Source organism: Xenopus laevis, chromosome 5L (assembly GCF_017654675.1).
Source record: "Xenopus laevis strain J_2021 chromosome 5L, Xenopus_laevis_v10.1, whole genome shotgun sequence".
NCBI lineage: Eukaryota > Metazoa > Chordata > Amphibia > Anura > Pipidae > Xenopus > Xenopus laevis.
In genome coordinates this window covers 84,150,556-84,727,271 of record NC_054379.1, presented here as the reverse complement: position 1 = coordinate 84,727,271, position 576,716 = coordinate 84,150,556, and the positions used below count along the sequence as shown (strand labels likewise).

Below are 576,716 nucleotides of genomic sequence, written 5' to 3'. Positions count from 1 at the left end.
GGCTGACTCAGGATATGATCCATAAAGCTTTTATAAAAAAGTATGTAAACAAGGCTCCAGGGCCTAAAGACATACACCCCCAGGTTCTGAAAGAGTTTAGTTCAGTTTTAGACCAGCCCCTATTTCTGATTTTCTCACATTCGCTTTCATCTGGTATGGTGCCTATGGATTGGAGAAAAGCTGTCATTCCAATATTTAAAAAAGGATTACGATCTCAGCCTGGCAATTATAGGCCAGTAAGTTTGACATCTGTGGTGGGCAAATTATTTGAAGGCTTGTTAAGGGATCATTATGGTGGGCATTATGATCAGCAATCAGCATGGCTTTATGAAGGATAGGTCATGTCAGACAAATTTGATTGCTTTTTATGATAAATTTAGTAGGATGCTGCACAGTGTGGGGGGGGGGGAGTAGATGTGATCTATTAGGATTTTGCCAAAGCGTTTGATACTGTGCCCCACAAACGACTGCTTTCTAAAATAAAGTCTGTTGGGCTTAATGAAGTTGTTTGCACGTGGATAGGAAACTGGCTACAGGATCGGGTGCAGAGGGTGGTTGTTAATGGTACATTCTCTACTTGGAGTAAGGTTCTTAGTGGGGTCCTTCAGGGCTCGGTATTGGGTCAACTTTTATTTAACTTGTTTATTAATGACTTGGGGTATTGTAACTAATGTATCAGTGTTTGCAGATGACACAAAACTATCCAGCCCAATTAATAAATACATTAGATAGCTTTAAGAAGGGGTTGGATGGCTTTTTAGCAAGTGAGGGAACACAGGGTTATGGAAGATAGCTCATAGTACAAGTTGATCCAGGGACTTGTCCGATTGCCATTTTGGAGTCAGGAAGGATTTTTTCCTCCTCTGAGCCAAATTGAAGAGGCAGGCACGTTAAAAAAAGTTAAAAGGTTGAACTTGATGGACGTGTCTTTTTTCCAACCTAACTTACTATGTTACTATTTAAAAGGACATATTCTACTAATGAACTTTGAGAGATAGATAGATAGATAGATAGATAGATAGATATAGAGAGATAGATAGAGATAGATAGAGATAGATAGAGATAGATAGAGATAGATAGAGATAGATAGAGATAGAGAGATAGAGAGATAGAGAGATAGAGAGATAGAGAGATAGAGAGAGAGAGAGAGAGAGAGAGAGAGAGAGAGAGAGAGAGAGAGAGAGAGAGAGAGAGAGAGAGAGATAGAGAGAGAGATAGAGATAGAGATAGAGATAGAGATAGAGATAGAGATAGAGATAGAGATAGAGATAGAGATAGAGATAGAGATAGAGATAGAGATAGAGATAGAGATAGAGATAGAGATAGAGATAGAGATAGAGATAGAGATAGAGATAGAGATAGAGATATATAGATATATAGATATAGATATAGATATAGATATAGATATAGATATAGATATATATAGATATAGATATAGATATATATATAGATATATATATATATATATATATATATATATATATATATATATATATATATATATATATACACACACATGCAATTAAAAAGTCTCTAGATAATAAATAATTATTTGGACCTTTTTATTCTTCCTTGACTAACATTACAATGAGAGTGTAAGAGTACCTGGTGGTCTAGTGGGGCGGCGGCTCCTGAGTGCTGCTTTCCAGTTCGTGCAGTGTTCGGCTAGCCTCAGCATTCTTCATGTGCGACGTCATTGCGGTCTGCTCGAAATTCAAATATTTAAAGGCACTAATGCTTTTTTCCCCATTGCCCAATGTAAAGGTCTTTTCCTAAGTTCCTGGGTGTGATTTCAAGTTTAGTTGCCTGTCCCTGACTTGTCCCTGATCTGCTGCCTGAAACTGACCCCTGCCTGGTTTTGGCTATTCTTCGAAACCTGATTTGGTGCTGTGCTAACACGGAGTTTTGACCTTGGCCTGTGACCCTTGTTGCGATTATCCGATTTGGTACTGCATTGCCCATCTGGTATTGACCCTGCCTATTTCATGCCTCACCGACTGCTCCCCCATAGTTTCCACATTTGTTTCGTTCCCAAGCTTGCTCAGAACTTTCTCAGTACTCTTACATTAAGTCCTGGCAGCATCTGAGCAGCGAAGGGCTCCTCTCTAAGCCAACAGTGGCTGCTTTAGGCAGAGGAGTGAGCAGTGACTGGGTCCTTGGGAGTTAGTTCTGAGTTTGGGATACCTTATGTTACGGAGAGGACCCATAGCAATAACCAATTTGAGCTGTACAGGGATTGGTCTATTGCAACTGTTCTAATACCTGAATGCCCTAAATAGAGACCAGGACTATCTCAATATAAGGAGCTATTATTTCCTGCACATCAGCAATCCTGGCATGCACAGTAAATGCATCAGATTGTCCTCTATAGGAGAGTAGTGAAAAATTAAGAAATATAAAACTTTTAAATCTACGAATTATGTATATATTTAGCTGTTGATTCTCAGTTGCAATAAAGGTCTCCCTTGTAAGAGCGGTGAGTTTTTCTGAACTAATAAATGACACCATACATTAACACTGACAACAAATATAAATAAATATATATATATATATATATATATATATATATATATATATATATATATATATATATATATATATATAACAAACAAGGGAAAGTTGTGCTCACCACTAGTTTTTAAAATCATTAGGCGGGGGTGCAATGAGGGTGTGACCACAAAATACATATAGACAAATACAAGATTCCTCTGCACTCAACCCATTATCAATATATTTAAGACAGAGACATTTTGTGCATACTGCTACTGAAAATGCCTTACCCTTTAAACAAAACAGGGATTGTTTGTCCATATATTGCAATATATTTAAGCTGGCCAACTACGTCAAAGTCATCCCATATCTGGCCAGTCCTATGCTCAATTTTCATTTGATTCATTAAGAATTCTATGGTTTCATTATACATTTTATAAAAGGGACGAATGCGTTTTACCTGCAACTTACTAGCTGCTTTCAAAGTAAAACTCCCAAACTTGGCTGCCCTTTTATTAGACACCAGTGGGATCACCTGACTATAGTTGGAGGGGGTGGGAGCTACAACATGGAGCTGGTCACTGCTCTTGTAGAACTATAACAAACAAGGGAAAGTTGTGCTCACCACTAGTTTTTAAAATCATTAGGCGGGGGTGCAATGAGGGTGTGACCACAAAATACATATAGACAAATACAAGATTCCTCTTCACTCAACCCATTATCAATATATTTAAGACAGAGACATTTTGTGCATACTGCTACTGAAAAATGCCTTACCCTTTAAACAAAACAGGGATTGTTTGTCCATATATTGCAATATATTTAAGCTGGCCAACTACGTCAAAGTCATCCCATATTTGGCCATATATGTATTTTGTGGTCACACCCTCATTGCACCCCCGCCTAATGATTTTAAAAACTAGTGGTGAGCACAACTTTCCCTTGTTTGTTATAGTTCTACAAGAGCAGTGACCAGCTCCATGTTGTAGCTCCCACCCCCTCCAACTATAGTCAGGTGATCCCACTGGTGTCTAATAAAAGGGCAGCCAAGTTTGGGAGTAAGTAAGTTGCAGGTAAAACGCATTCGTCCCTTTTATAAAATGTATAATGAAACCATAGAATTCTTAATGAATCAAATGAAAATTGAGCATAGGACTGGCCAGATATGGGATGACTTTGACGTAGTTGGCCAGCTTAAATATATTGCAATATATGGACAAACAATCCCTGTTTTGTTTAAAGGGTAAGGCATTTTTCAGTAGCAGTATGCACAAAATGTCTCTGTCTTAAATATATTGATAATGGGTTGAGTGCAGAGGAATCTTGTATTTGTCTATATATATATATATCTTTATAAAACATGTCTGCTTATCACCTCTGTATTCGTCTAAAATCATTTTGTTAATTTCTTTATTTTGTTATTGACAGTCACTCACCAAAGATATGTCCTTTGTTTTTAGAAGTCCTTTCATTATATTCAGTAGGGGGTTAACCATAGTTTTAGAGACACTAGTTATTTCATAAACCATCCCTGTTATTACTTTGTCTAGGAGTACACCTCCTTCTTGATAATACTGTATAGTTTTCTTAATCCTTCATTGCCTGCAGTGCAGATCCACTTTTTATACATTTATCCTAAAACAGTTTATTTCTTTGTGTGTAGATCAGTGATTTTAAGCTTTTATTTTTTATGTCTCATGGGCCTGACATTAGGACTTTTTGATATTGTACATAACAGGTCAAATTTAAAAAAAATAAAAACACTTAAAGGACAAAGAAAGCCTATTTCACTGGTGGGGGTGGCAAAATGTTAGGCACCTCAGTTGAAATTAATTGGCAAGCCTTTCTTCTAATTGGAATGGATGCCCACGTTTTAGCTGGAAGAACCTACTGACAAATAAAGCATTAGAGAGGTTATTATATTATTCCCTTTTATATTTATACATAGTTATATATTTATACATATCACCCCTTCTCTAGCATGAACAACCCCAACTTGGCCAGTCTTTCCTCATATCTGAGGGTTTCCATACATTTATTGGCTTAGTTACCCTTCTCTGTGCCTGCTCCAACTAAATAATATACTGTTTAACTGTTGGATACCAAAACTGTATGGCATATTCTATTAATCAACCAACCAACCCAAATAAACTGCAAATAACCAAATTTCCACAATCCTGCACAATTTTGAGGTTGCAATCGCAAAACAGGCCAAAATCCATGTTCACTTTTCCATGGTTTTTAATAAATCTGCCCTTAGGTTTCACCATGACTATTTTCTTAGAAAGGACAAAGTTGCTTTCTTATTTTACTCATGACTGGTATCATGTAAGATTATACTATATACAGTATAAAGCATGAATAAAGATTATATATATATATATATATATATATATATATATATATATATATATATATATATATATATATATATATATACATCCATAGCCTATATATATAGGTTAGTCTTTGCACTGTAAGTGCTTTTTACTTATGTGTAATTACTTGGCCAAGATCCACTAGGTTTACACCATTTTAAAAGTGAAACAATAAAAGGTTGTTGCTTGTTCTGTGCACCTTGTAACTTAGTTTAAATGAAGACAATAATGCATGACATGATTTGACTTAGTACTTTCCTTGTCCTGGTCACTAGGCTTTCATCCATAATCTGTGATCTTTTAAATGACCAAATGATGAAGTGGAGCCTGTAGGATTTTATAGCCTTTTTATAATTAGACCAGTACTTGGCTAATATACAGTCTTTTGCAGAACACTGCAGTGCTATTCTAAGAATATTATTAATTGAATAAGCTACCAAAGCATGTATATCAAAGCATAATAATAAAATGACTATGGCAAGTCAAACACTGTTTCTGTTAGTTTAATATCCACATTTAAAAGTACATTAGCAATGCAAATATTTCATTCCATAGATATATTTCCGTCTTTCTTTTACTGCTACAACAGAAAGAACTATAGGCAGGCTGCACCAGATAACATTCAATTTGTACTATCAATAAAAGACAAAAAATGACTTTGCCAATGTCACTGAATCAAATTGTTTCCTAGAATTACTTCTGCAGTACAGTTCTCTTCATATATTATGGGTCATTCCTATCAAGTTATCATTATAGTATTTAGAAAGATGCTTCTTAAGTTGAAAGAGAAAACGGAAAAATATGAATAACTCAAAATATAACAGCGTGTGTTCTCTTTATAACAGTATTTGTGAAAGTTAACTTGATTTAATATGCTATTGTGTGCAGCCTGAAATTATGTGCTCTATGTTGATTAACTCATCAAATGGAACAGGTTAAATATTTTGGTGAATAGCCTTTATGATTAAATATTTCTGTGTTTAAAAGGAAAAACAATGGGCAAATTCCAATTCACTTGGAAAAAATAAGTCCAATGCATAAGCTGCTTCTGATAAATAAGTATTGCTTGTACTGCCCTCCTAAATGTTTTAATTATGCCCTTCCTGCAAGTGATATTGAGTCATAATCAATGGTGGAAATGCTGCAGTCTGTTTAAAAAAACATGTCACATTGTACCCAAAATTATACTTTGCACACTGCACTTGTAAATGACTCCTATAGTTCTGATTTGATAAGAGTGAGTACAATAGCAATTAATTTCTTGGTGAATTTAGCATAAAATTCTATATTTAAAAGGGGAAATGTATGACCTCAAGGCCATTTGGATTTGTGCAAATTTCTCTGCAAGTCAGCTTTGTGTTAAACCCTACTCAAGTACTTGCATTAAAGCATCAAAATGCACTCCTTGCACTTCCATGTAGTTGAGCTTTCAGCACCTGCAATTAAGTACTGCTGCCCCTTTTAACACAAAGCAACCCTGGAGCTACCACCAGCAGTAGCTCCAGGGTTCCCTCATCTCCCTGCATCCATAATGAAAAGGCATGCTATAATTGCTCTTGAAATTGCACTTGGGGTTTTATATGACCTCTACAGTCTTTTGCTGAATTACTATACATTTTTATTTTACATTTTCTGATTATAGATTGCATGAATAATAGGTGTCATAAAATATTTTCTAATTGGGAGTCCATACATCTGATTTCTGCGAATCTTTAACAAAGCCAGAGGGACATGCCCCGGTTCCAAAGGCAGCCAACACCCAAAAAGTTTTATATCAAAAGATATATGTCCCAAGGCTTATTTTTGGTAAAAATAAACTATTTATTGGTATTCAGATAAAAAGTTTGATACATACTGACCCCACATGGTCCACCTTACGCGTTTCGTACCCTCTGGCACTTAGTGGTCATAGGTGTGTCAGTATGTATCAAACTTTTTAATGTGAATACCAATAAACAATTTATTTTTTACTAAAAATAAGCCTTGGGACATATATCTTTTTAAATAATAGGTGCCGCCAGCAGTTCACTAGGTTATTATCTTAAGGGCTATTCCACACGGGGAGATAGCGACGCGTTTGCGGTCGCGGCGACAAAGCGCCGCAACAGTCGCCGCGACCGGCGCAGGCGACAGTTTTGTATGGGTGCCTATGTAAAAACGCCTGTGCTAACCACACGAGGCGATGCGCTTTTCAACAGTCGCCTGAAAAAGCCTGGCGAGGCATTTTCAGGCGACTGTTGAAAAGTGCATCGCCTCGTGTGGTTAGCACAGGCGTTTTTACATAGGCGCCCATACAAAACTGTCGCCTGCGGCGACTGTCGCGGCGCTTTGTCGCCGCGACCGCAAACGCGTCGCTATCTCCCCGTGTGGAATAGCCCTAAGGGTTGCACTGTAGCCGTGAAGCCATGTTATCTTCCCAGCTAATTTATCTTAATATTGTCACTACGTCATATCTGTCCAACATTTGCAACATTAAGGGGCATATTTATTAAACCTCAATTTTTTCTGGTCGAGTTTTTAAAAGGGAAAACTCAAATTTTTTAGAGGAAAAAAAAACTCCTTAAACTTTTAGAGAATTATTAAACCCCAGTGCTGCTAAAAATCCAAAAACACTCCATCTCAAACCTGTCGAAGTCATGTAAAAATCAATGGCAGATGTCCCTGAAGATGTTTCTTGACATTCTGATCTGCGCTGGTTTTCGTATGATTAGCTGAAAAAGTCCGGGTTTTCAGACATCAAACTCAGAAAATTTGTACGATATGAATTGTCATACAATTTTGTCAAGACTTTTCCCTCACCTACTTTTTCAAGCTGATTTCTTGATAAATTGGTTCAATTTGTGGATGGGAGTTACGTCGACTTTGTTTTAATAAAAAAATGGGCTAAATTTTATTTTACTATTATTTATTTATTATATTATTTATTAGCTAACACAAATGCAAAGCACAACATTGATTCACTTAAAGCGCTATTCATAAAGTTATTTGTGCATGTGTGCTACTAAATCAGTCCAAACTGCTACAGATTATGTTGCCAGAAGTCTTTTGAGACTCTTGAGCTTTTTTGAAGAGGTATTAAGTGATAAAATACTTTACTTCATTGCAAATCACAATACTAATAGGGTTGTTTATCAAAATCCGTTTAAGATTTTTAAGTAAAAAAAGTCGAACCAAACTAGAATCCACGATTTTACCTTATTTATCTTTGAAAAAATTCTATAAAATCAGTTTGAAAAATTCTGGTTTTATGCCCGAAACACTAATTTTTAGTTCAATCTTTCGAAACTCCAAATTTTTTTGGCTTTTTGTCAGAAGCTCAGCGCAGACCATATCTTCAAATTTGAAATGGGACCTTTGCCACTGACTTCTACAGGATCCCGACCAGGGCCAGATTTATTTTCCTGAGGCCTAAGGGTCTTAGTACCCACCAACCGCGCGAGCACGCGTCATATCGCTGGGGAGGTGAGCCTGAACTTCAACTCTGGGATGGCAGTGGGTGTAATCTACTTGGGCTTTGCTAAATCTTTTGATACAGGTATCACAAAGATAGTTAATTGTTGAATGAAGGAATATTTGCCTGAAACATAATATTTGTAGTTGGATAGAGAACTGGCTAAAAGATAGACTACAAATAGTGGTGGTAAATGGAATATTTTCTAATTGGACCAGTGTTGAATGGACGTATATGTTGCAGCAAATACATTACATTAGACAAGCCCGGGAAGCCTATCACCCTGAAAAAACTAAAAGACCCCAGCGTTTTTTGGGACTTAGAAAATTTTTCAACTCAAAATTGAAGAAGCCCTATACATTCCGTTGCAATTCGCCTGGTCTGAGCTGGCGAAGGCAAGTTTGGCAGAACAGATAATGTTCAGTAAAATCCACATCTTAGTGAATTTGCGAAGTGAAGCCTTCTGGAATCATACACACAGCACTGCCTAGATACCAAAAATGAGAGTTTTGATTCTCCCATAAGGCATCATGGGCGGAGACATGCAAATCACTCCTTTGTGTCCCTTTGGCCAACTATGCATCCAGAACCGCTGGTTTATAGCACAGATACAGCCTAATGGTTCAGACCCATATATCAAAACTCACATTTTTGGTATCTAGTGCTGTGTGTATGGCATGAGACAAGTAAATACCTTCTGATTCCAGAAGGCTTCACTTTGCATATAATTGCTAGCTATGGGCTTTTTGGCTCCTTTCAGCCCTTCTCACCATAACCAGATTTGGTTCCCCGTTTTGAATTTGCGAAGTAACGCTCTTTCACCAGAGTGAAACATCGCCTGGCGTAAGAGTGCGAACTATATGTAACTGTGGGCAAGTGGTCTAAAATTTCTTACCCATTAGGGTACATTATGTAAGTAAGTTCAAAAAATGAATTGAAACAGTAACAAGGCTGTACAGAAATCCTAATATTGCATCACCAGATGGATACTAGGAATTAAAAGAAAGAAATTGCCAGTGCTCGGCCTAACATGCGCTTTAGCACTGACCCACTGCTGGAAGCAACCATATGCCCATCCGTACCAAATTGGTAACGTATTTTGACTTGCATATTAAGTCTGGGTCCCACTGAAAATGATCTCTACTTGACTGAATAGTATACTTAAACTTTATCTAAATGTAAATCTTACCTTTACAATTTTAAATAATTGTAATTGTTTGGCTATCATTTTGTCTTTAAAGGACATGTAAAGCAACATTCTACCATGTATATAAGTTGGGCATATTATCCCCACTCAAGCCACATCATTTGTATTACATGTACCCCCTCCATTTGCCAGCACCATTATATTTTCCTAAAACAAAAAGCAGCTTTCACCCGGCAGCCATTTTCCCTCTGACACATCATCAGTAACATTGGCATCTGCAAACAGGACATGTATGCTGTAAAGTTCATGCAATGCAGAATGCAGGCTTACACAGGCACAACATACTTTGATAAAAAGTTCTGCTGGGGTTGAGCACTGTAATGGTGATACTTCGACCATCGAATAGGATACTAAGACTTCGAATTTACTTTGGTTCGAAGTACAAATCGTTCGAATATTCAACCATTCCATAATCTAAGTACTGTCTTTAAAAAAACATTGACTTCAATACTTCGCCAAATTAAACCTGCCAAATTGCTATGTTAGCCTATGGGGACCTTCTACAAACTTTTTCTTCATCACATCGAATAAAAATCCTTTGTACGTTAAAATCGTTCGAACCGTTTGATTTTTTATTAGATCGTAGGATTGCAAAATTCGGTGAAAAAACTCAGAAATTCGATATTCAAAGTTTTTCAATTCGATGGTCAAATTTCGAAGTTTTTTGTACTTCGAAATTCGACCCTTGATAAATCTGCCCCCTAGTGTTTCTATGGGAATCAGCATTGCTCTCTCTTCATTGGCTACATAGTTACATAGTTAAATTGGGTTGAAAAAAGACAAAGTCCAGTCCAAAGTTCAACCCCTCCAAATGAAAACCCAGCATCCATACACACACCCCTCCCTGGCTGTTAGAGGGTGTATTCAGTAATCTGAGCTGAGAAGAACTGAGCATGCTCATAAGTCAATAGCCAATGCTTATTCCTGAGGGAGGGGGCAGAGTAGGTTAGAGGAGTAGAAGGATTTCTAAGTGATTAAGGGATGCTGCAGCCTTACTGTTAATGTTTTAACAACCAGAGTGGCAGTTATCTAAAAAAATTTAAATAGGTTGTTCACTGATTACATTTTTGTCTGGGGGTTTACATGTCCTTTATTAAACAGATACATACAATATGAAAGGTACAACATAAATGCACAAACATTGTCCAAATAATTTCCATGTAAAGGGTACTGCTATGTAAATTCATTTTCATTATGAGATCATATTGGATCTACATCCAATTTGCCTTGATCCAAATGAAGGGAAATCCTTTCAAGACTTTGCTTTAGCAGCTGAAAACTCTTCTTAATTAATTAGTTATACAGTTCTCTAACATGTTAGTAATAGACTCCAAGGATAAGACATTTTTCAACTTTCATAGTAACATTGACTGGTGCTTATTGATGCCCTTATGCTAATATATATTTTTATACTGATGCCCAATCACATCAAGTTGTTCAGGAAATGCACTGATAGCAGAGCAAATGCACTACTTATCTTCTTATGAACATGCATTGATTTTCTATTCAAAGTTATTTTTGTACTTCCAAAAAATCTAGATTCCAGATGTTCGAGGATGATTGATTATCATCCTAGAACATCTAATGATTAGTGTAGAATTTTGAAAGGTTCTGTTTTTAAAACAGATTAGATAACAGAACGATCGGATTTTTTCACAGCATTACCAAAATATCTGTACCTAACAGTTTTATAACTTTTATAATAATCAAATGTATTAGGTTAAAGTGTGAGTATAATACATGATGATCTGTGATTCACAATTACATTAAATCACCAACATATTTCGTAATAATTTAACACACTGGTAGCATATTCATTTGAATCATATTACAAAAAAAATAGCCATGGTAGCAAGCTGCTTAGAACATAAGTACAGTGGATATGGAAGCTCACGAATTTGAAAATGCCATCTAGGAAAGCATCTGCTTTGCTCCCCAGGGCTTATGCTTTTTGCATACATTCGAGATTTAAAATTCACACTTTTTTTTGACCTTTACGACATGTATTCCTTTTGGGCAATATTAGTGAAAGCAATTAACAACTGAAATAGGGCATCTGCAAGTAAGATTCATCTGTGGGCAAGTAAAAATATAGTAAACAGAAAATAGTTTGCATATATAAAAGAGAGAAAATGCATTTTGCAAGGTAATAATCTCATTTCAGTGCAAATCTTCATTGTCGTGTTGCATTTTTTTTTAAAAACCTATTTTAAATATGACATTTTTTGGGTGCAGAAATGATTACTTTTTTCCTTTAGAAATAGACTGGGGCAAACTATAAAATGCAACATTTTTAAATCCTGGTTGATGGATTGCTAAATTGCTTTGTGGGTTTGTAAATGCTGTGTTAAATCTGTACAAAGGAGAAATGAGTTGCATTGTGTATATTTTTTCACATAATGGCTCTTCTTACATGCTCCTCTTCTTAAGGGCATCTAAACACTGTTGTGCCCATATTGTGTTTTACTATTATTACCAACATATGGTAAGATCATTTGTTCAACATCTTTTCTATAGCTCTACCATCCGGAATGCACCTGCATCTGTCTCTGGTAGTCTAAGCTGTGTGCCTATATATTCTGCAAATGCCTCTTTACTGATGCAAGTAACCTGTGGATCACTTGTCTTTGACAAATAAGCCGTTTGTTCTGTTCAAATGATTGTAATTCGCCCCAATACAGACCTATTTGATCGAAAACTGACCTATTCGGCCAAAAAAACCTACAAGAACCTAATGGCACCCATTTCTTTATTGGTTAAAGCACAGTAGCCAGTGGGAGTTGTAGTAGCACTACATCACACCTTCAATACTTCCTTTTGTGAAGGCCCTGCCTTTAGTGTTAGAGTCCAGTGTAACCCATGCTCTAGTATTCTAGCTGGTTGTTAAACCCGTTGGCCTGGATAGTCCAAAAACGTGTTTTATTTAATTTTGTATTTTATGCATATGTATGTTGTGTGTTATTTTAGTATTTAATTAAATTAATTATAGATATTCATAAAATATTTAGTATATCTCTATCTGAATGTATGGCGTGTGTTCTTTTAGTATTTAATTAAAACAAATTCCAATATAAATGCTACTTATTTAAGGATAAGAAGCTGTGATTATAGATGTTCATAAATACCAATATATTTTGTATAGACAATATATGTCATTAGTGCACCAGATTGAGATCTAATTCAAAAATATTTTTGAATGATGATAAATCCTCTTCCCTGTAATTGGTGATAATATAAGAATAAACATGCTTATTACTGTAAATAGGACCCTAAGGACCTTTGCTTGAAGAGAAAAAAAATTAAACTGGGAGCCCCCATGTAATATTAAAATAGATATCATGGTGGGAGAGCCAATAAAAATATATATTTAGGGTTGTTACCTTTCATACACATTCAGTAAATAAAACATAAAATCTTGTTTTGGGATTTATTTATGAATCTGGGAATTCCTATACACTCTAGCTCAGTGTTTCTTGAAATGTCAGGTTAGTCTAATTTATGATTCTTGCTTGCAAACCTCGTGAGGAGTAATCAGACTCCTTGCCCTCCATACACTTCATCCCAATTGTTCTACTTCAAACTTTTTCTGCACAGGAATTTTAACAGTAATTGTAATTTCCATTTTAACATTTCAAATGGGTCTAGACTGTAGTTTGTGATAATCGCGGTAGGCATAGGTGAAGGTATTTTTGAGAAAAACCATTGTAGCCAAAACACAAATTGAGGCATGCAGGATAATGGTCACTTCTACATTTATTTATCAAAGCTTTAGGGGAGAACCTTGAATAAAGCAATCACTGTTTATTAATTTAAGGCATATGCTTACTAATGAGAGAGCCAGAATGTTTGGGGGCAGATTTATCAAAGGTCGAGGTGAATTTTCAAATTCAAAAAATTTTAATTCAGAGCTATTTTTGTGTACTTCGACTAGGGAATAGTCCAAATTCAATTTGAAAAAAAAATTCGAAAATTTGAATATCGGAATTTATCATGTACTGTCCCTTTAAAAATTCAACCATTCAGCCATCTAAAACCTGCCGAATTTCTGATTTAGCCTATGGGGGACCTCCTAGAACCTATTTGGAACCAATTGGTGGACTTTGAAAACATTTTTTGGCAAAAACTTTGATTAGAATTCCATTGAATGCGCTATTACTTTGATTCAAATGATTATAATTCACAGACCTATTTGATCAAAAACTGACCTATTCGGCCAAAAAAAATTCGACTTAATTTTAGTTGGTCTTTTTGAATTCGAATTTCGACGTTTTTCAAATTCGAAATTCGACCCTTGATAAATATGACCCTTGGTGTTAGGCAACCAGAAAAATTGATTCTTAAAGCAGAATTGCATAATACCAATTTTTTTCCAAATCATTCAGGGAACAATGCCCAATTAATTCAAGAGGATCCTCCAGTGACAATCCTGTCAAATCTCCACTATTTTATAAAAAGGGCACCAATTCCCATCGCCAGCTGTACCACTCCCCTCATAATCAAACTGACCTATGGGCTCCCATGTGGCTCATGCCACCCCTCCTCCTGGAGTAAGGAGACCTTTATTACATATTATTTAAATTATGTAACATTTATCCAGGAGGGTTCCACACCCACTAAAAAAAACACAAGGGGTCATTTACATAGACCCCAAGTCAGAAGTGCAACAGTATTATGGGGCACGAAAGCACCTACATGCCTCCTCCCCCCCATTCACCCCTCATGAATACATTACATCAGCATAAACAAGCAGCAATTCATTCACTGGGGGAATTCCAGTCTCTGCATTCCATTTGGGACCTGCAGGAATTCTTGTATCATGCAAGGCAGCGTTCAAAGTGCAAAAACATGGCAGATTGTACTCTGCCTTACACATAGTAAATTCCCCTTATATCCTTTCCTGTGTTGTTGATCTGTATAATATTATCATTATCAGAAGTAAGCAGTTAGCACATGGTGAACACAAGGTAATGCCCATCACTTGTTGCTGATCACGTCTATTCCAATCTTTCTTTCTAATTAGTTGCTATAAGTAAATAAAGGTATGTGCAAAACATTATACCACTACAAAAATTACGCAAAAGTGAAAAATACTTTTAAAGAAATGATATTTTGGCCACTTTGATTTTTTTTCTTATAATATACAGAACATTATGGTCTGTAAAAAAGCAGTTATATAGTAACACAGAAGACCACTCTAGTGTTATTAACACAAAGTAAGGTTTGATGTATTGGATCCTGATTACTGCTGTTGTGTCCGGATTATTATGTAGCCCACCCTAGGGCCTATATGACCTTTCACCTCTTGTTTCTTTCTATCTTTATATTTCATATAAAGCATATATTTTCATATAACATGAATAATGTTACAAGATGCAGCTATGTGCAAAATGTAACAGATAAAAAGCAGAACCTAATAGCCAATGGCTAGTTTCATGGCTATTATGAAACTACTTGTGGTCAGTAAATAAAACTGTGCCAAGGATAAAGTTTATGCCCATAGAAGAATATTTTGCTTTGCTTAATTACGTAGATTTAATGCAAATGTATTTTAACAAATGATGTTTAAGATAATGCTTTTGATATCATACAAAATGATAAATGTGTGTGTAAGGGTCAGCTTGGGCAGAACATTCTCTCAGAGCTACCGAATGCTTCTGTATTCTGTGCTTGAATAAACTTCCTTCTCTGATTGAAACGTTGAAAGGTCATTGGCTGCAATCATTGGGATAGACACTCACCGAGGTCCAGACCCAACACTGCTAAATCAGCTGCATTTTGCAGATTACTTGCGCTAAGAGGCTTCATATGCAATTATATGTATATGTATTATCTGCTGTACTGACAACATTTTTTTTATATATCCAAACTATAAAACACAAAATACGTATGTTCTGTGTATTCTTGCCTTGATATTATGTTCTTCATAAAAATGTACTTTGTCACCCCAACCAAATAATTGTCTGTATTGTTAAAACTTAGACAGACAAATTTATATGGAAACACTGCCATTTACAACATTAGCATAATATCTCTTATCCATCTCAAATACTATAATAAATTATTTGTCAATTGAAACTCCTTTAAGTAAAGACTAAATATACATTTTTTTTGTACATTCCTTCAGACAATTTAATGATCATCAACACATTTTAACACTGCTTTGTTCCTTTCTTAATAATGGAATTTATAATGAATATATTTCAACAAATTACTGTTTTTTTCTAAAAACACTGCTAAAACATTTTATTTGCTTTATCTTTTTGAGCATAGCAACAAAATTTACAGTTTATGTAACGTTTTCTAAATTGGAGTATTAGTGGTGAGGACATTGAGTAAACATTCTGCTTTTATTAGTTTATTTTCTACTCACATTTTCTACAACATTGAGTTTGATGAACAACTGCAGCTTAGTTAAAACGATGCATGCAGACTTGCTCTGTAATGAAGACAAAATAAGCTCTACAAAGGATATTTATTATGTGGATGCTTGTTTGCATACTTTATTTTTTTTTCTCATCTAACATCAGCAGCTAATAGTAAATATTGTAAGCGGGCAATGAAAAGTATTTTACAAAAGGCAATCATTTTGAAAACAGATAAATAGTTAATGTACAAATAATATTAAACTCATGAACACAGCTTTAGTTAAATATAATTAGACCCGAACTAACTCCGGCACCATTTCTAAAAATACAGTATGTGTGAATTGTCTGTTAAATATGAACCCTTGTTTTTCCAGAAAGTCTGTTAACATGAAGGGGCAGATTTATCAAGGGTCGAATTTCGAAGTAGAAAAAGCTTCGAAATTCGATCAAATTGGAATACTTCGACTTCGAATATCGAAGTCGAAGTTTTTTTACATCTAATTTGGCCAATTGCGGTCGAAGTAAAATCATTCAGTCGAACAATGAAATCCTTCGAAAGATTTCATCCATCGATCGAACGTTTTTTCTTCGACTTCAAAAAAACGTAGTATTGAAGTTTTTTAAAGAGACAGTCCTTCGATTATGGTTGAATAATTGAAAAATATTTTCACTTCGATTCAAAGTCGTAGTAGCCTTTTCGATGGTCGAAGTATCCAAAAAATCACTTCGAATTATGAGTTTTTTTTACTTCGAAAATTCCCTCGAATTCACTTCGACCCTTGATAAATCTGCCCTGAAATGTCATCAAAATAGTTATTTTAGAAATGAATAAAATACTTAAAATGAATAATCTCTCTTTTTTACATTACCATTACCCATCCTCTTCATCCTGTCAATATGTTATCAGTTACTTTGGTCAAACAATCAATTTCTAAAGTCCAATGAAACAAGATCAACAAACAAGAATTTTGTGCATTTTTATGCAACTGATACAGTGTAGATGCCCAGCTAAATTTTAAGCTTTGCTATCTACTATTTTGGTTTGTGGTCACCTTTTCTTACTCAACGTCTGGGACAAGCACTTTTTTTTAAATTAAGGAGCGAACTATGAAAATACATTTTTTAAATTGTATTTAACAGGGGAATACCTATGCTAGCCACAATGTTTGTAAGGGATTGGTTTACAAACATTGTAGATAACTATGAAGGGGGGGGACATAAGTTTATTGATGGAGGTCCAGGTTATAAGTGGGTTAAATACTTAAAGATTGTCTTACACATTGCTGAAATTATCCTCGAGGGACTGTTGCAACACAGGTTTTTATGGACCGTAAGCAATAGTTGAATCATAAAAGAGGGACATAAATTCAACAGTTATGAAAGAAGAAAAGTACTGTTGTGGCTAGATTCCAGAGAACACTGGGGTCTTTCAGTACGGAATATATAATTATTTTTTCCACTTCTTCAATTCAAATAATAATAATTTCTAAAGAATTTTTAAGAAAATATCTTAAAATTAAAGTTAGGGATAAAATAACAGTAATAATAAAAATATAACCTTACAATCAGCCAACATTGTAAGACTTGTTGATCAATTATTTTTAGCGTTTATAAAGTAGATTGTAAATCTGCATACAAAATAAAACAATGGATCTTCTTGTCTCTTTAGACATGAAAAAGCCTTTGATAGACTGTAGTTGGGATATACAGTTTATCAAACCTTTCCTTTAAATGCAGCTCCCTTTATGATGGTACAACAATCAGGCTGCAATCTATGGGCTTAGAGGTAAACAGGAAAATACAGGAATATTCATTGCTCTCTCCTTTTACCTAATAAACAATGAAGGTGTATACTGGAAATAAATGGTAGGTCAAGTACAGGTATAAGATTTATTATTTAGAATGTTTGGGACCTAATAAACCCACTATGAATGCTTTCCCACCAATATAGATTTATCCTTAGTTAGGATCAAGTACCAGGTACTGTTCTATTACTACAGAGTAAAACAAATGTGAATTATTTGCTTAAAATTGACACTATTGGACAAGTCCTCTTAATTTGAAGCATTCTGTATTACGGTTTTCAGATAATGTGGTTTTGATGATAAATGACCATGAAGATTTGCTGGCAGCTCTGAAGGTGTTTTCAGGCATTTTTAGTAAGATTTATTATTTCAAGCCAAAAACTTGCAAAATATTGGCCAAGTTTATCAAAGATCATCTGGGAAATGCAGAAGGATTCACATTAGTTTGATTTTTTTTTACTAATTTAACATTTTCCTTGACATTTGGGAAAATGTTAACAAATTGACACTTTTATCAAAGCAGATAACATATGTCAATTCACTAGAATGTGTTTGACTGCTTTGCACAATCAAACACATTGATTTTCTTTGGTTGTCAATACAGCCCTGAGTACACCCATCTTAATCATCCAATGTAAATCGCATGCAGGAAGTAAGAAATTGGACAATTTTCTGTATTTCTTTTTTGTATTGTAAAGGATCTTTTAATAACAGGAAAGCTATTGTTATTATTATTAACCTGTATTTATATAGCGCCAACATATTTCGTAGCACTGTATTGAACTATTGTTACCTTTCTGTAAAATACACTAGCCAATCATAAATCAGCCCTTATCTGAATAGGGTTGAAGTCAACACCTATATTTAATAAGCCTCCATGATTTTGATTGGAACAACTTTAAATTCAGGAATTAACACAAGATATTTATAGTCAATGAAAAGGTAGAATTGTATTCCATGGTAGAGAACATCATGGATGATAATGCACATGATAATGTTTTGGAGTAATTTTTACAATATGAGAACATAAATAAAAATAGCTAATTCTATTTGTTAACAGTGTGTTCCCAGAGCACCCCTGAAGATTTTACATACGCCATACAAGCAATATGGTTGGCCTTCCTAAATGGGAGAAATATTTTATAAACGTGGGATTTATTGATTCAGTTATGAGAATGATTTATGAATTTATGAGTGTGATTGATCACCATATCACTTGCAGCCTTACTATTGTCGTAAGCCTTTCCCTAGGTATTTTAAAGGGTAGATTTGATAGAATTTTACCCTGTGTAGTTCTTTTGGCACTTTAACCAGAGTTTCATCCTATCCTTAATAGGCTTATGGTACTTAGAATTCCCAGCAAACATTGGGTATACAATCCATCAATATAATGTGAGATAAAGATTAGCAAGGATCATAAACACAACAATGTTTTAGCACAAAACATGAGTCGAGGGCCATGTTAAACAGTTTTATGCAGCTTGGATGGCTTACATTATAAACAAAATGAACAGGTTCAGTCCTCTGGCATCAAATTAGGAATGGCAGTCCCACATTGGTGAATACAGAAATAAAAGTGTGTCCAGCATTTACAGCATTCACAGTGTTGAGCCCTCTGTTAAACTTTCACACAGTCTCTTCTGATGCATTTATTGGTTCCTGCAAAATGCATCTCAGTATGGAAACATACAGTCTCCCTTCCAGCTTCTCACACAATCCCCTCACACACTGGGAAAAGCTGTTTAAATCAGAACACTTAGTCCAGAACTGGAACCATTCTGTCAGAAACCTGGGCAAACAAACTGCATCCAGGACTTTCCCAATTGTTCTTTCAGTCATTCTGTTACATATCATTGTTTCAACCCCATGGTTGTAACACATGCACCAAAGAAGGGATGGACCCTTGATAGAGCATCTGCCTTACCCATCTTGGAACATGGCCTGTGTTTCACAGTAAAATTGTATTCTTGTAAGGCCAAAAACCATTGGGTACCCCTTCTATTTGTTTTTTTCTTTTGGTACATTCACTTAAGGGGGGCATGATCTGTAATCAACTCAAATTCTTTCCCAAGGCAATAATACCCACGTTCCTCTATTGGCTATTTTATAGCAAGACACTTTATACATCACAGCATACCTTTTCTCATGGACATTTAATTTTCTGCTAACACAATCCTCTCACACACTCGGAAAAGCGGTTTAAATTAGCCCACCTCAGTGCAAGAAAACCCGGGCTGACTACGTAGCCGGGAACAACTCTGTCAGAAACCTGGGTAAAACATAAACTGTGTTCAGGACTAGTGATGGGCGAATTTGCGCCGTTTCGCCGAAAAATTCGAGAATTTCGCGCGAAATTCGCGAAACGGCGAAAAATTCGCGAAATGCCGCCCGTTTTTGATGCGGCGTCGGTTTTTGGGAACAAAAAATTTGACGCCGGCGAATTTTTTCGGCGAATTTTCCCGGGCGTTTCGCGAATTTATTCGCTGGACGCGAATCGCGCAAATTCGCCGCGAATTCGCGCCTGGCGGATAAATTCGCCCATCACTATTCAGGACATTCCCAGGTACAGTGCTACATAGTCCTAAAAATATCTCTCTCAACCCCTTGCTATCTAATGTTTATTATGCAATTTTTGTTTTGCAATATAACATTGAGCTAGTGTTGTTTAGGTGTTCAGTGCTTGTATGAAACCAGAAAGAGAGAGCCAATTGTAAAAAAGAGCAGGTCCTCGAGTGACCTAGAAATAATTTTATTATGCCGTCTTGCATTTAGAATCTTGTTGTTGGACTTCAGATACGGACATGCTGGAAAATGCTGGCATTATTGCCAGGCAAAAAAGCTATATGTCCTTTTTAAAAGGGTTTCAAAACCCCAAAATTATTTTTGCATATTAAAGGCAAAAAAATGTAATTATGTAACTAACCTTTGGAATTCGGCCTAGCTGTGTGGTGATGCTTTTAATTGATTAAATCATAAATTACTCTTTTATAGAAAGCCCTGTTGATGCAGCTCCTTCTCTTAAAGGGGTGGTTCACCTTTAAGTAAACTTTTAGTATGTAATAGAATGGCCAATTTTAAGCAACTTTTCCATTGGTTTCATTATTTTTTTTTTTTTTTTTTTATAGTTTTATAATTATTGGACTTTTCAGTTTTCAAATGGGTGTCGCTGACCCCATCTAAAAAGCAAATGCTCTTTAAAGCTACAAATATATTGTTATTGCTAATTTGTATATCTCATCTTTCTAGTAAGGTCCTCTCCTATTCCAGTCTCTTTTTCAAATCAATGCATGGTTACTAGGGTAATTTGGACCCCAGCAACAAGATTGTTTATAATGCAAATTGAAGAGCTGCTGAATAAAAAGCTAACTAACTCAAAAGCCTTAAATAATAAAAAATTAAAACCAATTGCAAATTGTTTCAGAACATTACTCTCTACATCATACTAAAAGTTAACTCAAAGGTGAACAGCCCCTTTAAAGGGGAAGGAAACCTAGTCGGCGCAAACCCTCCACCCCCCCTCCCGTTTGTTGCTGCCCACCCTCCCTCCTCCCCCTGGCCTACCCTTTCCTGCTGGGCAAATGCCCCTAACTTGTTACTTACCCTTCTGCGCAGGTCCAGTCCAGGGAGTTCACAGACGACATCTTCTTCCACGCGATCTTCTTCCTGCTGTGAACGGCGTTTTGGCGCATGCGCAGTAGGATCATTTCGCCGGTACGGATCTACTGCGCATGCGCCAAAAGTCACGCGCATGCGCAGTAGATCGTACCGGCGAAATGATCCTACTGCACATGTGCGGGTCAAAGCAGGAAAAGATCACGTGGAAGAAGATGTCGTCTGTGAACTCCCTGGACTGGACCTACGCAGAAGGGTAAGTAACAAGTTAGGGGCATTTGCCCAGCGGGACGGGTAGGCCAGGGGGGAGGAGGGAGGGGGGTTTGGGGGGTTTGCGCCAACTAGGTTTCCTTCCCCTTTAAGGGTAGAACTACCTGGGCGTTTTGAAAACGATACCTTCCGCTCCGACGCAACGAAGTGCAAACGTCACGCCGGGTGCGCCTAATTTAAGGTAAGTAATAAGAATGTCGGACGTTGTCGCACCTGGCAATCAACATGACTGTCAGATGTGAACGCTGCATGTTGTGTCTTCATCCGACAGTCGTGTGTGATGCACGCTGTGACAACGTCTGACATTCCTATTACTTACCTTAAATTTGACGCATCCAACGTGACGCCTGCCCTACCTCACATTGCGTCAGAAAAGTCTGAATCAGAAAATCTGGCATCTCAGACCTGTCGAGGTTGCATATAAGCCAATGGGAGAAGTCCCAATAATTTTTTGATGTGCGCTGGGTTTCGTGGAAGTTTTTGGGCAAAAAACTTGAGTTTCTGGGTGAAAAAGCCGAAAAAATCGTGAAAAACTTATTTTTTCCCGCAAAGATAATTTTCGGGAAAATGTATTAAATAAGCGCAAAAAACCCAAGTGGATTTGATCATAGTTTGTATCAGAAAATATTGAGATAAATTTAGACTTTGATAAATAACCCCTTAAGTGTTTACATTTATGTACTAACTCTGACCCCTGAAACAAGTCAGCTGATAAAAGCTGATTAATGCAGTCCATAACCACTTGGTAAAGTTCAGGCACATTAAAATAATCTTGAGATTGCAAGAGCCATTATATACTCCTTTTTTGCCCTTTCTCAGTGTTTCTGTAATGGAAATATGAAAAGATGATAACATAAAACTGTTTTTCTTTCTTAATTCCCCTTCCTGGGATGGCATCACTGGTTCATTTTGCAGTTTCACTTTTGCCTGAGCTGCCTTTGATTGCAATTAACCAGACACACACTTCCTGTTATTTTTCATATCTTCCTCAAGTATTATACTATTCTCTTAAGAACCAGCTGTTGCTGAGGTGTGAGCTGAGGTTGTGCTTAATAATGAAATGCTCCAGGCAAAGCAGCAGGGACCAAATATGCAAATCTATTCAATAATATCATGCCAGCATATAATTCTCTCATTACTAATGTACAGTATGTGTGTATATTTTTTATCTATATAGTTTGTGCACACTGCAATGTACAGTAGAGCAATACATTTATAGAGCAAATTAAATAATGAAATATAAATACAGTTTCATTCAAATTTAAGTGCAAAGTGTTAAATACATGAGAGAAAGGAGGTCACTGCCCCACAGAATATACAATCTAAGTAGGTGATTAACCTACAGACACCAATAGGATGAGGATAATAATAATAATAATAAATAATAATAATGTGCTGCAAGTTTACAGTGGTGACCAGGCAATGGCTCAGAGAGAAATGGAGACCACAAAAAAAGTGGGTAACCTGCAGGTTGCAGATAGGATGTTTGGATACAGGTATGGATGAAGGTTTGCTGGTCGTGTGTCGGGTTTTGGGTATTTAATATATTATCAATATTTTTCTCCTTTAAACATTTTTTTTCTGGCTCTGCCCATTTCCGGTTCGCAGTACCTGTTTAATGGTGGTGAGTTGGCCCCAGGTAAGGAAATTGTGGGTCTCGCTGGGTAGTGGGAGGAGGGAGGAGTAGGACCAGATGTTAATAAAGGGGATTGAAAAATATATATTTAAATTTATTTAGATATCATCTGATCAAATTGCACATTACAATACAGTAGTAACTATATTGCAGTAAATGTTGTGATAAAAATGACAAACTGATGATGGGGAAGGGCAGCAAAGAGCTAATAGATAAGTCTGGTTGGATTGGACTGGTGTTCTGGCAGGTGAATACATATTCACAATTCTTCATCTTGTGCCTGCTTGATAACTATTATGCATCAATGTGATATTATTAATTTTTTCTCTGGCTATCACCAGAAGCTATATGACAGCACTCTCCCTCAGGTTATCCCTCGGAGAATCAATTAACATTTTCTACATTGGTACAATTTCTTCTTAAAAGACAGAACTGTGGCATGTAAACAGAATTGTCAGCTTGCTTTATGCATTCACCTCATTTTCACTTATTAACCTTTCAAGTGCCAGCAGAATTTCACATTTTGGTTACACGAAATGCCATCCGTTTTTGAAACATTTTGTGAGCTCTCATATTAGGGGCATTTTCTGAGGGGGCATTTTCTGAGGGGAAACCTATAGTTTACCTAGGAAAACTATAGTTTTTTTCAGGAGAAACTGAGCTTTCTAAAGCTGCCTGAGTTTTTATGTATTTCCACCTCTGCAAAAAGACTTATAGCGATAAATAACAAAAAAAAACACATAAAAAATTCCTATTTTTCATGGTATCCATACAAACAAGAAAGGCGGCTGGCTCCAATCTCTTTTGGACTATTTAAATGTTAATAGAACAAAGTCAAAATCTAAACTTGCTTATACAGGGTAAAACCCCTAAACACTTCATAAATTAAATTAAAGCAAGCCACAAGGTAATCCTCACCGAGTGGAAAGGTATGACCTGGGTGTCCAAACCCCAGGCCCTCAGAAAATTCGTAACTTTTATTCCATTTAGTTAAAAGGTATGCGTCCTAACGCGTTTTGTATCAAAAGATACGTAATCATAGGCCATGATTACGTATCTTTTGATACGAAACGCGTTAGGACGCATACCTTTTAACTAAATGGAATAAAAGTTACGAATTTTTAACCTTTATTGCCATGGTCACAGGAGTGCGTGAATATTTATTTTGAAGATTTTATTTTTCATGGTACCTGTATATGAATTTATACCATAGCATCCATCCTAAATATGAACGCCAGGAATCTACTGAACAGCTTGATGCCCAATATCCATAGATAAAGTAAACTATGTCGCACACAGAGACCCCCAAATTGATATATAGCAGACACAATTTCCATGGGCAAAACTAAATAACAAAGAACAGAGCAAATTGCTATAAAAGCACTAAAATAGAACAAAACCACAAAAATCAATGTTTTTTTTTTTTTCGCCTAGTGTAATCAGCAGTCAGAATCACAGTTTGAATATTTTACCATGGCCAAATAGGTTTTTTCCGACAGAAATAAGCAAACACATATGCAAAGCTGAAAATTAGTGATGCGAAAATTTGTCCTGTTTCGCTTCGCCAAAAAATGAACGAATTTCCCTCGAAATTTGTGAAAAGGCGAGAAAATTTGTGAAACACATTGAAGTCAATGGCGTCAAAATTATTTTTATGTGCATCATATCTTATACGTGTGCCTATTTTGTCCAAATGCATTAAAGTCAATGGGCATCCGTGGCAAATTTTTCGAGATGTGGCGAGACGTGGATATTCGCGTCTATCTAATTTTTTCACCCATCACCACTGAAAATGCAATAAAATGGCTAAACATGCAATAAAATGGCTAAAAATGCACCAAAATCACGAAATTGCAATATAATCACCAAAATTACATACAAAAAAAAGGTACTGTGCAGTGCAATTAGCGAATATGCTATTCGCAATGGCAATAAAGCAGTTTTTTTCAGGCAAAACACCACATGATGCAGTAAGAAAATAAAGGTACAAAATTGTGTGTATATGTGTATGTACGTGTGTTGTGTGCATGTGTGTGCAAGTATGTGTGTGTGCGCAAGTATGTGTGTGAGTGTTGTGAATGTGTGAAACCCTCCTGATCCCCCAAAAATGTATGTGAGTGTGTGTAAGTGAAAATGTAAATGTGTAATAGTGTTTTGTGTGTGTTAACACTAACCTGGGGTTGTTGCAGGCAGCAGTTCCATCCTTTGCGACGTGGGACAGGCTGGAGATGTCGATCCACGTGATCCCGCGAAGATCCAGGTCCAGGGTTGCCGATGCGGTGCATAGGAAGTTGGGTCTGGAGTCATTCTATGATGTAGATATTTTGCAATTGGTTTTCATTTTTTATTATGGAGTTATTTCGCTTTTTATTCAGCAGCTCTTTAGTTTGCAATTTCAGCAAAATGGTTGCTTGGTTCCAAATTTCCCAAGCATGCAATGATTTGAATGAGAGACTGGAATATGAATAGGAGAGGACCTGAATAGAAAGATGAGTAATAAAAAGTAACTAACAAAAACTGTGAAGCTTTACGGTGCATGTGATTTTAGATGGCGTCAGTGACCCCCATTTGAAAGCAGGAAAGAGTCAGAAGAAAAAGGCAAATAATTAAAGGCTAATAATGAAAAAACTATAAGAAACAAAATAAAAGAAAACCAAATGAAAAGTTGCTTTGAATTGGCCCTTCTAATACATACTAAAAGTTAACTTAAAGGTAAAACCACCCCTTTAAAGGCTCACTCATACCAAGGGCATACACAATAGTAGGTGTGTCCATGTTGCAGGGCTGCATTTTCAAGTGATCTGGTTACCCTACTTTAGTATAACTTTCTGCCCTCTCTTGTGCAGATAATATATACATGCATTAAATAAAGTCAGCTGATCAAGGACTGAGGGAACCTCTCTTAAAGAAACATTTTATATAGTTTAATTTTGCATTTCAATTTCTATATTGCTGTGCTGATCCATTGTGTGTATTATTTTCAACATTGCAATTATCATTATCAACAACAATAATACGGTAAGGGATTTGTTGGTGTCAATATATTTTAAAGCGATGGAAAAATAAAGCTTAATGTTTTACTGTTTAAACAGCATTTTTACATTGTTAGCATATAATCCCATGTGAATGTTCCTAAACATAATAATGTAGACGTTAATCCTTTTCAGGCCAGGAAAAACTGAGTTACATTAAACATTATGCAATTGTTCCTTACAAAGTGTTGAGGGCAATCATGCTCTTCAATGTCAATCTATCCAGCTGCAAGCTGATCCAGTATTGCTAAGAATCCATACTCTTCAAACTAAAGTTTAGATTGAATGTTTAAGCCAGAGGTGCACAGAGTATCTTGAGATTTTCAAATCATCAACTATTCTGTAGGTAGCACAGGAGTGAGGAAGTGTGTAGCCTTAAGAAGGTGCAGTCTGAAGTGATAAAAAGGAGAGTGACAAAATGAAATGAGTTTAAAGCTTGTTTTTCTGTGAATGCAGAAGAGTTCTGGCACTAAAAAGAAATCTGTCAGTTAATAAAGGAACATCAGTGGAACTTGTGCCTTTGTTGAAATGACAGGCATTAATCAGAAAGAATCATTTATGGCTTCAAAGAATATGTATTGAGAAAAATGTCTTTGGGAAGAATATATATATATAAGCTAAAATAAAGTACACAATCTTAATAATTATATTGATATTTCTAAAGCAGTCGCAAATAAAAGATACAGTAATCAACATATGTTGTATTTTCCCTGTGGCACATTACATACAAGATCAAGTGTTCTTTAATTGCATGCCCTCTGATATCGCTAATTGGCTGCAGGAATCAAGATTCAAATAAAAGACCCATTAAAACATATTGCTGCAGTCTCCTGTTGGAGCTGGCCTTTGACACTTGAATTGTAAATACTTTAGCTTACTGCTCTGTTGGTTGCAGACTGATTAATGGCTCATCCCACCATTGTGACCTGTAGAACGTGTTGTCATTTAGTTGATCAGCCTGCTCAACTCCAGATGTTTCCAGCTTAGGGGTTTATGCTTCCCCCCTTAATTAAATTAAACTGAAATATAAAAAGATTTGAGAAGATGGCCTACAAATCCAACATGTAAGACTTCTTAAAGGAAAACTATACCCCCCAAACAATGTAGGTCTCTACCTCTATAAAAAGATATTGCATAAAACAGCTTGTGTAAAACCCTGCTTCATGTAAATAAACCATTTTCATAATAATCTACTTTTCTAGTAGTATGTGCCATTGGGTAATCATAAATAGAAAATTGCCATTTTAAAAAATAAGTGCCTCCCCCTGGGATCGTAGGATTCAAACATACTGTACTCTCAAACATACCAACAAACCATATATGTTAGGTCACAAGAGCCAATTAACAGACAGAGTTGTGTCTTTTGCTTCCACACTTCTTCCTGTTACAGTTAGAGTTGTAGTATTTCTGGTCAGGTGATCTCTGAGACAGCACAGAGACCATCACGAAATGGTGGCTCAAGGCAAGAGATGTAAAAGGGCAATATTTACTTAAATATATATTCCAGTTTGGTAAGATTCTTCAATATGCCACTTAATATGATATGAACTATCTGTTGCTTAAGTGTTCATTTTGGGGGTATAGTTTTCCTTTAATAGAATTAAAGGATATAAACTGTTATGAAAACAGTAAAAATATACATACTATGTTGGTATATCAGTACATCACTAGTATCGATAGAAGAATCTCAATGTTAGAGCAAAATTCCAGTTTCCAGTATTCTACAACATGGGTACCAAAATATTTGAGGACACACAAAAAGATTGCTATGTACTCCAGGTGCAAATTGAGCATCAGCAGTTGCAGGCCAGCCCTGTCCTTACATCCTAATATAAAGCTCTGAGTACAGTACAGAGGATACCATACCCCCAATAAAATTTAAAAGGATTTAGCCTTGTGCTTTTATATGTTCAAAGAACTACTCAGACACCCAGCACAACTTACATTTGTGCAACTCCTTCAACCCTGTAACATGGCCCTAATATTGAGGGCATAATTAACTATAGTAGTAGTTGGAAAATTAGAGCTTCAGTAGAGTTACAGATGGGTGGTAGGAGTGCTTAAGTTAGTGGGTGACTGAATAGCTGGCTAAGGAATCCAGATGCTACTGCTTCAATTGTTTCTAGCAGGCTGTTCTGACAAGAACAGTTGAACAAGAGGTAAACGGGATTTCCCAAGCCATGGGTGAAATTTAAAAAAAAAAAAAAAAAATTATTACCAAGTTTGCATTAAAAACATAGTACAGGTATCCTTCATGAGACTTATCTCCTAGACTGTGACATGTATGATCGCCTGACACTTTTCATGCTTCATTCTGGCACTACATCAGAGGTGGTGCTAGCAAGAGCTGCCTTAAGTGTCATATGAAAAAGTTTGGGAGCCCCTTTTAAATTCTTTGGAGTGTTGTTTATCATTGTCATTTTAGGGGAAGAGAGGCTTGGAGAGATATCACTCGGCATTGTCCTGCCACATCTGAAAAACAAATGTAATATTATCCAAAATTTACTGATCTAATAGTGGACCCATCCTCAGTACATCTAATCTGTTTTCAATTATTTTCCTAATCTGTATAGTTTGCTTACTGTATGGAGTAATAATGGAGTAATAAAAAAAAAAATGTCTTGCCATTGTGTATCCCTATTTAAATTTTTTTGTTGTAATTTGTGTTATTTTTATTATTGGTTAAAAGTTCTTGCCTGGAAGTAGGTACTCCACTCTCATATACCTTCCTAATCAAAATTTCATCATATTTCCAGTCGGTCCCAGAGTGCCATAGCTTGTTCCTGGAAGGCATCCCATGTGGTACAGATTCACCAAATTCGTAAGAACTGGCTCACCATGATGCCCCCCAGGACCATTCTGGGATGGCAACTATCTGCGCACAATAAAGTGTTTCTAGTAATAGGTTTCATGTACACACTTTATTTCTTCTTGTACTGAACCTCTGAGTGAATTGTCCAAAAAATGAATTTAATTTTTTTTGCAAAGGATCTGATAAGGGCGGCTCTGTCGTAGTGATGAATAGGTTTAGATTATTTCAAAGAATGTTCTAGACAATTAGATGATTGTGAAACATATGAGCCATTACATCGTGACCCCACAGGGGAATATAAATCCATCTTAGAAGATATAGTTGATCTGCAGAGATGTAGACAGCTAGTGGTGATAGGTCTTACCAATATAGTCAATGGTATATCAGCATAACTAATTTAAATAGGCTTAATAAAGAATCCCCATCCTCAAATTAATCTGCAGCATAATGATGTGCAAGGAACATGCAGTGGCAGCTATCAGAGACTGATGTGTAGATATAACTATAGAAATTGGGGAATAGAGAGGTGGATTGCATCTACAGCCATGCATTTTCCTGGATTTAAAAAGCCTTTTGTTTTGGTCTCTGCTGAGAAGAAGGCTTTGTCTGTCCTTTATCAACTTTTGTCAAAGTGGGGCTCCCCCCAATATGTTTTATTGTTTAATGAACATACATATGTGGGCTTCCAGAGAAGTTATCAAATGTGTTTTTAACACATTAGATTCATTCAGTTTTAAGTTTGGAATGCAATGCTGAAGATCTTTTCAGAGGGGTTATGTATTTTGCTCTTAAAACGGAGTAGAGTTTTCCATGTGAAAACTACAATTCCAACAGCAATTGAACTGGGTCTGATGTAAAACTGTTGCTTTTGACAAGTGGGAAGTCAATTCTTATATATAACCGAATTAACCAATTTATTTCACAGCAATATATCCTCCTGTTTTCAGCTGTAATTGCTTTAGCTTCATTTTAACCTACATCATAACCTATTTTCCTCTTGTGATCAGACTAATGGCTGAAGACATTTTAATGCCTATTTAATATTGCCCTGGATACAAGTGCAAGGGCAATAAAGTGCACATATAGATGGTAAGTCATAAAAGGGAGGAATTCTAGGGGATGCACCACTCTCCCATCCAAATGCTGCATGCAGAGTGACACAACTCTTGGCTTTCCTTTCAAAGGTGCCTTAGGCGGGAAACCTCTCTTTTTTTTGTGAACACCACAAGGCACATTTATCAAAGGTTAAATTTCAAATTCATGTAAGTTTTTTTTAAAAACTCCACCAAACTTGAAATTCAACCTAAATTTGTTTTAAAAATATCACATTTTTAAAACTCTGATGAATTAAATCAATCCGAAAACTCGGATCGAATTCAATTTGAATTTAAAAAAAAAAATTGATGTGAGTTGTTTCTCAGAAAAAAAAAAAAAATGTTGACATATACAGCAATTTGCCAGGTTTTAGGTGGCGAATAGTGGAATACTTAAAGGGCCAGAGGATGATAAATCTCGAAAATCAAATTAAAAAAAAAAAAAAAATTAAAAAATTCAAATTTTCCATTTGACCCTTGATAAATCTGCCCCCTTGTGTTTGTAAATAAGTCCTTTTGTGGGGTTTCTGGCATGCATGAGAATTCGGTGTGTGTGCATTACAACTAAATATAATGAAAAATGTGTTCTGTGCTTTTTTAAAGAAATTTTAAAAAATACCTAATTATTTTTCAATTAATAAAATGCTGAATAAATAGCCAAAGAAGAGATGTTCAGCTAATGTAGCACTGTTTTGGGCCAAATTGTAATAAAACGATGAGGATATACAAAGAAGGCTTTAAACACCTTGGGTAGGCTTGGGGCCAAAATGATCCCTTTTTATAAACAATTTGTAGGCTGCCAGTTGGATGACGGCAAACTCAATGAATTAAGTTTAGAAACTGAAACAAAGAGAAGACACAATTTTAATTTCTATATAGGTGTTCATTGTTTGTGAAATCAGACACTAGTTAGAAAAAAAAAACGACAACAAACAAGATTAATGGCCACAGTATGTAAAAAGCTTTAGAGACAACTATTTATATGTCCTACCCAGAAACTCTGTTTCTCTTGTCCTACTTTGCGGATAGCAGTGATTCATGTTTACTGCATCACGGTTATTTTTAATATCACAGTTTAAATTAATCTCTGCAGACACATGCATTTATAAATAGAACTTTAATTTAGTTTCTTTAAAGATATAAATTACATTTGTGTAACTATGCAGAAAATGTTCTTTTCTTTTAGTGAGGTACTAGCCTTGTTGACGCTATTGGTATGTGTTTGGACCAATAATATTAAACTAGAAGTGTTTCCGATCAACACTCGGTACATAACTCTAGGGGATTCCTAAAAAGCCCATTGACATCTATAAAAACATTTAAATATTCAGCTAATTTGATTAGTTCTATAATGAGATTTATAGTAGACACTTTCTGCTTGAGTATGTATTTTAATCGGTGTCTTTCGAATCATTATATTCTAGCTGTCTGCCAGGCAATGAATTAGGCGTGAATGTTTAAAATATACCTCCCACTGATTTCAAACTCAAATTTGTAAATATTCCAGTTTGCTCTCTTTTGCCATGATTTTCTCGAATCATGGCAAAAATTCAAATTAGAGTTTTTAATAAATATGCCCCATACATTCTACAAGTGGAGTAACTAGATGCCCCACAGCAAGTTAATTTTAGGGCCACCAACATATCCAGATTTTTTCCTGTTTTAACAATAGATGTTGAAATCGCTCATTATTTGGGTCTCATGGGGCCGCTTATACCTCCTGGGCCCCCTGCAGGCACAGGGTCGGCTTCCTCTGTAGTACCCTTGCATTCTACACATCTATGATATGACGTTGTTCTTTTGTAAATGCCAAAGAAATATATGCATCATAGTTTACTTTATCTTGGCTCATTTGCAAAGAATAAAAATATTTTCATGCAGATCACCGGTGAAAAAAGGCTCAAATGACTTCTGTGGGGAGGTAACTCTACAGAGAATACACCAATTCCCAAGTAGATCTTAACACGTGCTGTACTTCCTCTGTGATTGTAAATACAATTTGGAAATTTTTATATTAGAATATTTGTCCTTGATTAAGAGTTGGTTTTCCTATGCAATCTGATTGCTAGCCTGTCACAATGATTGGTACATCCCCAATCAAATTTATAATCTAATTTTCCCATCACATGTACACGTGCTTGGTTCAATATCATCAGAATAAAAGCCAATAAAAAAAACACAACACTATGGGGCACATTTACTAAAACTCAAATTAATCTAATTTTTTTGGGAAACAAATCCGACCAAACTCCCCTTTTTTTTTTGCTTCGGAAGTCACCACCAGACTTCGCGCAACTACATCAGACATTATTTCATGACGTATTCACCAAATTCAAAATGTGCAATTACATCTCAGCAAAAGAATGTTTGTGTACTTTCGTCAGTGACGATCCGTTGGCAAGAAAATTTCAGAACAGAAAATTATTCTCTAGTGTTAAATTCTGCAGGTATATAAAAGGTCATTCAGTGTGTATGTACTTATTAGTGAAATTGCTGGAAGTGGCCACATTTTATTAAAAATGTCTATGGAAGCAAAATATAGACAGAGATCCTTTATTGTCTTAGGCCATGAGCCCACCCTAAAACAAATGTGGTATAAGCTTCAAATGTTGAAAAAAATTAGATATTTTTAACAGTTACAACTTGTAAACATAATCCCGCTTTAAATATGAAAAAATGTCAGCGTATTGACTTTTGCTTATGACTTTTTTTGAATGCAGGATAAGATGTCACTGACAATAATGTTGATGATGTTGCTTCATTGTATTAATTAACTAGTCAAAACCTGGCTAAATAGATTTTGGTGAAAAGGGTAATGAATTAAAATTTTTACACTTTAATAAATTAGCAGATTTACGATCATTCACCAGAGTTGAAAATTCAACCAGCAAAACGCAGTGAAAGTTCTCCAGCGACAAGCTAATTTGCTAGTGAAGTATGTAGTTTGTCTTTTAGTAGACAGGCAATGTTGCTGGGAATTGTCTTTTTAGCTAAAATTCAGTAGAAACAACACAATTCGCCCTTAAGTAAATGTGCCCCAAAGGGAGAATACACAATTTCATGTAGATAGTGACCAGGTTGGAATGGACCTCATAGTTCCAGTGCTACAGGACAGCAATGCTAATTGCTGTAGTACTGTGATTAAATTTTTATATATATATATATATATATATATATATATATATATATATATATATATATATATATATATATATATATATATATATATATATATATATATATATATATATATATATATTCATTCCTTTTCCATGAATAGAAGTGTATAAATCATCTTTCAAGTCTGGCTTGACGAGTTCTAAATTTGTGCAGAACCCTAAATCATGGTGCACTGGATATTTTATTTTAATTATGGCAAGTGACATATATGATATAGGTCTTTTGTTTCACATACCAAAGGGAAAAACCCAATACTAGAAAGTCATCAATTTGCACAATAATTTCAATGCAAGAATAGTTGTTTACTACTTTTTCCCCTCATGAAACATGTTCAAACATCATCCATCAATGCAACATCTAAGGAAAAGTTATTCCAAGTGATTATACATTACTTAAGATACAATTTCATGACAGATATTTCTGGCATTTATGGTATAGTAGGTGCTTTATTCTCTGAGGGACAATTCATTTTCACAATCACATTAAAAAGTAAAAAATCATGACATTCTTAAACTATTGTAAAAAAAATTATTGCAAAAATAGCCCCAGCTCAGATTTTGTGCAACAGTCTTAATTTAAATATTACATTTTGAGAATTAGAACCCTCTCTATATAGGGTAGCATTTAATGTAACTATAAAAATAAAACATACAAACAAACCACAATATGCTATTGCTATCAAAATTGCATGAAAACCTGAAGCCAAACATCACCGGTGCTTTTGTAGGGGAGGTTTTTTTTAATATTTTTATTCTTTCACATAAAATGGAACCTTCATTTGAGGTTGCTATTCAGTGTCTATTTTGTTTATGTCAGAGTTAACAAATTATTCTGAGATATTGATGCAGCAAGGGGTATTACAAATTAGTCCAGCTCAATCATGATGTTGTACGGTGAGGTTTCTCTGCATGGTTATTAATGAAGCTAGATTTAATCTGGCATGATTCCTCAGTGAAAACTGAATCCCTGAGCTGGTAAATTTGCAGTAGCCAAAATTTCAAACATTTACATCATTACAGTTTTACCATTGCTAAACTGATTACTGTTCAGAATTTGGGGGGGAAAAATTAAAGGAGAAATAAAGCTCAAAACTAATTAGTCTTAACGTGTTACATCATGGTGTGGATTCATTATGCTCGCACTTTTTTTTGCATCAATACCTTTTATTTTCCTTGTGTGAAATCTAAATTTTGTCTTTTTCAAAATAAATAAAAAGCTTTGAAGGTTTTAGTGGGGGAGGTTTTATATTTTAAAATAAAAAAAACAAAATATACACAAGTGAAAAAACAATCTATGCCTGAAAACACAAGTGGGTTAAAAACTAGTATTTTTTTTAATATATTGAACTACCCAGTCTTGGCGCTAGAAGCGTAATAATTTTGCTCCCATGTGTTTTGGTCTTCTGTATTAGACCAAGACCACCAGAGTACGTTGACAGTAAAGGTATGTGCCTCAGGAGCCACCCCCAATAGCTCCTTGTGTTCTGCCGATTCATTTACTCTTGTCTACTGTAAATTATCTAAACTTATATATTCCATATAATTCACAGTACAACCCTGATTACAAATTGATTAAAATCTGCATTAAAGCACATAACCAGTGCATTCTGCAGCAGAATTAATTAATAATTCTGTAACATCAACCATTTGACATATGTAACCTAACCATATGTAACCTAACTTACAAAATAACTTACAAAAATAAAATTTCCAGCAAAGTTATTTAGGTTTTAGTTGTCCTTTAATCAAGGATATTCATAATTTACTTTGTGTTCTTTATCTATACTTCATGTAGTAAACACTACGCATTTAAATACGTTATGGATTTTTTAAATATGTAATTCCCAGGCAATGTAAATATACAAGTAAAGTAATTAGCATTAAACAATAATGCATTCAGAGCAATTAACGTATAGAATGCATCTCATTTCTTTAGTGACATCAGCGCTTTATATATAAAACAAAAATGTATTTACTCTTGCTATCTGAATGTAATCTCATTTATTGAACCTCCTACTCCCACAAAGGGAGAATTAGATGCAATTTTATAGCAATTCTTTGCAAAGGATAGTGAGCCAATTGGCTTTCATATAATAAAACTACTTTAGATACAAATGCTTAACATAAAAAGACCAAGTAGTTTGCAAATCTAAGAGCTAGAGCAGTTTCTGCTCTTTTCATGACTTTAAAGCAACCATTTGTACTGCACAAAAGTAAGGAAGAGAGTCATGAAAATGTTGGGATTTAAAAGTTTAAAACTTTTTTTTCAATGTGTGGTCATATTTCTGTTTTCTGTAGTGATAGTAAAAAGAGCCTCATCTGTGGCTCTGAATACAGTGGTGGTTGTGTGAATGTGTTTTGTACACAACACAGTTATGAATTAAGGGGCAGATTTATCAAAATATGAGATTAGAGCTCACCAGAGAAAAATTCACCTACTTTCTATTCATTCCCATGGGATTTTTAGAAGTGTATTTATCAGTGGGTGAAAGGCAGTACACCATATGATAAATACTCTTCTAAAAGTCCCATAGGAACAAAAAGAATGTGGGTGAGTTTTTAGGTGGCAAGCTCTAATTTCACATTTTAATAAATCTGTGGCCAGGCACTAAGTATAAACTTCAAATCCACCATTGCACATTCCCTTTTTTTTTTTTGCAAAAGCATTGTACCGCAATGCTTACATGATATTCTTGAAGGTGCCTGTCAGCATTCATTAATTCCACAAAAAAAATAAACAAAAAAGCAACAAACAAAAAGTTTTGGCAATTATTTTATCCCTTGTTATAGAATGACAGTGCCTTATTGAAAGATTGTCAGAGATTTGTACAGCAGGTTGAACAACAGCAGCTCTAATGTAAATACCAGTGTGACACAATATCAGGGATATTTGTATATAACTTGATCTATATATTGATCTATTGCACCTGAATGCAGAATATACATCATTATTCAATAATAAATCTGCAGCTAGGTGTGAGAGTCTATGAGGTACATTTCCTGAAAAGTAGCCAAAACACTGCACCATTGTAGAATAAAGAATCATCTCACTTCCTCAACAGAGAAGCCCAAACAAGAGTTTTTCCAAACAGCAGGGTGATTATTTGAACTCCCTCCTTAGCAATTTCCAACCAAGCCGAACCTAAATTGACTATTATATTGATTCAGGAAACCCCAAAAGGTTTTGGGGTCAACACCATACTAAGTAGGTGCTGGAATCTTTTGAGGAATGCACAGCTACTGCAATAAAAACTGTGGCAAATGAACTCAAGGGAGACTGAACCCATTGTTGAAGGTGCAGAAGCTAAACAGGCAGAAACCTGATGGAAAGTCTGGAACAGATGCAGCTCATGGGCCTCCAATTTTCCAATTGCTTGACCAGGGCCTCCAGGATAGATTCTAACAAAGAGGATGAACCAGTGGCCTGTGAGGGTTCTATTGGCCCACGATAAGTGTAACAGTTTACTAGAAACCCTTGTTGACAGCTGGAATAGTATAATTCTTATGCAAAGCAGGAGAACCTCTAGCAGTACTTGCAGAAACAGACAGGGAATCTACCCACAGAGGGAACAAAAAATAAAAACTAGCGAGGTGCAGACAAGCATAAGACTAAACCTAAGTTAAGGTCAGGCAATAGTCAGGGCTGGCTGCAATAATCAGAGACAAGGTACAGGCAATTGCCAGGGCTGACCGCAATAATCAAGGGCACCATAGTGGATGTGCTCCAGCACAATGGCATCAAGAGACACACTGCCATGTCATGATGTGGATTACACATGTGCACTGCTGCAACAGGGAGTTCCAGTCTCCTGGTGCACCTTACAATATATTTGTATTCATACAGTATATTTGTATAATGAAATCTTCTGTTATAGGCATTTAAAGGAATGTTTAGGGCCTGGGCAGTTGCAGACAAGTTTTATGTTTGTCAGTGGTGTAAAAAGATAAAAATTGCATTCTTAAAAAGGTACTTGTAGCCAAAGCTGCTCCTTGTGTCTGATTCAAGTCAAAGTGCACATGCAACTGCACTCATTTTAACACATCACCCCCAACTGAGTAAGGTGCATCAGTCCTTTGAGGCTGCAGTGCCACTGCAATCATGGGCAAATGCATTGTGGATAAAAACAAGATAATCTCAGTCTGAAATCACACTTTGAATGCAGTGGTTGGGGGAATTGAATGGCTTTAAATTAAATGCTTTCAAAAAAAGCAGCCTTGCTTGGAAGCCCAAACACAACATGTATCAGCTCCTTCTGAGGGGCCCTGTTACAGTGCCTGCCTAGTGCAAAGGTGTGTCAAAAAGTTGTGTTGGAAAATATCACACATTCCCACTTTATTATACAAAATAAAATCACAATTAGTTTGCAAAACAGAATAATGAATTTTAGCTGGTGTGTTGGCTTTAAAAAGCTGCTTGAAAAAAACAGCACTGATCACCTCTTTTTAAATACTTATGACAACAATTCTTGCCTCAGTTAGTCCCATTAAGTTCAATAAACTTAGAATCTGAGTTACAAAAAATAAGGGCATAAGTTTTAGCATTAGTCTGCCTTAAAAAAAATACACACACACCTTTAAAAAGATACCAGCCTTTTTTTTTTAATCGTTTTGTGCATTTCCTGGAGGGAACTTTTCAGTTGTGTTTTTTAAGGACAACTTAAGAATTCTTGATGTATTGTTGTGGAATTTTACTTCCTTATAGACTATACATAAAAATCCAGCACAGTTTGTCCACCAAAGAGATTAATACACAATATGATTAGGATTACCAATGTATGTGGCATGTAGAGCAAAGACTACAAAATGGAAATGTTGCATGCATATTATTATGCATATATATTATGTAATTTTAGTTACTGCAAAATCAACACCTGTATTGTATGTGGGGTAAAGACACAAAAAATTTGCTTCATCCCAGGAAACACACAGTTTGGAAAGTACACCTTTTGCCATATCCAAAATCCTGCATGGAATTTATAGTTTTGCATAATTTAATATAATCAGAAAAAATAGAGAATGTAAATACAATGGCAACAAGGTAATTTATGAACAAATTAAAAAAGCAAAAAACCACAGAGGTATACCCTTAGGTATTCAGATGAATTAAAAAAAACACTAATATTTACTATTAGCGGGCACAGCCTCAAGTGAAGAGTGAAGAAAAACCTGACATATAGGGGCAGATTTATCAAGGGTCAAGGTGAATTTTCAAATGAAAAATTTTTTTTTTGTACTTCGACTAGGGAATAGTCCAAATTCAATTCGAATAAACGAATTTGATCGAATGCGCTATTCCTTCAATTCGAATTTGGCCGAATATGGACCTATTTGATCGAAAATGGACCTATTTGACCAAAAAAAAAAAACTTTGACTTAATTTGGGTTGGTCTTTTTGAATTTTGACGTTTTTTCACTTCGAAATTTGACCCTTGATAAATATGCCCCATAAAGTAGTTGCACCTGGCACCAATTCATTGTTCCTTGTAAAACATGAAATCACACTCACTATACATAGATGAAAGTACATACGCAGTCATGACCCCTCCTTATGCCCAGAATAATCTTTAATCAGGGGTTACAATTAAAAAAATTTTGTGTTTAAATTTTGAATCTGTTCATACAACACCTCGAATCACCATGTTGGCATTTGTTTTGGAGCAAAAAAAACTGCATTTATGTCTGGCAAAACAGATTTCTAATATTGACATGGTTTTTTCTTGTGAAAATAATCCTTAGTTTTTTCCCTGCAAAACAGAACACATAGCAAAATCCTAGCACAGAACAATTTTTACCAATGGCGAAGTCAAGAATTCCACTACGAAACTGTATCAGGCTCATAGCTTTTACTAAATTACTGGTAGTGTACTGGGATCAATATGATGATTCTCATGAAGAATTATCTAAAGTAGAATAAATACTGTAACTCAACTCATGGTTTGTAAACTGTAATGTTTGACAGTCAAATGCAGAAGGTCTGTGCATAAGCTTCTAATAATGATTTTTAGATTTCTATCGATTATAATGAACGTTGTTTTAATGAAGGCCAAATCAAAACATAATGATCACAAAATAATCTGAACTTCCCAGAAGCAGCATTTAGTCTGCCAAGGTATTCTGAAATAGAGGGATGATATACAAACCCTACAAAATGGTGCAATTAGAGATAAAAAAAAAAATAGAACCCAAAGAGCAAAGAAAGTGACTGCAAATTACTTAATTTACTGTGCCCAGTGCAGTAATGCATAAGATATTATATATTCAATAAACTGGGCATTTGGGAAATCATATTCTGCTGAAACAACATTTAGAAGGACCAGCTATAGTATTAATTGAACTGGAAGTCTAATTTTACATTGCTAAAAATATCTTTGCAATCACTGGCTACTAATAAGTCTTCAAAGGATTATAGAGAAACAAAATCATATTGGGTTATCATCAGCATAGAGGTTAATAACTTAACTATAGTACCGGTAAGCTAAAACTTAAAACTTATTATGAAAGACGGCAAATGGAAAGTCATAGGAACAAATCACTTAACATTCAACATGTACAAAAATGTGATTGAATATATAAAAGGACAGTACAATAAAATGAGAACAATAAAAATGGGAGAACATACTTCAGAATCCTAGACTAATGTCTGAAGCCATATATGAGTACTGTATGAAAGCCAATATCCAGACAGTTTCTGTAGACTCCACTTAAGCAAATAATTCAATGTGTTTAAATTATTTACTTTTATCTGTAGCAATAAAACAGCACCTGGTATTTAATTATAACTAAGCTGCATTTGGTATCAAAAGTAATCCTACTGGAGATTGCATGCAGTGAGAATTACAGCACCCCATATATTGAGAGAGGCCTGTATAGTCAACTGTTCCCAACTTTGTTGCCTATTTATATATTGCTAAATAGAAAATGTTCGTACTTTTAACAAAATTCAAAGGTTTATTATTTAAGCAGGAAATACCAATTTATAAACACGTTTATGATTAGAAGGAAAATAAATTGGAAACTTAATCAAAATACTAAAATAGTACTGCAATGCCATTAATTGTATGTAATTTTGGTAAATCAGATAACATTTTCAGTGGCTAGAATGTTTTGAAACAATATCTTTTGAAATATACACAGCAATATTCACAGCAGGCAATAAATGATGGATGACTTTGTCTTTTATTAAAGAATACTGTTTATATGAATTTGCTTGCGGCAAAATGTGGAAATTCGCTGCAAATTTGGTGAATTTATTCGCCCATCACTACAGAGTATACATATGTTCATCTTATTGCACTCTATCTTGAACATGGTTGCCTTCTCCTCTAAGCATCAAGGAAGAAGTCATCAAATGTGGTTACACACTTGCAAACTTCCTCCAATTCTGTCTTTAGTGCAAGGCTTTAATTCTGGCACTACATAAAGACAAACTGCTCGGCCTATCTTAATCCTTCTGTCCTGCACATTGTAAAAACTGTAAGTTCACAGCCCAGTCACATGCTTCATCCCATCAAGTCTCAGTAATACCAATTAAATCATGTATTTCTTTACATGCAATTAACTTTCACATTTTGTCTGATAAGCTCCTACCCCATGAACCATTCTGGTCCCACTTTTAATTGAAGAGGCTCCTCTTGGTAGTAGTCTTTCAGTTGCTGTTTGTTTTTTGGCCTGTCAGAAGTTTAGTTTTTAGTTAGTGAAATGCATGCTCAATTGGGTTCAGATCAGGTGACTGACTTGGCCATTCAAGAATATTCCACTTTTTTTGCTTTTATAAACTCCTTGGTTGCTTTGGCTGTATGTTTTGGGTCATTGTCCATTTGTATTATAAAACTCCTCCCAATCAATGTGACTACATTTAGCTGGATTTGAGCAGACAGTATGTCTCTGAACACCTCTGAATTAATTCGGCTGGCTTTTGTCCTGGGTCACATTATCGATAAACACTAGTGTCCCAGTGCCCCTGGCAGCCATGCACACCCAAGCCATCACACTGCCTCCATGTTTTATAGAGATGTGGTATGATTTGGATCATGAGCTGTTCCACGCCTTCTCCATACTTTTTTCTTGCCATCATTCTGGTAGAGGTTGATCTTGGTTTCATCTGTCCAAAGAATGTTTTCCAGAACTGTGTTGGCTTTTTTTTAGATTTTTTTTTTTTTTTTTAGCAAAGTCCAATCTAGCCTTTCTATTCTTGATGGTTATGAGTGGATTACACCTTGCAGTGCACCCTCTGTATTTATTTTCATGCAGTCTTCTCTTTATGGCAGACTTGGATATCAATACGCCTACCTCCTGGAGAGTGTTGTTCACTTGTTTGGCTGTTGTGAAGGGTTTTCTCTTCACCATGGAAATGATTCTGCGATCATCCACCACTGTTGTCACAGCAAAATCTTCCACATACAAGCACCCCCTTCAAATCAACTACAGGGCTTGTATCTGCTGAATTGATAATGACATAACAAAGGAATTGCCCACACCTGCCCATGAAATAGCCTTTGAGTCAATGGTCCAATTACTTTTGAGCCCCTGAAATTAATTGATTTTGTTAAAAAAAAAATGCGTTAGTTCCTCCAATCTTGTTGTTCAACCCACTGAATTAAGCTGAAAGTCTGCAGTTCAACTGCATCTGTGTTGTTTCATTTAAAATTCATTGGGTGCAGAACCAAAATTAGAAAAAAGATTTATGGGTCTAACTGTATTAATCTGGATTTTCCAGCTATGCTTTATGCAACAACATACATTTTCCCTGGAGATTAACTGTCTACCACTGGTGAAAAGTACACCAAACACATCGCTTACAAGAGGTATAAAGTGCAGAACACTGGGTCAGTTTGCCAGGCACAGCATTGTGTGAGATTCCGTTTAAAATTAAAATACTCCTTTAAAGCAATTAAGTAAACAGAATCATTTTTATTATAATATTTATAATTGTATTACTAATACAATTGACCAGCTAGCATTTCAGTTATGAAGTGTCACTCGGCTAAATTTATAATCATACTTTAATGGGTCTGATTTTAGCCATAATGTCAAAACAGCTGTCTTTTGCAGCAAACAAAAACAATCTGTCATTTTCTTAGTATTATTGTTGCTAGAGCAGTTTTGGAGAACACCAGCTTCCTATTGATGTAAAACATTTCATTTTATTACTTTGACCAGCTGTAGGGACAGCTGCTTAAGGCATACATCAGTTTAATCCAAATGACAGACATACTATTTAGTCAATCAAAGTTGTAGCATGAGTTTTACTTTGAAACTGGCAGGTTGGTAAACAGGTTGAAAGGTAATAATAAAATGAAAAGTTAAAACAAAGCCACTAAATTCGATGTGTTTTGAGTGTGAAGTGTACAGTTGTGCATAATTCAATTTTCTATTTTTGTGCCTGGATCTGAAATAAGTAATAATAAATTACAAAAATGTAATCTCCTAACTTCTTGAAGACTGTTGCTGGCTATATAACCCACCTTAAATGTACACATGGATGTTGTAAGGGCTCCTTTACCAGCATGGGTAAACAAAACATTACATACATAATAGCAATAACACAGGTAATTTGCTTTCATTCTTTAACCAGTGTTCTCATCACTACTGATAAGTGAATCTGTTAATGTAAAATTGTTTCTGTGGAGTAGGCAATTAAGCATAAACCAGTAAATTAAAACAGAAAGCAATATAAGTTAAGAGGTCTTTAACTTATTTATACCTTTTTGTGAAAAAAAAAAATATTTTCCCCCATTTCTTAACCCTTTAAGTGTCAGCAGAATTTCACATTTTGGTTACGCGAAATGCCAGCCATTTTTGAAACATTTTGTGCTCTCTCACTTTAGGGGCATTTTCTGAGGGGAAACCTATAGTTTACCTAGGAAAACTATACATTGTTTTTTTCGGTAGAAACTGAGCTTTCTAAATCTGCCTGAGTTTTCATGTATTTCCACCTGTGCAAAAAAATTTATAGTGCTAAATACCAAAAAAAAAATGAAAAATTACCATTTTTCATCGTATATCAATTTATACCAGAAAAATATTTCATTTTACGGATGAAAATCCAACTGATTTGGAAAGCCTTATGTCTCTCGAACGTGCCAATACCAGATATGTATAGTTTTAGGGAGATTTAGGATTTCTGTACAGCAAAAACTCCCGGCAGTATATTACCGAATTTTGAAAGCACTAAGGTAGAAAACGGCATGCTTTAGATTCAAAGGCAAAAAATCCTGAAACCGTAGGTTTACCCCAGAAAACCATACATTTTTGAAAAGTACACATTCTGCCGATTACAAAATGGGTAACTATGTCTCTCTACTCCCAACTACCAAACATAAAAGCTTGTCTGAACATAGCGGTTTTTCAACAAAAAATTCAAAATTCTGAAAAATCATTTCAAAGGTTTTATTTTGCTGCTCCGCATATCCCAAACTATATTAGGTACCAAGAAAAAGCACCTGAAATATGATTGCCAGGGGTCCACTGAACAATTTGATACCCATTATGCATAGGTTTACCAAAGTATCTGGCATTTAGAGACACCAATATGTAGTTAGCACATCCAAATTGTTCAGGACTTTACTTCAGCTACTGAGAAATCAACACATTGACTGCATTTTTTGTGGGGTAAAAACACAGAAATATATGTTTACCCCCCAAACCCATACATTTTTGGAAAGTACACATTCTACAGAATCTAAAATGGGTACCCATGCCTTATTGCTCCAAACTACTGAGTCGCAAGGCTTTCCCAAAGTTGTCGGTTTTGGTGAAATATCTGAAAATTGCTTCAAAGCTTCAACTTCCCAGCACCATATCACCCATGTGTCATTACGTACTAAGAAAAAGCACCCTAAATATGATTGCCAGGGTTCCTCTGAACATTTTGGTGGCCATTGTTCATAAGTTTACCAAAGTATCTGGCATTTAGAGGCCCCAAAATGAAGTTAGCGCATACAAACAGTCCCGTGGGTAACTTCAGCTAATGAAAGATCAACAAATTGACTGCATTTTGTGGGGTAAAAAACAGAAATATATGTTTACCCCCCAAAACCCATATATTTTTGGAAAGTACACATTCTACAGAATCTAAAATGGGTACCCATGCCTTTCTGCTCCAAACTACTGAGTCGCAAGGCTTTCCCACAATTGTCGGCTTTGGTGAAATATCTGAAAATTTCCTCAAAGCTTCAACTTCTCAGCACCATATCACCCATGTATCGTTATGCACCAAGAAAAAGCACCCTAAATATGATTGCCAGGGTTCCTCCGAACAGTTTGGTGGCCATTGTTCATAGGTTTACCAAAGTATCTGGCATTTAGAGGCCCCAAAATGAAGTTAGCGCATACAAACAGTCCCGTGGGTAACTTCAGCTAATGAAAAATCAACACATTGACTGCATTTTTGTGGGGTAAAAACACAGAAATATATGTTTACCCCCCAAACCCATACATTTTTGGAAAGTACACATTCTACAGAATCTAAAATGGGTACCCATGCCTTATTGCTCCAAACTACTGAGTCGCAAGGCTTTCCCAAAGTTGTCGGTTTTGGTGAAATATCTGGAAATTGCCTCAAAGCTTCAACTTTCCAGCATCGTATTGTCCATGTATCATCACCAGCATAAAGCATCCTAAATATAAACATATGGGTCTACTAAACAGTTTGATACCCAATGTGCATAGATATACCAAACTATGTGGCGCACAGAGACCCCCAAATGACAATATGTATAGACATTTTCACGGCTGACGCGCTGGCTGCTGCAATATAACCACCCGGTGTGTGTATTATGCGACATTAGCCCACCTAACAGTACAGAGACCCCAGAAAACCATATATTTTCAGAAAGTACACATTCTGACGAATCCAATATGGGTAAATAAGTGTTTCTACTGCAAACTGCCAAACTGCAAAGCAATGCTGAACGTAACGGTTTTTATCAAATTTCTGAAAATCGTCACAAAGCTTGAATTTTACCCCATTATATGCCCCACATTTCGTAACTTATCAGCATAAAACATCCTAAATATGAACGCCAGGGGTCTACTGAACACTTTGATGCCCAATATGCATAGATATACCAAACTATGTGGCGTACAGAGACCCCCAAATGACAATAGTGTATATACATTTTCACGGCTGACGCGCTGGCTGCTGCAATATAAGCACCTGGTGTGTGTATTATGCAACATTAGACCCCCCTAACAGTACAGAGACCCCAGAAAACCATATATTTTCAGAAAGTACACATTCTGACGAATCCAATATGGGTAAATAAGTGTTTCTACTGCAAACTGCCAAACTGCAAAGCAATGCTGAACGTAACGGTTTTTATCAAATTTCTGAAAATCGTCACAAAGCTTGAATTTTACCCCATTATATGCCCCACATTTCGTAACTTATCAGCATAAAACATCCTAAATATGAACGCCAGGGGTCTACTGAACACTTTGATGCCCAATATGCATAGATATACCAAACTATGTGGCGTACAGAGACCCCCAAATGACAATAGTGTATATACATTTTCACGGCTGACGCGCTGGCTGCTGCAATATAAGCACCTGGTGTGTGTATTATGCAACATTAGACCCCCCTAACAGTACAGAGACCCCAGAAAACCATATATTTTCAGAAAGTACACATTCTGACGAATCCAATATGGGTAAATAAGTGTTTCTACTGCAAACTGCCAAACTGCAAAGCAATGCTGAACATAACGGTTTTTATCAAATTTCTGAAAATCGTCACAAAGCTTGAATTCTACCCCATTATATGCCACACATTTCGTAACTTATCATCATAAAACATCCTAAATATGAACGCCAGGGGTCTACTGAACACTTTGATGCCCAATATGCATAGATATACCAAACTATGTGGCACACAGAGACCCCCAAATGACAATAGTGTATATACATTTTCACGGCTGACGCGCTGGCTGCTTCAATTTGAGCACCTGGTGTGTGTATTATGCGACATTAGACCCCCCTAACAGTACAGAGACCCCAGAAAACCATATATTTTCAGAAAGTACACATTCTGACGAATACAATATGGGTAAATAAATGTTTCTACTGTAAACTGCCAAACTGCAAAGCAATGCTGAACATAACGGTTTTTATGAAATTTCTGAAAATCGTCACAAAGCTTGAATTTTACCCCATTATATGCCCCACATTTCGTAACGTATCAGCATAAAACATCCTAAATATGAACGCCAGGGGTCTACTGAACACTTTGATGCCCAATATGCATAGATATACCAAACTATGTGGCGCACAGAGACCCCCAAATGGATATATAGTAAATAAAATTTACAAGGCAAAACAAAATAAGGCAGTAAAGAGTGAAATGCAAAAAAATCCAATAAAACCACAAAAATCAATGTTTTTTTTCCAGACTAGTGTTATCGGCCATCAGAATCACAGTTTGAATATTTTAGCTGGGCCAAACAGGTTATAAGGCTAGAAACAAGTGAACACAACATACGCAGAGCTGAAAATGCAATAAAATGGCTAAAAATTCAATAAAATGGCTAAAAATGCACCAAAATACCCAAAATTGCATTATAATCACAGAAATAACATAAAAAAGATATTGCACAGTACGGTTAGCGAATACGCTATTCGTAATGGAAATAAAACATTTTTTTCAGCCAAAAAAAGAAACGATGCAATAAGAAAAAAAAAGCCACAATGCCATGTATGTGCGTGTGCGTGTGTACAAATGGTAAATTACATGTTATGTGCGCGTGTGTGCACATGTGTGTAAGTGCAGTGAGTGTAAGTGACCCCCCCAATCCCCAAAAATGTATGTGTAAGTGTGTGTAAGTGTGAATCTAAGTGTGTATTACTGTAATAAGTGTGTGTTGGTGTGTTTGTGTGTGTAATTGTTGCACTAACCTGAAAAAAAATCGCTGGAGACTGTTGCAGGCGATCTGGAAGGGCCTCAGGAAGAGATCTGCGACGTCCTCTGTGTGCCTGTGCTGTGTGGGCGGAGATATCCAGCGCGGTGTAGGCTGCAGCAGCAGGACACGTAAGTTACACGTGCCTGCTGCTGTTTTTGGGCCCCTGGGCGATCGCGCCCCAGGGGCCACTCGATCCCCTGCTCTGCTCGTTGCCTAGGGGCAGGGGATCGATGCGGAACGGAGCGAGCGGCTCTAACAGCCGCTCCTCCGCTCCAGAACCCGGAAGTGCTGCAGAACGTAGAATCTACGTTCTGTGGCATTTCAAGTTACTTTTCCACAGAACGTAGATTCTACGTTCTGTGGCACTTAAAGGGTTAATTGAATATATATGTATTGTGACATGCCACTGGCCTGCACATGCACTTTTTGGGTGGAATTAGCATTTGGTAGGCAAGTAAGCGTAGGATTTTAAGCTTAGAGACAGGGACACTAAGGTCTCAAACAAAACACAGGTTTATTAGGTACTGGGCATTCCCTACAATAGGTTACCAAAAACACAGTTCAGCAACTTCAATGCAAAACATTTAGGGAACAGTTCAGCAACTCCAAAGCAAAACATTCAAGGTCCCCACCCCCTCTGGGCTCTCACCTTCTGTAACTTCAGAGTATTCAGGCTTCTCACTCAGCCCTGCTGGCTTCCCCTCCTGAGATTTAGACTCACCAGCCTCTGCCAGGCACTGTCTCCCCCAGCAACACCACACTCTAGGAAGTGTCCGGAGAGCTCTAAAGTGTAGCAACACAGCCCTTTTACATTTCCAGGTAGCTCCTCTCTCAGCTGCCACTTAATTACCTGGCTGAGAGGGAATATTAACCCTACCTGAGCTTGGCATCTTTCTGCAACAGATATCATGCAGTTTAAATGCATACTTTTTAACGCACTTTCCTCCAAGTCAGTGGTGTTTCCCAAACACCCTGTCACAGTATATATATATATATATATATATATATATATATATATATATATATATATATATATATATATATATATATATATATATATGGGATTCATTATCAGAAAATCAGTTATCCAGAAAGCTCTGAATTACGGGAAAGCTGTCTCCCAGACTCCGTTTTAACCGAAATTTTTTAAAACAAATTCATCTTTCTCCTTAAGAGTAAAAAAGTACCTTGTACTTGACCCAAACTAATGATATAATAAACCTTATTGTAGGGCACACAAGCGTATTCGGTTTATTTAACATTTACATTATTTTTTTAGTAGACTTAAGGTATGAAGATCCACACTACTAAAAGATCCGTTATCCAGAAAACCCCCAGGTCCCGAGTATTTTAGATAACAGGTCCCATACCTGCATTTAAAATATACTGCATGCACTATGGCCTGAACTGAATTCACAATACAAAAAACACATTTCAGTTCTTACCAAAGCCAGAAATAATTATTAATGGTTGTTAACTTGTTTCTGATTAAGAAAACACATATTTAAATACTAATCCATGAAAGTGTTCATTAGTAAGCACTCACTAACACTCAGAAAAAAACACCATTCAAATAAATTACTACAGCAATACAGTTTGCTCCACTTTTTTTGTTAAACACTGATATACTGTATGTCAGCCTACTAAGGAAATTGAACAAAAGATCACTTTCTCTTCTGCAATGACAAGTGGTTTTATTATTATAAAAACAGGTCAATGTACAGTATATCCATAACAAAAATAATGTTAAACAAAGTAAGTTCGAGATTTTTTCTTGGGACAAACTGCTTTGCAAAATGTGCATATGCATACCAGTATTAATTATAACACATATATAGGCCAATAGACTTTGCTACCAAGGGAAATCTTAGAAATCGCTCTCGGATATCTATCTCAATGGGATTTTTTTAACACTGAAACAAAGATTGAAATTGCCTGCACACGTTCTAAGCAAAGAACAGCTGCAAGAAGCACCCGTATATTAGTGCTTAGTCTAACCTACATTCTGGAGTTGACTATTTGCTAGAAATAATATATAGCCATTAACTGCAAACATAGAGATACAATGATTACCAGAATACAGTTTTAGCCTATGCAAATCTTTAGAAAAAATTGTTATGGTGATAGCATTTTCATGGGCCATGTCAAGGCCCCTTGTACCATGCCTATGGGCTATTAAATCTATGATTTCACATTGTGGCTAAATAATGATACAATGTTGAACTTCTCTCTTACTTTGAAGCTTTAGTGAGAGGAGCATAGACATTTGTAAGACACAATTAATGTATGCATAGCTGTTAAAAGGAAAAAAAAATTAAGTGTTTTAAAATAATTAAAATATTATATATTGTTGCTTTTTCAAAAGGGCAGACTTATCAAAGTGTGAGATTAGAGCTCATAATAGTAAAATACTCTCTATTCATTCCTATCCATTCATTTATTATTGTGTGAAAGTTTAACATTTGATAATTATACTGTATTAAAAGCCCATAGGAATGAATAGAAAGTGGGTGACATTTACTGTGTAAGCTCTAATTTCACACTTAATAAATCTGCCCCTAAATGTTTTTTGGATGTCTTTCACATCACTACCTGTTTTGGATGTGTGATCTCAATCCAAGCCTGCTTTCTTATTTAGCCTTCTCTCTAACAATTTTGACTGGAGAGTCCCTGGGAATTGGAGTTCTGCTGTGGTAACCTTGTATGCATCAACAAAGCTATGTATGATCTGAATAATTACCATGTTGTGTAGTCATTTATATACAATGGCATAAAATAAAAAGAACTGTGCTGAGCTTGTATAAGGGTCTTTGTTGGAGGGATAACTCTACCAATACATTGTGCCAAATGTTTTGAGTAGTCAGCAAAGCAGCATAGGGAAAGAGAGACGCTTTCTTTAGCAATTGCATTTACAAACACCTTTAAATTAATTGAATAAAATGTATTAATAATATATATAATGTAAAGCTACATTTTTTAAAATTATTTTAACTTTTTTTTCTCATTAGCATGAATGTCTCATTTAAAGTTGTTATGTTGATAATAATTGAATATAAAAAATACCATCTAATTATTTTAATCAGTATTTAGTAATATCATATTATTCTGGTATTAGGTTCACATCTCTGATGCAAGTTTGCCATGTTTCCTGAATTGGCTCAACTCAATTTATTTTGTATCTCATATGTAAAAAATAGATTGTAGCCTTCCTCTGGGGCAGAATTCACTGAATATGGAAAATTCCATTCACAATGCTGTATGACACTAATAACATTATATACACACACATATCAATGTATAACTATTAAAGTTGCAAATATTATAACCCAGTTTACTCCCTTGACAGCAACTGTAAAAATCTTTATGACCCAGGAACATGGGCAGTCATTACTTTTTAGATTAAGAGGAGCAGATTATCCAGTAAATCTTTCAGTCTTTAAGAAATATCTACTGTAAGGTTCTATTAAAAACTTTCTTATAGGTTACATTTAATACAAGGATATGGCAGACATATAATTAAAGCTACATGCATCTTTAAAATCACGAGTTGGGAACCCACAAACTCCATTTGTGGCAAAGTTGATCAGTACAGTTAAAGGATGTATTAGGCATTTTTCTGTTATTTGGATGACCATTCCTATAAGCATTTATAGGAATAAACATAAGCATTAAACAAACTCAGTAGGGTTGTTTTGCCACTAACATGGTTTCATGCAGCTTAGTTAGGATCAAGCACAAAGTAAAAAATTTGAATAATTTGCTTAATATGGAGTCTATGGGAGAAAGACAACTTGTAATTCAGAACTTTTTGGTTTATGCATAACAGATCCCACACCTGTATTTAGTTCACATATACATTGCTGCATAGGTTGTAATGCAACTAGCAGTATGCATCTCACCTAAATAAATAGCACATGGTTTCATATACTCAATCTGTATGTTAAATTGTTAGGAAGAATCTCTAGGTTAAAAATAGCTCATCTTATTGTATCTATCTTGCAGTTAGGTAAGAGGTAAGAATTGATTTTCCATTATTTACAGTATTTACGGTATCTGTTGTTAGGCTAATGCCACTAAGGGATGATTTTCGGCCTGCAGAAGAACACAGGAAAATAATCAGCCCCTACACTCGCATTAGCCTACTTCCTTGCCTGAACCTGGAACCACTGTGTCGGACATGATGCAACACAAACTCAGATGATGCTAAAATGCATACTCTTGTTTTAGTGCTGACACCTACTGTGTATGCCTGCCCCCAGGCCAACTGAGTGGTTCCAGGTACAGGCAAGGAAGAAGGTTGATGCCAGTGTAGGGGCCAATTCTCAGCCTGCATTCTTCTGCAGGCCAAGAATCAGACTGTGTGGCTTTAGCCTTAAAGTTTATATGAGAATTATAATCTCTCTTTTTGCTCAGCACAGAATCTTTCATGCACTCTGCTAGAATATTTTATCTAGAGAAAACCAGAGTATACTTGGTCTGTGGAGTACTTTAGGCACCAGTGAGAGAGTTTACTAAGATCAGTTGTTTAGCTATAAGTGAGAACTTCCGAGACATGAGTGCTTTTTTCTAGATTGCTACTGCAACTCAACACACCAGAAATATCATTTTTACCATGTAATTTTTGGGATTTTAAGTTGCTCTTTATATACAGTTATGTCAATACAATCCATATTAATTTTTTTCTAAGCATCCCTCGGACTGACAGAAAGTTAGAATTTAAGCATAACTGTGAAGGGCAAACCAGTTTTAGTCATATGAACTATTCTTTATCTTGCTACAATTACACTTGATCTTAAACTTAGACTTTGAGATGCCTTTTAGAATCATACATTTGATACATTAAGTTCACAGAACCAATGCACACCATTAAAATGATGAAAAGAAGCTACATCTATGCTCCTATCATTTTTCAATGATATTAATGTACCTTTGTTCCATAACTTACTCACTGATAATTTTACACACTTCCTTATAGGCATGAGAGAAGGTTCTACAGATTCTTTTTAATACTTTGACTTTCAAACTGTGTTCCTGGTTAATAAATATCTACTGATTCTTAAATAATATAGTGGCCATAAGAATCACTACTTTTTACACTCTTGCAACTCTTTCAAATAAAATTAGGTTCAGTATTCAATCTACTCTGTATTTTATGTCCGGACTTTTCACAATTGAAAAAGACTTCAAAATGTTCATATTCCCGGTATTATATGAAACTAGAGGAGACAATTATTTTCCTTTTTGTAGTGTAAAGCCAAGATGAAAAACACATAGGTCATGAGCGCAATGTCTCTTGCACACATTGTTACAATCCTAATTTGGCAGATATTTCAAAAGGCTGAGCTTCAGCATCAAACTACAGTATTATGATGGAGAGCTGTTTGAAAAATCCATCATAGTCCAAGTCAAGGTGAAGCACAGTGCTAAAATAAAATCATATTCCTCATTCTTATGCTCTGAAATTGGCACCCTGTTAAGCCCAGTCAATGTAAGAAAACAGTAGAAATACTGTTTGAAACACAAAAGCAAAATATCAATTTTGTTTCTTTCCACACCACTGTCAGCATGTAATATTAAAATGGCTTAACAGTTGTTTTCCTTATCTGTAAAAATTATTTCAACTGAATTTCCATCTTATTTTAGTATGCTCTTTCACTAATCAACAAAGTCAGCTCAATTTGCCATAAATTTTACCCACACTGCAATATTATTTACCAGAATTCACAGCAAACCATGATCATGGCGAATCTGACCTTTTCACCAAATTTTTGCCAAAATGCATTGAAGTCTATGGATGACAACATCTTAAATATATTGCAATATATGGACAAACAATCCCTGTTTTGTTTAAAGGGTAAGGCGTTTTTCAGTAGCAGTATGCACAAAATGTCTCTGTCTTAAATATATTGATAATGGGTTGAGTGCAGAGGACCTCTTGTAGTTGACTATATGTATTTTGTGGTCACAGCCTCATTGCACCCCGCCTAATGGTTTTAAAAAATTAGCGGTGAGCACAACTTTCCCTTGTTTTATATATATATATATATATATATATATATATATATATATATATATATATAGAATATATATGCAACCACCTTATTACAGGTTCTTCATTTAACCATCCTCATTCTGGCAAACCCATTGCCATCAATCACAAGATGACCTGTACGTCCAAGTTCCTTATCTATTTTATTAAATGTCCGTGTGGTCTTTTCTATATTGGCAAGACAATAACCACATTTCGTGAACGAATGGCTAACCATAGATCCGTGATCCGAGCTGCGCTCACAACAGGGAAGGCTGACACACCTGTTGCTGCCCATTTTCTACTCCATAGACACACATTGGCAAGTCTACGATGTATGCTGATTGACCATATTCCCCAACCGATCCGTGGAGGTAACCGTGAGAAGATGTTGCTCCAACGAGAATTAAGATGGATTCACAGACTGAACACCACTAGCCCTCACGGGCTGAACGAACTCATTTCGTACACTCCATTTATTCACAAGTAATCCTTTTGTATCTCTCTGTTTGATAACTCGTTATTGTTCCCTCTCTATATGTCCTTCTTATTTACAGGGACCATTGTTCAAGTTCCCAACTACTAACTATATTCGATGTTTTTCAATATTTTACAGTCTAATATCATATACTTTTTTCGACACATAAGATGTCCTCTAACATGAATGGGTTGTGCCAACATCATTTGAATTATATATCTAATTCCTGCATTTACACTGGGAATGCAGGGGCTTGCTCCTTGGTAACATGTGATATATTTACTTTATAGGCATTACTGTACTTATCTTACTCCCTTATCTTACTCCACGGCATTTCCTTTACAGTTTCCCCTTTTCCCTGCTCTTGCCCGACTCATGCTTTCGCTTTTCTATCTCTGCTTTTCTTTTAGTTACACATCTTTCATTTTTCATTTTTCATTTTTTCTTACTTTACATTTTTTCTTTTTTATCTTTACTTTCATTTTCACTTTTTTATATATTTTTTTTTTTATTGTTTATTTTTATTTATTTTTTTCATCCATTGCTTTTTTCGCTCGGTCTTCCTAAATTGTATATCTAGTTTTGATATCATATCCACTCTGGACGTTAGGTTTATCCCTTACCAGTTTTCCACACTATTTGCCTCTATGCCCCTTTCCTTCACATTTATTGTATTTTTTATTTTTATTTGTTATTTTTGAATTTCGATTCTTTACTAGCCTCTCCACGGGACCGGTTCCTTTGCAGTATTCGAGTCTCAACACTGTCTCACCGTAGAAGTTCTGAACCTCAGTGAGCGCTGTGAACTCCAATCTGGTCAGGTATCCAAGCTACCCATTGGCCTGGACACTTCAATTGGGCAATTCCCCTAATTACCCACAGACCCATTTAAGGAGACAGTGAGCGCTGTGAACTCCGATTGGGTCTTTTATCCAGACTACCCATTGGCCTTTACACTTCAATCTGGTTATTCCCCGGGCTACCCATAGACCCTGGTAAGGAGGTTGTATTTCCTGGAGCCACGCAAGCAACGCAACTGTTTATGATTGAATGATGGCTTCCACCCTTAATTGTATTCACCGAATCGGCTCACGGCTAGTCCCGTTTGGATCTCCGCAAGCCGTTTGTGACCACTGATAGAAGACGCCTGGAGTCCGTGCTGCTACACTAAAGGTGTATGACTGGCCTGCTGGTGACCACTTTGTACTACCTACCGATGACCACTTGGTACTGGACTTATCACAGCTATCCATGCTTAATGTGGATTAGATCACTACTAGCCTGTTCCTAACAACTGTTCGCTGACGTTGGTGACTTTCGTCTGCCACACTGCAGTACGATTGAACTGCAGAGCAGTGGATTTTACTCCGGATTCTGTACGACTTGATTCGGGATACCTAACACTGCCACACTCGATCGTGCTACATCAGCTGTGGCTCTCACATTGGGATGTGACATGGGATTGGACCTACACAGCAGTTTGGGACCCTTGTGGACGGTGGGTAACGAGTGATTGCTTTATTCGTTTTGGACTTCCACCTCCTCATAGACTTGGCTGCCAGTCACAACTAAAGGCCTGCCGGTTCACACTCTCTGCCACAATGTCCCTGCAGAAAGGCTCTTCCGCTCGTCTTTAGATACTTCGTAACTTTTTCGTTGTTTGTGGCCAAATATGCCAATCTACCCTTGGCACGACATGAGGAATACTGGTGTTCGGACCCCCTTGTGGTATATTCACCCCTTCACATAAAAATCTTTTTGCCCAGTACAATATTGTACCGACCCTTGTCACTTCATATTTCTTTATTTTATTATTATTTTTTATTATTATTTTTTCATCATATTTTTTCATTATTATTTTTTCATCATTTTTTCAATTTCCTTTTCAATCTTCATCATTTCCGGCGGTTTCCATTTTTTCATTTTTTCTTTCCCTTTTCTATTTTATCTTCTCTTTTTACTTTCTCTACTCTTTCTATTTTGTCCTTATATTTTCTCCTTGGCTATCTTTGGCGGCTATGTGTTTGTTCCTTGTGTTTGTTATCCCTTTGGTGCCACCTCGCTTCTCTGTTCTCACGTCAGCATTCGTTTCTTTTTCGTCTTTCTGGTTTGTGGTCTTAGATTCCGTTCTCCCTCCTATGCCTACTAGCACTTCTCAAGTGATGTGCTTATACCGATATACTGATACACAGCAACATTGTGTTTAAATCCTCTAGCTGTTTCTCCCTGCTGTCTATTATGTTACCATTTCTGATTGACATATGAGTAACGAACATCTTTCGAAACATTGTCTTAATGTCTAATTCCATAGACACTGGAACAGTGGAATCTAACCTTCCTGAGCGCATCCATGCGATGGAGCGGCTCCGAATTTTGTTTTGTTAACTATTTTCATTGATACAAGCCCCTGTGTTTGGAAAACTGCTTTTAAACTATTTTTATTCGTTTCACTTGATTTTTGTTCCTATTTATTAGTTCTTTCTTCTGTTCTTTACGTTAGTTTTTTTCATTTATGATGTCATTTACACGTCACTTCCTCTGCCTTCGTTTTGCTATTTGGTTTTTTGATTTTGTTCCCGCCACACTGTGTATTTATTTCCATTTGTTTGACACATTTCTTTACTTTGAGAAAGGCTGTTGTATCAGCCGAAACGTCAGCGACTGTCCACAATAAAAAGCTATTTACTACACTTAAGACCTGCGAGTGCGATCTCCATTTCTTATATATATATGTATATATATATATACATATATATATATATATATAGTGGTCATAGCCTCATTGCACCCCCGCCTAGTTTTTTTTAAAAATTAGTGGTGAGCACAACTTTCCCTTGTTTGTTATATACAATAAAGATCTAAAGGCAACATATATAGATACAAACATTAACATTGCACAACATTTGCAATCAGTATTTTATGTTTCTATAAAGAAGCAGATCCTAATCCAAGCTAGAGAAAAAAAATACCATGTACTGTATATATGTTTTAAAGATCACAGGTTTTACTTCCTTTCATGTGTTTGCAGTGGGGCCTATCAGGAAAGTTGCTGTGATGTTTCAGAAGCACAGAACATTATAATTTCATCCATGAAATGTTCCCTTGATGGTTTATAAAAAGTATTTCAAACTACAACAAATTTATATTCTCCAGGGCAAAATTTTCTACAAAGGTAATATTGAGATATAAGTTAAAATTAACTGTTTAATAAAATGTGCACATCACCTTAATATTTTAATAGTGACTTTGCAAGCCATAGGTATAACACTTTTCATTGCAGAATAATGATATATTAAAATTTATGTTTACTAAAACCAGCCAAAACTGGCAACGATTTCACTAGAAAAGGTTTTCATTGCAATATATTCACTGGAATAATGGAAGTAACTATGTTGCAGAGGAAAATATTTTAAGACTACAAAAATATTTGTAAAAGGGAAAAACAGATTCCAAAAACACAAATTGTGAATATTGTAGATACCCATAATGGCTGGCAAGTTAAAGGAAGTGACAGTTCAGCTTATGATACTAGCTTATAGTTTTAGTCACAGGGTTACATGCAAATGTGGCAAGAGTTTAGGATACCGCAGATGATTTCTATGTTGACTTCAAAGACGTGTGCATTGTACAATGCAGCTTCATGTAAACACATATTCTCCTTTAAATCAGTATAAAATCTAAGCGTCTACTTTTATCATTTTTAAAATAACTTACAATTACATCCTGGAAATAATTTAGTTTGATGCATAGAAGTTACTGATTATACTGTTATATCTTTCTGCTGGTGTATTTAATGTTTAGTTTACTTACTGTGACTTTAAGTTTACACCAACTCCACTTTCACCTCTACTTTGGCATTCACACCATGCCCTGTTTTTTTCATTAAGGATAATCAGTTTTACTCAGGTGCCCTCACTTAGTAGATTATGCAGACCAGTCAAAAACAGTAGCATAAACACTGAGGTCAGGTAATTGCAAATCTCCCATGCTCTGTTCTGCGTGATTCACTATGCCAAGATATATCTAGAATTTTCATGGATTGCCGTTATTCACATCTTTAGCCAAATAACACATTACTTGTACTCATTCTAAATTGGTACAGGTATGGGATCTATTATCCAGAATGCTTGGAACCTGGGGTGTTCTGGATAAGGGATCTTTCCATAATTTGGATCTTCATATCTTAAGTCTACTAGAAAATCATGTAAACATTAAATAAACCCAATATGTTGGTTTTGCTTCCAATAAGGATTAATTATATCTTAGTTTGGATCAAGTACAAGTTACTGTTCTATTATTACAGAGAAAAAGGAACTCATCTTTAAAAATATGGATTATTTCATTATAATACAGTCTATGGGAGAAGGCCTTTCTGGAGCTTTCTGGATAACAGATCCCATACCTGTATTAGGAGAATTACGTATTGTATTAGTGCAGGGGAGGATCTATTGTTTTGCAGTGCTGGAATGAGCCATTTTAATGTAGTTGAGATGTGCTCCAACATTCCTGTTTTGATTGAACATGGGATTAAGGATGTTGCACAAAATGGTACGTAATTAAAAAAAAGTCTGCACACCCAATAAAAAGGAAAAGTATAGCTTTTTCAAGGAATTGGATCCCATGCTATAGGTAATATAACTAGACTGTGGGATTAAACAGAGAGGTGCTGCTTGACGACTCCTGGGGAACCGTGAGTTAGAAGCTGCTGAGAATTACACACCACATATATACTGTATGTATAGACCAGGGGTAGGCAACCCGCGGCTCCGGAGCCTCATGTGGCTCTTCTTCCTGCTTTCTGCGGCTCAGTCTTGCAGCTTTGCCTGTCATGTCGTCCATGTCCGGACTGAGAATTAAAATAGGCCCTGGCATTTCAGGCACACAGAGGCCCAATCAACCCACACCAGCCCACTAAATACTGACTTTCTAATGCACCTTATAGTAGCCCCTCCCACAGATTGTCAGTCCGGGCCTGATGTCGTCTAGGTGCCCCTGCACCTGCTGGCGGCTTCTTGAGTGTGAGACCAGAAAGCTGCCAGCAGGTGTGAGGGCTGTATAGACGTCCCAGGAGTGACAGGCAAGACTGAGCCGCAGCAAGATGATTCATCATGGTCCTTATGCAAATCAAACAGAGAGCTGAGAGAAAGCAAACGAAGAGGCAGAACTTGCTGCTAAGTGCTCTTTATTGCAGTAATAAAGAGCACTTAGCAGCAAGTTCTGCCTCTTCGTTTGCTTTCTCTCAGCTCTCTGTTTGATTTGCATATATCCTACACCTGGAGCGGGGGTGCTTCGCTGAGATTGAGAGCTTAGCTGCCAGTTCCCCAGTCATCCTGTTATATTGTTCATCATGGTCCTTACCGTGGTCACACACTCAAGACAAGAGAGGGAAGATCAGCATGGAGCTTCAGAAACAGAAGTCACATTAAACAGATGAGAACACAAACATTTAATAGGGCTATTCAGTGCTTAATTTATTTCAAAGTAGGCCTACACATACACACTGCACTTCTGTTTGTTGTATTCTGTTGTTGTAACATTAAAAAAAGGTTAAAACTTTTAAAAGTTTATAAGCTGTGTTATGTTTTGCGACTCCAGACTATTTTTCTCTAGTGGACGAGGGGTGCAAAATGGCTCTTTTGACAGTAAAGGTTGCTGACCCCTGGTATAGACCTATTAATGTTCAGACTAAGTTTCAATATATGGGTGTACAGCAAATAAGCACAGATTTGTTTCTTGTATTCCTGAAATAATAGAATTCACCATATGTTTTTAATTGGTCCTTATTTTATAACCAAGCTGGCTTGTGGCTAGGGTCCCATTTTTCAAATGTCATGTGAAGATAGTAATCCAAAGGGGCATGCTTAGTAAATTGATAGTCACATTGACTTGTCAAAGCTATATGTCCCCAAAAAGAATGCCATTGTTTGCAAATCATATTAAAAATACTGAAATTACTGTTAGATGTAAAATGAAAACATTTTAAAATGTAAAATGTGGTATGTTGCCATTACCAGGGAACAACTGAGCGACACCACATATTCTCTATAGAATTTTTACCTATATGCTTTTTTCTAAGTTCTTTCACTAGTAATACATATTAGTAGGAGATACAGTGTTACTATTCAGAAAATTGTTATGCGGTGTTGCTTAACAGCTTCCTATGTTTACCTGTCCACTCATTTCAAATGAGTGGAGTATGTAAGATATGTTGCCCATATATCTTTGATAAAGATTTTCCATGTTGGCCTGAGTATTGAGCCTTTTAGTTACCTCTTGGATTTGTGAATATGAGGGGGGTTTCCAGTTCCTTGCAATTGTAAATCTAGCAGCTGTCAAAATGTGAAAGACTACTACAGTGGAATCCTGTATATCCAAGCCAATATTTAGCTAAAGCTGGGGTAAGAGGAATAGACTGCCATAGTTGTGTGGATTAAGAATTCTAGATCTTTCTAGAATTTTTCAGTGACTGGGCCTTTCCACCACATATGGAAGTTACCTGCTGGTTGCCCACAACCCCTCGAGTAGATCTCAGATGTTAATGCTTTCATTTTAAATCATCTAGATGGGATTATATGCCATAATAACAGAATTTTCCTATTCATTTCAGCATGGTTAATGCAACGTATTGCTATTCCAGGCCATTTTGTAGCCTCTCTCCTTTGTTCCAATGTAAATACAGCATCTAGATCTTATATCCATAAGTTTTTGGTTCCACAGTGTAAAACCCACACTTGGTATAATAATAAGTGATGGGCGACTTTGTCGCTGTGCCAAAAATGACGGCAAAAAATTCACAAAACAGCAACATCCATTTTTTCATCTGTGAAGTTTCGCGGCAATTGTGCGAATTTATTCGTGGCGGTTTCACGAATTTATTTGCCGGCGACGAGTCGTGGGAATTCCCGCCTGGCGAATAAATTCGCCCATCACTAATAATAATAATATTGACAGAAGTTAAAGGTATCTCCCTGAAGTTGTGTTTCCACCATTTACTCTACTTAGATACTTCCCTCCACATTTTACACATATGTAAAGCAGGGGGATCCTGTGAAATATATCCACTATCATTCCATGTTCTGTTAAGTTAGGAAGGCATGACCTAAGCAGTGAGTTAAAAATGCACACAGTTGGTCTGGCGGCGCCTCTTCTGTAATAACCTATTATTACATCTAGACATGTCTTCCAGGTCCCCTAGTTTAGTTTTAAGGGCAGTAACTTTGTCCTCCAGATCCTCATTAGCATTTATTAATTCATTATGCGACTTTGCAAATTCTGCTGGCTTGTTTTCAATATGAGACGTGTGCTCACTTATGTGTATAAGTTTAGTTTTAAATTCTGTCAGCATTTGCTTTACTCACCGATTATTGAACCTTTCAGCGATTGTAGAAGCTGTTTCATCCTAGATTAGGTGAGTGGAGGTTCGGAGAGTAGCGATTCCCTATCCATTGAATCATCAAAGGGACTTGCAGGAGCTGAGTTTTCACAGGTGTGCATCTCAGTTTGAGCGAGTACCCCGCCTTCTTGGCTAGGCTACGATGGGCTGCCCTTTTTTCTGTTTTTCCTCATCAGTGCAGGTTACTAACTCTCTCCTGCTATAACTGGACACTGGTTCTGTGGTTGTCCACCTGTTTGAGCCATTGTTATTACCCTGGAAATACAGAACTCACACTAGATGCATCCTACTGCTTAAGTATCCAGGCCACGCTCCCCAAGCTAGCATCATTTTAAGTTATAATCTGTACCCTGATTTCTGTCTCTTGAAATTGCCCATGAAGATTTGTTGGAATGAAGGAATCTCAAATAGTAACACAGGTTCCCCCTGAAGAAAGATACATACTTTTGTGAGATATTTTCTGCAACCTAAACAATGCAGAGTGTTAATAATATGCCCATTGTCATCTCTGTATTTTTCCTAACTGCTTATTGTAAAACAAAATACCTTTGGTTAAATAAAGACTATATTTCCACCTTCTACTGCATTCTATCTACAAACAGACAGTGCTGCATCACCTTAAACATGATCTATATTTTTGATAAAAAAATTCTCTGTAATTGTGTATTCTAGGTTAAAACCAAATGATAAAAAATATAATTCAAATATTGAGATATTGTTAAAGGGGTGGTTCATACTTTTAGTATGCTATAGAATGGCCAATTCTAAGCAACTTTTCAATTGGTCTTCATTATTTATTTTTTATATTTTATAAATTATTTGCCTTCTTCTCCTGACTTTTTCTAGCTTTCAAAAAGGGGTCACTGACCCCCTCTAAAACAAATCCTCTCTAAAGCTACACATGTATTATTATTTCTACTTTTTATTACTCATCTTTCTGCTCCGACCCTCCCCTATTAATATTTCATATTCTCATTCAAATCAATGCATGGTTGCTAGGGTCATTTGGACCCTAGCAACCAGATTGCTGACACTGCAAAATGGACAGCTGCTGAATAAAAAGCTCGATAAGCACAAATAATAAAAGATTAAAACCAATTGCAATATTCCAGAATATTGCTCCCTACATCATACTAAAAGTTAACTCAAAGGTGAACAACCCCTTTAAGTTCGTGGGAAATCACTTTGGTTAAAATACAAGTGCATACTTGGTGCAATCAACATGTTTAATAACAGATAATAAAGGAGTGGATATGTTTCATTCTCAGGTTATGATAGCTATTTGTAATGCTATTCCATATACTATAATGAAGTTAATGCATAGTTAATTGTTAATCTGTGGTATACTATTAAATAAAGACAGGATTCTCTGTGGGTCTGATTTGTCAAATATTGAACCGGGAAATTCCCCAGGTTTCCAAGGAGCTCTGTATTATCCCTGTTTATCATTCTGAAATGTGGAAAACATTTTTAATATTTTTGTACATTTATCAAAGCCAGTGGCAATAGAACACATCCTGCAATTGTGGGTGGCCCAAGGAGAATAAGGAAGTCCAGTGAAGACAGCACTTTGCTTTTCTAACCATTAGGGGGTTTTGGTCGAATTGCTCTGTGGAGGTGTTCAATAGTTTTCAATATATTTTTTTAGGGAAGCCCAGAAAAGGCATGGTATATCATTTTTCCCCTGTCCAAAATCGTTAGTTTCTGATGTGAATTGCATGCAGGGAAAAAAGATTCAGAAGAAGAACGTATCATGTGTAAATGGTGAGAGAGTATCACCAGACAATAGGCTCCATGCCAGTAGCATAGAGGAAAAGAAAAAGATGCCACGTCTAGAGAAGGGTGCTTTATAGGCAAATTAAAGCATTTACTAAATTCTGTTTTTTAGAAATTAGCAGAAGAAAGTATAGTTAAAGAAACCAATGTGACTTTAAAGAACCAACCTCCTTTCATGATACACTTAACAATATTCTATTGGAAAAATTCAGAAAACACTAGTTTTACCTTTACAATGTTCCCATCAATTCATTAAAGATTTCTGTATTTCTGTATTGAGAACACAGCATTACCATGTAAAGTATATTCACTGAGTGCATCTTTCTTAAATGCACACTTTTTTAAAAATCTTAATTTGTGAATAGTGATGGGCGAATAAATTTGGCAGACACGAATTCACACAAATTCACGGCGACAATTCGCCGGTGAAAAATCCAGAGCATCAAAAAAAAAAATTGCCGTGTGTGAAATATGTCACTCGCCATAAAAATTGTTGCGCGTCAAAATTATTCAGACGCCCATTGACTTTAATGTATTTGGATCAAATAGTCGCGCATATAAAATTTCCCACTCGTGTCAAGATTGATGTGCGTCAAAATTATTTTGACGCCCATTGACTTCAATGCATTTCGTGAATTTTTCGATGTTTCACGAATTTCGTGGAAAAAGCCACAGATTTGCCCATCAGTATTTGTGAACTCCTGTTCTACAAAATATGCGCGTTTGAAACTGTTTTCCATGAATAAGCTTCAAACAATATTTTTCTTTACATTTGAATATTGTGAAATGATATGCCTTACTTTAGATTGAATTGGTCTATCAGTTATTAAGTTTACATAAATTAACTTAAATAAATATATGAACATGAACTCTGTTGCTTTATATAATTGCAGACCTCATGTTGGTGCTTAAATAAAAGTTTGATATTTGATTATAACCTATCATCTCACAAGTGGTTAAAGATGTACACAAACATCTCTAAAAATCATTCGATTGTGTATGATCATGGTCATGATGTTGTATTCTTTTAATGACAAAAACTGCTGCACAATTCAATTCCAGAATTGCATGTTCTTGAGTTTAGGAAGTCAGTTCTTCTTGCAGTTATTTTATGTATCAGATAATATTTTGAACTTCAAGTCACAGTTTAAGAAAATGTACATTATTTTTTAGATAGCATAAATACTGTATTATGAATTCAGATCTATATGTATGACATTTTGCTTCTCTTTGGCCCATGCAATCATATTAGAATTATTTTTTTTAATTGTATCATTGAAAAATATGTCATCCATATATAAAATATTACAAGGGAGGACTTGCAAATGTCAGCAGGAAAGCAGTTTACTATACTAGGAAATAGAAACCTTTATTCTTGGGTAGCTATAATATCTTTATAGAAGAGTGAAACACTGTCAAAATTTAAGACCACCATGGTGACTATAATGATTGAATGACTCTGTCAGAGACAAAAGGTTGACACCAATGAAGTACAGAAGCAAACACAGCAAACAACTAATGACAGAAAAGGATGACAGCTGTCATATAAATAATAATTTTTATATACATAAACAATTGTAGTCTATATCATAGTTGTAGATTGCACTTGGGGCCCATTTACTAATGCTCTGATTGCTGCAGTGTGTGTCAATTTGTAGTTGATTTTAGAAGTATTATAATAAATTTATTTATATGGCAAAACATATCTGGACAACCCTTTTAAATTTCCATCTCATTAGTTTTAATATTCAATGCTAAGCTCCAAACTGTCTCGGGAAGCAACGGCAGCACAAGAACTATTCCTTGGGTATAGAAAAGGTAGAAATGGGTTTCTGAAGGGATGAATTGTATTTAAAATCTGGCAGTCCAACAGTTCTAGGTTTGGTGTATGCCAGGAGAACAGCTACCCACCTGACTATGCGTGGCTGACTAGGGGAAGTTTCTCATTGATTAGGCTAGGATCCTTTAAATAGGTAAAAGCAAACGTTAATGCTACTGCAAGCAATTACATTCTTGATAATTCTGTGCTTCCTAATTTGTGGCAACAGTTTAGGGAAAGCCTTACCCATTTCAGAATGATACTATTGCCATGCACAAAGTAAAGCCCAACTGAATGCTTGTAGAATTAAACAGAAATGTCATATGCAATCTACCATAGACTCCATTTTATCCAAATAATCCAAATTTTTTAAAAATATTTTCTTTTTCTTTGTAATAATAAAACAGGACCTTGTACTTGATCCACACTAAGATGTAATTAATCTCTATTGGAAGCAAACCACCTTATTGGGCTTATTTAATGCTTAAATTATTTTCTTAAAAGGGTTACTGTCATGGGAAAAGATTTTTTTTCAAACCGTATCAGTTAATAGTGCTGTTCCAGCAGAAGTCTGCAAAGAAATCCATTTTCAAAAGAGCAATCAGATTTTTTTATATTTCATTTTGAAATCTGACATGGGGCTAGACATGTTGCCAGTTTCCCAGTTGCCCCCAGTCATGTGACTTTGCTCTGATAAACATCAGTCACTCTTTACTGCTTTACTGCAGCCTAACAACAGAACAATGGGAAGGTAACCAGATAGCAGCTCCCTAACACAATATAACAGCTCCATGGTAGATCTAAGAACAGTACTCAATAGTAAAAATCCAAGTCCCACTGCAAAACATTCAGTTACATTGAGTAGGAGAAACAACAGCCTGCCAGAAACCAGTTCCATCCTAAAGTGCTGGCTCTTGCTGAAAGAACATGACCAGGCAAAATTACCTGAGATGGCTGCCTACACACCAATATTAAAACAATATTAAATTAAAAAAAATACACTTGTTGGTCCAGGAATGAAAGTTTATATGGTAGATTGAATTATTTGCAGTGTAAACAGTGTAATTTAGTAATAAAAACTACACCATAAAAATCATGACAGAATCCCTTTAAAGGAATTGTTCAGTGTAAAAATAAAAACTGGCTATATAGATAGGCTGTGCAAAATAAAACATGTTTCTAATATAGTTAGTTAGCCAAAAATGTATTGTATAAAGGCTGGAGTATGTATGTATGCATAACATATGTCAGTCAGATCACTACTTCCTGCTTTTCAGCTCTCTTGGTTTACACTGACTGGTTACCCTCGCTACCAGGCAGTAACCAATCAGAGACTTGAGGGGGGGCCACATGGGTCATATCTGTTGCTTTTGAATCTGAGCTGAATGCTGAGGATCAATTACAAACTCACTGAACAGAAATGTACCATGTGGCCCCCCTTCAAGTCGCTGACTAACTCAGAGTTATAGAGCTGAAAAGCAGGAAGTTGGATTCTGGCTGTTTTATTAGATATCCAGTCACTCCAGACTTTATACATTACATTTTTGGCTAACTAACTATATTAGAAACATTTTTTATTTTGCACAGCCTATCTATTTACACAGTTTTTATTTTCACACTGAACTGTTCCTTTAAGGAAAAAAAGATCCGTTATCTGCAAAATCCCAGGTCAGGATAACAGGTCCCATACCTGTACTATAAAATATAAAGCTACCTGGTAATTATACTTAAACGCTTGGGTATATCAAAAAGAGGGAAACTATAGATATGATATATGTCAAGATAAACAAGATTATGGATACAAATGTAACACAAAAGTAATATTCTGGTTTCCTCTTGCACTCCAAAACTATACAGACAGGTTAATTGGTTCTTGATGAAATTGGACATATTGCATGCATGCAACCTTAGATTAAAATCCAGTGGAGCAGGGAATGATGTGAATGTTGTATAATTTCTGTAACGTGCTGGGAAATATGTCAACACTATGTATAAATTATAATAACCATATGTATATTTTTAGTATTACATATCTGAAGTAGGTTTATTAAATAAAAAATATTCTTCTGAATTGTGTATAATAATTAATTGTTGCATGGCTACCAAAGTCCCCATTCCTGCTCTTGACTAGGGATGTAGCGAACTGCCGATTTGGTGTTCGCGAACGCCGTTCGCGAACACCGGCAAAAAATGCGAACATTCGCGAACAGTTCGCGAACTTCGAACACCCGCTAAAATCGTTCGATTCGAACGATCGAAGGATTTTAATCGTTCGATCGAACGATTTTCATTCGAATCGAACGATCGAATGCTTTTCATTCGATCGAATGCTTACAATCGTTCGAACGAATGGAAATCGTTCGATTTTTAGCGGTCGAAGGAATTCGAATGGTCGAATGGTCGAACGATTTGTATTCGAATCGAACGCGAACTCAAAATGCGAACGTCGCGCGACGTTCGCGAACATTCGGCGGACGCGAACGGTCGAAGTTCGCGCGAACAAGTTCGCCGGCGAACAGTTCGCTACATCCCTACTCTTGACAACAAAGGTATTCTTTTTTTCATTACTACTTTTATCTCTCTCACTTCCCTAGCATTTGATTGCATTTTATATTACCATAGCACAATTTTCTCAAATGAGGATGAGTGCCATTTTTTAAACAAAATCTTTAAATGAGAAAAAAATGTCTTCCAAAAACCCTCTAATTGTATATCTGTAACTTTAAATTAAGATGTAAAAGGTAAATAAACAGAAACACAACTCAGAGATGTAAATTTAAGCTATTTCAGGATATACGTGCTGCAACTGCTTTATATTTGTTCAAGTCTCTATCATTGCTGTTTTATACTTTTACTTACAAAACTCAGTTGTAGGATACCTTAGAATTAATTAGTGTCCATTAATTCAGCTGAAGCCAAGTTTCTCAATGTGTTTCCTTGACATAGATTGATAAAGTGAATTTCATAATATGGTTTGTGGAAATTTTCCTTCATAGTGTTATTGTAATTATCAAGAGAAGTGGTAGAAATGATGGATTACTGTTTGAATCATGAATAGATTATCAAAAAAAGCCCTCATTCATTTTTTTGAAATTATTTCTTATGGATTTTTTATCATTTATGTTTGCGAAACTGGTTGTTATTGATAAGTAAACTGGGGAAAATATGTATAATCTGTTTAGTCTGTTTAAAAAAAGAACACGAAGCAAATGCACCTACAAAATAGTGTAATTTTTATTTTAAATATTATATTTGTTTTTTTTAACAACTTTAATACATCATGGAGTTGTGAAAGGGTCTGAAAAGTGCTTTTAATATAATTTAAGGTGTCTGATAAAAAAAGGCACCATTGTACAAGGTGTTTCCAAGAAATCCACCCCTTTCACTGTTGAAATTATACAGCCTCAACTCTTCAAGAGCCACAGAGTTGGCATGTGGGATGTTGAAGTTGAACAGCTCAACAACAACAACAATAACAGCTTGGGTATTTTTTAACCACAGTGACCTGTCCATTCTCCATTTGCTGTTAATCTGAAATGGTCAACAGATAAAGAGCATCTAAGCTGAATATCTCATAGATATTACTCCTGTTATCCCTCTTTCTAGATGCTCATATCTCCCTCCCACCCAGTTGGCTGACTAGAACAATTCATCTCTCCCTTCTCTAGTAAATTGCCACTGCCTTTTGCAACTATCCACACTAACCAACCGAAATGGCAATTTTACTTACAGCTGTTCCAGTCATTTAAAGATCTATTTTCTATATGAGAATTCTGTCTACCCCATCTTGATTACCCCATATCCTATATTTTCTGTTTTTGAAGTACCTTTTAGATTTTCACTTTTTGAATCATTAGCTGGAAGTTGTAGTTCTACAGCAAGAAGGTCACAGGTTTATGTCACAATTAAAAAAAAAAAGCTTTAAACCTTTGCCTTAAAGACTCCTGAGTCAAATAAATTCACTGAAAAAACGTAAAAATCCTCTATTATCTTAACATAATATTCAGCAGATATTGATAATGCTTGCTACTACATGTAGCTATTAAACTAACATAACCGTTTTCATAAATATAGTGCACTCATGGAATAGCATCTTGGTTTGCACTCCATAATAACAATGGAGATTTGTAGTGCAGAATTAAAAAATGGGTTAATAAAAGAGCATTCATGACACATAATAGCACTGATGTTTCCGCCTTACAACTTTTATATTTGACCAACAAAGCCTTAAGGCTTAATTAAGACATCATCCTAAAAATGGAACATATGAACAGGTTTCCTTATTATATGGGGGTGGGTATCAAACCTTCCTTGATATCCACAACCCAGCAGTTAAACCTCACTTAATAAAATATTAGTCTTGGAATCTGTAGATGCAAAATAGACACCTTAAACAAACCAGCATTATTCTATAACCAATTGCAATTGAGATATGCGTTATTGCATGTTTGTTAAAGGGATTCTGTCACGATTTTTATGGTATAGTTTTCATTACTAAATTACACTGTTTACACTGCAAATAATTCATTCTACCATGTAAAATGTTATTCTTGATCCAATAAATGTATATTTGTACTATTGGTGTGTAGGCAGCCATCTCAGGTCATTGTGCCTCATTCTGTGCTTTGAGAAAGACCTTCACAATGGAATAGCTTTTAGATAAGATAATGTTTCTCCTACTGAGGATAACTGGAGGAGTTCTGTTGATCAGATGCTGGGGGGGGGAGGGGGCTTCAATTTGCAGGGCAGGAGTAACGAGTGACTGAAAAGCACAAGTCATGGTTTGGGGCACCCTGGAAATCTGTTTACTCTTTTGAAAAGAAAAATTTATTTCAATGCAGGATTCTTCTGAAGGACTGTTATTAACTAATGTATTTTGTAAAAAAAGTTCTCATGACGCAATCCCTTTAAACCTTTCCTGTAAATTTGAGAGATCTTAAAACAGGTATAGGATCTGTTATCCGGAAACCCATTATCCAGAAAGCTCTGAATTACTTAAAGGCTGTCTTCCATAGATTCCATTTTATCCAAATAATGCAGATGTTTTAAAATTTCCTTTATCTTAATCCTTATTGGAAGCAAAACCAGCCTATTGGGTTTATTTAATGTTTATATGATTTTCTAGTAGACTTAAGGTATGAAGATGAAACTTACCGAAAGATCCATTATCCAGAAAACCCCAGGTCCAAAGCATTCTGAATAACCAGTCCCATTCCTGTATATGAATTCCTGAACTATGGTTACATGCCATATTTTTTGTATTACATTCCCAATCTCTATGCATTTAAAGGTATAATTCACTTTTAAGTTCATTTTTTACTATTATATAGACAGTGACACTTATTTCATGTGCAATTGTGTTTCAATTTTTATTTTTTGTAATTGTTAATTTATTTAGGTTTTTGTTCAGCAGCTCTGCAGTTTGGAATTTCAGCAGCTATCTCTTCGCTTGGGTCCAATTTACCCTAGCAACCAGGAAGTTCAATTAAGATACTGTACTGGAACATAAATAAAAGGGGGGCTGAACAGATAAAATATCAAAAGTGTCAAAAGCAGTACAATTCTAGATTTTTAAAAGTAACATACAATTCTAGACATTCAGAGCAAAACTTTTTCCACTTCTGGGGTCAGTGAACCCCATCTGAAAGTGGGAAAGAGGTAGGAGAAGGCACCAAATAAAAAATAATCTGAAAAGTTGCTATGAATAATACACTAAAACAAACTAAAACTTAACTCAAATATTAACATTTCCTTTAATTCTTGCATTAAAAGAGATTTTGTGTTGCAATGAAATGATTGTGTCCTAGCCTTATCTACAATACTGTTTTCTCTAATACTTTAGAGGACTTTTATTGCTACCAATTTTTGTTTGTCAGACATACTGCTTACATTTTCTTTTAAAACTGTGGATCTATTCTTGCTTAATATAGGACTTATTTATTTTTAGATTTCAAATACAGTGTAAAAGGTACATACCCCTTATATAGAGCATTAAATCCACATTGTGATATTTTTTGCTCTTCTATTTTAACAAATTCTCTTCATTTCTTTAGTTTTTTCAGATTTGATAAATTATCGAAAAAAATATGTCCTTCAGGGTCTTGTTCAGCTGATTACTTTCTGTGGTCTCCGCTGCAATAAACTGGAGTTGTCACTGTCAGATAATATACTCTTGGCATTTCCTACTATTCTTGAAGTCTTTTCTTCTTTCTTCTGTAATTGGAAAAAAATCTTATGAAATGAATGCAATCATAATGTGATGTGATGAATTATGCAGAGATGAATGAATTCCCAGGTTTGCTTGGCTCAACCTTGCAAGTTATGGATTAATCTAAAAGGATTGTTCCTGTTCAAGCACCAGCTTTATAACTACATTACATTTAATGTGAAAGGAATGACAAACAGGGTAACTAAGGTGAGAAAATGTATAAATCAAATGTTTGGCTAGGAGATACAAATACATTCATGTTTTTTTTACCGAAGCTGGTTTACTGTATATAAAATGAGGCAATTGTATGATTTATCTTATTAATAAACAATTCACAAAAACATCTGTAACCCCCAATGTGAACACAGAGTTGCTCGCTAGCCATGCTAGAACTGCAATCCATTGCAAGATTTTTAAAATGTGTAGCTTTTCTAAAGTCAAAGTTGGTTTCAAAGTTGCCTTTCATACTCTTATAGAAATATAAATAATAATGAACTTGGCTTTATAGAATAACAATTCTTCAATGTCCTGGTGGACATTCTGTCAGGTATGTTTGTTTAAATCTTCTGCATTTATGAGTCAACTCTAGAGAAGTTCTCTAAATACAGTAAATTTATTCATGTCAGAATCAAAGACTTTTGGCTTTGGAGGTTGCCCACTACATTGGATAATTCCTTAGCTGGTTTAAAATAATTTGGTTCAGAACAGATGCAAATAATGCTCATTATCTTTAGGGACCATATCATAGAAAAACAATGGTTTTACCTTTAGCTTTGGATCTTGTTCTGGGGATCTGCACATTGAGTCCTTATTTGTTTTACTACATTTCAGTCCAGCTTTGATGCATGCAGCATTGATACTCTATCATTAAAATATATTAATTACTCCAAACACTATTCATTAATGCTGTAGTAGATATATGACACCTACATACTATTTGTACATAAGTGCAGTACTAGCGGTCTGTCCAGGCACAGAAATTGTTCTGTATAGTACTTCAATTTCATAGAATTTACTATTCAAAATTCGTCTACATGTTGATGTATGGTTTTTTTAACCCACAAACCTTGTTATGTCTTGCAGACCATTTTAGCAAAACTCGTGAATGGAACAGTACACCCTCTTGTTCAGCATGAACAGCAATGAATAGGGTTTGTGCTGAACAAACTTTTGCCTCTTTTTTAATTATTAAACATCGATGGTTTCTGATATTTCTTAAATTAAACTTGATAAATAGGGAGACTGAAGCTCCATGTTTGAGCATTGTGAGAAAGATAAATAGATTACCAGTGCACAGAGAATCCTCTGCATAATGGACTCCTGCTAACAAAACAGTCACCATAACGGGGGAAGGGATAATTCAAATAATAAGCAAAAAAGTATGTTCAGCAGAAACCCTATTCATTGAGCACATGTAGACCAAGATTTATACTGCAGGCAGTAATGCAGAATTCCTGAAAACAGCATTGGGATTGCCAACATGGTTGTAAAAAATAAATCACTGGCATTTTGCAAAATGCACTGTATTAATTACTTTATTCCTTGCAACATTTGGCATTATACTTTCATGTGTTTGGAAGACATAGGCTACAGCTCGGAACTGAGACAATGGAAAGTGTCTGACTTCACTGCTTTTAATTCACATGCAAAAACAGTCACCCTAGATAAGTGCCTAATATCTGTAAAAAATAGGAGGACAATTTAATATTTACACTTTGGCTTATTAAGGTTTTCTCTGAATTTTATCACATATACCTAACCTACGTGACTGTCAGGAAGATGTTCCCAATGGTCAGGAAATTGTTTATTTAACTGACACATTGACAAATTTGATTGTATCAATTTATCAGATTGGGTGTCTGGGTCCGGTTGCAGTGTGTGAGGTCAATAGAATAATTAATCCTAAAATATTAAGTAACATTAATTTATATTTAACACAATGCAAGTTAACTGGGGGATTAATGTTTAGGAAAGCTATTTTCCACACTTTAACAAATTTCAGCCAAAAAAGTGCTCAGTACAGTAAGTCTAGCAGCATCTACTGATCTCCAAACAGTATCATTTTTAAAAATCTCCTTATACTTTACTGCTAGATATCCTAAACATGAAATAGCAAGTAATGAAACATAAAAATCTAAATGTTTTTTTGAAAATTATTTTGGAATATGAAGCACAGACATTGTTTATTAGAGATTCACGGAGGGAACTGACATTCCATCTCAAGACCACACCCAGGTAAAATTAAGGGGCATATTTATTATGTGGTGTAAAAAATGGCTTCACCATGTAAAAAATGTAGTCATTTTGTTTTACATGATTTTTCTGATTTTCCGCCGAAAGCAATGTAAAATAACAGTGGCAAATCTGGAGTTTGCATGGTGTAAAACAAAACACACCTTGATAAATGTACCATTTATTTTACACAGCTTCTAATTTTTGTTTTACACAGCATAATAAATTTGCCCCTAAATGTTACATTTTTTTTTTTATAAAGAGCTTGTATTGCTGTCCAGACACCCCACCAGTTCTATCTGAAATATCACAAAACATTCACAGTTGTAATCATTTCTGAATTCATATACTGTAAATATTATTCAGAGAAACTGTCTGAACTGAAATTTGCTGTGCTAGAAGACAATTGGATCTTTTTTGTTCTCTAACTACTGTCTATCTTGCATACATTTAAAGCGGTAGTTCACCTTAGGAACATTCATAGTCTAAGACTAAGACTATTTGCAATTGATTTTCATTTTTTGAGGATTTTGAATTTTGCTCTCCAGTGCGGAATTTCAGCAGCTATATGGTTGCTAAGGTCCAATTTATCACAGCAACCAGGCAATGGTTTAAGCGAGAGACTGGAAGATGAATAGGAGGAATAGCATGACCCATAGGTAATTTTTAATGTACATTCACATTTTAAAAAGTAGTTTTTTAGTGTCAGTATCACTTTAACTAATGAAAGAGTAACAGTAAAAACAGCTGCTGGGGCCAGTGATCCCCAACTGACAGCTGGAAATAGGTAAGGTAAGTGTTTGAATAGGACAAATAATTCCAAAACTATAAAAAATATTGCTACCAATAGGCAGAAATTAGCTATAAAGGTGTACACCCCCTTTAAGTGGTCAATGGGAAATACTTTACATTTAAGAAGAAGAAAATTCAACAATCACTGGAAAGTGCCAAAAGTTAGGTATCCCCATGATTGTAATCACTTACCCTGAGCTTGGGCTCTTGTTAGCAGAAAAACTGCATCATCCCGAGGTTCTTCTAAGGGAGCAGCACACAGCAATCCTCTTCCTGTGTCTTTTTTCTTTGTGCGGGTGCACATGCGCAGTGGAGTGAAAAAGCCGAATTTTAACAAAAACACATCCTTTTTACTCTACTGCACCTTCGATGGCCCGGCCTTGCTGAAAAGAATCTCAGGGAGGTGCAGTTTTCTAATAACTGGAGCACTGGCCCAGGGTATCTGGTTATCTGGTAATTTAGTGCCTAACTTTTGGCTCCCCAGTAATTCCAAATTTCCTTCTCCTTTAACACAGTTGTATTTACTTACAAAATAACATAACAAAAAAAATTCTGCACCTCACCAACAAAAAAATACCATAACAAAACATTTACAATACATTATTGACATTTATTTAAGTCATAATATAAAATCGAGCAAGCCCCACAGACTGTAGACTATGTTATTTATATTATGACTTTTGTCTTTTATCATTTTTTTCAGGTAAAGGCTTATTCTTGTTTTACTATATAGACCATGTGATTACTGGGATTCAGAACCTGCACCCAAATGCACCATCATTTTGCCTGAAATTTTTCCAGAAGCCCAAAGACTTGCATATGAATAACTTAGCTGCTCTTGGTTCAAGGTGCTTTCAAGGTCCATTATAAAATTCAATAATTTTTTTAATATAACATAACAGTCTATTATAAGTGCACTTAAATGATTATCTTGCACATCATTCTGAATGGGAAGCTATCAGAATCATTGTTGTAAAGTGATCTGACTTGCAATAGAGAATCTTAATAAAACTAATTACTACACCATGGAAGTGCACCCAATATAATTTTATTTATTGTTTTTTGTCTGTCAAAATATACTACTTTTTTAGAACTGCTATTATTTGACGTTATATTGTAGAATTAACACTCCATACAATGATAACTATTCATCATCATTTGTTTTTACACTTTTAATTTCCATCAATTACTTTATGTTTTATATTTCCATTCTTATTTTGCAATATGCCTCATATTTCGGTTGGTTATAAATAACACCTACTTATCTATTCAGGGCTTATTTATTATAGTTTAATAGTTATTTGCCTTTTTCTTCAGACTCTTTGCAGCTTTCAAATGGGCGTTGCTGACTCCATTCTAAAAAACAAATGTAAGGCTACAAATGTATTTTTATTGTTAGTTTTTATTAATGATCCTTCTATTCAGGCCTCTCCTGTTTATATTCCAGTCTCTTATTCATATCAATACAGTTACTTATGCTACAGAGCCAGTACATCCAGTGCTGCTCCCGGATTTTACTGTGGTTATATAAATACAAGGAGTGGGATAAGACTCTAATTATCTAGTTTTCTAAAACTAGCCCTGTGTTCGTCACTAAGAAGAACGTAATCAGAACATCAACTGTTTCAGCAGCGAACTCCGGAACCACCTTCAAGAACTTTACTACTTCCAGATCACAAGTAAAAGCTGACAATCTTTATTTTCATTTACACATCTGAATTACAACCAAATCGTCTGAGGTCTCACGCGTTTCATGGCTACGACTTTCTCAGAGACCTCTCTTATTCAAATCAATGCATGGTTGCTAGGGTAATTTTACCCCATATTATCCAATATTCTTTAATTTAAAAATGTGTACCGTTTTTATAATAAACCTGACTGTATGCAGTGAAACTCCACCTTTGTTTTACTTGCTCTGACTGCTGCGGATAGCAGTTAGGATGGCCCTTAACTGCTCTGCAGGGAAACTGATCATACTTTCAAACGACAGGAGCGAGCCCCCCACCGTGCTTCCCGGACCTCAAGCAACTTTGTTTGTTTCCCTTTAAAGCAGCCAGTGACTTTGCAGAGATTTGTATCCACAGACCCAGTGCAGTCTGTATATTCTGTTTATTAATCAGTCTTGCTGTATCAGCTTCCATGGCAGATATTATTTTACTTGTGCTGTTATGATAATGTATGATCCCTAACCTTAGCCTCCCAACTGAAGCCCAGACCAGTGGCGTAGCTAGATGTTACCGGGCCCCACGGCAAATTCATTTTAGGGCCAGCAACATAACCATTACCAATATATGTTGAAATTGCTCATTTAGGGCCTCATGGGGCCCCATACCTCCTGGGCCCCCCTGCAGCTGCAGGGTCTGCTTCCTCTGCCCCTGGCCCAGACCACACTGAGCATGTGCACAGTCTTGGTCTTGCAAAGATGTTTAACATAGTTAGAAGATGACAGCCCCTGTGGCCAACTTTGAAAACATAAATCATTTGTTTAATTAGGCTTTTGGTGCAGTAAGGTCATGTTTATGTTTAGTATACAAAATACAGCATTTCTAGCATTATTCTATTTTAGTCTTTAGTTCCTCTTTAATGAATATTCACTTTTTGCATGATTTTTTAAAAACATTATTATCATATTCCATCCAGACCAAACCCAGGCAAATCTAAATGATAAATTAAAGCTCTTGTATTACTATCCAGTATCCAGACACCCAGCGTTTCAATCTAAAATACCCAATAGAAGCACATGAATTGTTAATAGCTGTTCTGATATACAGTATATACATACCTCATGATTCAGTAAACCAACCAAACTAAATTATACATATTTAATATTGCCAATTGAACTGAAGTATACATATATTTAATAATACACATAGTTATTCATATCTGGATATAAATATATATTTTTTACTTCACTGAATACAATAGACTTCTTTTAACCACAGATAAATGATAACTGATTTAGAAAGGATAACAATCAACATTGTTACATAAGATTTTTTTAAAAGAAATTCCAAATAAGAGTTAAAATGCACCGTAAGAAAGATCTGTATTTGTATAGCTAGTTTAAACAAATGCATAACTCACTAACTGAAGCTAGGGATGGGTAAGACAGGTAAGGTTTCAAAGCCAAACTGGGAGCAAAACACTGGAACAAATGGCAATCAAAAACAGCATCAGCAAATGGCAGGCAGCATTTGCCACTTTCTTAGGGAGGGCCATACGTACTTTTCTTGAATTTCCTGTTTCTATTGTTTTCTTTACTTTTCTCATTCTTAATTTTTTTCCCTTTTTCCTCTCTTTACTCATATCCCTTTTACTTTCCATTTCTCCCTCTTTTGTCTGAGAGGCTACAAAGAATTTTCACCTCTTTTTAACGTTCCTTCTCCTATATTTCTACATTTACTTCCCATTCTTCCCCTTCAGTAAACTACAGTTTTTATGTGATATGCACTTAATTTTCCACCACAACTTTTGCTCATCCATTCTCAACTTCTTAGGCTTGCTCCAGAGCAGCATTGTCAACAGAGGTGTAAACCCCTTATTCATTTGCCTCCTTTTTTCCCCTGATTCCATTACCTTTAACGTTTGCTTATTCTTCTCTGTGTACCACCTACCATCTTCTGATGCCACATTATTGTTGCTTTTTTTTTTCTTCTGCAAAACCACTAACTATTGTCCTTCTACTTCTTCCATTTTTTTTCAAGTTCTTTATTTACTTTGACGTTTTTCCACTGCAAATCCCTCTGATTTTACATACTTTTGGAGCGCTTATTTCTACAGCACGACTAATACTATACTTTGCTCCAACTTCACAACCCTTGATAAGCTGGCAGCTGTTTGAATATACTTATTTTTATCTAGTCCCCGCATGGGTCCCTTCAGAGCCTTTCAGGTAATGTTGGTATATGAGTTATCTGAAGTGGAAGCAAATAATAAAAGCTATAGATATTGCACCTTTGGGCCAGATGCAACCCATCTGCTGCCAATTGTACAGCCCTGATCTAAGTTTGTAAGAGGGGAGGTAGGAATTAATAAGGAGAGACTCATATTCATGTCAATATTTGATATATTTAAAGCGGATTGAATGTTTGCCATTTTTTCTGTGCTGAAAAGTATATTAAATATGTAGATGTGTTGAATCACTTTTGTTGAATTCATATTTTTAAATTATTTTATCACACACAAACACACCCACACATATATAATACATATTTACATAAGTATAACCTTGGTAACACAGTTAGAAGAAAATCATATGCTGCAGCTTTAGCTGAGACACAAGGTCAGAACAGAGAACTATCAATCTTTAATTAAAAATAATTCAATGTATTTGTCTGATTAAATGTAACGAGCTTGTTGCTTTCTTAAATCAATCTTCTATGAAAGAGTTATTAATGCAACTTATGGGCATATTTATAAAGGTGTGTAAACAAGTTAAATTAAAGGGGTAGTTCAATGTTAAGTTAACTTTTAGTACGTTATAAAATGGCCAATTCTAAGAAGCTTATTAATTGTTTTTCATTGTTTATTGTTAGCGCTACTTTTTTTTACTGATTTTTCTATTCAGGCTCTCTCATATTCCTATTCCAGTCACTTATTGAAATCAATGCATGGTTGCTTTGGTATTTTGGACCCTAGCAACCAGATTGTTGATAATGCGAACTGGAGAGCTGCTGAATAAAAAGATAAAAATGCAAAAACCTCAAATAATAAAAAATTAAAACCAATAGCAAACTGTCTCGACATCATATTAACAGTTATCTGAAAGGTGCACAACCATTTTAAAATACACCCAACATTGCCTGTGCCATTCTATCTATCTATCTATCTATCTATCTATCTATCTATCTATCTATCTATATTTATAATTAATCAGATAGAACCACACTCCAAATTTTCATGAATCAAGTCACCTTTATTTGCATGAATCTTTGTGTCCGACCCCAAGGGGGGCCGAAACTTTAGACATAAAGATTCATTCAAATGAAGGTGACTTGATTCACGAAAATTTGGATATATATATATATATATATATATATATATATATATATATATATATATATATATATATATATATATCTATATATATATATATATATAGATATATATATATATCTATATATATATCTATATATATATATATAGATATATATATATATATAGATATATATATATATATATATAGATATATATATATATATATATAGATATATATATATATATATATATATGGACTTACCACGTGAGCCACTGGAGGCTCTTGGGGCTGGGCCTGACTTCTTCATTAATGTTCCTGTATATCTGCCTGTTCCCAGTTTGTCTCCTCTCCTCTCGCTACCCTCATGTGTTTTCTATTTCAATTACCTGCCCTTTATAAACCGAGCCCTGAGACTTGCTCAGGGCTGAGTCATTGAATGTTTGTTTGTTGTTCCTGGATAACCTTTGTTCCTTGTTCCTGAAATCCCAGTGTTCCTGTGATCTTGTTCCATTCCTGGTAATCACTTTGTCTCGACCTTGTATTTGATTTTTGCCTGTTCCTGTTTTCTTCTTTTACCATTAAACCTGCAATATCACTATGTCCTCTACAATTGTTTATGGCTATCCCCCTGGGCTTCCACCATACCCACTTCCAAGTGTGAAACTCCTGTTACAGCATCTACCCGCTGTCAACGTTACAGATGCATTAAGTATCCTGTGCATGAATGGCTGACCTCCATGTCTACACAGCAGCTTGTTTATATAAACTATAGTTATGTTTCTGAAGCAAACACACCAGTTTTACCAGTGCAGGACAAAAGTACATTATATTGGCATACTTCTAAAAAAATTGTATTCTCTGGGTTTACTGTTCCTTTAAGTTTGGTTTACTGAAGCTGCAGTTTATGCATTCCACTTGGTAGCGTGGCCAGTGCCAAAATTTAGACAGAGATGAGGTGGAAGGCAGAATGGGATCTTCAGAGTCGAACTCTGGTAAGAGACTTGTTTTGGTCTGAGCTGTAGGTTGAGGAGTAACATGTTATACTGCACAAGCTCTGTTAGTCACTTTTAATTCATATGTGCTACATAGCAGTATGCATAATGCACCTTTTTTTACTTGAAAACTTGTAGCGGGAATTATAACTTCTGCTGTATTTCTTCCATTCTCATCTGTAAATGTGCATACTATACACCTACGTTTCCATTAAGCCCACACTGTATGAAGAATAGGATTATTGATCTGTTACGGGAGTGCAAATCATATGTCTGTATCAAAAACATTTTATGTGTTTAATACATTTTAAATTAGAAAAGTTAATTTCACTATTCAAATAATCTATTGATCATTATGATTATACTCTACTGCAAAATGATATCTTATAGCAGTAGAGGGAAAAATATATGCAATTAGTTATTCATAGAAAAATTTAATGGAGTTTATGTCATAGAGACAATTAAAGTAATGAAATGAAAAAAAAAGCAAATCACATAAGAGTAGATAATGGAAGATTGTTGAATCGTCCTTTAAGCAGAGACCATACAGTGGGAGAAAATCAGACGAGGTAGAGTGATGGTGAGATGAACTGATTGCATTCTGTAATGGAAACTGCAGGATGACACTTGCTGAAGAATAAGATAAGTGGAAACAGCAGGACTTCCTCCAGCACAGTATACTCTAGCCTGATAGCTAATGCTAATGTGTAGAGCTACAGTCCCATTTCAGTACCTGCCTATACTAGAACACTTAAAAAAAGGCAACACAATTACTCTAATATTTCTGATTCAATGACAATTACAGTTCCCATGTTTTTGAGAATGCAAAAATTAGAATAACCTTTTTTTAAGTATATTATACTTAAAAAAATATATAGGAAACAATAAAAATTTCTTTTTAGGTTCTCGCCAATACACAACATATGTGGAGACTCAATAATACTCAGTTATAGGTGTTTTTTTAAATATATTTTTTCATCAGTGTTTTGTTTGTGGCATCAGTGTTTTAAGATAATGACTTAATTATCTTGTTTCATTCCCTTCTCTGAAAGTGTTATTAGTTTTATAGTAACTGTATATAGAGTACCAGAGGATCTCCCTTTGGGCCCCAGCCTTAGTTTCCAAGGACAATTACTATCAGCTCCTTCTTACTTCAACTATCGGTTTTTATGACACCTATTATATTTAGCACTGTCTAGAGCAATTGTTGTGAGAGTGGGCCCTCAATGCCTGTTTTCTGGTGTGCCCTAGGAGACCCAGTCTGCCTCTGCATATATAGTATATTATAAATGGTTCCTTAACAGTTTGTGCTATGAACATAGCATTTACCGGAAATTGTATAGTTTTATACAGTCGTACCACTGTGCCACCCTACTCCCACACAGGCTGTGCTGCACACAGTGTGATGTTCCTTGCCTTGGACCTTGCCATTTTTGGTAAATGCGCCCGTATATTTTTTATATTCATATGGCGATTGTCTGTTGATCTGAACAAACAAAGAAGCAGCCGAAATAACCATTTCTCACATACTGTATAATCACAGATATGCAAAGTAAGTTTTACATAAGACTTAATGGATTGACAGATGATGAGAGCATTTGTTCATACATTGCCTAAGCTTCATCATTGCTTAAGATCCTCACCATCTATTTTGTATTTCTGTTTTACTACATGCTTGTAAAATGGAGGAAATGCCATAACCAAAAGTATTAAAGATTTTAGCACAATGTGTAAACAGGCCTGAACAGAGGATATTAAGAGGTATGAGATCATTTGAAATGTTCTTACTCTTCTGCCCCATGGTGACCAAATAAAATATAGTATTTAAAGTTTAATAAGACTAGGATTTTATTGTGCTGAGAAAGCTGAGTTCAAATTATATAAAGCATATGTGAGTATAAAAGCAGAGTTTTTAAAACCGCAGACCCTAGTTCTAGATCCAAGGGGACCTGGAACTGGGGTCAACAGGTATTTGTTGCATTAGCTTATATTAAAACTACTGTATAACAGAAAAACTTAATATGACTCATATATTTGCAACCTTGTTAATGGAGGCCCTAACTAAATCATGGACTCCAAAGGAATCTAGAACAAAAGTATCCAAATACCTCTAAATTAAAGCAATGGTCAACATGTTAAATAGTAAGTTTGGTGGTGGGGTTTGCAGTGAGTGTTATGCTGGATCATAATGGTGTCCACAACATTGAGTTTAGAGCTAGTATAGAGAGTGTAGATGAGTTAAAGGAACAGTAACACAAAAAATGAAAGTGTTTTAAACTATTTTTCCAGGGCATATGTATTCTTGAAGAAGATTTACAAGCTATTCTGAATTGAGAAAGCCAGTTGTTTGACTGGTGAAACGTCTTCAAGGAAAAAAAACCCACAGCAAGTCCAGTTGATTTGAAGTATTTCTATAGATATACCATGACCTGGGTGAATGAGAATCTTCACAAACAATTTGTTTTCAAGTAATTGTGTTTGCTTCAGAAAGACTAACATGCTACTGTGTAGCCACCGGGGTATTCATGTAAGCTGGCAAAAGGATAAAAAGCAAAGGATATATAGCAGATAACAGATAAAGCCAATTAGAATACAATGGTGTTTTATCTATCTGCTATGTAACCTGTGCATTTTCTCCTTTTTTCAGCTTGAATGGCTGCCCCCATGGCTACACAGAAGTTTTGTTTATATAAACTATAGTGCATACTAACAATATACTATATGTTAATTACTTTAAAACGCTTTTATTTTTTGGTGTTACTATTAAAGATACACTGGGTAAACAATGGGTACACAATGCAAATTAACTTCCAACGGGAAAAAAAGAGTGTGTTTTGTCATTTGGCTAGTGCGAATGCAAAATCTTATTTTTGAGAATTTTTATTCAGTTTACATCTCACTTTTATTATGTATAACTACTATTGGAGTAGTCCAATACATGAAAGGGTAAAGAGCTTCAAGGTCAAACTTCCGCAAAGCACACCGGAGCACTCATGGCAACACAACTCTATATAGTATATATATTATTGATATACTGTATGTGTCCTATGTAACACAGTGTATATAATAGATATTATGTAGGGGAACTAATTATAGCTTGTAAATTTTCTTGTAAACTACATATGGTTATTTGCAATGTTTTTTGCAGTGCAGTGAAATATGTGTCGTTTGTTGCACTCTTATGGAACATTTTCATTTTTATTTGACAACATTTTAAAGCAGTCCAGTTTCAGTCAATGTTAAAATCGGCTTTACTCTTGTCCATTATTGTTACAATGTCGTGCCCTTAGTAAAAATGATCGGATTTGTTACCATGAAGGGACGATATCTCCAGTAAGGTACTTCTAAAGCTATTTCCTTATATGTAATGCATGTGCTGATATAATTTTTATAGTCTAGATCAAATGGATTGAATGTCTTTCTAAATAACAGGCTGCATATAATGCAATCTTATAACCCAGTGGTATCAAATCTTTCTTGTTTCATGGAAGAATTAATACCCTTGCTACTAAAGATTTTCTAAAACACAGATTTCTTTCCACAAAAGCCAGTTTAGCCAACCTGAAGTGTGGATAAACCCTTTTTCTGTGGATCGCACTATATTTCGATTTTATTGTATTTGTTTCTCAAAATTATATTAGATTGGTCACATCATTTATTTTTATAACTATAAATATGGCTTTTTATAAATGTAAGAGGACAATACTATATATTTATATCTCATGTTATTGGTTGGGAGGGGCAAGCAAGTTTTATGATAGTGTCTCCAATAGAGAAAATATTTACAAGAAAGAAAGAAAGAGAGAGAAAAATGATGTTAACTTGTTCATTGTTTAACACTAGTGACAAGCAAAATTGTCCTATTTTGCTTTGTTGGAAATTTTTTAAAATGTACAAAATGGAGAAATTCATTGTCAAATACAGTGTAGTCAATGGGCATTTTCTCAGAATTTTTTTATAATAATGTTGAGTTTTCTAACACCATAAAAAAGTATAGTATAACTCTTAGGTGCAAATTCATCAAGGGTCGAATATCGAGGGTTAATTCGGTAGCTTTTAGGTGGCGAACTAGGGGGTCGAAGTTTTTTCTTAAAGAGACAGTACTTCGACTATCGAATGGTCGAATAGTGGAACGATTTTTAGTTCGAATCGTTCCATTCGAAGTCGAAGTCGTAGTCAAAGGTCGAAGTAGCCCATTCGATGGTCGAAGTAGCCAAAAAAATACTTCGAAATTCAAAGTTTTTTTTCTTCTATTCCTTCACTCGAAGTTAATGAATTGGCCCCTTAATGCCATTGGCCAGAAAAACAAAAGGCATGGCAAAATTCTAGCACACGGTCATGCAAATTTTCACAACTGACAAAAACACTAAATTCTTAAAAAAAACGTAATAGGTGAAAAATAGCCACATTTAACACACACAGCATGTCTGACCAAATAGGCAAAGAAATCCCCATTGTTCTTGTTGACTATACTTGTTCTCTCTCTCTTTTAATGCAATATTTAATTTATATTCTATTACAAAATGCTTCTCTATGCTGATCTAAACAGTCAAACTGTAGATGCTGGTTTAAAGTTGCATCAAGTGCTGAATATACCTTGCATTAAAAAATATATTGATAAAAACTGAAGTTACTAAGTAGCAGTAAGGCGGAATACTCACAATAGTTACTTAAAAGGCAATTTGTGTTCCATCTGATTTAAGCAGTAATGAGTCAGTTTGCAGCACTTTGGCAGCTAATGTAAGAGTCTGAACTTGGCAAGATGCAGATTGTGCATATTTGAATCCTATATGATAATCATTAATGGTAAACGACTGTAACAATTGTAGCAGGCTATTTTAATACCTAACACAAGAAAGTCATTCAACCCATTTAAGCATTAAAAATATATCTGTCTTTGACCTCTTTGAATAGTGCAACTACTCATTGAACTTATTAAAATTTTAAAAAGATCCTAGGAAAAGTTGTTAGAGCTCAATATCTAAAGTTTCTGAAGTACATTATTAAAAACAAAACAAACAGGGATTGTTTGTCCATATATTGCAATGTATTCAAGTTGCAAGAGGAGGGTTGTGGGTGCACTCCTAAGGCCATATAAAAACATATTTAAATACAATAATCCCCTGTCTAAAAAAAAGAAAAACAGGGTTTTTTGTTACAAAGTTATGATCATAAAATTGGTGATCAGCCATACCACGTCAAGGTAAACCCCATACGGCGGTCCCTAACCTGTTTACCTGTGATCAAAATATAAAACCTTGGTTTCAATCTGTGGACTAGATCCTCCCCCGCCACCTGCATATGCGGCTTTTGAAGGGGAGCAAATGGCTTCTGCAGGTACATGGGTTATATTTTTGAGAATATATCATTTATTAGGGTTCATGATCTACCTTCATTTGTTATAGCACACAAAACATTTGAATTCATAATTATTTATTGGTAATAAACCTGGAAGATGGTTCATAGCTTTATCTACTCTGGGGAGCACTTGTGATCACTGCTGTAAGTGGAAGGCACTTAGACTTCCTCCCTTCTGTCCCCTACCCATCACCTACCTTGAGGTTCATTCAGACATGTAAGGCCTGTGCCCAAGGTTCTCCTTAAAGGAACAGTAACACCAAAAAGTAAATAATAAAGGAATGACAATATAATGTATTGTTGCCCTGCACTTGTAAAACAGGCGTGTTTGCTTCAGAAACACTACTATAATTTATATAAACAAGCTGCTGTGTAGCCATGGGGCAGCCATTCAAGCACATGATACACAGTAGATTACAGATAAGCTCTGAAGAATCCCATTGTTTACTATAAAGCTTATCTGTTATCTGCTGTGTATCCTGGCCCTTTCTCCTTTTTCAGTTTTGAATGGCTGGCCCATGGCTACACAGCAGCTTATTTATATAAATAATTTCAGTCTTTCTGAAGCAAACACACCAGTTTTACCAGTGCAGCACAACAGTACATTATATTTTCATTACGTTAAAGTTTTTTTTGGTTTTACTGTTCCTTTAAGGGAAACCTTGGGCACAGACCTCAACAGGGCCCTGTTTGGCAGGCTTTAAGGACAGGGGTGCCTTTTTTTTATCCAGCACAAGGTGCAAAATGCAGCACTCCTCAGCAGCACTACGAGGTGTGCTTTTGCTCCGCCTAGTGCTTGTGTACTTGCAGCAGAGGCAGTAATAAGTGACCCCTACTGTCTTTTGCCCATGCCATTATAATAAACAAGCTTTTGAATCCAATAGCAGTATGCAACATTTCTCCCCTTTTCTGCTGACATGTATTGTTGTTTTATAAATATTTCAGCATGTAGAGTTCTATGCATTGAGTGGTGCCATTTTTTCATACACAGACTGAAAGTAATATAATTATCTTACATGTCAACTTTATGGTACAAAAAATATTTATTACCAACAACTTCACAATTCATGTCAGTTGTTTTATTTCTTCCGATAACAAATATTATTCCCACAAAAATACAATATATTCACAGATAATGGTATATAACACACCATTCATTCCATCAATATTAAAGTATATGGCAGCTCAAATCTTATTCCATAATTTATTAGGACAAATTTATATAAGATTATGAGAAATGATGAACAGTCTTTCAAAAGAAAACCCAGAATGCAGTGACAGCATCATAGCATGTTATTATTTTCTTCTACGTTTTAGCTAAAATACACACTAGTTAGTCCTAACAAAAAATATTCAGTTATTCCGAAGTGTCATCTCTAATATTCATTGACATTTTTAGATGTGAAATTCCTAGATGTTACTGAAATTATTCAGTTGCAAACCTGCAAATAAAATATTTATGATGGAACTAAAGATTTAGCAAGTCACTGGCTGGAGCTGCATCAACTAAACATCTCCCACTACAGTTCCAATGTAAATGATGCCACTTTCAGCAGTATTCAACAATGGTGAGGTTTATGATCATACTGCTGTTGTGTTTATGTCATAGCTCAGAAATAAAAAAGATGGTGAAATATTATCATACAAATTTCAGTGGATTACAAGCTGCCCAGATTCTTCTACTTATCTTTTGTCTTCAACTATATTTATTTCTGGATGCAAAAGGAAAATATAAAAAACAATACTGGAATCAAGGTTCTTTTTGTTAAATGTATTACAAAAAGTGAGTGAAATATGGTAGAACTGGCAAACACTATTCTTCTTCCAATGAACATAAAGGAACTTACTTATGAAATGATGAAATGATTTACCATCAAAAAAGTAGCTGCTTGTGATATCAGCTTGGTCTAACAAATGGGTTTTCACTAGGGACCCATAAATGCTGTACTTTACTGTATAATATACTCTCGTTGACGCTACACTTTAACCAAATTCATATGGGTTCTTGCCTAATAGCAAACAATGTGTGGACTAAAGCAATAAATACGTGAAAAAAATAAGATTAGCTAGTCCTTTAGGTTTGTTTTCTCTTGCCGATCCTTTCAGTTTCTCAGCTGCATACAAAAATCACATATATAAAATAGCGGATCCTAGGCGCTAATCCACTATTTAATTTAAATGTATGGTCTAAGATTCTTACTGCTAACCCTTCTTCTACCCTCTACGTATAAGAGCTGGGGTGGAAGGCAATATATCTTTCTCTTTTCCCAGTAATCAGTGGGAAATACTGTATGTTTAAAAGTAGACTGGACATCCTTAACTACCATAAACCATAGGAGATATATATGTATATATAAACACACACACTATCACCACAGACCTAAGAAGCAGCACTACAGAAGATGCTTATAAATAAAATGAATAACCGTGATTTGGAACCGTGCTTGAATTGAGAGGCTTGAGTCTCCATTATGGTAAATTAAAAGCTTTGTAAAGTGTATAAAATGTGTCTTTTTAAAAAGTAATGAAATGTAAATAAATACTTGCTGGGCCATTTGTACAAATCAACATGACTATTTTTGCGACTATTAAATGGAAATAATTTTACATTTCCAAGGCTTCAGTATTTGAATGTCTAACACCTTGCTTTTGTATGCATTCAGACTGTGGAAATGTTGAAGTCCTATTGGAGAGATGTGTTCTGTATTCTATGGCTTTGACAGGTACATATTATGAACCATATCTGACACTCAAATGGCACAATTTAAGTACATTTTACCTTTGAAAAAGTATTTACAACTTTTTTAAAAGAAAGAAATAGAGATAAAAGTGTTTCACATGTAAGTGCTAGCATTTTTCAGTAAATAAGGATGTAAAAATTCAGTTATATTCTTTGAAACATAAATTCCTCTTAGAGATTTGCTCCATCGAGATGTGCTACAAGTCACAGTATACCCCAACATAGGGCCGTACTGACATTTGTAGTCCTGTTACATCAAAAAGTATTAAAGGAAATATAAGCTCTGCCATATGAACAAAAAAACAAACATTTGCTAGTCTACAAATCTCAGCATACACCAGAATATTATTATTTGTCACAAGAAATGTAAACTCTTATCTCTAAAATCGTATCCCAAATTTTGCTGGACTACAAAATCCATCTTAATCCAACACAATATCAAAGGTTGAAGCATCCTGATAGCTTTAGTTATGGAACATTAAAAATATATTGTTAAAGGAGACATAAATGTTCCATGATGTTCCACACAAATGCAACTCTCTCATATTTTTGGAACAGTGGTTAACATTGCTGCCTTGATGTGTATCCAAAGTTTGATTCTACAACATTATTTGTAAATGGGTTTGTATGTTCTCCCCATGCCTCTGACTTTTTCACTTTCCTCCTACACTCCTAAGACATACAAAGTTGGCTCCTGATAACTAAAGTGACTTATTGTGCAAGCAACAATTTCTGGATGCATAGCTCCATGTTTCCTCCAGTGTAATTGTGTGAACCCATTTAGGATGGGAACATTGTAGCTTGAGCTGAATGTGTCAACAAAGATTTAAATTAGCCTCTGTTTGGCCAATCACTCTCAGGTTGTGGTAAATGTGAATTCCCTTGTATTTTTGTTTGAATGGTGTGCATTGCTTGATGCAAGTCCATATGCAAAAATTACTGCAACTTTTTAGTGGAATCCTGGAACTACCCCACATCCAAGCTGAAGACAATTCCAGGCCTCCCTTGTGTTAATGTGTGCACTTTCATGTTGTTTATCAGAATGTTCATTTTGGCTCTTTGTGATTGTAAATTATGTTGTACAGTATGTGTGAATGTAATATATACTTATTCCCATATGTAATAAAATGCACCATTTTGTCCAACATTAAAAACCTAGAACCTTTTCATCTCCTGTTTATGATCATAAAATTAACAAGCCACCCAAGTCAAGAGAACCCCCATATGATGGTCCTAACTATATAAATTTTATTATTTTCTCCAAAAGCTGGAGCCTACCTGCATGGATGCACTTCTAGAGAAAAGTGTTTCCTGGCCAAAGAACTGGTCCCACAGGCAGATTCTTCTCTAATACAGCTTCCATAGAGCAGATATCTACAAGATTGCAGAAAGTAATGTCAAAGTTATATAGGGTTGTAGAACCCCACACCCATTTTAATGGTGGTCTTACACCTTTATATTGGATCATAAAATATTCTAATAGATAACCAGGGGAATAGTAAAATACTACATACTAAAATATAGTTGACAGTGAGGATACATATGGACACAAGCACTTTGGCATATATTTTACAAATGACAGAAATGGTTGTAAACACCTTTTTCCATTCTTTAACAGACATATATGTAAATTTGTAAAGCAAACAATAAGTTGTAAAATAATTGTCAGAAATTACTCAAAAAGTGAAACCAAATAAAATCAAAATGGGAAGGGTTAGTAGGATGCTGCTGGTTCTGGTGCCTTCTAGAAAGAGGTGGATGCTCCTGGTTGCTCTACTTTGTGTGGCTCCCCTGCCTCATCTCACAGCCGTATCTGTTTGGCTGCCAATTTCCTTGCCCCAGCAAGATTGCTCTATTGAATTTTTGATTATGGATAGCCCTTATGTTATGGGATTCTATAACAGCCAAGGTCAGGAGACAAGTCTTTTAGCAGTGAAAATATGTGCCTCCAACATGTTTCCTATCCGATCCGAAGTCGCGAATGAAGCAGAAGGCATGAAAATACCCAAAGCCATGAAAAGTTTTTTTTTTAAATTTTATTTTATTAAACCCCTTGCCACCAATGTATTATTTTAATACACTATAGGCCCCTGAATACCAATGTTTTTTAAAAATATTCCATGGGGCCCCTGACCAGCAATGTTTTTTTAAAACTTTTATGGGGGGCTCTGGTGCCAATGTTTATTTATAAGGGGGGCCCTAGCCACCAATGATTTTTATTTTACTTGTGGGGGGCTCTGACCACCAATGGTGTTTTAAAAAACTTTTATGGGGGACCCTGGACGCCAATGTAAAAAAAAGATGTAAAGGGGCAATATTTACTGACATATATTCCAGTTTGATAAGATTCTTTAATATGCCACTTAATATGATGTAAGTATTCATTTTGGGGGTACAGTTTTCCTTTAACAGCACATACTCTTTGCTGCTGTCAGTCTCCTGAGTTTAGGAACAATCTTGCAATATGTGGTATACATATAGGGGTTATTAACTAAACCTCGATTTTTTTTCTGGTTGTGATTTCTTGGCCAAAAACACAGATTTTTAGAGTAGAAAAAACTTTAATTTTTTGAGATTTATTACACCCTGAAGCTGCAAAAACTCCTAATCCACAAATTCACCCACTCAAACCTGTTCAGGTCATGCAAAGTCAGTAAAAATATAAAGAAATGTCTAGGAATTTTGTAGTTCACTTCCTCAGCCAGTCCCGAATTCCCTTCTCCCTCAGATATATCAACCACACCAAATTAAGAGATAAACCAGCACTAAACAGCTTGAGGATAGACAACAACAAAATAGCCTAAAATATTGTAGTTATTCCAGGATCTATTGCACAACTTTATGTGATTCACAATTAGGGGAAGTGCTCTGACCTTTTGGGTCTATATACCCTTTACAAATACTTTTAAACAGTGACACTTTCTAGGGTTTAAGATTGGGTACTCACAAACGTTTAAAATTCTGCAAGCCTAAGTTTGGCATCTGATATGGTGTAGGGCAGGGGTCAGCAACCTTTACTATCAAAAGAGCCATTTTGCACCCCTCGTCCACTAGAGAAAAATAGTCTGGAGTCGCAAAATTTTTAAAAGTTTTAACTTTTTTTAATGTTACAACAACAGAATACAACAAACAGAAGTGCAGTGTGTATGTGTAAGCCTACTTTGAAATAAATTAAGCACTGAATAGCCCTATTTAATGTTTGTGTTCTCATCTGTTTAATGTGACTTCTGTTTCTGAAGCTCCATGCTGATCTTCCCTCTCTTGTCTTGAGTGTGTGACCGCTGTAAGGACCATGATGAATCATCCTGCTACGGCTCGATCTTGCCTGTCACTCCTGGTACGTGCTGGCGGCTTCCTGGTCTCACACTCAAGAAGCCGCCAGCTGGTGCAGGGGCACCTAGACGACATCAGACCCGGACTGACAATCTGTGGGTTCTGGCAAATGCCAGAGGGGCTACTATAAGGTGCCATAGAAAGTCAGTATTTAGTGGGCTGGTGTGGGCTGATTGGGCCTCTGTGTGCCTGAAATGCCAGGGCCTATTTTAATTTTCAGTCCGGACATGGACGACATGACAGGCAAAGCCACAAGACAGAGCCGCTGAAAGCAGAGCCACATGAGGCTCCGGAGCCGCGGGTTGCCTACCCCTGGTGTAGGGTATCTCAAATAGATAGAACTACTGATGGCTGAACATCAGAGAAAGAAAAATGTATCAGGGCTGTAGAATTTTAAACGTTTGTGAGTTGCGTATCCTCAAGCTGTTTAGCTCTGGTTCATCTCTTAATTTGGTGTGCATGTATAAGTAGTGATGGGCGAATTTCTCCCATTTCACTTCGCCATAAAATTAGTGAATTTGCGAAACGGTGAAAAATTAGCGAAACGCAAATTCTGACGGCGACAATTCCGACGCGGAATTTGCGGAAATTCAACGCAAATTTGCGCCTGCCGAATAAATTCGCCCATCACTATGTATAAGTCAATGGCAGATGTCATTGTCCCTTTTAAAATTTAAGATATCATGATCTGCACTGGGTTTCGTCCAATAGTGCCAATAATGTGGGGTTTTTGGCAATAATCCAAAAAAATCAAGCGATTTGAGTATCAAATCCGAAAAATTTGTATGATTTGAGTTTTCACTCGGTTATATAGAGTTCTTTCCCTACCCAACTTTTCAAGTTATTGTATTGATAAATAAGATAAAATCGTGAATGGGAGTTTGGTCGAGCTTGGTTTAACAAAAATAAAACAAGATAAATTTGAGTTTTAGTAAATAACCCCCATAATATATAGATGTCACAATACTAGGCTTATATAAAATAAAAAATAAAAACAATGCTAGACAGCTCAGAAACCAGAGTATTCTGTATCAGAATATATCAACCAGCTCTGTAGCATCAGCTTCTATGACATGCCTCATTTTCTGTTTGTTGAATTCTGATGACTTGGCGTGTTAACTACAGCCCAAAACACTGAGCATCTGCAAAAGATAGACTAATAAAAGATGAGAGAATTCAACATTTCTAGCCATATTAATTTTAGTGTTTATAGATGGTGATGAGCAAATTGATGTCAAAACACATGGAAGTCAATAGGTGTTTTTCACTGCAACTTTTCCACTTTACTAGTAGAAGGCATGTGTTTTAACTGCAGGGGGAAATAAGAACAGTGGGTTTTATCAATCTGAGTATTTAGTGAATCTTACAATCACAGCCCTCAATGATACCAGAGAGAAGAAGTCAGCGGAGACTTACACAGCAGGCCTGCAGAACTGAATCAAACTCACTAAGAATTCCAAGAAGTAATTAGCTATGTATATTAGACTTGAAATTAACTGATGATAATTTTCTTTCCATTTGCTGTTACCCAGCAAGCGGAATAGGTTGCTTCTAGCAGCACCCTCTCTTGCTATTAGCTTTTGCCAGATAATGTAGAAATCACACTGTGTGATGATGTTTTTAAACAATGCTTTAATACCATCTTCATTGTAATTGTCTTAGAAAACTCTTGCATGACTCTTTCTGAACCACATTAAATTACTACAGATTGAAACTTTTGAAATATATTTTTGCAGCTCTCTTCGGGATAAGAGTCATGTACAGATGGACTGTAGGAGATAGAGTGGCATTGCACCACCGGCACATAATATCGATATTGCTCTACAATATGTTGATGGACTACAAATCCCAGTGTACTCTACCATATTGTTAAGGTTAAAAACATGATGTGGACTATCATTCTATAGCATACTAAAAGTTAACTTGAAGGTGAACCACCTCTTTAATAGACAATGCCAATAAGACTTGGACTGAGAATTTGGACTGAAAGACCCTTACAACGAAGAACTGAGATTAAACAATAGGAGTCATGTAAATTCTAGTGTCAGATTTGTATTTGGGTGGAAATGGCATCCCAAAAAAACTTGATCAATACACTTTACTTGAATATTACTAAATGTAGGTAAGTTGAAGTTGCCTTTTTCAGAAGAATTCTGCATTGCCATCAGTATTAGATGCAGCTTAAAGTGGACCTGTCACCCAGACACAAAGATCTCTATAATAAAAGTCCTTTTCAAATTAAACATGAAATCCAATTTCTATTTTTTAATAAAAGCATTCATAGCTGTTGTAAGCTTATTTAAAAATCTCAGCTATTAGGCATAGAGGCGGGGCAGACAATTACTTTTACTTTCCATTCAGCACTTCCTAGATGTTACTGCTCTCCACACATTCCCCCTTTTCTCTTCACCATTTAATTGTGTAACCAGGGCATGGGGATGAACATCGGGTCCACCATTCTGGTGCACAAACAAGATTTTGAGATGATGCAAGGCTTGCCTTAATAACAGTGTCCACAAAATGGCTCCTGCCTGCTTGCTATAATTTCCAGCCTTAAGGAAACAAAATTCAAACAATTTACATTGTGTAATTAAAGTTCATTTTGCTTGACTAATGTGATAAAATAGGATTTTGAACACTTTTTTTGAGTGATGGATCCCCTTTAGAGGAACAGTAACATCAAAAAATGAAAGTTTTTTTTAAAGTAATAAAAATATAATGCAGTGTTGCCCTTCACTGGTAAACTGCTGGGTTTGCTTCAGAAACACTACTATTTTTATATAAATAAGCTGCTGTGTAGCAATAGGGGCAGCTATTCAAAGGATAAAAGGCTCACAGCAGATAGCAGATAAGCTCTGTAGAACATGATGTTATCTGTTATCTATTATTTAACCTGTGCCATATAGCCTTTTTTCAATTTCCTACATTGTTACACAGCAGCTTGTTTATATGAACTAGTAGTGTTTCTGAAGCAAACAGATCAGTTTTAGCAGCTCAGGGCAACAGTACATAATATTTTCCCTTCCTTTTTTTGGTGTAACTGTTCCTTTCACACAGTGCTACCAGCATACCCAATTGACTTGTGCAATATTAGATATAATACAATGCACAAAGTACACTGAAGTCAAAGTTTTCATGAACAAAATTACCAAGTGGCAAAATGCAGAATATCAGTGCAAATTCATGGCAATGACTATTAGCTATACATTATTCTATCTTTTATTGGTTTTGACCTAAAAGCATACATAGACACTCTTCAATATGCACAGTGGAAAATCAGAAATAGAAATAACTGCTTGCTTAGTCTTTACCGACAGATTAAATCTAGCTGTTCTTTTTGCAAGATGCCACATAGTTTTTGCCAGTCTGTATGTTTTATGTGTATTTTCCTTCGAATTTAATTGAATTGGCCAGTATTATCCTATTCCTAGCATTTAAGCGCTTGCCCATTTTTCTTGTAATTTTTTATAGCCAGTACATTTTTTTTTATAAGCAGTAACAATATTTTTTTCCAGTGTCCATTTTGTATCACAAGCTTTTAGACAATGTGTTAAAGTAGAAAGGCTAAAAGCATAATAATGCTTTATCAGTACATTTGTGGTTGGAACGTTGTAAAGTCATTAACAGAATAAGTAGGCAACGTGCAAAGAATTTTCCTTTTGTGTGAACAATTTTCTTTCGCACATAATTCATTTAGATTTTGCATAGTTCTAGTGTTCAGTGTATGTGTTACAATTAAACATTAATTATTTCTGCACCCAGAGTTTACAAGTTTTTTACATTTATTACCTTTTCATATGAAAGTTATTGTAACATAATTACTTTGATTAGGGCTGGCACATTTCCTGGGATAAAATAACAGCCCTCCTATCTCTATTAACTATGTTCCCTTTTTTATAATATAGGCATTATGTCCATTTTTCCCTGCCAGGCCAGTAAAGGACAAGCCAGGTGGCAACCCTAACTATGACACAGTAGGAAACATTGCATTATGCAGTTGATTATGCTGGTGTGCCTGCATGGACATAAAACAGCAAAACCAAGCTCATGTGCTTAACCATAAACATACAATCTTGGCTTGATTGTGTTTTCTATACACCTGGCTAGGTAACATCATTAACTATTATGAGTACAAAATATGAATTTAACACACTGTGAACTAGTAAATATTCGTGCCACAGATGTGACAAATAATGGTAAAACAATATTTTTAGGGGGTCCACATTTCTTCCCTTCATCTGCATATATGTTATACAGATATGGGACCTGTTATCCAGAATGCTCAGGACCTGGGGTTTTGCGGATAATGGATCTTTCTGTAATTTGGATCTTTATACCTTAAGTCTAAACTATCATAAAAAAATTAAATAAACCATCCATCCCATTGCTTTAAGCAATGTGGCCAAACAAGGGACGCTACTGCATATGTGGTGGCTCTGCCCCATGGTAAAACCTTTTTTGGACAGAAGTTTTCAAATAAATAAAGACACAATTTTTCATTACACAATGCAATCTACCTCTACAACCCCAGATGGCACTGCTTCAACTATAAAGTGGATTAAAACTTTAACCAAAAATTTATGTTACACATTCTCAACACAGCTGTCACATTGATAGCAAAAACTTGGAAAAAAAGCAGAAACCACCTTCCACCCAGCATCTAATTCAACAACTGGACTCTATAGTCTGCATTGAGCTGATGGTGGCTGCCACGGCTGACCTCAAGGATAAATATTCAAAAATGGCTCCAAAGAAGCAATACCCCCACAATCTCCAAAAGCTAGATACATTTGTTTCTTTGGTCTTCATCATAAACACAGACTTAGCCCTGACAGGCATGTTTTGAAATACCATGTACAGTTACTTATTTCTCCCTTTTTGTCTTTGTAATGTAAAAATGTATGCTTTTCTTTGCTTTGTATGTGAAGTATCTTTGAATAAAACATCTTAAGTTTAAAAAAAAAATTATAAAAATGAAAAACAATTGCAAAAAATAAACATGAAATAAACCCTATTGGATTGTTTTGCTTCCAATAAGAATTCATTTATATCTTAGTTTGGATGAACTACAGCTATGGAACCTGTTATCCAGAACGCTCAGTACCTGAGGCTTTCCGGATAAGGGATCTTTGTGTAATTTGAATCTTCATACCTTAAGGGGCTGATTCACTATGGGTCGAATATCGAGGATTAATTAACCCTCGATATTCGACTAGGAATTGAAATCCTTCGACTTCGAATATCGAAGTCTAAGGATTTAGCGCAGATTATTCCTTCGAACGATTAAATCCTTCGAATCGAACGATTCGAAGGATTTTAATCCAACGATCGAAGGAATATCCTTCGATCAAAAAAACTTAGGCAAGCCTATGGGGACCTTCCCCATAGGCTAACATTGACTTCGGTAGCTTTTATCTGCCGAACTAGGGGTCGAAGTTTTTTTTAAAGAGACAGTACTTCGACTATCGAATGGTCGAATAGTCGAACGATTTTTAGTTCGAATCCTTCGATTCGAAGTCGTAGTCGTAGTCGAAGGTCAAAGTAGCCCATTTGATGGTCGAAGTAGCCAAAAAAACCTTCGAAATTCGAAGTTTTTTTACTTCGAATCCTTCACTCGAAGTAAGTGAATCGGCCCCCAAGTCTACTTTAAAATCATTTAAAAGTTAAATAAACCCAATAGACTAGTTTTGCCTCCAATAAGGATTAATTATATATACTTTGGATCAAGTACAAGGTACTGTTTTATTATTACAGAGAAAAGGAAATGATTTTTAAAAATTTTGATTATTTTGATAAAATGGAGTCAATGGGATATATTTAACAAAGTGCAATTCCACCGCTCTCCATTCATTTCTATGATATTTTTAAAAGAGTATTTATCAACGGGTGAAAGTTCACCCTTTGATAAATATGCCTTTCAAAATGCCATAGGAATGAATGGAGAGCGTTGGAATTTCACTCTAGCAGACTGTGCAGCTCTCTAACTTCACTCTTTGATAAATATACCCCAATGAGAGATGGTCTTTCTGTAATTCTGCATTTTCTAGATAACAGGTTTCTGGACAACGGATCCCATACCTGTACAAGGTACTGTTTTATCATTTCATAGAAGAAGGAAATAATTTGAAAAAATTGGATTATTTGGATAAAATGGAGTCTAATTGAGAGCATTCCGATATTAAAAGATTAAAGAATTTGTCAGTAGATACGAGGGACCTCTCAGGATACACTGTCCCTAACTGAATGCTATTAAACTTTGATAGTTATGTATGCACCAACATAAGCCATTATTAACCTCAAATGGGGAAGCCACTGTACATGGTAGTGTATAGTGGTAGTGCTGCTAACAGTTTATTATTGTAAATTTTGAATGTTAACTAGTAGCTATTTATTACAAACTTGGACTGTGGATTCAGTTACTAACATTCTGGTAAATATGGGTTCTAGTTCTAGTGATCTTCATTCTTCTGCATTTCCTGATCCTGTACACTTCCCATTCTCATGGAATAATGAATGATGAAGCACTGCATTGAGCATTGCAAACTTAAATGTAACCCGCTGTGTCCTATTATTCCAAAAACAATGCTCAAAAAATGTAATGTAGTATGATACATGTCTAAAGGGATTAAAGTAAATTTAAGATTATAATTAATGGAAAGATATTTATCACACACATTGTTCGCTACACACAATGGTTAAATGTCTTACTGTGACTGAGTAGATGTATGGCAAGCTATTAAATACATTGTGCTTTTTAATTAATATTGATCTTTAACATTTCCATGTATTAGCTCTTTCAACAAAGCAATCATTAAAGGATGCTGTAAAAAGTAAAATATATTTATATCCATCTCAATTGGTCCATCAGTCGTTGCTTAATTGTCAACAGATGCTAATATGTCCAGAATGCCCATCTGCAAACTAGTTTATCATGACACACAAGGGAATAAGCTTCATTAGCATCAATGTCAGTTTTATGACTTGTGCTTTGTACTGGCATTTTCTGGTGCCTGAATTAGCAAATAGTTTTGAGACATGATCATTTCTATCACATTAAGTCCATGCTGTAGTGATACATTAATTATATTTGTAGTGGATAATAGCAAAATAACCTTACTAATTTGCTATTGCTTCTGCTTATACTCAGTTCATCCTCTACTGAATACTTTATGTTTAGGATGGATATAAGAAAAATGCACTTACTGAATGTAAAATCAAATATTTCAAAAGAGCAGCAAGAATAAATACATAATAATTAGAGATAATTCAGTTTATTTAGACAGTCTGTCATTGTCAGTTGTTCTTAGTCTGCTGCGACTTGTTGCTGGTAGCATCTAATAATCATATGTCCCCCTCTCCATATTGTGTGTATGTATTACATATCTTTGTATGTTTTTGTACCATATGTAATGATGAGCAAAATTTTTCACCAGGAATGGATTCGCCACAAAAAAAAAAAAAACACTTAAGAAAATATGCCCATTGACAACAATGCCGTTTTGACATGAGAAAAAATGCCTATTGACTTCAATGCATTTTTTACGCAGGAAATTGGCACTTCTGGCGAAGTAAGATGGAACTTATTTACTGTAACTGTATGTATATAAATAATATAATTTGGAGCTGATAGTTTAGACTACACAAAAAGGGTCAGGTAGAAGCCAAATTCAGGATTCCAACTTTAATAAGGAGGCAATCATAGTCAGGAACAGGCCAACGATTCAGAAATCAGACTAGACCTAAGAACTTTCAAACAAAGAATATTTATAGCCAGGCAATAGTTGCACATATGAAAATGAATTCAGAGCGCGAGGGTAGGGTAAGAGAGAAGTAATTCTATTTACTACAGGGATCTGAAAGACAACAGGAACATTCAGTTAATCCTGCACATGGGAAACTGGTGCATCATGTAAAAGTTCCTAAACGAAGTAAACATATATACTTCTGTACAAGTACTCCAGTATACAGGTAATAGAACATAATGCTGTACTGTTCTGGCATACCTCCCAACATTTTGGAAGTAAAAAGAGGGACAACATTTTTTTTCCCACACGTAGCGCAGCAATTTTTTGACCACACCCCTTTCTGTGGCCACACCCCCTAATTAACATGTTTGTTTTACAAAATTTTGGCAGGTTATGAAAGTTTGAAAATATTTCTCCTTATCTAAACTGTTTTTTTGTGTCTCAAAATTGTTACAAAGTATCTTATTTGCACCTGTTAGCTGTTCTGGGCTCTCTGCTAAAAGCCAATTAAGTGAGAAACTTTGTTTCTTTTTCTGGCTGTTCAGTGCAGAGAAAAGAGGGACTTTCCAGTACAAATGAGGGACTGCGGGTTGAGCTGTCAAAAGAGGGACTGTCCCTCCGAAAAAGGGACAGTTGGGAGGTATGTTCTGGAAATACCTAGAACAAATAGCATTCATATGAATGTAAAAGTGTGGATTTTATAAAATACTAGACTTTATATCAGGCAACATAAAGGATCTGAAATCAGCATTATATAACTGTGCAACATTTGCACTGATTCTGCATGTGTAACTTCCTGTCTGTAGCTCCATGCAGGCTGTATGTGCTGGACACAGTATACAAGTGGCATTTGAACATGTTCAATAAGTTTGTAAAACATTAGGCTATGGATTACAACCTGAAAGATAACAGGAACATTCTCTTAATCCTACACATGTGAACTGGTGCATCATGTAAAAGTTCCTACCTCAGCCGTGCACATTCGTTCCCTCTACAGTAGCAGAGCAGGAAGTGTTCCTCGAAAATATGGTCTTACAGGAAACAAAATTTAAGTTAGTGCTGAACTGTTCCATTGCACAGATTTACTTGTGGGGTGCTCGTACCTCTTACACAATGTTTACATACAGGTTGACCTGTAAAGATGTTAGAGTAATACACCAGTTTAATGACACTCAGGAAGCAAAATTGTGTGGCAATTAGATATTAGCAATTTTTTTTGCCTGATACAACTTTGCAGTGAAATTTTTTAGCAAATCTGTGGCGCGAGAAAAAAACAACCTTCGAAAAAATGCAAGCCTGTATTTGTGGCAAGGCCTAGGGCAGCAGTATTTCAGATGCAGCATGCCGCCCAGCTGCATTCAAATGCGAGCACTGGAGACTGGCGAACAGGAGATTTGAAAAGCTCCAGTGCAGTTGAATGCATGTATGTGCGCACATGCAGGGAGTGGACGGGTAGGGGACAGGGGTGAAGAAGAAAATGGGGAAGGGAAGGGGAGCAGAGGGAGAGGGGACAGGGAAGGGGATGGGGAGGAGAAGCAGATGGGGAGGTGAGCGGAGCCGCTCTAGGGGCACCTGAATAGTAAATCTGGCCCTGAAAAAATGTCCATAGACTCCAATGAATTTGGAGCATGAAAAATGCAAGAAAAAACACCCACTGATTACAAAGAATTCGGTGAAACTTTACCTTTATGCAAATTTGTCCAAGGTTTAACGTATTTTTTAGTGAAGCAAAATAGTAGCTTCATTTACCACTAGTGTTAATGATATTATGGAGCTGGATGATGTTGCCACAGCATGGGTGTGGAAATATAAGTCCATCCCTGCCATGATAAAAAAGTCACAGAAGCTAAATAAGTTTAATTAACAATACAATATTGTGTTGTTTGCCACTCTCTTCAGTGAATACACAATAAATGGATCACTTCAGTTTAGTCCCACCGGTGGACAAACTCAGTGCTATGGTGAAATGTCTGGGTGCAAAATGACCAGACCTGGCACATAAAGTTAACAGTATTTACCAATTCCAATTAATGCTTAAATCAAAGTAAAATGCTGCTCACCATAAAATATCAATGGTCCAGGTGCAGTTGCCCTGGACCCAGCATTTAAAAGCTACCAAGCAATCTTGTTAATACTATCAGTGGTGAGGAATACAATCACAGACACCTAAAGTGTTTCATCCACAAGACATTTGTTTAGTACTACTACTATTATTTAAAAGGGAAGGTATTATTGTTGAGCTGCAGTATATGGTAGATAAATTAAGCACAACATTATGCTGAGTGGTAGGGATGTAGCGAACCGCCGAGTATGTGTTCGCGAACGCCGTTCGCGAACACCAGCAAAAAATGCGAACAGTTCGCGAACTGTTCGCGAACTTCGAACATCCGAAAATCGTTCGATTCGACCGATCGAAGGATTTTAATCGTTCGAATCGAATCGAACGAAAATCGTTCGATTTTAGCGACCGAATGGTCGAATGGTCCGACGATTTTGACGCGAACGCCTATTGGCGAACGTCGCGCGACGTTCGTGAACTTGCGGCGGACGCGAACAGTCGAAGTTCGCGCAAACTAGTTCGCCGGCGAACAGTTCGCTACATCCCTACTGAGTGGAAATAAAGAAAATTGGTCAATGTTGTTATTAATGTGAAAATTATCATTTGCTCTTTCTGTACCTCAAAATAGTAAATAATTGGGGAAGTAATGTGGACTTGCATCAGATATTGTAATGTAAAGATTTGAATTCAAAATTTGGTAATCAAGTTACCATAGGAACCATTGGATAGCAAGGGACTGTTCCAGTAAAGGCAGTGACCTCTTAAATATGTCTTCTCGCTTATTCAAATTTCACATGAAATAGAAGCCTTTCTGTTTGTAGCTATCCTCCTAGGTCTCCAGTGACCTCTATATCTTCTTTTGTAGCTTTGATAGCTGTCTGTCAAAGATGTTTTTCAGTAGCTGCTTGTGACCCTGAAAAATCTGTTGTGTACGACCAGAGTGAATAACATCCATCTGACAATAAAATATTTTTGTGACACCTATATCCCAGCAGAAAGATTCTTGCAACAAAAGAGATCTTGTGGTAGGAAGACTGCCTTGTTGGGCTAAAATGTAAGAACCTGGAGTGGTTCCAATGTTCACATTCATGATGAGAGTTAAGCCGGAGGAAAATAATAATTTCTATTCTGTGCTAACACAAGCAAAACAAATTTCAGGGCCCCACTTCACATTGAGTGACCCATAAAATCCAGCTACCTCTGCTTTCATTCATATTAACTGACAGACCAGGAGGCACTGGCAAGGGGGAGGGGGCCTTTGCCCTTTCCCACCGCAATAGGAGCGGCTTCTGTATTGAAATTATATTACTGTTTGCTAGAATATGTGCCATGAGAAATACTGGATACTAAGAAGTCCTTTCTAATGTCAGTTCTTCCATTTCTGCTCCCAAATATCAATCCTGTAATCTGTTCCATTATCCAGAGACTAATCAGTACATTGTGCCCTTTGGTGTATGCATTCTAATGTGGGAATGTAATATGTTTTGCTAGTGCAAAAAACCTGCGCAAGGACGCAAATGTTAGCAACCATGTTTGCGTTCATTTCGACTGATTAAAGACCTCAACAACTTCATAGCAAAGCTTTTGTGAACATTTGTAGTGTATGTAATTAAATTTTGCAAGAGCAAAGTCTTTTTAGCTATATAATATTTAACGAAACTCCAGAGCAGGTGTTAACGTGCAATGTAATATTTGCAAGCGACTGATTTTACATTGCGAGAAGTGCTAAAGGCGCCATTTTAAATAACGCTTGCAACTTTTAATCACTTTCCCCCTTAAAGAGATACTGACTATTTAGTATCGGCGAATGTTGGAGAGCCCCTCAAATATATTCTAGACTGGGAGAAGGATTTAGGGCATTCTATACCTCAGCAAGAATGGTCTCTAATCTGGAACTCTATCTCTAAAATATCTCCTAATACTGCTATTAAAGAGTCTACATATAAAGTTCTAATGCGTTGGCACCTTGCACCAGCCAGGAAACATCGCTATGATCCCTCTACTCCTAATTCCTGCTTCATGGGTTGTACAGAGATTGGGGATTATATGCATATATGGTGGACATGTCCTGTAGCAAAGTTATATTGGGCAGAAGTTTTCCACTTTCTTGAAAAGGTATTTAATACACGTATTGTCCCTGAGGCCACTACAGCCCTTTTGGCCTGCCCCTCCAAAGACCTCACAAAACTTCAGAATACATTATTGGGGCAAATCTTAGCTGCTGCAAGAACCAATTTAGCTAAACACTGGTTGCAAAAGACTATAGACATTCAAGCTGTAATTGTAAAAATTACCCAGACACAGAATCTGTTGTATTTAACGGCTTTATTGGCAGACAGGGTGGAGAAACATATACAAATCTGGGCCCCATGGAATGTATTTATACAATCATAAGTAAACGGCTATAATGATACATGTAATACTGAACAAAGTAGTACTGGAGAGAACCACTTGAAGAACTTTGTACTGAAAATAATGATTGCTTTATTGTCTGTCTATGCATATGTTTTTGAAAAATAAAAGAGATTTTCAAAAAAAAAAAAGAGATACTGACACCAGGAATTACATTTACATCTATTATAATATTGCCTTTGAAAGCTACTTGTAACTTTGGCATAAAGTATTTGCACAATGCTTTTACATTACCTGTCTGTTGCCCTATGTTACTGTATGAGAGGGCTGCCATATTTGTGCAACAGGAGTCCGTTCTAAAGTTAGTTAGAAACTTTAACTGATAGGCAGAGGACAGTCAGGCTGGCAAAACAGTCAGGTTTAGAAACTTCAACAAACAATTGCTTACAAAAAACAAACCTCTCAGCAAAAAAACAATCAACATGACCTATAAGTAACTTTTAATGTACATTCATATTTTAAAAAGTATTTTTCTAGTGTCAGTATCACTTTAAGCATCTTTTTAGGTTTCTGTCCAAGTTCACCTTCTTATGCTCAAGGTTGCAGAGGACAAAGTACTGAGAGAAACATCCTCAAGAACCTGAAACAGTACTGAGAATTAAATTTTGTTAATATATCCAGGGATCTTTTTTCATTAAAAGTGAAAGTTTAAGTTTTGAATATAAAAGCCTAAAAATGGAAGTTATTCTGAAATGAATAATTACTGATTTGCGGATTCTCACGATGCCAGCAGAGCATATGGTATATAAACAGTTGTATCAATGCTATTTTATGAGCATAAGGGCAGAAAACTGCATTATATGACAGTTCCATGACAGTTCTCAAAAAGCCAACATTGCATTCCAAGGCTGACAGCAGAGTACGGAAACAGATGGCATACCCAAACACATGTGCATTAAGTACATTAACAAGGCATAATCACATTTTATAGAGACAGGTGACATGATTGAAATATAGTATAGCTGAATTATTTCAAGCCAAGATATGTTACTTATTTTTAAACTTTAACCTTTTTTAATCGAAGGATATGTTTATAAAATAGTATACAGTATTTTCATGAGCTTAGAGGTCTTTATAAATACTCTGTTATTTTAGTGTACCAATATACTCTACAGTGCTTAACATCACTTACATCAGTCCCTACCCCAATGTATTTGGCAATCTAAGGACCGTAGGAATATAAAAGTTTTCACTACAAACATTTTTCAAAATACTGTACAGCGGCGCTGCGCCAATGAGGCACCCAACTAGGTACCAGGGGCGGCCAGGCGCCCTAGGCAACCTGGTCAGTAGTGGCGCCGGCTGAGCACGCGCATTGAAGCTTGTGCGCACATGTGCAAAATGGAGCCCGCTCTTGCAAGCATACGCGAAATAGAGCACACGCAATAGACTTAAAAATAGCAGCGACAGTCGGGGAGAGCAGGGACCAGACTAGGCGGCAGGCGACAGAGAAGGTTCGTGCCTGACGCCCCCCAGCTTTGTGCCCTAGGCATGTGCCTACTCTGCCTACCCCTAGTTCCGGCCTTGCCCCCGGACCCCCTCTGGTGTAAAAATGTAATAGTCTTTTAATACTCTCCTAAAACTGTACTTTTTAATTGTGTATAGTTAGACAATTTCAACTGAATGCTTACACACTTTTGTGGTATCTGTGAGAGCATGCCATTTTTGGTTAAGAAGTGGATTCTAAACAACAAGGCAAATGAGGTTCAGTTTTGAAGTACAATGTTATGCACTTTAATAGAAATAACATACATGAGAGTTATACACTAAATGGCAGTGTGTTGGAGGTAAAACGAATTAAGAAGGATTAATAATGAAATATTTGGGAATTGTTCTGTGTTATTCTAAGATGTGTCATTCAATGGCTACTAAAGCATATAAAGTACTGCCTAGCATAAAAAAAAGGCATGAAAATTATTTTGCCTCTTTATAGATCCCTGGTAAGGCCTCACTTTCAGTATGCAGTACAGTTTTAGGCTCTAGTACTAAAGAAGGATTTAAATGAGCTGGAGAGAGTGCAGTGCATAGACGTTCAATTAAACTGGTAAGTTGGACAGAGAATGAGCGTACTATGAGCACAGACTGGCATGCTTGGGGCTGTTTTCTCTGGAAAAAAAGAAGCTTATGGGGAAACATGATTGCACTTTACAAAAACATTAAAAGAACATTATAGACCATGAATGGGGGCCATTTTTCCCATAGAAAAGATCAACAACCAGAAGCCACCCCTTTAAACTAGATGAACAGAACTTACATTTAATGCAGTGTAGGTCTTCACAATGAGGACAGCAAAGTTGTAGAATACCCTGCCAGGTGATGCTGTGATGACAGATATATGTATATATGTGTGTATATATATATATATATATATATATATATATATATATATATATATATATATATATATATATATATATATATATATATATATAGATAGATATATAAAAATGCCTAACCCTTTAAACAAAACAGGTATTGTCCATATATTGCAATATATTTAAGCTGGCCAACTAAGTCATCCCCGGTATGGCCAGTCCTACACTCAACTTTCTTCTGATTCATTAAGAATTCTATTGCTTCATTATACATTTTACAAAGGGACTAAGTTTTACTTGCAACTTACTAGCTGCTTTCAAAGTAAAACTCCCAAACTATATTTATATATATATATATATATGTTTGCAAAAGACAGAAGTGGAGCACAGGTTACAAAATGCTTTAAAGTGCTTTAAACTGTATTAAAAGAATCATGTTACATATGCGATGTTTCAGTCATATAAATCAACATCCACCACATACGGAAAAAACGATTCCAATCAGTCAACTCTCATGGGTGAAAAGACTGGTTAGTGATACCCAGAGATTCAGGAACAAAAGATGTGTCAAAATTTTGGTGATAGAGTTTATCCTGAAAGTGTTATTGGCAAAGGCTCAGTTCCATCCCAGGGAGAGGAATAGAAAATGTGAACGTATACCCTTTATAACACAGTATTCTGATTATAATGAACCCATTGCTCAGATATTACGTAAACATTGGTATATGTTTAAAAATACATATCCCTCAGTTAAGGAATTCAAACTGCCACCACTTATTTCGTACTGTAGGGGCAAAACAATTGGAGCAATGTGAAAGTAAGACCTAAGGAAATTACTACCTTTTTGGGTGCTAAATCAAAAGGTATGTATCTTTGTCGGGAATGCACTCAATATCCCTATGTACTGAAGAGGAAAGAGTTTGCCCATCCCGATACAAAACAGAGGGTTCATTTACGGGGCTACTATACTGGTATTTCTAAATTTGCAATCTATGTGTTTACATGTCTGTGTCATCTATATGGGTGAGACCACACAAACCCCCTCCCCTTTCCTTTTGATGAAAAAACTAAATAAATATTGATTGGAAACAAAAGGTCAAATCATGTATTTCACTACACCGATCAGTTACCAATTTGGCCAATGTCACTAGTTTCGAAGCATTTTGTGGAGAAAGGCCACATCTCCAATCAGCTTAAGCTTATGGTTTTGGAAACAATAGAGACCAAGAACTGAAATTTAAAAAGAAGGAGGTGTGGTGGATCAATAAACTCAAGTTGTTATATACAATGGGTCTGAATAAAGGTTATGACCTATTTTCATTCTTGTAAATATTGTTACTTTTTGTTAGATTGGACTGTATACTTTGTTATTTAATGCTATTGATAATCTTAGTTAGTGAGCGTTGTCTTGATGTCACTGTCTGTATATCCCTTTAAATGCAGTCTGTTGGTTCAGTTGCATTTGTTATGGCTTGATAAAGGGCACATTATATGCCTGAAATGTTGCATATGTGATGTGATTCTTTTAATACACTTTTTCAGCATTTTGCAAATTGTGTGGAGCTTCTGTGTTTTGCAAACATATCTATGATTGGGGGACATGACTGCACTCCTTATGGTTGCTAAGCACCAGGACTGTAAGCAACATATGTGAGTGTGCTGAGGTGTGATATATATATATATATGTGTGTGTGTAATAAGTTTTTTTTTGACAAAATGATTAGAACCTTCGTACACTACAGCTTTATTTTATAGTTGTAAAATCTGCATAGTAGAAAGGTAGGCAACCACCATTAATATATGACCTAAATATAATTTATGGTAGCCTTGCTGGCAAAGAAACAGTGAAACTTAGTATTAAATAGGTCCATAGCTAATTATTTATTTTAATATTTACTGGATACATCTTTCTTCTCACACACATACATCTGGCCATACATTTCTACCTGTCTAATCTAAATTCTGTTCTTATTTAGTTTTGCATTATTTACTCAAATTTTCCCCTAATTACTGAAATATAAACACATATATATTTCTCCCTCAATGATTCAACTTTGTTTAAAGGGGAGTTTATGTCAGCAAGAAATAAAAATATATGATTAAGTTGTACATTCAAAATTGTATTTATAACTTATACTAATCAAAATCTTTATTGAAATCAACCTTGGGAAAAGTTTCAAAACCCACGTCTCTGTTTCATTGATGTCTAAAGCAGTTATAGAGCAGTTGCATCATAATATTACAATTGCCCTTTTGCCCAGGTAAATACCACCTACTGTTATTTCTAGTGAATGCAGATGAAGGTGGGAAAAAAAACAGAATCTAATTGAGTCTAACGCAACTGGACTTTTCTTGAATTCTTCATTCCAAGGAGCCCAAAACATCTGAATCCTCCAATTTACCTTTAGACCACAAAAAGTTCTGTGCTTATTCTACATTACTCTACTCTAGTTTTTGCTTAAAAGGAAAGATTCATTCACATTGAATAGTTTTCAAATTCTAAGGTTGTATCTTGTATTCTGGATATTATTAATTCAGCATAACTTAATGTCTTATAAGTTGAAGCTGTGTCATTAGGTGTGTACCTTGGGTGGGCTATTAACCTTCACTTACACACTTTAATTATGTGGAATTTCTTGGGCGCCAAAAGAGTGCAGGCGGTGCTCCAATAGAACTTGCTCCTCAGTCATAATAATAGGCATGATAAAAGATATGGGCAAGTGCTTTATGTATGGGGGTTTCAGTGAATTTTTTTTCTTTGTTCTATTCCCCAAATAGTAAATGATTCAATGGTTTCTATTATTCTATGCAGTTATGTGTTACTACCAGGAACAGATATTAAAAATTGCTTTTAATACCTGTTTCTTTCATTCAAACTGATATAACGTATCAGTCTGTAATGATTTGGCAGGCTCTACAACACAGCCATAACCTTCACATACAGTAGTTTTTAAGTGAAGCTTGCAGAATAATACTTTTTCAATGTTGTGACTATATCCCTTTATGTTGAGAGATATCCAACCAGGGATATATATCGCTCATTTATATGTTGCTTATAATCTGCCATATGTCTGTAACCCTATCAGGTATGCTGGCTACATGGCAATGGTATCTAGTATTTACATTCTTCTAGGAGACTAAAGTCAGGACAGGATTCAAGTGCTTCATATGCTCTTCCCATATAGCAATCACAATGTGTCTACCATTGATTGTAAGTAAATCCATTAAAACATTTTCATGGGCAATAAGCCTATTGACCATCTGACTGCTTCATGCACTTAAGGGCATTGTTGAATTCTGAATGCAATAAAGTATTGAGTCAAGTTCAATTCTCTGCAAATTAACTATGCAATGTGTGTGCTAATGCTCAATTATAAAATAAGAACTAACCTTTCTCTGCTACAGTGATGTCTGGAAACATGTTTTAGGGATCTCCTGACCCTGTTCGAATAGGGAGAATTGTTTAACGTTATTCTCTTAACAGCAAGGGTGGGGCCTCACAAGAAAAAGTTTATGGCACCAAATTAACTTCTATGCAATAAGAATAGCACATCATTGCAACAATACTCACAACCCCAAAAGTTGTACCTAGCTTCACTGTGGCAGCCCTGTAACTTTGAGGATTAAACACCAACCCTATACCTACAGTACAGTAATTACAAGATTCAAGGTACTGATCTTACTAACCAGCCTCATTGAACCTTAAAGAGATTCTGACACCAGAAATTACATTTTTTTTACATCTATCATAATATTTCCTTTGATAGCTACTTATAGCTTTGCCATAAAGTATTTTTGCAATGCTTTACATTACCTGTCTGAAGCCCCATGTTCATGTATGAGGGGGCTGCCATATTTGTGCAGCAGGCTGAGATGGGACAGCCAGGTTTAGAAACTTCAACTAACAATTGCTTACAAAAACAAACTTCTCAGCAAAAAAGATCAACATGACCTATAGATAACTTTTAATGTACATTCATATTTTAAAAAGTAGTTTTTTTATGTCAGTGTCACTTTAAGGCATAATCTTACTATACTGTGCACCTAATTACAGAGATCTAAAAATACATGCATTAATTAAACAGCTTTCGTATGGTTTGAGTTTTTATTTGTAATTAAACTAAAAGGCTGCTATTTTTTAACCTTGTAATTTAAACATACATGCATTCTGCATCTCCATGCCTCCATTTAGAGTCAGTCTTTAAATGGCTGTTGCATTCAGGGGTCTTCCAGGCTCTGTGTTCCACCCTCTTCTCTAAAGGTAAAGGTCTAGTGGGGGGTGAAGCGGGGATGCCTGATGCACCCTTGGCGGGGACACCTGCCGTGACCGTTCTCTTCTGCGCCTCGCCAGTGAATGCACTGTTCTGAGTTTCGCTCGCTCAGCACTTTTCGGCTATATCGGGAAGTTCTGATCGTAAAATCACCAGCCGGCACGAAATTCAAATATTTAAACTGCTTTCAATGGGGAAATCATTGCCCAACGTAAAGGTCTTTTCGTGGGTGTGATTCTTCTGTATATTCTTGCTGTTACTGACCCTGCCTGTCCCTGGTTCTCATCCTGTCTGCTGCCTGTCCTGATTATCGCCCATTTGACTACTCTTATGGATGCTGATTTTGTACTGTGATTCTGGTGTGTTTGACCTGGCCTGTGACCCCAACCAGGTCCTAGGTCTCCTGCATCTATACCACATTGTTTGGTCTGGACCCGGCCTGGATTTTGACTTTGTTCCTTGTTTCCCATTCTATAACACTACACTTGGTTCCCTTGTTCACTCAGAACTCTCTCCTTGGTTCTCCCTTTATAAGACCTGGTGGCATCTGAGTAGCGGAGGGCTCCACCCGAAGCCAAGGGTGGCTGCTGCAGGCAGAAGAGTGGGCCGTGACCGGAACCTTGGGGTTTGTTTTTGGTACCCTGCATTACAGAAAGACACTAAGTTAGCTATACTAACTCATAGCAAAAAATAAGATGTTTGCTTTTAAACAGGAGACCAGCAATGCTTCCTGCCGAGTGGATAGTATGGGTTACTACACCTGGGCAAACTTTATTACATAACTCCATAGACATAACTCAATCCTCTTCTTTATACTCCTTAATAAGTCTCCTGACACTACATATACAGTACCTCAGGGGAACCTACCCATCTAACGGCTCTTATCAAATCTGTAGTAATGAGGCTTTAAGCTAGAAATGCTGCTTAGGAAACAAATGCAATACAGGTAGGTATGTAACTGATTTTCAGTGATTACGGAGTTGTAAACTACACTGGAATTATTTACAGTAGCCATGCACCGAAGTATGTGGACTCTATGTTGTAAGCTGAATCTTTGTATTTGTTGTAAGAGATGGATACTTCATTGCCACAAAAAGAGTCATGGAAAGCAGAATATATTAAAACTCTAATTTATCACAATCTGCATTCAGAGATACCAGATATACACAAACAGATAAGCTGATATTAGACAAATATGACTTTAAAATACGTGACTGATTTAAGAGTGAAAAAAAATGCAATGTTAATATCTTTATTGTTGCTATTTAAGTTTTTTATTTGCAATTATAACTACTTCCAAACTTCAACGGTGCATTACATTACTTCCTAATGCCATTTATGTTAAATCACTGGGTGATAGCTGATTCATTAAATCTACACAATTAACAGACCATCAACTATTAAAGCATTACTAAGAAAATGAGAATGAAGTTGGTTTGGTAGAAGAAGCATCACTGACATGATCCAAGCTTTAGAGGTCACAGAAACAGTTGTTAGGCCAAGCAGATCTTGAGTCTTGAGATGAGTCATTGCTTGTTACTGAAAATTGGGAAAGAATGATGTGGGCAATTACTATAATTAACACATCCCCAACGCATCTGAGCATGATATTATTTAGTGGGGTTTTGGAAGAACACTAATTGTTTCATTGCTTTTTTTTTTCCACATGATGATGTTAAATGGAATAATTGTAGTTATGTTTGGTAGCTTTGGGTCATGTATGTGGAAGTCCTTTATAGAAGAAGTAAACGTTTTTTATACTATTTTATACTTTAATTTGTCACAGGAACCAAGAACTTAATTTTTGCCAGCTCTGTCAGTTAACTTTTATGGCAGTGTGGTCTATGTAAATAATATGCAGGAGAAAAATCTATTTTGGGTGTCATTTACTAAAACTAATTTTTTTTAGAGTTTATAGGCTTTAAAACAATGAATTGATAGAGTTTTCCAGCGAAAACCAGGATCAAACACCCCAAAACACCCGAAAATAGTGACAGCAAAAAACATCTTCAAATGTTTTCACATGAATTTGCGAAAAAAAAGAGTTTTGTTTGCGTTTTTTTCCTATTCTGCATTCTTTTTTTTCCCACTAACTCAGATTTTGATCAATCTGCCTCCTGCGGGGTTTTTTAGTAAGGTCTGACAAAAACTCGAAAAATTTGAGTTTTTTGACTATAAACTCCAGTGTGAAAAAAAAAAACCTTGAATTTTTCAAGATTTATTGGGATGGGAAAAGTCTGAATCTGAAAGTCTGTATCTCAGCTCTACCGAGATTGTATATAAGTCAATGGGAGAGGTTCCTAGCCTATTTAGAAGTTTCTGTGGTCTGTGGTGGAATTAGCCTGAAATTTCGACTATTTCAGACTTTTTGGGCAAAAATAAAAACAAAAAATGGCTTTTCTGAAAAAACGAGCGATTCTGGGAAACAATCGTATCAGATTTTCTCTCAATTGTTTCATGTTTTTTTTCTCGATTCATAATAAATAAGGTCCAATCGTGGATTCCAGTTTGGTCGACTTTTTTTATTAAAATAATCAGGAAAAATTGGATTTTGATAAATAAGGCCCCATATGTTCTTAAAGAGACTCAGACGCCTTTCTGTAAATGTAAGTAATGCATAACAGCATAAAATAAGCACATTATCGCCATAAAGAAAAACAAATGTTTATGCATTTAGTTATGTTGATGTAACTTCTATTACAAGGCATTGCATTATTAGTAAAGAGAAAAAGAATATAGGAAAGAGTGAAGAAATGCTTACTTAAACAATTTATCCTGTATAATAGCATAGCTGTATTTTGGAACAATGGGGTTCCATTAGATCCTGTGCCTAATGGTCTGCTTGTGATTGCCATAAAATGAATTTATTAAGTTGTTATACACAAAAAATAAGCAACATACTATCATGTCCTATTTTTGCTTGTTATTAATTTTGGATGGTGATTGCTGATGATAGCGTTGCTCATTTTATTATGGTTTTTCATTACAGTCGTATTTTACACTGAATTTATTGCAATAATTCTTCCATGATATGTCAGTTATACTTTATTTTTTATTGTTTATTTTGGGGTTGAATCTTAAGTTTATACATTCTGTATTTATTATAGATCCATGTTTACTATCGAGCCTTTTCCCTTCTCAGCTTATTATCTAAAATCCATATAAACTACAACAAGAATACAGATAGCTAAGAAATGGAAGCAATCTCCTGGAGCATCTATTGCACAGTTTAAATGGTTATATGAGAAGCTATAGAAATGGGAAAATTATCCTGATATATGAATGACAGCTATAATAAATTTAGGGGCACATTTGCTAAGCTCGAGTGAAGGATTCGAATGAAGAAAACGTTGAATTTCGAAGTTTTTTTTGGCTACTTCGACCTTCGCCTACGACTTCGAATCAAATGATTCGAACTAAAAATCGTTCGACTATTCGACCATTCGATAGTTGAAGTACTGTCTCTTTAAAAAAAACTTCGACCACCTACTTTGCCACCTAAAACCTACCGAGCACCAATGTTAGCCTATGGGGAAGGTCCTTGCTTTTTTGATTGAAGGAAAATCCTTTGATCAATGGATTAAAATCCTTCGAATCGTTCGATTCAAAGGATTTAATCATTCGATCGAACAATTTTTCCTTTGATCAAAAAAATCGGTAAATCATTCGACTTCGATATTCGAAGTCGACGGATTTTACTTCGAGGGTCGAATATCGAGGGTTAATTAAATGTGCCCCAAAATGTGTAATATTTCAAGACAATTGAATGATAAATATATATATGTTATCCAGAAACCCATTATCCAAAAAGCCAAATGATTAATGAAATATTGGGTTTGATTAATGTTTCAATGATTTTTAGTAGACTTAAGGTATGGTTATCCAAATTACAGAAATGTCCAAAACCTGGAAAACTCCAGGTCCTGAGCCTTCTGAATAACAACTCAGGCCAGTCATGTGGGAAAGCAAATTTAACAGTGCTGACATTAGTTGCTGATAGTAAAACCAGTGTATATCGCTAGATTTTAATATCCAGTGAAAATATAACAGGAAGGATAGAAAAGATTAGAAAAAGAGAAGAAGATTTGAGGGGAGAGAGTGGGGAGTGGGAATAGGGAAGAACTGTCCAGGATTCTTCTCATGAATGTCAGTACTTATCCTTTACAAAAGCATACCCTTTACCTGTGCAAGTACCACCTGAGTCTGGAGGAGAAAGCTAATAGGCGGGAAAAGGCTGGCTCTCAATGTATCACCAAAGTGGCTTACAAAGGGTCACGACGTGGGATAATCACCTTTGCTGAATCTGGCGTCAGGTTTGCTACACTGCTTTTTAAATATGCCACTTATTATAATTTCATATAGGGAATTGCAAACAAGGGAGCCCTAGTGTTGACTATTATTAGCATTTGAAGAAACACAGGGCCAAGAACCACTTCTGTTCCATATTTTACTTTTTCCCTTTCTGTTGTTGAAGCATTTATTCTGCATGGTCAAAAATGTAATGAGGTGTAAAATAAGTTAGTTCATCATTTAAAAATGTCATCCGTATTAGATATATTACAGATAAATTTATCAGGCACAACACTTATTCTCACACTTGTTCAACTATTGAAATTTCTCTGCATAAATATATAAAAAAATGAACAGCTATGTTAATACATAACTGTAAATTATGACAAACATGGTTGAATAGGGCATTTCCTTTCAAAAGATTTTAATCATCTTCTATTTAGACACAGTGATATTTTGTCTCCTCAAAGACATGTTTTTCAAGTTTCAGTAAATGTGCCTTGTCTATAATTGCTGACAGGAAAATTAAATGTGACCTTTTTCAGTAAAACTACTGCATATTATAAATTTGAAATATTCTCAAATTACTGGATGCCTTAAAATATGTCCTAATTTATCAACACCCAACTGCTTCACAAGCTTTGCAAGAAAAACAAATCATTATTCCTTTATATACATTCATACCACAAGGAATATTTTAATTGTATTGATGTATTTTATTTTTTAACAAAATGTCAAAAACGCCTCTCAGATATTTTCTCTTTTTCCTGTAAATTAGACTTAAAAAAAAAACGTATCCGCCTATTCTTTTTTCCCACCCCCAGTTCATGACTTTGAGCCTTTATCCATTTTCATAATGCTTGATAAATAAAATGTTTCAATCATGTTAATTCAGGTTTAAAAAAATATGTTGCTTTGTTTATCTGTTATTTGTGTAGCACATTTTAGAGCTGGGGGTCTAAAGAACATCTTCTGTGATAATAGTTTTATACCCAGAAAAGTACAGCATGTCTGGGACAGATGAGTTATGTAAATATTGATGTGTTTTTCATGGTTAGTACTGGCACCATAAAAAAATCAGTATTCTACCTCGCTTAGTGACTAAATTGGGAGATGATTGGTTATTCTAGCCAAATCTATGTGACAGGCAGTTCAGTTGAGTGGCCTTATTAATTCACATGTAAATGTGATTAAAATACTGCTTGTTCTTTAGTCCTTAGCAATAGATTTGCGGCGAATTTGCGCGATTTGCCGCCAATTGAATAAATTCACGAAACGCCCGCGAAAATTCGCGGCAAAAAATTCCCGGCGTCAAATTTTTTTTTTAGAAAAAACGGACGCCAGCGTCGGAAAAACGGGCGCCGGCATCAAAAACGTTTTGCGAATTTCACGCGAAATTCGCAAATTTTTCGGCGAAGCGAAACGGCGCAAATTAGCCCATCACTACTTAGCAAGTTAAATTGCGAGTTTGTATGGTACACACCTATTGGTTGATATGGGATATTAGATTTAGTGCAACTATGTCATTTTTATTAAAATACCTTAAAAAGTATTTTTTTGAAAAATTTACAATTTCAGCACAGGTGCTGGCTCCTTGCTACAATAATTTCCATCACTGGTGGCATTTTGTGCTTGAAGTGAAAACTTCTAATAGATTCCTAACAGAATGAATAGTTCTCTATGGCAAAATTACCCTCTGTTGCAAGGATTTTTCCTCTCTGTGTGGCTATAAAAAAACAGCTGTTATGCTGCTGTGCATATATATTGCATAGAAGATAAGATTTTCACACAATTGTTAAAACATTTACACAGATACATTTACAGTGAAGACGTGTAAATGATTTTTTGATAACCAGAGCTAATAGAAATAAAATTTAATATAACAGTATAGAATTCAGCAAATTACATTTTTTTTAAAAAATATGATTTCCTAAATAAACAGTAGTTAATCTTGCAAACTTTGCAGACACAGCCCTATAGTCCCCCTGTGTTATATTCTTGCAAGTCTATTCTTTGATATGATCTATATTTTGTATTAACAGTATGGGGCACATTTACTAAGGGACGAATATCGAGGGTTAATTAACCCTCGATATTCGACCATCGAAGTAAAATCCTTCGACTTCGAATATCGAAGTTGAAGGATTTACCGCATTTACGAAAAATCGTTTGATTGAATGATTAAATCCTTCGAATCGAACGATTAAATCCTTTGAATCTAACGATTTGAAGGATTTTAATCCATCGATGGAACGATTTTCCTTCGATCAGAAATTACTTAGAAAGCTTATTGGGAAGGTCCCCATAGGCTAATATTGGTGCTCGGTAGGTTTTAGGTGGCAAGTAGGTAGTCAAAGTTTTTTTTAAAGAGACAGTACTTTGACTATCGAATGGTCGAATAGTCGAACAATTTTTAGTTTGAATCGTTCGAAACAAAGTTGAAGGTCGAAGTAGCCAATTTGATGGTCGAAGTAGCCAAAAAAACTTTGAAATTCAAAGTTTTTTTCATTCTAAACCTTTACTCGAGCCTAGTAAATGTTCCCCTTTGTATATACATACTTTTAAGACACTGTTCTCTTGAAACAAATCAAATAATAGAAATAAATAACATCTGAACTTCTGGGCCGATTCACCAAGGGTCGAATATCGAGGGTTAATAAACCCTCGATATTCGACTGGGAATTAAAATTTTAGCACAAATAGTTCGATCGAAGGATTTTAATCCAACGATCGAAGGAATATCCTTCGATCAAAAAAACTTAGGAAAGCCTATGGGGACCTTCCCCATAGGCTAACATTGAGTTTGGTAGCTTTTAGATGGCGAACTAGGGGGTCGAAGTTTTTTCTTAAAGAGACAGTACTTCGACTATCGAATGGTCAAATAGTCAAACGATTTTTAGTTCGAATCTTTCGATTCGAAGTTGTAGTCGAAGGTCGAAGTAGCCCATTCGATGGTCGAAGTAGCCCAAAAAACACTTCAAAATTCAAAGTTTTTTTACATCGAATCCTTCACTCGAAGTTAGTGAATTGGCCCCTTAGAGTAAGAATGATCAGGTGATGAAATTGTCCTCAAGGATAATGCTTCTTCATATTGATCTTTTAATCTCTGCACCAAAGGGATGTTTGCTTGTTCTTAATTTGCAGTTTTTGATTTTACAATGTACTGTAATATGTGAAAGTTCATGATCTATTGTGTATTTTAATAATGATCTTATTAGTGTTGATGTTTACACAAGAGTAAGTCTAAAAATCCATTGTGAGCAGTATCTATATTAGCAGTACATTGAAGGCCTCATTGATTACTATTGATAAACTATATTTAATAAAATAGATGTGAAATACAGGTCACATATAACTAAATAAGCTATTGAATGGTTAAATGTGTATCTCCAGAAGGTTATTGTGGGACTTCACAATTTGTCCTTTCAGAATAATGATATTTTAATTTATAAAAGTGTTTATGAATGTAGTTTAGTAGTCAGCTCATGTTATGAAATGATATATTAAGAAAATAAGTCTCTCTACTAAATACATGTATAGTGACATGCTGTCCTATAAGCAATGCTTAGGTCACTTTATTGGGAACATTTTTTCACAGTCTTTAGGATAATAAGCCGTTTTAACCTCCAACTAGCTTAGCAGAACCCCGGAACAGGCCATGTCACAACAGAAATCAAACAGGATAAAACAGATGCTGAATTTAGTGTAGAGGGCCAGAACATCCTAGCAAATTAATCCAGGCAATTTATGTCTTTAAAATTTGAGAATTGCGATAACAGACAAAGAAAATGATACAAATGAGCTGAGTAAGATGTGAGACTGGATTTGGAATGAAGTTTGAAAAAATGTGTCGCATACCCTTCTCAGACTATCCTCCAATAGTCATACTTTGGGGCAAATTTACTTAAGGTCGAATATCGAGGGTTAATTAACCCTCGATATTTGACTGTCGAAGTTAAATCCTTCGACTTCGAATATCGAAGTCGAAGGATTTAGCGCTATTCGTTCGATTCGAAGGATTTTAATCAATCAATTGAAAGATATTTCTTCGACCAAAAAATGCATACGAATCCTATGGGGACCTTCCCCATAGGCTAACATTGACTTCGGTAGCTTTTAGGTGGCGAACTAGGGGGTCGAAGATTTTTCTTAAAGAGACAGTCCTTCGACTATCGAATGGTCGAATAGTCGAACGATTTTTAGTTTGAATCGTTCAATTCGAAGTTGAAGTCGTAGTCGAAGGTCGAAGTAGCCAAAAAAAACATTCGAAATTCAAAGTTTTTTTTTATTCATTCCTTCACTCGAGCTAAGTAAATGGGCCCCTTCAAGTCTCTTGGTTATGAGCACGGTTACTTCTATATTTGTTTAAAACTCTTGGGTGAAACTGAGCCAAGGAAGCTACATTATATATTTTTCAGCTTGTTTCTCAAATGGTTCTTTGCTTGGAGCCGGCAAAGAACACACCATTTTGGAATTGAAATTTTGAAATTTGACTGCAACCACACTTGTGGCTGTGTTGGTAAATTATCCCTCTTATAATTTGTTCTTCTGAATATAAAAAATTACAATAAAATAAATAATCTACAAATGCAGTGTTAAAACTGAATCTAGGCACAACACATACAGTAGTTATATCAGGTGTCAGGTACATCAGATTTCTTTTAAATATTTTGCAAATTCTCTACTGAACGATATCCTAAGTTAGTAGTTAAGTATTGCTTGACTTGTGCTACTTAAAAATGCTTATGTCCTGGAGCACAAAAAGTATTGCTTAGGGTCATTCTGGTCAGGTTTGCTTATTTTCATATTGCCTATGCAACACAGATGATATCAGTAGAGTGTGGTACAGAATATATTAACTCCCAACAGAGTAATGGGAATAATTAATTTAGAAATGACTGCGACATTCTGGTAAAAGTCCTCAACTACAAAACATTTGTAACTAGAAAAGTAAAATAAAGCATAAGGTAATTATCAAGCTGATGGAATTTTGATTTGAACTGTTATCAGAGAAGTATGGTCTATCTCAGAATGAAAAACGACAAACTATGTACATATTGATATATATGACTTTGTAGCGTTGATTTTGTTGCTGCAACAAGAGCAAAAGCATCCCTTTGACATTAACTATGAATTGCAGAGTGTTCTTGGCAGAAAGGAATAAATGCAGCTACTAAATCACAGTTGACTGCTAAAGTTTATGGAACATTCACACCTATAAAAAGAATCTACAAATCTAGATGGTTGCCTTGTATACTAAGTACTGTATGCTGTATATGATACCATATAATGATCTGTAGTTTGGGCATTTTACTAAATGTTGGCCTAAATCAGCCAGTAATAATTCATTAGTGAGATATAAAAAATATATTAAATACCTCAAAATGATTAATTTCTACCCTATGCCTTATTACTCTGTGATTGCAATTACTGCATGTGCAAGATTAAAAAAAAATCTTCATCCATCGTCTCTGCTCTGCATTTCTTTCCATTCTTGACATAATATTCTCAATTAACTTGGTCTCACTTGAAAAAATGTGTCATTTCTGGAGACTTCAACATTTGTATACTAAGGGAATGTATGTCTTCCCTTAAACTATCTGCACCCATTAGCTAAACAAAGTAGGAAACCCAAACTGAATTAATGTTGCAAGAGCATTTTATATTCATTAACTATATCCAACAATTTGTTTTGTTTGTTGGAAAAATATTTCCAGTTTAGGCAATAATTGTTACAGTGCTTTTCCCATAAGTGTGATTTGCATCAGGGAGTAAAGATTCTAATGGGTGCTCAGAGCTGCTGTTGAGCAGAACTCAAAATAGTTCAACTATACAACTACAGGCAGTTACATTATCAAAAACATTCTGATGAATTGACACTTTATCTTGTTTGAGAAATGTATCAATTTGTCAAAAAATTTGGTCAATTGCAAAATAGATCCCCCTGTTTCTAGATTCCCATTTCAATCTATAATAAAGCTACCCAATAGTGCTGATTAGATGTTCAGTGTGAGAAGAATATGTTTTATTCCACATAAGTGAGTGTAAGAACACCTGGTGGTCTAGTGGTGCGGGGGCGCCCACTGCTTCCTCTTTCTTATGCGCCGATTCGAAAATGGCTCGCGCTAATGTCACTTCAAGGTTTTGGTTTGAGCGTTGTGTCTGACGTCATTACGTTTGGCGCAAATTTCAAATAATTAAAGTGGTTTTGTCCAAATATTCTTTGCTCAATATATGTCTATTTCCTTAGTCCCTGGGTGAGTTTTCTAGTTGTCTTGTTTGTTCCTGATCTTGCTTGTCCCTGACCATTCCTAGTTTGCTGCCTGTCCTGACCTTCGCCCATCTATCGACTACTCTCTTGTATTCTATAACTGTACTGCGATATTGGTGTTATTGACCTGACCTGCCTGTGACCTTGACTATGCCCTTGTCTCCTGATTTGGTACTGCTCTGCCTGATTGGTTTTGACTCGGCCTGTCTGTGACCACGTTCCTTGTTCCCCCATTCCTCTAGTTCACATTTGGTTCCCTTGCCTGCCCACAACTTCCCCCTTGGTCCTCTCACTATAATACCTGGTGGCATCCGAGTAGCGGATTGCTCCTCCTGAAGCGAAAGGCAGTGGTTTTATGGTTGAGCCGAGGCTGGGACCTTGGGGTTTGTTCTGGGTTTGGGACACCACTCGATACTTAGGGGCAGATTTATCAAAGGTCGAGGTGAATTTTCCAAAAATTCTAATTTCGAGCTATTTGTGTACTTCGACTAGGGAATAGTCCAAATTCGATTCGAATTTGAAAAAAATGAGAAAATTCGAATATCGAAATGTATCATGTATTGTCTCTTTAAAAATTCGACTTTGACCATTCGCCATCTAAAACCTGCCGAATTGCTGTTTTAGCCTATGGGGGACCTCCTAGAACTTATTTGGAGTCAATTGGTGGACATTGAAAAATGTAAGTTTTTTTCTGGAAAAACTTAGAATCTAATTCAATCGATTGCGCTATTAATTTGTTTTGAACTATTCGAATTCAGCCAAATATGGACCTATTTGATCGAAAATGGACCTATTCGACCAAAAAAAACCTTCGACTTAATTTCGGTTGGTCTTTTTTAATTTGAATTTCGAAGTTTTTTTCAATTCAAAATAAATATGCCCCTTGTTGTTCTTAGTATTCTGTCGCATTGAGTTTGTCACTTACCAGGGAAAGCTGGGGAGAAGAGTTGGTTCAGCTTTATGTTATTATACAAAATGTTCATGTTTTCCGTTGATAATATGTTGGAGTATTTGGAGCTGAAGTCCAGCAACATTTGGATGGAGCAACTCTGTTAAAACAGGTAAATGTCTCCTTTAAGGTCACAAAACATGCCGTATCTTCTGTCAATAGTGTGATATTCCAGTTGCAAAGAAACCCCTTACTTAGTGCTTATAATAACTTCTTTCCACTTTTTCTTATACACAGTCAGGAACAACTTTAAGAGTTCAGCAGTATTTCCTGGCAATAATAACTACCAAAAAAATTTTTTTTTGACAATTTGATTTTTTGACTATATGATTCTAAAAATACATGTTATTATTATTATTATTATTATTAATAATAATTAATAATAATGATTCAACTTTGTTCGGAAACAGTTAAAGAAATGAAAATGGAGGCAGAAATAGTAACTGCTGACTACTTGCAAAGTTATAAAAAGTCTTTGATGGAAAAATTCAAATATCTCTTTGGATGAAGGTTGACAAGAAGTTATTTCATATGTTTGCAACAAGCATGCCTACTTTTATAAACCATAATCCAGTCAAATTTGTCTTTAGTCAGTCAAATGTGGCTTTCAGTTTGTAATCAGTGGTATCCAGACACTTGCATTTATTACATTTGATTAAACAATATAATTCAATTTCTGACTACCAGAATGAAACATTTACCTCTGCTTCCATCCTAACTTTCTAGTGTTGTCTCAAGTTTTCATTGTAGCTCATCTTTGTTCAAAAGTTGCCATTTTCTCCTCTCTTGTGTAAATACTGTTCTGTAGTGACTGCTTCACTGTGCTGCCACCTTCATTCTAGCTACAGATCTTCCCACTTAGTTTGGTCACTTGTACTCATTTGTCAATTAAAAAAGCATAAAAGTAGACAATAGATATCAATAACCATGTTTTTTAACAGAAGGTTTAGTTTAATAAGTGTACAAAAGCAGCAATGCTCTCTACGCAAGATATCTTAACCCCCAGCCTGGGTCTAAGATGGATGGGGTAGAGGGTGTAGCAAGGTATGTTTGTCTATAAAATCTCTGTAATAATAATGAACTGAAACAGGAGTTAGACATGTAAGGTGTGGGGATGGAGGTGAAAGCAATGTATGTTTGTGTATAAAATCTGTGTTATAAAAATAAATAGAAAAAGGAGTTATCACAGAAAAATAATTTTGCCTTAGAAAAAGCTGGATATATTGCAGTTGCTAAGCAAAATTTCTCTGTCCTCTTCTGTTGCTAAGCTCATTTTCTGTTCAATTGTATCCAAATTATGATAGCTGGACCTAAAGCTGTCCTGCAATTACTTTATATGCTGGAACAGTAGTTGTCAGAATTGGAAAAAAACAACCTTGTGAAAGTCTTTTTTACAAGATTCCTTTCCTTTGTAAATTTCAAAATATTTTAAGCACCCTATTATTGCTTTTGTCCCTGAACATCTATGTGTCGTTTCTTATTTGCATGAATCATAAAAAAAGGAATGTATTCTGTAGTTATGTCCTGAACTGCTGCAAGTTAAACAGCAGGATTCTCTTTAAGATCACAATCTGATTCTCTGGGAAACTTGTATGAGATTGCAGTAGACACAAGACATATAGCAATGATTGGAATCACATTATATGGAAAAAAGCAATGCATGGCTGTTATGATACAAAGTCCGTGTCTAAGAGCATTTGATTATACCCCTGGGGAGTCAATTGAAAATATGTGTGTACGGTAATTTACAAATTTTAAAGAGCTTGCTCTTATAATGTCTCGTTTCCTTGGGAAAGTTGCATTTATTTTCTCCTTTATGAGTTAACTATAAAATCTTGTGTTCTGAATAGCTAAATCTGATTAGTCTCTTTAAATGACTATAGCCTAGAAGTGAGCATGGATTCAAGGAGTCTTTATTAAAGGGATTTATTTTATGATGTAGTTTTTATTTACACTGTAAATAAATCACTCTAAAATATAAAATTTCATTCCTGAATCAGCAAGTGTATTTTTTTTATTTGTAATGTTGGTGTGTAGGCAGCCATCTTGAGTCATTTTGCCTGGTCTTGTGCTTTTAGAAACAGCCAGCGTTTTATGATGGAACTGCTTTCTAGCAGGTTGTTGTTTCTCCTGCTCAATGTAACTGAAGGTGTCTCAGTGGGACCTGGATTTTACTATTAAGTGCTGTTCTTAGATCTACCAGGCAGCTGTTAACTTGTTTTAGGGAGCTGGTTACCTTCCCATTGTTTTGATGATAGGCTGCTGGGGTGGGGGGGGAAGGAGGGTGGTGATATCACTCCAACTTGCAGTGCAGCAGTAAAGAGTGACTGAAGTTTATCAGAGCACAAGTCACATGACTCGGGCAGCTGTGAAATTGACAATATGTCTAGCTCCATGTCAGATTTCAAAATTAAATATAAAAATATCTGTTTGTTATTTTGAGAAACAGATTTCAGTTCAGGATTCTGCTGGAGCAGCACTATTAACTGATCTGTTTTGAAAAATACATGTTTACCCATGACAGTATCCCTTTAAATCACAGAGCATGCAAACTAAAAACACAGAGTCATGCACACCAAGTAATTACATACACACAGTTGCACACAAGAATACTAGTGCTAACTAGTATCCTTTTAATGGACTTCCATTGCATATCTATAGTAATAAGTCAAATCAACTGGCCTTGCTGTATTTTTTCTTTTTCTTTGAAAACGTTTCACTAGTCATTCGACTGGCTTTCTCAATTCAGAATGTCCTGTACGAAAATATTTTTGGTTACATACCCTGGATTCTTACTCCAATTAGCATAATCTGTTTAGTAAAACCAGCATGGGGTCAGAGACAGCGCAACAACATGCTATGTTTACGTCCTACAATTATGGACATTATACATTATTTAATTACGACCTTTATTAATAACCTTTTTCACAGCCAATTTAATTTCAGGTTATGACCAAAGCAAAAAATAAAAACTATACCAAAGAATAAAGTACAGCTCAAAACCCTCCTGACCTCCATGATTCTATATTGAACAGAAAAGAGAAATACTCAAAGACTGCTATAATGGGCAGGCCCGAATTTACAAAATTGCCACCCCTAGGCAGGCTCTACTCATTGCCCACGCTCCCCTGCCGGTGCTGTCACCTTCGCTTCCCCTGTACAGCACTGTTACCTCCACTTCTGGTTTCCCCCTGTCCAGCAATGTCCCCTTGCCTTCCAGGGCCTTCCGCTTTCTGTGTGTGCACATGCGCATAGCTTAATATTTAGGAACAGCATTGTGCCGTCCCCTTCGCTTCCCCCTGTCCAGCACTGTCGCCTCCACTTCCGCTTCCCCCTGTCCAGCGATGTCCCTCCCCTTCCAGGTGCCGTCCTCTTCCCCCTCAGTGTGTGCGCGCGCATGCGCACATCTTAACACTTGGGAACAGCACTGGAGACTGACGTGAGTCTCCAGTGCTAGTTACTGATGCGGCTGGGCCGCCCCTGAAATTGCGCCGCCCTAGGCCCGGGCCTATGTGACCTTGCTACAAATCCAGGCCTGATAATGGGGGGTGGGGCAGAAACAGGAAAAGAAGGAGCAGGCCTAAGATAAAAATATATCAAGGTCCCTATTCCCCAGATTATAGTCCCTTCAGAATTTTACTGCTTACCAGTATCTCTGGCCCTCTCCGTTATTGGCACACATTTAAAATAATATAAAAATGCAGTGTAAATCTTAGATTGATGCAATTAGTGTAGCTCTTACAACTGAATCTTCCAAAAGTTTCTTAAAGCTATACAAACAAGGAATTTCTATAAATTTTATTCCAAAAGGTATTCTGATCTTAAACAGTTAACTCTAGGCCATTTATACATTTAGGTGCATATGTATTATGCTGTATTAAATGAAATTTGCCAAAAAATGTTGTAACACCAGATTTCACACAGTTATTTTACATTGCTTCCTGTGTAAGTCACTCTAAGAAGAAATACATAAAAAATGCACCACATAATAGATATGCCCCTTCGAATTACAACAATGTATCTGTACTGTTTTGAGTAAAAGGACCATAGACTTGAGAGATTGATTAATTTTGCCTTTTAATACATCCCTGGTAAGATCTCATACTGAATATGCAATGCATTCAATTAAAAGGATGATAGTGAGCTAGAAAAAGAGATGTGCAAGTCAATTGGTGAATAGAATAATTCAATTCAGTCCCATAGAAGGACTATCAAGGTTGAGAGAGGAAGACAAATAAAGAAGAAAGAAGGAGGGGTCATAATAACGCTTTAATGTATGATGGTTTTGTGTCTCCAACTGAAGTAATACTCTCCACAGAAATAGGCTACTGACATTCTAACAGATGCAATTGCTGAGGCTGCTAAGACACATACAAACGAATACAGAAAATGTTAACAGTTTCAAGGTGCTGACCTTTCTTACAAAGCTTATGAGGGAGGAAAAATTCCTTTTAACCTTAATTTAAAAGGTTAAAAATTTAAAGAAGATAGACAGCAATTGAAAGGTAATACAGGTATGGGATCTGTTATCCAGAATGCTTGGATTGCTAGACAATGGATCTTTCCGTAATTTGGATCTTCATACCTTAAAGAGATACTGACACCAGAAATTAAGAACTTGTTTACCTTTATCATAATATTGCCTTTGAAAGCCACTTATAACTTTGCCATAAAGTATTTGCACAATGCTTTTACATTACCTGTCTGATGCCCCATGTTCCTGTATGAGTGGGCTGCCATATTTGTGCAGCAGGAGTCCGTTAGCATTAAAAACTATAACAGGCTGAGATGGGACAGTCAGATTGGCAAAACAGTCAGGTTTAGAAACTTCAACTAACAATAACTTATTTTAAAAAAGTAGTTTTTTAGTGTCAGTATGACTTTAAGTCTACTAGAAAATCATGTGAAAATGAACCCAATAGGCTGGTTTTGTTTCCAGTAAGGATTATTTATTTCTTAGTTTGGATCAAGTACAAGGTACTGTTTTATTATTGCACTGAAAATCATTTTTAAAAATGTGGATTATTTGGATAAAATGGAGTCTATGGGAGATAGCCTTTCCTTAATTCGGAGTCTTCTGAATTCTAGTTTCTGGATAATGGATCCTATACCTGTACTTTGGTGATGGTGCATTCCCCTTAAATATAAATTTCTGTGATCAACACTTTCATATATTTTCTTCCAAAAATTAAATCAGAGTAAAAGAAAATTTGCAAATTCTCAGACAAAATTCACGTAACTTTGTTACACGTTTTCTTTATTCTTTAATATAAGTAGAAACTCTGACATAATTGCTTTTGTCGTGGAAAAAAGTCACAAACACAAACGAAAATCACATTGTTACATTCATTTTCATTGAGGCTAAAAAATCAACTGGTCTAATAAACGGAGGAAAAAAAGTTGCTTAAAATCACACACTGGGACACAGTTCCCACAATTCCCATTGACTTGACCTATAGAAAAACATCAACTTGTACTCATTAAGTTTTTTCTTACAAATTCCCTAGTTTTTTTTCTTTAACAAATCAAACCTATTCAAGTTATTCTATATCCACAATCATATTTTTTCACTGGTTTCTTATGTCAAATATTGATAACTCTTCCCCCTAGGCACATAGTATGTGTAGCAATTGCTACAATTATAGGATTTGATTTACCTTTAGGAGCCTGATAACACAATCAGGTATTTACATGATTCCCTTATCTCATATAAACATGAGTAGTTGATCTGAAAGAGGCTGTGATTCAGCAGCAATTGTGGCAATTGAGTCAAATGCAGGATATTGCATGATTATACATTTGAAATTGTAGGTGATGTTATGAATAGCTATTAAAAACCATTATTCAGTTTCATATGAAATTAGTCTTTCAACAGAAAGTAATAAAAGAAATAAATGGGAAATATATGCCTTTGTGCAAACAAGTTTTCCATTGTGCCAATTTCATCTGCCTTTTGCAAATGCGCAAAAAATATTTAACGACCCCTTTGTCGGTGGACAAAAAGATTGACAATTTTATTTTTTGAAGCAATGCAATGGTAACGTAAGCTTTAAGCAGGTCTTATTAGAGTATACCATACATTATTAAACTGCACTGTAATAACTGTCTAATACCAATACATTTTACATTTACTTAAACAGCGATTCGCCAGGTTTTAGGTGGTGAATAGTAGAGATGTCGCGAACTGTTCGCCGGCGAACTTGTTCGCGCGAACATCGGGTGTTCGCGCTCGCCGGAAGTTCGCGAACGTCGCGCGACGTTCGCCATTTTGGGTTCGCCATTGTTGGCGCTTTTTTTTGCCCTCTCACCCCAGACCAGCAGGTACATGGCAGCCAATCAGGAAGCTCTCCCCTGGACCACTCCCCTTCCCTATAAAAACCGAAGCCCTGCAGCGTTTTTTCACTCTGCCTGTGTGTGCTGAAGAGATAGTGTAGGGAGAGAGCTGCTGCCTGTTAGTGATTTCAGGGACAGTTGAAAGTTTGCTGGCTAGTAATCGTTTTGATACTGCTCTGTTATTGGAGGGACAGAAGTCTGCAGGGGTTTGAGGGACATTTAAGCTTAGGTAGCTTTGCTGGCTAGTAATCTACCTTCTACTGCAGTGCTCTGTATGTAGCTGCAGTGGGCAGCTGTCCTGCTTCTGATCTCATCTGCTGACTGCTGCAATAACAGTAGTCCTTGTAAGGACTGCTTTTATTTATTTTTTTGTTGTTTTACTACTACTACTACTACTACTATAAGAGCCCAGTGCTATTAGTCTAGCAGTGTTGGGGAGTGGGACTGGTGTGCTAATCTGCTGCTCCTAGTAGTTCAGCAGCACCAACTTTAATTTTTTTTTTTTAATATTCATTTTTTTTTTATTTTACTTTTTTTTATTTTACTACCGCTGTAGTAGTGTATAAGTTGACCTTTTAGGCATTATTTGCCCTGTAGGCATTATTTGCACACTGTTTTCTTCAACCCGCCATCTAGCTGTGTGACCTTGTTCACATTCTGTCTAAATATCCATAATATTACCGTCTCCAGAAAAAACACCGGAGTGACTTTTTTCAAGCAGCCATAATATATTTTACGTAATCCGTATCCACCGCTGTAGTAGTGTATACGTTGACCTTGTAGGCATTATTTGCACACTGTTTTCTTCAACCCGCCATCTAGCTGTGTGACCTTGTTCACATTCTGTCTAAATATCCATAATATTACCGTCTCCAGAAAAAACACCGGAGTGACTTTTTTCAAGCAGCCATAATATATTTTACGTAATCCGTATCCACCGCTGTAGTAGTGTATACGTTGACCTTGTAGGCATTATTTGCACACTGTTTTCTTCAACCCGCCATCTAGCTGTGTGACCTTGTTCACATTCTGTCTAAATATCCATAATATTACCGTCTCCAGAAAAAACACCGGAGTGACTTTTTTCAAGCAGCCATAATATATTTTACGTAATCCGTATCCACCGCTGTAGTAGTGTATACGTTGACCTTGTAGGCATTATTTGCACACTGTTTTCTTCAACCCGCCATCTAGCTGTGTGACCTTGTTCACATTCTGTCTAAATATCCATAATATTACCGTCTCCAGAAAAAACACCGGAGTGACTTTTTTCAAGCAGCCATAATATATTTTACGTAATCCGTATCCACCGCTGTAGTAGTGTATACGTTGACCTTGTAGGCATTATTTGCACACTGTTTTCTTCAACCCGCCATCTAGCTGTGTGACCTTGTTCACATTCTGTCTAAATATCCATAATATTACCGTCTCCAGAAAAAACACCGGAGTGACTTTTTTCAAGCAGCCATAATATATTTTACGTAATCCGTATCCACCGCTGTAGTAGTGTATACGTTGACCTTGTAGGCATTATTTGCACACTGTTTTCTTCAACCCGCCATCTAGCTGTGTGACCTTGTTCACATTCTGTCTAAATATCCATAATATTACCGTCTCCAGAAAAAACACCGGAGTGACTTTTTTCAAGCAGCCATAATATATTTTACGTAATCCGTATCCACCGCTGTAGTAGTGTATACGTTGACCTTGTAGGCATTATTTGCACACTGTTTTCTTCAACCCGCCATCTAGCTGTGTGACCTTGTTCACATTCTGTCTAAATATCCATAATATTACCGTCTCCAGAAAAAACACCGGAGTGACTTTTTTCAAGCAGCCATAATATATTTTACGTAATCCGTATCCACCGCTGTAGTAGTGTATACGTTGACCTTGTAGGCATTATTTGCACACTGTTTTCTTCAACCCGCCATCTAGCTGTGTGACATTGTTCACATTCTGTCTAAATATCCATAATATTACCGTCTCTAGAAAAACCACTTGAGTTACTTTTTTTCAAGCAGCATTCATATATTTTACGTAATCCGTATCCACCGCTGTAGTAGTGTATACGTTGACCTTGTAGGCATTATTTGCACACTGTTTTCTTCAACCCGCCATCTAGCTGTGTGACCTTGTTCACATTCTGTCTAAATATCCATAATATTATCGTCTCTAGAAAAACCACTTGAGTTACTTTTTTTCAAGCAGCATTCATATATTTTACGTAATCCGTATCCACCGCTGTAGTAGTGTATACGTTGACCTTGTAGGCATTATTTGCACACTGTTTTCTTCAACCCGCCATCTAGCTGTGTGACCTTGTTCACATTCTGTCTAAATATCCATAATATTACCGTCTCTAGAAAAACCACTTGAGTTACTTTTTTTCAAGCAGCATTCATATATTTTACGTAATCCGTATCCACCGCTGTAGTAGTGTATACGTTGACCTTGTAGGCATTATTTGCACACTGTTTTCTTCAACCCGCCATCTAGCTGTGTGACATTGTTCACATTCTGTCTAAATATCCATAATATTACCGTCTCTAGAAAAACCACTTGAGTTACTTTTTTTCAAGCAGCATTCATATATTTTACGTAATCCGTATCCACCGCTGTAGTAGTGTATACGTTGACCTTGTAGGCATTATTTGCACACTGTTTTCTTCAACCCGCCATCTAGCTGTGTGACCTTGTTCACATTCTGTCTAAATATCCATAATATTATCGTCTCTAGAAAAACCACTTGAGTTACTTTTTTTCAAGCAGCATTCATATATTTTACGTAATCCGTATCCACCGCTGTAGTAGTGTATACGTTGACCTTGTAGGCATTATTTGCACACTGTTTTCTTCAACCCGCCATCTAGCTGTGTGACCTTGTTCACATTCTGTCTAAATATCCATAATATTATCGTCTCTAGAAAAACCACTTGAGTTACTTTTTTTCAAGCAGCATTCATATATTTTACGTAATCCGTATCCACCGCTGTAGTAGTGTATACGTTGACCTTGTAGGCATTATTTGCACACTGTTTTCTTCAACCCGCCATCTAGCTGTGTGTATTATCGTTTCCAGAAAAACCAACTGAGTTTTTGTTGTTGTTGTTTTTTTAAAAATAATGCCAGGCAAAGGCAGGCCGCCACGCAGAGGCCGTGCTAGGGGCCGTGCTGCTATGCAATCCTGTGGCCCTAGCAAATTGCCCAGTTTTAAAAAGCCAATGACCCTGAACTCCCAAAATGCTGAAGAGGTAGTTGACTGGCTTACACAGCACACCCCATCCTCTACCGTTTCTAACTTTACCACAACATCCTCCTCATCCTCCACTGCTATGGCCACCCCACGTAACACTTCCTCCACCACCGGTGCCCCTTCTTCACTGGGGTCAGAGGAGTTATTTTCCCATGAGTTTCTTGAACTGAGTAATGCGCAACCATTATTGCCAGAAGAAGATGAAGGAGATGAGGACCTTACACCAGATTTAATTCTGGCAGAGAACACGATAGAGATGGACATAATGAGTGATGAGGAGGAGGTCCCCGCTGCTGCTTCCTTCTGTGATGTGTCAGAAGAAATTGATGCATCTGAGGAGAATGATGATGAGGAGATTGATGTTTTGTGGGTGCCTAGTAGAAGAGAGCAAGAGGAGGGTAGTTCAGATGGAGAGACGGAGAGTCAGAGAGGCAGTAGGAGAATAAGACTTAGAAGAAGCAGGGAGGACAGCCCGCAGGGATCAGTAGGGCAACAACATGTATCGGCACCTGTGTTCAGCCGGCCAACGCACCCGCCATTGCCGCCAATACCGCCAACTCCGCCAACTTCTACTGTTACCGCCAGATCGCACACTTCCAAAAAGTCAGCAGTGTGGGATTTTTTTAATGTGTGTGCCTCTGACAAAAGCATTGTAATTTGCAATGAGTGCAGTCAGAAACTGAGCCTTGGTAAGCCCAACAGCCACATAGGTACAACTTCTATGCGAAGGCACATGAGCGGCAAGCACAAAGCACTTTGGGAGCAACACCTCAAAGGCAACAGGCAAACTAAAAGCCACACTCCTTCTGGTCCAGCATCTTACTGCTCTACCTCTGCTCTCCTTGACCCGTCTGAACCACCCTCCACTCCGCCTTCCACCTTGACCACCTGTTCCCATTCCCAGTCATCTGCCACCAGCCAAGTTTCTGTGAAGGCCATGTTTGAGCGTAAGAAGCCAATGTCTGACTGTCACCCCCTTGCCCGGCGTCTGACAGCTGGCTTGTCTGCACTCTTAGCCCGCCAGCTTTTACCATACCAGCTGGTGGACTCTGAGGCCTTCCGCAAATTTGTAGCAATTGGGACACCGCAGTGGAAGGTACCCAGCCGCAATTTTTTTTCTAAAAAGGGAATACCACACCTGTACCAACATGTGCAGAGCCAAGTTACCGCATCTCTGTCACTTAGTGTTGGGCCAAAGGTCCATATGACTACTGACGCATGGTCCTCCAAGCATGGTCAGGGCAGGTATGTCACCTACACTGCCCACTGGGTGAACTTGGTAATGGCTGGGAAGCAGGGAATGGGTAGCTCAACAACAACAGTGGAGTTGGTGTCACCGCCACGGATTGCACGCGGTTCTGCCACCACCTCTACTCCTCCATCGCTCTCTACCTCGTCTTCTTCTTCTTCTTACTCTGCTGCTGGGTCCTCCTTCTCCTCCTCCACACCTGTGCACCCCCAGCTCCCCCTAGGCTATTCGACGTGCCAGGTACGCCGTTGTCACGCTGTCTTGGGGATGACGTGCCTGGAAAGCAAAAACCATACCGGATCTGTACTCCTGTCATCTCTGCAGTCACAGGCCGATCGGTGGCTGACCCCACACCAACTGCAGATCGGAAAAGTGGTGTGTGACAATGGAAGCAATCTGTTGGCAGCGTTGAGACTAGGCAATTTAACACATGTGCCCTGCATGGCACATGTGTTAAATTTAATAGTCCAACGTTTTGTCTCCAAGTACCCAGGATTCCAGGACGTTCTCACCCAGTCCAGAAAGGTGTCGGCCCATTTCAGACGTTCCTACACAGCCATGGCACGCCTTGCTGACATTCAGCAGCGCTACAACATGCCAGTCAGGCGTTTGATTTCTGACAGCCAGACTCGCTGGAATTCAACGCTCCTTATGTTGGAACGTCTGCTGCAACAACAAAGGGCCGTCAACGAGTACCTTTTTGAACTGGGTGGTAGGACTGGATCTGCACAGCTGGGGATTTTTTTCCCCCGTTACTGGGTGCTTATGCGCGATGCCTGCAGGCTCATGCGACCTTTTGAAGAGGTGACAAATATGGTCAGTCGCACCGAAGGCACCATCAGCGACCTAATACCCTTCGCTTTCTTCCTGGAGCGTGCCGTGCGACGAGTGACAGATGAGGCTGTAGACCAGCGTGACGAGGAGCTGGAAGCGCACGATTTCTGGTCGGAATCACCAGAACGAACCCAGGCACCTGCTGCAACGCAGGGAGAGGTGCCAGAAGTGGAGTCAGAGGAGGAAGGTGGCTTTGTGGAGGAGGAGGAGGAGGACCAACAGGAGCAGGCTTCCCAGGGGGCTAGTGGTGACCTTTTGGGGACCCCTGGTCTTGTACGTGGCTGGGGGGAGGAGACCGTGGATGATGCAGTCCTTGATAATGAGGAAGCGGAGATGGATAGCTCTGCATCCAACCTTGTGAGAATGGGGTCTTTCATGCTGTCATGCCTGTTGAAGGACCCCCGTATCAAGAGGCTTAAGGAGAAGGACCTGTACTGGGTCGCAACGCTACTAGACCCTCGGTACAAGCATAAAGTGTCAGAAATGTTACCAACATACCACAAGTCCGAAAAGATGCGGCATTTACAAACCAGCCTGCAAAACATGTTGTACAATGCTTTTAAGGGTGATGTCACTTCAGGAACTCATCAACATTCCAGGGGCAGAGGTGCCAGTAATCCTGCCACGAGCACACCTGCAAGGACAAAGCCCTTTGGCCAGTCTGTAACGTCAGACATGCAAATGTTTTTCTGTCCAAGGCAGCGCCACAACCCTTCTGGATCCACCCTCAAAGAACGCCTCGACCGGCAGGTAGCGGACTACCTGGCATTAACTGCAGATATCGACACTCTGAGGAGCGATGAACCCCTGGACTACTGGGTGCGCAGGCTTGATCTGTGGCCAGAGCTGTCACAATTTGCCATGAACCTCTTGTCTTGCCCAGCCTCAAGTGTGCTCTCAGAAAGGACCTTCAGTGCAGCAGGAGGGATTGTAACTGAGAAGAGAACTCGCCTAGGTCACAAAAGTGTCGATTACCTGACCTTTATTAAAATGAATGAGGGGTGGATCTCGGAGGGTTACTGCACGCCGGAAGACTTGTTCTGACTTCTATGCAGCTGTCCTTCTCTTCAAGCCTCATGACTCCACACACAGCTGTCCTTTAGCGTCCTCCTCCTCCCTCCGCCACCGTTACAAACTAGGGTGCAAACCCTACTGGTTTAATTTTTTCTGGCCTCTGTGCTTCAGTGGCTGCAACCAAAAAAACTGGGCAAACAATGTCTACAAGGTCAACGTATGGCAAAAAATGACTATTTTCAGCATTTATATGGCATATTTTTTCTGGCAACTGTGCTTCAGTGGCTGCGTCCAAAAAAATGCATATTTTCTGCATTTATATGGCATAATTTTTCTGGCAACTGTGCTTCAGTGGCTGCGACCAAAAAAATGCATATTTTCTGCATTTATATGGCATAATTTTTCTGGCCTCTGTGCTTCAGTGGCTGCAACCAAAAAAATTTATATTTTCAGCATTTATATGGCATAATTTTTCTGGCCTCTGTGCTTCAGTGGCTGCAACCAAAAAAATTTATATTTTCAGCATTTATATGGCATAATTTTTCTGGCAACTGTGCTTCAGTGGCTGCGACCAAAAAAATTACTATTTTCAGCATTTATATGGCATATTTTTTCTGGCCTCTGTGCTTCAGTGGCTGCGGCCAAAAAAACTGGGCAAACAATGCCTACAAGGTCAACAAGGTCTATGGGGTTCGCGAACCGTTCGCGAACCGCTCGCATTTTTGCGCAAGTTCGCGAATATGTTCGCGAACTTTTTTTCCGACGTTCGCTACATCCCTAGTGAATAGTCAAATTTGAGTTCTTAAAGGGCCAGAGTATGATAAATCTCAAAAATCAAATTAGAATTTTTTTTAAAAAACTTGAATCGAATTTGAAAATCTCCCTAGTCGAATTTGACAGTTTTGACCATAAAAACCCCCAAAAATGTGATTTTGGAATTTTTAATTCAAACCTTTAATAAAACTGCAGCACTATACTAAAGCACTAACTAAAGCAGCATTTAATCATGGACTGACAGAATACATTATATCTGAGAACAGGTTAAATATAGATTTATGAAACACTGGGGATTGTCCGGTATATTAATCTATGTGATTTACTATGGAAATAATGCAGCAACAGAACAGAAGAGGATCGCATCCCATTATGGCAAATGACTGTAAGTATTGCAACAGGGTTCATTTACTGCCTGGAATTATAGCTGTCCATAATTTCGTGCAATAATCTCTTCTGTGTGCTACTCAGTTCCCAGTGGCAATAACAGGAAAGAATTTGATTCTGCATATTTTGTCACTGTGACTTTTTCTATCTTTGGTGCCATTAACCTAACAGGTTTTGTAGCTAGTTACACTACTGAAAAATAATGTTATTAACAGTACTGTGCAGTAAACACTTCCGCAATTAACTATCACATGCTGAAAAATGTACAGACAACTTCTAAATTTAAACTGATTATGATTAGGACCAAGGCTAATTAGCCTTTGTTCTTATGGGGTATTTTGACAGTTACATAACATTGTTTTTGAACCCTTTGTGGCATTGTATTATTTCTTTCTACATTTATAGATTAAAGATTGCAAGAACTAGAAATCTCTAGCTCACCAGGTCCAACAGCCCAATGAATGGTAAAAAAATCCTCCAGTGAGAAATCTACATGATATTTGAAAATATGACCCCTGTTCTTTGGTTCTTCAGTGGGAATAAAAAGTAAGAAACACCCTTTTTGTAGAATTAAAAAACTAGATATCAGTATTTAATTACAGTGTTGGGAAACCTTATTTTAGATAGAGAAAGATGACTGCCTTGGTGCTGGTATGCTGAATTCTCACAGTTGAATCATCTTGTATTTATGATATGGGTAACCTACTTTAGGGCAATGGGACAATTTTATGGAACATATTCAGTCTGTTTTATGGCAGGAGATAATAATACCCTCTCTCCTTCACAGCAATGGGACAGGGGTATACAAGTATACTTCTGGTTACTTGTCATTGCACCCTCATAGGAATGGGTGCATAGAATGGGGTATAGGGAAAGTTGAGATTCTCATTGTCATCACTTCACTTTAATCTGGCTGTAATCTGTTGTTGATTAACATAAATTATACATAAACGACATTCGTTTTCCCCCCACTTGCTCCCACTTTATTGTCTCCCAACAACATGGTAACTGTCAATAAAATCAATCAAATCTGCTCAAGTCAGCTAAATCATACCTACAGTATATTTAAATGTAATGGGACAGTATGCTGTATTTTAGTACCTTTTTATCTGTCAATAAAACATAAATAACTAAAATAACCTTTCTCAATTTTAGGTATTTTTATAAAATATGTGGCAAGCCTAAATCATTTTTGTATGTCTTATATGACTCTGAACAATGCTTCTCAGTTCAGTATATAAAATAAAAATTAGGTAAATTGATAGGCCGTTCTAAATAGAAACAAATGTTTCTAATATAGTTAGTTAGCCGAAGATGTCATCTATGAAGACTGGAGAGAACAGATGTCTAATGTAATAGCCAGAATCCAACTTCCTGCTTTTCAACTCCCAGTCAGAGACTTGAAGGTGTGCAATATGGAACATAACTGTTCACTTAGTTTGCTTATGATCCTTAGCATCAGGTCAGATTCAAAAAGCAAACTAACTTAACCTGCTTAAATTCACACATTGGTTCCTGACTGGTAACAGGTTACAAAGATGAAAGTAGTATTCTGGCTATTACGTTAGACATCTGTTCACTACGGCTGCAGTGGGAGGTTGCTAGCCAGGCAGGGGTTAATATGCTAGCTAGAGAGGCATGAGTCAACAAGTGCTGTTGTAGAAGCCTGCCAGCAGTTGTTACAGGTTTTTTAACCCCAGGATTACATACACCGGTGCCAGTTCAATTTGGGTTTTAGGCATTCTGTGTCTGAGACTCCATGTTGTCCTAGCTCTGAACTCTGGGTAGTTCATATATGCATCACCTTGGTGTGTTGTGATTGTAGAACTGTAATCCCTGGCACAGTGTTGATTTAAGTATAATTGCCAATATACTAACACATGAACTCTGCACTGTTTCCCCCTGGGTCTGACCTGCCAGGTCGAGAATTCTGGGCGAATTACCATGTTTTGCCACTGCCGAATAATTTTGTGAAACTCCCGCGAGTGGATGTGCGTCAAAACCGTCGCACACCAACACAATTCGCCCAACTATATACGCCCATTGACTTTAGGGCCGGCACCAAAATTTGTGCGAATATCAAAATTAGCGCTAATCGGCGCGGGTGTCAAAATTTACTCGGACGTCAAAATTAGAGTTTCGGGCATTTTTTGTCATTCCACAAATTTTTCGGAGAAATTCGCCCATAATTAAGTGTCACTTTTTGCAGATGACAGTGGCATGACTATAGATGAAGCAGACACAAGGGCCTGGGGAACAAGGGGGTCCAGACTGCAGGGTCTGCTTCCTCTATAGTTCTAAAGAATCCCTCGCTCCCCAGCCTCTTGCCTACCTCTGAGTGGGGTCTCCAGGGAGAGAGGACACAGGGAGGCAAGAGAATGGCCGGTGGGAGTGAACCAGTGTGGAGTAGGTGGGTGGGTGGGGGCAGCTGGGCTTGCTCTGTGGCAGCCAACTCCGAAGATTTTTTTACTGGGGTGGGGGGTTCATACAATAGTTATGCCACTGGCTGATGAGCCCTTGCAATTTCCCAGAGGGACTCTGTTGAAGTGGAAGTAGTAACATTCTGCCCAAAAACTTTTGCGTAAGTTACCAAGTTTCGCCATAGTAGTTGTTGCACCTGAAGACACTCATGAACTGTACCACAGTAGTTGTCTGCTCAAAGCTGCACATCTATGTGCAGACTCACTTCCCAAGTACTACCACTTCTTATGTGCCCTGCTTCCCAAAGTACAAAAAGTTCCCTTATCCGGAAACCCAAAGATCCCAAGCAGTCTGGATAACATATCCCATATCTAATATTAATAATAATTCCCCAAGCATCATGGTCTCAGCTAATCATCTGTCAGACACTGGAAAGCCCCACAAAACTATAATTGCTTCCAAAATCCATAACTGTTAAATGATTCTTTAAAAATTGTTGACAAATAATTAGTCATCTAAATAATCGTTCTTTACTGAGAGGATTTTTTACTGACCCAGGTCTTGCAGTTATTATTTGCCCCATGGTTTCGAGTGCTACATATAATGGTGACTTCTGAGAGGACCAGAACACTATTTAACTGTAATTTATATGACAGTAAAACAACTACATGCTACATTTTGTCATTTTCTAATTTTTTTGTGTTGTGGAAATTGTTTTACATATTTATTTTCAAAGTCTCTGCATTCATTATTGAAACAATGCATATGCATGCTTTGTAATTGCAGTAATATAAGTAAAAATTTTAGATTTCAGCAACAAATTGTACAGTACATCACCTTTTTACTTCCAACATTTCATATTTGCCAGTTGAAATCACAAGCCAGAGGCATATAGTTTAATTATGTGCACGAGTTATTCAATATTTATGTTCGGAGCCAAGGCACTGCATAATAACACAATGTGTTGATCAATCAAGCCACTTCCAGTTAAAATGTATTTGCTGTGCTGATTTAGCATATTACTTTACTGTTATGTATTAATTGGGTACACTTTGCTCAGCTTGCACTTCATTTGAAATCATTTGGTTTATTAAAAACCCTGGCTTTCTCTTCTAAATTCCATTTTCCGAAGGAAAAAGAGATTCTGCCATTAGCAAATTTTTTGTTTTCTTTATTTGGCTTAATTGACATGATAAGGCTTTGAGAGATCATAAACAACTTTCTTAAAAGTTAATAAAAGAGGTATCATTTGCTAAATATATTTGCTACGCATAAATCCATGTTATCTTCATTACAGCCTGGGGCAAATGAAGTGAATAATTAATTTACATTTAGACATGCAAGAATGGTTGTAATTAAAACATGAACTATAGGAGGTGCCAATTAAGCTGCAAGTCACAGAATACAGCAAAGACCAATCAAAACCAGTCAGTCCCGTATCTGTACTGCCTTGTTTCTTTATTACAATGCTCTCATTGACTATTTATGTACTCATTACAAAAAGGCTGCTTTTTTCTTTTTTGTTATAAGGTCTTTTGAGTTACAGGGCTACATAAACTGTCTCTTGATAGAGATGACTAGACTGAAACGTTCTCTACCAATATACTAAGAAATGTGCTTGATTAGCAAATTGCATGAATGACAAATGATAAAACTGTCTGTAAAAGCAGCACAGAATGGTCCCACATTCATAATATGTATATTAATATTGGTTGATTCAAAATTGTTTTAGCAGATCCCTCATGTATTGTATCTTTATGTCAGTTTAAACTGTGGCTTAACATAATTTTGTGCTTACTGTGCATCTTTCAGCTGCTAGGTGAAATGGAGACGATGAACTTAGTATTATCATTTTTTAAATCCTGATGAACAGGTTAAATGTATTTTATAATGATTTACGATGAATATCTCATATATTTAGAATGTACATCAAAGGGGAAATATTGTAATTCCTAAGAATTAAAGACCAAATACAAAAGCTGGTAAGTAGTTTAGAAATACCAGGGTATGTTGTGTATAGTACTTTATACTAGATTAAAACTTCATGTTTTTACAAAAGAGCAATGACTTATTCAGTTTCAGTATGCGTAAGGGACAGCTCAGCTTCCACTCCCATTGGTTCCTGAGCTCCCTTCCATACTGCCTATTGAATATCTAGTGCTTACAAGTGCATTTCTAGATGGAGTGGGTCCAGATATAGAGCTAGCTAATTTACACAGGTACACACTATCATATAAAGAACACTTAGCTTGTGACTTGGAATACTGCCATCTGCAAGGTCAAACTCCTGGAGGGGGCATTATATTACTTAATGCTCTGAGGTCACAGTGTAGCTTTAATAAAGGAAATGGATATATTTAGTTATGAGGAATGGCTCTCAAATTGGGGAATTTTTTTTTGAGCATGTGAAGTAATGAGATTACCTTTTGCCAATATTGCCAGTACAAAGAAATATCTGAGAAGCTGTTTATTTACAGTAATGAATTAGGCACTTTTTTTTTTAAAGAACAGAGGTTTGGCAGTTTCACCTTCAAAAACAATCATTGTTCTTTATTGCAAAGTGAGTAAAATGATGAAACCTCAGTTTAGGTGAGGTAATATTGCCAGATTTAATGTCTTTTAAACACGAACTCGGTATTTGTTATGTAGAGTGCATGGTCAGGTTTGTCAGCTGTTTGGAAATAGGATGGCCTTGTGAAGATGTGAGCAAAATCTTTGTTGATGAGAAAGTTAATTCAAAAAGATGGGTATCCAGTCAAATCCTATATCTCCTATATAGATATATCATAAAAACAAAAAAAATGTTAGTACCTTTCATCCACAGGATAGTCCGTATCTCACAGGTTTCTGCCCATTTTTTCAGCAGTGTTACATTTGCCTATGATGCAGCAGCAACCTAATCAATTACTCTTGCTATATCCAGCATCCAGTAATTTTTACATATTGAAGCTAGGACAGAGAAATTCCTAATTATAATTTATATTAATATTTTAAGTTAAATGTCATGTCTTTTAACAGAATGTTCCTATCGGCCCCTCATTAAAATTTGCCTTGATGTCCTATATGCTGTAGTCACCACAATCACTTTTTATAAAACTGGATCAAAATGAAATGACTTTACCTTCTCTGAGGAAGTTGTGCTGTCATTTGCCTGAAGTTAGATAATCCATATTCTGTGCAGATTGATTATTATAGATTGTGAATGACAGTGATTAAAGACAACGCTACAGAAGTAGCAAAATCCTAGTAAGCTGCAATCTTTAGCAGAAGCGTAACTAAATTATGTATAAAACAGTGTTGGTTGGAACACCCTTTGGAAAAAAAATCCCTTTAATCTTTGAGAGTCTTTATTTAAAAAAAATCAAGCTAAGTACAGGACTTGAAATAACGCAAAGTAATTCTTTTTTCCTATGACAATCTATTGAGCCTTTTTTTAATAGATTTTCCTAACCTGAAATATAATTCCTAAAGAAAATTTATTATTTCAGTGTTTAATTGTAACATAGTAAGTTAGGTTACAAAAAGACATCCACCCATCCATCAAATTCAGATGTTTAAGTTTAATATATAAGTTTATATATATATATATAAAATGGCTAACTGCTAGTTGATCCAGAGGAAGTCAAAAATCCCCATTTGAAGCCTCAGAGGGAGAAAAAAATCCTTCCTTACAAAGTTTCATATTTTGAGCATGCTCTTGAATAGGTCCTGAATAATAGTTCAAGTAAAGATTTTATTAGATAGTTGTAGCAAGCACAGTTAACCTAGAGTTACCTTTATTAAAAATGACTAATATTGAATTGCACCATTGTGTGCACTTGCCACTTTCTCAAGTAGTGAAAAAGAGCATTAATGTTCCCATAAACCTAAACTTTTTTTTTTAAAATGGTATTTTTATTTAAAAGCTGTAACTTGGTGGCAGGGGAAGAATGAGGCTTATATAAGGCTTTACTAAACACAACTGGCTGGGTGCGGATTTATTTAGGTAAAAGACACAATGGAACTGTATCTAAATACAAATAACTGGGGTAGTCCTATTCTGTAGGGGATCTTACACTTATTTTCTTTCCACACAATGATTTGATGTGCCTTCACCCAGGGTCAGGACAGACTGGGCTGCAATATCCCTTGTAATAGTGCAATTCTTAACACCCCCTCCCTCCCTGGGAACTTCCCTGATCTGCAATTACACACACATAGGAAAGGTTGATGGGTTTATTTGCAGGACTCTGCACCTTTAAATAACCATAATAAATGCAGCCTGCCTGCCAGGAACAACTTGCTCTGCAGCACTTCCTTGCTGTCAGCTCAGAGGGGTGGGGGCTCCTCCCCCTCCCTGCAGAGAACAACCCAGAGAAGAAACAAGTATACAAATCTCCCCTACATTGGTATATCAATTCCAATAAATATTTTGTCGGGGTGTTACTGGTCCTTTAACCCTTTTAGTATTGTGGTATTAACACTTTGTGAATAATGTAATATCCTTAAAGGACATGTAAACCTAACATTTTCCTACTATGTATATAAGTTAGGCCTATCTTCCCCACCCAAGCCACATCATTTGTACTGCAAACAAATAGCGGCTTTCACCCAGCAGCCATTTTCCCTTTTTTTGCATAGGTGTTGTTCTTTTAATGTTAGTACTAATTATTTTGTTTCGACTTTTTTGTGGGTGGATTTTCTATGGATAGCACATTTTAATTGTCAAATTCCGACTTGTTTGAGTAGTACATTTAGAAGTAAACCAAATTTAATTGTGGAAATTTCATAATAATTTTATAATGGCACCATTATTGGGTTGTAGATGATTGAGTACTTTAATCTACTTAATCTAGGAACAGAGATAAAAATAAGGAAAAAAGAGGATATTTTATTTCATTAAAAACTAGAAATAACCTGTAAATATTCTACATTGGTTTAATGGGCTCTAGGCTGGCAAGGTTGCCTACTTTAACAGAAAAATAAAGCCTATGCTTAAACTAAATTATATTCATTTTGGCTTATCCTTTTAATGAAGATCCACAGCAACTTCAGAGTATCTACAACTGTATTTTGTATCCTTTGGTAGCCAAGCACAATATGTTAAAGGTGCAAGTGAGTTCATGTGTGTTAGAGAGGGTGGGAATCAAGTTAGTTCAAAAGATCAGTTTTTGCTTTGATTTGTGCTGAACTTGAATATGATATCTTTTATTGTAGGCATGTTAGTGTTGTCTCATATAAAGTACCAAATCAACATGAGGGTCTCTTAATAAACTTCACATAAAATTTAACATAATTGAACATAGTGCATAAAACATCAGTAAGTGCTCCATAAAATCTCAAAGGTGGGTTCAAAAACTAAAGGGAATATGAGCACTATATAAATTAAATGCATTTTGATCTTCAGAAAACTATTATCCCACATGTCAAGTACAGTTACCCTGTCCCTTTATCACACATGACTTACATATTCTAATTCAAGTAGACATATACTGATCTCTTGTGAATTATTCAGTACATACAGTATGGTTATTTAACATTCTTAATTAAATATGCTTCCATTAAAGCATATTGAGTTCCCTCTTATCTTTGGGATTCTCCCAAGTGAGGCCTAAACCCCAATCTCATAATATTATGTTCTATCATCTGATTTCATTTGCAATTCAAAACATAAAAACTCTGCCTCTAAAACACTATAACGTACAGGACCTTAACAGTCTTTCTAAGACCAATGGATTTGAGCTCACTATATTAATTTCTTTATGAAACTCATTGCCAACATTAAAAATCTATCTGATGTAATTTCTTTGAAATCTCAGCTAATGCATGTGATACTAATACTAAGTAAGTATCTCAGAGTAACACAATTAAATGCAGCTAAAACACAGATCATAGCAGGCAACCCAATTCACAGACCATGGGGCCCATTTACTTAGCTCGAATGAAGGAATAAAAGAAAAAAAAGTTCGAATTTCGAATTATTATTTTGGCTACTTCGACCATCGAATTGGCTACTTTGACCTTCGACTATGACTTTGACTTCGAATCGAACGTTTCGAACTAAAAATCATTTGAATATTCGACCATTCGATAATTGAAGTACTGTCTCTTTAAAAAAAACTTCGACCCCTACTCCACCACCTAAAACCTACCGAGGTGCTATGTTAGCCTATGGGGAAGGTCCCCATAGGCTTTGTAACATTTTTTAGGTCGAAGAAAAATCCGTTAGATCAAACTATTTGCGGTAAATCCTTCGACTTCAATATTTGAAGTCGTAGGATTTACATTTGGCAGTTGAATATCGAGGGTTAATTAACCCTCGATATTCAACCCTATGTAAACCCTATGTTTCAATAAAAAAAACAAAGACTGACTCTGCTAAATATCAACTCACTGTGTGTGCATCCATCTGGGCCACTTATATTAACTCATTCTATCTACTTTCTTCCTACTTTGGTGTAACCATACCACTTTTGCATTGAGATGACAGACATTCTAGCCCAATGCTTTTAGCTTTACACTCCACAACATCTTCAGTGTAATACAATATTTTTCAAGTACTTTTTTGTTATCCAACATAAAAAACCGTTGAGTGGTTTTCCGCTGTTGAAGATATTAAACAGATGGAAGAAATTACTCATATATTACATAATAAGAGTATTCAGTTTTGGAAAGTGTGGCATCCCTGGATAAATTTCTGGGAGATCTTGACCTCTAAGTTCAATAACGTTGGTATAATCCATTGGTGATATTTTGCTCATTAACTGTAAGTAAAATATTCTGTACACAACTATGGGTCTCTCTATACTTAATATGCTTATCATGCTTAATATGCCTATTATGTGTATTAGACTTTCAATGCTTTTGATTTGTTATCAATTGCATATCGATTACTTGTTATCAAGTCTCCCCTCTTTTCTTTTCTGTATCCCTCTTCTTTTTCCCTTTTGTTTTAAAAATGTAAAATAAAGAATACAAAAAAAAAAAACATTGGGCCAGATTCGATTCAGTGAGAAAAAGTTATCTCATGTCACTTTTCTCCTAATTCAGTTCCAGTTTTTTGCATAGACTTCATAGAGTTTTCATGTGATAAACCATGAGATAAGTTTCTCTAAATTGAATTGCCTCTCATAATGAATCTCATCCATGAGTTTTCATGTGATAAACCTTTTTCTCACTGAATTGAATCTGGCCCTTTGTTGTGTCCTCATGCTATGGCTGCAAGAAAAACTATGATGAAAATTGTTAAACTCAAAATCTTTCTTTAATCTGCCTTCACACTACACTTTTAAGTTTTTTTTTACTTCCAAATCTGACTTTAATTTGAATTTAGAGTAGGCCTCCAAATAAGCCAGCCTCAGGTTTTGTGACCTAATGAACTACTGACAGCGAGAGTGACCTGCTCATTGAGGTGGCCACTACATCCTAGAATTCTGGGAATTTTTATTCCTTTTACCAAAATTGGAGACATCTCGTCTTTTAGAATATTAAACAATACAACATACTTTTTTTTGTTTTGATTTTTATAATGATTTCGCTGATAATGGTTACATAAGTATTGAACAGATCCTCTCCACCTGTGCTGTGAAATAATCTACGAGAGGGAGGGAGGAATATCAACAGCTGATGCATTTTTAGCCAACATTTACTAAAGACACATTTTTTTTTAAACCGCTAATCAAATTTCTTTAGAACGGGCAACAGTTCTGTGCTTCACCTTAGATATCTTTCTCCAGGAAATTAGTGAAGAAACCTAGCCCACATATATCATGAATAAGATCCTAGTATTACAAACATCTCATTCCTAAAGGAATGTGCAGACAAATGATGTTTAACATGAAAACAACAGAAGAATCAAACTACAACATTAAGACGCCTTACTAAAACTAACATATTTCAGTATGGGTCAGTTGTTTTGAGCAGTAAGCAAAGACTAAAGTAAAACTGTCATGTAATGAGCTGGAGCTGGGCATATTATTTACAAGATAATCAAATTCTTCTAAATCATTTCACAACACAGTGTATTAAATGTGACTGTGAAAACTAATAATATAAGATGTTTCATTAGTAATCAGATGGTTTAAGGAAAAGAGAGGTATATAAATAATGTTGGATAAAATAGACATTTTGATGAACTGTCTATTTTCCCTCCAAAATAAACAATATTCATAAAAGATACTCATACTCATATAAGAATATAAAGTACATTAGCCTAGTGGATAATGATATTATTAGCATCTTTTGATTATGATTCTAGGGACTGGAGATACTTTGCACATTGACAATCACTTTTTCAGATATCATTGACCATGAATGGGTTAAATCATTATCTGCATGAGTCTGAACATGGGTTCCATGTATTAGCTTAGTTGTAGCTACTGCTTTTTTTCATTATACAGTCTTTAACCTTATTCCTCTGGATTAATTTATACCTTTAACTCTCTTGAACATTTTTCATTTGCACCTTTCTTTTTGTTTATTAGTCTTACTTAATCTTCGATTTTTGGGTTTAATACTCAATACCCTTTCCTTAACATGAATTTATGCCTAAATGGGATGAGGTTTTTTGACCCTTTAATGCCTAGTTGATATGTCTGTTAAGTGCTTTTTAAAATAATCATACATTAACAGTCATATACAATACTAATTGATATTAAAAAATCCTATTACTCTAGCAAACCTAATTAGTGCTCAAAAATAACTTTATTAAAGATAGATTTCCTATTAGTTGTATTTTAATAGACAGGATTATGGGACTTTTGCATTTAATTATCTTGATTAACCTACATAATAATCTTAGGGTTTTTTTTTTGAATTTATAATTTATAATCTTAATATTTAAAGTTTTTATATGTTTTAGGGTTTTGGTTTCAGTGATCTTAGAGTAATCTGTATTTAACATTATTGTTGCTATTGCATTTAAAAATAAAAAATACATTAAACTAATATTAACTTGACACCTCTAAACTAATATTAGCGCCGAGTTTCTTAATGATTTGACTTAATCTGGTTTCCCAAGGGTGATATAATATTTCCTCTTATCTGCATTTGGTCAAAACACAGCTAGAAACTATTGCTAATATAACTTTTCACTTAGCTCCTATGTGTAACGTAGGGTATCCCAAACCCAGAACTAACCCAGGAACTATTGAAAATAAACCTATGCTGGGAAACTACGACACATCAATCACAGCAAAACCTGGAAGTTGCGTGCGCGTCAATTGCCCATCGTCATAGAAGAGGAGGAAGCAGCAGGCGTCCATCCCCGCCGCACCGCTAGACCACCAGGTATTCTCATATTACTCCCCTCTCCAGAGGGGACCACTGGACCCCTAGGGTTATGAAGAAACCTAGCATGAAATTTGATTCTGTCAAGCCCATTCCCTAGGCAAAATCTGCCACTCACTCATCCAGTGGAGAATCTCCGTTTTAATGTTAAATATGGTATCCCAAACGCAGAGCAAACCCCGAGGTCCTGGCCTCGGCTCACGCTTCGGCCTTTAACAGCCACCTTTCACTTTGGAAGGAGTCCTCCATTACTCAGATGCTGCCAGGTGTTATAATTAGAGGATCATGGAGAAAGTTCTGGGCAGTCAAGGGAAGCAAACGCTTGAACGAATAACAGGGATCAAGGATCGTGGTCGAGGGACAGGCCGAGTCAAGACAAACAGTATCGCAATACAGAAACTAAGGAGAATAGACAATAAACATGCAAAGGTCAGTGCAGGCAGTAAACTAGGGATGGTTAGGAACAGGCAAGACAGACTAGAAATCACATTCAGGCATTATTAAAAATTGACCTATGTTGGGAAATGAACATTTGGCCGTCGGCCCTTAATTTATTTTTCTAATTTTGCGTCAAACGCGATTATGTCAGACGCAGCAGTCAAGTCAAAACCCAGAAGCCATGCCAGCACACACTTCTATTGTGCATCAGCACGGAACAGGAGAAAGCAGTGGGCATCCCTGCTGTGAGTGCAGCAGCATCTCAGCTGTGAGCACCAGCGGGTGTCTTCGCCACAACGCTAGACCACCAGGTATTCTCACAGAACCCTGGAATTAACATCAAATTCAGGGTGGCAATAGTTCCAGGTTTACTCTTCATCAATAGATTCACTAGTTTGCAATTCATCAAAGTGTGTTAAGTACTGTTAAGAAAAAATCTGACCTGTTTCACTTTAAAAATTTAGCAAAACAGCAACAAATTTGCTAAATGCATTGAAGACAATGGGTGTTTTTTCATGTAAAGTTTTTTAAGTATACGTTAAAATCTATGGGCATTTTGTTGCGTGAAATATTTTCCTCATCTCTAAACACAACCATTGCTTAGCTGTCTTAACGTATAAATAAGTTCTCAGTAGGTCTTGCATTAGCAAGTAGTTATAGTGTATATGAAGTGTGCATGCTATGCTGATGGGGATGTTTATCTAAGAGCTTGGTTTAACTCTATGGGTAAACTATATACATCAAGAAGCAATTTTAACTGGGTCTGGAAATGTCATTGGGCAACTGGGAGTATAATCTGATCAGTGGCCCAGGCAAATAATTGGATTAGGCTGATTTGGCCCAGTTCATGGGTGGTTAAATTGTACTTTTTTGGCAATCCCACAAAATGAGCGGATCTCAAAACTGTATGGCCAGTATAACTGAATATAAAGATATTTCATTTCCACATGTCTTCACTAAAAAAGCTATGTACTAAATAACTCTCTTTTTTTTGCAGGAAAATGCAAATAAAGCTGTAAAAGAATCAGGGCCCATCTGGTCTAGAACCTGGGGCTTTGTATTTTCTATCAACTGCTTCTCTTGGTTGAACAACAGATGGCTGTGTAGCTTCAGGTCTACAAACACTGCTAACTCTTTCTTTCTCTCTGCCTCTATCTCTGATTTCCATTGCTGACACTTTCAGATTGTTTGGATTTAGCTGTAGGCGATTCCCCAATTCAGATGCTATTTAAACCTGCCACCTCCTCTTCACAATTGCTGGATCATTAAGTTCCCTTGGTGGTTTATCCTGATTCTGAGCCTTATCTTTCTTCCTATTTTGCCTGCTGCTTGCTAAGACCCTTTGCCTTCCTTAATTACACTGTTTACACTGCAAATAATTCACTCTACAATAAAAGATTTCATTCCTCAGCAAGTGTATTTTTTGTAGTTGTAATATTGGTAGCCATCTCAGGTCATTTTGACTGGTCATGTGCTTTCAGAAAGAGCCAGCACTTTAGGATGGAACTGCTTTCTGGCAGGCTGTTGTTTCTCCTACCCAATGTAACTGAATGTGTCGCAGTGGGACCTGGATTTTTTTTTGTTGCTGTTTTTAGATCTACCAGGCAGCTGTTATCTTGTATTAGAGAGCTGCTATCTCATTACCTTCCCATTGTTTTGTTGTTAGGCTGCTGGTGGGATGAGAGGGGGTGATATCACTGCAACTTGCAGCACAGCAGTAAAGAGTGACTGAAGTTTATCAGAGCACAAGTCACATAACTTGGGGCAGCTGGGAGACTGACAATATGTCTAGCCCCATGACAGATTTCAAAATTAAATATAAAAAAATCAGTTTGCTCTTTTGAGAAACTGATTTTAGTGCAGAATTCTGCTGGAGCAGCATTATTAACTGATGCATTCTGAATTATTTTTTTTCCCATGACAGTATCCCTTCTTTCTGTCTGCAGCCTACCTTGACCATTGGCCAGTCTCTGCTGTTTGGTTTCCTTATTAAATTGTTCATTAAATGCTTTATTTTAATTTATTTACTTTATAAAGATTGTTTTCCTTTTTAAGCCACTAATATTTTTTCTCAAAATTAAACATTGCACAGGTTCCTTCCTGTCACACCTGAGACCTCACTTAACAAAATTATATTAGACAGTTACAGAAAATAAATATTTTTTAAGGTAGGGAAGCACAACAGTATACGTGGTATCATTCTGGTGCTGCTGATGTAATATACTAGATTGTAATGTTTAAGAGTTATTTTTATTAAGAACTGAGCCTTGACAAGAGTGATGGAAAATCTACATTTTATCAATAAACCCATAGATTTCAGTCTATAAATATAGGCAGATAACCCCTGTTTTTCTCCCATAAAACACTTTCTTATAATTCTAAAGCAATGTGCTGATGTTATAAGCCATGGCCATGTGGTATTGGTTGTTGTAAACAATTTGCCTCAATAAAGCAAATATATAAAAGGAGATATTGACCATGCACTTTTACTTTTTCCACTTTTTATGACTAATTTGTCATGTTTCAGTCTCTTCCTTTCATTTTTAGAGATCTCCTTTAATGTGTTTTTTTGTAATAGCATGAAGAGGATCTTAAGCAAACATGATAATTACAACTGATGAAAGAATTTGCATTAGTGCTCCTTAAGAGCCTCTCAAGAGTAGAAGGAACTTAAATGTAAGTGTATGTGTGGGACAAGCACAGACTCCCAAAGAGGCGGTGAAAATGAGTTTAGAAATGTGAAGAGGTGTGTGACATGAAAATGTAATGTAATGAAGATAACTTTTATTTACAGGCAATATTTCTGGTGTGTTTAGTCAGTATATGCAAGACACTACAATGTGTTTAGTATGTTTCACTAGATTTGTGTGCAGGCATGTGGTTTACTAACACCAAAATTACGTTTTTATTCCCAATTAAGATAAACAGCAGCCTGTGTCAAAAATACAACATATTTGAGGCCATTGTTATAGTCAGTTTCTACAATCTCAATTCTGTTTCACTGCAAAGTGAAATTGCGTGCATTTTGATACATGGGGGCAAATTCACTTAAGCGCGAAGCGGCTAACGCAAGCGCAAATTCGCCAGCGTGACGTCATTTTATTACTTTGCCGATTTACTAACGGGTGTTTGCGTAGATTCGCTAGCGAAGTGGACCTATTCTAGCGCTACTTCGCACCCTTACGCCAGGCGAAGTTACGCTATGGCAAAGGGACGTAACTATGCTAATTGACTAACTTGCGCATTTTACTGAAAGTTATCTCTTGTGCCAGACTTGCCTTCACCACCTCAGACCAGACGAAGTGCAATAGAGTAGATAGGGATTGCTTCAAACAAAGTTGAATTTTTTTCTAAGTCCCAAAAAACACTGGCGTCTTTTACTTTTTTAAGGGTGATAGGCTGAAAGAGATCGTAAAATTTTTTTTGGGGGTACCCTCCTTCCCCCCTACATTTTCTTACATATGGCACCTAAACTATACAGTGGGCACATGTATAGGGCAAAATAACAACTCTATTTTATTTTATGATGCTTTCCCAGCTTGTGTAGTATAATGTATTTGTTGCTACTTATACGTCCATTGTACTTTAACTTGGCGCCGTATGCAAATTAGGTATCGCTAGCATAACTTCACTTTACTTGACGAATTAACGCTAGCGCAACTTCGCTACCTTTCACCTCCCTGAGCGCAACTTCGGATTTTAGTGAATTAGAGGCACCCTGGCTAAACTACACCTGGCGAAGTGCAGCGAAGCCAACGCTGGCGCAACTTCGGAGGTAAGTAAATGTGCCCCATGGTTTGCAAGTGTGTCAGGCCCACCTCTCCCTCTCAGAACTACACTGGAATTATGCGGGGGAAATGCTGCTTTGTGGGTAAAAATTAAGGTCACTTTGCACACTGCTCAGTGCTCACACAATTGTAAATGATTATTTTAATCTGAGCAACAAAGACATTTTTCAGTTATATTAAATATTTTATTATTTCATTCATATCTTATAAAAGGCCTGCTCTGTTGCTTTGTAGAGATTGCAACCATATGTAAGTGGAAGGGGAAAAGGCGGATGGCAGGCATGTACCAACTCTGTCGCCTTCCCGACGTCCAGTCCTCTCTCTCACCATCTGTTATATTTGCGCGTCTATTTGTTCACACGTGCATCAATTCATGCATGCAAGACACGACCAACATTTTACGATTGCTGCGACTTTATTCAATTTTTATTATTACAGAGAAAAAGAAAATAATTTTTAAAAAATTTGGATTATTTGGAAAAAATTGAGTCTCTGGGAAACAGCCTTTCTGTAATTCAGAGCTTTCTGGAACAGGTTTCTGGATAACAGATCCCATACCTGCATTTGGGTTGTATGTGTACTTAAGCTACAGATACAGTATCTGCCTTTACATACTCGTTACAATTAGTACTCGGTGGGGGGGGGGGTTTGATGGTTATTAGGTGCCAAGGGGATTCAGATGCAGCCGCAAAGTTATCAGTGTAATTCTATCAAAAGCAACAGAGCTGACCATTAACAGAAATAAAATGTATGTTAAGTAAGTGGTTTGTGAATAATGATTTTTCTCTGTTATCCCCATGCTGTAAAATAGAAAGGATTTCTGTGACTGCGGTGCAATATTAATGGACATTCACAGTGGCTTAGAAGAGCTCACCAGTGTATATAAACTTTGCTTGTATTTGTAATATTATTTATGGAATGACAGTATTTTGCAGTAAGGAGTTTCTTCCATAAGATCCATGATTCTTCTTGCTTGTGCCAGTTTGCAGCGTTGCATTCGATTCCACTCACCCTATTTCTGGAAGAGTAACTATTTTGATGTTAGTACACCAGCTCTAATTCATCATTTAATCTACATAATATATTACAGCCCAGTGCTGGGTTCTCATATATTAAAAACTCTTCTTAATTATGCCATGCATTTTAAATATGCAAATGTTTGTTTGGTCCAATTTATTTTAGCATGAGGTTGGATAACAGGGTATCACAGGATATACAGTATTTTTTAAAATATTTAGATTTCTGCAATTATAATATATATACAGTGAGAGAATGGCTTTGCATTTATATCCTATTTATAGGAAGCAATATGGCCCATATAAATAATAGTTGTTTTCTGCCTTTGGCGTAAAACAAGTTTTCAGTATTAGCAGAAATAATTTTTATTTAAGTCTTTGGGGTGTTGCTGGAATTCCTTGATTTAATGTGATACAAACCAGCTACAGTAATAAAACACTGTAAGGTTGCTCTATTAATTGCTCTATTAATCCTAGGAGAACCCATGTCAGAAATTAGCATTGAATCCCAATCTCACCCTAATTATTGTAGCTTTCAAGTTGGTCCCCCCATTTACAAATTTGGGGCAAGCTGCACAGTTTTGAAATTATGCAGTAAGATGTATCTAATCACAAAAAATCTTCAGAAGAGTCCAGCACACACTCAATTTCCCCTCCCATAAGCTGCAGCTGACAACTGCAAACAAGCAAGCAGGCTGTGAACTTTGTAGTTGGAAGTGGCTGGGGTGAACTACCATAGTGTAGACAATCCAGTTTGGGTGCCCCTTGTGTCCTGTCCCCCTACCCTCCCCCAGCCCCCCATGACTGCTGTATGGTAGTTAAACTATTGCCCAGAACTAGTATAAAAACTGGCATAGAACATGAGACCATGCTCAACAAAAGAAATACGTCTGTATGTATCTGCTAGACAGCAAGATTTTGTTATTTTAGAAAGTGATGTTCTAAAATGTGTTAAAATTAAAATATAGAAACTGTGGGACAGGTTTAGCAAGGCTCAAATAAATCAATGAATTTAATAAATGATTATTAGCAATTTTAACGAATATATCAATCAAGAATGTATTTTCCGCATTTATTATTATTATAGGCAGTACAATTATTAGGCCTTCCAAATTAAAAATTTTCAATACATTTTTAAAGAGTGCTGAAAAGACATTCAGTCTGACAGGAACCAGAGAAGTGTGCAGGAGATCTTTTTTCTTCTCTTTAAAAGGTTTGCTGTATCACCTTCTAGGTCTCTTCTGGCAAATTCCCTTTAAGTTAAACATGTCAACTTTTAGTATGGTGTAGAGAAAATTTGCAATTGGTTTTCACTTTTTTTAATTTGTGTTTTATGAGTTATTTAACTTTTTATTCAGCAGCTGTCCCGTTTGTAATTTCAGCAGTCTGGTTGCTAGAGTCCTAATTACCCTAGCAACCATACTGAAGTGGAATAGAAAGCCTGAATAGAAAGATGCGTAATACGAAGCAGAAATAATACATTTGTAGCTTTACAGAGGATTTGCTCTGATGGGGGTCAGTGACCCCCATTTGATAGCTGGAAAGAGTCAGAAGAAGGCAAATAATTCAAAAACTATAAAAAAAAATAAAATAATGAAGACCAATTGAAAAGTTAAAAATGTACCATTCTATAACATACTAAAATTTAACTTAAAGGAGAACTAAACCATAAAGTTAATAAACCCCTAACCCCCTACCCTATGTTGACCCCCTTCCCTCCTCCCCCCCAACGGGCTTGAGTTTTCGGTCCACACTGGGACCTTTCTCAAGCATCCTTGAGAAAGGTCCCAATGTGGACCGAAACGTTGGATATGCATTTGTGAACAAAGCACATTACTTTTCTTCACTAGAACATTGGAGTGCGGGTCCATTTACTACTGTGTATGCAAAAACTTGTCCAACGCACCCACCATCTAAGAAATCCGGTAAGAGTGCGGTCGAAAAAATTGACTTTATATATATACTGTATATATTATATATACAGTGTACAATATATATATTCTGGATAATGTACCCCCTACTATAATTTATAAAGTCACTGAGGGGTTACATATGTATACATTATATATAAGCATGAGGCTGCATGAAAGCTTTTTTTACACATTGCGTAACTCTGAGGGCTCTTGGTGTTTTAGAAAGGAATAATTTATGAATGAAACATCTCTCAAACATGGGATTGCCATTGCTTTACCTAGCAAGGCATTTATTATTTCTAAATTCATAATTGGTCACTCTATTCTAAAAAGGCACATTTAGGTCTCAATGTGAAAATGTTGAATGTTTTAATATGCACATATCCCTTTGTTTAAATGCTTCTCAGGATCAGGCTATTTTTACCCTAAATGCCTTTTCAAATTAGCCGATCAGCTTCCCTTGACATGTTTTATTGCATTATATCAGCCAGAACAAGATTTTGCACTTACACTTTTAAGTACCTTTGGCTTTCATGTGGTGTTAAATTAGAAGAGAACTTGTGACACAAGCCTGAAAGGCAAATAAAACAATATAGTATGCAGGGGGTAAATGTTCCTTTTTTATGTAATTCACATTTTTTTTCCTTTCAGAGGACTTTACAAAGAGAAACGACACAAATACTGCAAAATCACATATTAAAATTAATGGATTATTATTATATATTACTTTTCAGCTTTGATTTCTTGTTAAAATTACCCACTTTGGCCAACACAAAGAAGTATCATTTTCTGGTCATTCATTTCATAGATCTCCTGGAATCATAAGGAATAATCTTATGTATAAAACAAAATTGTTCATTTAATGTTTTGAGAAAATGAGCTTGTTTGTTCTGTTGTGTTGCTGAATGGATACAGCTGGGTTTGCATCATCCTTTTGATTACCAGCTGCAACTCAATGACTTTGTAATGCACAATTGCAGTGGCCTCAGTTCTTCCCTACATAAGACCCTCATCAGGAAATACATTACTTTGGGGTCATGCTATTGTGCCTGTCAATTTTTAACTTCTTTTACCAGAGACAAGTAATATTGAAAGGTCTGCATATCAATAGATTCTCCCACTTAGCAGGGCCTGTAAATTCTAGCTACTGGCTGACCATTAAATGAAACCTAGTGAGATCTATAAGGCCTAGTCACCATTACACATTTCAGTCAAATTGTGATTGGATACAAAGCAGAGTAAAGGCCCCCATACACAGGCAGAAATAAGCTGCCAACAGATTAAGTTGTCCAAAAAGTCAGCCAAAAGTTGGCTGATGATCGTTCTGGCTTAAAAATCCAGTGGGATCCAGGACCGCTTCAGTTGGTTGATGAGATCCTTGATCCAACAGCCCATTTTCTCCTCATTGTGATCCAATTGCTGGGACCTAGGGCCCACGATCGGATCAGCCCAATATCGCCCACCTTGGGGAAAGATATGCTCACATGGAGCCCTCGCCAAACATGCGGATCTCCACACTCCCAATGTATGGCCAGCTTTAGACAGTGGGGTTGGCAAATGCTAAATTTTCTCTTCCAAATGATCACAGATAAGGAGCATTTATAGTTGAAGCCTGATCAACATTAAAGGGGTGGTTCACCTTTAAGTTAACTTTTAGTATGTTATAGAATGGCCAATTATAAGCAACTTTTTAACATAATGTGTCCTTTATGGTTTTTAAATTATTTGGCTTCTTCTTTTGACTCTTTCCAGCTTTTAAATGGGGGCCACCGACCCTTATAAAACAAAAATGCTCTGTAAGGCTACAAATGTATTGTAATGCTACTTTATATTATTCATCTTTCTATCCAAGCCCTCTCCTATTCGTATTCTAGACTCTTATTCAAGTCACTGCATGGTTGCTAGGAAAATTTGGACCCTGGCAACCAGATTGCTGATCATGCAAAGAAAGTGGAGAGTGTCTGAATAAATAGCTACAAGTAAAAAATAATGAAAACCAATGGCAAATTATCTCAGAATATAACTCTCTACAAGTTAACTCAAAGGTGAACAACTCCTTTAACTTTGCATGCTTGATATTGGTGACCTCTTATCAGAGAAGATTAAGCTGAACAAAACGGAATCCCCCAACCCTGCTGTTCAGGTATGAAAAACTGGTAGAAACTGGTGCCATTTGGAAGGGGGGAGGAAGGATCCTCCAGAGATACTACTTTTGTCTGTGGCTTTCATTTTCCTCTAAATAGGCAACATTTTATGTTATGGATAGTAATGAGCAAATTTCCCAAATTTGCTGAAAAATGTGGGAAAATGCTGAAAAATTTGCGAAACGCATTAAACTTCTATGGTCGACTTTTTTGTTGCAGCAACTTTTTGGTGACTATTTTTAGCAACTCTTATTGTACCAAAATATATTAGAGGTTATGGGTGACTTTTTTACTCACTCCAATTGCATGAAAGTCAATGGATGTTTTTTCTAACTCCAAATGCATTTAACTAAATGGATGCTATTTTTGGCAAAAATTTTGATAGAGAAATTTTCTCAACAAATTCTTGATGCAGTTTTTGCCAAAAGAATTAGCCGATGGCGAAATGCAGAATCTATTAGAGTCATAGTTTCCACTATATGGACAGCAAGTGGGCTTAGATTTGCATTGTGGACCTTGCCTATAAACCAAGTTTTGAAGCACAAAAGGTTATTTTTGCAATTATTTTAAAATGTACTTTGCTGGTTAGACTTGATTCTATGGACTAGAAGATCAACCACTGACACACTGTGTATGGACAGCACACACAGGAATAAGAAGCTCCTGTACCTAACACAGAAAATGGAGCTGCCATACAAGTTAACAACTTATCTGAACCTTTGGCAGAAAGATGCAAGAGTATGAAGAATGTATAAAAAGTTTATTATTGTAGTTCTTTAACTGCATTCTTTGCTTTTAGAATCTCTCTAAACATGGAGATGTTTTCACAAATATGAACAGTGTGACATGCGGTAACTGTATATATATTATTAGATTGTTATTGTGCCCTTCAGGGCAGCTGAGCTTTATAATAGCTTAATCATCTTAATTGTCCCAGGTTTGGGATATAATTAAGATTAGTATTTTGTAACCCTAGACACCTAATTGTATCCTCCATTGATCTGGAAAACCTCCCCACTGATGCATAACAGCAATACCTTGAAATATTCCAAGGAGCAAAAATAAGGTGTTATCCTCCTACATTAACGCACAGCTATGAAGCATAAGAACGTAAATTGTAAGACAAATAAAGTATTAAAACAAGCAACAAAAAATGTTATCTCCTCCATATTTGTGTAAAGTGACAAGACTGGACTGTCTCTGTCTGATCACACTGAGCACTAATGTCATCTGTACTATAGTCCAAAAACATGTTTTAGGTTTCATTGCAGTCTATCCCCCATATACAATGAAAAGCACTTAGTTTGCCCAGTAACAATAAGGTGTTTGCTTTTAAACATGTGATCAGTAAATGGTACCTGCTGATTGGTTGCTATGGGTTACTGCCCCTGGGCAAACTTAGTGCATTTTATTACATATCCCCATAAGCCTCTATTGCTCTGCAAAAGAAACATTGGGCCTAGCTTAAATTTTTCACTTAAGAAGAGATCAGGACTGAGCGTATCCATCAAAGAAACTTTGCCCTACACAAGTCTGCCGGAGCTGAAAATAGCAATTTATGGGACCAAGACTCTATTATAGCTTAAAGGGGCACAAAAACATTGACCCTATTCTAGATAAGTCAAAATACAAAATTTTAACAAATGCATTACCATCACTTAGCTTTAGAATTAGATGAATCGCATTCCTTATACCAATACAGGTAGAACAAATGGCTTTAAGCACTCATTAGAAATATGAGGAGGGAGAAGAAATATGTGTTATATGTATGGCACCTATTATACAAATTCTGTAGGACCTTGGGTTTTCCAGACAAGGAGTTTTTCACTAAAAAACTTTCAAACCTTGACTCAGAAAAGAATGAATTGTATCTTAGCTGCAATCAAGTACAAGGTACTGTTTTTTTTATTACAGGGAGAAAGGTGTAAAGAGTCCATTTGAATCAAATAACTCAAATTATTAAAACTGATTTCCTTTCTCCCTGTAATAAAAAAAACAGTACCTTGTACTTGATTGCAGCTAAGATACAATTTCACATGTAAAACACATCTCTTATTTTGATAAATCTGCCCCTAGGACTGCAGTTTGATGTGAATCAATGTCTAGTTTAACAATTTCATATTTTGTTTTGCATTTTCTGCTGAAATGTTGTATAAAAACACAGAAGCCAGCTATAAAAAGATGCTGAACTTACCTTCTGTTGTAAAGATTTTTCATCATTCCATTGGAACCTTGTTTTGAGGTTTATAAGATGCAAAGTGATTCTTTACATGTTCCTCCTTAATCATAATTTTGGGGTTTTACCGGTCCTTTACATTTTTTATATATTCTAATTTATTTTTTGTCTTTATTCAACATCTCGTTATTATAACTTGAAAAGGAACACTCAAAATTGCATTAATTTAGCAGTATTCAAAAGTGGATTAAAAAAAGCCGCTCATTTTGGTCTGAATTTATAAATGTATGCTCCATGCTGCTCATAAAGTTATGGCCCCTTTATCTGATATATTCTGTTTCATTTAAGTTGGTGCTTAATGTAATTGGCAAGGTCGCTTGGTTTTTGGCTGTAATCACTTACAATGGAAAAATGGTTATTAACTGCATTTCTATGCCTTGTGTAAGGTATTTCTTGACCAAACTTGTAGTGATTATGACACAATCATTTCAATCATACATTTTCAGCTACAGGGCCCAGTAATTGGATTGGTACAATTTCACCATGCACTTGCATTGCTGAATCTTGTAGACTGCAAATAACAATCTTCCAGTGCATGACAAGCTTTAAGCAAACCTAGCAGAGTGAAAGCTATAGTTTGGTTAACAAAAAGTTGCGTATGATTGAATGCATCCAGAGTTATGGTTCAGCACAGGACAGAGTTATTTATATTTAATATTTAATTCACATTAGTCTCTGCCCCAGTAAAGCTTACAATAAAATGTCCCTATCACTTTTAGACACACTATTGTTAATTTCATCAAGCACCAATTAACCTGCCTGTATGTTTTTGGAATATAGGAGGAAACTGTCCAGAGGAATCCAGCACAAGCACAAGTGTACATACTGTTCAAACTCTTTGCAGTGCCCAGACCAGAATCAAACTCCTGCAATGCAGAAGAGTCCCCACTGAGCCACAGTGTTCCTTTGTGTTCATTTGAATACACAAAAGAATAGCGAGTTGGAAGCCGTTGTTTTATTACTTCAGTCATAGCCAGTTTGCGAGTAAAATGGCAACTTGCCTGCCATAACTGTTAGCACGTTTTTTTGATCACTTAATGAAATCAAAAAGTCTAATTGCATTAAAAAGGATTCACTGTGCAACCGTTTGTCAAGTACGTAATTACCAAATTGTTTTGTTCTGAATGTAGCAAATCCTGCTCTCCATACCATATTTTGCAGCCTTTTGTCTGTTGCAATGCACTTTTGCTGCATAATTCAACTATAGCCCTTTATAAGATAATAGAATGATATTCTTTATTCTGCTCAGACTGTTGCTTAACAAACAAAATAATCAGCTGTTTAACATTTAAGTAGTTAAGCATTAAATTATTCACGGTTCTTAGATCTAATAAACATGTTTTTGTGCAGCTAAGACAGACTAAAGAAATGAATATATTTATTGATAACTACAATACTGTAGACAGGTCAAGCAAAATCAGTACTTGACATAATACAAGAAAATCATGCTTGTTATATAAACAATTCATCCTACAATGAAGATTTACATATTTTCTATTCTTGAAATGTACTCCTGCCCGAAATGTACGGATTGTTCATTTTTCCAGGATATGCGATCCAAATTTGGAAAAATTTAATTCGGAAAGGAAATTATTTCCTACTGTGAAAACCATTGATTGCTCATCAACTGATCAGCAGTAAGAATATTTCTTCCAATATAATTCTGCAATCAATGAAACTGTAAAGAGTTTGCAGATGACATATAATTTGTTAATCTTTATAAAGTACATTTTAAAATGTCAATATGAAGGCTCACACGAGGCACTGGGTACACTCTTGTGTGCTGATTAATTAAACGTCTCAAATCATATGCATCATGTATTGCTGTAGAGCACATATGGGATTACTTTGTGTTTAATAAATGTGATACAGTGATTGTAGATATGGAAAATACTGCAATGCTGTGCTGCATTACGGATATCAAACTGTGTATCAAACATGGTAATGGCAAGTGATTTATAGCCAACAGCCAAAATACTTTCATATGTGAACTGAGACTCGCACATAGAGTAAACTGAATTGCTACAAACTTAACACTGAAAACTGATTTGCTCTTATACAAAGATCAGCAAAGATTTGCAGTATTTAAAGCTTAGTTATATAAAGCACAACTGATGTTTCTTTATTTAAAGTTAATTTGTTTCACGTCCTCTAAATCGATATTTATGAAATTCATGTTATGTTAAACATCATTGAAGGGTCTTTGTTAACCTCAGATTCTGAATCACTGTCTCACACTTGGACTAACTCAAGTTTAACATCTTTCTGACTACACACCACTATTATGATGACAGGAAGCAGTTCATCTCTAATGTTTATACGACATGAGAAAATCATTGTGGCAGTATTTTTAACTTGACAGTCTCCACAGAGAAAAGATTTAATGATGAATGTGGCCATAAACAGAAGGTACGTTGTGTCATCTGAGTTTTGCATGGCATTTTTAATCTCCCCTCCTCCAAAGTACCAGAAAAATAGGTTCTTCTTCACTGAAGCTGTTTTGATTGTTATCACAATTTCAAATAAATATGTCTCTGAACTAATTTGGTGGATTTAACTAAATACATATTTGTAACCGAAGTGGCGTAGGAACACTCCTGCAAGAAAAACTGATTTACATTAACCAGAAAATACTGCACTCAAGTCCTTCTTCATGGACTAATAAAATGCTTACTATGACTAAAATGGTGGTTGAACATGAACATGAATGAAATACATAGACTACATACAGTTTCATCAAATATTGCTTGCTTGACTAGAACGTTTTCACTGCCCTGAAATGGTTATAATCGAAGTGGATGGGTAACGTATGGACACAAATCTAAGGGTTATATTCCAATTGCAGCCATGACTATGGTTAGAGCACCACCACCACTTAGGAACATTTTGCCTTTCTGGACACTGAAATTATGTAGGTTTTTTGATATTTCACCGTATTAAATATATCATGACTGATATGAGTTAGTGAATGAGAAGCTGACTTAAAATCCTCTATGTTTCAGATACTTGGTGTGATGACTTATCTATGACCTATAACAACTATACTGACCTACAGTACTTATTTGTACCTAGAAGAAATAAAGGATGAGCCTTTTCAAAAACATGGTTAAATCAATTACTTGATTATGTTAATTGATTTATCTAGGCCCCAAAATGACTGCCCTCATAATTGCCCTTGAAAACTGGCATTCATCACCCCTGAAACATCATTCTACCTTTCCTGCCCAAATCCCTCTCTTTTCCCTCACTGGTGTTTTCTACCTATTGATTATTTTATATTTCATTAATGTATGTGTCTTTATGACCTGTGATTATATTGACTTCAGCTATATAGAAAGATATATAGAGAATGACATATAAGCAATAAATCTGAGATATATAATATCCAATCCATGCTCACCTTCAGTCAAGCATTAGTGTTTTTAGTGTGATATTTTAGTATGATTGTTTTGATGTATTGCCAATGTGTAATACCAGATATTCCACACAGGGAACCCTGGAATTACCAGCTGAGTCTGCATGCTATTTGGAGGTTAGCATGCTATTTAATTAACCTGCACCTGTGTTGGGAGCAGGTTTAGTTACTGCTCTGTGAAATGCGACTGCTTAGTTCTTTGGCAGCTATGCAGTCTGTATCCTCCATAGTGATTGTAAAAAGCTGGCAGCTTCAAAGGCAGAAGATTACCTTCCCCGTGTATTATTCCTTCATGTCACTCCACAGTATTCCACATTATATCTACAGTGAATGCTTCCTCAATGGGCTCTCATAATGATTTGTGAAACTTTTTGCACGCACCTACAGTTTTGAAAAGCTGTAAATATAATGAACACAAAGTATAAAATACACAACCCATTAAAAAAAATTAAATAGAATGCTGAGATAAATCTTTGAGATAAAGATATCACCTGTAACCTCTGTGTCACATTACTTCCAGTTTACTACTACATGGCAACCATTAAGAAGATGATTGATTTGACAAACTTTACTATGTGTAGAAAAATTCAACAAGTTTCAGAATTCTGTAAATTTTAGCAATGCTGGTTAATGAAATACTTCATACGTACACAAAACGTCCTCGGAAATCTTTCAAAAGTTGCCATATGTAATTAGTATGCTGGATTTAAATACATGATTTTAGATTTCAAGAAGGAATGTTGCCAACATGATCTGAGAAATTCTTTAAAGGTGTCAAGAACAATCAGAATGTGGGGATTTATTACATGGTTTTAGATTTTAAGAAATACTCCTTCCATTTTGTATTTTGTATATGTTAGATGATGGGGAAAACGCTGCTCAATCAGAACAGAAACATAAGGACAAAGGGAGATTGGGAGTCAAGTGGAAACATTGCTACTCCTGCTATACTTATATATTTACTTATGTAGATGTTGTCTCTCCATTCTAGAAAACCCCATTCTAAAGCAGACAGTAGTTAGTAGTGCAGCAAGACAAGGACAAATATTTATTATTGATAGTTTGCCTCCTAATAATTACCAATCCTGGGATTGACCACAGGGTAGTAACATAGTAACTAGTATTGGGCGAATCGGTCCCGAAAATGGGCGAAAATTCACGAAAAGCATTCAAGTTAATGGGTGCCCGAATAATTTTGACGCACAATAATTTTGACGCACGATAATTTTTTCCGTGATGTCGGAGTTTACACCTGCGAAGAAGGAGAAGAAGGAGAAGAAGGAGAAAAAGGAGAAGAAGGAGAAGAAGGAGAATAAGAAGAAATTTGCAACCCACTACTCAACCTTACCATGCAATTCCTTGAATTAGTGAATGTGTTTAACGCAGAGCCTACAGCCATTCACTCACTAGAAGGTAGCATTGATAAGTCAGTGGTGCTCTGATACAGCACAGCGCTCGCTTCTGCAACTGAATTCACATGACATCAGCTGAGGCATCTCAAAGGGACACTTTTTGTCCACAAGCAGTTTTAATTGTTCACTGAATATTCATTTTAGATTTTTATGAATGACTTGTCACTATTTGCAATAGTTATTCAAGTATTGCTGGTTTCTATAAAATTGCTTTCTTAAATATAAGGAGCAAGGGCTTTCAGTCAAAAATCCAACATCAACCATAACGCTTATGTTGTATCCAAAGCTTATATAAATATATTTTAAAGAGGATGAGTTATGAGTAAAAATCGGAAAATAGCTTTGTCACTTCTATATCAACTAAAGGTATGCCAACCCACACAGCATTTAATCTACACTTTCCTTCTCACTAAACTATTATCATACTGGCACTCATGTTCATGCAATAAAAACAATAATGTAGCTGTAGGTGGCTTTTTTCTAATGTAAATGCAACAAAGGTTACAAGATAATCCTGTACCTGAATAAAATATCTATTGAGTCATAAAGACATCTGGGGCTGATTTACTAAAACTCAAATGAATCTCAGTTTTTTTATGAAAACAAAGCTGACCGAACTCCCCTCCATGAAATTAACTCATTTAACAATAATTTTTCTTGCAAAAAATTGGAGCACCAAAATGTGACAAAATCAAGCGTCAATTCGTAACATACTGTATGACTGATGCTCTAAAAACTTTATCTTATTGAATTTTCGCTGCAAAAATTCTACTATTTCAGATTGAATCCCCCACATTTTTTGGGTCATCCAGCTCGATGAAAAATGAGTGTCTTCCCCCTAAAAACCTCAACCATAAAAATAGAGGTATAATAAATGGGCCCCTTAAACTTCCCCGTTATCCTGGTGGTGACTGCATGTTATCACCATTGTATATTCCAGTAACTACAAATCTAAGGACATTTTTCTTGGTCTGAACAAAGTGGTAATTTCCAATATTGACTAGAGCAGCTTTACAAACAAAGGTTAATTAGGTTAATCAATGATTGGCATTTGATACAAAACATAGAATAAATCCTTCTATCACTACTTAATACAGCTTACGTATTTTATTACTCATTAATATGCACAAATCAACACCTTTGAGAGCAAATGGCATTTTGTCCAAAGCTGGACCTTCAAAAACACCCCCCTTACCTAATGTGTCCCAGATTGCTCCTCTGACATACACTGAATAAGTCACATATTTGGTGCAATAGTTCTCCTGGAAATTCAAGGGAATCTGTTCATATTATCTGATTGATGGCAGGTGACAGACTGCATGTATGCACACACAGTAAATTGATTGATTAAATTGATCATAGGGAAGGAAACTTGAAAGGCAAAGAAGGCTCGCTGCAAGGCTAAGCATGGTGTATTTCAAGTAATCTGGCTAGCCACAGGATGTTTTTGAGAAATCAGTTCAATCCTCCTATGATACAGACAAATATATGTGGATAGACTAAATAGACCACTATGCAGTGTGGAAACATGCAGCTCTTGTATAGCTGATAACCCCATTTATATGAGTCATTGGTCAGCCCATTTGTCATTTTGGCAGATAAACTGTGGAGTAATGATATCACAGTGTGACAATGCAAATCACTTTGTCGGGGTCCATACACAGTTTCTTGATCATAGAGTTTAGTTGCAAAGTAACCACATTGCATACAAAAATTGGTTACATTCTAAAGCAGCAATTCTCAATGAGTCCATGTCTCATCTCCAAAGTGAATATCCAGTAGTACACCCATTTGGGGGGGGGGGGGTCAAGTTTTATGTTCTGCTTTGACCTATAGCAATGATCCCCAACCAGTGGCTTGTGAGCAAAATGTTGCTCACCAACCCCTTGGATGTTGCTCTCAGTAATCTCAAAGCAGGTGTTTGTTTTTTAATTATTGGCTAGAAGGCAAGTTTTTGTAGCATAAAAACTATGGGGCAGATTTATTAAATTTCGAGTTGTGTTTTCCATGAAAATTCGAGTTTTCGAGTTGTTTTTTTCTTTTTTGGTCAAAACTCACATTTTCGGGTTAAACAATTCTTATTGTTTATATATACCCGGACCCTGGAAATAGCTTGAATCCTAAAATACACAATCTAAAAATCTGTTGAGGTCATGGAGTCAATGGCAGAGGTCCCTTGAACCATTTAAAGATATTAATAGCCTGCATAATGTTCGAGGTTTTTTAGGAGGATTTTGCCTGAAAACCCAAATGATTCGAGCTATTTGAGGTTTTTATTTGCAGAAAGCTCAATCAATTCAAGTTTTTTCCATTCAAGTTTTTTCTTAAATAAGATACCATTCGAGTTGTGAGTTCTAGTTAATTCAAAGTATAACAAACTTTCGTCCTTTGATAAATAACCCCCTATGTGTACTGCCAAATAGAGCCTCCTGTAGGCTACCAGTCCACATAGGAGCAATTATTAGCCAATCACAATCCAAATCTGGAACCCCTGGGAACATTTTGCATGTGTGTGTTGCTCTTCAATGTTCTTTTAATTTGGAAGTGGTTACGGACCCCTGACCTACAGTATCATTTTCTTACTTTCACTCTTTGTTTCATAGATGATAATTAGAAACGCCAGATCTTCAAACAAAGAAACACTGATCATACAATGTTGTTGTTAGACTCTAATATACTCTGTATCATAAAGACCAGTCACATAGTATGACATACCAGCTGGTCTCTTGCCAAAAAGAAAGTGGGGTCAGATACATCTATCTGCATCTGCATCAGAAAATACAGGGCATCTCTATTTAAAAGACAAAGCATAAAAAAAACTAAAGTCATAAAACTAAGAAAGTCAGCTATCAAGCTTACTGATCTGCTACTGGGAAACATGGGGGGGGGTAATTGAATAAATTTTACATGCTTGCATGTTTTTGTTTTTTGTAATGGCAAAATATAGAAATAGAAAGAATTTAAAATTGTATTGTTTGTGATGTACTATCTTAAAAGGAACTGTCTCTTTTAGTAAAGCTTTTGAGAATAAAGATCAACAATTTTATGACATTATTACAGTTAAGAGAGTCAGAAATACAAACACACATACATGCAGTATGTATATTATGACAGCAGCCTTTTTACTGTACTAAATTCCAATTGTTTTTTCACCACAAGTGCCTTGTTGTTCATTCCTTAGAGAACATGTTCTGATTCTGAATAAGAAATATATTTAATCCTCAGAATGTTTAGCCATTTATCTGAAGATCATTTTTATCAGGATCCAAAGGTCACATGCAGAGATAATAAGACTGAAATGGTTTTATGTACTGCATATTAACATGTTATGTTTGTCACAGAAACTGTGATTTTACTAAACCGCTTCTCTATGCTCTGTTGCTAAGATATCTGCTCTCTTCAGTAATAGTGCACATGTTCATCTCACTTTGAGAGTCAGTTGTGTAGTTAGAAAAAATGTTACTTAACTAATTATTTAGTGGACTAAAATCATGAGTGCACGGTGAAAGAGTTTAATTGTGTTACACAGTAACTTACTCTCAACACTATACAGAGACAACCAGATATAGACATAGATAGGTATTATATATGCTCTGTATAATGTACATAAAATCAGTAAAGATAGATAGAAATACAAAACAAAAGATAGATAGATAGATAGATAGATAGATAGATAGATAGATAGATAGATAGATGATAGATAGATAGATAGATAGATAGATAGATAGATAATACATAGATAGAAATACAAAACAGAAGATAGATAGATAGATAATAGATAGATAGATAGATAGATAGATAGATAGATAGATTGATCGATTGATCGATCGATAGAAATACAAAACAGAAGATAGATAGATAGATAGATAGATAGATAGATAGATAGATAGATAGATAGATAGATAGATAGATAGATGAGTCAGACAAAGAGAGAGAAAGCATATAAGACAGAGAGAGATAGATGATAGACAGCTAGACTAATAGAGATAGATAACAGATGATAGATAGATAGATAGATCGATAGATAGATAGATAGATAGATAGATAGATAGATAGATAGATAGATAGTCTGGTACAGTGACTGGGGTGTCCCTTCTGGGGTTCCCCATCTCCCCATCTAGTGTAAGAACCAGGTGTTCTAGCGGACTAGACAAGTCTGACAGCTGGTGTACTTTCCATCTCTTAGGATATCATTATCTTTTAATTCCATTTACTCCCATGTTCTTCCAATCCCCACTACTTGTTTTTTTCTTCCCCTGCATTAATGGTTTTTTTTCATTTCTTCTTTCGTATATTTTCTTCTCCTTCACTAATCCTTTTTAATTATTTTTAAAATTATTTCTCTGCCTTTGTTTTATATGCAATTTGCTCCTCTGTCTTTCCATGTTTCATTCTCTTCCACACACTACATGGGCAGTTCTCCCTCATTAACTGAAATATACAATTCTTCCACCTTAACCCATTTTTGTCATAATATTATATCTCCTTTTATGCCTAAAATGCCATATATATCTTCTTTTCCCTGTACTTTTGCCCCCTCCCCACCATCCACAAAGAGCTTGTGTCTAGAATCTAGTACTTTCTCTACTGTGCCCTCTTCTTCAGACTTGACTTGCTTGCAATTTGCAGTCACACTCACAGTGTGACCTATGTAGTACAACAAACCTGAAGGAGCACACTGTACAAAAGAGATGAACTCTGGCCCCAGCCAAATTCTTTCAGTCACTGAACTATGTGGATCAGTTGCTTGTGGCTGAACTCTGGCCCTGACACCGATTAGTCACTGTGCGACAGCAGCAACTCCATACGGATCTGCTCTGTGACTCCAACAGTGTTCGACTGTGGTCAGAGTTCTGTAGAGGGTTACAAACCAAAATTATTGCACTGAATGGGTTTGACTGGAAAAGAAGGCACATGGAAAGGTAAAGGACTTACCACATTACTAATTCACAAAACTGCCCCCACAGTCAACCACTCGTTCTGGACCTGCCTGCCCCAGTCTTAAACGCTTAACTTATATGAAACTCAACGCTACCTACACCTCACCTTCCACATACACCACGGGAGGAGTGCTCAAAGCTTCTGGAGTAGGTAGCGGGCCTGGGTTGGCGGGGCCCTCAAGGACTGGGGCCCACCGGTTTTTTTTCCCGGTGTCCTGCCGGCCCAGTCCAACCCTGGATAGATAGATGATTAGATAGAAAGATGATAGATAGATAGATAGATAGATAGATAGATAGATAGATAGATAGATAGATAGATAGATGAGAGACAGCTAGACTAATAGAGATAGATGATAGATAATAGATAGATAAATAGATAGATAGATAGATAGATAGATAGATAGATAGATAGATAGATAGATAGATGGATAGACTGAAATAGTCTGATAGATGTGACAGGTGACAGAAACATAAGCAAATAGTTATACATAGAGACAGACAGACAGATACGGTGATATTTACATATACATCTTAATGCTTCTACACTATTTTAGTGAAGCCCGAGCTCCTCTGCTGTACTCAAATTAAGTATAGTGTCCTTCCTTGGGAATGCATTTGTGCAGTGATGCTCCAAGGAAGAAAGCATTTAGTGTTGCATTATATACAGTGTTGCATTATATACAGTGTTGCATTATATACAGTGTTGCACTATATACAGAGTTGCATTATATACAGTGTTGCAGTGTTGCATCCTATACAATGTTAGTATTATTTGGAAGCGGGACGCTCACACCAGGGGGAGTGTCTGTTCAGCTCTCAGGGTTCCCGTTCTGTCTTTGTCACTCATTGCTCTGTCACAGGAGCTGGGCTTCCCAGCAAGGATTGCTGCCCTGCATTGTGCCAGCACCGGGAGCTCCTAGCTCGTCTCTCGTTGCTCAGGTAAGTGTTCTTTCAGAAGGGAAAATCTAACATTACTGGGGCTCTGATGCCCCACTCCTGGCACCGGCTCAGGCTTAGGGTGAACCTTCCTTCGTGCATGGCAGGATTAAGCGAGGAGTGGGGGAGGGAAAACTGGACCTCAGCACAGATCCGCTGTCTCCTCCTATTTCAGTCCTCACGAGTCACTAGACTGCTGCACAGGTGCAAGAGATTCGCGACAGCTCCGCCACGTTATGCTCCGCACAGCCAGGGCCGCTCTTACTTCATGTGTATTTAGAGCAACTCAAACTTGTTGTGTTCCTACTAAGAGCAATAGCTGTGGGTACAGCCAGTGTTAAAATGTATTAGAACCCTACCCTCGCTATAGTCGCGTAAAGATGTATCTTTTTAAGCGTTTTTGGGCAATAGTGTATCGATTTGGTCAAGTCAGGCAACATTCTAATTTATGCTATGAGTCCTAGCAAGAACCCCTGTCAAAAAGTTGTTTTGCTGTCGAAGAAAAGATCAGATTGAGTCTTCTGTATTTGCACAGTACCACCTTCTAAGCCACTATAGCAATATATATAGTCAATATATCTGCTACCTGTAGCTTTGATTGACTACCCTTCCAGCTATGCCTAGTATGTTGGTGCATCCTGGGAATTGTAGTTCAGCTACAAGCTTCAATATCAGGAATCTTATTGCTGATGCATATTACACATGTCATCTTCAGCAGTAAAGTGCAACTTGCTCACTGAAGTTGTAAAACTTGTAAGTCCCATTATCCAATCAAAGACTTTTCAAGGGTTCTAGTAGTTCTTGGTTTATAAAATAAGGGCCATTGCCCCCCAGAATAGGCATTTCTGCACTAAAAGAGTGTTCCTTCTATGCAGCTGCTAAATTTCGTTTAGAAAGCATAGCTTGTTCTTAAAATACTCTAGGGCTAGGTAGTGAAATCTGAAATTGACTAAAACAGTAAATCTATGGTTGGGACAGATCTTTAATTAGAATTGGAGATTTCACAGCAGCTAGCCATTAATTACCATCTTAAATTGTCATTAATCATCAACACAGCAGAGATGAGGCTGTAAATCTGAATTTCAGTGAGCTAATAGGAAGCTTGGGAAATCCCCAGTTTTGGAGAAGCAGGAGTCGGGCCTTTTAATGCCCCAATACACTAGTTAAACCAAGAAGCTAAAACGTTTACAGCATATTAAAATCAGCAGTGTCCCATTAATTGTGTATTTTGCAGTGGATATATTTTTATTCACTGCCTTGGCATTACTTTAATAGGATGAGCTCATAGCTACTGTAGTATGAAGGGTGAGATGCAATGTACAAAGGCATCCAACATTGACATCCATCCTAGATTGCATGGCTTTTATGTTGCTAAGGATTTTTATATAGACAATTTAATGGATTATTTATATGCATTCATATTCGTTATATGCAGGCTCCTGGGCTTCTGATAGTGCTGGGGTTTTTCATTCATGCCACCTCCCAATGACTTGTGTATAGAGCTGTATACAAGCTGGCCACCTTCAGTGTACCGTTTATATTGGAAGCAATAGTTCCTGAGGCTTAAAGGGTCATTGAACCTATGACACTTATTTTATTGTATATTTATCGCCACTATCAGAATTTACATTTCAATGCAAAACATTTGATTGATTCCTGTGGGATACATAATCTGGAGGAAAATGCCTGCGCTTTACTACATTACTGTACTTACATTACTTGAAGGCGTTGAGAAAATACTCTGTGTCTCAACGACAACAACACTATGTACAGCACAAAATAAATAAAAGGATCTGATTACTATTACATATGAAAGAAAATCATGTTAGAAAAAATAGTTTTATATGCCTTTGGTGGATATTTAACTGGAGAAAGATAACTCATATGGTTTGCTTGTACCTTGTTTTTCAATTCTCAGCACCATCTAAAAGCCCTGTGGGTGCTGGGAGGTTTTGTTCTACAGCAGCTGGACAGCTAAGGGTTGAATATTACCCGTGCCTTTAGAGTACATTGTATAATCCAGGGGTGAAAAGGGGACGGGGTGGAGCAACAGATTCAGCAACGCATTTACTTATTAACCAATGGTACTCTGGGGAAAGCAAGGAAAACACTCTTTAAATCCATTAGCTGTATTCAAACAAGTGCCCCATATCTAATCCTTACTTAGAAAGGTACAGTAAGCTGACACACGTAATCACTTAGTAACCATAAATACACTTGTAATTAACTTAATAAGACCTTTTTCATATATGGCAGACTGTGATATATTATAATTAGCTTAGATGGCAGCCTTTCAGTTTTCCATTTCATTACTCTATACTAAAGTATTCATTAGGACCAACCGAGTACTTTTCCAGAGCTGAACATTAGGACCTCTTTAGAACCATGGCAAGTACAACAATTCCCATCACCGTTCCATTTGATCTCTACACCTTCTACTAAATTGAATTGCTATTGATCTGTATTGACTGTATGGGCTTAATTTAGCAATGACACAAGTATAGACAACAGCTATCGGGTTATTAATAACTGCCAACATAGTCTCTTCCATGAATGTTTGTGTCGCGTGACTCACATGCAGCCAAGAGAAGAGAAGTATATGCTATGAGAAATGTGGTTTCCCTGCAGTAAAACAGACACATTAACAAACATGCACCCAAAAGCACAACTGGATTGCTTATCGATTGGCATGCGGTCCCTAGCCACCGGTTTCTTCTGCTCAGACTTTTAAATATTTGGATCTCTTCTGTACAGAAGTCACACACTATATAAATGACTGGATATGTAGGTAATAAGGAGCAACATCATAGGTTAATATTAAGATAAGGCAAGAGAAATTCGCTGTGCAGAGGCAATGTCCTCTAAGCTGCGGTGTAATAAATCAAAAGAGCATATGTCAGTTCTCTTCTGATAAGTTCCACTATTTGGCTCAGGAGGTTTTCTTCAAGCTAATATAGGACATGTTGTTTGGTGCACTGGAAACACTGCAGATGCTAAATTACCAGGAGACTCTCAATTTCACATCGATGCGGTCGGTTCAGGCCTACAAGAAAGGTATAAGATTGGACTGCGTTATAGAGACTATATAAAGGCATCGGCTTCAGGTGCAGTATTGTATCCTAGTTATAGGACACTATTTATAAGTGTAGCACAATGCTCAGTGTATGCAATATACAGAATGTACAATGCAGGGTAGATGCATGCTTGTTGTTGCACAGTACAAAGATGATGAGCTCTCCTTGGTGCTGAAATGTCATTCTTTCCAATGTCCATGCTCAGCAGAGTTACTCTGAGTAGCCAACATTATTTGTATGGCTGGGCCATTGGTGTATACAGTTGTTCAACCCGTATTGGCTGGGCATGTGGTGGTTACATTAGTGTCAGTGGTGATAACACTACATTAATTGATATTGGTTAGAAGCAAAAAGCTTCCGTTATATCCAATGCATTCTTGTTGCTGTAGTGATATGCAAGCATTACTCTCTCTAAAGAGTCACAGAAATCATTATTTCCTACTTCAGATGGGCAAAACTACGTTGCACCACAATAGACATAACACAGGGAGTGTCACTGTCAGCCCCAGAAGAGTTTAGTTTAACAATATAATTGCATACTTTATATCAGATTGTCCTGTGCCATGAAGTAATATAAATGTAGCCTTTTCCATTACGGCAAGTTCTTTTTAAGATACCTTCAAAGAGATATGCATTTGAACTGAAGGAGTCGCTAGACGCCCTTGCCTTTATTGCACAGAATTTATATACAAATTGCTCCAACAGCCAAATCATTTGGCACAACTGCCTCCTAGATATCATAACTGGCCATTTATGATACTTAGGTTGACACTGCAGTTATGGCACAATATAAAAAGGGCAATGATGCTGAATACAATATGAACAGGCCGATGATAGTGACAACTTACTCTTTGTCTTGGCTAAATGTATGCTGGATAACGCATGGAAGCTAAATAAAGGTTTTTATGGTGTAAAATGCATTTGGGCTTGTACTGACTTTATAAAGGTAACTGACAGACTCCCTTGTGTAACCAAGCTTTGGGTCGTGAACTAGATTTTTAACACATTTGTTCCCTGCGGTTTTGTATTATTGATTGATGAGCTGGAATGAGTACGATACGGCTATATTGATCGTTCAGATCTAAGTCGTGGAACTTTGGAATACAAGCAATGAAGCATTTCTCGCCCCTTTCGAGCAGACGACCATAGTACCTGGTATCTGTCTCAGACAGCTTGCAGCAGATCTCTTCTTAATATCTCATAAAGGCATTCTAGAGGTAAAACCACTGTTATTAAGAACTATTCCCGTATAGTCATATTAGGTATCAGTGCCCTTAGGCATGGCGCAAGCCCTTGTGGCTGGTTATAAAACTGTTAGGGTTAAAGTAAGATCCCATATGCCAGCTGTTGCGCTATCAGCCTTGTAAGTGGAGATGTTGGCGCTACTATAATACAGAGCCACATCCATAGCGATAAACTTTAGCGGCGTGTTACAAATTGGCGCTGCATTTCCACCGTGGCACAGTAGGGGCTGGAGAGTCTCCAGGCAAAGTCTACTGTGACTTCAAGCCCGTTAGTTGCCTGGGGTGCCTGCAGCACACAGCAATGAAATGCCTTGCAGACGCCCATTATGCCAAACAGTTAAAATAAGAGCAGCCTGAAAAACCATGGGGAGACCTTTATGACACATGCCAGAAACGGCTGTCTTGTCGTGAACTTCTGCTCCCCGAGTCGTAGTCAGAGCCAATGTGACACGACAGCTCTTCCTCTATTAAGATTCAGCGATTGATTCTCTGTCCTAGCAGTGTAGCGCACCCTATTTAGAATACAAGCTGGAAAGCAGCGTTTTCCGTCCGTGAATAAAAAAGCGCAAACTGCTTTCCACCACGGGGATATCAGATCAGGTGCTTAACTCAGGCTGTCTGGCTGGCAGCCTTAAAAAGAGAGGAGCTATCTCAATTTCTCTCACTTAATCTTGGCTCCACGTCAGAAGCCGTGCAGCAGTGCAGCAGAAAGGGAGAACAGCAAACCCTCTTACCAGTAAATCGCTCTTTCACATACACTTCCCCATGTTACCATAGCTCAGCGATTTTTCGAGCTGGATTATCTATTGATTGCCTTCCCTCCCCCTTCATCCCTTCCAGGCTCACCGGGATGGACATATGCGTTTGGATTTCTCAAGGATTCTCCCCCCTCTGACTAACATGGATGTCCCACCATTCCTTGCAGTTGAAGGTTGCTCCTTGGCGCAGTGAATGAAGAACATGCAGGGATTGCTAATGGGTTTGGGAAGCGGATCCTCCTCGCTGTTGTCTCTGTGACCATGCCGTGATTGTGTCTGAGGGCCATCAGTCTATGTTCTTTCATTCGTACCCTGCCGGGGAAGCTGACGCTCTATAGGGGGAAGGAGACACGAGGATGTGCGCTGGAACCATGAAGATTATTTCCCCTTCCCTAACTAATTCATTCTTCAGGTGCACCCTCCGATTCGTGGCTTGCTTATTTTGGATTGGCTATTCTCAAGGGACCACACATGTTTTACGATTTGGTAAGAATCTCTCCCTTTATTTTTTTCATTATGGCTTGAATGAAAGAGACAGTGGAAACAATGCATTCATGTCTGCCAGCTAGTCTTTTAGGTAGCAGAGGCAGCCAGATCTGTGTATGATTCTAAGCAGAATGAACACATTGGTGTCTGCAGAAATGGATTATTGTCAACGCAGTCTATGGGATCATGATGGAGATTACCCTGAATGTATTACTGAAACTTCATGAAAATAAGGGTTCATTTACATCCATACAGGCTTAGGTGATTCTTAAATTCAGTCCTTCCTTTGGATATTTTCAGTGGGGTTCATACTGTAACTCTTGTCAAAATACCAGCTAGCAACTTTAAAGTGTGCTGACAACTATTGCTCTCCATCTAAAACTCTGTAGGGGTGGCAGATCGCTATAACAAGTGGCAGTGCCAGTGGGATATTGTATAAGGGATATGTAGCTTATTATATGTAGCTTATTATATACCCCCCCTACACACAAAATAACAGTGTGTTGAGCCAGCAGTATATGATTTCCTATGAACTGAAATATTTGTGGTGGAAAAGTTGTAATATCCAACAAAGGAGTGGTACAGCCAAGGCAAAGTTTATATAAGTAGGAGAAAGCAACGGTAGGTTGTGCTAATAAACGTCTCCCAGACAACAGAGCTCATTCTGTATAACGTGTTGCCATGTGGCGTTGCTAGTACTCTTAATACGTGTATGTGTGTGTGCTATTTGCATTCAATTTAAGAAGCAGGCGCTTTCCAATACCCTGTATGCTCCATCAATCATTTGTGCAACAATTGTTGACGTCGGGCTCCATTTTTTGGCGTTGGGAGGAGAGGTGACTGTACTTAGAAGACCCATTGCGTGAAATCTAACGGTGAAGACACAGAGCTGGCGATGAATGTTGAATTCATAGTGTGACTTTCTTCTGCCGCCATCTGGTTTGTGAGGTGGTGCTTGAGGCAAGTTGCTAGTAGCAACCATCCCTAGGAATGCCTGTTTCTCTGGCAGCAGATACACAGGTCCATATATCATCGCATGAATTGTTTCTCGCCTTGAATGCAGCCTACAAATGACAATGAAAGCAGTGCACCAGTCAAACATGTCTTGTATTAATCCAGTGCCATCACACACTATTCAGTCTGTCACTCAAGCGTGAAAGTATTCACTTGGCAGAGAGCTTTGAGACCTATTGCTCAATACCCCACACCCTCCTCCCGCTTTGGTCATTTTTACGAGTGAGAACTGGAGAAGAGTCAGTTGCTTTGTATAAATCACATCGGGTGCCGGTAATAACACTGTCAAATCATAGGGCGATATGGGATGATGTTATCAGCGAGCAAGTGAAAAGCCCCAGCAGTTGGTATTGTATAGAGCAAGGTAGTGGAGAAATACAGTGCTTACATAGCTGTGACCGGCAAAAAGCTCTTTCTCTGCTTTTTTGTTGTATGGAATCCTGAACATTCCACTATCACTACACAAGGGAAAGCTTAACATCTTATTGTCGCCAAGTGCTGGGAAGAAGAATTCCGCGTCTTTTGACGCTGTCTTGTTTTTGACCATGACAAATGGCTTGGAGCTGTAGCTTTCTCCTACATTGTTGATACTTGTCTTTTCCCACATCGGTCCCTTTTACCGAAACAAAAAACAAAACAAAAAACACCCTCATTCATTTAGCTTTACAGAAGATTAGACAAAATTGATAACAATCGCAGAGAGGAGTCCGCCGGTTCTTTTATGTGTGGTTGAGGTCAAGAGTTGTCTAGAGTGAATCTTCAAAGGATAACTAGCTGCTGATTTCCTGCCCACAGCTCTATGGCAACAGGCGAGTCCTTAAACACTTGCTGCCTCTAACCTCCGGTGTAGCCTTACAACTGGGCGCCGTGCTGTGCTCCTCAGGTGATACCCTGTAATGCTTCTGGCTGCTGCCTACCGGGAAGATCTTTTAAAGTGTCGAGAAGTGACAGCAGTGTTTTTATTTCCCTGTATTCTCAAACATGTGGATCTAGAATTTGATATCAAATCCACAATCTGCATTGTTTACTAATAGCACCATCCAGTCTTTGTTTCCACCACGTTTTAAATGTAGAACATATTGGTCTGTATGGGACACACTACATATATAGTATGTGTTTAAGCCTGGAACTTTCCTTTTATTCCATCTGTGCTTTCTCGTGTATTTAGTTTAACCCCTCTTTATGTCTGGCACAATAGTTTGTACATTGCCAAACAATCGCGACACTAGTTACTGGAAGTGTTTTCAGTATAAACACTTAACTAGTGTTGCAGCTGTAGACGCTGAAGTCTCACAGTGGATCTCACCCTGAGTTCAGCACCAAGATCAGCGACCTTCCAGCCCCACTGTGTGCGCATTGCAGGCTAATGGCAGCGCGCTCTCTACTTTTATACAAGGAGCCTTATATACAAGTGAATGTAACTACGGTGCCATACAGCTTTCCTTTGAATTGGGAACCGGTTTCCATATTGACCATACTGTATTTATTATAGTGACCTTGACAATTGGAAACTGTATGCAGTTCAATTCTTTGATTGCCATGATATGAACCTAAAAACCAAACTACATCCCAAAGCCTAGATTAAAATGAGTGACTGGGATGGGTTGACTAAATTGGAATCAAAATACCCCCACCCACTGTACACACATACTAATATTTAGTCTTCAGAGTTGAAAGCTTCCAGCTGAATCCCAGGTATCTATGGAACTGCTACAGGCAACTCAGAGATGCCCAAACATCACCGAACCTCTTTGTCCAGATTTGCAGTGCACAAAGGGTCTGCAACATATTCTAAAGTTCTAAACTTTCAACTCCATAAAGCAGGGTAGCCCTTTTCTAGATTATTTTAGGAGCACCTTTTGGGAGTGCTATACAGTTGTTTCTCATGACAATTTAGTTTTTTTCCTTTGACGATCAAGGCTCTACCAACAAGAAGGATTGTCATGCATGCATATGAAGTTTTATAATAATTCTGTATACAACTAAGCTCGTAAGCTGTCATCTTTCTTTCTCTCCCCTTCTCTCAAATGTCTCTTCCATTTGCAAATACAGTTTACACATTGTCATATTCTGTTCCAGCACTAGGCATATTTTAACTAAGGCAATGGCATTAGTATTCTAACAGGGGCCAAGTAAGAAATGTATAGCCTTGGCTTCATGCTCATAGCAACAGTCCATTCCAAAAGCCGTGTATAGGCCGCTTAGATGTGCTTGTACAAAGCATTGACAGATATGATATCCAAGCACACGCTACAATGCATAACAGCTAATAAGCTTCTGCCATTATTCAATGCTCATAATAATATTAGCTGCAAGATCAAGTACTCTTGCCTCTGTTCAGAAATCCTATCTGTGCAACCATAATAGAGGAGAAGAAAGATCATGATCCAAGGCCACTTTATGTTTTGTTCTCAGCAAAAACAACATGCTAGGAAAAAAAAAACACCTTGGAAGGGACGTGAGGTTGAACACCCCTTGAAGGGAAGAGGTGATGAGGAGCATTTTTATTGACTGGTCCTGATTAAACAGCAGAGTGGAAGATTTCAATTTGATAACGTCACATCCCTCCTTGTTTTTCTTTGCTTTTGCTACTGACAATTTTGTAAGGTAATTAAATTGGTTGATTGAAGTCACAGTGGTCATGGGGCGATAAAGACTATTTGGATTTAATGGAATTTAAAAACAACAGCGAACAGCATACGACTCTGACAGACCAGGAATTTTAATGGCCCATACAGGTGCTGACTAAATAGAACACGCTGAACAAGTTTAATTGAAAGGGCAAAACGGATTAGCAGTATACAATCTTTATTGCTGCAGATAGGGGAATTAAAATTATTATCCCTTTAAAAGACTCATTATTACATTATCAAGATTTAATGTGGGTTGAGTAAGCTTCCTTCGGCAGAGTTTTAGAGCAGAAGAGTTTTAATAACACCGAAAAACACAATGCTGAAACAGATTTAAGGAATGTTGATGCAGTTTAATTATTCACTATACAAAGGCACATCCATGAACCTCTGCAGTGCTTTGGAGGTCACTACTTGGCTCTCCTTCTAGTCTTCTAGGTACTGTTTGGGTACTGATTCATTTATATCACCTAGATACTGCTAACTTATCTTGGGGCTGATAATTAATGAATTATGCTTGTTTTTTTCTTTTCTTGAATTACCTTTTTTAGTTAGAATTCCATCTGCATTAAGTTCTTCCTATTTGATGCTATAACTTATCTTTGTCAAGTGCAATGCCTCTGTCCATTTAGCATAGATCGTTTAAACTCATTTTAACATCTTGAATATCATTTTCAGCAGTGTACACATCCACTAAGGTGTGTTTTTTTTCATTACCTTATTTATAAATACAGCTCTGGAGGAATAAGTGGTTGTGCTTATGTGCTTACTGACACCCTTGTTGGTTAATCACTACAGTTTTTTCCCGTTAAGTACACCTATAAAGTTAATTCTTTTCTAAAATGTATGGACTAACAGAACACAGGTCTAGAGAATTCTATATTCATTATGGTCAGTAATATATCTTTATGCTTTAGCAATATATAGCCTGGACACAGGGCATATGGGATGGCAGTGATGTTATTGTTATACATTCTAAGAAGCACAAGGAGACAATACATTATATTATGTGCGCTCATCTGCTGCTGCAATTATTTCAGGGAGATAGAAATCTTAGAAGACTTAAAGCATTCTAGTATCAATGAGATTTACAAGTCACCTTCTCTCTCTTAATAAAACTACAGTGGATTTTATTATAGCCTGTGTGCTTTGTGATATAACTATGTGTAAGCCCTTTATAGATGAAGTATATACTATTAGACTTTGAGAACCTAATTATATATATATATATATATATATATATATATATATATATATATATATTTATAATTTTGTTAAATTATATAATGAATTATATAATATTTACTTGGATTTTACTTCAGTTTTGGGCAAGGTCTATAATGTTGCCTTTGTTTGCTGCAGTACTATGAAAGCAATATGGATATGTCTCACTAGGAAAGAACACCTTTGATGTTAAATTACTTTATACAAAGCCTAGATTTGGTCAAAATTTCCAGAGCTGCATGTACAGTATATATTACAGGTGACATTTACTTTTGCTACCGTATATATTTTAAGTGACTGCTTGTTTATTGGAAGGTTATTAGGTTGTTTGTGTTTATGTTGTAGTATGCTATTATTTCATCATTAAATCATACAAATATACACAAACCTATACTAATATTCTAGTAGCACAGTATATACTGTATGTCTGCTATGGTACAAAGTAATGAGAACAAAATATTATGTAGCCAAAGGGAAGTCTTGCTGCATAACTAGAAGAGTACCGGCTGTGAAATAAATGACCACAAACATTGATTCATTCTGTTAATGCATACTGTGCAAGTGCAAAACAAAAAGATGTTACCATAATTCCCTTTAATCATATCACTGTTCTGCTGTTTAAAATTGGAAGATCATTACCAAGTCTATGCAGCACAATAAAGGTTGACATTAAGTAAGATACGAGACCAATGTTCTCTGTATGCTTTTTTTTTCTGGTGAAATATTGAACTTTTGCCCCAGCATAAAAAGTGTTTTTTTTTCATCATCACCAAAGAGAATCTGTGTACATTTATTTTTGTATTTGTGTTGCAATGGCCACTAGGGTTTTAGTGGCTATGTTACATTGTTAAATAGTAGTTGAGGTTGATTAAATACACCAGTCCTTCAAGTATATACTTATTTCATATTGCTTATCTTTGCACAATGAAGTGTTTGCATAAAGTAGCGTCTGCCTCTATGTATTCAAATTCCTACATACATCTTCTTCGATGTAGCCCATCATCATCATACAATCAGTATAACAGAAATTAACTGAAATTATTTATTGTCTTCAGTAACAGCTTAAATTTTCTAAATTCTTTTTGGTTAGTCCTTTTGGTGTACTGAAGCCATAGTCTGCATGGTCTATGTAGGCCTTATATTTGCATTGTAAATTATATTACACTTTCCTCCTCTGCCAGTGCTAGGCCAAGTTCTATTGGTGGTTAAGGCATGACACCCAGCCACTACCAGTTGCTTGCACCCCCTCTCTGGTGCTACAGCTGCCACTGATCACTCACAGCACCCCCAAACTAGTGCATTGACCAATTAGTTTATCACATAATAACATATACCTAGAGATTATAAGGTATAGTAGATGTGGTGAAAAAAATTGAGCCTGGTTCCCTCTGGGTACAGAAACTCCACCTCACTATATTAATTAACAAATTAAGGTTACATAGCTATTCAGTAGATAATGCCAAACAAAGGAAACCCATTGTTTCATCTGTGCTCCAAACATGAAGTATTACTCCATAAATGTTAATACAAAACTTGTGAAGGAACTCAGAACTTGTCTTTTTTGTATAAGCAACATTTTTCAATGTATGTATATAAATGTTTGATTCATTTTATCTTTAGGTTAAACTGTTTTTTTACATAGTTATTATTTGGTGAGTACAGGCAGTCCCTGAGTAATAAACCTCCAACTAACATACACCTCATACAAACGGAGGCTATGACAGTAATGTACTGTGGTTTGCTTTGCATTTATCTTAAAAACCACCGGCACAAACCGCCCTCTAGTGTGTGTTTTCTACTGGGGAGCTCTCCCTTCTCTTCTTTTCCTTCCATATATCTTCACAGAAAGGTAAAAATCATCTGTCTAAGTAGCATTTAATAGGTAAATGGATCTGTTCCAACTGACATATAAATTCATCTTAAGAACAAACCTTCAGAACCTATCTTGTATGTAACCTGGGGACTGCCTGTATTTCAGTATTTTAGGTCCTCATTGACAAATTCTGCTTGTTTATAATGTCCTGGTTAATGTTACCCATTACCCATTAACTCACCCATTACCACGGTGTATTTGACACAGTTTATTACTTGTATTTAATCTTCCAGGTGCATTTTAAAAAAAAAAATACTGCCATCTACCATATGATGCGGGTTGCTGAGGGGGCAGGGGAGCTTGGAGGTGAAGGCCTCTGATATGGCAGCCCCAGTGGCCCACACCCCCGATTCCGATGCTGATTGGACCTCATAGTGTTATAAAAAAATTGACCCTGGCCAGATTACTACGTAACATCAAGTTTTAGCAAGACAATGGATTTTACCAATTGCTGGTAGGGATTGGCGAATTTGACCAGTTTCGCTTCGCCAAAAATTCGCTGACAGCGAAATGTTGCAGACGCCCATTAAAGTCTATTAAAGTTTGATGCGCGGTGATATTTTTTTGACCCTCATCTTTTTTTTTCACACGCCGCCATACAAGTCTATGGCCGTCATTTCCACGGCGAAACAAGGTGAAAAAATTTGCCCATCCCTAGCTGTAACCAAAATGTAGCTACAGTGTTTATGCCTTTCTGTTCTCTGAATCTTTCCTATGGATTATTTTATTACTTTGTCCCCACATCTTTTATCAAATAAAGTTATACAGATGTATACTATTCTTCAGAATGACTGTATCAATATTGCATATTAAACTCACCCTTGTTGAAGGGGGACCAAGTTACACTACTATGAGCTTTCAGCTATGTTAGTAGACACACCACATATTTTGTTGGAATGTACTTAAAAAGGCTAGCCAGACAATTTAAGGCTGCTTGTTAAAAAACAGGCTAACATAAGCTTGGGCTGATTATTTCACTTAAAATATGACCAAAAAAGAGACCCGTATATATGAATTGGCTTTCCAGTTCTGCATTTATTTTTTGAATGATGACCATTCTGACTTACCACCATATGATATGGTTGTTGGAGTTGGTGTGTTATCACTGCACAACAAAATACTAATGGATTGTGGCCAAATTGTAGAATCATTTCAGCTCTCTGACCTGCCAGGTAATAGGACAATATGGGAAATAGCTCATGTGTGCCCAATTTAAAAAAACACATAGGGATATATTTCCTTATTTGCTATTGAATCATGCGTTATTCTCATAGCTGTCATATGTGTAACTCTGAGGAATGGCACCATTACACAAGAATTGCATCTGTCAGACCATGCCAAAAATTGCACTAGTGAACAGGAACCAGGATATGACCTCTACAGTGGTGGACCTTTACATGAAACATTTTTTTTTAAACTCAGAAAAAACATGCATTTCCTGTGTATTATCTTTATTTCTAAAGCACCATCAGGGAGCCAGAGGCAAGCAGAGCACTGATGGCAACAGATTTGTAAACAATGAGGCAGAAAGAAAATTGTACACTTGATAGTATCTGGTTAATTTAAATCAAACCTAATATTACGTTTGATTAGAGTGGATAATCCCTGTAGATGAGAATCTCAATATATGTTTCCCTTTTCGTTGCTTAGTACTGCAGGTGTGAGAATGTTTAATACATTTTATTGCATGCCTCATGGGTTATTTATAATATTCATAAATGCATTCAAATCAAAATGTTCTGAAAGATACGAACAAGAACAAATGAACCCATGCAACAGCACATGTGAGAGTATATACTGAATATATATATATATATATATATATATATATATATATATATATATATATATATATATTCTGCTGTCTCTTTTGAAATCTAAATTCAGATATAGAGAGCAGTTGACATTTGTTTTTTGTGGAGTATGTTTTAAGAAGGACTACTAGCATGGTTTATGTGATGTGTTTATGTTTCTCTAAGTCCTTGACTAGGTATCTTATCTTTCTATTAAGTCACTTTTAAGATTTTGGTATTAACAGCAACCACCCTCATTTTTGCATTTATATCTGGTAAGTGAATGTAGGAATGCAGTGCTAAGTTTGGAAGTGAATGTTGCCTTCTCTGTAACTTTGTTTTGTATCCTATATACTGTGTATAGGGGCCTTTGTACAATTGAATGGAAATGGCATTATACTTCAGTAGCGCAAATTATATTTATTTTATCAAACTGCCTATTGTCCAAAAAGGTGCTTTTCTGCAAAAAATAGTTGGATGTAATAGAAAATGATAACACAGATGGGTGCATGTTGGTTGACCTTTAGCTATCTATTAACTAATAGCCATGATTACTGTTTTGCTTACTAAGGGGCCTATGTCAAAATGAAAAATGTATTCAATATGTCTCATGAGTTGCTGGGATTTGCACCTAAAACCTCTGCATTAGCCCTTCTTCAATTTAGCCTCTGAGCAAATCCGTCTAGGCCACAAACCTCGGATTTATTCCTTTCCCACTCTTCTTTATCCTCTTATGTGTGATGAGCTCCAGTTGATAACGAGCCCAAGTACTAGTTATTTCACCCTAGTAGCAGAATTATCAAAATCTGCCAAGGATCCATGTTTTTCTGATTCTTTAGGCGCTTGATGCTAGCTCAATTTCAACGTGTTTCTTGTTCTCTCTCAATCTCTGCCATTAATTTGTGAATCTGTTTGTTGAAAATGTTCCTTTTTCCTGTGCATTGTCACTCACTTTGCGCCTCACTGTGGTAAGGTTGCATTTGCTATGCAAATATATCTGTATCAAACCATTTGTTCTTCCATTTTCTGTTATTCTCTCAAACTCTATACTGTAAGCCTTTGCCTTACTTTACTCCTTTCTTCTATATTGATTTGTTGTTATGATCTAATCATGTATTATTCTAAAGTCCTTAAAGGACTTGTAAACCCCATGTCACTGGGGGAAAAAATTAGGCACCCTACAGTGAAATAAATCACAATTGTTTTTCCCAGGTTGCGAAAAATGGTACTCTCCTTACAATATGCAAATTATGTCATCATTTGTAATATCAAACTCTTTAGTGACCTGAAAGTAATAACATAATTATGCTGATGATGATGCTAAAATAAACTTTTTGTTGTTAAGAAGTATCAATGTTAAGCAGAGAATCCATCTTTATAATTAAATTCAACATTTGTGTTTTATTTGAAATTATATCTTAATGACAAATAATGTCCTGCATTGTGTTGTGTGGCTAAACTCTGTAATTTTTTTATTCAAACTACATTTGAAGAATAGCACTTCATTTTTTTAAGTATAACCCAGTTTTCTATTGTAAAGTATCAGCAAAACTAAATTGTATTTTAGTTTCTTTTGGACTTTAACATATAGAAGCCATTTTTATATATTCTATAAAATACAAGCACTTTCTCTTAATTTTAATTTATTTCCATTTTTCAATGGTTAATAATAATTGTTGCATTTTCTTTTATTTCCGATATGCATTATATTTTGTGTAGTGAAACGAAATAATTCTTCATGCAATGGTTAATAAACAATCCTGCCTCTATAGAATCATTCCCCAAACAATATTTTAATTAACGCAAGTAAATAAATTGTTTTACAGTTGACTGAGTTTGAAAATGCTTAAAGAGACGAAAACAAAGTACTGCTATAAAAGTTAATTTATCTATGCTAAAGCGCTTGTTAAATGCTTATTATTTAAAAATAGATAACAGGATGGAGTTCTAAGCCCCTCTTATCGCCCTGTTCTGGATATTGTGATGAACAACAGATTTTTTTTTCTGTTTCTTATTGTTCATCATCTTTTTACTTAAGCATGAGTTAGAGTTATGTTCAGGGTTTTCAATATAACTTCTTTGGTCTCAGTGACCCCGCCAAAAGAGCATGATTAATGTGGATCCATTTCTGTTTAGTGAATGTTGCATGGCACAAAAAGAAGGTTGTTAATTAGTAAGTAACTTCCCACTGTATCATTGTCAACATATGGCTAGTTCTGCACATGGGGCTAGCTGGACAATATCTGGCACCATATTAACCTGAAGTGCAAGCTACTGTATTTACCTAAATCTTAACTAGGATCTCAAAGTGGGCACAGAAACCCATGATATTAAAGGTTTACTTCCCTGCATAACTATGAACAAACAGCTTTGTCAGCTGTTTATCTATGAGCTAAGTAAAATTTTATACATTGGAGCTTTACTTTATTCCAGTCCAACTGAAATTGGATCCAAAAGGATGGATAATGCACTCATCACATACTCTGATTTGCACTGAACTTGGATGCATTTGAAATGTATGTTCCAACATAAGCCACTAGATCAAAAATACAAGCTTGGGAAAGAAATCTTAAGATTAAACAGTTTGTATTTTTTTAAAATAAAATAGATGATTGTTGATTTTTGTGATAATGCTGATTATTATCTTTGCCTCCTCTCTATCAATCCTAACATTAGGAAAATAATTATCAAGCATGACATGAATTTCTAAATGAAATATGTTTCCAGGAGTCCCTCATACCCATTTTTCAGCTTGCAGATTCATGAAAACCTTTCTAATACTGGTCACATAAAAAGGCCACACTTGTATGTAGAGTCCATGGTTAACTGACTATGTAAAGAAAGCAACCACCCTTAGATATTTGTAGCAGAAACTGACAAATAATTCATGTTTGAAAAACAAATAAAACAGGAATTTTCGAATTGTATGGACCGTATGGGTATAAATAGCTCAACTAGAATATAATCATAGCATCCCTCATTAAATTACATATGATAATCAAAATGTACATAGACGTCATGTGTGTGGTAATTTAGTAAACTGTACATACTAATGCTTTATCCAACTGATTAGCTTAAATGTATTTTAGTCATAGATTGGAATAATTCATCCTTGTCTATAAAGTAATAAATACAGTATTAGGTCAAAGGTCAATAGAGGATTTAAATTGGAAACATTTAATGCAAATCATTCTCATTTTTCTTGCTACATAGCTGTTCTTTAAGCAGCCTTCCTGTGTCATAATAGTCATTTCATTTCATTTTGCTATTTACAAAAAAATGATATCATGGCTTTATTGATCCTACAGTATGTAATGATGGGAATTAATCCTGAATGAATATAGTGTTGGTAGAGTGCACAGGGAAATACATATATGCTATATTTCAATATTCAGTCCATGCCACAAATTGATTAAATTCTACAATAGAGTTCCATGTTACTTGTTTATAGTGCAAGGTAATATTTCTTCACAAAGACACATCTTTATTTTGCTGGTTGGTTACAGTTCAGTATCATTCTTGGCAACGATCTCTTGTTTTGCTTTAGTGTTTTTAGTTTTTATTGAAACCATATAACCTAACACCCATCCACCGTTTTATTTTTAAAATAGAGTCAGGTACAAGAAGATCAGATTTTTAGCCACAGCTAATTTCTGCTCTTGTCAGAACAGATTAGTGTTACATAGGTGTCTTTATATCAGTTATAGTGAAGCCCACTGAGTAGTTCCAGCATTTCGATGGAAGAGAAAAAACTGTGATCAAAGCTCACTTTGTGCATATGTAAAAGGGTGCATTAGTTCCTTTTTTATGTTAAACCAGAAAGGTGAATTATAGAAACAGAGCTAGAATACATTGTCAACAGATTCCAATTACCCACCATTTTTACTCCTGTTTGAGCACACCAGTAAGTCTTAGCTGCACATAGAAAATCAACTGAATGAGGATTCACAAAACATTATTTATCGTAGGGGATCATGCCTTTCTCCATAAGCTACCCATTTATATCTCACATATAACTACTTTTCTTACATATAATCCTTTGTGTATTTCTAAATATAGTGATTTATTTTATGAAATCTATCATTTAAGAAACACTTTAAGTAAAGCCTAGCAGTGCATTTTCCTTTTTTTATGTTTGCATGGCAAATACTATCTGCTGAAAGTAGGGGTGACTGTTGCAGTAACAAGCAAAGAAATGCCTTGTAACGTTATAACAAAAGACCTACAGCAAAACTAAAAATTCTCTGTCTGAAGGCACTAGTCTATTAATGCTTAGATCAGTGCCAAAGGCCAAATCGACATGTGGGTGGCTTTTGCTGCTCATTTACAGTAGCTTACCCTTTTTGATAATTTATAGGTTTGCTAACCATAGTTTGCTAGGGAAAGGGACATGTGCAGCTTAGCCTGTATAAGTATCAGCCAAATATTGCCTTAATGACGACTAATCCACTTGTTTTAATTGGTTTTATATGTAAAGGAAAATATAAATGCTACTGCCGGGTACTGCTAGGTATATGGTTATATTAAATTGTGGGCTACTGCTTTATTTTTGTCAAATGCACTTTCCCTTTTTTAATTGCATCATATTAATATCTCTCCAACTATGATTTGTAACTATGAAACAGTTATGTAAGTTATGGCAAAATGCACCCTATGGAGCCAGGAATGAAGCCAGGGAACTGTCTATAAATTACTGGTTGCATATTAATGTCCAATTATTTATCAGTTAAGATGGTCGCTATGTGATTACGTGTGTAAACTATCCTCGTACATTGTATCTATATTGAGGAGCTTTCAGTGATATAAAATTACTTCTTTCTTTGTATGGTGCTATTGTTTCATAGAATTCGCAAGGACTCCTTTATTAAGTGCAACCACAGTTAGTGCAGTTGTGTTCTGACAAATGCTGCAAATTGGTGCCATTCATTAAAGGTACTTTCATCTAAAGCCACTCCTGGCCCTTGTACAGTTCACCAAAACAGCCCACCAGCAACGGTTGTTCTTTTGGAGTATTTGATTAAAGTGTTATTTTTGAACTATTGGAAAAAAAAAAACATTGAAGGGATTATCTATCAAAGGTCAAGTTGTGGTTTTCCTTTAAAAATGAGGAGTTTTCGAGGGTAGTTTTTGTTGGGTACTTTTTAAGATTTTTTTATGCCCTGACGCTGCCAAAAACTTGAATCTGAAAATACTCCAGCTAAAACCTGTTAAGGCCATGTAGAAGTCAATGGTAGAGGTCTCTTAAACCATGATCAGTTTTTTTGGTGGTTTTTGCTGGAAAACTCGTTAAATTTGAGGTATTTGAGTTTTTTACATTTGGGGGTTCTCATGAATAAAAAAACATTTGGGTTGCGAGTTTGTTCAAGGTAGAAAAAACCTCAGAAATCTCACAAACTTGGCCATTGATAAAAACCCCCTAAATATATGGTTTTTCTCATGGAAACAAGGAGTTTTCTAAATATAATAAATTAGGTGTTCTGTGTTGCTAATCTTATGTATCTGCCCTCACAACATTTGTCGATCTTCATGCAGGCATCAGAGAGAGATTTTGATTAGCAGTGGGGTCAAATCTTTTCATGTGTTTCCTTTGCATGGACAATGTATTAGCGCTAACTGTCTTTCAAAATAACCAACTCTGACCCAAAGTTGCATGGAAGGAGGATAATGCTGAGAGGAGGATAATAAAAAATAATTTGATTATTTCAGAAACAGCAATGCATTTTTAATTGCTTACATTTAGCAAGTTCCTTACTTCCCCTTTAAAATAACTAATACACAATGTGGACTAGAGCTAGTGCTTAAGTACCAACAAATAGTAAATTCAATAACATAACCTCCGGTGAATTTCAGCCTTTGTGCACTGGGAGCAATGCTGTGTTCTGGCTGTTCCTTATGCTAGGCTCTATTTTAATGCTTCAGTGCATTACTATAATGTATTATATATAAACCAAAAGTAAGTTCAAGGGAAAATCATTTCTCATAATTGTTTAAGGTTAGTATAAACATTTTTTTTGTATGTTTTACGTATACAGAACCTCTAAACGTTTTCTGAAAAATGCCCCTTTTGCTTTATTTATTCACTGTTAAAAGGCTTAAGAATTATCTTTATTTTCATATGCTAATCACCATAGTTTAACAACAGTTATACACTCCACAACAAAGAAGCCTGAAAATATAGTACACAGGTATAGGATTGTTAGCATAATATTTGTCATAATAATGCAAAGCAATGTCAGGGATTTGTGCGCTACTCTGAAACTTCAGAATTTTTTTCTTTTCTCATCAGCAACATGCAGTGGGGTATTATTTTATTTCTTTTTGCAGTATTCCCCTTTTGGAAAAGAAACTTTTATTGGAATGCAAATATAATAATTGAACAATAATAGGTTACCATCTTTACTTCAAAAAACCCCATGGTGTGCTCCAAAGTCGTCTAAAGGAAGTTATGTTAAATCAACCGTCTACTAATTTAAGTGTTTATAAAATTTGTGTTTATAAAATTCCAGCTGTGTTGTAGATTTATCATGTTTGAATGAAATTTCTCACATTCTCACTGACTATTATTTTTTTCAATTAAACCACCTAAAATACTTTATATATTTCAATTACATCAGCGGAGAAACGTGCGAGACAATGAATAAGCGTTGAAAAAGAACAGAAACACTGCTATGTTTCTTGCTTTTATGTTAAGGACATAAAATAACATTTGCATAACAATTTTATTGCTGAAATGTACTATGTAGTTATGTTGATAGCAGGCTGCTGACTGTTTGTTCTTGTAGACATCAAGCTTTGTGAATCATCTTCTTTGCTTTTCTGTGGTTTATTTTGTATTCAAGTTCCATTTCCCAGCAATTCCTCTTTTTAAGATTCTTTCTGGCAGGGTTGGTATTGGATGTAAGCTTTGTGGGTAATTGGTTTTTCCTGGCAATTGCATGTTTTCATCTCAATTTAGAGATGTCAAATATGTTATGAAGTCATGCTATTGCTTGAATTTAGATTTTTCTTAACATCTATATACAGTACATATATAGAGAAAAACTGCTGAACTTTAGGGTCTTGCTTGATGTGTTATTTTATTTAAAGGGATCCTATCATTGGAAAACATGTTTTTTCAAAACGCATCAGTTAATAGTGCCACATGACTTGGGGCAGCTGGGAAATTGACCATATGTCGAGCCCATTGTCAGATTTCAAAATTGAATATAAAAAAAATCTGTGTACTCTTTTGAGAAATGGATTTCAGTGCAGAATTCTGCTGGAGCAGCACTATTAACTGATTCATTTTGAAATTTTTTTTTTTCCCATGACAGTTCGTTCATGGTTAGTTGCTTCAATGAAAAAATGTTGAAGGTTAAATAAAAACACAATAAGCAAGTGTTACATAAATGATCACATCATTTTTTCTATATATGGCTATTGCCAGAGATTTATTTAAATCTGCCCCTATATTTTACATTCTTCCAGTATTTGTAGTCTAGCAACAACTAAGTAAAGTTTGGTTGATCGGTGCTGTCAAAGGGTTTACTACCCCTTTAATATTCTTGCAAAATCCTAGATTTTCCAAGTTCAGTTCATTTTCTGGTGCTTTAAAACAGAACTTTTTATTTCATTATATAAACTTACCAGAACTAGTTTAATGAGAAGTCTGTGACTGGCAACATGTATGTGAGTATATGACATTTTTAAGAACACCTATCAGAGTCTTCTCTTTTAACTTTCCATCTCGAGAACATCAGAAAAGGACTATTTTGACATGTTCTTGTTCACACACTGAAGCTAAGAAACTATTCAGCAAAAAAGTATGCAAACTTTGCCTTTAGCTACCACAAAGCAATATTACTCAAATAAAAAAAAACTACCGTATCAAATATTTACTGGTAATACATTTAAATCAAATATATACTCACATGGCTTTTGGAATATATTTATATATATATATATATATATATATATATATATATATATATATATATATATATATATATATATATATTTATATATATATATATATATATACTGTATATATATATATATATATATATATATATATGTGTGTACCTGTATATATAAAACCAACTTATATTTTGATTATGGACACACTGTTAATTTTGACACGTGAATATGGGTTCTAGGTAAATATAAGTAATTTAGAAAAGTCACTTAGGTATACTGTAAATGCCACACAGTCTCTCAGTAGTATTACACAGTGTATGTCTTGCAGTTCCCTTAATAAGATAGTAAACAAACATACATCATGAAAGATTTGCTGATATTTGTCAAACAAGGCTGCCCTTTATACAGTATCTCAGGTTTCTTTCATGTTTGATTTTAAGCTGTCACCATGGTCTTATTTTGAATGCACAGAACCGGAATTTTGTCATTAAAAACAATACTTATTTACTTTCATTGTACTACAAAGGCTTATTGCTGTATATTATTATTTTCTTTATCTTTTGTTAGACATTTTACTTTATAAACCAAAACATATATGAGCATTTTACATCATATAAAGTACTGAGATGTTTCTTATGGCCAATAAAAGTGGGAGGCAGGTAGGGCTGTCTGTATTGTCTGAGAATCTTCTGTAGCTCTTAGGAAGTCACCTCTAGCTTTAAGCATGTCACTCATGTATCTTGCCCCATATTGTTCTTTTAACCCTTCTTAATTGTAATTGGATATTACCTTTATATCACACTTCTTCTCGTGTGTAAGTTTTGTTATTGTTTTGCAATTCCTATTCTTTTTTGGCCATTTTTAACATGTTAGCAGCTTTAAACATTCTGTAGACATTTTTACATTTCAAATTGAATATGATGAATTTAGATTTATTTAATAGGGAATGATTCCAGCAAAGAAAAGTTAAATTTCAAATTATTTTTACTGAGAGGAGACTTATCTTATCCGACCGAAACTTTGGATAAGATGTTATAACGTGTGAAATATAAGGGCATATATTCACAATTAACAGAGAGTGCTTATCATCCATTTGTATATCATAATAGATTTGATCATGCACCTCTGGCTTACTGGTTTGTGTGGGGGCACTGTGTGACATTTATATATATATATATATATATATATATATATATATATATATATATATATATATATATACTCGACATTTTTTTCACTTTTTGAAGACCTGATGAGTGCTATGCTCTGTTTTCTACACTGATTATTCACCAGCACCCAGGTCCTAATTTTTAGTGGAGTGTGCTCAAGTAGTGATATATATATATATATATATATATATATGATGTGGGGTAGTTTGTAACACTCCAATAAAAGATATTTCTTTATCACTATACCCGTGAGTGCTCCTAACTGTATCTATTTGTTTAGCTCTGAGGAGCACCCGGGATTTGATCAACTCAGGGTGAGTGCCGGAGAATCATATGACTATATATATATATATATATATATATATGGTCTTGAAAATGGTCTAAGTTTTTTAACTTTTTGATGAAATACCTGTGTGCATCCTTTATAGCGGTTTGTATATATATATATATATATATATATATATATATATATAGCCCCCTGGAAAAAATAGTTTTTGCACATTTTAAGTGTAACATCTAGTAAAAAAGAGACACTTTTAGTTACAAAGTTTGTACAAAGTATGCATAAGCTGACTCGCCCCGTCAAGGCAGTGTCCATTTGTCAGTCCTAACTAAGTGAAAAAAGAGAGTTATCTTTGGGGGGAGAAAGACCATACCTGCTTTTCACTTTGTTTAGCATGATCTCTTCCAAAGACACCATTAGGCAGGGGTTGGGAGAGTATTTATATGTATATGTATATATATATATATATATATATATATATATTTGTTCAATGAAAAAGATGCTTTTCAGGTATTAAACAATATACAAGCACGCGGGGGGGGGGGGGAGCGAGGCAGCCGGCTTTGTTGCCCAGGGTGCTCGGTCGGCTTGGCCCAGCCTTACAATACCCAGAAGAAAAAATTAGAATTTTGGATATTGAATTGGAGTGATTGCTCAGCACAATCTCATATCAAAATGTTTTCTGCTGAATACATTTATATACATCTTTTTTTTCAGATTAGGTGTAAAATGTAACTAAGTTTAGATCTCCAATAGTATTAACTAGATACAAAAATTTAAAAAATATAATTTATGCTAACTTTTCAAAGTAAAATTTGTTATGCCAAAATCTCTTAGATAAAAATTTTGGCAGGTCATTATCTGCCCCAACCCCTCCAAAAGATAGCATTCTCAATGTTCATCTCCATTATGTAGCAAACAAATCTTCAATCCAGAATTTGGTTTCATAAGTACAGAGAATCATTTATATTAATAGTGCTGCATTGGATTTTCTAACTGCTTTCATATGATTAATCCTTGCAGTATTGTATCAGAGAATAAAATCAAATATTATTCTTTCATTTAAAACAGATCTTCACCTTCCTGTCACTTTCCAAACTCAATTTAGTATTGGCCTCTCGCTTCATTGCACACAGTTATAACTAGCGGTGATAATAATGGCTTGACATAGCGCTGTGAATCCAAAGTATAGAATCTTGCCAATAGTAGGCAAGAATTAATAAGGTAAGATTTTATTCCTCAGTTTCAAACTGTTAAAACTTGGCATAGAAATAGAAACTGAGATTGTGTAGACAATATAGATCCAGAATCTTAAATATGAGTATCAGATCTAAATCTATGTTTCCTGACAATTAAGTAATATAAATGCAGACTAATCATATTAGCGTTTCTATGTAATAAAAGGACAGTTCCTTGTACTTGATGTTAACTCAGCTAGTGTAAATCCATGTCAAACAAATACTACAGTAGAATGCCGTTTTACATTTTTCAGGGGACCGGAAAAAATGGTGTAAAATAGGGAAAATTTAAAACCAAGGAAATGTGCATTACAGTATATATATTTATTTATATATATATATATATATATTGTATATTGGTGGGACCTATGAAAACTCAAAAACAGGGTATGTAAATTTGAGGTTTAACTATATTTGTTTTTTTCATGTTTATTTATATATTTTTGTAGCCTTAAAACATGGAGACCCACCTTACACAAACACCCCATACAGAAAAGCTCTGGTCTCAAACATATTAGTTAATATATACCATGACTGTAACTACATATTTTTAGTTAGTAAGGTGTAATACTAAAAAAATAGAGCCTGGCCAAACAAAAATTGGAATCAGAGAAAGGCTTAAGTGGTCTTACCAGTATGAAAAGCTAAAATAAGTTATTTCCCCCCCCCCCTTTACACTCTAGCAATCATGTTTCTAAATATGGAATTTTTCCCAAAGCATATCTAAAAGACTATCCCTAAAGTTTTGTTTTCTAAGTTTATTTTATGCAAAAATGTAGATACAATACATCTATTCCAAATATAGACAAAAGATAGAATTTTGATGTTTTGAAGCAATTATTCTTCCCTGATACATCTTTCTAAACTAGCTAAATAAGCAGACTCTGATACTCTTTAGCAATCACATGGTTTTTTTACTTTATTACATGTTTACAGTGCTGTTACAATATCAGTATATAAGGGTTGTTCTGTAAAGTAAGGTAGCTGAGTCACTGAAAATGTATTTATTCGCCAGGCGTGAATTCCTGCGATTCGCTGCCAGCGAATAAATTCGGGAAACCACCACAAAAACGAGACGCCGGCGCCGTTTCGCGAATTTCGTGGGAAATTCGTAATTTTTTCAGCGAACCGAAACGCCCCAAATTCATCTGTTTAGTCTGGCTTCATATTGGATGGACTTTTCCAGTTATTATAATAATAATTATAGTTATAATTACTGTTGTTATTAGTACTACCATTACTATTTTAATCTGACGTGTGTAAAGTAAATCCTTTGTTGTAAATACAAAAATTCCATCACTTGGATCACTATAGCTTAAGTCTACTGAAAAACATTAAATAGACCCCAAGCCACCAATATGGATTCATGCAGCCTAGTTACCATCATGTACAAGGTACATCTGTCAGATATAAATTATATGTTGAAAATGCAGGAAGAAAGGCATTTAGAGACTGTACACAGAGTTTTGTTTTTTTTGCTTACTGTTCTTTTTTCATATACAAAAATGGCCATACTGTATACAGCTATTGGCACTCATTTGGCCAGTTTGCAAATAAGAGGACCTGTGACCCCCCAATTGTACATCTGTCAGATGTAATTTTATGTTGAAAATGCAGGAAGAAAGTGCATTTGGAGAACTGTACACAGAGTTTTATACATCATAACTATTCTTCTCCCTAATACAATGGTAAAAGTGGCCATTCTGTATACAGCTCATTTGGCCCGGTCGTGAATACGAGGTCCTTTGGCAACTTTAGCATAGAAGCATGTATGAAGTTAAATAAATAAATGTAGAAACTTGGGGGTATATTTCTATCTTCTCCCAAGGGCTGCCTAATAGCCAAAGTTGACCAAGGACAACAATGTTCAGTTGATCAGTTCACTAACTTTGTAACCTGCAACAAAACAATAACACTAACACTAAAAAGACTTTTTACACTGATTAGCGTTAATTCAAAAGGTTCTTGTGGTGGTTCCTTGGGTGCTCTGCCTCTGGCATCCCTTATAAATTCAATTTGTAGTAACAGTTTGGAAACACTCACAAACGCAGCATAACTGCAATTAGGCTTTTATTCCATTACCACACAAAATGTTTCGGGCGCCTGGCCCTTTCTTCACACTTGAGTGTTTCCAAACTGTTACTACAAATTGAACACTAACACTAATAAGGCACAAGGCTTATGCCCATTGTAATAAATCTTTTAAGACTAGACTGTTGTTGATTTATGCAAATTCTACATGTTTTTATATAAACTGTATACAAATATTTGCTGACATGTATTGCTATAAACATTAAACTTTATACAGCAACCTATCAACACTGTGATTTACAGTTCTATGCAGCAACAGTGAGGCTTTCCATGGCAGAAATACACTATCCATTCATCCTGAACATTGTACAAATACTTAATTTGTTTTTCACAATTAACGAAGTGAGGTCAAGTTAAATGAACTTTACAGCTTATCTTTGTAATATAGAAATAGCATTAAAATATTCATTGATGTATTGAGACACCAATTTGCAGTGGAATGGGGTTAAACTGACTGAACTTCATATTTCAGATTAGTGTTTTAAGTAGTACTAACCTATTCATCAAGTAAGTGAAGGGATTTGCATATTTATACAGTAGTTCATAAAAACAATCGCTACAACATTTTAAACATCTAAAACTATTATGAACCTATATTACATCACAGTGGCTACTCATTGGAAATTCAGAGTAGAATAAACAATCCCACCTAGCAAAAACAAAAGTAAAAAAAAAAGTTTTTCGTTTTTAAACAAAAAGGTCAATCAAACAATTTAAACAAAAAGATTTTCAGTGCAATAGGATAATGACTAAAAATTTTTCCTAAAGTTTGGATGAGCCGAATACCAACACCAACATCTTTTCCGGAATTTAAGCTGAACCAATTACAAACCCTTCAATATGTGTGACTGGACAGCTGAAGGAAACACTAAAATCCGACAAATTAAGGATCAGACTTGTTTTGACATTCCGTCGAAATGTTTTGGGGTGAATTCACTATTTGTATAATCAAAAAATTATAGATTAGATGAATATCCAGTATAGATGCTGGCAAATAATTTGGAGTACCTGTTCAAAATCTGTTAAAACACATTTTATTTTAAAAATTATATTGTTTTTGCATAAATCTGGATTTTTGCTTTTTTTAGATGGCATCATTCATATGGCATTGTATACTGATGAAAAGTAAACCAGGCAAGAAATTACTTATTTAAAGAGATTGTTCACCTTCCGAACTTTTTTTAGTTTATTAGTTGTTCAAATAGAACAACCAGAAATATTAACTTTTTCATTTGATTTTAGTTTCAATTTAATATTCCAACCTCTCATAGTCATATATATTAATAGCACAGTATAGGAAATTGCACTTCCTAATTTTCATTTTAATATATGGACAAACAATCCCTGTTTTGGAGAGGGAATGTCTTAGGGGCAGATTTATCAAGGGTCAAATTTCAAGTTAATGGGAGTTATTTAAAACTGCCATAAACACCCATCAACTCGAAATTTATTAAGTTGGGTGAATAGGATTGACCTGTAAACTTGAATCAAATTCGAATCCAATTCTCTTGAAAAAACTCAAATGTCAGGAGGGCTGCAAACAACTCCATATTGACCCAGGATGTCTTCCATAGCTAAAATAGCAATACAGCAGGTTAAAGGTGGCTAATAGTCAAATTAGAGTTCTTAAAGGGCCAGTGTATGATAAATCACAAAAATCAAATTAGAATTGAAATTTTAAATTTCCTAGTCAAATTTGACAGTTTATGGCCATAAAAAAACTTGAAAATTCTAATTTCCACTTCGAACCTTGCTAAATCAGCCTCTTAATGTCCTATATATAAATATATTGATATGGGCAAGTGGAGAGGACTTCTTGCCTTCTTGCCTTTGTCTGTATGAATTTTAATACTTAATTACCCATAGCAACCAATATTTGGCCAGTATGCTGCAGGTAAAATACTGAATCTAAATATCTGGCTGAATGCTATAGGTTACTGTACTGAAGCAATATTGTCCAGTCAATAAATGAGCCCTACTATAGTGCAAATTCACTAAAGGGCAAATTTTCACCAGTGAAGGCTCCACCCTGTGTCACTTCGGCAGGCATAAATTTGTTTCCACTACGCTAATTCACTAAAATTTGAAGTTTCGTCTCTGTAGCTGAACGCTGGTGAAGTTTTGCTAGCGTTAATTTGTCAGTGCAAGCATTTCATAGCGAACATTTGCTACAGTTCATTTGGTGCAAATGCTTGAAGTGACCACAAGGCAATCCCGCTGTCACGTTCGGCACCCTAAATCCAGAACCAATGCTAGGTTCCCTGGTCTCGACTCTTGCTTTTGTCTTTAACAGCTGCCTTTCACCTTGGGAGCTAATTGGATGCCGCCAGGTCTTAGGTTCTGGATGAGCAAAGGGGCACAATTGTTCCACCAAGGATACTGGATGGAGGACTACACAGCTTGGAAGACAGGCCAGACAATATAAAGTGGACGGCAGGCCAGGCCAGCACAAGCAGAGTAGAGAATAGTCAGACATGCTGGGTCAGTGCAGGCAAAGTTCAAGGAATGGTCAGGCAGGCTAGAGTTAGGATACAAAGTTCAGAATAGTCAGACAAACAGGCAAGGGTCAAATAACAAGAGCTCAAGCAGGATTCACGTAGAAATAAGCACCTAGGAACTACCAAATAGAACCTAACAACAGGCAATGAGTTTTCATTCAAAGCCCCTTTAAATACTTTGCATTTCGCTCCATTGTGCGATGACGTCATCACGCCGGCGCATAAACCCAGAATCACGTGGCCACACGCGCCATAGAGGAACCGGCACAGGAGGAAGAAGGATGCAGTGAATTTGTAATAGTCGCTCACTTCGTGATAAGGCCGAAATGGCGCTAGCAAAGGTCTCTTTCGGTAGCGAATTGTCCTCTATGCCTGTTGGAAAATTGGAGATAAGATGGCTCACCCTTTAGTAAATCTGCCACTATATTTTTTAGTCTCAGTTGGTTCTATAAAACAGCAGCCAGTTGCTGACAGATACAGCATCTGTCATAAGTTTAATAATTTTTCTTCCTGACAGTTTATGCTCTTTAAATTCAAGTTTGTGTCTAGGATCCTATATTCTTTTAGAAAATATATTATATTCATTTATATGCAGTAATATTTATCTATGCTATATATTTTTTAATTTTTGTGTTCTGTGTGATATATGGCCATAGTATATGTGTAATAAAGTGTTTTAAAATTTCTGTGTCTTGTAAAAGGCACCTTGTAGTACTTTATTGGTACATAAGAATAAGACCTGTTTAGTTTTAGGGAGGTGTTTTTTTCAATACATAGAATATCCCTAGGTGCTTGCAGTGTTCAATGTTTCAAAAGTCCCCACTTTTTATCTAGGAGAAAGGCTTTAGGAATGCAAACCCAACAGTCAAAAAAAGGTCATACTGTAGCTTTTATTAAACAACACAGCTTAAAAATGTGTTTCACCATAGCATCCTAAAATGCAACTATTGCAATAGCCCATTTGCCACCAATAGCAGCAAATATTTTTATATCGAGAACAGGAAAAGAGAGCTGAATGTCTTGGTTTTCATTTCTTTCTTGGTAATAGTTATGTTCTAGTTGGTAGCATTTAATAGATCCGCTCCATCTCAGGAAAATATATATTTTTGTATATACAGTACTTATATTTTGTATTATCTTTTTGTGTTACAGACATATATCTGACTAAATATTTAAAATAAACTTTGATGAACTCCTTAAAACCCTCAATACTTGACTCAGTGGTCCGACAGATGATATGTGATCCCTGTGGATGATTTACCATTTGGGTGTGGTCAGTGGTTTCCAATTGTCAGGAATCACATAAAAAAGGAGTTTAGTGGCACAACATTTAAAATGATTATTTATTCATTCACATTGTTTCTTATACTTTTATTCCCGTAGCGTTATCTTTACTGCAGTAAAACATGTAATTAAGGTCAAGGGCAGAAACTTCTGGGTTTCTTGATACAATGGGAAACTGCACATTGCATTAACTCTATTACTGAAGCATTTATAACTAACTCAGAAAAACAAGAGTAAAACAATGAGGCCAGGTCCAGTTGAGTGCAGTATCTTCAGTGTCAGTGCAGTATTAAATCTTCCTGTGTGCGCTGTGTTCTGTGTTAAACTGCACAAGATAGAAAAAAATAGGCCTACCGCAGCCACCCGTCACTAATGGTTGTAGTGCAAATAACCAAGAGCACTATTCTCATATGGTTATTGCTTAAAGTAAAATGTATTTAAAATAACAAAATAATGACATAAAACTAGATATACTTCAATTACTACAACGTACAATGTAGAATGAGAGAAGAGAGAAATCAGACATGCCCTAAATCCTTCAAAATGCATTTTTTATAAATGCAAGTTGTGAAAAATGAACCCGTATCATGTGGATTTTGTGCCTACAGGCGAAAATATGAAATGTGAAAGCATAGGTGTGTAGGGGATAATTCAAAATAGAGTATTTTATTACCTTCAAGAATATTTCACCCTTTATGGAAACCTCTACCAAATATTGACAAAAAAGAAAAAGATGAAAGGCAAGATGTTTCTGGTTTCATCTTTTTAAAAGTTATTGTTATAGGAGAGCTGTACTAGGTTACCTTAAGTGAGCATTTTTTTTCTTTACACAAACACATTATGATCTGTGACATTTTCAAGATGAAATTGGCTATTTCATATGTTTGCCTGATGGGTGTCTATGTTGCCATATTTTCTTTAAAAAAACCTAGTTACAATGTATAGCAACAGTAGAAGTGTGAAGCTGGCACTTTTATCAAAAGTATAAAGCAGCTTGGCAAATTAGTCCACAATAGTCACAAATGGGCAAATTATAATAGTTGTTGTTCTCATTATTTGTAGCCCTGCCCAGTGAATGGGGAGAATACAAAACAAAATATGTAAACTGGAAATTATTCCACAGCGATCCACCAATTGGCTTAGTTAGTCAGACTCTTCAACAGACACATGGCGTAGCCATCTCCACCACGGTATCATGTAGCGTAAGGAAATATGGATAGTCTTTGAAAGTATGAACAAATGTAGTTTTTATTACAGCACGACATGTTTCAGACCCAACTGGTCCTTCCTTTGCACCAGAGGAACATGCACCAGAGGAAGGACCAGTTGGGTCTGTAAAGAGTTGTGCCACACTCCCCTGTCAGCAACAGTTTTTGCATCAAGTATAATTCAACATAATAGCCTAGTTTCCCCATCAAAATATAAATGATCCTATATCTAATGAACTATAAAAAAAATTATATTATCTCCCATTGGGCCAGATTCATTTCAGTGAAAAAAAGGTTTATCCCATGAAAACTCATGGACGAGATTCAATTTGAGAGATGCAATTCAATTCAGAAAACTTATCTCACTCTTTATCAGGTGAAAACTCTATTGAAGTCTATGGGGAAAAAACGGATATGAATTAGAACCGAGATCATTAGTTTTCATGTGAAAAACCATGGGATACCTTTTTCTCACTGAATTGAATATGACCCATTGTGTGATAAACATTAAGCTTGCCATACAAGAGCCAATTTTAACTGCCTACTTGGCCAGTTCAGATAGTTATGGCACCAAACTGATGGTTTGTCTGACAGAAATCTGGCTGGGTACTGGCCAGATATTTATGGAGAAGGATTAAAAATCCAGTTAGGTAAGACTCACATTGGGCTATTTTGATACAATTATTGTCCAGGAGGACAAACTAAAACATCCATCAGACCGATTTGGGCCATCACAGGCATGCAGGGCCGCTTCTGCCATGAGGCAAGGTGAAACCCTTGCCTCAGGCGGCAGCGAGCGGCCAGTTACAACTTTAAGAGCCAAACTTCCGGGTTTTAACCCGGAAATTCGGCTCCGCTAGTGCAAAGAGCGCTATTGCGCTCAATGCACTAGCGATACTGCCCCCTGAAACCCGCTCCGACGCTAATTTTTAAGCGCGGAGCGGGAGAGGAGGGGGCGGCATCTGGGCTGCTGCCTCAGGCGGCAGCAGCCCCAGCATCGGCACTGCAGGCATGGCTGCATTATAAAGTAAAAAGTAGGTCTGACATTTGTTTAAAGAGACAGTTTTATGATTTTTTAATCATTTTATAGATTTTTTTAAAATAAAAATTTGTTTTCACTATCATATTCTTGTTTACTTTGATATAGTTCTACTTTTATTATTGTATTGTATTACATGACCATTTCAACATAAAAAGGTAGGAAGCCTGTGCATGGTTATCTAGAACTGTTACAAATACAAATAAGTGAACAATCCATCTCTTCTCCATAGCAATCTGAATGCCCTGCTACCATTCATTTATTTTTTTTCTTTGATATTATAGCAATAGTAAAAACATAGGTGTAGTATTTTTACATTTTTATACATATGAAAGATAAGATTGATACCGCTTGCCATGCAATATTAGACAGAAAATGATACATGCAAGATCCACAATACATTCCAGTTGAGCTTTCACATACCAGTTTATTGTTAAAGTCAATTCAAATGTATTTTAGTAGAGACTGTAAAATTTATGTCAGTAATAACCTTGATCAAAAGCTTCCAATAGTCTGTAGTAGTTATTAAGTAGTAAATCTATTGACTGCTATATGAAAGACAAAAACCATGACTTCTACATTAAATCTTTACAGTAAACCAGAACAAATAGAGTTGGGGAGCAATACAAGCACAGTCCCTGGGATGCCAAATTAGGGATGTGATTAGCTATTTGATAGCCCCTGTGTGGATGGCAACCTATAGGAGGCTCTACTTGGCAGTACACCTAGTTTTTATGCAATTAATACTTCCCTCCAAGCCTGAAATTCAAATCAGTAGTGAATATTGTCTCAGTAAAGGATTTCAGACAAGCATGGGATAGATACCAAAGAATTTGAAAGACTTGCATTTAATGTGCTTGGCTTAGTAGTTGCACTATTTTTTAGTCAAATTCTGTTTTTGCACTTGAACTTGTTATCCCATCAACCCATATACAACTGCCACTTAGAGATACTCAAGGTGCATTTAACCTATATTCTTTACAGGATGTAGGATTTTCGATCAGAAAATGCAACTCATATGGTGCAATATTCATGAAATGTTTTAATCTCTTTAGCAATGAAAAGTAAGTAAGAAAATATACAGAAATTGGACATTTTGCAACAATTAAACTTAAATAAACCATTCATTTTTCATTGGTATAATATCACTATGATTGTAAATTACTAACATTTTCTATTTAGAGTGTTACTTTTTTCAGAATTAATCAAAATTACTGTTTTATATAAACATAAGTTTTAACTACAGGGGTATATCACCTCTCGACAGAATTACGTTCCGCTATACAGTTCACAACACAATTACAATCTGTTTGAAAATCACTTTAACAGAATAAATATGACATACATATTCTATTATTGTCTTTGAATTATTCATAGGTGCAGTAATTTCTTCCCCTAAAAACAATTATGATAGCTTGCTTGGTCATTTATAGTACTGTAAAAAAGTTCCTACACCAACAGGTGAAATGCGGGAAAATATTTAAAATTCATGATATTTAAAATTTATGATAAAAGTAATACTTCTGAAACAAGTTCCTGTCCTATTTATTAAGTTACCCAACTTGATTTGTACTGTTCCTATTAAATTATGTGCATTAGCTACAAATATAAAACATGTTAAAATAATGCTAATTTAATTTAATGTTTAATTAACAGAAATAGGTCATAGTTGATACTTTACTAATAGATGTCATTGTAAATTAAGCTTTTTTGCAAAAAAGCATAAGGTAACCTATATATTTTCTGATGGTTATGCTAAATTAAATCATGATGCAACCACTGTAAAGCAATGATAGGAACTAACCATATGATTTTCAAAAGGAAAGCATATGGTATCCCATATGTTATAATGCTTAGTCCAAACTGTAAAATTGCAAACAATAGTTAAAGCACATTCTGAGTATTTATTGTAATATTAGCATTTCTATATACTGTACATCTCGAATTGGTATGCATAAAAGTCAAAAAAGTAAAATGTACAAAATATTTTAAAAACTATAACTCAACCTACACTAATTTCTACATAGTCCAATGGTAGGTCAGTGCAGATAATGGTTTTAATCAGTTCACATTAAAGGAGAAGGAAAGTCATATTATAAATAAGCCTCTAATCCGAGGCTTGTGGCAAAGCAATTTACGTAGTCCTCCTGCAAGATTACATAGGGTTTTCCCTAAGAAATCCTCAGCCTGTCTGAGATGCCACCAACCATCAGCAGACTTTATTCATATCCTCTGGGAGTGCCCAGAAATCCTCAAATTCTGGCGGAAAGTGGTACGCTGCCTTAGTGACCATCTAGATTTACCACAGATGCTTGCCTACTAGGTGTAGTAGCCAAATTAGTTCCCTACAGCCACACCAGAATAATGTACAGAACCTTATTATTCCCTTATTATAACCCTTTTTCAAGTGTATTAAATACACTTGAAAAAGGGTTTCACCCGAAACATGTAGTGTGTTGCACTGCTAATAAAAAACACTTGCAGTTTGAAAATACTGCTTTGAAGCTGTTTATTCCAACAATTTGACTTTATCCTATACCTTTGGGAGTGTGACACAGGCTCCTAGGAATTCACAGCGATACAACTTTTGAATTTATACGCTGGGACCAGCAATTTGTCTTATTTGAAGAAGGTTAGTAATTGGCACTCATGTCATATCACAAGAAATTCTTCAGAGTCTCTGAAGGTACTGTAATTGACAATATTACTGACCTTGTCACAATAGGTCTTCTACATTTAAATAACATTTTCAACATAAGCAACAATAAATAAGAAAAAATCCCACTGATTTGTGCTGTGTGGAGAAAATCATTTTGTTTTAATTTTTCAAATTGAAATAGGAGGCACCACAATATATTTGTATGAAATTAAAATGTTCTTTCATATATTGTGATGCAGCTGAGGTTTTGTGCATGATCAGCAAGGGAATTTTTATTAAATGCAGATTTCACAATCAGAACACTACTCTTAAATGTGAAATTAATTTTCCTTTCTTTCCATTAAATTCTGTGTCCATTAATCTTTCAGTTTTATCCAACCCTTGCAATTTCGAGCTGCTGAAAACAAATTAAGAAAAAAAAATCAGTTAATTGACTTTATTTGCTTTAATGCTGCCAGTCCATATTATCTGCTTTTTCTTAAATTGAGTTTGGGATTGCCAACTTTGATGGTATTACAATTTGTCTTGATTTGCTGCCAGCATATCCTCTGCAAATATATTTAAATGAAAGCTAAGCTTCTTAAAATATTTATGCTAGGCTCTAAGTATGGTTTATAGAAATGTGAAGCTGTTTAAGACTTCGAAACCTGTTATTCAGCCAAAAATAGTTCATCTGTAAAACATATAGAACATTTGCTTGGATTTCTAATGAAAAATATGCTATTTTTTTTACAGCCATACAACTCATCATCAGACGTAGAATACATTTTTCTTTTTTTTTTTAACTTTAATAGCTATTTACAATTATGCTGTCTTGGTTTATAGCATATTTTGTAAAGTAAATATAAAGGCAAATAATCTTAAATCGTTTAAGAGTTGTAATATTTTTTTAAAGACATTTTGTATGAGTCAAGCTAAGCCAATAACATTTAACAAAAACAATGTTACAGATCTACTATGAATTAATCTTGACAATTCACAGTAATGATGGTGCAGTAAAGAATATTGAAAGTTTGCAAACAATTCCAAAAGCATGCAACAGTCTACAATGTGTTGACCCTATATAAATATTGGTTATTAACGATAATAATACTAATAATAGGTATTCATAATATGTGAATACTTGCTGGTAGTAATTTATTAAAAGCAAAAAGCAAGTTTATAAAAGGAATCAGATGCTTCACTCGCTGGCACATGATTATACTTTGCATCTGGTAATTGCTGTATTAAGTCCAATCCAACCTGCTAAAATAAATTTTTGTTCAAAAACTTGCTTTCACTATCTATAACCATACTTTTTCTTTGCTAACAAAAGCCTATGAGCTTGCAGCAAACCTGGCTCTAACAAAGTGCCTTTATCAATAAAACCATTTCTCACCAAAATACGGGGCCAATTCCATTCTGATAGGGTTCCTGCTAAAATAATGTCATCTTCTTCTTTGCAGCTTCTACTGGTAGCATAATGCTTATTTGTGTCCAGTAGTAGTTCTTCTTATGCAGAATCTAATTCACCCAGAAAGGAGCTAGCAAATAAATTTTTCCTTTAGTACATAAGGATGCAACTTTGCATACTACAATAAAAACTATTTATCAACACATCCCTAAAAGAGAACAGCAGTAAAAAAATGTATTTCTGTAGAAGCATTTTCAGTTGTTACTTTTTGAAGGGGAATAAAGAGATATTTAAATGCAGAATTGTTAACACACAATTTGCAATGAACACATTTTTTCACCAGTCATGGATTTATGGCAGAATTCTGCATTACACCATCTGTGTATTATTTTTTTGCAAAACTGGGGCAAAAGTTTGCCGCAGAAAATTTTGCAGGGACAAAAAAGTCTCCAAGACAAAAATGTCTGTGAGACAAAAAAGTGATTTTTTGCAGTGTCATTCATTTTTGCAAAAGTGAAACGGGACAGATTCGCTCATCACTACACACAATATTATATCAGTGTGTGTTAAAATTAATGTAGTAATGGCAGTATGGTGATGTTTTGCTTTGATACAACAAGTACTTTGTTTTGGTGCAAAATTAACATTTCATATTTTCAAATGTTTCAATTGCATGTTACATTATTATAATAATTCATCATTCTCTTTTTTCTCTTTATTTTCAAGAGACATATTAGTGTTTACTTATGGTGTTTGCACATGGTAAAGTACATACAGTAGATGGAGAAGAGCTTGAGCTGTTTATATTATGAAAGCTTTCTGAAATCTTTAAAACATTTCTACTGACAAAACATAATTGCAAGGATTTAACATTCGCTACCAGGAGCTGTCATTCACTTGTAATCTACATGGCAGATTTGATAGCTGGCACCTTGATGGCTTTGACATGGTGCACATCCTTTTGCTAAAACATTTTGCAGTAAAAGACATGCTAAAGATACATATGGTATAGAGAAATATGTCAAAACATACTGATGGAGCCGAAGACCTGCTGTGGCACTTGCAGACACTTAAGGCTCATTTGCAAATGTAATGCTAGAATTATAATCTGCAAACTGCCAGGAGTCTTCATTTTTCCTAAAATCCCACTTAGTTAACTTTACCTTTTGGTCTATATTTGTAATGAAATTTGTGTGCAAGCAGAAAACATGCCATAATGCATCACCTGCTATGTTGTAGAGTAGAACCATCAATGTTATACCCTGAAGAGTTTGTCAAGAACTTAGACACATATCACAACTACCGTGAAACAAATTAAACAAAACAATATCATAAATTCTGCTTCCACAATGGTCACCACTGAAAGAAATTATCACTCAAACAAATATTGTTTTAAAGGGACATAAACCACCCATAGCAGTGTTTGTGCCACCCAAATGTTGGTTGTCCACAAATCGCAGAAAATGTAAACAAATAGTTAAACATGTCTGTTTCAGTCAAATAGAAGTAATATAGACAGATTTTACACTGCTGATCCATGCCTTACTGGGTGCTTGTATCAAGCACATGAAAATAGTGAACTATAGTGAGGCATTATCTGCTGGAAAATTCTTCTTATTTCACTATCTAATCTAATTTCACTATATTATCAACATGATGACTTAAGTAGTGGTGGTATGATGATTTGGAAAGGAATGTTTTTGGATCTCTAATTATCTTTTTGATGTGTACTTTGGAGAGCTAGGGTTTGCTTTTATTAGAGCTTTACACAAGATTTTCATCTTTTAAATATAGTTAGCAGTAGATCTGTAGGTATACCAATGACATTAACTGCTCTTCTGGTATTGACCACTTCCTGAATAATGTCAGTATACCCCTGATAGCTCATGCATTCAAGGATTATTACAAAATATTCAGACTGGTAGCATGTTTTTGGAAATGTATTGTTTTTGTATGTATCTACACCCATTTATTGTACAGGTCTGTGGAATATGTATAAAACCTTTTACAGTATCATTTACAATGCACATTCTATTACATCATCAACATATCAATACATATGTGTTATTGAGTAACATATATATATATATATATATATATATATATATATATATATATATATATATATATATATATATATATATTGCAGACAACTTTGCTGCCATAATATGTAAACAATATAAGCTTTGAATAGTGAGACCAAAAGTAATTGCAGAAAATGTAAAGAAGGCAGAATATTACAGAGGTCATGACTGTCATTGTTGGGTAATGGCTCAATATCACAATGGCAGCAATCAAAAATGTGGACTGACAAATTTAGAAGCTGTGACCCATAGTTGCACATTTGAAGTGCTCATTTTATGATGCCTCCAATTTATGCTGATATTCCATTCTCTAGAAAAGTGTAGCATCATCATAATTCACTGAATAACTATCATGTTAAAGTAGTGATATATAGTAGGACACATTTTCATTTCAGCCCAGTGCCATATTCTACGTTTGCTATAAAATATTTAATTTTTTGTATTCATTCTTTTGCAAATAACTAAATATGCACCCATTTAAATATATGCTTGAAAATAAACGGGAAGACTTGAAGTTTGGTAAAGAAGTAAAAATGTTATAGCTGACTTGTAAAATGTGGCCACATAACAGGTATATTGGGAATTACATTGTAGTTCTCTTGTGAGCTGACTTTGCAAAAGAACACATTGTCATGCAGCCACATAGCTTATTCACAGTTCTCAGAGTAAGAAGATAAGAATTGAATCCTTTAAGCCTAAAATGAGAATAAAAAATGTAGTTCTGAGTTTCAATATACAGTTGGAGAATTTGAAGAACCTAATGTATTTAGGGCTATTCAAAATATAGTGTATAATTGGCATTTATATAACATATACTCGAGTATAAGCCGAGTTTTTCAGCCCCCAAAATATGCTGAAAAACTCTACCTCAGCTTATACTCGGGTCAAGTGCAAAAACGGTCGCCGGCGTCTAAGAATAGTCGCCGGCGTCTAAGAATAGTCGCCAGTGCCTAAGAATAGTCACCAGTGTCCAAGAATAGTCGCCGGCATCCAAGAATAGTCTCCAAGAATATTCGCCGGTGTCCAAGAATGGTTGCCGGCATCCAATATCGAGACGCCGGCACCTCCAATGGGAGCAGAAACCCTCAATTTTTTGATTGAAACTTACCAGAAGCTGCTGCATTTCTCACCCTAGGCTTATACTCGAGTCAATAAGCTTTCCCAGTTTTTGGAGGTAAAATTAGGTACCTCGGCTTATACTCGGGGCGGCTTATGCTCGAGTATATCCGCTATCCCAGCGCATAACATTGATAAATACACAGATAACCATTTGGGCAAAAAAACCACCATAAATTCTAGATATACACTAAATCATATTGGGGGGCTCTTTAATTGAGAACGATTAGGTGGTGAGGGTAAACGGTGAGAGTATGGAAAACAGCCTTTGTATTGAGTATATGTTTTTATTGATAAAAAATAAAAACCTGTTTTGGTGTCATCATGCTTTCCTGATGTTTTGTCTTTATATGGCGTGACAAGGGTTATGTTTACAAATGGTCAGGCCATGACACTATTGTTTAAACTTGTCACCTGTGCCAAAAGATGCTAGCTATCATCTGAACATGAGCCTGTGCTGTATTGTAAGTGTTTTAGTGTAAAGGTTTTTTTTTTATTTGTCAATTATAAAAGTGCAAACAAAGCACAGTTGCTAATAGTGACTTTAAAATATTTATGTACATTTGTATCACCCATGAAAAACATTTTTTAAGAATTTCGATAGAGTTACTTATATTGAAAAATATGCATAATCTGCATTATTTACTTATATTTTTTTTTCTAAAAGCATTATCCTGTTCTCCTAATGCTAGATAATAAATAACATTGTACTTTTCCAGCACTCCCTGACATTTAAAGGATGCTCAGGGGTGCTGGTAGTTGGTTTTCAACAACAATTGAAGAGCTACTGGTTGGACAATCCTTTTTTCAGTGCAAAGTTAGTCATTAATTCTAATTTTAGAAACCTGGGTAAACCAAAACATTAATCAAGGGTTTGTATCTTAATTACAGAGGACTTTGTGCCAATTTCTAAGGGAAAACTCAGAATGAAATCTAGGTGTTTAGATGCATGTGAGGATGTTCAATATCAACTGACTTGTTCATTAATCTTCACTGGAAATGGTTCTGTTTCCATTGGACTTCATTGATCCCATTAACTACTTAAATGATCCAATTTTAAACTCTCCCGACATCAAGCTGGAGGAATTTTGTTGCATTGTTTGATGTTTTTGGAATAGTAGAAACTAAAGAGACAACTCTTAAAAACAGCAGCTCCAAGATCCATGGCAGTGTGGAATAAGTTTACAAGCATTGTAATGAGATGAACTATCTTTGACTTTGGGATAATAAACTTAGGTTCATAACCATGATAGCCCTTTTTTAAAATATAATTACAGTATATAGATTGAATGGTACTGTAACAGGCTGACCTGCATGACCTGATAGCATCTGCTATATAATGAGGAGGGTTTTAAACCTAGCTGGTCAGTCACACTGCATGAGAGAGGTTCACAAGACATGCTGAGAGCTTTCATTATGGTATTTTGCCTTATACTGCTAAAACTTACCTAACAACTAAGGTTTGTGAAGGTGTTTTAACATGATTGTTGCACTGCTGGTAAAAGCAGTGCAGTATTACAATTAGTGTTGTTATCCCACCATGACTCCTTATGCCTACCTTTTACCTTTACTGCTATTGGCTTGTGACAATTACTCTTCAGGGACCTGCTACAGATCTAAGCTACAAACACAAGCTCATGTTTAATTAATTAATTGATTAATCTGAATACTCAATTCTTGGGGAAATGATTTGGTGGCCTTTTAAATTAAATGCAAATCATAATTTGTGTATTTCACAGAAAATATCCCAACATTTACATAATGTGACAAAATTGTGCCACAGTAAACAGTAAGACCAAAGCAAGTACAGCTATAGATTGAAGGTAGATATAAAAATGAAGAGAAACAGAACTGTTGATGCCCAAGGTTTTCCAAAAGTATAGCAAACTGTTTTCTATTAAAATATTTTGTCCTTAAATATCAATGTCCAACTCATGTAGCAAATGTTAAATTCTTGTGATTTATGGTATGCGTAACTTTAATTTTAATATATCAAGCCATGAACAGATAACCCTGCAGCATAACAGATATATAAGTAAACCTTATATAAATGAGTGCCAAATTTATTGCCCATTTATCTTCTACTGCAAAGAGAAAATGCATTTTATTCTTTAGGGGCTGATTTACTTAAACTTGAATCATCTAATTTTTTTCTGAAACTCGCTTCCACAAATTAAACTCCTTTATCAATAATTTTTCTCAAAGACAATTAGAGAGACAAAATGGCACAACAAGATGGAGTGTCAATTCAATTGTCTGATAGATGCTCTGAAAACTCGATTTTATAGAGTTTTCACTGAGAAAACTCTACTTGTTTGGATTATCGCAAATCACAATGTCAAAAAACAACTTAAAGGACATCTGCCATTGACTTCTACATGACTTCAATAGGTTTGAGATGGGTATGATAAATCTCTATATTTTTCCCATGAAAAATTCTAGTTTTACCCCTAAAAACCTCAACCTGAAAGAAAAATCAAAGTTTAATAAATGTGCCCCTAAGTCTACAATTATACCACTATCTTATATGGTAATATTAAGGCTTTTACTAAAATGAATTGTTTCAGTTGTTATTTGTGCTTAAGCAGTGTAAATGAAGAATGCTTTAGGCTAGTGCCACATGGGGGCTTGAAATCTGCCCATACAGAGGCATTATCTTCCTCTACTGCCTACACTTTGAACCAGTGTGTTGGCTCAGGTGCTGTCAAATGAGGCTGATTTTAGAAACTTTGGATTCTCATGTCTGGGTGCAGTCAGGAGAAGCTCATGCCTGCGTAGGGGCAGATTTTTGCCTTTGTATTTCAGCAGACCGGTTTCAGCCCCCCACCCCCGTGTGGCACTAGCCTTTATTTGTACAGTTGCCTCTTTGAGTTTTCAATGTCACAGCAGGAGAACAAATATATAGTCAATACCTCCCTACTGTTTAGTTCCTCTATGCAATTAACTTATCTGTATTTATTATGTCTGCTTTATTGGTCTGTCATGAGATCATAGCCCCCTCCTTGCAATAGGAGACCGTGGTGTAAATAATTATGATACTTTATAAAATACCAGCACAGTGTCTTACATTGTTATGAGGTTTGTGCTGGAAGGAGCTTACAATTTAGAACATGTTGATTGACCTTTGGCACTTGCATTTCTAACAATATAAACAACTGGTTATTGTGCTTAAGAATAATTGTTTGTCTATCACTTATGTAGAAGAATAGAGAAGCACATAACATCACTTGGTGTAATACTCAGGAGCATTTCATGGGAAATAACAAATAAGCTTCTTTGAAGATATACAACTTTAGAGAGCGTTTAAAGAATTTAAGGAAATTATATAGCACACTATTTATAGGAACTGATATAGCACATAAGATGTTCTGAACATAGATGTGCAATAAAACTGAGATAGATTAGGAGAGTAGGAAATGATTATTGAAGTTCATATTATGGTTGAGAAAATATATTGGTACAAGGTTATCAATACATGGTATATGTGATTTAGGTAAGGAAGAAATCAGTAGTTTTCCTACTTCTTCTATTTATGCCCCCATTTGTAAGCCACCCACTCAGCTGATGACAGTGTTATAGATGTATAAAAAAGAAAATCTGTTATTGGCCATTCATCCATGACGTGTTCAACACAAATCCTATATCTACTTTTCCTCAACCTCGCATTCCAGCAGTGTGTAGTAGGCCAAACAGACATTTTAATATCTGTATGTTAAATTTATGGTTAAAACCTTACTTGTTTTGTTTTATTTTGGATTGTTGATTTTATTCTTATTATTAATATGTACATGCTCTACAGTTTAAAAAGACAATGGGGCTCATTTATTAACGCAGCGCAGCGCTAAAAAGAGCGCAGTGGCCAGACATTTGCCCAGCGCATGCGAGTATTTAATAATGTAGCGCACGATACCTTAACAGTGCGATTTGTGCGCTAATGTAGACACAAGACAGGTGCGACGTGTGAAACTGCGTATCAGCTGTCGCAGTGCTTATAATAAATTGTGCGCACAGGAAGATACCGCAAAGGTAAGGATTAGTTGTGCTCATGTATGAATGCACTGCTTTAATTAGTTGCGTCACATATTGCGCATATTGCGTTCACTTAGACGCATCTGCATTTGTTTCTGTGCTAATATTTGTTTGGTTGCAAAGGTGTTTAGCCTACCTGATACCCTTAAAGGAACCTTGGTCAATATAAACATGTTGGGTGGAAGGCGTGGTTAATATGCACTTTACAAGGGTTGTTCATCTTGAATATACTAGCGCAGCTGGGCAGGAATGCGCATTTTGAAGAGCGTTACTATTACGCCACGAAGAGGCAGGCGTAAAAATTGTGGTGCTGTTGCCCGGGTGCAGTTTTGCACATATACAGACGCAAATCTGCGACGGCCGCAGTGCAAGCGCATTGTAGCCACGCCCACAGCCACGCCCCTAACAACCACGGCATCGTTTGCGACATAAATGCCCAATCTTTTGCGCAATGCGCATAAACAAAACCATCGCAAAAGCTCTGTGTTATGCGCAATATCACGCAAATATATTAGCGATCACGCTTGTGATGGCGCAGACAACCTTTTGCGTCCACTTATGCGCTGCGCTGCTTTAATAAATGAGCCCCAATGACTTCTAGAAAGTGATATATTTTACTATAGTTTTAAAACTTAGGCTTTCTAACAAATGCATTTGGCAGTGTTAACTGAACATAGTACAGTATATGTGATGCCATTTCCATTTTTGTTTATGAAGACTTACATATAGCACACAACCCCCACACACCCTTTTAGTTTCTTTTAGATGTTTAATAAATTAGTTCAACAAAAAGTATTCTTAGTGTTACATTAATAACACATGAGAATGAAAAATCTGATTTTTAACAGTTTATTCATCCAGCCATCTTCATGTACTATACAGCGCTAATACAATTATTTTGAGAATAATTAGCATGGTCTGTATGAAGAAAAATTAAGTTCAAGACAGACTAATTTTGTTGGAAGATACTATGTGCTATTTATAAAAAAAAGGAATTATACAACAAAATTTGACACTTCAATAATGTACATTATATTTGTCTTGTAGACAACTATAGTTTAAAGCTTTTTAATAGAAATGTCCCTTGAAACTGAAAAAGGCAGTTCACATGAGGTCTTACATGCCTCAATTCAGCAACAACACTTTCTTAAATTATTCAGTAATTAAATGAAAGTTCTTATCAAAAGGTTCAGTCATCCATTATACATTCAGATTTTAAAACCCTAGGAGAACTGAAATTTTGAGCAGTTGTGTTTCTTAAAGTAGCAATTTAGGTTTATTATGTGACCACGTCATATAATCAGTGTCAATCTTTCATTACATTTATAAAACATTTATTCCTTAAGTTAAATATGTCTCACTTGAGTGAGACAAGCAGTAAATATCATTACTTCTGTGCTAATCCATTTAAATGTAGGTAAATAATTATTGGGACACTCACTTGTTACTATCAGATTAAACACGGTAAACTATTTTGATTTAAATTAAAGAGAATAGGTGATAACTAAAAATATATCTTTAGAAAGTAAATCAATAAACAATTCAAAGTTTCGTGCCTCGTGGGGAAGCTGGACGCCGCCATCTTCCACTTTAGTCCGGTAAGGTTTCCTTGCAGTCTGGTCCTATTGGTATCAGGGCCATATTTTTATATAGGCAGGTTGTTTCATTTGTAATTACACAAAAATATGAAAAGAATAACGTTGAAGTTTTTGGATTCTTATTCAGACTAGTTCATCATTTTTATATGTTTGTGTTATTTTTATTTGAATCTTTTAATAAATAAGTAGCTTTTTTAAAATGGGATTTTAGTTGAGGTTGAAAAAACCTCTAAAACTATACGAATTTGAATTTTCATAAACAGGCTTCTCAGAGCATAATTTAAGATCTTGTTAAATAAATTATAGACCATTTTAGCTTGGACAGAGACATTCTTCTTATTTAGCAATTTCTGACTGCTAAGTACCTGTGTATTGGGGTCCAGATCAGCTGATTTTTGATCAAACATGATCAAACATGTAAATCATTTGTAGAATGAATTAATTGCTGTCAGCTTTGCTAGAACAATACAGTATACTGACTTATACAGGTTAGTTTGGCAAATGTGTGTGTAGCAAAACTGGCCAATGAAATATGGCTATAGATTTATGCCTACTTTATGTCATTTGAATGTATTTTCAGAGAAAACTATGTTTTTAAAATAAAAGACATCAATAAGTGACATAGTATAGTCTGTTTCTGAATACATTTAATTTGCATGAGAAAAAAACATTGCCAGATGAGACGTGATAGACCGATTTTCATGTGAAAGGATGTCAATTTTGTAAATTGTAAGATACAATTCATAATTTACTCAAAGACTTTCAAAGATTTGTGGGTAATTTGCATAGGATCCAAAAACTTTATAAGGACATAAGAACCCATAATATAATCTATATATAATGAATATACTGGAAGTTCATCTGAAAGTAAATAAAAAGATTCTGCAGATCCGTTTCTTTCATGACTTTTTTATTGTCTTTTAATTAATGTTTGTTATAAATTACTCAAGAACATTACAATATGACCCGCTGGTTTGTTCCTTCAGAATTATTATTATTCAGTCTAGAATAATCCCAATATTGGATATTGTGAGTTGAGTGTAAGTGAGTGCATCTGGACTGTGTTCTTGATTTTGTTACCTGACTTTACTTAATTACAAGGTTTTTTTTAACATGTAATACAATTTGTTTATTTTATGACATACATAAATCCTGATCAAATCTGCCTGCTGATCACTTTAAGGGTCAAGATTCATGCTACTGTATGTTGTGACCTTTGCTCAATAAATTTGTCTCATTGTGACCACAATATAAAGAAATACAATTTAATAAAAACCCTCCACAATTTGTGTACCAGTGTATGTAAAAACAACCATCATTATTATCAGAAAATAATCCTTATATCTCCCTATTATCATACATGAGCTACTTAAAATCCCCATACAGCTACATATTCACACTTCATTAATATTGTAAGGGTGCTGATTAACTACTCTTTTGGTTTGTCTGTATGCTGTTATTGTATCCTCAAGTGCAGCTGTGCAGAATATGTTGGTGCTTTATAATTTTTATACATTTTTATAAAAATAATACTAATTAGAGAAATATGTGTGCCTAATGGTTCATAGAAGTTGGGTACAAAGACAAATGTTAATTTTGCAGTCAATGTAGGTAAATGATTTATTGGTCTTTTCCCAAAAAGGCCATGTTTTGAGCTACTAGCTAGGACTTGGATATGTGCATTTTCTTATTAAAGGTTTTGGAGAAAAGTGATATTTCTGTAATTTGGATCACCATGCCTTCAGTCTGCTAAAAATCATTTAAACCTTAAATAAACCCAAAACTACTGTTTTGCCACTAATATGGATTCATCAACTAAATTACCCCCACATACAAGGTACTATTTTATTATTACAGTAGAAAAAGGAAATCATTTTTATTTGCTTAAATTAGGGTGATGACCTTCCCATAATTTGGAGCTTTCTGGATAGGATTTCTGGATAAGGGATCCATACCTGTACCATAATTTGCAGTTTGATGTTTTGCTTTATGAATTAGGGAAGAGAACTACATGCAGTTGTCAAAAAGACTAATTCATTGAGGTGTAAATCAAATTTTGAACTTACGGTATCAGTTTGTTGTTTAGTGTTTGTGTTGTTTAGTGTTTGTGTTGTTTAGCACTTTTCTAATGTTGGGTTTGCAGTAATGACTTTCTCACTCTCCTTGACAGGTTAAATCATAATTTTGGTACTAGAAACAGAACTGGTTTTTAAAATGAAAACATGTTAAATATTTAATTTCTCTAGAGATGCAAATATTGTAGTGTTGCTTTTCAGGTATCTTAACTAGAACACACATATTTGTTAATAATAGACATTAATATAAAACATATGTGAAATCTTTTTTAATTGCAGTTTTGCTTCCATTATTATCTAACCCCCCCCCCCCCAGAGGAATATAATTTCTTCAGGCAAGCAATATTACCATGTAGAAAGTATTTGTACAGCACTGTGAATAATCAGCACTTGTTTATAATAATAATAGTTGCTAAATTGATAGATTTCAGATTTTGAACTGTTAATGCCAAGCCATCATAGTATATTCTTAAAATATGGGTACTTGTAATACAATAGCTATTTTGCAAAATATTATTTTATGTGTTCTTAAAATATATGCCCTTCTGTTAAAAGTAAAATTTTTATGGTTCCTAGAGAAGATGGTTTTTACACTTTACAATGAATTTAGCTATTCAGCTAACACATCAATGAATTCAGCAGTGCATTGCAAGCATGATTTATAACCTCATAATCTTTAAGGATAGATTTTATAATTGTGTTGCATTACAATGCAAACAACTGAGGCAGTATTATAGGATATTAATGTGTTAAGAAATGCTGTAGGCAATCAAGCATATGGTGCGCATAGAGTAAAAATTGCCCTCTTCCTGTTAAAGTAGCTTATGTCAAGCTATTTTTGCATAATTGTACTTTGCAGTGTGCTGTAACTGATTACTGAACAAACTTTGCAGCAATCTATTTTTCCCACCAATAAACCGTAGCATCTTAAAAAAAAAAGTCTTCTACACAAAACATTGTTGATTAGCTTTTTGTTTGTTGATTTTAGTTCCTTGTTTGCTAGTGCTGTCCAACTTCTGTGGTACCGAGGGATGGAATTTTTCTGGACTACATGGTGGAGGGCCGATAATGGAAGCTAGTGATGACCACTCCTTGTGACTTGATTGGTTACTGCCTGGTTTCCATTGATTGGTTACCAGGCAGTAACCAATCAGTGACTTGATGGGGGCCACATGGGACATAATTGTTGCTTCTGAATCTGAGCTGAATGCTGAGTATCAATTTCAAACTCACTGAACAGTTATGTCCCATGTGGCCCCCATCAAATCTCTTTTGGCTAACTAACTATATTAGAAACATCTTTTATTTTGCATAGCCTATTTTCCCTGGTTTTATTATTACATTGAACTGTTCCTTTAAGACCTGCCCTTAAATCCATATCATCATCATCATCATCATCATCATCATTTATTTATATAGCGCTGTCAAGATACGCAGTGCTTTACTGCAGTTATAGCAAACAGGGAATAAATGGTGGCTAACAGACAAGGATTACAGAGTACAATAGGGTTTACAAACTAAGAGGTTAGGGTACAATTGAGACAAAAGGATCATATAAACACTTTGCCATTTTTGATACAGCAATGATTAATTAAGGTACAATGAATAGGCCTCTTTAAACAGATGGGTCTTTAAGGAGCGCTTGAAAGTTTGGAAGGAAGGAGAAAGTCTGACAGCTTGTGGCAGAGAGTTCCAGAGAAAAGCAGAAGCCCGAGAGAAGTCTTGTAGACGAGAATGGGCAGAAGTGACCAGAGGAGAAGTGAGGCGAAGATCAGAAGCAGAGCGTAGGTTTCGTGAAGGAGTGTATTTGGAGATTAGAGATGAAATATAGGGAGGGGTTTCATTATTAAGGGCCTTGAATGTGAGTGTAAGTAATTTGAATTTGATTCTAGAAGAGATTGGGAGCCAGTGAAGGGACATACATATGGGAGCAGCTGATGTTGAGCGGCGAGCTAGATGAATGAGTCTAGCGGCCGCGTTTAGAACAGATTGGAGTTGTGAAAGGTGACTTGTTGGAATACCTGTGAGGAGTAAGTTGCAGTAATCAAGGCGGGAGATGATGAGAGACTGAATCAGTGTTTTAGTTGATTCTGAACTGAGATAGGGTCGTATTCGAGCAATGTTGCGCAGTTGAATACGGCAAGATTTTGCAAGTGTTTGAATGTGTGGTGAAAAAGACAGATGAGAGTCTAAGATAACTCCTAGGCAGCGTGCCTCCTTCCCTGTGGATAACACAGCACCCCAGCACATTATTAAACACCTTAGGGCCACCTAACAATAATTTTCAAATACTAACAAACCCCCAAAATAAATACCAGGTTTATGTTCCACAGACAGAGCAGGGCACGCACAGGCAGAGTATGGCTCACAAAGGGAGCATAGGGAAGGTAGAGTATGGCACACCTAATGAGAATAGGGCAGGCATAGTATGGCGCACACACAGGGAGCATAGGGAAGGCAGAACAGAGCAGGAGAAGGTTTTCACTGATCAGGACCACTCTAAGATTTGCTACATATAGTGACACAGTGCTGGTATGAGTGTGAACAGGTGAACAGATTCAGTCTGAATCTCAGGTGTGAACATTACAGGGCTTTAAGGGTGTGAACAATAGAGGTGTTACAGGCGTGAACAATGCAGGGGGGATTACATGTGTGAACAACATAGTCTGAATTTGATTAAACTATGCAGTGGCCAGTTATCTCTGTAATGATGTCTTTTAAAATTTACACATGGTAAGCAGACACACAAGGGGGGTGGGTCACCAGTTAGACAGCCCTGTGCTAGTGTATTCTTACATAAATTAGAATTTTCCCATTTTTTTTATAGCTAGAGGTTTGTATTAGTTCTTCAAGATTAACTGTGGTAAATCGGCCCTTTTAGTGTCCAGTGCCCATTGCATGACCACACTATTTCCACAGACCAATATGGCAAGGTGGACAGTCCTTTTGCCATTTAACAAAAGTGGTACCTGAAGAGAAACTAAGAAATATGGCAATCGAAAAATAAGTTTGAGCACTATTTAAGAATATGGAATATGTGTTTAATTTAATTGGGGAAAATGGTAGTATCACAAATATGTATATTTCCATATAAAAAAGTGTTCAGGCTATTCTTAAAGCTCTACTGGGCTTAGAATTACTCGTTCTATCATGGTTAGTAACATTATGTGATTATGTGAGTGGCTAATCAAGATGTGGATTGCAAAGACTGCAACCTTGCTGAAATCACTTTCACATCCTTTCATTTATCTTTGTCAATGTGTAGAAAGATTCTTCTCATTTGCAATTGTCTTTACATCTGTCCTACGGTAAATTAGTGCATGGATTTTGCATTGGTTAAGATCTGCACAAAATGATCTTATTCCACATTAAAGCTGTAGGATATTCTTCCAGAATTGAAGGTAATGAACAAGAATTTTGGATCTTTTGTTATCGGTCACCTATACAATGCCATTTCTTGTAGTTAACAACAGTAATCAAATAAAAAGATAATAATGCCTTTTACAATGGTATCCAAGTAAATAAGCCACAATTTATAAGGCATGATATATTTGAAATTGATGTTTGAACCTAGATCTATTAAAATTAACTATAAAATGCAGAACTTGTTTTAAAAATGTTCACACTGCAGTCCAATCACTTCAAGTTAAGAACCCATGGATGGACAACCTTGATTTAAATTATGGTTTAAATTGCAATAATTAGTATAATATATTAAAATGCTCTCTAGCCTGCAACAAAATATAACAAGCAGCAGCCAAGAATTCTAAATAATTCTATGTCATAAAGGATAATTTTATTCTGGACTGAGTTGTTGTGTTCATAATAAACATGGAAATAGCTAAATGGCTTTGTTTTAAAGTGGGCAAAACCATAAATTTTGGTGGGCGAGGCTTATTATAACAGTGGGTGTGGCTTATAGTGGTGGGCAGGCTTCTTTTTTCGCGCCACACACACCATCCCTTTACTTTTTTGATCCCGAATCAAGCACTGAAAAAATTTATTTGTTGATTCATTTATCAGTGAAACATGCATATTGGCAAACATTTTTAATTACCTATTTAAAAACTATTACATACTATGATATAATTGCCACTAATAGTAAATCATGGCTCTATAGCAAATAAAATGTATAATCATACATGGTTGAGGGTCTGTTAATGAAGTGATTGAATAATTCAACCTATGACAAAAGATATAGCATGATTTGGGTACATACACCCATACATACATTTATTTACAGGTTGAATAATCAGATTGCTTGAGCAATAATGGTGCCATCAATTTAGAACACATGGCATTTTGTGTCTAAAACTTATCTTTGCACATTGTACTTGACCCTTAACATGTTGGGTTGTATTTTTGCTTGGGGAGATATATAGGAGATGAAGCCTAGATACTACACATTTTGGTTCCAGATTTAGGAAGAGAACTGAAAAAAATGAATTAATTGATAAATGATCAGATTTAAAATCATAATTAATGCTAATTGCATGGTAATCTCACATGATATGACAAGTGTTAATGATAAATTATTTAATCTGATGGAATTTTCAGCTTCCTAAAACACAAAATAAATTGTTTTCACATGGAAAGAGTATTCTATTAAAGTTTTCCACTTCTTATTCCTATAATTACAGTCTGGGAACAGCCTAGTTCAATTCCTCTGCTTACTTCCCTACTTATATAAAAAAGTGCCAAATTGGATTACAGTTTAAACATTTATCTCAGAGATGACATTTCCCATTTGGCTTTAGCTACATTATAAATGTTTTAACATTTTCTAATAATCACAGGCATACAGATAATTCAAGTGTAATGTGAAGGTGCACTATAATATATGATAAGTGTGTATTGATTGGAAATAATTTAATATAATAGTTGATAAAAAAAACTCTTTAATAGACTTTTCTTTAAGTATTTGGCAAAGCAATGCAAGAAAAATATAGTGGCTTTTCAGTTCAATACCATATTAACTTGGACATTCAGTGTATTTTTAGAAGATACATTCAGTGATGTTATAAAGTAAAGTGCCCTAAAAAACAGATATTTGATATAAATCATGGCCTTGCCAGTTCACCATAATAGATGCTACTATGAATGATTTATTTTATATATGTGTGTGTGTGTGTGTGTGTGTGTGTGATTGCCACAACACAGGACTTAAAACAAAATTACTAAAAGTTTACTTATAATTAGTGCATAAGTGCATATGAACCAATGTTTTAATAAATTCAAGGGGGTAAGAACTTGAATTTTGAGAACAAAAAATAATTCTAAACTTGGTTGTAAACTTTTTCATCTAAAAGCTTTGAGTTCGTGTAGAAGTCAATAGAAGTTGTGCTAAACAAAATTTAAGCATTTTTGTAGCGAATGAGTAGAATACAAATTTGATGCATTTTGTGTTTTTTTCAATTTGATTTTTAATAAATAAGTAAACATTCAAGTTTGGTAAAATGTTATTTATTCAAATTGAACAAAAATCTCTAAAATGCACAATTTAAAATTTTGATAAATAGACTTAAAAGTCCTGTGTTAAACTAAACATAGAAATAAAATAGCCAATATAAATATAGACAAGATATATAACAGAAAAACTGCATACCCAACATAGAGGGATACATAAAAAAACTATACTGACACTGATTCATATATGTTGCATAAATGTGTTTCTTTGATTGTAAAATGCACTGTTGCAGGGACTGATGTAAATAATAATAATAATAACAATAACCCTTTCTTTTTAGTATTCTACATTATTGTTCTATATGTTTCTACATTTATTTAATGATGACTTTTCTTTGTTAAAATGTGAAATAATTAAAAAAAAATTACAGTAGAAGTCACATAGCAAAAATTAAACAGAACACTTTGTTGTGCATCAGTTATCTTTTTGCAAAGCTTTTAGTTATTTTATATACAATTGGAAGCAACAGTAACAGCAGGCTCATGTTGTCAGTCAGAAAAGACATATGTCCTTCATGGTGATTGTTCCTGCCTTCTGTATATTTTGCTAATGGCCTTTTTTAAACAGTATGAGCACTTCAAGTATTTCAGAATTCTCATTATCACTTTGTATTCAGATGACAAGCACTGAACTGATTCTTCACAAGGATGCTTTTCCATGTTGTGATGGGACAAGTGAAGAAGGACAACATTTTAAAGGTGTTGCATGGCACACAGAGCTTCTCATACCTCACATTATTAATTCTTTCATCCATATTAAAGCTAGAATTATTTATTACTAAGCAGACAGAATTTGATTTATTATGTGAACTACAAATACTTTTTTTTGTTACATTTTCCTGTCATTACTATATTAAAGCACACACTTAATTGATCTCTTTTTATTTGTTGCAATGCATACAGTAGATACACAACAATTATTAAAAATGCTCATAAATACAGCACCTTTAATATTAACAAATATAAATATATAAATACAATTTTACTTCTGTAAATGCATCATGTCAATATCATGATTGCAAACAAAAAAGCTTATATGTATCCCAATAGTAATTACATTGCCTAAAGCTGTAACACACCCACACACACAATGGAAAATTAGGCAACCTAAAACCTGATGAGATGCCATAGAAGTCAATGGGAAGTGTATATCTATATTCAGATTATTGTTCCTAGTTCTGATCCCAGATTAAACTGTCAATATACAGGTATAGGATCCCTTATCCAGAAACCCAATATCCAGAAAGCTCAGAATTACGGAGACTCCATTTTATCCAAATAATCCACATTTTTAAAAATGATTTCCTTTTTCTCTGTAGTAATAAAACAGTAGCTTGTACTTGATCCCAACTAAGATATAATTAATCATTTTCGGAAGCAAAACCAGCCTATTGGGTTTATTTAATGTTTAAATGAATTTCTAGTAGACTTAAGGCATGAAGACCCAAATTACAGAAAGATCCATTATCCAGAAAACCCCAGGTCCATCTGGATAACAGGCCCTGTACTTGTATTATCCCAACATGTTTCCCATTCAGAGGCCCTTCTATATATTTTTTAAACTGAAGTGAATGCATAAGTGCTTATTTAAAATTACAAGTTTCAGATGACTGCGGACATATACAATAAGCTCCAAATAATTGGACATAAGCTAGATACTATTACACGTTCATCTGTGAAAAAAGGTATAAAAGATAAAAAGAAAATAGAATTAACTGAAAAACAAATATAAAACTCAGTCAGGTAAAAAGTTCAGTGCAATTTGTTTATCATGTTTTTTTTACCAAATGTAATAAAAGTGTATAAATGCTTAGCTAATCAGTTGTAGGAAAAGAATGGAAATTAATCTTAAACCTCAAGCAGAATAATATGAAACACGGTATAACCATAAGAAAGATTCAGATATGAATAATCCCTCTGTTCTAATGATTAATGAGATTCAAATATAGTTGCTTTCACTTAATTCTACTCATCAAGAAAACCTTTATGCTTAAGGATATTCCGTTTTCAATTAAATTCCCAATATTTAACAGCTTACCAAGATCATATTGTTCTGACAAACAACAACTTCCAAAACAAGTGCTAATATTTATCTATCTATCTATCTATCTATCTATCTATCTATCTATATCTATCTATATATCTATATATATATATACACATATACACACATATATATATATATATATATATATATATATATATATATATATATATATATATATATATATATACAGTATATATAGTTATGAGGCTATTAAAATCGTTGACACATTTTGTGAAAGGTGACACATACAATAAAAGACGGTACAGACGATGCAGGTCACATAAAAAAATAAAGAGTAGGGATAGTATTATGTTTGTATTCTGATATCTATTACATAAAGTTGACAAAGCTAACTTTGCACAGAGAGTAATTTCTAGGCTATATTAAGGGTACTTTGTAACCATAATAAAAAAAATTGACTTCATCTTTACATTTTTGCAGGCAGAAAGTCCCCTTAGGACATATAAAATCATTTTAGTATTTTACTTCATATGCTTAGCTTCAGTGATCTCAGGTTTTAAATCTCCTTCATTCTTAATTATTACTGAGATGAATCAGGACTGTTCTCTTTGCCCTTGATATTCACCAGTTGTGGAATGATTGTATTAGCAAATTAGGGTCTCAGGAGATGTTAAGTGCCATAGCACTGAACAAAATGAATAAAAGTAATTCTGCTGAGAAATATACCGTTCTTAGATAACCCACTGACTGGATATCAGTCTACATACAAGGTATCCAAGTAGGTAGACTTACTGTAAATTCAACTAGATTTTAACTGTAAACGTGTGTGTGTTCTTAAAGTTATAAATTGACTTCTTCCATAATTGCATGCATCCTTTTGGTTTTAGCTTCTTAAAGGGAAAATATACAGCCATTCTGTCATGATCTCATTCATTGGGGTATATGTAAACAAGTGCATATACCCTATCTGGACTACCACAAATAAATATGCTACATGGACATAGATTAACCTGATTCCACTGATTGAAAGAAACCATCATAGTCCATTCCTCTGCAAACTGGTAACAGTTCTCCACCTCCCTTAAGCTCAAAGTGTACTACACTTTCCACCTCAGTATGTTCCATTGTGCAATGAAACAATGGAGCAGACTGTTATATTTAATTCCATTGTTTGTAAGGTCATACATTTTACAGATATTAGTTTTGAAACAGATGACCTATTAACATATTTTTAATTTCATTGCACAAAATACAGGAAAAAGGTCAGTTCTTCGAAGCCGCAAGTCACTAAATAATAGTTGTTTTGTGTACAGAGGCACCTCTGAAAAAAACTTCATATAGTGAAAACCATTAGTCAGAGACTAAGTTTCTGTTTGTAGATGACTGTACTGACTTCTGTTTTTGGCAGAAGTCAAAGTTGGGAACCCTATTTTTATCCATGTTGCTTCATATCTTTAGCTAGTCTTTTCCTGTTCTTGTGATTTTTGTACTGATACCTCATAGTGTCTTTTCATTTCTGCCGGACGGTGTGTAAGTCAGTGTCAAGCTATTAACTGTTTTACTGTCAATCTTAAATGTCATCCAGGTTCTTGACAGCAACAACTGTCCTAATACTATGTCTAATAAAAACTCATGTAAAGATTATTTAAACCCCATAGGATTGTTTTGCCTCCAATAAGACTTAATCATATCTTAGTTGGAATCAAATATAAGGTACAGAGAAAAAGATGTTAATTTGTAAAAAATCAAATCATTTAATTAAAATGGAGCCTATGGGAGATGGCCTTCCCGTAGTTCAGAGCTTTCTGAATAATGTGTTTCTGCATAAGGGATCCTATGTACATAGGATGTACATAGTAACAGTAAACTGCTAACACAGGATATTTAAAAGGTAATGGTTGCAATAGGCTTCTGTTGTGTTCAGACACAGTATGACTGAATGCAACAAAACCTGTTCACAAAATATTTGTTCCCCGTCTACAACAGCTTGTCAATTAAGCCGACCAATCAGATTTCACTATTTATCATCTATCCAGTGGCATATGTATGTAGAGTTGCCACCTTTTGGCCCAGTTGAATCTGGGTAGGAGACAGGGTTGTGATGCCGTGGGGGTAGGGCTGTGATGCAACAGCGGTGGGTCATGACAGGGGGCGGGGCTATGACTTGGCGAACAGAGATTGGTTGAGCGCCGCGACAATCATAGGGAATCCTGCCCAGTTTTCCTAATTTGTTTAATTGTATACTGTGATTGTGGATATATCTATATATATATATATATATAGATAGAGAGAGAGAGAGAGAGAGAGAGAGAAATAAATAATTTATTAGTTACACAGGACTGACATTTACCATTAAAGTGGTGGTTCACTCAGTCCTGGGTAACTATTTTTCTCTATAAGACCTGTGAGTGCGGATCTTTCTACAGTTGTTGGAGATATTTTGTTGTTTCTGCACCCAGGCAAATTAATTCCTTTTTTCAAGAGTGCTGGAAACCTTTGGAGCTATATATCTATATATCTATATATCTATATATATATATATCTATATATCTATAGATATATATATATACAAGAGTCCTCTGCACTCAACCCATTATCAATATATTTAAGACAGAGACATTTTGTGCATACTGCTACTGAAAAATGCCTTAACCTTTAAACAAAACAGGGATTGTTTGTCCATATATTGCAATATATTTAAGCTGGCCAACTACAAAGTCATCCCATATCTGGCCAGCTCTATGCTCAATTTTCATCTGATTCATTAAGAATCCTATTGCTTCATTATACGTTTTACAAAGGGACTTAGTTTTATATATATATATATCCTATATAGTCCATAAGCCTATTAGCATTTCACAGGTCTCCTAGGTTTCGTTTTGTAACATTTACTCACTGTATGTCCCTCATTTGAAATATTACACAGAAATTCTGACTTTGTAGCAAATGATAAGATAGGGGTGAAGTAACTAGATCTATGCAGCTCTTGGTATGCTGGCAGAGTACACACTTTTCCATATGGTGAGGCAGGACGCTCACAATCACTTTAGCTACTGATTCAAACCCAGCCTGCTGCAGGAAATTAGCACTGTTCACACTTGTTTAGGCTTAATAAAAATCATTTTAGCTAAAGCTCATAGAGAAGGTCACCATCTGCTGTTCAGAAATGCCAGTATCAAAAGAACAGCAGCAGGGAAAAGAATACCTTTATCTGAGCAAAATAATAACTTCAAAAACAGGGAAAAAAATTATTGATTTCAGCATTTACCAGATCAGGCATTTTCATTTGCATTCTAGATTTATGCATTATAATTTGAACGTGTGATAGATGTTCCACTAGTGAGCTTTTTACCTTTTCACATAGTTTCAGTGCCTTCTCTTCTCATTAACTTTCACAGCATCGGTCACTCTAAAACATTATTTATGAGAAACTTCCCCTGCCTTTCTATTTTGATCTACTATTTAATATACTTAATTTATGTTGAGAGGTCATATGTAAGAAATATAAAGCTATTTAATAATTTTAAATCACATATGTTGAGTCGTAAATAACATGTTGAGTCGTAGGGGGTTATTTATTAAAATCCGGATTTATCTCATATTTTACTAAAAAAAATATGACCAAACTCTCATGCCTGATTTTAGCTTATTTATTTAAAAATAACAAATTTAATTAAATTGCAGAACAATTTTATGAAATTGAGTGAAAACCTGAATTGCTCTAATTTTTCAAGCTTTTTCCTAAATCCAAATTTATCTCATATTTTATTGAAAAAAAACATGACCAAACTCTCATGCCTGATTTTAGCTTATTTATTTAAAAAAAAAATGTAATTGGATAATGAAAAAACTCGATAAAATCGATGAAATCCTGAATTAATCTAATTTTTCAAGCTTTTTTCCCAAAACGCTTAAAATTTTCTGTTTTTTTTCCAGAAAACCCTGAAAAAGTCAGATTTTCAGGCAAAACCCATCACAGATCACAAAAACTTCAAATTGAGATAGGTGCCTCTCTCATTGATTTATACGGGACCTCAACAGATCTGAGATGGTGGATTTTCAGATTAGGTTGTAATAAATCTTGAAAAAGTTTAGTTTTTTCCACTAAAAATGTTAGCTTTTTTCCACAAAAAAAAGATTCTTCTTTTCCACTAAAAATTTTAGTTTTTGCCCCAAAAAGTCTGACCAGAAAAATTTAAGGTTTAGTAAATAACCCCCTGAATGTAGAAAATAAACCAACACTGGTAGATTAACATTGTTTTCTATCTACACTTTTAAAATAGATGGAAAAATAAAACATATGGGACATTCTCTGCCACTGTAATATCTGAAATTGGCAGAAGTCACTGCTTCAGGCCAAAAAACAGCAGTACAGGCACTACCAATCTACCACGTTTACCATTAAAGGGGTGGTTCACTTTTCATTGACCTTTTAGTATGTTGTGAAATGGCTAATTCAAAGCAACTTTTCGATTGGCTTTCATTTTTTTATAGTGTCTGAATTGTTTGCTTTCTTCTTCTGACTCTTTCCTGCCTCAAATGGGGGTCACTGACTCCATCTAAAAACAAATGCTCTGCAAGACTACAAATGTATAGCTATTGCTCATTTTTATTACTTATCCTTCTATCATATTCATATTCCAGTATCTTATTCATATCAGTGCATGGTTGCTAGGGTAATTTGGACTGGAGAGCTGCTGAATAAACATCTTAAAACTCAAAAACCAAAATAAAAAATGAAAACCAGTTGCAAATTGTCTCAGAATATCTACAATATATTAAAAGTTAATGTAAAAGGTGAACAACCCCTTTAAAGGAACAGTTCAGTGTTAAAATAAAAGCTGTGCAAAATAAAAAATATTTCTAATATAGTTAGTTAACCAAAAATGTAATTTATAAAGGCTGGAGTGAGCAGATGTCTAACAGAATAGAACACAAATTCCTGCTGTTCAGCTCTCTAACTCTAAGTTTATCAGTGACTTTAAGGGGCTCACATGGGACATAACTCTTCTGTGAGTTTGCAAATGATCCTCAGCATGCAGGTCAGATTCAAGAGCAAACAGCTATGACCCCTGTCCTCCCCCTGAAATCACTGATTAGTTACTGCCTGGTAACCAATCCGTGAAACCAAGAGAGCTGCTAAGCAGGAAGAAGTGATTCTGGCTATTATGTTCATCAAGGCTTTATAAATTACCTTTTTGGCTGACTAACTATATTGAAAACATTTTTATTCTAGTTTTTATTTTTATTCTGAACTGTTCCTTTAAGATGAAAGAGAAAAAGCAGAAGTGGTTATTGCTCTTATTTGTCTGCTAAAAGCTCTACTATATAAATAATTTGATGGCAATGTTAATAGGAAAGTATAAATATTAATATACTGTAAATATATTTAAATTCCTTGTTTCCCCAAATTCCCTGTTGCTTTCTCTCTCATCTACACTAACATAGCTGAAACATTAAAGGACTGTGTAAATGTATCAAACATTAGGGGACAGATTTATTAAGGGTCGAATTGTAAATTCAAATTTGAATTTATGAATTTTTTTTGGTCAAAACTCTCAAAATCGAATTGTGAATAATCCAAACTCGATTCGAATTTTAATTGGAGTTTGAAAATCGAGATGTATCAAACCATGACCATTGGAACAATTCAAATTAGACTATTCACCTAAAACCTGCCGATTTCATGTATAAGTCAATGGGAGAGGTCCATTGACGCATTTGAAGATGGTTATAGCCTTCCTGACATTTACGTTTTTTTTCTGAGAAAAAACTCGATTCAAGTTTAGTTGAATTTTATTCAAATTCAAATCGAGTTTTTGGGTTGGTAATATTAGTTTGAGTTTTAGATATTTGATTTTTTAAATAAATAACCTCTCAATCGAATTTCAAGTATATTCGAGTTTATTAAAGTTGAAAAAAGTCACATGAATTCAAAATTTGACATTTGATTAATGGGCCTCTAGATAAGTAATGATAGTTTGACTTTTTTTAATGAATGGATGTGGTAAATAAAAAGCATGTTTGTTGGGAAAAAGTTTATGGCAATGGCACACATTGGCACACATTGTGTTATTTGAGGTATTTTATAAACCACAAGCAAACATTATATAGACATTTGAAACAGATGACGCGTCCAGTTCAGAACATTTAAATAACCTAGTAACCTAAATAAATACTGTTCTATCATGGACCAGGGTGCACCTCTGATGAAGACCATCTTTTTGACTTCAAACATGTTATGTTTTTGTGTCAATTTGGTTAATATTATGGGGGTTATTTATTAAAGTCCGAATGCCAAAAACTAGATAAATAAGGTCAAATCGTGGCTTGGTCGGACTTTTTTACTTAAAAAATCAGAAAAAAAAAATCGATTTTGATTAATAACCCCCTTAGTAACAGAGATTTTGATACATTTGGGAGCCCGTTTATGAGCAATCAAATTTTTTTTCCACAAATCTCCAAAACTCTGTGGTTTTCCTGTTTTTTCAAAGCTCTAAAAAAAATTCAGATTTATTAAGTGTAAAAACCAAGAAAACCACTATTACAGAACTTCACCAGGTAAAAGGTGTCAATGTCCTATAGAAGTTAGTTTGAACTTCTCTGATCTTATTGGACTGTTAGTTTAGTTTAGACGTTTTCTGATTTTCTGGGTTTTTTTCCGCTAAGAATTGAACGGAAAAATAACATTTTGAGAGGATTTAGATGTATTCATATTACTTAGTGCATCAATCAGTGTAATTTTCCATTCTTACTTTTTTAATAACTGTCATAAAATTCATGGTTTTAGAGTTTCGTCATGGTTTCAATTCTATAACCACTAAAATCCGATCTTTGATAAATAGGTCTTCACGTGTAGCATAAAATAAAATTCAGGCATGAAACAACTGGTGGATGACTACATTGCTAGTTGATTGACTAAAAGTAACTAAACCAGGTTACTGTGCTTTATCCATTTTTCTGTGTACAGGTATGGGATCCGTTATCCAGAAAGCTCTGAATTATGGGAAGATCATCTGTCATAGACTTCATTTTAAACAAATAATTTATAATTTTAAAAATGTTTTAATAGAACAGTACCTTGTACTTGATCTTAACTAAGATATTATAAATCATTATTGGAGGCAAAACTATCTTATTGAGTTTATTCAATGTTTAAATGATTTTTTTAGCAGACTTAAAATATGGAGATCAAAATTATGGAAATAACCCTTATCTGGAAAACCACAGGTCTTGAGCATTCCGGAAAACAGCTTCCATACCTGTACGATCATTACTTGTTTTGTTAGTTATAACACTAGTTGCTGAGCCCCGTTGTAATGCAATATGATATTGTCTTTGCTGTTAAATATGAGTTAAATATGAGTGTGTAGGCATAAGATCCTTATACATAAGATACTTAATGTATGATTGATTTCTCGGTATTACTAGACCTGGTGTAATCTTTGTAACTTTTATGGCATTCCCCCAGTGACATTTTTTTACATTGTCCCCTAAGATACTTAACTGATTGCAGAGTTATATAGTACAGCTATGGGTTCGCTTTTAGACTACCATTGAATATATGAGGGGTTGTTTTCCACTGCCAAGGGTGCATGTGCTTGATTATTAAGGGGAACAAAATTGCACCCTTATGATCCATGTTGAGACACTGGAACTCTTGGCCAATGGTCTGTGCAGGTTGTAGTCTGTGCCATGCACCAGATATTTGTTCTAGCACTATGTGCACAGTGCAACATTGTTGAGTGGAAGAGTATTATGCTTAATGTTTTGAATAGACAGTCAGTATGTGCATCGTCTCCTTGCAGCTTCTGTCTCTGGTGTTCCCTGGCATTCATGTCTAAATCAAGGTCAATCTAGGGTGTTCCAGGGGACACCCATATGCTGCTCAATCTGCATGCAATAATACCAAATGCCATATTAAATATTAAATGTCATATTCAATGTCTCACATAATGTTATGTACAATACATAACTACAGTAGAAATTAAAACACATTTTTCAGTGGATAATTGAAATGACCTTACAAAATACTGCATACAAGTCACAAAGTAAATAAGGCATGGTAAAAATCTCAAATTAGAGGAAACTGAACTTAACCTCTTGTTAGAGGCTTAGGATTTTATAATTTAAAACTAATAGAAAACAGAGCAGCTCTACCCTCTGTAATATTCACACATTGTTTGCAGTGCTAGGTGCTCTCTTGGAGAATCCTTATAGGTCAGTGTTTCTAGCACTTATAGGAAATACAGCAGCAGACTGAACAAACACACAAATATTTATTTTAGTGATAGAAAGAAATGGCAGCATTTTGTGCCTAACACATTATTTTAAAAAGTTTAGTGACCATTACAAAGAACTTATAGTTACAGGAAGTGGTGAGGAATGGATTACATTCCCATTAATAAACAGATACAAAACCAGCTTGTAGATTGAACACCAGCTTTTTACCTGCTGTTAAATACAGTAGCTTTTACTGTATATGAGAACCTCTTTTTGTCATATATATGTGTGTGTGTGTTTGTGTGTGTGTGTGTGTGTCATTAATAGTGGTACTGTATTTCAAGTATAGGGTCCTGTCAGACATAGATTTTTTTGGAGATATATAAATGTGTACATACTTTTCCCATTCTGTAAATTTTTGGTAATGGAAATATGAAAAAAAAGATAACAACATTGAATTCAAACTACCAACTCCAGATGAAGACATGCAAGCAAGTATACTTCAAAAAGCAAAAGCCTGCTTTGGGCTGAGTAACTATTTTATGCCTCAATATCCTGCATTATTTTTGTGAAAAATATTCAGTAAGATCTTGAGAAAGCTAAAAACAACAAGACAGAAACAGAGGAAACCACAAAGGGACTGTACCAACTTTGATGGTTAATATAGAGGTACTTTCTAATTCAAGTATTTTTTTTAACCAAAGAACAGTTTCAGCCATGATAAAAGATGAAAAAAACTTTACCAAGCAGAGAGCAAGTACATGTTGTTTTAAGAGATGAGTTTCTTGTGATGATGTGTTTTTAACTAGCAATTTTGTTTTCTACACTAGCAAAGTCAGTGGTAGCATTACATCTGCATGAGAAGCACATTGCTAAAGAATGCATGCCATACTGCAGGACACAGACCATCCTTTTACACACGCAACATCTAGTTTACACCTGCAACACCTGTTACACATTCAACACCTATTAATTAAACTTCACATTTTTCTGGTTGAGTTTTTAAAGGGGAAAAACTCGAATTTTTAGGGGAAAAAACACACATTTTTAGATTTATTATACCCTGAAGCTGCTAAACATTCAAATCCAAAAATACTCGAACTAAACCCGATCTAAATCATGCAGAAGTCAATAGCAGATTTCCCCTTTACAATTTGAAGATGTTTCTTGCCATTGTGATCTGCTCTGTTTTTCATTTGATATCCAAAAAAGTCATGGGTATTGGGAGACAATTCAAAAAAAGTCATATAATTCAAATTAAAAAAGTCATACTATTCGAATTGTCGCACAATTGTGTTGGGACTTTTTTTTGGGATAAATTAAGGCAATTCGTGAATATGACATCGGTCGAATTTGATTCTATTAAAAAGTTAGAAAGAAATTACTTTTAATAAATACCTTCCCTAAAGTGCCTTGTATAGTTGTGTTAGATATGTATTTTCTCTTTACATACTATTCATATCTGAACACCTGACAAAACATAAGGTAGCTTTTCTTTCATTTTCTTTGGTATAATCTAAATTAAATAATATACTTTAGATTGGGATTGTTGGATGCTCAACATTGGGTTAATTAAGTATTATTCATTAAAAGCTTCACTGTTGGGCTTGTGCTGTCTGCATCATTTTTTTTTAATCCATTAATGTTTTCAAGCACATCTAGGTCACTGTCCTTTTACAATTTAATATGGCCTCCTTAGACAGCTTTCTTGATTTTCCGCAACAATTTATAACAGCATTTATCATAAGAGAGCTTTACAAGTATACATCTTGATTCACAAGGCATGCTTGCATGTTATATTTTATAGTGTTATGGCTTGAATGTTATACTAAAATGTGAATTGTTGTCACCTTGTAAATATAAGCTTTGCACTGGATAGAGCAAGTGGAGATCTGACATTTCTAGCTGATCATTTTTTCGCACCTTGGATGACTGGCTGTGCATTCAGGTTTCTGCCTGTATCTCCCGATACATTTAAAATGGCTTAATTCAGTATTCTTAGGGTCTTTCGTTTTAGTTTAGGTTTAGAAATAAAGCTATTTTAGTTGTAGATATTTAATTTTTTAATTCTGCTTACAAAAATAAAATTAGAAGTAATACAAAATAAATCTATCCATTCACACATGCATTTTGCTTTAATAATTCTTTTAGTCTTGCAATTTTTTTATGTAATATGCTATACACATGTATATTCACTGAAAATAATGATAATGGACAGGGACATGTTTATTGAGAGAATGATGTCATCAGATTCCAATCATCAGCTCCAAGTTGTTGAGCCTTAATTGTGCAGCTGTAAGTAGTTACAAACCCCAAAGAAAAATCATGCAAATTACCCATAATCTTTTATTTTTTGTTTGATATGAGTTTGATTTTTACTTCTTGTATGAGATGGCGTATTCAAATTCTGACTGCAGCAGTTCTCCTTGACAGCATAACTGTGGCATAGGTCTAAAGTTGTGCAGAACTCTTTTTAATTAGTGGTTGGCGTGTTTAAGGCATGTCACCATGGATCCCATAAATCTGTACAATAATCAGAGACTAGGAAGCATTTTCCAATCACTTTTTTGATAGACAGCCCCAGAAGACCAATGCAAATCATTGAATGTTTTGTGTTTTCCATATGTTAGCTATATTTTGTTCTGAAACATTTTATAGGATACTTTATGTAAAACACCTTTTCAAGCATTATTTCTGGACTGTCAGCCTGAAAATTATACTGGTAGTAAAGCTTTTGGAAGGGGTAATAAGGTAAAGGATAATTGAATAAATGCAAATTATAATACCATGAGTTTGTGCCAGCATGGTTTTATGTGAAATAGATCTTGATAGATTAATTTAATTACCTAATATGAATAGATGAGCAGGAACCTAGACTATGGGATGCCAGTGGATGTAATCTACTTAAAATGTGCTGAAACATTTGATTCAGTACCACACAGAAAGTTACTGGTTACATTAAAAATTTACAGACCTTCTCCTTGCTTGAGGAAACTCTAAGGTCTCCGAATCAGGGGAAGTTAGTGTCTCGCATTTATAACATTCTTAATAAACAAAGGGGCAACCCATATGCACAATGCCATACCAAATGGATGCAAGACATACCACACTTAGATCTGGATGACTGGGATGATATTACGCATTCCTATCTGCCTTCAGTAATAGGTAGCAATGATATCCTAATACAATACCGTATGATACATAGAACCTACCTTACTCCGGCAAGGCTGCACTCCATGGGCCTTAAAGCTGATAATATATGCTTTAAATGTGGGATAGATCCGGGCACTTATCTCCACACCTTTTGGACATGCCCACAGTTGATCAAATTTTGGGACAAGGTAGTTAACTACGTCACACAAACTCTTAATATACCGAGTGTGCGGACACCGGAGGCATGCCTTCTAGGTTTGGTTGAAAATATTACATTTGATAAATACCAACGTATTTTATTGAGGTTGCTGTACTTTTACGCAAGGAAGGCAATTACCCTAGTCTGGAAGTTACCCAGAGCTCCCTCCTTAAAATGTTGGAAATCTCTAGTGAATGCAGCTCTCCCCATATACAAATTGACGTACCTAAGTAGAGGTTGTCCGGACCGGTTTGGAAAGATCTGGGGCCCGTGGTTGGATGAACTCGACACAGCCTCTGTGCAGGACAATGGTTAATGTGCTACAAGATATTTATACTGAGTCGGTTATGTTGCATCGCTCTCGGCCTACCCCCCCTCTTTTCCTTCTGTTTCCCTTCCCTCTATTACACCTGCTATCCTTTGTTAAAAAGGTTAAAAATGCTTGTAACATCTTTTCCTGTTTCAGTCTAAGTAGGTATTGCTGCGGTGATGGACATGCAGGGACACGATGGACTGGTGTAAATTTGAACTGTTTAATAATGGTTTTTTTTTCATGGATGTATCAAGCTTGAAAATAAAAACTTTTAAAAAAAAAAAAATTTACAGACCTGGAACATAATATTTGTACTTGGATTGAAAGGATAGATTACTAATAGTGGTGGTAAAATGGATTACTGCGGGGGTGTGTCCTTGGTCCTATGCTGTTTAACTTTTTTTTATTAATGATCATTTATTAATACCAGTGTATATATACCATGGTTCTGAGTAGGACCCTGTAGTTATTGGAAACTACTGAAATAGTTGCTGGTTCAGGGAATCTTCTGCTTTCAGTAAAGTTTGAGGATAATTGCTTCTTAGTTTGGATAAGTTAGTGGTGCTTTCTTTATGCAAAATGTATTGCCTTTTCTAACTGGAGCTTGACTGTGCATGTCTGGCTCAGTTCACTGCTAACTACTAGTAATGGGTGAATAAATTCGACAGGCGCAAATTTGCGGGGAATTTGTCGCATTTCACCGCCCGCGAATAAATTTGAGAAACTCCAGTGAAAATTAACCTGCGCTTCATAAAAGTCACTCACGTCAAAACCTCTGCATGTCAATACTATTCGGATACTGGCTCCAGGATGCTAAGGAACCCTGGAGCCACTTTGATTGTTGTGATAATTCCAGAGCTGACTTTCAGTAAATTACAAGTGGTTTAGTGCAATATATATATATATATATATATATATATATATATATATATATATATATATATATATATATATATATATATATATATATATATATATTATTTTGAAATGTGAGCTTTATCAAAGTAATACGTTACTAGTCACTAGGGAGTCTAATAGCTAAAGTGTGATTACTGTTGACTTCCATTACCATAATTTTGTTATGAAAAGTTCTTAATAACTACTGAGCTATGTCAATAGCTCTGCCAAACATCTAAAAGCCACTTTTGAAGTAATAATTATGCAATTTCATGTATATTAAAAAAACAGAACATAGAAGAATATAAAAGAAAACTAGGATATTCATATATGATAACTGTATATGGCTTTATTACTGTATGTTTTAAAGATTTCAAACTCAACAAATACTTAAGATAGAGATGCTACACCTTTACAAACATAACCACAAGTGCAGTCACCCTAAAATGGACAAAAATATTGCATTTGTCCTGTTCCCTCTGTTGAATAGAGTGCAAGTGTGATTACTGATGCTAAGGAACCCTGGAGCCACTTTGATTGTTGTGATAATTCCAGAGCTCCCTCAGGGTTCCAAGTTTCCCCTCATGTTGTCAGGGTTCCTTAGGTTTTATGCTTCTCTACCATCCCAAACAAACGGGAGCAATCTGCCATGTTTTTTGCAATTTGTGTTCGGCCTGCATCAAAACATATTATTACGTTATATGTTATAATAGTTTATGTTAGGTAGAGAGTTCCAGGAGTTCCTGCAGTGAGGACACAGATGCCATGGAAGGATGAGTATCAGGGAGGCAGTTGATTTAGATCCAACATATCCATATTTGCATTTGTCTTTGTAAATATTTGTTATACATTCTATGCAGTGCAACCTGTTTTGTATGTGTATTATTTTTGTAGATATGTGTCAATAGGTTTTGTAAATAAATATATTTTTATTGAACAATCTCTTTTATAAAAGAATCATTATAACCAGGGATACTTATGTACTGTACATGTGTATATGAGAAAAAATATTTATATTTACATAATATATCCATGGTCAACAGATACAGCTTAGTTAGGATCAAGAACAAGTTACCATTTGACTTCTACAGAAAAAAAGGAACCATTTTTAAATTATTTGCTTAAAATGGTGTCAATGGAAGTGGCCATCTTTTAATTTCTGGATAATTGATTTCTAGATAACAGTTATGTTCTTGATTTACAAATTTGTCTAATTATGTACCTCACTTAAATTCTTATTGCCAATTTACAGAAATATTGCTGTTGTAGAAGGCACCATGGAGACCCAGTCTAACCAATGTAGGAATCCGTTTGTAGATGTTGTGGCTAATTACTATCAGACATGTATATACAGTATTAAAGATTAAAGCAAGAAAATTATGTTCTTGTTTTGACAGATAAAATACTGTAAAAATAAAGTAAAACAAATAAGAAGTAGGAATGCAGAGAAAGATTTCCTAATAAGCTACAGGTATGGGATCTGTTATGTGGAAACCCGTTATCCAGAAAGCTCCAAATTATGGAAAGGCCATCTCCCATAGACTCCATTTTATCAAAATAATAGAAATTTTTAAAAATGATTTTCTTTTTCTCTGTTATAATAAAGCAGTACCTTGTACTTGATCTGAACTAAGACATAATTAATCCTTATTGGGAGCAAACCAGCATATTGGGTTTATTTAATGTTTACATGATTTTCTAGTAGACTTAACCCTTTCCCTGCCAGCCGTTTTGTCCTAGATGCGAACATCTACTGCCAAGCAGTTTTTAGATATTTTGCACTCTTTCACTTTAAGGGCCTTTCCTGGGGTGGTCTTTTAGTTAACCCAGGAAAACAATATATTGTTTTTTTCAGGACAACCTGAACTTTCACAATATGCAAGAATTTTGGTGTAATTCTACTTCTGTAAAAAAATATTGGATTCTAAGTGTCAAATAAAATGAAAAAAATCATGTTGCACGAAGAACAATCACATATATCAGAAACATCATTCATTTTATGTACGAGAACACAGCCGATTTAGAAAGGTCTATGTCTCCTGAACGCGACAATACCAAATATATATAGTTTTATGGAGATTTCTCACTTGTATAGCTCAAAATCTACAAGCAGTACACAACCAAATTTCCAAAGCAACACTCCCCAAACGGCATACTTTTGATTTCAAGGCCAAACATTCTGCTAACAGTAGGTTTACCCTAGAAAACTACCCATTACTAGAAAGAACAGATTCTGGTGAATCAAAAATGGGTAGAAATATCTTTGTACTCCAAACCACCAAGTTGCAATTGTTTCCTAAAGTTATAATGTTTTATAGAAATTGGTGAATTTTTTGAAAAATGACCTCAAAGCTTCCACTCTACAGCAACATATCTCCCACACATCATTAGGTATCAATGTAAAACACCCCAAATATAAAATCCTGGGTCCACTGAACAGTTTGATGCCCAATACGAATAGATGTACCCAAGCACGTGGCATAGGAGGCCCCAAAAGGAAGACCCCCCGTTTGTTCTGTCATTTCAGAAACTGCAAAATCAACACATTTACATCGTTTTGGGGGGCGGCAAAGGTAGAAAAAAGTACGTTCACCCCAGAAAACCATATATTTTCGGAAAGTACGCATTCCCCTGAATCCAAATTGGGTATGCATGTCTTTCTACACCAAAGTACCAAGCGGCAAACCATTCCTAAATTTGGTGATTTTGGCGACATTTCCAAAAATCACCTAAAAATTTCTACCCTGCAGCATCGTATTACCCACATACTTTTAGGTATCAAGACAAATCACCCCAAATATGAAAGCCTAGGGTCCTCTGAACAGTTTGATGCCCAATATATATAGGTGTACCCAAGCACGTGGCATATAGGGGCCCCAAAAGGAAGACTCCCATATGGTCTGTCATTTGAGGTACTGCAAAATCAACACCTTTACATCGTTTTGGGGGGGGGCAAAAGTAGAAAACAGTAAGTTCACCCCAGAAAACCATATATTTTCGGAAAGTACACATTCCCACGAATCCAAATTGGGTATGAATGTCTTTCTACGCCAAAGTACCAAGCCGCAAATCATTCCTAAATTTGGTGATTTTGGTGACATTTCCAAAAATCACCTCAAAATATCTACCCTGCAGCATCGTATTACCCACATACTTTTAGGTATCAAGAGAAATCACCCCAAATATGAAAGCCTAGGGTCCTCTGAACAGTTTGATGCCCAATATGTATAGGTGTACCCAAGCCCGTGGCATATAGGGGCCCTAAAAAGAAGACCCCCATATAGTCTTGACATTTCAGGTACTGCAAAATCAACACATTTACATTGTTTTGGGGGGGGGGGCAAAAGTAGAAAACAGTAAGTTCACCCCAGAAAACCATATATTTTCAGAAAGTACACATTCCCACGAATCCAAATTGGGTATGCATGTCTTTCTACGCCAAAGTACCAAGCCGCAAATCATTCCTAAATTTGGTGATTTTGGTGACATTTCCAAAAATCACCTCAAAATATCTACCCTGCAGCATCGTATTACCCACATACTTTTAGGTATCAAGAGAAATCACCCCAAATATGAAAGCCTAGGGTCCTCTGAACAGTTTGATGCCTGATATGTATAGGTGTACCCAAGCACGTGGCATACAGGGGCCCCAAAAGGAAGACCCCCATATAGTCTGTCATTTCAGGTACTGCAAAATCAACACATTTACATCGTTTTGGGGGGGGGGCAAAAGTAGAAAACAGTAAGTTCACCCCAGAAAACCATATATTTTTGGAAAGTACACATTCCAACGAATCTAAATTGGGTATGCATGTCTTTCTACTACAAAGTACCAAGCCGCAATTCATTCCTAAATTTGGTGATTTTGGTGACATTTCCAAAAATCACCTCAAAATATCTACCCTGCAGCATCGTATTACCCACATACTTTTAGGTATCAAGAGAAATCACCCCAAATATGAAAGCCTAGGGTCCTCTGAACAGTTTGATGCCCAATATGTATAGGTGTACCCAAGCATGTAGCATATAGGGGCTCTAAAAGGAAGAACCCCATATAGTCTGACATTTCAGGTACTGCAAAATCAACACATTTACATTGTTTTGGGGGGGCAAAAGTAGAAAACAGTAAGTTCACCCCAGAAAACCATATATTTTCGGAAAGTACACATTCCCACGAATTCAAATTGGGTATGCATGTCTTTCTACGCCAAAGTACCAAGCCGCAAATCATTCCTAAATTTGGTGATTTTGGGGACATTTCCAAAAATCACCTCAAAATATCTACCCTGCAGCATCGTATTACCCACATACTTTTAGGTATCAAGAGAAATCACCCCAAATATGAAAGCCTAGGGTCCTCTGAACAGTTTGATGCCCGATATGTATAGGTGTACCCAAGCACGTGGCATACAGGGGCCCCAAAAGGAAGACCCCCATATAGTCTGTCATTTCAGGTACTGCAAAATCAACACATTTACATCGTTTTGGGGGGGGGGGGCAAAAGTAGAAAACAGTAAGTTCACCCCAGAAAACCATATATTTTCGGAAAGTACACATTCCAACGAATCCAAATTGGGTATGCATGTCTTTCTACGCCAAAGTACCAAGCCGCAAATCATTCCTAAATTTGGTGATTTAGGTGACATTTCCAAAAATCACCTCAAAATATCTACCCTGCAGCATCGTATTACCCACATACTTTTAGGTATCAAGACAAATCACCCCAAATATGAAAGCCTAGGGTCCTCTGAACAGTTTGATGCCCAATATGTATAGGTGTACCCAAGCATGTGGCATATAGGGGCCCCAAAAGGAAGACCCCCATATGGTCTGTCATTTCAGGTACTGCAAAATCAACACATTTACATTGTTTTGGGGGGGCAAAAGTAGAAAACAGTAAGTTCACCCCAGAAAACCATATATTTTCGGAAAGTACACATTCCCACGAATTCAAATTAGGTATGCATGTCTTCCTACGCCAAAGTACCAAACCGCAAATCATTCCTAAATTTGGTGATTTTGGTGACATTTCCAAAAATCACCTCAAAATATCTACCCTGCAGCATCGTATTACCCACATACTTTTAGGTATCAAGAGAAATCACCCCAAATATGAAAGCCTAGGGTCCTCTGAACAGTTTGATGCCCGATATGTATAGGTGTACCCAAGCACGTGGCATACAGGGGCCCCAAAAGGAAGACCCCCATATATTCTGTCATTTCAGTCACTGCAAAAGCAACACATTTACATCGTTTTGGGGGGGGGGCAAAAGTAGAAAACAGTAAGTTCACCCCAGAAAACCATATATTTTCGGAAAGTACACATTCCCACGAATCCAAATTGGGTATGCATGTCTTTCTACGCCAAAGTACCAAGCCGCAAACCATTCCTAAATTTGGTGATTTTGGTGACATTTCCAAAAATCACCTCAAAATATCTACTCTGCAGCATCGTATTACCCACATACTTTTAGGTATCAAGAGAAATCACCCCAAATATGAAAGCCTAGGGTCCTCTGAACAGTTTGATGCCCAATATGTATAGGTGTACCCAAGCACGTGGCATATAGGGGCCCTAAAATGAAGACCCCCCCTTGTATGTTCTGTCATTTCAGGTACTGCAAAATCAACACATTTACATCGTTTTGGGGGTTGCAAAGGTAGAAAAAAGTAAGTTCACCCCAGAAAACCATATATTTTCGGAAAGTACACATTCCCACGAATCTAAATTGGGTATGCATGTCTTTCTATTACAAAGTACCAAGCTGCAAACCATTCCTAAATTTGGTGACTTTGGGGACATTTCCAAAAATGACTTCAAAATTTCTACCCTGCAGCATCGTATTACCCACATACTTTTAGGTATCAAGACAAATCACCCCAAATATGAAAGCCTGGGGTCCTCTGAACAGTTTGATGCCCAATATGTATAGGTGTACCCAAGCACATGGCGTACAGGGGCCCCAAAACCAAGACCCCCATATGGTCTGTCATTTCAGGTACTGCAAAATCAACACATTTACATTGTTTTGAGGGGGGCAAATGTAGAAAAAAGTAAGTTCACCCCAGAAAACCATATATTTTCGGAAAGTACACATTCCCACGGATCTAAATTGGGTATGCATGTCTTTGTACTCTAAAGTACCAAGCCGCAAACCATTCCTAAATTTGGTGATTTTGGGGACATTTCCAAAAATGACTTCAAAATTTCGACCCTGCAGCATCGTATTACCCACATACTTTTAGGTATCAAGACGAATCACCCCAAATATGAAAGCCTGGGGTCTTCTGAACAGTTTGATGCCCAATATGTATAGGTGTACCCAAGCACGTGGCGTATAGGGGCCCCAAAACGAAGACCCCCATATGGTCTGTCATTTCAGGTACTGCAAAATCAACACATTTACATTGTTTTTGGGGGGGGGGGGGGCAAAGGTAGAAAAAAGTAAGTTCACCCCAGAAAACCATATATTTTCGGAAAGTACACATTCCCACGAATCTAAATTGGGTATGCATGTCTTTGTACTACAAAGTACCAAGCCGCAAATCATTCCTAAATTTGGTGATTTTGGTGACATTTCCAAAAATGACTTCAAAGTTTCTACCCTGCAGCATCGTATTACCCACATACTTTTAGGTATCAAGAGAAATCACCCCAAATATGAAAGCCTAGGGTCCTCTGAACAGTTTGATGCCCAATATGTATACGTGTACCCAAGCACGTGGCATATAGGGGCCCCAAAAGGAAGACCCCCATATGGTCTGTCATTTCAGGTACTGCAAAATCAACACATATACATAGTTTTGGGGGGAGCAAAGGTAGAAAAAAGTACATTCACCCCAGAAAACCATATATTTTCGGAAAGTACACATTCCCACGAATCCAAATTGGGTATGCATGTCCTTGTACTCCAAAGTACCAAGCCGCAAGCCTTTCCTAAATATGGCGATAAAAGCAACAGTTTTTACATTTTTGAAAATTGCCTAAAAATATTGCAATTGGCCGCATTTATCTCACCCAATTTCTTACATACAATTCTAAAACACCATAAATACTGATGCCAAGGGTCAACTGAACCGTTTGATGCCCAATATGCATTGATATACCAAGGCAGCTGGCATGTGCGGACCCAAAATGAAAATAGTGCATATGATTTTTCTCCGCTGCCGATTCGCCTTCTGTGAACATAGACCCTTGACTTCATATTATGTGCCTCAAGACCCTCCTAACAGCAAAGACCCCCCAAAACCATATATTTTTGGAAAGTACACATTCTGACGAATCCAAAAAAGATAAAGACGTCTTTCTACACCAAACTGCAAAGCTTTTCTAAACGCAGAGGTTTTTACATTTCTGAAAATCGCCTAAAATTGTTGCAGTTTGCCGCATTTATCGCACACAATGTTTTACGTATAAAGAAAAATCACCCTAAATATGGACGTCAGAGGTCTATTAAATAGTTTGATGCCCAATATGCATAGATTTACCAAAGTATGTGGCGTGTACGGACCCCAAATGAAAAACATGCCTATGAATTTTCACGCTAGCCAACTAAGCTGCAGAAAAGAGAGCCCCAACTGTGCGTTATGTGCCATAAGACCCCAAAACTGTAAAAAGACCCCCAGAAACCCATATATTTTTGGAAAGCATATATTCTGGCCAATCAAACTAAGTAAAATAAATCTTTCTATACCAAAGCACCAAACAGCAAAACTATACTAAAGATACATAAGGAACAATAATGCATGGATAAAATTGCAATAAAACCACAAAAATAGCGTAAATCAATGAAATAACAAAATAATTGATCCGGCAGTGTAATTAGTGGCCGAAATCGATTATCCAATAGTCACGCTGTCAAAATAACATGCTTTTAGGCAAAACAAACAGTACAATGAATAAGTAAAAAAAAACAAAAAAACACCTGTTTGTGAGTTTTTGTGTATACATATTTGTGCACTAATAAAAGTTGTCTGAGTGTGCAAATACATGTAATTAAGTGTAAATAAGTGTACAAAATCGACCAAGTGTGCTAAAATAAAAAAATAAAAAATAAAAAAATACAAATTTTTACTAAAATGTTTATGTAAGTGTATAAATGTACTGTAGGTATGTGTAAGTGCAGGTAAGTGGGTAAAAAAACGTGCACTTACCGTTTTTGTAGCAGGAGGATCGCTGGAACCGAAGGACGACTCCTGGCAGCGTGTCTGCAGAGTTACTGCGCAGCAGGAAGTGAGTGGGCGCGTGGTGCGACGAGGAGGAGGTAAGCCAGCAGCAGCAGCGCTTACATTGCGCTTCTGCTACTTTGAAGTCGGATCTGCGACAATCGCGTCGCAGATCTGACTTGACAGCCCCCCAGCCACGTTGCCCAGGGGGCTGTCTACCCTCCTGACTCTCTGCAGAGGCGGCAAAAGCCGCCGATGCAGAGAGAAGGGCTCAGCTGCAATAGAACGTACGAGGTACGTTCTTGGCAGCCTGAGCCCTGAACCGCCAGCACGTACGCCGTACGTGCTTGGCGGTTAAAGGGTTAAGGTATGGAGAGCCAAATTACTGAAAGATCCATTATCTTAAAAACCCTAGGTCCCAAACATTTAGGACAAGAGGTGCTACACCTGTATTTATTTTCCACTCTAAAACAATTCACCACAGTGTATAGAACAGTCCCCATCCTTTCTCCTTGGATGCAATACACATCTGGATGCAAAGATTCAGGTTTGTTACGAGAAGCACTTAGTTTTACTATCCCTTAGAACAGAAAGGCATTCAACTGCAAAAAATGGTTCTAATAGGGTCAAGGAGTTGGTCAAAGTTGTTTGGGAAGCTAACCATAAGATTCTTCACAGGTTGTCCAATACAGGGTAATCCTGCAAACAAACAATGTAAAACTTGTTGCAACAAGTTCATAAGACTTTTAACCAAGACTATATTTCTCAGATCAAACAGTTAAAATTAATAATACATGATTACTCAGGTATTATTTATTTAAAATAAAACAGTTATTATTATTCCCTGCTTATTTATTAGCATTTTAGAGGTCAGAAAATGTGACTTGTGTAATTCCCTTGTTTATCAAAATCCTCCTTTTTCACGTTGTTTCAATAGACAGTCAGAATAGTCATTAATGGCAGGTTAAAAGATCTGTTTAACATCCATTGAGTATTGATGTTGTGACTTCATGTCTGATGAAACAAATCAGGAGATACAAACGAGACTTTAATAGTGCGCTAACAAATTACACTGGACAAAAGATCACAAGCAAATTGCTATACAAAGGTCAGAAATTAAATGAAGCATTCTAAAGGGTCTGCTCAAAAGAGCACGTAGTCCGTAGAGGAATCACATAGAAGAATATAAACAAAAGGTTTTTTTTGGATCATGCCCTGTTTACTGCAAAAAACCCCTAAGAATTTCCAATTTTAAACAATAGGCAAAAATTGTGTTCAGCACAGGCCCTCTTCTTTGAATGAATGCTAAAAAAAAAGGCATATACGGTATCATCTCTTTTAAACCAGTTATTTTAGGATTTTTTTGTTCCCATTTGAGATCCAACATTTGGTCAGACATGTTTTTACACTTCTCACTAATGCTGTCGACCTGCTTTCTGTTTTTCTGTATTTTTTCTATATTTTTACCTACGCTACTTCCTGCTTCTTACATTGTGTTATACAGTATTTGGAGCCCTCAGAAATGCTTATGTTTGTCATTCTTTACCCCTTTTTTACAGTATTTGTTCATGCTGTTTTTTCCATACACTCTCTAATATCTCTTCTGTGTGTTACATAGTTACATAGTTACATAGTTAAATTGTGTTGAAAAAAGACAAAGTTCATCAAGTTCAACCCCTCCAAATGAAAACCCAGCATCCATACACGCACCCCTCCCTACTTTCACATAAATTAAATATACCCATACCTATACTAACTATAGAGTTTAATATCACAATAGCCTTTGATATTATTTCTGTCCAAAAAATCAACCATAATTTAAGTCTTCCCTCCCTCTAACCAGTTTAGTTGCACTTAGTCTCTGCACTCTCTCCAGCTCATTTATATCCCTCTTTATATCCCTCTTAAGGACTGGAGTCCAAAACTGCACTGCATACTCCACATGAGGCCTTACCAAGGACCTATAAAGAGTATAATTATGTTTTCATCCCTTGAGTTAATGCCTTTTTATGCAAGACAGAACTTTATTTGCTTTAGTAGCCACAGAATGACACTGCCCAGAATTAGACAACTTGTTATCTACAAAAACCCTAGATCCTTCCCATTTAAGGAAACTCCAAACACACTGCCATTTAGTGTATAACTTGCATTTATATTATTTTTGCCAAAGTGCATAACCTTGCATTTATCAACACTGAACCTCATTTTCCAGTTTGCTGCCAGTTTTCCAACTTAGATAGATCACAGTGGCAGCATCCTGCATGGAACCTATAGTTCTGCACAATTTAGTTTCATCTGCAAAAATAGAAACAGTATTTTCAATGCCCACCTCCAGGTCATTAATAAACAAGTTGAAAAGCAAGGGACCTAGTACAGAGCCCTGCGGTACTCCACTAACAACACTGGTCCAATTAGAAAATGTTCCATTTAACCCAACTCTTTGTAGTCTATCTTTTAGCCATTTCTCTATCCATGTACAAATATTATGTTCCAAGAAAATATTCCTTAATTTAACCAGTAACCTTTTGTGTGGCACTGTATCAAATGCTTTAGCAAAGTCTAAGCAAATCACATCCACTGGCATCCCAGAATCAAGGTCCCTACTTACCTTCTCATAAAAAGAAATTAAGTTAGTCTGGCAAGATCTATTATGCATAAAACCATGCTGGAACAAACTCATAGTATTGTGATTTGCTATGAAGTTCAGTATCTTATCCTTTATTAACCCTTCGAAAAGCTTTCCTACCACCGACGTCAGACTAACTGGCCTATAGTTTTGAGGCTGAGAATGGGATCCTTTTTTGAATAGAGGCACCACATTAGCAATTCGCCAGTCTCTCGGCACTATGCCAGACCTCAATGATTCTCGAAAAATTAAGTAAAGAGGTTTGGCAATCACAGAGCTAAGCTCGCTAATTACCCTGGGATGAATACCATCTGGCCCCAGACCTTTGTTAATCTTAACATGTTCTAATCTTTTTTGAATTTCCTCATTTATGAATCATGCCTCATTAGTTGTATTACTAGAATTTGGACTATTAAGAAGGAAACCTTCATTAACTGGTTCCTCATTTGTGTAGACAGATGAAAAATATGAGTTCAGAATCTGCCTTTAATATCAGCTGATCCCCCTCTGATATTAAAGGTCCCACCCCTTTCTGCTTCATTTTTTTACTATTTACATATTTAAAAAATAATTTGTAATTTTTTTTTACTGCTTGCTGCAATATCCTTTTCCATATCAATTTTAGCTTGCCTTATAGCTTCTTTGCATGATTTACTAGCCTCCTTGTACCTTATAAATGATTCAGCTATTCCATCTAACTTGAAAGCCTTAAAAAGCATGCCTTTTCTTACCCACCTCAACACAAAGACTTCTATTAAACCAAAAAGGTTTTGCTTTGCAACGACGTTCCTTGCTTACAAGTGGAATATACTGACAAGTATATGTATTAAGCAGCATTTTAAAGACTTCCCATTTTTGTTCTGTGTTTAACCCTGTGAAAAGCATTTCCCACTTAAGATGCCCTTATACTGTCAAAGTTTGCACGTCTGAAATTTAGTGTTTTAGTTACTCCCTTATAGAATTGCTTCTGCAACAGAATCTCAAAGGAGACCATGTTATGATCACTATTCCCTAAATGCTCACCCACACAAATGTTAGAGATGAGTTCAGTATTATTAGTTATTTCAAGGTCCAAAAGTGAGTTATTCCTAGTAGGTTCTTGAACAAGCTGGAATAAAAAGTTGTCATTCAGCATATTTACAAACCTACTAGCTTTTTCTGTCTTGGCAACCCCATTACCCCAGTCAATGTCTGGATAATTGAAGTCACCCATAGCAACAACTTGACCCAGCTGTGAAGCCGCTTGTATCTGCAAGAGTAGCTGGGCTTCATACTCATCACTTATACGAGGTGGTTTATAGCATACACCAATGATAATTCTTTTTGCAACCTTTTGCCCAGTCAAAATCTCTACCCAGAGGGATTCTACACCCTCACCAGTGCCAGCTATGGTTATTTCTTTAGCAACAACTTTACCCAGTTTTGAAGCCTCTTCTATCTGCAAGAGTAGCTGGGCTTCCTACTGGTCACTATACGAGGTGGTTTATAGCATACTGTATGCCAATGATAATTTTCTTTGTAACCTTTTGCCCAGTCAAATTCTCTACCCAGAGGGATTCCACTTCCTCACCAGTGCCAGCAATTGTTATTTCTTTAGTGCATGGCTTTAATTCAGGCTTTACATACAAACACAGTACTCCACCCTTTTTAATCCCCCTGTTCCTCCTAAAAAGGCTGTAACCATTTAAATTCACAATCCAGTCACATGTTTCATCCCACCATGTCTCAGTGATACCAATTATATCATAATTTTTAGAGCATGCAATTATTTCTAGGTTCTAGGCATTTGCCAGCATACAGCGGAGGTTACTACTTTTACTTTTGAAATTTGCATTACTTAGTGGCGAATTATATGTTAAGTTAGCATTATTCTGTTTTCCTTGTAACAGAGGGACCTTCTTAGCTGGTGAACTGTATACCGGCCTCACTCCTCCCCCATGACCCCTTACTAATCCCACTGCCCCGTTTACCCTAGCTTCCCCATAATTCTTTATCTCACTCGCCCCCATTGCCTAGTTTAAACACTCCTCCAACCTCTTAGCCATTCTTTCCCCTAGCACCGTGGACCCCCTTCCATTGAGGTGCAAACTGTCACAACTATATAGGTTGTACCCCAAGGAAAAATCAGCCCAGTGCTCTAGGAACCCAAACCCTTCCTTCCTACACCAAGACTTGAGCCACTCATTTATCTCCCTAAACTCCTGCTGTTTTCCTAAACTTCTTCCATTCTTTCTCCTTATGCACTATGTCCCATCTGATCTGCCTGAAGCAATTTCTGTCTGGAAAAAAATTGTTTCCTATTTGTTACTCCATAAAACATAATCAAGGTTAATGCATTAAAACATTGTCATAAAACATTTGTACTTTTGCAGGATTATTTCAAATTATATTTATATAAATGAAATCAAATAGATATTAATTATTAAAATAAATGAATTTAAAACATCTACTATATATACTGACATTTTACATGCTTTCGATGTATTAATAATTCTTACAAAGTAAAATGTCTTTATTTAATAATTGAAGATCCCATATTAATAACACCGTAGGTAAAATATTATCCTACTGGGTAAAGGCCATCCTTTATTTGCTTTGTCCCTGAAGCACACACAGTTTTGCATCTACATAATGTAATTAAAAATGTTTCTAATGTTTGCCAGTTTTTATTACAGCATTTAATTTGCAGAAATAATTTTAAGTGAAATACAAGGTAAATTGTAAGGCATTGTGAATGTTTACTTTATTGTATAGCATGTTCATTGATTCAGGGCATTATCAAATGAGTCACAAAAGGGGCTTTCTTTTTTATTCCTAAAGGAATAAATATGTATTGATACAAATGCATCTGATAATTCCTACTTTACATAACTGTGTAAATCTAAAATTAAGACTGGGGATTACACGCCTAAATCAAGCATCATTCATATCATGAATAACAATTTGCATTGCAGGCCTTTGATATAGAAAATTGCTGCCAACAAAGAGGCCAAATAGACAGCTAAAAAAAAGACAATCTTTAGAATAAAGTATGTTATTTTTCATGATTTGTGGTGCTATCAATAATCCATTATGACACCAGTAATAAAGGGTAATTCATGTTTACTATTGTTTAGAAATCAAATTTGAAAAACAATAATCAGTTATAACTCTGACATATCCTTTTTTTGAGTTGTGTCTTAAAATCAGAAACCGATTAAGCATACAATGTAATTAAAAGCATTTAGGAACTCACGCAGCCTTTCCTTCCGAAGACTAAAGCTACATTTAACAAAGGCTAATAATTCCCACTAGCACAGGAAGCTTGATCTAAAATAAGGCAATTCTTTGCTACTAAATAATGATGCACTTGACCAAAGAAGTGAGCACTCATCTAAAGGCTTTGGGCACATTGCACTCTGAGTATTACTTTATTAGTCCTTCGAGGTATTCAAGATTTTTCCCATTATTTTATCATTTGTGAGTTTTCGGCCCTAGAATTGCTGAATCTCTCACTGAATAACTTTTTGATTGTTAAAGTCCTGGTCTAAAACTGCTCATATCCCAGAAACCACTAAAAAAAGAAACTGAATGCAAATTGCCTCAGAGGATTTGTTGTAAAACCTTTATTTTTTCTCTGATCAAGTATAAACATACAACTTTCTGTTAGCTGATGAACTGGATACTAGGTAAAAGAATAAAGAAGTTAACTGTGATTTTCTCAGTGGCCTGCCTCTTTACTATGGGATCTAATTTGAGCATCTAACTTGAGCACTTTTCTTTATAAAATAGTTATTAATAAAATATAAGTACAGGTATGGGACCTGTTATCCAGAATGCTCAGAACTTGGGGCTTTTTGAATAACGAATCTTTCCGTAATTTAGATCTTCATATGTTGTCTACTAGAAAATCATTTAAACATTAAATAACCCCAATAGGCAGGTTTTGCTTCCAGTAAGGATTAAGTATATCTTAGTTGGGATCAAGTACAAGCTACTGTTTTATTATTACAGAGAAAAACTTTTTAAAAATTTGGATTATTTGGATAAAATGGAGTCTATGGAGGGATGGCCTTTCCATAATTCAGAGCTTTCTGTATATGTGATAACGGGTGCCATACCTGTAGTACAGCATTTTGCATTCACAGTTTTTAGGCTTTATAGATATTTTTTAATTAATCATATTTCCTCGCTTATTTATTACAATGCCAGTAAATGCCCCCTCCCATCATTTTATGAAATACATTTTTACACCAGGTCAATAAAAATGACAGGCACCAGAAGTTGAAATGATTTATTTTATGCCTGCTCAGTGTGATAGAAAAAATACTGGTATTGGCAACCACCAATCATAAGGCCATCCACCTTGTTGTTTTATTGTCTGTTTATTTTCAATCACAAGAATAAACATGAGCCAATGATTGTTAAAGGTTTGAAGACTTGATCATGCATGGATTTAGTAATACTTGTGAAATTATGCAAATCCATATACAGTATATAGCAGTTTATAAATATTTGAAATACATAGGGGCAGATTTATCTACAGTCGAGGTGAATTTTTAAATTAAAAAAATTCGAATTTCAAGCTAGTTTTGTGTAGCTCAACTAGAGATTAGTACAAATTCGATTTGAATTTGAAAAAAATTCAAAAATTTGAATATCAAAATGTATCATGTACTGTCTCTTTAAAACCTGCTGCATTGCTTTTTTAGCCTATGGGGGACCTCCTAAAACCTATTTGGAGTCAATTGGTGGACTTTGAAAAATTTAAGTTTTTTTTTTGGAAAAATAAATAAATTCGATAAATACGCCCCATAGTGTATATAACAGTTAAGAAGATTAATAGGCAGAAAACATAAAATAATTTATTTTAAGATAGGATTTTTACATATTCAATAAAAAACAAAAACATTAAGCTGTGTGCAGAGCCTTGCCAATGTAAGAGATATATGAGCTCTCCAAGCTAATTTATCCTTAAGATTTTTCTTACCTCCCCATGTAATTGCTTACAATTTCTCAAATGTCCAGGCACAAAACTTCATTTTGTTTTCTATCCAGAAGCTTTTTGTTTTTACATTTAACTTAGATGTAATCTTTGATGTGGTGAGAAAAATTAACTTGTGTATTTATCTTAATATGCCCTCTGACTAGGCAATCTCTTTCACTCTGAACTGCAATCAATCAAATACACTAGACAATGGTTCTTATTTGCTTTCACACTGTATTCACTGTATTCATTCCCAAAAACTGAACTGTATTTGGCAATCTTATATCTTTCATTTATTTTTCAGAATATGTTAATACTTCAGTCCCCTTCAAAGGGGAACTCTTTCAGACATCCAAACATTAGGAATAGTTTATCAAAAGTCAATTGGGGCAACTGTCTGACTCATTTGCAAACACTGCCTAGATGTTCTACCTGGGCAGTAAAATGGGGCAACCAATCAAATTTTTGCTTTCATTATTCTAACTGCAGTTGGCTAATCCCTGTGTTGTTTGCTTTGGTTTACTGCCCATAATCAAATGTGCCTATTGTTGTTAAATTAACCCAAATTTGTTAATTGGATTGTGGACGGAGACATATTTTCTGTGCTCCCTGTACTCTACTGAGAATTTGAGATCCCTGGTGCCTACCATTGACATGGTAAAAGATAATTTGTTTTCTCTACTAATGTTCAGACACCTTCAAAGGTGCCTGATAATTTTCCATTTACCCGAGTGGCAAGGCGACCAATATCCAAGGCTTTTACTGATATCAGTCACCTCATCTACCACCATAAATGCACCGAATATCATATGCCCACCTTAAATCAGGGCTCACAACCCAACCACTATTTCAAAAAGCTATCCCATTTTATTGTAGTAGACCATAGAAAAATAGGTGAACCCTCAACATGGAGCTACACCAAACCAAGGTTTATAAATGAGCAAAAATCTTTATTAGCTTGTTCTACAAAAAATTGATAATCAACCTTATGATTAAAACATACACACTAAGGAGCAGATTTATCAAAGGTCGAGGTGAATTTTCGAATTGAAAAAATTCGAATTTCGAGCTATTTTTGTGTTTCGATTCGATTGGAATTTGCAAAAAAATGGAAATTTGTATATCGAGATTTATCATGTACTGTCTCTTTAAGAATTCAACCTCAACCATTTGCCATCTAAAACCAGCCAAATTGCTGTTTTAGCCTATGTGGAGTCAATTGGTGGGAAAAACTTCAAATCTAATTTGATCGAATGCGCTATTCCTTCGATTCGAGCAATTCGAATTCGGCCGAATATTAACCTATTCGATCAAAACCGGACCTATTCGACCCAAAAAAAAGGTCAACTTAATTTTGTTTGGTCTTTTTGAATTCAAATTTCGAAGTTTTTTCAATTGATAAATCTGCCTCTAAATGTGTAAATGAATTGTTAGAATCCATCAGTCCCAAGCCAAAACAGGTATTCCAATGCAAATTTTGCCCATTGCACCGGCTTCTTCAGGAGCACTACAAGTGAAAATAAGCACTTCATGGCATGTTTTCCCTGGGAGGATCCCAATTATGTTAGGATTAACTAAATCAGGGTTTAACAGTTCATGGTGTTCATCATAAGTGTTTGGTGATATTTTATTTCTATTTTTATTGTAGCCAGTGTTATTACTTTATGTAATATAGAGAAAATATCACTTCATTATGAGACTGGCAAAGAAAGCTTTATTTCAAGAAAGCAGCTTTGTACAATAAGTGGTATGGAAATGCCTGAAGTTTAATACAGAATTGCTGAATATTTTGGGTAGTGGGTAACTGAGTAAAAACAGAATGGAGCTCTATCTGAAGAGCAAGAAAACTGAACTTAAAAATGTGCAATTTCATAACTATATAACATGCACTTCTTTTTTTTTACCTATACCATCTCTTTGGTAGGGATGTAGCGAACTGTTCGCCAGCGAACTAGTTCGCGCGAACTTCGACTGTTCGCGTCCGCCGCAAGTTCGCGAACGTCGCGCGACGTTCGCCAATAGGCGTTCGCGTCAAAATCGTTCGACCATTCGATCGCTAAAATCGAACGATTTTCGTTCGATTCGAACGAAAATCGTTCGATCGAACGATTAAAATCCTTCGATCGTTCGAATCGAACGATTTTCGGATGTTCGAAGTTCTCGAACTGTTCGCATTTTTTGCCGGTGTTCGCGAACGGCGTTCGCGAACACATACTCGGCGGTTCGCTACATCCCTACTCTTTGGTATTATATATATATATATATATATATATATATATATATATACTGTACAATGCTGCACAAGCATCTACCTATAACAGACACACTCATCTCTCATGTTATTGCAAAGTTTTATGTTGACTTAAAGGAGTGATACATATTTTCCAAAAAACAATTTGCTATTCTCTCTCACAACAGGAGCCAAACATTTTTATTTATTTATTTTGCTGTTTCCTCCCTTGCTAAATGCATTAAGAATAGGCTAGGAGGCTCCTGGTGCACAAAGTGGTTTCAGGAAAAAGAATTTAATTATACCTTATTGATGCCAGCAGTTGGTATTTTGCTTGTCTAATTCAATGAGAGTAAGCCCCATACTGTTCCTATTCATTTAAAATACTGCCTGCAAACAGAGGAATGAATAATAGAGGAATGAACAGTGACAATTATGTCACCATTTGTGGTAACTTTGTCATGTAAATGATAAAAAATATTTTTATTTTGTTTGCTGGCAATGAAGCTATTGAACATTGTTTTAACAATCAAGGGGTTATTTGTCAAAGCTTTATTTGTGTGTTTCCATGAAAAAAAAAATTTTTGAGTGTATTTTTTAGTCAAAAATCTATTTTTTGGGTTAAAAATCTTGAATTTTTCAAGATTTATTATACCTCAAAGCTGAAAGAAGCTCAAATCTGAAAAGACATCATCTAAAACCTGTCCAGGTCATGCAGAAGTCAATGGCAGAGGTCCCTGGAACCATATGACGATGTTAATAGCCTTCATAATGTTTAGTTTCGCTCGAAAAGTCTGTTTGAGCGATTCAAGTTTTTTTTTTGCCAAAAACTCAATCGGTTCCAGTTTTTCACCTCGACTACACTGATTCGAGTTTTAACATTTGAGTTTTTTTCTTAATTTAGATGCCATTCAAGTTGTGAGTACGTTTAGAGTTCATTTGAGGTCTAAAAAAGCTCTCAAAACTCTAAACTTCAACCATTGATAAATAACCCCCTAAGTGTTTTGTCTTTGATTTTAGTTGATCTTTAACAAAAATGGTGATATTGGATTCCTCTGCAGTTGTAGTTGTGCAAAAATGGACATAGTCATTGTTCTCATTGATACCATTCATTAAAGGCAAGATGCTTTAAATTATAGTCAGGCTTGGCACCTGTTTCTCTGTTCTGTTTCTCTGTTCTGAATTTCATGCAAGTGCACCATTAACAAAAAGGAACCCCACCCTCCTTCAATCTGGCAGCAATCTCAGGGTTCTCCCTTACTCTGCTTCAGTAGACGCAGAAGACTTGGACCTAAAAAATCACATACAGACATCATTTTGCCACAGAGCTCTGAAAATTATACAATCCTGACTCCAAAATTTCAGTGCAATTGATTCTCATTCATAAAAATATGCCCATGGAATTGTTTTGATGTTTTGATCATATATCAAATAAAAAGCACTGAATTTGTTTAGGTGAAGTAATCCATAGCAACCAAATAAAATGTTTGTTTTTAAACAAGTAAGTAGTACTGTATATGCTTCCTGCTGATTGGTTGATATGGGTTATGGCACTTGGGGCTTTTATTACATAACCGCATTAGCTTTAGATAAGCATCATACAATGAAAGGGTCAACTTGGTAGGGTTTACGATAGGATATGGGTTATTTAGATTATTAGTAAGAATAATTTGTTTCATAAGTAAATATATAAATTAAAGGCATAGGATTGCCATGTAAAAAACAAACAATGAAAGAATCAATAGTTCCTTGTGACAGTTCCCCTTTAAGAAAGTAAGCTAATGTCCCTGATTAATTATTTAGTGCTAAATTTCTCAGTCATAGTTCAGGGTCTTTGTAATAACTGAAGACTATTTACGCTATTGAGACCTTATAAAATCATGTTTGCCCTACATTCACTGTGAAATTAAGCAACACATACTTAATATAAGTGCTATCCATTCTAATAAATTAATTAATACTATACTCTTCATATGTATATTTCATTTTGATATAAATTATGAATTATAATCATATACATAATTGAAATACTTTTTTTTCCCCTAAATTATAAGGCTCTCAGCAAAAGCTATCTTTATATATTACTGATTTTACTAAACATGATTTAACTCGTAAGTATGGCGAGTAAAGTTAAAGGGGGGAAAAAAAAACTAGAAAAGTAAGTGGCAGAACCTATTTATAATTATTAAGGAAGCAGCTCATATATCAATGTCTTTAAGTGGAATAACACAACTTCAGAGTAGAGGTTTATTCCCATGAACTCAATCTCAGTCTGTAACACATTTATCACTATCAAAAAGTCTCATAATTAATTGTCATCCTAATTATAATTCTCGTGTGCCACATGCTACCTATCAGTGCAACAACAATTCAGCAGTAGAAATGCCCAGAGCTTTCTGAAATGATGCTTCTCATTTTTCAATATTGCGTCCTAAGCTTTAAGTATGTAGCAGTAAACGAAGCATAATTTAAATGATCAAATATTGCAGTCATGTTCAAATATTTACTTGTTTACATTCTACATTTATTTTATGTTGGATCTCAATCCCCATAGCCATATATAAAAGAGTTGTAACCATCCGGTAGAGAAGGTGTAAGCTGTGGAGTTTTCATTCATTTGATTGTTCGTGTTAGTACATTTCACTTGTGTCAAAAATATTTACTGTTTGAGGGATGTAGGTTTACTACATTCCTACATTCTGTGGTGTTTCTGAAATAGGTATTGATAATGTATCGGATTCCTTTTTTATCTAATTGATAACGTATCCGATTCCTTTTTTGTCTACCTTCAATTTTTGCCAGTGGTGTTATGGCTCTAAAAAAATCAATAGCATACTCACATACAAAATCCACAAGTTACATTTAAAATGTTTGTAGATCAATAGTATTTGCAATTTAAGACAGCTACTACCAGGCTTTTGGCTCAAATGGTATTCAATAACAGCAGGGTTAACTGGATACAGGAAATGAGATGTGTAAAATTATTTATACTAGAAAAACTGTGTAAAAAAAAAAAGCAGTGTAAAATAGGTGGCTAATTTACAAACCTAATGGGGGGAATCTAATAAAAGTCGCAAAGAGCAAACAATTCGCACAAATAAGAATAAAATTTCGCATTTCGCATTGTAATACTCTTCCTTAAACTGTTATTGCATTGCAAATTTTAATTGGGCATGGCGAATTTTAATTGCGAATTGTCCACTTAAGAAGTCAAAGAAGGTGTTATAATCTTTTGGAGCAAACAACTTTTTCAGTAAGAAGTTTTATTACATCAAGGGGCAGATTTATCAAGGGTCGAATTTCGTAGTAAAAAATACTTCGAAATTCGACCATCGAATTGAAATACTTCGAATATCTAATTCAAACTTTTTTCATAGAATTTGGGTATTCTGCGGTCGAAGTAAAATCGTTTGTTCAAATGATTAAATCCTTCGAATCAAGTGATTTTAGTTCGACTTCAAAAAACGTAGATATATGCTGTAGAAGGTCCCCATAGGCTAACATAGCACTTTGTCAGGTTTAATTTGGCGAAGTATTGAAGGCAAAGTTTTTTTAAAGAGACAGTACTTCGATTATCGAATGGTCGAATACTCGAACTATTTTACTTCGAATCGAATTCAAAGTAAATTTGAAGTCATAGTATCCTATTCGATGGTCGAAGTATCCAAAAAATTACTTCGAATTTCAAATTTTTTTACTTCAAAAATTCCCTCGAATTCACTTCGACCCTTGATAAATCTGCCCCCAACTGTGCACTGGCGCGAACTATAAAATTCAAAAACCTTCTTCCCCTGTCGGAAGTGGTCGCTAAACAGTTTCCGGATTTCACAAAAGTTATATTAAATTCACGCAAAGGCAGATTTGTTCTCACAAAGGCAAAACCTTTCGCAGTTGAGAATATTTTTTCCATTACCGACTTTTATTACATTCCCCTATATGTGTTTTCTTCATTATTTTTATGCAGTAACCCATCCACTAATGCCCATCGATCAGATGTCAATATTGGTTTATTACACAGTTTGATAAATATTGTTATTAACACACTTTTTACTGCTGGTATTTTGGAAACAACTAAAAATAGAAAATGTAAATTGCAACATTTTTGGACATAATTCCCTTACCAGTCTAGCAGCTGGCTTTAACTATGTGGTCTCTTTCAGAAAAATGATTTACTACATTTAGCCAACAACTGGCTGACTTCAACTTAGTCTGCTACTGGCTTCAAATATGTAAGCCCATAAGCTGCAGTTCCTTTGTTTTCTTTTTCCTCATATTTATATGAGCTTTATGACATAAAAGAAAAAGGGGGCAACATGGAAAAGGTATTTTGGTTAATTCATGTTTTGTAATATTGAGAAGTTAATGTAGCTCTTATATATGAAGGATATCAGACAGATACATTTAGTCAGTGTGATACAGCTGTAACAAAACCGTGTCTTTTCATTGTTTTATAAAATATGTTCATCCTGGAGGAAAATCCATAATAAATACAGTGTTGTGCAAGTTTTAGGATCTGAATCTTGGCTAATTTTTGAACAAATGATGCATGAACAGAACCTGTGTGGAGTTGCCTTCCAAGAATTACATCTCATTAATTGCTTTGCTAATTGCTTGTGCAGATTTGCTGGCATAAAAATTCCAGTCGTATTTTGTGTCTAATATTTCTGGCAGTTGCCTTACAATTGGAAATGACAATTTAACACAGCAAATGTTGGCCAAATAGCAGAAAACATTGTAGAAGGTTGTTGATCACTTTTTTTAAACAATGTTATGTCATAAAATAGAGTAATAATGCATAATGTTACTTTATAGAGTATGCTGTGTATCAGAACCAAAAGGAATATCTATTACATCATTGGAAAAACAAGAAAAGCAAGGTTAACATTACTGAAGATGAATTCTTAAAATGCACCATGTCAATGTGGCAATATGTTTAATGCTGGCTGCTCTTCAAATGTTAGCGAGAGTTCAGCTGTCTGTACTTCGCTTTGTATATGAATGCTTGTAAACAATTGGTACGTTTGCCAGTTGTTCATAGAACAAGAAAATTTTCTTTGTTAAGAAGGGATAAATACAGAGATACCTGCAATTATGACTGACAGTTTGACAAAAGATAATACATTAAAGACTAGTTTATTTCATTATCATCCCAAGGACTTTTGTTGCTAGCCTTTTCCATAATGGAAACATTTACAAAATAGTTCCAACTTGGAGCATGCAGAGCAGTCTTGTTTCTCTATTTTTAGTTTTCAAGCGACATTTACAAAAAAAAAGTAGCAGCAATTATTTTGGCAAAGGAAAAACTTTCAGAACTGCATGACATTCATAATGTCTGGCAATCTAATGTTCTCTAACTTTGCTTGGTCCAGAAGAGCAACATTTTGGAAAGTAGAAATAATAAAATGTAATTTATAAAATCTTGAAGGAAAGATCAACACAAAGGTTTCTTTCCTGGAAAATAGCAGATGTTTTTCAGTGTAGAAATATACTTTGTAAGAAATGTTATCCCTAGAGACAAGTTATCAAATTTAGCCTACAGGAGAAGTCTTTATCAGTTTAATAAATTTGAAATAAATTATATTCATTTTATTTAAGTATTCTAGATCCTACACGCTCTATTGATTTCTTTATGAATAGTTAAACTTGTTTCTTATTTTTTATAGCCTTAGCCAGGATGTAGTTAGATGCCTTTGCCATTGCAAACTAATTCCTTAATTTTTAACATAATATAATATTTGGTTTGAAAAGACAATATTGTTACACAATGTAAAATCAATGTTTTTGCCCAATTGATAATAGATCCTACTCACAACGTTTTTAGAAAGCTTTATAGAATTGTGTAAATTGGATACTTAAAATGGGCATACAAATGATGGATGCTGCAACTGATCTTTGTGTGGAAACAGAAAACATGTTCCAATTTTGAATTGCACTGCCTTCTTGATTTTAATAAACTGCTGAGCAGTGTTAACTAGTTAATTGGTGGTCTTATGACCCACATCATACTTCTAATAAATTCCCAAGTCGTGACGTATCCTGTAGTGGAAGGTATTCCATAAGGGTAGTGTAAGACATTCATATTCCCTAGTTTAAAAAAATGGGAGGAAAACGTGCTTCTTACTCTTTGTATCAACCTTAATCTGGAGGGTGGTTGTACTGTAGGGCCTGAGGCGGAGGAAGGCCTCAGCACTGAAGAAGTGTTTGTGCCCTAAGATAGTGTGGAGTTGGTACTCATAGGCAACACCTGCTTAGCACAGGTATTTTAGTTGGCAGGGCTCAGGGTAAAGTAAATTCCTTGGGAATCCTCACTTAGAATACAGTGTTTCATGTTTGTTTTTCCTTCTGATAGCTATGTCTGAGCATAGGTGTAGCTTCATGTTAATTGTACTGGTGAACTGTTGCAATGTTATGGTGAAAAAGGTAAAAATTACCATCATGAACACAGTATTACTTTACAGTTTTCCAAGCAATATGAGAATATATCTTGATAGTAGTGATGGGCTAAACTGGGCAAAAAATTCACAAAACTGTGGGAAAAAAATGGGAAAATTACATAATTCTGGTGAAATTTTGCAATTGCACTGGTGTTTTTTCAGTCCAAAAAAACATTTTTTCCCTGAGAATCAAAATGTTGTTTTATAAGGTATTCTTATAATGTCGCTGTTCATTGGTGTTTTTTTGGCTAAACCAGACATACTGTACCTAGCACGGATTAATCTGGCGTATTTTTCTACTAAACTTTACCAGATGAAACCCATCTTCCTTAGAAGTGTTCTTTTATATGCAATCACCATTTCTTTACTTACTTGGCCTCATCCTCTATATTGTTATTAATGATGCAGAGGGTGATATTCTGAGACAATTTGCAATTTGTTTAAATTTTTTTATTATTGAAGGTTTTTGAGTTATTTAGCTTTTTATTCAGCATCTCTTCAATTTGCATCTTAAGCAACCTGGTAACTAGGGTCCAAATTACCCTAGCAACCTAGCAATATGAATAGGAGAGGGCCTGAATAGAAGGATCAATAACGATTTGAAGGATTTTAATCGATCGATCGAAAAGGATTTTTCTTCGATAAAAAAAACGTAGAAAACTTATAGGGAAGGTCCCCATAGGCTAACATTGTACCTCGGTAGGTTAAAACTGCCGAAGTATGTAGTCGAAGTCTTTTTTAAAGAGACAGTTCTTCGACTATCGAATGGTGGAATAGTCGAATGATTTTTAGTTCGAATCGTTCGAATCGAAGTCGAAGTCGTAGATGAAGGTCGTAGTAGCCTATTCGATGGTTGAAGTACCCAAAAAAATACTTTGAAATTCGAAGTTTTTTACTTCGAATTCTTCACTCGAGCTTAGTAAATGTGCCCCCAAGTCTCTCAACAATACCCCATAACCAGTGTTTTTTTGGGAGGATTTTAAGAATAATCTCCCATGCCCCTATTGTTCTCTTCCATCCTAGTTTTTAAGCACTCTTAATTGAGATGATAATATAATATCAATCTGATATTGACTTGTCCTTGTTCAGTCAGTAAATCTAGCATCCTAGCAAGATGTTGCATTTTGGTTTTTTTTTTTTTTTTTTTACCTTTCTACTTTTTTGTTTGCTAATGCATATTAATAGCTGGCAGACATCCATGACCTTGAAAATGTTTAGGCTTTCACTTTAAATACTATTAATAAGAATCAACACTTGTTGATGACTGCTCGGATAAACATCAGGATCTGTAAGAGGAAAGAGAAAAATGCAAGACACATTATTGCAATACTAACAGCTTTTTACATTTTTTTACACGAGTATGTCCTGCAGTACACAGATCTTTGGCAATCTTATTGCATAAAAATCTTTTTGACATTGACAGGGGGCATACACTCAGCTGGGCAGAACTAGGAATAAAAACACATCCCTGGAATAGCATTGTGATTGAGCCAACTGGCAATATTATTCAAGGTCCAAAAATCATGTACTTAAAAGAGGCACTAAAACAACTGCCAGCTAAGAACTGCTAACGGAAACTTAAAGGGATACTGTCATGGGAAAAAAAAAATTCAAAATGAATCAGTTAATAGTGCTGCTCCAGCAGAATTCTGCACTGAAATCCATTCCAAAAGAGCAAACAGATTTTTTTTATATCCTATTAAAATCTGACATGGGGCTAGACATATTGTCAATTCCCACCTGCCCGAAGTCATGTGACTTGTGCTCTGATAAACTTCAATCACTCTTTACTGCTGTACTGCAAGTTGGAGTGATAACACCCCCTCCTTCCCCCCCCCAGCAGCCAAACAAAAGAACAATGTAAAGGTAATCAGATAACAGCTCCCTAACACAAGATAACAGCTGCCTGGTAGATCTAAGAACAACACTCAATAGTAAAAAGCCATGTCTCACTGAGACACATTCAGTTACATTGAGAAGGAAAAACAGCAGCCTGCCAGAAAGCATTTCTCTCCTAAAGTGCAGGCACAAGTCACATGATCAGGGGCAGCTGGGAAATTGACAATATGTCTAGCCCCATGTTAGATTTCAAAATTGAATATAAAAAAATCTGTTTGCTCTTTTGAGAAATGGATTTCAGTGCAGAATTCTGCTGGAGTAGCACTATTAACTGATTCATTTGGGAAAAAAAACATGTTTTCTGATGACAGGATTCCTTTAATAATATTCTGGTCACTCTGTTTCAACAAAAGTATGATAAAACAGCTATCACCTGACAAGCTCTGGAAGGAGTGTTTGCCAGTAAATTTTAGTTAAAAATGTTTTAGCTTACTTAAAAATGTGACACTCAATGTGCCCAAAACAGCTCAATGTACCATTGCCCTTATAACATATAGTTTAGTTTTCCATTAATTGGTCTCTTGGGCACTTCACCACACCAGTAGCCTAGTACATATTTTAATGTTTGCTGACAAGCCTGCTTTTGGCACGATTCTTTTTTTGAATGTCGGATGCAAGATTTCTGAAAATACTGCCTCCTTGACTTCATTCTTTGCATTAGATAATATTATTAAGTCTGTATAATACTATACTGTACTTCAGAGAACTTATAAAATGCATGTTTTAGCTTTCTGTCCTTCGTCTCTGCTTTATTTGTGATTTCTGTTATTCCATATTTCTCTCCTCACATTTTTCTCTGACTGAGAATGTCTTGTACTATGCTACCACTATATGATCTGTGAAACTATGAGGAGTGGAGCTGGAGATGAGCAAGGATTTGCTTTCTTTAATTGGAACAAAACAAAACTTTATCCAGTGACAGAGTGAGCATAAACACATCCAGTGATGAACTGCCGGGGTTTTTTTAGAGTGTCTCTATGTGACTATGACTACTTGTTTGCATATTTCAGCCTTGTGTTAATAGATAGGACCCATTACTTGGAAGTAGAAATAAGTTTTTGTAAAACAGTTCTAATCCCAAATGCCACTTTTATGTACTTGAACCTCTGTATTAGTAGAGTTTGGGGGCATAAAATCAATGGCGTTGGCAAGTCTGTATCAAGAAATGTATATCATGCATTTTATACCAAAGATGAAATAACTGCGTTGCTGCTAATGAAACAAAATGATATATACAAAAGTGCCACTGCAACAGCTGTATGCAGAGCAGTATTGCTTTGATGGCAAAATTGTTTAAGTTTGCTAATTTTACATAAAACATGATGAGAAGTTTTCTCTTACTCTTGCAAAGGATGAAATGTTTACTTTTATTTCTAGAAATCAGCACTCTCCAAAGTCCTACAGTAAGGCATTTTAAACTACAAGAAGCAATTAATCTCAGTTCAGCAACAGCAGAAAGAAAAATACCAATGTACCAATGTACTGCAGAAAATAAAATAAAATAAAGCATTTTCTAGAATTTGTTGAGTTATGCTACCTGAAAATCAAGTATTTTCATATATTATTATATGTGTTCTGTAAATAAGGTTTATATGGTACATATTATAAGATAACGTTTCCTTTATTAGAGATTGTGTAAAATGAGCAGACCCATTCCCCTTATCATTTTGGAAGTATACCTTTTCAGGCATATGTCTGCAGTTCTTCAGAAGACTTTAAGTTGTGTTAAAAAAGGATTAAGTTGTGTTAAAAAAGGAGTTGTGTTAAAAAAATTAGATAAAAAGAGTGATGCTGTTTACAGTCTATGCAATTATTGATTATTATGAGCGTGTCTTGTGATTCCTTTGGCATTTAAAAAACATTTTATAATTCTAAGATAAAATAAATTGTTAGAAACATTTTAAAAAAAATTAGAAAAGCAGAATAATGCTCAAACGCATTCTCAAGTTTACAAAACTAGAATTGCCTCACCCAGGAGACCTCTGTTCAACCCCTGAAAAGGACATATTATTAGTACATTCTAATGTCTAATTGAGCTGAATCAGAGTCCAGACAAGTAGTAGTCAGAAGCACTTTCTTAAAGGGATACTGTCATGGGAAAAAAAAAATTTTTCAAAATGAATCAATTAATAGTGCTGCTCCAGCATAATTCTGCACTGAAATCCATTTCTCAAAAGAGCAAACAGATTTTTTTATATTCAATTTTGAAATCTGACATGGGGCTAGACATATTGTCAATTTCCCAGCTGCCCCAAGTCATGTGACTTGTGCTCTGATAAACTTCAATCACTCTTTACTGCTGTACTGCAAGTTGGAGTGATATCACCCTCTCCCTTTTCCCCCCCAGCAGCCAAACAAAAGAACAATGGGAAGGTAACCGGATAACAGCTCCCTAACACAAGATAGCAGCTGCCTGGTAGATCTAATAACAGCACTCAATAGTAAAAACCCATGTCCCACTGAGACACATTCAGTTACATTGAGAAGGAAAAACAGCAGCCTGCCATAAAGCATTTCTCTCCTAAAGTGCAGGCACAAGTCACATGACCAGGGGCAGCTGGGAAATTGACAAAATGTCTAGTCCCATGTCAGATTTCAAAATTGAATATAAAAAAATCTGTTTGCTCTTTTGAGAAATGGATTTCAGTGCAGAATTCTGCTGGAGCAGCACTATTAACTGATTCATTTGGAAAATTTGGAAAACTTTTCCATGACAGTATCCCTTTAACTAAATGTACCGCTATAAAAACAAAGAGTGTTTGAAGAAAGGGGGACATGATTCATAAATATATACAAAGGGGATATGTGTACAAGTATATACAGTATAAAGCTCGCTGATTCTAAAGATCTTTGTAGTTCTCTCCTCAGAGACTGGTTGCAAGTGAGCAATACCATTAGGCTTGTGGCACGCATAGGATTTTCTATGGTGGCATAAAAACAACGGTGGAAAAAAAGCAGATCTGTCCTTTGTTTGACTACATGAAGTGTTTTCTGTTGTGGTGGAAAAACACTGGCGGAGAAAACCCTTTGTCTTAATCTGGCTAATGTTCTGTGAACAATGTCAGGAACCACATCCTCCTATCAGTGCTCACAGAGGGTGGATATTGAATGAAAATAGTTGAGCAGAAAACACCTCGATTGACTATACTATTTGCCCTTTCTGGTCTACATCTGCCCTGTGTGCAGAGTGACAAGCAGTTCACATTCATTCCTATTAATACACACACAGGAGCGGAGCAGGCAACCATAGATCTACATTTTATCTTCTTCTCTTTGCATGCAAAGTTCAGTCCTTTTTCATGTGAACTGGTACTTGGTGACCACCAAACATCCTTATGCAAATTGATTTGCCTCTACAATTATTTCACTATTAGAATTATGTTACCAGACTGTAAGCAAGTGACCGATTAGACCAGTGATCCCCAACCAGTAGCTCGTGAGCAACATGTTGCTCTCCAACCCCTTGGATGTTGCTCCCAGTGACCTCAAAGCAGGTGCTTATTTTTGAAGTCCTGGCTTGTAGGCAAGTTTTAGTTGCATAAAAACCAGGTGTACTGCTTAACAGAGCCTCAATGTAGGTTAACAATCCACATTGGGGCTACTAAATGGCCAATCACAGCCCTTATTTGGCATCCCAGGAACATTTTTCATCCTAATGTTGCTCCCCAACTCCTTTTACTTCTGAATGTTGCTCACGGGTTCTAAAGGTTGGGGATCCCTGGATTAGACCATGTCCCTGTAGTTATATAGAATTACAGATGCAGCCACTTTGGTTTGTCTGTTTGACACAGAATAACTAAACACAGATATCCCATTTATCTCATTTAACACAGAAAACTGTGTCACAACATCCCATCTAATTAAAGCATTCACCATTGTTCACAATGGTGCTTTGGTATGCTAATGGAAAGGTTAAATGCATTAAATGAGTTAAGATGACTTTAGATAACGCAGTTTCTTCAATTAACCATGAGTCATGACGCATTTATCTCACAAATCCAAGTGGCTTCATCTGTAGTTGAAGGTAAATGCAAGCCATTCTACAAACCCACAACACAGCCATTATCTACAACTATAGTTTTTGCTGCTTACTTTGCTGCATGTTTTTAAGAAACTTAACCAGACCACCCCTGCCTCGTCCTAATGTTCTCAGGTTTGCTTTTTGTTTTTATACCTATACATGCTATGTCCTGTTTCATTTTGATTCCATAGCTGCAACTCTTGGATGGACGTAGAGTTCACTCTGTTTTATCAGTAATTTATTACAGCTGAGCTAATGCCAATTTTCCTCCAGTCACTTAACACTTAAAAATCCACTCTGCTGGGATGATTTAGGGCATGCACATCTACAGCAGATTTGCATTAGTAGGCACTTTGATGTGTGCTGAAATGATTTACAATTACTGTATTATCAATCCAAATGGATTATTGGTCTGAATCATGACAAATTGGCTGATTTTTGAAGGCTAGAGTGGCCAAAATTTTATGTGAGCTATGACGGTAAACTGGTTTCCAAAGCAAGCATGGAAATATTTATGCAATTAAGTATATTAAGTAATGCATGTTGAAACATAACTAGCATTTGTTCTCGGCACTGTAGAGTCTAACAATCAAAACAGTTACTACATACAATTTTTTACATAAAAGTTCTCTGTGCAGTTTATGTTCTGTTGCAGCTGGTATTATCAAAATTCTGAGAGTGAAAAGAATTCATTGGTGTCTATTTAGTCATCATAAAAGTAACTCTAAGTCCAGTGCATCACTTAGTGCTCTGCATCTGATCATTAAAACGATTGTCTGTATAATAGCCTGCACTGTCTCACGCAGTCCTATAATGCTGACATTCTCCACAGGTGCAAGCATAATAATTTATTCAGTTTGCTTAATTGGCTTCTTTGTTTCATGTATGTTAAATATGCCTCATTGTTGTCAGATTGGCTATTGAAGTCTAACAAAATGATATTTAGATTCAGTTGTTTAACATTAACATGCAAGTTGTCGTACACTTCATATTTTCAGTTTTCATGCCTTGGTCAACACATCTTAAAAAAAGCTTCACAAAGGGAAGAAAAACATCGGATATATTTTCTTAACCCTGACAATGAGAGTCGATATTTTTCTGTCCGTAGTGTATACTGTGTATATATATAATAATAATATAATTCATGCATATAAAAAGCATCAACGTTTTGGTCCACGGTCTTGGGCCATTGTCAAGATTCATTAACTCGTATAAAAATGACAATAAAGATACGAAATATAAAGATTTAAAAGTCCCGCCTTGTTGGTGACATCACACTCCAATGCATAAATGGTGTAACTAATGAGCTTGTAATAGGCAATTTGAGGGAATATGCACATAGGGGAACTTATGAATAGGATCCCAAATAGCAACAATCTAAGATTTAAAATCTATCGTTTAGCAAGAAAACAACTGTAGGAGCAATACTCATTAAGTCCTTTGGGAGATAAAGGGGCTTATCAAGGGTCGAATTTCGAAGTGAAAAAATCTTCAAAATTCGACCATCGAATAGGTTAGCTTGACATTCGAAGTCGAATTCATAGGATTTTTAACATAATACAATCGTACTACGATCGTACTTCGAATCAAACGATTCGAACGATTTAATTGTATGATTGTAGAAGTCACTTAGACTTCTAAAAACTTAGCCAAATGTTGGCTATAGGTTCTAGGAGGTCCTCATAGGCTAACATAGCAATTTGGCAGGTTTAAGGTGGCGAAGTGTCGAAGTCGAAGTTTTTTAAAGAGACAGTACTTCGATTATTGAATGGTTGAATAGTCAAAGCATTTTCACGTTGATGCTTTTAATATGCATGAATTATGCTGGATAAAGTCTGAAAGAAAAGAACTGGAGTGTGTCGTTACAGCTTTCCTTTACAACTCAGCTTAGACACAGCACCTGGAAGTGGACGCAAAAGGTATAATATATATATATATATATATATATATATATATATATATATATATATATATATATATATATATATATATAGTCCCATCGAAGGATCACACTATCAGGTCTTACGTAGAAGTACAACAAGTTTATTTCAGCAAAAAATGACTTTTTGGCTAGCTCTCTAGCATATATGACTTAGGGGCAGTACTATATTACTTGCCTCCGGTGCACGGCAAATGATCCAGATACTTTAAAATGAAGACCAGCAACAACAAGATGATTTGCAAAAAATTCAAAGTGTATTTGAAACCGCAAACAGCTTTCTCAATGCAACCAAGCCTACAATTCAAACACATGTACTGTATATACCCATAGCAAACCTGACATGGTTGACTGTAAGCACAGAATGACTTTATTTGTAGGCATGATTGCTGGTCTTCATTTGAAGTATATATCTATATACATATATCTATCTATATATCTATATATATATATATATATATATATATATATATATATATATATATATATATATAATTATTACTACTGATTATGTGGTATATATATATATATATATATATTTGAGTATATATATTTGAAAAATGCTAGGGAGCTAGCTGAAATGTTAGTTGTTTTTGCCAAATGAACACCTTTTTCTTCATTCGTAAGTCCTGTGAGTGCAAGCCTGTGCCTCCAGACAATTTCAAGTGAAATAAGGTAAATTTTTACCAAAAATAGGATGAACATTCATCTAGATATTCCTTGAAATCCAGTAGGGATCGAACGTGACAAGGAATATCTAGATGAATGTGTCTCTACTATTAATTTCACATTAACGTATAGTTATGACTCAGTGACATTTTTGGACACAAAGGTGGGCAATTATACACAGATCTGTTTGGGAAATCCACGGATCGCAATAATCTGTTGCGATATGAGAGTGCGCATCCTAGGGCTAACATTTCTTCTCTCCCTAGATCCCAGTTGCTAAGGGTCAAACGCATAGTAACAGAGGAAGAGAAAGTAACATCCGTTTGAAAGAAATGGCACACAAGTTTGAACAAAGAGGATATCCTGGGGAGATGCTTAACCAGGAGGTAGAATGAGTGAGGGAAGTAACCCGTGAGTCCGTTATTCAGGAGAGAAAAGAGAGACATGAGTTGAAAGCTCGTATACCATTTGTACACATGTATCATCCTTGTGCACGGAAGATTCATCAAATTATTTATAAGCATTGGCCCCTTCTAAGAAGGGCCTATCTCAATATCCCAGAGTTTGGGGAACCTCCTCTCTTGTCCTATAAACGTCCTCAGAATTTGAGGGACAGGCTGGTCAAGGCTGACCTGGGAACATTACGTTCCAGTCCACAGCGAGTATTGACCCCATTAAGAGACGGCATGTATCCGTGTGGGAGGTGTAACCAATGTTCAAGTGTGATATGCTCTAATGTTTTCACACATCCACATTCTGGTAAAAAGTTTGATATACGAGGGCACTTCACATGTGACTCAGAGTATGTAATATACATGCTCAAATGTCCATGCGGATTAGCCTATATAGGAGAGACAATTCAGCCAATTAGAGACAGAGTGAGTCAACACAAATCCACAATTAGAAAGGAAGTTTTACAATTACCTGTTCCGGCACACTTTAAATTGGCTAGACATACTGCAGCATTCCTTGGTGCTGGAGTCTCTTGCCCCCCCACGACGGGGGGGGGGGCAACAGACTCCTACAACTCCAAAAGAGGGAGAAATTTTGGATCCATACTTTACAAACACTATATCCCAAAGGACTTAATAGGGAATATGACCGTTATGCTTTTTTGTAACTATTATCTGGAAATTGACTGGGAGTAGATTGATACATTTGTTTTGATACATTTTCTGATATGACGCACGGTAACTGATTCTAACTGACTGTCTATAGATACTAGTTTAAGATAGGAAATTGACTATGTAACCAGAATAGTCTTAGAACTATATATTTGATTGGTACGATTAACCCAATGTGTGTGTCTAGACTACTGAGTATGTTAAATAGGATATGATGTCAATGTGATGAATGATGCTTGATAAAGGGGCAGGAGCTCCGAAACGTTGCATGTTTGCATGTTCATCCTATTTTTGGTAAAAATGTACCTTATTTCACTTGAAATTGTCTGGACTTTTTTGTTGATATATTATTACATGGATATGGACTAAGTCTAGGACAGGTTAAGTGCTCCACTCCGCTTTGTACAGATATATATATATATATATATGTATATATATATATATAAATACATAAATATATTTATTTACTGTGAGCACATCACACACACACACGTGTTTGCAGAATCAATTTTCCAGTTTCTATTTTACCATACCCATATCAATGCATGTCCATTTATAGGGGCTTGTTATGCTGATGTTGATATCTACATATTTATATATATACATAAATATACATAGACAGAGAGAGAAAGAAAAACATTGGGAGAGAGAGTATTTGTTAGGAAAATGTATTTGTAAGCCAAATTTTCAGTCTCCTGAGACCTTGGCTGAAACGGTTCACAAATAGAACAAATTAATCCGTAAAAAAGATCTGTGAATGCCTTCCTTTATGAATGAATGTGTTCATATGCCTGGTAATTTAAACATAGAATTACCTAAAAAAAGACGATGAGCGATTTTATATAATATGTGACTTTTCCTTTTATATCCCTCTTACAAATGTTATCATGAATAATGGCGGTTAAAATTCCTAATTTTGGATTTAAGACAATGCTGTTTGTAGCATAAGCCATATTAATATGTTGGGCCTCAAAAATCGCACTATGATTGGTGGTAAGGACAGGTCTGTCCAGGAGAGAGCCTTGGATGCAACTGTTTACTAAATAAGCAATAAGGGGCAAGACTTTGGCCCCTTAGTTTTCTAGCACTTGCACCTAGGTCATTTGTAAATAACCTCTCTTGTGTTTGCCCATTAGGTCAGAGACCGCCTCATAATTCTTACTCGCTTTTGCATTGCAAACATGAATTTCCAGTATTTTACCTCTGTATACAGTGATATACAGCAGATTTATGCAAACATAGTGGCACATACTGTACATACATTTTACATGCTTTTATATATAAAAATGTTCAATTCAGACAAACAAGCATGTTTAATTTGTAGTCTTTTCTTGTAGATATTTAACAACAGGGCTTGGGAATTTATATTACGGGAGAACAATTATTGTTGTGGGTGGGAAGCTCGACATTTTAACAGTTTAGTATACTATAAATTGATATTTGATTTGTATTTGACTGTTGGAAATGTGTATTGACATTCATATTTTAGGGAAACAAACTGTGTTGATGATAACACCAACTCTAACTGGCATATTTACTGCATTAAGTTGAAGAAGACACTTCCTAAAGGATGTTTATAGCCACAAGAAGTGTATTTTGGCAGGAAACCCATCATTATATAATGTATAAATCCATAGGGATGTTTTGTACTGCAGGCATTAGGAACCTAAAATTCTATTTATACATTGGTTTGTTTAATAGACATTCAGTTCATATCATGTGAATAAAAAATATCATAAATATTGGTTTAAATGTGAGAAGAAGCTGCACACTAAATGGAAATGGTAAATACGCGGCATGGTATAAGTGGTTAAAGTAGTAGCAATGTGTGCTGAATACATAAAATACATAAAACTATGAATAAACATGTTCTTTTAATAATGTTATGTTTACTAAATTAATAGGTTTGAAACTAGGTCTCATTGTGGCCGTGCTTTAAACACCTGTGCTGCCCAGCTTATAATAATGAGTTAAAAATAAATGCTAAAGGGATGCCTAGAAACCAGAATATGCATTTGTGCATTATCCTGTTGTGTTGCTTATTGGTAAGCCATGCAGTATGGAGACAGTAAACACCTGAAAACACCTTTGTAAAAATTGGCACAATAAATAGGGCTTGTGTTAAAATGACATTTAGCCTATTGTTGTAGTAAAAAAAAAAAAAAATCAATATTTTCCTATTTTTTGCCATTCTAAAGCCAGTTGGATTATTTTCACCGACATTACCCTTTATTTCTAAATGGGGTCATTTTTTCAGAGCTCCCTATTCACCTTTAAACTAATAAACCCCTGCCTAATGTAAACAGCAGCCTTTGAGCAACTCATTATAAGGGGGTTCTAAGTAGTCAATTGGTTCTATCAGCTTCTGTAAAGTTCTTTGGCTAGGGCCAGAAGGATTTGAGATGAGAGATTTTGCTTTTTGTGCTGAAATCCACCACGTCTGCCTGCAACCAGAGGAAAGGAGCGGATTTTGAGCCTGCGTTGCTCTGCAAGCCGAGATCCGACTCATCTGGCCCTAGCCTTTTGGACTGGAAGTCCTAAAACAAAACTGAAGTCCTAAGTGAAACGTTATTCTTCTAATTCTTCTTTTGTTTCTTAACCCACTAGAAACATCACTGTAAGTACAGAGTCACAGGTGCCTTCGTAGTAACTGTAAGATTACTTAATTGTCTCATAAGAAAACGAATAACAATTGAAATGCAGATTTTATATTCTTTCTTTAGAGGCAGCAACCATGGATGTACATGGGGTTCTCTTTACCTGGAAACCAAAATACATCCATGGTCGGTGTTTCTTACTGGCTGAAAACTGCACCATGGGTACTGTACTGTAGGAGCACAATACCATCATTTTTATTCTGCTATCTTCTTATCTTCTTCTTCTTCGTGAAGAGCTGAATATAGAAACAAAAAGCCAGTGCGAATATGCCCGGTTACCTCTGCTTGTAAGTCCCTGCAAGTGAAGCAGCTGAGCGATTGCGCTTGGACTGATTGGCGTGTGACAAGTACTGGAGCTGACCGGCACGTCAGGGAGATCAGGGACCGACTGCTCGCAGATGGCGTGTGACAAGTACAAGGTGCCGGTCAGCTCCATCAGTCGCAGGAGACGTCTCTGATTATCACCCCTCTGGCTGGCAGTTTAGAGCAGGAGGTAAGAGCTGGGCTGCCGGGTTGATGTGCATGCACGGGAGGTACCTGAGATAGGAGGGTGCTGGGGGAATTCGTATCGGTTAGTGCATAGAAGCGTCTCATTGTAATACTTTTATTTTCGGGTACCGGTGTGGGGGCAGCAGGGCCGGTGCAAACTTCTATGTTTTTACTGCCTAAACACAGTCCATGGTTTGCGGAGCATTACAGTCATTGTCTGCAGTCATTGCGGTCAGTCTCCCCAGCGCCGGTATCTGCCCCGCTCCATATAATCAGGCTCAGTCCGAACTCCCAAGCAAAATCGCCCAGCTGGTTCTCTTCAATGGAACCCACTGACATCGCCTTCCTACTGCTGCTGGATGAAGGAGTTTGAAGAAGATCTGTGAATATCCAGGGAGGAGAAATCGAGTGCTGCAGGATGGATGGTCGCCTTTTCGCCGTTGCTGAAGAGGACAGGAAGTGGAATTTCTGTAAGTTATTTCTTAATAAAGGCTTTGCTATTTTAAATTTTAATTTGTGTTGGTGTTTTTTTTTCGTTCTACTCTAACGAAATTTATTGTAAAAATTTTTGATGTTACTGGTCCTTTAAGGAATAGCAAGAAGATGGCAACATGATGCTCCTACAATAGTACCCTGGGCAGGTACTGTTTCTAGGGGTCTTACGTTTGAGATTAGAATCATTGGGTGGTGCATCACAGTTTGGCACACCAAAGTGATTATTACTTTCTTTCATTTTTAACAGCAAACTTTAAAGCTACCCATTTCTATAGTCTGTTCCAGATAGTCTCTATCTCTCTCTATTTCTGTTTTAGCCATTCCTCTTCCAATCCTCTCACTCAATTATATGACTATTCACATGATCCAACAGCATCCTCTTTTAGATGGGATATTGTCTTATCTCCGTTAACACATGAAGCTTTGACCTCTTCGGCCCTGAAATGCCAAACTTTAGTCCCGATACATCAGCAATTTTGACTTCACTTTTCTTCTGATATAAATTGTTACTATTAATTATAATATGATTTTATACTAATCACAAAACTTTCAAGCTGATAAAAACTTTAATTTCATGGGTTTTTTTTAATTTTACTTGGATGTTTGTTTAGAGAAAGCCTTCCTTTTATATTTCTCTGTGGAATTCCTCTAAGGGCTGTTAAAGTTTGGTTTAATTAGGATTGAAAATGGAAACTATATTGCAGCCATGCTGCTTTAATCTCAGAGTTAAAAGTATAATGATGTGAACAAATAATTGTTGAGGGAAAATAATACAACTAATTATTTTAATGTGTTAAATAGTGTAAATCCCAAGGGGTGGTAGCAAAAGGAACCATGTAAGAGCACACAGATTCATTGATGTTTGTGAGGAATTAACAATCTGTGGAACAGTAGTTTTGCTGCCTTGTAGTTGTAAACAAGTTTGCAATTGGGGTTTTTTTCACCTTATAAAAGTATTAGCTTATTTAAAATAAGTAGGATACATTTTTTCAGCAATCTGATAAAAAAAGACTTATTCAAATAGAATGCAGGCAATGGCAGGTCTACTTTGACAGAAAGTGAGGACTTAGGCTGATGAATTCCCTGAACAATGTTCAATCTCACTTTTACCTGCAAAATATAGTAATGCAAGGGAACTGATCTGGCTAACACTCTAATGTGGTACCAGTATTTAATAGAGTACATCTTCAAACAAAATCATATTCTGAAAAAGGGTTTAACCAACTTTTAGACCTGTTTTCTCACAAGCTAAAGTATTTGCTTAGGCATTTGTATTTCATTGCTATAGGATTTATCACGAACAGTTCATTCTTATTGATCTTAATGAAAATCTCACATACCAGTTCACACTTTTCTAAAAATATATTTTCAAGACCCATCATATTCATTTTCTACTTTCTACTTTGTTTTGCAACAAATGACTTTCACTTGCAGCAATCACTGTCATTTTAAATTTATATGCTGCACTAAAAAGATTTATCATGTATAAATAAAATATATGAATAAAATGCATTTTTGTTCTTGGCAGAGATTTCTTTAATATAATGTTATATATTTTAGCACTGCCAAGGTACACAAACTCAAGGTCTAAGAAAATGGAAATGAACAGTACTATGAATTTATATGAAATAAAATAAATAAAAACATTAGATTTCTTTCTGCCTCTAAAATTTATCATTTCCTGATTCCCGTTATGTTGAAAATTCATAGCTAAAATGACAGTGTGCCAAGAATAAACTGAAGGCTGCAGCTAAAATCAAAGCTTATATAATGTTGTAACTTACAAAAGTTATAGGTTTTATTCACATGGCATGGTCTTTATACACCTGGGTGCAAATTTTACCAAGGCCAATGTTTCTCCATTTTATTGACAAAAAGACAATTTTTTTGAAAATTATTATTTTCCTAACAAATAAAAGGTTAATGAAAATGTGCTGTTTTTATTGTTACGAAGTTGGTGAAAAGCATAATAACCTATGAAAGAAACGGTTGCAAGTTTCATAAAACTGTAGGGGGCTGAGCATAAATTTGAATTTTTACTACAATTTAAGTTTTTTTTAAAAATATAAAATTTATCTATGATTTAAAAAACTCAAGTACAAAAAACACAAAAAATGTAAAGCTTGAGTTTTAGAATTTTTTTTAATGATGAGTAAAACAGAAATTTAAGGTACTCAAGTTTTTTCCCCAAGTTTTTCATATTTGAATTTTATAACAAATAAGCAAAAGTCAAGTTTTTTTAAATTGTGAGTTTATTTGAAAAAAATAAAAACTCTAAAACTATACAAATTCAAATTCTTAATAGGCCTTTAGAGGTAGTTGATTTTAAGGGGCAGATTTATCAAAGGTTGAGGTGAATTTTCGAAGTTAAAAACTTCGAATTTAGAGCTATTTTTTGTTTACTTCGACTAGGGAATAGTCCAAATTCGATTTGAATTTAGAAAAAACATTGAAATTAGAATATCAAAATTTATCATGTACTGTCTCTTTAAAACTTTGACTTCGACCATTCGCCATCTAAAACCTGCCGAAGTGCTGTTTTCGCCTATGGGGGACCTCCTAGTACCTATTTGGAGTCAATTGGTGGACTTCGAGAAATCGTCATTTTTTGGCGGGGGACATCGAATTCGATCAAATGCGCTATTCCTTTGATCGTACGATTAGAATTCGGCTGACTGTGGACCTCTTTGACCCAAAAAAAACTTCGACTTCACTTCGGTTGGTCTTTTTGAAATTGAAGTTTTTTCAATTCAAAATTCGACCCTTTATAAATATGCCCCAAAATGTCAACAAAATATATTTTCATGGCTTATGAACATTTGCCATAACTGAACCCTATTGGAATCACAGGAAAATATTTCTTGAACGTTTTCATACTTTATCCTTTCTAGTGATATTTTATCACTAGAAAGAATAACTATTATTTCAGGTCATCCCAGATGTAATGTAAGATTGTATTTCAAGGTCCAGATTGATTGAGATAGAATCTTCTTATATTATCTTACAAACGCCTGTGTAATGTGCAGGAAATAAAATAAAATTAGAAAAACTGCACTTGAGCTCTGTGAGATTAGAAGAGTTTTAGGTCAAAATAGTTTGCACATATAAAATAAGACAGAGATTTAGGTATAAGAGAATATCCTGGGGCTCTGACTGAAGAGGAGCATAAGGGAAGGAGTTTTGATTGCATAAGGAAGGGACAGGTCTGCAATAGGTTTTTGGCAGGTCTATGGGGTTAGTGTGGCTTTGAGGTGGAAGGGGGGGAGCAAGGTTCAGTTAATTGGGGCAGAAGTATGGTAGGTATTTTCCAGAAGAAAGAGGGCTAGGTAGTGTTTATGGTGGGTAGGATAGCAGGGAGAAAGTTTCCCATCCATGCTCCTTAATCTCAGTTCTCAATTTGTGATATGAATGCTTGCCAGTGGGTTCAGGCTACACCTCATACACTAGAAAGCACAAAGGTGCTGATGGTTCACAGGTGCCTCATACACTGTGTCCCTGGAGATGGGCATTCATGGTTACCTGCTTTTAATTGCCCACCTCATGTGACCTCATCTGGGTTAAATGACAAGTATTTCAGAATGCTTGTTGGTAATAGTTTTGTTTTGGCCTTTTACATCCTAACAGGGGGTCCCTCTTCTTAGGATTTTATGGATACAATAAGTAGTTTTGGTGGAGTTCTGTTAATGTTTTGGAAAGCCTGCACACTGATGATGCCCTAGCCATGTACTATGTAGTCAGAAGTAAAACTGTAAATTCAGTTTACACTACATCTATTTGTACAATGTAAACATTACCTTTATCATTCCGTGTGCATGATTACAAACAGCAGTATGTATTTGTCTGCTTTATATGTTAGACATTTTTAGATCTTAGCTCAAGTTCTGTATTTCTGACACTGTAAAAGATTTTCCATGCAGTAATAGTAATAATAAGTATGTTTTAACTGAGGATCAACATTATTTTTATATCAATAATGCAAATTACCTTATTAGCCTGCACTAACCTTATGTCAGAGAACAAAGTAACTCCTGAATATTTTGCTTCTTAATTTTTCTTCAACAAATGTTTTCCCATGACATTATAGAGTCAATTTTCTGACAGTACAAGTTAGTTGTTTATAATGAGAAGAAGATTTTGTACAAACAAGGAGAACAACCTTTACTATGGCATACACAAACAGATTTGAACACATGTTTACTTATGGTTTTATCAATAAAATTGCAAATAAACATGAACAGTAAAAAGAATGTAAAATATGAGTCACTCTACCCCTGTTATTATTTCACATGTGAATAGTCTGCATTTGTATCTATTATAAGAAGATGTTAATACAGGAAGATCATTTTTCCATCACCATTTCTCTAACCCAGTGCTTGGAAATTGATAGCTTAAGTCACACTGTAAGAAAACTGTAGTCTGAAATATTTTGACTAGATATTTAAAAACATAAAAAAGTAAAATATTTAATACACAAAATATGTTAATCCTTCATGGATTAAACTGGAAATCTGAGCCTCAAAAAAATTCTTCACTATGTTACTTCTTTCATAAATACATATTAGTCTAGTGTTTTACATATGCTATATATTTAACTTTTAGAAATACTAAAAAATCACAATTACTTTTTTCCATGTTAAACCAAGTGAGCTTTGTATCATAATTAATAAAGCTTCTGCAGATTTGTGGGAATCTTCATAATGACCAGATTACAGTTACAATTTGTTTGTCATTAATATTGCGACAAAATAAAATATATACCCATATTTATAAATTAAATATGACGATGATACTAGATATCTGGATAGATAGAGAGATATAGAAAAGTATAGTATATATATATATAGATATATATATCTATATCTATATATAGATATATATATATATAGATATATATATATATATATATATATATATATATATATATATATATATATATAGATATATATATATAGATATATCTATATATATAATCAATCATCAAGGAAACCTGCTATGAGTTTCATACTCATGGCTCTGTAATTTCCATAATTTTCTTCAAATGGGCTATTGTAATGAAACTGAATAATGAAACTGTAATAAATAATTGATTATAGGGGTAATTAAAAAAAGACTCCAAAAACATATAGGGGCAGATTTATCAATGTTCAAACGTAAGCTTTTACCTCTATTGAAGTTTTTTTTTTTTTGCTCTAAAACACAAAAAGAGTTTTCAAAACTTGATTAGAATTATTAATAATTTTTTTCAAATTCAAAATAAATCAAATTTGGACTATTCCTCAAGAACACAAAAAATAGCTCAAAATCACTTCAACCTTTGATAAATCTGCCCCTAAGTGTTCTAAGTTAGAACAGTTAAAAAGGGGCTTTGTTCTATACATTTATATGTTTGATTCATTATCTTTGTGTTCCATTTGCACATAGGTTTGGTACTGCCCACAAGATCAATTCATGCAAATAACATTTTTAATGCCATAAAAAGAACACATTACATAAAAAGTTAGGTGTCAGAATGGTAAAAAATAACAGAAATTGTAAAGGTTTTTTCTTTCTTTTTAAGATGTGTTTCATAGAATGTGTTTCTTGCATTCAAATTATAAATTGGTTAGTTGTTTTACCAACATTAGGGGGCCGATTCATCAAGCTCGAGTGAAGGATTCGAAGTAAAAAAACTTCGAATTTCGAAGTGTTTTTTGGGCTACTTCGACCATCGAATGGGCTAGTTCGACCTTCGACTACGACTTCGAATCGAAGGATTCGAAATATAAATCGTTCGACTATTTGACCATTCGATAGTCGAAGTACTGTCTCTTTAAAAAAAACTTCGACCCCCTAGTTCGGCAGATAAAAGCTACCGAAGTCAATGTTAGCCTATGGGGAAGGTCCCCATAGGCTTGCCTAAGTTTTTTTGATCGAAGGATATTCCTTCGATCGTTGGATTTCAATCCTTCGAATCGTTCGATTCGAAGGATTTTATCGTTCGATCGAAGGAATAATCGAAGGAATAATCGCAGAATTTGCGCTAAATCCTTCGACTTCGATATTCGAAGTCGAAGGATTTCAATTCCTAGTCGAATATCGAGGGTTAATTAACCCTCGATATTCGACCCTTGATGAATCGGCCCCCTAAAAATTTAGAGGGCAGTGGAACAATTATAAAACTTTAATTTTTTTAATACATTTTGGTAGGTATTTTTTTTATTCAAATTTGAAGTTATGTGAGTTCAAAAAACTCCCATTATTTCGAAATTTGACCCTTAAATCTGCCAGTTAGAGAAGTGTCCTGAATCAGACTATGCTAGGTTATTATTATTTGAGTTCAAATACAACGCAGATACCAGGAGGCACATTTAAGACAGCTTTATCAAAATGTGAAATTACCCATGTTCTATTCATTCCTATGTGATTTTAAAATAATATTTATCAATGGAGTTCACCATTTGATAAATATGCTTCTAGAAAATCCCATAGGAATGAATAGAAAGTGAGTGAGTGATTCCTAAATTCACACTTTGATAAATCTGCCCCTTATTATTGCTTGAGCCTCCAGGCTCCAGGGTTTACGTGCCACTGCCAATATTTTTCTTTCTTTGTTTTTGAAAAACCCACTCAAGGAAAATAAATGATGAACAGCAACAAGCTGATCACATGTGTGGTTTTAGAAACTGAATGCTAGAGCCTAAAGGCTTGAGAATAAATAAATCAGTCTCTAAGTTTTTCAAACATTCGGGATTTTTTTTTTTTTGGTTTGTTGTTTTTTGTTCTTCTTCAATAATAATGAACTAATATATAAACACTCAAATGTACTATGATAAGCCTCTACAAACCTAAAAATGCTTGCAATGATGGGCGAATGTGACTGTGGCAAAATATTTGCGAATCAGCAAAAATTTTACAAATCTGTTGACGTCAATGGGTGTTTTTTTACATGAAAATTTTCCAAACCACTTTACTTTTTTTTTACTATCCATTTCAGTCTATGGGTGTTTTTACTCAGTGAAATGTCGCAAAATATATTGCACATCCTTATGTTAGCAAAAAAGAAGGAATGTTTATTGAACTATGAGCAGTGAGAGGAACTCCTGTATTCCAGCATATTTTGGGAACCTTTCATAACATAGATGTCAGTACTGTATTTGTTATTCACAATATTGAATTACAGAATTTTAAAACCTGTTCTCTGCAAATGTTTAAAGAATGACAATTACACTTTAAAGGGGGTGCTGGTCCTGATGAAATGTATTTGCACAACACTAGACTACTGTTGTCAATAACAGGCAACGTATTAATTTATTTGTATTTTTGTTAGCAAATGTTATCTCTATTTAAATCTGATACACCAAGAAAATTAATTTCAGATCAAAGATATTTTACAGTTTTTTTACTGTGCCACAAAACCCAACATATTGTCAAAGTTAAGGCATACTGGGAACTGCACTCCAGCAACATATGGATGGATTCAAAGCAATATTGCTTCCCCCAGCACACCAAAGCCAGCAGCAAGTTAAAATACAAAATTTGAATCCCACTTAATTTGGTTCTCTGATTCTATGTTCTTGCTCCGAAGTTAGAAACATTAAATGCAATTTTTTTAGGACTGAGCAAGTCCACCCTGTCCATGCTTTAATTACACCATGAACAGAAACATAATTGGTTGTATGTAGCATTCTCATTGGTGAATATTCTTGCATTTTTTAAAGAAAACTAATGGCCATTGGTGGACAGTTTTATGGATGGTTTAGATTCCCTTTAAGATTAAAACTATTAAAAAAAAAAATACCATAGAGTGCCTGAAATGGAAGTGAGATTTAAGATTTTTAGTATTTGAACTATTTACCAGAACTATAACTTAAAATATAAATGTGTTGCCTTTTTACTGTATATTGGAAGCTATTCTAATTATTTAGCTAAAGTCTGGTTTTGGAACAAGAATACGATTTTAATATATATGCATGCATAAAAAGTGCTGTAATCTTTTTTAACAATGCTGAGCTCATGCCCTAAGCATATGAGGTGAAACTGAAAAGAGCAGTTTCAATCTAGCTCGGTTGTTTGTTCATAATGCACATATTGTTTATGAAGATAGCAATAGTACATTGTGTATCTACCTTCAAAAGCAGAATAGATTAATTTCAAGTGAAGGATCCTATCACAATTGATTGTTGCAGCAATATATGTCTTCTTTTAAATTCTCAGTGGAGGCAATGTTAGAAAATTGCTTTCCTCAGTCGAAACAAAGGTCTCCTTCGTCTCTTACAAGAAGCTGAATTTGGCCATCACGAGCACATTAACTGTGTCTATCATTTCTGTTTAGAATACCATTGTCATTTGAGAAACAATCTCCCACTTCACAGGCATGCCAGCTTACCTGCTCGATATTTTTGTGTTCATATTCCTCATGTAACAATTTTCCAGTTGCCTTAACAAAATCTATCAAATGCATTATTATATTCTTTTTTAGTTGAGCCAGAATTTCCATCTTTGCTTTACAGTTCCTTTCTTAGCCATTGCGCATCTCCTCATTTATATTCAGTGATGGTCTTGTGTCTTTTCATTCTCTCTGTCATACTGTAACTGTGTCCTTATTATGTCCTTCATCTTCTCATTCCCCTATAGCATGAGTAGCATTGTTACATTCATTGCTTACTCTTTCATGCACACACATATACACAAAGCAAGTTATAGAGTTGCTGAAGGATTGGCAGCTCAATTATTTTTTTACATTCGGTAGCAAAATAGTGAATTAAAATCTGCACTTTCTGTAAAATGCTTCAGACCACATTCATTAAAAGCATCAAAACAGCGTAAAAAAAAACTTACCGGTATGGGATCCGTTATCCAGGAACCCATTATATAAAAGCTCCATTTAATCCAAATAATCCAAATTTTTTAAATAATTTCCTTTTTCTCTGTAATAATAAAAGAGTAGCTTGTACTTGATCCTAACTAAGAAATAATTAATCCTTATTGAAAGCAAAAGCAGCTTATTGGGTTATTTAAAATGTACATGATTTTCTAGTAGACTTAAGATATAAAGATCCAAATTACAGAAAAATCTATTAACCCGAAGTCTCAAGCATTCTGGATAACAGGTCCTATAACTGTATTAGAAATGTAGAATAAAACAAAAGAGAGTGACTTAAAGTTAACTTTCATTTACTGAATAGACAAAACATTAAAATATCTGTCTTTTTAAATACTAGTGAATCACTGCAGCATGGTTTTTTTAAATCACAAATTTACACAGCTGCAACTGCACACGCTGCATAGAAAGTCAGGAGGCTATTTAATGAATTGACATTTATCAAAGCAGATCAATGAACTCATCAAAATGAGCAGAGGGATGAAAACTTAAAATGGCAGTGTTTCATTATGGAATAATGCAGTGTCACATATAATTAGAAAAATATTTTCTTTTCTCATAAAAATTGATTATTTATTGGACATATTGTTTTAATTACAGTATGGGCTGTGTGAATTGTTTTTAAGGACCAGGGGTAAAGCTTCCCTTTAATAATATTAAAATCCAAATAACTAACTTTTCAAGCACAAATACAGGCCCAGATTTGTGGAAAGACCACCAAGGTAGGGCAGCAGGATTTAAGGGGGCGGCATGCTGCCCAACCACACCCACATTGGTTCAAAAACACTGGGGATGCACTGAATTTTTTTGAATTCTTGTGGGTCAATCCCCATTGCTCCAGTCCAGATGATAAAAATTTTCACGAATAAAGGTGAGGGGACAGGGGCGACTAACGGAAGTGGGCCTATGGGCGCCCACTATGTAAAGTCAGCCCTGCACAAATATAGTAAAAAACAATTTCACTGCTATATGTAAAATTTCTTTCATTCAGGCCAGAACTAGGAGTAAGCAGAAGAGACACGTGCCTAGGGCACAATGGTGGGGGAGGTCATCAGGCACATATCTCTTCTGTTCAACTACATCCTAATTCATAGGTCCAGTGGGATCTTCAGCCTGCTTGTACTCTGTGTGGTACTCCTTGACTTACCCCCTGCGGCACTCTTCAAACCTGCTCCCATGAGTGTGGCATGAATAAGCCTGCTTTGCCTCGGCCACATTCATGACGTGGCCTAGCACTGCTTCCCTCCACTCTACATGGTGGAGTCCAGTCCTTTTTCTGTTTCAGAGCATGAATATAGTTTCCCCCTATTTCACTATCAATTTCTCTAACAGCAAGCATATCCCAAATGCCTCTTCTCCAGAGAGCAAAAACCCAGTTTATAGTTTGACATGAACCATTCCTTTTGCCTAGTCATACACCTCAGAGGTATATGTTTTATATATAAAACTGATTGTTTAGGAACATTAATTATCACACTTAAAGGAATGATATACCCCCATACAGGTCTCTATGAAAATATATTGCATAAAGCTCTGTAAAGCTCTGTAAAGTTGATGTAAGGCTCTGCTTCTTGTAAATAAATCATTTTCACAATAATATATTTTATAGTAGTATGTGCCATTGGGTAATCCTAAATAGAAAATTACTACCGTATTTTAAGAAATAAGGGCCAGTCCCTGTTATTGTTAGAGCTGTAGCATTTCTGGCCAGGTGATCTCTGAGACAGCACAGAGAATATCATACAATGGGGGTCAAGGGAAAAGATGTAAAAGGGCAATATTTACCTAAATATATATTCTAGTTTGGTAAGATTCCACTTTGGGGCAGATTTATTAAAATGTGAGATTAGAGCTCAGTGGAGTTCATCTTTTGATAAATATGCTTTTAAAAATCCCACATGAATGAATATAAAGTGAGTGAGTTTTTCTGTGGGGAGTTCTAATCTTGAATTTTGATAAATCTGCTCCTTAATATGATGTAAACTATACGTTGCTTAAGTATTCGTTTTGTAGGTATACAGTGGCTCAGGTGGAGAGGCATACATTTCTCACAAATGATTCCAAATGTCTGTCCTGAGTCTTTATTGATTGTATTTCTGTTTCTCTTGCACTCTATATAAATTAGCTATGGAAGATATTATGTAAAACCAGGTTATAAACTTGCCTTTTGATACCCAGTCTGTATGACCAAGATGAAAAACACAGTCATTGAAAATGTTTTGAATACATTGAAAAAAACAGACACGCTTTCTTTCCAGTTTACGAGAAAGTCCATAAATCAAGAGTCCTTTTGTTTTTATGGGAAATTTGAACGTTACTTAATATGTTAAATAATGCAGTCTCTGTGTGATTTGAAATTCTGTTTTTTGTGCAAGAATAGGAACATAATGCCCTTCATGGCAGAACACTACAGACAATAATATATTAAAATGCGATAAAACGGAAAATCTTTTTTAAACAGTGCTATGGTCCACTTAACATTCATTATGAAGTGCTTCTCTACACACTACTCAGCTTTTTACAGAAATATTGGAACGATGGAGCAATGGAGATATTTTGATTAGTAGAATTGTAGACAGAGGTGAATCTGTCTGGTTAGCATACATATTATGATTTTGTCATAGCTAATTTGCTATTTAAATCTTCATACCAATTTGGTTCATTTTAATAGTGACCTTTATGTTGGTAATATTATATTATGCTGAATATTGTTATTCCTATTGTTACTGATCTATTGTAAAATATAAATGTTCCTTATAAATGTAATTTATACAGTTAAAGGAACGTGAATTTGGAACCACTATTGCCATATTTATTATATATATTATATCATTCTGACTTCATTATATTACTTTGTAATCAGACATTGGGATAAAGAAGCCTGATTTCAAATATGTGTAATATTAAAGTTTTTTCTACTTTGAATAAACTCAAAGACTAGAATGTTTGCTTATTAATTAATAAAAATCAGAATATACAAAATTTGTATACACAAATTTGTGACAAATATTAGAATACCTCAACTTTGTACTGTATTTTTTTCAATGGGTTAAAAAATTAGAAAAACTTGCATTTGAAAAAAACACTTTAAATTAGTCATATACAGCTTCCCTTTACTTCTACATAAACTCAGAATCTTTTAAAGTTTTATGATTTTTTTTGAAAAAAGTTATAAAGCTTAAAGGACATGTAAACCTCATCCATAAAAACGTAATCAGTGAACAGCCACTTTAAAATCTTTAGATAACTGCTAGTCTGGTTGTTAAAAGGATAACAGTAAGGCTGCAACATCCCCTTAATAACTTAGAAATCCTTCTCCTCCTCTAACCCACTTGGCCATCTTAGGAATTTGCTTCAGCTGTTGACTTATGAGCATGCTCAGTTCTTCTCAACTCAGAATTCTAAACACACCCTATAGTCTATCAGCCAATTAAGAGACAACATTACTGGTTCCATAGAAACTCTAGTTGTCTGATCCTATTTTATTCTCCTAACCACCTCTCCTGAGCTCAGTTTAACCATTACAGAGCTCAATCCCAGCAGAACTTTTTTATCAAAGTATGTTGTGTCAGTGTAAACCTGCATTGCATGGACTTTACAGCATACATGTCCTGTTTGCAGATGTCAATGTTTCTGATGATGTGTCAGAGGGAAAACGACCACCTGGTGAAAGCTGCTATTTGTTTTAGGAAAATGTAATGGCGGTGGTAAATGGAGGGGGTATATGCAGTACAAATGATGTGACTTGGGTGGGGAAGATATGGCCAATTTATATACATGGTATGAAAATGTAGGGTTTACATGTCCTTTAATACAAATTCAGAAATTTTAGAACAACATTGAAATAGGAGCAAATATTTGAATTTGAACCTCCCTTGGTCACTGCTAGAAAACTGTGAATTAAGCTTCCACTGCCATTGCAGGAACAAAGAACATAAAGCCAGCATTACACAGCTCAGGGGAGATTCTCATTGGTGGATTATTCTACATTTAAAACGCTGACAAAAGTTGTTATGACCCTGCTGATGTGAAATGAACTTCTTTAACCTTCTGTAGATGTGTCTGGGCATAAAATAAAAGTTTTACAGTGCTGTGTAATGGCAGGATATTCAGGTTTTTATTGTAACTTATTGAACTATTACTGCTGCTCCTATCCCACACCCCCTGGTTTCTATTGAAAGTTGGAACCTAATGGACATATTGTTAAATGGTGAGCATTTTATGACTGAGCATTTAACTTGTTACTATGTATACTGAAGTGTCCATCAATCTTTGCATGACAGTAACATAATATTCACCAAAATAGCCTGAGTGATATTCAAATTTTCCTTGAGATTTATAGCCAACCCGATCCTCTGTACATAAAATATCAACTCTTTTCTACTATGAGCAAATATATTGTACAGTTTCCAACTGGAGACATTTAGAGGCTCATTTATCAAAGGTCGAATTGTGAATTCATGTGAATTTTTTTTTAATGCTTATAAATTCACGTATACTCGAAATTCAGTAATAAAAAATCTAATCTAAAACTCGAATGAATATTATGAACCCAAAAACTCTCAAATTTTAGTCAAATTTGACTAAGCTCAAATCTCCACAAAATAACTTGAATATCAGGAAGGATTCAAATGAGTCACAAATGGGTCAAACATCTTCAAATGGGTCACTGGACCATCTCCCATTGACTTATACATGAACTTGGCAGGCTTTAGGTATAGTCAAATTCAAATTATTCCCAGGGTAAAGGTTTGATAAATTGCGAAATTCAGATCAAGTTTGCAATATTTCCAATTCGAATTAGTGAGTTTTGACCAAAAAAAACTTCGAAAATTTGAATTTCCTATTTGAGCCTTGGTAAATCTGCAAATATACATCCAGTCAAAGTAGGATAAAATGATAATAAAATGCATTATAGTAAAAAGATGTGCAAGAACACTGCATTAAAATGATATGTAACAGAATTATGTTAGCACATGTTTTCATGGTATTTAAAAGGATGTATACTATTTATGTTAAACCGATTTATAGTTTAAGTTAAATAATGTACCATTGTTAAACCAAATGAAAAAAATAAAGAGGAAAAATATAAACATTGTTTTTAATGTCTGCAAAATAAAAAAGGGGAAGAAGATAATAAAAATTGTATAATTATGTAATGCTTCTTTTTTCTATTTTAGGGGGAATTTTTGAAAATGTTGAGTCTGGACCTTCTGGAGCAGAAGAATTAGCTTTCAGGTTTGCTGTGAATACAATTAACAGAAACCGAACATTACTGCCAAACACAACATTAACGTATGATACTCAAAAGATAAACCTCTATGACAGCTTTGAAGCATCTAGAAAAGGTAACCTTTCTCTCAATAACCTTATTGTCTTCAGCAGATATCTGCAAACTGTGGGTCTCTAGCTATTACTGAACTAAGGATCCCTTTAGTGACTGCTAAAAGTGAATGCCACTCAGTGATGTTTGAACAGACAAAGATTATTTTACATTTTATTTGTTCTAAAGAAAATATGTTTAAGAAAATGATTTTAGATTTTTAGATATCAAATAAATTACTTAGTTAAAAAATGCTCCAGACATATCATGTGACACAGCACATAACCTTGTTCATTAGAAAAAGTATATACCATAAAGATAAGAAAATATAATAATAAATATTGGTAGAACAAAATTTGCATAAAATGCATACCTACTCACAAATCAACAAGGCAATACATCTTCTAAGCAAAAGGATCCCCCATAAGACATATTGGATCTAACTATCAATGAATATCTGACACCCAACTGCTGCATAAAGAGAGATTGAAGAGAAACAGATGCAGAGAGAGGGACAATGAAGATAAACTTGATTATTTCAGAAACAATGCAGAATTTTTAATTGACTGTATTTAGAACATTTCTTATTTCAGTATGATGAAGCGTCTATTAAATTTAAATTAAAGATGCTCATTGCATATTCCTATAGTTGTATACAGCGCCGGGGCATCCGTTTCTACTCTTCTGAATTGAGCCTACTGACACAGGGGAACTCTGAAGCTACTAACACCTTCAAGCTAATCCCAGTCTTCCCTCTGCGGACTGAATCAATAGCAGACTTGCGCACACTAAATAATGCACAAACATCATACTAAACCTACTTCACCTCTATGAACAGAAGGAATTCTGTATGTCATATGCATGACTACAATACATCTGCTACAGTTTCAATTTTTTACATATTGAACTGCAGATTATGATAGTAATACCTGCACATTGTAGCTGTAGAGTTGATGCAACGTTTGTGATTTTTATATGCCAGAGGAACGTAAAAAAAAGAATGAGTACTTATTCTGGAATATCAAATTCAACTATAAATGCATGGCCCTGGTCAAGGGACTTAAGTCCATGGTATCTCATCTAACATGGCTGCTAAAAAAGTGTTAAATAGCATTTCTATTCTCCTTTTAGAAAGGTTTAAATGCATAATAATGTGAAGGAAAACGAAGATAATCGACTTGATTTCCTGGCAGACAGTATTAATTTAAGATGCCATTTCTGACATTGAAATATATTGAGATTCATTGCATCCCTTCTGGCATGTGCATGGATCTGTGCATTCCTCCATATGTATCAGCATTCGGAAAAAGATACAATTTTAGAATTCTGAATAATGAGAATACACTATGCAGTAAAACAATACTAGTGTTATAAGGTCCATGAGGTCCATCCAACTGCCTATTAAGGATGACTGCCATTGAATAATACAAAGTAAATATAGACATGTCAGCCACTTTTATTCTTATTTCATATTTTTCAAAAAATGTAGATATACTTTTTAAAGCACCAGTATTTATTTGTTGCTAATTTTACATTTAATAATGGTATGCCTGATAATAAGTTCTCCAAATATAATATTTGGTTATAATGTATGCTAATGTTTACCTTAGTTTAATAAAGCTGATTGACATTTTGTACACTGATCGGCTATTCTACATATCCACTTAACATTTTTTGCTTCATCCATGTAAATCTTTAACCAGTCCTGGCCTTCTGCTCCAGCTATAGCTACAACAGTACCATGGACTACATTCCATGTTTCTTCCCCATATAATTTTATAAACACCTGTCAAAAAGTAAATTAAACTAAATTTGCCACATATCATCAACGTATGGGGCTGTAGGGAATGTTTAAAGAAATTGCATGTTAACTAAAAAATGCCCATCTTCTCAAAAAAAAAGCCTAGTAACCAGGCATCCATCACAATGAAAGACGAATAGGAGTCTACACATACAGAAAGATAAGCAACACAAAATAATTATAAAAATAAAATATGATTGTATGTCATATTGAAAGATAACTAGGAAAGTGTTAAGGCCTGCACTTGATACTAGAACAAATGCCAAGCACCCTGGTCTCGGTTCGGCTTCACCAGTAGTGTGACCACCGTTGGGCTTCGGGAGGAGCCCTCGGCTTACTTGGGTGCCACCTGGACTTAACGAGGGGTGCAAGGCGAGATGTTCTGGCTGGCGAAGGGGCACGGCTGTTAGCAAAGTCTTTTTGGGCCAAAGGTCACGGTACAAAAGGATTAGGCAGAAGAATGGTCAGACAGGCTGGGTCAAGGCAGGCAGATATAAGAATCGTCAGGCAGGCAAGGGTCAAACCGGGTTTTCAATCAAGGGGTTAAGCAGGAAGAGTTGTCGTAGGCAGGCAAGGGTCAGGATACAGAGTTCAGAGTAGTCAGGATACAGGCAGGGTCAAACACGGATAATCAAGATACAGAATAACAGGAACAGATGCACTAGGCTCAGAAGCCACTTAGAAACAAAGTTCTATCACGGGCAAGGGGCTGAACACAGAATGGCCCTTAAATAGATTCAAATTTCGCACCAAACGTGCACCAAAAACGTGTTGGCGCAAATGTGCCAGCGTGCCTGCGCCTTTAAGAATCAAAAGATGCCCTAGAATCAAAGATGGCGCCGGCGCCAGCGCCGGCTCACGGACCATGCGGCGGGCGTCCCCGCCGCACAGGTAACCCCATACCCCTTACAGAAAGCTGCTGCATATAAAAGTATGCAAGTAAATATCATCATTATAATATAAATCTATTCTCACACTCAGGGGCAGATGTATGAAGGGTCGAATATCGAGGGTTAATTAACCCTCGATATTCGACTAGGAACTAAAATCGTTCGACTTCGAATATCGAAGTCGAACGATTTAGCGCAAATCCTGCGATCGAAGGATTATTCGTTCAATCGAACGATTAAATCCTTCGAATTGAACGATTCGAAGGATTTTAATACAACGATCGAAGGAATATCCTTCGATCAAAAAATCTCAGGCAAGCCTATGGGGACTTCGACTATCGAATGGTCGAATAGTCGAACGATTTTTAGTTCGAATCGTTCGATTCGAAGTCGAAGTAGTAGTCGAAGGTCGAAGTAGCCCATTCGATGGTCGAAGTAGCCCAAAAAACACTTCGAAATTCGAAGTTTTTTTAATTCGAATCCTTCACTCGAGCTTTGTAAATGTGCCCCTCAGTCTTCTATCTGAGTGCAGGGGATCATTTTAATTTTTACTTTGGAGAGACTAAAAATATAAATCCAAATTAAAATAGTAATATAAAAAATAACTTGGTTAGATTACATTCAAATATAAAATTCTCAGGGGTCTGTTTACTTATTTTTATATAAATTAACATGAGATTATAATAGCAATGAACATATAAACACTCTCCCAGTAACATTTACATAATATACATTATATAAAACTTTCAATGAATCAAGTAACTGTAATTGTAGTCTATAGAATAGTTTTTTTTATCCATTTCTGTTTAAGGATGGCAGAAAACTGATATATATTGTAAAGTAACAATGTACAAATAACTTTAAAAGTATTAAAAATCTGCAATTAATGCATATTAGAGAGTTGCATAGAACAACATTTTCTTTCACTGTGTCAAAAGTATCTTTTGGTAAGGACCCCTTTAAACTCTATGGGGCAAATTCACTTTGCCTCACTTCGCCGCACTTCGCCAGGCGTAGTTTCGCCAGCGCTCCGCAAATTCACTAAAATCCGAAGTTGCGCTCAGGGGTAGCGTAAGGTTGCGAAGTTGCGCTAGCGTTGATTCGCTATGTAAAGCGAAGTTAAGCTAGTGAAGGCTAATTTGCATACGGCGCGAAATTCAAATTTCAATGGAGGAATACGTATCAGCACTACAAATGCCAAGAAAACCTTCAAATCAGCAAATAAAATTTTTATTTTGCCCTACACATGTGCCCACTGTCTAGGTAAGTTGCCATGAGTCAGGAAATGTAGGGGGGAAGGAGGTGAGCCCCAAAAATTTTTTCGATCTTTTTCAGCCTATCACCCATAATGTAGAAAACACGCCAGCGTTTTTTGGGACTTAGAAAAAATTTTGGCTTTTTTTCAAACAATCCCTATCTACTCTATTGCGCTTCGCCAGGTCTGAGGTGGTGAAGGAAGTCTAGCGTAAAAGGTAGCGTTCAGTACACTGCGCAAGTTAGTGAATTTGCGTAGTTACGTCGCTAGCGAAAATTCGCCAGGCGTAAGGGTGCGAAGTAACACTAGAGAAACTACGCCAGCGTTCGTTAGTGAATTTGCGCAGTAACGAAAATGCCAAACGCTAGCGAATTAACGCTAGCGTTCGGCGCTTCGGCGCTTAGTGAATTTGCCCCACTTAGCTTTTGTAACAGCCTGTTAACTTGGAGCCTTGGGACTGCTTGAGGAACCCTCTTTAGCAAAACAGGACACCCTTCCTAATACTGGTCTTTACCAACGTCCTTTTGGGGCTTAGAAAACTTTCTGCTGTGGGATAGACAGGGAACCTAAAAATGGCAGAGAAAATTCCAATAGCAATGTACAGACAAGACATATACAGTAAAAGGCAATGGGTCAGGGCAGAAAGCAGGGAAACAAAGTCAATGACAGGTACAAGGCAAACCAGGAAGCAAAACAGGGGAGCAAGGCTTATACACAGAACTTTAACACAGAACCAACTTGGGCGAAATTACAAGCAATGGGCTTTTCAATTTCTCACCAATTGATGTTACTGCTCACCACCATGCAGTGGAACACCGAAGTGCACACATGTGCAAATGGACCCGTTGACCATTGCAGCTATATTTATATTGAATCATTCTGGTCTCTTTAAGTTGCTAGGCATGTTGAAATGCAAAGAAATAAAACTAAAATAAATGATAAAAATTATATAAATGATTGCTTGCAATCTCTGCAGCATACTGTACATACAGTTTGGTTTTCGTAAGTCAATAGTGCACTATTTTTTCTCTCTCACGTTTGGGCCATATTTAGGAGAGATATTTTGAATTAAACCTTACATCACTGCACATCTATCCAGAAGAACTCAGGTTAAACCATTTTAATATGAGCAGCAGTTTAATGGCCAGATCTGACACAAACAATATCTCCTCTTTATATTCTATACGAAGGTCTTAGCCAGCAAGCTGTATAGGATGTTGTGCTCAGCAACAAGAATGCCAAGCCAAACCTCCAGAAGAAAATGAAATAAGCCATGTGCTAGCAATGCTGCATACTTAATTCTTTTTTTTTAAATAATAAAAGGTTGAAAGTCAGACTTCTAAAGTACATCTTAAATATAATGGGCCTTTTACAGCTATATATTTAGCATGCTGCAAGCAAAGAAAATCAAACTTTTACTACCATCTTTGCACTATGCATTTGACAAGCTTTTCTATTCATCACTATTTCCATTAGTAAAAGGGGGGCAGAGATCATCACAATAAAAGTATGCGTAGTCCTATTAGATATACATACACACTCCTGGAGATCAGCGCAGATCAAAGCTTAATGGATTTTTAAACACCCAAACTGCAGCAAAGCAGTTTTTCTACAATGACAAAATAACCTCTGATTTAAATTTCAATATATATATTAAGTTATCTGAGCTCAAGAAGGTAGTAAATATATATACTGTGTATATATATATATATATATATATATATATATATATATATATATATATATATATTTATTAACAAGGGCCCCAGTCCCTGAACTAGCCACACAGCCCCACAGCATGATGGAACCTCCACCAAATTTGACAGTAGGTAGCAGGTGTTTTTCTTGTGGTGTTCTTCTTCCACCATGTAAAGCGCTTTTTGTTATGACCAAATAGCTAAATTTTTGTCTCATCAGTCCAAAGCACTTTGTTCCATAATTGGCTTGTCTAAATGAGCATTTGCATACAACAAGCGACTCTGTTTGTGGCATAATGCAGAAAGGGCTTCCTTCTTGTCACCCTGCCATACAGATGTTCTTTATGCAAATTGCGCTAAATTGTAGAACGATGTACAGATACACCATCTGCAGCAAGATGTTATTGCAGGTCTTTGGAGGTGATCTTTGGGTTGTCTAACCATTCTCACAATCCTCCGCATATGCCGCTCCTGTATTTTTCTTGGCCTGCCAGACCTGGGTTTTTCCAGCAACTGTGGCTGTGGCCTTCTATTTCCTGATTACATTCCTTACAGTTGAAACTGACAGTTTAAACCTCTGAGATAGCTTTTTGTAGCCTTCCCCTAAACCATGATACTGAACAATCTTTGTTTTCAGATCTTTTAAGAGTTGTTTGAGGATCCTGTCACTCTTCAGAGGGGAGTCAAACAGAAGCACAACTTGCAATTGGCCACCTTAAATACCTTTTCTCATGATTATACACACCTGCCTATGAAGTTCAAAGCTTAACTAGCTAATCCAAGCAATTTGGTGTTGACAGTAATGTTGTCACTATACCAAATGGGCAACACAACCATTTTTCAAGATGCAACTAAATCATATCCTTTTCAGCCACTTCTTTAAAAGAAGTATGCCTATCCAGTAGTTAGTTCCATCATAATTTCTATAATTTATAATGACATCTCACAATATAATATTCTTCATAAGACTGTTATTGTATTGCTAAATGCAATTGCTCATTGCACACTTTTAAGAATTGCTTGAAGGTGGAGTAATTTTTTGGAGCAAACATAACTTTTTTAGTAAGACATTTATCACGCAAAGGCATACACTTTTACATTGCAAATATTTTTCGCAAATCTTGTTTTCTATGTCAAAATGAGAGACACATATGATCTGTTAAGTGGCCACATGAATAATGCCTTACAAAGGCTGCAGTATGAAAAAAATTCTATGAAGACAGAAGAAATGCTAATATTACTTTAAGTCCTTAAGTCCAGCATCTCTGTATACATTGAATTGTTCAGAATAATGCAGTTCTGAATTAAGTTTTAAAATAGAATATATCCATTTTCTGATTTCTGTTTTTCTTTTTATAGCATGTGAACAGTTGTCTCTGGGAGTAGCAGCAATTTTTGGACCATCGCACAGTTCATCAGCTAATGCAGTACAATCTATTTGCAATGCATTAGGGGTTCCACACATTCAGACTCGCTGGAAACATCAGGTTTCTGATAACAAAGACTCTTTCTATGTCAGTTTGTACCCAGACTTTTCATCACTCAGTCGGGCAATCCTTGATTTGGTGCAGTTCTTCAAATGGAAGACGGTTACAATCGCATATGATGATAGCACAGGTAAGAAGAGCTGAATGCATATTATGAGTCAATGTGCTTTCACAGATAGATTCAGTGGGGGAGCCTTTAAAACCTTCTTTTAACAGAAGTCTCATTTAAGGATCTAAAACAGTATGAAGAAAATATTGATTTACTTAGATCACTCCTTTGACCTTTTGTCTCAGTAAACAACATAGCATTTTCCTCTTTGACCTTCCTAAATGTTAATCAAACCCACTTCACTTCTTAGGTCTCAAGACGCCATTCTTTTTAAATGTTGTGTTTTATTAATAATACTGTTCATTTTGTTACATGTTTAGTTAAGAACTAAACAGACGTGAATGAATATTGTTCTCTAGACTGTAATATCTGAGCTGTAGGGTGCTAATGGATTTTCTTAATAGTCTCTATTGGTGTGAAAAACAATCTTATTGCATTTATAACATAAAAAAGACTTATGAAAGTTTTCCTACACCTACAATAATAGTAAATGAAACTGAATAATACAAAAGGGTTTATTTCATTTTCTAAATTTTATTTGATTTTCTAAAAATAACTGCACATGGAATTTCATCATAATTCATACTACACAGACCACTAAATGTACTAAGTTAGTGATGGGTGAATTTTGGCAAAAAAATTGCGAATTTGAAGTCAATGGGCGTCAAAAATTGACGCCTGCAACAATTTTTATATGCGCGCCTATTTTGTCCAAATGCAAAAGTCAATGGGCGTCTGAATAAATTTCACGGGCGACAATTTTTATGTGCACGACTATTCTGACGCGCGCCCAAATATATTGGATGTGGTGGATTTTTTGCCAGCGAATTTTCACATTAACCAACATCAATAACAAAGCACCCACTTGGCTTGTAAAACAGTATTCTGTAAATTTAGCCACAGTTAGGGCTTGTGTTAAGCTGCCACTGGTGTGTCAAACAGTTCACACTGTTTTTTGAAAGTTTTACCAAGTTTGATGAGTCAATGGAAAGAAAGGGTAATCTTGTGCTTTTATGCAGCCTTTATTCCTTAAGAAAGGGTTATGTTCTTCCATTATTGCAGATGAGGAGATTTCCCCATTGAGAGCACCCTACACTGCATCTCTGAGACCGAATTCCCATTGGTAATTGTTAGGCTAGAGTCACATTAGGTCTTTAGTATCTTCTATTTGTAGAGCAATACCCTTATGGTGACATACTTGACTTCACATAGTAGGTTAACGGTGGCTAATGGGTATAATATAGGCAGATCGCATGTGGAGGAAATCCCATACAAAAGCTGACTTCCTCCACTATAAATTTCTCATGGCCTGCCTTGGTACTGCCCTAACCCAGGCTAAACAGCAGCACTACAATACACTCATAAATAACAATAAATCCAACTCGCTACTTCATCCCTCTACAAATGATACGCTAACACCTGAACATATCCCCCCATGACTTTGCAGACTTCTTTGAAAGCAAAGTTGGCTCTATCCACAAACAATTTTCCCACCCCTCAGATATCAATATTCGCATTCCCCCTAAAGCTTCTATTTCCATTTTCAACTCTTTTGATCGTATATCTGAGCCGGAAGTCTGTAAACTTCTCCTATCTTCTCCATCAACAACTTGCTTACTTAATCCTATCCCATCACCTCTACTAAAACAGTGTGCTCACTCCAGGACTTACTCATATATTCATTTTCTCGCTAACTTCTGCTATTCCCCTCGTTATTCAAACAGGCCTGTGTCAAGCCCATTCTGAAAAAGGCTACACTGGACCCATCCTGTTTGTCTAACTACCGTCCTGTCTCTCTCTTACCGCTAGCCTCTAAACTTCTGAAATGTCTCATCTTCTATAAGTGATGGGCGAATTTATTCGCCAGGCAGGAATTTGAGGTGAATTCCCTGATTCACCGATGGTGAATAAATTTGCGAAACCGCTGTGAAAATTCACCAGTGTCCATAAAAATGGACGCCGGCATCAAAAACGAGACACCGGTGCCTTTTCATGAATTATTCGCCGTTTCGCGAATTTCGCTGAAAATTCGTGAATTATTCGGCGAAGCTAAACGCCACAGATTCACCCATCACTATTCTTCTCCCGTACTACTAATTTTCTCTGGACCAATAATCTACTTTTCTGGCTTTCGACCAGCACACTCCTCACTCTCTTACTGCATTGCATACTGCATAGCACTTAAGCTCTTTGTCCTATGATTCTGTATATATTTATTATGTGATTTATCTTCACTGTGTATACATTTATATATATATATTGTACTTTTTGCATGGCCGGCCCAGTCTGCCACGTCGCCCCTACACTGAGCACGCGCAGGCACGCTGACAAAACTGTCACAGCGCACGCCACTGTCAATCACATAGGCACGCGCATGCGTACACACGCACACAGGCACACATCGCTTGCCACGCTCCTGTCACATAGGAGCGTGCGCATGTGCACAAAGAGCCGTAATGAACACCGGGCGGGGGTAGGCAGCAGTTAAAGGTGCCCCCTAAGCTTTGCGCCTTAGGCACGTGCATACTCTGCCTACCCCTAGTTCCGGCCCTGACTTTTTGCACTGTACAGCGCTGCAGCTCCTTAACAGCCCTTTACAAATAAACTTATACATACGTACATACAATTAAACCATTTACACACACAGCTATAGAAAGCAGTATGCTCGCATCACCACCCAAAAATAGTCATTTTTGCAAATTTACTAAAGGCGAAGTGACTAATGTGGGTGAAAATTTGTCAGCATAAGGTCATTTCGGTACTTCGCAGATTTACTAATGGTCGCTGGCGTAATTTCGCTAGTGAAGGAGATAGATTCTAACGCCTGGTGAATTTGCACTCTGGTGAATGAACGTAACTACACAAATTCATTAAGATGTGGATTTTACTGAACGTTACCTCTTGCGCCAAACTTACCTTCGCCACCTCAGACCAGGCGAAGTGCAATAGAGTAGATAGGCGTTCCTAAAAAAATAGTTGAACATTTTTCTAAGTCCCAAAAAACACTAGTGTCTTTTCCTTTTTTAGGGTGAAAAAGAGCGTAAATTTTTTTTGGGGTAACCCACTTCCCCCCTACATTTCCTAACATATGGCACATAAACTATACACTGGGCACATGTGTAGGGCAATATAACAACTTTATTTTATTTTATTAAGGTTTCCTGGGCTTGTGTAGTGTAATGTATTTGCTGCAACAAATACGTCCATTAAACTTTAACTTCCCACCATATGCAAATTAGCCAACGCTAGCGCAACTTCGCTTTGTTTGGCGCAGTAACACTAGAGCAAATTCACCAGCATTCGGCGTCCTGGACGCAACTTCAGATTTTAGTGAATTAGCGTTGTCCTGGCGGATCTACGCCTGGCGAAGTGTTGCGCTATGAGCGAAGCCGTCGCTGGCGAATTTTCTGAGGTTAGTAATTTTGCCCCTAAGTAACTTTCTTATATATGTTAATTCAATATTTTCAGTGGTTTAAGTCACTTTTTGTTTATTCTTTTCTCTTCTGTGTTTCCGACTCTTAAAACAATGTGAATGCTCAGCATTACATATTTTTCACTAAGCAAAAAAGTTTTTGAATGCAGGGCCCCTTCAAATAATTATTTCTTGTTATACCATTATTTTTATTAGGAATTTTCAAATTTAGTTAGCATTTTTTGCAGAAACTGTTCATACAATACTGTTGCACTAAGCAAGTTAAAATAACAATGCAAAGAACATAAATTTATATTTTATTTAATCTCCTGTGCTAGCATTCAAATTGGCATAGAATAATGATCATGGCAAAGGTTTTGTGACTATATTATATTGGTAGTTACGCGCACTGACAAATATCTGAAGATAAAGCAAATGTTCACATCAGTATAACAATAGTAATATATATATATATATATAAAGATATATATATATATATATATATATATATATATATATATATATATATATATATATAGCGCACAAAAGAACCGCACACACAGGACTTTACAGTGAAAAACAAAAATTGTTGGCTTTATTACGACGTTTCGGCTCCTAAACTCGAGCCGTCATCACTTCCTGATGACGGCTCGAGTTTAGGAGCCGAAACGTCGTAATAAAGCCAACAATTTTTGTTTTTCACTGTAAAGTCCTGTGTGTGCGGTTCTTTTGTGCGTTACAGATTACTGTTTACAACCAGCACCCAGGCATTACCATTGAGTGACGGGTGCACCAGTTCTGAACTTTATATATATATATATATATATATATATATATATATATATATATATATATGATTCAAAATTTTGGAGTGCTGGTCCATTTTGAAGATCGAACATTACAATTGATCAAAGCAAATATATATATATAAAATATGGTATTGATGCAAATATTCTTGCACTTTTTTTAATTCCACATCACCAATGTAACTGATGTAAAATACTGGAAAAACATGGTGCACCTTTAAAGGGGTTGTTTACCTTCCAACACTTTTTTTCAGTTCAGTTGGTTTCAGATACAATCTAGTTCACTGAGAAATGGATCAACTAAATGTTGCAAAATTGTAATAGTTCAGAATCTGCACCTGAATTACTGAGCTGCCAGACTGAAACACCAGAAACAGGAACCTTAAACTTAGATTTTGAAATTGGAAATTGTAATTGGAAAAAGTCTTTATTCCTGGAGAACATCTGATCTGAAAACAACTAAACTGAAAATGTGTTTGGAAGGGGAACAACCCTTTAAAAATATTCTTCACTTCATGAACCTTTATGAAGCTGAATTTGTGAAGTCCATTTAATATTTAAATTGTTTTTTAAAAAGCTCAGTAATCATTACTGGATTCAGTGGGGGACATTTTATAGTACAGATATGGGACCTGTTATCTAGAATGCTCGGGACCTAGGGCTTTCCGGATAAGGGATCTTTCCATAGTTTGGATCACCATACCTTAAGTCCCTGTATCACTCTGCCTGCAGCCTTGTGCCTTTATATGGTCACAGAACCCCTCAGTGACTTCTAATATACTTATCATTTACAGTAGGAGGTACATTATCCCTTATATCCTTATACCGTATACACTCTAGTATAAGCCGACCAGAGTATAAGCCGAGGTACCTAATTTTACCTACGAAAACTGGGAAAACTTATTGACTCTAGTATAAGCCTAGACACAACTACAGCCCTGTCTCCCAGCAGCGCACATTCTGCCAAAGCGACCCCCCCAGTGATCAACCGGACTTCTTTGCAAAGTTGATGGTGACAGAGAATTGCCAAACGGATTACTGTGTGCATTGTCCCTTTATGAATTTGAATTTGACTATTTGCCACCGTAAACCTGCCAAATTGCTGTTTTAGCCTATGGGGGATGTCCTGGAATCAATTTGGAGTTGTTTGGATATATCCTGAAAATTTAGTTTTTTTTTTAGTTTTTTTTGGTGAAAGAACTCTAATCGAATCTAATTCAAATTAGATTTGAATTCAATTTAAGTTTGCTGGTCGATCCCATTCACCAGATTTGAAAAATTAATTTTTTTTTTAGTTCATGGTAGTTTATGGGAGTTTTTACAAACTCCCATGAACTCCCATGAAATCCTTATTTAATCTGCCCCTAAATGATATCACATTAAGGTCACTATTACCCAGGGGTTCAAGTACTTGCACATTTGCTATGTGTTCTGGGTCATTAGGGATGAGATGAGATCCAGTATACCATCTTTTCTGGTTGGCTCCTCAACACTTGTGCCATAAAATTGTCATGCAACAAGTTTATAAACTTGTTCTTATTTCCCTCCATCACCTCCAGCTCTCCCATTTGCAAACATACATACACTAGGGATGAGCAAGATTTTTTCTTGACCTTTCGCAGATTTTTGGTGAAGTGAATCAGGTCAGATTTGCCCATAGACTCCAATGGGCTAAAAAAATTGTCGTGAGTCAAAAAAAAATTTTTCATGGCAAATTTTCACCGTTTCATGACTTTACAGCGAATTGAAACAGGTCAGATTCGCCCATCACTGCCATTGCCTTTTTGCATATGTATTTTCTATTTTAAGCAAATTAAACCCTATTATCAGGAATGCCATAACTACATTCAAAATAGGAGTGGAGGAGAGGTTTGTAGTTGGTAGAGGGGATGGTTGCCCTGTAAGCAAAACTCATAATTATAAATATGCATATTTCAATTTTGTTTACAAGACATATGTCTTGCTGCAGTAACCTTTTTTCACAAGTTTATTCTGCTTCACTGCTTCTGACCTAATTGCAGCCCTAAACTTTTTTACTATACATACTGCTGATGTTATCAGGGGTTAGATGCATAAAATGTATTTCTTCAAAACATTTTAGACTTAATTTGTAGTTTATCTTCATAAAAATCTTAGGGTTGGAAATTAGCCTTAGGAAAGCTGCAATCAATACAACCAACTAGGATTTTTTTTTTAAAGTAAATTAAATTATTTGAATGTATGTTGGAGGTAAAAATATGTGAGCATGTTATGGGAATTATAGCTTTAGAATCAGAAATGTACTTATGAAGGTTTTTTTAATAGTTAACCCCCACCATGCACGTGTTCTGTTCCATTCTGGAAATTATGTCACTGGATACAAAGCTGTGAGGAAGGAAGAAATGTGATGTGGTGATTGTTGTTGGAAGAAAATCTCCCTTACACGGATGGTTTATCTTTCTGAAGAACACACAAATCCCCCAGATCAGCAATAGGGAGCAGAAAGCAAAGGAGATATTATTCCATACTGGATAGGTGTCAACTCAACCTGAAAAATGAACTACATCTGCAAATTGCTATCACCATTTTAGTTGTATTTCATTGCAGGTATCAAAAATAAACATCAGTGAATCAAATTTGTGAGACTTCTGAATGAAAGAATTTTGAAAACAGGGACAAAAAGACAATCTAAAGAACAGCAGTATCTTTCATATTGACAAAAGGTGTTTTTCAGAAGGCTAGGTTTTTGTTATTACACACCTAAGCAATTAAAGATTCGGTATTCAGTCGTTTCTAAATTAGTATTTGTGGAATTTTCTGAATCTTGACAGAGTGTCTTTATTTGGTCCTTTCCTTACTGTTCTACATTTGTTTTACCTTTTAAAATGTATACACAATCATGTGCTTAAAAGATTTCATTAAATTAATTCTGTCATAGGAAAACATGTCTTTTGAAAAACGCATTAGTCAATAGTGCTTCTCCAGCATAATCCTTCCATCCGGTTTTCAAAAGAGCAAACAGATTTTTTCTTTTTATATATTCAATTTTGAAATCTGACATGGGAATGGACATATTGTCAGTTTCCCAGGTACCCCCAGTCATGTGACTTGTGCTCTAATATATTTCAGTCACTCTTTAATGCTCCACTGCAAATTGGAATGATATCACCCCAATAGAACAATGGGAAGGCAAGGTAACCAGCTCCCTGACATACAATAACAGTTACCTTGTAAATATGAGAATAGGACTCAGTAGTAAAAATCCAAGTACGGCTAACCCAAGTTGCGACTCCTTGGGTTGGAGAAACAATAGTCTACCTGAAATTCTGAAGTGCCGGCTCCTTCTGAAAGCACATGACAAGGTAAAATGACCTGAGATGGCTGCCTACCCACCAATACTACAACTAAAAAAAGTACATTTATTGGCTCAAGAATAAAATTATCAATGGTAGAATGGATTAAGTGCAATGTACAGTGTAATTTAGTAATGAAAACTATACCAGAAAATCATGACAGAATCTCTTTAAGGTGGTTGAACCAATACAAACATAATGCAAAAATAAAAATGAATGAATGCATAATGTAAAATTAAGCACAGTAATGTAACCGTCTCTATCTAGATAAAGACTATATAGAAAAAGTATATTGAGAATATTATTACCTATTCAGGAGATTGATTACAGTATTCCAGCACCTATTCTCTATTTTTCCCCCAACCTTTAAGAAGACTGTTGATTTATAAGTCTTTACTATTTATTTGCAAACACAGAAAAGCAATTCTCAAATTTCAAATCCATATCATAACTGCTAAAACAATCTATTGATTAATAACAGTTTGCATATGAGAATGTATTCTACTTTCTCCACAGTCAAATATTAAAATGCTTTGACAGTAGATATGTACCTGACTGACCTTCTTTATAGATTAGAAATAATAGACTAGGATTTCTGGTGAATTCTTGATATATTTTTTCTCACTATTGGGAATTACAAATCCAGGCATAGAAAGTTTTTGCATTTTGCCTTCAAGCAGTATCTCAGCATAACACATATTCCACGACATGACATATCACTTGAAACCCCAAGCAGGATATGGCAGATCCTGCTCTAAGAATTTTGTGCTCTTTATATTGATTCTCCAGAGAGCTTTGCAAGCTGTAAACTGTTGAATATGTGCCAATATGTACTGTATTTATTTATAAGAATGTGCTGGGATAAACAAATGTCTCTTTGTGCAGAATTGTGGCTTAGCTACTACCAAAGTAAACTACAGTAAAGTAAAATGCACTTCACAGAACCACTAACAAAGAAAGGCACAGTAATGCAATACATACCTCACAAAGGTACATGTAGGAGTTTTAGTTAATTTTGAGGTTTAGATTTAATTATTGACAACAAAGAGCAATTCTTATAATGTCTATTATATACGTAACAGCATTTGCATTCAGTAGTATCCAACCAGCATTTAAATACTCTTGTGTCACCATTTCAAAAACAGATCCCAGCTATCAGATGTAATCGTCATTATAATAACCAATTACTGTATTAGCTTGGTTTTATGCAAAATATTTCTAAATGTATGTGTTGCCTATGTTTTCCAGTTTGTTGCTTTACTCCTCAGTCTCAAAAATGCATTTTTCATGTTGCACCTCTCCTAGAAAATGATTGCCTTCTTTTTATACAAGATCAGAGAACACTTTCCGTAATCAGTCAAAGTCAACCTATTTGCTGCTGTTATGCACACTAGTAGATCCATACTATTTTTATTACATTTAAAAAAATGTACACAATACTGCATGTGTGAATTTGGGGTTTTAATTTTAATTACAATCAAAGCCAGGAACCATCCCATCTCACATCCATTTATATTCAAAAATTAGGTATAGGTAATGAATTACATCATTGAATGAGAAGTTTTAAATCCATTTTATTTTACTTGTATATACTGTAGTAATCATTTACAAACACACACATTCCACCAACCTGTAATTTTAAACTAATTTGGTGTAGGATGGAGGTATAGAAAACTGCCAAAATGACTACATATTCACCTACAATTTTTATTGCTCGTATTGGCACCCATAAAAATAAGGTATTATGGACTGGAGGGGCCCTCAAGAAAATACATTGAAAATGTTCCAGTTCTTAGTTAAAAGAGGAAAACAATATTTATAACAATATTTGGTCATTCAAATTGGACCATATGTAATGTAACTAGAGGGTACTGTTGTGTGACAAGTGTTTAATATAGGCACTCTCTCAATGCTGGAAAAGCAGATATTGTTGATGCTACATCTGAATTTCAGAAGTTGAGCTGCTCAGGAAGTGAGGACGGCCTGAGTTAGTGTGCCGAAACGTTGAAATAAATTTTCCACTTTTTTTGACTATTTCAAGACCTTGGAGTGCGGTTTTATTCTTGGATTGTTACATATATATATATATATATATATATATATATATATATATATATATATATATATATATATATATATACACATATATACATATATATACACACACACACACAGCAGCACAGTAAAACATACATAATTGTTCCCAGTGAGTCCCTCATGATTATAATTTTCAGCTTGTTTCTTAACTTTGACATTGCCTTACACATGGACAGTTCAACAACAGGGGAGACACTTATTTTTTTTTAGATATTGACACATTCAGAGGTGATAACCCATGTTTTACCTGTTTTCATCTTTAGTTTGATCTTTGTTGTATATGTATATATATATATATATATATATATATATATATATATATATATATATATATATATATATATATAGATATATAGATATACAGATGCAGCCACTTTGGTTTGTCTGTTTGACACAGAATAACTAAACACAGATATCCCATTTATCTCATTTAACACAGAAAACTGTGACACAACATCCCATCTAATTAAAGCATTCACCATTGTGAACAATGGTGCTTTGGTATGCTAATGAAAAGGTTAAATGCATTAAATGAGTTAAGATAACTTTAGATAACACAGTTTCTTCAATTAACTCTGAGTCATGACGCATTTAACTCACAAATCCAAGTGGCTTCATCTGTATATACATAAATACACACAAATACACACACACACACACATATATATATATATACACAAAGTGTAATTATAATGATACGTGCAAAATCTAATAAAAGACATTTGGTTTCTGCTACTAAGGGCTATTCTGTTAAGATGGCAAATAATGAAAAATATACATCAGCATAACAGATGCTCACTCTTTTATAGGAAAAACACAATGTAAAATGTCTGATCATTAGCAGGCAGTATAAAAGAATGGTACTGGATCATAGTGATATGACACAATACATTGTACAGTAATTGATTTCATCATTATGCCTTGCATTACCAAGACAATTTTTCCATTTATTCATTTTTCACATCTTCTGTATTTTTGAGCTTTTTCTTATACCACAGAATGTATCATAGAATTACAATGAATACAAGACTCTGAATCTACAATATGTCTTTTTATTAAAATTCTCTTTTACAATATTTATATGTATCCTAAATGTGCCATTACAAGAAAGCATAGCTGAAACAAATGCATTATTAGATTTAGATTACCCATAAGGCATTGCCACCATTGCAGGGTGGCTGCAGCAAACTAATTTCGATAAATATTTATTGACAGCTTTGTGCGTGATTCAATAACACAAGATGGGAATAGCCATATAGCAAATAAATGGTGCAGAACACTGGTGTTGAATTGTATTCTTAAAGGGCAAGCATCATAATAGGTCATATGGTAACTATGCTTTCACAGAAATTGCAGAGATTTTTCATTGTCTCTTGAATTTAATAGTACCAGTTTAGTGGGTATACATTTGTGGAGTTAAATTCCACTAGAAAATGTTTTTATACATATTATACCACTGCTTTAACACTAATATATTTTTGATCATCTCCAGTTTTATCTTCTATATACCTATAGGCATTTTTTATAAAATATAAAGTGCACACATAATGCCCCTGCATAATGGACCCCTGCTAACAATACAGTCACAACAAAGTGTAAATGGAGGGGCTTGTATACTGGAAATCAAATTACTGTATTTACCGTGCAAGGAGTAGCTTCAGTCATTTGCCATGTTTAGCTCAAGAGATAACAAAACATATTGTTTACATAATGATCCTTTAATCAATTGCCATTAATAAAGTTATTTTGAAAGCTACAGATACAAGCAATAACAATAAAAAAACACATTAAAGTATAAAAATGTCTGTGCTATAATGTGAATAGCTTTTCCATGCAAATATCTTTGTAGACATCACAGTGTAGCTGTGAACTACTAGTAATAAACAAAAAGAAAGAGGAGCTCACCGTTCCCTAAGTGTTTTAGCCTGCGCATGTGCATTCTTTCCTATATAGGCTGATACCACTTCCCTCAGTGTCAGGCCAGTTCATTTAAAGTTCTTTCATTGTTTCAACTTTTATATGCCTCTGAGGATGTCAAATTCATGACAAAATGTGTTGGACTTTTGCTTTAATGAGCTGAATCTACTTCTAAAGCTTGTAAGTGCATACCTTTTATTTAATAAATCTGTACCATTGATTTTACTCTATGGGAGCATGCCTTTCTTTCTTTCTGTTAATTTATAGATTCTGGTAGTTTGACCAGCTATCTTGAGGAATCCTGTGAATCCAATGTATGACACATCACTGCCACATAGAGATTATTTTTAAATAAAAAGCCTTTATTAGGACATTTGGCTTCTGATTCGGAACATACGATGTTTCCGGCCTAATCTCGGCCCTTTATCAAGCTGCATCCTGTACAGACTATGCCACCATACAGACTTTTTGAAATCTAATCACATTTGACTTTGATACAATTGGTTGATATTTCACACCGCGGCTTGTGGATGACCAATTGGTTTTGTAACATTCATTTTTTGGTACACACAATTGTAAGCAGCCCTTTATTTATGATCCTGATAATAAAAACCCCTAAGCACTTATTTTATTAGGAATTTGTTAGACATTCTTTTAGTTACAGGACTACAGTGTTTTTTTAAATGCTGGTCTATCTTAGTGAGTCTTCCTTTTATTCTTTAATAAGCATGTTATACTATTGTTTTTGACATTTTTTATGAATATATATATATATATAATATTAAATACAAAGCATCAGTATGTGATTCAAGACTTTTGGCTCTGTGTTCTGAAACTAGAAACCAGTGTTTCTATGCCTGCAACCCCTTCATTGTTTCTATGGCAACTATTATTTTTATGTCATTGAATGTCGATATGTTTTCTATTTCAATGTTCTTTTGTGCTCTTCCAAACTTGTCTCTATAGTATATACAGTATTAAACACATGTACGTGCATTCAGGAAAATATATTCTGTAGTTCAGGGCAGTAGGAAGTATGTACAGAAATATAGAAAAGTGACTAAAATTACATATAGGTCTTTGATTAACAGTACAATCTTAGAAATAATTATGCTAAGGACAAAATATATTATTCTGACAAGCTCTATGCTAACAGTAGATTTTGTTTATTGGGCTTCCCCTTTATGTTATTAACATAATCCTCAAGTATCATCATGGTGTCTTAATGATTCTCCTAGGAAAGTGCATCCATGTCCTGTTCTGTCAGTGTTGATGCTGTGAACCAATGAACAGTTGATAAAAAAGCTTTTAACATAGCTCATGCAAATTGAACATCTCAGAAACTAGCCTTTCTTTTGATGGATGATGTAAAAATATTGATTTTGAGCCAATCGAGTTAATCTGACTCAATAGACATATTGATAGAATTGGTAAACATTCTAATATGATTAAATGAATATGAATTCAAGCAGAATTTCTAGCTTAGTCTTTGATTTCAACCTAATGTCAGATGCTGTAAATTATCCCCTGTTGTAAAAATGACCACCGCCCCCATGACTTCCTCCTGTGTCTCCTTTTGACTGATGGCAGTGCATTTCCACCTTAAATTGTTCTGGACTGAGAGTTCTCACACCTGCATCTGCTGTGTGTTTCCAACCGTATTCTCATTATTGGGGTTAATTTTTGGTTTCTTTTGTTAGTGCTTCCTGCTTATGATTAAAGGGATATCTTCAAAAGGGTGGGTCTTTTTTTTACGTTTCCTAAATCCCCGCCTCACAACCTTTGCCACTGGTCCTCTGTCACATTATTAATTTTGATGAGAAATGTACCAGGCAGCTGATCTCAGCATCAGCAAACATACAGAAGTGTTAACAGTGGGGTGGAAGCCTGCATGTGTAAAATGCCATCAAACCCAAGGTTACTCCCAGGCCTTCAACAAGAAAAAGGCACTCATGTTGCAATTTATGCTGTGCATGTCACATTTGTGTTGTCAAAGCAGTTGATGCCAAGTACCCAATCTGCCTACTGGCAGCATGGCAGTACAAAGCAACAAGAAATTACCTATGAGGGAGTAATGTAACAAAGCAGTTCAACAAAAAGTGGCACCTAAGATCAATGGACAATTTGGGACGCTAAAACAATTTATACACAGCCTGGAAAAACAAAGTCATAACCTCTTTACCACTTCCCTTTTGCCACAATGAGTACTACATTACCGTATATACTCGAGTATAAGCCAAGTTTTTCAGCCCCCAAAATATGCTGAAAAACTCTACCTCGGCTTATACTCGGGTCAAGCGCAAAAAAGGTCGCCGGCGTCTAAGAATAGTCGCCGGCATCCAAGAATAGTCGCCGGCGTCCAAGAATAGTCGCCGGCGTCCAAGAATAGTCGCCGGCGTCCAAGAATAGTCGCCGGCGTCCAAGAATGGTCGTCGGCGTCCAAAAACTAGATGCCGATGGGAGTTCACAGGGTACCAGAACAGAAGCAGAGAAGAATCATTGGGAAGTGGCATTGGCAAGAGGCACTGATAATCTAAATATAACTGGTTCTTTTAGGTTAAAGGGATACTGTCATGGGAAAAAAAAATTTTTTCAAAATGAATAAGTTAATAGTGCTGCTCCAGCAGAATTCTGCACTGAAATCCATTTCTCAAAAGAGCAAACAGATGTTTTTATATTCAATTTTGAAATCGGACATGGGGCTAGACATTTTGTCAATTTCCCAGCTGCCCCTGGTCATGTGACTTGTGCCTGCACTTTAGGAGAGAAATGTTTTCTGGCAGGCTGCTGTTTTTCCTTCTCAATGTAACTGAAGGTGTCTCAGCGAGACATGGGTTTTTACTATTGAGTGCTGTTCTTAGATCTACCAGACAGCTGTTATCTTGTGTTAGGGAGCTGTTATCTGGTTACCTTCCCATTGTTCTTTTGTTTGGCTGATGGGGGGGAAAAGGGAGGGGGTGATATCACTCCAACTTGCAGTACAGCAGTAAAGAGTGATTGAAGTTTATCAGAGCACAAGTCACATGACCAGGGGCAGCTGGGAAATTGACAAAATGTCTAGCCCCATGTCAGATTTCAAAATTGAATATAAAACAATCTGTTTGCTCTTTTGAGAAATGGATTTCAGTGTAGAATTCTTCTGGAGCAGCACTATTAACTGATTCATTTTGGAAAAAATTTTTTTTCCCATGACAGTATCCCTTTAACCCAGTGGTCCCCAACCAGTAGCTCGCGAGCAACATGTTGCTCACCAACCCCTTGGATGTTGCTCCCAGTGGCCTCAATGCAGTTGCTTATTTTTGAATTTCTGGCTTGGAGGCAAGTTTTGGTTGTATAAAAACCAGGTGTACTGCCAAACAGACCCTCCTTTAGGCTGCCAGTACACCTAGGGGTGACCACATAGCCAATCACAGCCCTTATTTGGCATCCCCATGGACTTTTTCATGTTTGTGTTGCTCTCCAAGTCTTTTTTACATTTAAATGTGGCTCACGAGTAAAAAAGGTTGGGGACCCCTTTAACCTAAAAGAACCAGTTATATTTAGATTATCAGTGCCTGTTGCCAATGCCACTTCCCAATGATTCATTTTCCCATGGCAGTATCCCTTTAACATTTACTGCACTAACTTGCCTTATTCCCAGGAGGATTTTAGTTCTGGCTGGGGTAGTGAGAGAAGACGGGTCTAGAAGTCAAGGTCATCACGAAAATCTGTCTTTGTTGTCTGTTACTGGCTCTGACTGAGAGCCCTTCTTGGTACTAGAGGCACTGTCATTAGGAAAAGGTGAGGCCTTTTGACCCTACTCCTGCCTTGACAAATCACAGTGCTGCTGTCATCTTCAGGCAAGGGCTAGGAATGTAAAATAAGTAAACCACATACTAACTTTAAATATATTATGTCTTACTCTTTCTTAATCCTTTTAATGCCTGTGCCTGAACTTTACCATTCACTTCTTATATAACGCTCTGAATGGCTAAGATCGTATATATATATGTATATATATATATATATATATATATATATATATATATATACAGTATATATATATATATTATTATTATTAACATGTATTTATATAGCGCCAACATATTGCGTAGCACTATATATATATATATATATATATATATATATATATATATATATATATATATAAATTTTGGAAATATATCTATATATATATATATATATCTATATATATCTATATATATCTATATATATATATATATATATATATATATATATATATATATATATAAATATATATATAGATAGATAGATAGATAGATAGATAGATAGATAGATAGATAGATAGATATTTCCAAAATTCATTTAGCATCATTCACTGTTGTATATTAAAAATAATAGGTATTATTCAGTTTAACACACACCACAAATTTGTTCTGCTACTGAAAAAGCAAAATACTGTGACAGATTTATCAGTGCAGAAATTAGATTATACTGGACTGGACCGTTAAAAAATCAACCCTTTTGATTAGTAATAAACAAAGTAGTACAAAAAAATAATGTGGGGAATATGCATATTTCCAATTTCAGCATTCAGTATAGTTTTTTGTTTCAAAAAAATATCCAGAATATTTAAATTACAGTTAGTCTGAGTATTCCTCTACTCTTGCATAGGCTAGTGATTGGCAGTTATTATTTGACCAACCATATTGTAATCTTTCTACTGAACTTGATTGTGCAAGCAGGCCCAGTAATTAGCATATCATTTTGCAATCCTTTAATGTTACGGTAATTATGTGCCATCAACAATAAACTAACATACAAACTGTATCTTCAAACTAATTTTACTCTACGGAGCTTATAAATATTACATTTCCTCAAATGGTATTCATGTTTTTTAATATTCCCAACACTTATCAAGATTCTTTTTTTAATATTGTTCGAAAGAAAGTTAACCCCAGAGTAAAAATTACCATAATAGGCTTAAAGCAGTGTAATGTTATTTTGTACTTACTAATAATTAAGAAAAACTCTAGTACCATGTACTGTATAAACTCATGTTATACCTATATATTTAACTAATTATATATTCATTATTATTATTATGTTATAAGACAATGTAAAGATTTAATTTTTACTACATAGTATCATAGTTTCAGAGCATATTTAAGCAGAAAGAATTCCAAAGATATATAAATCTGTATATAAATAAGGTTGCCTCATCATATTACTAAAAAAGTGGCAGTGTAACTGTAAAATTGCATGTAGCTTTGTTTTGTCACACAAGTGCAGAAAGAAACAGAAGGTGTCTCTGAACTCAAAAGGCTTCTATTTTCCTGCCAAAGAGGTTACACTATATATTTTTTTGTGAAGAGCCAAAGAATAGTAAAGTAGACTGACTATTTCCCAGGTTCAAATTTGCTACCTCAAATTTGCTAACCTCTTAGATCACAATAAGAAAATGCATTGCTGTAATTACATCCTTTCCGGATAATTAGTTGCCAGATAACAGACCCAATACCTTTGATATAGATACTATTAATTACTGACAGTTTTTTTTTCTGAGTTTTCAGATGTACTATTAATTATTATTTTACCTAATCTTAACTATTGAAAGGGAAATTATATACATGGATGTGCAGCTCTGTATTGCACTCCAAAGAGTGCTATGTTATGCTTCAAGCATTCCCTTATTTAGTTGGTACTGTCATCCCTGCCCAAGGAACAGAAGAAGGCATAAATTAAGGCCATCTATACATTTATTTCCAGAAAATGTATTTGAGTAGAGACTTCTGCTATATCTCATGTGCATACAGAGTTAGTGAACACCTTTAAACAACCACTAGCTGTATGATTACATTTCAGAAATAGTTTAATATTGTTGAACAATAGATGCAAATGGCATGACATATTGTTTGACAGACTTTAAAATGAACTGACTAATCCACTTTTATATGAACCTTCAGAAAGTTACACATAGGGGCAGATTCATCAAGGGTCAAATTTCGAGTTCATTGGAGTTTGTAAAAACTCCCATGAACTTCAATGAACTCGAAATTTGAAAAAAACATTTTTTTGAAAAAGCAAATTTTTCAAATTCAGGTAAATGGGATTGATCCACAAACTCAAATCAAATTCAAATCGAAGTCAAATCAAAGTCGAATCGAATTTGAGTTTTTTCACCAAAAAAATCCAAGATTTTCCAGATTCCAGGATGTCCCCCATAGGCTAAAACAGCAATTCTGCAAGTTTAAGGTGGAGAAAAGTCAAATTCAAATTCTTAAAGGGCCAGTACATGATAAATTCAAAATTCAATTTGAAGATTTTTTAAAAACTTAAATAGAATTTTAAATGTTTCCTAGGCGAATTACACTAAGGGGCAGATTTAACAACGGTTGAATTTCGAGGTGATGGGAGTTTTTTTAAACTCCCATCACCTCCAAATTCGAATAAAAAAAAGACAAACCGAGTTTTATTAAAAGAAAAAAAATCTAATTTTTTTAACTTCAGGTGAATAGGCTGATCGTATTAAATCGAATTTGAAACAGTATTTTCACCAAAAAAACTTTGATTTTTAAAAGTCCACCAAATGACTCCAAGTAGGTTCTAGGAGGTCCCCCATAGGCTAAATCAGCAATTCGGCAGGTTTTAGATGGCGAATATTCAACGTTGAATTTTTAAAGAGACAGTACACGAGAAATTTCGATATTCGAATTTTCGATTTTTTTTCAAATTTGATTTGAATTTGGGCTATTCCCTAGTCGAAGTACATTAAAATGACCCTGAAATTTGAATTTTCACGTCGAACTTTGATAATGCCACTAAAATAAACTTGAAAAATTAGATTTTTTAAATTAGAAATTTGAATTTTCAATCTGACCCTGTTACTGTTTGATAAGCTGCGCTTGTCATGGAAAAGTGAATGCCTTAAATTGTCATTTTATTTCTGTTAGATACCTTTTGGGGCAGGGGTTGTGCACATGGAAAGCAGAGGGCTGTGTAAAACCAATTATGTATGCAATTATGTTCAGTTTATCATTAAATATGCATTTTTGGCTTAAACAAAGTATTCTTGTGGTGAGTAATAGCAAAGTGTAGCAATGTGTTGCAATACTACACATAAGTAACTGCAATGCATTATTACAAAATGGCTGGGCAATAAATTATTTTTGGCTATAATTAATAACAGGTTTCATAAAAGCTGACATAATGCCACAATTTAATCTAGAGCATGACAGGTGGGTGGGTAATAGGTGTACTGGAGCTCAGAGCCCTAAACCTACAGCCAAAAGGGAGAAGATTAAACTAATTCCGAGAAAGTATGAGCTGGTACTCCAAAAATTCCAACATGTAAACATAAGAAGTCAATTAATTGTATTTGGTTTACATGTCCATAGAAAAGCCTTATACATTTTGTGTCACAAGACACTTTATCATAGGTTGTGATTAAGTTGCCTTACAGCACAAAATGAGTAAGGCTTTTTTTAAGAACTTGTAAACCAAATAGGGATTATTTGCTTTCTGAGATTTTGTAGACTAGATTAGCCTTCATGTGGTGGACAAAAGAAGATCTATATTTTTTCCACTGCTTTACAAAATGTATGATTGTCTTCCTTAGGTTCAGGGGTCTTTTTAGTCTTGTTGACTTAATAGAGCCATCTCATTGCACAGCGAGTTTAGTGTGCCCCAGCCAAGTGCAGTTTTGGATAACTGGTCTTTAAAGTGGCCTTCTCCATTATTTACAATGATTTATTTACAATGATACAATGATTAGGTTATATTAGGTGATATTAATAGCTTTAATTACATTGTTTGTAGGGCATAAATCTTGAGTGTTTGATTAATAAGTAAAAAAAATTATAAAATAATCCGAAACAAATTATTGTTTTTTATTTATTGTAGGTATGCAATTATTACAATTAGAAAATATTTATATCTGATTCTGAAGTACCATTATTATATAATTTCAATATGTAAAACTGCATTAAAGAACTAACATGGAAATAATGTGTAACTTCCTGCCTAAATGCAGGTAAAATTCTGCACTGATTTAATAAACCTAATTGGAAATAATGTAAAGAAGCAATATCTGAGGACTGTAGAGTAAAATTTTAGGAGGAATATTACACTTGGAGATTAGCAGTAATCTCTTCTTAAAGGGATACTGTCATGGGAAAAAAAATTTTTTTCAAAATGAATCAGTTAATAGTGCTGCTCCAGCAGAATTCTGCACTGAAATCCATTCCTCAAAAGAGCAAACAGATTTTTTTATATTCAATTTTGAAATCTGACATGGGGCTAGACATTTTGTCAATTTCCCAGCTGCCCCATGTCATGTGACTTGTGCTCTGATAAACTTCAATCACTCTTTACTGCTGTACTGCAAGTTGGAGTGATTATCACCCCCCCCTTTCCCCCCCCCAGCAGCCAAACAAAAGAACAATGGGAAGGTAACCAGATATCAGCTCCCTAACACAAGATAACAGCTGCCTGGTAGATCTAAGAACAACACTCAATCGTAAAAACCCATGTCCCACTGAGACTCCTTCAGTTACATTGAGAAGGAGAAACAGCAGCCTGCCAAAAAGCATTACTCTCCTGAAGTGCAGGCACAAGTCACATGACATGGGGCAGCTGGGAAATTGACAAAATGTCTAGCCCCATGTCAGATTTCAAAATTGAATATAAAAAAATCTGTTTGCTCTTTTGAGAAATGGATTTCAGTGCAGAATTCTGCTGGAGCAGCACTATTAACTGATTCATTTTGAAAAAAAATTTTTTTCCCATGACAGTATCCCTTTAAAAGGATCAATGCATATTAGATTTATAAAGAAAAATATGTTTTAGGAATTCACTAAAATACACTTCATATTTCTTTTATTCTCTCTCTTTAAAGGCCTTATTCGTCTACAAGAGCTAATAAAGGCACCATCTCGGTACAACTTAAGACTCAAAATCCGTCAGCTGCCAATTGACACAAAAGATGCCAAGCCGCTACTGAAAGAGATGAAGAGAGGCAAAGAGTTCCATGTCATTTTTGACTGCAGCCATGATATGGCAGCAGGCATATTGAAACAGGTAAAAGATATGCTTATGATTTTTATTGCACATTAAAGATTAACCCCCCATATGTAATAAAAGGCACTAATGGGGGAATGTAATATGTTTTATTAACAAGGAGCAGATTTATCAAAGGTCGAGGTGAATTTTCAAATTAAAAAAATTTGAATTTACATTTTTTTGTGTACCTCGACTAGGGAATAGTCCAAATTCGATTTGAATTTCAAAAAAAAATTGAAAATTCGAATACTGTCATTTATCATGTACTGTCTCTTTAAAAATTCGACTTCATCATCTAAAACCTGCCAAATTGCTGTTTTAGCCTATGGGGGACCTCCTAGAAACTATTTGGAGTCAATTGGTGGACTTTGAAAAACAAATCAAGTTTTTTGGGGGGATGAGCTTTGAATCAAATTCGATTGAATGCTCTATTACTTCGATTATTACAATAATTGAAGTACAATAATACGGAACTATTCAATTGAAAATGGACTTATAATTTCAGTTGGTCATTTTGAATTTCTAAATTTTTCAAATTCGAATTTCGACCCCTGATAAATATGCCCCTAAGATTTTCATTGTTTGCGTTGAGACCTCAACGACTTTCTCATAAAGTTTGCATGCATTTGGCTTTTTAGAACATGCACAGCATATATAATAACATTTCACAATTGCAAAACTTTTTTTGCGACAAAATATTTAACGAAGCTCCAAAGAAGATGTTATTGCTAACCTTTTCTTAGTTAAACAAGCGATGTAATATTTGCCAGCAACTGATTTTACTTTGCAGGCAGCTCTTAACATTCACTGAAACTCCATTTTCAACAAAGCCTGCGATTTTAAATACATCCCCCCTTAAGTTTTCCCAATTACAGTAACCCATAACAACCAATAAGGTTTACTTAATTTTATAGCATTGGGTCATGTTGTGGAAAGTTTACACTGCAATTATGCAAAGATCAAGTTTTATAATGAAACCTCCCTCCACCCTGACAAAGGGAGAAGTATTCGCCAAAAATATCAATATCTTGATATTTGGAAAAATATATAATTCAGTCTGTTACATATGCAATATCTATAAATGATGTTACTGTTCAACTAGTTGTTCAAGATATTATGCTTCTAATGAATATTTGCACTTTGAGTACATGGTATGATGACATATTTTCTTCCCCGAGTGTTTAACTCCCTTTTAAAGTATGAAAACACGTATATTTATTGATATTGTTTTACCACTGTAGGCTTTTAAACCCTGCTACTCATGTGTAATATATTTCATGCTTGTGTCTGTGCATTCAAAATGTAATGGTTCCCTGCTAAAGAACAGGAATGAGATGTGAAAGTCCTTGAAATAAAAATAAAAATGGATCTTCATGGTATTAAACAACACAGGTCTAAGCATGGTGCATTAAACTTTTGGCATACCCAGGTGGAAAAATTGTTAAATGACATATACACATATTTGTGCTATTTGCTTATGTTTTATGGGGAGCTTTTAATTGCTTGTAAAATATTTTTATGTTTTAGTACTATTTGTGGTACTGTATACTGTGAAATTAAACGCTATCTGAAACTCCATGAACTTTAAATTTATATTTACATCATATTAGTGCTTAAAATGCTCAGATACATTGTAAATAAATAAAATCATTTACTTACAAAAATACTCAGTTTGTTGTTAAAAAGTGTTGCTTTAAGCCATCTATTCTGTTTTATTTATGATGTTATTAATATTGCAGCAGCCTGGCAGTAGGCAACCTTTTATTTAACTTTATTGCCAGCTAAAAGAACTTGTCAGTAGAAAAACATTGTAAATGACTGTACTGTATATGAAGTTTTATATGTGTTTAATGTATAGTTAATATTTTAGAGTTGATGTTTTTGAAGCATTTGACAATATGCAGTAATCGCAACAAATATTAATATTAAATTATATTTTCTTTGTTGCATCCATAATATTTATGCCTTATTGTTTTCAGATGTACTAGACTTGCTCTCATAGCAAGTTACTAGAAAGATATAATAGGCAGTAGCTTAGTGGGCTGTAAGATTGATAGCACACAAACACTGTGAAATTATAATTAGCACTACATAATAAATGTGAAAACTGCCATATGTAACCATTCTAGCATTCTGTAAATGAGAACTAATCCCTTTATCTTGCTTTTGTCAACCACAAATTGATAAAACAGGTCAGGAGTAGAATCAGGAACAATAAGGAACTTGAGCTAAATTCAATTACAGTAGCACAGGGTGCAGGGCAGGAAGGTCCAATTTTCAAGAAATGAAGAGGAAGAGGCTGTCTTAAATAAGACTTGATATCAGGATTACTGGCACCTGGCCTTAATGAAATGGGAGGCTGATACGGATATATTGTAGTCCCTAGGTAATCTGTACCCTGTGTAAAGAGGATAACAATTATTAAAGGGAATACAATATTTATGTAAAAGTAAGTATGGACCTTATACTTCTATAAATTACCCAGTGGGTAAATGAATTAAAACATTATAAACCAAAAAATGTGCCTTAGCTAAAAATCGCCCTCTGTTGGAAAATGCCATAAACGATACTCCTTTTTGTAAAACCAAATGAGCTAGAAGACATAATACATGTATAAACTATTTATTAAAGATCTGTTGTTTTGGTTAGTAGTTTATTTTCAATTGGGTATTAACTTTTTAGCTTACTTTTTATTTTACAAGATCAGAGTGCATAGTCTAATTTGCCTGCTTGGAAATTACATAACTAGAAACCGAGGTGGAGAGCTTAAAGCCTTGAACACATACCTTTGCGGTACCAGGTGCTGTACTGAAGGACCCACGCCTGTTTCAGGGTCAAGTAATCCAGTCAAAGCAGTTATCAGCAGCACACCGTAGATTTGAACAAACGTGAAATTTATTGTATCAAAACATTTCAAACAGGGCAACGTTTCGGGGCACCCATGATAAAGGGCCCGGGTGGCCCGAAACGTTGCCCTGTTTGAAATGTTTTGATATAAATCTACGGTGTGCTGCTGATAACTGCTTTGACTGGAAATTACATAACAATGATTTTATAAACAGAAAATGTAAAGTAAAATAAAATTCTCAGCTTTATAAGTGCAAGATATTGCAGAGTATTTTAATATTAATTTGTAGCCATGCAAAATTATAAACAATATGCAACTTTTTTTTAATTTGAGATTTTGTGATCCTGTATAAATAGAGCCTCTGACACAATGTGATATTTATCAATTTAAAACATGTTATGAGAGCACTACAGCATAGGAACTGCCTGCCAGTGTATAACAAACAGCTGCAAAAGCTTGATGAATTGTGACAGATAGACGAGGAACAGTATAGGTCAAACCTGGCAATTTCAAGATTTTTCTCTTGAGAAATAATTCTAGTTTGCTTCTAGTTTGTAGCTTAAAGAAATGTGAATTATTTAATGGCAATATACGATAATATCTTTGCTTGTGTATTTTATGTTTTCGAGACTTGTTATATTATATAAGTAGGTGTATTTTGTTTCATTTTGATTCTGTAAACTATATATTTGTAACTTATTCTGTTTCTAACATTCCTTCTTCAAATATATATTTACATGTTTGCCTTTACAGTATATATTTGACTGAAAGCTACCATATTGCCTGACTTGCTGAAATAAACCTGGAAATTATCCAAATAAAAACAACACTTTATTACACATTTTTCTGTTGCTAAAGGAGATGCCTTATAAGAAGTGTAGCTGCAACCTATCATTTATAGAGCATTCTTTCCCAGAATCTCCAGCAATTATTTCTGTATCAAATTCAGGTTGGTATTATGAATGGGACTAAGACTGTCCTCCATATAATAGTGCCCTATTCCCATGCAGATTTTATAAAAGGTGAATTATGTTTCTCCAAATATTACATTTTCAAACATTTAGGGGCTCATTTATTAAATTTCAAAATTAAATTCTCTGATAAATACTTGAATGTTATGAAGGCTACCAACATGTCCAAATGTCTCCCATTGACTTATACATAAACTCAACAGATTTTAGGTGGCAAATATTTGAATTTGAGTTCTTAAAAGCCAGAGTATGATAAATCTTGAAAATCAATTTCTAATTAAAACTAGAATCGAGTTTGAATAATTCACAATTCAAATTTGAGAGTTTTGACCATAAAAAAATTAAAAAATTCAAAAGATTAATAAATCTGCCCCTTAAGTTCTGTATGGAAATCTCACATTGTTCTATGTCCTTTTTTTTACATTGATTTCTTATAGAACGTGGGGGCCTACGACTAAAGTCACAAACTCTATAACTACGAATGTTGTAAGATTTATTAAAAAAATCTGATGTACTAAAAAATAAGGGTTTATTTACTAACTCTGAATGCAAAAATCACAAATTTTTCAGAATTTATTAAGCCCTGAGGATGGAAAAGTCTGAATCTGAAAATCCGGCATCTCAAACCTGTTGAGATTGCATATAAGTCAATGGGAGAAGTCCCAATAATTTTTTGATGTGCGATGGGTTTCGTGCAAAATTTTTTGGGAAAATGTAATAATAAATAAGCGTAAAAAACCCGAGTGGATTTGATCGGAGTTTATAGCAGAAAATATTGAGATAAATTCAGACTTTGATAAATAACCCCCTTAGAATACCTCGAAAACCTCTAAAAATGTGAGCAAAACAAAGTCCAAAAACTTCTAGAACTCTGAATTGATTTAAAATGGTCCAATCAGCCCAGCTCCTGTTGACTTCTATAAGACCTCGATAACTTTTACCAGGCGAAGTTTTGTATTATTGGTTTTTGCGGTTTTTATACTCAAATTTTTAGAGCTTTTTAAAAAGAATTAGAAAACCACACATTTGTAGAGATTTGTGGAAATCGAAATGTGATTGATAGTAAATGGGCCCCCTAGAGTATAATGATTAAAGGACCATCCTAGCAAATAGATAACCATAAAGAAAAAAAATGTACAACATTTCTTAAAGTCATCAAAAAGGGATTTCTTATAGGCTTCTTAATGTGACTAGAGAGAGATAGTCCTGGTAAGCCCTGAATAAGGTTCAGGCACATGCAAAGTAATCTTTGTACAGTAACTGCGAATAAAGATAAGATTTTTAGTTTTTTGCTTTTCATGTAACAAGAGTAATGGTGTTGACCTTGTATTATTTATTTAGGGATGTATGCAGTATTTTAAAGGACAATGAAAGGCAAAAAAATAAAATCCCATTTTTACTTTCTTTAGTGAAAAGGAAACCTATCTCCAATATGCTTTAATTAAAAAATGTTTACAGTTTTTATAAGAAACCTGACTGTATGCAGTGAAATTCGCCCTTCATTTACTGCTGTGGATAGAAATTGTCAGACTGTCCCTAACTGCTCAGCAATCATACTTATGAACAGCAGGGGGAGCCCCTGCTCACTTCCCAGCTGTGCAGAACTCAAGCAGTTTTGTTTTTTTCCCTGTAGAGCAGTCGGCGACTGTGTAGAGATTTGTGTTGGATTTTATTTTTGCCTTTACATCCCCTTTATTGTTTCCAACTCCAGCTGCAGGGACAAAGATCATGGAGCCAGATTTAAACAGATAAACTGGGATTCAATTTGAAGGATACTTTGCTGCAGCCACTGGTTATGGAGAGTTGGAGAAAGTTTGTATTAAAGGACATGTAAACGCTATAAACCCTTAACATGTTTTTAGATTGGGCACATATAACCCACACAAAATGCATCATTGTCTCTGTATTGGGTCAGTTAGTATCTGTATCCCCTCCGTTAGCCTGCACTGTAGTGTTTTCCTTAATGCAAGATGTGCTTCAACCAGGCGGCCATTTTCTATTGGCTACATCATCATTTATATATATTTTTTATATATTTGCATATCCAGCCACGCCTGATGACCTTGCTCAGAAGTTCTTTTTGGTAATGTAACTTTATTAGCAAGTATGTGTAATCCTACTCACTCCTACATGTAATCCCACTCACTCATATGCATAATTCCACTCACTAATGCATAATCCCGATCACTCATATGCATAATCCTACTCATACTTGTAATACCACTCATGTGTACATGTAATACCACTCACTCATACGCATAATCCCACTCATATTCATATGTATGCATAATCATATGCATAATCACACTCACTCAAATGCATAATCACACTCATATGCACAATCCCACTCACTCATATGCACAATCCCACTCATACCTGTAATCCCACTCACTCATGTATGAGTGGGATTATGCATGTAAATGAGCAGGATTATGCATGAGTGAGTGGGATTACATGTATGAGTGGTATTATGCATATGAGTGAGCAGGATTATGCATATGAGTGAGCAGGATTATACCAGAGTGAGTGGGATTATGCCAGAGTGAGTGGGATCATACAACCTTACTATTAACCTTTTAACAACCAGAGTGGCAGTTATCTAAAGATTTCAAAGAGGCCATTCACGGATTAAATTTTTGTGGGGGGTTTACATGTCCTTTAAACAATGCAAAAACATCCACATTAGATTACATGACAACACATGACCCAGTGCAGTCTGTATATTCTAATTATTAATCAGTCTTGCTGTATCGGCTTCTGGCAGATATTATATGACTTGTGCTCTTTTGATAATTTATGACTATCCCTAAGCAGCTCAGACCACACTGAGCATGTGCACAGTCTTGGTCTTGCAAAGATGTTTAACAAAGTTACAAGATGACAGCCTCCCGTGGCCAACTTTGAAAGCATAAATCATTTGTTTGATTAGGCTTTGTGGTGCAGTAAATTCATGTTTATGTTTAGTTTACAAAATACAGCATTTCTAGCCTTATTCTATTTTAGACTTTCCTTGTTCTTTAATGAGAATTATTTTGTTGGATTCACTTTTTTTTAATTCCCTGTCTTTTACTTTGTGCAACATCCTATAGGCATATAAATAATTTGCAATAGTCTTATATTGAAACTTTAATAATATATCTATCTATATATCTATATATATAAATATATCTATATATATATCTATATATATATATATCTATATATATATCTATATATCTATATATCTATATATATATATATATAGGGAGGTAACAAGAAGAGCCCGCACACACAGGACTTGAGTGAAGAAAAAAAATTTCGTTTATTCAACGTTTCGGCCCAGTCACATGAGCCGTCTTCATGTGACTGGGCCGAAACGTTGAATAAACGAAATTTTTTTCTTCACTCAAGTCCTGTGTGTGCGGGCTCTTCTTGTTACCTCCCTACTATGTTTAATTGCTCCAGCACCTAGGCATCCATTTTGTGTTCTGTGTGCACCGACCCCTTGGTTGTTATATATATATATATATATATATATATATATATATATATATATATATATATATATATATACACACACACACACACACACACACACACACACAATATTATTGGTATAGATACCTGAGATTGCACACTTGGGTTCTTTCTTTAATTACACCAGAAAGCAAAAATGTTATTTGACAAGTAACTTGTGATTTCTTTCTTTAACAGGCATTAGCAATGGGTATGATGACAGAATATTATCATTATATTTTCACAACACTGGTAAGTCAGCTTTATATAATATAATAAAAAATAAATCAGAGTACTTATTACCAACGTTGGGAAATGTATGAAGTATTATGTTTAAAATAAATGTATGGCATAGCAAACTAACATTTTAAACATGCTCACATAAAGGAAATACACGGGTTTTCAAATGACAATGAAAATATGACATGATAGAATATTACATTAATATTACAATAATGATAGAGAAACTAATTATGCTTTCAGTCTAATTTTCCTCAAAAATGGACCAGGAGAGGAATCATTGATCATGGTGGGAGAGAGTGAGGGGGTTGATGGGCTGTTGTGTTGAAGTGTTTCATTAAAAACTTAAGTAATTTCCTCTCAATCATCCCCTGCTGACATACAAGCCTCCAGTTTCTTTCTTAAATACTGGTACTTTTTCTCATTATAACTCACCTGCCTAAAAGACAAATCTTTAGAAAAAAAACACAAGTCCTCCTTAACGCCCTCCCACCACTGTGACACAGAATTAAAAAAAATTAAACTAGCCAAAAACCCCTTAATCTGAACATCACCATTAGACATCTGCCTGTTTTTATCTCTACCAAGACCATAACAACCTTAAAAAGAATGGCAACATCTTCTGTGGAGTCCTCTGCTATAGACCACAAAAAGCAGCCATATTGCCAATCTCTCTTTGCCCCAAGAATCTCAGTCAGTCACTGCATCAATAACCTTTTATCTTCAACAGAATCCAGGGTCGAACTGGGCTGGCAAAAAACCCGATGGGCCCCCGGCTCCAGTGAGCATGCGCACATGCGTGGCGGAGGGGTCAGAGGGGGGCCCTGAGATAGCAGCCCCAGTGGGCCCTGGCCCCCCAGTCCAAACCAGATAGAATCCCTATCTTTTTTCTTTTTAACTTCACCCTTCACTTGACCTACTCATCTTCCTCCTAGATTGCTCAGGGACCTCATTAACACATATCTCCTATTCCTCCTTCTTCTCAAGTCTCATCAAATATTCTTCCTCCTCCTCTGCACATTCCCCACAACTTTTCCCTTAATGGAGAATGAATCAGTTTGACAAAGGGATCTCCTTACCAGGCACGTTTCAGGGGCTGCTGCCGCCTGAGGCAGCAACCCCAATGCCGCCCCTCCTCCTGCTCTGCTCTTCTAACTAACAGCGTCGGAGCGGGTGGAGGAGGGGCCGCATCGCTAGAGCAGTGAGCGCTATTGCGCTCGCTGCGCTAGAAGAGCCGAATTTCCATTTTAAAAAACCGAAATTCGGCTCTTAAAGTTACCAGAGGCGGCTTTTTGCCGCCCCTGGTAACTGGCCGCTCCGTGCCGCCTGAGGCAAGATTCTCACCTTGCCTCATGGCCGGAGCGGCCCTGCTCCTTACCAACAACCTTGTTAACATGCTTCTTCCCTAACTTTTTACCAACCACTGTCTAATTACCCCCCTCTTTCCTACTTTTTATACCACCTCCCTTTTATATGCCCCAACAACCTCATCTCTTTGTGTACCTGCACCTTCCTTATCATTTTTAAGCACATGGTGCCAGTCTCTGTGTAAATGGCCCAACTCTTTACACAAATTACACCTTATTTCATCATATTCTTTACTGTCATGGCCTAGACCTTTACACTGCCCGTTAGGTCCACATCTATTGCACAATTTAGCCTGACCGGTGTTAAAACAAATCATGCGTAAAAGCCACAGTTATAAATTTAATTTCAGGCTTGGAAACAGCAATGGCTTTATACCCTTCCCATTCACCCACATCTTTTTTCTGTTCATATTTATACCAAAAAGCCTCTAAGCCCTGTGGTAATGTAAAGCTTTCATCAAATTCATTTCAGATATTGTAATTAAAGTGAAAACATCATCAGTTGTAAAACCCAAATACTGAATTTAAAAAGCTTTTTTGCTACAAACCTCCTGCTGAGTTCCTTCCCTTTCTCTCCTGTCCACTTGATTTTCAGTACATTTCTCCTCTCAAATGTAAGCTGATTCATATGTCATATTGTATTGACCCATATTGCTCCATCTACTACCAGTACTCGCTGGAACATATCTTGCCTGTAAATTCTCTTTTCCTTTTTTCACCCCCTCCCCTGCATACCATTAAAATCATTAGTATCAGACAGCATTGTCATTGTCAGCTATTGCACTGCCATTCCCACCTGAACCTGCTTTTCCTGCAGCTTCCCTTTGCTTTTGTATTTAACCCTTTACCCACCCAGTAGCATAACTACAGTGCACGGGGGCCCCCTGCAAAAAAATCTTCGAAAGGCCCACCGCACTGCACTTCCCAAGCTGCCCGCCCATCCGCATCACCCCATTCTACACCTGCCTCATGCACGCCAACTCCCCACCCCCTACCCGCCCAGCACCGGAGCAGTATGCATCCACCTTCTCTGGCCAAAGGTAAGAGAGCAGCTGTTGAGTGGGGTTCCACTTAACTGTTGGGTCACAGGGGGGCCTGCTTTCTCTATAGTTATGCCACTGCACCCACCTCCCTCTGCTTCTCATTTCTCAGAACATTTGTACCAATTGCAATATCATTAGAAACAGAAGGAACATTAAAAACATAGAATTGTCAATTAATTTCTACTTTGATAAGTTTCATTACTTTTGCTGATTTCATTTGTATTTGCATTTGTTCAAACCATTACTCAGTTCATTTTCAATAGTTCATTAGGATTGAAATCATCTAAAATACTCAGTTCCGTGTCTTGCTAAGCATTGCCAGAAAACAGTACACCCTTAGCAAAGTCACTATGCTACAGACTCTCCTTTGTGCATTTGCTGAAATCTCTGCATATTGCTATATGTCTCGCTCTCTCCAAGGATCAATCCTTTTAAGAACAGTCTCAATTTCACTTTCCACCTCCTCCAGATTCTTATTTAATGCTGCAAGCACCCATAGCTACCTTGCCCAGCTCTCACCTTTTACCAACTTAAGGTCCATTGCAATCTTAGACATGATACTGTCCAAAAGCAGTTTTTTCTTAGTTGCAGTTTTGTGCCGCAGAACATTTGTATAGGATGAAAATATACTAAAACTTTTGCAATTATATGAATGGGGTAGATACTGATACTCACTAATGACAGGTAAGACCTGTATAAAGGGATATTCCAAGTGCCCCAGATGCGACTCCTTTATAAAGACAACCTAATGCAGTTGATAGGGAAGTTTTGAAATAATACAAAACTGCCACATAAACTATTTATTGTAAACAGATAAGGCATACAGAACAAGAGATAATCAAGCTTACTCATCCTTAGCTCTACCCTGCAGTTTAGCAGTCATCATGCCATGATGTAAACGTTATCCAAACAGAACATTTTGTGTGTATTAGTTTCATATATTGGATTCTTACAAGTAATTCTGTGCATATTATGTTATCTGTGAATGTCATCTAAATGTAAACAACAGTCTATAAAAAACTATGATTTGCAAAGCTTCAATTGAAGTATTTTATAACACATATCAGCCATTGGTCTGTGTTGCTAAAAAGCTTCCCAAGACTGTGTATTTCTGACATACAAATAAAGCCTATGTAAAAAACCCCACCAAATTAAACATCTTAAGGAAAGCACTACAGGGTACTTTACCACTGTAACATTGACCTGAGGTGGAGAAAGACTTTAGCTGTCACAAAAACACTGGTGGGGGAGGGTAAGGGAGCATGGCTCACCACTTCTAATGCTGAATTAGGCATCAAATAAAGCTTCTCTCAGAGGCACCAAACAAAACATTGTTAAAAACAGGGAGGAAAACTCTGATGTATATTTTGCCCATAGAAATAAACAGTCAAGGCCTTTTGTCAGGCCCATTTTTTGGGAGCTCCCGTAGCACCCTCAACTAAATATCTATAAAGTTATATTTTAATGTTAGGCAATTCTATGGCTTTCCAATCTCATATTTAGCAATTCTCTTTATGTGGTGAGATTCTTACAGACTATGGGGTGATACCTTTTTTTTTTCAGTTAGTTCAATGAGAGTCAATATTGATTTTGACTGCTTTTCTAGAAACACAAATGTGGTCATTACATTTGATCCAATTTAATGTTTGCATAAAGAAATTCTAATGATCATAATGGAATAAATGAAATTAATTTGTTCCATAAAGATTATTCTAAAATCTGCCCATATTTTTTCACTTTTACCATAGCATACCTACAGTATATAAAACACCCTTTACTTGAGCACATGATTGTGGAAGGACTGACCACAGGTGTGTGGTTGGCAGGTAGGAGCCCATGTGCTGTATAACGAGGGTAATGCAGGAATGGAGCATGATAATAGGCAGATGACAGGTTATAAATGAAGAGGATTTATTATTGAAAATAAAGAACAATGTAGCAGGTTAAAAATAAACTAAAAAGTACTTTTACCAAGCCAGGGGTCAGAGGCAGGTGGCAAATAATCAGAGTCCATTAAACAGCACAAGTTCTGGACAGGGAACAAGCAAGGGAAATCCGGTAGGCAGGCCGAGGTCAGGGGCAGGTTGCAGTCAAAGGATAAACCAGGGAACAGGCCGAAGTCAGTACCAGGAGATCAGTTGAAAACAAGCAGGGCTCAGGAGCAAGGACAAGGACTCAGATCAGGAATCAGGCAAGGAACAAAACAGGAATCAGGCAGGGAACAAGCAGGAACAGAGTAACAGACTGGATCAGGTTTGTGGGATAAAATGATCAAGCAACTGGGAGATGCAGGAAACAGGCTTATAAAGGCCCCAGATTGCTTTATCAAGAACAGATGAATCAAATGAGTTGGGAGGAGGGCACTGTGTAGAAAGGAATGTAAAAGACTCAGTATAGAAACTAGTCAGTGCAAGTGATATATGCTTCCAGTGGCTCACTGAGGTAATGCAGGTGAGTGAAAACACATTGACTAGAGTTCGATTACCAACAGATTGTCATTGAACATGGAATTATAGTTTAATACTCTTTCCATATACTGTACTTTTTTCAGCAAACTGTATATCCACTTTGACTTGATATTCAATCCTTAATTTGGCTCTTATCATGATCGTCTAATTTCCTAGGACTGTTGTAGCTTTCTTTACTCCAAGCCATCATTAAATTTGACTACGGACTTCTCATCTTTTGAGCCTCAGAGTATATCCAGAGTACTATGGTATTTAAATCATATCCCTACCTCATGACTGCATGCTCCAAAAGCTGGGTTGTTTAATTAATGCTATGCTACTTCCTTCAAAGTAGTCATAACAGTTGCCTAATTTATTCCCATAGGATTATCATTTTTGTTTTAGATGGATATAATGTGCTGATTGCGCGAACATTTTTTTTTACCCCATCAATCTTTATATATAAATAAATTTAGTATAATTCATGGAAATGAGCAGTTGTCTTTTTGTGTTGTTATGTTATCCCACATCAATATTTACATGTAATTGAATGTATTTTAATACAATTATATTCCTAGATTACAATCTGTGCGTTTTTGTTTTGTGCATAATTATTGCATATGGGTACTTCCATGGTACCTGGAAAAGCCTTACCGTTTCAAAGCTAAGAAAGCTATGTGAGTCAGCTTTCACTGATAGCAGCTTGCCAAGACAGAAACAGACTTGTAAGTGTTTAGTTCCATAAGTAACCCCTTACCTATTACCCTGAAAGTTTAATTACACTTAAAGGAAATTATTGTGAGAAGGCAAGCTGCAATATGTCATAGATGTCTGCCTGACTTTCATACTTTTGAGTAGCTTTGAGGCACTTATATATATTGCTGTTCCATATTGTTAATAGAGCAGGGGACAATACTCACCAGGGATGAGCAAACCTTTTCATCTTGTACAATTTTATGGTAAAATGTGTTTTCACCAACATCTAATATTTTTGCAAATCCATGCTAGAATTTCACCATGTTTTTTGTTTTGTTAAAACCCCAACTCTACTTTTTTGCACAGGATAAAAATATGAATGGCATTATTAGAATTTCTACATGCATTTTGTTTTGCTGGAAAACACTTGTAAAGAAGTAAATGAAGCATTTACAACTTCTGCTGGAGTTAAAATGTTTTATTATAAAATATATACCATTTTTGTAGGAGGTCTACATAAAGAGTAAATACCCATTTTGTTTACATCTTGTAAAACACTACATACATCTGCTATATAAATACAATATAATACAATACTAAAGCTATATGATAAAAGGAAACATAGACTGTTCATTTAAGGCTTTCTCTAGATCTAGTGCAAAATAAATAAGTTATTGAATTGTAATATAATCTGAAACATTTCAAATGTCATTGGTCTCTTTTTTGATTAGTACAGTTTTTTGATTTTGGAAGCCATTTCGGGCATTACCTTTTCAATATTTTGTTTTACTCTACTACAAATAAAATATACATTTCCAAAAAAAAAAAAACAGCATCTAGTTGTAACAGACATAAATCTTAATGCTAGCATAACTTTCTTTCCAATAAACTACCAACAAATAAACATTCCATAACTAATAAGGAATGTCTTGTCAATTTTGACACATTTTATTTGCTGTGAAAAATACAAATATTACTATTTTTGATGGTATATTTAACATTAAACCAATATATATTTTATAAAATATTTTAATATATAATAAACAAACTTTTCTTTCAGGATCTGTTTGCTTTGGATGTTGAACCATACAGGTATAGTGGTGTTAACCTGACTGGATTCCGAATATTAAACATTGAGAACAGCCAAGTGTTATCTATCATCGAAAAATGGTCAATGGACAGGTTGCAAGCACCCCCTAAGCCAGATTCTGGATTGCTGGATGGATTCATGACGGTAAGGTTTCGAAATTTAAACATCATAAAGCATTATAACATGAATATTATTCTTGAAGATTAAAATACTTACATGACAGCAAGTCCACCTGAACATAATCTAAATGTTGAGTCTAGCTATTAGTATTTTATAATATAACTTCTGGAGTGGCTGTCCTGTGAAATGTAGAGCATAGCAGAACATACTGCAATTCTCATTACAACAAACTCCATTTACATGTAAAAGAGAATCAAAACTGTTTTTATATCTTACTTGAGTTTTTAATTTGTGCCAATTCCCTTCAAGTCCAAGAGCTGTCTAATTTAGCATATCAATACACTAATTTTTAAACATATACAGGGAATTCTATGTGCCTATAAGAACATGCTGCACAAAAGTTGGATTTAGGGTGCTTATGAAGTATATTATAAAAACAACCTTCTCCTATACAAATTGAGGCAAGGAAGTAGTGAAGGTGCTCACTGCTTTTCAATTATTCCTTAATATAATAAGAGTTCATCTCAACAGTTTTTCATCAGTCATTCACTAACTCCTACCCTTCTAATTGTTTAGCACAAATACAAATCTCATATCTGCTGTTGTGTGAGTAATCAGCCTATGCCTTATTAAAGGGGAACTCCAGCTTCCAAACCAAAATTTGATAAAGAGATAACACAGAAACTCATAATATACCAATCACAGAAAATGTCCTTTATTCATACTTTTTGAAGAAACAGGTAACTATGCTGCAATCCAGCTGGTTAACAGTTCTTTTTTTTCTGCCTCATTTGAAATCCTGGCTGGGAAGGAGGAACTAAACACTAATGTTACAAATTGTAACAACTTCTCCACAGCTTTCAGACAGCATGCAGGAACTACATAATCCACAATGAATTGCACTATGATGTTCTGATCCTTATTAAAATCACATGTCCAGGGAATTGTGGGGTTTGGAGGATGCAGGCAACAACTGGCTGTTGATACAAAGTTACAGTAGTCAGCCAGCTCAGCAAAGTAGTCAGAAAGATCAGCAGAACAGCAGGGGGCTAGGCTTAGGGAACTGTTCCAATCCATCATGAAAAGTCTGCATATTTTTTAATTGATGTATATTGCAAAGTTGCTTGAAATTATGTTTTCAAAAAGTTATGTTTTGTTGAGTTCTCCTTTAAGATGACGTTTTTTGACTCAATTGCTGTAGCTATAGTAGTTAGAGAAGATATATGTAGAGAGTAGATTTGGATTCACACAACACAATTTTAGGGGTAGCATACTAATGTGATTACAAGTAACTGTACAATTCAATGCCACATTTATCAGAAGTCATTCAGTAAACATTGAGCGCACAGACCGTCATAAAATGTTTGCTCAAGGTCAAAGATGTGAAAAGGGCAGAGATCACCTGAAAATAATGCAGCTCTCACTGGAACAGGAAGAATTGTAAGAATAAAAGACAGAGCTAGGTCTATTCATTGTCTGATGTAACCTAGCGTGTGTGTGTGTCTGTGTGTGTGTGAGCCCTTGATTTGTGATTGAGAGCCAGTTTATGATTTATGTAGCTAAGACAGGGTTTAATATATGGGTTGTTTTATGTGATATCTTTATATAGAGACCTCAAATATTCAGGGTATAGTTTGCCTTTAAAAAAGAATTGTTATACCAGATAAAAAGAACATCTTACATTACTAGTAACCAAAAACACCCAGACACAAACATCTGATTTTGAGTTCATAGACCAGGTGTATTTTTAAGGGGGGAAAGGATTACAAATAGTGATGAGCAAATTGCCGAAAAATTTGCGAAATGCATTTAAGTCAATGGGCGTCAAAATTTTTTATGCACATTTTTTTTTGCACACAAAATTTATCTTGCTCCAAAAGCATTAAAGTCAATGGGCGTTTTTTCTTATGGTGACTTTCCTGCCTGAATGCATTAAAGTCAATGGGTGTTTTTTCATATGGCAACATTTTTGCCCAAATACATGTCAATGAGCGTTTTTTCTTATGGCGACTTTTTTGTCTTGGTGACTTTCATTGTGGATAATTTTTCTGCAGCGAATTTTTTGCCAAAAAATTAGCAAATCACAAAATGCTGAATTTCACCGCAAATCCGTGGCTGGTGAAAAGATTTGTTCATTACTGACTAAAGAATCACAAGTCACAAATATATGTGCAGTGCAAACATATTTTCTTTGCATGTGCATAGTCCATATCACCTCATCCACCAGCCTGTTTTGTAGCTTTGGCCAATGCACAGTGTATGCAGATAGGTCTTATTACTGTAATGACAAGGGTTGAAAAGGAATGTATATACAAGAAATACCCTATCATGAGAATTTAAATTTCGTATATATATATATATATATATATATATATATATATATATATATATACACACACTTTCCAATGAGTATCCGCACTCCAAGGCTGTTGCTAATGGCGGGGTGCACGGTAATTGTATGTATTTCAATTATCAGCAGACCAGCACTCCCTTTTAAAATGTAATATTTTTATTGTCATAGTTTCAAACCAACGTTTCGGTCCACATTTGGACCTTTTTCATCCTTGAAAAAGGTCCAAATGTGGACCGAAACGTCGTTTTGATACTATGACAATAAAAATATTACATTTTAAAAGGGAGTGCTGGTCTACTGGTAATTGATATATATATATATATATATATATATATATATATATATATATATATATGGTATTTTTACCTAAGTGACACTGCATTTATTCCTGACAGGAAAAAAAACAACTGTTATACAGTATAAAGTAATCCCAGCAAAGCTAGTGGTACTGGAGCAAAATAATTATTATTGGTATTAGTACAAAATCATCTGTCGTATTATCCTGCAGTACATGAACATTATGCCTTTGCTTTAGCTGAAGTAATAAATAACAAAGAAACTGGATTCATTGATGGGCTCAAATGGCTCAGTTAACTCATTTAATTGGTCCCTAAAGCAGTAGATAGAGTTTAAGCATCTATCAAGCCAACACTGAACTATTGCTCTGCTTATTTTTAAAAATTGTATGTGCAGGTTGATGATACAAATGAATGACCAAGATAATTGGTATAATTTCCAACCCGACTGTCAACAGTCTTTTCTGTGTTTGTAATTGCATTTAATGTAGGTTCTTTGTGCTGCGTGTTCTTTCGTGTAGCTATCAACATGAGATTAGAGGTGGTTCTTGTAATGATACAAAGCACTTGTCTTTTTAATTTTTTTCTAAACCCATCACATTTGTACTTAATAGCTCTCATCAATGGAAGGAAAAACAATCTCAGTTAATATTCCTTGCTTCTTCAGACTGATATTGTTTGTTAATTGTTTACCTGCCAGATCTGTATAAAATCTGTATAAAATTTTAAAATTGATGTACTCTACCTTGCCTTCAATGTGTCTATGCAGAACACTTGGGGGTTATTTATTAAAGTCCGAATGCTAAAAACTTTAGTTTTTTTTACCAAAATATCTGACTTTTTAGTAGAAAAAAATCTATAATTTTTGGAGATTTATTATACCCTGATGCTACAAAAAGTAAGAATCCAAAAATCCAATAGCAGACCTGCCAAGGTTGTATATAAGTCAATGGGAGAGGTCCCTATCCTATTTGGAAATTTCTGTGGTCTGCACTGGAATTAGCCCGAAAATCCGACTATTTCGGTCAAAAATCTCAAAATTTGAACTTTTCTGGAAAAAGCTCCAAAAATTGAGTAATTCGGGGAAAAAAACGTATGATTTGGGTTTTTGCTCGATTTTATTGAGTTTTTCTCTGATCTGATTAAATAAACCTTTTATAATAATAAATAAGTGGATTCTAGTTTGGTTGAACTTTTTTAAATTAAACAATCAGAAAAAAAATTGCATTTTGATAAATAACCCCTTTGAAGTTCTATAACTTCAAAAAATAGGGACATTGTGTTCAAAGTTGAAATTATATAAATATATAAATTATTTATACTTGTAAACTCATTAAAGGAAATCTTCAGATTCATACACAGGTATGAGGTTGATTATTTGGAATGCTTGCTATCTGGGTTTTATAAATAAGGGTCCTTAATTTGGATCATCAGAATTTAAATCTGCTAAAAATAAATAAATAAATGTAATAGGATTCTTTTTCAACCATTATGGATTTATGCGGCTTACTTACCATCAAGTACAAGGTATTGTTTTATTATTACAGAGGAAATCATTTATTAAAATAAGATCTAATTGCTTAAGATGGAATCTATGGTAGATGGCCTTCCTATAATTAATGTTTTAACTAAACCCTAAAAATGAATGTGGCTAAAAATGTCATATTTTATACACTGAACTTATTGCACCAGCCTAAGGTTTCAGCTTGTCAAAAGCAGCAATGATCTAGGACTTCAAACAATCACAATCTTGGAAAGTGTCTGCGACACTCACATGCTCAGTGGGCTCTGAGCAGCTGTTGAGAAGCTAAGCTTAGGGGTCATCACAAATTATCCAGCAGTAAATGAGGTTGGCCTGTAATATAAGTTGATGCTATAGGGCTGATTATTAAATTCTGATGCTAATTGCACTGGTTTCTGTGCTGCCATGTAGTAATTATCTGTATTAATTACTAATCAGCCTTATATTGTGACATTTCTATTCTATGTGTACTGTATAGTGTAAGTGGGTCCCTAAGCTCAGTAAGTGACAGTAGCACAGAACATGTGCAGTGAATCAACAGAAAAGAAGATGGGGAGCTACTGGGCCTCTTTGGAGACGCATATCTTTACTGCTAAAAGACCGTGGTTGCCTTGGGCTGGTACAGAAGCACAAAACATCATGTACAACACTAGCTACTTTTTTAGTTAAGCTTTAGCTCTTCTTTAAGCCAGCAAACTTTTGTTGTCTGTTGTCTGCTGAAGTTAAAAAAGGCAGAATACTAGAATCAATTTAGATTTTATTACAAGATTTCCAGCAATGTTTCTGTTTAAGGAGCTTTTGTTCCTCACAATTGTCTAAGAATGGCACTAAACGTGGATATGCAGCTTGTATTGTGCTAAGGGCTAATCAAAACAGTATGAAAATGATTACTTTTATGATCCTCTTGATGCAGTTAAACATTTTTATCTACAAAATTTTCGTTAATTTAACTTTACCAAAATAAATTAATCTTTACAATAACGTCAACACCCTTTAAAATATTTAAAATAAATTAACTATGATTTGAATTATTTATTCTGAACATTTGAGATGATATATTAGGCTAGTTCCAAGTAGACTAATGGTTATGTAGTGGGTATGACTATTTCTATCTCTGTTTTTGCTCCATTTGTCCATATGTTTGTCATTTTTTAAAATCATTTATTAGTTTATGCTCCAGCATAAAATGTTGCCACTTGCTAAAATGCAGATCTCTGATGGGAAAACATATTTTGCGTGTCAACTTTTCAAAGTAGCCCAAAGTAATGTGTGGTTACACACTACAACAGGAAAGGCTAGGTAGTAAAGGAAGGAGGAGGTGTACAATTCTGCTTTCTCTATTCTAGCTTTAAGTTCTTTTAGAACAACAGTAAAATAATGTCTTATTATTAGTGTTTCGAAATGTAAATACTATGATAATATGTGCAATAGAATATAGTTTTGATTTGAAGCCTACCCAACAGCTAATTGCTAATATCTCAGATATTTACACCAGTTCATTTTTTTGAGTTTAAATTCCCTTTAATATTATTAAAAGGCAATGCTGGTATAGGCATATACTTACATGCTGACGGCCAGATTACCACAGTTGATACAAATATTTTATTGTGAACACATCGTAAACTAAAATAAAGGAACACAATTATAACAATTATACATCTCAAGGTGACCATATACGGGCATATTTTGCTGTGTGAAACAACCAATTATAGCATGATCTGATAAACTTGTCTACTTATCAGATCATGCAAATGATAGTATTGTTCTGAAAAAATTTTCATCATGAAAAGATATCAGTCATCAATAAAATATCGTTCACTGCATATGGCTTTTGCTACAGTAACATGCAGCCATCAGTTAATATATGAGATATGTCAGGTCTTGCAGCCTACAACACAAAGATATGACCAGTCTAGTCACATATCATCTACCATGGATGGCTAAGTCGCTCGTTCAAATAATCATTAAACTGTTAGGAATGTTCACAGAGTGCAGACTAAATCTGCCCATGTATGGCCATGATGTTGAAATTCTGTACAGTGGCTCAACTAACGGTTGTATGCTAGAGAGAATTTTAGTAATAGCAGCTAAGGTCATTTTACAGCAGCAAGATCACATACTGAAAAACACTGTTTAATAAAGACTTGTAAGAAATGCATAGCTTTTGCAAAAAAGGTAAAATTTAAATTTAAGGGAAATAATATTGGATTTAAGCCATAACTACTGCAGCCTAAAATATTCTCTTCTTTCATGCCTCATCCTCTTACATACCTATTAATCTTCGAAGCAGTACTGTGCCTCAAGTCAAAGCTTTGTATGCATAATTAGTATGAACTAACAAGTGCCACTGCTTCATTACCATAAAGTTTTCCTTACTAATTGCTTTTTGCCTTCATTTGATTTAGTTATCTGCTTTCATCATATGTGGATTAGGATACAGTTTCTCTATTTTAAGCAATAATCCTATACTTTGATGTTCCCATTAAAGCAAGGTGCAATTAAACTATAGTTCTGTCCTAATTTTTGCAACAAAGTTGTGCATATATATATATATATATATATATATATATATATATATATAATCCCTTTAAAGTATTAAATGGTTTAAGAGGCAGAGTTACTAAGGTTCGAATGGTAAATTCAAATTTGAATTTTTGAGTTGGTTTTTTGGTCAAAACTCACAATTTCGAGTTTAAAAACCACCAACTCAAATTAGAATTCGGAATTTGAATCGGAGATTAATGATCCCCCTACCCTGTAAGTAACCAAATTCAGTAGGTCACCACCTAAAACTTGCAGAGTTCAGGTCGAGGTCTGCTGACCTATTTGAACACGTTAATAGCCTTCCTGACATTCGAGTTTTTTCAGAGAAAATTTTGATTTGAATTGCATTTTAATTCAGAGGGGTAACATTAGTTCGAATTTTAGACATTTGAGTTTTTTCTTAAAGGGGAACTCCACAAAAACCTAAGCTTTTTGAAAAGTAAACATAATTTCAAGCAACTTTGCAATATACATAGATTAAAAAATATGCAGACTTTTTATGATTTTTAATGGTTTCTGACAGTTCCCTAAGCCTAGCCCCCTGCTTTCTTGCTGATCTGTCTGACTACTTTGCTGAGCTGCCTGACTACTGTTACTTTGTATCAACAGCCATCTGTCCTTAGCCTGCATCCTCCAAACCCCACAATTCCCTGCATATGTGATTTCAATAAGGAATGGAACATCACAGTGCAATGCATTGTGGGTTATGTAGTTCCTTCATGCTGTCTGTAAGCTGTGGAGAAGTTGTTACAATTTGTAACATCAGTGTTTAGTCCCTCCTTCCCTGCCAGGATTTCAAATGATGGAGAAAGAGAAGAACTGTTAAACAGATGGATTGCAGCATAGAAAATGGCATTTATTCATACTTTTTGTGATTGGTATATTAGGGGTTTCTTTGTTATGTGGGCCTCCTTAGCAAATTTTGGTTTAGAAGCCGGAGTTCCGCTATAAAAAGATACCATTCGAGTTTCAGGGTAATTTTAGTTCATTTGAGGTAAAAAAACCCCTTAATTTTAAGATAACTTTTAGCAAGCCATGAAACAGACATTCAAATAAAATTTGCTTGTAAAGACCTAACAAATTTGCAGATTGCATTCTTTGTGGTTCTTCAATTTTTTAACATTTTGTCCTGCATCTCTTCTGTTTAGAATGTAAGGCAAAAGGTTTCAACCACTGTCGGAAATAGGGGGGAAAAGCAAATAGCAAGCACCCAGGTTGATATAATCATAGAGATGGCAGGCCAGACCTTGGTGCTACAATGCTCACAAGAGCTTTATGGGGCAAGATTCATCTGGCACTATTTGCTAACATCAGAAATGGTGACAGGCTGACTGGGGCATTTTGTTCACTGACTGAAGGCAGCAACAGACAAATGAGTACACTGTTATCTGGTTGATGGGCTCCAAATTTCTTTGGCAACCAGGCAGCGGTTTAAACACAATAAGTAAAACAAATTAATACAAATACAGACCTATAATAAATATCGTCCATGTTTATCATTGTTGAACATATCGTACAGTATATATATATATATTTCACCTTAAGTTTTTATTTTTCAACTTTTGTTTCATTTTCAAGGTTTGGTTAATTATGATTGATACATAAGCTTACTCTGAATCAAGTCAGTGTAATCATGTTTGTTATATGCAAGTTGTCTTAATTTTTACCTATTACTGATTAGCCTTAATTGAATAAATAACTGTGAGAAGCATGGTAATGAGAATTAAGGAACTATGAAATAAGCAGATCTTCACATTTGCATTGCACATGTTGTCTGTTACAGGTTTTTATTAAATGTCTCTATTTGTGACTCATCTCAAAAATATTTTCTTGTTTCCACAATACAAAGGTATACAAGAGAAACCAATTTAAGGTTTATACATATAATTTTACTATAATACGGTACATTTTTATATAGTGATCTGATTTTTTTAATAAAAGCAAAGACAAAAAAATCAAGTCATTTGTACATTTTACATAAATAATCTGGGACTAATGTTTAATGATAGATTAAATAGGTAATTCTGAAATCAGAAATTATTATGATTTGAATAGAATCATGATACAAAATATGCAGACCATTTGAGTTTAAAGCTAAAATGCATAAAACATACTAATGTTTGCATATGTTATAGGTTATTTTACATTCAAAAAGTGTAAGGACTGTGAAAGCTTAATTTTAATTTAACAGAGAAATGCTGTTTCTTATTAGACCATAACATGCCATTAAGCAGTAAGCTTTATGAATCATAATCAGGGAAGACTGCTTGAATGTGCTTTAATACTAATTTATTCATGACTTACCAAATTCTTTTGTGAGGCAGAATTGAAGTCAGGAACTTTTGAATAAAGATTTTCTTGTAAGATTGGTCCAATCAAGGTACCATTAGTAACAGTTCAAAGGTTAACAGGCAGGCTGAGATTCATCAAATATCAATCCAGCGCACATTGCATAGTAACAGCTACTTAAGTCAGAGGCATTAAATTCATGATATCCTGAATCATAGCCCCACATATCCTGATCCGAATAAGCCCTAAAGTATTGAATTATTATTACATTAATTTGCAAATATTTTAATATTGGTCCACTTTGCTTTATTTGCTTTATATATTTATTAACACAAAAGGCCTGCTGGTTGTAATAGGCAAGGTGAGCTACATAAGGCTGTAGCCAATGCTGAGCCAACATTTTTTAACTTTAAATATAGAAATAATATTACCAGATGATAAAAGGCTGAGTAAAACAAGTACAAAGTTAAACACCAAACACTTTAGTAAGGATTTCTTTATTTACACTTTTGAAATGTTTGAAGAAACAAATGCACTGAAAAATACAACAAAATATATTGTATGTGGCTACATGTATCTGGACTCCTCTTTTAAAAATCATATGTCCTCAGATCAAACAGTGACTTCTGAGTTCCAAAGTCTCTGTAAAAGAGAGAATGACAGAACTATTGGACCTTACTTTTGGGCCTCTGGAGCAGTGGAAATTAATTTTAGGGGCCTGTTTATCATAATTCAGATTTGTGTAATTTTTTTCTGCTTGAAAAAAACTCAATTAAAAAAAATAACACGTTACCATGTTTATTAAAAAACTTGAAAATGAATACATCTATGAAAGAAACCCACCTGGAATTTGTATTTTATTTTGTTGAGGTTTGGCTAACCCCATAGGGTACAATTACAATTACATTACTAATTTTTGTTCATTTATTAACTAATTACTAATTTGTGTACATTTTGAGGAATGTTCATTATTGTTTTTTGACCAGCTCCCTGAGCTCAACCTTTATAAACAGCCGTATTATGAATAATAAAAAAAAAACCTGCAAGCCAAACCTGATTGCATCTTATCAGTGCACAGGCACACTAATGCACTTGAGGGTAAATGGAAGAAAATCTCACCAACAAAGCTTCAACATCTAGTGCATAGCCTTCCAAGCACAATATATAGCATTTAATTTGTTTATTTAAAGTTTTTTTAATTATATGTGCCAAAAAATAAACAAGGAAATACAGAAAACTCTTACCACTACCCCCCCCCCCACAAACAAAATACTCACCATTTCCATCAGAGCCTTATTGGTACTTCCTAACACTTGAAACAGGAATAAAAAAATGTCTGAAATGTATAGTCAGCAGATTTACGCTACTATTTGTTAACAACTTATTTTACAATTTCTGTGTGTTCCCAATACCAGTGGGATAATACCCTGTGGGAAGGTTTGCTGTCAATTATAGAAAGTTCTTGAGAAAGCAAGGATTAAATAATGAAACCTTCAACAAGCTACAATGGAATAACATAAGTCTTTTGTGTATAGTGGCCAGTTAGAGGCAATAATGGGATACCCATGCTGGGGAAGCATGCATTTTAGCTGAAAATTCTTATGAAGAGGTGATTGAACATTATGACATGAATAGCTGTGCTAAATGCATGAAAATTTTCTGCCAGAAAATGAGAAGATTAAGGCTCCTCTACCAGATAACGGCTCACTAGAGGGATGTAATAGTAGTGAAGTAAAATCTGAAAACAGATGATTTCCCATTTAATAGTCCATTGACTTTCCTCTTAGAGTCATCGCCTTTACTGTGATGGAAATGCTCTTTATTTTCATTTCACAATCAAGCTCAAGCTGTTTCAATATGGCCCTGGATGGTATTTTGTTTTCTTTTAGGGAAGGGGAAAAAAGATTTATTCATTAAACGTAGATTTGTTTTTTTTCAGTAAGCTATCTTCAAGATTTTTCACCTCATCATTTCATGAAGCTGGCAATACCCAGGGCTGAATAAACAAAACACATTCTGTTTTAAAGAATATTCCATTGGAATGTAAAATATTAAGAATAGCATGCTTTTATATGTTATTGAAAAACATACGTAGAAAATGCATACATGCTGCAAAAAATTAAATGATTGGCTAAATAATGGTTTTAAAGTATACTGAAATTAGGTGGTTCCTCAGTTATTTACATAAAATTAGGTTTAGACTTATGCATAGAAATGTTGGGAATTTTCGGCTGCCTACCATATTGGCTGTCATGGCAAGAGTAAAAGATAAAAATGAGAAAATAAGGCTAAGGCTAAAAATGCTACACTTGCTGATGAAGAATTGTATTGTAGCTAAGCTGATCTTGGACCATAGAAAGAAAAAGTCATGGAAAACGATGGTCCTGTGGACAAATGAAGGTCTGCACACCCTGGCCTTCCTTTGTTACTGTTGCTAGGTGCTCAGTCCTTGGGGGGGCGAAGTACTGGCACACAATAACAGTTGCAATGGGGGTTATACCCTACGTGTTAATTGTGTCATGCAAAGGTTCACAATGTTTCGGGGGCTGGCTCCTTCGTCAGGAGACAAATGCACCTTCTCATCTCTGCAGATGTTCAACATACAATAACAGATCTTATGCCTGAAGGGGATGTATACCTTCCCTAAAACTCATTTTCACCCCTGAGGGTCTTTCCTACAACTGTACATTAGTCACTCAATATATATAACTTATTGAGGTTTAAGGTTAGGCCATGCAGTTGCTTGGCAGCACACTTTTCCCAAAGGACACTAAAACCCTAAAATGCAGTAAAATTATTAAACCTTGATTATATGCTGTAAAAATTTATGTAACTGTAATTTGGGTACAGCATAGCACTATAGAAACAGTGTAAATGTGTATGTGAATGTTAAGCCTTACTGAGTTATTTGGATAGAAGAATTAATGTGTTTATTTTAAAGACTTTATGCTAATTGGCTTTATTTTATTAGCAATATGTTCCTATACTATTATTGTTATTAGTATCAACAAGTATTTATAAAGCTCCAATGTTCCCATTAATCCCTTCTTGGCTATATATACAAAATAAATTTGTGCTCACATTTTCAACTTGTGTGCGCAGTTTTTGAAAACTGTGTGCTCAGGTCAGAATTGATTTCTTAAAAATGAAAAACACAAAATTATTTGTCCGCATTGCAATTTGCTGTGTGCACTGGGCTCAACATTTGTGTGCGCATTTGTGTCCACATAGCTGTACAATAATTGGATTTATACAATGAACATACAGAATCATATACACGCCATTCCCAAAAGAGCTTACAATCTAAAAGCATAAGGGGTTGAGACACAAGGTGTGGGAATGGTCAAGATCAGATGTAAGCAAGGTAAGAAATGCAGCACAGGGTATTGCATTTATCAGCACTCTGTTATGCTAAACTAAATGAGGGTAAGATGTGTTGAAAGAGATCTTTTGAAAGCAGAAATGTATGGGATCAGACACGCCTTCCCCCTGTTCTGCCTGTGACATCGCTGAGCCTGGTTACAGGCATGGAAGTGACCGAGTTGCTGGAAGCCCCAGAGGCTGTCTGGGAAAAAGAGGAAGATCAGGAAGAGTCTGGGTTTGAAACCAATTATAAGGAGTTGCGATAGAGAGGTAATTAAAGCGGCCCTGCTGCAGCATCCAGCCAGAACCAGTTTGTGTGAGACTGTCCAAGAGAAGCTGCTGTTTTATGCTGTACAGTTTTGCTTGAGAGTTCTGCATCTCTTGATGTACAAAAAGAGCCCACCCTGTTCCCTGCCAACCTGCTAAAGACTGAGGAGGTGAAAGGAGCCACTGGTGAGATTGATCCTGCTGCAGAGATGCCTGTAATTTCCAGTGTGACTGTCTCTGAGAGCACCCCAATAAATGAGCCACCCAAGGGAGGATATTGGCAAGGATACTAGTGTGGTGCCCCAATTTGAGGACAGGTCTTGTGCATTTACCTGCTATGTGGGAGAGGCTTCTAAGTTCCAAAAGGAGCTCTTCAAGGGTAATTTAGTGGCCCATTTATTAAACCTCGATTTTTTTATGGTCAAGGTTTATAGGGGTAAATTTTTTGGTGGAAAAATAAAAACGTCACATTTTTAGGGATTTATAATACCCGAAAGCTTATAAAAATCTGAATCCAAAAATATTCAAAAATACTCAAATTTGTCGAGGTCATGTAGAAGTCTCTGAAGTTGTTTCTTGACATCGTGATCTGTGCTGGATAATTCAAAAAAGTCCAGCGATTTCTTCAGATAACCTAATAAAGTAAAATTGGGTTTTCGGTGTGTGAATGTACCATACAAATTGACGCTCAATTTTATCACAACATTTTGTCACTCTGATTTAATAGAGAAAAATTATTGATAAATGAGTTCAATTCGTGGAAGGGAGTTTGGTCACTTTTGTTGTCATAAAAACTGAGATTAATTCCAGTTTTAGTAAATAGGCCCCTTAATGTTCATATCTGTAAATGCATAGAAAGAAAGTAGTAAAGAAAAAAAAAATTGGTGCACAACAGGGTCAGAAACAACTGTTTTGTCTGATTACTCTTTATTAACAGAAGGCAATTAAATGTATTAATTGTCCTTGTTTTGCATGCTCTTTCAACCATGGAATACTAAAGATGTGTATCTTATAATTAGAATTACACATTCTACCCTATTGTCCAGCAAAAGAATGCTGTGCAATTCTGGCAGCTCATTTACACTGTTGGCCTCTGTTCCTTTGACTGCAGATGTCTAATTGCAAGAGAACATTTTATTTTAAATGACTCATTATAGCAGACGCAAGCCAGTAGTATAATATGCATCTGTCTTCATGGTTTTACATTGCTTTAAGGTTTTTTTTATATATTTGGAAAACCTTTCAAAACTAGATCTCATGATTTTTAAAACATGATCCATTTTTACAATTTTGATTATAAAATGTCAAGTAAGTCGAATAATAAATTCTAGCATCCTGTGACAGTGGAACTAATAACACAGTCCACAGATTTGGTATTGGTATGTTGCTAGCATAATGTATAATTTTCTGTTTTTTAGATTCCAGACTCATCTCACTAAAAAGTAAATAATTATTAGCAGTAGCAGCAGACCTAGAAGTACATAAGACAAATATAATGGGATGTTGCTCTCTTAAAGGGGGTGTAAAACGTGTTTAGCAGTGCATCAGCATGCTTATGTTGCTGGTCTTTGAGAAAACTTTGATGTAAGTATGAAACACAAACATATCAATGTGCCCATGGGATTAGATTGGCAGTACAGGTATTGGAAGCTAAATATCCATAAAGCTCTGTATTTGGGGAAGGTCATCTTCCATCTCTCTAGCAATAAAACAGAAACTTGCAATTTATGGTAACTAAGATGTATGAAGCCATATTCATATCAATATACAAAACAAACCTATTAGTTTTATTTAAAGAAATTATTTTAGCTTAAGGTATGGTGCTCAAAATTACAGAAAGATCTCTTACCTAGAAAATCCCAATTCTGGATAATAGATCCTATAACTGAAATTCATTTAGGGGAACAGTAATTTGCGGTATAAGGCTCCTCTATATATTCAGAATATAGTCTTAGTCAATTAATCCCGTTAGCCACAGTGATTGAAGTATTTTACCCTTTGGACAAATCTGTGGATTTTTTTCTTTTGACAAAATACATTCACCCCTATTTATAGAAACGGTGATAGTGATGCCTCAGGCAAATGCCAGAGGGGCTGCTGTTAAGTCCCATAGACAGTCACCATTCAGTGGGCTGGTGGATGACTATTTGGGCCTCTGTGTACTTGGAATGCCAGGGCCTATTTTGACTCCCAGTCAGGACCTGGTGATACCTTAAGGAGAGACATTTTCAATTCTTGCTAGTTTTAATCTAATACTCTTTGTTTTTTAGCTGAACTTTAATGAAGTTTAAGTTTTATTAATTTTTTTCTTTTCATTTCCCAATTTCATTAAAGGGAAGATGCTACAACAATATGGAATATCACGTGGAAGACTTTCTCTTGACATCCTCATTTTGGCTATATTAATTATATTCTGTCCCTATTGTACACCACTCCTCTACATTATTTGTGCAATAAAAAAAATTTTAATAGCAGCCTAGTGGTTACAAGAAGATCCTCCACTGAGTATCTTGATTAATTTATTCACATTTGAGTCTCTTCTGGTGTTACCAAAAGCATTAAACAACACTTGTCTAACTCTGAACACCAGCAACAGCATTATATTCACCCTTGCACTGTAATGTCAATAGGTCTGATAAAAAAAAAAAAAAAATCAATCATGTAGCACTAGTAGAGATGTTTCTCTCTAATTTAGAGAGCCACGGGGTGCAACAAGGGTAGTTTTAGCAGAGTAATGAGCTACAGACTGACCAGCAAAGCCTGATTAGACCCACCTGTCTAAAGACATTGAACCCTTCAGCCTTGCAGCACTGGGAAGTTTAATCCCAGCCAGGGCACCATCTGCGAGAAGATTATATGTTTTCCCCATGTCTACGTGGTTTATATAACCCCTTGTTTGTTAAAACTTCTGACACTAGGGGGCAGGTAGAGTTGTATGTAACCTGAAAAATTTGAGTTTCGAGGATACTTTTCAGTCAAAATGAAAATGTTGTGGTTTAAAAAAAAATCACATCAAATCTAAAAATACTCCCGAGGTAATGTAGAAGTCAATGCAGGAGTCATTCAACCATTTGAAGAGGTTTTTAGCCTTCATGATATTTGGCTTTTTTCAGTGGATTTCGCTCCAAAACTCGATTAATTTGAGCGATTCAAGTTTTTTTTCACCAAAAACTTGATTAATTCAAGTATTCAGGGTTTTCACCCCAAATTCCCGAATGCATTGATTCGAGTTTTTTATATTCAAGTATTTTCATAAAATTAGAAAACATTCCGGTTGTTAGTTCATATGAGGTATAAAAAAAACCTCACAAACTCGAGTTTGATAAAAAAAAAAACCCTAGATGTTAAACAGTTATGAGAAGTGAACTGTGCAAAAAGGAGAGATACAGAATGTCTGTTTGGGTAACTGATCAGTGCACATAGTCCAAGGTTCAAAATGGGCAGATCCGGACAACTGCTGATAAAAGTTGTATGTTCTTCTTTGAACTATGTACTGAAAAAACTGCATTTATTTTATTGTACACTGCTACCAGCTGAAATAAAAGCCATTTTTTCCATAAAATACTTCAGTTCTAACAATTGCTCTGCAGGAACCTGCAAAACTGTCCAATCAAAAAAAGTATTCTATAGTACCCATGCAATCGATATGTCATGATTTTGATTTGGAAAATAATACAAAACAACATTTTTTCTTTATCTTGTGCCTCTTATTATCATTATTTTATATAATAAAGGAAAGGCCTAATTTTTATGTTGTCTCTCGTCTTAAAAAATACATTAACATCCTTCCTGCCCATGAAATAGGAGTATTAAAAAAAAAAAATGATATTTTGATCCTTAAATGGATTTCATGATTTTGAGAATTTTAATACAATAAATCATGAGCAGGTGGTTGCATCAGAAATGTCAAAATATATGTTAATAGATCACATTTTTAATTCTTTTGATATTCACACCAATATCAAAACTTATTTGTAGGCTAAAATAGTGCTCCCAATCTATGCAAACTTTCTATGTAAAAAGCATAATCCACTACCAAAATTTACACCAAAGCATATTTGTGGTAGGGACTTGCATGACATATTTTGAACTAGTTTCTGTAACAGTCAGTATATAAAAGTGAAGTATTTTTCACCAGAACCTTTTGTGAAAGAGATAAAATTATATACAAATGAAGTATTTTGCACCAGAACCTTTTGTGAGAGAGTTAAAATTGTGTTGTCACGTGTACTGCCTAATGGCTTATTTCACTTCTTGGCTGCAATTTTAATAATTGTGTTCCGAGATCTCAAAATAGATATTATCTGTAAAATGTTTTCTTTCTGTTAACAGCACAAACCACTACATTTCTACACTACAGTTATAACTTGTCAGAATAACCCTCAACTCTTATAATGGGTGATGCTTTTGGCATTGTTTACTACTCAAAATGTAATTGCCATAATTTAGTTGACATCAACAGTAGCTTTTAAATAAAATGATGTTCCAGTTCCACAGTAAAAGGTTGACAGGTAGCATAACAACAATGTGACTATTAGCAGAAAATTTTGCAAAACTTGAACTTGTCAGTAACATTCAATTAATAGTAGATTATGTCCTTAATATTGTAATTAATATGATAATAATATTTCAACCAGGTATAAAAAAAGAACCAGTTGTCAGAGGTGGCCCCAAACAGATGCAACAGATGTTGCAATTTGACCTGTAAGCAATTCAATCTATGGTACCATTTTAGAATAGGACTGCGTGCCAGGTATTATGTGTATTATATCCTGATAAAGAAAGAGAATGATAATTTAAACTTGTAAACTTGAGAAAAAAATTATATTGTATCAAATACATATCAAGTGATGTTAAAACTGCTTTATCTTCTCACAGTGTCTGACTGGCCCATCTGGATACCAGGAAAACTCCCAGTAGGCCCAGGTGTCAGTGGGCCCTCCGGCTTCTAAACATTTGTCCTATTTCGTGGTCATTCTCTATTTCTTTATGGTACAAAAGAAGCTTAATAATGTAATAAAGTATAGTATGTCGAGATAAAAGACTAGGAGAATAAAGAGGTTGACTGAGGAGAGGAGGAATAATAGTTAGGAAAGTGGGCCCACCATCTAAGGTTTACTGGTGGGCCCCTGGCATCCCAGTCCGAAACTGTTTTCTTGGATGTACAGTATTATGAGAAATCAGAGCACACAGGGAGAAAGTGAGCAACAGCGTTTATTTACCATATAACCCGAGGTGTCCTCCTAGGGTATGGCACTTTCCTTGAGTCAAACAGGTAAAAATATTTTAAACAGCCCACACATTAAACACTCTTTCACAGATATATGTGCCCTCTCCGTGTAACCAGCCAGTTCTGATATGGAGACGTGCGGATGATCATAACCCAGATATCATGTTAATATTATTACATATTGTTCTAACTTACCATCATGATTCACATCAATTGGGTATACTATAGGAATCTGCTAATACTATTTAAATATTAACTATATTGTATATTTCCAGTTGGCCAGAAAAACTAGTTTCTGAACAAAGTATACTTTGAAATAACTGTTAATCTTAGTGTTTGCATATAAAACACTATTATAAATTACAAATTATTAATTACGTTAATGGGCAGATTTATTAAAGATCAAGTTATGTTTTCCATGAAAATTTGAGTTTTCAAGGGTATTTTCAAATTTTTTTTGTTTTTTTTTAAGAAAAACTTGATTTTTTTGAGGTTTATTATACCCCCACCATGGAAATAGCTTGAATTGAAAATACACCATCTAAAACCTGTCATGGCCATGGAGGAGTCAATGGCAGAAGTCCCTTAAACTACTTGAAGATGTTAATAGCCTTCATGATGTTTGAGTTTTTTTCGGAGAGTTTTGCCCAAAAATTCGATCAATTTCAAGCAAATCAAGTTTTTTTCCACCGAAAATTCAATCACGTCAAGTTTTCAGGTTGTTAACCCCAAACTCGCTGATTCAAGTTTTTTCCATTCACATTTTTTCTTAAAGGAAAGCTATACCGCCAAAATTAATACTTAAGCAACAGATAGTTTATTTCAAATTTAGTGGCATATTAAAGAATCTGGGAAATTGACAATATGTCTAGCCCCATGTCAGATTTCAAAATTGAATATAAAAAAATCTGTTTGCTCTTTTGAGAAATTGATTTCAGTGCAGAATTCTGCTGGAGCAGCACTATTAACTGATTCATTTTGAAAAAAAAAAATGTTTTCCCATGACAGTATCCCTTTAAAGTAAATATTGCCCTTTTACATCTCTTGCCTTAAACCACCATTTTGTGATGGTCTCTGTGCTGCCTCAGAGATCACCTTACCAGAAATACTACAATTCTAACTGTAACAAGAAGGAATGTGGTAGTAAAATACATAACTCTCTCTGTTAATTGGCTCATGTGACCTATCATGTATGGTTTATTTGGTTTGTTTGTGTGCATCGTGAATCCTAGGATCCCAAGGGGTGGCCATTATTTTTTAAAATATATTTATTTTTAAAAAATGTCTATTTTTGATTACCCAATGGCACATACTACTAAAAAAGTATATTATTATTAGGAATATACCAAATGCAGGATTCAGTTTGGGAATCGGCCAGGATTCCGCCTTTTTCAGAGAAGAGAAATCACATGACTTGAAAAATTAAAAAGCATTTCCCACTTTTTCCTTTCCAGTCCCTAATTTACAAATGAAAGATTCGAGGATTTGGCTGAATCCAAAATAGTGTATTCTGTGCATCCCTAATTATTATGAAAATGGTTTAATTACATGAAGCAGGGTTTTACATATGATCCATTTTAGTCAATATATTTTTATAGAGACCTACATTGAATAAGAAACCATTCGAGTTGTGAGTGCAAGTTAATTCCTGTTATAAACTCTAAAATCGGACCTTTGATAAATAACCCCCTAAATATCACAAACAAGGTATTATTTCTCTCAAAAGACTCATAATATATGTATAATAGAACCAAGCAACAAATCTGCTAGTTACATGACAGTTTTGTCACAGTAGGGTGCAACTTCATTAGATTCAATTTATTTTGATTCCATTGTGTACAGTATATAAATATAAAGAAAAATAAGAGAAAACTCAAAGCAGTTGAATAAATGTGGATGAATAGACACATCAAGTTTGATAAATGTGCAAATTCATTAACACTTTCCTTACTATAATCACTATAATCAGGAAAGTATTAGTAAGTAGGAAAAAAAGACAAAACTGCTGTTACTAGATTTTATTTGGTCTCATAATTTCCTTAGAACTGGGATATAGTCCACAAAATCAAATCACTAATCAAAAGCCTACAATTTACATTGAGTAAAGCAGACAAGTTTAGTGCAATCTGTTATTATTTTTATTTTTTTATTAGCAATGCTTACAAAGAAAAAAGGTTAAAGAATTCATGCTATAAAAATTAATTACAATCAAGAAGACATCAAGATATGTACCAGAATCAAAATATGTACCAGAAAATCATCAGAGGCTCTATAGTGACAGATGTTATAATGAGTGACATGAGAGAAGAACAGTTCAGAAACTATCATGGAGATGGGTAAATGTTATTTAGCAACAAAATCTGCAGACAACAGGTTACAGATTATGTTTTTCAATTGCTGACCTCTGGAAACAGTAAGACATGCCATTTTATTCTTACTTAACAAAGTTATTTAGTTCAATACATTAAAAAAAATCTGTCATGACACTTTTCTCCGATAAAAGTAATTTCAAGTATATAAGTGATCATAAAAGCATAGTTATGCTATTGAACTGCATGATTTTTAAAAGTATTTTTAAGTAGATTGCTATGAATCTTAAACACTGTCAGGAGCGCCTGACAGCGCTCCCGTCTCCGGGACCCCACTGAGGAAGCTGTGCCGGATGTCGGAACAGCCCTCCGGTGGCTGGCGTCCCACATGGAAACTTAGGAGGCACAGCAAGTCAGCATTGGGCAAGTACTTGACACGCTTCTTTCTCGTATGCCTCCTACTTCCCCGGTCGCCCGCTCCTGTTGCTCCTGTGGCATTGGTTTCTTCGGCTGGTGAGCCGCGCATTCCTCCTCCACCTCGCTATAATGGGGACCCGCAAGCCTGCAGAGGGTTTGTTACTCAGTTTCTTATTCAGTTTGAATTTAAACCTTCGCAATACTCTTCTGAGAGGGCTAAAGTGGGGTATGTGATGTTCCATCTAGAGGGTAAACCACTAGGGTGGGCAACACCTCTCTGGGAGAAGAATTCTCTACTGACATTCAATGCAAAGGAGTTCCTCCAGGCTTTCCGAACGGTGTTTGATGCCCCGAGCTGTGTAGTTAATGCTTTGCTCCTGCAAATCCGGCGGGGAAGTCGTGTGAGTATGCTATTGACTTTAGAACTTTAATGGCAGAAACCAATTGGAATGATGAGGCATATAAAGCTATCTTCTACCAAGGCCTGTCCACTCGACTGAAAGACAATCTCGTCTCCAGAGAACTTCCCGAGTTGCTGGAAGAAATTGCTCTTGCCATTAAGGCGGACACACTTCTCAGAGAGCATCAACTTGCCAAGGAGCGCAGCAAGAAGTTCCACATAATACTGGCTCCACGCTTCCAATGACCCCTTTCGTCTGCTCCATCCCAGCAGCCCCCAGTCATTTCTCTGGAGGAACCTATGCAGATCGGATGGGCACGTCTCTTTGAGCAGGAAAGACTTTGGAGACGTTTGGCTGGTCTGTGTCTATACTGTGGTGGCCAGGCTCACTTTGCCAATTCCTGCCCATTGAAGCCAGGAGGTTCCTCTCGCCAAGGTAAAACTGGGATGTCTCATGTGGGCAGCATTGCACTTGTTCCCCAAAGAAATTCTCACAGGTTTCTCCTACCTGCAGATTCAGCTGGACACTAAGGCTATCAATGGTGCTGCCTTCCTTGATTCCGGGGCTGGAGGGAATTTCATGGACGCTTCCTTTGCCCAATACATGGGTCTACCCCTCTACCCCTTATCTACTCCCTTGCGGGTTACTGACATTGATGATAGACCTCTAACCTCCGCGATTATCTCCAAGCCGATGGGGGAATTACCTGTGCAGGTTGGGACTTTGCATAAAGAAATACTTTTGTTCCTTTTTATTACCTGCCCATTTGCTCCTGCCGTGTTGGGGTTACCCTGGCTATGTCTGCACAATCCCTCCATTGACTTGTCTGCTAACCAGATTTCGCGTTGAAGTCTGTGGTGTTTATACAAATGGTCTTTAGATGTCACTGTGCTCAAGACATACTGTGCATACTTCCTGTCAGCTTGAAAGTGAAAGTTACTGTTGTGTAAGGCTTGCATGAGAGCCTGCTAATAAAGCACTGTTATACTCTACTCATCCTCGGCTACCCAAAACATACCAAATGGTGACAAGGGTGGCTCTTTGCAGCAGCCTGCACCTTTTCTTCCAAATCCTGTTGAGCCTACCATACCTTTTACTGCTTGGATCCGTATGTTTGAAAATGACATTATTGCTGCTGACCAAGGGGAGATTTCTGCTGCTAGAAAGCGTGCTTTACTTATTCACTGCCTGGGAGCAGAGGGACAGTGTATATTCTATACATTACCATTACCTGATGATACTTATGAATCTGCACTTACAGCTATAAAGAACTTTTTCGTGCCAAGACTAAATGTAGTTGCTGAAAGATATAAATTCCGCCAACGTGGATATCGTAATTGTGAATCCACAGAACAATTTGTAGCAATTTGTATACAAATAAAAAATACTGCTTTCACTGTGGTTCAACACAACACACTGCAAATCATGTTACATGTCCTGCAAAAGCTTTACGGTACCGCAACTGCACAAAAGTAGGACATTTTCCTATTCCTGATGTCAACTGCAATAGGCCTGAAGAAAGTGAACCTATAAGGCGTACTGAGAGAATCAGAAAACTATCTGCATGGACCAAGGACTTTGTGATTTGAAGAATGTATATTATTGCTTTAAGATGCATTGTTGTTGTTTATTTCATTTTGCCCAAATGCTTTCCTGCTATAGGGGGAGTTTACTATAACAAAGACCTATAACCTTATCTCTTATTTAGATACTAATTGTAACATAAAACTTTCAAATGAACAGCTGCGGCTAAAAAAGTAACAAATGGCCATAGAGGGCAGCATAACGTTACTTAGTAATTGTTTTTATCTTTTTTAACAATGTAGATTGTAGGAGAGGTTTAGTTTAAATGTTGGTGCGCTACTATAGTTGTGAAAAGTTATATACCGAATGTGTGTATAGTTTTAAATATGTGTAGGCTAATTATGTGACGTAGAATGACGATCATGCTGACACGTCTATTCCAATCGGACTTATTTTCCTACCATTCTGTGTATTTAAAGCATTTCTATAATATCTACCAGTACTTTGAGAAAGGCCTCCGAAGAGGTCAAAACATTAGTCTCCTATGTGAATACATTTTTTTTTTTAGTTTTTCCTAAGTCCTGAGAGTGCGGACCTTATTTGTATGATATTATATATATATATATATATATATATATATATATATATATATATATATATATATATATATATATATATATATATATATATATATATATAAAACATCTCATATGCATGCTTTAAAATATAACTGTGTTGTGCAATAGTATTTTTAATCCATAACATTTGTTACAGCACTTTATCAAAGCAGCACTTTGATGTTAAGACTACTATCTTACGATCATTGTTAAGTAGCTCTGCATTCCATTAGTTTCCATGGAAACCAATGTCAATGTTCAGAACAGGACCTTGAATAAATATATGTCCTATCAAAATGTAAAATAATGATTATATGTAATGACCTCCAACACTATTCATTGAAATTGCATATCCTGTTGAGACAGTTGAGTATAAAATACAATTGCGTTATTAAATCTTGATAATTAAGAAAAAATAAAGGATTTGTGAAAGACCCAATTTGACATACAGCTGTGGAGAATTTGTTTTAGATATATACCAGTGAGATTTTATTACAGTCTAAAATATGAACAACAAATTTGGGAAACTCATTTAAACATTAGTGAATGTGAAACTACGATGGTGTATGAATTCGGAGGTGTAGAAAATTGCTTCACCAATTAGCCAACCAAAATGCAGTTTTACTTATTATCAACAAAATGTTCCATGTTTCATTCTTTGTCCACCTCTGAAAATGCATCTTTGTGATTATTATTTTAATATTGTGCAAATTTGGTGGGAATCTCAATGGGGTTAAATGTTTGTTGTTTTATATTTAATTATTATTAAAAAAAAAATGTAATGAGTTTTACCACTTGCAAATTAAACACTTTCTAAATATAACCAATTCTGTACAGTTTCTGAAATCAAGTTTCTCCGCAATAACCCATCTGTTTCTACATGCAGGCTTGTATAAAACAGACAGTGTCATTAAAAGAGAACTAATAAAGAGAACTAATAAAGAGAAACTTGATTATTTCAGAAATGTCTTTAATAAATCCCAACAATGCACACATGTAGGCGGAAGTACAAAATAAAACCCAAAAATGGACAAAATGCACAAGTTATCTGTAATGGAAAAGCATTATTCAAACACATTACATTATTCAAGATGATCACAGAGAGCATTCAGAATTAAAATCACAAGCCATAAAAATGCAGATGAAATGAATTATTCAGTAAATGACAACACATAGGGGGTTATTTACTAAACCACACTTTTTTCTGGTCGGTTTTTTTGGGCAAAATTTTTTGTGGAAAAAAAATCTCAAATCTGTTGAGGTCATTTATAAGTCTATGAAAAATGTCCCTTTTACAATTTGAAGATATATTTATCTGCACTGGATTTCGTGTGATAATACCAAAAGTTAAAAAAGTATTCTGGCAATAACCTGAAAAAAATCGAGTGATCAAATCCAAAAAATTCATACAATTCTGGTTTTCTCTCGATTTTAGCCCTTTTTTTCTAGACTCGACTTTTTCAAGTTATTTTATTTATAAAATCGTGGATGGGAGTTTGGTCGAGCTAAGTTAATTAAAAATATAAGATTGTTTTTTTATTAAATAACTCTAACACTGTAGACTTCAAGAGAATTAAGTAATGGATCTAGAAAATTTTGCAAGATTGTTGCAGTAAATTATGTTTTAATTTACTACAAAGGTGGAAGCTTTCTGCTTATATCAACAACATATTGTAGACTTCCAAATATGTTATGGAGAAAGGCTGCCATGTGCTCAACATAACTTTGAGTTCTGCAAATACGTAGGAACTCTTTAATAAATTTCCAAATTGTAGATGCTTAAATGTCTGGATTTGATAATAGTAGGCCTGATAGACTGTCACTTTTTTATTGCACCTTAAATGCCCTTCTGTCAAATTATTCCTGTGTTCCACTAGAGTATGATGAATTTTAGTGAGGTTATAGATCTAGTACAGTCTACAAGATTGTAACTGAAAAATTCTGTAAATGTTTTCTCATCTTTTAAGGGGAATAATTTCTATTTTGGCATCTAAGAGCTAAAATAACAAACCAAATACTGGACAAGTAAGGGGACTACCCAATCTCATGTTATTCCTTCTCAAAGTATTCACATTGTATTATGAATTCAATAAGCAGGCAATTTACTAATGCTTGAGCCTCTGGGCTTGAGTATTCAGGTACTAAAATAATGCATGAGTTCCTAAACACATGCGTATTTTCCGTATCCAAATACCTTGGCTTTCTGCCAATTATTTTTTCCCCCAAGCATATTGTCGAACCTGTCAAACTTTTTTTTGTACCTTGGGGAAAAAAATGATCAGCAGCAAGCCAAGGTATTCGGATGCAGAGGCCATGAGTGAGTTTTGAAACTTAAGAATGGTTTAAGGTCCCGGAAACTTGATTACTTGACTTGTTTGATGTTAAATGGGGCAAGGTCCGTATTCTGGCAAATTTGAATCATACCAATCGAAGGAATATCGCATTTGATCGAATTCGATACAGTTTTTCCCAAAAAAGTCAATCAATTGACTCCAAATAGGTTCTAGGAGGCTAAAACAGCAATTCAGCAGGTTTTAGATGTCAAATGGTCGAAGTCGAATTTTTAAAGAGACAGTACATGATAAATTTCAATATTCGAATTTTATTCAAATTCAAATCGAATTTGGACTATTCCCTAGTCGAAGTAAACAAAAAATAGCTTTTTCATTCGAAAATTCACCTCAACCTTTGATAAATCTGCCACTTAGTCAGATATCATAGACAGAGAATAAATGTACATTTTTTGAATAAATATATTAAGTACTGTACAAGAGAACTTGATTAAAGAAAAACTAAACCTTAAAAATAAATATGGCAAACAAAATGTATTCTACCCTATACAGACACCTCTGATTGGATATAATGAACAACTGTACCCATCCCAAGTGCCACCCATGACGGTGCATCCAATAGGAAGCAAATGATTAAGAAAACACAGACACAAGAACAACAGAGCACACAAGCAAGAACTCAGTTTAAATATTTATTAATATATTAATAATATTTATTTGTTTAGATAAATTCTGTATTACTGAATTGTTATGTAAATGATTTTGGGAGTAAATCACATTTATGTGAAAGTAATACATTTTACAAGGCTGACTATAAATAATATAATTACCTTAACAAAGCACTTTTGGTTTAAAAAAACAAATGAATATGGCTAGAAATGCCATATATATATTGAACTTATTGAACCAGCGTAAAGGTTCCAGATTATACAGTATGAGGCCTTCAAAATTGTCACAGGAGTTTCCCATCTTGATTTTTCAATACACACATGCTCAGTGTGTTCTGAGCAACTGTTAAGAAGATTAGTTTAGGAATAGTCACAAATGATCATGAAGGATGATGATGCTAATGCTATAGGGCTGATTATTAAATTCTGATGATAAAAGCTGATGCTATAGGGCTGATAAGTAAATTCTGATGCTAATTGTGCCTCAGCCTTATATTATGACATTTATATTATATATATTCAGTATATTGTGCGTTGGTCCCTAAGCTCAGTAACTGACAGCAGCACAGAACATGTGCAGTGCATCAGCAGAAGACCAGGAGCTACAGAGTCATCTTTGGAGGCACAGATCTTTACTGCTAAATGGCTGTGGTTGCCTTGGCTGGTATAGAAGCACAAAAGATAATGTACAACATTTCTGCCCTACTTCTTTGGTTAAGCTTTAGTTCTCCTTAAAGACAAGTATCAGTATTAACCAAGAAAGGCTTAATTTCACTGTGAATTTGTGAGTTCTATAATATAAAAATTGTTCTCATTGTTTGTTGTGAACATAATATTTCCTTGATAGTTGTGTTCCTTTATGTATGCAAGTACAGGTGCAAAACGTTAGTTTGCATGTAGAATTGAACACACATTGGTGCTATACACAAATGCTAATTGTCCCCATAAATAGTCCTGGCAACTTCATGTAGTTCATTTTAAACTAGACTACTATATATACAGTGTGTGTGTATATATATATATAATTGACAGTATGGCTTTTTCCTATGGACCCCAACTGTAAAATATATCCTTATCATACACAAAAGCCATGAATATCCTGTAAATTATATCCTTACAAACAGTGAGTTCTGATGTCATCAATTATAAACGTTGAGTTCTGATGTAATTTCTGTCACATGACTCACTGAAACTTGTGTATTATAATAAATAAAGTACCCCCCAGTTGTAAAATATAAGGATATTAGAAGTTACCTCGGAGTTCCATGACCTGTATAAAAACACTGGGCATTCTGCCTTTTATATGATCATGAAACTCCTTGTGACTTATAATATATTTTACAAGAGGGGGTACTTTATTCACTATATAAACGGCACGTTCTTACGCCAGTACGCACCGTTTATTTGGGTCAGCACTTCCGCCGCTGCTCAGCAATCTGTCTCCCTGCAGCTCTACCTCCACTCTTGCCCCCTCCCATTTCACTGTCAGGCTCAAATCTTACTTAGACAGGCACACAGCACGGAACGCTCCTCCTCTCTCACTCCTCAGATATGGTCCCTCATTGTTTCGGTCTCATGTCTCCCTCCCCCGCTCATTCATGTCTGCTCCGTCTGAGTTCCTCGTCCTATAATGCCTTACCGCTCTCCCTTTCCTCTTGCGTTATCTCTCTCACACACCCTGTCTCAAGTTTTGCTACCTGCCTCTACATTTTCATTCTGTCTAGGCCCCCTCTCCAGTCTCCCTCCCCCTCCCCCTCACATGGTCTCTCTCTGTTCTTGCCTCTCCTCCTTTCCACCAGCCCTCCCAGTTTTTGCTCTCTCTCTCAACTTTTGCTCCTCCTCCCACCTTCAATCTCCTTCAATCTCCCTCCTTCCCTGGCCTTTCTTCTAGGATATTACCCATGGCAGGCAAGAAGGCAAGGGTAGAAAAAGGAATTCAACTACAGGTACTGTAGAACAGACTATGGGGGACTGCAATCAAATGAATATGTAGAACACGGAGCACCAGCAGTAGTTAAAATCCATATTTTATTGAATCTTCATTAAAAAGTTAAGCAGGTTCTATGTCCCAAACAGCACGCTTGACGCGTTTCGTGGACTAAGCCACTTTCTCAAAAGCTATGCTTAGCCTGTCCAGATGAGCATTTAAAAAAGGTAACACCACACCCCCATTTAAAAACATTAACCTTTATATTGCTGTTCATCAGAACACTTAGAAGCTTATGAGTACTGACTATGAAACATAAGAAAGGGGGTTTTTAATCATATTATCCATGTTTTTATAATATCCTATTACAGTATCACACAGCTCTCAAGTTACCATACAGTTATTAGCGAAAAAAATCTATCTTTTCTAACACTAAATCAACTAATTCACAATACATTCTTGGACATAATTATCAAAGGGACAAATAGTAAGTAGAAAGAGCAGAGGGGCGAACCGACTAAAATATATATATATATAATTAATATAGATAGTTAGTTATATATTTCTCAATATAAATATAATTCTCTTTAGTACATAAATTAATATGAAGAATCAATTCATAACAAAAAATCCCAAAAAGGGCTTATATACCGTTCCATAATCATATATCTATTTTATTTTATTTTATTTTAAACGTACACATATTCTACCAGCTACTTCATAAGGTGTATAGAATTAATAAAAACATGTCAGTTCACATTCACGATTCAATCCACCATTTATATCTAATGTTTTAAGATGATACATCCAGTACACCTCCATCCTGGATAAAATTTTATCACAATCTCCTTTTCTCACATTAAATTTAAGTTTGTCAATTATCTGAAAAGTTATTCTGGAAACACCTTCGTGTTGTTCCAGAATATGTTTGGCAATAGACGATTTTTTATCACCTCTCTCGGCTGCCGACAGGTGTTCCAAAAACCGGACTCCTGCAGGGCGACTGGTTTTACCCACGTACTGTGCACTGCAGGGGCAAGTGGCTAAGTAAATAATTCCCTTGGAACAGCAATTGAAATATTGTTTTATGCCAAAAGTCTCCCCTGTATATGTGCTTGAGAAAGTAGTAGAAACATTAACAACAGCACAAGCTTTACACCTATTACGGCCACACTTATATGTGCCTTTATACCTTAACCAAGCCGGTTCAGGGTTTGTCCCTTTAGATCTATATAAACTAGGCGATAAACGGGATGCTAAGGATTTACCCTTCCTAAAAACAAAGGAGGGGGATTGGTCCAAAGACTGTTTTAAGATTGGATCTTGTAATAACACACCCCAATGTTTACGGATGCTCCGTTGTATAAAGTAAGCATCTTTGGTGTAGACTGTACTAAAACGCGGCTGAGGACTCTGTCCCTTCAAAACACCCTCATGTCTTCATTATGACTTTCACTTCTATGTTTATATTTACCTCCATTACTGTATTTGTTCTTACTGACTGTTTTGGCATCCCCCAGAAGAGTTGATCTATCTCTAGACACTGCCTTTTCATAGGCCAATTTAATATCTCTGGTGTCATATCCTCGATCCACAAATCTATGCCAAAGTTCCATAGCCTTTTCCTGAAAGGCATCCCATGTGGAGCAAATGCGGCGTGTATGGGGGACTGCAAGTGTGACAGAAGCAAAACAGACTAATTTTGTAGTACATAAAGCAAAGCCAGACACTGCACCTAGAAAATGTACATTATAATGCATAATGTACCCCCTGCTATAATTTATAAAGATATTAGAAGTCATCTCCTGTATAAACATACATTATGTGGCCTGTATAAAATGGTCACATAACTCCTATGTGACATGATATCTTTATAAATTACAGTAGGGGGTACATTATCCAATATATATATATATATATATATATATATATATATATATATATATATATATATATATATATATATATATAGCAACCAAAAACCGCACTCACAGGACTTGATTCGTGCAAACAAAAGTGGTTTTTATTCCGACGTTTTGGCTCTAACACTCGAGCCTTCTTCAAGAAGTGAACACAGTGCATTGTACAAACCAAACATTTAAACCCCATTTTGGCGCCAAAACCTCCATCTTGTGACGTCATTAAGTCCCACATACGTGAACAAGTAATCGAGTGTATATTAAAAAGTTAATATAATCACCATGCGCCATGTAACAAGTGTATATCCAATTTACCCAGCATATATTCAGTGCGATGAAGTATATTGATACAGTGTCAAACGTGTAGTCACAGTTGTGTGTCAGTCGGTGCTTACAGCGTGAGAAGGTGACAGGTGCAGGTTAAAAAGAATACTTACCCCGAGGTCACATATGCAGCCAGAGGATGACGATCGCCCTTGTATCACCCTCATTTACGTTGACGTACCCACATAGGGCGCCGGCAGACCCTAGTCGCAGCTGTGGCTATGACGTGCGCTCAGCATCCAACCACTCGTACCTGCTCCGTGTCATATTGGTTACTGGATCGTAAGCCCCACCTCCATGTCAATGCGGATCGTCTGCTAGTGGTGCGCTTCACCATGCGACCGTTAACCCCTGGCTCCTCACTGCTAGTCCTGCGCCTTAACCCCCCTTCTTTTTGGCTGAGGTGCTAGAGACAAGGTGCCGTAATGAAACTCACCCTGCTCGCACTCTTTGCTCATCACCTTTCTGACCCATAGCATTAGGTCGGGGAGAGGCTTGTAGCAGTAGGAGATTGGAGGAGAGATCCGTTTCGCCTTTGATCGCACTGTAGCCTGACACATAGGGATCTTGAGCATTACATGTAGTCAATCGCCAGTGCTTCCGTGGGTCATTCAGCTTAGTGGGTTTGTCTTTCCGTTTAGGGCCTGCCTACAGTCCCTGCTGTCACAGTGCCTCAGGGCATCACGTATCACAGTAGACAAAAGCATAAAACACCTGTATGGGCATGTAATTAAATTGAGACATAATAGCATTAGCAAGCATGAGACTTATGCAACAATGTGTGCTACTTGTAGTCTTCATAGCAGGAGATATACATTGATGCATTGATCTGTAATACCACAGACCCTTGAAAGTAGTTGTTTGACTCGGTCATAAGACATAAACAGTACATACTCATCAGTGGAAATATTGATAGTCACCAGGAGGTTTGATTCAATATCTCTACATAGTAGAAGCCATTATGATTTTCTGCAGTAATTAGAAAGAGTGATCCCTGTTCTGATAGTCCCCAATAGTGTTAGAGAACGAGACCAGAAAGGTCCGATGTTAGCGAACAAAACAAATGTTTTAGAAAAATGGAGACATCGGTAGAGTCTCATTTAGTCCCTTAGGTGCCAGAGTGTCCAATGTAAAGATCCACTTACTCTCCTTTTGTACTAATAAAATATCCCTATTTCCCCCTCTTCTGGGAGCTGGCACATGATCAATTATCATATGTCTAAACTGTGTGAGAGTGTGTTTCATATTAAGCCAATGTCTTGATACCGGTTGGTCTGATCTTCCAGTGGCCAGAGCGCTCCTGATTGCGCTACGATGGTGGTTCATTCGCTCACAGTAGGTCGTAGACGCTTTTCCTACGTAGTGTAGGCCACACGGGCACCAAGCCATGTATACCACATGATCGGAGATGCATGTCACTCTGTGAAGGATTTTTTACTTCATCCCTGTTCTCGGGTGTGTAAAATGGGTGCCTTGCGACATACCCCCACATGTCAGGCAGTTAGCACATTTATAACATCCTGGTTTCAGGGGTCTGTCAAGCCAATTGTAAGACTTCTTGGAGTCCTTAGTGAGGTCTTTCACTACCAGCATGTCACTTAGATTACGCCCCCTCCTGTAAGCAACAATATATATATATATATATAGGTATAAGCAGCTGAATGCCGGCACAACTCGTAAAGAGATGTTCAGTGCATGGGTGAATATAGCTCAAAAGGGTTTGAGAAAGGCTAGAGTGCTAGCCGAAACGTTAGCCGCTTTTTGCTTAATAAACATCATTTTCTCTTCATGAGATATATATATATATAGAGCTAGCATCTCATTAAAAATCCTCTGAGCCTTTTTGTGAAGTCATATCACTTCCCCAATGTTGCAGTACTAAATAGCATAAAATAATTTCCGTAAAGTTATTACAAAATAAATGATTTTTCCAGTTCATATTTTTAACACATGAATTAAAATTGTCATGTGTCAATCATAGTAATTTTTTTTATGAACAAAAAGTTGAGATTAAAAATACACCCTTTGTTCACTGTACTCCTGACAGTTCTGTGTATTTCAGGATTGCCTTAGACAGTTTTTGTGAAAAAAAACTGTCACCAGAATAAAGATGTACTCTTTAATATGGCAGAACTTTTAGTTCTTCTGAAAGGTACTGAGAGACAGGAAGTTTACTGACAATCATAGCTCATGCTTTGTTGAATTATACAATATGGGTTACCCCCACTTGAAATTGATCTTCTAAGACTAGTTGAAATATTGAATGGACTAGAAAGTAGAGTATAAATAATACATTTATTCAGTCTTAATTTTTGACACCACCCAAACAACGAGGAAGCTTAATTTCCTAGATGAACTCTTATGGTGGCATAAGGAGCCATCCTGGCCATTTGGAAGTAAAGTCTGCCTTGAGGATGTGGTATTTACAGAGTTCCTTAGTGTGTTGTGCTTAAACATGCAACTCAATTGCATTAAATGAATCACACACTTGGGGGCAGATATATCAAGGGTCGAATTTCGAGGTGATGGGAGTTTTTTAAACTCGAAATTCGAATAAAAAAAGTTCAATCGAAATCTATGAAAAAAAAAATAGAAGTTTTTAACTTCAGGTGAATAGGCTGTATTGAATCATTCAAATCGATCAAATTCAAATCAAAGTATCTGCCCCAAAAAACTCAGAATTGCTGTTTTAACCTATGGGGGACCTCTTAGAACCTATTTGGAGTCATTTAGTGGACTTTAAAAAATCAAAAGGTTTTTTTGGAAAAACTTCAAATCAAATTTGATCAAATACTTTGTTACTTCGATTTATATGATTCAAATTCGATCAAAAACTGACCTATTCGGCCAAAAAAAAACCTTAGATTTTTTGATAAATTTCAATTGGTCTCTTTTAGTTTGAATTTCGAAGTTATGGGAGTTCAAAATAACTCCCATTAATTCAAAATTTAACCCCTGATAAATCTGCCCTAAAATGTTGAGTTTCGAATTCATGTGAGTTTTTTTAAACTCTATAAAATTTGAATATACTAGAAATGTGATTATGGGTTTATTTATGAAAAAAACTGAATATCTAAAACTCACACTGATTTTACCGACTCAAAAACTTGAATTGAATTCAAATAAACTTCAAGTTTTTTCTCCCAAAAATGTTAGAAAGGCTAGTAATATGTACAAATTGGTCCTTGGACCTCTCCCATTGACCAAACATGAGCTCGGCAGGTTTTAGGTGGTGAATAGTCAACTTTTGATTTTTAAAGGGCCAGATGTGTGATAAATCTTGAAATTCAAATTCAAATTGAGTTTGGATAATTCACAATTTGGGTTTGAGAGTTTTGACCATAACAAAAAACTAAAATTCGAATTCAAATTTTCCGTTTGACCCATAAATCTGCCCCTAATACTGCTACTAACGCAGTACTAATCGTGGCCAAAGTAATGCTATTTCTGTGAAAAAAAAACGTGCCCACACAAGTTCAGAGACCATTCATTTGTGATAACGATTACTATTTTACAGTTTAGTCTGTGTTAAACTACAGATAGTGAGCTCTGTATAAACAACCCCCCCAGTTCACTCTTTGTTGTGACTGTGGTGGTTTACAGATAAAGGTTTATTATACTTGTGATTATGTGTGTTTAAACTCACAATTACGCACAAGAACCATATAGAGAAAAGTCAAATGTCTGCCCTTTTAACTGCAAGAAATAACAAAAGCCATATCATTTTTATGATTAAAAACGTACAGTATATTCAGTACAAGTCCTATTTACTAAACTCATCTTGAACAAGGGGGAAGTATTTACCGATTGTGCGAAGATCAGGACAGGATGGAGAGGGTGAAGATCAGGACTGGACAGGATTAAGAGGGTGAAGATCACGACTGGATAGGGAGACGAGGGTGAGGAGTCAGGACAGGAGCACACTGGGTAGGAGGGGGATGGAGCAGGTGTAGAACAGGAACAATTGAATGAGACAGGACGATGCGGGCATAGATCAGATTAGACTGGGGATAGAGTAGCAGGAGAGGACTGGATATCAGGAGAGGACTGGATAGCAGGAGAGGTCTGAATCGCAAGAGGGGAAAGGACAAGGCAAGGTCAGGATAGAAGAGAGGGGCAGAGCAAGGTTCAAGGTATAAGGCAGAACAGAACTGGAAGCAGGAACAGGAACAGGCAAGGTCAGGGTCATGTCAGGACAAGGCAGAAATGGGTTAAGGCAAGACAGGATCAGAATAAGGCATGGTAACAAGGCAAGGTAAAGAAAGAAAAGGAGGCTAGAGCAGGAACCCTTAGTTACGGGTGATGCCACAGTGCTAGTATGAATAGCTGACTGATTGGCTGACTCCAAACCACCAATCAGGCTGCTGCTGGGCTAGGGCTGCAAAGGCCAGGTAATAGACAGTGAGCAACCCTGCAGGCTGCTCACCTGGCCCAGTGGTTAAGTCATCAAGCCAGAAACCCAAAAGCCCTTGGCTCGAATTCCAGCAGAGCCTGACACTAATGGATGCAATGAGTATCCTACATGCCCTGTGTGCCCATATGGGTTCTGGGTTGACTGGTAAACACTGAAAGGCAGCTGGAAAGGGTTAGATCAGTCTATCTGATTTGATACTAATATGGCTATTTCTGTGGAAATATCTAAACCTCTTAAACTTTATTTCCTTAAATGTATTTAAATGTTACAATATCATACCATTCCTTGTATCTTCTATGATCTATGCTTTCCCTTTGTAGATCTCATAGTAATGAAGTTGTATAGACGTATGTGTGTCTGGTTGTATGTTTGTGCTTTTGTTTATGTGTGTGAATGTAAACAAAATATAAACAGGTCAGGGAGATGCTAGAAGTAGTATTTTATGCCACTTGATATAATTTCAATGTCCTCTGCTACAGTACTTTGATTTTAGCATTTTGGTTTTTGCAATCATAACATAATAGATATCAGCTATGTAAATCATGTCTCATGACTGTTGGATCGCTAGACAAGTAAACTATTAAAATTATAAGAAAAGAGCTTTTGGTTGATGCTGACCTGATATGATGTAAGCTGCAATAAACAATGGCTGACGACTTGTCTTAAGTGCTGCCATCGACTTTCACTTATTACTCATTTTTAATTTATAGAGCTAACACTTCCTTCATGCTTTTAACAAGATTTACTTAGTTGTATTTCTTTGCCATTTCCTCTGTTCCCCCACAATTTTTTACTAAATAAAGAAGCTGCATAAATAAGAAATGTATATTGGACAGTTGATTGCATTTTCCTCTAGCTGATCTTAAATTCAATTTTACTAATGCCAGAATGTTTCACAAAACTGATAAAATATCCATTCTGTCAAGCAATACCGGCAGTCACATTACTGAACCAATAAGCACGAAGTTTATTGCCCTTTAACAAACAAGATGAAAAGTTGCCAGTCTGCTCCACATGACTGTATCATGCCTAATGCATAGGGTACTATACTATAGATGGCACCTTCTAATGGCTAATGCCCCCTGTGCATCTAATGGCCCATGTGCTGTACAGCAATAAACACAAACAAGGAACGATACATTTCATGAAATGACTGCTGTTAAACACTACAGGTTCTGAATTGGAAGTTCTTAGAAATGGCTGAGAAATATAATGCTGCACTGATAATGAAAGAAAAGCATTATATACAAAGCTTATTATTGACTTTGAGTGAGGCTGTTAGACGTTAATGAGAGGATATAGGACTATTATAATGATGGGTTAGGTTGCAAGATAATAAGTGTGATAAATTGCTTGGCTAGTAGTGGATCAAATGATTTTGCTGTGTTAGTTCAGGTAAAGCAGCCAGACAAGCACAGTAACTTGTGGTACATTTATTACAATATGATAGGATATGATAGGTAGGTGTGGCCTGCTTCTTGCTTCCTCTCAGCTCAGACAGGAAGAGGAAATCAGTGCAGCATTATATTTCTTAACTTCCAATTCAGCACCTGTAGCATTTAATGGCAGCTCTTTTAGGAGATGTTTGTTCATTGTTCATGTTTATTGCTATTCAGCACAGGGGACATTAGACATAAGAGGGCACCCTCTATAGCAGGTCGAATAGTATCCATTGCCTTAGGGATTATGCAGCCATGTGGAGCAGAGCTGGCAACTTTTCATCTTGTTTGTTATAGGACTTTGTTTTTATTGGTTCAGTAATATGATTGACAGTATTGCTTCACAGAATGGTTATGTTATGAGTTTTGTGAAACTTAATCTTCATTTTGTTCATAGAATGAATCCTGTATAATAAATAGCGATGCACCGAATCCACTATTTTGGATTTGGCTGAACCCCTAAATCCTTCGCGAAAGATTAGGCTGAGTCCCGAACCAAATCCTAATTTGCATATGCAAATTAGGGGTGGGAAGGCAAAAACATTTTTTACTTCCTTGTTTTGTGACAAAAAGTTGTGCAATTTCCCTCCCTACCATAATTTGCAAATAGAAATTAGAATTTGGTTCGGACAGGCAGAAGGATTCAGTCAAATCCGAATCCTGCTGAAAAAGGCAGAATCCTGGCTGAATCCCGAACCGAATCCTGAATTCGGTGCATCCCTAATTATAAAATCTTGCTTTCTGTCACAAACATCTATTTTGTCAAAATCTAGCATACACTAGTTAGTTACACCATTATATATTCTGTGACAGAGTAATGTAGCTTAAATATATTTCTTATTCCTTCTTTTACTGAGAATGGTGTAGGACAGACGCACTGTGAAGAACCACCTACGTTGCTTTAAATGAAAGTGCTTTTCTTCTAGTCTGAAGGGGTGGCCTCTGGTACGGTGATCCTCTTTATGGGTAAAAAGGTCCCCTGCTATTTGTCTATAATGTCCTCTAATGTACTTGTAAAGTGTAATCATGTCCCCTCGCAAGCACCTTTTTTTCCCAGAGAAAACAACCTCAACCATGACAGTCTACCCTTATAATTTAAGTCTTCCATCCCTCTAACCAGTTTAGTTGCACGTCTCTGCACTCTTTCCAGTTTATTTACCATATATACTCGAGTATAAGCCGACCCAAGTATAAGCCGAGGTACCTAATTTTACCTACGAAAACTGGGAAAACGTATTGTCTCAAGTATTAGCCTAGACACAACTACAGCCCTGTCTCCCAGCAGCGCACATTCTGCCAAAGCACCCCCCCCAGCGATCAACCGGACTTCTTTGCAAAGTTGATGGTGACAGAGAATTGCCAAACGGATTACTGTGTACATTGTCCCACTGTCCCACTACCATGTGCAGAGAGTGCTGTGTGATATTGCCATCACTGTTAATCTTTCGTATAACCAACAGAGGGCGCTGTGTGATATTGCCATCACTGTTAAACCTTCATATAACCAACAGAGGGCGCTGTGTGATATTGCAGTCTCTGTTATTCTTTCATATAACCAACAGATGGCGCTGTGTGATATTGCAGTCACTGTTATTCTTTCATATAACCAACAGAGGGTGCTGTGTGATATTGCAGTCACTGTTATTCTTTCATATAACCAACAGAGGGCGCACTGTTATTCTTTCATATAACCAACAGAGGGCGCACTGTTATTCTTTCATATAACCAACAGAGGGCACTGTGTGATATTGCAGTCTCTCCCCAAGCGAACTGTTGGTATAGAAATGATTAAAAGTGACTGCAATCTCAGCTACTGCCCGCTGACTCGAGTATAAGGTAGACTTTTTCAGCACATTTTGGATGCTGAAAAATTTGGCTTATACTCGAGTATATACGGTATATCCCTCTTAAGGACTGGAGTCCACAACTGCACTGCATACTCCAGATGAGGCCTTACCAGGGACCTATAAAGAAGCATAATTATGTTTTCATCCCTTGAGTTAATGCCCTTTTTTATGCAAGACAAAACGTTATTTGCTTTAGTAGCCACAAAATGACACTGCCCAGAATTAGACAATTTCTTATCTACAAAAACCACAAGATCCTTATCATTTAAGGAAACTCCCAACACACTGCCATTTAGTGTATAACTTGCATTTATATTATTTTTTGCATAAGTGCATAACCTTGCATTTTTCAACATTGAACCTTATTTTCAGGATTGCTGCCTGATTTCCAAACTTAGACAAATCGCTCTGCAAAGTGGCAGCATCCTGCATGGAACTTATAGTTCTGCACAACTTAGGGGCACATTTACTAAGCTCAAGTGAAGAATTGGAATGATAAAAAATTTGAATTTCAAAGTATTTTTTTGGGTACTTCGAATGGGTCAAAATCGATCGAATCGAATGATGTTGTGCCTTGTATAAAAGAGTCTCTTTCCTTTCTCTTTATAAACACTTTTAATATATACTTCTCATATCTAATTTACTGTTAAGGTCCTGAAATCAAATCAAAGATAAAAAAGATTTATTTTTTGTCAGAATGATCTTTCTTAATTAATACATTTAACATTCTAGTTTACAGTAAATCAAAAAGAAGCATACTATATTTACCATATTAATTTAGTTTCAGTTATGTATACACGTTAACTAATGAATATTTTAGCAGATCTTATATTAATAATAAATATAGAAAATAAATGATGGTGTCTATTTTTTGCTTAATATTGACACTTTATTTTGGTTAGTGAACTATAAACTTTTCTATTGCAGTGATGTTCAATAAAAAATATTCAATAAAACCCAGCATCCCCAAAAATATTTTATAAGAGTTATGATGCTGACATTTTCTCACTAGAAAACTCAAATTTTTAGAGGGGGGGAACTATTTTTTTTTAAATTTATTGTACCCTGATGCTACAAAAAGCCCAAATCTGAAAATCCACCATCTCAGACCTTTCTTCACTATTCTAGAACCTTCCTTTGTTCCAGGCCCTATGCAATACCACTGTGCTTTCTCCAGCAAGTGTGCAGTCCAAAAGAGACTGAGCACATGGGATCTTCCCCTTTTATAAAATATAATAGACATCTACTGGCCAGTCACTGAACTGCCAGCAGTATACTTTTACACAGGAAAAAGGAAACCACTTCCCTTCTATAACTGAGGACCCAATCTAGCTGACTAAATTATGCCCAAGGGACCAAAATACCTAAACTTTAAAACCTTTAACCTCCTACAAGTGGATTACACATTCATTATATAAAATGGATTTTCAGCACTGTCACAACTCAAATTTAATGCAGGGGGGGCTGAAGCTGCCAGCACCATCCACATCATGGCCCTCCAGAACGTTCACTAAGTTTGCTAGTATATACTGTATAAATAATATTTGGAAATTCATGTTTGCTGTATTGTTCTGTATACTCTGTACTGTGCTATATCAACTAGTAGAGAATGAACAGTTTATTTTATATAATAAAATATAAAAATAATGAAATAGAATAGGGGCTATAACTGACAAGTAACTGTACGTGAGAAGTACCCTTTCTACTTGAATACATTTACTGCAATTACTATTCTTCAATTTCAGACTGATGCTGCTTTAATGTATGATGCTGTCCATGTGGTATCAGTAGCTGTTCAGCAGTTTCCACAGATGACTGTCAGCTCCTTGCAATGTAATCGTCATAAACCTTGGAGGTTTGGTTCCCGCTTTATCAGTCTCATTAAAGAGGTATGTTTATTTTTTGTTTTTTACATATATGTACAAAAATGCAGTCAATTAACATGCCCAAAATATGAACAAATTGAATTGAAAAAATCGCTAAAATTTTGCCTGGGACCCATGGACATCTACATGAATTGCCCAGCTTTTTAATGCAAATTTTTATATTTAAAATTTTTTTTGAAAGTTTTTGTGATTAATAAATATCAACTTTTGGAAACCCTAATTCAAATATGTGAGATTTAGCGAGAAAAAAATGAAGGTAAAAATTTGGATTGGAGCATTGATAAAACAGCCCCTAAATGTTGGAAAAATGTAAACGGATTAGTTATTTACAGATTAGTTATGGATTTATGTTTGCCATTTCGCAGTGATATGACAGTATCACTTTCTGTGATGTGTGCATGCTGGAGGACAATATTTGACAAATATCATGCTTTTCATCTGCTTGCCTTCGCTACTATTTTTAATAAACTGGCACAAAATGTGCATGTTGTATTTTAGTCTGTTATTAATGTGCATCTGGACACATGAATATTGAAACAAGGAGTGAGTAATACATGTGAGGCATCATAATATTGACATATATTTTCTGTAACTTCTAACAACAGAAATTATATCTTATAAATAATGTGTATAAATTCAGCAATAATTGCAATACCTTAAAATTAGCTATAATCCACGTACTGGGATGATATAATTATCTGATAACATTACATACATACATTCTACTGGCAATATTCTATTTGTAAACGATTTTGTGACTTTTATTAAAAAAAAATACTTATACAAATTAATATTAGTAAAGATGTTTACATTAAATACTTTTCTTACTGATTAAAAAACAGCTATCACAAGTTCCATGGGATATCTTGTAGGGAAAAATAGAATATTTTACATACCTCATTTTACTAGATTACTGTAGATGATATTACTTCAGCAGAGTATACCCATTTCAACCAAATATTTACTTAATACTAATTGCGGTTGAGTAATAAAGATTGCTGTGGAATACTACACTATGTAAATTTGTACCAAAACTGCATTATTTAACTATTCACACTACTCACACAGTCACCTATATAGTTTTATGTGTAAAATATATATTCTGAGATATAATTTAAATATAAGTAATATTACATTAAAATAATAAATATTACTTTAGCTTAAGAAACACAAAGCTTTACCGTAAAGACATTCCAGAGCTCACAACTTCACACATAAAAATAACAGCAAAATCATAATTATATATATATAATTTACATATCCTAACGTGTTTGGTATATTATAATTGATTGTTAAGTAGGTCTAAAAGTAAAAGTGACACAAGAATATGAGCTCTTCATTTCAGTGAAATTAAATACTGTACCCCCTGTAACTATTTCTCATAGTAATGAGCTGAAAACTTAAAAATTAAAAAATGAATATTTAAGTATTTTTTACAATGCACAAAGTAGTTATTAGTCTCCAGTAGTCTCCAGTAGTTGAGTTTATTTATCATCATGTTTAGCTGTAGATGTAGAAAATTACCTTGCCATCTTAAGCTCATTTCAACAAGTGGCAAATCAACAGTTAATACCAGGAAGGCCAGATCAAAGCAAACAGGACTTTTTGGTGTCATGTCTAGCAGAGTGTCACATAGCTGTTCTTTTTAAGAGTGCAATTAGGAATTATTTTAGATGAAATGAGGAACATCTTGCTGTAACCTTATTAAAAACTATAAGCAACTTCTTGGTGTGCTTGTGATTTGGAGTGAATATTTTTAGCAGACAATGTACTGTTCAAAATTCATATCTGTCTGGTTACAAATAAATAGGTTTCTTGTGTGCACTGTGCTTTGGTTGAACCAAGAGTTGTGCCACTCTTGCTCTATTATAATGTTCTTATTATGCATTTGTGAAATGTCTGAAAAGATTCATGGGAAATAAGCTTGATAGGATAAATCCTGTTTGATCCCAGGTAGATATTTGTCAATATACTTTCTTTACCCCATTATTAACTAGCCCCAATCTGATAAAGCAGGGTTTATAAACAGCACTTGAAAAATGCTTTTATTATCTTAAAGGGATTCTGTCATGATTTTTAAGGTCTGAACCCGAATGCACTGATGTGAAATAAGTATTCTGGGTAAATGTAATTCCCTACAGTTCGACCCTTTCTCAAAGTACACCCCAAGCAGTTTTCAGACTGCTTTCATATTCAGAAAGAGAAAGGTTTCTCCTGGCTCCAAAAGGGCAATTAGACCACTCCTTGAAAGAATAGTAATTCATGTGCATGTCAGTGCATGCCCACGTGTAGAAGCACCACACTTTGCCTGAATGGCGCCTTATGTCTTATTAGACATTTAATGCAGTCTTTCTAGTTGCCAAAAACTTTTTCTATAATTATATATCACAGAAGTGCCCTTAAAACTTCTTTGCATAATAAATCTCATAATAAATATCGAAAAATTTTAGTTTTTTTTTTCAAAACCTGAAAAATCTATTTTTTACTCAAAAATCAACTGAAAAACATGAATTTTTGATGGAAAACACAACTCGACCCTTAATAAATTCTGTGTGTACTATATATTTTGAGTCGTCACTGAGCTCAGTAAATGACAGCAGCTCAGAGCATGTGCAGTGAATTAGCAGAAAATTATATGGAGAGCTACTGAGGCATCTTCAGAGGCACAGATCTTTACTGTTAAAGGGCCATGGTTGCCTAGGGCTGGTAAAGAACCCCAAACTATAATGTACAACATTTCTATACTACTTCTTCAGTTACGCTTTATTTTTCCTTTAAGGCTAAATTTACAAGTAAACAGAATAACAATTTTTTAAATGATAGTTTACCTTTAAACAAGTAGCTGTAATATGTATATTATGATAAATATTTTGAAAGTAGATACACATCAGACAGGAACATTTTGTGAACAAAAAGTAACAAAACAGCACTTTGATAAAAAGAGAGCCAGGCATTATAAGGTAAAGGATGCTGACATAAGATATAATTTTCTATTCAATTTGCCACATTGAAAATCTCACAAAGACCGAAATAACTATTATACAAATGATTCAAGACTCAAAATTCAATTTAATGTTCTAGCTATTTCAAATCTGTTTGGCACTGGGTCAAATCTATGCATAGTGTCACTGCAGATCTGGCCCAACAGTTCAGAAAAACAAATTCATACTAAATAATGGGACCATTAACAGATGAAATTTGTCATTAATTTTCCAATCAAAGTTTAGATTTATTATAGGTTTTAGTGCATTTTGGTATTGTAGGCTGTCTTTTAAATGCTGTATCACATAGTAAATATAGACACTGTTTACTTACTGTTCTCAGCTGTCAGGAGCAATTTTTTGAAAAATCATCACATGTAAAAGCAGATTAAGATGTAATACTTTTTTATATGAACAAAATGCTTTTGATATACCCTTGGGTTTAGAAAATCCTGTTTACCATAGCTTGAGGATTATGGAGTTGTTTTTAATTTATTACACGCAAATCCTTTTAAACACCTTTTAATGCCTATTTCAGGGATTTAATATCTTTGCAGCACGTACACTTTAAAATGCACATATATTAATTCACATACATGACCATGGCAGCATCAAGGCACATGGTCATCCACTTCTCATTTCTTAATTTTCCCCAAGAAAGCATACACAACAGTCCAGGATGGGTATGGAACGTTGCAGCTTCAGTGCCACAGTTATTAAAACTGGAAACTTAAAAAATCATTTATTTAATCATTTAATTGATCAGTTCCTCAGGAATGCTTGCCTACTCCTATGGAGTGAACAGGCCACCTGCCATCCCGGCCATCCAGCTGCATTGCTCTAAGGTGTGCAAGTGAATGCATGGGTAGACCTCACTCCATACCACTACAGGTATGGGATCTGTTATCCGCAAACCCATTATCCAGAAAGCTCTGAATTACAGGAAAGCCATCTCCCATAGACTCCATTTTAATTAAATATTTCATGTTTTGAGAAATGATGTTCTTTCTCTGTAATAATGAAACAGTACCTTGTACTTAATTCTAACTAAGTTATAATTAATCCTTATTGGAGGCAAAATTACATAAAGTTCCCTTATTTGGAAAACCGAGCAGTCTGGATAACAGACACCATACATGTACCTCCCGGGACCATTACCCAAGGAGGTTGAACTGAACACAATTACACTTATACTAGTTTCTTCCCACTCTGACAAATGCCAAGATAGGACTGTCACCCTTGACTTGGATGATGCAACCCTTATAATCCCCTAAACAACCCCCAAAAACTAATTGTTAATACAGTTTTAGTGCACTCCTGTACCAAAGACATTTTTTATCCTGCGTGATCTTATCACTGTGAAACATGATTTGCATTTATGGATTGAATCATTGTATCAATTTCAACATAACAAAGAACTCATTAGTATATAAATACAGGTATGATATCTTCTACACAATAATAGTTCTACATACAGGAGCATAAATGTTATGTCTAGATGTAGATGCATAAAGATAAAACAGAAATCAGCTACAAGGTTAATTATTCAAATGTGCTGAATATTTTATCTATTCTCAAAATTAATATGTTCTCTTTTATGTTCCTTGCTCATGCAAATTATATTTTCTACCCAAGGCTCACTGGGAAGGCCTCACAGGCAGGATAACTTTCAACAAAACCAATGGCTTACGGACGGATTTTGATTTGGATGTGATCAGTCTCAAGGAAGAAGGCCTTGAAAAGGTACTATACATGTTTAACCTACGCATTGAAAGATTAGCATAAAATATTGAAGATGGATCATAGGGGATTTTTTCTTTTGAAGCTGAATTTGTTTATGATTTGCTTCAATATGAGATATTACTTTTAAATTAACCTATTAGCTATACAATGACGTGCTTAGGAGCATACGCAAGAGACAGATAACTGCTAGCAACTAACTAAATTGCATTTTACCCTGTACAGTTTCATTCGGTAAATGTTAGTGTAATTACTACAGAACTGTTTAAATTACAATGAAAAAGACATCCATTACTGTCAGTGTTATCAGTTTTCATAATAATTATTTTTGTCCCGTTATACAATGCTGAAAGAATAGATAATAGATCAGAATAGATCATCCTGAAATCTCTTCTTCTACTTATGAAAATAACATCACCTGCAGCACCAGGGCCGCTTCTGCCTCTGGTGAGACCCTTGCCTCAGGTGGCAGCGAGCGGGCAGTTACAAGGTGCGGCAAAAAGCCGCCTCTTGTAATTTTAAGAGCCGAACTTCCGGGTTTTAACCTGGAAATTTGGCTCCTCTAATGCACTAGTGATACTGCCCCCTTAGACCCACTCCGACACTAATCTTTAAGCATGGAGCGGGAGAGGAGGGGGCGGCAGCCCAGAATTGTCGCTGTGCAGCACCTGAGATTGGGGTTGTGCAATCAGTAAATATCAGAGATCATATCTCCAGGTGTTTTCAAAGAGATCTCAAGATGTTTTTTTTTTCTCAAAAAATCTTGATCTTAAGAGGGTTGTCCTTTCTTTCCTCCTGATTTGTTATAGTTCAACTATGCCCTGACAAGGTATTTTGTTTCTTGGAATGTAAATATATTATTCTGAGCAGGTAAAATTTTTTCCTTTCTCTATGGGGAATAATGCTGCACTGGCCTTATCAATTTCTGAGATACAAGACTTTATAAAGCGAGCAATAGTCTCTTATAGCTCTAATAAGAGGATCAATGAACTGTAAATTAAACTTCAAGTCATCTCCATCTTCCACATGATCCAAATATGAATATTCTGAACCACTGGATGCTGTAGAATCAGAAATATAAGGAGAATTAATAGGTGCATGACAGGATTCAGCTTGTGGAGCCATCTTAAACATTACATTCTCTGTAGCTTTATCCATCATTTCATGGATTTATCAAAGGATGTTGGCATCCACTCCATAAAGGTTGAAAATTGCTGAATGGAAAAAAGCCCAGCCATTTGATTAAAGCAAAATGTTGTGTTATTGCTGGAGAAGGCTCTTAGTCCTGCGGTTAAACTCACCCTTTGAATGAAAGCATCTTTCAGAGCTCATGTCAGACCAAAATATTTGGCACCAGCCAGACTATGCATAGCATCCACAGGACAGAGCATTATTTACTAAAGAAAATATAAAGTGGTTCCTATAATTCCCATACATTACTGTAACTATGGGCATTTAAATGTAGTATATTATATAGGGTAGGCGTTGTTCATTATTTCATATTTTACTAAGCAGGTGTTCTGGACATAATGGGGAAGTTCTTTTGGACTGAGCTATTGAGCTGCTGTTGTACATGGGCATTATTACTTGGCAACAGCAGACACTGAAGGTGCAAAAAAGGTGCAAAAAAAGTCAATTTTGGGCACTACCACAATATAATAAATGCAGTAGTAAAATATAAATGACTTTAGTAAAGAATGAAGAAAATATTCACAGTTCACTCCAGTCTGTGGGTGCATGTATTCAGACCAATAGCAAAGGATGTGAGTATTTTCAAAAATAATAAACCAAAAAGTGGTTAAAAGTTCAAATACATTTATAAGGACAATGTAGGTGAGGCCTAACACGTTTCATGCCTTTTGGGGCACTTACTCATAGGCTACTGAACACATACTTCTTATATAGGGGCTATGGCCAATCACAACAGTGTAAATTGAAACCAATCACAATTGTGAAGACACATTAATAATTTACTAATTTACATACAATATTGTCCATGGTGAATGGTGATATTAACCAACACAGAGTAAACAAAAGAAAACACAGAAAATATTTACTGAGAAAATTTTACAAAATCAAAACAGTTAACAGAAAAATAAAAAAAATTAAAATTATAAAAAGAAAATGAATAGTGATGGGCTAATTTATTCGCCAGGCGCGAATTCGCGGTGAATTTGCGCAATTCGCCACCAGCGAATAAATTTGCGAAACGCCCGCGAAAATTCGTGGCAAAAATTCGCCGGCGTCAAAAATTTTTTTACGAAAAAACGGACGCCGGCGTCAAAAACGTGCGCCGGCGTCAAAAACGTGCGCCGGTGTCAAAAAAACGGGCGCCAGCATCAAAACGAGAGCCCGGTGCCGTTTCGCAAATTTCGCAAGAAATTAGCAAATTTTTCTTAGAATGTTGGGTCTCTCAATTTCTCATGACGTTGGCCTTTTTATTATTTGGCAAAGCTCATCTAACAGTTTTCAAAAATTCATGAAATATGCCAATAACAATACAATAGGATTTAAAATTACACAATTTTTTGATCAAAAATCTATTAATTTTTTGAATTTAACTCTATATAAAAAAATGGACAAATAGTTTACACTATTTACAGAAAACCAAATTCAGGTAATTCCTTACTCAAGGCAACCTCCTGCCACCCAAAACATGTTATTAAAGCAATACCAATAGGACAATTCATGAGGTTACGCAGACTATGTACTACTACAGAGGTTTCATGCTAGGGGATACTCTGAAACCCACTAAATTCTCATTTCAACAAAATGGACAAAAAAGATCAATTGGTTCCAGATAACAGGTCTTTCACAGATAACACTGACAACTCAGTTTACTTCATTACAGAATATAGTCCCCAATTTAGCAATATAAAAAAGATCTTTGATAAAATCCCGAACATAGTAAAAACGAACACTATCTTTGCGGACACTAGCCTTGATCCTTGATAGAGTATATAAAACAGTGACCCATCGTACACAAACTATAGGTAACTAGTGATGGGCGAATTTATTCGCGGCGAATTTTCGCGATTCGCCGGCAGTGAATAAATTCGCAAAACGCCCGTGAAAATTCACCTGAAAAAAATCGCTGGCGTCAAAAAAAATTTCTGCGTTGAAAAAAACGGACACCCACGTCAAAAAAATGTGCGCCGGCATCAAAAACGAGACGCCGGCGCCGCTTCACAAAATTTGCGAAATTCACTATAGGAAACCAGCTGGCCCCCATTTTGGTCCAAGCCTGTACTATTAAAAACTTAAGTTGGCTAAACACAAAGGATATGTTCAGATTTGGGGTCCAAAAATGTCTTACTTGTGCTCATTTTAAGAAAACGCAAACTTTTATTTGGAATGCAGCATCTCATATTCAATATGTGGGCCAAACTTTTTGTCCACTCAAAAATCATATCAGGGAGCATATTTTAGACATAAAAAAGGAAATTCTGACTCTAATGTAGCAAAACATTTTTATAAATGTAATTGCGGAGATACAACCAAATTGGCTGTTTTAGGTATAGATACTGTAGAGTGCTGGGCGGAAAATGTGGTGGAGATATAATTCTAATATTTGTCAGCTTAGAGACCAATTGGATTTTCTATTTACAAACTAGAAAGCCCCTTGGTCTCAATAGTGATTTTTATGTTTCGTATTCCTTTAAGTAATTAGGTATATGAGAATTTATCTACAGTACTTTATTAGTTGGTACTCTGATGTATGAGTGTTAAGCCCATATGATATACTTATTCTTCCGAGCATAATCAGTAGTGACTATTATTTATTGATCTCATGTCAATACTGTATACTTGGTATATCACTACACATATGAATAATCTTTAATCGCTAATATTAGGATTCATGTTTGCATCATGTTGGTTTTGCAAAATAGACCTTTTCGAATAGTATTCATTTATTTATTCTTCATTTTCTTTTGTTTTTATAATTTTAAATTTTTTATGGACAATGTTGTATGTAAATTGGTTAATTGATAATGTGTCTTCACAATTGTGATTCGTTGAAATTTACCCTGTTGTGATTGGTCATAGGGGGTGTTCAGTAGTAACAGTCTAAGTAAGTGCCCCAATAGGCAGAAAACATGAAATTAGGCCTCACCTGTATTGTCCTAATAAATGTATTTGAACGTTTATCCACTTTTTAGTTTATTATTTTTGAAAATACTCACATCCTTTGCTATTGACTGAAGGATCATGCACTGGTGAGAAAATGGTGGGATAAAGAGTTGATATTTAAAGCCCAAGCATTTTTCTTCACAATAAGGGGCCCATTTACTTAGCTCGAGTGAAGGAATAGAAGAAAAAAACTTCAAATTTCGAATGTTTTTTTTGGCTACTTCGACCATCGAATGGGCTACCTTCGACTACGACTTCAACTTTGAATCGAACGATTCAAACTAAAAATCATTAGACTATTCGACCATTCGATAGTCGAAGTACTGTCTCTTTAAAAAAAAACTTCGACCACTTAGTTTGCCACCTAAAACCGACCGAAGTTAATGTTAGCCTATGGGGAAGGTCCCCATAGGCTTTGTTATCTTTTTTTAGGTAGAAGAAAAATCATTTGATCGATGGATTAAAATCCTTTTTCGTTCGATCGTTTGATCAAACGAGTTGCGGTAAATCGAAGTCGAAGGATTTCAATGCGGGAGTCGAATATTGAGGTTTAATTAATCCTCGATATTCGACCTTAAGTAAATTTGCCCCATAATTATTGACTTTATTGGTCTTTTGCTATGAAGCAGGTCACTAAGAAATTGAAAGTATGCAGTGTGTTTTTTAGAATTACATATTGTGCATGTTAGTATAATGTATCTTGATTTGCAAATATGGTACAGATGTAGTGTATTAGCAGTTTAGGTTAAAAAGCATCACAAAAGATTATAATTAGCCATTATACCTAAGTTTATAATGATCTGTATTTGTTATTTGACCAATGATTGCAAGCTATTTGTTTTTACAGATTCCACTATGCCCTGTCAGATAAAGCGAGACAGAAAATGGGCAGAATATATGATATAAATAAATAAATAAATAAATACATAAAAATACATGGTACCTTTTGCTTGCCATGCAATATTTTAAAGTATAGTAACACGTTTGATTACTTTTCCTATCAACCCAGAATAAAATAAAATCACCCTCCTCCTGTGGCAGAAGAATGCAATAGCAGTCTAGGTGGGGTGGCATCAGTTGTGCCACCTCAGTTGCAAGAGGCAACCCTTTCATGCTTTATCTGTTAGTTGATGTTGATACTGTATTTATAAAAGCAGCCACATCAGGAGAATGTGGTATTTATTAAGGAAGCAGACTGTCAGTATTTATTTTTATAGAAAAATGGGGCAGAGGACAAACACTGTCATCTGATTAGTTTTGCTGTCATTTGTTCTTTGCCTCATATTGCTTTTGTCTATATTTGCTTTGAATAGCATTTCATTTTCATTACATTCTTTTTCCAATATACTTGTATTCTTTTTTTTTTTATTGTGTTTGTCTTGTCATTTTACAGCAAAATGAGTTATATACATATTTTGTATTTTTTTTTTAAATCAAATTTGCACTGGAGACTGGAAGAATAGTAGAGTGATGGTGCTGACCAATGGTGGTGGCTATAACAGAATGTATATAATATTTTGTAATAGGTGTATTTAAAACAAAAATTACAAATATGTATTTCCTACCATATATGTAGAAATGTAGAAAAAATAAAAACTGACACAGCACTCCAAGTTTTGTATGCAAAAAAAGATATATATTGTAGAAAAACATACCAAAGCCCATAGGGCGACGTTTCGGGGTATACAAACCCCTTTCTCAAGCCAAGGGCAGCATTCAAGTAACAAGCATTGGTTTACACCTATTTATACAAGGTAACACAGGAAGTTACATATGGAACATGACATCATTAACGATCCTCACACATTAACCCCTTAATTGCTTAATGTTATCCATGCAGGCATATAACAACTCAGCGTTAGTCCACTGCATATCCAAATCCAGCTAAAAAGAAACAAAACAAAGAATAAAAAACAGAAATGAGACCAATGTTTATCCCATCATAGAAATACATATAGGTCATAGTCTCTATTAAGCCCATTTGGGGCCAATGTGTTTAATTGGTGTATCCACCATACCTCTCTTTTCCTCAGCAATAGCTCTCTATCACCCCCCCGTCTGGGGGAGGGTACACATTCCAGAACCATATATTTCAAATCTGTATCCTTGTGTCCTTTCTCCACATAATGCTTAGAGACTGGCAGCTTCACATTGCCCTTCCTATGTATTTCTATAAATAGGTGTAAACCAATGCTTGTTACTTGAATGCTGCCCTTGGCTTGAGAAAGGGGTTTGTATACCCCGAAACGTCGTCCTATGGGCTTTGGTATGTTTTTCTACAATATATATCTTTTTTTGCATACAAAACTTGGAGTGCTGTGTCAGTTTTTATTTTTTCTATGATATTGGCTACTTTGGCAGTGCCTTTTTGACTACTTGCACCCAGATACCAAGAGGGTTGTGCGGCAATATCTTTTTTTATATAGTTGTTAACTACCATATACCTATGTACATATAACTTATATAAATATGAAGGGCTTTACAATTTAACAACATAGAAAAGTACATACGAGGAATAACAAACAATGTCTAGCACTGTATTTTTCTCAAAATGTAGATTTTATAGTGCAAGATTGTTAACTCTCTTGGCAACAGTCCTTCATATGTTTTACAGGAAAATGGTTAAAGAGGATATAAACTTCACACAGTAGTGTTACTTTAGCCAAATATTGCTGGACTACAGCAAGGAGTAAAATTAACTCAAAAGGATTTTTTAAATATGTAAATAGTAAAAAAATAAAGCAGGATGAGGTGGGACCATTGTTGTCAGAGGGGGTCAGCTGATTGATGAGAACATAGATAAAGCAGAGATTCTGAACTGTTATTTTTCATCTTTCTACACAAATGAGGAACCAAGTAATGAAGGTTTCCTTCTAAATAGCCACAACTGAAAATAAGACCGCTCCAAACGTGCCATGTTGTTTCAGTCCCCTCTTAGTTCTTTTGTGCTTCCATGTCAGAGTCCTGGTTACCAATAAAGTTGCATGAATAAATGTTTGAAAAAATGTGTAATATCATTAAATTGGGAACTATGAGACCTAAGGGACTAACATTTTTTTTATTTAATTCCAAATTGAATTGAGGTTTTGGTTCCCCTTGAACTTACTATTTGTCTGCTCTTTTCTTTGATCCCTTTGGGGGAGTGTTTGAGTACAAGTGTATTTGTGAAATGGTATTAATTTGCTCTCTGATTGTACATAAAATGTCATGTGATTTTATCATTGTATATTTAAATGATCTTACAAAAGACATTATTTAGCCTATGATTAAGGACTAGTGAAGTCTGAAACGCGTCAGGCAATGATGCGGTCTTTGATCTTATATTTATGATAGCCAAACAATAAAGGATACATTTTTAATGGAGGTAAATAGTCTAAATAGTCCCAATTACATTTGTTCAACAAATGATGCATGGTTCACGCAAGGGGAAATTCAAAAGTGACTAGAACATGTAAAGAAAAATAAAAGTCCAGAACCAGATGCTATTCATCCCATGATACCAAATGAGCTTAGCTCTGTGATTGCCAAACCTCTTTACTTAATTTTTCAGGATTCATTGTGGTCTGGTATGGTGCTGAGAGACCCTGTTCTCATCCTCAAAACTATAAGCTGGTTATTCTGACGTCAGTGGTAGGAAAGCTTTTTAAAGGGGTATTAAGGGATAAAATAGTTGACTTTGTTGCAAATCATAATACTATGAGTTTGTGCCAGCATGGTTTTATGCGTAACCGATCTTGCCAACAAATTTAATTGCCTTTTATGAGGAGGTGAGGTTAAATTAAGGAATATTGGCCTGGAACATTTTTGTAGTTGGATAGAGAACGTACTGAAGGATAGGTTACAAGGAGTGGTGGTAAATGGAACATTTTCTGATTGGACTGGTGTTGTCAGTGGAAGTACCACAAGGGTCTGTACTTGGTCCTTTGCTTTTCAACTTGTTTATAAGTGACATGGAGGTGGTCATTGAAAGCACCATTTCTATTTTTGCTGATGATACTAAATTGTGCAGAACTATAAGTTCCATGCAGGATGCTGCCACTTTGCAGAGTGATTTGACTAGATTACAAAACTCAGCAGCATACTGGAAAATGAGGTTCAATGTTGATAAATGCAAGGTTATGCACTTTGGCAGAAATAATATAAATGCAAGTTATACACTACATGGCATAGTGGCATTTGAATATAACAAGTTGCTAATTCCAGGCAGTGTCATTCTGTGGCTACTAAAGGAAATAAAGTTCTGTCTTGCATAAAAAAGGGCATTAACTCAAGGGATGAAAACATAATTTTGCTTCTTTATGGGCCCCTGGTAAGGCCGCACCTGGACAGCAGTTTTGGGGTATGGTCCTTAAAAAGGATATAAATGAGCTGGCGAGCTGGCGACATTTAACTACTACTACTAATGGGATGGTAGATTTAAACTACAACAGTGCATTATAGACCACTAGAGGGAGATCTATTCCATAAAATGGATCATCGGACCAGAGGCCATCCATTTAGACTATAGGAAAAGAAGTTTAAATTGAAGCAGCATAGGTGGTTCTTTACAGTGAGGACAGTGAGGACAGTGAGGTTGTGGATTGCCCTATCAGATGATGTTGTGAGGGCTGATTCTGTTATAACCTTTAAGGGACTTGGAGGATTCCTGGACAATCGTAATACCCAAGGCTATAGTGATAATAAAATCTACAATAATATAGATATTGGTATATATGTTAAAACAATAGAGATGGATTTTTACAGTGATACTGCATAATAAAACTTTTACCAAGTTCTCCAGACCAGCTTCATGCAACTATAGAGATGGATTTGAGAAGCAAAACATTGCTATATAATGTGATCAGTTTGATAATTACAAAAATATAATGTGATATATTTGCTTAACTGTTTTTCCAAGCCTTATAGCATTTTAAATCCATATTCTATATTATAGTAGCGTTGTAGTAAAAATAAAACAGATATTACTCCTGTCAGTATCCTAATAGTTGCTGTGATTTTCTTGAATTTATGGTTTGTTTTGCCTTGGGGAAATTATCTGTTTCCTGCTGAACATGCACTGGTAAATCTTATCCAGTTTACAGCAATGCTTTGAAATTAAAACACATGCGGTAAACAAATTGACTAAAGCATGTTTGATGTCAAGGTTAATCTGCAAATTAAATATGTTACATGAGAGGTAGCACTCCATATAAATTAGATCACTTGTGATACATTAAATAAAATAATCTAATGGATCAAAAAAGGAGTTAAATGTAATCTTTCAAAAGGCCTTTATTTTGGGCAATTCATCAACTGGAACTGCATATTTTCATCAAAGATGTGACACTAACATTAAATTAGTTGCTCGGTGGCACCTTGTTTGATAGGGGCCATAAACCTTTCTTTTTAGAAATGAAGGAACACCAAACTATGATTATACATGTTCTAATACCTGAAAGAATAATAAATGTAATGGCCCTACAAGAGCACTGGTATACAAACCTCCGTATCACAGTGATATATTCATGATTTTACCAGAAACATGTCAGTATGACATGAAAAACCTACGGGCACTACATTCATGTTAGTTACTGCTAATGTACATTACAGTTCTTCCAACAGCTCTGTCTCAGGAGTTACATTGATCTTGGAGTAGTGGTATATACTGACTTTCAGATGTTAGGCTTATCTCACATCCCTCTTGCTTTTTCATAAATTAAAACACACCCCTGTTAATTCATTTTTCATAGACTATGTAACACATTTGTGTCCAGGACCAACTGGGGCAAAGTAGATCCCAAGCCTACCTCCCTGAGGTAAACATTATTAAAAACAATTGAATTCATTGGGGGTCGAATACTTTTGTAAATAAAACCTATTGCATTATTTCTAACAAAAAGTGTTTCTATATTTTTCATTAACAGATTGGAACCTGGGATCTTACTAGTGGTCTGAATATGACAGAAAACCAGAAAGGAAAACCTGCAAATATAACAGATTCCTTGTCAAATCGTTCACTGATTGTCACAACCATTTTAGTAAGTAGCATAATCAATATTTGGTTCTGTGAGGAACACTGTTGCCTAATAATAGAACCCGGCAAATTAGCAAAAAAATGGCAGAAACCTATGATTATGGCATACTAGAAGATTATATTACAACAATACTATGTTATGATTTATGTTAATTTATAAAACCATTACAAAAATAGACAATGAAAAAGAAGCTGCAAATGTATGTAACTACATTATTTGTTACATCACTGAATAACTATATGTATTTCCTTTTGCCACCTTGAGAATCATAATGCCATTAAGCCAAGAACTTGAAATTATTTATCTTCCTCTGTTTGCAAAAGTGAATTACAGAGTACATACTATGTTCATCTCTATAAAAACAAATTTCTCTCCACAAACATCTAGTCAGGAACAAAATAGATCAAATGGGACTATCAATGATTTTCTGTGAATTTAAACATGTACTGAGATCTTCACTTACAACATTCTCATAAAATGTGAGAAATTCTCTTTTCAAAAATCACAACTTATACTGTACTTTGATCATTCTGTTAGCATAAGCCTAAGTATCCATCAAAGAGTAATTATTTTGGCAGATACATACAGTACATTCATAATGCTAGTGACTGCAATGTCCAAGTGCAGAATAACAAACAATAGCATTCACTCCTGTTGTAGGGAATGTGAAAAAATATATTTAATTGAACATAAAAATATAACATATGCTTATGTGTTTGAAGAGCTTTAAAAAATGGCTAGCATTTTAGAAGCTTTAGAAGGAAAAGATGGTTACAGCTCATCAGTGTATATCTTTTAATAAATGGCTGTTCATAGTTACTGGAAAAGGTAATCAATAAACATCATCATTCAAAACTTAAATGCCAGGACTGAGCAAGGGACACTTGGGAAAAATATTTTCAGACAAAAGAATCAAAAGATGAGGATTTTTACATGCACTAGGGTCAATTTTATCAGAAGCCAATTAACTTTACCTATATTTTTTTTTTTTTTTTAGAAAATTAGAGAAATCACTAGAAATCTACTAAGTTGCAGGAATAATACACAAATTATAGTTTTCTGTTCAAATGTAAAAAACAATGGCAAATTGGTTTGCAGTATTACCTTGCTGCATATTTGGTGCTCTATACAGCTGTTCAATATCTGTTCGAAAGGCTCTATACCATGTATATATATATTGTATAGTAATGATACATATATGATTATGCATACTAAACAGATGTGTGCTCTTATAAACAGGAAGAACCTTATGTAATGTTCAAGAAATCTGACAAACCTTTATACGGAAAGGCTAGATTTGAGGGATACTGCATTGACTTACTTGAAAAATTATCTAGAATTCTTGGCTTTGAATATGAAGTCAGACTAGTGGAAGATGGCAAATATGGAGCCAAAGATGATACCACGCAACAGTGGAATGGGATGGTTCGTGAACTGATGGATCATGTAAGCATATTTTTTTCTAATGATGCAAATATGTTTTTTTTGTCAAAATAATCACTGAACTAGCAAGTATTAAGTAATCTGCATGTGCAAAAGAATGCAGGCAATCATGTGAATAAGATGCATAACAGATGCCCATGTATTACAGGAAATCCACACACTTACCAGTCCTATCTTGATCAAAATGATTAATTGAATGCATTTTCATTAAATTAATCATTTTGACAAAGAAAAGACCTGTGATTTGATATGTGTGTGCGTTTGTGTTTTCTCAGCATTAAAATATGCAAACTATTTAGATAAAATAGAATATACAGATGATAGATGGATTAATCAATAAATAGATGTGAGAGAGAGATGGACGGACGGACTGACAGACAGACAGACAGATAGGTTGATTTGGGGGCAAGCAGTCATGTTTTGAAACAAAGCTAGCATATTTGAAAAGGATTTCTAATTAGCACATGTGGCATCAAGGAAGTGATTTCACCCTGTGAGACATTCATGCTAAGCAATGTGCAAATATCAATACTCATTCAGTGGCTTATAAAGAAATGTGCAGTTGTATTTTCATACATGTTTCGAAGCATAGTTGGTTAAAAATTACCAATATCCCAGTTTTACCCTTCTATAAGCACATCAGTTTAGCAATCAAGCAGTCCTGATGTTATTGATGCTCGACATTGTTTGGCACAGTATGAAATGAATGGATCTGAAGCCAAAGATGTTGTTTTACGCCACTGTACATTTATACTAAGAAGTATACACAATTCAAGCTTATCCACTGGCTTAGTTAACATATGAGTTGCATAGATCTCACCAATAAAAAGATTTTCTGGGCAATAGTCATGCCTGTGGATAAGAATATCCAAAGAGAGGAACTTCTCCTACATATAGGCCTACATATAGTCTTGCAGCGTCCAATTGCAGTACGTTGTCGATTATTGTCTACATTAGCTTATAAACAATTAATATGCTGAATGCAACATTTAAATCACAGAACCACTACTGAATTGCTGACTTGAAGATAAGTATACAGTACATGCTGCAATCTTAGTCACCATGGACATTATTAGCCCAAAGAATGTAGGAGGCTTTGTGGAAATGAGGATAGTTTTTCAAAATACAATTGGGCCATTGCATACTCCATTACATCTGTATATGCTATTTTCTTCAATATGTAGTATAATATAATTTTACATAATTTACAGTGGAGTGCACTTTCTATTTTTTATTATGTAGAGCTGCCAAAGGATCATTTTGCTGCTGGAAGCTGCAGAGACTGCCTAGTTTATGAATGGGCTAATTATTTTTAATATTTCATCTATGAGCCACTTCTGTTTGTCCTTCATCGTCATCATCATCATTGTCTTCATTTTCCACTCAACATTAACCCATGACTGGAAGGTGGTATTTTGTGATAATCATTAACTAACTCCATCATTTCTGCTTCTATTTATTACTACCTGGGATGTAACTTATAGGTCTGTGTGTGGTATTTCCCATTGCCTCTATTAACTGGGTATTTGGAATAGTGGTCATTTTAAAAAGTTATACTGCAGTGATCCCCAAACAGTGGCTTGCGAGCAACATGTTGCTCATCAACTACTTGGCATATTGTTCAATTTCAGGCTTGAAGGCAAGTTTTGATCACATAAAAACCAGGTGTACTGGCAAGTAGATTCTTATGTAGGCTGCCAGTCCACATAGGGGCTACCAAACAGCCAATCACAGCCCTTGTGGTTCACAAGTAAAAAAGGCTGGGGACCCATTATACTATAATTTATACTGTATGGGCCATTAATTAAAATATATAGTTAATAAAGTACCCCTACTTTCAAATCTAAAGATATTATAGGTCACCAAGGAGTTCCATGACCATATAAAAGCACTAAGCACTATTTATAAGGATATAATTTACAGGATATTCATGGCTCTTGTGTATATGTATATATATATATATATATATATATATATATATATATATATATATATATATATATATATATATATATATATATATATATATATACACATGGAGAGTGCTATGCTGTTAAGAGGTGAGCCTGGCAGTCGGAACGGGAGAGAGACAAAAGTGGAAAGGAGAGCTGCAGTAGGAAATGTCTTTGGACCGTTTACTGTTTGGTCCATAGGGAAATGACGATTATATATATATATATTTTTATTTTTTTTTAAATTTAATTTGTATTATTACATTGCTAAACAAATGGTACTTATACAAAGGAATAAGGGAATAGGGAAGAAAATACTAGCACATCTGGATTACCACAGCACTAACCTCATACGGTACATCAAATTGTTGCAGTAAGAGATTAAGACAAAGGAAACATCTTTACTAGTAAGCCTTAAATACACTGGGAGCAAGAATTAGCTAAATTAGACTGCCTCTTAATAACAGAAGAAAATTAATTATTTATCCCAGTTAAAATCAGATCTATTGTCAATACAGTGACAGCTTATAAATATAAAAAAATTCTATCAATAAGAAAGGATATCATGTAGCCACTTGGGAAATAATCAGATGTAATGAGTTGCAGTTTCCATAAGGAAATCCTGGCATATACTATTAACGGTATACTCATTTCTAAATTTAAAAATTTATTTGCTGCTGTCATGGTTTTTCAGAAGGTTTTGTATTTTTATCACAAGAAGTGATCATATGCTCAAAGCTGCAAAAATCAGTGGATTTAATCAGGAAGTCTGTGGGCAGTCATGTTTTCTTCATATTTTCTGTAGGCATAACTATGTGTGAAATATACAAATGTGTGTGTATATCTATCTACTGTATATCTATATCTATATATATATATGTGTGTGTTTATATATTATATATATATATATTTTTACTTACATTGCATGCCTACAGAATTTACACAAATGAACAAAGCACTAATGGACACAAAACGTAATACAAAAACCAAGGGACACAAGGAAATTTAGTGACTAGAAAAATACTTTCCTTATATTATCACAGATATTAAAAAACATACAGTGTTTTAGGTGATAAATGACTGTTTAAGATGCAGTAAAAAAATAATATAAAGTAAGCAGAATTGAGCTGCTGGGTTCAGTTTTATTTTCTGTTGAGAATTCTGTGTTATTACAAAATTATTTTATTTTTGTGATGATACAAAAGCTTTTGTAAAGATATGAATGAAAACCAGAGTAATCGAATTTTCATGTACAGAGCTTATTGAACCACAATTAATTACTTTAACCTTGCCTTGTAATATAATGTCCAGATGGAATTATACATAATAAAATATTTTGCAAACCACCTGAGACAACATAAACTTCAGGGCTTCCAACTATCGTTTACCAATGTCACCTCTTATTTTACCCTGCTTTGAGTTTCCTTTGAAATATAATTATGGTACAGTTGCACCAAAAATTCCTGAACTCTTGGCAATATAATTATATGAAACAACTCAAAGACAATTTTCAAAAATACACATTTTGGGACACATTTACTTAGTTTGAGTGAAGTCATAGAATAAAAAAAAAAACTTCGCATTTCGAATGATTTTTTTGGCTACTTCGACCATCGAATTGGCTACTTCGACTACGACTTTGACTTTGAATAGAATGATTCAAACTAAAAATCATTCGACTATTCGACCATTCGATAGTCAAAGTACTGTCTCTTTAAAAAAAACTTTAACCCCCTACTTCAGCAAGTAAAAACTACCGAGGTGCAATGTTAGCTTATGGGGAAGGTCCCCATAGGCTTTCTAACAATTTTCTGGTCGAAGAAAAATCGTTCGATCGATGGATTAAAATCCTTCGAATCATTCAATTTTTCGTTTGAACAAATGAATTGCAGTAAATCCTTCGGCTTTGATATTCGAAGTCGAAGGATTTAACTTTGACAGTCGAATATCGAGGGTTAATTAACCCTCGATATTCGACCCTAAGTAAATGTGCCCCTTAGCTTTTAGAAAGTATGTATGCATATGTTCTTGTTCTTCATATTCAAAGGTCATTATATTAATTGTTTTCAGTACCATAGTTATTTTATTTATTCTCACATTAAGGGGCAGATTTATCAAGGGTCAAATTTCGAGGTGATGGGAGTTTTTTTAAACTCCCATCAATTTGAAATTAGACTAAAAGAAAGACCAATCGAAATTTAACTTCAGGTGAATAGGCTGTATTCAAATTGTTCTAAACAAAGTTTTACCACATTCAATCGAATTCAAATCAAAGTATTTGCCCCAAAAAACTTACATTTTTCAAATTCCACCTAATGACACCAAATAGGTTCTAGGAGGTGCCCCATAGGCTAAAACAGCAACTTGGCAGGTTTTAGATGGTGAATGGTCGAAGTCAAAGTTTTAAAGAGACACTACATGATAAATTTCGATATTTGAATAGTCACATTTTTTTCAAATTCAAATGAATTTTGGACGATTTGATAGTCGAAGTACACTAAAAATAGCTTGAAATCTAATTTTTAAATTTGAATTTTCACTTCAACCCTTGATAAATCTGCCCCTTAGTGTAGAGCTAATCAACATAAATATGAGTACCATTTTCAAGTACATTTGAAGCACACATTCACATAACATATTTTGAGATTTATTTCTAAAGATGACATGCTTATTTGAATTTACAGTGTTGGGAATTCTTGGTGCTAGACCATAAATTGTCATATTTACAGCAGGTAGCAATGGTTACCACTGACTGCCAACTATTTTAACACTGAAACAATCAAATTGATGTCTTAATCTGCTTTGATAAATGTGTACATTTTTTATAGTATAATTCTAACTCATGGGAATCCTTAGTTTGAATACCCAATTAGAACTTTTGTAAATATGCCCCCTAATTGTTTTTATATAAATATAAACCAAAATCTGGAAATAACTTGATAGGAACAATATGCAAGCTTATTGAGAGGTTGCCTGATGTTGTACTGAGCATTTTGAAGCATTATAGATTGAAGTGTGCTTGGTATTTTCTGCACCTTTTTCATACATATGTTCCAAAGGTTTGTTTTGAAATACAGTTTGTGAATCTCCATCATATTCTTCTATTCTTCTGTATGTCTTGCTGTGGTGTGATTAAAATACTATTAATAGAAGCCAGATGGCAGTGTTGTATAGCCAATGTGTTGATGATTCTGCTAGATACATCGAAAGCTTATGTATCAATTATTATTATTATTGTTATTATATGTATCAATTATTGATTGATACACCAGTAATCCATAAAAACATTTATGTATTTTTGTGTTGGTAACTTCATGAAATATGCATATTTCTCAGTCAAGACTGAAAAAGTTGAAATACAAAGCCCAAAAAAAAGACAGTAGAACACACTTAAGGGGAATGAAAAAAAAATCAGTAACGAAAAAATATTCTCAATTCGAAAAGTTTCGCAACAAATTTTCCTTTGTGCGAATTTAATATAGCTTTTGCGAACCTGGAAACTGTTCAGTGACTTTTTCCAACAGTGGAAGAAACTTTGCAAATTTTATAGTTTGTGCCAATGCGCAGTGAATATAGTAAAACTTCTTATTAAAAAAGTTATGTTTGCTCCAAAATATGACAACTTCAAGCACTTCTTAAAAGCGTGCAATTAAAATTTGCAATGCAGTTTAAGGAAGAATATCACATTGTGAAATGTGAATTTTATTCTTATTGGTGGGAATTGTTTCCCTATTTGCAAATTTTATTACATTCCCCCATACATTTCTATTGCACTGCAAAATTAGTTTGTGTTGTATAAATATATGTTAATAATAACTAGAAGCAATTAACCGTTTAGCATAACAATAATAAAGATGGTTATTATAATTGCTACAAATCAACCCTTGACATATTTAAAAGTAAAAGATATACAAATAGAGAAGCAGTGTATGTGGTGTATTGAGTAGATTAGATGAGCTTACCACTCTGTACAGTGGGCCTGGGTGCACATGGCCCAGACCTTCAGGAGAGGGAGCAAACACCAGGAAACATCAAAAGAGGCTGGCACAAGCCTGGTCCCACAAAGTAGTAGAGCCAAAGTCAGATGGTAAAATGTTAAAAACTTACATTTTATTTTCCATAATTAAGAACCATGGCCTGATGCGTTTCGTGTCTACCAAGGACACTTAGTCATAGGAGAAACATTGAATACCATATACAGAGTATTTAAAAGAGAAAAAAGCCAAGGGGAAATAAGCAGGTGGAGCTACCAGGTGTGCCAATCAAAAAAGAGCCATTAGAATCCAATGGAACACATTAAACACACACCCCAAGGCTAAGCATACAGTAATTAACTTAATTAAGGAATACAAAATACAAAGTAAATATATAGAAAGAGAAAAAAATACTATTATACATAACAGGAGACATCAACATTTAAACCAAGAGGCTGTCTCGTACCTAAATAAAATATCCATTTGGTTTTTACTCTCAGTAACTCTGAAGGTTTTCGTGAAGTTTTTTAACCTTTTACCATCTGACTTCGGCTCTACTACTTTGTGGGACCAGGCTTGTGCCAGCCTCTTTTGATGTTTGCTCATATTGAAAAGTAAACAGGTTAAACAGGTAGTATAGAAGCGGGAGATATTTTAAAGTAATGTGATATGGTTTATTGGCTAACTTATCTATACAGTATCTATAAAAATGCATGTTTGCACAAAAGAAAATATCAGGCATAATAAAACATCATGAGGACTAAGTGGAAAAAGTACCCAGCCTTACCCAGTGCCAAACTGAAAAGTTGTTTAACTGCCTCCCCTCTATTCACCTCCTCTGAGCATTCCGAGGAACAATTTAATATTCTTCCTAAAATGCAGTGTATATTGTATATAATAAGTCAACAACCTTGTGTCAAGTGAGGATGTGGCACATGTGGTTTCATGTGGAGCTCACAAGGTTTCCTTACTCAAATGTTGCTGAACTATAGAATACACCAAAATAATATCAAGGGTTAAAGCGTGCTGGGAACCCTTGCTGTATTCTAAAGTTAACATTTCTTTATAGCTCTTCATGGTCAGTAACCCAGTGAATTCAGGATAATCCTCTAATAAGAATCTTTCCTGATCTGTGTAAATTTGGCTCCATGGTCTGTTCCTGCAAGTGTAGCTCAAAGCATGACACATATTTTTTGAGCACTGACCAGTTGTATAAGTATGCCTTTCCTCTGCATGTGTGATAACACTGTAACATTGGGAAGCAAAAATGTGTATATAAGATTAAAGAAAGATTACTAACATAATGAAGGTAAGTAGGATTTTCACTATTGAAAGTATTTGCATTGATTCATGGCCGTTTTGGAATTTAACATTAAAACAATCAAATCAAAATAGTCTTCAATCAAAATAGATGTTTAATGAATGAAGCAAAGTGCATAAATACAGTAGAAAGTCTTTAATCAAAAGCAATCTTTTGTGAATGAACTGAAGCACATAAATACAGTAGAAAGTCTTTAATCAAAATAGATCTTTAATTCATATATTGAAGCAAAGCCAACACACTTGAACACCTAATTTAAAAACCATTTAGTATGGGTTAGTAGAACCAGAACAAACTTGATTACTATATAACTTATGAGTCATCTGCATAGATCGAAAAAACACCTTTTAGGCTTAAAAATATAATAATGTGTTAAAGGATTCTTCCAAGCTGCTGAAACAAAACTTATCAACCACTATTCACCAATCTTCAAATATGATTTTAATCTGGGGGGAAATAATTAAATATAGCTCAGTTTTAAATTTCTTAGATGGGCCCTGTGTATGCAAGAGATACACAAAATGACTCAGAGTAAACATTTATGAAGCTGCTTCATATTTAATTTGTAAATCTAATAATTGTAATTTATAATGCCATTTTTCAAAGCATGTGTATTTCATTCTTAACTGTTGCTGGATAAAAAACATACAAATGAGGGAGGTTTGATTAATGTTTTATTAATAATTTAACATTTATCATGTAAGTACATGTATATATAAGTAAAGGAACTAGCTTTGACGCCAACAGAAAACATGTATACAGAGGTACACAAAATGACTCAGAGTAAACATTTATGAAGCTGCTTCATATTTAATTTGTAAATCTAATAATTGTAATTTATAATGCCATTTTTCAAAGCATGTGTATTTCATTCTTAACTGTTGCTGGATAAAAAACATACAAATGAGGGAGGTTTGATTAATGTTTTATTAATAATTTAACATTTATCATGTAAGTACATGTATATATAAGTAAAGGAACTAGCTTTGACGCCAACAGAAAACATGTATACAGAGGTACAGTACATGGCCTATTATCTGGAATGCTTGAGACCTGGGGTTTGGTGGATAAGGTATCTTTCTGTAATTTGTATCACCATACCTTAAGCCTAATTAAAACATTTATACATTTAAATAAACCCAATATGATTAGTTGCCACCAATATGGATTCATGCATAATTACATAGTTAAGATGGTTGAAAGAAGACCAAAATCTATCAAGTTCAACCCCTCCAAATGAAACCCAGTGCACACACACACACACACTCTCATACTGACCCCTCCATATACTCACAAAAGCTATATATACTAATATCTATACTAATTGTAGATTTTAGTAAAGCCTACTTTATACCAGCTTAGCTGGTTTATTGCTGTTTATTACTACAGAAAAAAGGAAATAATTTAAAAAAATTAAAGATAGCGAGATGGCCATCCAGTAAGTCGGAGCTTTCTCAATAATGTATTCCTGGATAAGAGATCCCTTGAGATATATACTGTACTTGTATATATATATATATATATATATATATATATATATATATATATATATATATATATATATATATATATATATATATTGTGATAAAATGTTTTAATTGTGAAAAAAGCAGCCCCTATAAGTCAGTATGCCAAAGAGAAACTTCTTTACAATACATACAGTGCCGGACAGGGCCGGCATGGACACTAGGAAAAACCCAGTGGGCCCATGTGCGCCGTTAACCCAGACCCGATCTCTGCCTGCCCTCCGCTGTGATTCTCCTGCCTTCCTTCCTTTCCCCAATCAACAAAGTTAAGGTGCTCATGGGCGGAGAGACTGGCAGTGGGGGAGCGGGTTGGTGGTAGGGACTCCAGAGGGAGCGTGGGGGCCCCTAGTGTAGCAACCCCAGTCCGACCCAGAATACATATTTTTTAATGAATAAATCTATACTCCTCACATTGTGCTCCATAAATTGTCTTCTCCAATAATCATTGTGGGCAGATAGCAAATGCTATATAAATAATCAGTAACTGTTATGGAAGCAGAAGGAATACTAGGCATTATAACGTTGAGAAGGAATACGAAGAGGCAGCAACTGCAACAGGTTGAATATTAGAAGGACTAGTTGGAAGAGAAAATGTTAGGGTCCACCATTGTGGCAGAGCAAACTGGATAGACATTGGAAAGGTTCCTTCTTAATGACACTATAGTCTAATGAAGAGGATTACCATATATACTCGAGTATAAGCCGAGTTTTTCAGCATCCAAAATGTGCTAAAAAAAGTCTACCTTGGCTTATACTCGGGTCAGCGGGCAGTAGCTGAGATTGCAGTCACTTTTAATCATTCCTATACCAACAGTTCACTTGGGGAGAGACTGCAATATCCCACAATGCCCTCTGTTCGTTATATGAAAGAATAACAGTGCGCCCTCTGTTGGTTATATGAAAGAATAACAGTGACTGCAATATCACACAGCGCCATCTGTTGGTTACATGAAAGAATAACAGTGACTGCAATATCACACAGCGCCCTCTGTTGGTTATATGAAAGAACAGTGACTGCAATATCACACAGCGCCATCTGTTTGTTATATTAAAGAGTAACAGTGACTGCAATATCACACAGCGCCCTCTGTTGGTTATATGAAGGATTAACAGTGATGGCAATAGCACACAGCGCCCTCTGTTGGTTATACGAAAGATTAACAGTGATGGCAATATCACACAGCACCCTCTGCACATGGTTGTGGGACAGTGGGACAATGCACACAGTAATCCATTTGGCAATTCTCTGTCACCATCAACTTTGCAAAGAAGTCCGGTTGATCGCTGGGGGGGGTTGCTTTGGCAGAATGTGCACTGCTGGGAGACAGGGCTGTAGTTGTGTCTAGGCTTATACTAGAGTCAATAAGTTTTTGTTGGTAAAATTAGGTACCTTGGCTTATACTTGGGTCGGCTTATACTCGAGTATATACAGTAATGCTTAACCTGTTAGTTCATAATGAGGATGACGAGTTGACGATGAGGCATAATTAGTAAAGAAGTATCATCTTCAGGGAATTCTCCTCTCTGAGATTGCTTAATTATAAGAATTCCATTTTTCATCGGAATTTATGTGATGCTATTATTAAATTTCATCTTTCTATAAGGTTTTTATTGCCCATTGAGTATTGGCATGAGTAAGTGATCCAAAGAAAACCCAATATAATATTCCTGAATATAGACCAAATTCAGATGGAATTCTTCGTAGCTTTACAGGTCTTTAAATGTATTTATTTGGTTGGAAATATTGATTTGGCATATATGTAGCCTGAGAGTGAACTATGACATTTGAATACTTCTGTTTGTTTATGGTTTAGGAGATTTCTTATGTAACTACTGAGTTATATGTACAATTTGTTGCCATATTCATATGCTAAAGAATACCAGTTGCTTCATTTGTACTTCTAAAAGGTATAAAGGATGAAGCATAAACTAATGTCAACCCATTCCTTGGAGGCAAAGAGAAATGGTAAAGTTCACTTTACTAGTGGATGATTACTCTTGTGTATCAAAGAAAGGGTTTGTGCTTGAAGCACAATACAAAATTCTTTCAAGTTTATAGAACTGTAGTGTGTGTAATAGTTATTTTCAGCCTACTGTGTCACAACTGACATATGGTTCCTGAATTCTAAGCTCCCTCCTTGAAAAGGAAACAACTCAGGGATGGGCGAATTTGACCCGTTTCGTTTCGCCAAAAATTCGCCGCCGGCGAAATGTCGCAGGCGCCCATTAAAGTCTATGAGCGTCAAAAAAAATTTGTCGTGCGGCGAAATTATTTTGTCGCGCATCTTTTTTTTTTGACGCACGTCTCCATACAAGTCTATGGGCGTAATTTTTCCGGCGAAACGAGGCGAAAAAATTCGCCCATCCTTAGCCAGTCAAATCAATATTTTCACCTGAAACACAGTTTCACCACTTCTTCAAACAGACACACTCACATACTACATACCATTCCTTGAAAGCATATTGCTGCTAAATTTAATATTATACTAATATTTAACATCATTAATTGGAATGATTTGCATGTGAGGTCACACACAGGCAAAACGCCTGTGCAGCAGCAGCATCAAGATTTTCGCCTAAGACATTTTTGTGCTCAGAACATTACCATTTCTGTAACTAGAAATGCATACATACTACATGTGATTACTTGAAATTAATATTTATGATAAATATATTCTTATAACAGTTATTTGATTATGTAATGTTTGCAATAGGTATTGTAGCCATTTTCTATCTTACACAGGATAAGGTTCTGTAAATAACCACAAATAAAAGTAACGTCTGTTTGCCCTAATATAGCCATGGCATTGTTGTACTAATCTTTTAATAAAAGCAACATATTTTATTTTTGTGTTTAACAGGCAAATACACATTTTAATAATGTATATTACTCAATTAAAATGTAACTTGCATTCATTCATATTAACAAAAAACTTTCTTGTAAAAATGTACATGATTTAAGATGAACAGATTCCAAAGCAATCCACAAATATGCAACATAAATTCCATAGGGGAATGGAAAAATGCCATTCTTTCTCAGTACTCACTGGATCCTCCTATACCTTAAATGATCAACTTTACAAGTAACCCTAGTGGATTTTCACTTGATGAGTTTGTTATTCAATTGTTTTCAAACAGCCAACAGTTCAACACCTTGTAGATAGTGATGGGCAAATTTATTTGCCAGGCGCAAATTTGCGCGATTCGCCCCCGGCGAATAAATTTGCTAAAAGGGCGCGAAAATTCGCTGGAGAAAATTCGCGACATCAAAAAAAAAAATGGACGCCAGCGTCAGTTTTTTGGACCCCATCACAATTTCACCAATAAAAAACGTTTCGCTAATTTTTGTGCAAATTCGCCCATCACTACTTGTAGACTTATAGACTTAGTAATTAAAAATTAATTTATATTTTTACCTCATTGCCAATGCTTTATTCATTTATCATTGCTATTGATTTCTTAACTCAGGACAATGCTATCAATATACCTTGGGATCATTTAATTTTTTATCCATTCCATTGGGTTTCAAATGAGAAAAATATATATATTTTTTTTACATGAGCAGAACACTATAGTAGGGTAATGTTTACTATAGTAAAGCAATTTTGGGTCAATACAGGCTATGATGACACTGTATTAGGATCATTGTTCTATACTGGGGAAAACTTGGGCTATATGAATACTTTATTGGAGCCCACATGTACTAAGATACACCTTACTGTTTAATGAGTAGGCAGAAGGTGTACTATATGACCTACTGAATATAAGGGCCCATTTTTAAATATGTTTTGCAACTGTTTGCCAGTGGGTCTTTACAGTATATAGAACCAACTGGCAAACATTCTTAAAAGATGAATTCTGACTGCTGTTTTACTTTGTTAGTATCATTTCCAGTTGTTGAGTTATAAAGTGACCCATTATTAGTGTGGAGGTGTTAATATACAGTGATCTAGAATAAATATTGCAGTCCTCTACTGAATTATCTTCAGTCAAAATCCTCTATCTAATCTTATGGAAAGCACCCAGCGAGAAAATCTTGACAGTTCATATTAAAATAATTGCTGTAGGCAATTTTCTCTGAAAACTCTAAGCACATTTTTATTTCAAATATAACACATTTAAGAACATTTCAAATAGCAGATCATCCTGTGGTTCAAAACTACTTAACAAAATGTTTTATTTTACTTGAAATGCTGTTTAACACCCAGTCGAGAGTTATTTTAGATAGAAAAAACGGTTTTGAAATAAAGCCCTACAGCATTATTTATTTTAACTTTGTGTGCTTTTGCCAGAAGCTATACTTATTTTTTTGTAAAAAAATAAATAGGAAACAGGTGTCAATAATACCAGCAAAGAGAAAAAAAGTATAGATCATGAATAGAAGTCTTAATTATATCTGTTCTACTAAGATTGGAAAGGTAATGCTTTACAAGAAACTGTGATTTATTATCTAGTAATCTCTTATCCAGAAAGATCACAAATATGGCAATGCCATAATGCCATATGCCATTTTTTTTCTTCTTTTAGACTAGATTTACTTTTGTAATATTAAGAGAGTAGGGACCATTTTCAGGTCCCTGTGGCACAAGTGCTAGTGACACATTTCGATAGAAAAAATAAAGATATGTGGGTCATAAATAGAATAAGTTATCCTAATCGGTTTTTCATGTTTTTAAAAAAAACCTTTAGTCAAAGAGGTGCTATAAAATAGCACCTGCAAATACCATACTTTTTATATAAACTTTTATATAAAATCTTATCTGGGATTTATTATCCAGAAATACTTGAGGCCAGGGGTCAAAATTTCACACTGGACTTTATGGACACCTAAAATATAACATATCCGATAAATATGCCAATTTTATACTAAGTTCTCTGGTCCCAATATGTTCCCGTACACCGTAACAGCATAAATAGTGAACCCGGTGCGGTACTGCCTACTGTAACTTCATACAAACATCCAAAAAAGAAGGTGCACATGGGGAGCCTTTGAATAATTATTTAAAAATCATATTTTTATTTAAATATGTTAAAATATATATATATATATATATATATATATATATATATATATATATATATATATATATATATATCTGGACGAGCAGGAACGCACGACCATGAATGCTGCAAGGGCCGGGTGCCAGACTGTAAACACATACAAAATCCCTCCAATGTCGGCACTCCAGAATCAGTCACGCTTGAGTCAGAAGATCAATATCATAAAGGTTTATTAGGATAGACCAACGTTTCGATACCACACAGGTCCCTGACGAAGATACCTGTGTGGTATCGAAACGTTGGTCTATCCTAATAAACCTTTATGATATTGATCTTCTGACTCAAGCGTGACTGATTCTGGAGTGCCGACATTGGAGGGATTTTATATATATATATATATATATATATATATATATATATATATATATAATATATATATATATATATATATATATATATATATATATATATAAAACAAGGGAAAGTTGTGCTCACCACTAATTTTTAAAAACATTAGTCGGGGGTGCAATGAGGCTGTGACCACAAAATACATATAGACAAATGCAAGAGGTCCTCTGCACTCAACCCATTATCAATATATTTAAGACAGAGACATTTTGTGCATACTGCTACTGAAAAATGCCTTACCCTTTAAACAAAACAGGGATTGTTTGTCCATACAACTACGTCAAAGTCATCCCATATCTGGCCAGTCCTATGCTCAATTTTCATCTGATTCATTAAGAATTCAATTGCTTAATTATACATTTTACAAAGGGACTAAGTTTTACCTGCAACTTACTTGCTGCTTTCAAAGTAAAACTCCCATACTTGGCTGCCCTTTTATTAGACACCAGTGGGATCACCTGTCCATAGCTGGGAAGGGTGGGAGCTAAAACATGGGGCTGGTCACTGCTCCTGTATAACTATAACAAACAATGGAAAGTTGTGCTCACCACTAATTTTTAAAACCATTAGGCGGGGGTGCAATGAGGCTGTCACCACAAAATACATAGAGACAAATACAATCCTCTGCACTCAACCCATTATCAATATATTTAAGACAAAGATATTTTGTGCATACTGCTACTGAAAAATGCCTTACCCTTTAAACAAAGCAGGTTGCCAGCATCAAAAAAGGAATTTTCATTGGTGGATTTTCGCAGAAAAATTCACAAATTTATTCGCCGGCGGTGAATCGTGGAAGTTCACTGCAAAATTGGTGCCTGCCGAATAAATTTGTCCATCACTAATAACTATAAATTCATAAATAATTGTGTTACAATATGTCAATATGAATTCAGTTTTTAAAGGTGTTTCAGATTATAAAAAGTTTGAGAGAGACTTTTTTTACGGATCTATTATATAATTTTAAATCAATAAGGCCAGAAACTATACAGTCTAATATCACTAATACTATCAACAGAGTATCAAAGTAGATTACTGCACTGATTGCCCTTTGTAATGAATCATATCTGTCTAGAAGCATATCATATGGATTGTGGTACAGTGACAAAGACTAATTATTTGGCAATAGCAGAATGTTAAATCAAGTACTTTTTTTGGCAATAAATAAAATATGAAATGCAAATGTAATATTATATATTTTAATGCATGGCAGCACATAAACATGTAGATCCCTAATTTGGTTACTGTCTCTTTAAATAGCAATTAACACCTGGCAATTCCTTTTGTGTATGAAAAGTACTGGGAACTGGGATTTACAGCGCAGTGCCTCCACCTAGGGAACACTGAGGAGCACCTCAGTGGATTTCCACTAGGAAAAGTAAAACACACAGTTTGCAAATGAAACAGATATAAACTTTATATAAAACAGTAGTGAAAGAACTTGGCCATTCTAATACACAATGCACTCCTGCACTGGGGACACATGGCACCTACCCATCTCACTATTAGGTACCTCACTGTTTCTCCAACACAATCCTATTGATTATCAAAGTCCCAATCCTCTGGAAGGGGGTTAATAACCACCCAGTTCAGCTCAATCAAAATATCCCTTCCCAAGAGCTCTCCCAAAAGTACCTCTCCCTATGGAATGTAGCAGCCACTCCCACGTAGCAGGTAAATGCACAAGACCTGTCCTCAAACTAGGGCCCGATGTTTGTATCCTTGCCAGTATCCTCCCTTGGGTGGCTCACTCACCGAGGTGCTCTCAGAGGGAGTCACACTGGAGATTACAAGCAGCTTTGCATCATGATCAATCTCACCAGTGGCACCTTTCTTCTTCTGAGTCTCTAGCAGCATGACAGGAAACAGAAAGGGCTCTCGCTAAACTTCTAGAGATGCAGCAGCTTCTCTGCACTCTTGGACAGTCTCACAAAAACTGGTTTTGGCTGGATGATGCAGCATAAAATCCATGTTAAATTCTGTTGGAGACCCTCTATGTTTGGCTCCAAAGTCAGGCACACATTCTCCCCAATGATGCACTGGGGTGCCCAGCCAATCAGATGGCTCTCCAGCCTGTAACTGGGCTGGATGATGTCACAGACAGAAAAACAGGGAAAGGATTTGTCTGATCCCTTACAGATGCTTATACCGGGGCCTATAATGTTGCTAGCCTTGAATCTGTAGTGGGAGGAATTGCAGGTTCTCGGGAGCCTAATTATCTCTCCTTTCATTTACCTTGCTTAGTGCTCAGGTCCTTCTCTAGAATTGTGTGTTATACAGTGTTTATGCGTCACATCCCAAGTTTAACATCAAACTGACTTTCTAGATTCCTACATGATGTGATCACAAAATGGTGGGATTTTATAGAGCACTTACACCAAATATAATTACAGATTAAGAACAACAGCATATTTATATTAACTACTCCAGCTCAAATACATTCTCTTGAAACAAGACATCTAGCTCTGCATTAACTATTATTTGAACTAATCACTGTGTAGGATAAGAGTGTATCCTTGCCTTATGACATGTTTTCTTATTATGGAATACGTAGAAGTTTAAAATATTATTCTAACAGCCAGTCTCACAAATAAAAGGCGTGTGATTGATCTGATCCCTGAAATTAAGCTTTTATTTAGCCAGCATTTAACCTCACTTACAAACAAACTATTCAGTTGCATATAGCTTTTGGTACTGAACAGACTGTGAGGCTTATTTATTGTAAAAGTATATGGCAAAGCCTTGTTAGTTTACAATGATATGTTTCATGACCAAATAACTAGTGCTAAAGAAGGCCCTCTAGGATACAGGCATGGCTTGTGTCCTAGTGATATAATTGCACATGAAACATCCTTTGCTGACAGTTCATAAATCCACCAAATCATTTAAAGAAGAAAATAAATACAGGTTTCTCTATCCTGAATGTTACAAACATTTTTGATCACTTTATGTTTTTGCAGTGCTGATACATCATACTGTTAAACATCTTTGTTTTGTGAATGTTAATAAAGATATAGAGTTTATAAAAGTCCTTTATCCTTAGAAAAAAAGATAGACAATGTATTGTGTTGCAATATCACATATTGTATGTGTATTTCTAACTAAACAATATTTCTTCTCTTTTTATTTCTGTCCACAGAAAGCTGACCTTGCAGTTGCACCTCTCGCTATAACATATGTAAGAGAGCAAGTAATTGATTTTACCAAACCATTCATGACTCTTGGAATAAGTATCTTGTACCGAAAGCCCAATGGTACAAACCCCGGCGTGTTCTCCTTCCTGAATCCTCTTTCCCCTGATATCTGGATGTATATTCTGCTGGCTTACTTGGGTGTCAGTTGTGTGCTCTTTGTCATAGCCAGGTAACATGTCTACTTTAGTGACTATTTGACAGTTATTTAACAAAAAGTGGAATAGTTTTCAGAAGTTAAATATTGAGGGTTATTTACTAAATCTTGAATTTATCTGGTCAGGCTTTTTGGGGCAAAAAAACATGATTTTTTTGTGAAAAAAAAATCCCTAAATTTTTTTAAGATTTATTATACCCCAATGCTGCAAAAATCCAGAATCCAAAAATCCTTGTCTAAGTCAATGGGACAGGCACCTTTCTCAGTTTGAGGTTTTCGGCATGGGAGTTTGGTCAAGTTTTTTTTTATATATAATATAAGATAAATTTGGATTTTAGTAAATAAGCCTCTTTATGTTAATGAATTTTATTCTGAAGAGTCTTTGGTATTAATTAAGACTCTCACCAATTTTTGTTTAAGTTTAGTTCCTGCCAATCCAAAGGCTTAATATTTTAAGAAAATTAGCTTTTCATCACTACACAAATCTTGTATTTTCCCACTATGCTATAGTGGGAAAATGCAGCTCCCTTTTTAAAAAAAATGGGGAATAAAGAAGAAAATGGTATACAAAAGTATATAAGTACTTTCATATATGAGCTTACAGGCACCTCTTGACAATGTTAAAAGAGTTAAAAGTAAACATAAATATTAACTTTATTTTTTATTATTTTTCAAATTTTACATGGCAAAGATTTTCATTATTTCTCATTCAATGTAACAGGATCAAATCCATTCAGGATCTCTGATTTCTAATTCGATATGCAAAGGTCTATGTCAGATCTTGTTCTGGTAAACTCAGAAATATTAAGCTGTTGCTGAATAATATTAATATTACATAACCCTAAAATGGGAACATAATGCAAATACTGCATGTATTTCCTTAGTAGAAGTCTATCTTCTATGTTAATCCTGGTTCAATTTATTTTTTTGTCAGTGCTGGCTGTTCAGCTTCTGCTTGTTCAGCTTTCTGAGTCTCTCCAGTGTATTGCAACATTCAGAGCTGATTCAGAGTTACAATAAGTAGAACAGACCAACAAATGAAGATTAAAAGACCACAGAAGTCCAAGGGGAAACAAGGACATTGACTTTTGTTATTTTTTTTCAAATATGCTATAATTTTTGAGCTAAAAACTAGACATCCAGAAAAATTATAATACATATTTGAATTGTGTTATTTAATCAATATAAAAATAGTGTCAGTAAATTTCTCTTCTAAAATATTATACTGAATAAATTCTAGTTATTATAAAAGAAAAAAGTTATAATGTACAGTACATGTCTTTAGTAAAAAATAGTATAAAATGCTTAAAATGTATATGTGTTTCCTATTTGGAGGCACCGGAAGCATCAAACACATTTTTGTGTAACATTGAAGATTTGTACTGTGTGGGGTTCACACGTGCATCTTTTTGTCCTTTCAGGGGGTGTTCTTTCTGGATGGCATCTGACATTTCAACATTAACTATTTGATTGGTCAAAGCTAGTCATAAACTACAGAAAAGAGGGGTCCATATGGACAAGCATAAGCGCAGGCTAAGCATATTGGAGGAACAGTATTAAGAACAGTATTAATATTGTAGTATACTCATACAACAGCCCTACACATGTACACTAATGGACATATTTATCAAAGGTCAAGTTGTGTTTTCCCCGAAAAATTTTAGTTTTTCTAGGGTAGTTTCGTTAAAAAATCTAAATTTTCAGGTTAAAAAAAAATAGAATTTTGCAAGATTTATTATGCCCCGAAGCTGCAAATAGCTTGAATCCTAAAATTCTCCAGCTAAAACCTAACGTGTTCATGTAGAAGTCAACGGCAGAGGTCCCTTGAAATATTTAAAGATGTTTGTAGCCTTCATAATGTTTATTATTTTTCACTAGTTTTCACTCAAAAACGTGATCAATTCAAGTGATTTCACTGATATCTCAATCAGTATTTAAGTTTTTACCCCGATTTGAACTGACTCGAGTTTTTTACATTCAAGTTTTTTCATAAATAAGCAAACATTTGCGTATTTAAGGTATAAAAAACCCTTACAAACCTTACAAACTAACCCTTTGATAAATAACCCCCTAAGTCAAAGTACATTTTACAAAATATATATTTGATATGACATAAAATGTATATATATATATATATATATATATATATATTTTTAAAAATATTTTCTAGTTGTAGAAGGTGCTCTTTTATGGTAAAAGAAGACAATAAATGCTTTATATATTAATTAAATAAGACATACTGTATTCTTTATTTAGTGTAAAGGTATAGCCCTTAGTCCAAAAATAAGGCAGTGCTAGTATTAATATTACTATTTATAAAAATTAACAATAGTAAAAACAACTAGACAAGAGTAGTTTCAGAAAAATTTAATTTTATTACCCGATATGTTTTATAAAAGACAATCAATATAGTTTTCAGAAATATAGCAGTATATAAAAAAAATGCATGTAAAACAGAAAGCATAAATTACCTGTTAAATTTCTTTCTTGGAAATGTTACCAATTTTGTCATGATATCTTGATTTAAAAAAACAGTAATTGGTGAGAGTCTAATCAACTGTACTATATAAGTGTATTAAGAGAGATATAGTTGTTTTAGGAACTAAAGCAGAAACTTACAGAAAACAGAAATGTAAGTTAGATGTTTTTGTTTTTATGAATAACTTTTTTCTTGTGAATTATTATTATTCCTTCCTACATTGTTTTAGTTTGTTTAGTTTTGTTTATTTCCTCTTAAATAACAAACTTGTAATGAGGCTGTGCAGGTTCAAAAGTTTAAAGTCAAGGTGCCCTTACTCTGTAAGAGGGATTTTCTTATTGCTTCAAATACTTTACACAAAAAGAAGTTGGTTGAGATATAAGAGCTGTTATCTTAACTAGGATGATGCAGGTATTTTATTTAAACCACTGCATGTGCTCTACAGAAGTCACAATAGATAGAAAGCTTGTTTGGTATAGTCCTACATTATACTTTTTTTTTTATAAAATCATGTAATGTTTAAGGTGGCATTCTTTCAAAAATTTGGCTTCAAGAAACCTTCTTTAAACATTGCGATGTCTCCTCCAAGCTCTCTAGGTATAAATTCAAACCTAAGATTATTTACCATTCAGATTCACCTCTACTAGCAGTTTCTTGGTCATCTTACAGTTATCTAACAATTATTTGGTTCTAATTTATATTTATACTGTAATACAGCATCAGACAAGATATTGTAATGCTGTTTAGGTGGTTAGTGCTAAGAAAATATAAACGAGACAGAATTGGGTTGTTAAACCTGAAGAACTTGGAAAAAGTTTCACTTAAGCAATGTTACCTTAATACAACTTATACTGCTTCCAGTATTCATCAAACCTTGAAACCATGTAAAGGTTTGTTGGGATTAATTGTCCAGCAAGCACCATTGTTGTGGAAGTATTGTATTCCATTTAAAACAAGGCTAGATTTTCAGTGTATTAACAATGTCTATTAAATGTAGTCTACAATATGATAAGTTGTTTCACTTAGAAGATTGTTCACATAAATATCCAGTAATATCCGGAAGAAACTAGAAATTATTTAGGAAGTTTACATTGTAAAATTATATGATGATTTATGATGAGATAAAAAAATTGTGCTGAAAATAAGAATTTGTCACTTTTTTGATCTTCTAATATCTAATCACTCTAAAATGTGACTTTAACAGACACTGAAGGACATTGGTGTATTATTATGTAATTTAAAATGGATAACTATTTGCCTAGCTTTTCATTGCTAAATTAATCTGCTGTCAGAAAGCTATTGTCCTGATGAAGTAAAATGTCACATACATCTAGGCTCTATTTCCATTAAGGATATCTTTGCTACCTACATCAGTTTATACAAAAAGCATACAGACATAACAATATTATCAAATGTATTATTTAATAATGATAATTTTTTTCTCTGCTGTGTTTTATCCCACTTGCAAAAGAGAATATTGCAACATGCTGTAGTTATAATTTGTCAATCCTGCAAACAAATTATTTATTTTTAGTATAGAGACAAACATCTTAAAGGCCCTGCATTTTTTAAAAAAAATTATTGAATAAGATGAATGTAGCAAAATCAATTCCTTTTGCCTGCATTTGAAATACATGCTCATATCATTGTTACGTGGAATAAACCGCAAGTTAAAAATTAAGATAATGTTTAAATGAAATTTAGGGGCAGATTTATCAAGGGTCGAAGTGAATTCAAGGGAATTTTTGAAGTAAAAAAATTCGAAATTTGAAGTATTTTTTTGGATACTTTGACCATCGAATAGGATACTACGACTTTGAATTTACTTCGACTTAGTTTCGAAGTAAAAATCGAATATTCGACCATTCGATAATCGAAGTACTGTCTCTTTAAAAAACTTCGACTTCAATAATTCGCCAAATTAAAACCTGCCGAAGTGCTATGTCAGCTTATGGTCTTTTGAGGTCGAAGGAAAATCCTTTGATCGATCGCTGAAATAATTTGAATCATTCTATTTGAACAATTTAATTGTAGGATCGAACGATTTTACTTCGATCGTTTGATGGCCAGATTCGGTGAACGATACTTCGATATTCGAATTCGAAGTATTTTAATTAGATGGTCGAATTTTGAAGTATTTTACACTTCGAAATTCGACCCTTGATAAATCTGCCCCTAATTAGTGTTCTTCAGTTTGAGAGAAAAACTTACAACAACTAAGAAAAGATATAAGTAACATCTACAGAAAGGCATTTTAATGAGGTGTACTATAATGCAAAGCCAAAGCAGTAGCTATTCTCAGTTATAAGCATTCCATATAGATAAAATTTAAAAAAAATCAACTTCTTTCATTGTGATACCAGTATTTGAATCAACAAGAAAAAGTTTCTTATTTAAGTATTGTTACTGGCATTTTTACATTTCTAATGGGGAAAGGGCTACAACTGTCATCTAAGTTGGTTCTGAATATGCACCAAATCTCTGTTCTGACAAATAAAATGAAGATTTGGGTAAGTTTTTTTAAATGTTTGGTATTTTTTTAGTTTGAAGACATATTTTTGCTAAGCAGGATAAAAATTGTGCCTGTTAGTTATAATGTTATATAAGGTTTGCAAATAGGTAAGTATAATGTTTTCTAAATGCATGCATTTAGCCTGTAATACAATATTTTATTAGACACATTAAAAAAGAATACAACCTTTTCTACAGGATATAGGAAATTAACTATATTTAAATGTAGCTTCAAGCCAATATTCTTCTTAGATCATTCACATGCCTCTTAACCCATCTGGTCTATAAATATAATTGTCTTTTAAATAAAAGACCATTACTTTTTTAATAATTTTGTTTTTGAGGCAAACATTTTTGTAGAAAAGTTATATAGAAATATTGCATTATGATTACAAATATTTTTTGTTTTTGATACGTTTCTAATTATTTTTACATTCACCGTTTCTAATTTTTCAACAAGACTTAAAAAGCACCACCAAATATTATAACATAAAGAGAAAGCATTTCTTTGAATATTGCAGTGACAACTTTAGAAATATGGGTCATACCTTTTTAAGGAAAATCATTCTAATATTTGTGTATTAATAAAATCTGTGAGGATAGATAGTTATTATTTTGAGCTATAAAGGGCACATAAAGATAAATATAAAATGTTCATACCATGTAATGGGTTGAGATTCTAGCACTATATCTGATAAGAAAAATAGATTTTTTAGGTATCAAATGTAAACACAGTAATCTCACTAATATAAAAAATCCTATCCATCCATCTTGCTAGAAATGACAGATACAACAGTGAAACATGCAGAATGCTTAGTCAGAACTACTGGAAGGTTTTGTGATATAAGTCAAAGCAAACCCATTGAATATCCCAGTAAGCTGCCTCTAAATCTAATGACCAACACATCATTTTAAATTCATAAGAAAGCTAAATAACAGGAATAAGGTTTCAGCCTGTTTTTAAAACAAGACATCTTTGAATTAAATAACCTTGTGTGATGCAAGTCTGCATTTAATGTGTTGGGATTAAAGCTCTGTATCGTAATTGTGAAATAATGAAAATTTTAACCAAATTAAGTAAAAGATGCACCATTAATCTGGATTGTTGGTTCAAACCAGTGATGGGCGAATTTCTCAGAGATACGCGAATTTTGACGACATCGACAATTCCGACCCCGGCGACAATTCTGATGCGCATTAAAGTCAATGGTTGCCTATTAATTTGACGCTGATGAAAATTCATCTATGAATTTTCGCAAGTTTATTCGCCAGCAGCGAAACGCAGAAATTCAGTGCAAATTCTCACCTGGCTAAAAAATTCGCCCATCACTAGTTCAAACTAGTAAAGGATTTTATTAGGGGCTTTTGTTTATTTGGGACTAATCACATGTAAAATCTCTATTTCATCCCAGTATTTCAGCACTGAGTATTAATCTAGTATTAAATGCTAGAAAGTGCAAATACTAGAAGTGGAAAGTATTTTATGCAGCTATGCACTGCACATCTAATCTCATCACTTACCATTCCTCAAGTACATTTTGGGGCAAATTTACTTAGGGTCGAATATCGAGGGTTAATTAACCCTCGATATTCGACTGTCAAGGTAAATTTTTTTATTCTATTCCTTCACTCGAGCTAAGTAAATGTGCCCCTTCATGTATAACTTTTTGGGGTTTAAAATGCATACATTTACCCTGTACATTATTCTACAGGGTTCCAGATCATTGTTGCTGAACTACATATACAGGAGCATTTATACTGTTTTAAAGCATTCATTTTTCAAATATAATACCACAGATAAGGACACAACACAAACCTTTTTCAACCTAATATCCCACTCTGTAGATCAACAATTTCAAATTTAATTAGATTTTTTCAAGTATGGGTTAGAGCAAGATTTTCATTTAGTTCTGCTGTGTTAAACTTCACATAATTTTATCAGTGTCCTTGCACCACAACCCACTGATGTTGGCAAATATAATTCAATGCCATAGAGAGGTTCTGTATTTTCTAAAGCAATCAGTCTTGCCTAAATCTCTCAGTCATTAACGCTAGAGCCTCTGCATCAGAGACTACAGAAGGATATAGAATCTCATTAGTTTTCCAGTCCTTGGGCACCATAAAGATCACACAAGAATGCAATGCTTTTGTGAATAGGATATTGAATGCTGTGTTGCAAGAAAAAAAGTCTGCATTGTGTTTTGCTCAATACATATTTTTTTCTGTTGTATTTTAACACTGGCTTAGTTGTATTTGAATTTTACTTAACATAATTCTGTTAAGTTGTAAAATTATATATATACTAGCTTAATTGAATTATTGTTAATTGTTGTACATGAACATTAGGCACACCCTTTAAAAGAATTACATGTTACCTAAAACAACTTTGTGTTAAGTGCTTAAAATCAAAATGTTTACACTATATATTTTACTATTTGGTAAATTATGAGAAATCATATAAAAATACTATTAGATATTAGATTTTGCTAACACATCTGATAAAGTACCACTCAGAAGGTCAATTATTACATTTAAGGAATGGCCTGGAACACAATATTTGTACTTGGATAGGGAACTGACATATTATTTATATATTATGTAAATATGTATACTGTATGTATTCTTGTATAGACTGTACACAAATATTCCTGGTTATAAGGGTTCCTTAATGAAAGAGATAGTTCAATCAAAATATACATTTATTTACAAAAGCTATTGACACATATCTACAGAAATAACAAATATGTAAAATAACAAATACAAAACAACACTGAAACTACATATAATATAGAACAGATAATTACTAAGATAATAGCAAGTTTGGATATGTTGGATCCAAATTTATTGCCTCCCTGATACTCATCTTTCCATTTGGTCTGACATCTGTGTCCTCACTGCAGCAATTCTCTGACTAACTTAAAATATTCTGTTAACCTAGAGACTGTACATAGGTACATCTGTCAGGTTCTGATTGGTCAATGGCCGTTAAATGAATCTTATGGAGTTGGGTATGGATTCCTGATGCAGTCCATTCAACAATCAGGACAATGGAATATGGGAAATGCAGTTTGGAGACAGGAAGGATTGAATTCTCAACTGCCCTTGGTCAAAGGGGAGGGGACTTAACAACTGTGGTGTGTTTGAAGCTTGCATCTGTTGTATCCTGATACTATCTAATATGTAGATGATATAACATCCTCAAATACAAATCACAAAGTATATATAAAATATACACATATTGTATTTAATAAAGATATAACACAAGCATGTCCCCCTGAGGTAACAAAAAGTAAACATGTTCTATTGGACCAATGTAGTTAGTGAATTACCACAAGGTTTGTCCTTGACCCTTTTAGTTTTAATGTGTATATTGATGATCTTGAGATTGACATTGTAAGTACTATCTCTATTTTTTGCTGATGTTACTATATTGTGCAAAATTATGCATTCCAAATAAGCAAATAAAGTGCAATGCTGCACTATAGTAGAATTTACATAAAATGATAGTTATACACTAAATAGTAATGTGCTGGTGGACTCTTTCATGGAGTAGGACTTGGGGATTTTCATAAATAACATACTGTATAACTCAAGTCACTCAGTGTCTACTTAAAGGAAAACTATACCCCCCAAACAATGTAGGTCTCTATTAAAAGACATTAAAACAGCTCATGTGTAAAACCCTGCTTCATGCAAATGAACCATTATCATAATAATATACTTTTTTAGTAGTATGTGCCATTGGGTAATCATAAATAGAAAATTGCCATTTTAAAAAATAAGGGCCGCCCCCTGAGATCGTACGATTCACTGTACTCACATACAAACCACATGTAAGGTCACATGAGCCAATGAACAGACAGAGTTCTACCTTTTGCTTCCTCACTTCTTCCTGTTACAGTTAGTGTTGTAGTATTTCTGGTCAGGTGATCTCTGAGGCAGCACAGATACAGTCACGAAATGGTGGTTCAAGGCAAGAAATGTAAAAGGGCAATATTTATGTAAATATATATTCCAGTTCGGTAAGATTCTTTAATATGTCATTCAATTTGATATAAACCAATCATGAATCATCGAGTATTTATTTGGTGGAAACAGTAGCATAGTAGGCAGCATAGTGAGTGGTGTGGTAGCATAGTAGGCAGCATAAAATGTAATTTGAAGGGAAGTTAACCTGAAAGTTTACCATGATGTAAACATGTATTTGGTCTTCATGTTATTTTAATTTTTCTGTGTTTTTAAATTATTTACCTATGCAGCTGTCAGGTTTAGAATTTTAACTTTATTACCCTAGCAATTAAGAAGCAGTTAGAGAAAGAAAGGAAGCTGAATAGAGCACCTGCACATAATACAAGTAAATAATAATTAATAATGATAAAAATGAAGAGTAAGTACATTTGTTTTTAATTGCTTTGGTCAATTTGCTTTTGACAACCAGTAAACATTTTCAATGCCAGGCCAAAAAGTAGTAAAATAGGAATGTTAAGACCTAATTTGCAGAAGTGTTTAAAGGTCAATTGTCCCTTTAAATCAGGTAAATAAATGGCATAATACTAATATTTACTGATTTGAGAAGATATAATTGCAGTGGAATTGGGGGTTTCAGATAGTAGATGCCATTGTGTTTCACTTGAGACTGACAGTTCTGTTGAACAGAATGATAAATGTGAAAGTTGTATTTGCAAAAAATATTGCCTAATTTAATCTATAATACAGTATGTGTTCATGTGAAACTAAGTGAACAAGACCAGTGTATGTGTAATGCATGTTTAATGGAACAGAAAATATGACAAGTTAGCTTTTGACTGTATTTTGAATAGAAAAAAACAGTGTACTTGTGCTGTATAAATAATTCTTTGCCATAAACAGTGTAGCATAGTGTTTTATATAACACTTTCCAGAGCAAAGTAAGTAAATTGGTCATTCTTCAAGCCTCTCAAGAGATTCACTAGCTGCACATAACAGAAACAGTGGCAGAATATTGATTGTTCTTGTTTAACCTGATGATGTTGTTAATTATTAGCCTTTCTACCTCAGCTTGTTCTCTTAAAAGCTGTCAGGAACTGGAACTTTAGATTAGATAATATAAAGTGACTGACATCTGATGTTAGAACAAAGACCTTACATCCAGCTTCACAGAATGCACACTAATTATTAAAAGAGTTTGCATTTTTATTTACAAAATGGCATGATAACCACATCTGTTAAAGAGATACTACTGTGTAATAATGTGATCTGATCTTTATCATAAAGATGATTATAATTTATATTAGAATTATCTAAATTTTTTAGCAGTCTAACCGTAATTCATAATATATCCTTCATATAGCTAATAACAGTGTGGGCATCACATTATTAGTAAAGCTTAGATGTTCTTGGTTGATAGTGCCTGCCAACTTAGCCTCTGCTGGTCTAGCTATCAGTAAACAGTAAACTGTGTTCAACTTAAACACTATAAGGGTCATCTATATAAGCAATTGTTTATGCAAATCAGCATATTTATTAATAGTGATGGGCGAATTTATTCACCAGGCGTGAACTTGCGGCGAATTTCCACGGTTTGCCGCTGGCGAATTAGTTCACGAAATTGCAGCAAAAATTCTAGGCACCCATTGACTTTAATGGGTGTCAGAATTGTCGCCAGCGTCTGAATTGTCGCCAGTGTCAAAAATATTTGGACACCGTTGTCAAAATTCGTGTTTCGACGAAGCGGAACGGGAGAAATTCGCCCATCACTATTTATTAACCATTATACGTTGGTTCTTCCCATTATTCAAGCATAATTGGGGCAACATTCTGAGTTGCATCCAATGCCTGAACTCGGATGCAATAGCACTTGTACCTAGCATTTTCAGAATGGGGGGGTTACGTTTAAAACTATGCGTCCAATTCACTGGGAACGATTATGGTGCATTATTGATGCAACAAGCTGTGGAAACCCTGGAGCTATTGCCAGGTACAGCGTGGCGGCAGCTTCAAGGTTCCATCTCCAGTGTCAATAGTTGCTATTGTACACTATTTATTAAAAGAGGCAGGATGGATGCACTGACAACCATGTAAAAATATAGAAGCACATATTGACACAAGTACCTTAATTGCATCAATAGGCACTTTTCATAAAATCCATAGAGCAGCCCCACTTGTGGTTGCATTCCTAAATGCCCCTTTATTACTAAGTATTGTATTCAAAATGTTTTGGAGTACTTTTTAATTATAAATTAATTAACTGCAGGTATAGACTTACAAAACCAAAGGCCAAACCCCACTCCAGAGCATTTAAATGTATATAATAAATGAGGAGTTAATTGTGCAGATGAAATCAGATAGGAATGTAGCTAGGGTAAAGAGAGTTGGAGCACCAAGTGCAAAGTTAATTAAAAATCTCTCTATTAGGAGTGCGTGTAATCATAGCTTGGTTTTGCAAAGTAGACATTTTTATGTTCTCATATTAAGCGGAGAAGTATTGCATACAGTATTTTGAATGGGCTTTTTTCTTGATTGATCTTTCTTCTGAGGAAGTGCAGCAACCAGTTCCAGTACACAGTAGCACATCTTTAATACATTTTATGTTTCTGTATAGCCTCTAAATCCATTGCTAGTTTAAACTAGTATTGATATAATGGTGATTTAAATTAACAATCATGACCCGGATATTCTCTTACAGTAACAATGCTGTGGGGCCTGATGGAGTTTACTCGCAAGCACATAAAGGTCAGTTCAGGTTTAGCTAGACCATTATTGCTAATTTTCATATAGCAATGAACTGGAGTTTAGTGTACTAAATAAGAAATCATACTGCCTTGTTGCAGTTGATCAGAGGATCAGTTACTGACAATGCAAATATAACATTTTTGGTAATATGTTAGGTTATTGAATTATATGATTAATAGAATGTTGATCCATTTTTTTCACTTGGTATGTTTGGGAAAAGCTTTAAATTTTAGTTTTCTATTTTTATGCCTGTTCTGAATCAAAGTGAAATAGGGTTTTGTGATGGACTAAACATTTATGTATATTTTTACTGTAGCTAATATCATCTACTTAACTGAATGTTGCATTGCAACCTAATTGCAAACGATTTTTGTGTTAGCGGCCAATATTACATTCACTCAGACTCAGAGGAGGGATGAAGTAAATTAGTCTTGTTGACCTTGGTACATGGATCAGGAGAATGAGAATACATATACTGTATATGAAAGGAGCAATTATCTAACAAGTTATAGAAAATTTTATACAAACTACTTTCAGTCAGTATTGTTTCACTTCAGAAATTTTGTCATCGCTAAAACCAGCAAACTCCCTCATGGAATTCTACTGTAGATTTGTTATGATTCAAAATGTACAAAATGTATAGACACTGATCATATTGTTAACATGTTGTTATAGCAACAACATACATGACAGAATCATGGGTCTAAAACTATACCGGTATGGGGCCTATTATCCAGAATGCCCTAGACATTTGTAAATCCCTACAATTAAAGCATAATATTGCTGGAATTGCTTATTTAATTGTGTATTATTTGGTTGTTATGTTCCCTTAGAAAAGTAAATTCTGTTGAGACAAACTGATGAACCTGCAATATATATACAAAGCATGTCACTTTTTTGTTGGATAACAGAAAGAGATTGCTATTGTTAAGTTGAACCTTGTTGTAGTATTGCTTGATTACTTCTAATTTATACAAAAAGATTTCAAAGGAAGTCTAGTCCCAGCAAGTACCCTGGTATCAAATAAAATTGTCCTTGTTGTTCTTTCATGTCTAAAATGTTGTTTATATTCCAGATACAGTTATCTGAAAATGTTAATAAAACAAGTGGTTATCTATTTTGTAATACAAATAAGTTATTTATTTAGTAATAAGAGTATACATACTGTATGAGGCACCTTTATAGAAAGAATATGTGACATTGATATTTAATATTTGTTTTATGGTTTATGCTGTAATATTTGAGTTTAGCTTGAAAGTACTTATCATGTGTATCTAATAGAATTTGGTAAACATATGTATGATGCTAAATTGTTTTTTATATTTCTTTCAAGTACAAAAAAACTGTAAAAGCAGTAAAGCAGGACAATGCCACCAACTTTGCTGTTGTCCTCTCAAGATTAAGTGGCAGATTTATTAATGCTTGAGCTTCCGGCCTTGAGCAATCAGTTGCTGAAACCACGAGTGGGTTACTGAACTTGCATGGCTTACATTACCACTATGAATTTTCAATGAAACAACTCAGATGCAGTTGAACTGCAGACTTTCATCTTTAATTCAGTGGGTTGAACAAAAGATTGCATAAAAATGTGAGGAACTAAAGCCTTTTTTTAACACAATCACTTCATTTCAGGGGCTCACAAGTAATTGGACACATTAAAAAACTGGAAATAAAATGTTAGTTTCTAATATGACATCCTGAAGTCTTGAACTCATGGACATCACCAGATTCTGGGTTTCCTCCTTTTTAATGCTTTGCCAGGCCTTTACTTTACTTACTTTCAGTTGCTATTTGTTTGTGGGCCTTTCTGTCCGAAGTTTAGTCTTCAACAAGTGAAATGCATGCTCAATTGGGTTCAGATCAGGTGACTGACTTGGCCATTCAAGAATATTCCACTTCTTTGCTTTAATAAACTCCTGAGTTGCTTTGGCTGTATGTTTTGGGTCATTGTCCATCTGTATTATGAAACACCTCCCAATCAATGTGACTGCATTTCGCTGGATTTGAGCAAACAGTGTCTCTGAACACCTCAGAATTCATTCGGCTGCTTCTGTCCTGTGTCACATAATGGATAAACACTAGTGTCCCAGTGCCACTGGCAGCCATGCATGCCCAATCCATCACACTGCCTCTTTCATGTTTTAGAGAAATGTGGTATGCTTTGGATCATGAGTTATTCCAAGCCTTCTCTATACTTTTTTCTTGTCATCATTCTGGTAAAGGTTGATCTTGGTTTCATCTGTCCAAAGAATGTTTTTCCAGAAGTGTGCTGGCTTTTTTAGATTTTTTTTTTTAGCAAAGTCCAATCTAGCCTTTCTATTCTTTATGCTTATGAGTGGCTTGCACCTTGTAGTGCACCCTCTGTATTTACTTTCATGCACTCTTCTCTTTATGGTAGACTTGGATATCTATAAACCTACCTCCTGGAGAGTGTCTTTTGTGAAGGGTTTTCTCATGGAAATGATTCTGTGATCATCCACCACTTTTGTTTTCCGTGGACGTCCATGTCTTTTTGCGTTGCTGAGTTCACCAGTGCTTTCTTTATTTCTCAGGATGTAACAAACTGTAGATTTTGCCACTCCTAATATAGTAGCAATTTCTCTGATGTTTTTTTTTCTGTTTTTGCAGCTTAAGGATGGCTTGTTTCACCTGCATGGAGAGCTCCTTTGACTGCAAAATCTTCCACATACAAGCACCCCCTCAAATCAGCAAAACATAGGAAAGTGTCCAGGTTCTGTAGTTCACTCCCCACTGCCGGTTAAAAGATCCGTTCTCCTTCGGATAGGCAATAGAAAATATGTGTAGATAAACCAGCGCTAAAAGCTCGCTAAGTGTTTCTTCACCTGTGGGGTTAGATTACCCTGCAACCATTTACCAGCATAAAACTATTCCACCGCCTGTGTTTGACAAATATTTATACTCACAGACGTTTTACATTTTTGCTTGCATTAAGGATATTTGCTGTTGCTGTTCCACTCGTTTTGGCATCTAGGAACATATGCTTGACATCGTGTAAAACAATTTATTAAAACATATTTATAAGGTTAAAATTACACTCACAAAAAAATCTTGAAGTTTGCACGTATAAAAGTCATTCCAAAGGTGTTCCCAACTCCACCCAATTTGTTCCGCTGTGTAGAGATGTTCAGTTTGCCGGCATAATCATAATCTATCTACCCCCTCAAATCAACTCCAGGGCTTTATCTATTTCGTTGATAATTACATAACAAAGAAATTGCCCACACCTGCCCATGAAATAGCATTTGAGTCAATTGTCCAATTACTTTTGAGCCCCTGGTCCAATTACTTTTGAACCCCTGAAATGAAGTGATTGTGTTAAAAAAAGGCTTTTGTTCTTCATATTTTTATGCAATCTTTTTGTTCAACCCACTGAATTAAAGCTGAAAGTCTGCAGTTTAACTGCATCTGTACAAAACCAAAATTAGAAAAAAGTTGTCTCTGTCCAAATATTTATGGACCTAACTGTAATTCACTAATGACTAATTTGAACAATTAGTACAATTTCTTGCAGTTTAACATAACATGGTCTTCTTTGAGATTCTGTTGCAGAAGCAATTATATAAGGGAGTAACTAAAACACTAAATTTCAGATGTGCAAACTTTGATAGTATAAGGGCATCTCTGCAACATGTTAAGTGGGAAATGCTTTTCACAGGGTTAAACACAGAACAAAAATGGGAAGTCTAAAATGCTGCTTAATAAATATACATGTCAGTATATTCCCCTTGTAAGCAAGGAACATCGTTGCAAAGCAAAACCTTTTTAGTTCAATAGAAGTGTTGGTGTTGAGGTGGGTAAGAAAAGATGTGCTTTTAAGGCTTTTAAGGCTTTCAAGTTAGCTGGGACAGCTAGCAGTAAAACAAATCCAAAATTATTTTTCAAATATGATAATAGTAAAAAAAAGTGGGACCTTTAGTATCAGCAGGGGGTCAGCTGGTTGATGAAAACAAAATAAAAGCGCAGATTCTGAACTCATATTTTTCGTCTGTCTACACAAATGAGGAACCAGTTAATGAAGGTTTCCTTCTTAATAGTCCCAATTCTAGTAAGACAACTAATGATGCATGGTTCACACATGAGGAAATTCAAAAGAGACTAGAACATATTAAGATTTACAAAGGTCCGGGGCCAGATAGTATTCATCCATCATGCCAAACCTCTTTACTTAATTTTTCAGGATTCATTGAGGTCTGGAATAGTGCAGAGAGACTGGCGAATTGCTAATGTGGTACCTCTATTTAAAACAGGATCCCGTTCTCAGCCTCAAAACTATAGGCCAGTTAGTCTGACATCAGTGGTAGGAAAGCTTTTCGAAAGGTTAATAAAGGATAAGATACTGGACTTTATAGCAAATCATAATAATATGAGTGTGTGCCAGCATGGTTTTATGCATAATAGATCTTGCCAGACTAACTTAATTTCTTTTTATGAGAAGGTAAGCAGGGACCTCGATTCTGAGATGGCAGTGGATGTGATTTACTTAGACTTTGCTAAAGCATTTGATACAGTGCCACACAAAAGGTTACTGGTTAAATTAAGGAATGTTGGCCTGGAACATAATATTTGTACCTGGATAGAGAACTGGCTAAAAGATAGACTACAAGAGTGGTGGTAAATGGAACATTTTCTAATTGGACCAGTGTTGTAAGTGGAGTACCGCAGGGCTCTGTACTAGGTCCCTTGCTTTTCAACTTGTTTATTAATGACCTAGAGGTAGGCATTGAATGTACTGTTCTGATAATCAGAAAAAGTTGAGTTTTTGCAGCAAAAATTTGATAAAATCTAGTTTTTGGAGCATCAATCATACAATACAAATTCATGCTCGATTTTGTTGTAACATTTGATTTTTTTCCAGAAAAATTATTGATAAATGAGTTCAATTCATGGAAGGGAGTTAGGTCGAATTTGTTTTGATAAAAAAATTAGATAAATTTGAATTTCAGTAAATCAGCCCTTAAAAAAGTGATTTCTTTTTTGGTTTAAAATTAAATTGTATTCCCAGCTGCATAGACCAAACATATATATTCCTAGAACTAAGATAGCCATTTTAGTTTGTACTTTGGAATTTAGAATGAGTCATTTTATTCTTGAGATACAACATCCGGGGGCCGATTCCAAGTTGATCCTTAACACACAGTTTTGCTCGTTAAAAAACAATGTTTATTTAAGGAATGATATTTCAGTATTTTCACATGCGTTAATAGGCATATCGCAAGCGTTAATTCTATATTACCGCAAAGCAATATTCTAATCACATTTCGATACTTATAGAATAGAATGAATCCTAATACATAATTCACAAACATCTTCATCTTTTAAGCGATAAAATAACATTGTGATATAATTACTGTGAAATTTAACATCTCTCAGGAGTAGGCCTTACCTACAGCCACTAACACTTTTTCATTGTGCTTTGGGCAGATCCAGAATGAACAACATTCTGTGTTATAGAATTATACAAAGTTTTCCAGGAAAAGGAATGAGTAGACTACTGTAAAAAGAGACTGATACTCTGTCAGTGCCATCCTAATGTTTTAAGTGCTATAGATTGCACAAATAACGTGTGACAATATCAAATAGCTCAAAATAACGCACAACTATTGCATACTATAAAATACCGCACACAATTCACTGAAAATGAATGAAAAAAATCAGACAAGTCAGGCAAGTGAACTTTCAGCAAATTGATAGTTAATTCTAAAAATTATAAGAAGTGATGTAATTTTTAAGGCATGCTATAAATAACGCTCAATTTTTCGACCTTTTGTGAATCGCCGCCATGGTGATATCACAATTATAGAAAAAAATTCTTTACAAGGATCAATCTTTGGAGTAGCTTTGAGTTATAATGTGATTCCAGGATATTGTGATTCACCACTAACATCTTTTCATTACTACAATTAAGGATAGTTTACTCAAGGAGCTATTCGTTAAAGAAACATTGCAAGCTCCTTTTGTTCAAGACAGTTGGGATTATATCCAAGTGTGTGTGTTGTTCCTGGTGATTTGTACAGTAGAGACTGACTAAATAAAAAAGTACTGTTAAAATCTTTTTCATATTAGTTCATGTTTTGTTTAAAGTCAACAGATTCTCCAGTTATACCAAACTATATTGTAGTATTCAATATTGCATGGCATAAATCCAATCAATGTAAACTTGATTTTACTTTTACAAATAGGCCCTTAGCAGTAGTAATAATAACTATTCATAACAGATATTTTATATTTATTACCACAACTACATCAGACTTGTTGAAATCAGTGGCTACGTATTTCATTGTAACATAAATCCAATATAACTAAAGATCAATTCTTCTCTGAAACATGTATATATGAAAAAGTTGTTTGCCTAAGGCAAGGGTTTTCTTGAAGTGTTACAAGTTCATTTCATAGACGAGTCAATAGAAAAAGAATCAGCTGTATCCCTGTGTTGTGCTCTGAAATATAATAAGATGACTATAAGTTATTAATTAAAACTAAAACAGATAATGTACATCTTGCTAAATTAATTAAAGTGTACATGTAGCTTATGGAAAAAACTAGTAAAAGTTTGCTCTGAATTACAAATCAGTATATTATTTGAACAGTTACAGCAACATTTATTGTGCAAGTGAAAACTATCATGTTTATTTGCACAAACACTGCCCTTTTTACACTGCCCTTTTTACGAGTGGTGAGAATTGTGGAAAATAAAAAGAAATAGAAACAAATTGATCTAAGTTAAGAGTGGTAATTGAGGTATTATGGAGATCCAAAATGACTTTATGAATATACAGAATTATAAGAAGGATTATGACTTTCTAGACATCATTGAAACATGGAGCACCCCCACAGAGTTTCCCCTGCAGCTTTTTCCTTTGGTGGCCTTCAGCTTAGCGACACCCCCAGACCCAGCAATAGACAAGGGGCAGGAGTTAATATTTTACTATCTGAGCAGTGTTCATTACAGTCCATTGATCAAATACCATTCCTAACCTTTCATTCTTTTGAAGCCCACAAAATTAAGATCTACTTTCCTTTTGCTCTATGGGTTGCAATCATCTATCACTCTCCAGGATCTACTTCCAAAATTTCAAGACAATTTTGAATTTTGATCCTACCCTTCCTTTTTTCAGATCCCCCTGCTATTATTATGGGTGTCTTTAATATCCCCACTGACATTAATGGGTCACCAGATGCAAGAACCATCATCACATTAATCTTCAGCATCTCTCATCCACTATACAGCCGTGCTCTCCTTTATCTTTATTCACTGACCCTGAATTTGCTGCATATTTTTACAATAACTCAATCAATGTTCTGCATAGCTTTGCTCCCCTCTCCACACACCAGTCACATAATGCCAATAGGCAACCCTGGCACATTAAACAAACAGCAAAACAACTTTTCAACACTTTCAACCCCCTGTTACATCCACCCACCCAAGCTCCTACCCCCTCTATAACTTCTGAGGCCTTTGCTATCATTTTCCTAGACATTTTTTAAAAAAATGGAAATAAGGCTGAACCACAGGGACAGTTTACGAGCATACATTCACTCCATGCTACACCAACAGAAGATACAGTCTCTATCCTCCTGTCTAAATATCATCTCAACACCTGATCATATTTCTTCTAATCTCATTTCTCCTATTTCACCTATATTCACTCTGACTCTCACTTTGCTCTTTAATCTCTATCTCTCTCTACTGTCACATTCCCACACTCAATCACAGAGTCATTAAACCTCCTTAAAAATCTTCTCTGTGTCCTACACTCCCCTCCAGCTATCAGCCAATCACTCTCTACTGGATCCACTAGCTTTTGTCCCCGCCACTGCACTGAAATACTGTAGCTCTTACTAAAAAAGCAGACGACTTACCCCTAAATCAAATGACCACTACTCTCTCCTAATTTCCCTTGATTTGAAGCTTTTTTTTGTATATATGTATTTATAACAACAACAGAAAACACATGAAACCTGCAGCTTTTGACACTGTTGATCATTTGCTCTTGATACACATTCTGTCATCTCTGGGGATTCAACAAACTGCTCTATCTTGGATCTCATATCATTCTAATTGATACTTCAGTGTCTCCCATACATCCTTCACCTCCTCTACTTTACCTCTTTCAGTTAGAGTATCTCAAGGCTTCCTTCTAGTATCCCTCCTATTTTCAATCTATACAACTGGACTTGTTTGGGTTTCAGTATAATCTATATAAAGATGATACTCAAATCTACCTCTCTTCTCCAAACCTACCCTCACTTTTAGTTTGTGTCACTGACTGTCTAACAGCAATTTCTGAATTGATGTGATCTTGTTGCCTAAAAATCAACATGGACAAAACTGAATGTGTCATCTTCCCCTTCCAGTTATGTTTCATTGCCTGTCATCACTGTCAGTGTGGAAAATAAAAATATAACCCCAGTACCGCAAATACTGCATATGTCTCATCTCTCCCACTTAGAATATGAACACTCACAAGCTGGGCCCTCCACTCTGTAAAGTGATTTGTGAGATGATGACACTTAGGGGCAGATTTAAATATGGTCGAATATCGAGGGTTAATTAACCCTCGATATTCAACTGCCGAATGTAAATCCTTCGACTTCAAATATCAAAGTCAAAGGATTTACCGCAAATAGTTTGATCAAACGATTAAATCCTTTGAATCGTTCAATTCGAAGGATTTTAATCCATCAATCGAACGTTTTTTCTTCAACCTAAAAATTTGTTAGAAAGCCTATGGGGACCTTCCCCATAGGCTAACATTGCACCTCGGTAGGTTTTAGGTGGCGAAGTAGGGGGTCGAAGTTTTTTTTAAAGAGACAGTTCTTCGAATGGTCGAATATTCGAACGATTTTTAGTTGAAGTCGTAGTCGAAGGTCGAAGTAGCCAATTCGATGGTCGAAGTAGCCAAAAAAAAATTTGAAATTCAAAGTTTTTTTTATTCTATTCCTTCACTCGAACTAAGTAAATGGGCCCCTTAATAAATAATAATAACAAATAATAATAATAACGAGTCACCCTTTTAACAAAACTGTGGGATTTTAGTTCTAAATGTATCACCTTAAAGGTAATCCTCAGAATGGTATGCATTGAGACCATTTAACAGGATTCTGTTTAAAACAAAATACCTATTTTAGCATAGTTTTTGTATCTTTCTGTACAGGCTATCAAAAATGAAGAATTTTCTTGGCATGCTAAAGTCTATTTACAGCCCCATTAATATGATTTGTTAGCTACTCAGGTATGCTCCTCCTAATATTTGAAAAGGGAATAAACAAAATAGTATAGCTGAAGAACTACTGTAGGAAATAACAGCTGCTAAATGAAGACTAAAACTGCAAGATGAGCCAGTAAGAATCTGATGGGCTTGGATAGGAAAAATAAAATATGCAGTTAGGGGAAAAACACAGATAAAGTGACACACTAAAGTTTGTATTTTGGGGGGATGTCCCCTAAGGTTCCAACATCTGCAACTATACCTGTGTTAAATGAGGAAAGGAGATGTACCTATTAATCATTGTCAAGGGAAAATGTAACATGGAATGTAAACAAAATTAGGATATTTTGATTGTAATATGCATACAAACCCAGTTTTGCCATTTTTTTTTTAGAGGATCAAAATTCTTAAACTAAGTGAAATAAAAAAGTAAACCAAAGCAAAGCAAAAAAAAAGAAAAAAATTAATTAATGGATACTCTGTTACACTTTTTCATCATAGATGCATTAGAAATATTGTATCTGGTATTTGGTATGTAAAAATGTCTTAGCTCTTTTGTTACAAAATCATGTGAAATTGGGTCTGAATTTTAAATTATAACCTCCCTAATCAACCCATTGAACAGTGTGTCAGTTTATCTATAGATTATGAAATGAAACAATTCTTTGTTTTTCAAGCACAGGCTTTTAAGACACAAGGTGTTCTAATATTGTATTAGTTGAGTGAAAATGGAATGTTTGATCTTTCGAATATTAATGTCTTGGAAAGAATATAGTAAAGAAAATTGAATTCTCTGAAGTGACAGAAACCTAATTCAAATAGTTTTGATTGAATGAAAGATTTTCACACAATTGAGAGGAATGAATAGCAGTTCAACTCCAAAGTGGCTTTCAAGATTGAAGAAACAGTGTGTCAATAGCAAAGTAATTAGACTTTTCAAATATCATTAATTAGTTACTGTCTTTTTTTCTGTTCATTATTTTTTTACTTTCTTTATTTTACTCACTGAAAATAAATACTGAGCAACTAATGTCCTACTTCTATCAGCACATGATTTTAAATAAAGCCCAAATTATTTAAGTTTTAATGTTCTATGGGGCACATTTATCAAAAGTGTAAAATTAGAGCTCACCAAAGAAAAACTCACCCACTTTTGGTGAGCTCTAATTTCACACACATAGGGGCAGATTTATCAAGGGTTGAATTTCGAAGTGTAAAATACTTTGAAATTCGACCCTCAAATTAAAATACTTTGACTTCGAATATCAAAGTCGAAGTATTTTTCACCGCATTTGGCCATCGATTGATTGAAGTAAAACGATTACATCGTTAGAATCAAACGATTCGAACGATTTTAGCGTACGATTAGTGATGGGCGAATTTGCGCTTTGCCGAAAACTTCGAGAATTTCGCGCGAAATTTGCGAAACGGCGAAAAATTCGCGAAACGGTGCCGGCGTCTCGTTTTTGATGCCGGCGCCTGTTTTTCCGACACCGGCGCCCGTTTTTTTCGCGGGCGTTTCGCGAATTTATTCGCTGGTGGCGAAACGCGCAAATTCGCCGTGAATTCGCGCCTGGCGAATAAATTCGCCCATCACTACGTACGATTGAACAATTTTACGCTGATGTGTAAAGACTTAGAAAATGGTTGTAGAAGGTTTAATTTGGTGAAGTATTGAAGTCGACGTTTTTTTAAAGAGACAGTACTTCGATTATCGAATGGTCGAATATTCAAACGATTTTTACTTTGAATCGAAGTCAAAGTAAATTCAAGGTCGTACTATCCTATTCAATGGTCGAAGTATCCCAAAAATAACTTTGAATTTTGAATTGTTTTACTTTGAAAATTCCCTCAACCCTTGAGAAATCTGCCCCATAGCATTGCCCCATTATGTGTTAAATCAGAGATGCTTTATGGGTTAAGGCCCCAAAAATGGGTGTACAAGGTATTTAGAATGATTTTCCTTGACCCTATTTAATAATGGTTTCTTTATAATATATAAAATAATGATTATAATTAAGTGCAAAGCTTGCACAAAAGTGATTTTTGTGTCACAAAGCTGATTCTCTGACAGAATTTATGTGCTCTGAGAAAAAGATTAGGAAAACACTTTGGGGCCGATTTACTAAAACTGAAATTTATTTTTATTTTTTATGAAAACAAAGTCAGCCTAACCCCTTCCACAAATTGAACTCATTTATCAATAATTTTTCTCAATCGGAGCATCAAAACGTTGCGACAAAAGCGAGCTTCAATTTGTATTGTATGATTGACACTCTGAAACTCAATTTTATAGCATTTTTGCTGCAAAAACTCAACTCTTTTGGCTCAGATGAAAACTCTGACTTTTTCAGATTATCCAGCGCAGGTCACAATGTCAAGAAACAACTTTAGGGACATCTGCCATTGACTTCTACATAATCTTGACAGGTTTGAAGTGGAGTATTTTTGAATTTGGATTTTTAGCAACTTTGGGGTATGATTGGGGAAATCTCTAAAGTTTTTTTTCCAATGAAAAATTTGAGTTTTCCCCCTAAAAACCTCCACCACAAAAAATCAAGGTTTACTAAATGGGCCCTTTTTCAAATTGTAATTATGCAGTGCTGAAGTTTATAGCTGTAAAGCTAAATTGTAAAGTATGTAGCGGTTTAGAGCTAGTGAATCATTAATAATTTGACAAAATTTGAAAAATAACCATAACAAATGCAAAATGTCACATACTTTAAATAATTATGTGGTTTAAAACATGGGAAGGGCAGATTATTAGAGACAGAAAACATTTCCTTTTAAAACATAAAAATAGAAAATAATTTGAAATTCGAATTCAAAAAGACCAACCGAAGTGAAGTCGAAGGGGTTTTTTTGGGTTCAAGAGGTCCGTATTCGGAATTGAATTGTACGATTGAAGGAATAGTGCATTTGATCGAATTCAATTCAATGTTTTTCCCCACCAATTGACGCTAAATAGGTACTAGGAGGTCCCCCATAGGCTAAAGCAGCACTTCGGCAGGTTTTAGATGGCGAATGGTGGAAGTCAAAGTTTTAAAGAGACAGTACATGATAAATTTCGATATTCGAATTTCAAAGTTTTTTTCAAATTTGAATCGAATTTGGACTATTCCCTAGTTGAAGTACACAAAAAATAGCTTGAAATTCGAAGTTTTTAACTTCAAAAATTCACTTCAACCTTTGATAAATCTGCCCCTTAGTGCTGTAAACAGTGGTAGATTTATCAAAATTCAAGTGGTTGAGGTTTTTTTTTATTTGAAGAAACCCAAAAATCGAATACATGCTTTTGGAGTTGAACTCCAAAACTTGATTGCTTAAAAATTTGAAAAACACAATTAAAATGTTATTATTTAAAGTTTCAAGTACTTTATTCATATTCAATTATTCAAGTTTCTCAAACTTAAATTTGGGATTTTTGCAGCATTAAGCTCATATCAGAGTTGCCTAACTACATAACAATGATTTTCATTCTGTAGTGACAAAGTGGGGATTGCCCACTAAGGGGTAAAACTAAAACTCGAAGTTATCTCATATTTTTATTAATCCAAGCTTGACCAAACTGCAAACCATGATTCTATTTTATTTATCAATAAAATAACTCGAAAAAAGTCAGGATGTGAAAAAGTATTTGACACAGAATCTCTCGATTTTTTTCGTGTTATCATCAGAAAACCCCACATTTTTTGGATTATCAGACGAAACCTAGCACAGATCATGATATCTTCAAATTGCAAAAGGGATATCTCCCATTGAGTTAAACATGAACTCATTGTGTATTTTGGTCATGGAGCACCAGGCAGCATCAAGGTCTTTTAAAAGTATCAAATTTTATTAATAACTTGGTTACATCATAAAAAAACAGTGTATCAAGCCCCACACTTAACGCATTTTGTGGCCTCACGTCACTTCCTCAGAAGCAAAAAACATTAACTCACAGGTTTGAGATGGAGGATTTTCAGATTCTACGTTTTTGCAGCTTCAGGGTATAATTTTTGGCCAAAAAACCCGAACCAGAAAAAATTGTGGTTTAGTAAATAACCCCCAAAATGTTATGGTTTCCCACTGTCCATACTATATTAAAATGTGCTATAAACACATTTTATAGAGAATTTAACTGAAATCTTTTACACAATCTTTTTTTTTATTAAGATATAGTAATGGTGCAATATACAAATACATATTTTGAAGTTTAATAATTGTCTGTTATGGAAAAAAACTGTGTTTGAAAGATTTTTATTATTATAGTAAAAGAGATTCATCACTGCAAGGGGCAATATATCAGAAAATAGATTGTTTATTTAAAATGGCCACATTTGTACAAAAACAGTAATCCATGATTATTAACAAGATTTGGTCAGTCTACTGTGTATGAATAATAAAAGCAGATATTTCATATATTGCTCTGGGTTACACTTCCTGTGTTCAGAGCTCCAATGTGATATTACACTGAGAAATTCCTCTTTTTTATTTTGAAAGACAATAAAAATGATAAAGCACTATATAAAAGATGTGGGATAGCTTGATTTGCAAAGGTAATCTGTAATACAGTAACTTGAGTTTCAGATGTATTTGTGCATATTCGAATTGTAAAAATATATTACTGACTAGTAATATTTGGTGGGTCAGCTTTTTAAGAGTATTATAACCCTTTCATCTTTTATTTAGAGAACTTTATTTTTCATAATTTATTTTGGTGAATTTGTATTTAACTGTTAATTATATGCAATACAGTATATTAAAGTATTGCATATTGTACTTGAGGAGGCAGATTTATCAAAATTTAAATTTGTGAATTTGCCAGTTTTTAAATTTACTTCTAGTTTTTGCATTTAATAAATCTCTAAAGCTCAAACCATGGTATAAAAAATTTGAACACTGATAGATCAGCCCCCAAGAGTTATCATGGCTGTAGTTAGTTTATTGTATATAAAATGTTTTAGTATATTTTAGGAAAATGAAATGCCAGACATTGTATAGTCTAGTTTTAAGTTTATTTTATTACATGTAATGTGTGAATATTTGTTTTCATCTTTGATGTAATAATTCTTGTTTTTCTATTTCTTTCAGTTATGATTGATGAACATCTCTTCTACTCTCCTCTTAAAAATATTCTCTTTTTCCCCTCCATTTGCCACAGGTTTAGCCCCTATGAATGGTATAATCCGCACCCTTGCAACCCTGACTCAGATGTGGTGGAAAACAATTTTACCTTGCTAAATAGTTTCTGGTTTGGCGTTGGAGCTCTCATGCAGCAAGGTATACGATTCAGCCTATGATTTCCCTTGGGCACCATGTCCCACTATTTGCTGGGGTTATACATCGTAATGAAACAAGATACTTGCATGGGTGCCTCTGTGCATGTAGCCATATTCAACTTTACATTCATAAAGTGTAGGCATCATGTAATACACTTTAAAGTCTTATTCTCAGACCATATTTTAGTGTCCTTGAGATCTCCATACATTTATCATTGTATTCCAGTCAATCATAAAATATTCCATAAACCAACAAAACCTTAATTCTCCATTGGAAACTGTAGATGGCAGTTTTTAACATTCTCACTCCCCGATGTCATGTAAATTACTAATCTTTCCCCCAACATCAAATTTTTTATGTAAACAGGTTTGATCACTCTCTAATTCTTTATATTTTTTTTTAACAAATAATGTTTTCAGATAAACAAATGTAGCTCAGATCTGGTATGCACATTATAACAATTAAAGTGTTTCTAATACAATTAAAAGGCAACTATAATAGCTGTAAACACAATAATCCCAAATTGTAGTGGATTTCACAAATAGGTTCACTTATTTTATTCATAGGTTTTTGTTAATAGCCAAATCCATAAATGCTATTTGGCATTTTTGCAGTTTTAAATGTGTCTGTGACTTACAGCATGTTAGGTTGTAAAGAATTACATAAAATAGTCTATTTGTGAAACTTAAAACAATCTATGATAATAGTCTGAAACATACTACTGTCTTATAATGCTAACATGCCCTAATTATTTACATAAAATATAATGTAAGTATCACATAAATGAAATACTGCAACTTAACTGGTAATACTGCACAAACGAGCTTTGGAGGGATACATGATAGAGGAGACCCGTACATTTCTTGCTGTCACCTCCTCCCCAGGAAACGGTGGGATATGGTGTTGGACATGACGTTACCTTGGGTACATGACAGTCAGCCCCTAACCGGCACGCTTTCTGTGTTTTAGAATTAAACTGTCTTAGAACATTTCTAGGATTTTTTTTACATATGAAATATTAGACAGTATGATATGTCATTGTTTTTCTTCCCTTCTTTTTTCTGACCATTACTAATACAGAATGGAAGAGGGAAGAAAATGCAAATGTTATTTTTAAAACAAGTTCCTTCAGTGCAACACAAGGCAACACTGCCATATTTAGGGACCTTATTGATTAGACCTAGCTTAAAACTATCTGTAAAAGATGTTTCATTACTTTTTGTCTTGCAGTTCTCAGAAATCATAGCTGGAGTTGTTTTTTCTGTCAGATTTCACCTAACAATGAAATGGTAAGATGAAATGATAGGTAAGATGGACTGTTTTTAATTAAATAACTCAGTTCTGATTTCAATAGATGTGAATTTAATCTTATAATTTAATCAAATATAGTGATCTAATAATAAGATAAAAAATGCTAAAAAAGTTGTTAGGATTAATAAAATAGTCCATCTTGTCTTGACTTCATTTTACCAAAAACAAACACAATACAGATGAAGCTACTTGGATTTGTGTGTTAAATGCGTCATGACTCGGGCTTAATTGAAGAAACTGTGTTATCTAAAGTCATCTTAACTCATTTAATGCATTTAACCTTTTCATTAGCATACCAAAGCACCATTGTTCACAATGGTGAATGCTTTAATTAGATGGGATGCTGTGACACAATTTTATGTGTTAAGTGGGATAAATGGGATATCTTTTAGTGTTTAGTTATTAGTGTGTCAAACACACAAATCAAAGTGGCTGCATCTGTATATATAATTTCAAGTTTAGATTAAAAGAACAAGGTGCAATGCTTTGTCTATAGAGGGCATAAACCTTTATAAAAGTAGAATAGGTTTATGCATGTGTGTATTTTGTATATTTGTAGTGTGATTATTAAAGGGCAACTAAAGCCCAACAATTTCTTGCTGCATATAAATCCTTATATCCAGAAGCCTCATTTATTGTTAATAGGGACTGATGTATCAATTAACCACATAAGACAGGCAAGTCTGCAACCTAAACATGCAACTCCAGCAAATCTGTATGAATCTTACCTATGTGCAAAATGCAAACAATTATGTTTGTATGTGTTTTTATTTTGTTTTATTTACTGTGTCAACAAAATGCACTTTTGCCATTGCATACACTTATGCCAAAAATAACCAACATTCAATAGCTAGATGAAAAACAGTTAAACACAGATAATAGATACCGTATATAGATAGCTAAGATAAAAAAATCCATTCTAATGTACTGATGTAGGCCACATGCAAACTGATGAATTTGAATTAAGGGTTTGACTATATAATCAAACTGAACAAAGATTTATCATGATAGTTGTTGTCCAACTAGAATTGGATAATATCACCATTATTATTATTCTATTCTTCAGTAGTTTTGTCCAACAGGTTGAATTCTTTAAACAATACAAAATTACAAGTATGTAAAGATAAAGCAGGCTTTTGGTGTACCTGGGATGCACAATCCACATGTAATATTTAATTTCAATTGAAAAAATTGCTAATCAGCGGCAGATACAACAACTATGCATTCTCTATATTTTTATATTTTGTACAGAACAAAAACTGAATCTATAAAAAAATTACTTATTTTTACCTAATAGTAAATATGTTTATCCTACTGAGGTCCATTTTTTACGTCTGTTTTTCTCTTATTGACAATAAATATTCCTTCTTCCTGAAACCTCTTCCCTTTCATTTAAATGGAAAATGTTTTGTCTTTATAACAGTAAGTTTGCATTGCTCAGTAATGCAGAGATGAATTTGACATTCAAGGAAAATTAAGATTTTTATGATATAAACCTTAAACAACCAACACGTTGTAAATCGATATTATCATATATCAATTCATTACAATTTAATTTAACATTTTCTATTTGTCATCATATGTGACCATTTTTCTAATACTGGTGTTTTAAGTTTCATTTTTCACCTTCTCATGTGACTTTAGAACTTAATAAATAAATAAAAACTCACCCACATTCTATTTATTCTTATGGGATTTTCAGAACTGTTCTAATTTTTACCCATTGACAAGTACAATTCTAAAAATCCCATAGGAATAAATAAAACATGGGTACGTTTTTATTTATTAAGCTCTAAACTCACATTTTGATAAAATTGCCCCTCAATGTTTTGCTTAGTTTCCAACTAAACCAGCCACACTGACTGGGGAATAGTGCAATAGTCATTCAGACTTATAGTATATTTGTAACACAGGAAAAACAATGCACTCATATTCATTTCTACCATTCCACCATTACATTTGTGGTTCAGGGTTACAATGCAGAGGCCCATTATTTTTTCTGCAAAAGCTGATGTTTAGTCTTAACACACTACAGTAATCAGAAAATGCAGTACAATATAAGCAGACAATAGGAGGCAGTAATGTATTAATGGCATGAGAACATTGAGTGCATCTCTTTCATAAAACATCAGGACATCTATGAATAAATGTTAGTCCTTTAAATGCTGCTCTTTGGAGGCAGACACAAATGGTAATGTTCTTAATCTACTACTAAGGGGCAGATTTATCAAGGGTCGAATTTCATAGTAAAAAATACTTCAAAATTCGACCATCGAATTAAAATACTTCGAATTCGAATAACAAAGTCGAAGCATTTTTCATCGAATTTGGCCATCGAACGATCTAAGTAAAATCGTTCAATCTAACGATTAAATCGTTTGAATTGAACTTTAATTGAAATTAATTTGGCGGAGTATTGAAGTCGAAGTTTTTTAAAAGAGACATTACTTCGATTATCAAATGGTCGAATATTCAAACTATTTTTACTTTGAATCGAATTCGAAGTCATAGTATCTTATTCGATGGTCGAAGTATCCAAAAAATTACTTCGAATTTTTTTTACTTCGAAAATTCCCTAAAATTCACTTCGACCCTTGATAAATATGCCCCTTGATGTACTAAAGCATTTGAATTATTCTAAATGTCTCATGACTAAAATCATTTTAGTCAAATTTTTTAAAGGAAAACAATGCAAAATTCACATGAATAAATATGTTACTTCTCAAACTCATAACTTGATAAATCTGCACTATATTGACCATTGGCAGGTAGCATTAACTTGTCACTTTTTTGTAAGAAAACATCTGATTTTTTGTTAAAGATTTACAATTTTTGGGGATTATAACCTTGAGGATTTTTGGGAGATTTTACAAATAGTAACAACTGATTAGCTATTGTTCACCTGCTGTGCAAGGGCTCATGAAAAATAGCTTTTGAATTCCGTCTTGTCAGTTCTTAGTTATAAAATACTACATGGGAACCTTCACCTCTACTCTGTTATTACATTCCTCACCTTCATTCATCACCATGACCACAACTTCATCAGACTTGGCGACACTCAGTGGCCTATATATCATGCAGTATAAGATTTATACAGGTAAAATTGTGTAATATAAACAGCAAATTTATAAAAGTGTCTATACTTGTATGCTGTGTTTACCTCCATTATTTTATGGAGCATATTGTTTTATGGTATCATTTCACACTTTGATAATCCCTAGTCATACACTAAAGATATAAACATGGGTATTGTAATTATTTGGTGAGGATGAACAACTAAGCCTCAGTTATCTGTAAAAAGTTACAACCAGTTATAGCTGAAGATGATTTTAGTCATGGATCAAAAAAAATCCTAAAAGGAAAAGGCAAAGATATACAGTAAATCTTTGGACAGAGACAACTTTTTTCTAATTTTGGTTCTGTACATTACCACAACGAATTTTAAATGAAATAACTCAGATGCAGTTGAACTGAAAGTAATCAAAAGTAATTGGACCATTGACTCAAAGGCTATTTCATGGGCAGGTGTGGGCAATTCCTTAGTTATGTCATTATCAATTAAGCAGATAAAAGCCCTGGAGTTGATTTGCGGGGGGTGGGGGTTCTTGTATGTGGAAGATTTTGCTGTGAACAGACAACATGTTGTCAAAGGAGCTCTCCATGCAAGTGAAACAAGCCATCCATAAGCTGCAAAAACAGAAAAAACCCATCCGAGAAATTCACGTCACTCACGTCAAAACCGTTACACGTCAACATTATTTGGATGCACATTGACTTTTAACGCTGGTGTCAAAATTGACGCTGGCATCAAAATTCGAGTTTCGCGAATTCTTCTCCATTTCGCGAATTTAGCTGGAGATCTTGAATTTTTCAGGGAAAGGAAATGGGGCAAATTCGCCCATCACTAGTGAACAACAGTCTCCAGGAGATAGGCGTATTGATATCCAAGTCTACCATAAGAAGAAGACTGCATAAGAAGACTGCATGAAAGTAAATACAGAGGGGGCATGCCACTCATAAGCATTAAGAATAAAAGGCTAGATTGTACTTTGCTAAAAAAAATCTAAAAAAAAGCCATCACAGTTGTGGAAAAAATGTTTTGGACAGATGAAACTAAGATCAACCTCTACCAGAATGAATGCAAGAGAAAAGTATGAAGAAAGCTTGGAACAGCTCATGATCCACAGCATACCACATCATCTATAAAACATGGCGGAGGCAGTGTGATGGCTTGGACGTGCATGGCTGCCAGTGGCACTGGGACACTAGTGTTTATCAATGATGTGACACAGGACAGAAACAGCTGAATGAATTATGAGGTGCTCAGAGGCATACTGTCTGCTCAAATCTAGCTAATAGCAGTCAAATTGATTTTGAGGCGTTTCATAATACAGATGGATAATAACCCAAAACATACAGCCAAAGCAACCCAGGAGTTATTAATGGCCAAGTCAGTCACCTGATCTAAACCAAATTGAGCATGCATTTAACTTGTTGAAGAGTAAACTTTGGACAGAAAGGCCCACAAACAAGCAGCAACTGAAAACAGCTGCAGTAAAGTCCTGGCAGAGCATTAAGCATTAAGAAGGAAACCCAGAATCTGGTGATGTCCATGAGTTCAAGACTTCAGGTGGTCATTGCCAGCAAAGGGTTTTCAACCAAGTATTAGAAATTAGCATTTTATTTCCAGTTTTTTAATTTGTCCAATTACTTTTGAGCCCCTGAAATGTGATTGTGTTAAAAAAGGCTTTAGTTGCTCACATTTTTATGCAATCTTTTTGTTAAACCCACTGAATTAAAGCTGAAAGTCTGCAGGTCAACTGCATCTGAGTTGTTTCATTTAAAATTCATTGTGGTAATGTACAGAATCAAAATTAGAAAAAAGTTGTCTCTGTCCAAAGATTTATGGACCTAACTGTATTTGTATTAATATATCATTAATAGTGCAGACTATAAAAATTCATTAAATTGTGTAAAAGTGGCAATTCAGTCTGCCTGAACACCAGGGGACACATATATATAATATATATACAGATGCAGCCACTTTGGTTTGTCTGTTTGACACAGAATAACTAAACACAGATATCCCATTTATCTCATTTAACACAGAAAACTGCGTCACAACATCCCATCTAATTAAAGCATTCACCATTGTTCACAATGGTGCTTTGGTATGCTAATGAAAAGGTTAAATGTATTAAATGAGTTAAGATGACTTTAGATAACGCAGTTTCTTCAATTAACCATGAGTCATGACGCATTTATCTCACAAATCCAAGTGGCTTCATCTGTATATGGGTCGAATTGAAAATTCAAATTTTCGTTTTTTTTTATGGTCAAAACAAGGAGTTATCCAAATTCAATTTGAGTTTTTTTTTTTATTTGATTGAATTTGATTTTCGAGATTTATCATACTCTGGCCCTTTAAGCTTTGAATTTGACTATTCGTCACCTAAAACCTGCCAAATTGCTGTTTAATTCAATGGTAAAATTCCAGGGATCAATTTGGAGATGTTTGCAGCCTTCCTGACAATCACATTTTTTCCGGAGAAAAAAACTCGAATCGAGTTTGATCGAATTCGATTTTAGTCAAATGAATTCAAAATTCAACTCTTGATAAATGTGCCTCCAGGTATTGCCGGGTATCAAATGTATTTATCAATGTATTTTAAGGGGCAAATTCACTAACCTGCGGAGTTGCGCTAGCGCAGGCTTCCCGCACTTCGCCAGGGCGCCGCTAATTCACTAAAATTCACTAAAAAGTTGCGCTCAGGAAGGTGAAAGGTAGCGAAATTGCACTAGCGTTAATTCGTCAAGCAAAGCAAAGTTACGCTAGTGAATGCCTAATTTGCATAAGGCGCCAACTTAAAGTAAAATGGACGTATATGTAGCAGCAAATACATTACACTACACAAGCCTTGGAAAGCTTCATAAAATAAAATAGAGTTTTTATTTTGCCTATACATGTACCCACTAGGTGCCATATGTTATGAAATGTAGGGGGGAAGGAGGGTACCCCCAAAAATTTTTCAATCTTTTTCAGCCTATCACCCTTAAAAAAGGAAAAGACGCCAGCATTTTTTTTAAAGCAATCCCTATCCACTCTATTGCACTTCGCCTGGTCTGAGGTGGCTAAGGCAAGTCTGGTGCAAGAGGTAACGTTCAGTAAAATGTGCAAGTTAGTGAGTTAGCGTAGTTACATCCCTTCAACATAGCACAACTTTGCCTGGCATAAGGGTGCAAAGTAGTGCTAGAGTAGGTCGACTTCACTAGCGAATTTACGCCAGCGCTCGTTAGTAAATCGTCAAAGTAACGAAATGACGTCACGCTGGCGAATTTGTGCTAGCGTTAGCCAATTCGAGCTTTAGTTAATTTGCCCTTAAGTGTTTTCCAGTTGAGAATATGACATGATAAGCTACATGAAAATGCTTTGTAAAAAAATGGTGATCACCCATTGGTACCTTTCTTATAAACTTATACTTACTTAAAATGTGTACAGTGATCTGGATTGTTGCCATTGATTTGATAGTGTTACATATATGGCAATTGGAAAGCGTAAAAAAAACATACCACTTTAAAGTTTCCACTTACTTCATAGTGCTTTTTATCATGATAAATAGACTCTCATAAAAGTATCTAAAATATTTTAATGTATTTCATGTGTTATTCACACTTAAATCTTAAGGAAAAGACAGTTGGCACCTGTGGTTTTATCCAAATCTTGACCAGGATAGTGCCTGAAATGCAATTAAGTTATGTGGGGCAAAAATAGTTAGCAATGTATTGTGTGTCTGATATTTGTATAATATTTGTATAGGTGGCAGGCAGTTCATTCTACTGAAATATACGGTATAGGATACAGTACATACTCTAGTGAACCAGAACCATTATAAAGTATGAGACTTTGGGAAAGCCAAAAACATTGCAAACACTTTTTTTGTTAATTTATTATGAAGTAGGACACCATACATAACCACAGTTTTTTTTTCTAAAATTAAGTTTAAGGGGCAGATTTATCAAGGGTTGAAGTGAAAATTTGAATTATGAATTTGAATTTAAAAATTTGAACTTTAGATTTCATTTTAGTGTAATTCGACTAGGTAATAGTTAAAATTCGATTTGAGTGTTTAAAAAAATTCAAATTAGAATTTTGAAATTTATAACGTACTAGCCCTTTAAGAATTAGAATTCGACTATTCACCACGCTGAATTGCTGTTTTAGCCTATGGGGGACATCCTGGAATCAATTTGGAGTTTGTTTTGTGGTATTCTGAAAATCTAGTTTTTTTCTTATTCGATTCTAGTTTGCGGGTCAATCCCATTCACCCAAATTGAAAAGAATTGTTTTTTTTAAAAAAAATAAAAAAAATTGATTGTTTGAATTTGTTTGTTTTTAACTTGAAAATCGAGTTTATGGGAGATTTTATAAACTCCCATTAACTCTAAATTCGACCCTTGATAAATCTGCCCTAAATGTTAACTCTCCTGTCTCTGGTGTTTCAGTCTGGCTGCTCAATAATCCAATCTACAGACTTGTATTATATCAGTCATAACAACTAAGTTAAATAAAGCTCAGTTATTCTGCTTAACAGGGCTGAAGTTAAGAATGTATCAACAATTTTAACAATTTACAAGTTGATAACCCCCCTGCTCAAAATGAGACTTGAGAAGATGAAAAATGAAACTAAAAAATTAAAAAGCATTTGAAAAAAGTTTTTGTACTAAATAATTAATATTGGAAGTGAAAAGATATTAGGAAGGTGAACTACTCATTTTTTTAATTCAGGGTAATATTTATCAAAAATTTAAAAACAAATAACAAAAATATACCCAGGAATATTTACATTTTAATCCATGAATAGTCACAATTTATTAAAGAAAACAATTAAAACAATTCACATGAAAAATGTTAGCAATTAAAAACAGCAGAGTTTCTGTTGGAACAGTCTCATTAACAATAAATAGAACAATGTGATTTTCTTTTGTCATTCCACAACAAAATGGGGGTGTGACAATATTGTCTGATTTTTTAAATCAAATATGTTAGTGTTTGAGAATAAAAAATATAATCACTAGGGAAAAAAATGTTTTGGTGCTATTGCACAGTATAGGAAACATAATTTTACAATCACAATCATTCAAATATTCAAAACAAGCAGAAGTCCCCTTAGGCACTCTCTAGATGTCATCAGATACAGTACCTTTTAAATTTCTTAATAAAAGAATTCGACTTTAACAAGCAATATAAAAAAGTAGGGAAAATTTAATTAACTGGTTAAGTAGAAGATGCAGTCTATTATTCTTTGCATTCCTATTTTTCAAATGAGAATGGTGTGAAATATCTCACATATGATAACAGAAACAAATGCATATAAATAAAGATGACTATGCAGAATAACTTGTATATAATATGTTACATAAAGAGAAAACCTGATGCTAGTTTCTTGGTTTATTATGTCATAATATACTGAGAATTAATATCAACACCATACAAGTTAATGGAGATAGGGAAAAAGTCCCTTTCAATAAATATACCCTAAGAATCAAATAGGATGGCAGATTGTTAGAAAGATATTTAAAAATGTAAAATATGATACAATATTAGATAACATGGCAGGATCTGTGTAAACATCAGGAGGGTGATAATTGTTTTGTTGCCTTACTTCAAAGATTGAGGGGCAGATTTATCAAAGGTCGAGGTGATTTTTCAAATGAAAAAAAATTGAATTTCAAGCTATCTTTTGTGTACTTTGACTAGGGGAATAGTCCAAGTTTGATTAAAATTTGTAAAAAAATTCAAAAATTCAAATATTGAAATTTATCATGTACTGTCTCTTTGAAAATTCGACTTCGACCATTCTCCATCTAAAGCCTGCTGAATTGCTGTTTTAGCCTATGGGGGACCTCCTAGAACCTATTTGGAGTCAATTGGTGGACTTTGAAAAAATCAAAGGTTTTTTTTGGGGAAAACTTTGAATCGAATACGCTATTCCTTCGAATCGAAGTATTCGAATTTGGCCGAATACGGACCTATTTGATTGAAAACGGACATATTCGACCAAAAAACTTCGACTTAATTTCAACGTTTTTTCAATTCGAAATTCGACCCTTGATAAATATGCCCCTGAAAGTGTAGATGCTCCGGTAATATCTTACAAAACAAATGTTTATAAGATATACAGTGAGTGTATGGTGGGAGGTGAGCAAGTAGAATTCTATTGTGTCTACCTGTATATCTGAAGATTCAGCTCTGCATGTGTGTATTGAAATGAACAAACTTTCCTGGAAGGATCTTTTTCAGGAAAGATCGTAATTGTAACATCTATGGCCACGTTTACTGTAAGCAATTATTTGTTTACCGAAGTGGAGTATCATTCAATCTACACACAGGGAGGCACATTTATCAAGGGTTGAATTTCGAATTCATGTGAGTTTTTTTAAACTCACCTTAACTCCTATAAATTTAAAATTTGACTAGTTAAAATGTATTAATAAAATCAAATTTGTTAAATTTGAACAAATTTAAATGACCTGGATTATAAAAACTCGATTGATAATTAATAAAACTCAATTCAAGTTTTTTCCTCCAAAAAACTTGAGGGGCATATTTATCAAGGGTCGAATTTCATTTAATTCGAATTAAAAAAGACCAAATGAAATTAAGTCAAAGTTTTTTTTGGTCAAATAGGTCAGTTTTCGATCGAATAGGTCCATATTTGGTCGTATTTAAATCGTACGCATCGAAGTAATAGCGCATTCGATCGGATTCAATTTTTAAAGTCTACCAGTTGACTCCAATAGGTTCTAGGAGGTCCCCCATAGGCTAAAACAGCAATTCAGCAGGTTTTGATTGCGAATGGTCGTAGTTGAATTTTTAAAGAGACAGTACGGGGCAGATTTATCAAAGGTCGAGGTGAATTTTCGAATGAAAAAAATTCAAATTTCAAGCTATTTTTTGTGTACTTCGACTAGGGAATAGTCCAAATTCGATTTGGATTTGAAAGAATTTCCAAAATTTGAATATCGAAATTTATCATGTACTGTCTCTTTAAAAATTAGACTTCGACCATTTGCCATCTAAAACCTGCCGAACCTGTTTTCGAATTCGGCCGAATGCGAACCTATTAGATCAAAAATAGGCCTATTCAACCAAAAAAAAACTTCGACTTATTTTCGGTTGGTCTTTTTGAATTCGAATTTCGAAGTTTTTTCAATTCGAAATTCGACCCTTGATAAATATGCCCCAACATGATAAATTTCGATTTTGGACTATCCCCTAGTCGAAGTACACAAAAAATAGCTAGAAATTCAAATTTTTTTCATTTGAAAATTCACCTCGACCTTTGATAAATCTGCCCCTACATGTCAGGAAGGCTACAAACATCCCCAAATTGATCCCTGGACCTCTCCCATTGACTTATACAGTAATTCGGCAGGTTTTAGGTGGCGAATAGTTGAATTTGAGTTGAGTTCTTAAAGGGCCAAAGTTTTGACCAAAAATATCAAAAATTTTAATTCAAATTTTCACTTTGACCCTTAATAAATCTGCCCCATACTGTATGCATGTATATACATATATATGTGACATAAATACACGGTATATATGTATGTGTATAATTTAATCATATATTTATGATTCATTCTGCATATTTCCTAATTATTTTAAACTAATTAAACCTAAAGGATTCCAGCAGTTCCAATTATTTTAAAATGTATTTACTGTCAGGAACATTTTCCTGAGGGTCAGGAAAGTATTGGTGTGTCATTTTGTGAATTGACACATTTAACCGAGCTGATAAACTGCTCGATGAGATAATAGTACAGTGTATTTAATACTGTGCAGGAGCATGATCCCTAATCCTAAATGCAAACACAGGGAGAAAAGCTTCAGACAATTATTTTTCTTGTTGGAAGTTATTCCAACACTACAAATAAATTGTTAAATCCTACACTTTCAACAATGGTTTAGATAACGTAGTAAATTAGGTTGTAAAAAGACACATGTCCATCAAGTTCAACCTTTTAAGTATATATATATATATATATATATATATATATATATATATATATATATATATAGTGAATAAAGTACCCCCTATTGTAAAATATAAGGATATTATAAGTTACCGAGGAGTTTCATGACCATATAAAAACACGAGGCCGAAGGCCGAGTGTTTTTATACAGGTCATGGAACTCCAAGGTAACTTCTAATATCCTCATATTTTACAACTGGGGGTACTTTATTTATTATAATACACGCATTTCAGTGAGTCATGTGACAGAAATGACATCAGAACTCACCGTTTATAACTGATGACATCAGAACTCACCGTTTATAAGGATATAATTTACAAGATATTCATGGCTTTTGTGTATTATATATATATATATATATATATATATATATATATATTTATTTATTTTTTCGAAAGAAACGTTAGTATGTGCCAAATAAAGCTATACTTACATTTTTCATAAGCCCTGAGCGTGCGGTTTCTTTCGGAAAAAGTGTTTATGGAATTAATTGAACACTGCACCTAGGCATCGCAATTCTTGTTTTTGTTGTGAGTGCCGATATTTTGTGTATATATATATATATATATATTGAATAAACTACCCCCTCTTGTAAAATATAAGCATATTATAAGGGGTTATTTAAAAAAAAATCTAATATCTTAAACGCACACTAATTTAACCGACTCAAAAACTCTAATCAAATTCTTATTGAATTTGACTAAACCCGATTCAAGTTTTTTCTCTGAAAAAAACTCAAATGTCAGGAAGGCTACTAACATGTCCAAATCGGTCCCAGGTTTTAGGTGGCGAATAGTTGAATTTGAGTTTTTAAAGGGGCAGAGTGTGATAAATCTAAAAATTCTCATTCAAATTAAAACTCAGATTTAGTTTGGATAATTTACAATTTGAATTGAGAGGTTTGACCCTAAAAAATATTGAAAATTCAAATTTTCATTTCCACCCTTAATAAATCTGCCCCTAAAGTATAGCTAGAGAATATTTTATTAAATAATTTGTCACACACAGAAATATCCTTTTTATTTATAATTAAATAAAAAAATTGACTAGTGTACCCTAGTATCAGATGCACCAGTAATCAATAACCTGCTCCATCTCTACATTACTTTTGAATGAAATCTAAACTTTTTTACTAATACGAGTGACTGCAAGAATTAACCTTACATTACATTCACAATGTACAGTCCAACCAAAGAAACATTTACATTCTCCATATAGCATTAATGCAGACACACATTTGAAGCAAGTCTTTTGATACAGCAGTTTAAAAGCTTTTAGCTTTATATTTATGAATTTCTGTACTTAGTTTAGGTGGGCTGTTATTCTTCAATTTATTGTATGTTTTTGGTGATATACATAGATACATGTATAGACATATTCATTTAACTGTTTTTACACTGTTTTCACTGCTATTTGTCATATCAATATATCCCTTGATTTCTAATAGGTTCAGAACTCATGCCCAAAGCCCTCTCCACAAGGATAGTAGGAGGAATATGGTGGTTTTTTACACTTATTATCATTTCCTCATATACTGCCAACTTAGCTGCATTTCTTACAGTGGAGAGAATGGAATCTCCCATTGATTCTGCAGATGACTTAGCAAAACAGACTAAAATAGAATATGGAGCAGTTCAAGATGGTGCAACTATGACATTTTTCAAGGTAGGTTTCATTGGTAATGATACAATATTATTGAAATGATAATATTACACACTTTTTTTTTTAAAGATATCATTACTTATAAAGCTGGTAATTATTACTTTATTGTTTAAATATTCCTAACATCTTATATGGATGTTCTGTATACTGTATTAAATGTTGTCTTCCATATCTGTATATGGAGTAAGAGATCATATGGAATTCCTTTGATTCTACACTCCAATAATTCATCCCTAATATATACTCTCTTTGACCCACATTATCTTGTACCTTATCTGCTTGTCTCTTGCAGATCCCCTCGTAAATGACTTTGACACCTCACACATACACATTGATATTTCTTTTTGTTGGGTCATTTGACCTATGAGCTGAATGTTGTATATATACCAGAGAACACCACAGCTTCATTGTAATCAGCTTGAAAAAGGAACTAAAATGTTCTGAAAGCTTGCTATGATTATATTAGTTAGCCAATAAAGGTATCACCTTTATACCACTTTTTATTTTAATTTGTACTACTGCAAAAAAGTTACATTTTGATGAATTTGATGTTACTTGAATACACATACTTAACATTATTAATATTTCAAAAGCAAGAAATAGTGCATCTATTAAATAGACGTAATGTTCAGATTTTTAAAACTCACTCTGCAATGCTCAGAATATTGAATAATTAGTGATCGCCTTAGATGTCAGCGGGTTATTTGTGTATGAATAGGAAACAATCGTGTGTATAGCAGCATTTTAATTGTTACCAAAAGTGGGCTATATCAAATATCCATATCAAATTAAAATACAGGCAGTTATACATTGAATAAAAGGAAATATACAACTGCATATAATCTATATTGGATTGTATTATATTACATTACAGAAGAAGATGATCAGGAACAAAAATTTGAATATTTATGTTTATTCAACAATTTGTTCACTTGCTGTTGCTATTAGTTGCTATTACCTATATTTATTTCTCATAATGACTGTTTTATTTATTTATATAGTGCTAATGTATTAAGCAGGTTAGGATCATTTTCTGAAATGTAATCACAACATCAAAATAAAACCTGATATAAATAAAAGGCCCCACTTTTTTTAAAAACAGACCAAAAGCTACTGTATCACTGTGTATCTGTGAATCTAACAAATCTAATACATCTAACAAATCAATATATAAATAAATATAATACTACATATACATTTGGTTCTATTTTATAAACAGAAGGTCTATGACTAATTATCAGCCTGGTCCCCAGGCCCTCCCCTCTAGATGCAATCGGAGGTACCTCTTTAAACAGAGATACAGTTAATAATAAAATGGTGTGTAGAGAAGCACACTTGATTTAACTTTGCTTTTTTGAGAAATGATGTGATACTTTTTGATATTGTGTGCAGAATACAAAAATTATAAAGAAGTTAATTACATAATAAATAACTACTAAGGAGCATGAAGGAGCACACAGCATCATGATGCTATCAATAAATATTATTATTAATATCAATATATATCATTAATATTATTATTAATATTATTAGCAATGAGAAAATTATTAACTGCACAATAGCTAAATGATGGCATTTTAACACATGTTAAATGTTTTTATACATGAATAGATACATGAGATGCTGTACATGAATAGATATTTAATACTGTTTAAATATATGGTATGCTGGATAGACATTCATTTATCCAGTACAGCATTAATAAACCTTTTTTGCACACTATTTTAAAATGGTGAGGTATGTTGTATTTAAATTAACTTTAGATATGGTTCACCTATCTCTTTTCATGCATTCTTTAGTATCATTTTAGCTCTTTCAAAATTATCACAGAGTAATGAACATTTTCAGTAATCAGAAAATGTTTTTAAAAAATGCATTTAAGCAGGACTTTTTTTTTTAATATATAAGGGATGATTTACTCAAACTTGAATGAATCAATCAAGTCAACCAAACTCCCTTCCATGAATTAGAATTTTTCTTGAAAACATCAAACATTTGTATCGTACAATTGCTGTTCCTAAAACTTGATTTTATATAATTTTTGAAGTGAAAACTATACTTTTTCGGATTATGGGACAAAAACCTGATCACCATGTCAAGAAGCAGCTTCAGGGACATCTGCCATTGACTTTTACATGGCTTTGACAGGTTTGAGATGGCATATTTTTGGATTTGGAATTTTAGCAGCTTTAGGGTATGAAAATATTAGGTTTAATAAATGGGCCCCTAAATATTGAATGCATACATTAGCACAATAATGCCGTCCATTTTCATAAAATTCAGATGTAGCATATTTACATTTATCAAATTATTTCATCAAAATCATAGCTTTTTTGCTCAATGGCATGTAATATAGCAACACATGACTTTCAGTTCTGCTTGCCTTTGTACAAATTTGAGACTGTGTTTACCAACATATCACTCTAGGCCATCTAGGCATCTCCTCTGCTTCTTATCTGGTGTCCAGTGATACCAGAGTCTGGTTGGATGTTGAGGCTTTATTACACCATAAATTCCAAGCCACCTTTAACTTTTGCATTATTATGGTGGCTATATCCTCTAGGTGAAACTGAGTAAAAAAGTCATAGTTTGACATCTTCTGTGGCAAAAAGATGCACAGGATCCTTGGCTAGGTCACTTTCTGTCATACAACAGCACTCAGCAGTTTGATAAGACACAGCTTTGGTATAGGCATACTTTGGTGATGATTCTATATTGCATGGACATCCCAACATTGTTTATAGAAGTCATAATGTTTCTAGTTTATATAAGCCTAATCCTGATGTCAATTTAGTGCTGCCATCTTTTTGTTGTCAAGGTAAGTGAAAATCTGTTAATGGCAGTTTGCCACTAATCTTCATTGGTGCTAGTGTTTCAAAAACAAGGTCCTAATTTTCTTATGGTTGACTTTTAATCCGATCTGATCAGCATTAGCGCACAAACTCTCTGTCTTCTCCTGTATATGACAGCCAGTGTGGGACAGTCCAGGTATTCTAATGTTAAAAGGGGGGTCCACCTGATACCTCTGGGTACATCATCAGTTGTCTGCTGCTTAACCCATTGGAAGCAAAATTGAAAAGCACTGCAGACATTGTGCATCCCTTTCTGACATCAGTATTCACTTAAAATTGCAGCTCAATATTGCCCACACTGCAGAAAAGGTTCTTGTAGAAGCTTTTAATAAGCTGCACCAAATGTTGTGGTATGCCATAAGCTCTCAGGATACACTAAAGACTGTCCCTATAATGTCTATCAAAAGCATTCTTGAAGTCAACAAATTATTTTTGAATTTATGATTTTTTTCTAATATCTAACTGAGAAGAGAGAGAAGTATGACACCCTGCCAGTTGTTACAACTGGTGAGAAAATGTATCTTGGGTATCTTGATAACTCTCTTGTTCCATTCCTCAGGCACCTGCATGACTTTCCAGATGTCAGCAAATAAGAGTTTAAGGGGGGAATGTAATTAAAGTTGCAAAGAGAAAAACAATTTGCGCCAATAAAAATAAAAATCCACATCTCGCAATGTAATATTGTTCCTTAAACTGTTATTGTATTACGAATTTTAATTGCGCATTGCGAATTTTAATTTCACATTGCGAATTTTAATTTCACACTCTTAAGAAGTACTTGAAGGTGTTGGAGCAAACATAGCGAATTTTTCAGTAAGAAGTTTATTACGTTTACTGCTCATTGGCGTAAACTATAAAATTTGTAAACGGTCTTGCACTGTCGGAAATGGTCGCTAAACAGTTTCCGGGGTCGTAAAAGCTACATTAAATTTGAGCAAAGCAAAATTTGTTCACACAAAGGCATAACTTTTTGCGTTGCAAATAGTTTTCCCGTAACCAACTTTTATTACATTTCCCCATTTAAATCTACTTTTAGAAGCTCAGCATTAATATTATCACATCCAGCAGCCTTTTTCCTGTTCAGTGATTCCCAGCTGCTATAATCTCCTCTCTTTCTAGTGGTTCTGTGCTTATCGCAAGGTTTTAGCTTCCTGGATTTCAGCTTCTTTCTCTAGGTATGGTCTGTTTAGGATTTCCTTAAGTGTTCCATTCAGTGGATTCCTTGCTCTTTTTCAGTTAAAAAAACTCCCTTACTGGCTTTTGACAGGGGCAGCTAAAGCTTTATTGGGTATTTATATCTTACTAAATCAAAATTATTTATGTTTCACTTAATAATTTTATACATAAGTTTGATTTACTTTTCTACATGAATGTGGCATATTATTCAATGTCATCCAGATTTCTCTAAAGAATTGTACATGATAACAGCACAGACAGTTATTTTATACATAATTATCACATGTCACCCTGACTAGATGGAATAGCTTGCCATGTTATGGACCTTTTGATACCAAGAAGTCTAAACCCATACAGACTCAACACTCATGTTGGAAAAACTATCCCAACATGAACAAATGCAGATTAGTTGGTACACAAGGGAAATTCTGTCAGGGTGAGCCCTTGCTGATTTTATTATGGAGGGCAACGTTGCTGTCAGGGTTAGCCCTTGCTAATTTTATTGCAGAATAAAATTAGCAAGGGCTCGTCCTGTCAGCATTTCCCTTGTGTGCCAGTTAATCTGCATTTGTTCCTGGAGGGATTGAGAGGTTGGCAATTCCTCTTTGACTGTGCACCAGGTAACGATTTATTTGAAGTGCCAGGGTGTGCGAGGGATATCTACTTCCTACCACGTGGTTTCTCATGTGAAAAACAAGCGACCCAACCCTGTTAGTGGTATACTTAGGTCCTATTTATCAATTACTGGATTTTAGTGTTTTTTGAGGTTTTTGAAACCACGACTAAACTCACAAACTATAAGGGGCCGATTCACTAAGGGTCAAATATTGAGGGTTAATTAACCCTCGATAGGGATGTAGCGAACGTCGGAAAAAAAGTTCGCGAACATATTCGCGAACTTGCGCAAAAATGCGAGCGGTTCGCGAACGGTTCGCGAACCCCATAGACTTCAATGGGAAGGCGAACTTTAACATCTAGAAAAGACATTTCTGGCCAGAAAAATGATTTTAAAGTTGTTTAAAGGGTGCAACGACCTGGACAGTGGCATGCCAGAGGGGGATCAAGGGCAAAAATGTATCTGAAAAATCTGCCTGTGTGTGCTTGGAAGAGATAGTGTAGGGGGAGAGCTGTTAGTGATTTCAGGGACAGATGATAGTAAGTTTGCTGGCTAGTAATCTGCTTGATACTGCTCTGTATTGGAGGGACAGAAGTCTGCAGGGATTTGAGGGACATTTTAGCTTAGGTAGCTTTGCTGGCTAGTAATCTACTGTTCTCTTTAAACAACTGCCATACGTTGACCTTGTAGGCATTGTTTGCCCAGTTTTTTTGGACGCAGCCACTGAAGCACAGTTGCCATAAAAAATATGCCATATAAATGCTGAAAATAGTAATTTTTCGCCATACGTTGACCTTGTAGACATTGTTTGCCCAGTTTTTTTGGTTGCAGCCACTGAAGCACAGTTGCCAGAAAAAATATGCCATATAAATGCTGAAAATAGTCATTTTTTGCCATACGTTGACCTTGTAGGCATTGTTTGCCCAGTTTTTTTGGTCGCAGCCACTGAAGCACAGTTGCCAGAAAAATTATGCCATATAAATGCTGAAAATAGTAATTTTTTGCCATATACGTTGAGTCAACGTATGGCAAAAAATGACTATTTTCAGCATTTATATGGCATATTTTTTCTGGCCTCTGTGCTTCAGTGGCTGCGGCCAAAAAAACTGGGCAAACAATGCCTACAAGGTCAACGTATACACTACTACAGCGGTGGATACGGATTACGTAAAATATATTATGGCTGCTTGAAAAAAGTCACTCCGGTGTTTTTTCTGGAGACGGTAATATTATGGATATTTAGACAGAATGTAAACAAGGTCACACAGCTAGATGGCGGGTTGAAGAAAACAGTGTGCAAATAATGCCTACAAGGTCAACGTATACACTACTACAGCGGTGGATACGGATTACGTAAAATATATTATGGCTGCTTGAAAAAAGTCACTCCGGTGTTTTTCTGGAGACGGTAATATTATGGATATTTAGACAGAATGTGAACAAGGTCACACAGCTAGATGGCGGGTTGAAGAAAACAGTGTGCAAATAATGCCTACAAGGTCAACGTATACACTACTACAGCGGTGGATACGGATTACGTAAAATATATGAATGCTGCTTGAAAAAAAGTAACTCAAGTGGTTTTTCTAGAGACGATAATATTATCAATATTTAGACAAAATGTGAACAAGCTCACACAGCTAGATGGCGGGTTGAAGAAAACACTGTGCAAATAATGCCTACAAGGTCAACGTATACACTACTACAGCGGTGGATAAGGATTACGTAAAATATATGAATGCTGCTTGAAAAAAGTCACTCCGGTGTTTTTTCTGGAGACGGTAATATTATGGATATTTAGACAGAATGTGAACAAGGTCACACAGCTAGATGGCGGGTTGAAGAAAACAGTGTGCAAATAATGCCTACAGGGCAAATAATGCCTAAAAGGTCAACTTATACACTACTACAGCGGTAGTAAAATAAAAAAAAGTAAAATAAAAAAAAAATGAATATTAAAAAAAAAAATTAAAGTTGGTGCTGCTGAACTACTAGGAGCAGCAGATTAGCACACCAGTCCCACTCCCCAACACTGCTAGACTAATAGCACTGGGCTCTTATAGTAGTAGTAGTAGTAGTAGTAAAACAACAAAAAAATAAATAAAAGCAGTCCTTACAAGGACTACTGTTATTGCAGCAGTCAGCAGATGAGATCAGAAGCAGGACAGCTGCCCACTGCAGCTACATACAGAGCACTGCAGTAGAAGGTAGATTACTAGCCAGCAAAGCTACCTAAGCTTAAATGTCCCTCAAACCCCTGCAGACTTCTGTCCCTCCAATAACAGAGCAGTATCAAAACGATTACTAGCCAGCAAACTTTCAACTGTCCCTGAAATCACTAACAGGCAGCAGCTCTCTCCCTACACTATCTCTTCAGCACACACAGGCAGAGTGAAAAAACGCTGCAGGGCTTCGGTTTTTATAGGGAAGGGGAGTGGTCCAGGGGAGAGCTTCCTGATTGGCTGCCATGTACCTGCTGGTCTGGGGTGAGAGGGCAAAAAAAAAGCGCCAACAATGGCGAACCCAAAATGGCGAACGTCGCGCGACGTTCGCGAACTTCCGGCGAGCGCGAACACCCGATGTTCGCGCGAACAAGTTCGCCGGCGAACAGTTTGCGACATCTCTAACCCTCGATATTCGACTAGGAATTGAAATCCTTCCACTTCGAATATCGAAGGATTTAGCGCAGATAGTTCGATCGAACGATCAAAGGATTATTCCTTCGAATCGAACGATTAAATCCTGCGAATCGAACGATTCGAAGGATTTAAATCCAATGATCGAAGGAATATCCTTCGATCAAAAAAAGTTAGCCAAGCCTATGGGGACCTTCCCCATAGGCTAACATTGACTTTGGTAGCTTTTAGATGGCGAAATAGGGGGTCGAAGTATTTTTTAAAGAGACAGTAATTCGACTATCGAATGGTCGAATAGTTGAACGATTTTTACTTCGAATCCTTCGATTCGAAGTTGTAGTCGAAGGTCGAAGTAGCCCATTCGATGGTTGAAGTAGCCCAAAAAAAAACTTCGAAATTCGAAGTTTTTTAACTTCGAAACCTTCACTCGAAGTTAGTGGATCGGCCCCTAAAAGTATAAATATCATGAGATTTATTAAAAAATCAGAATAATAAAGTTTGAACGGAAGATTACGCTTAATGATTGTTTTTCAGACAATACATAGTGAAATCTGAATGGATTTAAAGTGGTCCAATAGGATCAGCACAGCTCCCATTGACTTCTATAGGACCTTGACAACTTTTAACTGGCAAAGTTTTGTATTAGTGGTTTTCGTGGTTTTTCGTGGTTTTTAAAGGAGAAGGAAAGCTGCGGAGGCATTTTATTGCCAATAGATTAGCTGCAATAATGCAAGCTAGAATGCTATATTTATTCTGTAGAATGTTGTACCATACCTGAGTAAAAAGCTCTAGAAACTCTCTGTTTGTTTAGGATAGGAGCGGCAGTATTGATGTGGTGTGACATCACTTCCTGCTTGAGTCTCTCCCTGCTCATGGCTCAGATTACAGTAGAGAAGGGAGGGGGGGGGAAAGGAACAAACTGAGCATGCTCTTGCCCAGGGCAATGAGGTTTAAGCTGAAGACAGGAAGTTTGATACAGAAGCCCATGTGTACACAATAGAAGGAAAGAAATTCTGTGTTTCTTTTGACAGGGGACTCAGAGCAGCACTACTTTGGGGGTTTACTGGTATATTTAGATGGACCTTTCTGATAAGGCTTACTTAGTTTTTACCTTTCCTTCTCCTTTAATAAGTCTTTAATTTTTAGAGCTTTTTTTCTTAAAAAATGGATTGTTCGATAATGGACCCCTTAGGCGGATCCCGTGTTTACAGAAGTTACAGAATCTGATACATACTGCTATAATTCACATTATTTACTAAAATATGTAATGAACAGAGTATAATAAGCATGCATTATCAATAAGGAATACAGTAATTCCACAAATGAATGTCTCCTTTTTACCCCCTCCTTTATTATGTATCTGGGCTCAAATGGCTACAAGTACTAGTCTTACAAGATTTGCAGGAACAGTTCACGAATGAAGCATTGAATAGCATTTCAACAGATACACATCCATTACATTTAAGGTCATAAACAATGCTGGTAAAATCCTGCAAACACTCATTTGCTGTTGCATCTGTAGAGCTGTCTCACTGTTTAACAGAGACCTGGTGCCATACACTTAAATAATACACGTTGTATGAAGGAGGCCACAAAGCATCTGCAGTACACGACATGTTTTGAGTCAGCAAGGACCCTTTCTCAAGTGTAATTAGCCAAACGTGTGTACAAGATTTAAAACCATACAATGCTTCACCTTCTCAAGCAATTATCCAAGCAAGCAGTGAAGAAATCACATAGCAGGATATTTTGGAATAAAAGTTTTGCAGCACAGTACTGCGGATGCTTTGTGGCCTCCTTCATACAACGTGTATTGATGAATCTTTTGGTCTTTATGGTGAGTCCCAATTAAGAAGGTGAGCCCACTTACTAAAAGTTAAGGGAAGCGCTGGGAAAATTGCATTGGATTGACACTAAAATAATAGTTAAAACATTAAAACAAACAACGAATTTTTAGTTTTATGACCAGGTTAACATACAGTAATAGCATACAGTGAACACATCACATTATCTCTGAGTACTGAGTAATAGTGCAAAGATGCCTGACAAGGGTCTCCTGATGCTCTCAACAGATGACAATGAAGTCCTTACTTTGGGTTAACTAGATCATCTTAGATGAAACCAATCAGATCTTGTACTGTATGCCTCAGTGCCAACCCAAAATGGCATAAGTAAGTGATTGCCTTTTGTTAGTGCTAATCCAAGCTGGTTGGACTCCATAGGCATTGTAGTTTGTTGGCCCCCTCCTCACAAGTGCATGTGCAAGTTTGCTGGCGGGAGAGGTAAATAAAGAATGGAACAAGGGGTACATGCCTGGTGCCCTCACAGTTGTGCCCTAGGAATTTGTGTTTCCTGCCTACCCCTAGTTTTTATCCTGCATGTTTTACTGTTACTTATTCATACTATATATTCTTACCATGTCAGCTACATAGATGACTTATCAGTATTTGTAACTTCATCCCATGCATAGCTAACAATTTTCTTGCAGTAATGGCACTGATTTTGCAGTTATTCTATCTTTCAATTAACATAACAAAATGTGAAGTTCTAAATATCAGCATTTAAAGGGGCAGCATACCTCCTTTTTCAACATAAGTATATGTCAATGACATTTTTTCATCTTTAAGTTTCCTCAACAAATTGAGGTATGCCTAAGTATAACACTGGAATAACTCAAATAAAAGAATTAATCCCTTCAATGAAACCCAAAGAGATTTTAAAAGCATATGCACACTAGAAAAGCTACCAGTTATATTATCATTATCAAATGTTTTTGTGTAAAACAAATTAATTATGCCTCATGAGTCCAGAAAAACAACTAAAAGAATTTATAGGTAGCGTATGTTCCCTTCAATAGTAAATATGTTGCATCTGTCACTGCAGCTTGCTCACAATGCAAACAGAGATTGGATTCATTATACAATGCAAACTAACCTTTTTTTAATTCAGGTTGGTTTTATACATATTTAAAACATTGTTGTGGCTATCAGACTACCAAATGAATCAGTCAAAAGGGGCATTTGACCACAGCTAGATCAGTCATGCATGCCCGCTAAAAAAGAAAACAAACTCTCATATTGTTAGGAAATGATGACCTAATGGGGATCAAAAGAGCAAACCATTTTTTTAATATTTAATGTTGAAATCTGACATGGGGGCTGGGCATGTCAGTTTACCAGGTGCCAACATTCATGAGCTCTGATAAACTTATTGCTGCACTGTAAGTTGGAGTGATATCACCCCTTCCCTTTTCCCCCAAGCAGCCCATCAGCAGAACAATGGGTAAGTAATAAAAAAAACTCCCTGATACCAGCATTGCTAAATATGTTCCCATGCCCCACCTAGTGATAGATATGAGAACAGCACTCAATAGTCCCAAGTCGTGACTCCTTCAGTCACTTTGGGTAGGAGAAACCATAGCCTGCCTGAAAGCAGTTCCAATGTAAAGTGCTCGCTATTTCTCAAAGTACATGACCAGGCAAAATGTATGGATATCCAATTTACAGAAAGATCCCCTATCTGGAAAATGACAGGTCCTGAGCATTCTAGATAAAACGTCCCATACCTGTACACAGAACATAGTAAAACACAGAAGTTTTAAAGTAACTTGAAGAGATGAAAAAAAACCCTTAAAACGAATCAAAGAAACAAGTACATTTCACAGCATAGGTTTGCAATATGAATGCACTGGTCATCAGAAGGTCACGGGTAACAAGTAAAAAAATTTAAGATGGATTAGAACATTAGGTGGAAGGGAATTTGAAAAAAAAAAATATTTCACAACTAGCTGACTTGAGAATGCTGCCTACACACCAATATTACAACTAAAAAAACTAAATTTCTTGGTTCAAGACATTTTTTTAAATGATAGAATAAATTACATGTAATGTACACAGTGTAATTTAGCAATAAATACTATATCATAAAAATATTGACAGTATCCCTTTAAGGACATCCAGGAGCTATTTTTTATAGAATCACAAATTATCTTGTGAGCAAGCATGCTAACTAGACATTTTTCTATAGAAAAGAACATGAGGCCACACATTTAGACTTGAGCAAATAAACTTTCATTAGCATAGGCCATAGCTGCCACCTGAGACAGCAACCCAATGCCCCCCCCTCAAAATTTAGCATATGAGCGGGTCCAATGGGGACCGCATCGCCAGTGCAGTGAGCGCTATTTCACTCGCTGCCCTTGCAGAATGCCGCCTGAGGCAGGGTTCTCACCTTGGAAACTTTGAAAAATATACCACTGGGAAACAGACAATGACTGAAGGACTGGGACATCAGACCAAACAACAACTAGCAAGGCAGTTGGGTAGTTAGCAAATAGAAAAGCATGGTATGGGTTTTATGGACTAAAGGAATGGGACATCAGAGGATACTAGGCAAAAACTGAAGGGAGGGTAGCTAAATGAAAAGATGTATAAGTATACAATGTTAATATCTGTGTTTGAAAGATTCATATGTTATAGGGTGCCTACATCCTTTAGCATGTTACAAATAAAGTCCTTTCCCCATGCATCATTAGTATGATAAACAGAAATGAAAAGAACACAAATGTAGCTAACAATAAGAGAATATAAAATAAAAGATAGTACAGTAGAACAGTCTCTGCTCCTGAATGTAAATACAGGTATGGGATCTGTTTATACCACGATCTAGAAAGCTCCGAATTATGGGAAGACCATCTCCCATAGACACCATTATAAGTAAATAATTCTACTTTTTAAAAATAAGTTCCTTTTTTTTCTCTGTAATAATAAAACAGTTCAAATACAAAAAAGGGGGGTTGTAAAGCTAAATTATAATATGTTTAATTACAATGGGAATGCTACTGACCTGGCCAGTTAATCAATGCACATTCCCTGGTCCCCTGTCTAAGTAATTCAATTAATATGGAAGTGCATGTATTTTTTAAAAAAAAAAAAAAATAATTTTTTTGTTACAAAGTTATGATAATAAAATTGATAAGCCACCATACCACATCAAGGTAAACCCCCACACAGTGGTCCCTAACTTGTTTACCTCTGGTCATAGTATAAAAGGTCTTTTACCTCTCTGCTTAATAGCATTACTTGTTAAATGTCTCCTGAACCTTGGTTTCAACCTGTGTGTGCTAGATCCTCCCCCAGCCACCTGCTTTTGCTGCTTTTAAGGGCTCTTACTGACGAGCAGTTGAAGCTGCGCTCCCTGCATTCCGTTTTTCTGCATTCCGCCACAGGGGAGAGCAGGAATAGATGCATTTAGCTTTTTTCAATGGGGCTGTACTCACACAGGTGCGTGTAGGCGCCAAACGCAGATAAAATGCAGCATGTTGCGTCTCAACCTGCGTTACGCTCATACACGCACCTGTGTGAGTACATCCCCATTGAAAAAAGCTAAATGTGTCTATTCCTGCGCTCCCCTGTGGCTGAAGCAGAAAAATGGAACGCAGGGGAGCGCAGTTTCAACTGCTCGTCAGTAAGAGCCCTAAGAGAGAAAGACCGCTCAAACTAACGCCCATTTTTTAAAAAAAATGTGATTGTTGAACAACAATAATGGATCTAGCCATTAACTTTTAGCCAGTTCTCTATCCAGGATCAAATACTATGTTCCAAGCCAACATTCCTTAATTTAACCAGTAACCTTTTGTGCGGCACTATATCAAATTCTTTAGCAAAGTCTAAGTAAATTACATCCACTGCCATCCCAGAATCTAGGTTACCTGCTAACCTTTAGTGATGGACGAATCTGGGGTGTTTTGGCAAAAAATTTGCGAATTTCACGCAAAATTTGGAAAAACTGCAAAAAATTTGGGAAACTGCGCTGTCGTTCGCTTTTGATGCCGCTGTCCATTTTTTTTTAACGCCAGCGAATTTTCGCTGCGAATTCGAGCCTGGGGAATAAATTCACCCATCACTACTTACCTTCTCATAAAAAGAAATTAAGTTAGTATGGCAATATCTATTACGCATTAAACCATGCTGGCACACACTCATAGCATTATGATTTTCTAAAAAGTCCAGTATCTTATCCTTTATTAACCCTTCGAAAAGCTTTCCTACCACTGATGTCAGGCTAACTGGCCTATAATTTTGAGGCTGAGCATGGGATCCTTTTTAGAATAGAGGCACCACATTAGCAATTCGCCAGTCAGCACTATGCCAGACCTCAATGAATGATTAAATTATATTTTAGTAGGCTTAAAGTATGGATATCCAAATTACAGAAAGATCCCCAATCCAGAAAATGACAGGTCCTGAACATTCAGGATAGCAGGTCCCATACCTGTACATAGGACATAGTAAAACACAGAAGTTTTAAAGTAACTAGATGATATGAAAAACCCTTAAAATTAATCAAAAAAACAAGTTAATTTCACAGCATAGGTTGGCATTATGAATGCACTGGTCATCAGAAGGTTACGAGTAACAAGTAAGAAACTTTAAGATAGATTAGAAAATTAGGTGGAAGTGAATTTAAAAAAAAGAGTATTTCACAACTAGCTTTATTTTGTTGCTAAACATACAGAGACAAAGATTTAAAGATATAAGGTATATGCATAGTTTTCGAAAGCCCTGACCTCTATGCATGTCTTACAATTGTGACTAGTACAGTGTACTATGGTTAGTACTGTATATGCTCGTTTATTAGGTCAAAGAATTTAAGAAAACTTAAAGAATTCTGAGCATAAGTCTATACCTTATGTATCAATGTTTCCTTAACATTATCATTAATGTATAATTACATATAATAATGCTTTTATTTTTTATAGATTATTGAAATAAATGTTGATTGCTTATCTGTTGAAACACAAAAAATACTTGTATCTTTGCTGATGAAGTTGCTCTTATACATAGTGTTTTTCTCTTTGTAGCACTGTCTAATGAGCTTGTTTCAAATCACAGCATGAAAAAAGTACTTCTCCTGTAGTGTATAATAAGCTGCATCATAAAATGTTGCATGAGCAGTTCCTGCTCCTGATTGGATTCTGAGTGCTATAGTTAAATGCAGTCAGATGTAATAAATGTGCTGTCTGTCAGATGAAAGTTAACTTTTCCTGAGGCTTGCATGTTGAGATTACTGATCATTAGGGCTTTAACCCATTCAAAGCATAAAGCTGAATATACTTCTAGTGTTATGGGGATTGACATATCTCTGTACCAAATTTGTATTTAGATTTTAACAAAGAAATAATTTAATAACATTGTCACAATTCTGCAAATTCTACACAAAAGTATATAAAAATTTAGGAGGTGATATTTAAAAAAATTGCATTCCCTTTAAGGTTGGCAAAACTTCTACACTACAAGTGAATCACTGCTTTACTCTGAATGGGTGACAAATTATTGCTGAAACAATTCTGAGCATAATGTATAAACTGACTAGGCCTAGGTGTAGCGAAAAGCATACAGTAAAACCTTACTTAAAATGGTGTACAAAAGTATATTCTTTACGGTTCTTCTTTGCACTTTCAGAAAAAAAGATTGGAGATATAGAAATTGAACTCTGGAATGTTCACCATATCCATAACATTCCTTGATGGCCATTCTTTACTTTAGTTTTTTTTTTTCAATATCTTGGGCATTCCACACCACCTTCCTTTGCGTAAACCCAATGTATCCTGGAGAAGAAATAATCTGGGAATAAAAAGCTTTTTGTAAATCCCTTAGGCACATCAGATACAAACAAATTAACACATCTGTGGAAAGTCTCAGACTTTAAGAAGTTTTCTCAACCCTGAACCTTTGTCAGCTCTTATTCAAACAGACTGAAAAGACAACTCAGCATCAATCATCAATACCTAGGAGAAAGACTAACTTTGCACATGGAATATTTTAATGACTACGAAAGATATTGCAGCCTATAGTATAAAGGAAATGAAAGTTATTCCATTTTATCCAAAGACCATTATACTTGCACTACAATGTGGGTCTCAACAATTGTATAACTATCAATGATGCAGCTATTCTGTTAATGAGAATTTCCATTGTCTTATTTACTAAGGTTTAAACCTTTCTATTAGTCATTGAAATATTTGATATAGGGAGGCCTATTTATCAGATTTAAATGTGCAAATTTTAACGTTTTTTTTAGATTCAAATAAAAAACGACATTAAAAATTTGAATAGAAAAACTTAATTGAATAAAACCAGGGAAAAAACAAATTGTTCTATTCATCATTTTCTATAAGTCTACCATCTCTCAAAACAATTTGAAAATGTTATAAACCTCTAATTGAAAAGGAAAGCCCTGGAGCTATAGATGCAGGGACTGCGCGACAAGGGATCTAAATGACAGTAGCCAGATTACACTGGTTTAGGTTTAAAGATTGGAAGAGTCAGATGCAGCTGTGATTGGGTGATAAGCAATGAGTCAAAGTGGGGGAAAGCTGAGCTGGGGGTGGAGTAATAGAAGGATGTGATGTCAAGGGAAGAAGCAATTCACTTCCTTATCTTCTGAGCAGGTAGAAACATCCCACCCACCCTGCCCACTTTTTTGCCTATTTTGTGAAATGTCTGGAGTTTTTTTTATGTCCGTTCTCATATTATCAATTAATAACTGAATGTGGATGTTTTCCTGTATGTACTGTTATATTATGGTTTTGGTATGGGTATGCAGTATAAATGTGAGAGCCTGCATGTTATCATTCATATTAAATGAATGTCAAATGCTTGATCCTGGGAATGTTTCTGATCACCATTGGGGTCAGAAAGGAATTTTTTGAGGCGTAATTGGTAGGTAACATTGTAACATAGTAAGTTAGGTTGAAAAAAAAATTTCAACCTTTAAACTCTATTTTAACCTGCCTAACTGCTAGTTGATCCAGAGGAAAGCAAAAAAACTCATCTGAAGCCTCTCCAATTTGCCTCAGAGGGGGAAAAAGTTCTTCCTGACTCCAAAATGGCAATCTAGTCCCTGGATCAACTTGTACTATGAGTTATCTTCCACATCTTTACAGCTCTCACTGTAAAAAAACCCTTCCACATATATAGATGGAACCTCTTTTCTACTAATCGAAATGGGAGAAAAAAATGCCACTGAGAAAAAAGTTGGCATAAGAAAAAATCCCCATTAAAGTGATACTGACACTAAAAAATGAATTTTAGCATATGAATGTACATTAAATGTTACCTATAGGTCATGTTGATCATTTTTTGCTGAAAGGGTTGTTTTTGTATATAATTGTTAGTTGAAGTTCCTAAGCCTGACTCTCTGACACTCTGACTTTGCCAACCTGACTGTCCCGTCTCAGCCTGTTAGTTACAGTTTCTAATGCTAACGGACTCCTGCTGCACAAATATGGCAGCCCCCTCATACAGGAACATGGGGGATCAGACAGGTAATGTAAAAGCATCATGCAAATACTTTATGGCAAAGTTAGAAGTAGCTTGCAAAGCCAATATTATAATAGATGTAAAAAAAAGTTTAATTTCAGGTGTCAGTATCTCTTTAACTTCGATGCATTAGGCTAAAAGGTCGCCATTACAAAAAAAAACATAACAAAAACCCCATTGACTGTAATGCATTTGCACAAAAAAGTCCCAGAGACAAAAAAAAGTTGCAACAAGAAAAAACACGCATTGACTTGAATGCATTTGAAGCAAGAAAATTTGTCGGGAGCGTAAAAAAACTGTTGCTCGTAAAAACAATTTTGACTTCATTGACTTCAATGCGTTTCACAATTCTCAATTCTTTTTGCCAAAATTTTGGCGAAACGGGACAGATTCGCTCATCACTAGTGGTAGGACCTTGCCAGAGTACTGCACAGGAAGTTTCTAGAAGCGGGAGAAAGGGTTGTGGGTTGATTGATACAGACACAACTACTGCTTGTGATAGGTGACAGCCCACTTGGATTTCATGTCATCGAGACACTGCAGATTCAGAACCAGAAGCAGGGCTGCTGAACTTCTCTCATGGTGGAAGATGCAGCTCCTGCTGGTAGCAGAGTTTGGGGCCATCCTTTCTGTAGGTAAAGGCAGCCTAATACTTAGTGGTGTAATGACAAAGTGCTGATCTTGAGTCTTCAGTGAGGAACGGCAAAGCATAGTAGCGATCTCTTCTGGCTTTGAATTTTGCCATGGGGGTGATGCTGGCAAGGTACTATTTATTTGATAATAATAATATGCTGTGACCATTTTACCCCATTTCTGGCTCCTGGTGTTGAGGTATGTAACAATGGGGTTAAGTGGGATGGCTAAAAGCGAAGGGTCAACTGAGGAGACATCCTGTCAAAACATTGCTTCGATTTTGACAATACATTTTTCTTATTGAAAAATGAATTCACAAGCTTTTAAATGCCAAAGCTTTACATTTTTTAAAAATTTGAATAGAGAATGAGCATTCAAGTTTTAGAAATAGGTGCCATGTTTGGAAGATATTGTCAATGTCAATAGATAGATAGATAGATAGATAGATAGATAGATAGATAGATAGATAGATAGATAGATAGATAGATAGATAGATAGATAGATAGATAGATAGATAGATAGATAGATAGATAGATAGATAGATAGATCGATCGATCGATAGATAGATAGATAGATAGATAGGCCATTTTAAGCTTCTGTGAACATTAGAAGTTCTGTAACTTTGCTGGGTATAACCCAGGATAACAAAATTTGGACATATAGGTGATCTGTTAAAGTATTTCTTATTTAAGTCTTCTTAAACCAATCAAATTGTATTATTTTATTTTCATAATATCTGAGTGATATTGTAACAGCTTTATAAAATTCTTGCCTAGCAGGTTAGAATCTAATAAATCTAATTTTATTTTTACCTTTCCTGTCAAAATTAAATTGACATTCAAAGAGACTTGTAAAATTGTTTCCTAGTACTGTAGTATTAGGAAAATTAAGTTACAGTTTGCTAAACTGTTTAAAAACATGCTATTGGCTGAAGGAGAAAAGTGATTTTCTTTACACTCCTTTACTACATCAACTCCATTATTGTCAGATACACATTGTCTAGCTTTTTCATTTTAGCTCTGTGAAGCATGAAAAAACAGTTAGGTGGGTGAGGGTGCCATTTGAACTGTTTTAACTGTTTTCTGCTTTTCTGCTGACACATAAAATGTAAATAATTTCTTTAAATGGTTTTCAAGCCTCAATGAAGCTTTAAAAGAGAAATCTAATGTTTTCATGCAAGCAAACAGTAAATACATTTTACTTATTTTTATGGTGATTTGTAGATCATATAATAACCAAATAAAGATAAAATCCGCAGCATAGTGACTACATGGTTTTGGATTTTGCTATATTTTCATTTTTTAATGTAATGTCACTAATGTTTTGAAAGCTCTTCTTGTTTAGGATAAAAAATGTATCTTAAAAATAAAATATAACATATTTATTACTTTTCACACATAGAATAAAAATGTCACAATATAAGGCTGATTAGAATTTAATTAAGATTCACATTACATGGTACCTTTGAAACCAGCAGAATTAACCTCAGAATGTAATGAACAGTCCTGTTACATCAGCTTCTTTGACAGGCAAACCTAATTTTCTGCTTGGAACAGCCCATAAAGCTCAACAGCTGCATAAAGCACACTAAGCATGGGTAGTGCCACTGACACTTCTCAAAATACAAGATGGTAACCCTCTGGGACAACTTTAAATGCCTGGATTTTTGCTGTTAGAAAGATGCTAAAAGCTTAGGTTGCTGCATTAAACTCAGATTATATAACATGGCATTTCTATCAATATCACGTGTAGAGTTTTTATTTGGCAAGAATGGTCCGAGACAAGAGTTGGGGATAACCAAAACAGAAATCTTATAATTTTAGATTAATGAGACAAATAAGAAGATAACAGAGAAATATTTTTTTTATTTTACATTATCTTCAGTATAGAGGCCTTTGTTAATAGATACAGGGTTTTAAAAATGTAATCACAAAGCCCAAGGCTTTGTGTAAGCTAGCCATGTGAAGAAATGCATAAAAATGTAAAATCAATATTTTGCTTTAAGATATAAAGATGCTATTGTCATTATTGAAGAATGTAAAGAATGAAGTACAGGTCTTCGTGTTATGAAATAAAAAATGTGTCTCTGTGCATGTGGATGAATATCGGTTGATCAGCAAGATAGTCTACATGTGATATAACAGAGGTGTAATAAAGTGTGATATAATAAAGGTAACCCAATAACGTAGTTGACCAGAGGAGATCCAATGCAACAATAATGTGAACAAAATTAGATTTTATTAAAATAATAATTTCTTTACTGCTGTAAAACATTTTGTTTTGTACTATTTTACATTACAACAACAGTAATATTGTTGTATGTAATGGTTTATAATGCAATAATACTTAACTTTTAGGACACATCTGCATTGTATTAAGGAGCATGTAAATGATTTGAACCTCAGTATATTTACTGTATCTGCAAGGTATACAAATAATAGTGGTTTTCCTAAACTGAGTTAAGAACAAAGCACTGTTGACACTTGTTAGGTGTGTAATTATGTGTAATTAATTATTGATTTCTCATATTGAAAAAATGTAGTTTTAAGTTTAAATTGCTTCAATAATATCAACCTACAATTAAAATTATCCCTCAAAAATAAAATAAAAGATCCAGCGATAAAAAATTAATCTAGTTTTTTTCAAAACATGTTCATCTATTTCTTTCTTGTTTTTTGTAGAAATCAAGAATCCCCACATATGAAAAGATGTGGGCTTTTATGAATAGTAGAAGCCAGTCGGTGCTTGTCAAAAATAATGAAGAAGGTATCCAGCGTGTGCTAACCTCTGATTATGCTTTTCTAATGGAGTCAACAACCATTGAATTTGTTACACAACGCAACTGTAACCTGACACAGATTGGAGGCCTTATAGATTCAAAAGGTTATGGAGTGGGAACTCCCATGGGTATGTTGTATGTCAATTCCTTGGTCTTAATACATTTATCTTAGTTGGAGAATGAAGCCTTCGCTAGCTTCAAAAACATAATTAAATGAAACTTTCAATAGATTTTACGCAGCTGGTTAGCATACAGGCTATGGGTGTGAATTTAATTTGTTAGCAGCAGTCTTCATAGAGCTTAAACATTGTGCCTCTGTTTACAAAATGTAGGGACTAATTGTTTGAAAGTTTGAACAAGTATTTTTTAAATTCTTGATGCATAATAATTACTATATCTTTTAAGCCAAACCAAACGGCATACTCGGGGCAGAGTTATCTGAATTGAAAATTTGAATTTTTGAAAAATGTTTATGGTCAAAACTGTCAAATTCGACTAAGGAGTTATTCAAATTCGTTTTTAAAAAATTTTTACTTTGATTTTAATTTTGATTTTTAATTTGAGATTTATACTCTGACCCTTTAAGAACTCAAATGTGACTATTTGCTACCAAAAACCTGCTGAATTGCCATTTAAGTCAATGGGAGACGTCCAGGGATCAATTTGGAGTTGTTTGTAGCCTTCCTGACAGATTTGAATTCGATTCAAGTTTTTGGGTGGATTTAATTCATCCGAGTTTGAAAAATTTGATTTTTTTAAATAAATTTTTTAATGCAATCTAAGCAAAAGGCATTGGTAACTTTGAGACAAACAATATTGGCTTAAGGGCAAATATGAGGTGGGTCAAACAATCAAGAGGAAACACCAGATATTCTGAAACAGGCTTGTTTATTAAATAAAAAAATATTTATTGGTATTATGTAAACACATATTGAAAAAAAAATATTCTTATAGGTACTTTTATTTTGTTCAGTTATTTATTAATTATATGTTTGCTTTTTAGAATTCATATTGTTAACCTATATTTTAACCCTTCCGTTACTTATTAAGATTTTACATTCTGAAGAGCAAGTCTCTGTTAAAATGTTTGGACAATGGGATTGTTGCAAATGCATACGGAAAAGTGGCATAACTAGATGCTACTGGGCCCCACAGCACAGCCCCAAAATATTGATAAGTTGGCCTAGCATACCAAGATTCATTACAGTTGCTCATTAAAGGAACAGTAACGTCAAAAAAATTTTTTATATTCAATTTTGAAATCTGACATGGGGCTAGACATATTTTCAATTTCCCAGCTGCCCCAAGTCATGTGACTTGTGCTTTGATAAACTTCAATCACTCTTTACTGCTGTACTGCAAGTTGGAGTGATATCACCCCCTCCCTTTTCCCCCCCAGCAGCCAAACAAAAGAATAATGGGAAGGTAACCAGATAACAGCTCCCTAACACAAGATAACAGCTGCCTGGTAGATCTAAGAACAACACTCAATAGTAAAAACCCATGTCCCACTGAGACACATTCAGTTACATTGAGAAGGAAAAACAGCAGCCTGCCAGAAAGCATTTCTCTCCTAAAGTGCAGGCACAAGTCACATGACCAGGGGCAGCTGGGAAATTGACAAAATGTCTAGCCCCATGTCAGATTTCAAAATTGAATATAAAAAAATCTGTTTGCTTTTTTGAGAAAATGGATTTCAGTGCAGAATTCTGCTGGAGCAGCACTATTAACTGATTCATTTTGAAAAAAAAAATTTTCCCATGACAGTATCCCTTTAAATTAGTTATTTTGTTGAATACATCATTGGATGTCTTTCTTATTCCACCTTATGTGCTAACTGCTGTGCAACACGTGTGGTGCAGGATGAAGGAAATTATTTAACTCAAAAAATTTTTACTGGCTTCAGTCATGGAGCAATGACACTGTACTGAAGATATTAAGGGGCTCATTTATAAACACTATATACATTTGCACCTAAGCAATAATCAATTGCAACTAATTAAGGGGCAGATTTATTAAGGTTCGGAGATTAAATTTGAATTGTCAAAACTCACAAATTCGAATTGAAAAGCACAAACTCGAATGTAAATTTAAAAGTGAGATTTATCACATCTCGACCATGGAAAAAGTTATAATTTTTATGTTTACCACCTAAAACCTACCAAATTCATAAAAAAGTCAATGGCAGAGGTCAGTTGACCCATTTAAAGATGTTAGTAGCCTTCCTGACATTGGAGTTTTTTTCTGAGAAAAACTTTAATCAAGTTTCATTCTAATTGATTCAAGTTTTCGGGTCAGCAACATTCGTTCGAATTTTAGACGTTCAAGTTTTTTCTTAAATATGATAAGATTGAAGTTTTGAATATATTCGAATTTATTAGAGTAAAAAAAAATCACATAAATTCTAAATTTGACCATTGATAAATCTCCCCCTAAATCTTTGCTTTGCTCTACCTGCAGCTGGTTGAAAAAAAAATGTAATTACTGATTGGTTGCTATGGGTTACTGCCCAGGTTCAAATATCTCTAGTGTTTATGAATGAGTCCTAAAGATTCTGTTTTTGGATTGAGGCTTCTTTTTTTACCTGTCCTGGGCAATTGTGCACAGTACAACCAAGATATAGCAGGGTTATGGTTTTATTTTCACATTCATCTTTTGACTTTTCCTTTAGCTAAATAATTGGAGAAAAAAATAAGAAGTAGTGTCCCTTAATAAGTATGAAAACCGTACATATTAATTCCAGGTAAATGAAAATTGTGACTAAATATGACTAAAAATGACTTTTTCCATGTTAAATACTTTTACTTTAAGCCTTTGTCTTGTACACTAAATGTATAATGCTTCTATTCCACAGAATCTAATTAAAAATACATGGCTCAAGCAGATGACGATGTTCATATTTAAACATTTGTGTATAATTCTAAAAGATGATAATGGAAATTGTTTGGGAAAAGGTTATGCATTTTTCAAAATGTATATTAATAAAAACATATTTTTAATTAACAGCATGAGTTAAACTCATGAGTTAAAACTTATTCTAGTGTCACAGAATAAATCAGCTTTTCTCTGTACAAAAGCAGATGGAAATTCTGCATTTCTTATGCAGCCTGCAGGTGCTTTGTGCTACGCCTCTGATCACAAAATCAACCAATTTGTGCTTTGTACTGTGAAATTAAACTTCACACTGTTCCCAATGTAGAATGACAGTGTTTAACACCTTGTATTTAAGCACTCTGGATAAACCATATTGTGCATCATAATAGGGAATTATAAATTAATGGTACCTATGTTACCCAATAAAAAAAATAATTGCATAACAGTAACGTTAAATATATAATTTCAGAAATAAATATGTAACAGAAAATAAACAACAAAATTAGCACTTGAACATGGTTTTTCACAAATACTTATGAAGTATATACCATACCTAGACAACTGTTTAACATAATTTAAATATGCTTGTTTCCTTTCATTGAGGGAGAAAATGTATGGTGGGGAGTTTTATAAGTAATCTATAATCCAGAAGACAAAAACATGGTAGCTTGAAGTTTGTCAGAGGGCCTATCGGCTCCCAGTGGGAGGTTTGCGGACCAAGGAGGAAGCTTCAGGCAAAGTCCAAGTTCGCAGTACAATTATGGATCAGGAGTAGTCGTAGTCGATATTCAGGCAATAGGTGGCCGAAAAGTAGCAAAGTCAAGGTTTAGGCAAGGTCAAAGTCCAGGAATCAATACAAGATGAATTATAGAACACCCAGGAATTTCGACAAACAAATCCTCGGGGATTGAACCCGTGACCTCAGCTTCCTTTTATTTAGAATTTTGGCGCCAGACGCGTCATGATGATGTCATGCGTCTGCGCGCCGGCATCACTGCACTGGTGCCGTTGTCCACGTGGCAGCTATGGGCGCCGCCATCTTGGTTGCGGCGCCAAAGAGGAGCGGAGCACCATCGGGCGCTCCTGACATTACCCCCCCAGAGGGGGCCACTGGACCACTAAGTCCTGGTTTCTGTGGAATTCCCTTACCAAGTGAGGGGCATGTACATCAGAGTGTTTCTCCCAAGAGGATTCTTCAGGACCAAAACCCTTCCACTTAATGAGGAACTGTAGAGACCCCATGGAGATTCTGGAATCCAAGATCTTTTCCACCTACTACTCCTGTTGAACGTCCACGGAGATAGATGAAGGAGGAGGTTGATCTGAAGAGAAACGATTGGAAACTGCTGGTTAAACAGGGAGACATCAAACACATTGGGAATTTGCAGTTTGCTAAACTGGGGAGAAGGAATCTTTAAGTGAATATTCTTAGTGGATAACCACACCTTGTCACCGACCTTGTATAGTGGAGAGGATCTCTGTCTGCGATCAGCAAAAGGTTTATGCACAAGCAAGCACTTTTTCAAATTTGCTTTGGTCGCAACACAGATAGCAGACATATGGGCTGCATGATCATGTGTAAAGGCTTGAAGATGTTGTCCGTACACTGTCATTTGTTCAGCAAATTGGGGAAAAAGGGAAGCAATAATTTTGGCAGAAGGAATAACTGGATCCTGCAAATCAGAGTGACGGTCCATTGGAGCAAAGCATCCGCTTTCAAATTCTTTGAGCCTGGATGGTAGGTCAAAATAAAGTTGAAGTGGGAAAAGAAGAGAGCCAACCTTGCCTGCCGGGGATTTAGTCTTTTAAGAGTTTGTATAAATTCTAGGTTCTTATGGTCAGTATAGATGGTGACCAGGTTGGAAGCCCCCTCTAACAGATGGTGCCACTGCTAAAGAGCAAGCTTCACTGCCAGAAGTTCACGGTTCCCAAAGTCATAGTTCTACTCCGCATGGGAGAATTTCTTGGAAAAATATGCACACGGGTATAATTTCCCATCAACAGAGTGTCAATAGCTCCCGCTCCGACATCGGATGCATCAACTACAATGAAGAAGGTTAATTGAGGGTTAGCGTTACGGAAAACCGAGGCTGAAGTAAAAGCATCTTTCAGGGATCGGAAGGTTTCCAGGGCAGGAGGAGGCCATGAATTTGGTTTACCCCTTGCGGATGAGAGCCAGCATGGGGGAAATACGGGAGGAAAACCCTTTGATAAATTGCCGGTAGTAGTTTGCAAACCCGATGAATCTCTGTATGGCCTTGGTACTTATGGAGAGAGGCCACTTCCGTATTGCTGAAATCTTGGCAGGGTCTGTCTCGAACCCCTGTCTCCTTCACGAATGCGGGTGAATCCAACTTGGTGAAAATCTTAGCCCCTTTCAGTTGGTCAAAAAGTTCAGAGATTAGAGGAAAGGGGTATTGGTTTTTAACAGTGATTTTATTAAGTCCTCGGTAATCAATGCAGGGATGCAGACGACTATCCTTCTTTTCTATGAAGAAGAAGCCAGCCCCTGCTGGGGAGGTAGAGGGACAAATAAATCCTCGCTGGAGGTGCTCTTTAAAATAGAAAGTACAAAAAGGAAAAATTGTGAGAGCACTCCATGGCTAAATAAAAATGTACTAAAATACATTGGAAGTGCTACTGATCTGGCCAAATTAACTACAGACATAGAAAAAAAGAAGAAAAATTGATCAATGCACATTCCCTGGTCCCCTGTCATATCAGTAATCTATGCAGATGCATGTATTTACAAAGACAGGGGGTTTTTTAGTTACAAAATTATGATCATAAGATTGATAAGCCACCATACCACGTCAAGGTAAAACCCATATGGCGGTCCCTAACTATTTACCTCTGGTCATAATTTCAAATGCTAAAGCCTCCCGGCATAAGAGCATTACCTGAAAAATAAGGTCTCCCGACCTGGGCATTGGTTTTCATCATAGGGCTTAGTCCTCCCCCGCCATTAGCTTTCAAAGGGAGAGATAACTTAGACCCCAGCATTGGTTCCATGAGATTAAACCTCCCCCGCTTGCGGCTTTTAAGAGAGAGAAACTGCCCAGACCAACACCCATTTCCAAAGGCATTGTTCCACCATTTAAAGAGACAGGTGTGGGGGTGCTACAACCACATGGAAGCCCTTTAAAATAGTCCTTCATAGCTGAAGTTTCCACAGGAGACAGGGGATAAGTACGACCTCTAGGGGGCATGGTTCCGGGAAGGAGATCGATGGGGCAATCATTTTCCGATGAGGAGGAAGGAATTCCGCAGATTTTTTACAAAAGACATCGGCAAACTCCCCGTAGACTGTCGGCAAGGACTGAAGTTCCGTTGACGAGATGGTCACATGGTGGAGAGGAGTAGCCGGTAAACAATGTTTTTGGCAAAATGGATTCCAACGAGAGATCTGATTGGAGGCCCAATCAATGAATGGATTGTGCAGATGAAGCCAGCATAACCTCAACACCACAGGTAATAATCAGGAACGATAATTTCTCTTTATGTAAAGTCCCAACCTGCACAAGTAATTCCCTGGTTGTCATGGAGATTATCTCAGATGTTAATGTTCTGTCATCAATTGCTGTGACTAGCAGCGGAGTAGTCAATGGATACAGAGCAACGTCCATATATTTGGCAAAGATAGCATCCATGCAATTCTCTACAGCCCGAAATCTAGGAAGGCAGAACCGATGATCGTCTTAGTGTCCAGACAAATTAATAATGTAAAGGCAGAACAAACCTGTGAGAGTTCTCTTGTGGTTTTGGAGTAATGCCAACCAAATGTGTCACCCCAGGTTTACCCAAGAAGAAAACCCTTTGGCTTCACAGGGCAGGAATTGGCAAAATGAGTTTGGCCGCAACACAGTACAGACACAGACCTGCCAAGCACCTCCAAAGTTTCTTCTGCTCGGAGAGACGTGCCCTTCTCACCTGCATATGTTCCTCCAGAGGAATAACAGAAGGCTGCTGGGATGGAGGAGGCAACAGGGGTCTTTGAAAGCGTGGAGCCAAAGTTAGCTGAAGTCTCTTGCCATGTTCCCTGTCGAATTGATGTTCCCAGAGCTGTGTATCCACCTTTATGGCGAAGGCAATTAGGTCTTCCAACAATTCAGGACGATCCCTGGAGACCAAGTCATCTTTGAGTCTGGATGACAAGCCTAGATAGAACACTGCTGCGTATGCCTCATTGTTCCAGGCAGTTTCAGCCATCAAGGTTCTGAAGTCAATGGCATACTCACTGGCGCTGCGGCTACCTTGCTGAATATGTAGAAGTTGGGAAGAGGCGACAGTATGGAAGGCCTGAAGGAAAGCCTTGGCATCGAAGGTCATTGGAGAATTCTTCTCCAAAAGTGGTGTTGCCCATTCTAGCAGTTTCCCCTCTAAATGGGACATCACATACCCCACCTTAGCTCATTCACTGGAGTACTGGGAGGGCTGGAACTCGAACTGGATCAGATACTGAGTAGCGAAACCTCTGCAGGCTTGCGAAGGGCTGGAGGAATCCGGGGCTCACCAGCCAATGAAGCCATAGAAGGAGGAGTAACGGCTGTGGGAGGATTACTGATGACCGGAGACACAGAAGGCATATGGGAGAGAAGAGTATCCAGTACTTGCCCAATACAGATCTGTTGAGCTTCATAATCTTCCTTGGAGGATGCCAGTGTATCCGACATCAGGCCCACATGATTATAATGTCAGGGGGCCTATCGGCTCCCCGTGGGAGGAGTGCAGACCAAGGAGGAAGCTTCAAGCAAAAGTCAAAGTTCGCAGTACAATTAGGGATCAGGAGTAGTCAACATAAGGAAAGTAAGGAAAGTAACTAAAAATATGTCTGAGAACCATAAATATTGCAGATTGAGAAGAGAAGTTTACACACACAATCATATGAGGTTATTGGTTGAGGCCCCAGTTGACACTGTGCAACAAAGTCAGTCTGACTATAGGTCAGAGATGCTTAATCTATGGGTTTGGACCTTAAAATGGATCATCTTAAATAGTATGACATTTTTTGACTACAATAGAAAAAGTAGATAAAATAAGGTCTACAATAAATTGTAAATCAACTTTAGCTTAATGTGGGTCCCTATGGAGAATATTTTTGGGAGAAACTAATGTTACAGGCTCTTATTATAAAAAACATTAAGGCGGTTGAGGGTGATGCAATAATTGTAACAAAGGTAAATTTTGAAGAGCAGAATTATGAGAGTTGGTTGACTTATTAGTCACTTACTTTTTGCAGGGATATAAGTATATTTTTACATTTTACTAGCTTTATTAATTACATTTTACATTTTTAGAATTACTCTTCAAAATTGATATAAAATCACAATATGGAATTGACTGTCTTTGATGTTGAATATATTTCATTTTGTACTGTTACCATTAGCATAGAAATAGTTAATGTACAAACACAAAAAATGAATTGAAAGAAACATTTCCTAACATTTTAGTTTAACGATTTAAACGATTAAAACTTCAGGCCTCCTAAGCTTTTCGAAAAGCATTTGGAAAAACCTACTTTCATGTGTACCAAGCTTTCTGTAACTTCATTTTTATGCTTGAGGAATACTATTTTAATCAATAGTTCAGTGAAGCTTAGTACATGAATAAGGTCTAAAGGAAACATATAAATTTTGTGAATTATCTTCAAGCCATACCAGTGGGATTGTGCAGTAGATTGGAACTCTTTGGTTTTCTGTCCCTATGTTTGAGAATCTATAAATAACATTCTACTTTGTTGTTGTGACAGTAAAATAATTAAATTATTTTAGGCCTGAGGCTTTAGCACAGCATAATCAAAGAAGGTGTCTTATATGGAATTGTCTCTATTTCTCAATTCTTATGGATTTCAGTTTACATTTCAATTTATGCATTGGCAGTAAAATGGAGAGCATTTAATCTAATTATACTCAAGGGAGCCAAATGTTTCTTCTGTTACATTAACGGTACCTAATATATACTGTACAGACACCCTCTTTATAGATTTGGCATTATTATAGTCCACAGTTGTAAACTATTTCTTTCTATCCCAAAGAATAATGCACATTTACCCTTGACCTCACTACTTTAAATAAATGTCAATACTCATGTATAATAATGTTTTATCTTGTAAATAATAAATGAGGGCATCTGACAGACAGTCCAAGTCAAAATGTGATATAAGTACAGTGTTACTGAATTACCTTATGCACATGCTGACATTATTTATGTAAAATCAATTATATTACATATTAGCAGTACAATTATGCTATCTCTTATGCAGAAATCTGGTATACAGAAAGCTTTGAATTATAGGAATGCTGTCATAGAGACCATTAGACACAATTATGCCATATTGATGGCAAAGCAATCCTTGGGGAAAATCCCAAAGTAGCACGCATTCTGGATTATATATCCCATACCTGTAGCATAATCTATATAATGTTCTCAAAATAGCTTGTTTTATAAACTCTCCTGCACACAATAACCTCTAAAATAATTCCAGTTAAACTTTATTTCATTTCTTTGCCTGAATTATACTTGAGTGCACGTCATGTAGCCTGTTCACAGGGGCTCCACCAAAATACACTAATTATCTTCCAATAGTCATCACTCCAGTTGCTGGTATCGATATATAGATGATATCTTTGCAATTTGGATGGGGCGACATTCCAACCTCATTGGATTTATTGATAGACTATACAGATGGACCCCCTTTATTAAATTCACTATACATTGTGACATGGTTAGTATCCCCTTTCTAAATGTGATGGTGAAAAATACCACAGAGGGCCATTTGGATAAAAACTTATATGTCAAACAAACTGATAGGAAAACATTATTACAATATGATTCCTTTCATCCTCCGCATATATATAAAATAACTGCCTAAATCACAGGTTCTGTGGGTAAGATGCATAGTTAAAAATGAACAACAACAGGTTGGCAGAGTAGTGGAAATGAAAGAGAAATTTAGAATGAGAGGGTACCCAGAGGATTGTAGAGGATTGAAAGTGATACTGAAAGGCCTGGACAATGCAATTATAAAATTGTGAATAAAAATAGAAATCAAAATATAAAGAGGATTCCATTTGTAAACCAGTATAATATGCTAAGTAGTGATAGCTCTAGGATAATAAGAAAAGAATGGAGCTTGCTAACTAGGAACTTTCCAGATTAAATTGTATTTAAATCACCACCAGTGATGTCCTACACAAAGGCGGATACAATTGGAGCGAAACTGGTGAAGGCAGATTTTGGTCCATGTACAAACACTTCTAAAAACATGTAAAAATTGGACATTTCCATGCTGTGGATGTAGCTATTGCAGTAACGTTTTGAAAGGGGAATGGATATATCACCCATTGAACGGTACCCGTATTCCCATTATGGGTTTCTATACCTGTGCATCCACATCTGCAGTTTACAGCATTAAATGCCCCTGTGGGAAAACCTATATGGGGAAAACTATCCAGTGTGTGAGGGATAGACTTACAGAACATAAGACAACCAATAGGAATAAACTGAATCAGCCAGTTGCTAAACATTTTAATGAAAGTGGTCACACCATAAGTCAATTACGTTTTCAAATTTTAGGTTCAGTCCAAAGAAGGAGATATAAGGATTTATTACGTAGAGAGGCATAATGGATAAGAAGATTAGGAATGTCCCCGCATGGACTGAATAATTAATATGACCTGAATCCGTTTTTATTGAAATAGTTTTTATTTGTGAGTTGATCTTATTTTTTATAGGTTATTACATGGACATTTTGTATTCCTTTCCTGGGAGCAGGTTGTAACTTGTATTGGACATATCAATATCCAGATAAGTTACTTCATGATACTTGAAGATAATTATCTCAGAAAGTTATACGGACACATGATGACATATTTGTAACTATAACTGGATACTTTCTTATATACTCTCTTAAAATATGTGGATGACGCCAGGGGGCACTGTGCCTCATGGTATTTAAGGTCAGGTGTTTGTGTGGTGTTTTATGCTTGACAAAGAGTGGGGTGCCACTCAAAATGTTGCATCATGTTGCTGTCCTGTAAACATTAAAGACACTTTTTTTTTAAACTGGAGTGCTGTCTATTGGAAGATAATTCACAATAAATAAAATATTAACAGGCTCATTTATTATCATTCAAAATCAAATGTATGCCATGATCTAATTTGTTTTGTGCTAAAATTCACAAATATGAATAAGAGATTTCATAGCTTGAAATGTTTAGAGCTCTATTAAGTAGAACAACCTAAAAAACTTGAATGTAAAAATGCTAAGCAAAATTGAAGGCAATTTTTTTTTCAATTTGAGTTTTTTGAGAGTTTATATATATTGTAGTTAATAAAGTAAAGTTATTATCATAACAACTGATCACACTAAAATATAGCATTATGCCATTTCATATTTCATAGGTTCACCATACAGAGATAAGATCACAATAGCCATTTTGCAGCTTCAGGAGGAAGGCGTACTCCACATGATGAAAGAAAAATGGTGGAGAGGTAATGGTTGCCCAGAAGAAGAAAGTAAAGAAGCGAGTGCCCTTGGAGTTCAGAATATTGGTGGAATTTTCATTGTTTTAGCAGCTGGATTGGTTCTTTCTGTTTTTGTTGCTGTTGGAGAATTTTTATACAAGTCCAAAAAAAATGCTCAGTTGGAAAAGGTAAGCACAATTAAAATACATTTTCCAAGTTTTGACATAATACTATTTTTGAATGAATTTGCTTTCAGTAATGCACTTTAAATTTTTAGAAGTCTCTGAGTGTGTATGTGGTTGTTTGGCACTGCTAATTTATAAGGAAGTGTAAGCATCATTCAGGATCTATAGCAAAATTGGAACAGTTATGGATTGTATAATATCTAAATACCTCTACCCAATATTGATTGACTAAAAAATCTTCAAGGGTATCTAATCTCAAAAAATTAAGTTATATACAGTTACTAAGAGTGTCAGTCAGAAGTCACTATTATCTATTTAGGTGCTTATTGTTTGCCATAAACTACCCATGATTACTATTTGCATAAGTACTTAGAATTATATATATATATATATATATATGTTTTTGTTTTTTTATTATTTTTTTTCCTTAACATGACACATTATACATTTGTAGTGCTGAGAAAGTTGAATTGTACATAAATTAACCACATCTCTTGCACCCAAAATTTACTTTTAGACTATAGGATGAGCAGCATTACTGCTGAATACAGAAGACCAGTAACATCAGGAATTTTTTAAAAATTGGTTTAAAAAATGTTGGCATTTCTATATTTCTTGAGTAGGCTATTATTTGATAAAGAAAAACTTTAGAGCATGCCTCAAAACTACACACATTTCACTTTATTAACCAAAAGATAATGTATTGTTATACTTGATTATAACAAATTGTAAAAAATAACTACCCGATGTGACCAGTATTAAGGGTTTTATCTGAATTCTATTTTTAATTCAAGTATTACTTTTATTTCATATGACTTAATAGTGGCCAAATATGTTTGAAATAAGGGGAAATGTGGAGTGATTTTTTTAATAATAGCTGAGAATGTTGAATTTCAAACACTTTAGAAAAGGATAATTGAGGAAAAGAGTGTATGATTGAAAATAATATTCATTCCCACATATGTAATTTTTTCACTAAGTAAGAAGCTCAGAATTATTTTATTAATTTAGAATTTCCAGTATATTAAAGTTGAATTTTTACACTATTGATATTATTTTCTTTTAGCATGTAAAGGAAATGTAATAAAAGGTGCAGTGAGCAGATGATGTGCCTGGCACTGCCACTGTTTGAATAAAGCACACATTAGGAGGTGACCTGCCGTCATGGGTGCTCAGAATGGTTAGGATGCAAGTGCAAAAGATATGGTGGTATTCCTCTTATTGTAATGCACTTTTCATTCTGTTGGGTTGTAACTTACCCCTTCCATCAAGTGCAAAGTGCAAGAAATCAAGATGTTTGTGCCTTGCTTGATTGTTGTTTTATTTTTAAAAAACTTTATGTGGCCAAGATACAGATTTATTAAGGGTCGAATAGTAAATTCAAATTTTCTTTTTTTTTGTGTCAAAATTCACACATTAGAATTTTAATCCCCCAATTCGGATGTAAATTTGAATGTGAGCTTTATTACACCTCGACCATGGAAACAGTTCTAATTCGAAACCTAAAACCAGCCAAGTACATTTACAAGTCAAAGGCAGAGATCCATTGAACCATTTGAATATGTTAACCATCTTGACATTCAAGTTTTTTTTCAGAGGACATCTCAATTTCGAATTTATTTTGAATTTTTGGGTCGGGACTATTCAATGAAATATTAGACATTCAAATTATTTCATAAATAACGTCTCATTTGAGTAGTGAGTACATTCGAATTTATTAAAGTTAAAAAAATTTACATGAATTCGAAATTCACCTTTGATAGATAACCCCCCCAGAAATCCTTTGTTTGAGATGCCTAAAATGCCATATATATTTAGGTGTTTTACCTCAGTTAAGTAAGGATCCATGTTTTGTTTCCTTCAAATCTGTTTTGCCTAAAGGTTTTTTGTTCCAGAAAAAGTAAGAGAGAGAAAAAAAAGTAGATGATAGATGTGAGGAGGTAGGAATAGTAAGGAGAAAGATGGGGGCAGTACTGTTTAATACACATTAAACAATTAGCAGATTGCCATAAATTCATAGATTCATGTCAATGAATTTGTCTGTGCATCCTCCTGAAACATAGGCTGTTTTATAGAATCACAGTATATTATTGACTGATTCTTTACATTCATCCAGGGTAGGTAAAGTGGGTCTATTTCATAATAAGTTTTCTTGTGTGAGAAAAGTTTTGCTCTTTTTAGCTGTAACAATGCTGGTAGTTAGTTCCAGCAGCACTGTTGACAGGTTGGGCTCTATACTTAGCACCATTACCTTGGAAATAAAAACAAATTCATGTGCAGTATTCATGAAATTTAAGACAGGACCAAGTTTCATGGAACCAGGTCCCGGATCCCTCCCTGCATCTGGAGCAGATATCACCCGAGGTGATGTGGTGTCACATGGGAATAATGGATGAATTCAGGCTAGGGCCTTCGCTATATGGAAGATTAAAGGTGAGGTGTAGTGTAACTACAACTCCCACAGGCTACTGTGCAATAACAAAAGACTTGGGCGCCAGGAGGTTCTTAATAAAACAGGAACAAGGTTTATTGAACTATCCACAAAGCAAGTGACATCAGGTTTCTACTCACACAGGAGCTGAGGCAACAGCATATAGAGAGTTCACACAGTTCTGCCTTTCATGAGGAAGAACCTCCATTAGGCATTTGCAGAATTCACACACATTCCCTCCTGGAAGTTGTCAGGAAAGCAGCTTCTAACTTACAGTCCTTCTTCACTGAGGTCCCTGAGTGGAGGCAACACACAGAGTCTCTGGGAAGCTACTCCCTTACTGCAAATCCTTGCTGGAGCTTCAGCTGCTCTTTCTCTCTAACCTTACTGCCTTTCTCTCCTAGAGAGACTATGACAAGTCGGCCCTAGTATATCTATTCCTCATTCACGGGGTTTCCTGGTCCCTGACCCGGACACATGCCTTCTTCAGGGCCTTCTGTACTCAGCCCCTCTGAGCACACCCAGCTGGATCAGCATCCAGAGGCAAAAGAGGAAGAGGCCACTCCTTGCACAAACTATAGTGCAGTGTGGCAGGAAGCTGTCACACCTCTCCTGGCAGATCACTCTAAGAAAAAAAGGTGGGGGCCTTAAAGCAGCAGGGCAGATTAACCCGTAGGGGCCCCTACATTATCGTTGGGAGAAGTTGGCGGAGCAATGTGGTACTGTCTTCATCAGTGAAGGCTGGTATGTCTAGGGTTTATTTATTATGGCTGGGGAGTTGTCTTGTTGTTTGGCAGTGTGAGCACCTGGTCAATTGTTGAGAGTGGTTTAGGTACATTTTGAAGTTGTAGCTTTGTTTCAAGATCAAGGCTTCCTTGCTTGGGAAACTGACTGTGTGTGGCTTGATGTTGTTGATAATAGTGAAAAGCACATTAGGGGGCCGATTTATTAAGCCACAATTTTTTCAGATCAGGGTTTTTTACTGATGGATGGGAGCAGCTTGAACAATCCGTGAGAGGGGTGTGGGGAGTCCAGTGCAATGTAGGAGGCCTTTCTTGCACAGCACTTCTGGAAGATGTCCTGCAGTGATGGGAGAGCTGATGTTGCCAACTGCTTTGACAGTCCACTGTAGACTTTTCCGGTCAGCAGCGCTGGCACTACTGTACCAGACAGAGATGCAGCTCATCAGGACGCTCTCTATGGTGCCCCTGTAGATCAATATGAGGGTTGGAGGCGGAAGGCTGACCTGTTTCAGTCATCTTAGGAAGTGAAGACGCTGCTGAGCTTTTTTGGTGATGGAGGCGGTGTTGGTGGTCCAGGTGAGGTCATCAGAGATGTGGACTCCCAGGAATTTGGTGTTCTTTACTGTCTCTACCGTGGAGCCGTTGATGATGAGTGGTGTGTGAGCAGGACGAGTTCTCCTGAAGTCGACGATCATCTCTTTGATTTTATCCACATTCAGTGACAGGTTGTTTTCAATGCACCAGACCGCCAGCTGCTGAACCTCGTTTCTGTATGCCGACTCGTCGTTGTGGCTGATGAGCCCCACCACAGTCGTGTCATTGGCGAACTTGATGATGTGGTTTGAGCTGTGTCTAGCTATGCAGTCATGTGTCAGCAATGTGTACAACAACGGGCTGAGAGCACATCCTTGAGGAGCTCCTGTGCTCAATCTGATGGTGCTGGAAACATTGTCGCCGATACGAACAGACCGAGGCCTCTCTGACAGAACCTACTAGGAATAACTCTCTTTTGGATCTTGTAATAACTAATAATACTGAACGCATCTCTAGCATTTGCATGGGTGAGCATTTTGGGAATAGTGATCATAATATGGTCTCCTTTGAGATTCTGTTGCAGAAGCAATTCTATAAGGGAGTAACTAAAACACTGAAATTTAGACGTGCCACTTTGACGTATAAGGGCATCTCTGCAACATATTAAGTGGGAAATGCTTTTCACAGGGTTAAACACAGAACAAAAATGGGAAGTCTAAAATGCTGCTATAAATATACATGCCAGCATATTATCTTTGTAAGCAAGTAACGTTGTTGCAAAGCAAAACCTTTTTGGGTTAATAGAAGTGTTGGTGTTGAGGTGGGTAAGAAAAGATGTGCTTTTAAGGCACTACACTTCTGGTTCCCTATTCTGTACTGCACTGCCTGATTGGTATCGACCTCAGCCTGACCTTCAACTACGCTCTCTGTTCCCTGTCCTTCCATTACATGTTACGGTTCCCTTGTCTGCCCATAACTTCCCACTTGGTCCTCTCATGTTAAGACCTGGCAACATCCAAGTAGCGGAGGGATCCTACCAAAGTGAAAGGCAGTTGTTATAGGCAGAAGTGTGAGCTGAGTCTGGGACCTTGGGATTTGTTCTGAGTTTGGGGATACAATACGTTACATATATTTATACAGATCTGGTAAAGCAAGGCCACAGGTGTCCAATCAAAAACGTTGGGTTACTGAGAAAGAGCCAGGAGGCAGTATTAGCTGCTGCAAAGCATGTTTAATCACACAACATGTTTCGGGCTCTAGGCCCATTTAACAAAGGACCTAGAGCCTGAAACATGTTGTGTAATTAAATACGCTTTGCAGTAGGGATGCAACAAATCCACTATTTTGGATTCAACTGAACCCCCAAATCCTTCATGAAAGATTTGGCCAAATACCAAACCTCTGTAACTATTTGGTCTTTTTTCTCTCTGAAAGTAGGCATCCATAAATATTACAAACTTTGAGATTGTTACTGTGGTGAAGTAATAAAATTGTGATAAAAACATAAAATTTAAAAGGACATGTGCTTTGATCTGTTTACATTTTAGAATGCGCATTGAGTGTGTTTAGCATATGTGTCCATACATTCCAATGTACTGGTATTTCAGCACAGGGGAGGCTAACCTGTAAATAGTTAATGATCACTTACCAACTAAAAGATATTGAATTCTACCAGCACTGTATTTGTACATAGTTACATCATTAAATCGGGTTGAAAAAATACAAAGTCCATCAAGTTCAACCCCTCCAAATGAAAACCCAGCATCCATACACACACCCCTCCATACCGTCACATAATATATATATATATAGTCTGAAGGGGTGGCCTCTGGTACGGTGATTGTGTAGAAATACACTGGCACTCAAGGCAATTAAAGTGCAGGGTTACCCCTTGCTGTTTATTTCGTGCGAACGTGCAACGTTTCGGGGCGAGCCCCTTTATCAAGCATCATCATGCTTGATAAAGGGGCTCGCCCCGAAACGTTGCACGTTCGCACGAAATAAACAGCAAGGGGTAACCCTGCACTTTAATTGCCTTGAGTGCCAGTGTATTTCTACACAATTGTCCTATTTGGGGGTTGCCGTACCCTCTCACATTGTTCACCAGGCTATCTGAGGAAAAGAGGGAGTGTGCTCAGCTTTACCTTGTTCCACTCTGGTACGGTGATCCACTTTATGGGTAAAAAGGTCCCCTGCTATTTGTCTATAATTTCCTGTAATGTACTTCACAGTCCCCTCACATGCGCCTTTTTTTCCAGAGAAAACAATCCTTACCTTGACAGTCTACCCTCATAATTTAAGTCTTCCATCCCTCTAATCAGTTTAGTTGCACATCTTGCACTCTCTCCAGCCCATTTACATCCCTCTTAAGGACTGGAGTCCAAAACTGCACTGCACACTCCAGATGAGGCCTTACCAGGGACCTATAAAGAGGCATAATTATTAGTGATGGGCGAATTTGCGCCGTTTCGCTTTGCCGAAAAATTCGCGAATTTCGCGCGAAATTCGCGAAACGGCGAAAAATTCGCGAAACGGCGCCGGCGTCTCGTTGTTGACGCCGGCGCACGTTTTTGACGCCGGCGCCCGTTTTTCCGACGCCGGCGCCAGTTTTTTACGCCGGCGTCCGTTTTCGGAAAAATTTTTTTGACGCCCGACGAATTTTTTCCGCGAATTTTCGCGGGAGTTTCGCGAATTTATTCGCTGGCGGCGAATTCGCGCCTGGCGAATAAATTCGCCCATCACTAATAATTATGTTTTCATCCCTTGAGTTAATGCCCTTTTTTATGCAAGACAGAACTGCCCAGAGACTTACCTATAACACTCCTAGATCCTTCTCAGTTAAGGAAACTCCCAACACACTACCATTTAGTGTATAACTTGCATTCATATTAGTTTTACCAAAGTGCGTAACCTTGCATTTATCAACATTGAACCTTGTGTTCCAGTTTGCTGCAGAGTTTTGCAACTTAGTCAAATCACTCTGCAAAGTGGCAGCATCCTGCATGGAACCTATAGTTCTGCACAATTTAGTATCATCTGCAAATAAACAAGTTGAAAAGCAGAGGACCAAGTACAGAGCCCTGCAGTACTCCACTAACAACATTGGTCCAGTTAGAAAATGTTTGATTTACCACCACTCTTTGTAATCTAACTTTTAGCCAATTCTCTATCCAGGTACAAATACCATGTTCCAGGCCAACATTCCCTAATTTAACCAGTAACCTTCTATGTGGCACTGTATAGAATGCTTTAGCAAAGTCTAAGTAAATCACATCCACTGCCATCCCAGAATCGATGCCCCTACTCACCTTCTTATAAAAAGAAATTAAGCTAGTCTGGCAAGATCTATTATGCACAAAACCATGCTGGTACAAACTCATAGTACTATGATTTGCAACTAAGTCAACTATTTTTTCCATTAAAAAGCTTTCCTACCACTGATGTCAGACTAATTGGCCTATAGTTTGATCCCTTTTTGAATAGAGGCACCACATTAGCAATTTGCCAGTCTCTCTGTACTATGCCAGACCTCAATGAATCAATCCTGAAAAATTAAGTAAAGAGGTTTGGCAATCTAGCTAAGCTCGCTAAGTACCGTGGGATGAATACCATCCGGCCCCAGACCTTTCTTTGTCTTAACATGTTCTAGTCTCTTTTGAATTTCCTCATGTGTGAACCATGCATCATTAGTTGTATTATACTAGAATTGGGATTATTAAGAAGGATACCTTGATTTACTGGTTCCTCATTTGTGTAGGCAGATGAAAAATATGAGTTAAAAATCTCAGCTTTTTTTTGTTCTCATCAACCAGCTGACCCCCCCTCTGATATTAAGGGTCCCACCCCAACCCGCTTAATTTTTTTTACTATTTACATATTTATAAAATTATTTTGGATTATTTTTACTGCTTGCAGCAATATCCTTTTGAATATCTATTTTAGCTTGCCTGATATCTTATTTGCATGATTTATTGGCCTCCTTGTACCTATATGTTGCAGAGATGCCCTTATACTGTCAAAGTTTGTATATATATATATATATATATATATATATATATATATATATATATATATACATACATACATATATATATATATATATATATATATATATATATATATATATATATATATATATATATATATATATATAATAAAGCACACACACACTGGAAGCTGAAGGATAGAGTAATAACATCATAAAACTTGTCTTTAAAAAAATGTTCACCCATTCACATCTGATGTGATAGAACTAGATAAAATTAGTGTTCATTCACTTCCTTTGCAATGGTCATAGCACAGCATTGGTGGGTGCAAGGCAGCCCTAATATTGCCTGTGCCCTCCACCCTCCCCTCTCCTTATAAAAAAAAGTATTGCCAAACACAGTCAGCAATGTATTTATCTGGCTGGCTGCGGGTCTCTGTATTCTGTTTTGGAACACAGACACCTGCAACCACCCCTATTAGGCAAATCTTTTAGTATATGAGGCAGGGTGCAAAGTAACAAAAATATGGTGGATTATACCCTTCTTTGTACTTTTCAACCTGGACTTTAAATTAGCCACTTGAATCTCTGTATTGCACCTGTTGTGGGGTGGCATATGTGTATTAAACACAATAATTGTTTTTTTATCTAGAAATAAATATGACCTGTACCTGTAGCTACATTAGAATATTGAGTAGATATATAATAATTGTATTTAGTCCACAGACTGTTTAGCAGTTATTTAAAAAGTTATTTTAGTTCCTACTTTTTATAGTTTTAGTTACTGCATCTGGATTTAAATGGCTCTATTGAACATCTCCAGCTGTGTAGTACATTCAAATTGCTATAACAAGTAGCCCATAGAGACAGAAGCTTATTAGGAAAGAGGCTCAATGAAGGGCCTTATATGCATTCAGGGCAAACTTCAGTAAAGATGGAATGCTTCTTCATTGATGTATACTAGAAAATGGTAAAACATTGACCTCTAATACAAGCCATAAACTGCAAAATTACTGCCATTATTGCTTTAAGACATTTTAACAAGGTTTCAAACAATATTTGACATGCAATGTCAGAGGTAATGAACTTCTGAACAAACCTTGCATGAATTTCGATTACTTTGGTTACTTTCACAGGAACAGTATCAAAGGACAGAGTAGAAAATTCAATTTATTTAAATGAAACGGCTTCTCTCCTTTCTCTGTTAAAAATAAAGAAACATAATTTGTGCTAAATCAAAAAGACTTTACTTTTTTTCTGTTTCCTCGTTATATCATTTGATTAGTTATGTATGTTGGTCAACTCTTGCTGCTTTATGAAAAAGTAATGATTGTGATTAAAGGTCACCACAGGAAAAAATCACCCACTTTCTATTTATCCTATGGACGAATTGTATTTATCAATTGGTGAAAATGTTCTAAAAATTCTGCATATCACATAGGAATAAATGTGTGTGAGTTTTTCTGTGGTAAACTCTCATCTCACATTTTGATAAATCTGCCCCTATTTATTATCAAATTATTTAGAGATAGACAATCAGGCACGATTATGATGGGAATATTTTACCAGTGTAATTATTAAAATAAAAAATATAGTATAAATTATACATTTTTGCTTATTTTGGCCATAATTTTAAACTAAGTTTGGTAAGTAAAACTTTCATTTAACTACCATAAGTAAAAATATAGTTTTATATGCAAATAAAGAAAGAAAAATTAATTTAACAAAATGATGTGAAAAGATATTGACTGGGTCATAAGCACTAACAGAATGAATGGAAATAAATGCAATGTCCAACATTTTCTGATTTTATTTTGCCTAAACAAATAGTTTAAGGTTGCACTGGCCAGGTGGCTTACTTATATTTCAACCTACTATGTACTGATAGATATCCTAAATTTATATAGTAAAGTCTTGCTTTTTACTAAACGTGTGAACTGAGTGTTGCACAACATTTAGGGGGTAATTTACTAAGCTCCAAATTTATTTTATTTTAAAAAAACCATGGCCAAACTCCCATGCCCGATTTGACCGTATTTATTCATTACAAAACTTGAATTAATCGGATCTCGAAAAAGCCTGATAAAATCGAGTGAAAATCAGAATTGTCCATTTATTTCAGACTTTTTTCCCGAATCGCTCATATTTTCGGTGTTTTTCCCCAGAAACCATGACTTTTTCAGATTATCTGGCTAAACCCTGTGCAAACCACGATAGCCTCAAATTGGGATAGGTGCCTCTCCCATTAACTTATACAGGACCTCAACGATCTAGGATGACAGGTTTTCAATTCTGGATTTTTGCAGCATCGGGGTATAAATCTCGAAAAGTTTTTTTTCACAACAAATCCGAGTTATTGCCCCAAAAAGCCTGACCAGATACATTTGAGGTTTAGTAAATAACCCCCATAAAGTAAAAGTCAGATTTTCTGTTTTGTTTAAACATTAATAATGTTTTAAACTTTGTCCAGCTCCTACGTCTTAAATGTGCCAGAAAGCAGTGTACATCCAAACTTTAGAGCTGCAGAACAGAAAATTTCAACAACAAAAATAATATATATATATAATTCATACATACTGCAAACTCTATTAGATATTACTGTTTGTACTACAATCATAATTGGGAACTAGCTAGTGATGGGCGAATTTATTTGCCAGGCGCGAATTTGCGCGTTTCGCCCGCCAGCGAATAAATTCGCGAAACGCCCGAATTTTTTTTTCGAAAAAATGGACGCCGGCGTCAAAAAGGGGCGCCAGCGTCAAAAAATGGGCGACTGCGTCAAAAAGCCGAAATTCGCAAATTTTTGGCCGAAACGGCACAAATTCGCCCATCACTAGAACTAGCCCATTAAAAAGCAAAATCTAAAAAGAATATTATATTCACAGCTTTCTTAAGCTAAAAATGTATATAACCATTATAGCACCACACAACATAAAATCTGTTTTGGTCACATAATGATAACAAAGTGGTGTGATAGTTTTTATGTAGAGTCAAATACCAGCACTTAAAGGGTTAAAGCAGTTTTAAAAAGAAATGTCTTAAGAATAATGTTTTATAATGTTTACAATAAGCATTTCATAATATTACAAACTGTATAAGGATGCCATGTAAAAATGGTTAATTCTGACATATATATCTGCTTAAGAAGCGTAAGCTGTGCTACAGATTGAAAGTGACATCCAATGCCATGTTTAAACAAGCAAGGTGAAGCAAGGTGTCTAATAAAGTTGGTTCTTATGTCAAATACAGTAGGTTAAGTGTAGCTGATGAATAAAAATTTGATGAATATATTTTTAGCATAGTCAAGTTTTCCTTTTTGCTGTGTTTCATAATAAATCCGAAAACTTATCAAAGCTAGTAAATCAAGATTAAAATTTATGTTTGCATTTTTGTATGTATACAAAATCTTCTTTTTGCAAAAGAAAAAGGTAAAATGAACATTTCTTAAAAAAAAAGGTGAAATGAGCATTTCTAAAATCTAATGTTCAAAGAAGAATTTAACTAGTTTATTGAGCAACCATGGGTGTTTTAGGAATAAAACAGATATTAATCATTGAGAGATATGGTTCTCATGGGAATACAGTGTAAGTTTGGCATCTATAAAGCTGCTGTATATTTGAATTACATACTGGCATATATATATATATATATATTTTTTTTTTTTTTTTTTCTTGTCAAAAATATGTAATTACCAATAATAAAGACGATAGAACATTGATCTGTTGATTTTGCTTATTGAGGATGGATATCAAAGAAAAGCATGGGCTTTAAAACTCATCCAAGTAGCGTCTTTGCTTAAACTGATTGATAGATAATCCCCCAAATGCAATAACAAAAGCTCAATTAAACTAAACAGTGCAGGTATTACTTTAAATTAGCAAGGTTCTACTGGCACCATGAGATTTATTCGGGCAGGTATTCATTATTTGCATCACTGTTGCTTAATATTGGATGAGTGATAAAATGGTTATAACTTTAGTCAGTTTAGCCTTATCCCTACTGGATACTGTATATCAGAACCTGGATAACTAAAAACATTTATATACATATATAGATATAGGGCCTATACTGGTAATTGATTCAATATTTAGGAACAGGAATTCAAAATTAGGAAATTGGGTCATCTGGAAACACAAGATGGAGATGTGCAGACCCAAAACAAATATTCAAACAACCCTTGCCACTCTAGAAGAGATGCAGGTTTGAATTGATCTTTTTTCTTTAAGGCCTGTATTCACTTCTGGAGAAACATTGATATTTTGTGTAACAATGTGGTGACAAGAGTAAGAATACCCTATCACTGCCTTGCCTGTCCCTTAATAGTGCTAGTACCACTTCTTCCAATACAATTATAATGCTTTTAATGTTCTATTTCCAAAGCCTAGGTCATGTGTACCTGGGCCCAATATGTACTTGGTAGTCTTCTCTATAATTAATAATATTATCATGAGTGGAGAATCTTCTTGTTGCAATTATTAGTAATTAGTGATGGGCAAATCTGTGTTGTGAAAAATTAGCAAAACGCAAATCAATGGGCAAAGTCAATGGGCGTCAAAATAATTTTGAAATGCGTCAATTTTGACACAAGCGACAATATGTATATGCATGACTATTTGGTCTAAATGCATTAAAGTCAATGGGCGTCCAAATAATTTTGACATGCACACCAATTTAGATGCACACCAATTTTTGGATGTGGCGTATTTTTCACTGGCAAATACCCGCAGTTTCGCAAATTAATTATCTTGCGACTAAACTCTGAAATTTGCCGCAAGTTAGTGTCTGGTGAATTTATTCACCCATCACTATTAATAATCAACTAAGGTGAAAAATTATATAAAAAAAAAAACCTGTTGGGTGTTTTCTCTCTAAGGGGGTGACAATGCTCATATGTGAATTTTTACCACAATCTGAATTAGTTTGTGCTAAAATGCATAACTTTTAATTATGGTTTCAAAAACATGATTGTAAAACATCTAAACACTTGTGAGCTCATGAATAAGTCAATGGGAGGTGTCCTAAGCAAAATTTAGTACTGTAACACAGTACAACATCTTAAAACGTTTAAAACCTGAAAAATGTAAGTTTTCTTTTTAACATGAAAAATGTTACTTTTGACTGACAACTGCCCACGAAAACTCAAATTGTTCTGGTAAAACACAACTCTACATTTAATAAATAACCCCTAATTGTTTCTATTTCAGTTCGACTTTCTCCAATTTTTGATGATGAATAGTATACAAATTCGGCACATTCAAGTTTTTTCATGGTTTTGTCAGATCAATTTTTACATTCCAATTTTTAATAAACAAGCAAACATTAAAGTTTGGTAAAAAATCTGAGTTTATTCAAATTGAAAAAACTTTAAAATTCATAAATTCAATTTTAACAAATAGACTTTTAAATATTTTAGCATCATGAATTCTAAAATATGTCACTTGATAAAAACAGCTATATTGTGTCTGTAATAAACTTAATGTGGTAAAACTTCACACTGACTATAGAATTTTGTAATGTGATGGTGTTCTATTCAAGGGAGAAGAAAGATTTTTGGAATGGGAATGAAAAAATTATGCATGCTATTTTCACTGTAAAAATATCCTACAGGTACAGGATTAAATTTTAAAATTTTGTCTACTAATATACTTGTTTCTGCAGCTTAGGAAACATTCAAAATAATTAATTCAATTTTAAATATATATTTTTAACATTTTAAATATGTTGATATTTTTATGCTTGTAGTTAATGGATAAACCTGTAACAAGAAAGGCCTAACAGCTGTGTTCATTATTAATCACCCAATTTAGTCTAGTGTGGTACTTAAACTGTCATAGAGTTGGGAATGGAGCCCACTAGATTTCACTACAAGTAAATTCCACATCTCTCCTTTTAATTTTATTGGATTTTTAGGTACACATTTATGAATGGATGAACACAGAATGAACACTTTTCTTTACCCTTCAAAATCCTGAACAATTGGACAGAGAGCTGGGTGGACTGTGGTGAAATGTGCCCAATAGTATCTAAGCTTAAAAGCTGCACATCTGCATCCAGAAATGCACAGTGGAATTTTGTGTTCACAAATTATACTCTTTCTTTACAACAAAGGGATATTGTAGATTAGTGATATTTACAAAGTGATATTGTAGAATTTGATGAAAAAGTACACCCTAGCTCTGTGAAAGAGAGAGAGTGCTATCCTTAGTTGATAACCTTTTCCCCAATCCATATAATAAATGGCATAGGGGTTAAATAAAGTGAAGGTTTGATTCAGTATTCACTCCAGAACATACACCTTTATAGAAACATAAATGCCATTGGCTTCCTACATCTGTTGGGAAGACTGCTCTTAGAGTACTTTCTCTACACCAATACAGTTTTGACACATTAGAGTTTTGGTAAGTTTTATAGTTCATTCAAATTAAAATATGTACTAATATGAAGTTTGATTTTATATTTCATTATTTATATGAATAATAGTTGTTCCTTGTTTCTTTTGCATGCAATGTATAGTTAGCAATACATATATGCTAATACGTGATGATTTGTGATATGAATTATTTTTTCCTACCAAAGACAAAAAATGTGTAAAACACAAATGCTTTTGGATGTGAGCTCCAATGAACATATGTTTGATATGTATTTGCTCATAATGTGCATCACCAGGCATTAGTTGGCAGATTAATTTTAGCGACAAGGTGAAATTTGTAATGAGCATTCACAGCTTGATAAGTCAGTTTAATTACTAAGTGATGCATATTTAAATGACAGTAGTTTGTTGGAAGTTTCAAGTTGAAACATTGCATATTTACTGGACAGTGGACATGCTGTGCCAAAAGAATACACCTTTAATAGTTTGTTCACGCCTATGTATTGCATTATATAATACTAATAATGAAATATTTGTTCTGTTTTTATTTATAGAGGTCTTTCTGTAGTGCAATGGTAGAAGAGCTGAGAATGTCTCTTAAGTGTCAACGACGGTTAAAACATAAACCCCAGGCTCCTGTAATTGTGAAAACAGAGGAAGTTATCAACATGCACACATTTAATGACAGAAGATTGCCAGGAAAAGAAACTATGGCATAGAGCTGGGTTTAAGACTATCCCAAGCACAAACTGTCAGCTTTTTGTTTCTATTTTCCAAACAACTCTGCGAGAATGTTTCCTGTGGAAATATGCAACCTGTGCAAATAAAATGAGTTACCTCATGTTGCTTTGTCTATGAACTTGAGACGTTTCTGATCCATTGGTCAGATCCCAACTGCAAGAATCATGGATAAATAAGAATTTCTGTGGAGGTTAAACTAATTTTTTTCAAGGGGTCCACCATTCTTCTGAATGTAAATGTGTAAGTTTTGTGGTTGCTTTTCAAATGAGGTCCCGAGAAAATAAAATCAACAAAAACAATGTAAAAAATAAAATAAAAAGGATACAAAGAAAAGTTATTTTGGAGCTCACCCATTTTAAGGAAATACTATTGAAAATTCTCAGAGTAAACAATGAAGAAAAACACCATTTATAGACTATCAAAACAGCTGTATGCTCTGTATAGCCAAGCAGAGAAGAGAAATATGATACGTTATTGCTAACCTATACGTAAATGGCAAACTAAACGTTTTAACTGGACAGGCAGGCACTGTAAGGTTTTTCATAAGGATGGCAAGTATTGCTAAATCAGAAGATTCTTATCAGTTGTGTGGACTCCATGTTTCACTGTCAAATAAAACAGCAAGGCAATAATTGTATTGTTCAATTCAACCAGAATACAGCATTTCTAAGTAAAAAACATCAGTCTGACTCAGTCTTTGCTGACATATATGTATTATGGAGTTCAGAAGAATGTAACTTTAACTGTAAATCTAGTAGAGGGCAATGTGTATGTTACAGAGAAAGTACTAGAATATACCCTACAGAGAGATAAGAATGTTTCCCTTTTGCCATATAAACCCCACTGAGCCTCTGCAGTTTTGTTCTGCTGTGTAGAAGTTCACATGCAACACAATTGCCACATAAATGAACTATATGTGTGGACTGCATAACACAGTCAGCATTTAATTAACAAAATCCTTGAGCAATTTTTATTTAAAAAACTGTTCAGGTTTACTTGTGGAAATGCAAGATTTCTATAAAAATAGTTTTTGTATGGGAATTTTTGTAATACTTTTTATCAACAAAATCCAAACATACGCTTCTGTCAGGGGTGTGATGCCAAGCAAGAATGGTAGTGTTGGAGCACCACCAACGTTTGGTGAGATTATTTTTATCAAGTTCAATAAAAAAATATATTATTTTCAATTTAATATTGCTTGTTGCACTACCAGCACTGCTTACCATGCAACTAAGGATGCACCGAATCCACGGCCAAACCCCTGAATCCTTCGTGAAAGATTCTGCGAATACCGAACTGAATCCGAATCCTAATTTGCATATGCAAATTAGGGATAGGAAGGGTAAACATGTTTTACTTCCTTGTTTTGTGACAAAAAGTCACGCAATTTCCCTCCCTGTCCCTAATTTGCACATGCAAATTAGGATTCGTATTCAGTTCGGCCACGCAGAAGGATTCGGCAGAATCCTGCTGGAAAAGGCCGAATACTGGATTTGGTGCATCCCTACATGCAACACCCCTGATTTTCACAAAGCAACAAACATACTATAATGATCGGTTGTGTGTAAATGGTGAAATACATTCTTCTTGACCACATTGTGATAACAGTTTCAGTGCACACAGTTTCCTGTCTGAATACAATGCACAAAATAAACATGAAAAAATATTTATCTATTTTATTTTGTATACTACTTGAAACATGATATAAATCCTTTTCTAAACATGCTTTAAACATTTAAATGGAAATGTGACCACAGCAAGTTTGACATGCTGGCATTTTTTCACAATCACATTTATCACGCTCTGACCTAGCTTTTCCATCTAAAAGGCCATATCATGCCATGCCATATTATTTGAAACATTGCACGTTCAAAGGAATATCACGCAAAATTACGGCAAAATTTAAGACTAAGATTTGGAAGAATATATAGAAAATAAAAGGTTAAAGAGAGAACAATACTGCACCTGCTTAGGACAAAGCAGAATATACAAGCATTGTTACAAGCACCATTAACAAATCAAGGGGATGTTATGTATTCTTCTCTTTAATATTTTAATATCAGATTCAAAAGGATGGTAATGTTCCTTTTAATCATTCTTTATAGTTTCATTATTATCCCTTTCTATGACAATATACATACATTCATAGCTGACTTCTCTATATTAAAATAAAATAGGGATGTTAAATAAACAGTATGTATGCCATATAATGATGATGAAACCTGTTAGTAGTAATGGAAATTCAGAATTTATTTTGCATCACTAGTCTATAATTTTCTAATACTAGTTTATCATTTCATATATTTAAATTGTTAACCATGAAGAAAATCAATTCTATATTTCTTGAATATAAGGCTAATTATGATATTCCTACTACACCTTAACAATATGTTTATATACATATTTAATATGTTTTAATAATAAGAAGCAGACCAAGTTGAGGGATGGTAGCTTAAATTGATCTGTACACTGCAAGTTGCCCAAAAAGACATATCGGAATGTTGGGTAAGGATACTTTTTTCAGGTGCTTTATGTCTAATTAAACCTGACCAGACAAATGAATCTCCATCTGTGAAATGTCTAGGGTACAACCCCTAGTATTATATATTCATTCATGACTCATGACATGCCTACTTCTGTATGTCCATCAAAACTGTGATAACCAGATTTTGTAACTGTTGTGTGAAAAAGCTGACACTTTATTCATAAAAAAAGACCTGTTTGGAGGTATTAGCCATAATTTTAAGATACTTAAAAGTAAAGAAACCAGTTGGCTGATACTAAATGAAACCGTTATTTTAAAAAAGAAGAATACAAATTACTAGGAAATAGTAATTCAGTGTCAAAGATCATTTTCCATTGGCAATGATTACTCCCCTTTGCAAATAACATTATGAACTAGTGAATCACTTATGTTTGTATGTCTTTACACACTTGCTGTTAAATGCTTAGAGAATGGTTTGTCTCAGTTAATGTGTTTATTGCCCATTGTCCAGGAAAGCCTATTAATTTTTTATATATTTGGTTAATATATATGTATGACCTCAGAATTTGTGTCTTATTAATGCTTGGTTCATTGTGATTTTGCTGGATACTATACATTAACTGAGTATTTAAATGTAAATACATTTCTCCAACAAGCAGTATTGTTGCAAACCTGAATGTCATCAGATGTATTTTTCATATTGTACATTTAGGGTCAATGCATTATGTACTATAAAAACATTGACGTTTAGTTGCAGTTATCCATAAAAAAGGATTATATCTTGAGACATCTCACTATGATTACTCTAATAAGTAAAGCTTATCAATTGGTATTTTTGGTAGCCTCTTACATTCCTTTCAGAAAACCCTGACTGCATCCACTGGTCTTTTTAAAACATATAAATATCATAATACATGGACTAAAGTTGCCTGAAGTTTATTGAATTTCCTTGATATTCCTAAAAAACATTTTGCAAATGTTATATATTCTATAATATTCCTAAATTACATAAACAACAGAAACAAATAAGGTACACAAAGTTTTTTCTTCATTTTTCTAAGTAGAGGCTAATATGTAATTTTATTGTTTTAAGGTTGTAAGGTTTTTCTATTTTCAGTGCACATAAAAACTATATGGATTGCTCCTGCATCAGTTATGCCTGTGAGAAAATATTAATACCTGAAAATATTCATAACGAAGCTCCTATAAACTTCTTCTAAGGCTCTAAGGGGTTATGGCAATATAGAAGGGCTAGACAAAGTTATAAGAAGGTTAGAGAATGAAACCAGTAAACAATAACATCTTTTGCAAACTTCTGTAGGTATAGCCACTGTTTTTTTTTTTACATTTTCATAAAAAGTCATCATTTGAAATCTACAAAAAGAGCTATACCATTATGGAAATTTTGCAATCTAATTATTATGTTAGGAAGTACAGAAAGGTAACATAATACAAATTGGCATCAGCCAATACATGCACTTTTGGTGACCTTTGTTCCATGTATATACTGCAAAAGAATATTTTGCAGATAGATCCAATCCTAGAAATATATGTGGCAGAGTTCCCTAAAACATTATACTGCTGGGTACCCAAAGTTAAGGGTATTTTAGTAAAAATAAATAAACCCCCCATTAGTTACAGTTGTTTGAAACACCATTCTGGGGGGAGAGCTTGGGACTTAAAATTTCACTTGGTAAAAAAGGTGACCTGAACAGGGCTCTTTTATGTTAGTAAAGTGAATTGATTTTCCTTTAGTACTATTTGGCATACCTAGAGAGTTATCAACGTACATATTTTGATCTGCAATTATTAAATTTTTTTCACTAAAAATCGTGAATTGTAATGATTGTTTCAAAAACACAAATTTTTGTTATTTAGTAAGCAAAAAAAGGTGAAAATCTCTAATGTAAAACTTCATCAAGGTCATGCACAAGTCAATGGGAACTGTTCTAGGCAAAATGTAAACTATTTATTCCATTTGAGTTTTTATTTTTTTTTTGAGCTTGTCAATCCATTAAAATTGATGAATAAAACAGGAATTAAAAGTATTTGTATTTTTTTAAGGATTTATTCAATCATGGTTTTTTTATTCAGATTTTTTTCATAAATATGGTAATGTTCACTTTTTTAACTTTTGAGGTTATTCGAAATAGAAAAAAATACAAACATTATACAAATATAAATTTTTATAAATTAAATTAAAACATAGTTTTCAGTACTTTTGTATGATACAAAAAAGGGGGGTTGTGGGTGCACTCCTAAATTATAATATGTGCTACTGACCTGGTCAGTTAATCAATGCACATTCCCTTTTCCCCATCTAAGTAATTCAATAAATATGCAAGTGCATGTATTTTTTTACAAAGTTATGATCATAAAATTTGTAAGCCACCATACGACATCAAAGTAAACCCACACGGTGGCCCCTAACTTGTTTATCTCTGGTCATAGTATAAAAGATCTTTTACCTCTCTGCATAATAGCATTACTTGGAGTAAAAGTCTCCTGTTTCTTGGTTTCAACCTGTGGGCTAGGTCCTCCCCCGCCACCTGCTTTTGCGGCTTTTAAGAGAGAGAGACTGCCCAAACCAATGGCCATTTTTAAAAAATGTGTTAATGGAAAAATAATAATGAAGGCACTTTTGTATTATACTGTAAATGGGAATTAAAATGTTTCAGTATGCTGAATAACCATGCATTAGGCAGTACAGTCTTAAATACCATTGTAGTGGTAGATTAAGTACATTTACATATTTAAATGTTGGCAGTAGATTTATATTTATATTGTAATTTCTATAATAACTTAAATAACTTCAATATACACCTGAGGAGCACAGAGTAGATGAATGAACATTTCATTAATTCTAATTCTCCAATCAGATCACATCACTTTGTCAGTCCTGTGCTTCTTTAATTGGCTAGATCAAAAGTACAGGTAGGATTAAGAGAGATACTGTAAGAATATCCACTTTGAGACAGGGATTGCCTCTTCAGGTATTATTTTTTAAACGTGTTTTCCATATTCTCCCATTTTCACTCCAAGAAGCATAGACATTAAGGGGTAGGTTTATTAAGGTTTGAATTGTAAATTCAAATTCAAATTTTCAAGTTGGATTTTTGGTAAAAACTCACAAATTAGAGTTGGGAAGATTTATCATACCTTGACCCTGGGAACAACTCAAATTTGATTATTCGCCACCTTTTAGCTACCATAAACTCACATTAGCTTTACCCAAACTTTAATTTTTATTAAGGGATTATTAAGGGCCTTTCCCTTAACCTAAACCAAAAAATAAAAAGTTCTGTATAAACCACTTGGGGGCGGGGGAACTGTGACAGGAAGCCAAAGTATTTGAATGAGGAAACCTGTGAGATACTCTAAACCTGTGAGAGTTTAGGAACTCTTGCATGTTTTTACCAGTCAAAGTCTCAAGCATTTTTAAATGGGGCCCTAAGTGCAATAGTGCAGTAGAATGTGGTTTTTTTTGCTACATTACCTATATTGTCATATTTTCATCATATTAGATTTTTTGAGATTCACGTTTTTTCATAAATAATAAATGATAAATGTGCATTAAGACTGATGGTATAGTACCTAAGTAAACAGACGTTTTATGATATTTATTCAAACAAAAACTAGGTATGAGTATGAGATATGAGTAACTTGATATAGAGCTTAAGAAGCAATACAAAGGTTTTAAAGAATCAAACCAAGAGATGTAAAGGGATTTAAATGCTATGGTTGTTGGGAAAATACAATGATCTATGATATGACACAAGCTACAAATATAAAGGATCCCAGTAGTATACCATTTAAAGAGTAGGTAGTATATAGGTGAGATCAGCAGCCTTGTTGGTGGTGTGTAAACAAATAATATAGCAAAGGGTAGGAAAAGAAGAGGAAAGGATTTGGTTTCCCTCTGCTCTTAACAATACTGTATGAAACAGAGATGTAGTTTCAAAAATGTAATACAAAAACATTTTCTTTTATAAGAAAAAAGTCATAGAATTTTACCATGTAAGCGTGTTTTTCTTATTAAGTATAATACATTTAGAGGCACAGTTATCAAGGGTTAAATCTAAATTTATTAATAAATTCAATTATTTTTTAACTCAAATCGAATTCAAATTCGAATTTCCAATTTAAAAAACTTGATTCAAGGAATGAAGGCTGCAAACATCTACATATTGATCCCTGGACCTCTCCCATTGATTCAAACAGCAATTTGGCAGGTTTTAGGTGGCAAATAGTCAAATTTGAGTTTCTAAAGGGCCAGAGTATGATAAATCTCAAAAATCTAATTTTTTTTAATTTTTTTAAAAACTTGAATCGAATTTGAAAAACTCCCTAGTCAAATTTGACAGTTTTGACAGTTTTGACCATAACAAAACTCGAAAATTCTAATTTTGAATAGAATTTTCAATTCAACCCTTGATAAATCTGCCCCTTAATTGAATAGCGAATATATGATTTAAACTCTTATAACTACCACATCTTGCCTTTTAGGTGTTCCCATAACTTGCATTTATTTAATGTAAAAAAAAATATGTGCCTGTTAAATTAAATAATGGGTTTGACCCAAAAATATTCTATTAAATAAAAGTATTTTGCCTGTTGTAAAATGCCTTCAAAATGTCAGTGAAATATTTGCTAAAGTTGAAATATATATTTTTAAGCTACAAAAAAGGTTTTCTGATACACCAAAGATGGCATTCATTTTTTACCCCATGTTTTATTATGCTAGTCTCAGGTCCCCGATTTTTTTATTTTTAATTTATAGATTTGTAGAATTTTAGGGAATTTTGGGAATTCCATTAAAAAATCATAATTACGTTTTACATTTTATTTTCTTTCTCCTACACCCCGAAATTTGGAAGGTTGTACATAAGGGGTTCTGAATGACTGCCTTCTTTGGAGTGTCAGTTAATTCTACCCTGGTGCACACCAAGATGTCAATTAGTCAAATGCATTTCTAGGAGTAGAATCATATTTTAAAGCTACACAAAGTGTATTTAAAATGTTTTCAAAACAGGAAATACATTAACTTTTAGAGGCCTATTTATCAAAGGTTGAATTTCGAATTAATTCCAGTTTCTTTAGCTCCAATAAATTTAAATATACTCAAAATTCAATTGGGAGGGTATTTAAGAAAAAATCAAATATCTAAAGCTCAAACAAATTGTACCAACCCGAAAACTTGAATCAAATTCCAATAGAATTCAACTTAACAGGAATCAAGTTTTGTCTCTGAAAAAAACTTGAATGTTTAATAACATCTTCAAATTAGTCACTGGACCTCTCCCTTTGACTTATACATAAAGTCAGCAGGTTTAAGGCAGCAAATAGTTGAATTTGAATTATTCCCTGGGTTTAGGCTTGATAAATCTCGAAATTTGAATCGAGTTTGGATAATTCACAATTCGCATTTAAGAGTTTTGACCGAAATAATTTCAAAAATTCAAATTTCCAATTTGACCCTTATTAAATCTGCCCCTAATGTTCAAATTCTTTATTCATTGAAGCAATACATTAAACTTGGTTCTGGGTAGTATCATTATTAGTTATGGAAACCTATTATTTGTATTCTAAGGCAAAAATAAAAAAAAACAACAAGGAGACTAGTGGGCCCATTTACAATAAAATTAAAAAAATTTCCACAAATCTCAAAAAATGTGTGGTTTTCCTATTTTTTAAAAAGCTGAAAAAAATTGTATTAAATGTAATATTACAAAAACCACTAAAACAAAACTTTGCCAGGTAAAAGCTATTAAGGTCCTATAGAAGTCAGTGGGAGTTGCTCAGATCCTAATTCAGACTTTTAGAAGTTTTTGGATTTTTTTTGCTAGGAATTGTCAGAAAAACTCAAATTTTTAGAGTTGTGTTTTCCATGAAAATTCTAATTTTTAAAAAACACATTTTCAAGTAAAAAGATAAAATTTTTGAGATTTCATATCCCCCTACCCTGGAAATAGCTTTGATCGAAAAATACAGCATCTAAAACCTGTTGAGATCATTTAGGAATCCATGGCAGAGGTCCCATGAACCATTTGAAGATGTCAATAGCCTCCATGATGTTTGAGTTTTTTTTCAGAGGGTTTTGCCCAAAAACTCGAATAATTAAATTTTTCCCATGAAAAACTTGTTAATCGAGTTTTCAGGTTTTGTAACTCAAACTCGCAGAATCAAATTTTTCCCATTAAATTTTTTTCTATAATAAGATAACATTCCAGTTGTGAGTTCATTTGAGGTATAAAAACTTCTAATATTTGACCTTTGAAAAATAACCCCCTTAGAGTTTTTGAGTTTAGTCGTGGTTTCAAAAACCTATAAAACCACTAAAATCTGACCTTTGATAAATAGGACTCTGGTCTGCTACATGACATTTTGGGTTAACACCTTTTCTAAATGTCTGCACATATGATGACAGCATTAAGCATGTTTTCTGATGCAAATTGGTACTTGAATGAAACCACTAAGATTTCAATAGAGAAACGTGTTTTTTATGGTATCGATAAGTCCTTTCTTTAGCTTTGACTGTGGTTACACTATTAGATGTTCTCTGGGCTTGAATCACCATTGTTGCATGCATTTATTATTTAAATGGTTTTTCTTGTATATAAAATCTACATGGTTTTGTCTGAATAGCATCTTTATCTTAACTCATATGGGGGGGGAATTAACAAAAGTGGTGATATTGAGACAAAGTGGAGATAAAAATTCGCCCATCTCTCACCCTGACATAGGTGAAGACATTCGTCTCTGGCGAAATTCTCCCGCGAAATTTGGAAACAAAAAATTCGTAAAACACAGTTTTGCCGCTCATTAATGTCAAATAGGCATCCGTTTAATTGTCGCCATTGTCCAAATTGATGGCGGTGTTGGAATTATCGCCGGCGTCCAAAAACTTTGATGCCAGTGAATTTTCACGGCAATTTGATGGATTTATTTGCTGGCGGTGAAACGTGCAAATTTGATGCGAATTTGGCCCTGGTGAATAAATTCACCCATCACTAATGCTTAGTCATTTTATATTTACAAGATAATCTTTTTAAAAACATGGCACAGTTGCTTAATGTGACCCTCATTTCATTTTTGCTTTGTTTTTGCTTTCTTTGATTCTACACTGTCTACCCTACTCATATAAAGATCCTTACATAAAAATAATTTTTGCCACTACTACTGGTGTGCTTCTGATTGGAACTACCCATCTGGTTTATAGAATCACAACTAATCACAACATAATGGATTTTTAAAACCACTTGACTAAGATATTTAGATCTTAAATAGTTTCAAATTTGAAATGGTTGTAAATACAAGTGAAAAGTTAGAAATACTTTTATATCTACAATCTACTGTATTTTTGTATCTTTTGTTTGTTATGTTCAGTAAAACATCTTTGTTTTGCATCAATGCACAAATACCCAGACAGAAGAAGAAGTGGACCCTGCACCATGTGTGAGGGAATAAGTGTCTTTTGCCAGGAAAACATTGTCCTGGCTACACAGAAAATTAAAAAACAACAAACAATATCAATTAACTGTCCTGTATACCCACTCCCGGCTCCCATAATTAACCTTTTAAATGCCACAGAACGTAGAATCTTCAGTACACCCTTGGCATTCAGATTTAAGATGCTTTATGCTGGTAGGCTATGAAATGTGGAGTATATAATGGGGTAAAATGCAAGCGTTTTAACGATTTTCAGAAATTTCATAAAAACCGTTATGTTTAGCATAGCTATGCAGTTTGGTAGTTTGCAGTATAAAGATGTATTTACCTGCTTTAGATTCGTCAAAATGTGTCTTTCGGAAAATATTTGGTTTTCTAGGGTCTACATACTGTTAGGGGGTCTTATGGTGCATAATACACATACCGGTTGCTTGTATTGTAGCAGTCAGAGTGTCATAGGTGAAAATTCATATGTACTGTACTATTTTCATTTGGTGGTCTCTGTATGCCTAGTTTGGTAAATATTTTCATTTCAGCATCAAACTCTTCATTACACCCCTGGCATTCATATTTAGGATGCCTTTTGCTGGTATGTTACAAAATGTGGGGTATATAATGGGGTAAAAGGCAAGGTTTTCAAATTTTCAAAAAAACATTATGTTTAGCATAGCTTTGCAGTTTGTTAGTTTGCAGTTTAAAGATGTAATTACCTGTTTTAGATTCATCAGAATGTGTACTTTCGCAAAATATATGGTTTTCTAGGGTCTCAATACTGTTAGGGGGTCTCTTGGCACATAATAAACATACCAGGTGTTTATATTGTAGTAACCAGAGTGTCATATGTGAAAATTCATATGCCCTATTTGGATTTGGGGGTCTCTGTATGCCACATCATCATAGTTTACTAAGAAGAAACTAAAAGTGAAACTCACATTTTCATTTATCACATCACTCTCTCACAGTATGTTGGAGTAAAACTATAAAAAGAGCTCATTAAATCCTTCTGGTTCATAAAGCTTTATCCAAACCTAAACCATGAATCAGAGTTGTGCTCTTTTTTATGACATACAGGTATATGAAGGTTGTGATTATTGTTTCTTTTGCATGTGCTCTATTCTTCACAAACTGAAAAATACTTTGTCTGCCCAGATGCAAATGGACTTTGCACAAGGTTTTCTCCACATGCCTTTATACGTTTTATCTGCAGGAAGCTCACTGCCAGATAGTTTGGACATACTCATGCTCCTGAGCTACAACATGTAAACTGAGGTATTTTTATGAAGAGTTTAGATACTTGAGAATTTTTGGGCTTTGATAGTACTTTATTGTTCCATTTGTATTTATATTCCTAGTTAAGGTTCTGTTAAATAAAGAAATGTATGAAGTATTTTCAATATTCTGGCCTAGTTTTAAAGAAAATATAATTCACCAAGCAAATTGAGCCCTAGCAGGAAATCATTATTTCAACTACAAAGAATAAAAATGAGATGCTTTAAACTAGAGCATTTTTTTCTGGTCCAGCATATGCTCAGCTCAATTTGAACAATGTTATTTTTAGTAAGAAAAACCTAGAAAGCATTTATGAAATTTATCATCCCAAAATACTAATGGCATAATGAAGTTTGAGTTTAGAAAACACACAGTCAGCAGTTTAATTGTGTAACAGTAGTGTTAAATAAGTTATGCTGTACCAGACATTTTGTATTCAATGCCCTTGTTCACTCTCTTTCTAAATGAGTAATATTAGGAAAGATATTTAATTCAATATTCCCACCAAAGCCTGGTGATAACTTCAAGCAATGCTAGTGGATAGACCTGGCATTCCTAATATTTTTTTCTGGCGATGTAATACACAAACACACTGTCAGGATGATTTACTTGCATATGTGCTAAATTGTACCAGTGCAGTTGCTAATAGCAATCACTCAGCAATTAGTCTGCTTAGAGTGAGGACATTAAAGCTACCATCTGATATACCACTTGAGTTTGTAAATTATCCCCTGAGTCACAAACCTTTCTATTCTTTCACATTCTGTAACATTAACATAAAGATGGAGGAATAGGCATCACAAATACATCTTTAAACTCATAATTGTCACATAAAGCATTATTAATGTGTCACCGTATCAAAATATAGCTGAAGAGTATTTTATTGTAAAATGTTATTCTTATTTAAGCGGGTTTTTATCACATTTCTTCATTATGCTCATACTCATTTACTAATATACCCTTATTCAGAATTCATACTTATTCAGTCAAACGTTCACCATTTAAGAACACACTTTCTTCTATGGTGTGTTCACCCATATGACCTTATCAAAATGGTTGGCTAGTGCGCTTGGACAAGTAGGCTACTCAAAAAGCAAAGGTAACCATTTGAGGACCTTACCAGAGCAGATCTTAAACCAATCAGATCATAATGCCAATAAGCTGCTGATCGGTCTGGAGGTACCGAGTTAGCAGTTGCCAATAGAGTAGATATTCACCCTGTTTGGCTATTCATACATTGGGTCAAAACAGACTGATCTAATCAGAGTTTTTGAGTCCAATTATCAGTTAATACTGCTGGCCCATTGGAACCATTGGAATCAGGAGAAGACCACATCAACACACCAATGTGGTCCTTGTCCAATGGAATTATTTAGACTTGCCTAATAGATTTTTGGCTAGGTATCCATGGGGCAAGCACTTGTGATGGCCCCAGACATGGGCCAATAAATTGCCAACTCCATTTGGAAAGGTGGAGTCAGACATTTTTATCCATCTCAGTCCTCAATATGTAATATTGTCAGCACATACTGTAAATGAATATAATCTTTTAAAAAGTAGTACCTTGGGGGGGGAGTTTTGTACACATTTGTGCACATAATAAAAGTGATGATGTTGCTTTTAATGGAATCACAGTTCTGAAAACATTATCAAACAAGGTTAAAAAAAAAATCAACTTTTTTCATATTATGGTAAACTAATTTAGACCTTAAGTAGCTTCTTCCTTGGAAAGTTTGAAAAGTGTACTTCCTAAACATTCATGTAAAATGAATTCTTAGGTACACGTTACTCACAAAAGTGCATGCAAAATGGCCATTATGTAAACCTAACCATTTAGCAAATTAAGGTCTTCAATATAATTTCAATCAGTTGTGCCTTTTTTGGCTACTTTAGTGAACTGTGTACCTCTGTAACATGCAACACTGTAAGATATATCACACTATTAAAGTCAACTTCATCTCTACATGATTAGGAAATCATTTTTACTATTGATATTGCATTTTCAGTACTGAGTGGTGGAAATGATTAAGAATGAATTTAAGGAAGAGTATAATAGATAGGACTGAAACCTTATCAAGTTATTGAGCTGAAACAAATTAATAAAATGATATGTAGAATCCTAAAGCAAAGGATAATTAAGGGTGTTTAATGCATTAAATCATTTTCTCAGACTAATATGATTCCATTTAAGTGAGTAGCTAAATTATCTTCTTTTGTCATTATTGGTAATTATAGTGATAAGCAGTAATTCATTTTGTAATATTGAGATAAAACACTTCATTACTTCAGAAATCTGAGCACATCCTACAGACACCCACAATTTCCTCACCTCACTGGAACTGCTATACATGCAGTATGTATATGGTGAGATCTTATCTCTTGCTTCATAGAAAGATAATTTCATAACAATTTATTCATAATTACTTAAACTAATTCACCAAATGTGTGCATGAAATGTATGTTTTTGACTGACTAGTGGTTCTATAAAAGCACACTACACTCATAGCTAAAACTATCCCTTAAGCAAACGTTTTCTCTACTTTAACAGTTTCTTCTGTGAACTTCCCAACTCTCACCTTTCATTAGCCATTAACAGTTCACACAAGGATCATTTTATTTTCTCCCCTTTTGCTTTGTTTGCCATTAAATATCACGTCACCTACAAACCTTTTCTCTCCTACATTTACACATTTCTGCTGTTATCACATTGTATTTTCACCCCACAGCTTGCTCAGGAATGCCTATTATGAGTTCTGTTTAGCCTTGGTTTATTTCTAAAATGCATTAACACCATGCCCTTGAAACAAAATCTCTCTTTAGGCTTATTATGGTCATCAGAATTGTAATATATTTTTATACTAAAATGCAAGGCCCTTCAAAATATGAACATTTTATAAAAGAAGCCCCCAAAACATCCTCAAAAAAATAGAAATGCAATTTTCATATCACAAATAATAAGCATTTGGTACTTACTGTATACTGTATACCATAAAAGATGCTAGCTAACCAACAAAAAAAGTGCAATCCCATAAACATAGCTGTAACATGTAAAAATACCTCTTCTTAGGGAAGGTATATTGAACTATTTAACCTTTAGTTTCTCAACAGTTGCAGTGATGTCACCTTAATTTGGTATGTTAGTTTTACTAAAATCTGATAGCCCACCTAGACAAGACTAACATGATATCTTGATACAGGCTTACCATCTTTATTATCTCTTTCTGTTTAGGTTATGGATATTATTTACCTTTAATAAGTTCATCACAAATATAATTGTAACATAGGGTATCCCAAATCCAGAACTCCAAGGACCTGGTCAAGGCTCACTCTTCTGCCTCTGCTACTCAGATGCTGCCAGGACTTGTTGTGAGAAGACAAAGGAGAGAATTTTGGGCAAGTTAGAAAACCAAACATATGAAAGGGACTGGGGATCAGGCAGCATAGACATGGAACAGGCAGGGTGAAACCAAATGGGCAAAGCGGCACCAATTCAGAGGGCAGAAGCGAAGTCAAGGTCACAGGCTGAGGTCAGCACCAACAGTAACGTGGTACAAAATCAGGATCCAAAGAGTGGTCAAAACAGGCAGTGGAACACACCCAGGAACTATGGAATAGAGCTTTATGTTGGGCATTGTGAAAAGGAAGATGGGCCTTTAAATATTAGAATTTTCTCGCCAACTGAGATGACGTTACACGGCGCAGCAAAGAAAGAACATTTGAGTGCCGCTCAAACCCAGAAGAGGCCCATCAGGAGAGGCAAGAGGAAGAAGAAGATGGTGGGGTATCCATGGTGAGCGCAGCTGGTGTCTCCGTCGCACCACTAGACCAACTGGTATTACATTCCCCCCCTCTAGAGGGGACCACTGGACCCCTAGGCTTACCAGGAAAGCTATGGGGGGGGTTGTGGATGCACACCTGAGGCCAATTTCAAAAAGTATAAAGCCCTGTCTAAGTAATTCAAGTAAATATGCAAGTGCATGTAATTTTGAAACAGGGTTTTTTTTGTTACAAAGTTATGATCATAATATTGATAAGCCACCATACCACGTCAAGGTAAAACCCCACATGGTGGTCCCTAACTAATTTATCTTTAGTCATAGTAAAAAAGGAATATTACCTCTCTGTAGTAACAATTCTTTATGTAAACATCTCCTGTGCTTTGGTTTCAAACTCTGTGCTAAATCCTCCCCCGCCAACTGCTAAGCGGCTTTTAAGAGGGAGAGACTGCCTTAACCAACGCCCATTTTAGAAAAGTAGAAGTCAGGTGTTGTAATTAAAAACAAAGTAGAGTGATATGTGCAGTTGCACAATAGTGTGTATACATGTGTAAGTGAAATGTGAAGGTGTGTATGGTTGTGATAAGGGAAAGTGTATGTGTATTTGTGAGTATGTATGTAAGTAAGCATAGAATGATAGAGTGTTAAGGAGAACTAAATGAAAGACACAATAAGTGTGTGTGTACATAGAGAAGTGTCTAATGGGACGTTGGTTTTTTCACGGCTAGATCCTCCCATGCCGCTAGCATTTATGGCTTTTAAGAGAGAGCGATTGCACAAACCAAGGCACAACAAGTGAGGGGGACCACCAAAAATATAAAGGGGTGGGTATGAGGTTGCAATAACCACATGAGCTTAGCCAAAGCTTCCGGCAAATACATAACTATGGGGGGGTTGTGGATGCACACCTGAGGCCAATTTCAAAAAGTATAAAGCCCTGTCTAAGTAATTCAAGTAAATATGCAAGTGCATGTAATTTTGAAACAGGGTTTTTTTTGTTACAAAGTTATGATCATAATATTGATAAGCCACCATACCATGTCAAGGTAAAACCCCACATGGTGGTCCCTAACTTATTTATCTTTAGTCATAGTAAAAAAGGAATATTACCTCTCTGTAGTAACAATTCTTTATGTAAACATCTCCTGTGCTTTGGTTTCAAACTCTGTGCTAAATCCTCCCCCGCCAACTGCTAAGCGGCTTTTAAGAGGGAGAGACTGCCTTAACCAACGCCCATTTTAGAAAAGTAGAAGTCAGGTGTTGTAATTAAAAACAAAGTAGAGTGATATGTGCAGTTGCACAATAGTGTGTATATGTGTAAGTGAAATGTGAAGGTGTGTATGGTAGTGATAAGGGAAAGTGTATGTGTATTTGTGAGTATGTGAGGAAAGCTGGCATGAAACTGACTCTTGAGATGATCAGCACGGACATCAGAGACTGGAACATAGCCCTTCTAGTAGACCAAGTACTGTAGCTTACCCCTGTAAAGACAAGAATCTACCAACCTTTACACCAAATTCTCTGAGGCTGATTTTCAACAGAAGCTGTAGGAGGAGGAGATGACTGTCAGACAGCTCTGGCAGGCTTTAACAAAGAAGCATGAAAATAATTGGAAATCTTAAGCTCAGGGGGAAGTTCTAGTCGGACAGTACTGGGATTGATGACCTCAGATACAGGAAATGGACCAATGAATGTAGGTCCTAATTTGGCAGAAGAGACTTTCAAAGGAATATTTCTGGAATATAACCAAACCTTGTCACCAACCTGATACTCAAGAGGCATCTTACAATGCCTATCAGAGGCTCTCTTTTGGGCAGCTACTGCAGAGGATAATGAATTTCGAACCCTTTGCCAAATCTTAGAGTATGTATTCAGAGAAGAAAGAGAAATCAGTCCTCATGAGGGAGCAAAAGGTCTGCCTAAATTTAGACAAAAATTTAACCCCCCTGTCAGAAACAATGTTCAAGGACTCCCAATGAAACTTAAATATGTTAGAAGAGTTCAGCTAGAAACTTGGCAGCGATCCACTACCATCCAAATATTCCCTCTAGAGGGAGGTAATTCCACAATGAAATCCATGGAGATATGAGTCCATGGCTTTCCATGGATATGAAGTGACTGTAGCAGCCTCTGAGGTAATGACCTGGACGGTTTAGAACATTGGCAAACCAGGCACAAATCAACATTATTACCAACATCCTGTCTCAAAGTTGGCCACCACAAAGTTGAACAACAAAAAGGAGTTTCAATTAGTGATGGGCGAATTTATTCACCAAGCGCAAATTTGTGAATTCCCACAATTCGCCACCGGTGAATAAATTCACGAAACCACAGCGAAAATTTGCCAGCGTCAAAAAAATGGATGCCGGCGCATTTTCATCAGCGAATTTGTGCAGGCATCAAAAAAACAGATGCTGGCATCAAAAATGAGCCGCCGGCGCTGTTTCGAACATTTTTCACCATTTTGCAGGAAATTCACAAATTTTTCGGTGAAGCAAAATGCCCCAAATTGAACACCAGGTATTTTTACAGTAATGTCACATGGATAAATTGGAAATCATATAATTTTTTGTATTAATGAAATCACAGGTGGTCCTCAATATAAGGTTGTCGAATTTTCAAAGGACATACATTTATTTAAAAAAGAACTGCATTTGCTCTCAAAACAGAAGATTTGGAAATATAAATATAAGGCATTATGGCATTAATCATTATATAATTGTAACAGGTGGATGGGTCAAGGTTTTATTAAATCTTCCCTTGGGTTACTATCCACTGGTTTCAGTACCCGGGAAAGGGGTCCAATTCCCAGCATCTCCCGGTAGGCACAATTTAACTAGACTCTTTATCTTCAGGTGGGGCCTACAAACTTGGTTTAGGCACACACAGTACTCACTTTTGATCAAATAAACTTTGGGTGCCAGTGGTTCTTTAAAACAGCAGAACAATTAATTGAACTGATGGTACACTTCTCAATACTCAGTTACATATTCAAGATGTGTGCTTAGATGGTACACTTCACGAAGCAAGTAGTGGCAGCAGGTCATTTACATACAATATATTATTCACAGATATCGTCTGATCCTTTGTTAGTCAGCTTTGTGAATTGAGTTTAGGGATGTCGCGGACTGTTCGCCCGCGAACTAATTCGCGCGAACATCGACCGTTCGCGTCCGCCGAATGTTCGCGAACGTCGCGCGACGTTCGCCAATTTGGGTTCGCCTTAGCTGGCGCTTATTTTTGCCCTCTCACCCCAGAGCAGCAGATACATGGCAGCCAATCAGGAAGCTCTCCCTCCTGGACCACTCCCACACCCCCTGGACCACTCCCCTTCCATATATAAACTGAAGCCCTGCAGCGTTTTTTCATTCTGCCTGTGTGTGCTTGGAAGAGCTAGTGTAGGGAGAGAGCTGTTTAGTGATTTGAGGGACAGTTGATAGTAACTTTGCTGGCTAGTAATCTACTTGATACTGCTCTGTATTGTAGGGACAGAACTCTGCAGGGATTTGAGGGACATTTTAGGTTAGGTAGCTTTGCTGGCTAGTAATCTACCTTCTACTGCAGTGCTCTGTATGTAGCTGCTGTGGGCAGCTGTCCTGCTGCTGATCTCTCATCTGCTGACTGCTGCCTGTAACCCAATAGTCCTTGTAAGGACTGCTTTTATTTTCTTTTTTGTTTTTTTACTTTGCTACTATAAGAGCCCAGTGCTATTAGTCTAGCTGTGTTGGGGAGTGGGACTGGTGTGCTGCTCCTCCTAGTAGTTCACCACTACCAGCACCAACCAGAGTCAAAATTGTTACAAAGTATCTTATTTGCACCTGTTAGCTGTTCTGAGCTCTCTGCCAAAAGCTAATTAAGTTAGAAACTGTTTTTTTCTGGCTGTTCAGTTCAGAGAAAAGAGGGACTGGTGTGCTGCTCCTCCTAGTAGTTCACCACTACCAGCACCAACCAGAGTCAAAATTGTTACAAAGTATCTTATTTGCACCTGTTAACTGTTCTGAGCTCTCTGCCAAAAGCTAATTAAGTTAGAAACTGTTTTTTTTCTGGCTGTTCAGTTCAGAGAAAAGAGGGACTTTCCAGTACAAAAGAGGGACAGGGGGTTGAGTGGTCAAAAGAGGGACAGTTGGGAGGTATGCAAGTGCCACCTAGCTGTGTGAGCTTTTTCACATTCTGTCTAAATAACAATAATAATTCCGTGTCCGTAAACATCACCTGAGTGATGTTTTTACAGCAGCAATAATATATTCCGTACCCACTACTGTATACGTTGCCCTTGCAGGCATTGTTTGCCCAGTCTTTAACCAAGTGCCACCTAGCTGTGTGAGCTTTTTCACATTCCGTGTCCAGAAACATCACCTGAGTGACGTAGTGTGATTTCTGCCCTTTACAGCACAAAACACAGCGCTGTGTCAACAATGTATTTTTCAGATACATTTTTGCCCTTGATCCCCCTCTGGCATGCCACTGTCCAGGTCGTTGCACCCTTTAAACAACTTTAAAATCATTTTTCTGGCCAGAAATGTCTTTTCTAGCTTTTAAAATTCGCCTTCCCATTGAAGTCTATGGGGTTCGCGACGTTCGCGAACCGTTCGCATTTTTGACGCAAGTTCGCGAATATGTTCGCGAACATTTTTTCCGCCGTTCGCTACATCCCTAATTGAGTTGCTTTTCCTGCCATTGGTGCACCTTCCCCATTGAAGGCAACTTCACAGCTGGTTTTACACTCCAAAGATCTCTCTATCCCTGAGCTTAACCGATTGAGTCCCTAACCTGGCGGTAATGTCACCGCAGGGTGCTAACTCTTCACTAACTATAGTGGCCTATTACAGTTGCTGACCTGACACTGGCTTGCTCCTATACTGAGGCCTACCACCTCAGGCCCTCCCAGCTACACACTACATGCTCCAAGAGGTGGGTGCACTAGAAAGAGCGGGAACACATGGCAATATCCCTTTTTATAACCTCTGAGGAATTACTCCCCCTCCCCTATGGGAAAAAAGAACCCAGCCTAGCTGGCTACTACATTTCCAGGGTATAGGAAAACCTTACAATCCTACATTATGATTGTAGATAGCAAGCTTATGAACAATTGTTTATAAGGCTAGAAAACTAGGATCTTAGGGTGGGTGGGAACAAAGATAGAATATATATATATATATATATATATATATATATATATATATATATATATATATATATATATATATACATTCTACAGATAGAATGTAGGCAGGGGAGTGAATTTGTAATCAAATGTGGGTGTATTGAAACAGGAAACAATAAAGGACAGTCTTTTATATAAAGGTAATGAACAAGAAGCCATACAACTGTAAAAAAAAGTTATTTCTTTTGGAACATAATACTATGCTTGCAAAAAAGGGGGAAGTTCATTATATGAGATCTAACAGTCTCAGTTTTATGTTTTGAAACCATTACTAAACTCCCAAACTCCAAGGGGGTTGTTTACTAAAACACGAATGAATCTATTTTTTTATTAAAACAAAGTCGACCAAACTCCCTTCCATAAATTTTTCTCGAAAAAGTTGGAGTGAAAAACCGCTGTGAACAAAATAGAGCATCAATTCATATGGTACAATTGACACTCTGAAAACTCAATTTTATTGAATTGTTGCTGCAGAAACTCGACTTTATTTGATTATCGGATGAAAACTCTGACTTTATTGGATTATCCAGCGCAGATCACAAAGTCAAAAGACAACTTCAGGGACATCTGCCATTGACTTCTATGTGACCTTGACAGGTTTGAGATGGGATATTATTGGAAGTGGAATACAGCTGGGTATAATAATCTCTAAAAATTAAAGTAGCCAATTAATAAAAAAACAGCCAATTACAACAGAAATTTTGTACAAAATCATGGAAAAGTCACAATTTGAAATAATTGTCTGCAATTTTGCACTAGTGATGGGCGAATTTATTCGCCAGGCGTGAATTTGCGCGATTCGCCGCCAGCGAATAGATTCATGAAACGCCCGCAAAAATCCGCCCGCAAAAACTCGCCAAAAACGGGTGTTGGCGTCAAAAACAGGCGCCGGGGTCAAAAACGAGATGCCGGCGCCGTTTCGTGAATTCTCCCATCACTATTTGGCACAACTTAGCCAAAATTGTAAAATAAGGTAAAATCAAAAGTATGTATAGTTTCCTAAAAACATTCTGACAGTCAGGAAACTTTTTGCAAATTGTAAAATACTATAGATTAAACTGCTTGGAATCTTTTTGGTTTTCCCAGTCTGTTCTTTAATAAATCTGCCTCAGTCACTAAGTAGCCAATTAATCAAAAATCATAGCCAATCACAACAGCAATTTTGTGCAAAATCATGGAAAAGTTACAGTTTGAAATGTTTGTCTGCAATTTTAGCAACTTAGACAGAATTGTAAAATAAGATAAAATCAAAAGCATGTAAAACTCTTGATGCAATCTATACAGTATGTACTAAGCCTTTTCCCTAAACAGCCTGAATTAGGGTTGACGCTTCCCAGGGGTAATAGAATAAATGAATGAAAGAAGACAGAATCCCATATACTAGTGGAGCTACACTTAGATAAGGCTGAGAAAATTACAAAAAAACTTTATTGAATTTTAATGCAAAACTCCAGATGAAAACACACATATAATAATAGACCACACAAGATGAATCAAGAACTCCATAGTTAGAGTCAGGCATGTCTTAAAACTAATTAGAATGGATTGTTCTACTAAAAACACCACTCTCTTGTGACAGAGTTAACTATAGGTGTTATCTTTCATCAATAAAGCTTTAAAGCTCATAGAATGGGCCACTGTCTTTAAAAAAAGGCCAAATGAGATATCCTGATATATACTGTATATTCCCAGGGCCGCTCCGGCCATGAGGCCATGAGGCCATGAGGCAAGGTGAGACGGCAGCAGCCCCTGAAACGTGCCTGTATATTCCATATGCTCAAATAAATTAGATATACCAAGCAACCACTGAGAATAACATTCATGAAACAAACAACCATATATGAATAAATTTGTCTTTTTTTGTAATACCAGAGCTTTCCTTATCTCCTCTCCACGTCCACAAGCTTTAAAATACATAACCTACAACACTTTTCTAACTTCCTACAGCTTAATGCCTTGTGTTTTCTGAAAGTGTAAATCCTTGTATAGTCATACAGGGATTAGATAGGCTGGAGAATGATCATTAAACCTCCCTCCAGCCTATCAAATCTCCACGTGGCTGGGGATTAGGTAAATGTGGCCCAAATCTATGCATATTGGGCATCAAACTGATCAGAAGATGAAAATAGCAAAATGGATTTGCTTTAAAGGAACAGTTCAGTATAAAAATAAAAACTGGGTAAATAGATGTGCAAAATAAAAACTATTTCTAATATAGTTAGTTATCCAAAAAAGTATTCTATAAAGGCTGGAGTGACTGGATGTCTAAAATTACAGAACACAACTTCCTGCTTTTCAGCTCTCTAATTCTGGGTTAGTCAATGTCTTTAAGTGGACCTACATGAGATATAACCGTTCATCAGTGAGTTTGCAACTGATCCTTAGCATGCTGGTCAGATTCAAAAGCAACAGTTATGACCCATGTGGCCCCCCTCAAGTAAATGATTGGTTACTGCCTCGTAACCAATCAATGAAAACCAAGAGCAGGAAGTAGGAAGTACTGTTCTGGCTATTATGTTAGACATCCAGTCACTCCAGCCTTTATACATTACATTTTTGGCTAAAAGCAGCCATACTTCCCTTTACATGATATCCACATGCTGAGCTGAACTGTGGGGTTTGTGAATTCTTCGGTCTCTTGCTCCGTGGAGCTAATCACAAAGCAGAAGCATGCTCAGTGGAAGTTGATCTATTGGTTCACATTAAACCTATGTTTTAAAACCTTATTTTGCTTCACAAATTCTGTCCTTTCAAATTATTAGCAATATTTATAAAATTAAGCAGAAACAAGTGTATTAAAAAAGCATAGAACCTGTAAAAACAGTAAGAACATATAAGTAAACATGATTCAATCTTTATCATATTATGCAATATAATACAAGTAATATTTAGGCTAGTACAGCCATCCAAATTCTAACATGTTTACTCATAAACCTAAATGAAACTACAGTTGCACCCCAGGGAAACATTATACTCTAGTAGAAATCTGCCAATATCCCGTTAAATCTGTACACTGCAGCTGTCCACTATGCCCTCAAGTCAAAAATGAATACTGGTGTGTAAAATTGGAAGTGTAGAAAACTGCTCAGTTTAGAACAAAATTAATAGATAAAGATAGCCTTAGCAAATTCCCACATCATAGTAAAGATAGCTTTGGGCTTTCATGCAAAACTTAAAGCTTTGAACAGCTGTACATGAAAATCTGCAGCATGGCATTTGAAATTAACTTTGTGACTTTTTTATTCTATGTATTCTTTCTCACATAAGAAAAGAAAAATAAATGTCTAGTTCTGATCAAATAATTACCTATATTTGACTAGATGAAATGACTTGATAAGGTTTCCCTTGACCCTGTCTACTAGAGAAGGGAGGGATTTTTAAAGTCGGTGATGCCTGGAGAAATTGACTCGACTATTAGTTTGTATCCAGAGGTTGCACTCCTTCTCCATCCTACTGGTTCTACATAGTAAGTTAGGTTGAAAAGACACACATTCATCAAGTTCAACCTTTCTAATGTATCAGCCAACTAACCTCCGAATATTTGCCAGGGACGGCTTCGCTCACAGTACAACACTTCGCCAGGCATAGATTCGCCAGGATAACGCTAATTCAATAGAATCCGCAGTGTTACTGCGCCAAGCGAAGCGAAGTTGCCCTAGCATTGGCTAATTTGCATACGGCGGGAAGTTAAAGTTTAATGGACGTATCTGTTGCAGCAAATACATTACACTACACAAGCCCACACTACACAAGCCCGGGAAACCTTAATAAAATAAAATAAAGTTGTTATATTGCCCTACACATGAGCCCAGTGTATAGTTTATGTGCCATATGTTAGGAAACGTAGGGGGGAAGCCAGTTACTCCAAAAAAAAATACGCTCTTTTCCAGCCTATCACCCTGAAACAGGAAAAGTCGCTAGCATTTTTTGGAACTTAGAAAAATTTTCAACAATTTTTTGAGGAACTCCTATCTGCTCTATTGCACTTCGCCTGATCTGACGTGGCAAAGGCAAGTCTGGCGCAAGAGGTAAAGTTCAATAAAATCTGCATCTAAGTGAATTTGCATAGTTACGTCCATTCGCCAGAGCGCAAAGTACTGCTAGAGTCTATCTCCTTCGCTAGCGAATTTACGTTGACGACCGTTTAGTAAATTTGCCCCTGGGAGAGAATTCCACATCTTCACAGCTCTCACTTTAAAAAAAAGCCTTCTGAATATTTAGGTGAAACCTCTTTTCTTCTTTTTCTTCTACGGAATTTGTGTCCATGTGTCAGTTGGAAGGGCTTACTGGTAAATAAAGCATTAGAGATATTATATATCGCCCCTCAACCACCTCTTCTCCAGCATGAACAACTGGTCTTTCCTCATAGTGGAGATCCTCCGTAACTTTTACTAGCTTAGTTGCCCTTCTCTGGACCCTCTTCACTTCAATAATGTCCAGTTTGAGACCAAAACTGTACAGCATATTCTAGATGGGGGTCTTACCAGTGCTCTGTACAATGAAAGAATAACCCCTTCCCCCAGTGAGTCTATGCCCCTTGTAATACAGCTCAAGACCTTATTTAGCTGCTGACAGAAATTGCTTGCTACAGCCAAGTTTATTATGTACAAGGACTCCAAGGTCATTTTCTATTATGGATTTGCCTAGTGAAGTCCCATTAAGTGTTTAAGTGGTTTGCATATTTTTACATCCCAGGTGGGTTGCAAAGTTTTGTGTCATCAGCAAACACTGATACATTACTTCCAATACCCTGCGCTAAGTCATTATGAACAAGTTAAATAAAAGTGGTCCTGATACAGAGTCTTGAGGGACCCATTACTCCAAGTACAGAACAACTACCCTCTGTACCAGATCCTATAGCCAGTTCCATATCCATGTGCAAACAACTTAATTAAGCCTTTAGTTTAGAAAGCAGTGTATCAAATGCTTTGGCAAAATCCAAATAGATCACATCTACTGCTCCCATGCTGTCCAGCATCTTATTTACCTCGTCATAAAAAGATATCAAATTTGTCTGACATGACCTATTCTTCATAAAACCATGCTGATTACTGCTCATAATTCCATTCACCAGGACAAAATTTTGAATGTGATCCCTTAACTAGCCTTCAAATAATAGGACTTTGCATGTTTTTAAATTGTTATAATAAAGCTAATTTTGTATTCATCGAGTGGTTTCTCGAAGTGTTTGCCGATTTTTGGATTTTGATCCCTTAACAAGCCTTCAAATAATTTGTCCATCATGGATGTCAAACTTACTGGCCTAGAATTGCCAGGCTGAGATCGTAATCCCTTTTTAAATACAGGAATTGCATCAACTTTCCTCTGATCCATAGGTACCATGCCAGATGAAAGCAAGTCTGAGAAAATCTGAAATAGAGGCCAGTTTAAAACAGAACTAAGCTCTCTTAGTACCCGAGAGTATATTCCATCTGGCCCTAGTGCCTTGCTCACATTCATTTTTAGTAAAGCTTTATTAACCATATCCTGAGTCAGCCACTGGCTAGTTTGATTTGAACCAACAGTCCAGCTATGAGGTAGGTCAGGGACCTCTGATTCCTCTATTGAAGAAAAGAAGTTCAGAAAGTGTCTGTGCTCCCTTTTTACATAAGCCCAACTGAATGACCTCATGTCAAAAAGGAGGGAATAATTTCCCTTTAAAAATGATATTCATTTATTAATACTGTTTATTGTGTGTTGGTCCCTAATAGCTAACAGCAATCCAGGGTACTCAATATGTTGTGAATCAGCATAAGATTTGGGGGCTGCTGGTAGACAAAGACTAATTATTTGTTGAGCTTTAGTTCTCCTTTAAGGTCCAAATATCTGCAAATATCAACATCAATAAGAACTAGCAAAATAGCCCTTTGCAACATTAAACTACATTGTTGTTCATTGCTTATCAATGAATGTACTTTGAGCACAACACATAAACAGGATTGTTCACAAAGCATTGAAATGTTCACTTATTCATTTCAAGTGCATTCATGATCCCTCATTTATACTTTTATGCAGTTTCCTAATAAACATGATATTCTATACATTTACTGTATATAAAAATGCACATATAAATGCATATTATGTCATATCTGGACCCTAAACATATGAAAAATAGGATTTGAGCATGAATTGTTTCAAAATTGCAATAGGTCTGTTTAAAATGATAGAATACTGTATTCTATTTTAAATGAATTACTCAAACTCACATTTTAGATAACAATGGCTATAAAACTAAAAGGGTGTTTCAGTCATATCAGTGTATATTATGTTTATATTCTGCAAATAGATTATTTGCTATTCATGCCTAGACAGGCTGTTGTATAAAAACAAAAGCAATTATTGCTTAGGTTCTGTAAATGTAGGGTACATTTGCAGACTGCAACAATGTTTTTAATCTGCTGCAAATGTCAACTATTAACTAATATGTGTTATTATGTTGACAGTTACCACTGTATTTCATTGTATTCTGTTATTTGTGTGTGGCTATTTATAGATGAAGTGCTAAGAGACTCTAATACTTATTAGGGTTTATTTACAATAGACAACCACAGTTGCAGTCTAATTAAATCTGCTGTACCTGGTGTGCAAATTGATGCCATTCATTAAAGGTATTTCCTCAAAGCCACCCCTTGCAACCCATATAACATTTTCTTCATCACACTTCTGCTCATATTGTAAAAGAGCCCTGTCATGTTTCACAGAATCCTCCCCATATTTCTATGACCTATCTCTCTAATTGTAGTTGATTTTAATGAAGTAAAATCCACAAATTAATATACAACATAAAACTCATTTTTGCTACTTTACTATTTTTAACTATACTACTGTATATTAAAAAAGGTGAGTTTAGAATATCTCTTCTTTGAATGTGCTTGCAATGTACAAAAGGAGTAATATTTGTTGCAATATTACTACAGCAGGTTTGCAGTTTTTAATAAGATAATTAGTTATGCCAGATTTTAATGTATAACTGGTGGGCTGGTATGATGCTCAATTAAATAGGCATTTTCAAGTCTGGTTTAAAGTTTAAAGAAGTTGCTTCAAAGAGATCCAAGGACTCATTTCAGTGATCAAAGTGCATTTCAGTCGCAATTCTTCATTTTTCTTACCCACAATGCAGAATCCAAAATTGCCAATGCATCGGTGTACAATGTTTAATAGGGGCAATGGTTTTATACAATGGGCACCTGCATTTATCTTTGTGCAAATCTGTTATGTCTTTTGATGCAGCCACCTTGTGTAAAGAGCATCTTTAGGTGAAAGCACCTTTAATGAATGGCAGTGATGCATACTACAATTGTATCCTTGTTTGAGTCACTGCTATTGTTGTTTTTGTTAATAAAGTAACCAGTCTTTATTATTCATTATTAGTGATTATTTTGTAACTTTCCTGTAAGGGTGAAAAAAAATGACATAAACATGTTGTAGATTTTTTTGTGTCAGTTAATATTTTAAGTTTTTATGTATTTATTTTACTATTTCACACAGAGAAATGGCATTAAAATAAATCACCAATAAGCTGAGCTGAAACTGGATGTGTGTTTTATGCTTTTCATATTGTAACTTTTAGCCTATCTTATTTTTTTCATTCTTCTTGCTTTTACTTATGCCTTATTGAACATTGTTCAAAGAGGCACGCGATCAAAAATTAATTATATTGAAAAGTATGATCTGCATATTGAGATTGTTGCAATAATACATTTTACTACAGCTGAATGAAAAGAAAAAAGGTGGGGTTATTAGGAACCATTAACTTACTGTTAATGTAAAAATGCATTTCATTGTACAGAAATAGAAAAATGTGATTGCCAGGCATTGACTTCTGCTTTGTGTCACTGGAAGAATGACTTTAGCATAAAGTTTAATAGCATTGCATAAGATAACAACTAAAGATTCTAGCATTTCTGATCCCCTGCTACTCCATCGCCTTTGGAGATATTGATTATAGAGTTGAATGATACATATTTCTACCAAAACTGACAGAGGCATTCTCACGCATCATTTAATACTGAATAGTGCTACTTGTCTGGCATAAAATGTCTGGTTTATTCTTTGGTCCACAAGGTCTTCCTAGCAATTTTCTATTTCATGCATTTAAAGTGGGCATCCTAGTAGAAATGTGGATTAAAAAAAACTGTTTCTGAATATACAGTGTAGGAATACAAAACCACTAACTGCTAGAGTTTATCAGCAAAACAATTTCTATGTTTAATCATGTTCCATAATATACAATAAAAAGAATTATGAAAAAAATATACTGAGAGCTAAGAGGTCCAGAGGGCCTGTCCATGAGAGCAGAAATTATTTCAGAAAATAGATATTATACTAGGGAGGATACAGTGAATGTCACTAAAGGTTTTAGGAATTTGATTTTCTGAAGAGGTCTTAAGTGTATTCATAATTTTATAAACTTTATATTGGTGCAGCAGAACAGTTGTGGTTTGTGAGGTGATACGCCAGGGGAATAAGCTGGGTTACGCAGTATAATAATTATCCACTTTATGACAAGTAGAAGGCATCGATGGGCGAATTTGACCCGTTTTGTTTCTCTTTAAAATCGCGCCAGCGAAATGTCGCCAATGCCCATTAAAGTCTATGGCCGTCAAAAATTGTTGTCGCGTGGCGAAATTTTTTTTGACGTGCATCTTTTTTTTTTTTTTGATGCACAACGTCATACACGTCTATGGGCGTCATTTCCACGGCGAAACAAGTGAAAAGATTTGCCCATCCCAAAATAGAAGGTGTAGAAGTCAATTAATATGCAAGTAAATATGCAAAATGTTTATTACTCCATATGTTAAGAAATAAGTTAATATCCAGTCTATAGTGAAAATTATGGAGAAGTTAAAAAGGTAAAGATTCAAAAGTTTGTTTATAAAAAATATTGAAGCGTCAGTCACTGAAATGTTTGCATTTATATAGTGGATGGTCATCAGTGTTGCAGGTGCATGAGGGGATCTGGCCCAAGGAAAAGGAATAGAGAATAGCAGAGTAGAATACGTTACTCGATGCAATTTAAATGCATATTTACAGCTTACGATTTATAAAATTACAGATCAGAACAAATATGAACAGAACTAAATTCATGTATTTTTATTCATGTATTTATACATTTGTGCTTTTGATAACTTGTATTTATACTGAAGTGAGGGATGGGCGAATTTGACCCGTTTCGCCAAAAATTCGCCGCCGGCGAAATGTCGCAGACGCCCATTAAAGTCTATGGGCGTCAAAAAAATTTTGTCGCGCGGCGAAACTATTTTGACGCGCGTCTTTTTTTTTTGACGCACACTGCCATACGAGTCTATGGGCGCCATTTTTTCGGCGAAACGAGGCGAAAAATTCGCCCATCCCTAGAAGTGACATTATGCAATTTAAAATGGTTGCTTTAAAATAAATAAGAGGACGGTTCTTAGTACAGCATACTTAAGAACTTACATAGTTACATTGTTAAGTTGGGCTGAAAAAAGACGTCTATGAAATTCGACCCTTCCAAACAAACACCAGTATATACACATATTTATGCAGACCTATCTATACACTGACATATATAACTATATATATACAGTACCAACATCTATACTAACTAGCTATAGATCACAATAGTCTTGGATTTTATGCTTCTTCAAGAAATCATCCAAAAAGCTATCACAACATCACCTGAAGGGGGTTTCAACAACCTCATCCGTAAAGAACAACCTATGCTGCTGTTCAGTTCTTCTAGTCTAAAGGGGTGGCCTCTAGTGTGTTGATCCTTTCTATGGAAAAACAGATCCCATCTATGTCCTTGTAAAGAGTAATCATCTCCAGTTGCAAGCACCTTTTCTCCAGAGAATACAACCGCAACAATAACAGTCTACCCTCATAATTTCAATCCTTCAGCCCTTTTACCAGTTTAGTTGCTAGTCTCTGTGGCTCATTTATATATTTCTTTAAAGGAAAACTATGCCCCCAAAATGAAAACTTGAGCAACAGATAGTTTATATCAAATAAAATGGCATATTAAAGAATCTTGTCATACCGATATTTATATTTGAGTAAATATTGACCTTTTGCATCTCTTGCCTTGAACCACCATTTTGCGAAGGTCTCTGTGCTGCCTCAGAGATCAGCTGACCAGAAATACTACAATTCTAACTGTAACAGGAAGAAGTGTTGAAGCAAAAGACAGAACTTTGTCTGTTAATTGGCTCATGTGACCTAACATGTATAGTTTGTTTGGTAAGTTTGTGTGCACAGTGAATCATACGATCCCAGGGGGCTGTCCTTATTTTTTAAAATGGCAATTTTATATTTATGATAATGCAATGGCAAATACTACTAAAAAAGTATATTATTATGAAAATGGTTTATTTACATGAAGTAGGGTTTTGCATATGAGCTGTTTTATGCAATATATCTTTATAGAGACCTACATTGTTTGAGGGGTATAGTTTTCCTTTAAGGTATGGAGCCCAAAGCTGCACTGCATTCTCAGTGTGAGACCTTACCAGGGACCTATAAGGAGACAAAATTATGTTTTCATCCCTCAAGTTAATTCCCTTTTTTTGTAGCCACTTGATTACATTGCCTTGAGTTACACAGCATGTTATCCACAAACATCCCCAGATCCTCCTAAATTAGGGATACCCCCAACACACAACATTGAGGGGGTTATTTACTAAAACTGTTTTTCTTCTCATATTTTACCAGAAACAAACTCGACCTAACTCTAATCCATGAATTTGGCTAATTTACTAATAATTAAGGGGTTGTTTATTAAAGGTTGTGTTGTGTTTTTCCTGAAAAATTCAAGTATTTCTGGGGTAGTTTCACTAAAAACGTGAATTTTTCAGGATAGAAAAAACTTAAATTTTAGTTGAGTTCATGTAGAAGTCAATGGCAAAAATCCTTTGAACCATTTGAAGAAGATGATTTTCCTTTCTTAATGGAGACATCTAAACAAATTGTACAAAGCCTTTGAAATTCGTTAGAACAGTAAATACTTCTGGTGGGCTTATCTTCCACACTGAGAAACTTTCATTCTAGGTGGACCAGACTAATCAAAGATAATTACTGTTGTCAAAGGTTATAGCACTGGAAAAAAACATACCCAGTGTAGTCAATAAATGACACAAAAGAGTATTTGCAAGTTGACTGATAATCAGTACATAAATGATTAGTCCTACCCTCTACAAAGGAGTTAATGTGGTACACCTCAACTGCTAAACTTTGCAGTTTAAAACTTGAACACGTAGAGGGTTATTTATCAAAGGTTGAGTTTGTGAGGTTTGTTAGTTTTTTCTACTTTGAATAAACTCTCATCTCGAATGTTTGCTTATTTATAAAAAAATCAAATATGGAAAACTCGAATCAATGCAATCGGGGGGGACTCGAATACCTGATCGAGTTATCAACGAAAAAAAGCCTAAATTGATCGAGTTTTTGAGTGCAAACCACTGAAAAAAACAAAAATCAACAATCTAAAAACATCTTCAAATGGTTTAATGGACCTCTACCATTGACTTCTACATGACCTTGACAGATTTTGGCTGGAGAATTTTTGGATTCTGGCTGTTTGCAGCTTCGGGCATAATAATACATTTTAGAAAATTTTAGTTTTTTTAACCTGAAAAATTTGACTACCCTCAAAAACCTCACATTTTTCAAGAAAAACACAACTCAAACTTTGATAAATCACCCCATGGTGTTTAGCATATGTAGTTCTGGTGAATTGGGTGAGGAAAAAACAAGAGTCTACCAACCTTTGTATCAAGTTCTTGTGCCAACTTTCAAAAGAAACTGGAGGAGGATGAGACTGTCAAACATATCTGACAGGCTTTAACTGAGACTTGTCCCCAACCTGATACCCAGGGGGCCTTCTTACAATGTCTATCAGACGCATTTTTCTGAGCAGCCACCACAGAAGATAAGGAATTCTGAACCTTTTGCCAGATCTCAGAAAGGTGATCCACTAAAGCATTTACTGCAGGCACATCAGAAGACTGATCTGAGAAAGAAAAGGCTCTAGGATTATAGCCAAAAACAGTAAAAAATGGAGATTCTCCAGTGGATGAATGAGTAGCATTATTAAAGGCAAACTCAGCTCATGGAAGAAACTCTGCTCAGGGTGATTGATTACTGGAAATATAACACCTGAGACATTGTTCTAAGGACTGATTTGTTATTTCTGTCTTGTCATTGGTCTGTGCGCCAAAATTTACACACAAATTGAACCCCTCTATCCAAAACAATGTTCACAGGGGCCCCATGAAACTTAAATACATTGAATAGGAAGAGTTTAGCAAGAGATTTTGCAGAGGGGAGGGTGGGAAGGGGAATAAAATTAAATTTTACTAAAATGATCCACTACCAGCCAAATAATTGTATTCCCTCTGGAGGGAGGCAAATCCACAATGAAATCCATAGATATATGAGTTCATGGCATTACAGGAATTGGAAGTGACTGCTGAAGCCCCTGAGGTCTGGAAGGTTTGGAACATTTACAAACTGGGCAAGATTCAATATATTTATCAACATCCTGTCTCAAAGTTGGCCACCACAACCCACGAGACAGAAGGGAACAGAACTTACAATGACCTGGATGTTCGCCACCTTGGAGTCATGAGTCTCCAACAATACTGCCTCACTGAGATTTTCTGGAACAAAAAGTTTACCAGAGGGCACATTAGATGGAGAATTTTCCTGGGCTTTACACAGAGAAGAAAACAGATCTGCACTTAGGGCTGCCACAATCACCTCCTTTGGCACAACAGAATCAGATACGGACTCTTCCTTGGGACTGGAGACAAAACTTCTAGAAAGGGCATTTGTTTTAGTATTCTTTTAACCCAATCTGTATGTTATAACAAAATTGAAACAGGTAAAGAACAATGCCCATCTGGCCTGTCTAGGATTTAAGCGCTTAGCAGATACTATGTACAAAATAAATGCTTTCTTTAGTGACTCAAAGGCCCCTATCACCTCTTCAGGCCACATGCTATGGTCAGCCCCCTTCTTAGTAAGAGTGGTGATGGGAGCTACCAGCATGGAGAGATTTCTAATAAATTGCCTATAGTAATTGGCGAACCCAAAAAACCTCTGAATTGCATGTAAAGGCAAGGGTTGTGCCCAATCTAGGATGGCCTGGACCTTGACTGGTTCCATCTCTAGCCCCCTTTTGTGACAGAATAAACCTCAAGAAGTGAACAGAAGGAACCTCGAAAACATATTTATCAATTTTAGCATAGAAGTGATTGTGCCTTAACCTACGCAACACCTCCGGGACATGAACGCGGTGGTCAGAGAGACTAGAAGAGATAATCAAAATGTCATCAAGATATATCACAACATACTGACCCATGAAAATGATCGTTGATGAGCTCCTGGAAGATGGGAGGGGCATTACATATGCCGAAATACTCATAGTGCTCATCTGAGATTGAGCTTGGAGTAGACGGTGGTGCCTTTAACTCTATCAAATTGTTCTGAAATTAAGGGAAGGGGATAACGATTCTTCATCATAATTTTATTTAGTCCCCTAAAATTAATACAGGGCATAAGCCCAATGTCTATTTTCTCGACAAAAAAGAAGCCGGCCCCCGCAGGAGAAGAAGGTGATCTTATGAAGACTCTTTCCAGGTTCTCCTTAATATACTTCTCCATAGCCTAGCATAGGTTTCGGCAGAGAAAGTGGGTATGTCCTACCCTTAGGAGGAGAAGAACCTGGAATTAAATCAATGACACAATCTTAAGACCTGTGAGGAGGAAGGGTCTCGGCAGCTATTTAGAGAAGACATCGGAAAAAGACGAATAGACCTCAGGTAACCCCTTGAAAAAAGCTGCAGCGAGGATATGAGGGGACTTAACACATGAAGACTCACAACCATTACTCCATTTGAGAATTTCACTAGTGAGCCAATTAACCTGGGAGTTGTGCTTCTGCAACCATGGTAGGCCTAAAATAACTGGAGTCTCAGGGCACTCAATAATATAGAAGGAAATTACCCAGAGACAAATTAAGAATTTCGGTCTTGGAAGACGCCAACCTACAACAAAGGTACTCCCATCAGTAGCCACTAGTCTGAGCAGCAGAAACAAGGGTTTTAGTGGGTATACCATGTCATTATTATCCAAAAAATTCCCAGCTGCCCCAGAATCAAGGAAGGCAACCCTTATCCCAATCCCCCAGGACTAAAACTTAAGAGGAAAAAACTTGTTGAGTAGAAATGGCATAACCCAAACAGGATTTCCCAGTCCTATTTAGGCTTTGCCGTTTCCCGGCCTCCCGGGACAGGTAGTACGGAGATTCCCCTTATCCCCACACTATAGGCATAACCATTAGCCTACCTACGACTCTTTTCCAATTGCATGGGTTCCTCGGAGGGCCTAGGGGCAGAAAGTGATGGGTTAATATCCTGATTGGAGAAAGTATTAGATGAGGCAACCGAGGGTAATTCCTCTTGGTGTCTCTCCCCTCGCCTGCTATCAATCTGAATTGCCAGATGCATAAGGGAAAATTAACAAGGCTATCCTTGAGAGCCAGGGTCATACCTACCCTGTACTGACTTAAGAGCTGTATCATTCCAGCCCGTCTCTACTGCCCAACAGCGGAATTCCATACAATAATCCTCGACCCGCAACCCTGCCTTGCCTGAGACAATGTATGGTTACATCATCAGGCGCGAAGACGCTGAATAAAGCCAAAGAACGCTGAGCGCTACACAAACCCAAAAGTAGCGGCGCACATGAGGAAGAAGCAGAGGTGAGTGGCAGGAATCCCAGCAAATGGGTCGACGGGCGTCCCCGCTGCCTAGGTACTCTTACACCCCATGTGCAGAGGTTTAACCAATGATTACATTTTAGTCATATAGTACTGTACATACCTTTGTGTTGTTTTTTAGCATAATTATCCCAAACTCTATTTTAACATTGCAATAGCTTTAAAATGTCAAACACAGCCAGAAAACATATCCATTGGTATGCAATATATAATCAGAAATTATTTTGCCATGTTGACAGTCAATTTATCACTTACCATGCAGAAATAAAAGTTCTTAAAGAAAATTAATGTATGAAACAAGAGTTGTCAAATCCACTATATCTTGCCACATAAAATACCATGGCAACAACTGGCTGATAGATTTTGATGCTTCTCTATATTTTCAGTTCAAAATTCCCTTAAATCATTGAACTGCAACATACATACATTAATTGGCTGCATGGAAAGCAGAATGTAGCTGGTTTTGGGAAAAAAACAGAACACATAGCAGCATTTATTATAAAAGAAAAAGTATTACTGAAAAGAAATTCAATACTTTGAGGTGTGCTTTCATATACTGTACTATGGGAAATTCTAAGTATTTATTATTTAAAGATCAGCTGGAGAAAAATGAATACTGTTAATGTAACTAACTAAAAAAAATGAATAACAAGGCAGGGTTTTCAGCAATTCAAATAATGTATGGTTTAGAATAACATGAAATTTTGTACTATCCTTTCTAATAACCTCTAATCATTTCTTTATATTTTATAATTTACAGCAGCATGAAATACATTACTTCCATTTACCTGGGAGATTATAGGCAATTGCCCAAGCAACCAGTCATCAAGGTAAGCTGGTAATTTTGAGATTAACTCTACATATTTTACAGCAAAAGGGTTTCACAAAAGAACTTTAGGCATAACACCTTCTAAACTTAGACCTTAGAGATATAAAAAGGATAAAGTGCACTTACACATTTAAAATACAACAATTGTGGGGGAAATATACTAAAGTTATATTAAATGTCAGAACTCCTTACTATAGTGAACTGGTATTTGATCATAAATTTGTAAGATAACTACACAAAATATTAGGGGCTTTACAGACATATTGCATATTGGCTATGAGGTTTTTTATAGCATTTCACATTATTAGGGTCTTGATATATATTTTACTGTGCAGATGAAATGTTAATAACTATTTATGGGCGAATTTCTCCATTTTGCTTCACTGAAAAATTAGAGAATTTTCTGTGAAATGAAAACTTTGAGAAAGATTTGTTAAACTCAAAAATTGATGCCCGCTTCAATTTTGATGCCGCGTTTAAATCAATTGGCATCAGAATAGTGTTGTTGTGCAGCGATTTTGATGCAAGCAACTTTTCAGACGCAAGTCCAAAATGTTTTCACGCTGGCGTGAAATTTTCGCAGGAGTTTTGCGAATTTATTCGCCAGTGGTGAAACGTGGAAATTCGTAGCGAATTCACGCCAGGTGAATTTATTCGTCCATCAATATTCATAACTACTGTAGTTGTGTTTTGCTTTGTTTTTCTTTTATCTTGTATCCCATTTAAACAGGTAAATATCTTATTGAGTAGAGGCTGTTTAACAGATACCTGGTTTATCAGTAAAAACATGTTTAGCAATACCAATAATTTCCAATAAATGATCTTGAATAAACCATTAAATACAGGCTGTGCCTGCAGTTTACATGTATTTTATTTTTTTTTCTTTAAATTTACAAGCAATATTAACTATGAAAATATATATTCAATCACATATTTTCCCCAAGACCTTTCCTCAATAACATTTAGAAAAAGAATCTTCTAGTAAATGTTAAACAATTAATCAGAGTTTTATTTAGTGTGGCACTGCTCTTGATGTTTTATGGTGCTAAGGCTCCTTGCAGCTGAAAGGAAAATCTAATATATAAAAAGGTATATTATATATTGCTTTGGCATGCCAAATTGTGAATGCTGTAAAGTCAGACAAGCATGCAATTGATATAGTAATATGCTAATAAGCATGAGCATGAAAAACATACTATACAATAATCATTACATGTATACACAAATAAAGTGATGCAACACCATGTAGGGCATACAATTCATTGTAGTGTTATATATCACTATGACACTAACCAGGTGGATATACAGATATACAGTAGATTTATTAAACAGAATGCTTGGGACCTGGGGTTTTTGATATTATGGATCTTTCTGTAATACCTTCTACATACCTTAAAACTAATAATCATTTAAACATACCCCCCCCTTTTTTTGAAACATGCAGCCTTTTTTTTTAGTGTTAGAAATGTTATGTGTTTGCAAAACATATACTATCTAAAGGGAAAAAATGGTGTACATAGGAAAAGTTGTTGGCATTTCCCCATACATTTGAGGAATTCTACATAATCCGTTTTCTTTGCTTCATTTATTTTTACACCTGATGCAAGTCCTAGAGAACTAAAGGATGTAAAATCAGAAAGCAAATACATCCAGGGCATAACTGTGGGTGTACTTACTGCCTGCTAAAAGGCAAAAGGAAAATATAGGATACTTATTCAACTTGTACCCACTAGTGCTCCCAAATTCTTGGGTGGGGTAGGATCAGGGGCACTGCAACTCGTCAGCACCAAGCCAAAAGCCGCTCCTGGTATTTTTAAGAATCAAATTTCCATTTTTTAAACTGGAAATTCATTTTTTATAGTGCAAGAGAGCAAAATTGCAATCTCTGAACTAGCGATGCTCCCCCTTCAGACCCCGAGTGCAGGAAAGGTAAATGCTGGTGGGTGGGCGTCATTGCAGGAGCCGAGGCAGCTCCTGAGTTAGAATTGCCCATGGAGGGGATAAGAAAAACTTGTGTGCCTCCCCTAACCTGTGCCAAGTACAGGCTGAACTGTAGTCACACACCCTTGCACTACATTTTTTTTCAAGTTATTTTTATTGAATTTTTACATTTAGTCCCAACTAACAAAAAAGTGAAACTAATAGCAAACAATAGTTGGCATTTTCATCAGTTAGGGAAAGTGTAAGTGCAAAGTAATTAATTTAAGTAACAACAAGATTTGGTGATGCAAGGTAACTTCAAATATACAATGACATATATATAAATATATAATGACAACCGTTTTAACTATACAAACTAATAAACAAGTTTTGCCCAAACTGAAGTTGCCCTAAAGGGAGGAGAGGACAAGGGGAAGGTGGGGGTAACTGTCATGTTTTGGTAGCCGAAGATGAGTAGAGTATAACAGTGCTTTATTTGCAGGTTCATGCAGCCATTACACTTCAATAGTAGCTTCAACTCTAATCCTTTTAAGCAGTATAGAAAGTACTATGTACACAGTACAACTCTTGTGCACAGTGACACCTACAGGCCCTTTGTATAAACACCGCATATTCCCCCTATAGTAGGAAAGCATTTGGGCAAATGTAATAAACAACAACAATTAAACAGTATGCATCTTAAAGCAATATTTTGCATTATTTAAATCACATAGTCCTTGGTCCAGGCAGGTAGTTTTCTGATTCTCTCAGTATGCCTTATAGATTCACTTTCTTCAAGTCTATTGCAGTTGGTATCAGGAGTTGGAAAATGTCCTTCATCAAAAGGAGCTTCTCCAAAGTCATTCCTAATGGGAGCAAGACGACTTGCATTCAATATGCGTCCAGACAGTTCATATGTGTATGGTCCTCCCTAGTGTCTCACTTCAAGTGGTGTAGTAAATTCAGATTGTCCTTGTTTCAGTAGTTCTGGTTTCTTAATTCTGACTAAAGATCCAGGCTGAAAGTGTACTTCTCTGGCACCACGTTTTCTGTCAGTATAAGCCTTGCATTTGGCTTGTTGACAGTGTCAGCAGTAGATGATTTTGTAGGCACAGTATTTTGTTGTGTCTGCAACATGTAACTTAGTGTGCATCTGTCTGCCATGTAATAATTCAGCTGTAGATGATTGGGTTGTTGCATGGCGCATTGCTCTGAAGTTATGTAGGAACCCTGTTGTAAATACTTTCCAAGATTTCCCAGTAAGATTTGCTGTCTGTAGTGCATCTTTCAGATTTCTGTTGAATCGTTAGATTTCTCCATTTGCTTGTGGGTAATACACTGAAGATTTCCGATGCACAATATTCCTTTCTCTCAGAAAGAATTCAAACTCAGATAAGACAAACTGTGTCTGAGATTAACTCCTTCGGATTACCTTCTCTGCTAAAGACTGTAGACAGAAATATTATTACTGTTATATGAGAAACAAATGCAATTTTAGGCCATTTACTGTAATAGTCTATCAAGGTTACTGTATATCAAATCTACAATCTATATGAGCATCTGCAAAAGGACCCACAATATCAATAGCAAGTTTTTCCTATGCTGAATCAGGGAATGGTACTGGCTAAAGTGGTAGTGTATGTGTGATAGCTGTTTTGTCATGATTCTGACAAGTACCACAAGAATGAATGGCAGTTACCACATCGGCATCCATTGCTGGCCACCAGTATAGTTCTCGTAGTCTTTGTTCTGTAAGTACAATTCAATAGATGTGCAGTTTGAATTTTTGCCTCATTTGTCTGCAAAGGTAAGGCATACATGCAGTATAGAAATATTTGAAATTATGAGGTAATGCTGTCATCTGGTTTGGCCAAAACATTAATTAAAATGCATATTTAATTACATTTGTTATTTTACATTCTCATCAAATACTAGGCTTTAGTGAGAATGCACTACAGTAAACCTGTAGTAATCTTATTTGAATTCTGAGAAACATATTTGCTTGACATATCAATTCAGTGCATGCAGGCTTAAATTTAAAATGAGTTTGCTAAAAGCTTGCCAAAAGTGAGGAAAAACAGCAATTTTGACCTTATTTACCTTCAGTAAAATACATAATTTTAAAAAATTATGGGTGAAACATATTTGAAACAATATTATCCATACATTTATAAAATACTGTATGCATTCTTTTCTAAAATTCATAAACCACTAATTCATAATGAATCTAAAATACTGTATGAAGGTTCACACTTTGTCACAAAGCACTTTATTTTAATTAATTCTGAAATTAACAGATGTTCATGTTCTCAGACATTTATATTTTGTACTTGACATTTCTTTTTACATTTTACAACATATTTCAGCAGTTATTGATCCCTGTCTGAGCCATATGTTTGTTCTATAATTGTCATTATATGTTTTCATCACTAATAGAAAACAAAAAATATTGTGCAAGGGCACAAATGAAGCAATATGCATATAAATGCTGAAAATAAAACCTGTTACTATGACAAGTAATGAATAACAGAATTATGTTTTATTTATAATACAATACAGGTTTGGGACCTGTTATCCAGAATGCTTGGGACCCGGTGTTTTCTGGATAAAGGATTTTTCTGTAATTTGTAACTTCACACCTTGGGGCAGATTTACATATGGTCGAATATCGAGGCTTAATTAACCCTCGATATTCGACTTCCAAATGTAAATCCTTCGACTTCGAATATCGAAGTCGAAGGATTTACCGCAAATAGTTTGATTAAACGATCGAACGAAAAATCGTTTGATCGAACGATTAAATCCTTCGAATTGAATCGATCGATTAAACGACTTTACTTCGACCCAAACATTGTTAGAAAGCCTATGGGGACCTTTCCCACATTGCACCTCGGTAGGTTTTAGGTGGCGAAGTAGGGGTCGAAGTTTTTTTAAAGAGACAGTACTTCGACTATCGAATGGTCGAATATTCAAACGATTTTTAATTCGAATCATTTGATTTGAAGTCGAAGGTCGAAGTAGCCAATTTGATGGTCGAAGTAGCCAAAAAAACATTCAAAATTCGAAGTTTTTTTATTCTATTCCTTCACTCGAGTAAAGTAAATGGGCCCCCTAAAGTCTACTAGAAATTAATTTAAACATTATATAAACCCAATAGGCTGGGTTTGCTTCTTATAAGGATTAATTGTACCTTAGTTTGGATCAAGTACAAGCTACTGTTTTATTATTACAGAGAAAAAGGAAATCAGTTTTAAAAATTTGGATTATTTGGATAAAATTGAGTCTATGGGAGACAGGCTTTCTGTAAGTCAGATCTTTCTGGATAACTGGTTTTGGATAACAAATCACAAACCTGTACTTTATACTTTTTCCGCTGTGTTAACTTTATCTCTTTAACCTATTGTTTCAGCATATAAAAGTTTGCAAAGTATTTATACATAGCAGTATATCCACTTAAAGGGGTTTTAAACTTAAAAAAAAAATTGATGTTAACTTACTTATTATGATTATCTGAGCACATACTCCATTTTTAGTGACACTTACTAAAGGATAACCCCACTATGCTTCCTAGCTCAGCACCATGACATATAGGGGATTATTTACTAAACTCTGAATGCCAAAAACCCCAAAAATCTGTTTTTGTAGTATAAATGCGAATTTTAGTGGAAAAAAACCTGTCGAAAGTTGCATATAAGTCAATGGGAGAAGTCCCAAAAGATTTTCTGATCTGTTCTGGGTTTCGTGCAATAACCTGAAGATTTCAGGATTTTCGGGCAAAAATCTTAGTTTTCGGGTGGAAAATCCGAAAAATTCGTACAATTTGTATTTTTCTCTATTTTTCTGTGTTTTTTCCGCAAAAAATTTTTCAGGAAAGTGTATTAATAAATAAGGCGAAAAAACCCCTGGGGATTTGGTCTGAGTTTTTTTCAGAAAATATTGAGATAAATTCGGACTTTGATAAATAACCCGCGTACTCCAGCAGACAGGATAGATCAACACAAAATTTCCCCAGAAGCAGGCAAAGGTTAAAACAGACACCTTTCCTTCTAACTAGCAAAACGGCTTAAGATACATTTAACATACACAAACTTATTAAATTTTATATTTAATAATCCAAAGTGGACAGTGCATAAACTATACAAAAAGGTCAGACAATATTATAGAAAATAAAAATAACATACATAGAAGTAAACAATTTATTAAAAAAATAAAAAGGGATAAAAATACAGAAACCTACATACTACACCTACAGAAGGATCTCATGAGTCCTGTTCCGGAGGGAAGGAAGAAATAGCTATATACAGTACACCTCCTGATGCAGCTCGGTCCCCAAAGGCATATATCTTCCCAGTTGTCTGCACCTTTGATATCCAGGTTGGGAAGAGAAAGGTCATGCCCCCATCCAATTTCGATCAGCATAAACTGTGTGTTTATAGCAAAATTATTAAATAATGAATATCGGGTAGGAAACGGAATTCTCTTTCCATTGAGACCAAATACCCCAGGACTAAAACATATTATTCTGACCTCATCAGAATATTGGGTAACCCTAAGTGGGATCATCATAATATGGGAGGGTTTGGACTCCTCGAGAAGCCCTAGTTATAAGGTAATTGATGGGTGCAACTATGTTTATCTGTAATAGAAGATATTCATGTTATGGGCATAATTTTACCAATATTAACTGTAGCTCTACCCTGAGACAGACAACACCACTACAGCATAGGTGTAATAATTGTGTTAACTGTTTATTCGTTTGGCCCTGTCTGACTCTTTACACCTTGCAGTCCCCTAGCCAGACAGTCTGTCCTCACAATCTTTCAGGGGTATTTGTGAATCACCCCCTAATGTGCGTGGTTTCCTCAGAATGCAGATTCTAAAATACTTGCTGAACTGCAAAACCTTACTGTTCAATAATAACATTGCTCCTGGGCAAATTTAGTGCCTTTCATTAAATATGGGGACAAGAAAGTCATCCATTCTTACCCATTTGTGGTGGGTCTATGGGGTGCAGAAAACCCAAATTACTTCCTGAACTTTTTTTTTCATTTGATTATTGAAGGTTGGAGACTGACATCTCAAAAAAAAAACTAGCAATTTTTCTTCCACAAATTAATTTTCACAAAAATAAAAAGTTTGTTTTTTAAGATACAGTTAGTGGTTCTTTTAAAATCATAATAAGAATCCCCCTTCTTTTTTCTGAACCAACCTATACCCAAAGCTACAAAAATTCAGTGGATGTGTGTTATGAGTCTTTTCATATATTTCTTAGTAATGGTAATGGATTGCCTGGGGCAAACATAGATTTCTCAGTGAATGTTTAAGCCATGGATCTGTTTCTTGATAGGTGGCAGACAGGTTGGTTGTTCTAATTTACAAACGAATCTATAGACATGTAGAAAGACAGTATTTGTAATTTGTTAAAGGTACTAACATAATGCCTTGGTAAACCTAGTAGTGTATTGTTTCCCTAGGAGAAATTGCTCTGATTAATCAATATCTCTTGTGTGCACTGATATTTGTTCTTGTTTCTGGTGGTACATTTTTGTCCAAACGCATTAACGTCAATGGGTGTTTTTTCTCACTCCAAATTCATTAAAGTCAATGGTTGTTTTTTCTTGTGACTAATTTTTGCAGCAGTTTCGCGAAAAATTCACAGATGGTGAAATGCGGAATTACGCGGAGAATCCATGCCTGGCATCACTAGTTTAGGTGACCATACTCCTTATAAATTAAGATTTAATTTAAATAGTTTTTTAAAATGAAACAAGCTGAAATGCCGCTCCTCACCTTTATAATTGGGTGCACGTGGCTCTCTCCTTAAATGCTCGCTCTCCCAACCCCCTACCTAATGGTGTCTTTGGAAGAGATCATGCTAAATAAAGAGAAAAGCAGGTATGGTCTTTCTCCCCCCAAAGGTAACACGTTCTTATTTTCACTTAGTTAGGACTGACACATGGACACTGCCTTGACGGGGTGCGTCAGCTTATGCATACTTTGTACAAACTTTGTAACTAAAAGTGTCTTTTTTTTAAGAAAGTTACAGTTCAGTTGTGCAAGAATATTTTTTCAGGGGGTTATATATTGAGAGTGCTGGGGCTACCATGTTTAGTATGTAATTTAAGCCTTGCCCACGTGCACCCAAGGTGAGGAGCGGCATTTCCGCTTGTTTCGTTTTAAAAAACTATATTTTTTGGGGAGGTGGCTCTCTCCTTAAATGCTTGCTCTCCCAACCCCCTACCTAATGGTGTCTTTGGAAGAGATCATGCTAAATAAAGAGGAAAGCAGGTATGGTCTGTCTCCCCCCAAAGGTAACACTTTCTTTTTTTTACTTAGGATAGGACTGACGCATGGATGCCTTGACGGGGCGCGTCAGCTTATGCATACTTTGTACAAACTTTGTAACTAAAAGTGTATTTTTTTTTAAAGAAAGTTACAGTTCAGTTGTGCAAGAATATTTTTTTAGGGGGTTATATGTTGAGAGTGCTGGGACTATATATATATATATACATATATATGGTAATATAAACTATATTATCTCTTTTTATCAATATATTTAAGACATCTAGAAATTTTGTGCATACTGCTACTAAAAAATGCCTTACCCTTTACACAAAACAGGGATTGTTTGTCCATATACTGAAATATATTTAAGCTGGCTAACACGTTAAAGTCATCCCATATCTGGCCAGTCCTACGCTCAACTTGCATCTGATTTATTAAGAATTATATTGCTTTATACCTTTTACACAGGGAATAAGGGGCAGATTCACTAAAGTGTGAATTGTCACCAGTGACCGATTCGCACACATCGCGCCACTTTGCCAGGCACAAATTTGCTACCACTATGCTAATTCACTAATGTGCAAAGTTGCGCCCTGGGCGCCGAATGCTGATGACTTTTCGCTATAGTTACTTTGGCAGTGCGAGCATTTTATAGCGAAGATGAGCTAGCATTCGTTTGTGCCTGGTGAAAATTCGCTAGTGATCTTGCACTTAGGTCAATTTGCATCCAGCGAGAAATTTAAAGTTGTATGTAAAGTTTATTATAAATGTTGGTACAAATGCTTGAAGTTACCACTTTTTATTACAAATGTCCAGGGAACCTTAATAAAGACAAGAGAATTTATAATAATGTCTCCTCTTTTTTTAAACTCTGTTACAAGCTGATGAATCATAAAAATCCCTTAGAAAGTTAAATCAGTCTATAGCAGAATGAAAAACCGCAGACTGACCATCTGGGTCTACAAGACTGAGCTGTCTAATCAAGACGGTATAAAACCTTTTTGGTTGCTCAGAGAACACATTTGCTGAGAACCTTAAACTGAAGAGAAAAGTGTTTTTTTTTTTTTTAATCTGCTGTTTGTGATATACTGCTGATAAGCTATTTTTATTTGCTAAACTGTTTTGAAAACAGACAACCCAGTTGGATCCAGTTCAAGAGCACTAAATAGCACAAGAGTGCTCCCTTAGTGCACCACAGCCCTGTCCTTAGAGAAGGTGGAAAGGACAGGCCCCTGATGCAGTCTGTTGCTACTACTGCTCTAATGATGCGTGTGGTACGGGGCGGTATGATGGATACCTATGTGCCTACCCCCACCCAATCCTTTTGAATATAGCATTGGTTGCACAAGACTTAATGAGCAGGTCGCAGGCCTCTACAATCCGGAACATTGTGCAAATGGGATATCTGCATAATGCCTCACGGATAGTGATGGGCGAATTTATTTGCCAGTCGCGAATTTGCGCGATTCGCCACCAGCAAATAAATTCGCGAAACGCCCGCGAAAATTTGCCGGAAAAATTTGCCCGCATAAAAATCGAGACACCGGCGAAGTTTCGCTAATTTTTCGCCCATCACTACTCACGGAGTTGGCAAAATGCAAAAAAATGCCTGATTGCGACCCTTTTTTGCACTTTGCAAACTGTATGGGGCATTGTTAATGCATCTCCTGGAGTTCCAAACACACTGAAACATCATGCTTTAAAGAGAGTTTTCATCCTCTTATGGTAAGGGTTGAATTTTATAGGAAACGTGATGATGTCCTGGTGACAGATTACCCTATTCACCTTTTTAATAAATCAACTGAAATTACAAATCTTTTGGTGTAAACTAACTGTGAACCAACCACCCTGCATTGTACATTGCATCAATGCTGAAAGAAAGGGGGTGTAAATGGTTTCACGCCATGAAAAATACAGACCCCGAGGAGGGTTTAAAACTTAGCTGGTCAGATTCACTGTAAGAGACAAATGTTTTCTAAGAGCTTTTAGTGTTTATGTTCTGCTAAAACCATAATCTAAGAGCAGAGGTTTGTGAATGTGTGCGTTACATTGCTGATAAAAGCTATTTTTCAGAGCTCAACTGTTTTGTTGAACTATAACTACCTTTATGTCTTATATACTGCTGTCAGCTGACATACAGTAAAAGTCTTTCTTAAAAAACATGTGTTGTCCTGAGCATTGTTCTGCAGAGACCTGCCACAAAGCCATGTTGGGTCTGCAGCTGGATAGCCCTGTTAATGAACAAAAACAGTAATTGTGGGTCCTTTCCACCTTGTACAGTATATAGTGAATAAAGTACCCCTTCTTCTAAAATATAAGGATGTTATAAGTTACCAAGAGTTTCCTCAATATATCAGTTCCTCTCTTGCCCATCACAGATCATGGCTAGTGATAAGCGAATCTGTCCCTTTTCACTGAAAAATTAGCTAAAATGGCAAAAGTTCACAAGATGTATTAAAGTCAATGGTCTCATTTATAAACTTTGCTCAGTGCAGAGTAATTTGCACAGTGAAACTATTTGCTCTGCACATGGTTATATTTATATACCTGGCTAAGAGTGGTGTTTTTACTGTTCAAACAGAACTGCCAATTTTTATTTGCACAGATAATATCCATAAAGGCTTTTTAAATATGGTATAATCACAATATTTATGCACCGCACTCTGCATTTGAGTTACACCAGAACTTTGGTGGCAGAGAAAATATTTACAAAACAGTTTTCGCAAATTGCAAATTTAAATTACTGTCAATGCTATTTTTGCACACAACGACCTTGCACAGTCACAAACACCCATATACAGTAATTTGCGAGTATTTTTGCTCAATGTCAATTCACAAAAAAACAGAAAGATGAGCACAGCAGTGCAATATTTCAGATTTCAAAAAACATGGTGAGTACAACTATTTGCAAATAAATATGCAATGCGCAAACTTTATAAATGACCCCTAATGTTTTTTCGCAGCAATATTTTGGTTCAAAATACACTTGTGTCAGTGGGTGTTTTTTGTGGCGACTTTTTCCACACAAAATACAATTAAGTCAATGTACATTTTTTCGCAGCAAAATTTTTCAGTGGTTTCATGAAAATATTTGCTGATGGTAAAATTAGTCATTTTGCCACAAATTAATGTTTGGTGAGAAATTTCAGTCATCACTTATCATGGCATGAAATCAGTATACAGACCAGAATTTTAGCTAGAAAAACATGACTTTTCCTAAACATGCAGTTACACTTATATATATTTTTATGAATATAAAAATTATGTGATAACACCTTAAACTCTAAAAATTGATTTTTATTTTGACCAGACTCACTAGTAGGGATGGGCGAATTTTACCTGTTTCACTTCACCAAAAATTTGCTGCCGGCGAAAATGTCGCCGACGCCCATTAAAGTGTATGGCGTTAAAAAATTTTATCACGCGGCAAATTTTTTTTACCGCGTGTCTTTTTATTTTGATGCACAACGCCATACAAGTCTATGGGGCGTAATTTTTTCGGTGAAACAAGGCGAAAAAATTCGCCCATCCCTACTCACTAGCAAAGGGTTTGTTTAGAGCTGAGCCAATAAAGAGTGAAATATGCCCCTTACTACAGGTATAGGACCTGTTATCTAGAATGCTCTGGACCTGGAGTTTACCAAAGTCTTTCCATAATTTGGATCATCATACTTATGTCTAAGTCTACTAAAAATTAGTTGAACATTAAAGAAACCCGATAGGATTGTTTTGTCATCATTATGGATTATACAGCTTAGTTAGGATCAAGTACAAGGTCCTGTTTTATTATTACAGAGTAAAAAAAAATACTTTTCAAAAATTACAATTGTTTGCATAAAATGGACTCTATGGGAGAAAGCCTTCCCGTAATTCAGACCTTTCTGAATAACAGGTTTCCAGAAAATGGCTCCCATATCTGTACTATATTGTATAAACAGGGGGGTACAGAATATACATGACACTTAAAAATTACCTCTAGTAGCTATTCAATATTTTGGGGCAAATTCATCAAGGGTCGAATATCAAGGGTTAATTAACCCTCGATATTCGACTGGGGAATGAAAATCCTTCGTCTTCGAATATCGAAGTCAAAGGATTTTGCGCAAATACTTCGATCGAACGATCAAAGGAATAATAGTTCGATCAAGCGATTAAATCCTTCTAATCGAACGATTCGAAGGATTTTAATCCAACGATCAAAGGATTATCCTTCGACCAAAAAAAGTTAGTCAAGCCTATGGGGACCTTCCCCATAGGCTAACATTGAGCTCGGTAGCTTTTAGGTGGCGAACTAGGGGGTCAAAGTTTTTTCTTAAAGAGACAGTACTTCGACTTTCGAATGGTCGAATAGTCGAACGATTCCGATTCGAAGTCGTAGTCGAAGATCGAAGTAGCCCATTCGATGGTCGAAGTAGCCAAAACAACACTTCGAAATTTTAAGTTTTTTTTCTTCTATTCCTTCACTCAAACTTAATGAATGGGCCCCTTTGTGTCCAAGGCACAGAAGGTAGGTGAACTGAGCAAATGTCCTCTCTGCATTTCTTACTAACAAACTGTGATGTACTTATCATTCAGAATGGAGTTTCAGATGCATCACTGAATATGCTAACCAATAAACCTTATTACTTCTGGCTCTATTTTATAGCCTCCTTTTTATGATATGTATTATTTTTTATTGCTGTTATGTTGACACATATCTAAAATAAACTCTTTCTTATACTGGCAATGCATTGTAAACCTGTAGAACCTTCTCAACCATGTGATATTTTGCATATTTTACTCTCATTTGCTATTTTAATATGGGTAATAGATTTTGCAGTTTGAACAGCTTAACTTGCATTATTGTCTCACTGATGCTCTTGAAAATAAAGCACCATGGACATCCACAAACAGGGACAAAGGTGGGCACTTGCCCCCCCCTTCCTGGAATTTTGTCCCTTCACTAGCTGCCCTACTAGATAGCTGACAGACCTAGTGCCTGCTGCACAATGTTCCCTCTAAACTTTTTAAGTGAGCACACACAAAGTAAGCAATGCGGGGAAAGGCCTTTTCAACCTGTTTATCTTTTTTGCTGTAATACCGTGGGAAGAGGAAGAGGGCTGTGATTATGTCTCCACTTCAGAAGGCAGAAGGGGAAGTGCAGCACACTGGGTGGGGACGGCTTCTCGATCATTTGTGCAGATCCTGGGGACAAGGTGGAATGTTGGGGTTTGCAGCAATAAAGTACTGACAGTGTCCTTTTGCCCATGCCTGAGATTCAGCCTCAGTACCCCAGCAATAGGCACCTTTTCTGCATCATTTTATTGCACAGAGGCTCCTCTTACAGAAGATAAAGGGAAAGATTTATTATGTGCTGTAAAAATTGGTAGGATAATGCGCCACACATCACTAGGCTTTGCCATATTAAAAAACAGCTGTATTTTCAGCAGATTTCGTTTTACACAGTATAATAAGTATGCTTCAAAGTGTAGCATTGTTTTATTTTAGCCTGGACTGCATGGGGGGAGGGGGGACAGAGCTCTGTAACAGAATTCTAGAACTCTCATAATATGTTCCTGTAACACACACTAGGAGAAAACCCATTCAGATGGAAAGAACATACAAACACCTTGCAGATAGTACTCAAGACAACATTAAACACATATATATTTTAAAAAAGTTATACTGTGGTTTTGCTGGGGAAATATACAGACGGGAATGACCTTGAGTGGGTGTGGTAGTAAAATTATTGACTAAGAAGAGTTCAGCCAGATTGTGGATTTCTTACAAACTGCATCATCTTTACAACTAGTTATTGTAAATAGGCTTAGTATAGAAAATACAGTCTTTGAATTGACTTTGCCCCCTCCCCGGAAAAATTTCTGCGGACACCTTCTGTATGCAAACCACTACAAATACACTACAAAAGTACTCCAAATGATCTGTCTTTGTGTTCTCCCTTCCTCTGATATTTTGCAAATTAAGTTTGCCACTCCTCTGCCATATCTAGAGAATGGCCTTGCATTATAGCAGTGATCCCCAACCAGTAGCTCGCGAGCAACATGTTGCTCTCCAACCCCTTGGATGTTACTCTCAGTGGCCTCAAAGCAGGTGCTTATTTTTGAATTCCAGGCTTGGAGACAAGTTTTGGTTGCATAAAAACCAGGTGCACTGCCAAACAGAGTCTCAATGTAGGTTGACAATCCACAAAGGGGCTACTAAATGGTCATTAACAGCACTTATTTGGCACCCAGGAACATTTTTCATGCTAGTGTTGCTCCCCAACTCCTTTTACTTCTGAATGTTGCTCACGGCTTGTAAAGGTTGGGGATCCCTGCATTATAGTATGCATTCCAGCCATAAACAGTTGTTTATTAGTTTATTAGTCACCTTGTGATGATAGTATAGTGATATTGCAACTTTGGTAAGAGTTTCACCCACTCTGCTGGGCTTTGTCAAACATAAACATAAATTTGATCTGACTTCCTTGTATCCTAGATTTAGCGAATTTTTGCAGCAGTTCCGCAAGTAAATTCACCCATCACTAGTTATTTACCCCTACATCTATCTCAGAAATAGTACTAATTCTATACAATCATTCATATGAAAAGGTGTTACTTTGTCAAAATAAAAAATTAGCTTTTGTTCTATTTAAACTAATCTATTCTTATAATCACCCCCTTTTGCCCTATCAATTATGAAACATACCTGCAACTACTTAAAACTGTTCTACCTTCAACAGAGCACCCTTGAATTTTGGCATAATGTTAATAAATAAAAGACCAGATTTACCATGTGAAATAATTTGAATCATTTTGATGACGCAATACTCAAACCTTCCAATTTTTTTTTTCCACATGTCATAAGGTACCAACATAAAACATTTCCAGTTAGGACTTGCACACTAAGGGGATTATTTATCAATTATGAATTTAGATCTTTGTGAGCTTTTTTAGAACTCAAATGAACTCACAACTCAAATTGTTTCTAACTTAAGAAAATGTTTGAATGTAAAAAAACTCGAATCAGGGGTGAAAAACTTTAATACTCTAATTTATTGAAAAAACCTGAATGGCATGAATTGAATTGATTGAGTTTTCGAGTGAAACCCACAGGAAAAAACTTGAACATCATGAAGGCTATTAACACCTTTAAATGGTCTAAGGACCTCTGCCATTGACTTCTACATAACCTCAACAGGTTGAAAACTAAAATTTTTCATGGAAAAAACAACTCAACCTTTGATAAATAACCCCCTAAAAGAATCAACGAATGTTCTACTGCAATTAGTATTCTGTTTAGAAATAAAACTCAAATATAAATGTTACATCAGGATAAAACAGTATTTAGACAATATAGTGCATATAAAACATAGTACCACACAGTTTTTTTAATATGTACCACCAAATTAAAGTGCAGAAAGAGCTTACAGGAAACTGGATACTAAGGCCAAAAAATTTGAATTCTATATGTGGTAATGCCACATCACCACATATAGAAGTTCACCTCAGAAACCATGTTTTTGGTAATATTCTGTCAAATTCAAAATGTGTCTCTACTTCAAACTATCAAACTGCAAATCGTTGTTAGTGGTTTATATGACATTTCTGCAAATCTGCTTAATTATTATCCCCAACATGTCAAAATGGGTAAATACTGTATGTATTTCTACTTTAAAACTATAAAAATTGCAAATAATGAAATTTAATGAAATTTCTGAATATCATCTTAAAGTTTGCACTAACGATTATGTGATTAGTGTTCACACTAGCCATATTGGCAAGTAAACATTTTTAAGGCAAGAAAAGCACGCATAGAGTACAACATAAAAGAAAAAATTGAGCAAGTGTGCATATGTGAGTGTGCAATCTTCCCCATCTCCAAAAAAATGTGTGCTTAAGTTTTGATATGTGTGTGTTAGAGTAAGCATGTTTATGAGTGCATGAAGGCATTCAACCAAAACATGCTGGAGGGCCATAGATTTCACAGCTTCTTAGCTGTCATGATGAAAGTGATCCAAGTGTGACTGCCCAACTATTACAGATAAAAATCTTTACCTGCAGCCAGTCACTATAAGATGTTTGCTTTTAAGCAGGTGACCAGTAAATTCAACCTGCTAATTGGTTGATACAGGTTACTGCACTTGGGAAAACTTAGTGCATTTTAGTACATAACCACATTAAAGTTAAGATCAGAATGTGACCTCAAGTCTATGAAAGAATACTGTCCAGGAAAACCATCCTCTTTAGGCTAGATGAAAAAACAAATATTTTAATCAGAATAAATGGATTATTTTGAAATATAGTATGTGTAGACTTTTTGTTAATGTTAAAGGATAAAACTTGTTGCATGTAAAAAACCCCACATACTTCATATATTTAAAATGTCTATTTAAAAAGTCAGACTAGTATTTATTGTACATTTTCTGTAGAAAAAGACTAAAGCTTGTGGCATCCAAGATTCTTGATTTCCCTATTTCAATCTCTTGTACTTCTTCGGAATGAGTATTAAATGATAATAAAAAGTTTATCACCAAAGATATTTTTTAAACTTAACTTCATTATTGGCTATCTGTTCTTGAAAATTGCTTTTGCAGTACTTTTCATAGAATACAAATTTGTGAGACCATGTCTATAACCTGATTTCAAAGCTTTTATTATACATTTCTGATTGCATTTCCTCTAACTTTAACAGACCTTAGAGTAATTTGATGTCCACTTGACATGATTTATGGTAGTATATTTTACTTTATAGTGGAAACCAGATTTGACAAGTAAAAAGAAAAAAAGAGTTTTTGCATGATTTGAAAGTTTGTGCTACTGGTGTAATTTGAGTAGCGTCTTTAAATTGGTATATATTATACGGCACACAAAGTAAGGTGTAAATAGTATGTTAAAATGCTTGCCAATATAAATGAGTTGTCATTAAAAGTTTGTGCTGTTAAGAAAATGAGAAACTGACTACAATTCTAAAGTTGTCTTTAAGTAGGTGATGGTAAGTTTACCAATGTAATAAATATCAATGGGTGGACTATTAATGATACATGCACCGTATGAAGGGCTGTTTTTATATGGTAACAGAAATTATATTTACCCCCCATGCTGCCCCATAATACAAATGTGCTGCCCGGTCTTTCTATAAAGTATTACATATTTCAAGTTTCAACAAATTCAAGTTCTTTTTCGTTTGGGGAAATGAATTTATATACCTATACTTCCCATTTCCATTGTTTAACAGGCTAATCAGATACAAACTAAGAAATACTGTGGCTGTGTTTAAATCAGGAGACAAGCTCATTGGTAATAATGGCAGAAAATAGAGATGTGCTCACGCACGTGCAAGATTTCAGATGTGTTCAGCTCAAGGGTGGAAAAGAGGCTGGATGATTTTTCAAAATGGTGCTTTCCAGACGCACTTATTTTTCAAGTAAGACAACATAAGTTACCCTACAAATTTTAAACAAATAAGTTAACTATAGGTTTGTTTTACATACCTAAGATCAACTGACTGCATTTAATCAAATGAAGTACAAAAAAGTTCAGTCTACTATTCTAGATGACTGCCTCCTAATGCCTTTAAAAATCAAGTAGATAAATCTCAGACTTCAATTGTGAAAATGTAAAAGCCACAGTATTTTGTCTGCCCAACGAAATATAGATTTAAGGTCAATGGCAATGCTTAAATAAATAAAGAAAAGAAAACCTGAATTTGCAGTGCAGCTCAATATTCATCATATTGACCCAGAAATGCTTAAAAATATGTTCTGTTTTAGATTTCTTTTAATATCAATGAAAAAGAAGCAGATTTAGAATATTCCTCAAATATAGTTTTCACCTACAGTATAGGTAAAAATAATTTTACTTTGTAGATTGCTTGAGCAAATATTCATTGTGATATAATTGTATGGATATAGTTAAAAAATCTTATTTCCTGCCAAAAGATATGATTTCCTATGTGGTGAAGCTGCAGTTATTAAAATATTATCAGTGAAGGCCGTTCATTTGTGAAAACCAATACATTTATACCCCGTTAATCTTTTGCATGAAAAATGTCTTCCCTGCAGGCTAACTGAGCCAGTACTCCAAAAGGAGAAACAATAGCCTTTTTTTTTAAAAAAAAAAAAAAAATTTAAATACAGGAATATGCGTTTGCATTTTTAAATCTCCTAAAGTGTGGTGTTATTCTGTTCTGTGTGTTCTATTTATTTTCTCAATTTTACTTTCTCTCTTTTAGATTTTATGAGTAGTAGATGTTTTGATGGCATCTGATTGCTGGTACCTTTTTTCTTTCTGATTTCCATTCTGATAGGTGCTCTTTGATGTTTAAATTGCTGCATAATACACACTACTATATGTTAACAGAGAAATAGTACAATTCAATAACTTTCTTTAGAAAATTGGAAACTTAAAGAGGTTCAAACTACCCAGGTTCCTGAAAAACTCACAGAATGCAGTCAAATCAGTTTCATGAATCCTATACAGTAATCATAATGATTTTACTGCTCGGGCTTTTGATATCACTATAACCTCCAATATCATAATGCTTAAATGGCCTATTCTACATACTAACGATACAAGTGGTCATATTAGCAGTACAGAAAGAATAAAAAAATGATGTACCCCAAAATGTTTTTCTAACTGGGGTATGTGATACAGTACAACTATGCTATTGCCTATCAACAATTTGTTAATTGAGGAATGAGTAAATAAAAATGCATTTTTAACAAGCTAAAATCTTGCCCTTGACTTGAGTATGACTCAATTCCAGACCAAAACCCCACACCCCACACAAACATAACTAACTTGGGTGAAAGGCCACAGCTTGATTTATTTATTTACATTACACAACTTATGATAAATTAACCACCACACATTCCAACATTATTATAACAAAATTGCATAGTATGTTTACATGTGTAAAACACTAGCCACTAAAGGCTGCATATAACAGGTAACAATAGTTTACAATGAATTAACAGTAACCCTCTTAACTAACCCGTTCTCCAGCCTAAGGCTAAGCCTCCGCCACCTATTTCCTTGCTTACTATGCCTCCTTCCTTTAAGCATAGACCCAGGCCTATCCGACACCAAACTCACCTTAACACTACAGCCCCCTTTCTCGGCTACCCAGTAGGGCAGCCCCTCCATGCCACTGCACTGCCGGCATGACCTTCCTTATGCCGGCTGAGCCACCCCATCCACTAACCACCCCATCTGCCAAATCAAGATTAAAAATGTCGAAGCCCACATCAGACAAGTGAACTCCATCCCACTTATAATAATCAGGCAATGCCCTTTCCAGGATTTTGTGTCTAACAACCCCACCAGACCTTCTAACAGAAGCTCCCAGTAACTTGTTTAACTTAAAGGAGAAGGAAAGCTATGGAGGCATTTTATTGCCAATAGATTAGCTGCAATAGTGCAAGCTAGAATGCTATATTTATTCTGTAGAATGTTTTACCATACCTGAGTAAAAAGCTCTAGAAACTCTCTGTTTGTTTAGGATAGGAGCTGCAGTATTAATGTGGTGTGACATCACTTCCTGCCTGAGTCTCTCTCTGCTCTGGGCTCAGATTACAGTAGAGACGGGAGGGGGGGGGGAGAGGAGCAAACTGAGCATGCTCTTGCCCAGGGCAATGAGGTTTAAGCTGAAGGCAGGAAGTCTGATACAGAAGCCCATGAGTACACAATAGAAGGAAAGAAATGTGCTGTTTCCTTTGACAGGGGACTCAGAGCAACATTACTTTGGGGGTTTACTGGTATATTTAGGTGGACCTTTCTGATAAGGCTTACTTAGTGTTAACCTTTCCTTCTCCTTTAATCCTGCTCCTCTCCATTGTGGTCCCTTGCCCAACGCCATTCTAACCTGGGCACCATTTCCGACTATACAATAAACACACCCTTACAAAATGAGCGAATCTTGTCAATATCAATTTTTATATGTCTCACTAAATCTTGTTGACTCATGATTCCCATGCTGTTACCAACCGCGTGCAACACCATGATGTGGGGGTGCTGTTCCTTTAACGACAGTGTCACCACTCCGTCGAATAAGCCAGGCCACTGCAATTCTGTGAACCGTATTCAAGTGGGGCCTTACCCAGTCTTTCCAAACACAAATGGAAAACTTATACAAACTGAAACGCAGTTAATGGTGTGCCATCTTTGTGAATCAAGAAGGGGCCCTCAACCCTAGGGTGGGCTGCCAGGAATTGTTGAATGTTAACATATGGACAAACTGACCCACCATTCAATGAATGCAATTTAATACCATCCAGTGACCCCTTCCTAATTGGACAGTCTTGGACCTGCTGAGCCACATTTCCACACTATCCTCCCCCACCTTGACATCAGCCCTCTGTATTCCCCCAGGTACCTTATTACTGGGGCTCACCAGATCCCCGACCCTGAAAGCTCAGAAAAATGGCAAAACAAATGCCACCTTGTTTATATTACATTACCCCATATGTGTTTAATGTTATGCATATTTTCCCCAGGTAACTGACTCCTATTGTGTGGGCAAACAAAGCCAGGACACTCTGTAACATAATATACACAGTTGGCCCCAAGTCCCCTACACTTAGACTAAACTGGTCTTGTGGGCCCTGTTGGTCCAGATCCGCACCCTGCGCTTCTTCCTGCCGCGACCAGCTGGTCGTGGCAAAAACATAGTACAAACACCACAACAGCGAGGGGGGGAGGGGGGCCCTGAGGCAGCAGCCTGGTGGGGGAGGGGGGCCCTGAGGCAGTAGCCTGGTGGGCCCTGGACCCCCAGCCCAACCCTGACTAAATTGGACATGTTTACCAAATGGAACCTTATTGACCCTGAATTGTGGCCCTATCACAATTCAGGGCTGGATTGATCCCTATAATGACCCGCAGAGAATGTCATGTGATTGCCCCACCCCCCGGAAGATGCCTTTGTAATTGGCAGAAAGAATCAATCCATGTTTTGTTTTCTTTCTGACTTACAATGGTGCCAGCCTTTTTTTCAACATGGATATGTGATTATGATGGTGGCTGCCAAGAATTCCAGAATTTATGGTGTTTTTATACACATGGAAGATCACAGAGACTGCACAGATGTAACCAGCGCAGCTGTACCCACATGTTCCAGTGACCAGCATTTGCAGTGCCCAGCTTGAACATAATCCACAGGCAGCACCGCTAGGTGCAGGCTGGCTACCATTGCATTACCATAACCAACTGTTAGGAAACGTGTAACAGTGAAGTTGCCATGCTGCAATAAAGAGCCTTATTCCCCAAAGAAGTTGTGCGTGTGTAAGTCCTACCCTATGCCCATTTCCTCACATGGCCTGTCACCATTACAGGTATTTATAGGTGACTCAAAATATGGAATGTGAGATGCATCAGTAACCAGTTCACAGTTTAAAAAAAGATCACAGCATGAAAATGGTGAAACATCATTACAGTTAAGAGAATGAATCAAATGTGCAACCTATTTCACATTTTACTGTTTTGAAATGGCAAGACAAAGAAACAAAGCACATGTAAATATTGATTTTAAATATTAAAGTCTTCCTACCAAAACAAAGAGTCACAGTATATCAAATTGTGCTAACAATCTGTAATGCATTTGCAAACAATCCAGTGCCAGATAATGAAGCAGTTAGAAACCATGTATGTGTATCAAAAAATATTCCTTTAAAATCAGTTTAATAAAGTATAATGAAAGCCTAGGAAAAGAGGGTATTGCTGTGAATTCAGTAGCCTACTACTCTTATGTTAAACGTTAGCCTTTCCCTGTAGCAATCATCGATTCTACCATGTTGCTATTTAGCAGGCAAGGGTTTGCCGAGATTTGCTGTCCTGGACCACACTGTGCCTGACATGTCTGCACAAGGGCAAACTCCTTTTTAAATGATAAGCATTAATACAGGGTACCATTGAATAGGACCATAGACCCCACCAAATATATGGAAAAAACAGAATGCCACATATTATATACATATATATATATATATATATATATATATATATATATATATATATATATATATATATATATATAAAATATAATATAAGAAACCTGTTAAATTCTTTGTGTCAAATTTTAGAAAACCTTGCTTATGTATTTCTTCAATTTTGTTATGCTATTGAATATATTCATATTGCTTATGTACTGTTTATGGAAGTAACCACACCTTACAATCAATACGCAGGTAGCCATTTAATTACCATAATTAGACATGTTTAATTAGGAATAGATATTTCTTTAAAAACTATAAACCACTTTTGTTATTTATAAAATATATATAAAAATGTAACAGATGCTCTGCAATCACAAGTGTTTATAAAACTTGCAGTTTTCTTTTTTTCAGGATCATATATTTTTTATCTGCAGTGACAAAAATGCATATGCATGAAAACCAAATATATTTAAAAAATCTTTTAATTATTATTCAAAGCCATATAGATTTACTGTACAATTTGTCAAATTAATCACATTTAAATCTTGTGCATACTGGTGTTCTTATTTTTAATGCCTCTGAGTGTATTTATAATTAACATACAGTGAATTGTATTATCAAGTGTGTTGCTGACATTGTAATTGTTTCTGATACATCTCAATCCTAAATTACCTCAAGATATATTAATCACAGAATTACAATGCATGGAGTACTGCAAGATCATTTGCACCTAAATGATATGTCTTTTGAATAATGTAAACATTCTATACCTGCAAGGCCCATAGTTCTCATAGTACTTTAAATCATCACCTGCCCACAAAGCATATGTTTGGGCCAGAATCACTTGAACAATGCCCATGCTGTTGTTTTCACATGATTTGCATAAGCAGCTATGGTGCAAGATTTTGGCTATTTTGGAAAAACGGTACCAATATGTCTGAATCTGCTACATGGGCCTAATAGTATGGTAAACAAGCAAAGGCAAATCAATAGGATTTTATTGTTCTCAGTCTTGGATTACGATAGTTATATAAGCGATCGGGTGCAATATGACTAAAGATATGGATGACTTACATCAGTGATCCCCAACCAGTAGCTCGTGAGCAACATGTTGCTCTCCAACCCCTTGGATGTTGCTCCCAGTGGCCTCAAAGCAGGAGCTTATTTTTGAATTTCAGGCTTGGAGGCAAGTTTTGGTTGCATAAAAACCAGATGTACTGTCAAACATACCCTCCTAGAGGCTGCAAGTCCACATAGGGGCTACCAATAGTGAATCACAACCCTTATTTGGCACCACCCAGGAACATTTTCCGTGCTTGTGTTGCTCCCCAACTCTTTTTAAATCTGAATGTTGCTCACGGGTGAAAAAGGTTGGGAACCCCTGACTTACATGATGGGTGCAGTCAAGGCTGCAACCTTTCCGGTGTCCCCGTCGCACCCACGGTAGACCACCAGGGTGAGTTCTCATACTACGACAACAAACAGATCCCCCGCCTCACCTCATATGGAGGGAGCGTGGGACATTATGAGCTGCTTGTGCTCCAACCACCGCCTGCAACCAACTGCCAAGGTAAGCCACGTCCCTCTGCGTGACATCCCCCACTTCCACCTGTGAAACTTATGGATAAAATGTGTATATATATATATATATATATATATATATATATATATATATATATATATATACATATATGTATATATATATATATATATATATATATATATATATATATATATATATATATATATATATATATATATGCAAGCCAATAGCTCTGTATACATATTTAATGTAATTAACACCAGGACAACTTTATATCTCAGTGGTTTGTTTCAAGATGTAATTAGCTTATGAATTATTAAAGGGAAAGAGTCATTGATTAAGTTATTGGCAAAATGTCAGCATATTTTGAGTGATGGCAGAAGATGGGGACTTGCTAGTTGGTAAATCCTTTAGGTCTAGCATTTAGATTTCATATATGTATTCTAACATAGCACCACAGGAAAGCGAGGATTTGATAAATTGATCACTTTTTCTTTTACCAAATACTAAATTCATGTTATGTTTACCTGACAGTTTAAAGATACCAAAATACCTCAAGATTAAATGGTCAAGTACACGCTAAAGCTGTTCTGCTATAGACAGATAGCATAATGCCTAAGTTGCACAACATGAGTGAATGTTTATAAAAGTAAGTAAACAGATTCTAAGATGACCCGAGTTTATTATTTAGTGGTTCTTTTTACTCAAAACCAATTTTGGCAAGCAAACTAAATAATAGATTATAATAGCAAACTAATAGCAAACTGATATATCTTATTTACAGAAGAGTATGGATTAGCGATTGTACAAATAAATTGCAATTTACATGGGATCCTCAGAGCGAGAGCAGTGAAGTTGTAGAATTCTGTACTGGATTATACTGTGATGGAATTTTCTATGTATGTCTAAATACTCTAAGAAATCCCTTGGGAAACATAACTACTGCATGTATTCTTGCATGTGTTCCTGGTAGAGGAAGACCACAGTATGTGGAGGTTGAAAAAAATTGGGATGTTTTTGCAGTAAGTGATAATAAACTTTGTTTTTCCACATATTAGAGCAGTGCTGTCCAACTTCTGTGGTACTGAAGGCGATATTTTTCTGCTTTTTCCCCCCTTTTAAGCCACATCCACTGTAAACCACATCCACATTACCACAAGAACTTTTAAGATCATATCCACATTAACTGTTCTATCACACCAAATAACCAAATGGTTGGTGCTCACTGCAGGGATATCCCTCATCATTCATATGTGAAACAAGTGTAGTAAGTCATATTAAAACATACCCTTACATACATATGCCTCCTCCTCCTTCCCTGTGGATAATACAACAACCCCCAACACATGTTTAAACACCTTAGGGGCCCCTAACAACAATTTCCAAATGCTAACAAACCCCCCAGAACAAACCTCAACAAGGCTTACATCACATACTGTAGGTAGTGTAGGCCAAGCAGAGAATGGCACATACAAGAAGCACTGGGAAAGCAGAGAATATAACACACAAGCAGCACTGGGCAGGCAGAGTATGGCACACCCAAGCAGCACTAGGCAAGCAGAGAATGGTACACACAAGCAGCACAGGCAGGCAGAGTGTGGCACACACATGCAGCACTGGGCAGGCAGACTATGGTACACACAAACAGCACTGGGCAAGCACAGAATGGAACACCCAAGAAGCACTGGGCAAGCAGAAAATGACATACACAAGCAGCACTGTACAAGCAGAGAATGGCACACACAAGAAGCACTGGGAAAAGCAGCACTGGGCAAGCAGAAAATGGCACACACAAGAAGCACTGGGCAAGCAGAGAATGGCACACACGAAATTCGCGAAATTTGTGGCGATGCAAAACAGGTCAAATAATTGCAGTATTTTTCTATGTCAAAGATAATGATATAATAAAGCATTATAATGTCATAAATACAAACACCTGAATAAACTACTGTAACATAAACACACTTTAATTTTAATATTTTATAAAAATGATCAACTACCCCACATCAGCATATTAATCCATTAATATAAACATCTGGTGGAACATTTTAATCCTGCTTAAAGTAAATCTTAAAATAACAGTATGAATTAATGGAAACGGCACTAATGCTAGATCTTTTACATTGCATCAACTTCATTGCACTACAGAGTAGAAGTGAAAAAAGGCTTTTTTGCTTAAAGTTCCTCTTATAATATAAAACACAGTTGGATGAATGTACTTACAGTCTTTGGTAAAAGCAATTTAGAATGCATTACAGTTTTAATGGCTTTATTTTTTTTCTTTATTTAAATCTCATTTTATGTGGGTGTCATATCAACTGTTAATTCTTGTTCCATTTCAGAAAATAAATGCACTCTTTGTACAATGGATTATAATGATTTTTTAATAGTGTGATACAAACTTTAAAACAAGATGGAACATCTTTTGGTAGTGAAAAGAGATAGAAAACTGTGTAGAATAAAACAATACAATGTGCTATATTCTAATTACTACTACTATATTATAATTCTAATTGTTTAATTTTAAATGATTCCCTATTTCACTGTAGTAATAAAACAGTAATTTGAACATGATCCTAACTAATCTGCATAAATCCATATTAGTTTGAATGCTTATTTGTAGACTTAAAGGTACGGAGATCCAAATTACAGAAAGAACCCTTTATCCAGAAAACTTCAAGTCCCAAGTATTTCTGATAAAAGATCCTATGCCTGTATATTAATTCTTATACCATATTCACATAGGAGCATATTTACTAAAGTGTAAAATGTTTGAATGAATAGTTTGACATAGTTTACCAAATTCAAAATTCACATTTTACACAACCAATTGACTTTAGCAATTTACTGAAATGCAAGAATAACAAATACGTGAAGATTCATGTCTTTTTGCTAGGTTTAATATGCAGGTGTGAACATTCTCTAATTTATCAAGAGCAGCGAAGTGGGTTTTTTTTTTGTAATTTTTCAAGGTTCAGGTTGGAGACAGGCATTATAAAGATACATCAGCTAATTGATCACTTCATTATTTTTGTCATAGCCTGCATGGTAATATTTTACATGCTTAATTCATTTTGAATTGAAAGATAGACTTTGCGGGTTATTTATCAAAGGTTGAGTGTTAGAGTTTTTTATACCTCAAATGAACTCACAATTTGAATGGCATCTTATTTAAGAAAAACCTAGAATGGTAAAAACCCGATTCTGTGAGTTTGAGTTCTGAAACTTGAAACTCGAACTAATTTGAACAAAACTTCAGATATATCTGGTCTGGCTTTTTGGGACAAAAGCTAAAAAATGTTTGTGGAAAAAAAGATATATATATATAGATATATGATTCGGGAAAATAGCCAAAAAAAAAGTGTGTTTTCACTCGATTTTATACGTTTTTCTATGATCAGATTAATTTAGGTTATTTCATTAATAAATAAGGTTAAATCAAGCATGGGAATTTGGTTGTGGGTTTTTTTAATAAAAAATAAGAGATAAATTCAGATTTTAGTAACTAACCCCCCTTAATTATAGGTATTAAAGAAGATACACTGTGACAAAGCAGGAAGAGGGAGGCTTGCACACTTAATAAAACACTTAGGGAGTTACCGTATTTATTAAAGGTTAAGCTGTATTTTCCCAAAAAAAGTGGGAGTTTTTCGAGGGTAGTTTCATTAAAGACTGTAGAATTTTTTCTAGACTAATTATGCCCCAAAGCCAATGGCAGAGGTCCCTTTAACCATTTGAAGATGTTTTTTCGTTCATGATTTCCTGTTTTTTTACTGTGGTTGGTGCTCGAAAACTCTTTAAATTTGAGTATTCTTTTTAGTCTCTAAATCAATAAATTCGAAGTATTCGAGTTTTCCCCCGAATGCATTCAATCGAGTTTTTTACATTCATGCTTTTCATAAATAAGCAAACAGTTGAGTTTTTTATTCCAGGTAGAAAAAACTATGGTGTATTTTGGTTGTGTGTGCTATAGAAGTAAGTGAAGATGTTAAAAAGCCATAGTCTATTCTAGTGTGCACTTTATGTGCATGGGAATATAATGTAAACTCTTTAGATGTGGGGTTTTGAATCCTCCATGTATCTTGCAGAAAATGGGACCATAACAAGATCCTCAATTGAGCAGAAGTCCGGTCAGTGGTTGGGGGTAGCATTGAGTGAGTGAGAGTTTGTCTATCCCTGGAGAGGGAGTGTATCATATTGAAATATCTAGCTACTATCATGTTTACAGTACATTATAAAGCAAGAAGGGCCTGAGAATGGCTAACGGTCTCATATTCGGAAGATATACATTTATCAGAATTACAGGAGTAGCTCCCAGATGCCCAGAGAGAATTAGATAGTGGCCGGATGGATCTGCTACAGTATATGTGCGGTGCATGTGAATTGGCTGTTTCTATGGATTAAGATGGCAACTCCTGCTTTTTTTGTGGGGCCTGATGCCCAGAAGCATGTTGGGAAATCCCTGTGTTTAACATGCCAAAGATCTGTTTTTTTATGGTGGGTTTTTTGTATAAAAAGTGTTGAGGGGGCTTAAAGATTTAACTCGCTGCAAAGTAATGCCTGTTTGAGCGGGGAGTATAATCCATTAACATTAAATAAAGTAATCTTAGCAATGTTTAAATGTAAATAATGTATGCAACCTATGTCTCTGGGTTCTGGTCATCTTCCACTGTATTTCTCCAAAAACAATTATACATATCAGGCATTTATCCTGTTCTCCTAAGCCATTCCAATGCATTTCATCCACCAGACTCATTTGTGTGTGCCGTAAGAAAAAGAAAGACTTAGTTAGACTATCAAAGTGAATTAAATCGAAGTATTGAAACATTAAACTGATTTCTCCAAAAACAGTTATACATATCATGCATTTATCATGTTCCTCTAAGCCATTCCAATATATTTTAACCACCAGCCTCATTTTTGTGTGCCATAAGAAAAACACAGTTAAACAAACAAAGTGAGTTAAATCAAAGTATTGTGAGAACAAAGTGAGGATTAACCTTTGACCCTTGAAGGTCGTCGTGAAAGGAAAGATGAGGATGAGAGCGGGGTTACCCTGCTCGTAGCGGGTAAGTGGATGGGCCCACAAAAAGACGTGTAGGTTGAAGCGTGGAGACATTGTATGCCCAACCTGTGTCACGAGTAGTTAGTGCCAGGGAGACTTTAAGGCGACGGAGATGACAATGTGTCTTGCATTGATGAAATCCAGTTTTGTTTGGGCCAGAATCATCATTTTGGAGATGTCTTTTGAGGATCCGGGGTAAGAAGAGCATTGAGAACGCTGAGGCTTCGGTGATACTGTGCTCCATGATGGAGAAGACCTGGGGCGCGTGGGGCATTTGATGGGGATTTTTTCTCCTCCAGCCCCAGTTGTGATAGTAGTTGAGAGCCGCTCCATGAGGCGCAAAAAACATATTGTCACTCGTCTTTAGTGACCGTTAGCCAAAACGGGAAACCCCATCAGTATGGCAGGTGATGTTCTCTTAGCTTCTATGTAATCGGCTGTAGCAGTCTCTGTTTTGCTAGCGTTGCTAGTGAGAGATCATTTAAGATTTGTATAGTTGCTCCTTGAGTTGTTGCTGGTTGCGTAAAGTTGTTGCTGTTTTTACTCTCAAAATAGTGTAGCCTGACCACCACATCTTTAGGTAGGTTGAAGGTATTAGTCCTTAGGGCTCTTTGGGCCCTATCCATTCTCCATGCTTCCGGAGGCAGATCCGGGTTCAGTGGTGGAACTACCGGGGGAGCAGGGGGTGCGAGCGGGCCAGGGCTCGCACCCATTCAGGGCCCCCCGGCAGCTCGCGCGCCACTGAAAATCGGGGACAGAGTCACGCACCAGGGCTGCCCCCTCTAGCTACGTTACTGTCCGGGTTTATGGATGAAATGGGACCTCTGAGATAGGTGCGTAAGTCAGGGGTTGAGACAGTGTTTGTGATACCTCTGATACGCAGATTATTTATACTCTGTTTTCAATGTCTTCCTATTGCATTTTCAAGTGCTCTCTCTGCTCTCCTAGAGATGTGTTTCATCTTCTAAAAATGCTTGGCGCTGGAGAAGATCATCAGTAGTCCCCTCTAATCTATCAATATGTTAGTCAATAGCTGTTAGATCAGCTTTTAGTTCTGATATGGCTGTCTTTATAGTTTGGGAGATAGAAGCTGTTAGCTGATCATGGAGGGATTGGAGTTGTGTCATGAGGCATGTACAGTAGTTGTAATCACATCGGCAGTCTTGTCTGCTGTGCGTGGTGTCTGTCTTTTGGTGTGTTTCTGCAGACACTTACTGAACTGACTGTTCACTAACTGAGGATTGCACAGGAAAGTTAGGCTCTGTAGGTCTGAAGTCGTCTACATCTTGCGTCTCCCCTCTGGCGTGACCAGGGTGTTTACAGTGAAAACACGACAGTTGCTGGCCCTTTCGTCTTCGATGCAGCCTGGCTGTGAAGAAGCAGTTCTGGTGGCTGTGATCAGGCCTCTGTGTCGGTGTCAGGATGGAGCTTGCTTACTATGTTGCCATACTGCTTGCGCCAAACCACCGAACTTTCGGTTTTTGACTTCTCTATTGGGTATACATATTATTATACCTAGCAATACAAAAAAGATATTTGTGTGTATATATATATATATATATATATATATATATATATATATATACACAAGTTTCAAAAAAAGGAAAAAATATCGTTTATTCAACGTTTCGGCCCAGTCACTTGAGCCGTCCTCAGGAAGTCCTCAAGTGACTGGGCCGAAACGTTGAATAAACGATATTTTTTCTTTCTCACCTAAGTCCTGTGTGTGCGGACCTTTTTTTGAAACTTGCATACTATTGTTGTTTGGTTCCAGCACCGAGGCATCCATTTTGTGCTCTGAGTGCACCGACTCCACACTCATATATATATATGATCTTGATAACGGTCCAAGATGTGGACCGAAGTGTTTATACTTGTATAATGCTCTTTTAAAGTTTGTTAAATAAATTAATTATTTTTAAAAAAATTCCAGTGTTCCTAGTTAACACTTAACATGCATTATATACATGATATGGCAGGAAAACAGCACTAATTGATGACATTGGGTAATCATCAAAAATAGACGACTACCTAAAAACATTCTATTGTACCTAATTTAAATAATTTATTTAAACTATTTATTTAAACTAGAGCTCATTGATGGATTACATTAAAAATAATTAATGTATTTCTTGTGCAGTTAATAAATTAAAAGCATTAATTTAAGTAACTAAAGCTCCTTTGTAGATTATATTATAAATTTTTCATCCATTTCATGTACAAATAGAAAAAATTTAAAACATAGGTTAAAAACGAAGCACTAAATAACCATCCTATAGTTTCAGACACATTATATATTAAATTTCACACACAATGTTACTACAGTGTAAATCTTTGAGTATGTAATAAATAATGATGTAACTCGTCCTGTCTCTATGGTTTATTTTCTTCCCCATCTAATAAAGCCATGTTTGCCGTCCAATACACTTATGACTTTCCTTTAACACCTTATACTTCCCAGCCTTCACCTACAGTATCTTCCCACTAGGATGTCAATCACTAAGCGTGTTCAGTTAACCCATCGAACCCAATAAAATTTACATGATATCTATGATCTGTCCACTTTAAAATCTCTTACTGCTGATATCAGGATATCCTCATGTTTATAACACTACATAGATGCTATTGAATGGTCTAATTAACATAAAGACCCTTCACTCTCAGTGTATCCATGTGCCCTCAAGTGTAACTAAAAAGTCACTTTTCCCATAGTTAGTGTAAATAAACCACAAAAATACATGTGCAAAAAAATTAAATAAAATATAAAATGATATGCAAAAAATAAAATATATTATACTACAACGTAGATTTCCCGCTACTGTGTAGAACCCATATTCAATTATGTTTATTGAGTCATCCCATTCACTTTCCCATATTCAGTGTGATCAGTGTTCAGTCCAATTAGCTTTTCAACAACTGGCCCGTAGTTAATGGCAACAAAGTTCCATATTCATATCCTGCATTGCGCGTCCCTCCACGCAGCGGGAATCGTGCAGGTTGTGATCCAATATTGATGAAGTCCTGCTATGCACATGCTGATACCAGTATGCCAGTTTAACCCGTCAGAAACCACACCCCTTCCACTCAGTCCTTCCACTCAATCACAGATCTCGGCTAGTAATGAAAAATGGCGGCTCATCACTGGGTCAAATCCAAAGTTATCACCCTCCTTCCAATAGTTGGTACTTGGTAGGGGATATTAAAAGCACATCTATACGGTGTGTCAATTACCATCCCAAGGCCGGTGCCTTTTCTTACTGCTGTAGTCGATCCTATCCTGATATCCCACAGCGGTTTGGCGGCCCAATGCATGTTTAATGAGGCCAAATGCATGTTTTTAGGGTGGATGCACACTGGCTTTGCACAAATCTCCCAATCCTTTCTCCTCGTATAGCTGTGAGTAGTAGGGCGGGAGGATTATTATCAACCATCACTATGGGGGCAAACCGGATAATCCCACATCCAGTAAATATAGACAGGTACGAACTTCATCAATAACATCAAGCAAAAACTGTTGATTTCATGGCTTTTCATGATATATGCTCGCCTTAGAGTCCTTAAATAGTGATGGGCAAATTTGGCGGAGACAAAATCACAAAACAGCACCGGCATCTCGTCTTTGATGCCGGCATCTGTTTTTGACGCACAAATTCACTGGCACCCAAAAAAACCCGGGAATTCACCGCAAATTCGTGCCTGCCGAATAAATTCGCCCATCACTATCCTTAATTAAATCAAATTAAATTAAAAAATACATTACCAAGTGATACCAGCACTATCAGAAAATAGTTCATGTGCCTGGGTGCAGAAACCAAATATTCATCCATTTCCAAAGAGCTCCACACTCACAGGTCTTTTTAAATGTAAAAAAAAAATTATTAGAGTTACAGAGTGACGTTTCGGCCTCCACGCAGGCCTTTCTCAAAGTAACTAGTTAACACTTATGCATTATATACATGATATAGCGGGAAAACAGCATTAATTGATGACATAGGGTAATCGACACAAATACGCAACTACCTAAAAACATACTATTTTAGCTAATTTAAAGAAATACTGACACCAGAAATTAAACTCTTTTTTACATCTATCATAATATTGCCTTCGAAAGCTACTTATAACTTTGCCATAAAGTATTTGCACAATGCTTTTACATTACCTGTCCAATGCCCATTGTTCCTGTATGAGGGGGCTGCCATATTTGTGCAGCAGGAGTCCGTTAGCATTAGAAACTGTCAGGCTGAGATGGGACAGTCAGGTTGGCAAAACAGTCAGGTTTAGAAACTTCAACTAACAATAACTTACAAAACAAACCTCTCAGCAAAAAACGATCAACATGACCTATAGGTAACTTTTAATGTACATTCATATTTTAAAAGGTAGTTTTTTAGTGTCAAAATCGCTTTAAATAACTAGAGCTCATTGATGGATTACATTAAAAATAATTAATCTATTTCTTGTGCAGTTAATATTCACGCACAATGTGACATACGTTACTACAGTGTAAATCTATTAGGATGCAATAAATAATCAGGAAGGCAAACAGGGCTTTATTAGATGGGGATGACAATAAACCATAGAGACAGGACAAGTTACATTATATTATTATTATTATCATTATTTGTTACATCCGCAAAGATTTACATAAGGCTTACATAGTTTTAACCTTTCCTTCTCCTTTAAAACAATTATTAATCTATTGCTGTCTCTGTTAGAGGTTTCTATTTCTCTATTAAAAGAGAAAACACTCAAATTAAAAGAAAAAGCACACGCAACGATCTTTGAAAATGAAATTTTCTTCACCTAAGCAGAGATAAAAAGCATACACTCAACAAAACAATCATTCAGCTACATGGGTAATGAAAAACCCATTCCATATTACCACCAAATATTCTAGTACTCTTAGTACTTAAAGTTAAAAAAATTAAAATGACAAATGTGTGTCTTCATCTAGAACTAGATACTATACATAATGCATAACTTCATAAGGAACTTGAAACCATGTTTCAACAAAGTGGGAATCAAAGACGAAGAGCATACTATTATCCATAATCATCTGATGTACCGCATGCTAGTATGTATATCAATGTTTACAGTAAGTAATTGAGTAATTTGTATCATTTATATTGTTTCAGTTTCTGTAATCCTACTCTTCTGGCAAGTCAATAAATTAATACATCACCTGAGGCAAAATGTTTAGATTCCCTCAATACCTCACATTCTTGGCAGCACAGAAGCAGAATGTTTTAATGATTCAAGAAAACTGGAAATTTGCATCATTTGTAGCCTCTAAAATGTTTAAAGATTGCAGACTCAAAAATATGCTTAGGTTCCATAATTAAAACTTGAACCCACAAAAGTGGAAATAAATCAACAGTAGATGACCTTAACTACAAGTAGGGATGTAGCGAACTGTTCGCCGGCGAACTTGTTCGCGCGAACTTCGACCGTTCGCGTCCGCCGAATGTTCGCGAACGTCGCGCGACGTTCGCATTTTGAGTTCGCGTTCGATTCGAATACAAATCGTTCGACCATTCGACCATTCGAATTCCTTCGACCGCTAAAAATCGAACGATTTCCATTCGTTCGAACGATTGTGAGCATTCGAATGAATGAAAAGCATTCGATCGAATGCTTCGATCGTTCGATTCGAATGAAAATCGTTCGATCGAACGATTAAAATCCTTCGATCGTTCGATTCGAACGATTTTAGCGGGTGTTCGAAGTTCGCGAACTGTTCGCGAACGTTCGCATTTTTTGCCGGTGTTCGCGAACGGCGTTCGCGAACACCAAATCGGCAGTTCGCTACATCCCTAACTACAAGAAGCTGTTAGAGGTGGTGAAATAAATAAAATATTGAAATACCTTTCAAATTACGCTATGAGTTTGGGCCAAAACAAAAACAGTTTAATGTGCAATAGATCTTGCAAGATTGTAATTGCATTCTATAAGGAGCAGAAAGAAAGACCTTGAGGTTTTAGTAGATATGATTTACTTACATTTTGCTAAAGCATTTGATACAGTAGCACAAAAGGTTAATTACTGCATTAAAGAGTATGTGACCTTGATCATATTATTTTTACTGAAATAGTGAACTGACTGAAAGTTAGATTAGAATGTGTGGTGAAAAAGGGAACATTTACTGGTTGGACCATGTTGTTAGTATTCTTATAGCACCTTAGGGGGCTGTTGTTGGTCCTGTACCCTTTAATTTGTTTAAATGAACCCATAAAGTGGGCATAAATCAAAAGTAAGGGGCAAGTCGAGGTGAATTTTCGAATTGAAAAAATTTCGACTAGGGAATAGTATGATTACGACCGATGCAAATCTTAATTTAATAACTATTCAATACAGTAACTGTGTTTAATGCTTTAGCAAAAGCTAAGTAGCTCACATCTACTGCATCCCCAAAGTCTTGGTTTCTGCTTACCTTATTAAATAAGGCAATTACATTTATCTAAAATATCTGATGCAGATAAAAACCACGTTGCCACAAATTCATGTCAGTGTAATTTAAAAAAATTGCTGCAATGTATTTCTCCTTATATCTTATTCAAAATTGTTCCTGCAGTTTATGTCACTAAGGAGCATATTTATTAAGTCTTGAATTTCAAATGTAAAAATGGTCAAAATTCGAATTCAAAAAGATCAACCGAATTTAAGTTTTTTTCTGGCCGAATAGGTCAGTTTTAGATCGAATAGGTCCATATTATTCGAATCAAAGTAATAGCGCATTCGATCGAATTTGAATCTAAGTTTTCCCCCCAAAAAACTTTGATTACTCAAAGTCCACCAATTAACTCCAAATAGGTTCTAGGAGGTCTCCCATAGGCTAAAACAGCAATTTGGCAGTACATGATAAATTTAGATATACAAATTTTCTAATTTTTTTCAAATTCAAATCGAATTTGGACTATTTGAAAGATAGACTGAGTGGTGATAAATGAGAAGTAAACTTGAAGAAGCATGGCGGTCCACTTGAAACCCTTTAAGGAACATTTTCTATTATTTTGTGTGTATACCCAGTTGTGGGGGTGCATTATTTTATAATAAATACATTTGCACTAGTATACACTTTTTACCTTTTATGAATATTGCATGAATACTTGACGACACCATGTACTCAGCATAAACTTGGTTGATATGTACTTATTTTAAAAGTAATAATAGTGAGTAGGCAATTTTATCATAGGTTAGCTGAATCATCATCCTTAGTCTAACCTACCTGAAGGATCCACAGCTCATGGCAATTTTATAAACAAGTTTTACAAAATAAAAATAAACATGGCACAGTGTATTGCACTTGGCACTTTATTATAATTAATTAAGAGTACTGCACCATAGTATCCATTTTGCACTTCCTTACAAAGATTTCTTTTGTATTGGAGAGTCCAACAGAGTGGATCAGTGAAGGCCAGCTTCAATCAAGAATTCCTTATATTGATTGAAGACTTCACAGTATAAGAGCTGAATGAAATTTGTTTGTATTGAAAAACTTGAAAATAGTCTAACATTTAGAAATGCACAGTTATGTACATGAAAAAAATATAATGTATGAGAGTTATACACTAAAGAAAATTGTATTGGAAGAAGGATTTGTTGTTTGTATGGATGACAAACTTTGCAACTCTAGGAAGTGTCAATAAGCAAATAAATAATCTCTTGAATAAAGAAGGTCATCAATGTAAGAAGACAAAAGTTTGCTTCTTTATCAATCCCTGCTAATGTCTTACCTTGAGTATATAGTATCGGTTTTGGTGCCAAGAAGTATATTAATGATGTAAAAGAATGTAGAGGCATCAAACTAAATTGGCAAAAGAATGGAACAAATTAACTATAAGGAAAGACTGGGTTTTTCCATGGAAAAGAGGACCTTGCAAGGAGAAATGAGCACTCTTACTTTAGAGAACATTATTCGTCAGGCAGCAAGAGATCTTTTTTAACATAGAAAAGAACAATAAAATCACAATAGATCATTATAACATAATTTTAACTGAAACAATGTTTATATATATAAATATATATATATATATATATATATATATATATATATATATATATATATATATATATATATATATATATATATATAAAAGTAGAATGAAAGCTGTTGTACAACAGGGTCTTTCAAAAAAAGTAATTATTTATTATTTCACAAATAATTACTTTTTTTGCAAGACCCTGTTGTGCAACAGCTTTCATTCTACTTTTATACATATATTCTGTTAGCACCAGGGTAACAACCCAGATAAGTGAGTGCAGGAGGCATCCTACGATTTTTGTATATATATATATATATATATATATATATATATATATATATATATATATATATATATAAAATTTTTAAAACAGTAAGCAGGGATGCAATGAGGCTGCGACCACATTGAGACATTTTGTGCCTTAAGATACTAAAAAAAGTCACCCCCTTTAAACAAAACAGGGAATGTTTGTCCATATATTACAATATATCTAAGATGACCAACTAAATCAACGTCATCCCTGGTCTGGTCAGTCATGCACTTATATTTATATATACACAAACACAGCAATTCCCATACATACACAAAACTAGGTGTATCTAGAGATTACTGTAGCCCTGGATTGTATGCCTATCCAAAAAGGGACATACGATATACATTCTATTTGGAAATATGCTTCTATGGTGAATGAAGATTCTTACACTATCTTATATATATTATTTATTAGTGTACCTTGTCTGTAAATGTATGTATATAATAAACAATGAATCTACTGTATATTAGTGTATTTAAGAATTGCATTATTTATTGGCTGAAAAATGACAGTTAATAAGTTTGGTATGTTATCTATGATATAATAATTCTCCAGCACTACTAAACAGACTAAACATTTTTATATAAATCCTGCTGTATATGTATGTATGCTATAGTAACATCACTTACAATGTTCCCTCTAAGGTGTGGCAAGTTTGGTGAATGAGGTAACGTTCAGTAAAATCCGCATCTTACTGAAATTGCGGAGTTCCGTCCATTCGACAGAGCGAAAATTTTCCTGGCGTTAGAGTGCGAAGCAACGCTAGCATCTATCTCCTAGTGAAGTGACGCCTGTGCCCGTTAGGATATCGGCAAAGTTCAGAAATGATGTCACGCTGGCGAATTTTCCCTAGCGTTAGTCACTTCTCCCTTTAGGAAATCTCCCCCTAAATATCAAAGAAAAAATTGCTATTTTTCATGAGATTTAAACCAGAAAAATATTTTTTTATGCACAAAAATTCAACTGATTTGGATAGCCTCATGTCTCTCAAATGCAGCAATATTAGATATGTATATTTTTATGGAAAATTGTTACTTCTATAGATCAAAAACTCCCAGCAATAAATTATTCAATTTTCAAACCACTACAGTAGAATACCAGGGTTTTAGAACTTTAGGTTCTAAAACCAAAATCCTGAAACAGTAGGTTTTCCCCCGAGAAACCATATATTTTTGAAAAGTACTGCTGAATCCAAAATGGGTAACCATGTTTTTCTACTACTAATTACCAAGCATAAAAGCTATTTTGAACATAGCCATTTTTATAAAATATTTATGAAAATTATAAAAAATCACCTCAAAAGGGTGACCTTGCAAGTTTGTTTTTCCCACAAAGCAGAAGGTACCAAAAAAATCCTAAGTAGGGATGCTAGAGGTCCACTGAACAGTTTGATGCCCATTGTGCATGGAATTTCCAAGTGTCTGGCACTTAGATACCCCAAAATGAAGTTAGTACATACAAATTGTCTAAGAGGTCACTTCAGCTCCTGAAAGATCAACACAATTACTGCATTTTGGGGGGGGGGTAAAACACAAAGAAATACGTTGACCCTCAAAGCCATATATTTTTGAAAGTATGTATACAGACAAATCCAAAATGGGTAACCATGTCTTTCTACTTGAAACTTCTGAGTAACAATGCTTTCCCAAAATTGACGGTTTTGATGAAATACTGGAAAATTGCATTTAAAGCTTTTACTTTCACTTTCTAGCATGTTATTTCCCACATAGCATAAGGTACAAAGAAGAAACATCCTAAATATGAATGCTAGAGATCCACTAAACAGTTTGATGCCCATTGTGCATGTAATTACCAAAGTATCTGGCAGTTAGATACCCAAAATTAAGTTAGTGCATACACATTTCATAGCATATATTTCTACTACCAAAATAAATACTGCCTGAGCTATGGAGGGGGGGGGAAATGGCAAATTAGTCAAAGTCAACCCCAGTAAACCATATATTTTCCTAAAGTACACATTCTGATAAATCCAAAATTGGTAAACACATGTTTCTACGGCAAACAAACAAACTGCAAGACCTTGCAAAACGTATTAGTTTTTATGAATTTTCTGAAAATCGTCACAAAGCTTGCACGTTACCGTATTGTTACCTCATCATTCATAAGATGCTAACATAAAACATCCTAAATCAACACACCAGGAGTTTACTGAACATTGTTATGCCCAATATACAATACAGTACATACGGATCAATATCTGTTGTTTGATTCCCACCATCCGCTGGAACACAAACTGGGTGTCATTAGAACTCTGCACCACAGGGCGGAAGTTGTGGCAACTGATACAGAGTCCAAAGACAAAGAGCAAAAACATCTTAGAGGAGCTTTGAAAGCGTGTGGCTACCCAAACGGGGCCTTTGTCAAAACAGCAGCAACCAAGCCCAACAGGAACACCAATAGAAATAACCGCCTGGAGACACATAGTAGGCGAAACTTAGTCATCCCATATGTAGCTGGAGTGTCTGAGAAACTCAGGAGGATTTTTAACAAACACCACGTCCCTGTGTTTTTCAAACCTAGCAACACACTGAGGCAAAAACTGGTACACCCTAAGGATCCAACCCCTAAAGAAAAACAAAGCAATGTGGTATATGGAGTCCAGTGTAGCGAGGAGTGCACAGATCTAAACATTGGGGAGACAAAACAACTGTTCACCAAGCGAATGGCTCAGCATAGGAGGGCGAACTCTACAGGGCAAAACTCAGCTGTCTTTCTACACTTAAAAGACAAGGGACACTCCTTTGAAGATAGCAAGGTCCAAATATTGGATAAAGAAGACCGCTGGTTTGAACGAGGCGTGAAAGAGGCGATTCATGTCAAGGTGGAGAAACCATCCCTGAACAGAGGTGGGGGCCTTCGGCACCACCACCTGTCTGCTTCATACAATGCTGTTCTAACATCTGTACCCCGGTGGTTTCAGAAAACTTCACACATCCATTCATGCAACTCTCACAAGTAACACCTCTTTCTAGGAGTTGCATGACACATTGGATAATCCTATCACAGTAACTACACAGAATCTACACCTCTGTGAATTTCTTCAGATGTCACCTCTTTGAAGAGTTACAATGTGCCATTGTGATTGGATTAGTGGAAGAGTTTATATGCCGAGAATATCCCACACCAGTCAGTCGAACTGAAGAAGCTGCTCGGATGAGTAGTGAAACGTCTTCATTGATTACTCAGCAAGTCCAGTTGTTTTTAGATTTACCTATACTAGATATACCATGACCTGGATGAATGAAAATCTTCATAGTCATAATACAGTACATAGATTTACCAAACTATGTTGCGTACAGAGACCCCAAATGGATATATGGCAGACAAAATGTCCATGGGCAAAAACAAGTAAAAAAGAACAAGGCACAATGCAATAAAATCATAAAATCCAATAAAACCATGAAAACAATGATTTTTTTTTCTTGCCTAAAGTAATCAGCAGCCAGAATCTAATTATTTTGGGTTGGCCAAATAATTTTTACGGACAAACAAGTGAACAACACCTACACAGAGCTGAAAATGCAATAAAATCTCCTTGTTGGCCGCTCCTAGTGCCCTCGCTACCTCTTCTTCCTGAGCGCATGCGAGCAGGAGGACTGGGGAGCTCTGCATCCCCAGTGCTCCCCAGAAAGCCACTGAGCAGCATGCCACCCCTCACATTTTGCTGCCCTAGGCCTGGGCCTATGTGGCCTCGCCACATAACCGGGCCTGAAAATGGCTAAAAATGCACCAAATCACCAAAATTATAAAATAATGACCAAAACAACATACAAAAGGTATTACATAGTGCAGTTAGTGAATAATCTGTTCACAATGGAAATAAAACTTTTTTTTCAGGCAAAATAAAACCACATGCTGCAGTAAAAAAAACTGTGTGTATGTGTGTGCAAACTTATCAAACTGTGTGTTATGTGCATGTGTGTGCATGTGCAAGTATGTGTTAGTGCTGTGAATATGTAAAAGCCCCCTGATCCCCCAAAAATATATGTGAGTGTGTGCAAGTGTAAATTACAAACTATTCAAATATTTGTGTGTTTGTGAGTGTGTAGTAGTTGCACTTACTTAATGCAAAAGGCAGTTAGGCAGGCTGGAGCTACAGGAGGACCTCTGAAGCACAAGATTGACGTCATTAGGGAAGGTGGTCATTGGAGGGTTGATCCTGAAAGAAGAGGTGCCTGCAGCAGACACATAGTTGTCATGCGTCTGCTGCTCTCTAGGGGGTCCCTGGGCAATAGGGCAGGGGAATGAGCGGGGCATGGCTTTATGAACCAATTCTTCCCAAACCAGGAATTGCTGCAGAAAATAGAATCTACATTTTGTGGAACATACTTGGTCAATAGGTAGAATTTGCTTTGAAATTGTTGAATTTTCTTTTTTACAAATAATGAAGAAATGCAAAATTGCTCAGCCTAATATTGTTTGCAAAAGTCCTCAGGGATCATTTACTAAATCCCCTGTTTCAAGTACTAGCAAACTAAGGGATGCAAAATCATTCCATTCAGGAGTGCAAAGATGGATTTGACTGGGTCCTATAGTTTGTTTCCAGTTTAACTATGTTTTAAAATGTCTCCCCTATAGCTTTTTTATCAATACCAGCAGAGACGATATATTAAAAGAGTTGTGGAATATGTTTGTGATTTGTAAATATGTTATTAATAATTTAGGAGGAAATAATTTAACCTTTTGTATTGCATTCAAATGGCCATGGGAAATATTACAGCAATGGCATGAGTAATTTCGAGAACTTCACATTTCAAGTTTAGAGTGATCTATGACTCAATGGGTTAAAAATAGTTTTAACTTGTAGGCAATATTGTGTATCTGTAAATGTCAGAAAGAAAACAATCGTAGGCCAAAGCAATCCTGCTTGTTTGGTATTTGGATTCAATCTCGCAGGATTCCCATAAATCCTTAAGCCTCCAACTAGAGCTGTAAGAAACATGCATTTCTCTGTAAAGCTACAGACATTGCTTCAAAACACATTTATAGTGCCTGCAGGTAAGAACATTGGCAACGCTCCACTAATTCTTCATTTCTTTCAAAATATTCATGTAAATCATTTTGTTTCAATCACGTTTATTTATCGCTTCTTTGAAATTGTCAATTAATATATATTATTGAGATGTTTTCTAATCTGATTGAGAAATCCCTTGACAATACACTGAAGAGGCTGACACAAACACTTTGCTGAACTGATTGGCACCTGTCAGCTGCATCTCTGGGGAGACGGTTAGCATAATTTGTCATCAAAATAGATTACTTCATGCTGATGTTTGCTCTGCTACGAAAGTCAAAAGAACTGAATCAACCAACAACTTGTTTCCCATATAGTGAGGTGATTAGTGGCATTATTTAAAAAGAATAAGCATTTGGTAAATTTTCAATGAGACCTTAAAAACACTAACCCCCACATGTAATATAAGGCACTAAGTTTGCCCAGGAGCAGTAACCAGTAGCAACCAATAAGATGTTTGCATTTAAACACATGACCAGGAAATTCTACCTGCTGATTGGTTGCTATAAGTTACTGCCCCGGGCAAACTTAGTGCCTTTAATTACATAACCCCATAAGAATTTAAAGGCTGATGAATCTAGTCAGTGCCTTTTGACATTGGCAATAAGAATGAATCAACCCCAAACCTCTGCTTTAGAAGAAAAAATGCTCTGGTGTATTTTTTGAATCAAAGTGTATTCAATCAGAAAGTGCAAAAATTAAGAAGTTTTCTTTGCTTAACTTCTGTCAAACAGATAAAATGAAATGCAGCTGTCAGAAAAGTAGACGGAGTACAGCACAGTGTAGTCAGAAACCATACAATTTATCAAGATTCTCCCAGTCCAGCACCTAAAAATGATGAGCGAATCTCAGCACTTGTGAGTTTGTAAAATCCAGGACAAATAGATTGCTGTCATTTCCATAGACAATACACACACAGAAAACTCCCTAGGCAAATATTTGCCACCATGAATTTTCACAACAAATTCACGAAAAACGTTATCACAGGCGATTTCACTGCAAATTCCTCTGTGTCAAATTTTTGGACATTATGGTAGAATTCTGTTTGGAGTAAAATAGTAATGTAATTAGTCTTTTGTTTTAGATTATTGATATTAATTTATGTTTCAAAATCAAGGAGGCCAATTACAAAATGTCAGAACAGAACTGAATGCATTTTCCTGTATTGGGAATCTTGCATATATATATATATATATCTAGCCACAGACTGATACAAGCAAGGAAGGTAGCTTGCATATTACAGAAAAAGGTTTGACAAGGGTTTACATTGGTAGTGCAAAAATATGGCTTTTATTTCATTTAAAGTTACTTACATTTCTTTACTATGCATTTCATCAGGCATGCATCAAAATGCAAGTAGTACATTGAAAATCAGTGAACAATGTTACACTAGTCATGGTTTTTGTTAATGAAACAAAATCCTGTAAATATCCCCTTTACTGTATGTAGTCCTTCTATCTATCGAACAGCCAGGAGAACAGTTTCTCTAGTAGTGGTGGGGAGGAGAGTCAGGCCTAAGCAGATTGTGGTTGTAGGGAATTCAATTATAAGGAAAGTGGATAGGATAATCTGTCGTCCGGATCGCTACAACTCAGAGCCGGGCCTTTTTGATTTTTTGTTTATTTTGTGCCCCTGAGGAAGACCCTTGGGCTCACCTTTTTTGTAATAAATGTATTTGTTTTTCAAATTGGGTGTGCGGTCCATTATTATTTTTACTCTTGCAGATAGAAGCAGCTTCACAGCTGGATCAAGTTTTTGCTATGGGTGACTTCAATTATCCAGACAGTGACTGGGGTAATGGGGTTGCCAAAGCTAGTAGGTTTTTATATATGCTGAATGACAGCTTTTTATTCCAGCTCGTTCAAGAACCTACTAGGAATAACTCTCTTTTGGACCTTGTTATAACTAATAATACTGAACTCATCTCTAACATTTGTGTGGGTGAGCATTTAGGGAATAGTGATCATAACATTGTCTCCTTTGAGATTCTGTTGCAGAAGCAATTCTATAAGGGAGTAACTAAAACACTAAATCAGACGTGCAAACATTGACAGTATAAGGGTATCTCTGCAACATATTAGGTGAGAAATGTTTTTCACAGGGTTAAACACAGAAAAAAATGGGAAGTCTTTAAAATGCTGCTTAATAAATATACATGTCAGTATATTCCACTTGTAAGCAAGGAACGTCGTTGCAAAGCAAAACCTTTTTGGTTCAATAGAAGTGTTGGTGTTGAGGTGGGTAAGAAAAGATGTGCTTTTATGGCTTTCAAATAAGCTGGGGCAGTTGAATCATTTATAAGGTACATGGAGGCCAATAAATCATGCAAAGAAGCTATAAGGCAAGCTAGAATTAATATGGAAATGGATATTGCAGCAGGCAGTATTAAAATCCAAAATAATTTTTTAAATATGTTAATAGTAAAATAATTAAGCAGGTCTTGATGTTCATTGTGTGTACTTTGTATTTCAAAAACGGAAAATAAAGAATATATAAAAAAAAAATAATTAAGCAGGAAGGGATGGGACCTTTATTATCAGAGGGGGGTCAGCTGGTTGGTGAAAACAAAAAAAAGCGCAGATTCTGAACAAATGTTTTTCATCTATCTATACAAATGAGGAACCAGTTAATGAAGGTTTCCTTCTTGATAGTCCCAATTCTAGCAATACAACAAATGATTCATGGTTTGCACATGAGGAAATTCAAAAGAGACTAGAACATGTTAAGATAAACAAAGGCCAGGGGCCAGATGGTATTCATCCCAGGGTACTTAGTGAGCTTAGCTCTGTGATTGTCAAACCTCTTAATTTTTCAGGATTTTTAACATAGTGCCGAGCAACTGGCAAATTGCTAATGTGGTGCTACTATTCAAAAAGAAATCGTGTTCTTATCCTCAAAACAATAGGCCAGTTAGTCTGACGTCAGTGGTAGGAAAACTTTTCGAAGGGTTAATAAAGGATAAGATACTGGACTTCATAGCAAATCATAACACTATGAGTTTGTGCCAGCATGGTTTTATGCGTAATAGATCTTGCCAGACTAACAATTTCTTTTTATGAGAATGTAAGTAGAGACCTCGATTCTGGGATGGCAGTGGATGTGATTTACTTAGACTTTGCTAAAGCATTTGATACAGTGCCACACAGAAGGTTACTGATTAAATTAAGGAATGTTGGCCTGGAACATAGTATTTGTACCTGGATAGAGAACTGGCTAAAAGATAGACTACAAAGAGTGGTGGTAAATGGAACATTTTCTAATTGGACCAGTGTTGTTAGTGGAGTACCTCAGGGCTCTGTACTAGGTCCCTTGCTTTTCAACTTGTTTATTAATGACCTGGAGATGGGCATTGCAAGTACTGTTTCTATTTTTGCAGATGAAACTAAATTGTGCAGAACTATAGGTTCCATGCAGGATGCTGCCACTTTGCAGAGTGATTTGTCTAAATTGGGAAAATGGGCAGCAAACTGGAAAATGAGGTTCAATGTTGACAAATGCAAGGTTAAGCCCTTTTGCAAAAATAATATATATGCAAGTTATACACTAAATGGCAGTGTGTTGGGAGTTTCCTTAAATGAGAAGGATCTTGTGTTTTTTATAGATAACAAGTTGTCTAATTCTGGGCAGTGTCATTCTGTGGCTACTAAAGCAAATAAAGTTCTGTCTTGCATAAAAAACGGCATTAACTCAAGGGATGAAAACATAATTATGTTAGGTCCCTGGTAAGGCCTCCTCTGGAGTATGCAGTTCAGTTTCGAACTCCAGTCCTTAAGAGGGATATAAATGAGCTAGAGAGACTGCAGAGACGTGCAACTAAACTGGTTTGAGGGATGGAAGACTTAAATTATGAGGGTAGACTGTCAAGGTTGGGGTTGTTTTTTCTGGAAAAAGGCGCTTGCGAGGGGACATGATTACACTTTACAAGTACATTAGAGGACATTGTAGACAAATAGCAGGGGACCTTTTTACCCATAAAGAGGATCACCATACCAGAGGCTACCCCTTCAGCCTAGAAGAAAAGAACTTTCATTTGAAGCAACATAGGTGATTCTTTACAGTCAGGTCAGTGAGGTTGTGGAATGCACTGCCAGGTGTCTGTTAATTCCTGTAAGAGTGGCTTGGATGATTTCTTGGACAGACATAATATCAAAGGCTATTGTGATACTAAACTCTAAAGTTAGTATAGATATGTATATATATAATTTATCTAAGAGTAGGGAGGGGTGTGTATATGGATGCTGGGTTTTCATTTGGAGGGGTTGAACTTGATGGACTTTGTCTTTTTTCAGCCCGATCTAACTATGTAACTATTTTAACTCTAATGCATACCAGTTCGGGTGGTATTAATTCTAGCGACTGACTAGTGACCTACCTAAGACTTAACTTTTATTAATTCAACACTAAAATAATGACCAGGGACATGCCCTTATGCAGTACCAAAAACAACAACCAGACTCACTGCAAATTCACAATTTTGCAGTGCAGGCCAATTGCCTTAAAACGCACTTAATTAAAAACCAAGATAGGTGGCAGTTGATGGCGTAATCAGTGCCCTATAGTAATCGGCACTATACTAGTATCAGAGTAGTCTTCGCTATAATGCGACTTGACCTGGAAGGAAAGACGGGTTAAAACAGTTACAAAACAATAAGGAAATAATTATCAAACCTAGCGACAAGGGGGCAATATCGTTATTAAAGATCGATCTACATATGAGAATGAGTGTATGAGACAATTAGGGGACAAAAACTGCTATACATTACAGAAAAATGATCCTACAAGCAATTTCCAGGCAACATTACTTAAAATTTAAAAAAATGGCAAGGAAAAGATGCTAATAAGTAAAGATGAATATGATTTTTTGGCAGTAAAAACACCCGTGATACCTACTTTTTATACTATCCCTAAATTACACAAAAATTCCCAATTGCCCCCTGGATGACCGATTGTATCTGGAATTAACAGCCTAACAGAACCCTCCAGTAAGTACGTAGATGCTATCTTGAAACCCTTTGTGACATGCTTACCGTCGTTCATACAGGATACAACTGACGCTATTAGACGGCTAGAAGGCATCTCTTTAGAAACGGACCAATTTCTAGCATGTCTTGATGTAGAATCTCTCTACACTAGCATCCTTCACAAAGTAGGGATAGAAGCAGTAAAGGACACCCTTATACAGCGTGGACAACAATATACAGAACACAATAATTTTGTCACTATGCTTTTGGAATTCGTCCACACCCACAACTATTTCACTTTCAATAATAAATATTATCAACCAATCAGGGGGACAGCAATGGGAAGTGCGTGTGCTCCCACATATGCCAATATTTATCTAAGTTAGTGGGAGAGAAATTATGTATTCGGAGACAACTTACTAGAATTTACACAGCACATCCCTTTGTGGCTACGCTATATAGACTATATAGTGTTAATCTGGTCAAGTAGCAAAGAAAAATTCATGCAATTTGTGAGTAACCTTAACAAGAATAATATTAATTTGAAAGTTACATCAGAAATAGACAGCACTTCTGTAAACTTTCTAGACATATGTATTTTTCGGGAGAGTGACAACAATACCATTAGTGATGGGCGAATTTGCGCCGTTTCGCTTCGCCGAAAAATTCGAAAACCATAGGGATAGCAAAAATTGAGAGCACCACGATCAATGTTAAGCCGCTATGTGCACAAAGGAAAGTACACTGCTACGGACGATCAATTACTACTGAAAGTGACGCAGGTAAGCGGCGCTTCTGGGTTTCGTCTTACCGGCGGGTTATTTAAACCAAATGAAGAGCCGCACATGACACCTATACCCCTGATGAAGCCTCATAAGTGGTGAAACGCGTAGGGCTGTGTAGGTGGACGGTGGGGGAAAGCCCCCATCCTGTCCCAACGTAGCTAGGCAGAATTTGGCACCTTGGGAAATTGATTGTATGAAGGGTGGGGGATATGGAAATCACATTATAGCTAAGACTACTCTGATACTAGTATAGTGCTGATTACTATTGGGCATTGGAACCACCTATCGTGGTTTTTAATTAAGAGTGTTTTAAGGCAATTGTCTTGCACTGCAAAATTGGGAATTTGCAGTGAGTCTGGTTGTTGTGTGTGGTACTGCCTAAGGGCATGCCCCTGGTCATTATTTTAGTGTTGAATTAATAAAAGTTAAGTCTTAGGTAGGTCACTAGTCAGTTGCTAGAATTAATACCACCCAAACTGGTTTGCATTAAGAGTGGAAGTTTGCATTCCTTTTCTTCTTGGGCTGCAGTCCTAAACTCTTGTTTTCTTTATTGTTCTTGATTCAATTTTCAAACCTGCGGGTAAATACTATGGTGTTCTAACTGCTCTAAGGTTACCATTTATATGTAACTATTTTCCAAAAAAACCATAGATTTTTCGAAGTCCACCAAATGACTCCAAATAGGTTCTATGATATCCCCCCATAGGCTAAAACAGCAATTTGGCAGGTTTTAGATGGTGAATAGTCAAAGTTGAATTTTTAAAGAGACAGTACATGATAAATTTAGATATTCCAATGTTTGATTATTTTTTTTCAAATTCGAATTGAAAAATAGTATTTTCTTAAACTACTATACTTAGGGGAATATTTATCAAGGGTCGAATTTCGCATTAAAAAAACTTTGAAATTCGAATTCAAAAAGACCAACCGAAATTAAGTCTAATTTTTTTTGGTCGAATAGGTCAGTTTTCAAACGAATAGGTCCGTAATTGGCCGAATTCGAATTGTACGAATCGAAGGAATAGCGCATTCAATTGAATTTGATTCTAAGTTTTTCCCCCACCAATTGACTCCAAATAGGTTCTAGGAGGTTTTAGATGACAAATGGTTGAAGTCGAATTTTTAAAGAGACAGTTCATGATAAATTTCGATATTCAAATTTTCGATTTTTTTTTCAAATTCAAATCGAATTTGGACTATTGCCTAGTCGAAATACACAAAAAAGTGCTTGAAATACGAATTTTTTTCATTTGAAAATTCACCTCGACCTTTGATAAATCTGCCCCTAAGTATTTGAATGTATGCCCTTTACAAGTAGAGGCAATGAAACATTTAAGGATCAACACTGAAATTATGCATAATATCAATGAAAGATTTAATAAAATGCAATGAAATGTACTATTTTATGCATCATATATTGCACACATAAATGATTGAAGCAATATTTGTCATAACA

The 576,716-nt window shown here is 35.6% G+C and overlaps 1 protein-coding gene across 2 annotated transcripts; it reads left to right on the top strand.

Annotated features, from left to right (window-relative positions):
* Nucleotides 1–169,358: 169,358 nt before the first annotated feature.
* grik2.L (glutamate receptor, ionotropic, kainate 2 L homeolog) lies at nt 169,359–491,829 on the top strand. 2 transcript variants are annotated; one of them, XM_041562043.1, is made up of 17 exons: nt 169,359–169,444; nt 174,600–175,003; nt 289,212–289,379; nt 296,357–296,614; nt 317,015–317,196; nt 324,691–324,744; nt 331,346–331,519; nt 371,202–371,345; nt 375,959–376,066; nt 386,098–386,211; nt 387,448–387,654; nt 404,973–405,196; nt 431,259–431,377; nt 445,171–445,388; nt 465,303–465,528; nt 476,678–476,928; nt 491,543–491,829. In XM_041562043.1, exons 2-17 carry the CDS (start codon nt 174,874–174,876, stop codon nt 491,705–491,707), a joined length of 2,742 nt encoding a protein of 913 aa, XP_041417977.1. In that variant the 5' UTR covers nt 169,359–169,444; nt 174,600–174,873; the 3' UTR covers nt 491,708–491,829.
* Nucleotides 491,830–576,716: the final 84,887 nt, after the last annotated feature.

What these genes read in the sequence shown, in the direction of transcription:
- grik2.L (XM_041562043.1), top strand. Translation starts at nt 174,874, where the DNA reads ATGTGCGCTGGAACCATGAAGATTATTTCCCCTTCCCTAACTAATTCA. An exon ending in CAGCAGGCATATTGAAACAG is followed by an intron (nt 317,197 to 324,690) that starts GTAAAAGATATG and finishes TTTCTTTAACAG; the next exon opens with GCATTAGCAATGGGTATGAT. An exon ending in TGGAGCTCTCATGCAGCAAG is followed by an intron (nt 431,378 to 445,170) that starts GTATACGATTCA and finishes GATTTCTAATAG; the next exon opens with GTTCAGAACTCATGCCCAAA.